We start from the raw sequence: 576,716 nt of genomic DNA on the forward strand, positions 1-576,716 counted from the left end.
GTTACAGACCCTTATTATTTTTTGTGCTATAACCATGAAGCATTGGGCTTGATTTCAAGCATTACAGGGTGAAAATCAATGTGATGCAGGAGGTCATACAAGTGGCTTTCAGTAATCCCATCTAGCCTTAAAATCTCTGGGCTCAAGGATTTTTCACAGCTGCAGTGTGTGCCAACAGATGTAATATTATTGATATTGCTTCCTGCATTCCTTTCTGCTGCTGATGAATAAACGCCTCCCTCACTGAGAATTTCTCAATGCAGCCAAATATGAGTTTATTTTGTGAATAACTTCAGATGTGACAGCTACTGTTTGATTCCCACTGGGAAGCTGTGGCTGCCCCCGTTCTGCCTGAGCAGAGGGCAGAGGGTCCAGCCCAGGGGCTTGCAAGATATCAGCCTGGTGTATGACTAGATTTGTATCTTCGTGGGAGCAGAAAATGGAATTTCATAAAGGGGGAGAAAAATGTGTCTTGGGGAAGTTGTTTCATAGCATATCTTGTTCTCTTGGGAAGTGTGGGCTGGGAAGTGAGCATTAGTCCCGCGGCATATAAATTTATAGCCTGTCAAAGATAAAAGAAAGATGCAATATATAACAGCGTTAAGCTCGCTAATTATACGTCAGTGTGATTACTGCATCTCTCTCTCTCTCTAAGCAGCCTTTGACACACTTTGGTATGTGTGTTACCATGCAGGTGCTCAGTTTTGCACGTGCATTGCTGTGTGGCAGGCAAAACAGGGATTTGGGTGTCCTCGAGTCCCTTTTTCGCCTGGGGACACCTAAGGACATCATATGGCACCCAACTTCGGAACATTATCCTGTAAAAGCTGAGATATAAAGCATACAGTGAAGCTAAGTCTGAGGTTAATTACCTTGCTGGGGCTTACACCAGACTTAATTCTGGCAAGCTAAACTAGGCCAAGGTGAGCTAGGAATGGGATCATGAAGGGATCACAACTGCAGTTTTACTCAGCAGTAAAACTAATAAGAGTCAAACTGCTGACACAACTGTCAGTATCCTATTTTCTGAACCACACAGGAGGAGGAAGAAATAGAGAATGAGGCAGCTATAAATGGACTGATGAATTAAATATGGTCATGGATTGAAATGCAGGTTTTCCTTTTCCATAGGTGTAGTTCTTGTTAATAATTTGTTGCTTCAAAACTGTCAGAGTTTTGATGAAGGAGTGCATACATGTTTAGCAGATTTCCAGAGTGTTTACTGTACTTAGGAAAATTTACTGTTTTGTTACCAGGCCTGAGGTCACTTGGAGAACTGGGAAACAGAGGATTTTTAAGGATTTGATTTCCTATCTTCTAGAATAAACATATATATATATATATATTTATATATGTATAACATATATATATTAATTAAACATATATATATATACATATAAATGTATGTGTAAATATATATATACACACACACATATGTATATACACACACATATATTTTAATGAATATTTCCTTTGTGTGCAAGCTCTTTCATCTCTGAATTGCAGTTTCAAATCATGCAACAGTATTTTTGGAAATAAGTGTTTTCCCTCAAGCTAAAGTTTCCAATTCTTGCCCAGCTCTAGATTTGCAGGATGTCTGTGGGTGAAAGTGAGAACTAGGAGTTGAGGGAAGAGTTTCTGAGAAGTAGGTTATCTAGGGAGGACCATATTGGACTAACTGAAGTGTGGACAGAGACTTCAGCAATAAGGATATTTTTACATGGTGATACAAGATGTCTGTAAACTCAATGAGATCTCAACTAAGTGAAGCCTTTTTCTCTGAAGGGACGAAATGTTCCTCTTCACTGCTCCCACTCTGTTAAGCAAAACAGTTCAGCTGCTCCTTCAAACAATGGATTCAGGTTCCTGTCTTTCATGTGCTCACCCACCACTTAAGAACAGTTTCACTGCCTTACAGAATTTTTACAGTCTTCAATGATATGAGGTTGTGTCCTTGCACCGTGGTGCTGCTTTGTCTCCTGCATGAATATCACTTATTCGGGCACAAATATACAACTGTTGACAGAATAATAACCATAATAACTGATATTGTGAGCTGATTATTAAAGAACTCTGCATTAATTTCTGCATGTCAGGAGAGGAGGATGAACACCCACCTTTTTGCTTACCGTGAACAACCACTCGTTAAGGTGCAAAAAGAAATATGATGCAGTCCTTCAAAATTGAATGTTCACTTGGATTACTCTAACATATAATTAGTTAATGCATAGATATGGAACACCAGGAAAGGAAAATAATTAAATTATTGCTGGGAAATGCTTAGTTTTTAGTTGGTACTTTATATATGAATAGAAGCCAATGCAGCATTTTCTGTGGCTCCCTTCTTAATCTGAACGTTGCTCCTATCCTGTGAATAGCTCTGAGTTGTCACCAGAAAAATCACTACTTCTTAATCCTCTTTCTTAAGCTTTGTAAACAAAGGCAATATCTGTACTTTTTGTTCCAGGATGCCCCATCCTTGGAAGTGTCCAAAGTCAGGCTGAATGGAGCTTCAAACAATCTGGTCTACTGAAAGGTGTCCTTACCCATGGCAAGGGAGAGAACTAGATGACCTTTAAGGTCCCTTCCAACACAAACCATTTTATTAATGATTCTATGGTAAATTCTATGAAATCCTAGTATCTGTTTAGACTGCACTGAGTCTACTAATGTGTGGAGGAAAACTGCTTGCAACATAAATACTCAGTACTGAGGTCCCCTAAATGACAAGAAAAATCTCAATGCCAGTTTGGTTAACTCTAGTAAACTTAAAGAAAGCTACTTTGCCAAACCTATGTTCGAAACTTTTTTTTTTTTTTTAATAAAAGGCTATGTTTCTACTCAGCTAGGCCCATTATTAATTATGTGAATTTGAAGAAATGTGTTCATTGTACAGCACTTGATAACATGGCTCTTCCTATATTTCTATATAATACTACAAAATAATACAGCTAACAGTAATTTTTTACTTGCATGACTGTTGACGAGGGAAAGTTGCTATTGCCCAGTATTTCATGCCACCTGAAAATAAGGTTCTTTAAAAAAAAGGATAGGAGAGGAAGAGTAAGAAAAAGAAAACCTGCTGCTCTGTTGGGAGAAAATTTTCTTTGTGTCTAATGCATTTTTCCAGAACAATGCAGGATTGCTCTGCAGTCACCAGAGCTGTGCTCATGGTTCTGAAAGATAGTCCTCTGCATTTGGCATCCTCTCCTCTTGCTCTTTTGCTTGGCAATGTTGGAATTTTTCTAACCCTGTAAAACTTGAACCAGCAATCTCTCTCCCCACCCCGCCCTAGTTTTGTCTCTGTGCATCAAATTATCATTTTTTGAAAGGCATTGTGAAGCAAGAAAACACTTGCTTTAGCATGCCATTACATGTGGCATTACCAAGATAGAGTTTAGTGTAAGCTAAAGATTTAAAAGAAAAATTATCTCTAGGATTCATTCTGGGAAAGGAAGATACAGAGTTTAGGGATTTTTCTTTTTTTTAAAGAAATCTAAGTCTATGCTTCCGCCTGTGAAAGAAGTATGAAGTAAATGTCTCTGTTTTTAGCCAAAACCTTTTTTGGTGCAAATTGCACATATGGTGTCAAAGAAATACCAACTGAATAAGTGCTGCTTTCATCAAGTTACAGGGCAAAATGAAAGGGAAGAGAAGGAGGTGCAGAAGGAGGGTTTTTAGGCCATGTAAGCAACAGAGCCAAGAGAGGTGCAAATTGTTTCAATGGAATTTATTTTCCACAAGCATAAGCATAGGCATATCCTGCTTTCAGTATTGCTATTACAGGAATCTTCCATTTCTCTATGTAGTCATTTCTGTTGCTGTTTATTGTGCATGAATCTAGCGGTGTTTCACAAGGGAGTAAGAAGATATGTTCATCTTACACAATGCAATCTCAAGCTCGGCGTGTGCTTCCCAAGCTGAGCGCTTTGGCTTTGCATAAGCATAATTAGAATAAAAAAACCCTTATAACCATAAAATTAACCATAATGAACAACTTGGTGCTTGTGACTAGATGGCTCCACATTGCATTCTGTGGCTTGCACCCAGAATGCGCTTTCACAAAGATGGCTTTGTCAGCAGACACTCATGGGGGTGGATATTTGCGCCAATACTCGTGGCTCCTTCTCCACCAGAGTTTGAGAATGAGCATTTATTTATGCAGTGTGGAAGTGTGCAGGTAGGAAGGAGCTGAACATATATACATTTATCCGGCTAAAGAAATAACACCAGCCATGTTTTCAGTATTCATTCAGTGTGCATCGTAAGATTTCTCGCCGGTGCTGGAAAACTCACTTTATCCTTTAAAAGGAGTGAGTTTTCTTTTTTGCAGTCAGAAGCAACAACGAGTGAAAAAACTGCAGTACCAGTGTTTGTATCCCCATGGCTCAGCTTGCGTCACTGACACACAGAGAGGCATATTTCAGCCAGAAAGACAAAAGCACATGCAGAGAAGCAATCCTTTCCTGATGACATTGGCTACCTGGAAGCTGGCCGGCATGCAGGGTGAGCGGGAGGTCATGTTGGCTCCCTTCAGGCTGGCTGGGGATGGCTTGGCAGGGATTAACTAGCTGCAGCTATGCTGCCACTTCTGGCCTGAGTGACAATTTGGCAGGGCGCTCAGGTGCAAGAAGCAGAGCAGCAATCTGTTCCCTTCCCCAGCCCTCCTGCCCACAGCAACCTTATTTCTTCTCACTTCAGGCTGGTGCTCCCTCCCCTTATTTGTGTGTGTGAGTGCATGCACGCCTTTCCCTGTGGTAGTGGCATTTGAAAGACACCAGCGTTTGCTCCATCTGGCTCCCGTGTCTGTACTCCTCACGACACTGCGAATCCAGGATAGATTTCAACAAAAGAATAATGGTCACCACTTTTTCCTTCTGTTTAATGCTCTGATGTGTGGGTCGCACTGGGGTCACCGTTTTAGCTCCTTGCCTTGAGATGTGCTTGCAAGGATGTGGCAGCCCACTGGAAACTGATAAGAAGCCCTATCAAAATGCTCCCTGGTTAGGCTCCCTGCACCCTTCCACCCCAAGCATCCTCCCAGCCCTTGACAGGGTGTCGAATGAAAAGCTACGTGGGTGCTCACTGCTGTCAGAAAACTCCAGTTTGCCAAAACCATAAGGTTTTGCAGAAGTGCAGTCCAGCCCTTCGTGCGCAAGATGTTTTAAGATGCAGAGAGCAGTGAAAGGAGCCTGATGAGGGAGCAGACAGAGAGATTAAAGGGTGACAGACAACAGGGGCTGGTATCCAGAGATCACATTCCTTCACCTTGCAGTAGCCAGCATGTGATTTTTTCAAGCGTGGGAGTATTTCCTTCAAATCCTTTGTCTGTCAGATTTTCAGTAAAATCTAGGCATATGTGCATTTGGGCTGGGGGGGGTGGGGAGGGAGGAATGGGAAACAATTTTGTTCACAAATATTTTTGAAAAATGTCTGTTTTTTGCTTCATCACAACAAAAAAAAACTCTGAAGACTTTCTGTATTCCACAACTTATTTCTCAGCCCCACAAACTATCCTATATTCTGGTAGTAAATAAGACCATTTACACAAACAGGTATTGTGAAGAAAGATCTAGCAGAGAGCAGCTAAAACCCATGATGAATAATCAGGAAGCAGACATCATCAGTCAAACACTTGGAACTGCACATTTTTGGTGTGCAGGTTTTTGCCTTTGATATGAATGTAAGAAATAACTGGTTGGTGCCCTATTCTTTGATTGAGATATTATGCTGAGATTATGTTTTCCAATATAGTTTTTATCATGGAAGAACATTTGAATTGGAAGGTGGAGGAGGGAAAATAATTTTGATTTCTTAGCCCTGAGACTATTACATTCCCACTACTGCTTGATTTCACTCTGATCCAAGCCCTTTGTGTCACACCATTTTCAGAATTAAATTATTCAGGAATGTGTCTGAATTAGACTGTAAAACTGCATTATGTTACTCGTTATGTAATTAATAATTGAAATTTCAGTCTTATTAATATTTTCTGACTTGCATTGCAAAGTTAAAATATAATTAACACATTTCCAATCAGTCCTGTCTTCCTATTTTGTGCAAGTCATCAGAAGCATAGTGACACTTCCATTCTAGTGATATATCCAGAGAAAAAATAGGCTTATACCATTCCAAAAGGACAGACTCTGTAGGTATTAAATGGCGAAGATAATTGGTGAAGGCTATTTTATATGTTGCATTATGCAGGAGAAATGTGCATTTGAATGCAGTTTGCAATCAGGCAGAGAAGAGCAATACTGAAAAAAACCCCAACATATAACACAGAATCCTATGTATTAGAGGATAAAACCTTTATAGGTCATCTGGCCCATTTGTTAGATTAAGATATTTTTCAGCTGCACCTCTGTTAATACATTCCCTGCTATACCTTAGATGTTCCAGTGAGAGACCTGTAATATTCTCCCAGGGAATTTGTTTCACAACGTGCTAGACAGTCAGGCTTTTTCTAATATTCATACTACATCTTCTGTCTTTTCTTTCATTCAGTGTACTAAAGAAATGGGGAGGCATGCTCCTAGAGATGTAAATAATATTTGACATGGTGGTCTTCTTGAAAAAAAAAATATGTTCTTATTGAAACAGTGGACCAATGAGTAATATGTTCTTGCCTTGTGCTCCCCTCTCAAAATTTGCTGATGGTCTCAGTCTACTGCAAGCCTGGGAAAAAAAGCCATGAGAAATAAAGGAAAAAGAGATATTATCTAGATACCATAATTTCCTAAAAAGATTTGCTAGGGTTTTGTTGTTGTTCTTATATACTGTTGAAGTAGGATGAAGTTTCAGAGAACAGGACTTCAGCTCCAAGTTTTCCATAGGTTTTGTGTGCTCCTTCAGACACATTGTTGGTATCTATAACGAAGTTTAACGTTCCCTCAAGAACAACCTTGCTTTTCTATGCCATAAACTGAAAAGAAAAAATTGCTAATTTCAAGTGTTCTGGGCTAAGAAAAAATATATTCATCATAAAAGCACTGCAGATAGCTTCAGAAATAATTGGCAGTTAATTTGTTCGCTGCTTTTTGTCATCCCAGTGGAATTCAGGCAGCTGAGGCCAGACCACAGGTAAGAAATTATCCATGTGGCTTGAAAATGGCAATGCTATTCTAATGGAGGATGTATGAGAAACCAAGCATGGATAGCCTGTCCAGGACTTGCTTTTACTAAATAAATTCCACACAGAGTAGTTATATGTCTGCCCTGGAAATAAAATGACAGTTGACCTGAGGTGTCAGAAATATGCTTTCAAATGGCTCAGGAACTGCTTTTATTCCTGTCTCACTTCAAATACCACCTAAATGGCAAAGAAGGTCTATTGCTAGACCCAGATAGACTCGCTTTAGCAGCCTGTGTGCGCATCTTCCTAGTAACTGGAGCCACCTTGTCAGATCAATATGTAATAGAAGCCTTTACCTTATTTAATAGCTCATTAAACAAGTCCCATTTTCTTTTACCAGCTCCTTAGGTGATTTCAAGAATCTCCTACATGACCTCTGCATTGGCATTCAACTGCACCTGCACAGAGGGAGTACGTAGGGACCTCCCAGCTATTTTCAGCCCAGTCTTTTTAGCCTTTTCATACAGTATGCCACACACCTTGTATCTCCCCATCTTGCTTCCCACAGAGCTTTGTTCAGTGAAGTGCTTGGAAAAATCATCACACAGGTACTATACCAAGAAAATACAAAATGAACTTTGACCACTTTTAGTGTCATCAGTTATTATTCACATTTTCAGTAAAGAAATCTTCTTGTCTAGCAACATACTTCAGGTTTTTCCAGAACTGTCATTCATCATGTCTCACCCTATTTGACATACCTGCTAAGGCTGAGAGTTAAATGAGACATGCTTGGTTCTGTAAATAAGCAAGTTAAACATTGCATCTGATTACCGTTTTTTTTTTCACAGCTGGCCATTTTAGGAAATGAGGCTGGTAACAAGCATGGTCAGTTCCTTCATTTGGCCTATGGATGAATGGGAAAAGGTGACTGAGTGACCTGTGCTTCCCAATTTATTTCTTCTCCTCTGATGTGTGGTAATTGAGCATATTCAGTTACTGACCAGTTGCAGAGTAAAGCTGGTCTCTTAAACTGATTGCATGCATGCTTTTCAACTAAGCTGTGAAGCAGAATGTCTTCTCTCTTGATGTGGTTCACAGCATACTCGTTATTGTGGTTTATGTGTCTCAGCTGGTAGGCAAGGTCTCAACTACTTTCATTCACATGCAGGCTCTTCCATCTTCCACAGATAAACTCTGATCTCTCCCAACTGCAGGTAATATTACTTCTTATATTGTGTTATTTCTTTTAGAAGAAATATATTCATATATGCACAAACACATATATGCATGTATCCATTCATATGTAAATATATAAATTAAAATATGTGTATATAAAAGGTGGTAAGTGACTATGGTATATGAAAGAAACACATTCTGGGTCAGGAGCTGGAGTACTGTGTTTGCTGTGTGCACTATTTTGAGTCTCCCCTGACTAATCTTTCACACTGCTTTTATTTTATTTTATTTATTTTATTTATTTTTTTATGTGTGTTAATAAAAGCTTAGTTCTCCTGAATTTGATGGATATATGGAAATTTGACTCTTTTATCTGTAGTAGACATAATGTACAGACAGTAGCAAAGCAGGGATCCTTCCCAGGCTTTTTTGATTGGGTGCGGCATTGGGGCTGTAAGGGGTTAGAATATAAATTTGGAATTATGGTTAGGGAGTTCTGATTTCCTCCCCTGACTACTGAACTTCTTGCAGATACCTAGTCCTTAAGGAGAAAGGTAGTTTCCAAACAAGTTAATTCCTTGGTTTGTTATTGCCAGCAAAACATGCTGGAGACTAAATTGATAGAGACACTTCTAAAGACTGCAGGATGATGAGAAATGATGGCATGTTGGGCACCCATTTGGGATTAGGATGCATGATTGCACAGAGCCCAAGAGCAGAGCTCCTACATCTGTTTGTGCAGGTAGGAATGCTGTCTGACAAGGGCACAGGATGATGTTTGCGTCACAGAATTGTTGAGTATAGCTTGAACATACTTGGCAGCATCCCATGACCTTCTCTCCTACTCCAGCTTTTCCCTGATAGTAGAACTGCTTCTGGCCAAAGGCAAATTTTTTCTGATGGCTCCTAAACTTTCTGGACAGAGAATATTGGTGAAGTCTGAAAAAAGGAAACTAGAATAAATAAATGGCAAGCCCTGAATAACAGACAGTTTCATTCTCCTTCTCTGCTCCGATGTGGGCCATTTCAACAGGAACCCAGAGGATTGCTTAAATCTACTCTTAAAGTATAAAAATGCAAAGCTGATTTCCCATTGACTGGCATCTTATGCAGTCACTCACACCAGGATAAAGCAGCTGGAAAGGTGTGGCATTCTGATTTGGTCCAATTTTTATTTGATTTCTGCTGGTTTTAATGAAATTATGTAAGGTTTGGGACAGTGGAGAACTGGAAACCATGTGTCTGACTATGCCCATCACTGCTTACTACCATGAACAGTAGGAACACTTTCAAAAGTCACCGTGTCTAACTTACTTCACAGTGAATCAAGTTCAGCTACCAGCAGAAGTCTGCTTCTGTTGGGAGGTTCATGTGTGGGTAAGGAGGTAGGAATTTTAAGAATAAACTTTAAAATTTAGAAGAAGACCATTAGCTATTGTACATTGTTGCTAATTGCTTACCAAGATAAAAATGTTAAAATACCAGAAATTTAAGTGAAAAATATAGTTCTGGTGTGATTTAGTTTGCCAAGCTAACAGGAGGTGAGCAGAAGCAGTAAATTTTTTGAGCTTCTATAGAGCTGAAATCTCCAGAGATCACAAGTAGGAGAATATCTGGTCCAATATGTGCATCTATATGGATTTTAAAAATATCTGGGGGAGGAGGCAACCACAGTTGAAATGAGAGCTGCAAAAGCTGGAAAATCGTCACTGGTAGGCAATTTATTTTTTTTTTTGGTAGCTGTTGTTGCTCTTGTGTAGTTTATTCATTTATTTAAATGTCAACAGCAATGCTTTATTTAGTCCATTCCTTGATTATTTGCTTAATCAAAACTACCAGCAAATTTTAAACACAGGAAGCAGAGGAGCTCTTGTCTAAAAGACTATATGTTGCTATATGTATCCTCACAATACTCGGATAGAAATAGTCTAAGAAGATCAAATGACAGTTTAACAAAAATAGCTTCTGCCCTCCTTAAATTCCCGTGCTAGATTCTGACACCCTTGTCATAAAAAGCTCCACTGTAAACTTTGGGACTGTTGATGTAGCAGTCTGTAAGATTTCTCTGTATGAAGAGGAAAAGGACAGAAAAATGCAGCCTTTATTTTGGCCTTATCAGCTGTAAAAACCTCACCTTATTTTGTAGGAGAATGGCAGGTTAGTATCTATTATTTAAATTCCCTCTTTTCAGATCTAATCTTGTTTCCATGGTTAAATCAACACTTTGTAGGGATTTATGAACACTCAGAAATTCCACGAAACCTGGGATTCAGAGAGTCAGGGAGGAGAATTAAAATCCTGGAAAGCCTGTGAACACATAGGCAAATCACATAGATGGAAGGGAAATGAGTGTTTTAAAGAGGATTTCTGTCTGGGAGGGTGCCGTGTGGAATAATTTTCATCAGATGCATTGGGCAATAAGTGAAGGAATGGTCTCTTTGGTTCAGCCCCAGCCCAAGTCAGCAATTGTTGCTATTCTGATAGCAGCTAAGTGGTCTGTGGGAAATGATGTGGAGGTCTCACTCCAGTCTTATGAATAGTTTTTCATTACATGAAAGCAGTAATGAACTGAGCAAAAAAGGAAATGGTGGAGGTAGTTGTGAAGACTGAACCTCCTCTTACCCTGCATTTCAGGGCTAAGAGGTACAGGCAGAGTAAGGAGGAGTGCAGGAACTGAATGGATCAGCACTACAGCTCTTTTGTGGGGAACTTGGGTACTTTAGCCAAGAGGGCTGGCAGTTTGGTACATCCCACGAACATCAAAGTCATGGGATGATAAGTGATGATAGCGAACCCTGCTTCAGCCTGATAGCACCTATAGGTTCTGGGTGCGATCAGCTCTGTGCGAGTCACGCTGGTGCTGCCTCTGTCCTTGAGTCAGAGCCCTGCCCACGGCAGGCTGGCGCTGGGACATCAGCGCTGTGCGAGCAGTGGGGACGGGCCACGCGTTTCAGGCAGGGTGGCTGGGCAGCAAATGCAGAGATGGGGGAAGATGGATGTGAACCCCGCTCCCTCTTTCACCTCACGCTGCCAGAGAACTAACAGGGCTTGTGCTTCTGCTGAGATTTTCAGATGCATCACTGCTGGGGTCGGCTCTGAGGGCACACTTTTCCCAGCTCATTAAGGAGCTTCGGTCTCTGTTTTCAGCTCCCTGCGTGCCCGAGGAAGGGGAAAGACAAGGGGTGCCTTGCAGCCCAGAGCTGTGGTGCCTCCTGGGGAGGCAGCAGCAGGGGCTGCTCCCACCTCTGCTCCCCCCCCATATGAAATCCTTGCAGAACTGTCTGTGTGTGGTGCCAGTTTCCCTTTCTGTAGGGACTCGTTTGTGTTGCTTACATCATATGCTGGATTTAGACGACCTCCAGTGTTACCATGGCAACGGTTTCTGCTTAAGTATAGGTGAGAATATAAGTTAATTTTAAATAAGGTGAAATGAAGGAGGGGGTGAATAAAGCTCTCAAAAGCATTTGAAGCCACACAGATTTATCTGTCTAATCAGTTTTGTAAGAAATCTTCTAAAGCTTATTTTGCATCCCAGAGGTTACATCCTCCTCATAACAGAAAAGAAAAAAAAAATAAAAGTAGTTACGGGCATATTTCTTTGGACTGTCACCACTCAAGGTGGTGGCAGACCTGGGAAGCCTCTATCTCTGTCTCGTCTCCCTGTTCCCCACGTACACAGTGCCAAATACTCTGCATGTGGTGGGGTCAGAAGATGAATAAGACTTAGAGACAGCATATCTTTGAAGCTTCATGGAGTACGGGATTAATGCAGTTTTGCTGCTACTGCTGGTTGTTATGAGGAGAGGCCAATATGCTGTCCTTTATTTTGTGAACTCTGCCCTCTGTGGTATCCTTAAAATCTTAAGCCAATACTTAAAAATATATTGCTAAATATATTAAATTTAATATATAAATCAAAATATTTAATATATAAATCTCTGTATGTATATATTTTTGCATATTTATTGTGTTCTATGATTGGAAACTAAAAAAAAAATAGCAAAAAAACCAAAACAAAGATACTGAAATAAAAGCATTATTTTTATAGTACAATTATCTGGAGAAAAAAAAAAGAATTAGTATTTGATAAAGCACCAGCATGAGGAGCACTGCTCTCAAAAGCGTTATAGGATTGCCCCCGTTTGCTTCCTACCAGCCCAGTTGGAGCACTATTTCTCTCTCATCTCCATAAATGCCACTTATCACTATTGTGTGAGAGTGCCTAATGCATTAAATAAGTATCAGGGTAATGGGAAGAGATCCAGAAGCCCCCTTAAACATTCACCTAGTTAGTTAATGCACTGTGAGCCACGTTTTCTAAGAGCTGCCTTCTTAATAGACACAATTTACATCTTAAGAGTGGGCAGCTTCAGAAAAAGCAGAGGCAGGTTGCTACCAACCCGCTTGTGGCAGTGGCCGTGCTCTCCCAAGTGGCCTGACACCACATGTGTTGGCTGACTCTTCTCAGATCTGGGTAGCAAGAGGATGCTATTTGGATTGTTGTCATAAACAGCTGCCTGGCAACCAGTTTTTGTAAATCTTTTGGCGGCACTATTAGCACGAGTACCTGTGCCCACGTTTGTCTCCTTGTGCCATGTGTTTGTCCCTTTCACTTACCTTGAGGTGACAGCCTCACAAGAAGAAATAAGGGTGCTACTGCTCCCTGGCTTGTTCATGGCCACACATTTGCAATTCAGTAAGACACAAGAGGCTGAGGTAAAATTACTCATTGACTGAGGCAAAATGGTACTCATTAATAAACTGCATAACCTTTTAATACTTTCCTTTCTTTGCCCTGATTTTCAGAATTGCTTTTTCACTTCTTATCTTCATTTCATTTGTTTGTTTTGCCATGAGTCACTTTCCTGCTGCTGCTCAGCCCGTGAAAGAAACTTCTCTTTTCTGGAGTTTGAAAGAGGAAATTTCTAACAAATAAGGTCTACAGTACTACAGAGGAGATGTGCAGTGTCATGGATCACTTGTAAAGATGTTTCCAACTTTCTACTTTGAATTTCTTCAGTTGTGTTTGGTGAACTGATTTATGGTAGCATTTGTGCTGGTGATTTTATATCTCTATGCAGAATGTTTAATTAGTTAGTGTGATGTTAAGCCAGCCACAGTTAAAACCACAAGATAAGAAAGGAGGTGGCTGCGGACATAATGGTTATTAGATTTCTTAAACCATCCAGATTAGAGGAAATGATTGTGTGGGTTGCATTGCCCTGACCATGCAGCCTGAATCTGCACTGCTGATCTGTGGGGAGCAGGTAGCTTATTGCATGTCCTACAAAGAGAGAGGCTCCTCAGCATTGTGTTCATGTGGTATATGCTGAAGCAGGTATTCTGCCACCCTAAGCAGTCAGAAAACTGGTATGGCAGAAATCTTAATGGAAAGAGGTTTTTTGTGTAGCTAGTGTCTTATAAAACAGGACCTGAAGGAAGGAAAGTAAAGCAATGGTGGGACAAATCAAGTAGAGGCCCCAAACACCAAGAGTGATGGGAATGAGTAGCTCTGAATGTCAAACAGGAACCATGATGCCATTTTCATGGAAATACAGAGAGGTCTGCTATGTGGCACTGACAATGTGAAAGATGTTGGTGATGCTGCCTGGAGTGTGTTTTGCCTAGGAAGGACAATATGAGGATTATTTTGTGTGATTTCTACCATATTTCCTTCTGCTTAATGTGTGCATCCAGGTACAGGGCAAGAGCTACACTGCAACAGCCATCCTCCTAACCACAGCACAAGAAGGGGAACTCACCTAAGTGTGATGGAGGCCATCTGAAATTGGCCAATCAGACAGTTCCCTAAAGGAAGCAGTCTGGAATTTCTTCTTTACCTGTGCTAAATAAGTGCCAGGAAAGAAAGGAAACACTGAGTTTCAAAAGTGTGAGTAGGGATCTCTGGTGGCACCTACCAATTACTTCCAACTCTTTGGCAAAGGGGGACTAAGAAAAGCTGTAGACTAAACCATGATACCCAGCAGTCTACAGCTATAACAGACAATCTGAGTCTACTGATCGCTCCTAACATCTGCTGTATTTATTGCTAACTCCCCCAAAAGGCCCCAAGGGGACTTTTTTATTACATTCATGATTGCTTACATGTAACAGTGCTTCCAATGTTAGTCACCCTTGCCACTTCTTATACACAAAATCTAGTACTTACGGGATATGTAAGGGCCTTAGGCAATTTCTCTCACTGTGGTGGAATATACCTCCCTTCTAATCAAAGGCTACATAAGATGGAAAGAAGTCAAAGTCCTTGATTTTTTGCTTGCTTTTGTTGTTAAATCATATAATAATATAACATAAACTGAAACCATATCTTTCCCTCCAAAGATGGCCATCTCAGACTACAGAAATTACTTTGCCTATGGATTGTATTTGAGGGAGGATAAAATTAATGGGAAAAACTGAGTCTGCTGGGTGAGCTTGATGGCCTGCAGCCCAGGAAAGGAACACAGACAAGACTGGCAGCTGGGAATAAACAAACAGCAGCAGTCCTTAAGAGTGAGAGATGAATATCTCAATTACAAAGAAATAGGAGTTATAACTGCAACTGCCATTTTAATTAATGAGGGGAGAATCAAATGGTTTTGGAATGAAGACCTCATAGAGAAAGGCTCCAGCATCATTTAGAGACATTTTTTTGTGTAGCAAGCAATAAAAAAATCCCAAAAAACAGAGGAACACCAAACATTTCAGAAAGAGAGAGAAAAAAATTCCCTAATTTAAAGTTTGTGTTTCTAATTTGTGTTTCTATATTGTCCTGCTTATTGCAAAGGAAGGGAAGATTTCTTCTGCTAATATATATTCTGCTATTTTCTGAAATGAGCTATTCAGAAGCACTGTCACAGTGTCAGACTATAGATAGTTTTTGGGCCACGTGGTACCTTTCCTCTGCAGTAATTTATTCCATGTGTAGGATTTTGGAAGGATAGAGAAGCTTATTGAATAATTTCCACACCACCTCTTTCATTATAGTGTGAAGAGATGGAGGGCAGAGATCATCCCAAATCTGTAGGAAGTGTCTGTATCTCAAAACTAGTTGCCGAATAGGCAGTGAAACATCTACCGAAATATTAATGAATTGGGCAAGGTGTGGTTTGCCAAGAAAGTAAACCAACAGGAGCATGTGAATCCAGGAACTGCAGCTCTCCTAAACAGTATTGTGACACTCACAGATGTAAAGTGAAATATTGATCCAAACCAATAGATTTTGTTCAGGTAATTCTCAGGGTGTAATGGTGCAGAAAATCGTGAGTAAATTCTCATTTGGTGTTTGAAGCAGGACAGCATTAGTGTTTATGCCAAATTATGCCACAGAGGATTTTCACAACTGAAAGTCCACCTAAAGAAAGTGTTTTCCTGAGGAAGAGATCTGTTTAATTTTCTCATACTACTTCTTCCCTTTATTCTTGTTGAACAGTCATAGGATCGAGCTTCATTACAGCTTTGTGCTATACAGAAGTCTAGTGCCTCAAACAACCATTTTTATAGCATTTCCCTACCATTACCCAGGAACACTAATTTGTATCCAGAATTGGAATGTACTTTTCCCTTTAATTCTTGAATGATAATAGCCTTCTAAGTGTATTATGTATTTTCTTTCCTGTGAAAGGATTTCATGTCATACCAAAGAGGCAAAATACCTCTCAGACTCTTGGAAAAGGTAGTTTGGGAATAGTGGCTGGAGACTAACCTACTGGTGAGTCCCTATTGCATTGGACAGAGGGGAATCCCTTTTTCTCTGAGTGTTCCTGCCCTTCTTGGCTCTGATTCCATGAGGAAATTCACACATACTACTCCAATATTGAGCTAACTTCCATGGATCAATGTAACAATCCTTTGCACATTTTTGATGTGTTTCCTATTAAAGAACCTGTATAATGTGTCTTTCCTGGGGGACTGCTGACAGCATGGATTGTTAGCTTCCTTTGCAATATTTGAGTCAAGAGCTCACCTTTCATGCCAGTGGAATTAGAAAGTGTCTCTTTATGAATCAGCAGAAATTATTCACCAGTTTTAAGTGAGATTATAATTCTTTTAGACAGAGAGACAGAGGCACTTGCCCCATTGTACAAGGACAGAGATCCTGCCCATGCTCTTCTGTGTTGTTGAGCTGTTCTTCTCAGTGGGGTTAACAGTGACTGACCTAGATGAGCTCTACTTTTGTGGAGGAATTGAACTTCATTTTCTTCTCACTGATTTTTTAGATCCTGTATCACCTTTGGAACAGCCTTTCCACTTAGAAAGTAGTGCCAGGCCTATTACTTCATGGTTTCATTCTGTTTGCTTCTCTACATCCCAGATGCAGGGAAAAGGTTTTGATTTTTTTTTGTGTTATTTGCTGGAGCAGTTCAGACTGTGAATTGCACACTTACTCCCCATGACTCATCTTTGGTTTGCAGTGGTCTGTCAGAGATAGCAGTGCTGCCAGCACCATTCTAGCTTTCCTTTACTGTTTGCTGCACACTTCCTTACTCAGGTCCCTGAAGATACTTGTCTTTCCGACTTGCAATCTTTTATTGTATATATTTCTTTGTCCAAGACCCTTCCTGGTTTCAAGGAATATACCTGTATGACCTGAAAAGCAAGAAGGGAGTTGAAGAATAGCTCACCAAATAGAAAAAATGGGGAGGCATTTATTCTCTGTCCCTGCTTGCTGACATTTGAGTCCTGCAGGACTCAGGGCAGGTGTCTTGAAGAAGCTCAAATTACTGTCTGAATGATACAGTAGACTGGATACTAAATAAAGCTGGCTCCTTATACTGCTGGCACCAGTCCTGCCACTCTGTCTGAAACAACATAGCAAAGTATCTAGTGAAGCAGGTCAGATTTCTTTTCTCTTGGCCTGTTCCCTCCTTACTAGAGACCAGAAAATCAGGGAGGAATTTAAATATCAAAGATCTGACAATAAAATAAAAGCTTGAGTAAAAATGCATATGTTCTTTTGAAAATTGCAGCCATGAGTTGATCAAAGGCTGGCCTCAATGTAAAACCAAAATCACTGAGCCTAGATGAGCCTTCAGTGATTCCTTACTCCAGTGTGGTCCCAGCTGCTTTTCATATTCCACTCTGGCCTTTCCTGTCACTATCAGCAAGGATTGCTAGGATGTCAAAAAAGAGGTGAAACCTACAGCATTGCAAAGCCTATCAAACCTCAGGCACATGGCACTGGGGTTTACGATGTGTGGCATGTTTCAGTCAGGGAACTCAAAAATGCACAGAAAAAAAGCCCCCACACTGAAAGCTGAGTTAGAGAAAACTGAAAAATGACGTGAGGGTCTCTTATTCAACAATGTATCTGCAGTCTCTTTTTAAAAAGAGATGGGTGGGAACTGATTATTTTTATATACAAATGTGTATGAATCCAATTTTGCGAGCTTGGTTTTCTTTATCCCCTCTAACATCTCAGAGAGAATGGATGCATAAAATGGTGAGAAGCTAAAGAAGCAAAATTTTAGAAGGGGAGCTGGGTAGAGAGTAGCTTGTGCACAGTGTTTCTTCCCAATTTTTATTTTCGTGTCATGTACCAAACAAAATGGGAGTTGAGATGAAAATTTGGTTTGAAGATGGATAATCAAAAGTATGCATTCCCAGAAAGCATCAAAACAATATGTCCTCAAAATCAATCAACATGGTTCTGTTCTACATTTAGCTGTCCACAAACTAGCAATTCCTGGGGAAAAAAAAATAAAAAAAGCAGCTGTATTTGTGATTCCGTAACGTTCCCAAAGCTGCTGGGTGAATTATCCAGCTGTCAGGTTCATGTTTGTGCTCCATCTGCATCAATATTTTGTGCTAGCATGGCACCTTGAGCACAGCACACAAGCATTTTCCCTCCCTGGTGCTCTTTCTCCCCAGTTTCCATGGGAGGCGACTAAGATGGATCAGAAGACAGCTAAGGCACAGCAACTGCCAGATCCCTGATGTGATTTGGTGTGCATCTAGACTGCAGTGTAAAAGATGTGACAGCAAGTTCCATACTTCAGTGCTTTTATTATCGGAAGCTGCAGATTTCAAATTACAGTGCTGAGCTGAACAATTACAATAATGAGGGAACGTAAATTTTGGTTGTAAACTAGCACTATAGCTCATGGTATCAAATTGAAGGAGAAGTATCTTTATGCTTTGAGATGGAAGGCAGCAGAAGTGGACTGGGATGTCTTCTGGACCCAAGTGAGAAATAAGGGGAAGAAATATCTTCAATTCCCAGTCTCACAGAGGGAAGAGCCCAGACATGCCTTTATTTTTCATCATGGACAAATAATGTATGGGATCAGTGAGCTTAAAGCATATAAAGTCAAATCATAACTCAAGCACTGTCACTCACTAAAGACCATCCTTATCAAAAATCCACACAAATACCCCTTCAGCTGTGAGCTGAGGATTTTTTAATACAAGCCCAGACTAAAGCTCAGCAGATCCTGACATATTTATACTCCCCACACAAATCTGATCTTTTTGTGTGGTCATCTGGTTGCCTTGTGCTGCTCCAGATTTATGTCACATGTATCTGCCTTCACCTTGATCTACACAAACTGGTGTGAATTAACTCAGCAATGAAGACATGTCTTTGGAGTTAAAAATTGTGGTGAGGAAAGATCAAACCAGGCTACAAAAAATACTAGGAGCTAAAACTAACCATTGAGTATTAATTCCAGATGCTCCAAGGTAAAGGCTAAGGATTAAAAGAACTAATGGCAGTTATGCCTGTACATGCAGAAAACTGCTCTAAGAATGCAGCCAGAGCACGTCTGGCACAGTCTCCAAGGTTTTTTGGGGTTTTTGTAGATTCCCCAATGGGATTGCCTAAGTCCACAATCTCAAGCTTCAACTTGGTAGTTAAGGCAAAAATATCTTATCAAATAGCTTGTAATTGATGACAAAAAAGGGAAACAGAAGTGTCAGCCATTTATTACATAAAAAAAAATTACAAATTAACTGCTACATCATGTTATTTTCCCATTTAAATTTTAGATTTTAGGCATCAGAGAGGAGTTACTGACAGGAACAGGAACAAGAGATTAGCAGATTTCATAAATGGTACTTGCTGTGTTTCCTTTGTTAATATTGGGTGAAATCCTGGTACTATGAAAGCTAAGGAAAATTTTGCTGCTGACCTGAGCGGAGCCAAAAATTCGGTTCTAAAATCCTGGTGATCTGCTACTCTTTGATTCAATTATTTCATTTTTGTTGCTGTTTTTATATAAAACCTGTGTATTGTCATAAATCTATCAAATTATGTTGTTTTTTTTTCCTGTAGTCCTTATCCTCATGTCCCATTTATCAATCTGCATGGGATATCTAATTCTAAAATAAATATTTTCTTTTAATTCCATGCTTTCAGACACTGAGACTGTGTCAGTGCACACATGGTGCAACTTGTCTTTTTAGTAGAATAGATGTTCCAGTAGGATCATCCATGATGATTCAGCTCATTGTTCTGCACTGTCTAAAATACAGCAGATATTTCAATTAAAATGTTGTAGCTAGGAAGCTTTGTGATCTCACTTCTGAGCAATTCATGTCAGATTTGTTTGACAGAACCAATTTAACATTGCATCCATTCTAGGGTGCATGGGAATGCAATTATATGTCAAACTTTCTGAAATCTTCAGGGACCTCAGGGCAGTCAGTACTAGACAGGCACTATACTGTTTTGTCCTCCAGATTTTTATCTAGACAGGAAAATCTAGCATTTTCTCAGTTCTCTCTGTCAATGAAATGCAGTTAAAGTTTTTTTGATGACAATTTTTTTGTATAGCTTATTGTTCAGAGAAAATCCGTTTGAAGACATTTGTCTCTGATAGTACAATCTAAAATAAAGGGTGCAAAATTTCTTGTTAAAAAGATATTTGAAGTAATTTTTTCAGCTCCCACATATACCACTGAGTTATATCAGGGAATATGTTACATGTAGTATTATAAGTCCTTTATTGTTTTCAAAAAATCTGTTTGGTGTGAGAGAGTATTAGTATATATTTTAAGTGGAATCTAGATGTTTATTTCACTTGCTTGTTTGAAAAATCACAAAACTGTTGTAGAAAATGGAATGGTTTTCCCTCCTTAAAACTCAATGGTCCTTCAGTCTCCAAAATTTCTTTAGCAACCGGATCTTTACTTTCACACATTCTCCCAATTAACATTTCACATACTTGTTGAAAACAGATTATTAATCTTTCTATAGTGGAAGTATAAATGTAATTTCTAAATATATTTAAATTTCCTATTTAATATACAAATACAAGAATTAATCATATGTTGAATGATTTTAAAACCAGGACCTCATAATTTCTCTTTTTTTGATTGGCACTTTATAGTATCTCTATGTCATTATGCTATACAGAAGCTCTACATCCGAAGCTGTATTTTGCTAGGCATTACCACTCTTCACCCTCAGTGATTTTATTCTCTAAACAGTTTGCCAAAGGACTTCAAGACCAGAGAATGGAGACAGAGATTTCAAGCAACTTTTCTGGACATGAGTTGAATCCTGATAGCTACAGAGCATATGGATAAAAACAAACTTTCCCTTCGCTTTAGCTGATTTCTGTTCGTACTCCTCTTGCAAGGGAATGTTTTACTAAGCTGGTATTGCAAATAATTAACATATTGGAATTGTAAATTGATTTTTTTTTTTTTTAGTGATTAACTTCCTTCACATTTTTGTATTAGTTTTGTCCAGAGAAAAGGATGCAGTATAGTATAGTAGAGGGATGCTGAATGATTTAGGTATCACTTGTCCAAGCTTAATTAATCATTTGAAATGATAAAGGCATTTGTAACTGTTCTTTATGCATCTGAGTGTTATAGGACTCCCTGTGGTTCCCTACTGGTCAAAGAACATTGAAATTGCAGGTAACAACAAGAAAATATTTTGTTGTTATTTGCAATCTTCAGTAGTTTTTAAGACCATTACAACATGCAGTCTTGCCTTTTGGTAAGTTAAAAAGGCACAGAAACATCTGTTATCTCAGGATATCCATTGAACCATCATTGGGTTGGTTTTTTTCCCCCTTCATCCTGCTCTGGCCCTTTCAAGTGCTGCACATCAACAGGGATGCTCTGGTTTCAAAGAAGCTATACTAAGCAGTAGTGAAGGACAGCTTCACCTTATTCTCTATGCTTCCTTTCCCTTTCAGTTCGTTTTATTTCTTCTCTCAAGCCTTTCAAGAGATGAGAAGCCTACGTCTGACAGATGGATGCCTTTTTTTCCTTTAATCTTTTTTGAAAATTCCCCTTCCTAAGAAGTAAATTACAACACTTGTTTTGCATTCCTGGTTTTGAGCTACTGAGAACTAATGCAAGTGGTAAGAGGCCATCTTCTGCCTACACGCAATCAAAGTCAGCACAAATTCCTAAATTCAAATGTGGATTAGCATGTTGAGATCTATGCTTGCTCTCAGTGTAATCCATGAAATGTGTTGTTACCTTCAGTAAGTCTGTTCATTTTTAGGGAAAGCGGTTCGTTTCAGGGAGATGAGAATCTGGTCCTGAGTGTTTGACTGCTTCCTGTGAGTTGCAGTTTACAGGGAGGCGTGTTATATCACTTCTGCTTACACCAGAACCCGCGCAGCTCGCTGTGCTGACAAAGAAATGTCTCCACCTGCCATTTGAAATATGCTGATATTATGGACTGTTGCAAACCCACTCTGCAGTTCAGTGTGATTGGCAGCCACCGCTCGGAGGCTGCAGGAACTGAGACGAGAGAGGTCAAACGGAGTTAGTGGAAAGCTGGCACACTCCCTCCTTGCTCAGGGCAGGAATCTCCTCCCTTCCCTGCGCTGGGAAGCGGGGAGCGCTACTGAGCAGTGAACAAACAGATGGAGCATGTTCTTAACCTCTGTGCTGCTCCACCAGACTCATAAAAGATATTCACCCTCCCACTAAATGAGTAAATGAGAGGTTGATTGATGACTCAGAAATTTATTTATTCAAACTTCTATTTAGCTGCAGCTATACAATAGCTTTCTGAACTTACAGAAAATCAAACAATTCAATCCCCTGTAGGTTCAAAAGTGCAAGACGGCAACAGACAAGTTGCAATATGCTTATTCCTTTTAAAAGTATTATAAGAGCTGCTTCAGGGTCAACATTTCCTTATTGGTGGAATCTACAGAGATTTCCCTCTGGAGTGATTTTTGCCTTTCTGTACTAGGACATGATGTGGCATGATATGTCCAACTTGATGCATGTGTTTTACTTGACTTCTTAATTATTTTTCTTTTTGGAGCAAGCAGACTCAGTTTACCCCAACAACTGTGTCTAAGTAGATTTGAGGTTTGTATCCAGCTTAAAAGGAAACACAGTTCTGTTCAGGTGTTTATTGGGGAAATATGTATCAACTCACAAATATGTGTTTATCATAAATTGAGAACAGTACTTCCTGTTACTTTTGTTGTATTAACTGTGACATGGACCTTGATAGATCATTTTAGTTTAAATAAAAGCTTTGCTGAAAATATTGCTGAAACACAGCTGCTTAGATGTTACGCAGGCCTATGTCTTACACAGAATCTATAATAAACTCTTTGATGGAAAGTTGAGAGGTGTGCACGTGTTCATGTGTGTGCATATATGATATGTTATCTGTTGTCAGTTACAGCTAAAGTATCAGATGGCATTTACTACTTTATTTGCTGTCATATAAATGCCTTTTTTAGGTATTTGAGAAATAGGGATTATTTGAAAATTGTGTATAATTTGTATTTACCGAGATTTCTGATATGACTCACAATAGGATCCAGCATTTAAAAAAAAAAAAGGCAACAAAAAATGCTTGTGATTTTGTAGTCCTGATATGCATTTTAATATATGCAATTTGGAGTGGTGCATAGAAATTATTTGCAGTTTTTACAAAACAGCCCATCTACCTCTTCTTTGGAGGGAACCCTTGTTGCAGCTCTAGGAGGACCAAAAAGGTGCTTAGGGCTCTGTTCATTCTCTTTTGCTCAGTGTTTCCTTTCTGGCTAGTACGTCTGTGGGTGTTGGCTACTGTAATTTTGATTCAGCAGCATTATTACAGATGTGTACAAATCTATTAATTCTTCTTGCTTTCATGTGCCTTGACAGGAGTGAGGTCAGATGCGTCACTCTCTTGTAGAGTGAAGTCTGCACCACCATATTTCTCACAGACCTCCAAAATGAGGAAGGTCTCACAGACCTTCCTCACACAGATTTTTGTTGCTAGTTGGCCTGGGTTAAGGCAATTCTGGTACTCTTCTGATTGCTGTGCAATACCAGAATAAATCATTGTCAAATGGGTAAGTACCTCTGTAAATATTCTCCCTACCAATCTCTTCATGCCAGCATGTGGGATCTCTGTGGGAAAGGATATTTCTATTTTCTCTTATTATCCAGCCACTGGAGAAAGTCACTGTGAATTTTTCCTCCTGTCCTCTATCCCTTTCTCTCTCCTAATAATTGATTTGCTTTGTTGGTTTGGACTGCAACTGCACCTTCCCACCAAGAAAAAGATCACAGCATTGAAACCTGAAATGTCTGAACAGAGAAGTGTTTTGTGTAGAAGAGACGCTGGTTCAAGATTGTTTATACCCATTAGTTCAATCAAATTCTCCTTCAACAGGCTAGGAGAGGATTCATGGAGTAGCTCATGTCACTATGGCACTAGTTCCATCATATCTGTCCCAAAAGTCCTAGCACACAGTTCACTGCAGGACACAAGAAATCAGTGCAGTACCTGTGCATTGCAGACTGATCTCCTTGAAACTAGATTGTTCCAGATTAGTACTGAATCAATGAAAAAAGTTACAGTCAAAATAATAGCTTAATTAGTTACTACAAAGGTAACATTCACTCATTCTTGTTTTAATAACATTTGTAATAACATTACTTTCCAATTTGTTGCAGTACAGAAACTGTGGGTAAGCAGAAGATATTTCTTCTTCTCAGAGAAAAGACAGGTCAAAAAGTGATGTGTCATTTCAGTTTGATAGTGGAAACTTGATCCAATGAGCCAACAGGAGTTTTGTTATGGAATTTAGTGGCATGAGAGCTTCAGCATGTGGCAGACCAGTGCTTGGCCTGTCATCCTACGCATGAAAGGTGAATGAAACACTGAGAATGAGAAGAGAAATCCAAGTGCATAAGAATCTTTGGCTTCTCCTGGCATAAGTTAGTTGATTGCACAATTAGGTCAATGTCTTCGTCATGCTATTACTAAGTATAGGTTGTTTTTTGGTTATGTGAACTAGCTGTTCTTTAGTGGATTCTCACTAACAGCTGTGGCTGGAAAGCTGCCTGGTGGAAAAGGATTGGGCCTGCTGGTCGACAACTGTCTGGACACAAGCCAGCGTGTGCCCAGGTGGCCACGAAGGTCAATGGTATCCTGGCTTGTGTCAGCAAAAGTGTGGCCAGCAGGGCAGGGATTGTCCCCCTGTACTCAGCACCTTAAACACTGTATTCAGTTTTGGGCCCCTCTCTACAAGAGAGACATTGAAAGGCTGGAGCCTGTCCAGAGAAAGGTAAGAGAGCTGGGGAAGGGTCTGGAGCACAAGGCTGATGAGGAGAGGCTGAGGAAGCTGGGGATGTTTAACCTGGAGAAAAAGAGGCTCAGAGGGGATCTCATTGCTCTCTACAACCCCCTGAAGTAAGGCTGTAGCAAGGTGGGGGTCAGAGTCTACCCCCAGGTGACATGATGAGAAGAAACAACCTCAAGTACCAGAGGAGCTTTAGATTGGATAGTAGAAAAAATGTCTTTCCTGAAAGGGTTGCCAAGCATTGGAACAGGATGCCACAGAAGTGGTTGGGTCACCATGCCTGGTGGTATTTAACAGATACACATCTGTTGTATGTGTCAACATATGTGACACCTGGGGACATGGTTTCATGGTGGACTTGGCAATGTTAAATTTACAATTGAACTCAATGATCTTAGAGGTCTTTTTCAACTTAAGCAATTCTATGGCTCTATGAAATCACTGTAGGCAGGCTTTGTAGCAACCTTATCTCTGAGCTTCTATGAGCATTCAAGTTCATCCTTAGGTTTCAGTAGGAATGGCATCTTGGAGTCTAGGATCTAAAAGCATCCTGAAGGTTCCTCCGAATGCCTGAAGTCCTGGAATCCCATAATAAACCTTTTCATCAGGCTGATTCACTAATACTCAGAAATTATATCCACAACAGCCTCAGAGTGCTCAATTCACACATCTTGTTTCTTCACTCACTCTTCATTTCCCTTATTCCTTTTTCGTTTTTGAAGTAAGAAGGGGGAAAAATGGGATAATTTTATGTAATCTTGAATGTTTCTTAAAATAGATTGCAGCAGTTATCAGCTGTTTAAGCACAGGAATATTTCCTATTACTTTCCAGGATTTTAACTTCACTTTTATTCCCTGGAAAAATAAACTTTTGGGAAAAATATGAACATGAAGAGATCCTAAATCTCTGTGGTTTTGATTTTAAAAAGCATTTTCCATGTGGGAGCCCTTTTCTGTAGTTTTGTTTGTTGTATTCTGTCTGTCTTCTCTCTATGGGTGTTTTAGACTTTGAGTTAATACCAACTGTCTAGCACAGAATACATTTGATGCCAAAGTAATATCAATGGTTTGAAGGTAAACTCCCCCACACCTCCAGATCATAGGTATTTAATAATGTGCCATGAAGCCTGAGCATGCTGTTATGTTGTCTGCCCACATCTTCATGGAGTGTCCTCTTTTCAAGCTACACTGACTTGTAGCTCCAGCTCTTTCAAGAAATGATGTCAGCCTCTAAACACAGAGCCAAGTTGGCATCAGGCTGTAGGTGCATAGCCAATCTGCTTTCCATATTGTTCTCTTGGCTTTCATGCAATCATGAATAATCTGTTCAAGACAATCTGAAAACCTCAGAGCAAGCAGGATGCACTTTGTACCCCTAAAGTCACTTCTTCACATTTGCATAGGCCTCATGCCCAGTGAGGAATCTGTAGTTATGAGAGGGAGAAAAGAGAGAGATCTCACAGAAAACAGTTACATGATTTTATTTATTTATATTGTACTGCTAGAAACCATAACTGAAGGTTGTGATTTGTCCACTGACATATGCATGCAATTTTTCCTGAGATGCAGGAAACAAATCTGTCAGCCTCCTGATGAGCCTTACAGAGAGAAAGACACCCAGGATAATTTAATTAGACACCAAGAAATAACCCAAACTGAAGGACATTTTCTGGTTGTCAGAAACTAAATCCATCTTTAAAACAGGCAAAACCACCACCACGGTTCAGAGACTTCTCTGCTCTCTGATCACCTCTGAATTGCTTTTCCTCAATGATGCTTAGGGTTCCTTGACCCTTTCTTGAGATTTTCTTCAAGATCTTCAGCTGTGTTAGACCCATAACACCCCCCAAATGATTGAGGAAATAGTGACCTCCTGCTATAGTCCTAAGTGCTATAAGGAATGATCCAGGTCCAAAGAATAATTTAGAGCAGCTTCAACATGTCTAAATTACTCTGACCTGCATTAAGCAGTGAGGAACTGATGCAACAATAAATGATGAATGGCTGATTCTTTGTAATTTTCTATATAGTTCACAGCTCCAGAATAAAGTGTAATGCTGCTTTGGTAAGTAATGGATTATTTGCAGATTTTTGCTTTGTTGCTTTGATTCCCCCCACCTCCACTCTCCCCTCTTCCCCTTCCTCCTGGAGGTGAGTTTAGTAGAGGGGGAAAAGCACAGCAGCCTGTCTTGGACAAAGTAGAGCTGAAGGAAGGAAAAAATAGAGGAAGGAATGAAAATGGATAAGTAGAAAGATGTATCTTCCTCCCTTATCATGGCTGAGCAGTTATTGTTGCGAGCCAGGACTGATGGCCTGTGACTTCTAAGGTTTCTTATTATGGCTTGCTTATGGCCTGCAGTGTGCTGCTTCAGAGACCTAGGCTTGGCTGAGCTCAGGAATACAGGGTCTGCTCTGAGTTCTGCTAATGATTTCTGACCTTTGACAGCTTTCTGCTCCATTTAAAGCAGGGCTTTCTGATCTGAGAAAGACAGAATAAGACTCTTTTTTTTTTAATATTTTTGCATCTTAAAATACAAAGCTGTTTCAGAAGGGACAAGCTGGCATTTGCTACACGTAGGTGATTCTTTCTCGACTGAATAAAGCAAGAGCTTTTCATGACTAGAGCTGTATGTACCCATTTGCTGACTGCATGAGTTATGCAACTTGCCTACTCAGAATAATGTCATACGATTATTAATAATTATATGTAAATTAGTTCATTAGGCCTCTATTTTTCAAAATCTAATATATTAACTAACTAAAAATTATTTTCAATGACCCATCTACTAATTACCAAAATCAGAATTCACCCTCCATCTGCTCAGAAGCACATGCAAAACAAGGCACTTAAGTCATCAAACAATAGCAGATCCAAACAATTGTGAAAGATGCAGCATTATAAACTGCACTGGTTTATCATGAGTAGTAGAATACTATCAATGTTCTTAATGTTGTTAATTTGTGCCAGGAAAACCTGATTAACTAAATGTTTCAGATATTGCTCTTCTCCTTGTAAGCATTTTATTCATCCCTGCTGCAATTGGTTTGAATTTTTTATTATGTTTGTTCCGTACTATAAAAAATGAACCTATCAGAGTCCTGTATTTTCAGGATTGCACTGGTGGACTGACTGGAATTTAGAGATCTAGTATCTGAGAAATTGACATGACAGTTTTAAAATATTTGGTATAAATATAGTGTGTGGAGTAAGTCAACCTGTGCAGTGTAAATATAAATGGCACCCATAATGTAGTATATCTTCAATCCTCTATGTGTAGATTTAGAATTTAGTAGAATAGCACTGACTATTTTCTATGTGTAAATTTACCTCAAAGAGTTAAACTTGATTTTATGAAGGCTAAGAAGTAGCTTTGAAAGTGGATTTACTGACAGATTTAGCAGTGAATATTGTTTAAAAAGTTTATTAGGCAATGTAAAAGGAAGTCTTGGATCTAATTCACTGTTGTTTAATGAAGAAATTGGTCAGTCGTTGAGGAGGATGGAGTGAAATGCATGATAGGTCAAAATTTGTAATATTTAGCACTGTGTTTAAACTGTACGCCTTTGCCTTACATTTTTAGACCTCAAAGGGGGCTTATGTTCTGGAGGAAAGAGCCTAAAACTAATTTTCTATGTAGTTTGTATCACTGAAGAAAAAAAATATCTCTTATTTACACAAGAAATATTCTTGGAAATAGAAATAGGAGAGTTTTCCATCTTTCCATATACGTTACTTTTTCAGACCCTTTTCAGGGATGTACACTTTCTGTGACCATTAATTTTTCTTTAGAGTAAGCAGAAGTCTGTTGTGTGCTGAGTGTACCATGTAGTAGCTGCAAGCTGATTCCTCAGCAGCTTGCAGGCATTGATGGACCATGGTTTTAACTTCTTGAGTGAAAATTTTGAAAGTGATTGGCATGTGTGAAATTAAATCAGCAAAAGCTTACAAGCTTACTGAATCACAGCACAAGCAACAGGAAAATGATCTTCTGCAACTCTGATGTTTTGACAACAATTAATTTATATTCATATTCTACTGAAACCAGGGAAAAGAGAGGTTTTCTTTCAAAACAGAGTCCAGCTATATGTTGAGATCGGAATTAGATTTAGCTCACAGAGCAGTCATTAACAAGAAAGAAATTAATACCTTCAAAGTGTAGACGCATTTCCTAATTTCTTTCCCCTCAAGAATTACCTGTACCTAAACTTTCCTATTGGTGATACTGTATCTTATATGACACAAAGGAGTTCAGCCCTGTCAGCATATTTGTGCTTGGCACTGATGTATTTCTGAGTCTTACCCATTATTCGGACCATCAAAGAAACATATTGGGTAAGAAGTGAAGGAAATAAATATGATAGAAGTTGGAGACATGTACACAAGCACTTCAAGTAAACATATGATTTTAATTTTTAGGTTAAACTGTCATTCATCAGTAATGAACTGTCTAATTCATTCTTTAAACTTTGAGCAGGATTATTATTACTTTTAATATATTTTTGTAATAATCTCACAAAAAGGATAAATTTCCATGAACAAAAGAAAAGAAAGATGGTAAACATTGAAGGTTATTTATAATTTATTAATTCTGCATGGCTTATTCTTTACATGCATGTTTATAATGTAGAAGATGCCTAGAACATCTGTTAAAAGTACTTTGAAATGAAACTTGTAATCTCATGGGTATTTCAGAAGAACATAAAAATGATTTTACTTTGAAGAGTTTATTAATGAGTAAAGATTAAGAATACTTTTACCACGGTAATTTCTAGCTGTTTTTTAAAATAACTTGGATATATCTAAGACAGAGGCTTTATTTCACCAGGAAAACTTCAGGACAGGACCTCTCCATAGACACAGAAAAGGGGGAAAAAAGGTAAAAATTGTTCTTTCTCTCCTGTAATGTGGTCTTTCAAAAACTTAGGTCTTTCAAAAAATGACATTTAAAGGCTGTTTTAATGAGAGCCAAACTAAACTAACTACTGTTTATTTTAATGAACAGTTCTTGAAATATTTGGTGCTTTTGGAATTGTTCAGCTGAAATCATACTCTTTTCCTCCAATTAGCCTTCATCACAAGGAGTTTCCTTGTCTTTGACCCAGCTCTGTCTGTTAACAACATCAAACTTTAAACATAAAGTGACAGGCTTAATAACAATAGTTCAAGAAATATCCTTTCTGCCAGAAAGAAAAAAAAATCTCATTATTTTAAATTGAGGTGGTGCTGAAAGGAAACAAAAAAATGCAACCTTGTACAGGACAGGTCTTGCTTAAATACAGGTCTCAGGTTTTGAGGACTATGTGAAATGAAATCAAAAGTGTGTGGTTCATTTGGGAAAAAAAATTGCCATGTGTATTTTATGGTAGGTGAATTTCTCTTGTCCTGGTTCAATAAGCCAAGCATACTCTGATTTGCACCAAGGGCAAATCTAACGTGGTGATTTAAATGCAGCTACTTTAGTGTGTCTATCCTTCTGTTTCTGGGATCCACCTGCCTATGACAAATTTTTCTGTCCTCTCTGTGCTACCTGGGCCAGTCACTGCAGAGATCTAGTGGTGATTCCGTATCCCCACCATTAAACTTCTGTGATTTTGCCTCCATCTAAAAATGTTGTCAGGGACTGTTAGAAGCTTTTCTTCTAAATTTGTGTAGGCACCTTCTTGCAGTATAAGTGAAACAGAAAACACATTTTTTCTCATACAGAGGAGTTTATTTTCATTCATTCTTTTCTTATCCTTATATGAGAATATTTTATCCTATGTCTTAATTGATAGCTGACCTTTTCTCCATCTGCTCTAAACCAGGGAAGTACAGTGTTTCTCTTGTAATTACATTTCTGCCACAAGGTATTTTTCTTCTTTTAGGAGATCAAAACCATTATTGACAGCAGGAAGCAGTCTTTTCAATATTTTAATAAAGAAGCCCACTGCGTTTGCCTGATGCTTTAGCCTGCCAACAGGAGTTTAATAGTCTAGTGGAGCATTAACAGCAACTGATCATTGTTCAGAACATCTAACTAGCCCTAGGTTATATCAACCTGACAGACAGGACATTAGCTGAGTGCAACAGCTCTTCATTAATTGTTTATGCAGATGACCCTCTGGTGGAAAGGTGGGCATTTTCTCATTTGCCTTGGGCAGTGTAAACCAGCCCGAAACAGCCACTGCAATTAGAGGATGTTAATGAGGAAGAAGCAGAGAGAGAGAGGGGTGGCACGGAGAGCACTGCTGCAAGCACAGGGTTTATTCTTGTTCCCACTGCAGCCGGTGGTCAAATCCCTGTTGATATAAAGAGAGGAAGGAGATGTACTCCTGGCTGAGATCCAGACTGGCAGCTTCGCCTGTGTCATATAAGCTGCTGTTGGATCATGTTGGAATGATATTCTGTCCAGACATAGTGCATGACTGTTCTTTTTCTAATTAGTCTTGGTTCAGTCATTTGGGTTGATAAACATGCAAGGAGAAGCTGAATGTTTCTCTGCCCTGTAGTCTTTTACCCAGAGACTTGAGAATTGAGAATACCAGCTGGTTCATAGGTTGTGAGCTGTGCAGGCTGAGATCAGTCACGGGTGGTTTTGTTCACCTGCTGGAGAGGCAGCACTTACTATTGCACTTGAAATCATCTAGCATCCAGAGTCACAATGTCTAGACAGCCTGAAGGGACTGCTTCAGCCTGAATGGACTGAAACATCTGTGTCCCCATCATGGAATTCCTTCAAGGGAGTGTGAGGAGGATTGCTGGAAATAAAACAGATAGGCCAAGAATAAAATGACCATGGGATCATGATGACACCCCTGTTGGCAGAACTGAAAGCAGTGTAAAACGTGCCTTCCATGCTGTAAAGATATGTCCTTGATTGTTTTTGTTTCATTTAATCAGATCAGAAAGGCAAAGACTTACTGCCTACTCTGAGCTGTCTTTGGGTTAAGGTTAACTTTTGCTCTGTTAAGTAGTGTAAATCTAATGGTGTTTCTGAAAGCAAAATCTAGTTTATATCAGAGTCTGTTTTGGCACTGGAAAAGTTGATACCATGCAATTCTGAGAAGATGTTATCAAGAAGCAAATAACTGTGGTCAATTTAAAATCAAGGCAGGAGAAATCAGGAGAAGGAGAATACTGACAAAGTATTGTTTATTTTTAATGTATAGAGTTAGAAATCTTCCAGGTAGCTTCAAATTTTTATTTTTTTTTTTCCTATTACTGAAAGATTTCAGTTTATAGCCATGGCAATTAAAGTTTCCTTAAGAAAATCATTGTCATCTCCCTGATGTAGTTTTGTCTCCATGCACATTGTACTATGTCCAAAATGGCCACGCATGCAAGATATTTTTGTGCCCTTGCAGTTTTCCCCTTCTTTGTACAGCTTAGATCTGTGATGATCCTCATCTGTTTATATAGGCAATTCCTTTCCTGAATCCAAGCAGGAAGTCCTGAGCACTCACATTCCCTCAGTGTTTCACATGTTTTGGGTACCTGCAGCACCTGAATCTTCAGTCTGGGGGAGGGGACTTCATTTTAGTGATATAATGGGGATTTTGCTGACATTTTGATTGCGTTTGGATGAACTGCCCACTTCAAGACCAAAATCAAGAGTGGGGTTGAAGCAGCTGCAAAATGTCATGTCTAGCAAATGATTTGCTTTTCTCAGGAGCCTTTTTATTTATGCTGTCTGTAGATGATGAATACTTCCTTGGTCAGAGGGCAATCTGTCTTGGCCTGCTCTCTGGCCCTGCCTTGTGCTCCCTGGCATTGCCACTGGAACCCAGCTGGCATTCAGTGGACAGCACACTGACAGGTAAAAGATTCGTGTTAAGAGAAAACACAGATAACTGGTAAGAGAGATACTGAACACTCGTAGAAAGGCTGAAACAAGACAAAGCATTTAATGGGTAAACAAGACAATTCTGAGGATGTAATATAGGTAGTTCTTTTCATCCTTTAGAAAAGGGCATTTTCCTGCTGCAAAAGATATCCCCCTCATTTACCTTTCAAAGTATTTGTTTGACACATTCTATTAATTAAAATCAAATATTTGTCTTACACCTGCCTAACAAGACCAGATATCTACACTACTGACGTGAGGATAAGACTTGCCTTTTGTTTGCTTTTTTGTGATTCTGCGCTGAACTTATGAAGTGGCAACTGGCCATCTTTTGTTTTGAGTTACATATCCAAAAAACAGGCTCAGAGGGAAGGAAAATTCCCTGTGTGCAATCCAGAAATATTGAAGTGAATCGTTCAGCATGTTCAGATCATTTCCTTTGTCAGCACTCAGTTGGAAGAACAGGTAATCTGGTACAGGGTAAGGAAAAGGGATGCCTAATAATTGCCAAATAACATGTAGCACCCATAAACTATTGTCAGGCAAGAGCAGTGAGGAAGCACAGGAGAATGGTGACTCAGCCATGAGTGTCTGAATCACAACGCCTCCTGGATCCGCTCTGCCAATGCCATTATGGAGCAGGGGTTTAGGGGTTTGTTTTTTCTAGCACTTTTTCAGAGCTGTGATTAAAATCATAGAATGATTTGGGTTGTAAGATTACAGATTATAGATTATTTTGTTCCAAGCCATGTGCTGTGGGCAGAAGCACCTTACACTAGACGAGGCTGCTCAAAGCCTCATCCAGCCTGGCCTTGAACACTTCCTTGGATGGGACATTCACCATTTCTCTGGTCAACATATTTCAGTGTTTCATCACCCTCACAATAAAGAATTTCTTCCTAGTGTCTAATCTAAACCTATCCTCTTTCAGTTTCAAGTCATTGCTACTTGTCCTGTCACTACATGTCCTTGTGAAAAATCCCTGCCCAACTTTCTTGTAGGCCCCCATTAGGTACTGGAAGGCTGCTCTGAGGTCTTCCCAGGGTCTTCTTTTGTCTAGGCTCTTCTCAACCCAAACTCCCTCAGCCTGTTTCCATAGGAAATGTACTCCAGTCCTCTAAGAACCTTCATAGCCCTCCTTTGGACTCACTCCAGCTGGTCTGTGTCCTGTTCATGCTGGAGGCCCCAGAACAGGATGCACTGTACCAGGTGCACTGAGAACAGAGAGAAAAATCCCTTTTTTGAAGCAGCATGGGATACAACTAGCTTTCTGTGCTGTGACCACACATTGCTGAGTCATGTCAAGCTTCCTGTCCACAAACACCCCTAAGTCCTCCTCCTTAGGGCTGCTCTCCATTGTCCATACACCCTGTCTTTGTGCTTGGGACTGACCTCACACAAACTTCAGTGCATATTTTCCTCCTAATGCTTCCTTTTGTCTGCTTTACAAATGAGTGGGCTGTGTAAGGCAAGAGGCTTTCCTTAACATGGCAATAGTAATACAACTGCTTTAGATATGACTGCTTTAAATTGTAGTCTGAGGTTAAGTGCAGCTGACTGCTTCAGTTGAACAGAAATGCAGAAATTAATACAAATAGGCATCATTAGTGTCTAAACTGTGGCTCTTTAGAGAGCTGGGAAATGGGTTCGGATTCACCAGACCAAAATTCCAGGTAATCTCCTGGGCCAAATGTTTGTTTCTTGTGTCTTGAAGAGCTTGAATGAGGCAGTGGGAAACACTGTGCACAGGGTACGAGTAGGAGTATCAGTGGTACTTCAAGTCCAAACAGTTAGTTTCAAGAAAATACCTAGGTGGTTATAAAAAACATCTGCATGCAATGTTTAATCAGCTATGGCTATTGCAGAAAAGGAGGAAGCTATAAATCCTGCTAGTGAAACAGCTAAAAATACCTGCAAAACTCTTACATTTTCTCTGTCTGCACTGGTAACAGAATACTGTACAATCATGTGTGAGTGGATAGGGTGTCTTTTGCCATGTAATGATGAAAGGTGTTAAGGACCATTGTGTTAATGTTGCCACATCCTTCAACCTCTCCCTTCATCTTTATTAGCAGTGAATTTGAACAATGCAGCCTGTGCACTTTCCGATGACTGGCACATGACTGTATGGCACATGGAATATGGATTTGAGGATACTAAGAGGGACTGTTTTATAACCACTAATCCTATGTACGTCAACTTTCAATCAGAACACATAGATATTGAACTCTGTAATATGTCTTGAAAGCTTTGGCAGAGTTAGGGTAAAGAGGGATGTGATGTGAATGTTCTTGTCCATGTCCTCAGTTCCCATAGCTGGCAGTTTTGAATAGGCTCCTGTGTTGGGATGGGATGGGATCATAGGATGATGCTATGATGCTGACAAGGCAGGAATCTAAAACAAACTCCTGATCTCCTAATTTTGTTTAATGATGTCATTATGACATGTTTCTACTCTGTGTTTCTACTCTCTGGGCTAAGGCAACAGCTTCTGCTGTTGCTTCTTATGTGGGCTTGACTTACATGACTAAGCAGGCTGTAAAGCTGGCAACTGTCAGAATAATCTTTCCATTAAACTGATGGTCCTTTTTAATGGGGTCTGCTTTCTTTTAATGGTAGATAGTATAGCAGTGCAATGGAAAGCAAATTATTTTTTCTTAGCTTAATCTTCTTAGGGAAAGCGGTAATCCTCTGCTAATTTCCTCCATCAGAGCAAGCATATGTCTCAATCACGTTTGTAGCTGGAGCAGAACAGCACTCAGCACTCAAATTATGCTAATAACCATTTAGATTACTTCTTTGGCATTTATTCATATTGGGGATCCAGCAAGTAAGTCTTTCCCCTATGTGAATTTATGTGTTTAATCCACATTATTTTCATTAGTACCTCTGCAAGCTTTGGCATGCAACTGTCTGGCTCCTTGCCTTGTTGTCAGGTAGATGTGAAGCAATGGTGTGGTCCTTCCAATGCATCCAAATCCTGAACCCTTTCTTTTCAGTCCTTCTTACCATGACCTGGCAGAGACAGGGAGACAGAGAGGGACTGCCAAGTATCACCTCAAGCAGGGGGCATGTCATATTAAAAATTTTGTGGAGATAGATGAGGTTCAGGTCACGTGGTTATGGCATTGATGTTATGTCATCCAAGCTGTCAAAATAATACTGAAGATGGACTGTATATAAATGTATATAAATGCATAGCCAGAAGAATGCCAGAAGAAACCTTGTAAAACAAGAGTTTTAATCTCTGGACTATGCTATTGATTGCCTAGTTTGATACTAGTTTTGGAGTACTATGGCCTTACACAATACAAACTCTTACAATATAATTTGTTCTGTGTCTAAGCTGAAAATTTATCAGTCCTTCCTGCTTTCTTATTGTATTGAAGTGGAAACACTGTTCCAGGCATATATATATATATTTATAATAAAGTATGTTAAGAGTGATTGATTGAAGCTAAGCCAATAGGATTGCCACTCATGTTTTGGTATACCTTTTCCTTTCTTGTCAGCTTTCCCCTCTGAGCAATTCTTGATGGACTTGCTTTTCAACTGATAAGCACAGCTGAGTAGTAGCTGTGAGAGTGACACCAAATACAAATTTCTCTGCAGCATCTCCTTAACAATGCAGAAAAAGAGGCATCAGTCATTTGTAACTGTGTTCTTTGGGTGAAAGATCTCCTTTTGCATCAAGGTGTACATGAATTCCTTAACTCATTTAAGATGATTATAAGGAGCAATTTTCATAATCCAGATATTTTATTTTGATAAATTGATGGATATTGGAAAACCTGACCTGAGAGTCTATTATGCTACTGTGTACAGGTTATTTAGGAAGGATTTTCCTTTATTCAGAATAGGCTTTCGAAAGGTACATGGAAGCCTGTTACAACATCTCTGTGGAGTCAGAAGTTCCACAGTGTAGATCTTGCTTAGAGCTAAATTAAGTCTATATTTGTTCGCATTCAGTCTTTTAGCATTTATGCTTTGCAAGGAAACAGGGTGTCTTCTTTGGCCAGAAGCTGGAAACTATGTCTGACCAGAAAAAACATAAAATAGTGAAATAACACCACACAAGCTAATAAGAGGATTGCCCATGAAAGCAAGACAAGGACAATGTTTTTCTTATGTCTGTTTACTCTTACCTTTTTTTTAAAATTAGAATCAACAATTTGAAATCTCAATTGAATCATTGCGGGTTTTGTTCATGCTTAAATTTGAAGTTAATTGGAAGAGCTTAAAATAGTTGCGTTGCTATTTTACTAATAACTATTGTTTAGCCTTCTGTTTGCCACATAGTATTCAAATTTGCCACATAATATTCAATGTCAAACCTTCAGGAACATTAGGAAGTATCTTCTTAATTATGCTGTGAAGAAGGCATTGATAGATTTTGTTAGTGTGGCTAAGTTGTGAAACCATTATGTATTTCCTACCACTGGAGAAAACCTTCCTCTAAGAACCAAGATCAACAAAACACTTAAGCAGCTGCTTATGAGATGAAAACTCATCCCAAGGCATTTTTTTTAAATAGTGCTTTTGATCATCTTTGTAATTCTCATTTACTGTTTTATTTAGGGTGCTTGGGAATGAAGGAAATAGGGAAAACTTTGTAACGATGTTGTTCACAGATGGAAAAAAATCCCTGAGGAGAAGCACAACAAGAGTTTTTAGTTTTACTCCTGTACTGTTTTCCAGTACAGGTTTTAGATAAATGGAGGTTGAAATAATTTACTCTACCAATTACTCTGTTCATTTTATTATTTTTTCTAAATGTGCCATTGAGCCAGATCACTAATAATTTCATCAATGAAGTTCTCTGTCTCTCAGTCACTAACCTAATTGTTCAAATATTTCTTTTTACAATAGAAGAGTTTGGATGCATTGTCAGGACTAATTTATTTGTTTTGGTACAGATACCAAGTGCTAGATATTCACCAGAAATCGTCTATCTCTCTTGTACAGCACTCAAGAAATCCTCTTCTTGAATTCTCATGTGTTAAATCATACCCACTATTTTCATTAATGTCGTTATCAAGGTAGTGGAAGGTTCTGTCTAATGGGAGGAATAGTAATAATTGACCCTGGTTCTGAAAAATTTTTAAGATGTACTGGCAAGAAGTGTGTAGGGAAGCAAATTAGAGAAATTTGTATAAAATTTGTATAAAATCAGGTGTAAATGGCAGAATTCAGGTGCCTGACTCACGCATACTATCTTCTCAGGGCACCTCTTCTTTTAGGCAGATATATATTTGCATCTGCATACACACTTAATCTTTGCTAATATGCAACCCTGTCCTTACAAATTGTTCTCTTTCAGAATATCATAAGGATTATTGCATCCTTAAGAGGATGACTGAAATACCCAACGATCTGTTAGGGGGTGCCAATTAAAGTTTTAATGCTGTAACAGCTGTTGTCTGCTTGTAAATGATTTCTCCTAATTTTGAGATTTTCTGTTAGCACATAAAATGCTTTGTTAATAAATGTGAAAGTCCCTGAGGAATTCTGTGCATTAAATTTTAATAATTGAAGAGTGCAGAGGAATAGCTGAAACGAAAATGACTGCATTATAGAACAACTTTTAATATGTGCCAAATCTACTAACAATCATAAACTCACATAATATAGCATCTATTTTGGGTTGGGTTTTTTCCTCTCTTTTTTTCTTTCTTTCTTTTTTTTATTCTTTTTTCTCTGCTTCTGAAGTGATCAGCTCTCAAACCCCCAAAACAATTTAGCTAGGACAGATTATTTGGAAAATTAAAGTTCCCCTTAAATACTCTTTCTGTTTAATAAGATAGTCTGTTACCTTCCAGTACAGGTCTGCTAGTTTTGGCAAAACTATGACTATTTAAATCATCTGAAATCTTGGCCCACCGTATCATTTACCATTCAGCTGGTGTCGTTAGCTCTTTCCTTTCAAGTCTTCTTTTCCCATTTCCTTGAAATCCTCACATCAAGTCAAATTTGACACAGTGCTGGAAAATGCAGCATAGAAAAGTGAGTAGTCTGTTGATGATATGAAATATCCAACGATCAGGATTGCTGTGAGTAAAAAATTTCCATAGTGTAAGTTACATATAAGAAAGACTAAAAGGCCAAAATTTACCAATGATTCAGAGAAACAACTTTTTCTAAAAGTATTTCTGGAAGTAGGTGTTTTACCAACATCAGTATTTACAGGGGCTATAGAGGTATATGGTGATGCTAATGATAATTATAGTAACAGTAGTAGCAATAATAATAATAATTTAAAATATATACCACCATAAGTAACACAGCCAAAACAACAAAAGTAATAAGATATTGAAAGAAGTAATATAATCAGATGTAATAAACGCAATCCTGTATATTCCAGACAGCCAGCATAGGACTTTTGTGGGGCTGATCACTGCATTAGCAGACATCAGCCTCCTTTGATAATATTGCTGGTCTCCTTAGGTTGTGCTAGCCAGGTCAGCCACAATATTTTTATCCCCTCGAGTTTGTTCACCTTGTATTTCAGAGAATTAGCAGCACTAGCTGTTGCCCTAGATCATGCACCTCTGAGCTGCTGCCGAGGGAGCTCAGTATACTCTGTGTTCAGCAGTGGCTCCAGCGTGTTTTTAATTCAGACGGGTCGAACCGATGCATATATTTTCCACTACAGCACTCATTTGTTTACTGCATCCTCCCCGTCTCTGTGCTAGTCACATACATTATGCACACTGTACATGCTGTCAAATCGCTGCAAGGCCCAAGGGTAACCTCCCTCAGATTCACTAGCAGGTTTAAAACTGTCCACGGCTGCACATGAGCGGTTTCCCTGTCAGGATCAGGGCCCGAGTGGATCTCCACCTGTATCCCTGACAGCTTGGCCCCACTCAGGGCACTTGTGAGGAGAAGAACTCTGGGGCTCCCAAGTCAGCTGGGGCCGTCGCTGTTTTGCCCTTCTGCTCCTTTAACTAAACAGATCTAGTGCTGCATTGTCCAGAGTGATCGTGCTGAGCTGGGCTGGAGCCACACACTGCTCGCTTTCTCTGGAGGAGCTGCACTGGCAGAGGTCATCCAGAGCAGAGGCTTTCCGTGGTCAAACACTGGAAATGTCAACCCTTCAGAAGCAGTGTTTTTCAGCTGTGGGAAATTCAATTGCATGCTGCGTTTCCAATTTCGCATCAGAAACACATAGAAGAGAATACTTCCTTTCTGGGGCTATGAGAAGAAACAGAGGTATAACTTTTTTAAATTCTTTTTTCTCTTGATTCTGCTGTGCTTTTTCTGCACTTCTCTTCACTCCTGGATTTCTCAGTCTCCTCTGAGCTGGGCTCCTTCTGGATACTCCCTCACAGGGAGTCCTGCTTATTTCAGTTCTCCAGGTCAGGACAAGAACTCCAAAGCCTGTTAGGATCTTGTTTCTCGTGTTTATTAGGATGTTATCACAAAACTTGGCAGGTCTCTCCAGACTTTCTGCACAAGTTCAATTCACCTCAACCAGGCTCATTTTGGCCCTCATGGCTCAAAATGGCCCTGAACTAAGCAGTTTTTTTATTTTTATAGTTATTCTTATCCAATTAACAATAGACACGTCTATTATTTTTCTTAATGACCCAATGACCCATCACCTGTGTGCTGCACTGCAACATTTCCTATCCAATTTCTTACTATTAAGTATTACTTAATTACTTTAAGTAATTAAGTAATTATTTTACAAAAAAAACTCTAGAAGAACACGAAGAAGAAAGAAGGAAAAGAAACAACATTCTAAATCCTCCATCTTGTCTTCTGTTTTCTAAACTAGCTTAAACTCTAAGCTAACTTTTTCACCCTGTGACTTAAGAAAAGTCTCTAATTTACACACTCACACTTCTAGATTTTCTATCTAACTTTAACAGTTGTTTTCATGTGTCACCATGAAAACATGCTGATAAATTTCATGTTGTATGAAATTCAGAGTTCTTCTGGATCTCAGAGCTAGGTATCAGAAACAAGGGCACACACTCTGTGTCTCAGACTCCAACAAGAGGTGTCCCTTACCGTGCAATGCCTTGCATAGAACAGTTCAAACTGAGTAGACTTTCATAATTTTTTAGCAGGATATAAAGAATTTTTTTTGCTGATCTCTTCAGTTTGAGTAAAAATACCCCTTTCCTTTTCAAAAGGTATTTAATTGCAGACTTCAAAAGCTTTTACTTTGAAAAAATAATAACTTTATTGGTTTTGAAACAATGTAACTATGAAGTAGGATTAATTTGGCTTTTTTTCATAAATAGAACAAAACCAAATCAGTACAACACCATAATTATGTCTTAATTATTCTAATAACTTTCATTATTGCTTTTAATCTTGATTCTTTTTTCTGAAGAATAGAAGACAATCTAAACAATGAATTAATACATTACTCTAAGCTCCTTGCTCTCTTTCTTGTTCTTTCCATCTCCTCTTTTCAGATCATTGGAACTATGAGATAATCAGGGCAAGATTTCATTTGCTAGCTCCTTCCTTTATTCCAGCTCCCCCATTTTTTTTTCTTATCCAAATCCCACTTTTTTCTCTCTCATTTTTATTCACACCTTCTTATCTATATTTAAGTTACTTAAGAGCAGGTAGAATAGGAAGAAGAGTAGAAAGGAGCCCTAGCCATTATTAGTTTCGCAGTCGGTGAATTTCTGCAGTTCCTTCTATAGCCTATTGAAATCAGTGGAGCTCTATTGAAATGTTCTTGGGGATCTCCTGTCTCCATGAGAGTCACCAGAGACACCACTGTGCTTTGCCATTTGGATCTGCTGCATAGAAAATAAGGTGTTGTGTAGCACTGAGAGCAAGAAAATCTGTGCCCCCCACATGACTCATAATTAGCAGCACTCCTTCTTCCTACCTGCTGTGGCTTTCACCCTCAAATGCCACTCCCTGGAAACTGGGAATGAAATCTGGTGATGGAGAGGCAGTTATCTGCTGCCTGCAGTTTTGCAGTGTAGGCTTATTCAAACACATCAGATTAAAACTTATTTCACAGGAGAGAACAGTGGAGAACTCTTGCTGGTGCTGTGCTGAGGGCTTCAAACAAGATCTGGAGTAAGAGAATGTTGCTCTGAGAGGATCTACCAGTGCAAATAAAGCAGATCAGTGATGAGTGACAGAAAAAAGAGAGAAGACTACTTTTGCATTGCCTTTTGCAGGCAGGCATAAGAATGCTTAAGAATGCTCTGCCTGTGCTACAGGTGGATTAGAAGCTAATATATTTTATGTTTAGATGTACATTTGGTGCTAGCAAGTCTGGACGTAGCTACGTGCTTCTGCTTCATAAATATCTACAGTCAGAGTCTTGGTGTTGGGAAGAGAAAACTTGTGTCTGCCTCCACAGTGGGGGCCTGAACATCATGGAGGCTTGGAGAGACTTGTTCCTTCCGTTCCATTCCTGGCTCTGTGCTTCTTCCTCCCTCTCATCTCCCTCCTTCTCTTCATCTTAAGTTAATTCAGCAAGTTGATTTAGAGAACAAACTCACATTAGAAACTGTCCACTAAAAGTGGATCGGTTGATTTCTTTTGGGAAGCAGCACCTTCATCATCTCCAAAAGTGTGCATGAAAACATGGTAGTTTTGCTAAGTGGGATAATTATTAAAGATAAAAAAGTCTTGTGTTTCCTTTGAGTCTGTGCTTTTTTACTGTGACCATTGAAAATATGTCTCCACTGTAATAAGTTATACTTCTGTAAGCTATTTAATATATGTAGTAGTACCTAATGATGCAGAAATGCTGAGTCCATTACAGTAAAAGAGAGTTTTGGCTTTAATCTCAATGTAACTAGGATTTGATATGGAATTTCAGTGTAAATGGAGAACAGGAGAGAACAATAACATTAAATTCTGCTAATAAATGGTGAAATCTGAAAATCCTACTCAGTATTTAAGGTAATATACTTTTTTGACTGAGTATGATTTGCAAGGTTTTACTTAAAAAAGAAGCATGTTAACTTGCAGGGTTGTTGTTGGCATACATTCATGGTCCTATAAAGCTGTCATTATACAATTATATATTTTCTCCAGCTCTTTATCTTCTTCTTCTTCTTCTTTGCATCTTTTGCATATTTTCTATTTGAGCCTATGTAAATATTCTTTCTCGCTTTTCTTTCTCTTCCTTCTCCTTTCCCCCCCCACTCTTTCTTAATCTCATCATCTCCTTATTCTTCTAGAACATGCCCACCTGTATGCTAAACCCAATGCCATTTCCACAATCTGAACAACTGCATTAACTCAGTGGTGAGCTTCTACACAGCTCTGATGTGTTCTGAGAACAGGCACACCTATACTAATCACACTGTGGAATGTATTTTTTTCCATATTTGCTTAACAGTGTCTACAAAGTCTCAAAGTCTGCAAAGTTCTGAGCATCTCTTCCAAGTTGTGAACATTACCTAATCTCATCAGTGTTGAGGAAGATGCACAGAATATATGCAAGTCACCCCAAATCCCCTTCCAGTTCTAATCAGGGTGATATATGAATTATGAGAACGATGACACTCTTATCAGCTCCAGTAGATCTGTCATATCTTAGTCATAATGCATCTGTAGGTGGAATTGTATTTGTTGTTCTTAAAAAAAGGCCTGTGAACTTTGGAGCACTCTTAGTAAGAAATAAAAAAGGCAGGTGATTTTTGGATATGTTTGACTTCAGTTTAAAAGAATGTATTTAATAACAAGATGCAAGTTTTCTTCTTCGCTTCTGTTTTTCATTCTTCCAACATACTTCACTGGCATTCTTCTGTTTCTCAATCTGGCCCCACAGTGCATCGACAGCAAGCAGTAAACACTGAAGGAAGGCTGTGATTACTGCTTGCACAAGTTACATCCAAAGAAAGATTGATTTTAAAGTGAGAAAGAGGCTGCTAAGATGACGGATAACTACAGCTTGGCTTCTGAGCCCTTTGAGTGCTTCCTAGTGTTTTGTGTCAAGTTTGGAAGTGAAGCAAGGCCATGAAATGGAGTCAGTAGCATCATGGGGACAAGAGGTGAAAGGTCTGAGGGTTTCACTTTGTGCCTGGGAAAGAAGATGTGTGGACATTGGAATTTCACAGCCAGAATAAAATCATGGAAGGCAAGTCTTAGGATCAGAAGCTTTTGTCCACTGCTTGGGCAAATCAACAAATTGTTTTAACAGTCTTGTAAGAAAATACTCTTTTTAGAGAGTTGCAGACAATGACTGAGGATGTTTCTGGTCTTGAATCACAAAATTGTGCACAACAATGCTGAAATTAAACTCTTTCATCTGTGTCCTGTCAAATTAAACATAAGGTAATATTTTTCATCTTTGAATCTTGACAAATTAGTATTTTTGTGTAACAAGGAATACATAGCATAATAAATATCTTTCTAGAGTCTTTGAACTTATTAAAATAAATGGATATCTAAATTTTGGATGGTATCAGGCAAATTAAGTCAATATTTGTTTCTGAAATGCAGATTATATTGGAGTGTAGATTTTCTACTAAGGTTAGATTTGAAGCCAAGATTTACTGTTGGGGATCCCAGGGGACACCAAATTAAACATGAACCAGCAAACTTGCACTGCAAAAAAAAAAAAAAAAAAGGGAAAGTGTGTCTGTGGCTCCATTAGGAGTGTTGGAGTGTTGCCAGCAGGTTGGAGGAGATGATCCTTCCCCTTTATTCAACCCTGGTGAGGTCACTCCTGGAAAGCTGTGTCCAGTTTTTGACTCCCCAGTACGAGAGACAGATGGACTGAAGTCCAGCAAAGGGTCACAACGATATTTAAGGATCTGGCCCACCTTTCCTGTGAGGAAGGACTGAGAGAGATGGGCCTGTGCAACCTGGAGAAGTCTCATGGGGACCTCATTAATGTGTATAAATACCTGAAGGGCAGGGTGCACGAGGGATGGAGCCAGACTCTGGCCAGTGGTACCAGTGACAGCAGCAGAGGTGATGGACACACTGAAACACAGGCAGTTCTCCCTGTTCTAATTATATTACACATTTTAATTATATTAAAATATATTACACATAATAATTATATTACACATTTTTATTGTGAGGGTATCTCCATCTCATATTCAAAAATCCACCTAGGCTTAGTCCTGAGCCACCAAATTCTAGGTGATCCTGCTTAGGCTGGGTGTTGGACAAGGTGACCTTGAGATTTGCCTTCCAACTTCAGCCATTTTGTGCTTTTGTGTGGATTTTCCATAGAGTTCTAATAATAGCATTGGACCTTTACTTTTAGTGAGAGAAGAGCATGATCTAGTTAAGATGCCAATATTCTCTTGTATCTCCGTGATTGTATTTGTAAGTTTTTGGAGAGAGCTAACTAAAACTCACAGGTGCTAAAGAAAAAAACATTATAGAGTGTTAGAAACACTAAGTTGCTCTGCCTTTTCCCTTCTCTCATTTCTTCAATAGTTTTATTTTTTCTGTCTGGATTCTCCCATTATGTGCTATTTAAAGATGAATTGTAAAAACCAAAGGGCCTATAATGCATCTTTTTGCAAAAATACTTTTTGCTGGTATCTAGCAGGAATCTGAAAAGTGGTGTAACACATCACACTGAACTCAGAGAAAACTGCCAGCAGTGGAGAAGCAACAGTCATATTTGGTGAGTGCCACCAATTTTGGTTGAATCTTCTGTTGAATAGAAATGATGCTCTTGATAAAGCCAAGGGTTGGCTGAGTATCTCCAGAAGGGAAAGGCCTGTCCTATCCTTTACTTCTTACCTTCTGTGAGACTATAGAAAAGTCATATGTTCTCCACATGACAGACAAATGAGGAGCTAAACTTCTTGTCCCCACAGGTGGGTCATGAAGATCCTTAGTGAAACACATTGTGTAAATACATTCAATTTAATATTTTGTTTATCTGTATCATGGAAATGCCTGTGACCTGCAGCTGAGCTCAGAATTCCATCCTACTGAACACAGTGATCGAGGGAATCAGTCCTTAGGAACTAAAATCACGAATCTTGATGCTTGGTCCTGACTCCTGGCAAAACTGTATTCTGCCTTGTCAAGATGAAAAAAAAAAATTGTAGTATTTGGACATAGACCAGTTCCTCCTGGGATGCCTCTTAATGAAAATTTCTTTGTACATATAATCAAAAAGGTAAACCAGATGAACCAGCCAAACAAATCTTCAGAGGAAGGGTAGAAAACACATCTTTCTCCTCTCATTTGTATGCTTGAATTGCTTCCTTATAATGATGCCACCTGCTTCCTTTAGGTGAATAACAGTCTTTTATTTGCAAGGATTTTTCTTGAACATATTCCAGTTCAAGAAGAACATGTTCTTATGCTTCTGGTAGAAAAAAATTCCTCAAACCCAAAACTTTCATGTAGGGACAATCTGTCTGTCAATATGCACCAGATGTGTTGACCATAAAGTTGATTTAGTATTCTGCACCCATATTTTCTCATGAGGCAGACTAATGAGAAAGGAAAATAGATAAGGGAAATGTCAAGGAGAATTGCAGTGAAAATTTAGATTGTTTTCCAGATAGGTAAATAGAAACGGGGATAAAAAGAGAGAACTTTCATTCTGCCACAATTGCTTCTGTACAATACCAGACAGTTTGAAAAAGAGGATTTCGGAACTAAGAAAGCCCTTCATTATAGAAGCCTGGCTGCCTGCATCAAATCTGTAGCTAAATGTATTCTTACACTATGCCTGACAGGAGAGGTAATCACAGACATGACTTGTAGCCAATAAATGTTATTACCTAGTATATTCTAGTTCACTTATGAAGGGCATCTGTGACCACTTGCACAGTTTTAAAGAACATATTACTGAAGCCAAATTCTATCTTTTGGAAACACTAATCCTGTAGGAAATGATGCCATCTTCAATGATGGAAAAAAGAAATTTAACATGTGCAGGGTCCTGTATGTTGACTGATGACCAAATGTCTTTATCAATCATCATTCAAAAGAACTCATCTACTCAGGTTGTGCTGATAAAAGGATTTGCTGCCCCAACATTTATCCCTTTATGAGCAACTCCCTTCTTCTTTTCTCTATATGTTTCAAACTATTTATTTGAAATAAATAAAATAAATAAATAATTACTCTCTCATTATAAAAAGACTGTGTACAGCAAAGAGTGGCCCATGATCTAGGATGCATGAGAACTGGTGTTTGTGTTAAGACTCACACTGATCTGGAGACCTTTGCAAATTCAGGTCTCCTTTCTTTGTCTTTTTTTCTTGTTTCCAAGTTGATGATAATCATCCTGACCTCCTTCAATAAAGTGATATTTACTTGCTGAAGATATGAGTTATGTGAAAGTCATGCATTTCAGCAATTAATGCAAGGCAGAAGGTCTCCTCCTGCTGTATTCAATCCCTACTCTCACTTATAAAGTTAGATAAAAATATGTAGCAGACAGTAGCAGACAAGCAGTTGCCTTCTTCATGCATAGATACATAGATAATCTCAACCAGATGGGAACAAGGAACAGATGTTCTCTAAACATATGTGCAAACAAAAAAAGTGTGAATGTTCATAGCAATGAATAAAAGAGGAGAAAGGAACAAAGTATGATTTCAGGACTCAAACAAGTATTTGTGAGGTCTGAACTGGGAATTTTCATCTAGCTGTAGAAACAGCACATTGAAAGGATTTATGGATCTTTATTCTTTTTGACTCTGAGACATGAAGACATTCACCTAGATGTCCTCAGTCTTTTCTGAATATGGTGGCTAATTGGATGTTGTGCCAGTACATACATCTGTTTGCATTTAGGCTTCTTTCCACATGGTGGGATTTGTAATGTAGACAAAGCCTACAAAACCTTTTATTTCCAGATTCTTTCTGTGCTTAAACTAATTTTCTCATAATTCAGTTTCAGTCACCTTACAATGTCCTAGTACTTCTCTTTTTGTCAGAGTGAGCATTAAAATACTTACTGAAAACCAAATTGTTCTACTACTGCTGCATTTCCCTTCCTTCAAACAATCTGGGTACATTTCACTTAAAATTTCCCTTAACAAAATTTTTAATTAATACATCATAATGACATTACTTTCAGTGCAGATCTACAACATATTACAAAAGAAAGTTAAGTTGAAGTCAAGCCTCTAATTGCAAAGATATTTTTCCACTACCTGTCAAGCATTACTCATTAGCAATACTACAAATACAAGCTAAGTTGTTAAGCTTAGATTAAATATCTTAAATTGCTACATGCTACCTCCTTTTCTCATTGAGTGGGATGAAAAAACAACTATGGGCTTTGCTAAGATGCAAAGAAGACATGATGCAAAATAGGTAATAAGGTTATTTTTTTTCTGTAAGCATAGTCAGGTTTTCAGTGTTAGGATGTTGATCTTGTTCAAACTTCTGAAATTTCAGAGATATTGTGGGTTTTTTTCTAGAAATGTTAAAGCAAATATGAATTACATTGTTTTTTTTCTCAGTATGTACACTTATAAAATATATTAAGTATAAAGTATATTACACTTATAAAATGTCAAAAAAATATTATTATTACTTCTTAAAAGCTTTTTTTGGGATATGGATGAGAAGCATGTTAAAACACATATAGTTAAAACACATATAGTTCTTCAAACCTTTTCACAAAACGATATTTTTCCCTTTGGTTGTAGAAGTTCCAGATTCCATGCCAAATGGGAAGATCTACAAGTGTTTTTCTTTGATGTACATGGTTTTAAAATATATTTCACCCTTGAGGAAATACCTATATGATAAATTTTTTACTCCATCGGGAGCAAATTCATCTTAATGATGATTATTGTCTCTGCTTAGAAATCTTCACATTCATGGATGAGAGCTCCTTCATAAGGTCAAAGGCATGAGTTCTCTTTTTCACACTAATGTGAGCAAAGCAAAGGTGAAAGCTGTAAAATGTCTTCAAGCTCACTTGGCACCTGATCAGCTCTGATTTACAAGGATTTTCATATTGCTGCTATTGAATTAAAACATTTTCATAGCCTGCTTTTATTTGAATGTGTTTCCAGACCAGTTAACTGGAAGAAGTAAATAGGTGTTTAGCGTTTAATGGATATGATTATCATTTTTATTTAACTTATTAATAAAACTGGGTAGCAAATTGTTGCCTCAGCCTCTGAAGTGTTTGGAATTTAGGAAGAGTGTTCCTACACCATACAAGGAAAATATTATATATACTCTGGGTTTTCATGTCTGCATGTCTGTCTGAGTACACCTATAGAACTTTTAAGAAAAGATGGTAGCAAAATTCTTGCTCTGCAGCCTGCTGCTGAGAGTATTTAATGAGAAATATAAGCCCAGAGCAAATGAGCTCAACTTAAGTAATTTTTATGTCCGTAATACTAAGTTGTGTGCAATGAGTCTTTCTCCTGTCTGCTCAGGAGGTCTGCACTGTGCCTGTGGGCCTCTACCTGAGAAATGATTAGAAACAGTCTGCTGTGAAAAGTTTCATTTCTGTGAATCAGTGAATCACAGAGAAAGCATTTAGTTGAGAAATTCCCAGTCTTTCTGTTTAGTCATTTTGGTGTTTTCTTCTTGTGTCTTCCATTCTTTATCTCCTCTCTTTTCAGAGCATATTTTTCAAAAACTGCTGCTTTCAGATAAATCTGCTGAAATTTTAACAACAGTGATTCTTCAGGCATCTGTCACAACATCTGGACTCAGAGTCCTGAGAATAACTAGCATACTCCCTCCTGTCCTCCTCATTCATACTTAAAGATCAGAACGGGTATATAAAGTTTTTTCTGCTACCTCTATTAGTATATAACATGTGAGGGACTCCACCAGAAAAGAGATCTCTTAGAGAAGGTGAGTACACAGCTCTCAAAGGTGTAAAGTGTGCTAGGCAAGCAGAGCCTGATATTGGATCCTGCTTCTGCCCCTTCAGCAGCAGTTTTCTGCCCTTGCTTGACTTCCCTCTTGCTGCCCTGTTCCAGCTGCTTTTTCCTGTCTCCAAATTTGCAGCTGACTCTTGTGCTTATGTTCAGATGCTTTTTCAGCAGTGAGTTGCCTCTGGTTCCTTAAAGTGGCTTCAAGCTTCTGTTTCTCAGTGTCTCAGTGTTTTTTTCCAGCTTCTCATGCTGTGCAGCTGCAGGATATGGACAGGAATGTCCAGGTTGCCAGATGTGCCCAAAGCAGATTTTGTCCCAACAGACTTTTCTTTTTTTTCTGGTCAAGCTGAGCTAGCTATGATTTTTTTTTTTTTTCTTTTTTTTTTTTTCAGCCACATCAGCTCTTCCAACTAGACTGGGTTTTGCATGGTGTGCTTTAATGAACTCACTGAAAACTTCAGGCTGTTTCATCATACCTAATTTAGCTAATTTTGCAGTCATTACTCCACAGTAGACAGTGCCACACTGTCGTAAATTGATGGCTGCTGCTTTTCTAATCTAAACATTCAAAGTTACTTGGATAGACCAAGCAAGATCCATTTCTAAATATCTTTATTGTTCTGATTTTGTCTTAAAAATAAGACACATGGTTAGCTGAAAAAAATAGTGTTCATAATTTCTGCAACTTAATTTCTTTATCTGAAAGAATCACAAGAATTTCTAATATGTTTTTAAAGTTTTTTGGGTAAATTCAGAAATGGAATATAAGTTTGGTGAGGAGGCAAGGAACAGCACAAATAGAGCAAACTGCCTCTTGAGTGTTGGCCCTTCAGCTCCCATGCACACTCTTCCTCCTAACCTAACCAAGCCCTGAACCTTACATAGCCAACAAATGTTACCAGGACGCAATTGCATACAGCTGTGCATGATCAGCTTGTGCATCTTACTGGAGGAGCAGACTTTTGTGTGTGCATTTTTTGCACTAATGTACACTGGTTATATCTTGAGAGAGGCATTTGGATGCTGAGCACCCAGTAAAATGTTTTATCTTAGCTTTACAGACCCTTAAAAAAAAACACGCCCTTAAATCCCATTAAGGCAAAGCTGGAAGAAGTTAGTACTTATTTAGTAGGTAAAATAGTCTCCAAAATTACTGAGGTTTATAAAGTTACAAGATGTTCAAACAGTCTGGTTTTTGATAGTGTTTGTTTGTTTGTTTTTGCTTGGTTTTTTTAAGAAGAGCTCTAACATTTCATCCCACACTCAAAACTTTAGACAAAAAAACTGACAAAACATTAGATCTTTAAAAGCTCCTCATTGAGGATTTATTCTTAAGAACCTTTACTACATACATGACATGAGGGAGGTGTTTGAGTTGCAGACAGAGTTTCTTGTTTCTGACCTTAATTGTTACCGCCTCACCTTTATTTGGAAGGCTAAAGGCAAAACAAAGGCAATCATGCTATGCACTTAGTTAAACTATTAATGAGCAATACCTTGTGGATAAAGCATGTCCACCTGGTGAAGCAAGGAGCAAGCTCCAGTGAGGAGCCTGTCCATATCCTGGATTTTATATTTTACATGAGGGAACTGCCAGTCAGCTTCTGCACTTATGTACAAGGCTGACCCATGGTACCGTGACACTGCCCGTTTGACAAAGTCATTGAAAAATAGTGTCAGACATCCTCCATTACACACAGAAAGAGCAAAACTGGAAGTTTTCTATCCTGATCTTTATAAAAAGATATCATTTGGAAACATCTCAACTGTGATGCCCACAAAAAACTTTGTTAGGCCCTGGTGTCTTCTGGCCTCTGATTATTCCCATGTTCACTGATGCCTTCTACTTTCCCCATCTGATTGCCTGTAAACTGTTAGGTTTAATGCTATTATCAAGGGGATAGCATTTTCACTACTCTTTTTGCATGATTCGTACCCAGATCAGGATTCTAGGTGTTAACCCATAAGCATGTAGGGACATATTTTCTCCTGACCCTGCAGATCTGGACAAAGGTCCCCATGTGTTCTGTTATGTTCCAGCCCTTTCCTGGGTGCCATCCACACTGGAACACAGTGATGTAAAGTTTTAAGATTGTAATCATTTTTAGACATCTCACCCACCCAGGTCCCAGCAGCCCCATGTCCCATATTTGTTTTAAGCCATTTGGTCTCAGCAACTCTGTAGTCACTCAGTGGAGCTATGGTGTGTAGATAAAACACATTAACATAACATCTGCCCCCAATCCCAGGGCAGCTGACACATCTTGCTGATGTTTATTGCTGAATCAATAGAAGGGAAAAAGGGCATAAATGGACAGAAAATTTTGAGGTGTCCAGATGTCAGAACCAGAGATTTTTAAATCAGTATTTCTAATGTCTCCCTCTGTCTTCTAAAAGTGCCTACTGACAAAGGCAGTAAAAAGAGTATGTAGAGACTTGCCCTTATTAAGAAAGTTACATTTCACATTTTATGAAGGTAAAGGAGCTGCCTTAACACAGCAGAAATGTGACCAAATACTGCTCTCTCTTGACCTTCTGTAGCTCCCTTGCCTCTCTGTTTTAAACATCTGAGGACCTTTCTGTACTGCACATTGTACTTTATAAAGAAGTAAGCTTTTTCTTAGGCCATCAAGCCAACTTCTGGTGCCAGGTCCTCTTTGCCAGGCCTCACAAGACATGTCTTCCCCCTCCTTGGAAAGATCAGAGATGATCTGCAGTGTCTCTTTTGGGAGCAATGCCCAACTGCTCTGCCACTATTCTGGTTCCACCACCTGTAGCAGAGTGTTACCTTTGCCCTGGGGCTGAGGAGAAGGCTGGAACCATCTCCAGTTGATCACTGCCTGGGGCTGGGCCCTGCTCCTGCCTTGTGGCTCTGGTGTTTGGAGGCTGTCAGGGGTATCACAGGTGCACCTCACAGGTGCACGCCTCGGTCAAGGGTGTCACCTCCTGCTCTGCGGTCTGCCTCATCGATGAGAGCCCCCTTGCTTCATGCTTCAGAGTCTGCAATCCCCATACCTAATACTCCTTCCTAAGTAGCCTTCAGTAGGAAAAATCAGGGACTCCACAGCTGAGCCTTTATACACTGTTTTCAGGGTCTTTAAGAAAAAATAACAGGCAAAGCATTGCCTGTTGCTACTGTTGCTCTTTTAGCCATGTGTTCCTTTAGTGCCCTCTAATAGTAATCAATAAGTGCTAGCTATTCATAACAGAGAAGCAGAATGAAGAAAGGGGTGAAAATATCATTGTTTGCTAGCACAGCATTGCTCATCATCACTGTAACTGTAAACATGCATCGATTATTTCTCTTTTTGTTTAATGTGAGGCTACTTCAGGTTGTGTTTCCTTTCCTCTTGGCTGCATAAACTGTGTGCTGGTCTTAAATACACTCAAGAAAAACATACTTTTCTTTATCCTATTATATTTATCTCATGAGGATATAGTCATCGTGCATGTATTACCAGAAAAAATGGATACCCAGAGAAATCTCAGAAAGTTCAGGCATCCCATATCTTAACCCATTTCCACTGGTGTTCTTCTCAGAACACTTTTGTCATAGTTTTAAAAGATATAAGTTTTCTAAAAATAGAATAGTTAGAAAAAAAAATCAAGTATTTTACTGAGAAAATTCAGTATATGACAGCCTCTGTTTTTGAGGTCCTAATGATGAGTCCATCAGAATCAGTAGAAGCGATCCTAATCTAATGGATTACGTCACATTTTTCTCTTGTCTAGAAAAGTCACCTTATCAGGCCTAACTTGTGCTGAAAGACTCTCCCAGACTGGAGCTGAAATCAGTGACCCTGCACTTTTCCTGTGCTTTGGCCACTCACTGCCATCCTGTTGGAGTTCTGCAAGTCTGAAGAGGAGAAGTTGAGTGACAGTAAAGGATAAACAGCAGCAAAGAGCAGAACAGGGTGAGGAGACACAGTGAAATGTTAAGTCGCGATGTTGAGGGTGTAACTTTTCTCTAATCCTTTTTCTGTTTCTCTGCTTCTGCTATATCTCTTCTGTATTTTTCTTTATATTCTTTGATTTCTCAGCCTCCTTTGGACTGAATTCTTTTGGGATCCTCCCTCGTGGGGAGTCCTCCTTATCTCAGTTCTTATGATTCGAAGAAAACTCTCGAGCTCATTAAAATCTTGTTTCTCGTGTTTATTAACAGGTGATCACAAAACTTAACAGGTCTCTCCAGGCTGGTTACACAAGGTTAATCTTTGCAATCTGGTACATTTCTTTCTTCTGATGGTACAAACAAGGCCTTGTGGCACACGTCGTGTCTGATGCACAAAATGGCCCCGAAATACGCAGTTCTTTCATCTTTATACCTATTTTTACCCAATTAACAGTAGACAAGTATATTATTTTTCTTAATGACCCAATGACCCATCACCTGTGTGCTGCACTGCGGCATTTTCTATCCAATCACTTATCATTACCCAAAAACCTCTAGGAGAAGAACATGAAGAAGAAAGAAGAAGGGGCAAGGGACAACACCCTAAATCCTCCATCTTGTCTCCTGTTCTCTAAACTAACTTTTTCACCCAGTGATTTAAAAAAAAATTCTAATCTACACACTTACACTTTTAGCTTTTTTCATCTAACTTTAACATTTGTTTTCATGTATCACTATGAAAACATGCTCATGAATTTCATATTATATGAAATTCAGTGTTTTTCTAGATCTTATAACTAAGTATCAGAAACAAGGGCACACATTCTGTATTCCAGACTCCAACAGAGGGTAGCCTATGACACCCAGGTCTAGAGGAATCTTCAGGCAACTAAACTGAAGCCAGTGGCTAAAGGCTTGGCCAAAATATTTTCAAGCCAGATTAAGTCAGACTGAAGCATTTCCATACATGTTAATTATGACTGTGGCGAAGAATCCTCTTGTAATGACTCCAGTGACACACAAAAAGGTAAATCAGTTTCCATACTATTATTATGATGATGATGATGATGATTATATATTTTTAAAGCCAGTATTGACAATATTTAGTCCCACATTTGCAATCATAAGAACTGCCCATTCTGAATTAGAGACCTTCTGGCTTAAAAGCCTATGCGTTGAACAAAGCAGGTAGGAAACAATATGTGCATGCTGTGTTCTGTGCTCCTGACAGAAATCAAGAGAGTATGTCTTCAAAGTGTAATTAGTACAACATGTACACCATGCCTCCTGTGGACCATTAAATATTGTATTCCATAGCAGCCAGACCTAACTTAGATGCATGCATATATACACTATTGTTTTCACAGTAAATCAGCTATCTGTCTGGATGTGCTGAAGAGATTAAAAGTTTAGGCATAATAAGTGTTGAGTTTATCCATTTTTTTCTTTCAGTAGGATTGTAGTTTGATGCTCATATGGCATTTTGTATTCAAATCTGTGGAAAACATCAATCCAGATAGTCCCCTACATTGTTTCCCTGGAGTATTTCAACTTCTGTCTTATGTTTCATTTCATTTCTCACAGACAGCATAACGTGTATTAACAGAGCATAGCACTATATGTGCAAAAAATCAGTTCCATCAATTCTTATTTTAATTAGCAATTCCACTGGACATTTAGAAGGGCTATTAACAGAGGCTGTGTCTTTTGGGGCCTTTGATGTCAAGTCCATTCTTTCATGCTATTTTCACCTATGGAGAGGAAATCATCCTGGTTCAAACATTGCCAGTATGTCAGAGGTATTTCCAGGGAAACATTTTGAGAAAGTCAGATCTGTTGAAAAGAAATCCAAAGAAAATGGGTAACAAAACAGAAGAAAATAAGTTGAAGGGAACAGAGTCTAAAAATGAGCTAGGAGTAGGATAAAAAGGCTATTTGAAAGATGGCTGAAATACTTTGAAGGACTGAAGGAAAAACAACGAACAAAAATGTAGAGGGGAAACAGTGCAAAGCATTCATCAATAAAGAGAAATGAGCAAATTTTTTAAAAAAGATACAAACATTAAAGGCAGAAAAGAGGAAATAATTAAAGGTATGAGAGAAAGTATATGAATGGATTGACAGTAAGAGAAAGAATGATACGAAAAACTGGATGGTTATGGAAATTTATTTGGAGAGAGATTATGTCCTTAACTTTATCATCTGGGCATTATCTGAGTTTTGCTGACAACTTCAAAATGAAGAAGGGGTATAAATGGAAGAGAAATTCTTTACTATGGACATCAAAGATGTATGAATACTTGTGAAAAATAAACTATAGGTAAACCTGGTTCAGAACTGACAAAATCAGGTTTTGGGAATTAGCTTGTGAGATATCATTTATGTCAAGTGGAAATTAAATATACTGGCTTTTAGTTTTGATGGAGTGAATCCATATTTCCTGCTGCTCTAAAGAATCAATAGTTATAATCTTAGTCTGGCATTTCTTTAATAAATGCTTTAAAGGAAATGAGGTACAAGATCAGTACTGTTTTTGAGTTTGAGAACCTTCAAAGGTGCACCTCAAGTAACCCAGGCCTTACTCAGACCCATTGAACTCTAAAAATTAAGCTGGAAAAATTCTTTGAAGGCTGAGATCAGTGTACATAGCAGAAAATATTCTAGTTGATATTAGGGTAGCAAATCTGATATGCAAGATCAGTATTACCCAATATCAAGGTGTTTGCATCTTCCATACCTTCCTCAGGTGATCTGAACGTTGGTTTAGAATGTCCCTGTGGGTGAACTTCCTTTCATCACAGGACAATCATATTCACCCAGAAAGTTCTGGCACAACTCTCACAGTGAGTCTAACAAAGATATATTGCTCCATGGAAAAGGATATTCTTTCTTGAGGAAGGAAACTCTGACATTTTAGGTGTGAGAGCTCAGTGTTAAACATTTAAGGGTATCTTAAATTAGAAGTGCTGAGTTATTCCTAAATGATTCAGCTTATTTACCTTTTTTAATATATGTCTAATATCTGAATTTTGGTCTTCTGCAGTTTAAAATTTAGGCCAAAATTTATCACCAGTTCTCCATGCTTTTAAAAATCTATCTAAAATAAAGTAAAAAAAAACTTTATGGTATTTATCTTTATACAATTTATGATATAAACAAACCATGCTTGTCTAGTAAACAGGAACCAGTATCCCCTTTTAGAAAAGTCAGATTTGAGGCTCTGCTGATTGTTGGAGAACAAAAGATTCAAAAAATCTTTATTTATAAAATGAAAAAAATCCCACTTTCCTAAACCCACAAGGAATGGAATAGGGCATATTTCATTGCCAACAACTTTTAGACATAATTCTGCCCAGATGGTTCTCTTTCTAGGCTATTCTTCAGAGCTGCACTCCTTTTTCAGTCCATTACCTTCATTTTATCTCTAGTTTGTGCTTTCCTGTGGCTTCTGCTGCCCATGGAAGTTCCTCTACTAAAAGTATTTGCTCTAGAACTTTTTGTATATGAGCCTGGTATACACTTCACTGTGGGCCAGAACGTTTGGAAGCTGCAAATTTTTTCGCATTTTTTTGCGCCATTAAAGAATTTCTTATGTTTTTCCCTTTTCAAAAGAAGAACACTTGTTCTTTCAATAGGATTTTAGCAAATTGACCCACTGAACCCTAAAAATTAAACTGGAAAAATTCTTTGAAGGCTGAGATCAGTGTACATAGCAGAAAATATCCTATCTGATATATACAGTGAAGATCACTCTCATGGGTAGCTTGGTCATTTTGAAATGGGTTCTCTAATGAATATTTGTTGCCAGTTTTCCAATAGCTTCTCTCAACACTTTCTAGTGAAAGAATGAGAAAGAAAAGACAGGGCTTTACATGGAAGTTGTGAGTTAACACTGGTTCAAGTGCTGGTCTGGTGACAAATGGCATCAGATCAAGAATCAGGTCTCTGAGCAAGTTGCTGAATTCTTTCATGCTTTAACTCACAAGATAAAAACGCAAACAATCATTTTCTCCTGTTATTTACATTGGTCTTTTAAAGAGTTTGCTCTTTCCCATAAATATTTGGGCAGGGGTATATCTGGTATATCTTTGGTTATCTTTGCCCATATCTGAAAGCAAACTGATCACTCACATTTCAAGGCCATTCTCCTTGTGCTGCTGTAATATAACAATGCAGCATAAAGCTGGAAGCTACTGCAGTAGAGCAAAGCACAGAGAAGTTCAGGAGCAGAGATGAGTCTCCTGAGAATATCTTATCTACCTGCAATATACTTAGGAACAGGCTCCCTCATGAGGTAATCTCTCCTGCTAGAGACCTAGGTGGAAATGCCACAAAACCAGCCTGTCTCTGACATGTGAGGATTTCAGTTACTCATGCAGGTTGAGATTCAGTGGGAATGTCTAAATGCAATATACCAGCAAAAGAAATAAATCATTAGTGTAAGTTAATTCAGTGTTCTATTCTCTACCTACCTTAGAATAGGGTTAATATTTTTACAGTCAATATATTTCAATTAATATTGGGTATATTTGTGCAGTGAATGTGTGTTCCATGACCACCATAACTTTAATGCTTTTATGCTTTTATGTCTATTACAGAGTCATTGTTCTTGTTGAGAAATGGAAAAGAGCTTTATAATGTGTCTGTGCAAAGTACTTAGCTTATAAGGACTTCAAAATTGTTTCCTCTAAATCTCTGCAGCTTTTTAAAGGATTCTACATGCTGCTGTAGAGGCAAAGTACCATTTTTTTTTTCTTTAAACAGACCTTAACAGCTCATCATACTTTTAAATAACAAGTGGTTGATCATGTACCTTAATTACAAGAGCAAATTGAAGACAATTGTCCTATTCATCAAAATAAATCATATATTAGTTAACTAATGGAAAAGTCAACAGACACAAGAAAAATACCAGAGCAGTGTTAGCAAACGTGGGGTCAAAATCATTAGCTGGTATAAATCAGCATGGCCCTAATCTCTTCAACTGGGCTGTGCCAGAAAATACCAGGTAATGATCTGACATTTTTTGGGTAAATGTGTGAAGAATTATGTGCATTAATTTTCTTTTGAGAAATTAGGGGACAATATTAATTGGTGTCAGATCTTCAGATGTTGCTGTGTATCTGTCCTTTTAGATTAAAAAATAATGTTTTTCATATAATGGGAGATTTTGACTTCTCTTCTGGAGAATTTGATTTGCAATTCTCATTTTCCAAGCCAGTTTGACATGCTTACACACAGAGATTAAATGTCTGGCTGGGATCAGAAAGTTCAGTCGTTAGGTGAAGTAAAGAGCCATGATGCCACAGATACAACATTTACAGATCTAGATTAAAGATTAAAGACCAAAGTTATTCAGTGTTCAAAAGGAAACACATTTCACACATGAGGGTAAAATTTTTCTCTTAGAGAACAAGTGAAATAGCTGTTGAAGATGCAATGCTGGCTCACAGAAACCAGAAAGTTTTCTCTAAACACTACTCAGGTCTCTTGTTTTTATTGTAGAGATTTTGTTGCTGAGAATCTCTGCTGTAGGTGCTTTTCAGATGTACAAAGTTCCCATCCCTCCAAATATCATCAATAAACAGGGGTCAGAGGGAGGAAGTGACAACATGGATTTTCTATTTGAGCCAATACGTTTTCCTATAAAGGCATCAGAGCATAAAAATTATTTTGAGGTAGGGAAAAAGAACAAAGGAAGCTTCAAGACAAATTAATAAGGGCTAGCTGATGCAGAGAGGGACTGCAGAAGGGTGCGACAAGGTGACTTTTTGGGTTTGTGATAAAAGGGCAGGAAGAGTTCAAAAATGGGGCAGAACAGAGGTAATAGGAAGGGCAAGTCTCCTGCTGAAGGGCAGTATCCACATGTCTTTAAGAGGACCTTCAGTGCATTTGACTACAAGGGTATTATATCAGTTCTTGCTATGAGACCATTATTTGGAGGGGAAACAATAAAGGGCTAAGTGGCAGATGACTGGGAAATGCCAGATTTCTGGGAGCTGTGTTACTTTGAGACTGTTCCCCTGTGCTGTCATGCTGTCTATAGTATAATGTAAGGGCCCCGTAAAAAGGGATGAGTGGGAATCATGTAGTATTAAGAGAAAGAAAAGCTGTGAAAGAAAAATATCCTAAGGAAGCACAGAGTGAATAAAAAGAATTGCTTATTAGGTCATGCTAAGGGTTTGTCCGACTCAGGACTCTATACATACTAATGTAGAGAATACTCTCTTCCCTAATGATTTTTTTTTTCTATTAATCTGCATGGTAAAATGGCTTTAGATGCTTTTCTTTTTTTCTTTTTTTTTTTTTTTCAGAAGATCTACATAAGTGTAGCAACTTTGTAAGGGTTAAGAGGGAACAGTGAGTAAAAACAGGCTGAAGTACCTTCCATTTGGCATTCAGATCCCTTATGTGTGATCTTGAATTTAAGCAATGGACTTCTTCATAAAAGATATACTCATTTGTTCTGACCACTTTTTCTCAAGAGCTTCTGATTTTAGTTCAGTTCTGAGTTCAGTCAGTGACTAGCTGTCAATACCTGGTGAACAATACCAATATTAACTTGTTTATAGAGGAAATCACCTACAAAAGAACATGAATTTAAAGAAGCTTAGCTTATCAACTGAGCAAAACCACTGTCCAGGTCTTAAAGACATTTCCTCTGAAGACCTCCTATATGAAAAATTATTTTTATATATTTTAAAATGACTGTTCAATAATTTCAAAGATTGTTCCTAGGTGAGTGCCACATAATTGTGAAAATTTGTAAAGAGGAGAAGCAGCAGGCTCATTTAATTATCCTTTTCCCTTTGCTTCCTATGTCAAAAGCCTTGGCTTTGTTTATATATCACTTTTTCTTTTGCAGAAAGGGGAAATATTTTAGACACTGATATTAACTGATGCTTGTGTGAAGAACAGCCCTGATGGTGTTTGGCCATCTTGAAATCTCCTTTTGGATGTAGGACTTCTCCACTCCTGGAACAGAAATAATACCCTGAGACTTAGACAATCAATCACACAGCATGAATAATGAGAAATCTCTCAAAGCAACAGTCAAATTTGCATAAACCATTCATTCGGTTTATTTGAATATCCACCAAATTAATGAAAATCAAAAGGAATCCATGGATCATTTACGGTCAGGAAGGAGGGCTGAAACCATTGAATAGATGACTTGCTGAAAAAATGTTCTTGGCCCTGTCTTTCTAGAACAATATAGAGGAGACAGGTTGGGGCAAAAACTACCAGAAAATGAGCTTCTTCTTGCCCATCCTGATGAGGTTTCTTTCCATATAGGTCCTCTGCATCACTCTATTTTTCCTCTGGCTGTTGTTTTCAAGAAGGTTTGGAGGGAGAGAGAGGAAATCTGGGAACCCCAGTTTGCAACAGTGTGGGGGAAAGTAGTTAAAAACATGAGTTTAATTGATTTTTGTAAGAGGAGAACCAGAAGTAAACATTTTCAAGAAATATTAGTTTCCAGAGATGCCTGTACTAATCTTTTTTTTTTTTTTATGATACACAACATGCCTGGGAAAATCACTTATGTGAGAGTCTCTTTAGATACATTCAGTACATTTCAGTTTTGAAAGAAACTCAGGAAGACATGTGCTTGAATTCTGTCTATTCCACTTCTCTTATTTTTCTCCCCTATTTGTTGAAGGTGCCGACAACCCTTTGCTGTGAGTCTATATTCAATTTCAAGACAGTAAACTCTTCCAAGCTGTCATACCTAAGGGAAAAACCTAAAATCAGCAAATAGCTTCTCAGGAGGTGCTTTTCACTTCTCCACTCCTACCACTGCTCAGGCTTCCCATTTCTTGGGAACCTGTTTTTCAGAAAAGAAAAAAAAACCCAAACTATATGCATCATTCAAACGTGAAGGAAATTAATTTTATTAGGAAATTCTGTAATCCTGATGTAAGAACAATTCTATATAGGATAGAAGATCAAATAATATGTCTCCTTCAATACTTGAATTAAAGAAGCATGTCTCTGTCTAGTTACTGATTATTGTGCTCTGTTTAAGAGCAAAACGCTTCCACCTGTTCTTCATACTTTGGCAGTATGATATCAACAGAGATTCCATGCATGCCAAAATAATTACCCAAATTAAAAGATACATATTTATTGCTTAGGTAACTCCCATGAGTAAGGAGAGAGCACAGTGTACTTCGGATAAGTTGGTCTCTACCAGACAGACTGGTGATCTATGTCTTTGAGCAGTTCTTCAGCCTGGGCTCCTTCAAAATGTCAATATTTGACACTCAGCATTTCCTAAAGCACATGCTGATGCTCCTGCCAGATGATTCCCTTCTTGCAGGACAGGAATGACCAGTGGGCTGTTCAGAGTCTCCCAGAGAGACCCTTTAACTTAAGGCCTGTGTCAGCAGGTTAAACAGATGGCTCTGTTCAACAGGCAACATCCTGCACAGAAGTCCCTGTGAAGATACTGAGCCTAACAGCTGACAAAATCTGGGGAACTGCCAGTTCCACAGGGAATCCCATTTTGGGGGAGACAGGAAGGAAGAACCTCACTCAGGAAGCAGCTGGCTCACTCCTAGAGCAGTCCAATCTTTTTAGGTCTTCTTCATCGCTTCTAGGGCTCTTCTGGCAGCTGTTTTATAGGGTGGGTTTTTTAAGGATTACAAATGGAAATACAACATACCTGCCTCTCATGGGGCTTATCCTACAGGGTTTGGAATATGGGCTCTGTGTTAGTTGAAATTAGTCTGTCCCATTGCATGCTGATAGAAGGGACCTCATGTTCCGAGTTCTGTCTCCCTCACTGGTTACTATTTTGTCCATACCTAAATCTCAGTAAAGTAAGCCCCTGAAATCCTCTTTTCAAAAAAAAAAAAAAAAAAGCAAACCATCAAATAACACCATTTCATATTTTTAACAATAGCCATCTGATGCCATGTCTAGTTCCAGGAACACAACAGGAGATGACACAAAATGTACAGATTCTGATTTTCAGCTTGGAGAGCACAGACCTCTTTTGTTTTCTCTGAAGGCAAATCAAAGGCCTAATATATATCTATATCTAATATATCTAATATATCTATATCTATATAATCTAATCTATCTATATATAGATATAACTCTAATTTCTCTTTTCTTATTTCATTATATTCAGAGAGCAAAAACTGTGTCAATCAAATACCAAACACAATTATTTTTTAGGAAAAAGTGTATCTTAAAATTAGCCCCCATGAAAATAAATTTAACAATATTTTAAAAATAACACAGTCATATGAATCAATTATATAACAAAATCATATAAAACAAGCTGCTTATAGAAAGCTGGTAAGTTTCCTGATTTAAGCTGCTAGAGACATAGTTACTGGCATCTGGAAATTTCATTGCTATTATTATGCTTTTTATTTGTTAAACTAGATCACAAATGAGCTATTTATTTATTTTTCCTTGCTCTTTATTCTGTAAAAAAAACCCGCTGAGATACACTCCAGATGTCTGTCTCTGTTCTGTATGACTTTATTTCTCATACCTGCATTTGTCATGGCTTATTGCATGCCTGACTGCTACTTCCTGTTGATTTATTGTATAGTTTTACACAATAAATTTTTGTCATATTCTTTGTTCTCCCAGCTGTTTCTCAGTCATCTCAAAGGATGTGACTTCTAAGTGGTTCCTCTCTTAATGTTCATGTACTGTGCCTCCTATAGCAGAAAGGCAGAGAGCCTTTGCCCACTCTTTGCAGATATGCATGCATTTAGAAAGCTTTACGTCATCATAAGTGAACGCTCATGTATATTTCTTCTCCTTCTGAAGCAGGGGGTCTCCTCAATACACCTTCTTTTGTCCTCCCAGAACTCACAAGTGTTTAAACCAGCAAGGCACAAATGAGAGCATTATGGTAGAAATCAACAGGAGAGCAAGAAGAGGCATATCAGTAAAAGAAATAAATGTAAATGAGTCATGGGGAGAATGGCAACTCCAGGGAGGATTCCAGTCACCTGAAGTCATACCCACTTTGTCCTCACAAAGTCTCCCTCCCTGCTGCAGAAGACTAGATTTACAGCTCTCTGCTGACTTCTCTCCACCAGCTCAGTAGAGCTGTCCATGGCCTCCTGACCTCTCTCATCATATTTCTGATGCCTATTCAACAAACCTTAATTAATGCTGGCTTTCTTGTCTGCTTGTTAAACTGCAACCCCCCCACTCTGTCTTTACCTTTTATGAACCAGAACTTTCCTTTCAAGATTTGTTTTCTTTTGCTAATATATCCATCCACTGTGCCTTTTGTTTTGCCAGTTTAATATGGCCTGACACCCTATTGCTTGTGAGCAGATCAGTTGGCTTTGGTGGAGCTGCCACCCACATTTCTCAGTGTCTTTCACTGCTTCTGAAGGTCAGTCAAACTCAGCCTCCAACTTCCCTATCAAATCTATCAGTTAGCTTTTAGTGGCAATCCTTCAACACTGGTAACCTGCCTGATTTAGCATTATCAGATTCAATATTCATGCTAAAAGAAATAAAATGCTTCTGGTTTTTAAGCTGAAGCATTACAGAGTAATGTACATAGTAAAACTTATTGCTACATCAACTCTAGTCTTCAACTTTTAGCTTCCCATGTGCTCATCACATTTTAAATTAAGTCCTAAAGCTGTATGTTGCTCTGAGAAAGTTTGGTGTCTGCATTAAAATTCAAAGAACCCATACTGGTGATAAGGCTCTGAATAGCATGTAGAACCAAAGCCCTTATGGCACCAGGGTCACCAAGAAAGGACTGTCCTACTAGTAAATCTAGAAAATAAATTGAGTCAGAATTATGTGAAGAAATTTTCAGAAATCCAGAATAATGTGAGGAATATCAACTGATCTCCAGGTTGCTTTGAGATGGACCTGATCCACACCATGCCTGCCCTTGTTCCAACCTTCCAGCTCCTTTTTTTTAACCACTTCAGTGCATTTCTCTGTATTCTTGGAAGCTGTACAGATGCTAAAATCACCCAGCTGTATTTGCTCTCTCGCTACCAAGATACTTATCTGAATCTTTTACAACCATCTGCTACTTTTTCAGACAGGTAATGGAGCAGAACATCAGCAAAAAACCAAAACAAAACACCCCCAAAACAACAAAAAAACCAAAACACTACAAAATAAAAACTGCCTAACTTAGAGATTTCAGTTTTATCCTAATGAATAGTTTTATAATCCACAATTTTTTTCGTTTAGCATCATGAGCTCCATGCTATCATGGAGATTTCTTCCCCCTGCTAAAAGTGGTAGTACTTCTAAATATTCATGACATGGTTATACAGTTTATCAAATTCAAAGCTTTTAATTTAGAGCACATCTCAGTCATGTATCACTTGTAGCCAGAAGTGGTTTTCATTTCTTTTAACATTTGAATCCAAAGTATGCAGAATGGATAACTGTGAATTTAAAGCTCCTCTTGTCTCTCCTCAGATTCTTTCATTTGCACTATTTTGTTTTGATTTCAGGTTTTGCTTTTTGAGCAACCAATCAGTGCAACTCAACAAGATATAATGGGAAAGTAGCTCCCAACTGTTACTTTCCATTTTTCACATCTGTACTGTAATTCATCTGAATAAAATCTCCAGGCTTGAATTGATAGTCTGTTTAGGGCATGAGATAGTTACTCACCAATGAAAACTCGACCTACTCTAGTTTAATCAAGAAAAACAGCCGTTTGCTTCAGGTAGATTATTGCAAGGAGAAAATGAAACTTAGCTAAAACCAAAGAGAAAAATACCTTTATAACTTATTGGCTTTCAAAATATTACCTGTTTTTGCAACCCTTCACTCCAGGTCCAGAGATGAGATCTACTGCTGCTTCCCTTCTTGAATGCATTTATTTTTTATTTCCAAAAATAAAATGGTATGGTTACATTGGGTATTTGGCAGAGGTGGACAGCAGCTGCTGGATGTTGTTACATGAATATAGGCAGCCACAGGAACCCTATGACTGTTTTTCCTGGAACCACAGCAGCAAAACTGTTATAAGAGTACAGGGGATGGGAATACGCTTTTTGTGCCCTGTGGACTCCAACTGTCTTTGTCACTGTTTATTTTTGATTAAATTGTCTGGGAATGTAAAAAGTAAGGACTTTCTAAGAAGAAGAAATTGATGCAGCAGGTTGCGGAAGAGTAAAGGTTGAGGAAGGTGTAATAATTTTGAGATTTGTGATCTATTTCACTTTGGGGCATAACAGGAACTCCACTTTCTAGCTGTGTTTTGGTAAGTAGAGAAGGGTTAAGAGAAATGTTTAGAGGGGATGTGTGGTTATGCTGTTATTTGTCTGCTTGCCTAATTTTACATCAGTATTACTTGAATGCCTTCATCTGAAATCAGGTGCTTAAATTAAGGGATGCCCACTGTCCACTTGTCTAAATGGACAAGGCAGGAAAATGGCATTAGTAAAGATACATCCACGTTACAGATAAAGAACTAAAGCATAGAAGCTGTTGAGTTGTGCTGACAAAAGGCCAGACATGGCTTCCAGCTACTGTCAAGCAGAAGCCAAGAGAGACATTGCATGTAAAACAAAATGTGTGGTAGCAGCTTACAACAGAACTGCTGACTAAGACTGAAATTACTGTGACACTACTTTGTCACAAACATCAAATAAGAGAATAAAATCAGCCAAACTGGGCCCACTGGAAAGGGCAAAGAGACAATGGCTGTTTTTTAGGAAGGGGGTGAAGGTGGCAAGGGAGAAGAGCTTGGGAGGGAACAAAGCTGTGAAAAGAGAATATAAGGGGCAATAAATCATGTGAACTGATCTGACTGGGATAAAATTTTAAGAGCTTTAGTCTATGAATATTAGACATTTGTGATTAGATTATGTTTTGATGCAATTGGTCATTCATCCTTTGTTTCTGTGATAACTGTTTCTATTCTGCAAATACAGATAAGACTGCATTGCGTCAGATAATCAGCATTGTGTCAGGTTGTCAGCACTGCCTCAGACTGTTTTTCACCAGTAGAAAGTTTATTTCTGAATCCTCCAGGATCTTCTTAAAAAATGTTAAGCTGTAGAATCTCCGTATTATTGTTGAGGGCTGTTACTTTCCGTAGGTCTGACTTTAGGAATTGCAATGATTTTTGTACAACAGAGCAGTGACAAACATTCTTCAAGATACCTTGTCCAGTTAGAGAGAGAATGACCCATCCTACTACCTCAGCTGCTTTTAGGCTTTCTAAGGTTTAGCATGTATTCTTGCTGTTGAGTGTGACCTTTGGCACAGACACTTGGTCTCCACTCTTTCAAGACGATTGCCTGCTCTTTTGGTAGAGCCTGCCATGCAGCACAAAGACCTCTGAAGTCCCTTCACAATCCATTAAGAGATTGGTTTATTTACTGTCTGCTATTGATTATTACTTAATCTCAGACTTCTTCCCTGAAGAAAAAGAAAATAATCTTTGTGCAGTTTCAGGTTTGTTCTGTGGCCAGAGAGAAGAAAAAGCTCTGATGCAGCTGACTGAAGAGACTCTTCAGCTTTGAATCAAAGTGCATTTGTTTTCATTTTCGAGCCAAGTTTCTAGCCAAAAGATTTGTCTTGTGCTAAAGTGTAGTGAAAATTGCCAGGTTGTTGATGTCCCTAGCGATAAATCTCTCTGTTTACCTGTGGGTCAGATGCAACCCTGGCACAAGTTTCCTAGATCTGTTTCCCTGGTTGTAAAGAAGACTTGACCCCCCATTAGAGAATCAGGACTAACCACTACTGGGTGCTCTCCTCTAAAGCCATATCTGTGGCTCCCAGGCTGGTATTTTTTGAACACTTTGGGTTAGTCCCAAAAGTAGGGTTGGTGTAAGAAATATGTATGCACAGAAGCAAACATTTTATTTTGTCCCACTGTGTTGAACAGCCAAGGAGTGGCACACATGTACACAAACCCCACAGTGTCCTGTGCCACTCACATAGAAAGGAGTGAGAGTTCTCAAAAAGAACAGAAATGTCTTTTTAGGCAGCAGGAAAAAACTCCTGAACAACAGTCAGGTTAGTTCCTGAGGAGCAAAACTGGGAATGCCAACTTTTCTGTGTGTTTAAGCACAAACCCTTGTGCTCCTACCACCGCAGGGGCTCCTCCCAGCTTCTCATGGCTCTGCTGTCTCTTGGTTCACTCACCCACTGAGCAAGAAAAGCTGTAGCTACAGGGATGAGAGCTGAGAGGAGCATATGCTGATGAGCCACTTATTAGGTAAACTGCTTTGAGGAGATTGGGAGGTCACACACAACAGGTGATGGTTCAATTCACACTGAAGCCCTTTTCTTCCTGGGAAAAACTTACTTGTCTCCTCTCTTCTCAATCCATCCAGACATAATTTGTGTGACATTTTCAGAACCATAATTATTGTTGTGATTTGTGCTACTTTGTCAAATTTGCATCCAGTTAGCTAAGAGCTGAGATTGATCAGACAGAAACTGATGAAATTTTTCTTTCTTTATGGGGAGACTAAAAAAAATAAAAAAATAAAAAAGTAGAGGGGAATCTAGGCAACTAAAAGTAGTGATTTAATTAATTTTACTTTTTTTCCAAAATTAATTTTTAGCTGCACTTTGTATTTAATTGTGACAAGGAATACGAGAAAATAAAGAATTCTCAATATTTCCTGTAGATTTTGTACAAAGTTTGTCATCAAACCATATCTTCTATGTCCGGAGAAAGATAAAAGCAAAGCTGAACAGCTTGATGCAGTATTGTAATCTCATAAATATGGAAAACAAATCATTACCCATAATTATGAAGTACAATAAAGCATAAAACAATATTTCTATTTCTATAGTTAGGATTTTGTTCTTCATTATTTTTTGTGCTGTGGTGTTTAATTTTGAATATTTTTTTAGATAAATGATGGGTCTAAAAGGCTTTTAATTACATTTACTAAAAAAGAGCTCTATTGCATCTAGCATCATCCCACATATAGCTGCAAACTTTCAAAGGAGCTGTTCTTTCCTTCCATGGTCTTTAAGAGGTAAATTTGGTAGACCTTCTATCTGACATTTCTGGAGCCTAAAATCCTTTATTTCCTGACAGAGGGGTCAATCCTTTCATCCCTTCCCATTTCCATGCCCTCTCCTGGGACAATGGGAACTGCAGAAGTGCTTAGCACTGTCCCAGCTCTGCTCCCTCTAACATCCAAGAAGGGCTGCTGATGCCAAAGGCTGTAGCTGAACTGGACAGTCTTGAAACCCCATCCCTTATCGTCATCCCTGTATTACCTGTAGGTGTATAGAAGGAAGCAGTGAAATTCTTCTGGCCAGAAGCTTGAAGAATATACTGTAGCAAAGCCCATGTGGATAAAGTTCTGAATATTTCCCTAATCCTGACTAAGGCTTTAACCTCTCCTAGTTTTATTTCAGTTTTATATCCTTGAGGTCATAGGATTTCTGCCAGTGGAAAGTAGAGGGACCTGGCCCTGTAGCTCTCACTGTTGAAGTGATTTGTTAACCAAGACATATGAGCAGAAAATATACCTATTTCCCGTTTAATCCACTTACTTATTAATACTTGATTCTCTTTCAGTATTGAATAATAATAAGCAAAAATCCTCAAGACATTTGCCTAGGAAAATTTCCCCAACTCCCAAATACGATTTTTTATGCAAGTTATTAAACATAACTATCAGCAAAAGATCGACAGCGATTCTTTTGGGCAGAATTTACAATCCCTATTATCCAGGTGTACTGCCTTTATGAGGGTGCTGTGCATCTGCAGTGGTGCTTGGAACCAGCAGGGCTCTTCTGACATAGCCAGTGAAACCTTCTGCAGCATCATGAATTAAGTGCACATCTGTGAGTTAGGAGTGCATTTACTGCAGTGCAACAAGGACCTGAAGACAGCTCTTTCTTTTCTGCTGGAGTACATGAACTCCAGATGATGTGCTAGAAAAGGAAGCACCTGGCTGCTCAGCCCGTTCCTGTCTCCCCCTTTTCTCTCACCGCCCACAGCACCTGTGCTTCCAGCTGTGAAAGTGAGAAATTGTGCCAGCCAGTCCAGCTAGGATTCTGGTCAGAATTACATGTGTTGTTATTGCATTTCTCTCTCCTTTTTTTCCTTTTTTTTTTGGGGGGGGAGGGATAGAAAGACTATTTCTTGTGTACTTGCTTTAAAAGTCCTCACTTTCCTTGCAGCAGAGAAGGTTCCAAGCAGGTATTTATAACCTAAATCATTTCACTCATTAGCTGAGCAAGACATTTTCACAGACATCTCTCCACCGTTGGTACCAAGTAATTTTGAATGTGCCTGAACTCTCCAAGCCCCTCACATTTAATGTGAACATTCCCAGGCTTGCTGTGACCAAGCAGTGATTAGGGATGTCCTGCCAGGTTGCAGGATCATGGGAGGCAGCCTCTGAGTGAATAACAAGTTAAAGCTGGTCCCATAACACAGCTGGACCTGTGCATGCACAGGTGATCTTCCACAAGAAAGGAAGAGCTGGAGGACAAGTCTCTTTGACTAAAAGCCAGGAAACCCTACAGGAATGTAAATACATTCTCTGTCAACCTGGCAGTCAGGTAACTCCTAGGCAAAGATGCTGTACTGTAGCTTATTAATGCACAAAAATAGACCTTAAAGCCTGATTAAGCTACTTGTTTCTGTTCTTCCCTGTACTCACCTTTTTTGGGAGCAGGGGGTGCTACTTAAAGTCTCTCTATGCAGTTTATGTGGTTTGAATCTTATTCTTAGATATATAATTCACCATGTATAGTGAGCAAGGAAGTGGGAGAGAAAGAAAATCAAGAGCGTAAATGTAGGTGGACTCATGGACTATCTTAAGATATCTAAAATAATGTAATAACTTAAAGTATCATGTATCAAGTACAGCTCACCTTTTGTATATAGTGACTATGTAGGGATGCCTCTCAAGCCTAGGGATGTCTAAAATCATGGTAGATCCTTAAATATAGACCTATGGATCCCACTGTAGAGGTTTCTATCCCTGTTCTGGATTTTGCTTCAGTGGTCTAAAGTAGAATTTACTGTGGGATTGGTGAGAAATTCTGCATGCCTTTCTTGGATAGACCCTTTAGTTGTATTTCTGCTGCTAATAAGGATAGACTATCCCTCAAGTTCATCAGGTGTACTCCAGAGAAGCCCCTGTTGTTAGGAGTGATGACATTTCTCCTTTAATAAAAATATTCAACTAGTAGTCAAGAAAAAAAACAAAACCCTGATTTAAATGGGCTGCATTCGTGCCTCCATCAGCTACTTGCTTCATGATCTCAATTACATCTCTAATCAATTCTCCCCATTAGCACTATTTCTGCCATGAGTTTCATGGAGAAAAAAGGTGGTTTGGGTTTTCCCCCAGTGGGAATCCCTAACCCAAGAGGGCCTGCTAAGTTAGGAAGATGAATTTCTAAAAACTATCATGAGAAGTACAATGACTAATAAAAAAAAAAAAAAAATGCTCAACATGATGGAGAAAGCAAAGAGAACTCAGGCAAACTTCACTCTCAATGAAAAATGGGAGGATGTGATTAACTTTTATGTTTTTTTTTTTTTTTTACTTCTTTATGTGTTTGTGTGATTTATTCAAAATTTGTTTCCTCAAACAGTATTTTGTGAATAACAAATGAATTAGTGATGTTTATTTAAGTGAACGTTTGTAAAACTGCTTTATTGTGTAGATGTTGCTGTATCTAAGCATTACTTTTCAATTTCATTTTAGTATAAATTAACTTATCTTCTTTGGAATGCCTTTAAAGCTAATAATCCTAAAAGAATTAAGATTAGAAAGTAATGCTATCAGTGACAAAGCTCATTAATGGCTTTTTATCGCTGCAAACTGGTGAACTATAGCCAGGATAATTGGAGTAAATGGAATATACCTATTTTTTAGCCAGGTATCCCTTTACACTACTTTACATTAATTACTTCAAAATTTTGTTCTGGTCAAATAAAATTTGAGTGGCTTGTCTGCTGCTTTTCTGAAAGGCTGAGCAAATGTCAGGTGTGCTGTTTTGAGAAGGCAGAAAGGGTAAATCTGCAGCAGTCTAGATAAGGATAGGCAGAGCAGGTAAATACAGAGACCAGAACAGTTGCCACTGATGATCATTTTCAGGTGGTTCTAGGGAGATTCAGGTGGGATATTCCCACAGAAAAGGGGACGTAGCCTTCTGGAAGGAAATTATGCTCATTTTGGAAATTATGCTTTTTTTTTACTAGTGGATAGCTCAGGTTTGCTGGGGGAGTAGAGATTTTCCTTTTTAAAATAAACTCTTCATAAGAAGTGTGTTACTATTCTAAAGTTGTTTTAAAGTCTGATGGAGGCTGGTCTGCCCCAGCCCCCTGAGAACTCACCTGCACAAAACAGATACTCTTTTGATTATGGACCTCAATAGTCCTTACCAGAGAGATAGCCTTCTCTAGTAATTCCAAATTCAGAAATCAAAGTGTAACATGCTTTAGTACCCTTATTAGAGCCCTTAAGAGCCCCTCTCAGGGGTCTGTAAGCACTAGCTAAAGACCTGAGCTAAAGAAAAAGGAGTATTAATTCAAGTAGGACATCTCTGGTCCATCTCTACTGGAAAATACTGGTTTCCAAACCCAAAGATAGAAGCAGATTTCCGGACTGCACCCCCTGTTTTCCTGCCAGCTTTTGCTCTGTTATAGCTCAGAATGCAGCAAACTTACATCCTGTAACAGCTGCTGCATTACCTTTCCTTGCATTATCTTTCCTTGCATTATCTATCTTCATGAGGTACAAGGAGCTCACCCCTTTTCTCCAGTTAGTTGAAATGTTTGTTATTTATACCTGGAAAACAGGATCTCATTCAAAAGAGAGCAAATCAAAGTGTTAGGAAAACCTGTTCTTCCCTCCTCTGCCTCTCTGGTTTGGATTAGTTAAGGTGATCGTATTCTCATGTGATTTTGTGCCACACAACAAGCAGGAAGAGTACTATAGGGTTTAGGTTTTGAAGGCATGAGAATAAATGTATTTGTAATTTTTGAGAATAAATGTAAGTTTTGCCTCTATGGCAAAAAGTAGGAGAAAGAAATTTTTAACACTTTGAGACACTGGTACAATACACTTTTTTTTTTTTAATCCTTCCTTTTGATCCAGTGCAAAATAAAATTAAAAATTAAGCTGTGTGAGACAGAAGAAGTTCTGACAAAAGTCTTCTGAACTGAGCACAGACTATTCCTCTCTTCTTCTTTTCTTCCACAGTTTATTTAGGAAATTTATGTTTGGGGTGACCATGGCATAGTACATCTACTCATGTTCAGCCAGCTTTTACTTGGTATTGTGGCATTTCTGGTGGGGAGTAATTCAAAGGGTCTATTTCTTCCCTGTCCTACACCTCATTTACTGAGCAGATCCTGCATCTGGCAGACAAATCAATTGTAAACCAATACACTTTAGGGAGGTTTGGTGCCATGATCTATGCATTTTTCAGCAATTCAAATGGAATGAGTTCTTTTACCCATCCTAAAAGTTTGCTGTGTTAGTGCACTACCTCAGCCAGTATCAGGAGCTGTGCAACTAAATGGAGTCAAATAGGTACTTAAGAGTCACATAATGTATTAACCATTTTTGTAACTTAATTCAGGGCATGATATATACAGCTGACATCAAAAGCCTTTCATAGCTGTTCTTTAATTTCAGTTTCAGTAATGAATATAGATCCAATTAGAAGGGAGCTGATACATGATGAGGAGAATTAACAATACCCCTAATTTCCACATTGAAGTAATGACTGCTATTATAGACTTCTTGATTTTAATCAGATATTCTCAAAAATGACAGTGGATTTGGATTCATAATGCTCAGCTGATTCTACAAGTCACATTCTCTCATGTTCTCTCTCTTTCTCTGTATTTAAAAAAAAAATAATTAAATCTTACAAGCATAGACCAAAAGCTTCTTCCATGTGCTATGTATCTTTTTTGGCACATTAATATTTACCTAACAAGTAATCCATAAACAGCGTGTCACTGGTTGTGAAGGCTTGCTGTAGCAGACCCTGGGCACCAGGTTTGTGAGACAAAAGTTGAGTCAGGGTTATTGTGAGTCTGATATAGTTTTTGAAGGCTGTGTGGCACTGTCTTAAGATCAGACCAGGGGCTCTTGGTTCAAAGCATTTTATCTTCACGGTATAGAAAAGGATGTTGGAGCAGCTGTCACAACTTAATGTCATAAGTTTTACATCCCAATCTAGACACACTGCAGGGCAAAATGCCCCTGTGAGTCTCTTTCAGCAAGTGGTAATGTACCTCTTTCAGAAATACATGGTGAGCTAAAGTGGATGAGAACCTGCCAGTGACAGAGGATTGCATTTTGTCTGCTACGTGAAGCTTTGTGTCAGAATCTGCTCTGTCTCCAAGACTGCTCTAATTTCTATGACTTATGTGAGTTTAAGAGGGAGGAAAGAAATTTGTGTGCATGCAATACACCTGGAATGAACCTATTTCTAGATGAATGCAGGTTTTCATCTCAGCCATCCACCCTCATGGTAAGATCTGAGTATGCTTCTGATAATGCCTGTCTTGACTGTGCTTTACCTGTGCCTTTCTACAACCATTTGGATTTGGTACTGCAGGGAAGCCACACTAACAGTTGCCACTTGTATCTTTTTGATATGGACAACATATCAGACAATGATGTGAGGTCTCTTCAGTTTGTATTGCTTTCCTGACATTTTTCAGTTGGTCTGTAAATCAGACTTCAGTACCTGTGGGAGCAGGTGGGATATGCAGTATCTTTTGTAGGGACACTGGAGAATATTATATTTTCTGAAGCAATAAAGTCACAGAGTTTAACTGGGAAAATAAACCTATTTGGAGAAATTGAAAGTTCACTGGTTTGTTGTCACTGAAGCAAAATTCCCCAAATAGTCTCACCTTTTAATAAGCGCTTGACTGACGCACAAGCTCAAAGTGGGAGCTGTTGCTGGCAACAACATCTATAATGCAATATAGATACATCTATCCAAATCTGCTTTGAAGGATACCTTGCATGCAGTTGAGCTACTAATCTAAACATGTATTAGTCACAGAATTTTAATCAAGTAGCTTGAATTAGAAAATTTCATCAGCAGGGACACAATCCTAAAATTGAAAGAGGAATTGCGTGCTGCTGAATGGATGTATATTTTGTGTTCAGATTTGGCTCCATTTGCAAAGAGCTTTGGGATATGCTGTGTTTATTCCAGTTATGAAGCATATGTAGGTTCTTTCTGGAATGTGCTTCCTTCCTCTCAATAGGTATTGCACCTTATAATTAATGCTGCCTACCCAGTGTTAGGATTCTTCTTTCTGTTGTTGCTGGAGAAACTAAGATAAAGGAGCCTGTGTTTATTATCTGAGATAGTGGAGAGATGGTCTGGCATGTGTCTTGGCCCGGAGCCAACCCTGAAACTGTATTACACGTAGAACAGAGGGTAGAGGAGACAAGGGCGTCAGAAAACAAAGTTGGGAAGTGACAGCTGCATTCTGAAGGAGTGTTAGGAAAGGAAGTATTGAAATTATCTTTGTGTTTAATAATGCTAATGCATGATCCTACACCTCTGGTACTTAGCAGAAATGACAGTTCTATATGTAATATGTTTGCTATACTAGACTAATGCAACTTGATCATATCTACTGTTGCCTGAGATATGCATGGGAGAGAAAATATTAAACTAAGTATTTTTGAAGCAGGGTCGGGTTGGTTTTCTTTTTTATTGTTTTCATACTAAGCAGTGTGAATATGCTTGAGAGCAAAATTTCTGAAGGAAGATAAATCCTTGATATGTGCTGATATGAGCCTGTAATGGAAACTCTTAATTCCTTAATATGCTTCCTTCCTCTCAGTCCCTTATTTCATGCTGCATTGTGCACAGCATCAATTCAATTGAGTTTCATTAAATTTCTACTTAACCACTTCTCAGCTGTTATGAATTCAAAACTTCTTTCTTTCCAGGAGCTGTTCTCTAGTTCAAATCTCCTTTGTTGTTACTGAAAACATTTGCCTAGAAAATATTAAAATTAAATCTAGGTTGTTGGAGTTTTTTTGCCCCCAATTTCTTTGAAGAAAGAATGTTTGAGTGTTAATATCTTTGAGGGGTTTATTTGGCTTGCCAGTAAAGTATTTTAATTTGTATTTTGCTACTTATTGAAAAATGTAAAAATGAGTACTGGTTTGAAGATGCTAAACAAATATTTGGAAATAGTTAATAAATATTAATTCATGTTTAAATGCCTGAAAAATTAATTAATTTTTGCAGTTGAAGGTTTTGCATTTGAGGTCCTGTTTATAGTGTGATTTATAAATATATGTTTACATTGTGTGTTGATGATCTGTCCCTCCTGACATTGTGGCTGCAACGTGTGGGCAGATCATCTATTACAACTGTACCAACTATTTCAAAACTTGCCTTCTGTATAAGGAGAAACTACTTAGCCATCAAATTTTAGTAATTGTTCTTGTTCACTAATGGTGCTTCCATTCTCACAATAATAATTAATTTAGTAACCCAAGGCTGTACGAGAAAAAAAGAGTGGATGAAAGCACCAGGATCACACATGAAAAAGCAGCCTTAAAATCCTAACTTAGCCAGCGAGGCTGGGAAGACTGAGAAGCTTGGCTGTGGAACTACCAAATTGGTGTACACATAGAATTTTAAAATATTAATATCTACTGGCAGTCCATTTCATACCTAAACATCCAGGCATTCCTTTCTTAGGCACCTCTGACAGTGTTGGGCTCTGACGGGCATTGCCTGTGCATTCTGCTTCATAGTCACTGTATCTCTTGAAATGGCCCACCCAAAGTCAGGGGCAGAGCTTGTGGCCATTTCCACCATCCTCCCTGTGGTTGCTGTCTCTGAGACACTGGCTGGTCATAGACCATTACAAGCAGAACTGCCAAGACCCCAGTCTGAGACCCAGACTTCCCAGCTGAGCCCAAGTGTCGCATCACCTGAAGCACCAGCAAGTGCACAGTGTAGATGGACAGAAGAAATATATACAGCCTCCTCTATTGGTTCGTGTGGGGCAAACCCTATACTTGAAAAAATATGCAGAAGGAATTTTCTCTAAAATTAAAAATCAAACCAAAAAACCCAAACCCAGATTTGGAGTAGGAAATGTAAATTCAGACTTAAATATTTGTGCTGGGGCAGTACAGACCTTAAAAACAGCAAGTAGCCACTGTGTGAACACAAATGCTGTGATTCGGGTCAATTTTAGGGGTTTACCTTCAGGACTCATCTAAGAAGCCTCATTGTCCTGGCTTCCCTTGAAATAAAGTGAACTGAGACAAAACAGGGTGAGTCTGGACCTGCCAGTTCTATTAGGTCAATCTATACTGACCTCTTAAACTTGAAAATGTTGTGATCATTGGACTGTTAATATTTGTGCAATTTTTCTGGTGATAATGTCTTCTTTTCTCCTCAGTCAGAGAGAAAAGCAAGGCCTTTGTCAGAGTTTTCCACTTTCTTTTTTTCTTCTTTTCTCTCATCTGCTTAGCAAATAGAGTGGAGACTGTAGATGGTATTTGTTTCAGACGTGTGATTTTGAAATGATGATACATGATTTAATTTTTCTATTATGCAGCCTTGTGGAATCCTGAAGAAATTACTCACGGTATGGAAGTACAGTCCAATAAAGGCTTGCAAGATCAGGGGCTGTCTTTATCCTGAAGTGTTGTCATTACATTGTGTGTTACTGATAATCGGTCTGCCTCAAAAGTATTTTTATTTTGCTTTTAATGTATCAAACTTTTATACAAGACCTATTGCTGTGCTTTTCTCTCCTAATACATGGAAGTCCAGAACATGAAGTTGTGCTGTATTAAATGCTCTGACCAAGCAAATCTGCATCCTGATGATGCTGCACAACAAGCAATTAAGCTTTGCTGCTGGGCCCAAGCAGGCAATTCAATTCAAACTTAGCAGGTTTTGTGGTTTCCTGGATCTAGGGCTCCCTGTGAATGCTCTGGTGCAAGTTCCCCTCCTCTGCCTGCTGGACTAACTATATTATATTATTCATTAACCACTCTCAGCACTCTTCTTGGTCTTTGGTGTGTATATTTTATCTACACATCCCATCTCTCTCAGGCAGTATCACACGATGCGTCTCTCAGGTGGAAGGATGTTTCCCCTAAGTGAAAACCTCTCTGCTCCCTTCTCAACAAAGAGAAAGGAGGGTTGGCTTAAAGTATGAGTATTAAAATATACTTTCTCTAACTTAGTGCTGTCTTTAAAGACAATGAAGAAAGATACGATCAGATGGTTCCTAAAGAGAGGAAATGCTGAAACTGCCAGTAGGCAAATTATGTCAAATGATTATAAGCAGCAGTCTGGGAGGCAAAAAGACTGATTTGTTTGGGGCATAGTAATATTAGGTATTACAGCAGCAATAAGATTTTTTTTTCGTTAAGTAATCTTAGTCTGAAATTCATGCCCTCTCTAAATCATCTGTATCCAGCTGTAGATTTACTGCTTTGACACAGATGATAATACTGAGAATGTAGATATATTGTTCTTTGTTTATTTACTTGTACTTTTAAGGGGGAAAATACTTCAGGCAATAACTAGTTCAGAGGTCTTGGATTTGGATGAGTTTTTGGCTGGTTGGTTTGGGATTTTTAAAGTAGATTATCTTTGGAATATGCTTCTCTTGCTATTAGTGGTACTGTAACTAATAGATATATGGTACAATTATTGAAATGTCCTATAGATAAAACAGAATAGTTTCACAGACCCTGGAAAGAAGTAATTGTTTATGCAGACAAATTGCCAGCTAAGAATTTCTTATGAGTATTTTCAATTTTTAATGTCATGTAAATTATTCCTACACTAACATAAACAGGAAAGCAGGCTATGATTTTCAGAGCCTTTTGAGCAACATTTGTTCCCGTTTCTTTCATTCCCTCTGCATTTTTATTGTACCACCCAATAACGCCTTTCCCACCCTGTTCATCCATTAAGGCTCGGATAATGACCTCACTGAATTTCAGTGAAATACACTTATCGCTGGGATTCATTACTCTGTCATGACAAGGCTATTTTTAGCCCAGACTCCAGCTGGCAACTGAGAAGAAACATAGGAAGGGAAATTGCTTCAGGTGCTATTAGTGTTATCTAGTTGCCTGTAGTGTCTACAGTTTAATGTGAAGTGTTCTGGAGTGCATGGCTCCAAAATTAATTTTTTTTTTTAATTTCTTAGGCTGAGAAGAAATATTCCAGTCTGTGAGAGGGAAATATATATAAATATATATAAATATATATATGTATGTATATGTGTATATATATATATATATATATATATATAAAATTGAAATGAATGCATGTCTTTGAGGGAGAGTAGTTCAAACCTGATCAATAAGGGGACGTAGAAAATTATACAGCAGGCAGAGTTATGATGAAATTTATTCCTTTTGCATCATTTGCTTTGAGCCTCAGCTGTGCTGGGCAGAAACTCACCTCATGTTTGCATATCCAGAAATCTGGGGATATTCATCTAAAAGCTTGTGCTTGGGAGTGACAGATAAATAACACATTTTCAGTTTTGCACAGCACAAAATATTGAGGGGTTTAAGGACTTAAATGAAAAAAAACAAAAAAACAAAAAAAAAAAAAGACTTCTCAATGTTTTCCTGCTGGTTTCACTGAGTTGCTGATAGGACAGGACATTAAAACTATCTGTGGAAAAGAATTTGGAGAAATTTTCCAACTCCCCTGTGTCTCTAGATTTAAGGTTTCAAATGGGCCCATTGCATGTACTACTCCCTAACAAAAGATTTCAAGAGGTACTAACTCTTGGACTGGAAAAAAAGAGTGAAATTTGCTGTTCTATGCCTAGCAGCCTTGCCTTAGGGAATGGGAGTTTAAGGTAACAGTCCAGCTCACAGTGCACAGATCTGTTCTTCAAAATTTACCAGTTTTCATAGAGAAGGTAAATGAGTGTGAAACATGAGTGTGAAACATGAGCTACACTGGAGAAATCTCCTTTGTTTGTAAGCAAATATTTTGCAGTGGGGACCATCTTTTATTGCTCTAGCATCTGACCTGGCTTACCATGATTCAAGTCTCCTTTTCCTGCAAGAACAGACCTGCCTATTTAAGGTTTTTATACATTGTTAAGAAGACTGATAAAACTGATTTTGAGACAAATACAAAATCTCCATTAGAAGAAGTACCTTATGTTCCACACATTAACTTGTGATGCATAGTCTCTGTGAAATGCTCATGAAAAATCATTATTTTACTACAGTCCAAATACCATTTGTGAAAGCATGCTTGAAGTGGAAAATAGATGTGTTAGAAACCTTTATAGTAAGACTGTGCTTATCAAAAATAATTCCTCTTAGCCTCACTAGAGCTTGAGGTGTAACAACCCTACCCTGATCTTCCTTGATACCAGACTGAGCTGATGAGACCTCATCTTGAAAACCTCTAAAACTGCAGCAAGTCTTCATGGAAATTAATTGTTTGATTCTGGATGAAATTCACCTCTAGATCTTTTTATTTAGCATAAACAGCTATGATGCCTCTGTGGTCCATGTGACTAACTCGATAGATGGGGCTACAACCTGTGATGGGAGTTACATGCCTCTGGGAACTTTGTGCTAACATGAAATGATTTTAAGGCATGCCATTTAATAAAGGAGAAAGATAAGCTCATACAAAATGCAACTTTATGCTGCTGAGAGGCATGGCCTAAGAAATTAAAAAGTGTAGCTATGGGGGGAGAGGGGATGAGATGGGAAGTGCAAGTTATTTCTGAAAAGTGCGATAGCAATGGGGTCCATTTTTAATGGCCATTGCCAACACTTCTACATTTAGCTGAGTTAAACAGAACTCCATGCTTAGCCTCAGGCATCATTACTTCCAAATGATTCCAAAATGACTATAATATTCTCCATTATATCCTTAATTAAGCATCACAGGACAAAGAAGCTTTGCAAACAAAGAACGTTCCTGTGTGAATTGTTTTGAGGAGGGAATTGTTGTGCATGGCATCTCTTCATGGTTCTGGTAAAGCATGATGGAAAAAAACCCTTTCATTATTTTTGTAATATGGTTAATCAAATTATGTGTTATGAATCTGTGACTGGATAATGGCTTTACAGTGACTGTTGAATGCTAAGGCGATAATGAAAATAAGTATAAGGAGATAAATATAAAGCAACTACTATATGTATAAATCTATTATCTTTGTTCCAGGAATACTAAATAATTGGATTTAAGCAATAGATAGTAAAGTACTGGCGAAGCAACCTTTTCTGGGCTTTTAAAGCTACTAGAAATCTCATTTAACAGCAGTTGAAGTGGGGGACAAATGATTCTTAAACTTTAGAACATTTAAGAATCACAAGATATTAACTCAGCAAAGAAAACATGAATTAATGTGATGAATAGAAATATTCTGACTGGCTTGGAAAATAATCCTTTTCCTTCAGACAGTTGGAAACTAGCATATTCATTTAACAGAAAAATCCAATTAAATTAAGCTCAAAATATGTTTGTTTTCAAGTAGCTGAAATGCCACTGTATTCTCTGTGCCCTTAAAAAGCTCTCTTCTAAATGATAGTGGCACTTGTGCATCCGTGTTCCTTTGGGTGGTGTCCATGGCAGTAACACCTAGAGATGACAGCTGAGTTGATTCCTTGGTATCAGGCAAGAGGCTCATGCCCAAAATGTGAGGCAGCCTCTGCTGAAGAGCTCATGGAATTGTGGAAATGGAGAAGCAAAGGACTGGGAAGTATGAATGTATGAGAAAGTATAAAGGCAAAGAGGAAATAACAGCACTTCCTGAACCTGGAACTGATTAAACCTCTCTGAAAATGGAAAAACATCTCACTTTGCATCTGTGATCATGTGGTCCAAAGTACTCCTGGCATGGGATATTTCTGGAGTGACTCGAGAGCTAGCCAAAGAAATAGAGGCATCTAAAAACCAGTGGTAATTCAGCAAACCCCACAGCAATTCCTCCTTTACTTAGAGTTCAAATATTTTTTAGAAACTTAAATAGGAGGGAGAAAAACAACAGCACGGTGCTTCAGGGATTAATTGTTAGTCATTAAGAAAAAATTCAGTAGCCTTTGCTAATTCAAAGCAGAGTTCTGCTATTGAAAAATGTTACAACCACCCTGCACAGTTGCAGCTAATAAGCAGCTACATTTAACTAGTAAATTTCTAGTAAGTCAGTGGAATATTACTGATGGAAATGCAACATTTCCAAGTGGTTTGTTTTTCTCAAAGAAGGTTAGAGCTTCTTGACACTATTTCTTTGGTTTAAAGTAGCTGAGTGGAGGTATTTGAAGAACTGTGTGCATGTAAACACTTGAGGTGAAGTCTGTGGCCCTGGGGGACAGCTGGTGAGAGGGCTGTGGTGCAGGGTAGCTGTCTTCATCCCAGGCTGCAGAACAAAGACAGGGCTCTTCTAAGACCTTGTATGGAAGTAAAAACAAGCCAGTTTAATTCATGAAAACTCTGGAACAGTTTAAGCTATATTTATGTATGCCCAGCCTGGCTGCAGATACTGAAATTAAATTAATTATATAAGATCAGTTTTCACTGACTATATCTTCCCGTTCTGATCCAAGAATTAAGCTAGAAATGGCTGTAGCTTACTGATGGTTTTATAGCTCATTTTTGCATGGTTTTCCAATTAGGACCATTGTTTTTTTCTGAAACTCTTCTAAACTTTCACTACCTTTAATAAACATAGAGAAGTCCCAAAAATATAGTTTTCCACGTATGGAGTGAAACTTGATGCTAAGAAAAGAGAAAAGGTCATATGAGTGCCTAATAAAGGGGGAAAATAAACCAAAACCATTATGCCTGCCACACACAAGCAAAGTCTAAATCTGGTCATAACATTATATATTCAAGCATAATCCTTAGCTGAGAGATGTAGGAGAGATCTGGAGAGCAACAGGGGTTTACAGGAATGCATAACCATGGAGCAGGAGACATGGAAGGCAGGTTTCAACTGTTAAAGTATGGAGCAGCACCTCAAATGTATGGCACAAAGCTGTTAGAAAATGGGCATCCTTAATTCTGAGGTGTGTGGAATAGTTTGTCCTGCATCACATTTCTAGTGTTAGGAGCTGGTATCTTTATGGCAAAGGAGGTCCTTCACACTGCGATGATCTGCAATTTATATTATGATGGTTGCCTCTGACTGGACTTTTGCCTCATGTGTTGTTTATGTCTCAAAACAGATGAAAATAACTCTGTTTGTGAGCTTGTCCCAGAATGAGCTTCCTGTGGTGCTCACTTAAATGCATCCCAATTGAGTTTTCTCCAGTGTTTGCTTAAAATGATTAGCAAGCAGGTTTTAAGAATTAATATATTTTCTGGCATCACTGAGAAAAATGAATGCAACATGCAGCATAAATAAACTGCCTCTCTTACTTCAGTGACTGCTCTGTGCATACATATTTTTTCCAAATATTCAGGGTGCGTAATGCAGCCATTGTGGTTGTTTAATTTCATCCCCTAGCAGTTTGTACAGTATGGTAATATTTCAGGAAACTAGTAACTCACATCACAAAGAATCAATATAATTTTTTTTTCCTTCTCCATTTTTCATTTTCCTGCAGTTGATTGAAAATATCCTGTATGTGAATCTCCCTGGCTCTTCCTCATTGCAGCAAACATCAACTGGGCAAGTAATTGTCTGCTTTTCTTTCCTGGTGTTTCTAGCATTTCCTTTCTTTCCTCCATTCTGAATGCTACCTTGAGTGTTATAACTGAACTTTTAATATCTAATAAATTCCTTTGAAAAGTCCACAACCACCTATATTGGTTTTGGAATATATTTAGGCCATTATATTTGAGGGCAGGCTAGGACGGAGAGGTCAGAGTGGAGCAAAAGTGATACTGCAGACAGATCTGCTAATTTCAAATAATTTCCAGTACACTTTGATGTAGTTTAGAAGTCTTAGCCCTTTAATAAACCTTATGTACTTTTTTTCTTAATTTTTGTATTTTTTAATTTTTTTGTCCCACCATTTCATTTCAAATTTGCCTGAACTGAAATGCTGATGCAGCATTTACTGAAAGGGTGGGATTCTTCTGTTTTGGGGTTGTCGTTTTTCTGTTCCATTGAATCAGGGTTATAATATTTGAAATTTTATTTTTTGATACCAAAAATAAAATTTAAGAAAGAAGAAAAATTCATATCGTCATAATATGAAATTTTGAAAATTTTAGTGATAAGTAAGGTGGCTTATTGTTGTATGTGACTGTGGGATGAGGAAAACTGTCATATCAGTGCCTAATGTACTGAATAATGGGCCTTCTGCATAAAGTGCATTTGCTTTGTTCCTATAGTGACAGATGCAAGGAATTAATTGCTCTTAGCAAGAAATGTTCATTGAAGATAAGGCCTGAAATGAACACTGACACACAACTGTGAAACGCCCTGAAACTGTTTCATGGTGACAAATTACTGCTGAGGTATATAGACCCTTCCACAAAAGTGACAACTATTGAATTTATTAGACAGATTATATAGAGAGGACTGAATCATTTTTTGTCCTGTTTGTAGAGCTGACATTTACCAGCTTCTTCTAATGAATTGGATATAGGCTACTGAAAACAAAAGTCAGATGGTTATGAAATCTCTTGCACTGACTGCCATGGATCATGCAGCCACTGACAGTGTTTGTGCAGTGGCATTTTTTTTCTGTGGAGGTGGACAGACCCTGAGTTTCAGCCTTAGGTAGTTTTTTTCCTGGGAAATTGTAATCAGAACTGTGAAGCCTCAATGAACACAGTGAGACATGCAAACTGTGCATGGCACAAGCTAAGGCTGGATGTGATGACCAGCTTGCAGCAAAGGAGGAACACGAAGCCTTGAAAGTCATGCAGCGGAGCTAGTGTCAAAAATCAAATTTCCCAAGTGAAGGAGCCAGTGCAGTCAGTGAAGTATAAGCAAGCATTTCAAAATCAGCTTTTTGTAGAGGAATACATGCTGCAGTAAATTTATTTTGTGGATGTTTATCTTTGGAGACTTTTTAAAAAATACTGTATTTGGTCACCAGTTAGCTTGAATGTGGATTAATCTTAAATTATGTCTCTTCTTTACACGTAGCCAGAGAAGACTTATATGGCATTTCTTATCAGTGTTTTGAAAAATAAATTAATATAATGAGCTCAATTTATACAGAATGAAGCAGAGATGCAGGAAAGCGACTGAGTTAGTAATTGCCCTTACTCCCCAGCCTGTTGACAGAATCAGCAACAAAAGCAAACCTGTTGATCACAGCTCTGTGTTGCTTTCTACAGTCCAGTTTATGTAGCTACAGGTCATTTTAGTCACCTGATTTTGTTATTTTGGGTTTTGAGCTCAGGTTGCTGTAGCATGAGGAACAAAAGCTTTATCTCCTGTATCAAAAGGTCACCAGTCACTCAAGAGTCAAGAAATGTGGCAGTCCATGGGGCTCAGCATGCAAAGTTCACTGAGTTGGTGTGCATTTAATCCTGTGCTTAAAATTCAAGTGAGCAAGCTTGTAATTAAAGTCTCCTTTATAATTTGCAAAAACAGGACCGTAAAGAATTTCCCTGTTGCACCTCCATCTAAATTATTATCAATGATCTCTTAAGAGCTAAACAGAGAAGTAATCCTTCCTCAAGGTATTCTGAAGGAGAGGAGAATAAAGTATTCTTCAGCAGCTTAGGCTCAAAGCAACCATGAGATAACTTCTCAAAACCAGGCTGTGTTACTGAACATTTACTGTGGGTGAGATAACATGACATGGCTCCTTGTTTCGCAAGGGTTAGATCAACCCTTGCCCAGAATGTCGTATAAACCCAATGCACTGCTTTGATCCTACTCTGCTCCCTGGTTTGCTGGATGCCAATACACAGCTGACTTTGCCCTAACACCACAGATGAAGACACAGTGAATAAAACATTACAAGGAAGTATCACCCAGCACTTTCCTTTTACCCGCTACAGGGCTACCTCTGGAAATAATCTGTTGATTTTAGTTCAGCTTTCAAGCATGGAAAGTTTTACCTCATTTTCAGGCTTCCTAATGAGTTCTCCACAAATGTGTAAATGGAACAAATATATCTGAGTAGCAAATCCCAGCTCTGTTTGGCCTCAAGGATGGGAAGACAATCCAAGGCTATCATGTTTCTGTAGTGAAATGTTAAAAGAAATTCTCCACTGTGTTAGCCAGAAAAAAAAAAAAAAAAAAGGAAACCAACTCTCATCCTTGTTTTATTCCCTTCAATCCTCCCTTCTCTAATATCAGGGCTCAGCTACATATTTGAGTCTCTGCCACTCCTTTCTTTCTTTTTGCCTACTCCAAAATATCACCTGCATCAGGGAGTGGCAGAAATCTTTCTCTATACAGCTTTAAATCTTTCTGAACCCCAGACCCCTCTGCCTCAGAAGAGCTATGGGGATGCTCTAGCCAATGAATTCTGCACCATTGCACTTTAGCAAGATTGTGCACATACAGTGTAATGTGAAAAATGAGGAAACTTCAGCCAAGCAATGACAGCCCATAAGTGCTTTGGATCTCAGAAAAGATTGTTTTGATATTCTGCTATATGTGTAATTTTAGTATTTTTTTTCTCCCCAGTGATTTAAATTAATTTGAATCAAATCATTAGGCCCCAGACTGGTATTGAACATAATGACTCATCCCTAAATTAATATTGTGTATCCTGAACAAGTCCTGTCTAAATCACTGGAAGATTCATGCTCCTCACAAAGTCAGCTACATTCAGATTAGTTCTGCAACAGTTCATTAGGTAATGATGTCATTTATATGTCTGGGTCAGCAAGAGTTTTTCTGCTTCAACTTAAAATGGACAAAATAGAAATAACTAAACAGGTGTTCTGTAATTTTTTATATTTCTCTGAGTTGGGAAAAAGAGGGGTAAAAAAAAAAGAAGCAAGAAGAGCTTGAATCAGGACAAAATGCAGTATTGCAGGTACTTCCAGTTTCAGCCTAATTTCTTCTTTGTACAGAGTGGCATTATAAAATAATCCTCCTTGCCTTTCAGAAAATTTTGTCTTAAATGATCTGCTTGACACCAACACTTGAAAGGTTCAGTGCTAAAGGGATCTGTTAGTATGAAGAATAAATGCACATAATTAGTCTGAGTTCAGTGGTAGGTGAAACCTCTGTACAACTGAAGTCAGTCATTCCAGATGCTTGCTGTACGTTGGACCTCCTGCCTGCCTGCATCTCTGTGCCAAGTGCTGTATTTCAATCACAGGAGGAGAGACTGGCAACAGCACAGCAAGAGCCTCCTACAAATGCTTTTCTGTGGCTGTAGAGCCCACACACTAAATGGTCTGCAAGCTATGCATAAGGCAATTTATCTTCTGAAGGACTTAAATAACATAGCCTTCACAAAACAAATGGAGAATTATTAACTTTTTATCAACTGAGCACCAAACCTTGTTTGTTGTTTTTAGTGTTTTGTTGTTTTTTTTTTTAACTGATTATCAACTTTGGATAGTGACTATTTTTATGTATTACCCAGCCTGCCAGTAAATGAGCTTCTCTCCTGTACACCTGTGTTGACAGGGTATGGCATTTCAGATTTAAGTAATCTTGGCCTCCTTAGGGGAAGAATCTGTCAGTTGTTCCCTGTAATGAATGATGGGTTTATGGTATGAGGCACTGCCTGTAGTATTAGCAGCAAAGAGAGCATGGCTGTCCTAGATTGTATAGTGCTGGTTTCTGGTCATGGTAGCTACAGTAATGAATGAATAAATGATAAGAGTTGACAACTGCTCTGCTCTATAAAACATTACACTATTTTTGCTTAATTTCTGTGTTCCTGTGAACAGCAAAAACTTCCTATCTTCCTCCCACAAATAAGAGAGAAGTGGTGATAGAAAACAAAATAATTGTTTCTTTCTCTTTTCCTTTTACTGGCACAAGGTGATTATCTATCTATGGAATCTTTTAGCATGAGCCTCTTTCAAAGCAATCTTGTGGTGAATTTATATGACTGACCTTGCTGGCATCAGTGACTTTTGTAACCTGAATACGCTGGATGCAGCACATTTATTTTATTGTGCTGTTGGGCTCGGAGGAAGTGAAGGAAAAATACTAAAAATGAGTGACCAAGCTGATGGGAATGACATTTGAGATGACAGTTTGGAGGGGCTCAGAATAATTCAAGTATAATGGGTGTGAATCATACCCATATCAGCAGATTTGATATCTAGAAGCCAGTTTAACAAAACTCTTTATCGAGTTGTGTCTCTGTAGCTTCTGGGTTCTTGGTGATTGCTCAGTCCCCAGGGTGTCTGGAGATGGTCTTACAGAGTGCTTTTTATCTGGCTGCTCTGCTCTAACTGCTCCCATCAGTCATCCCATCTTGCTGCCATCCTTTTCAGGGATTTGAAGCATAGGAATTTCTTACCATACTGAGGGACAATCCTGGGGCTATTAGTAACAGTCATTTTTGTAACAGATGGAATCTGTAAGGATACCAAATCCTTCAAAAATATTCAAAGTAGGTTTTTACACTTTTTGATCTACTTTTTGCTAAGGTTCCTTCATTTCCTCCTTGTGTCTAGTCTTGTGTTTGTTTTGTTTTCTTGGGTTTTTTTCCAGACCAAATGTATTATAGAACTCAAAATGATCAAGAAAAAAAATTAAAAGAATGTTTTAAATTATGCAGTAAGAGGCTGTTTTGTGTATTAGGTCTAGAAAATGAAGAATGACTTTTTCTGATTTGTTTTTAACAGGAATTCCTAAAATATATGTGGTTGGAAAAATTGTTGGGTATATCACAATAAAGTCAATGACTAAATTTTTTAACAAAACACTGAACAAATTCATTAGTGAAATATTTAACTTTGATTCTATAAAAGCTGTTGTTCAATCGTGTAATTTTCTCCTTTGGCAGATTTTCAAAGTTTCCAAAATATCGATTGTTCTGTAATTTTAGTCCCCACAGCTGTGGCATAGAGTTAATTTCCTTAGTAGAGAAGCCAATCTGCATAATCAAGATCTGAAACAATAGTATGTTTTCTGCTTTTCCTGCTGAGTGTTTGCCTAAAGTAATCCTTGCCCTATCATGAGCTACTTTCAGGAACATAGAGCATAATATGTAACACAGAAGTTTCACATGAAAAATAAGGTAGTGAATGATTTAATGTCCCTGCAAGCTGATTGTATGCATAAATGTATGTACTTCTAGTGCCACTGGAAGAATAGTTTCTAGCCTTCTCACTTCCTGGAGTACTGTTCTTTACACGTACATTTCTCTTCTGCTTGAAAACCCATGCACCCTTCATTTCCCACAGATGGCCCAGGGAAGACTCCCATTTTCCCAGAGGTGTGGAAAGCATTATATTTATCCAGATGCCCACATAAAGTCTCTCTTAGAATATGTCAAAACAATGACAGGTTAGAGAGCTGACAGGTGCAGTGAGCCTCTGAGAGGTCTCAAACACTTCAGCTGATGAAAGCAAAGTAGTAAGCGGGCAAGAAAAAGCAGGGACAATAAAAGGACTTAAATAATAAATATTCCTGCACATGTGAGTTGCTGTGCAACATCAGGGGGGACTAGAAAGATACAAAAGGTTGAAAAATATGAGTTTCTGCAGTGTTGCTGACTGCTGGGCAGTCTCTTGCAACACAGATCCAGGCTTCTCGTGCTTAAATTGGTGGGTTTTGTTGACTTAAACATTACATTCTGAACCTGTTGTTCTGTTGCAGGGACCCAATCGGCTCCACCCAGGGAGATCACCACCAGTTCAGTGTAGTTTCCTTCCCAGGGTAAAGAGAGATGATACTGTGGAGGTAGAGCCTTTGTCCACCACTTACCTTGTCATCAAAATTGAGATCTGTGCCTATGAGAGGCCTTGAATTTAGGAATATTTTAAGTCATCCCTTACGCCTTAAAAACTAAGTTTAAGACTCTGGTCTACAGATCTGTCTAGTGTCACACACCCGATGACATCTGCAAGGATGATGGGAATTACTCAGCCATTACTCAGCCAACACTTTCAACAGCTCCCCTGTTTTGTCTTTAAATACCAGAGAGCACTGCAAGTCATGATAAGCCACATGGCTGATCTGCATTTTTATTCTTCAACAAGCTACAGCAGTCAAACCATTGTCTTAAGTGCAGTTTGCTCCTCTAGACCACAGCTTTGAATTCATACCACATATGGAAAGCTAAATCTCCAAAGCAGAAGAGAACCAAAGTGCTGGTACTTAGAAGGAAAAGTCACAGGCTCTTTCAGTGAGAAAAAAAAATTACTTGAAAAATAATAGTAATCTCTGTTCACAATATATGAGTTGGAGGAGTTTGCACGCTGGTTACCAGAGCAGAGGGTGCATGAACACTGAGTGGGAACTCACAGTGGTCTTTCAGAACCCAGAAGTTATTTGGGTGTAGGAAGTGCTGAGCTTAACATTAAAATATGTGTTCATAAGCCTGAATCAAAGGTCCATCTTTCCTATTGCACAGCTGGGGAAACTGAGTCACTAAGAAGATGTTCTGTTTAAAGACCGATGGTGAGTCTGATAGAATCAAGAGTAGCAATTGATTCAATCATGCCTTATCATGATCTAGGGTCTATAGCACCCTATAGGTGATAAGCAGCTCAGTGAGCTGGGGTTGTTTATCCTGGAGAAAAGGAAGTGGAAGGGGGACCTTATTGATCTCTACAGTTTACTAAAAGGAGGTTGTAGTGAGGTGGAGGTTGATCTCTTTCCCCAGGTAACAAGTGACAGGATGAGAGGAAATTGCCTCAAGTTGTTTCAGGGAAGGTTGAGATTAGACATTGGAAAAATTTTCCTCATTGAAAGAGTGGTCAGGTATTGGAACAAGCTGTGCAGGGAAGTAGTGGAATAGCAATCCCTGGAAGTGTTCAAAAGGTATGTGAATGCCACAGCTGGGGATATGGTTTAGTGGTGAATACGGTGCTGCTGGGTTATTGGTTGGACTCAATGATCTTGAAGGTCTTTTCCAACCTTCATAATTCTATGTTTCTGTGATGCTTTACACTGGATAATCACTTATTCCCAAAAGGCATATGGTTTAGAGTTATGCTGACACCCCAGCCCAGTTTTTTCCTTCGTTGTTAATTGTTAAATTATTTTAACTAGGGGATAGCTACATTTTAATTTGGCTTTATTTCACCAAGATTGAGATATTTATTTAATTTAAGAAACCAAGCAAAACAGCCTTCTATTTTTGCCTTTTAAATAGGCATTAAATCCAAGGATCTCTTTTCAGGTTTTAGTTGTTTGTGTTTCCCTTAGTTTAACTTCACTACTAGAATGTTCTATTTACTCTTACCAAAGTCTGGGTTTTTGCTTTGTGAAGGTATGAAGCTACTCGACTTTCAAGTTATTTTAATATATTATTTTAATTGTCCTAACTAATTGAACTCTTTTGCACACAGAAATACCATTTAATTGGTTAATTTCTGAGAAGATTTTGGGAAAGTTTCTATGGTAACTAAGATGCAGATAAAACAGTGTTAGTTAGAGATGATAAAAGTCAAAGTCTGTCTCTTTTCCAAGTCTAATGTGGTTGGAGCATTACTCATTAATTTCAGATTTATGATGAATTTAAATATTGAGTGTCATGATTTTATCTATGTCTCCTGCTGCTCTCTGCTGTCTCACTTCTTAAGCAACAAGGATCAAACAGTGCCACTATTTTCAGGGACAAAATGTGTTTCACTCAGTGAAACACCTTAGCTGTTCCTGTGAACAAACAAGCAAACTAATGTAGCTAAAGTACTTGGGAAACACTTTGCCTTCCAGGAAAACATTCTCTATCCTGCTTACTCTATTTTTCCAAGGCTGTAACTCTAAATGGCTTTCAAGGTGCTTTTATCACAGCTTTGTGATTATATGGACTGTACCTGTCATTCAGAGGAAACAATTTGCTTAAGTATCTTAGCATCTCCTGTGAGGCCAGAAAACCTTCTGGAGGCTTTTCTCCTCATGGAGAGTTGATGTAAATGCATGGAAAAAGAAAGCAAATTTCATTTTGTTGGAAGAGCACTGCTGTCCACACATTTTTGGTAAGAAATGCCATTTGATGAGTTCAGGTCAGGATTCCTGTCTGCTGTGCCAACCCTCCAACACAGGCACTGAGTCAGATGACATTGTCTTTACCTCATCCTCAGAAAATTATGCCTTCACCAAATGTCTGTATATATCCTGGTCTTTAGATGTGATTTGTCAGTTTGGGAGTGCATGAGGGAGGGTTAATGATATATCCAGGAATATCACATTAATACAGATTATTTTGAATACTCTGTGTGTGTGTGAGAGTGTAAGACTGTGAGGACGGGGGTGACCCCTGTTGATGTCACTAAGAAGTTTTGGCATTAAAAAAGGGCATGAGGAAAGGTGGTGATCAGAGGTGGGACCCATTGACTCAACCACAAAAACTGAGCTTAGTTTTGATTCTTAAGCTGATATCCATGGGTTTTTGATGCTAAAGAGATTTGCAGCTGCTCAGGGTTGATTTCAAAGAAGAGTATGACAAAACTTTCAAGGTATCCAGCTAAAGATTGACACTGAGCATTGCTTCTTGACATTTTGGAAATGAGGGTCTCCAGATGTCACCAGTGATTTTGCACATCTTAAAATGAGAATGCACCTGAGTCGCACATCTGCCCTGACAGCCCTGCAAAACCTCCAAAACTGTGGAGGATCTTGGGTTACAGAAATGGGTACAAAAACCTTTTGAATGAGCATTGCACTGGGTTGTGGTGCCCTGTTCAGATCCATAAACATTAGTCCCTGCCTGCAGTTTCACAGCTTTGGAGCTTGTTCTTGTGAAAGAGCCTGCCCGTGTGCTCATCAAGTCTCAGAACCTCCCTCTCCAGCTCCTCCTGGTCCTGCCCACACTGGCCACTGGCCATCCACGGCACCAGGAGGAGGCAGCCTGAGAGAGACACACCAAGCACCACGAGCCCTGCTCTCACTTCCCCTTCACTCCCTCTTCCAGGCACAGCTGGTCAGGGTCCACTGACTCCCTGAAGATGAGCATGGGGCATGCCAGGGTGCTCTCTCCACCACCATCTAGATAGGTCCTTTCCATTTTTCAACACTAGATTCTTTCTTTCCTCATTAGCTCTTTAGTTGCTATTTTTGCTAAGCCTGTATTTTTTTTTCCATGAGGTCTTAGGGGTTGGTTAGGAGGGATTAAGGCCCTTGAAGGGACATGGTAAAGGATCTGCAGTTTGCCAGCATAAAGCTTTTCGTCTCATTAAAATCACAGCTAAATCACAGGTGTGCTTTCTGTGAGAGAATGAATTTTCCTTCTTTTCTCCTTTCTCTGCCTGTGACAAAGGAGGCATTACTCCTGCTTTTCAGTGCCACTGTAGGATTTTTTTTCTTATTTATAACATTCCCCCTACCTCATTCCACACATCCCAGGGAGCGTCAGACCACCGCTATACCACTGCAGCTTTGAGTCATGCTGTTTCCTTCATCCTCCACTGCCTGCCTGGCTGTGAAGGCATCCTAACAACTCCCACAGCCTCTGAGTGCAGCAGGATGGGCAGAGCTACTGGCAGAGCGTGCTTTCAGCTCTCGGTGCTGAAGTGGTTGACAGATGTTCGGAGGATTTCTTGTCTCTGGACCAGCACTTCATCTGTTCCAAGTTATTCAAAACACAAACAGTAGGTTGGCAGGAGTGAAATATGTTCAGAACCAGGATGTCAAAACAGAAATATATTTTTAAAAGACAAGTGTCAAAAAAAAAAAAAAAAAAAGGAAGGTATTCAAGCAGTTTACAGGAGGATGTACTTAAATAGTTGAGAATTTCTTCTTTTAACCCCTTGGGCTCCCTTCTGACATGTTATTCCACTATGCTTATAGTGGCTTTCTTGCTTAAATGTTAACAAGGGCATTTTGGGTCCTAGGTCCCTGATTTGATGGTGGATGGATTTGCCACATTTACAAGGTGTTTGGACTACCAGCTAGCAACATAATTTGGGATTATCCTGTCAAGCGTACTGTTGTAAAATTGAAGTGAGATCCTGCAAATGCGTTGAGTGGTAGTGTTGAACAGAGTGGTGGAGGAGACATTTAGTGAGAAAGAACATTATTCCAAAAAATAGGGAGGAGTAGAGCAGAGATAGAGAGGAGAGCATAGCAGAAGTAAAAGATGGCTTGAATTAAGCAAAGAGAGGCAGCTCTGCTTATTTCATTTCATAGTCAGTATGGAAAGAAGAGTTTCGGGGTCCTGTAGCATATACAGCCTGCCTGCAGCCTCCTTTGGCTGCATGTGAATAGTAAGGCAGGGGTGGTAGCTGAAAGCAAAATAAATCAGCACCAGAGCCCTCTGAAAAGGGCTGTGCTTTTTTGGCTGAGTTACTGCCAACAGGGTGTTAGTAACTCCAGTAACAGGTAGAAAAACATTCCTCCGTGAAAACAGTTCTAATTAAATTTGAGAGAAAGGATAGGAAGCAAGAGTTTAAATAGGCAATGGAAACAAAGTCCAAAGACAGAAGACAAACGTGAAATTATTTCAATTATGCTTGTTTAGTGTGGTGATTACTTCAGCAAAAGACAGGAAAAAGAAATGTAAAAAAACCCAACAGTCCAAGAATATTCAAAGTTTTCATGTCCTATCAAAATGATTTTTGGTCAGCAAAAGATCTGTCACTATTATAATAAGGGTGTCATAAGATAAAGATATAGTCCCATTATTGCTCTGCAGTAATAAATCAACAAAATGCTGCTTTGCTGGCTGTCCCCAGTTGTAGAAATAATTTTTTTCTTCAGCTACTGATGCTGTTCATGTGGGTATCATCCACATAATTTTCTGTTCTAGCTGTCATCAGGACAGGGTCATGCTGTAACATTACCCAATCTAATGACGATCTTTGACCTGCAAATTAATCTGTTGCTATGCTTCATTTTGAGAACACTTTTGATGACAGTGGATTCTTGCTGTATTATTGCTCCTCAATGTCATGACAATGTGCTTGGTAGGAACACTTTGGGGTTTTTAGAAGTTTTCTGTTCTCACTGAAAAACATACTGATGCTCTGGTATTCTCCATTTTTGTTGAGATTTTATGTGAAACTGAAAGCTCCAAATGCACGTGCATGGTGGATTTATGAATTCTGGTTTTGAGCTTGCAGCACTTTTATTACCTTTATAACAGTGGACTGTGACTTAGTGCCCATTCCTTTTTCTTCCCAATAGGCAGATGGTTGTGGGACTAGTTAAAAGTGAGGGGACTGCTTTTCTTTTTATATTTGTGCAATTCTGCTCACTTCAGCCCAGCTGAACCTGACTGCTATTAATGCCAACTAAGAAATGAGCAAAATCTGCCTGCTTTCAGAAGATGTTTTACACATTTTTTCTGCATCCTCTTTTTTTCTTTTATGTTAATGTAAGCAGATTTTGTGAATTCTTATTCATGAAGACAGCACATAGCCAGGGAAGGTACTGCATTTTTGCCTGAAATTAAAATTATTATATTTACCCATGTTAGATTCATAATAAATGTCAGTTTTGATCTGCTTCTGTGCATTTGTGGGTGGACGATACTTAAACATTCATACTTAAAGCATTAAAACACTTTGCAAACTATTGTAGCCAAGGGCAATACGACACCTACCTATCTTGTGCAAGCATCATCGAGTGGGTGCAGAGAGGAAAGGACAGAAAAAGATAAAAAAGACAGCCTGGGAAATCTGTATTTCACATAATTTAATCCAAACTATGATATGCCTTTATTCTCTCTAACCCCCGGGCTGAAGGTGTAATTGCTTTCTGTCATTGGAGGCATTCTGACTTGGTGTGCTGTAAATCTGAAGGAGAGATGATCTGTGACTCGCTATGCTGGGTGATCCTAGAAGTATCCTGCTGCCTCCAGCTGCTCCTGCTTGTGTTGGTGGACTGTTTTTGAGGCAGACCCAGCAGGCTGAAGTCTAGATCTGAGTCCGAGTATGGAGTATGAAGCCATAATGCTGGGCACGGGCTTTTGACGTGGTGAGTTAGAAGATACGTTTACTGTGTAAGGACACTTCAGATACAAAACACTCTGATACAAAACCCCTGCTCTGCCATAGCCTGGGAACTGGGTGTGCTTTTAATTTCTGTCTTGATGGCCAGTAGAAAACAGCTGAAATGTCACAGCCTACACTTAAAAAGCATTCTGATTTGGGTTTTGTTTGTTCGCTATTCATTCATCTTTGTTTTAGGGAGACTTTATTTTAAATTGATTTTGTTATTAGTGGATCTGTTCAGAGGCAGTGCACCTGTTACATATATTGAGAACCTGACTCCTGACTTTAGCTGGTGCAAGCGACAGTGTTTTAAATTAAGCTGTCCTCCCAGCAACTATCTTTCTTTTCTTTATCTCCCCACCCTGACATAAATAACCAAGAAGCAGAAGGCAGGTAGTGTTATAAATTTTCAGGCTACACAATTGTCTCATGTTTTGCATTCTCTTCTCTTCCCCCATTATCATCCATTTTGAACTAAAAGTTCATCCATTTGTGGTTTTGCCATGAGAAGATGTCAAATAAATTGATATTGTACCCTTTAAAAAGTATTAAAGAATACAAATATATATCAATACATTGATAATGCTCAGAAACTACAACTGTAGTGCTTTACTGACATTTAAAGACCAAGGGAAGTAAAGTCTAATATAGGGAAGAGTGATTATCTCTCACAGTGTCTAATTTAAAATCTGAGCGCTGGTTTTGCTCGCCAGTGGTCCCATGATCTATTAGTCCTCTGTTTCCCTTATACAGTAGGTGTTCCTCTAATAAAGAGTTTGATATTTGCTCCTAAAACGTCAGTGTGTCATCCATCCCAGGTCTTCACGGTGGTTCTGCTAAACAGTTGCTGTCAGGAATTGTAATGAGATATGGCCCTCTTGCTTTCCTAAATGCTCAGCCAGAAACGCAAGGCACAGTGTCAGCCAGGCAGTCAAGGCAGCTGGCAGGGGCAGCATCCTCGGAGAGCCTGGCCACCTCTCGGGGTTTTTTTCATCGTGGCATTTCAGGCTGCCTCACTCTATTCCACTCCCCTCTGACTGGGGCTTTACTGTATTTCTAGCTGCACCATAACAAGTGGAAGCGGGTTTGCACTGCAGTTACTTTCTGAAACATGGCTCTGCTGTCGTGCAGTGTACAAGGAGCAGGTCTGAGTTGCAGAAATGTGCTTACATCATACCTAGAGCTGTTGCCTCCACTGGGGCTGTGAGGGGATTGTGACTTACTAGGGGCACTAACCACACTCTGCTCCAGGCTGGCACATGCATGCAAAAAAGACTATTCCAGTTCTTCAGGTCAGCCCTGAGTTTTTATCTTTATTCATTAAAACATGCAAGGGTGTGCTTCAGTTCAGCTCACAGAAATCTTGAAAGAAAGAGGCAGAGCAACATCTACTCCTGTCCAGACTCTAATGGGCATATCTCATTCATGTCTCAAGTGCAAGACTAAAAGTGGGTCAGGCCCCCTGTTGGCCTTAAGGGGTCCCTTTCCCTGGCACATCAACTATATCAGTGTCCCTGTTCATAAAGGAAGGAGACTTTGGGGGAGAAGGTGGGTGGAGATTGCCTTTTGGTCTTTGTGTTTGGTTTTCTTTTTTTTTTCTTTAATCCATAGGACTTTCTAAAATGTCTAGTCATGCACTAGGAAATAAAACCTTATCTGTGTTGTCAGTATCCTCATCAATTTGTCTGAATGTTTCCCATTCTGTATAACCTTCAGACGTTATGGAGAACCCCACAGGCTGTATCCTGCTATCAGTTTTAGAGCTGAACTCCCCTCCCATAGCCACTGAAATTTACGTGGGGGAGAAAGGTGGGGAGGAGGGGGTTGCATAAAAAGTAATGACACAGTATGGTCCAGGATTTTGTTCTAACAAATCAGGCTGACTTGTCAGATAGGTTTCTACTGTTGTGAGCAGACAATGAAACACTTGTGTCTGATTTTTGGAACTATGGGCATGGAGACCAAAAGTGCTGTGACTGAAAGTACTCTGGCACTGGTCATCCTCCATTCCCTTTTCACTCTTCTGAAAATCTTTAGAACTGCAGTTTTGAGAGTCGCAATAAAAATAAAAAAATTGGCATCTACATACTTGAACAAATATTTTGGAATATTCTTTTGTGCATTGCCAATCTCAAAAAAATTATGTAGTGCTGATGAGAAAGCTCAGAAGGTTTAGAAACTTATAACATCTGAGAGAGAGCATGGTCATTAAACTACTCTTCATGTTTCTCCTTTTTCTTGTGATTTCAGTGGTTAAATCTGCAGACGGGATTTTCATAGAAATAGTCACTAAGAAAACCAGCTTCAGCAGGAGGATGACAATAAACTTTATTATATTTATGCTGTCAGCTTCCAGGAGAATGCAGGACTATTTAAATAGATGGTCTGATTCCATGTAAGGAATCACTGGCCATGAGATATGAATATCAGAGTGACAGCAGTGATGTATTCCAGGCTGGAGACTAATCAGGAGAATAATATGTGTTTGTCCAGTTAGGTGTTAGTCTTGCTAGTTAAGCTGATTAGTGACAGATATAGATAGGGATAGGGCAATGACTTTTTATCCACTATAACAAATCAGTCTAAAAATAAACATATGACAGAATAAACACCATGAATCGGGGAAACAGTTTTTTTCAGAGAGATAAGAATGTCTTGTTTTATCCAAAACTGGAGGCAGTCACACTAATGAGTGGGAGATGATTGTGATATATCAGAAACAGGGATTGGAGTTAGTACTCATCTTTCTATGCTCTGGTTTTTGCTTGAAAAAGCTTTCTAAGAGGGTAACTTGGTGGTAGAATGTGAGTTGGCCTTGGTAAGTGATGCTAAGGATGGAATTGGCAACAGAATAGGATGAGCCTCACATAATTTGGGGGTGGAAGGGGGAGCTTGAGTGAGTGAAATATAATTATGGCTTTCCTGGCTGGTAAATGCTGCCTTGAAGTTGCTCTCCTCCCTGTATTGTGAAGACATTTTCAGTACAGCTGGAAATGTGTTGCTAATCAACACGCAAATGTGAACACTGTGAATATAAAACCATCAGCATTTTTTAGGAGAAAATATAAAGGCTTTTCATCTGGAGCATATTTGTACTTGCTAATAGCTTCTGACAGTGATAAACTTGTGGGCAGTGTCACTTCACAAATGAGAGGTTAAAATTCTGAAGGATTTCTCCAAACATGAACCCAGGGTCTTTTTAAGGTTCCTGTCAGTGAAAAAGTCTATCCTAGTATAACTTGCCATCCAAACATGGACTTGTTCATTTCATTGCAGATCTTCATTTTCTTCTTCTTAGAACTGAGAATTAAGAAAAAAAAAAAAAAGAAAATTGGGATATTTCAAGAAAATAAATCTTATAAAGACAGGAATTGCTGTATTAGGCATTACAATGAATCCAGTCAACCACCTTTAGTAAGCTCCTGATGCCCTGCTTCATTTGTGACAGCCAGCAATTCAAGGTGGGTATTGGAAATTAAAGTAGTCTTTCAGAGCTAGACCCCCAAACTGGAGATAGATGCCATTTCACCCGTATGTTCTGCCAAATGATCTACGATGAGCAGAGGCACCACCTCTGCAGTGGAACCTTCTTTTTTGCTACTTTGCTAGACTTCAGTGTCACCTTGCCGCTCATGATTTACAGAAACTCATTCTGTGTTACCAAAACTGGAGGCTATTGCAGTATGTGGATGTCTGAAGAGCAATTGGAGATATATGTATTCCTTTTTTTAGTGTTGTTTTCCAGACCATGTTCTTTTAGGGTGAGACAGAATAGTCTCAATATTCCCCCAAATCATCTTTGAAACCACTCAAACGTGTTTTTCCAAGAGATGGAGAATTAACTAGGATTGAACTAGGCTTGGCTTGAGGTATTTTTTTATCTAAGCTAGAATAGCCTTTTTTTGCATGTTCCCTTGTGTCAAGAATACCTGTAAGTAAATGCAAAAAAAAAATGACAGTTAAGTGCACTCAGACAATGATGACACAATCTTGTTTCCTACCAGGCATGTTTCAGATGTACCTTTTCTAGTTAATCTCTAATCATTAGTGTCCCATCCTTTGACAATCTGGCTTTGCTAGCAGCTTGTATCGGTCAAGTGTTGAGGCCAGCATCTTGCACTGAGCTTGTTCTCTCTGCTCCCTCTGCTTATCTCTGCTTCCTCTTCTCTTCAGATGGTGCAGTTCAACACACTTCTTCCTCCTTCTGATAGGGCTGCAGCACTCACTAAATCCAGGTCCAAATGGCAATCTGGGATAGCATCACAGTAACCATAGGGAGTTAAACCAAGTGGTCTTTCCCAGAACCTCTGTCACAGCAGCCAGCCTGCTGGTTTGCTGGGTGAGCTGCTTTGTGAATGGGCTGGTGCAGAGCAGGCAGGCTGGATGCAGGCGGGGTGTGTGCGTGTGCACAGGAACATCCACTCAGGCACCTGCAAGGGGGTTTCTGTGTCCTGATCTCTGATTATGAGGAATTTTTAGTTCTGCTTCTTGCTTCAGCTAGGCTCTTGCATCATCCAGGGGCATTTTTGGATACCTCCTTAATGCCAAGCTGCCATCTGATTTTTTTTTTTTAAACGATTTTTAATCTTTTCTGTTTGGGGGAAAAACAAGCTGTGTTCGAGCACTACTTCATATCTCTAAAAATAAAAGTTGGCTTTCTAAGTGCACAGCATACTCCCTCTCTTTCTGCCTCTCCAGCTCCCCCCACTTCCCTCTCGCTGCTTCTTTCTGCTGAAGAGACTGGGAGGGGGTCATTCTTGGCAACCACTGAAGATGGATTCTAAGTGGTGCACAAGTGCACACATAGCAATTTGGCACACAGCAGGGGCTGGGGGCGGGAGGCATTTTGGATTTGTCAGCTCATCGGCACAGCTAGGTTCTTGTCAAACAGCAGAAGTTGCACAAGTCCCTGGTGGCTGAGATGCAATTGGTGAAGCTGTGTTGGTCTGGAAAAGCAAAGATGTGAGGTCACAGGATCATTTTCTCTCTCATGCTGCAGCACAGTTGACAAATTAGCTCATAATCCAGCATTTCTTCCTCAATTCCCATTCCCTTTCCTGTCTCGTGTGCCCCAAATTTTATGTCAGTTCTGATATCTATTCTTTGCCTCTGTATATTCATTTCCCTGTCTTCATGTATCAGCAATTCTGTTAATTTGGATTCTGTGACCGGACAGGAAATTTTAGAGACTTTATTGTGGTCAGCACAAGCTTGTGCCCAGGAAAGATTTTTGTTAGACCCAGGGATTTCTAAAAGGTGATACACGTACCAAGGGAGTTACACAAGCTGCTGCAAAGCAGTACCCAATACAGGGCTGAATCAGGGGTTGTTTTTGCCAATATTGCTGCTGCCACTGATGTACTATTGATGGCCTGTCAAGAAGTATATAAAAATTGAAAGTGTATTACGTTCCTGGTCTAGGAGCTGAATATAGCCTGCATACCATGACACAGATTTCCTTTGATGAGATGCCTCACACTTTCCTAAACTCATTTTCTGAGTAAAATTATTTTTTTCACTGTATTTTTGCATGACTCAGAGATGCCTTTTCTATTTGTGCTTGCAAGCAAAAAGTATTGGAGCTTTTACGTCTGTGCTGTTTGGGAGAAGTGCTTTCATCTGCAGGTAGATATACAATGTAGTTTTGGATATGCTTGACTTCCTTCCATGACTCTGTTAGTTGCTTCAATTCATGGAATCAGAATTTCTTTAAGATAGCTCAGTGACAGGTAATCCATATAGCTGTGTGGATTATGTTCCTGCCTTGACCTCTGCTGCTGTAGATGTTGAGTCCTAATGAAGGGAGTAGGAGGATGCTGGCAGATCTCTGTTTTTGTGCGCTCACAGTCCTACCCCCAATGCAGCACTACACTCTAATATGGTGAGGGGCTGCTTCTCTGTGCAACAAACTCCTCAGAAGTTATTTTAGAAAACATTAAGCCAATCTGTCACATAAGACTTGGCCTGGAGTTAATCTTGGAGCAACCAGATGATCAATCCACCCTTCCCCAGTGTGGTAGAGACTGCCTAATTACAGACTTCTGTAGGAATGGGGCTAGGATGTTCTGGAAATCTCACTTCAGGAGCAGTGCAGAGTAGCTGCTGCTCAGCCTTATCTCCCACAACACAGCCCTGCACATCACACAGACTATTCTGCACACTGGATGTGTATTGCTATTTTTCAGATGAACTGATATACTTAAAAAAGTGAAACAGAACCAAAATTTAATTATTATTAAAAACCAAAGATAAGAGTAGATCCAGATCCATGTGCATCAAAACATCCAAATTTTTGTTTGGGTAATTAAAGGGTAGTTGCCAGAGTTCAAAATTAAGCTACTAGTCTAGTGATCAAGGCATTCTGCCAAGTTAAAGTCCTGTTGCGGAAATATGTGAATATTCCCTTGTATATACAGACTAGCTGTAAACTTGCATATTGCTTTTACCTTATAAGAATTTATTCTACCTATTCCACTCAAATAGCAACAGTTTTAAATTGCAAACATCTCCCTCAGAGTGCTTTGTAGCTTTAGCTGGGTGCTTAGTTTCTTGTAGATGGAGAAAGGGACATAATTTATTTCTTTCATATACCCTGTAACAGCTCTAACCACCAGATGCTTTGGAAAAAAAAATAAAAATATAAAGCTATGGTTTTGGTTGGCCTAATCTTCAGTATAACCTACAGATTCAGCTCTTCAGTTTTGCTGTGACAAAGTATAAATGAGTAAATTCAATAGCAGATATTTGGAACAGTTGTATTGAAAACTAGAGGCATCTACACAACAAGGCAGAAGCCGAGTGTTTCTTTTGAGCATCCAACTCTTGTGGATCTGACTGTATCTATTCTTGTCCTCTCATACCGTTGGGAGTGCATTTAGCAACACAAGGGTTGGAGGGGCTGGACTAAAAAAATGGTTTTCTTCTCATTATTGTAGTTTTGATTTTTCTGATAATGCATAGCAAGCTAGGTCAAAAACATCATGGGAAACTATACACTCATTACAAGTTCTATTACACCATAAAAAACAAAATCAACATAAACATGAGAAAACTCGATAGGAGGATAAAATCTCTTGTGGGAATTGCATGCAGGCATATCCAGCCCCAACACTAGCCTCCTGCCAGCACCTGAGCAGCTTGTTTTGTGTTGTAAGGGCTTGTGCAGTATTGAGTGATGACACCAGCTGTGCTCAGGTTCTTGAATTACAGCTCGAAGGGTGGTGGCCATCAGGGCCTGCAGGAATGATTGGCTTGCTCCTAGACTGAAAGGCAGAAGGTTAGGAGCTGGGGCTGAGGAAGAAATAAGTAGTTTCCCGAGTATCTCTGTCTTTTACTATAACTCTCTTGGAGAATATGGCTTTGCATGCCAAATTTTTGTTCTTATATGCTTACCTTCTACTGGTACGTGCTGGCACGTTGTCCTGTATGCAATAGAGGCTTGAAGGAGACAGTTCATCCCAATGCTCTCAGAGGTGAGATAGTCTCCTACCTGCACTCAAGCTTTGCAGCTAGATTTGGTTTTCATTTAGCTTGAATTATTTGTGATGAGAATTCTAGCTGAGGACACACATTTCCTGAAATGGATACGCTACACATGCCTCAGCCACAAAGTTCCCTCACTAAACTGATGTCTGGTGCTTTCCTCTTTTAAGGAAAGCTGTAATTTTCTTCCATAGTAAGCTTAATGCCTTTGACAGAAACTGAACAAAGCAAAGACCAATTTAAGTAATTTGTTTATATAGGTGGCTGCACATAGTCACTTAACAGCTTGTGTCAGATAAAGACAAAGCAGACTTCCCATGTTCCAGTTTGGCATGCATTATAAGGACTGGAAGAAGTAGATCTGAATCCACATTCCTTAAGAGAAATGTTCCTTTCTCTAGCAGGCTGGATTATGTAGCTTTCATCACCTGACATCTTTTCTCTGAAGGGCTGTAAAATGCCAAGAAAATTTTCCAAATCTAGCAATAATGATATTTGAAAGATGTAAATGTAAATTTTATTTTTTTTTTTTAAGATTTAAAGATAGATTTTCTGCTTAAATTGAAATATGTTTAAACTGAACTGCTTGAATGATTAGTCAGGGAATGAATAGACATTACTTGGCTATTGCAGTCTGGCGAGCCAATCTTGATTTGGTCAGCTAAGCAGGGAACAATACAGCTAGTGGTGATGGAGGAACCTGCCCAGATCTTGGCCAGGTTTATACATTACTATCAAAAGAGTGACCTGGCTGTGGAAATTAATCAAGTTTCTTCTCTCCAGGGATCAAAGAGGCTACTCAGAGGATGCAGGAGAAATGTAGGGTTTCAGCTGTGTCACATTTTCTCTCTAATTGAGCTGTCTAGGGAGCCTCCCACATTCTGCAGAAGTGGAAACAACCAGTTTCATTTTATCTCTCTCAGACTGCAGCCACTCTCTTCTGTGGAAGCCAAGGTCACACTAGGTATACTTTTGGTGTTTGTCCCTTTAATTCTCCTACAGTTTCACAAATGCTTCTGGTGTATTTTTAAATTTTAGCTTATAATCACTTTTCTTTTTCTTAAATGCACCATCTGGTCCCTGATATGGTTTAAAATAACAATCTAGCCAGGATACAACCAGCAGAAGGACTTTACACCTTTCACAACCCAGTATGAGAGCTTCCCCACCTATATTTCTCCACACACATCGTCACCATCAGATCACGTTCCCTCCAGAGAGATCTTGCAGAAAGCAGGGTCTTGCAGCTCTTGCTTTCCGTCCCTTTCATCAAACATAGTCATTTTATGGAAACAAAATGGATGCACTAGAGAAGCTTATAGCTAGGAATGTGGGAGGTCTGCTATAAACAGCTCAGTCAGAGAATTTGTAGTTGGAGCTCACTTTTGCATTTAAGCTGCCCTCTGGTGCTTACCACTTCTGCAGTGCATGCTTTCATCATGTGCCCTGGTGCCTGGAGACACCTGCAATATCCAGGGAGAAGAGGGAATCAAGCATTACAAAACATTCCTCTAAAAAAAAAATAAAATTAAAAAAGGCCCCATTCTGTGGGTGTTTTATTTTAAGCAGGACATTAACATGCTATGTTATCATTGCAGGTTATGCTGGGCCGGAATTTTTTTTTTGTTTTTTTGTTTTGATTTTTATGCGTCACAGCGTAGTTTATTTTATCTTCTTGCTGCGTGCAACAGCGCTGTCTGTCATGGTGCTTTCCCAGTAGCCACAAATCAAAGCATGCCACTAAGCAGGGCGATCGTGTGACTGTCACCCCTGGCACAGCTGAGGCTCAACCTGGTGTTTCTCCTCTGGCTGTTGGAGGACCTGAGGTTGTCAGTGCCAAGGTAGCACAGACAATAAATACGAATGTACCTTTTCCTAATTACAGACAGCAGTTCTAAAGGGACCTAAACCACTGCTGGAGACAAAAGCGGGCTAATGTAATGAACGGGAAAGGACCGTGAACAGCTCTGGGACTTCTGTGTAGGTTATCTGTATATCGGGATATCCACTGGTCTTTTTGGTTTGTTTTCCTATTGACTAAAGGCAAAGCTGAGCAACTATTTCCCTGCAAGTTGCTCTGTGCCTGAGTGACGCTGTGTCCTCGCTGCACTCCGCTGCCGCTGGCAGCACTGGTGGCTAATATTAGCCACACAGCTGATTGTCCCGGTCGCTGCCCTGCAACAGGTGCGGCACGGCCGCCGTGCTGGAATCCTGCCCGGACCGATGCCGGTGCTGGCACAAGCCTTCCCATTATATCAGGAAGGGCCATGTCCCGTCTGCACGATGCCCCGGCACCCCAGGCTGGCCCCAGCTGTCTGCGGGACGTGGAGCAGGGCCACAAGCGCCCAGGGAGGCTGCCGAGGGAGAAGCGAGCCGTGATTCCTCCGGAGCGGGAAGACGGGAGGTTCCTGGATGGGATTTACAGCTGTGCCTGTGGGGTAAGGAGAAGGTTCCTGCAGAGCCCCAGGCCCCGTGGTTTTATGGCATTGCTCTTAGAGGCGGGGGGGGAAATCACAAACAAATAAGTACTAAAAATCAAGTATCAGCACTCTGGAATGAGCAAATATGGGTTGCATTTGCTCATCGTGTTGGCCGTAGTTTCTTTACAGCACAGTACTTTGGGTTTACATTAATTTTAATTGGCACTCTCTAATTTTAGAATGCTCCTGTGAAAAGTTACTTTCAATTCCAGTGGTGATTAAATGGTGATGATGTGTTTTTGATAATAAACATGGGACAGATATTGAAAAAGAAATCAAAAGCACTGGCTGCACTTCTGGGCCAGGGGGGAAGAAGTGCTATTGCTCTGTTCTAAAATTATCTGATCTGTCTGCTCTGGCATGACATCTTAAGGTCTCCCATCTCTTTTTTTTAAAAAAAATCTTTCTTTTTTTTTTTTTTTTTCCTTTCTTAACACCCTTTTTTCCTTTTATTTTCTTAAACCATATCAGCATCATTTGGTAAAAACAGCAAAATATCTAGGTGGTGTTTATGTAGCCTAAATGTTGGAGAGAGGAAGGGGGAGCCGGAAGACTTGCAAGGTTTTACAGGATCACTTGTAGCATCCCGTTCCCTTGATGTGACCCCTGTCCATTGATTGTGTGAAGACAGGCAGGGCTGCCAGGCAGGTTGGAAGGGATCTGTGTGCCACAGTGTGTCCCGTGTGTGCTGGTGCTGTGACTGCTGGCATGCTCAGGGATGGAGCCAGGAAGGCTTGCTTAGGGACTTGAGCAGGCTGTGGCAGTCTGCTGTGTGCTGGAAAACAGATACTGCTGCTGCCCCTAAATCAAGGAAAAAAAGCAAAAATAAAAGAGAGGCTCATCTCTAAATTCAGTGATTTCTTCTCTGAATGGGTCCACAAAGCAGGGTAGTACGTCAGCCTGAAGTAATGCTTCTGGAGAGTTAGATTGATGCAAGGGACTGAAATCAGTGGGAATCTCTCCCTTGACTAGGGTAGGTTTTGGGTCAGCACAGTCCTCACTATTTCTATTTCTATATATGTGTAGCTGTGAAACAAGTTTTTTGGGAGTTGTGGAAAAAATAAGCACTATCTGGGCCAAATGAGTACGATAGGGAACTGATGAGAAAGGTCCAACTTCGTAAGTGTTAGGTGTCTCTATGCATAGCCTAGGTTTAAGTTCCTTCCAGGAGAGGTTTTTTGATTGAAGCCATTAAAATTTGGACATTGTTTTAGCATGAAGGACAGAAAATGTCTTTTCTCAGTGCTGCATGTGGGGTTGTGCCTCAGAGCGGAGGAGGTTCCTTGCTGTGGGAAGCATAACGTCTTAGGGGATTGTGAAATCCTTCCTGGGCCAGTGCCTCTGGCTGAGGACACTGCTACTGTAACACTACTACTGTCCTGCAGCTCCTGACCTCTCCTCAGGCAGCACTGCGCTGGGGGCTTGACGTGCTTGTTTGGCAATGAGGACACTATGTAAACTATGACAGTCCCGCAAATCTCACAGTGCCTTGACTCATGCTTCCAGCGAAACCTTTCTCCAGCTCCCTCTCTATTTCCCAACACCCACCCACACTGGTTTCTATTCCTCTTGATGCGTGAAGCAGAATTTGCTGCACCTCACACTAGAGCTTCAGCCATGCCTGAGCAGGAGCTCCCACAGGGATGGGCCAGCACCGAGGGCTGGTGTTTTGCTGAAGGGACGTGTGCCAAGACACAGGGAAGATACATGACTATCTCCCTTTGAAAGGCATTTATTTGTGACTTTGAAAGCGCCTCTATGAGCAGCTCACAAAGAAGCCATTTGCAAATTTGATGGCAGTTTTTAAGCGCAAGATGAGAGTGGATTTTGCTGCCACTAAAATCGGTAGCTCCGAGTCCCTCAGGAGAGGTGCAGCAGTCTGCATCGCTGGAGAGCCAGATCTGTCACCTCGCAAAAGATCTTGTATCCAGGTAGGAAAGCATAAATGAACATGTGAACCTCCAGCAGTGCTGGGTACAGAACAGCACGTTACTAAAAATGTTATTTGTTTCGTAACACGTTATGATAAAACACTCAGAGTAACAAAAGTCTGAGAAGAATAAAATGGCTTCTCCCACTTTGTACACAAATTGGTGATCTTGGAGAGAAGTTAGAGGGCATATCCAAGTAAATTTTACAATTAACCTTTTATAACCAAGCAAGTCATGCAGTCATTAATGTATTTAGAAATTTTTTTATATATATTTTTAATTAAAATTATGCATCGTTTTCATAGGAAACTGACATTGTGGGTTTATGGGCTCCCGAATTACATTATGTAGTATATCATTATCATAACTTACCCTCCCATCATGCTACTAATTTCTTGGAAATTAAGCTTTTAATTTTACTACAACATATTACAAGAAAATCCAGTTAAATTTAGAAGCATTGTGGGAATCCTCTCTTGTACTGTAGATGCATTACCTCGTCAGATTTATTTTAATTTGCTGTTAAGGAAATAGAAGAACATACTCTAATAACATACACGTCTAGGTAGTGAGAAAAACAATCCTTTGTACCTTTTACTATTACAAACATCTGCTTTTTCCTATGCCTTAGGAGTGTATACACATATATGCATTTGAGAACATAATTTCTATGATATAAAGATCATGTGCTAACTACTCAAAAAATTTACCCTGTTAGGGTCCTTACAGCACTGTTGGTGAAGCTAATGATAGCCAAGCATGCAAGCAAGGTATCCCTTGGTCATAGACAGGCAATCTTGTACTTCTGTGAGTTTATAAAAGTTCACTTCCTTCTTCTTCTGGCACAGAAAATGTGATGATGGCCTGTTCCCTCCTCACCAAGGTCTAGAGACAAAGAGCAAGGGAGAAAGGATGTTTGGCAGAGCAGCTGGGGAGAGAAGACTGGGACATTTTCTATTAGATGCTCTCCAGAACAAAGACAACATGCAGACAGGTTGGTCTACAGCTATAATAGTGTATTGACAAAATCTCACCTCCTAAAAATCAAAAGAGAAAAGGGAAATTACTGGAAATACAGAAAAAGGATGCATGAACAATCTTACTGGAGGCTGCAGAGGTACATCTGTAGTGGAACTACATGACCCATTCCTTGGGGAGTTCTGAGGAGGACATACCCCTGTGGACCAGGGGTATGAGTCTGAGTCTGTTGCTGTCCTGCTCTTGCCTGACTTGTTATTGACAAACTTCACTAGAAAACTAGGGTAACATTAACATGTTCTCACTAATCATGATTACATTTAGATGTCTTTGTCTTGAATCTAGATCTGTCTCAAATCTATCTAGTTATGTTTCTCCCCTGTTACTTTCCTGGCAAGTTCAGCAACTTCTCCCTTGCTACTATGGCAGCAACTGCATCCTTATTTACTCCTTCATCTCTTCCCTGCAGCAATTAGGAAAGGTTAGGTGGAAATCTGTGTATCCCTAGGCTAAAGACATCCATATGTGTGCATGCAGGAGAGAGCAGGCAGGCACCACAATTTTTCACAGGGAAAGAAACCTGCATCAATTTCTCCTTCAAAAAAAGAAGGAGGTGAGTTGTTCGTGAAGCATGCAGGCAGGTTGGTTTCTCCTGTGTTAATAAGAGGTTATAGGAAAGGCTCATAAAGGAGATGCCCACTCAGTCCTTAGCAACATGCTGGCTGCTCCAGGCAGGTCAAGTGTTAATGGAAGAATGACGAAATGGAAAACAGCAGCAGCCCAGGCCCCTGCCCCCTGCAATGGTGAATCCCTGTGTAGTGCAAAGGCCCAGAGCAGGAGCAGGGCAGGTGACTGCCAGTGATGGATGATGTTGAGCCCCCAGAGAGAAATGATATAATAAATGGTTGGTCTGACACAGTAGGAAATGTTTGCATAGTGAAGTGACGGGTAATAAATAAGATTATGTTGCTATAGGTCCTTCAGGCAATGCTGGTGCAAAAATAGTTTCTGATTTTCTTTCTCTAAGGAAAAAAGGTACAGAGGCAAGGACTCTTATTTGTAATAGCCAGGCATGAATAAAACCATGTTTGCTGCATACAGTCAGTGCAAGCTAAGGCTGATGCAGATCCAAGCCAAGTGTTGCTGTAGCTGTAGGTTCTCAGTTGTCATAGTTAAGGTTACAAAACAACTTCCCTCGCAGCTTGTCTAATGTCACTGTCTAGAGCTGAGGCCACACCACTGTATCCATGGTTAAAACATCGTCTTGCACTTGTTATCAGGGCTGCCACTACGACTGGAACAATCAGACAGTTTGCCCTAGGCATTGACTCATTATATGTGATACATGATAATGCATAGAGGGATACAGACTCCACTTCTCACCTGAAATTTCCAGGTGTTATGGTTTATTATTTACAATAGCTTTTTTTCTGTTTGGGTTTTGCTTGTTTGATTGGCATGTTTTTTGGTACAAATTTTCCTCTCTTGTTATTTTTTATTTGAATAACAAAAATAAACCTCTATTACTTCTGCTGCAGTGGTCCATTAGGTAAGTTCTCCATGCTAGTTTTTGCTAGGTAGATAAGTACTACCTGGATGCAGCATTACCGATTAATAAATACTTCGATTATGAAATCTATTCATCGCTTTAGCTGTCTGGAAGGGATTATTCAAAAAACATTTCTTGTTTTGTTTTTTTTAAAGAGTAGGAATGGGGGGGACTACATTGGTTATATTTTTAACATTTTGAGCTAGCCCTCATCTCCCTGAAACCAGTGAAACAAAGTTCCCTCTCTTTTATTTTTCCTTATAAACAACTAAGGAATGCATAAGAAATTTTAGGTTGAACTTTTCTTTTAGTATGTATCTGAGGGTTAGTGTGGAGCAAGGGAATGAGAGTACTGAAATTATCTACCTAGCTGCAAGGTTTAAGGTCTTGTATGATGCATTTCAGAATACTTTCTCTGGGGAATTTTAGAGGCTTTCTTCCCCTCGAGAATCCTACTTCATGCAATGTCAGCTATCCTGCTATCCATAATTAAAGGACAACCATCCTGCAGGAAAAATAAACTCACTAAAAATTCAATTTTACACCACTGAGTTCTAGTTTCCAAAGACTACCCTGCTGAAGCGATGAGTTTTTGTGGCCCACTGGTAATTAGTGAAGAAGGACCAGAAGAGCATTTGAGGTCCCCACCCAGATGTGGTCCTGGTGGTTACAGTGGGTCTTCTAGGACTGTTCAAGAGACTGGGAATTTAGAAAATCAGGACTGAAGTTTTTCCATGTGTTTGTAATTTTAGAAGCTTTGTCATTTCAATGCCTTCCTGTGCACCTGATTTCATATCTCCTGTTTTTCTCATCCATGATAAGTGTTTCTGGGACTTAGGACTTGGCAAGGAGGGAGGACTATTTTGGAATAGGCATGTAGTGACCTATGATTTGACTTACAGTATTAGTCAAAGACCCAACAGTTGCTGCATAGACCTAGTGAGTGCCAGCATTTGGAAAGTGAGATCTGAAAAAAAAAAAAAAAACCAAAAAACATTTTTTCCCAAACCTATCCCTTAATGATGGTAACTCAAAGTGCCTGGATAGATTCTTGCTCTTTCCTGTGCTTCTGCAGTACACTAAGCCCAGGTTAACTGGATTTTAGGATTACTTACTGTTCAGTACAGCATTGACACCACGGGATTATAAAGCAGGACTTTCCAGCCACTCGAGTATACAATATTAAATCCTGCAATATAATTTCCATAGTATTGCATTACCTTCTCTCCTCATTAATCCAATGCTCCCTAAACCCTGAATTTTTAATGAACAAATAATTGTTCTATTACAGATAACTCTAATAGGGTCAAACCTATTTGATAAAAAAGACTACACAGTTTTACATAGGTGAAAAATAGGGGTGGAGGTGAAATATGCTTGTGGGGAGTTGATAATTATATACAACACAGATTTGTTCCAACATCATATTTATCTTAATTATAAGAATATGTTTGAGAGATAAAGTTTCCCTAGAAGACAGCTAACTAACAACAGTGGTTTTATCTGGCTGCTCTTTTTATTTGTATATTTCATATTTTACAGAATAGTTGTCTGCATGGTTATCCCCACTTTACAGATGAGGCAACCAATTTCTTTCAAATAAGAAAAAGTTAGAGGGCATCGCCAGTTGCCAGCCATGCTGTGTCCTCTTTGACTTTCCAAGGAACATTTTTACAGCCACCCATGACACTGCTGCTCACTGCAGGCTTCCAACAGCACACGCACGTCTGGAGGTTGGATTTCCCCTTTTGCTGACACTGCATTAAAGAGCTGAAGAAAGACATTATTCCCAGGCCTGCGTGGACATTGCTAATGCCAATGACTAAGTAAAACTTATTTGTTGTGACAAGGTGATAGTTGTGTATTCTGTCAGATCTTAAGCTGATAAACAAGAAAATCTCTACAGATTTTCCTGTTTTACATAGGAAATAAATACTGGAGGGGAAAAGAAGAATCAATATTTTCAAACTGGGAATGTATGCTTATCAGGCTTCTGAGAGAGATTCTGGAAAAAATACAGTCTCACATAATAATTAAGGTTGAGGAATTTTGCCTTGAAATTAGAATCTGTTTCCCTTTTCACACTTCCAGACATTGGGAATATAAAAGCAACGTCAAGTCAGTAAGTTTCAGAAGGGCAGGGAGCTGAGCTGTTCATTACCTTCCCAACTGCTTGTCAAGGCCCCAACAACACCCTGAATTTAAACTCCTAGTGGTTGTGTGATAAGACAACATGTGGAGGGGCAAGAGCTGTTGCTTTGGTTGGCGTTGGTTGGCTGTGATGGTGGTGTTGGCAGGAGACAATGCCAGGAGTTTCAGGGCCCATCTTGCTGAGATGAGCAAACAGGCATGAACACTCCCGCTGGCTTCATTGTGACCCAGGCAAATGCAACCATAGTCCTTTGGTAAGTGCCAAAAGGTGAGCACAGCAGAAATGATTCTTTAGAGAAGGATATGTTTGAGTAAGCTTATATTAGAAGTCCCTCAGGAAAGCTCAGGAGTCCTCTGTGGATGTTTGAGCTGTGTTTGATTACAGGAGAGAGAGGAGATGTTGGTGTAGACCCTTCTTTTCTTTTGCTAGGCCAGGAGATGAAGCAGGGCCCTGAGAAACTTTAATATTTCAACAACATCCTGTTAGAGCCTAAACTCACATTCCAGGATCATACAGCATATTTGGATTATTAATACTTCTATTTCTACTTTTGTAGCATTATTTACACTTTACAAGCATTATTACTGAAAAATAGCAGAAGAGATTTGTTTGTCTGTTTTACAGGATGGATAAACAACTTCCCCAGGCAGGCTGATCACCCAGGCAGTTGTAATCTGACTCCTTCTCATAAAGCCTTCTGCATTGCAAGGAGGCTTCAGTGAACATCACAGCTGAGACAAGGATGTTTTTGAATGGCAGATTATGGGACAAAATCTTCCAGCCAGAGTTTTCATGAACAGCATGAGCCAAAGTAGACATCTCCAGATTTGGCTTCCAGAAAGGGTGATAAATAAGTCTTAAATGAGCAATTTTATTGACAAATACCTCAGTCTGTGATGTGTGAAAGGATCTGGTGGTTTTCACTGAGTGAAAACTGATCTGTGCCATAGCAGCTAGATGAGTCACCACACAGGGATCAGAAAGTGCCTGGTGACAAATGGTCAAATGCAGCACAGGGCTGAGCCCATTGGAGTCCTGGGTGTTCTTCTCAAGATGGTTAACTGTGGTCAGAGGTATCTCTGTGCTGCTCACACCCAGAACCACCAGCTCCACAGCTCATACCAATTTTCCTGTTTGTTATGCAGAGGAGGTGGGAGACTACCTATTCGTCTAGCTTGGGATCCTGGGAACAGCAAGAACCAAATCCTCCTTTCCCTTCCACAGCTCTTTGCCTTCAGGCATTGAGAAGTTTAGGAAGTACTTCTTGAATGGTGTGGCACCCCAACCATCCTGTTTGCTAGACACATCCCTCATGAATTTGCCTAGTCCTGGCACAGGCTTATTTTATTCCTTATGGCCTTTGCAGCATCCTGTGGCAGTGAGTCACAACTTAATTACACCTTGTGTGAATAGGTTCAATGCTGCACTGGAACCAGCAATTAGTACTTGCAAAGAGATATTTTCTGTGCAAAATGTACTTTTCATCAGTGCTACCCCATGAGAGGAGCTGCCTGCTGAAGCTCGCAGGAGATAACAGTTTCAGGGGGAGAAGGGGACAGTGCCAGCAGTTATGTCACTGATGAGCCAGAGGAGAAAGTCAGGTACTGTCAGTGTGGTGTCACACACCTTGCGCTACCCAGCACCAGAACAATTAAAATCCCACATTACTCACTGAACCCCAACTGCTTATTTGGTTCACTGTGGCCATGGAAACATCTGACCTATTTACACCTTCAGCAGAGTGAGTGGTGGCTGGTGGAAGAGAGGTGGGAAAAGGAGAATGCTTTGAATTTGGATTTTGGAGACTTTTAATTAAGACGTATGCATGTGCATGTGTGCTCACAAGGGAGAGTCAGAGGAACACGGCCTGAGCAGGCCAGGGGTTGCTGTTCCGGTGCAGCTGTGGCATGAAGTCCTCCTTGAGCAAACATGATGTACCCAGAGCCTCTGCTCTGCATACATAAAATTACACCCACCATTTCCAAAGGTCTTATGGAAATTCCTTCTTCTGTCGCTTTGTCAGCAAAGTACTCCACACTGTCTTTGCAGCTTTCTTTCCTGAAAAGGCCCCAGTAGATGGGGATCAGCTTGTTCTACCAAGGAAGGAAGGGAGGTGAGTCTCATTCTGCCCAAGGCTTGTCCGTGCACCTTGCAACCCTCATCTGCTCCTTGCCTATTTCCCAGTACAGATGGGAAGATGGAAGAGAGCAACGTGCAGTCATTTAGGCACATCAGATGGAGTAGGAGATGGATTTCACTTAATTGCAACTGGGGCATTTATCAAGGCTGCAGGTTGCCATGACAAGATAATGTCATGTAACTTACCAGACCAAGGGCACAGCACATAACAGACTGAGCCTCCAAATCCTATTCCTCTGAGGGCGTGTATTAATATAAATGGGCATATTAGCTTTTAGATAGCCTTTACCTGAAATGGACCCCAGCTAAAAAGAGATCTTCTGGAGAGGGGAAAATATTAAAATCTAGGTGTAAAGAAGACTTCTGCAGACACAACATAATCACAGTGAGTACTAAGAATGAAAGGAACATCAAGACTTTAAAGATCTGTTGGGAAATCTTGAGGAAGAAAGGACGTTCACTTTTGATATTAGTGAGAGAGTGTCTTTAATATCCCCAAAGCATCTGATTGATAACCATAGTATCAGACCTCAGGAATGCAAATTTGGTTGCTCTTTAAGATGAAAGCTCCCCCTCCGCATGCTTTTTATTTTTTTTTTATTGCACATTTCAAAACCATTCATATTCTGGCAGGTAACAGTTTTTTGTCCTGAAAGTAGGGGTTGACCGAGGAACAAACTGTGCAAATTCTGTTCTCAAACACCAAAATCAGAGAGAAAATACCATCTGTTTCCTCTACAGCCTACTTTCCCCGGTTCCAGCTATATCTTCTCATGCAAAAACAGTCATGAAGCTAACAACAGAACACACAGCAGTGCACCATAATGTAATAGTCTGTTTGTGTGGAGGGACCATTGTTCCTCCCTAGAGGAGGCAGCTGGAAACCCTCTTCCCAGCTGGATGGGGAAGATGCTCATAGCACCTTGTGCTGTTGGGCCCTTGCCTGTTCTTGGTGGGATTCTTCTTCCACAGCAAAGGTTTTCAGGTGGCATTCCTAAGAGTTTTCTCCTCGACCTGCTAGAGCAAATTGATGGAGCTTTGACAGCAGCTGTGACTCATTTCAGGAAGAAATCCACTTGAGTGCTCATTATCACTTCAGCATCATTTACATTTTTCCCAGTCAGGGTGAATATTTTGTAGTCTCAGGGCGAATATTTTGTAGTCTCAGGGCACAGGCTGTTTCCTTTGTCCTGGGAAGCTCACACAAGCAGACTTTCTACCTGTAAGTTCCTTCCAGAAGCTTTGCAGCTGGATGTCTTTTGTTTCTGACTTCTTTTTTTTCCCCCCCTCCTCCTTATCCTTTGTAGATGAGTTACACAACACTGTTTTTTCCTCCTCCAGAATTGCTGAGCAAATTTCAAGGCTGCGGAGGAGGGGGAGAAGAGACTGATGCACCGAGCCACCTTTGCCCATCCACTTGTGACTGGGGTATAATAGGTGCAGTTGATTTGAGACTGCCAAGAGTATGCTGCCAAATTGAATTTTTCATAAACTGATTACTGCAAAGTGCTCTTGGCAGAGGAAAGTTAACACCTTTCTAACAAGCTCAGCTCAGCACAGCTCATAAAGAGGGATACTGTAATAATATTCCTCTTCTGGATCCTTGGCCAGGATTTTCGATTTTCTGAGAAACTGTTTCCACCCCCATTCCCTCACCCATGAATAAATCCACTTAAGGCTTTTTTTCATAGCTGTTGGTGAAGGCATAGGAAGACTTCTCTGCTGGTGCAAAGCAGCCAACCTCCATTGATTGCAGTGCTCTGAGTTACTTTAGTACTGTGGGGGTGATGGTATGATTCAGACATGGTTGATAAAGTTAATGGTAATCTACCCTTAATAACTTAATCTTAGCGTTTTTCTCGAAAGAGAGCTATGGAGTCAGGGAAAGGTGCTGGCTGAACTACTCAAACAATTTATCTGACAATTTCTGCCTTGTGTTTTCTGCTTGCAAAACACTCATCCAGAAAGTCTTTGGTTCCTAAGGGATTTTATTCTTCATTTTGTGTCAGTGGGTTATAAAATAGGGAGGTAAATTTAATTCCTCAAGTTGCAATGCTGTCCTTGTTGCCAGGTGACTGTCACCCTATGAGCAGAAAGAGGCCACTTCCAAGGAAGAAGGACAGTCTCCTATCTACAGGCAAGAGTACCTTTGCTCATTCAGAGACATGGGCTGAGTGGACAGAGTTCCCCAGAATTTATTTAACTTTCATGAGCTTTCATGAAAAGAAAAACAGAAAACAGATTTTAGGTGCATCAAAGCTGCTATTTGCGATTAGCCCAAATCACACTTAGAGATCAAAAAATACACACCAAGAGTAATATTTTGGACAGACTGCATCCCTTTAGCTCAGCTACTGGAGGCTGTGCCCACTCAGTCACTGAGGACCTAGTTTGTGGTGGTGTCTTGATGTGAACTCCAGTCAGATATTCCAGTGGGTGGGCAGGGATCCCACAGTGTGAAACATCTGCTTCACAAAACAGATGCGGGGTGTAAGCAATGCCTTAAGATAATGATAAAAATCATCATTTCAAATCTCCCAACCCTCAGATGACCTTTCTAGCAGGTGCTCCTAATTTAAAACAAAAAGTGCTTTAGCAGTGGCAGCAGGGAGAGAACATGTCTTTGTTAACTATTCTCTTTGCTATGCTTTTCCTCCACATTTATACCATTAAAACATGGCAGGGCTTCACATTTGACGCTGACATAGATGCAACAGAAAGCTTTTACTACTCCAAAGGGGAAGCATTTATGGAAGTGCCAAGGAGCAGACAACAAAGGCCCAGTGTGCTGTTAGGTCCGTCAGCAGCGAGAGCTTCTGTGGAATAATCCGTACAGTGTACGGGACACAAACAGATCATGTGGTTACGATTTAAAATCATGCCATCTGTTTAGGAGATCTGAATGGTTTTGATCTGCTTTGAAACAAACAAGAAAAAAAGAAGTAGGAGTACTAGGGCTTTGATTGTCTTTGGTGGTGCAAACAGGCAAGATGTTTTCAAGTGTCCAAGCAGATCCTCCTTTGCTTGGCAAGAGGGGTGGCTCTGCTGGCCCACAGAGCAGGCAGGGAAAATACGATCATGTTTACAAAAATTGCAAAATCTCAATTTACAAAAATGGAGAGTTAATTTAGGTAATGTAGATATATTGATATTTATAATTCAAATTTTTCCACTATAGCTTTTATCAAATATTGCACCACTGGAATAATTTTGTGGACCAGAAATCTACAAAAGCTACGGATGACAGAGGAAAAACCTGTGTGAGGTCATATAAGGGATTCTTGTTTTCATTTTACTACAGGAAAATTTCTTTTTGCTACCCATTAGCATCCATTTTGAAATGAAAATTCATTTTGATTTGGAAAATGCAGCTTTGAAATTAAGAGTGAATTTCAGTTAGACATTTTAAATTATGTTGAATGTTCACTGAAAATTGCCTAAACCAATGCCAAATCCTCTCAAAAAATGCTTCATCGTGTGGCTTGAGCCAGTGTGTGCCAGCTCTTCTCATCACAGAGACATTATCTATAGCAGTAGGAGTCCTGGTGTTAAAACAGAAAGGGCATATCATGAAAAACTGCCATTTCAGCCAGATAATTTGTAAATATTAAGGAGAAATTTTTGACATGATAAATGATATTGAAAAGCACTATGTGATAGGAGAGAAAAAAATGGCAGCTGTGAATGTGCTATAGTTAAGTGTCAAAAGAACTTGGTGATGAAAAATCATGTATTTGTTGTTTTAATAAGAAAAAACTATGCTTTATTGTGGTTTTAACATTTAAGAAATTGAACAGTATGCCAGTAAGAAAGAGTTTTAAACAAGAAACAAGAAGATTTTTTTTTTTCTGTTTTTCTCTTTTAAACAACTAAGGAGCTGAGGGAAAGACAAGCTGCCATTGCAAAGTTCAGTTGCTTTGTTAAAAAAAAAAATTGAAAAATTCTTTCATTTCTTAAAAAAACTACTCCTAAAGAGGAGTATACAAAGCTGACCCACAAACATCAACCCTTTCTGGCTTCTTTGCAAAACCACTTGTATCTGCAAACACAGCTTTAGTGAGATGTGTCTGTCCATCGACCTCTTTGAGTTGGCAGTCTGTTTCCTTTGGTGAGTCTGAACCAAGAAGATTATGGCACGCTTTTCTTCTTGTCATAGCTCTTTCCTAACTCTTCCATGATTTTATATATGTTAAATACATTTTGATTTAGCCTCCAGAAGGAGCATGGCTTTTAAGACACCAGTGCCAGGATCTGCCCTGCTTCCCTTCATCCACAAACCTCTGTGCACTGCCAGAGCAGGGGACACCAGGCTTGTGAAAGTGATGGCAACCGCAGGGATTCCTCTGTAATCTGTCCTTCATCCTCACTGCTGTCTCCCAGCAAGCCTGCTCCCTCACCATCCCCAGCAGGAGTGGGAACAGAGTGCCTCTCTGGACTCGTCCAGGCACAAGTCAGGTGTAGCAAGGACCATAAAAACCTTTTGGGTTTTCCTACTCTGCCTCCACTAGGCAGAAGAGAAGACAGTGACTTGTTTCCTCAGGTTCATTCTTGTCCTTTCACCTTTGTTAACGCAGATGCCAGATTTAGGGGGGTGGGGGGGGAGGGGTGGAAACAGTTTTACATTTACTTTAGAGAAATAGCTGAAGTGTTGTTTTGATTCTGAACTGGGAGCTAAAATACTCTTGACTTTCTCAAGGCACAGAATTCTAAAAATTCACTTAACGTCCTATTTTACTGGCTTTTCAGTTCTGAATTTATTTTCTGTATTTCTCTGGTATGTCAATAGCTCACAGTGCTGGTTTTCATCTTTCATTTGGTCTTGTTTGCAATAGCTGAAATACTTATTTTAATCGATTCTTTTTTTAAATGTTAAGAGCAGCTGCTACTCAGTGTTGACTAGCACATCTTAAGATTGCTTGTAGATCACAGGGTTTCTTTTCCAAATTCTAGTTTAAAGTGTTTTTCACTTGGCTTAATCTTTTCTGTAGGTATCTAGTTACCATACTTTCGAATTATTATTTTTTAAAAATAAAGCATACTCTTTTCTCTTAATTGGCATGACATTGTTAAGTTAGACCATGTAACCCAGCATCATTTATTTAGCCACATACCTTGGCTAGTTTCATTCAACTTGGAGGCATCAGGCAGAACCCTTAAGCAATTTGTTTCCACTTGAGAGATACTAATGTTTCTGTGTGATAAAGTGTTGTTGTTTTCTTCAGTTTCATCTTTCTGTGGCATTATCACTGTAAAGGCAACAGGTGTTGGTAAACAAGGAACTCAAAGAGCCAAACAGCAAACCCACATCAGGGAAAGCAGTGACATGAATTAGAGGCAAGAGCCAACTTTTGATCCACTAATACATGCTTGCTGTGCACATTTAGGTTGCTGTACAGTGCTGTCGTTTACTCATTGGCTGTATGACAAATGAGGCGCCCTTGTCATCTCTGACCTGTGCCTAAGGAAAATGAGCTTTTAAAGCTATGATCTTGTGCATATGCACTTCCCAGTTTGCTGCCAGGGAATGTTGCATATATGTATGGTATCATCATCTGGTAAACAAATTGTATTTGCAGTTTGGTCAGCATCATTAGTTAATTAGACCCTGGCTGTTTAGGCACCTGGAATAAGCAGTAGGAGTTTAAATTCTTCTGATAAAAGGATTTATTTATAATGAGTCTCACCCCATAATGAGTTCCAGCCAGGGGAGACTGACCATTAGCAGATGACTCACAGCATTACCATAAAGATCAGAGTCATACATTCAATTTTTGTACACACATATACAATTTTATATGGCTTACATACACTCATCTAGAGCATAGATTCTAAAAACAAGTCTTTTAGCTCCAGTTTTTCAGTCATGTTAAATTTGATACAGTCCCCCTATGCCTGAAAGTAAACAGGCAAGATACAGCAGACTATTTATTTTATTTCATTTTTTTATTGCTCTTCCTCGCTACAGTTTCAAGAGGAAAAGAAGCTGAGTTTTTAATATTGTGAGAATGCTTAGCCCTTTTCAGCTGGGAGATGTCAGAAGCAGCTGCAGACCTAAATGAAAGGAGCTCATCTCTGAAAATTTGCTATGCTGTAATAAATGCAGGGTTCTGCTGGTGAGCTGCTGATGGCCCTTTAATGTGTTCAGCAGCACTCCAAGGCACTGAGGCTCCTCCCAATCCCTTCCCCCCATCCCTGCCCACCCAGGCTCAGGATTTCATTGTGTGAAAGCAAAGATTTCACTGCAACACTCAAGGGCTATGCTTAGTTTGAGGAAAGGGGTCATGCCTGGTTTTATCATCCAGCCATCAGGTTCCCTTCAGCCCAGATTGATGGTCTTTACTGGCATATTAGCTTTAAACATTTGGCTCCCTGAGTCATGTTCATATAATGGGAGTTGTTGGTATGCAGCAACATGGGGGCTGTTATCTATTTATTTTATCTAAGTAACATATGCTATTCAAGAAAAAACGTGTTTTTCCAGCATCCTTGTAACATATTTTCATGATTAGTTACAAAGCACAGTCAAATGAAATCCAAGAACTACCTTCCAGCCTCCAGGTCCCTGCTCCTTTTTAATTAATCTATGATCATGGGGCATCTGCCAGTCTGGAGACTTATGTAAGAGTGTTAAGAACATGACAGATTCCCCAAAAAAAAACACTTTTACAGCTGGGAAGTGAGCATAGCATATGTGGATCTTGGTAAAACGATCTCAGAGTTTGAAGAAGACTCTGGGAAACTGTTTAGGAATAGTGCAACCTGCAGTTTAGAAACCTTAGAAAGCCTTTTCTCCCTGAGATTTGAAAGATATTGAGTCTCCTCATGCTGTGTTTGAATATGGGGTAGGTGAGGCACAGTATTTTGGGCTGGTCGGTGCAATCCCAAGGAAAGGGGAAGCCTGACTGATGGGCAAACCAAATACTGCCTGGAGCATCTCTGGGTAATGTAGAAGAGCTACTGAATACCTGTAATGGTCAAGAGAATCACTTTGAGGCAAATGGGCATATGCAGACAGATGATCAAACCGCAGGATAGTTTGGATTATTTGGAGATTATCACAGCTGAAGGGCAAGAGTACTTTCACTGCTGGGTAGAAATAGGACTTAAACTCAGCATAAAACCCAAAACCTCTCTGACAGAGGAGGAAAGAGGCCAAGTTTTGTGATGCTCCTCAGCCTAAGAGAGACATTTCTAGGCACTGATAAACACATGGTTTGAAAAAGAGCCGTATGGGGTTTATGAGACTGTAGTGAATGTGGTGCTTGGAGCCCTGCAGGAGGCACTGAAGCTGGCAGGACTGTGGTCATGAGCTGTCACCATAGTCACTAAAAGCTCCATGGTTAAAGGCAGCAGTCCCCACTGCAGTAGGAGGCTAGATGTTTGAAAAAGCCATGGCTTCCAGAACAGCAAAGGATATTGTAGCAAAAACAACTAAAGATTTACAGCAGTCTCCATAATTTGTCCTGACTCAAGAGGGTATGAGTGAGAGCATGCGTGATGGAGAGAGTCCAATGTGACGGAATGCCAGCTACAATAAAAAAGAAGCATCAGATGACCCAATGGTGATAAACCCCATTTCCCTCAGGCAAGTAATGCTCTGGCAAGCTCTCACCCTGCAATTCAGCCCGTGCCTGTATGTCAGACTAAGCAACAACCACTTCTGAAGTCAGAAGTGATCTCTGGAGACTGGAGGAAAGGACATCAGTGGTGAGACCACCCACATCCCCATGGTCAGAAGATGTAAAAAGAGGTGTAAAAAACTCATGTGAAAAATCTGTTGGTAAAAAGCTCATTTTGTTTGGCAAGCTTAGAGTCCTAACCTGAGTTTATCCAGCACTCAGCTGGCAGGTGTACTACTATAAAGAAAAGAATCAGCAATCATCATTATAAGGAAACATCAGTTTTTCCATAGCTTGGAATATTGCAGCAAAATACCACCAGAAAGCAAGTTGCTCTGAGTGACATGGTAAGAATTAACATCGGGAAATCATTTTTTTGTCTTAAATTTCCCTCAGATTTTTTATTTTAGATGATGCTTTTACATTAGTTTGAAGTTTTTTTCAGACATAAATAGTCCATTATATAAGATTTTAGCCACCCCTTTTCTTCTAAAGTTGCTCATTTGTTCATCTATTGTAGGAAACCTGTTTGTAGCTAGGATATGCCAATAAAATGAAATGGTCCTTTTGCTCCTTTATCCCAGCATGTTATGCAGCTGTCCCAAAATCTCTCTGCTCTGTAATGCTGTATACTTCAAGGCAGGGGGAGATAAATAGAAAGGGACCAAAACTACCTTTTTATGGGGCAGTTTGCCATTTGGCACAAGCCTGTCTGAGTCAGAGTTTAATTGTATTTGCTGATCATGATTTTGGAATGGATATTTTAAACTAAATGTTATCTATTGAAAAAAAAAAAAGAAATAAAGGAGAGCGTGAAAGAGGAAAATTCACACTTTAAGTTGTCTGAATTCTTTTAATTTTTTTTTTTTTTCCTTTTAAAATAAACAGCCTAGGAAATGGAGAACATGCACATTATATTAAATGCAAGTAGAGACTTTGGAGTTCCGGTTTACCAAATATGTGCAAAATTCAGCATAATTAATCCCTGATGCTGCAGCCAGGATGAATTCATTCCAAGATCTATATAGAAGCCTTTAATTCCCTGGTTTGAAAAAGATCAGCTATGTTCTCAGCCATGTTATATTAGACATTCAAAGCATTGAGGCTGTGGTTACTTTTTTGCCTGAAGTAGTGCCCCTCATTGCTGTCAAGTACTTTCAGTGGCACTGCACGCATGAGCAGCCAATATAGTTTGTTCAGCCTAAAATACCACAGCCATTAGCTAATGGTGAGGAGTTTGAGGGGTGTTTTCTCAGTTCCTTTTGGGGGAGGGAGGGTTGTGTTCCCTCATCCAGTGAACCCACAATTTGAAATTCCTCCTCTAACCCTACTCGATAAGGCTGTAAATTGGAAGATGAGCTATTGAAAAGAGAAATATTTTGGGGGTGTCTGTGTTGTTTCTTAAAGGAGTAAAGCTGCCTTACTCAACCTATAGGAAGCATCCCGTGAACCACGGTGGAGTGCAGGAAGGGCAGGTGTGGAGGCTGAGGCTCCCACCTCCGCACTGCCTGGGGAGCAGGTACAACGCTCTCAAATTTTGGCAGGTGAAGTGTGATTCCCGGCAGCCTAAAGTTTCTTACTGGCATAGCTCCTCTCCTCCATCAGGGGTCCTGTGCAGGTGTATCACACTTCATCAGAACAAGAATCCAGCTCTCTGTGGCTAAACTGTTTCCAGGTGCAGACAACAAACTTCATGTTTGTCTCCTCATGCTCTGCCTTCCCCAGAGGAGCCTGCAGCAGCTGTCAAAAAGTAGTATCAGTCAAAAAAATAAAAGCTGTCCTTTTTTATAGCTCATTTTCTTTTAGAATTAATGACCATTGTAAAAAAAAAAAAAAAAACACCATAGAAAATGTCCTCCAAAAAAACCAACCCTGACCACCAGTGGGAATTTGGGGTGGAATTTTTCATGGCTGTAGACTGGGATGGGGGCAGATTATCAAGATCTATGTTGTGTGTGGCATTTGCTATGATAGCTTTTCCCTCTGAGAGTGATTCTCAGGTTTGTTTTATTTTCAGACTTAGCTTCCAAAATATGAGAAATGGAATAGATCACGTATAAAGTGCCCTGGTGGTGTGTAACTGGTTTAGGTCTTTCATCCTTAAACTGTGAAGAATGTTGTGAGTTTCATAAAATCTGAAGGATACATCTGTGTTCCTCCGGCAGTGCAATAATAAAATCAGCAAAGGCTGATGCTCCTGCACAGCTCCATCACTCACAATAAATATTTGAAAGGCATTATGGCTCTGCAGTAAATGAGGCTGTCAAAGAAGGCTAATTCCAATAGATCATACTAAATTATGGCATGTGAAAAGTACTGAAGATTAGTGGCTCTTCGTTCATTCAGCGCTTAATGGCCAGTCGTGTATGGCAGGCAAGAGGAGGGAAGCTGGTGGTATTCAGTGATGTATTATCTATGTATATATAGATAATACAGGGGTGATGTCTTGAACCCAGTTCTGCTGCCTGCCCTGAACCTTTCAAATGCCATGGAGCTTCATCATCTCCAAGGAGGATGGCAGCAAGTGCTTGGAGCAGACTCCTATGGGTGCTGCACATTGTGCTACCCACTGCAATCCCTCTTTGTGGGGCATTTTCCTCTTCCCTGATGTCACTGAAGCCATTCAGGCTGAAAATGTGCTTTGCTCTCTGTGTATCTGCAGTACAAAGAACATCAATGTCTCCTCACTCTTGGTGACTAGGAATAGCCCATCCTTGCCTGCCCTGCCTGCCTCTGCCCCCTCCCCACCCTGCCACCAGCTCTCCTTGCAGTATTGGTCAAATGAGCTCCCTCTCTCTGCTTGCAGCTGATACCAAATGGCACTCCCAACACTTGTTTCCATTTTTCTGTGGATTAGATGGATGAAAAGCTCCATAGAAGGGAATTATTAGCAATTGTAGAGTGAATTATTAGTATTTATTGTGCCTCTGGCAAACTCTGCCTTTTTAAAGGAAGTGCCAATAATTAGTTATGGTGCTTTAATCAAAGAGAGCAATCTATAATTAACAAAGGCATATTAATCCCTTTATATCTGACTTTTATTATTTTTAAAAATCAGCAGTACTTCACAGATGTTATATTTTGAATTGTTCGTACTGCTCTTTTGCATATTTTTTTCCCACTTCAAGGTGCACTAATTGAGGGAAATATTTTCATTAGGCTTAAGACACAGTCAACCTAACAGAGAGACTGTTCATGTCATACTGGTGCTTGTGTCAGTGTTGTACAAGTTACTCCAGACACTTCAGAGAATGTAAATTTAGGTTCTTGTGCTTTAGTTTCAACGCTTCGCTTCTTCTGTGGTGTAAGTCACCTGCTGAACTTGAAATATATAGGTAATTTAGAAGCTTAGTTTACTAGCCAGCTTCTTCTCTTCATATTAGCAGTAATTTTTATTAACTGTGTGGTTAGGCGTCATTGTGCAGTATTTAGATGAAAATAACTCGTATCATTGCCCATAGAAAAAAATACTGTTCAATTGTTCTTTTGTATTTCTAAAATTTAGCCATGTGGTGAACTCAGACATTCTTCATGTCAGCAAGACGTATATCCCAAATGACCAGTTTGACTGTGAAATATATTTTGTTCTAGTATATGGTTGTTCTTCATGTGGTTTTCTCTTAGTCTGGATAGCTGAAATTAGTATTAAAAGCTAGAAAACACCCAGGGATGATACCTGAGCAACTTTCAAAGGGCTCATATTTTTCTATATTTTGCTTTGGAGATGTGTGCATTCAGTTGTAAGTGTCTAGCTGAGAATGACCATGGACATTATTTTCCTACAAGATGTGTATGACCCTTCATCAGTTTGTGTGCTCTTCAGAGACATCAAGAGGCACAGTCTCCAGGATTGTATGCTCCTTAAATAGGTTGCTGTGTCGCAAAAGCTGGCAGAAAATTTCCTGAACAGCTCCTCACTGCTGGCATTGGCAGTGAGATTAACACCTTTCCTGTATATGACAGGCCATGTGAAAGAGGTGCATAGTCACCTAAGCTTACTGTGAAAAGCAGAGTAAAATGGTTCAAAATGTCAGTACTACAAGATTTATATTCATTCCTTGCTGTTAAGTCCAGCACACACCGTGCTGGTAGCTGATAGCCCCCTGATTTTAATTTCCAGACTAAGTCCCTTGACACTTCTGCAGTCCTCACAGCTTTGGTGGTGGAGCCACTCCTGCAAGATGTAGCCTGATCAAGAGATCCTAACTGCAGATTTAGTCTGAATGTTAATGGATGTGGAACTCATGTAGGAGGGGAGGGGAAGTAAGATATTTTCTTTCCAAACAGAGATGCCTGTAGCCAGGAGAAATTGGTGTGATCCCACCAGTCTCCTGCTTAAAATGCTCCTGCCAGGGCTGACAGAAACAGTGACGTGACCCCTGCCTTGGAGTGAGGGACACATGTACACGTGTGTATTCATCCAGGCTTTGCAATGGAAGCAAAGAGACTTCAGCTTTTTCTCTCCTGTTTCTGCCTCCTCCTGTGTCTTTCCTCTTTCCTGAAACTCTAGGTCTAGATGTAATTGCCATTGTTTGTTTTGAAATCATTTGGGAAACTTAAGGAGAAAAAAAGAAGCTTAGCATATTGCTATCTTGCATCAGCCTTATTTTCCTTATTTATCCTTAAAGATATCTTTTAGAAAGAGTAGCCAGGATTTAGGATGCCCAAACTGACTGTAAGGTGAATCTTCTCAGATATCCTAGTCACCTTTCCTCCTAGCTCCTCTCCTAACTAGTGTCTCAAAATAAAAAAGACCTTCCTTGAGGGGAGAGCTTACCTGTGCTTAATTAGAGATTGAACCATAGCCTTAAACGCTTTTCCAAACAGGAATCATCAAGTGAATCACAGACTTGTAAAAATCCCTGGCAGGGAAACATTAGTTCTGAGGCTTCCAGATGGTTAACCATGCCCTTGTTTTCAACTCCACTGAAGAGTGCACGAAAAGACTCACAGCTAGAAATACTAGGGCTTACATTTATTTATTTCTCTTAGTTTGGTTGTATTCCCATGAACACAAGTTCATGATCTTCTTGAAAGGAAAGTTGAAGAATGTTGGCATTTACTAAAAAGGAAATGTTTTCTTGTGCCAATGTATGCGTGAGCTAATGCAGTTTTCTAGGCTAGTGGAGAGATTGTCCTGAAAGTCCCTCTTCCTTATTATTGCTGAAGGAAAGAATGGAAAGGAAGAGGGAAGAGAGCAAAAGATGGAAGGGGAAAAAAAAAAAAAGAATTAAGAAGCTAATAACAGTGAAAGCTCATTGCCCAAGATATGTCTCTTTCTGTGTTTGAATGATTTTTCTTTGTAGACAGCTTTGCATGGCACTATTTTTAGAATCTCTTTAATAATTGAGCTCTAGTGATTGTGCTCAGCAGTTAGAACAGGCAGGGAAAATAGCATCTCAAAGAAAGTGTGCACCAGGGTAATAATTTAAATCAAACCACATTAGACTGTGCTCCCTGTTCTTCCCTCCCCCAGAAAGGTGAAATGCTGCAGAACACTGAACGCAGGGGAAAAATGAAAATCGGTCAAGTTTACAACATGCAATAAAATCCATCAAGAGAGTTTATGTTTTAGAGGTGGAGCACAGGAAGAGGTGATCTGGTCAGCTGTTAATGAATTGCTGTGACTAGGTGGTTTACGAGGGGAGCGCCTCAAGTTCCCACCCTCAGCAGTGAATTAGGAGAGGACAGGATGCCTCTAAGTTGCAAGGAGAGGATTGTCACAGTGGAAAAACATTTGTCAAACCACTCTGAAAGAGGCACAAAGCAGCAGTCTGGTGAGATGCAGTGGCACTGTCAGGGTTGGGTATGTTTAGTTTATGTCATTCTGCACAGCCAAGTCCGTGGCAATCCCAGCACGGAGCTGGGTGCCCACTCTGCTCCTACCAACTGGCTCATACAGGCAGGTTTGCCCATCCTGACTGCAAAGTATTGTCCTTAACACCTCTTCTTACAATCAGAAAACCTGGGGCTCCCACAGGGAAATGGCTGATCTGTGGACGGTCAATCCACAATCTAAATTCACGGTAAGTCATTATCTAAATTCTCTTGAAAATACAGAGACAGCAGCAGCTATGGCAATTTGTAGATTATTACCACACCCTTGATTTTTTGTGAACTCTGTCCATCCTAATACTGCTATTTCAAATACCATTTTATAATATTTCTCTTTTTCATTCCATTGTGGTAATGTTTTTTTAATGATATGTCCAGGCCTGATGACATGGGTAAGTCCTGGTTAAGAATTTCAGACATCTACCTTGCAGTTCCATGTTGGTTGCCTTGTCGTAGATTAACACCTTTCATTACTATACAGACTGCAAACATTTTGAAACAGAAAAAGAATATAAAGTGTTATGATTAGCATTAAGTAGTGACTGCCTTTAAAGATACAAAAATATTAAAAAAATTCTGTTATCGTCTCACAGTGTAATATTACAAAACAGTAATAACTAGAATTGATTTTTTAATAAACCCATGGGAACAGGTAACAAATTCATAATTTCAAAAATGAAATTACAAGACTCCAGCTTCTATTCTCTTGAATTTTTCTTTTAACACAAAAACTCTTAAGACAACTGAAACAAAGATGTTGAGAATTTCTTATCAAACAAAAGAGTCTGAGTGTTGACCTCTTCTGCTCTGCTTGTCTGCAAACTGTGTGTAAACTTAAAAATACACAATAATCCGTTGGGAGGGGGTGTAAGCCTGTTATAGATTATGACTATAAAGAAGCTGTATTTGCCTCTTAGGAAGTTTGATTTTCCTATCAGCACATGGAAGATTCCCCTCGGCATTTTTTTATTCAAACCTTTTACAACTACTGGAATTTAATATATCAACTCATATTCTTCTCTCGTATGACCTTCTTCTTCCACTTTTATGACAGTTTGTATAAAATAATAACATTGACAGTGTGATATGAGAGATATCCCTATGATAAGCTAGTGTCAAAGTTATTGGCTTCCCTTCAAGTTTTAACTTGTCTGCCAGAGTGAAAAGATGCTTTATAAAAGCAATTATAATTGCCTAAGTCGTAAAGATCCACTAAAAATATTAGAAGTATCATACAAGACATTGGCCTTCTCTCCTGTTCTGCCCTAATTTGGAAAGGATTCCCTTTGAAATTCAAGATGAGTATTAAAATTATCTGACTTCTCTCTGTTGTATTTGCTAGTTGGACTTTTATTTCCTTAAAAAAAAAAAGTGGTTTTTTGCTTTGCTTGTAATAAGACTAATTTTTAAAGATATTTACTTGCAACTAAATTTTAATCTCCTGAGTTTTGACCAAATTTGAATTGTTTTATCTCAGTTCATGAATTGTAAGCTAACCAGAATACTTAGCTTAATCTGGGAGCTGTGAGGCAAAATGAAAAGTAGGGAAGTTTATTTCCCAGGATAAGTTATTCACCAATAAATGTGTAGATAAATAGATCCAAATTGTTAGCACTGAAGTGTGTATTGCCTGTCTGCAGGCAGACTAATTTTAAAATTAAAATAAGAATATCACATAATAATAAAGAAATCCTGGCATATTTTGTAGAAGGTATTGTGTCAAAAACTGGTAGTTTGAAGACTAGGCTGAGACTGTGATCACTGGAGCAGCTAATGCAGGCTTGCCTGGGTTATGACAAGGCAGGAAGAGGCACAGAAGCAAGGCCAATGTGTACCTGAAGACAGATTATATACATATATATATATATATGTGTGTGTGTGTGTGTATTTCTGTATAGATGTATATATATATATATACACACATATATATTTTTTTTTCCAGTTGTCTATAACTGGTGACTTTGGGACTGAGATGTGACTGAGGGACTCTTTGTTAAGCCTGTGATCCTTACTTTTCTGACCTGTCATCGTGGGAAGATTAGCCTGAGAAACTCTTGAGTCCTGCACCCTGGTGGTGTCTGGAGATGGGGTGTGAGCAAGATGAGGTGTGGAAAATGCTTAGGACAGTCTGCTGCAGCCCAAAGGATCCACACAGAGAAAGCCCAGGAGGGCTGTGGGCTGTACATGACAGATGTCCAAGGAGTCAAGTGCCAGGGCTGAGCCCCATGACTGGTGACTGCAGCCATGGTGGGACAGCAAGGTGGAAAAGGGCAGAAGTGCTTGGGGCCAGTACTCTGATCTCCCTTCCTGGGAGGACAGATTGGATATAGACTACAGTACACCCCCACCCTGGAAAACATGCACTAATTTCCCTCCAACAGCACCTGTACTAATCCAAAATAGAAAGACTGAGCCTAAAGTGTTCAGTATCACAGCAAATTACTCACCCTCTGAAGAGCAGAATGTCTTTGCTCTGGAGTTCTTTTTTGATTGTCTGTTTGCTTGCCCTGCTCCCCAAGTGCCTGCTCGTGTCCTCCCTCTGTCCTCTCCCAACGTGGAAGAAAGATGTGTTTGGGGCTAGCTGAGAGTTTGCAGACACAGCTTGGCTGCTTGGCCACTTCCCAAAAGAACTGGCAACAGACAACCTTTACCTGTGTTTTCCTCAATAAAAGCAGTGCCTTGGGATCTGTCTACCTGCCCTTGTCTATAAAATTTGTAGGACCCTAAAAGTCCTCACGCGAGCTCTGTCCCAGTGGCCAGGAGGAATTCCTCAGTTACGTGGGGAGTAAAGAGAAGAAAGGAAATGTCACTAGGCAGCATGCAGTCAGTACCATCACTTTATTGAGTTGGTCTCACAAGTACACTGAAAGAGAAGTTTGGCCTTCATTTTGAAAAGAAGCTATTTTAAATTTGTTAATGTCATATGTAACAGAATGTTTATAGCACTATCTAAATGCTAACAGAGGGAAATATCGTTGCCAGTCAGTGGGCTTTTATATGAATAAAAGAAGAATTAAACTTCTATTTGAAGACTTATCAACTGGTAAGAAAAAGTTACTGATGGAATAACAGAGAGATAGAGATATATGAATAGGCAATAAAAAATTAATTATATTGTTTTATTTTCAGACTGATATTTGGTTTTTTGCTTACCAAATGTTGGCTTCTATTTATTGGGGAACTTAATGTTGGAGTTATAGCTAAATATGAAATAGAAAACTGGAAAAAAAACCCAACAACCCCAGAAGCATGAATTCCTTGGAACAAAAAAATTCATTGTTTATGGTCTACAGCTTGGCCAATATGCAAAGAACATGTGTGAGTAACATCTCTCTGCAGAAAGGTAGGAATATACATATATCATTATACTTGCAGGCATTCAGCAGAATGGCAATTTTCAACTTCACAGACTTTCCCAAAGCTCAGATGCATGAGCCAATTGGATCCATGAAATTGAAAATGAGCTCAGATTGGTTTGAAGGGATTAGAGCTACAAAGAGCATCCACAGAATGGTGAACTTGGCCTCTCTGAATTATCTGAATCCAACCTCAGAAATTCTAGTTGGAAACTTCATTTGATGGAATTTGCAGTGTGCTGGAGAGCATCAAGTGGACCTGTGGTCCCAGAGATGGCTTTGTGGCTTAAATGTTGTGAGCTCTCAGCTCAAGCCTGACTCCTCTGAAGCTACTTAGTATTTGAGGGTATTTAGGTGGATTATATATCAGCTGGAAAGCCCATGAGTCCTAACTGTTCATGTAAGCTTGTAACTCTACTTCTGTTCCTCTTTAACCTTCTCTTTTTTTTTTTTTTTCTCCTGAATTATGACTGATGGGAATTAGTGTTTAATTTAATAATTTTGCTTTCAGGGGTGGGAGAAAAAGGAATTTAAATTTAATTACTCCTAACTTCTTTTTTATGAATGAAAAGAGACAGAGCTAATAGTCAAATATCTGGAAAATCCTTCATGCTTCACCTTGTTAGCATTTCCAGTGTTCTCTGTTTAAATACAAAGACATCTGCCACCATAGATTCCTAAGATAACAGTAATGATAGTTCCTGCTTTTGCAACATCCCAGTGTCCCAGCATCATGGAGATTAAAGTGAAGCCATATCTTCAATAAGAATTGTGGTGGCTGAAACACCTGTGTTGGTAACAGAAATAAAAGCTACCTACTGTTGGGAAGGTGCCCAATTCCTTTTACTGCATGTGACATTCTCATCTCCTCAGTGTTCAGCCATTAAGATATAATGAACTTTTTAATGTGCATTTGTTTACAGAGACAAGTGATCATCTAATTGGGTTTTCAGTGTATTTTCTCGAAAGTGAAAGCCTATCACTCCTCCTACTGAGATAGATATTTTCTTTGTGCAGATAGCAAAGGATGCTGTTCTAGAGAGAAAAAGAGCTTTTAAAGGTTTTTAGGATCACTTGATGCACTGGTAGTTTTTTTAATTGTGACTGCCAGCAATTGTATCAAAGCAGAACTCTAGTCACAGACTCATTGCACCATCTGTGCATTTGATAAAAGACATGTTCATTTAAGGATATGCTGAAAGGGAGATAAATGAAGAAATTAAAGACTCCTATATTCATGGACACTAGACTGCAGTACAGTGCAAGTGTCCTTTTATATAACTTCTACAAAATTATAAAATCTTGTCATCAGCAGTTTTATTTTTATAACAAAGATTTAACAATAGAATATACAAGAATCTTTTCCACGCTTAGCTAAATATCTATCTTCCTGCTTCCTTTGTTATTTGCTTGTGTTTTTCCTCCCTTCTGGAAGCTTGAAAGAAGCTCCTTTTTTCACCATAGCATATTCCTGCCATTGTTCTTAACCAGATTGTCCTCAGCTAACATTCCATCATTATCCCTTGTTAAGATACCCATTACAAAATGACCATTGCTTTCTGTGTCAATCTAGAGAGCCTGAAATTACTGTTAGTGTGCCTTTTAGTATTCTCATGGCGAAAAATAAACCCTCAGAAATGGAGAGTAATGGAAAGAAAATGACCATTGCATACCAGTCAGGTAGACACAGCAGAAGGCATCTGAATATTAATTATGTAGGAAATACAAAGCCTGTCCATTGTTATGTTATCAAAATCACTTGGGACAAGGCAACAGGCAATTGTGAGATGATAAATTGACTGAAGGATCCATTTCAAATTATATATTCATTTAGAAAATAATTAACAAATTTACTTGTAAACACATGGAAATACTGATTATGTTCTGAAAGTGTAAGTGCATCAACATTAAGAGGCCAAGCACTTTCCTTCTTACATGGCAAAAGTCAGTTCAAACTTATCAACGGGACATACACGTAATCTACACATATAAATATGTATCTGCTGAATATATACTAGTGGTCTATTCTGGTATTTTATGTCTTCATTCCTCTATTCCTCTACTCTAAAATGTTTGAATCGAGAGTCTTTTATTAGACTAGTAAGTAATTTAAGGCTTTGCATTACATTTGGGCAAGTATGTATTTCTAACAAATTTATTTTCATTAGATACTCAGATGTATAAATGCACTTACAGCAAACTTAAAAAGCCCTCAGGAAACAAAAATTGCCTTGTGTTGAAGAAATTTTATGGTACCATTAAGGCTGACCCTAGATAACTGGTTAGGAAAGTTTTATGCTATTTATGCTATTCAAGGTAAAGTGCTAACCTGGCATTGTTGTGTCTTCCGAAGTTACCTGATAGGTATGAGCATCTATTTTACAATATTTATTTATTAATATGTACAGATATTTTATGCTTTACTATCATTACTTCAAACAGAAACAAAAATAAAGGTTTTAAGAGCACTGTAAATATTGAGTGTTGGCAAAATACAGTGCTAATAACCAGTGAGCCAAATTTTCAAAAATATTTGATGTTCTGGCTGACTTCTCAAATGAATCTAGATTACAGCTCTGTAGTTCAGTCAGACAGCAAAGCTGCAGGGGAAACATCTTGTCCCATTAACTATTCTGGGGGGAAAATCAGTTAATGGGACTGGACCCAGTATTCCACCAACTGCTGACCAACAGCATCACCATCCACCCTGGGGAGGAGGGAGGAGCATGCAGTCATGGAGGAGAAGGGCTACTGAGGTTTCTTCGTTCTGTTAAGATTAAAAGCACCTGTTTCCAACCCTCAAGGCTGAAGAGCAATGCTAAATCATTAAATTTACAATATCATACAAAGTATTCTGGTGCAATTGCTTTCTGATCTGGTGAATTCTGGCAGTTTGCAGAACATGAGACTTTGGATTTGATTGCCTTTTTGAAAGAAAAAAAATCTTTAGACAGTGTTTGAGATAGATCAAGAATATGGCAGGATGGAAGCAAGGCTAGTAGAAAGATTTCTACATCACTGCACTAGATTGTTGTCTATATGCAAATTCACGGAATATAAGGTGTGAACATGTTTACATTTGCATCACCTTCAACTGACAACAAACAGAAAAAGATAGCAGAAATCAAACTTTTAATGTCTGCAACACCTTCTCTAGCACAGCCCTCAAAGGACTGGCCTATCTATAATGGTCACAGCATTTCTAAAAAATCTACATTTCTTGCATCATGAGGAAGACAAACCCTAAAGCTGATGCATGGCCACTGGCATCTAGTCAGATACTGCTGTAGGTGGAGCAGGTAGCACAGCCAGACACTGCCCCTTAAAAAACAACAGCAAAAGCAAATAAAACACTCTCTTATTTCAGTTATTTATAGTTCTGCCTAATCCTCTGCCATTCTCTCAGTAGAGACTTTCCAGGGTGTATGCTTTGGGCTAAATTTCATTGAAATTTCATTCAATGTCATTCAGCTCTTTCTAAGAACAAACTTAGGCAAAAGTAATGTCTGGCTTTCCCTTACTAAAACCAAGCAAGTAGAAGAACCATTCTGATAGTCTTTCCTTGAAATCTTCATTTCCCTGAAGATCTGAATGAGATCTTTGAAAATAGCCATTGTTTTAGAGATGTGCATTTTTATTCTTCCCATGAGCTTCCACTAAAATTACACATTTTGAAAATACTGCTCAGATGTGTGCAGAAGAGATTTCTTTTAATTTTAGTATGGGTTTTTTCCTATTTTTTGCCATGTTTTCACAATATTTTTAAAATTCTCTAAAAAATTTAGTTGTCTGATGCTGCAGTTGTACAGTGAGTTCAAGCAGCTAGTATTGGCAGAGTTGTGGATCTCTTTAGGAACTACCAATGGACTATTGATTTTCTGCCCCTTGCAGTCTGGTTTTTTTTATGTCATATGCTGCACAGAGGTTTTGGCTCACAATGTTAATATCTGACATTATCTGACGTGCACAGATCATATATGCCTCATTTCTCATGAGGACCTTTTACAGGTCACAGCTTTCTCAAGAACATGATATGTGTGTTTTATCAGCTCTTTAGCATGTGGTGCTGCCTATAACATATTTAATTATCTGCAGAGATTTGCAGTTGGCCTTAATTTCATTGAAATACTTGATCAGTCAAGTCACTGAAAAGCAAACAGCTGTGTTTACTTCTGTTGGTACTTTGTTTGACCAATTTACTTTGATCCCTCAAACAAAGAAAAAGTCATTTATTCTGTTTTTTGCCCAGCAGAAAATGAGTTTGATATATACAGGCCTCTATACTAACTAAAGTTCTGCTTCTGCAGGCAATGATGAGGAAGGTGGATTTTAGTCCCCTCCTAGTAAAGGTGTGAGGGGAGCTGAGTGGAATTCTCTGGATCACTACCAGTGACAAAAGGGGAGTCAGAGAAGAGTCTGGATGATGAGAAATCAGCTCAGGCAAACCTGAAAAGGAGATGTAGAGAAAACAGGAAAAGGCCAGAAATAACTATATAAATGATACTGGTGTGTGTGCCTTAAGGGTTGTTAGGATAAGTTCACTACACTTGGGTTTTGATGAACATTAGGAAACTAAGGAAGAGCAAGATCTGTGGCAAGTCTCAGGTTTGCAGGCTGTGATTAGCTGTGCAGGGAGAACCATCATGGAACAAGGAGTCCAACTGGATAAAAAGGAAGTCAAGGTCACAATCAGGAGCTTTCAACAAAGCATGACACTTGAATTCATGCACATGTGCTATTTCTAAAACCTGAAGAGGCTCTTCAAGGACCCTGAATACAAGCTTCACTTTTTTGAAACTTCTGTGAAGTTCCTACCATCCCAGCCAAGTATGTGTTTAATCCCTTTTAGCATTGTTGCACCTTAACAATAGTAACCTATGAGACCTCCACTAGGAAGTGACAGAATTAGTTTTGCCTGTGTCACTTTAATTAGCCTCTCCCTGCTCTGCACATAAATAATTTACTCTTTTCAAAATAGACTTTAACTGCATGATGAAATTTCTCCCTCTGGACTTCGTTCATTGCAAAGAACAGTTCTGATACAGCAACAAATAAAAACTGTGCAGTTAAGGATGCTGTATATCTACTGATGTCCTGCCTCACCAGTTGGGAAATTAGGGATTGTACAGAGGAACTGAAAATTGAGGTAGAAAATTATTGTAGTGAAATATTTTCCTGAAGGCTTTTTTTTCCTTACTCCTGCCATGTTGTTTTGATGCAATATTGAAAACAGAGAAAGACAGTGGAACTTTCACAAGTCCCACCTGAAAAGTTCCAAAAAATGTTGCACTAAATGTCCGCTTAACAGAGATTCAGTTACTGACCATGTGAAAGTTACAGTACTGTGACACTGGTTGCTTCTGTAATGGATTTAAAGAGCCTTTTCTACCTCACACTGAACAGGAGCCATAATACTCATGTGGTATTACTCCCTCTTGGCTGAAGGTACAGTAACTTCTGTGTAAGCTGCAGTAACTGGGAGGGGAGAGGCAGGAAGACTCAAATTCATTTGCAGCAGCACCTGAAACCATTCTTTCAAGTGGGAGTGGAAGGTTCATTTCAACAGAAATTTGAGGGTCTGATCTCTGTGAGCATTTGAAGGACTCAGCATCAAATGAAATCTGTGAGAGATTTACTTTGGACATAAATGATGCCATTGAATACTACGTACATTTAAACTCTCCAAGCAAGTAAAATATCTCTTTAGCCTATGCTTTTTTACAAATCTAAGCCTCAATTCCTGTAATTTAAAATGGAATTAGTATAGCTTTTTAACCCCACAGACGTTTGAAAAGAAAAAGTAGTATTTCACCAACCACTTGAATGCTTTAGTGATATGTGTCAAAACTTCTGTAAGTAAATAATTATGCTCAGAGCAAGGTGTAAAGTGTGAAGTTGAACCATTAGCACTGATGAGAAATGAAATACTGAGTGGGTTCCCATGGCATGGGTGCCATCCAACCCTGGTGCTGTATTGTTTGAGGAATCTACAAAGCAGACCATGTGCTTAAAAACACCTTGCTAATGCATCCTCCTCAAGGGATTGCAGCTGCACAGGCCAAGAAAGCAGGAGTTTAGGAGTAGCCTTGAGATTGAAGTCAACAATAGGGTGTAGTTGAGCATGGTATATACAACACGCTGAGGTTTATTGTATGGCTGTCATCATGCAGAATTTTCTGTAGTTGCAGAAGAGTTTTCCATAAGAATAAGTTTCCTTTCTAATAAGCTTGACCATGATTTGTCTTGTTTATTGGTTTTTGTTAATTTGGACTCTTCATGGAGAGTTTTTAATGTGTTTCTTCTCAGCATTACTCATTTTTTTTCTAAATGAAATTTACTGTTATATTTGGAAAAGAAACAGTACAAATTTACCTTTCTTCTAAACATGAAAACTAGAACCTGTTCCATCTCTGCTGGAGGCAGTTTTGTAATAAAGTGTTTTAATTACAAGCAGTCTTGCTGTCCATGATAAAAGTGCATAATCATGCTGCACTGTGAGCTGTAACTGATACCTCTGCCTCTTTCCCTGACTTTGTCTTTCCCTGAACCGCACTTTTTGCAAAAACACCGTATATACTTTCATTTAGTCACTTGGAGAAGCTGATCAACTGGTGCTCATTGGAAATAGTTACGTAATTTATCTAGGGAGTGGATTTGTTCATTTGATTTTGGGTTCAGTTTTGGGGGGCAACACAAAGGAACATGTGGTATGTGGGGGAAAGAAAAATTCATGATGTAAAATAAAAGGCATAAAATGGAGGAGATGTGCAACAAAGTCATCTTACCACCTATGTCAAGTAAGAGTTAAGGAGACTGTCTTGGAGGGTCTGCTACTGGCTGGAGAGTAGCCAGATAAATAGATGAGTAAATTTATGAAGTGCTTAAGCTGCGGTAGAACTAATTTTCTTCACAGTGGCTGTTGTGGGGCTGTGTTTTGGATTTGTGCTGAACACATGGTTGATAATACAGGAAGGTTTTGTTATTGCTGATCCAGGCTCACACAGAGATGAGATCTTTTCTGTTTTTCCTACTGCCATGCTGGCCAGAAAGTTTGGGGTGCATGGGAGACTGGGAGGAGACACAGCCAGGAGAGGTGACCCAAACTGACCAGAGGGACATTTCAGACCATCTGACATCATGATCAGTGTGTAAAGTTGGGGGAAGAAGGAGGAAGAGGGGGATGTATCAGGTGATGGTGCTTGTCTTCCCAAGTCACTACTGTGTGTGATGGGGCCCTGCTCTGCTGGGGATGGCAGAACACCTGCCTGCCCATGGGAAGCACTGAATTAATCCCTTGTTTTGCTTTGCTTGTGTGTACAGATTTTTCTTTCCCTGTTAAAATTTCTTTATTTCAATCCATGTGTTTTCTGGCTTTTACTCTTCTGATCCTCTCCCTGATCCTTTGAGTCAGAAGGGGAGTGAGTGAGTGGCTGTGTAAGACTTGGTTGCTGACTGGGGTGAAACCATGAGAGCTTGTCTCCCTGTATAAGCTCAAAATCTTGTTTAGCCTCTTTGAACTGGGAAGGGCCCTCTGCTTTTATTAAACAACAGAAAGCACATTGGTACTGAGAATGCTGAGTTTGTATAACCAGATGTGCCTAGATTACTCCAGTTATTGAGTAACCTAAAGATTTTGTTTTCCTAGCAAACAGTATTTCCAAACACAATATAAATCAGTAATTTTCTGTGATATTCTGCATTTTTTCATGAAGTTTCTCAATCGTCTCTAATTGCTTTTGTGGAAGTGTGTCTAAATTTAATAAAAAGGCTAGTAGAATTCCAAGTTTGTTCATGATCTGGGAAGACAAAAAAAGCAGGGGTTGATGAGTCAGCCTCTCCCTTTTAGTGAAAGAGCCTTGAGGTATGTTGTCCTGCAAGTGAGATATAAGTTTGATTTAATTCCCAGCCATGACCACTTGAGTATTTTCTGCCACCGGGTCTAGTGATAACAGGGAAAAACAAACCAGTCAACAAGAAACAGCAGGAACTATATGGGTATCACTGGTAAGCCAAAGCTGCCTCTAGGTGGTTTCCCCCCCGCAATAACTGTCTTTTCTCATGATACAGAAAGCCATCTTTGGTCATATGAAGAATGTTTGAGAAGCCAAGCCAAAGAAAGGCAAAGCCAGGGTTTTGAAATTAATTTTTTGGCAACTGAAAACACTTAAGGGAAAAAAGAGTTTCACAAGGAGTATATATATATAAAAAGTACTTTTTAAAATTAAATCTTTTTAAAATTAAGTAGTTTTATTTTCAATTAGCCCCTCTCCCTCTTCTGAGAAACTATTTCTTTGCATGAGACCTGGTAGTGTAGAAGGTGCAGGTATCTTGCACTCTGTCTGGTAGTCTGGTACTGCCCATAGTACAATTTTTCATTAATATGGTTGTATTTTAATTATGTTTAAAAGTTCATTGTAATCATGTTGGATCATAGACTGTCTCGAGTTGGAAAGGACCAATAAGGATCATTGAGTCCAACTCCCTTCTCCTCAAAGGACTACCTACAACTAAACCATATGACAAAAAGCAACATCCAGATACTCCTTGAACTCTAGTACTCATTTGCCTTTGAACTAAGGGAGAATGCATGCAAAAGACTGAAAGTGACCAGTTTAAAAGATACACTTTTTTTTTTCCTAGCATATTTTTATATCTTAATGATACTAATACAAGTAAAAACAGGAAAACAAACTACCAGTTAGTTTTCCATTCTAGTTAAATCTCTGAGTAATTTAGACAACACATCCTATTTTCAGTGAACCTGAATTGTTTACCATCATAGCAGGATCCAGCACCTCTCAACAGGGAGACACTTTCACAACCAAGCCTGCTTTGAAATGTGGTCTTTCAGCACCTCTATGAGACACTCCATATGTGATTGGAAGCAGTCCTTTTTAACAGCAGGAATCCCATACTGCAAAGAATGTAAAAGGATTTGGATTTTCTGTTAGATATCTTTAAAAACTGGCCTTTAGCAATGAGTCCTTATCCAAACCTCAGGATAGTCTACGATCTCTCATTTCTCTGACTTCACAGCCATAGACCTGGCTATCAATAGCAGATGACAAAATTTGGCTCATTCCCACTCCTTTTGAGTTCTCCTTTGTCAGCCCCAGATTAGGTGTCTGTATGGCATTACTTGGGAACTCCACAGGAAAATCTAGCCTGTGCAGAAGAGAGCTTTGGCTTCCCAAAGTAGTAATGTGAGACAGTCAGCAATTATGATCTGTTAGTTTTCGTAGGCCTTGCTTGTCAACTGCTGATTTTATTTAGGCAGCCAAGGGCATTCTGCAATGCACTGAGCCAGTTTAGAGCAACAATTTACATGAAATCACCTTTCACTCTTCATTTTTTCACAATTCAGATAATTTGTAACTTTCTTAGACACCCTCTGACACTCGGCACTGCAGTTCATGTGTAGCAACTTTTTTTCCCCCCTCTTTTCTGCTGGAACAGCATTCAGGGAGGCTGCTCTGCTCCAGAGCATCTTTAATCCTTTCTGTCTACTGGTATCAATACTCCTTTCCCATGGGGCTTACTTTTCTTGGCAAGACTGGTGAGCTATGCCAAGTAACTTTTAGATCACCACTCAAGGCACATTTTTGCCGTTTCTGTCTTTTTCATTGGGGTTTTGAAACCAGCATACATAATTCATGTAGCAAGCACAATTTCTCATTGTCATTGTGCTACAATATGGCATGTAGTACTGATCAGCAAATTTTAAAAAGAAAATTACACAGGAAATTGAGAGGCCATGACGAGAAGTAAAAATGTATGGATGTACTTAGCTGGCAAGCTGGAAATTAAGTGTTGCAGTTGTACACTACTAATGCCATTCACAGTGTTCTCTCTCCTTCATTTTTCCTATGTACAATGCTTTGAAAGCCATCTCCATCAATTAGGAGTTTAACTGGAACTGGGAAGGCCATGTAATGGAGTTGCAAGCTTACGTTAGTCACAAATGAAAAGACAGGCTTAAAAGTAACAACAGGAAAGTAAGAAAAAGTGTATTGTGCCTTAAGATGCTTTTTAGTTGCTTAGGGAGGTGAACCAGTTTTTCAGTATTAATTAACATTTTAGGGCATGCTATATCTAAAGCAAGAGACTGTGTGTATGTGTGTGGGAGGTGTCATTTCACCATAAAAAAGATAGAAATAAATAAAAAGTGGTTATTTTCTGAGGAGTAATATTTTACTTATGTGGTACAATAGAAAGGTGAAGAACATGTTTTTACTATCAAATTAAGAATTTGGGTGTTTTGGCAAAAGCCTAGCACTAAAAATGTTGAGGAAAAATATGAAGTGTACGTGCATTTTGATACCTCCTTCTGTTGTTAATCGCTTCTCTGTGTCTCTGGCAATCAAGCTGTCCCTCCTCCACTTCAAATGCATAAAGGATGCCAAGAAAAGTTGCTTGGCCCCTTTCCCCCAACTCCACAGACACACAGTGGGGCTTCTCCATCCGCACAGGGAATTCAGGACTCTCAGTGAAGCCTCACTCAGACTGATCTTTATAGCTTTGTTCATTGCTGGTGTCTTTCCCACATTGCTCCATCGTATCCCAGCTGCACATCCATGGCTGAAAACCTCAGTCCCTCTGAGCTGTGATTCCTCTTTCCAGTGCCTCCCCCTGACGTGTGGCACCAGGAAAACAGCTGGGCTGATACAGCTGCTCCCTTCTTACTGGTGTCTTGCTTCACAGGTCTCTTCTAGATGCAACATCTATTTTCTGAAAATATTGAGGAGGCATAACTGATGGCAGTATACCATGGAATCTTTGAAATATCTGGTTACCCTTCAATCTACAATTACCATTTCACCATATTTATTTGTATGCATCCCTTTCTGTGCAATCGTGTGTTTTTGAGCCCTAAAGTTGCTTTTTATTATGCCAGGATATTGATTTCCTACATTAAAGAAATATTTTGTAGGTATTCCTAATTGAGGGTGTTGATATTTTAGCATCTGGCCGGTGTAATAAGCCCACTTAGGCAAATAAAAGGAATTTGTAACAAACTGAAAAAAAGCTGTGACTAAGAAAACATCAATAACCGCGAACAATTGAAAAAAAATGGATAGTAAAGACTTGGAAGGAGATTTGTCCTGCTGGGAAGAAAGCAAAGAAAGAAGCTAACTTTCCAGGGAGACTTAGGTAAATAATAAAACTAAATGGTGGACATAATAAATACTGAATTAAATGCCTGAAGAGAAATCCTGACATCAGCAGCAATTACACATTTAATATGTAATCTGTAAGGTAATGGAAATTATTAGGACAGGTGTCTAGATTTATATTCTGTTTTAAATTAAGCTTTTACTTGATATAATTTTTAACCCAGAAGCAGAAATTGAAGAACACAGCAGCATTTTTTTGTAGAAGTCTATTCTTTGTGTATCTCTGTGGCCAACTGTGTATTGATGTCTACAGTTTTGTTGTTAAAGAAATCATCAATCAGTCATTATGATATAATGCTGGAAGTACTTCAGCCTTTCATACTGACTACTGCAGGCCAAAATATTGATAGATTTATTTTCTAAGGTTATGTGTTATACAAGTTAACTGACAGTTCAATAACTCAGCAGCATCCTTGAATTTAGCTTCTTTATATTGTTTTGCTCTCACAAAGCAAAATGGAAGGGGGGAAAAACCCAGCTGAGATGCTGGGTTTTAGAGAGCTTTTCTGCATTTTTCAGGAAATAACATAGAGAAATGTGTTATAAAGTTAAAATATAGAATGTCTCATCAACTTATCAATTCTTGGCTCATTTTTTTGTGGCAGATACGGGTATGGTATAATTTTTCCAGCTTTTCACAATTGCTAAAAAAGATAGTTGGAATTTAACTCTAAATGTATGCATACAGCTACCTATGATAGCTGCACTGGACATTCGAAAATATCAAAGCTTCAAGTCAGATTGCATACTTTTAATTCAGAAATCTGAACACATTTTAATTCTGAAAAGTTCAGGGAATATTTTTTTTGACTCAAGATTGTTTAAAGACAAAGAAGCTAATTTAAAAGACATGAAAAACTGTTGTCATTATCTTTAACATTTCTGATGTGCTGGACTTTTTACAAATTATGAAAACTAAAGCTTTTGTAAAGTTTCACAAGCAGCATATTTTTTTCTTTAAAAGATAAATAATAAAAGAGAAGGCTATCAAAAAGCAGGCCCAGAAATACTTCCCATCAGCATGACTCACGCTCCTAAATCTCATTCTGTGTCTGATACATCAACATGTGCTACCCTACATAAGCCTGTGGATTACTTTCCATCGAAAAAGGAAATAAGATGTTTCAGGCAGGAGGTAGAAGACCAGATTTTGCGACATGTATAGCAGGATCTCCGGCTGACGGTGTTAGCAGAGATTTACGGAGAGTTTAGGAGGTCTGCCTGTTAGCAGCACTCAGGACAGTGTGTTTTGTGTCTCAGAGACATTGCACAGCCCTGTGTTGGAAGCAGCAGCCATGAACAGGAGAAAGGCTCTGCACTTACTGTGCTCAGGGATCCTCAGAGCCAGGCATTCCTTCTGGATGGAAAAGATAACATCATTCCTGTATTATGTGCTGTGCTCTGCTCCCAGAGGTTTGCACGGTGCCTGGAATTAAATGATCAAGCAAGAAAGGAGGGGGAGCTTTTAACTCATGTTTGTGCCTGTATTTGCAGGTACGTATACACGTATATGCTGTATATATTTTATATATTGTATATATTTATAAGCCTTTTAATGTGCTCCTCTGCCAAAAAAGCATGAAAATCAGAAAGTAAACCAAGAGGCATTCCTTTATCTAAAACATGATGAGATTGTTTGAAATGCTCTCATTCTGGTCCTTTTAGGAGGTGTCAACTTTAGATGTATCTATAAGAGCTCCACTGAGTTCCTACTTGTATTGCCAACTGCCTTAGCTGAAGAATATGTTACAGTAAATCATAAAATTGATCATATAAATGAGTAGAGATCTATGCCAAGTTTTTCTCCTGCACTGTTTCACATGTTCCTCCAGCCTTAAATGAAGGTTACCTAATACATGGGATTGCACATGCAAGATTTCAGTGCCATTTAGCAATGATTGGTTTTCACAAAACAATTGAAAGCTAGCAAAGCTTTCATAACATAACAAATAACACTCTCCAGAGACAATCAACTGCTTCACTAGAGCTCAGTCTTTGCCATGAGTTCATTTTCCTTCCATCTTTTGCTTTACAGAATGAAACAAAAAATTGAGAAATATAGCAAACTGTAATGTGAAAAAGCTACATAGCGAAGAATAAAGCACACAGCCAGATTATAGGAAAGGGTATTGACTTCAGGTTAAGAAGGCCACTGATTCCTAAATATTCAAAATAAACTGTTTCAAGAAAAAGCCATTTTGGCTTTTTCACTTAAAAATTGTCATTTGTATGAAGGTTAAACTCAAACATTACTACATTATGGACTTTCCCATGTTTGATATTAATGTATGGTTATATACATGGTTATATAAACAAAGAAGACATTTGTTTCAAATGTTTGTGTTGAAATTACATTATATATGCCTCATGATAAAATAGTAGGTCTGCTAAAGTTCAACTGTTCTTGAAAAATAAAATTGCATCTTGATCATCTTCTTGTCTTTGTCACAGAAGAGGGAGGGAGAGGAAATCAGAGGGCTTTGCTAGATTGAGACTATGATCCTCCACAAGTGAGCTGCTTGTTACTGGAAGACTGTGAAGATCCCAGGGAGAGCAGTTAAGCTTTATTTTTTGTGTGGTTTGTGCACACTTTCTGTCATGTCTGCTTTTCCTTTTTCTTGAAATATTTGAGAACCTTGTTTTGAAGTAGAATGTTGAAATCTTGGCATTATTTCAAAAAATGTCTCTTGCTTACAAGACATTAGACAGACCTTAGAGGATTTTTGCATTAATACCAGTAAGATGGCAAAAGGGACATCAGCATGCAGGTTTATTATTATTATTATTATGCAGATAAGGTGCATTTGTGGCTAAAAATATTAATTAGGAATGTCATGAATTAGGAATCATTAGGTGCTTGTGAACAGTAAAGATGAGTGTTGACATGTTGTTAAGTGACTCACAAATAGTTTTTCACCTGGAGTGACCTGTATAGAACTGTAGGTCACTTTGTTTTAGAGAGAATTCTGTTGGGTTTAGAGGGTATTTCAGAAAAGAATGGTGACAATAAAAGCATAGGAAAGCTCTCATATGAAGTGAAAGCGATTACCTTAGAAACAAGAAGACTCAGAGTTGACATAAAAGTATAAAAAGCAGTGAATGGTGGCAAACAGTTGAGCCTTTATTGCAATGCTGGTGGAATTCAAATGGGGATGTTTAGCACTAGAAAATGAGTACTTCTCATCATGGCATCAAAATTCTATGGGGTATTGTTAGCAAATTTCATACACTTGAATCTTGGTCATTTGTATGGATAAAGAAAAATATCTCAAGTTTAGTGATAGGAAAGAGCTTATAAAGTATTATTTTAGTATTTATTTAGTGCACTTCAGGATCAGAACTGGGCTTCTGGTAGAGTCAGATCCACTCCACTGACTGCTACACATTTATATGTGTGCACATTTCTCAAATGGCCCCACCTTTACAGCAAATTTAAGTGCAGTGAAATGAAAAAAATTCCATCACCTCACCCCTCAGCATGTACCCCTAGCACAGTAAGCCTCAGGAGACACCTTATTTTTATAGGTTTTTATCTAGTGGGTGAAGAAACTTCTCAGGGAACGCACAGCTGAGCTTTGTCCAGGAGGGAAGCAGTTAATTCGCTCCAGGATAAAGCCATCCTTGCTTCCAGCCCAGCAGAAAACAGCTTCCTGGTTTAAGTGAAGCGAGTGGAGCATGATTCCTTCTATTTCCCAGTTCCTTTGGACAGATAAATAGAAAAAAAAGGAGATGAAATTTTATGGCAGGGCCCTTGCAAAAATGAACAGATAGGGGAAAGCTTTCTTATTGCAAATGATGTCAAACAATAACAACAAATACTTTCAGAAAGGCCTGAGACACAAGAGGAAAATAATCTGTATTTCTTCTTAAAAAAATATGTATAGTGTTATATCCTATTAATATTGTGACCCTCTTAGAACATTAGAAAGAAGAATGTGAGATATGTATGATTCTTTTTTTTCTGCAGAACTACATGAAAAATGCTAGGATTTTCCACAAGTTGTAGCAAGAAAAGCATTATTTTTTTATCTTTGTTACATTGATTATTACATGGAGTGCTGATAGCGTATACATGAAATTCCAACACGTTGTTCTTTTTTGTTCTCAGATTGTTGATTTTTTTTCTCAGCAAGGCTTGGATTGACAACAGTAACTTGTAATTCACTGGAAAGTCCTTTCTAATTTCATGATTGATTTTTTTTTTGTCTTTGATTAAATTATATTATTGATTAAATTATATCTTAAAACATACTGTCATTTGGACTTGCTTAATTTTTCCAGCTGCCAGCTGAGCCTATTTTTTATTGGAAATTAATTCTCTCAACACCTATCACATAGTCAAAAAGCAAAACAAAAGAGAATCCAATTCACCTGAGCAAATAATCCTGGAAGAACAACTACTACTGAGTACCAAATGATATAATAGTAATTCAGAAAAAGAAAATAAATTCATTTCTTCATTCCTGGACTCCTGTTTTCAGGACATCACTGGGACAGCTGGGACTCAAAGTTTCTGACTCCATCAAAAACTGGGGTTTGTGTGCAAAACAGTTCTTCTATTGCAAAAATGATATCACCTCCTCTTCTAGATGTTGGGTACTGATCTGGAAAAAAACCAAACATTTTATTTTTCTCCCAGTCCACCTCCATGGACAGTGTTTTATTGTTGCAACCGAGAAATTGTTTTGGCCTGTGATCCATTGCTTCTCTTCCTCTCCTTTTCCCCTCGGGCTCCGCGAGAGGCTGGCAGAAACATCTGTTAGAGTTAAGGTACACCGCCACGACTCCGCTGATACGGGAGCCCTGTAGCACATCGCCTGTGCAGGAGCAAGGAGATGGGCTTTTCTGTCTACATGATCTATAACACTGTGCAGCTAATTCAAGAGGAGTGAGCTATTTTTGGAGGTTACCAAATGACTCAGAATAAAGAAGCAATTGTGTAACAGATGCAAAACTGAACATTCAGATTATCTGTCCGTTAAAAAACGGAAAGAAAGCAACCTAATTTCAGTTCAGCTGGAGGGAGTAGGTTTCTTTATCAACACCCCAAGTTAAAGCATGTTCCTGAATATACAGCCTTCGCTATCAGGAACTACAGATGCTTTAAAAATTAAAAAAAACCCCACTTTTTACCCCCTTCTGATGGCAAATATGAAATCTAATGAGAGATTTAAGCCAGTGTTTGATGTTGGCTGCATTGCACCAGAAGTTTTAAATCCCATTACAAAAATGACTGTCTTATTAAATGTGGAATTTAATAGTTTGCTTGTATAGTTGACAGTCAAAACAAGATCAGTAGTGTTTCCACAGAATAGGAAAAATGATAAAAGTGATAATGACTGAGTAGGAACTAAGTGTCAGCTCTGTCAGGATCATGGGCTTGAGATAAAAATTTAAATAAATAATATTACTGAAACCTTATTGATCATCTTTACTTAAAATTAACAGATTCCCCTTATAATGCTTCAGAAACATTGCAAATGTCACTACAAATTCAACACCTGGAAAGTTTTGCACTTGATTAAAAAAAAAAAAAGACTGAAATATTTACCCTTAAAAACTTAATATTTCATCCATTTTCTAAGGCAGTATATTAGGTACACTGCATGAGGTTAAGACAGTACATAACAGGAAAGAAGCAATTTTAAAACTTAGCCACTGTTATATAACCCTCATATAAAGATGAGTTGTAAAAATTAGGCTCAGGTGAAATCAGTGGCACGAATTCAACAGAGCATTGTTTTTATTCCCGCTGCCAAAATTCTTTCTTCGACCAGATCCTGGGCTTAGAGGAAATATTAGTAGTGAAGTGACTCTTCTTGTACTGTAGGCAAGATAGGGCAACCTGATTTGACCATGCTTAAGTGGAGCCCACAGGATGGAGTCAGCAGTGGTTTATCTTTGCATATTGAGCTTTGAGGGGGAAAAAAGACACATGCATAGAGTGAATGACATGGGCAGACTGATGGAGGACATACCCTGTTTTGGCTGACGTGAGGGCTGTCAGCAAATTAGCACTGGTTGAGTAGACACGTGGAGTTTTTCCTGCTGTGTTGGATTTTTCAGGTTAATATGGTGGAACTCCTTACTGTTTCTGTGCTGGAGGCTGGGTGTTAGAGAAAGCAAAGCTTGCAGGGCTGTGAGGAAGGGACAGAGCTGTGACAGTCACTGGAGCCAATCTCAGTGTGTGCTTCTCATACTTGTGACACCTACGCACAGAGAAAACTCTGCTTGTGAAGGGGAAACAAATCCAGTGTGGTTTTTTCTGCTTGGCTCTCCAACTCTAATGAATGAAAATTCATCTGGAGAAATACTAATTGGGTTTGACACCACAAACATGCAAGTAATGGGAGCAGGTTTCTCATCTAGGCAATCTGATGATCTAACAAGCTGTCTCAATGAGAATAGCTAGTTTAAGGTCTTGTGACGTTATTCATTAGTTTTCTAACACCAATCTTTACAGTACACTTCCCAATTTGATGTTGTATCTCCCTCTCTGGCTATAGGCTCTGTTCTTTTATACCCAAGATAATACTTCTTGCTAATTCATTGACAATCACCAGGAAAGAATTATCACTCCCCAGCACTTCACCATTCTCACGGTATCGCTGAGGATGCTTGTTTCACATCAATGTCATTTTATCATCAGTGGCAAGGTGACCAGATGAGTTGATCAAGAAGGTGTCAGTAAGTATTTATAAATGGATATCTGGGAAATTTGTCAATGCTGAAATTAATTTTGTGTGAGAGATGGTTGAATATTATTGTGTTTTTAGGAATGGTCAAACTGTGGGGGTGTAATAGTCAATTGCCCAGAGGAAGTATCAAAATCCTGTGATTAGCTAGTTCTTTGTTCATGTCAGTGCAGGAATTTGAAAAAGGCAAATGTGTGAGAATGTAGTTCCATGAGCATGGCAAGTAGAGAAAAACAGAAATAACAGGTCTTTAAATAATACTGGACTGGCATCATTAGGCTTGCAGCAAAGCATCCTCTGTATCTTGTCTGACTTTAAAATCATCTACAATTCTCCTTGTACAGCCTACATTCCTACTGCTCTGAGGTAATTCCTATCAGTGTAAAAAATCCCTCTTATTGAAAGTAAGTGTGTTGTTTTCATGTCAATCTAAAATAAAACTAATTTGCTATTATAGAATAACTGCATTTAATTGAAAGGACAAATATTAGCTTCATTTTCATGGATATGGAATTTGTAGAGAGAAAATGCCCTGTTCCATTCCTTAGCTCATCACAAAATTGTAATGTGGAGGGAGAAGTATTTTGTATGCACAAATAAAAATCAACAAACACAGTGTATCTAACTATTTGTCTGGGAAGTTTCACACATTTCTTCTTTTACAATGAATCATAACATGAATGTAAGTATCAATTGCAATCTTCCAAAAAGTAGAAAGTTTCAGCTACTATTTTTGGTCACTCACTGTGCAAATAAACACTTTGAATATCATAGGAAAAGCTGTTCATAAAAGGAGCATTTCTCAGTTTAGAAATACTTTGTCCTATACTATTTAGGCTATACCTATAAATAGGAATCAGCTGCTGAGAAATGAGTTTACTATGCTATATAATTCCGTTTTATTTTGCTACACAGCTAATCCTGGTTAAGGCTAAAAAATAGTTAATAGGCAGTCTGTAAGATCTTATGAGATGACATTTGGAAATCCTGCAGTCATATTAGTCATTAGCCATGGCAATATTCTGCCATAAGGCAATGAGTCAGACAATTGATTAGAGAGCCTCATCATGATATGCCCTCTGGCATGAATATGGAGAGAGGGAAAGGAAAATGAGAAAGGAGAGTGTATGGGACACAGAGCAGTAATATGGAGGAATAGAAAGGCAAAAAAGTCTAAAATAGTTTATATTTTAGCGGTAAAAGGTAATGGAAAAGAGGGAAACAGCATAAATCATGGATCTTGGGGACCCACAAGGTGTGCTACCATCCTACTTTGTGAGTGAAGTCCTGTTTCACTGGAAAATCTAACTTTTCTTACACTCCTGGCATGGCAGCTTGCTCTGGACACAAGGCAGCTGTTGGCTACCTCCCTTACAGGTGTTCACTCAAAGTCTTGGAGGGGACTGGCGTTGAAACACTGTTTTTAAATCTGCATGTTTTCTCAAATGGATATGTAGATATATATGGCTTTACCAGCTACCAACATGTGTGCTAAGGAGCATCAGCAAAATAAGCAGTGCACAGAAGCTGACAAAAGGCCTACAGGGAGCACTGGACAAATGCTCACCATTGAAAAAATTGCTAGGCACTGCAATTAAAAGGAAAGATCTCTGCTATTTAGGAGTTCGTGATGCTCTTACTGGTGGCCCTACTATGACTCCCCTGCTGCTGTTTTGGAAATTAGCACACCGCTTTTGGCTGAGGTGTGCAAGGCTGAGAACCTACACCATCCTTGCGGTCAAGCTAAAAGGCTGCCAGGTCCTAGTAGGAGGCAGGGACTACACAGAAAATAGAGTTTACTGTACAAACTATTGTACAAGCAATAAGAATGAGAGATGCACCTAAGTGCAGCTAAGATTTTACTGCAGCACTTATATTTTTTTTTAATTCATGTCCCTAATGTGTGCTATTCTCCATAGCAGGGCATGATTTGCAGTATTTCCAAATATTGTCTTGGTTTTTTCCTGCATCAAACTCATCTAGGTCTTCAGGTGATGTGCAATTTTATCAAAAATTGGTGAGCTTTGTAATTTTAATGCTGCAGATTTAGTACAATTTGTTCAAGATGCTCATATGATGAACAGTCAGAGGTGCTTGTGCCTTCAATGCAGGGGAGCTGATAGTAACATGTTCTCCATAAAGGCAAATTAAAATGCCTTTATGACAATAAATTTAAATAAATAAAAATCAATTTAAATAAATAGATTAATAAATTTAGAACAATCTTTTATAATGTTCACTGGCTTTCCTGGCTTGCTGGGCTAATCTCTTTTCTGAGGCATTTCAGAAAAGAGCTTCCTAGTCTTGTTTATGTTTATAGAAAAGATATTGCATTTATAATACAGGGAAATGCTGATTTGTTGGGGAGTTTTTTGGCTTATTTTCTAAATATTCTGATTTGTATAAAAATACTCTCCCTGAAATAAACACTTACTATAACTACTTTATAAATCAAAATTAATAATTTATTGTCTGTGCTTTTAAAAACTGTATTAATCAATACAAAACATTTCAAAATAATATATACAGATGATATTATTGGCGAACAAGATTGCTGCCAAGATCAATGTAAAACTCCCATTGTCTTCAATGAGACTGTTCTCAGACTGGGACGTAGGAGGTTACATTTTTGCAGACTGCCATGACAGAAGTTCATTATGACAGATAGTACTTTCCCCAGAATTACAATAGCCAGAAGAAAAATCAGAAGAAGCAGCTGTGAAGAACAAACAGAGGCGCCAGGAAACAGGTTGAATTTCTCAAAACGATCAAGTCAGTAAAAGGTAGAATCGGGATCAGAGCCCTGATATTTGAAGTCAAGACCTAGTGTCTGGCTGATGATGTTGCTTCACATGCAGCTTTCTCAGGTGATGCACAGCTCATCTTTCGTGGGCTCATAGAGAAAGAGATCTTGCACAGCATGCAACAACAAAATCAACTGTAAGAACAAGCTTCAGCAGATTACTCCCCACCACCACTAACTAGCTTCCATAGTGGCATCTTGCCTTTCTCCCTGCCTTATCCCCACTCTCCTGAAGTGAGTCTCACTTTGCTCTCTGTCACTTCTGTCAGCTGTGAAGCTCTCCTGACTTAGAAAAGGCAAATGGGAAGAAGGCTTCATGACTCGCATGCCCATATAAGCAGTGGATCGCAGGGCCAGGTAACAGTTACAGATTTGAAAAAAGATTTCTGTTTGCCATGCCTGTCTCACTTTCAAATTATTTAATAAATCTTTTCTACTTCATAAGAAACATTGAGGGCCTATGTCTAATTCATCTTTGGGGGACTATGGTGATATAAACACATTTAATTATCTTAAACAGCTATAATTTCATGACACAAATATTACAACAAAAATACTGTTGGAAGCTACACAGCATAAGGATAATGCCATATGCCATTAAAATATATTTATCTTAATTTTCATATTAATTGGTAGATCCTGTGGGCTGTAAATTTATCACAAGTCTGGTCTGCATTAAGAATGGATCATAAGATTGTAACTGCAGATCCTCGTGCCACTTAATAGGTAAAATTAGGTGTCCCATTAGTCACAGTTGTGACTAATTTCACCTATTCTGACATTATTATGAACATTATGCAGTTGTTTTAATATCTTTGTATAAAGATTAGCCTAGCTGTTTTATTATGTTTGTGTCTTACTCTATGATGTCTCATTTCTTTTGTGTAACTGCTATTACTAATAGTCAGTACATGAAGGAGTCCAAGGACTACACTCTTTTCTTTAGAGTACAATTATTCCCGTATAACACTGGAAAACTATGAAGGTGTCTAACATAGAAACCTTTACATGGAAACAGTCCTCAAGATTAGCAGCTATTGTGGCTCATTAATCACTAAAATTTAGGGAAATTTATGTTCAATAATAAACACAAACAAATAAAACAGAAGTTAAGGTCACGGTCCAATTTTTCAAGAGCATATAGGACATCTCTTATGCCAACCAAAGACTTTTTGAGTGCATTCTGAAATTTCTTTATGGGCATGTAAAGGTGACTGAGGATCATAATCTGGCCCTTTGTGACAGCCTCACATTCTCTGCCCAAGACATCAGGAGGCTTTGAATATAAAAGACATATCCTATAGATATCTTAGTCCAGGGCTCTTGACCCCAGAGTCAGCAAAAGAAGATGAACTGCAACAGCCATAGAAAGCAGATGAATCTTGAGAAAAACAGATTTCAGGAGGACTCTATATATTTACACACACCAGCTGTACAATATCTGAGGAGAAATAGTGAATCCCTGAATCACAGGTTGATTAAAGCTGGAATCATTGCCTTTTTTTCCTGATTGCTAAACAAAGTAACTTTATTAGAATCAGAAAACTAATTTTATTCTGAGACCTACCCTCTTTCTGCATCTGTGTCTCTTCTCTTTTTACATCTGATACTTGTTAAATTTCTGCCAGGAGTCTGCCTGCCCTCTAAAGCTCATCATCTAGCTATTGATTTAAAGAAATAATAGGTGTGTTTTATACTTTTGGCTTTATTATATACTCCTAATAACTTTCTGTAACCTACACAGCATGCAAAACAACATTAAAGAGAATGGAAGGACTGATTTCCGATTAATATGAGTTTGTTTTTTGTTTTTAAACTACAGAACATCCTCTGATGTAAAGGAGCTTCACAATTCAAATTGCTGATGAGTAGCAGTCTTGAAATGAGAGCTTAAATGAAGACAGTAGGATGTTCATGTAGCTTACTCTGTGGACCTTGGATCAGGCCCTGAGAAAATTTCAAGTTATTTGCTGTGTAGGACCATGCAGACTGATGTATAGCTACGATCCCTCGGTTTTCACAAGGCTGAAGTTACGTTGTATGGTTGTATTGTGCTGAACTTCCTTGGAATTATTTAATGCAATATGCTTCCTGGGTTTTTCATGATACTGGAAACTGATTAGACATTTAAAGTATATGGTATTAAAGAGAAAACAAACCAAATATGGAGAAGACTTTTCTCACAGCAAAGCAAATTTTCTTATCTGCAGCAGATCAGCAGTATGAGTTAATATAAAGACAGCACATAGGTAAATGGCACTGACAAGTTAATCTTCATCATTCTAGGTGCCCCATGCTTGCTTCAAACGAATATGTCATTCATAGCTGGACATATCTACCGATTCATTCATGATAGGATGGACTTTTATCCCATTAGGAACTATATTCCTTGTATTCATTTGCATGGATACTGACTCCTGCTTTACTAACTTGGGAGAGGCATAAAAGGGAACTGCCTTGGAATGGCAGGAAATAAATTTTTTATATGTACAGGTTCCCCCCAGTCTTAAGGTCAGGTTTACTAGCCAGGAAATGGAGTAAGAGTTGACGCACTTTTTAACTAACCCATTCTTTATCCCGTGACTGTCAGTAAATTTACCTTTGGCTGCTGGAATCCAATTTCTGTTGGCAGCATAGGCATTGAGACATGTACAGCTTGTGCAGATTGCCTGTATCAGTACTTAGCGGGCTCTGAATTTCATTGCTAGGCTGTTCAGTACCCCCACAATGTCTTTCAAAGTCTTCCAGGCTCTGGTTTATTGTATTACCTTTGGCAGTCTGAAGTGCAGTAATTTATATTTGTCACAACTGCCCTTCGACTGGTGTGGTGCTGGTACAACCTTGGGCTTTTTTGTCTTGTCTTTTTTTTTATCAGTGAGGGAGTCCATTATTGTGAATAATTAAACACACATAAATAGTTGATCTTGGTGATACAGCACACCACACTAAATGTCTTATGTAAAAACCATGTATTTTTACTTCTCCCTTCTCATTTGCTCGAGCTATATTAAAAAATTCTTGTCATGAAAAATTAAAGATTATAAGAATAGCCATTATTATCCTGTTTACTACATGCAGCTGATGTAGAGATATTTAGCTTTCTCCTGAGGAATGGTTTGATGTATATTTGTTTTCAATTAAATTTGCATATGCCACTTTAAAGAGAAAGATACTTTATTTATCTCTCTATTTGCTTTCACTAAGGAGGGAATAAAAGTTCCATACTTTCCCCCCCCCCCCACTTTCCTGCATCACTGCAGGAGAGCTCTGTATTGTGCATCATAAAGAGATTGGGAAGCTGGGTAATTAATCATGGGCTTTTATGTAATAGAAAGTTTAAAATTCATTAGCTTTATATCGGAGCGAGTGTTATGAGGGAGAACATGTTGTGAATGAGAGGGAGAGCCTTATAATTAAGGAAGTGTGTAAATAATAATGAAAGTCATTAGTGCCATTCAGTTTCTAAGAATGTCATAATGTAATTGGAGCATTAAAGTGAAATTTGCGATGACAAACATTAACGATACAAAAGAGAGAAAATGTGGTTATCTTTAGTTTGACAGATAATGTCAGCTTTCTTGCAAGGCCCAGATGGTGCACAGGAAAATGTTATGAACAGTTTTGTTTTAATATTTTTATGATGTGATATTTGGGGATACAATGTCACAAACACACTCGGAGGTTTACATTGGTGAACCAATAGTGGTTGGTGAGTACAGAGTCCAATGCTGAAGCAATATATAGGGAAAGTCTTGTCACTGATGTAAGATTCTTGTTGCAATAAAGGTGAGTTGAAGTGTAGCACGTTATTATGTGGCAGTGAAGTTTTCTGTCTGTCTCTCTCTCTCTCTGGATACGCACTTTGAATCTTTTGCTCCTTTATATTAAAAAAAAAAAAAAAGGAAAAAAAAAGAAAAAGAGAGGGGGAGGGAGAAAAGGAAGAAAATGATTTAACAATTATGCAGGAAATTATATGATGCTAAAATTGTACCATGTACTGCTCTTTCAATGAAGGGACTTTCTACAGTTATTCACATTGCAAAGGCTATAATTTTAGGGCGTGAAAAAATGTAGATTCCAAACAAAAGAACATTTAAATATGTCTAGTGTATAAGGCAAGGCGAAACAAAAAGAAGGCAGCTGGAGAAAATTTGAGGGAACAGTATTATTTTAAGGGCAGTGACTTAGAAATAACTGCTTAAGACTCCAAGACCTGAAAGGCCCAAGACCTCAAAATGCTGGAAGATTTAGCTTCCATGTGTTATATCCATGAAGTACAGTGTTGTGGGATTTCCTACTGCCCCCATCACTTTGTGTCAAAAGGACCTAATTTTTATGTAAGTAGTTATTCATTCTTTACTGTCTCTCTCTGCAGCCCAGTAGCAAAACACAAAAGTTGATTCCAAGTGTTGAAGATGAAGCACTGAAAATTGTTAAATTAATGCCAATTAATCTCATATTTGCCTGACAGTTTTAAGAAAAGGAACAGTGGTGCAAATGAGTGAAAGTGGAGAGATGAGGGTGATTACCTCAGCAGGATTTTAACCCATGAGAAACCTCTAAGACTTCCAACTGTATGAAAAACAACACTTTTTTTTACCACTGACAGAACTTGAAAGGTTTTTTAAATGACATAGCAAGAATTATTCTCTGCATACTGTAGGGCTGCTACTGCTTTTGGGATCTTTGAGTAGGATGGTTCAAAGTAGGGTCACACTGACTGCACCAAATTGTGGTTACATATCTGCCTTTTCTGGTCATTTCTACTGAGGATGAACAAAACCAGCGTGATGATACATAAGCTGTGTGAAGAGGTTGCCTCCAGTAGTTTGGAAAGTTTTTGGAAAGTTTGATTTAGCACTGGTTAGGCTTTTGTTCAGTTTGATTCATTTTGTTTAATTTTTTTTTTCTGGTTGCTCCTGTTCTTTGGCACATCTGCACACAATTTTGCATGTAAAGCACAACATGGCTATAAAGGGGGCAAGTATTTAATTTCATTGTGAGGGGAACTGATCTGCCAGAAAATTCTGCTACTCTCCTGAATCTGTCTACAGTGAAGGGCATCCTCACCTCCTCTTGAAAAAGGTTCATGGCCAATGTTTGTTGTTTGCTATTCTCCCACTGGATGAGTTAATAAACGTGGCCAGTGTGAGCCTCAGAGCATACACTGCAGTGAGGTAGGGTAGGCAGCAGGAAGCCAACACATCCAAGAGACACACATGCTGTGGCAGCAGGAAAGAAATACATCCAGGTTACACAGACACTGTGGCCAGGATTCTTTCTTGAGACTCCGATGCGCAAAGATTAATATTATTCCTAAAAAATTTTATAGGGAAAGTGAAAAATGATATCTGGTTGAAGAGTGTCAACATGGTAGTGTAGTATCAAGTAACTTGTGAAAAAGACCTGCAAGGTAGGTCCAGGCCTCGTGTAAATTGTAAGCCTTCTGTTAAACTCTTACATTTAAAACATTCATGTCAGAGAAGACTTGACCTTCTAGAAGCAAAGGTTAAGAGGGCACCATATTCAGGGGAATTTCAAATGGAGAAGTTGGTGTTAGTGAGTACTCAGGGTTATGTGGGCTGATTGGCATAGCAAATCTTCCATTTTTCACCTCCAAATCATTTGCCAATTTCATCCTCTAGGTTTTCATATGGTATACAATCTATAGCTGGGGTGATGGTCTTCTCTAAAATATACATGGTTTTGAGAGTTAGACCAAGCCTACAGCTCCACAAACATGTTTTCCTGCTATTCTTAATATTGTTCTGGAAGCATTTCTGCAAAACAAGTGGGGATTCCTGTCAAAATTATTTTTTTCTTCTTTCCCCTCTCTGTCATTACTGGATCCACTTGCTTACCCATGACATTCCCTGGTCCCTCAGCTTCCCTTTTTCCAGGACACCTTAAGGGCAGATGTAGGTCTGTAATGTTTTAGCAGTGAGAAAGACACTATGTACCTGTGTGAAAGCCTGTATTACCCACATCTTATTGCGGTAGCTGCAAATTGTCACCAAGGCTTGTCTGCTGGCCAGGTGTGCTGGCAGGTAACCTATGCTTTTATACTTTGCTTTAGACAAAGGGGGGCAATAAAGACTTCTCCTGGTAAGGTCTTGATGGGAAGCTGCTTCCTTGATGGAAACTGCCAGTGGAAGTTGTTTGTGACTTTTCTGGCTCCTATGCCAAGGGCTGCAACTACTCTCTGTCAGATGCTGTGTTTGTCATATGTCTCCTTAGAGCCACTCGTATTTGTGAGCCAAGCAGTTCTTGGGTTCTCAGGTGACCCTGAGCCGTTGGATTATTAAATCTCATAAATCCTATTGAAAGAGTTTGGAATTTCCTCAGCCTGATTTCTTCCCTACAGTACTCTTATATGTGCAGGTAGTGCACATTCTGTATAACGAATCACAGATCTCAAGATAACCAACTCACTGCATTCCCTGCCCGGGACTCTCCCTCCTCCTCCTTTTCTCACCATTTTCTCTCTGGCCCATTCTAACATCACAGTTCACAACACTCTAGCTGACTCTCTTCTTACAACTCTTTCTCTTACTCACCACTGCATGTTTTGTAGCTTTGTCCTATCGTGCATGCCACACATACATATTATAAAAAGTACTACTGTGCTAAGTTGCTACGTCAGAGATGTGTTTCTGTCCAGCGCAACTGAGAGCTGCCCACCACCTAAATATCTCACGCTGTCACAGCTCTTTCAACGTTGTCAGCAATGTGACTGAGGATACCAGGATGAGCCCTTGCTGTGGTTGCTGGATTACTTTAGAGCATCCTTTTTTGAGCTGCCAGCCACTCATCAGCCCATGAAACAGGCCACTGCCCCTCCTACACTGTGACCTAAAAGTTCACTAGTCCTCCTGCCTGTAAACATAAATTGAAGAAAAGGCTACAACACGAGAGACAATGTGCACAAATGCTAGCTGTCAAAGCCAGAGTTCAAATTCCTGCTCATCTTCTGAAAGTCATGGCTGAGCAGGGCTGCAGGAGCTACAGTTTCCGGTCTTAGGGGGGGGATCAGGCAACTTTTTTTTTGTGTGGGGTGAGAAACTCCACACTGTAATATCCTTTTCAAGATACACAGATATGGCACATCAAACACTTCGGGATTTCTAAAAGAAACTAAGAGGGGATTTGAAATGTCAAATACAAAGAAATGATTCTTTGCTTTCAATGGGGGAAAAAAAAAAGCTGCCTCAGCCCCTCTAGCAACAGATTATATTTTTAAAGGGTTGTTCATTGATCTTTCTCCAAAGAAAGAATCTGAGATTTAGGTACCTGATCTTAATCCTAATGAAATCCATTGCAAAATTCTTACTGAGTTCATTGGGAAGAGCAAAAACCTTAATTTTTTTTGTCAAATCTTAGCTACCAGTACATGCTTTACACAGATTGCTTGGGTAATTTTCCTTTACTTGAGATTTTGTAGCTGGAAAAATATTTCAGCTCTTCCTGAGAAGTATTTAAAACTGGAGCAATTTGGCTATATTTACATTTTGTAAAGTGCCATTTTAAACAGACACGCGGTATTTTTAAGTCCATCTGCAAATTATGCATGATTAATTTGTTTGTAACATATAGGACATAAAAGTGGAAAGAAGTTCAAAAATAAATAAAAAACCCCAAAAGTGATCTCTTTCACATAAGATTATGATGAAATACATCATCAGTTATTTTATCATACTGCTGTGCCTCAAACTGAATCATTCCACAACTCCAAAACACAACAGACTTTATATGTTAGAGGGTTTTTTTTTTTACTAAGAAATGACTAGAAGCAGCAGAAATGTGCAACCAGTTGTGCAAGATTTTATTAATGTATTTAGTAACACAATGTGCCTTCTCTCCCAGGAATCTGTGATTGCAGAACTGCAAGAAGCTCTGTATATTTTTTTGACATCTCATACTTCCAGTCTGATACTGAGTTTTGAGAGCCCAGTAAGATTTTCTTGATTTCTAAGTGAAATTGAGATATAATAACTAGAAAGTATTCTTGCAGTGAACAAGTAATATAATCTGTTATCATGCTTTGGAAATACCTTGAGCTGAGGCACTTGGTGTTTTCTGTAGGAATTTTGTGTACATATAGTTCACATGTGCTTCACCTCTATATGTTGGTTCTATTGGCAGTACCAGAGTCCTAGAAAGCATGTGCTGCTGTTTAATTAGTTAGATGTTTGCTTAAGAAAATACTTGGTGAAATAGGTCTTGCATCCATTTTCTTTCCCCCATTACCTTGAAATTTTGTCACAGACAGAAAAAAGTATCAGAGGTCTGAAGAGTTGATCAAGTTCTGTTTCTGCTTAAAAACACAGCTTCTGCCAACTTTCATGAAGATTAAATGGACAATTATCCCTGTCCATGTTTACAGATCAGGACAGGCAGCAGCAAGTCATTGCCGTGGTTTGCCACCTCTTCAATATTATGATCGTGCAATGATTGTGGTTTTTCTTTCTACAAAGAAAAGTCCTGAAGAAAAGGATGTAGGCTTCATATTCTGTCAGATTCGTATCTGACTGAGAAGGTCTGAGGTGACTTCTTAACAAAGGAAGGCAATTTATTTGCACATGCTGTGTCTGATGCTACTCAACATTCTGAGCTGAAAACTACATTACATGATACTGAAGCAATACTGTTGTTTTTTTTTTTTTTCCCCTGATTATTTCCACTGGTATTGATGTAGCTGGTATCTTTTAGCATTTGGTAACTTGCTCCAGGCACATCCAGCCTCACAGGAGAGGGTGGAATGAACTGCCAGACTACAGCTTGGATTAATTTTTATCTTCTTACAGATCTGACGTACAGTTTTGGCTCTTCCCACTCTGAAGGCACTCCAGTATCTCAACAGTGGGAGACAAGCTGTGGACACGTGGCTGTTTTACATGTGCATTGTGTCTAGTGACTGCAGCAAAGTTCTGAAACGCTCACTGTTCTCATCCCCTTCCCTTCTGGAGGTGAGTTTCAAGGCATTTATTGAAGGCATGAGTGAGTACTGCTTTTGTGTCCTGGTGCAGTGTGCATTCTTTCCCTCCTCTGGGTACCCTGCTTGGGAGTAAGGAATGATGGGCAGCAGCCAAATGAGGCCCTCTCCATTTCACTGTATGTTCAGAAGAGTTTTGATAACCATCTTGGAAAATTGACTTTGGTCTGTTGTTGAGATGGCTGCAACATCAAATGGAAAAAAGCAAAGAACTGGTCCTTTCCCTGTCTCCAGGTGTAGCACACGAGTGCCACTTATAGCCTCTCTGCTGGTCCTTTTGCTGTCAGATGGAACCTGTAGCACAGTGTGGGAATATGTTAAAGAATGAAATTAAAAGTAGATGGAGCCACATGCGACCATCCTAGGGGGAAACCACATCAGGAGGTGCATTAGCAGAACAGGTTTTGGTGTGCCTGGCTGAATGCCTCTGATCACTTGAAGCATGTACCAAGAGCCAGCTAATGCACACCCTGTTGTGGTTCATAACTCACTGTATTCTTCCAGTCTGATTCTGTTCAGCAGTCCCCAGTAAAAGCAGGTGTTTGCTTCTGAGAGGAAATAGGGGTTCCAGGGGTGCAAGGATAATACCTAGTGAAGCAAACATTTCCCTGCAACTCTCTCCCGGCCTTCTGTATATTTGTCCATATTTACTGGTACACAAGTTCTGCTACATTCATTAATCGTGGCAAACTGTCTTCTCTAACTGGGGCTTTCTGAAAGCACATCATGAAAGGAGTGCATTTTTAACTGTGTATTTTAATAAGAATTGTCTGTCTGTGGGAGTTGGGTTACTTGTATCACCACAGACAGAAATGATCTCTGAATTTCATAGGACCTTGGTGCTTTGTATTTATTGACTGTTTATTTTTCATCCATAGGATTACTAATTGCAGCTAGTACCAGACGCTTCTGTCTCCTTTCAGGTTATTGTAGTAGAGGGCATTGTACCAGATGCATGGTTATTCACAGACATGCATTTCCAGCAGCTGAATTGCTGGATCTGCTCTAAATGATCTATGGCAATTACATTTGGCGTTGTACTGCTATAATTTTACTGCATATTAATAGCCACCTAGCAAAGAGGTAAATGCCCTTTTCTCGGCTGGGTGCAGAATGAATGCCTGGATGTATTCAATTGGGTAAAACGAGGCCTGGGTTTTAAATGCATAGCAGAGCGGTTTTATGTATCGGAAACGCATGTGCCGGTGAATTGCCTGTTTCCCTGCCTTGATGGTGTGTAGCAAGGCTCCGAGGGAAATATCAAGCCAGATCCTAGATAGAGACATGCTGGGCAGGGGAGGGGGAAGGGGATCATGTGCCCCATTTTTAGTGGTTCATCTGCTACCACCCAAAATCTGCTGCAGTCTTTTTTTTTTTTTTTTTTTTTTTTTTTTAACCCCTTTCTGCAGCTCGGCTGATCACCCTGAAGGCTGTCAGGTTTCACCAGCAAAAACAATAATTAAAACTACCCTCCCTAGACCGTTCACTTAAAGATGTCCTCTGGAGTCAAGGCCCATTTCCTTCCCTGTATATTCTTCTTGGGGGTCGTGTGTCGAGGGCGACAGGGAGTGGGTGGGAGCAAATAACAAGGAATCGGAGGGGATTAACGAGCTTTTTCCTTATTAGCCCCGCTCGGGTGCTTTGTCTCTGCTCCTGGCTGAGGATGGGCTGACGGGGAGGGCTTGAGGGACGGGGTGGGGGGGGGGAAACAATGTGACTGGAGGGCCCGGCGTGCAGGAAGCCACAGGCACGAGGGCGGGCGGGCACACAGACAGACAGACAGACAGACAGACAGACAGACAGAGACAGAGACAGAACCCACACACAGACAGACACCGGCCCGTCCGGGCCCCTCCGGGCGGAGCGCGGGGCTGGCTGGGGTGCGGGCGGGCAGCGCAATGGCGCGGTGGGCAGCGCGGCAGCCGGGGGAGCGGCAGCCGGAGCGGCGGCGCTGAGCGCAGCGAGCGCGGAGCCGGCGAGCGGCGGAGCCGGAGCGCGGCGCTGCCTGCGGACCGGGGCGCACCACGCTGCGTGGGCGGGGAGAGAGAGAAAGGCAGAGGGAGAGACTCGCAGACAGACAGTACAGCCCGGGAGCGCGGCAGATAAAGGACGGAGGACAGGGAGAGAGGAGCGAGCCAGAAGGGGATCCAGGCGGGCGGCGAGAGCGGACGGGCAGAGGCGGGCGGAGCGGCGGACCGGGCCGGGACAGGACAGGAGGCGGCCGGCGGGTCGGGCGGTGCCGCCGCGGCCACCGCGCCCGGGCAGCACCGCGGCGCGGCGGCGGATCTCCTCCCGCGGCGGAGGCGGAGGAAGAGACCATGTCTTTCAGGAAGACAGTCACTGTACTGTAACAGCAGCGTATCCGCAGCAAAATAAACAAACCGGCCAACCAAAAATACCAAACAAACAAAAATAGCCCGAGCCGCCAAGACGCTGGGGGCAGATCCCGTTTGCAGGCAAGGTAAAAAAAAAAAAAAAAAAAAGAAAAAAAAAAGAAAAAAAGAAAAAAAAAGGAACGAAAAAAACCAAAAACAAAACCCAAGGAAGCCAAAGCAGAATCTGTCGACATTTGCGTGGCGTGATGTTCTTTGTTGTCGCGATTTTTTTCTTGTCTATTTTTTTTTCTTCTAGCATGTGTTTTCTGTCATTTCGTTGGAGTCATTCGCCCCATCCCCCCCCCCACCCCTCCCCGTGATCTTTTAATTTTTGAGGTCAGGGCGTCTGGAGCATGTGGAGCGGAGAGAGGGGGAAACAGGAGCTGTGTATGGAACTGGGGCTTGCCTTTATTGCGTGCGATGGGCAATTATTAATAGCGGCTGCAGGATTCCGGCTCTAAGATGTGGTATTTACTAGAGGGGGAGGGAAAAGGAAAGGAAAAAAGGGTGTCGCTCGTAGCGCGGCGGGGCAGGATGCTATCGGTGCTGGAGCCTCGCACGGGACTGCGGAGCGGCAGCGTAGCGGTGGTGACAGCCAGGTAGGGCGGGAAGGGCTCGGCACGGAGGGCGGCGGCTTCCCAAAGTTTCGGCCGCCCTTCGGTCATCGCCAGAGGCGCTGCTGGCGGGAGCAGAGGCGGGTCGGGGTCGGGCGCGGAGGTGAGGTGGCCGGTGGCCGGGAGCCGGGCTGGGGCGGGGGAGACGAGCCCCAGGGAGTGGGTCAGCGGGGGGGAGATCGCCCTCCTCCTAGCCCTCGTTTTCGCAAAAATGGATCAAACTCTTAAGAAAATCTCAAGTTTTACTCGCCGCTTTGTGAATAGCATCGCGGGATCCGCTTTCAAAGCCGTGTTTGCTGGAGGGCAAGCCTGGGCTGCTTGGACTGGCATTGTTCTTAAGGGTGGCGATGTGAGGGCAACAGATTTATCTGATGCTTCCTTAGCATCTCTTTTTGCATGCGGTGGAGGAGGATCACAGTCCAGGAGTTACGGCCGTGTTGTAAGGTGTCCTGTTTTCACAAAAAAGCAGTTCATGTTTCTCCGCTTGGTGTATTCTGCCTACTTGTCTGTGCGTCTCAAACGATATCGCTTGTAAATCTAACCCCGACGTGCTCATCTAGCGCAGCCATTGCGCAGCCTTGTTTAATTGCTGTTATTTATTTTGCCTTCATTTACCGTGTCAGCCAGCGGGGGGAACACGCTCAGATTCCGGGTGCATTTTTACGCGCTAGGTGTGTCTCTGCGCTTCCAGGTGTGTGCGGTTTTGCTTAAAACTCATCCCGCCGCCGTGTGACATCGCTGTAAATGTGCCGGGAGGGGAAACAAAAGCATTAGAGAGCGACACAAGTGTCTGTGCATCACCTGTTTGACTTCTCTGCCATTGATTGCAATGCTGAGCCAGATGCATGCCCGGTGCGCGTTCTTCTAAATGGCATACGCACATTTTAGGCAAGTACAAAGCAATTGAAGCTGAGGGTGATGGGGAGGGGGGTAAAAAATACCCAACCAAACCAAAACAGTACTGTAAACCGATATGCAACTTTTCAGTCGCGTAATTTAACCGCACGCTGGTTTTGTTTTAGCAGTCTTCGTCACGGATCGAGGCAAGTTTGTGTGCACTATTGGGCTTGCAAATTGCTAATCTCGCACTGACTTTGCCTCTCAGTTCCCAGCTGGGAATGGTTACCTTGAGAGCTGTGCTATCAGCACTGTCAGAGCATGCTCCGGTGGGGAGATCGGGTGTGTTCTATTTTTAATACTATTTAATGAAGATGCTTCTCACTCTGCAATATACGAAGCATAATGGAAGAGCAGAGCGATGATTGGTTATGGATACTGGAAAAGGAAAAATGCAAAGGTAAAAACGGAAATCCCTCAAATATTTCTATTACATTAATGAAAGAAAATGCAGCTGTGCCAGAAAGGTGATTGATTAGCTCATTTTAAGCTGAAGAGTTTTGTGGTGTCTAGAATGCATTTCCTTTTTAAAGTTTTTTTAAAAAGTTGCATGGAGCAAACTAGCTAGATTATTTTGTGCTATTGGTAAGTCTTGTTCTATGTGGGCATGCTTAAGTTGAAGAATATACCTTTTTTGTTTTTTTAATGCAGTGGAGTAGCACTAAGGAACATCTTAAATATTTTTTATTCTTGTGATAATCAATTTTAATGATTAGTTCTATTTACATGCTTATTGGTAGCCTCCCAAAGCGGGAGTTCTGAGTTTTTAGTCCTTGCAGTTAAAAGTTAATTCAGTTGATATTAAAAATCATTGTTGCGTGCAATGCTCACAGAATGCAAGCGGCTGTAAATCTCTTGTGAAGTATAAAGGAAAATACCTATAGATAGCTACAGTGTATGCCACTTGGTGAGATAAATGGAGCTACTTTCGAAAAGTGCCCTGTTACGTTCAGTGTACTTGTAGTCAAAAATGTGCTTATTAGGTATTTGAAAGAATCCATACACTTAGAATTGTGTAGAAAAATTTGCCTTGATTAAAGATGTCTTCTGTAAATCAGCTGTATTTTCTCTCTGTTGTCTGCAGTTTTACAGGATGGTGGTCTAAGATACAGCTGAGTACCCCCTCCTGCAAAATCCTTTTTCAAGCATTTATTTCTTTCTGCTATGTACTAGTCATTTTGGCTGCCCCAGGGCTAAGTGTGCAAGTGAGGATTGCTCAGACAAGTCTTGCACCACATTGTACCCATGAAGGAGAAATTGCATAATGGTGGTAGAGGAAATGTTAACAGATTTTTAACACAGGTGTAATTATAGTTCTCAGAAAGGGAGAAAACAATGCAAAAGTAACTTTGAAACTTCATTCTGTTGGAGTAAAACTGTGGGCCAAATCATGTTTTCCTGATGGTGCTGCTTTTCCTGTGGGCTTTACTGGGGTTATTTGCATGATTACAATAACTGGACTTGGCCTGGGAAATTACTGTTATTAAACAGAATTTCAGGGAGTACATACAAGAAACCGAAGAAGTTTTCAAATCCGCTGCGCTCTTGACTTCCTCCCAGGTTATGATTTTGAGTAACTAACTTTAAACTTGGAATGAATAGGGGGGAAAACAAGTGAACTAATTCTAGGATGGCTTACTTACAGTCTGTCTTGCGTCCTGTAGGCATTGGTCTCGCTGCAGTCAGTGAGAGCTTTCAGCTTGGCTCCGTGGTTTAATCAGTGCTAAAGACAGACACCGGGACAAATTTTCAGCAGCTGCAAATTGATATAGTTTCATTGGTCTTAAGAACAATGTAGACTTACACCAGCTGATGATAACACCTCTCTGCTTATAACATGCAAGATCTGTAACTTGCATTGAATGGTATTACCAATTTCGAAGGCATTAATTTCAGAGTAGGAAAATTATTTTGGCAGATTGGCAAAGCCTTGTTTATAGGGACTACTCACAAATGAGCGGCTTAATGCAGTGAGTGCTCCCAGCTTAATTTCCTTGATCAGTTTTAAAGACAGTTTGTAACCTACATGATTATTCAAAGGAAATGCCATTTCTGTTAAGTAATCATTTTTCAAAAATACCATTAAAGATTGGCCAGTTGAGAAGTAATGTAACTACCATGCAATAAACTTGCAGAATCCATTTGTCCCCTGCTTATTCATTTATTAGATTTGAAGTTCTGTATTAATGTTCTCAGCAGGTAGTAAGTCAAGCAAATGGGTCCCTTTTTCTTCTAGAAGATTGAAACATTCATCAAACAAGTAATACATGGCAAAGACTCTGTGCGTTCCATTGGAGAGCACTTGGTTCTGAAGATACAAAATACTGTGTATGAGTATCTGTGTGGTAACATGCATTTCTAGAACACTTTCTATTTTGATGACAAACTGCAATCCAGGTAAGTTAGATTTTCCCTAATTAAGGCTGGGTGAATTGAATTGCAGATAAATTATGCAAACCATGTGAGGTCATGCATCTAGTTTTTGACAGTCATCAAGTGAGACCTATTCTGGTCTCCAGGCTTATAACTGGGTCACCCCTGGCTTATGAGTTTCCCTGATTAATTGCTGGTTTTGTTTTGTTTTCTAATTTTTCTACTTGATACATGAAATGCTGACTTTCAGAAACATGTAGATGTAAATAAGTTTACATGTTTGTTTGTAACTATCAAAGTTTTTTTTTATTTTTACACAGTAATTTAATGGTATGCCCTTCTAACAGGGAATTAACTTCAGAACAAGTGCAAATAATGACTCAACTTTGGTTTGGTTTCTGTTTTTTCAATAAATTAAACCTGTGTATAAATTCATGTAGACATACTACTTACTGTTCATGGACGGACTATGTTTTTCTTGGGGTCTTTCTTAAGGAGGCTTAAATCCAAATCAGAACAACAGCCACTATGGCTTGCATGAGTATGCTGGTGTTCTCACACAGACACAGAGTTTAATAGAGAAATGAAAAAGACATTACACCATAAAACTACAATACTTTCAGTTTTAGTTAAAACTGTATTTATTTTTTTTTTTTTTAGTAAATGACATCTACAATGGATTCTTGCCAAGTCCTCATTTGTCCCTGAAGGTCCAGACTGCTTAGTTGTAGGACTTTACAGCTGCTTAGATGTTTGAAGTGACTCTAGTTTTTAGGCTTCATGTTTTCTCATATGTTGGTTTTACAATAGGCAAGCTGGATGATTGAATTTAATTTCCTTAGCTTATGTTAGTTTATGAGACCACATAAATAATCTGTATTAACACTTAATGTGTGACATAGACAGTCCAAAGGCACAAATTGGATTGATTCCAGGGGAGGAGCACTGGAGCTCTCTGTCACCTTTAGTGAAAATACCCCAAGCAAACATTTCCATTATGTCCTGCCACAGCTGCCCTCTTCCGCCTGGTAGTAATGTTGCTGCTATTTACTACTTCTTCCTTTTTCGTTGTTGTAGTTTCCAGGCTTTCAGGTATCCCAGCATCATCTTTTTGGTTCCTTGGAAAAAGTTGTTGTGGAAAAGGTCTCCTTTCATTCAAATACACAATTTTTTGTCACATAGTGGGATCTTTAAACCGATCAAAGTGGGATCTTTTGATCATTCTAGAGTCCTAAACAGGTAATGAGCTGTTATATGAAAAGGATACATCATTTTTTTTGGCCTTTTTTGCCCTGGCTATTACACGTAAATTCCCTGTTACTGAGAGGAAAAAGTAGACTAAATACAGAGAGAAAAACATAAACAAGAAGTAAAAAGAATTGCTTTTTACTAGAGTGAGTTCATGATGGCTGTTTAGATGAACTAATTGCACCAGCGGTAAACACGGTAAACAGAAATACTAAATAGGTTGTTTGGTTAGTGCGGAAGGGAGATGTGAAGTGCGAGAGAGCAATAATGTCATATATCATGACTAAGCTGAAATGCAGAGGGCATAGTTAGACAGTGACAGCTGGGAATTTGAGATTTATGATTTGGATATCCAATGACTTTATGAAGCAGGGGGTTCAGAGTACTTTCTAGTTACTGGCAATGTATGGAGGCACTAACTATGTAAGGCTGTTTTTAGGGCAGACATTCACATAGCATATGCCGAAGTATGTAAGGTGAGAAGTGTGTTTTTATAAGTGAAAGAAAATTTTCACAGGGAAATTGCGACACTTACAGGTGTCAGGTCAGATGTCTGACCTTGATCTTTTAAGGCCAAGAGTCACAGATAACAAAGAGTAGTACCAAGAGAAAGCAAAGTCCTATAAAAGTGTTTTTATAATTTAATGCTTTCTGCTATATTCATAATTTAGTCTTGAACAATCCTCTGACTTATTTATGAGCTGTTTATGCAGTGCCTGTGTTAAAATTCTAGAACCTTAGTAACAACTTCCAACTGATAAAACTTCCTTTTTCCAAAATTGGGTGCCTTCAAGTCAAAGGAAAGCTTAAATGGTTGGCAGGATGGTGTGACAAAAAAATAGCAATTAAGAAAAACCCCAACAAATACTCCCACACCCCCTCCCCCACAATTAAATGCTTTGGGTTTTGATTTCTCAGTTTTTTTCTTCTGTTTTTAATTTATGCTAAAACATAAAAAGCAAATATATACAAATCACCTCCTTTCAAGCTTCTGTTTATCCCAGTTTTTACAGCCATACAGCAGTGATTTTTACTGGATTCATAAAATCATCAGAGTCAGTTTTATGTTCTAGGATTTGAACTCTGTCATCAAAAGCATGCCTGAACAGTTAATAATTTCGTGAGTAATGAATCCTGTTGCAGTATTTGTATTTTTATTGCCTCATGAGTTGAAGTCTTCCTGTGCCTTCGATACAGAAAGCATTTTGTAAATTTTCATTATTAAATATCAGTTAGATTGTACTGCTTTTCTTCACAGGGAGTGCATGCATCTTGGGTTTGGTGATCTGCAGAGCTTCTTGTGGTGTAATGCTTTTGTTTTACTGTGAAGAAAGTTATCTCAGTTTGTTCCTGCATGAAGAGGGATTGCAAGGCTTCTCAGTAGAATGAAGCTGATGAAGATAAACTGCAGTGATTAGAAGCATTTTATAAAATATTAATTAAATTATTAATTAATTAGCATGAAGTGTTCAACTATATATTTGATTCAATGGGAAATTTTACTGGGGAGCAAACTTCAGTGGTGTTGATCCTTGCATGTGAAATAGGTACAGCATGAAGCTCTTCTGAAGAATGTGCCTACTTTGTGCTTTTTGGGTGTTTGTGCCATTGAACTTTATTTGAATTGCCTGAAAGTAAATCATAAAATCATGGTGGTACAAACTATACCTTGAGGTTTTTCCATTTTCAAGTGACTATTCTGTTTCTAAACATGTTGCCATTGGCATAACATTTAGAACAGTTTCAATGAGGCTGCTTAATTCTTTATAAAGTATTTGTCATGGAGTCAGAAATGTTTATGGTGTCATAAAAGCTTTAAGGGAAACACATCAAATAAATTGGTCCACTCTAAAGGCTCACTACAGATCTTAATGTAAGCCTGGGAAAAGTCTGATAGCTTTATAATTTGTGTACTTTAAAAACCATGAAATCTGAAGTGAGAAGGTCTGACTTTCATGCTTTCAGGTTCTGTTCCTTTAGGAAAAATTCAGAGCTTTCTTTGACAAAACAAAGAAAAAAAAAGGGAAATTCTGAACACTGATGTACAAGGAAAACATAAGGAGTGACTTTGGGTTTCTTAAAGTACCGTATTTCGTGATGCATAGTAGTGTTTGCATCTGGAAACACTGATGAAACTGTATTTGATCCAGGTATGATTTTTGGGGAAGCTTTAACTCATCAAAAATGAGCATTAGTTGGAAAATACAATGTATTTACTATCTTTGTGTGTCTCAAAATGCTTTTCCACTATGTTGTGGCAGTCTGTTCTGCAGCTGAGCAGCAAAATGGAGTGAACTCCAGTGACAAGAGCTATGGCAAGCAGCATAAGAATCCTGTTAGATACAGACAGTATAGAAGACAATGAATTATTACTGAGGGATCGTGCAACTTTTGTTTAATCTATGTACTCTTGAAAATGACTGCATTTGAAAGAAGTCCTTGAATGACCTGCTTCTTAAAGTAGCACTCCCAAAATTGGAGGCTGAGATAAGGGAGTGGTGGGGTAAGGGCGTAGTGGAGGATTAGTGCTAGTAGTACTGCTTGTGATGTGAAATCAGGTTAAGGGGCTTCAGAAGTAGGAGGACAGCAAAGGGAAGTAGAACTTTCAGGAACTATTCTCTGAAGATTAAGTAGTTGGAATTTTGAAAAATGCAGAGAAAATATATAGGTGTACAACCTCTTTTCAGTATCGTTTGTTTTCTGATTTAAAAAAGAAATACAATTAGTTATGCATGCCTTGTGATGCCTGTCTTTTCATGGACAATCAGGACAAAATTACTACTGTGCCATCACACCTAATCTCACTAAATCTGAGGTTACAGGGATTGTAAATTATCTACATCTTCGGATTATTGCTGCTGCAGAATTGCTCCTCTCTGCCACCTATCTGGCAGGAGAGAAAGGAAGATAACAAAATTGTTGCCCAGGTCTCAGGGCAGCTCCACGGCAGCGTGGGCTAAAATGGGACTTCTTAGCTTGGCTTAATGTCAGTATGAGAAACTGGTGGGTGAGTCTTGGGGAGGCATGCAAGATCCTGGATTCTCTGGTCTGTAGCCAATTCTTGTATGAAAATAAATTGGTTTCTATCCTCGGTACCTCTTCTCTTGGCATCTTCTCTTCTCATAAGGCAGTCAGGTATTTGCTGGGATAGTGTCATTTACCCTGTGACTACATAAATCCCCACCTTTCCATAAAGGGCTTTCTATTAATGAGGAAGGATTGGTAGGAAGGAGCAAATTGAGACACAAATCTTGATGCAGCATTTTAGCTGTGGTTCTGCTGCCGGTAACCCTGGAGGCATGGTGGTGTGGCTGTGGTTCCACAGACACCCTGTCCACTCGTTCTTTTGTCGTGACGGTTTCCGCAATGCGGGAGGAAGACGCGGCAGGCACCTACCTCTTTCAAAGCCCACAATATTTCTTTGATGTGTTTGTTACTCCTCAGGGTTTTTTCTTTTTTCAGGAAGTAGACCAGAGAACGTAATTCGTACTCACAAAGGCTAATTACAATTTTTCCTCTACAAATAATTTCTTAGAGAGCTGTGTGTTCAAAGAACGGCTGCTATTTTCTGTGCTGCAGTCGTGCTCAATGTCCAGGCAGCGAGTGCTGAAATGTAGATTCTTTTGGCGCCCATTCCTGTTTGTGTTTGTTTGATAACATGCACTTACGTCACGTCTTTATTAATGTTGTCAGGCATGTCAAAGCCATCTGTAATAAAATTGCATCAGCAGAAAATCATGTCAGAAAATGTGGCAGTAAAATAGCGGCACTTCTTAACAAAACTTTTTTATTGATTAAACAGCACAATTTCAATATGTGGAAAAATGAAATCAGTTCTAATTATTTCAGGACTTTGAGAGCAACTCCAGTAAGCCCGGAGTCTTTGGCTTGCCTCTAAAATGACAGCAGACTGAGCAATTTAGTGGTATATTACGAGAAAATTCTATGGCATGGGAATGTGTTTGCTCGGTTTGCATTGACTGAGATCATAACAAAAGAGGAGCACAAGTGAGCCGTGTATTTCTGGTGTGTAGTTGAATATTCTCCTGGAATCTGTCATTTATTACCCACACTCAGCAGTTGGAATGAGGCTGGCATATGATGTAACATACCAGTGGTCCTCAGAACATCAGCTGCATGTACAAGCAATTTCAATGTCTATTCACTGCCAGACAGATGATTTCAATAAAAGGAGTTCAGGGGCTCCATTCTTGACCTAAGATGGTTTATTTTGGGACCAAGAACTTGATGCACTATTGTATTATGAAATTGGAAGAATGGAGATAATTTCAAGTATTTTTGCCACCTCAGCAGAGAAAATAAAAAATATGGAGGGGAGCTAACATTGTATTCCTTTGTCAGAGTTGAATGTGTGAAAGTATGAAAGCATACTGGTTTGGAGACTTACCATGTCCCTAGGTGTAACATAAACAAGGGATTTCCTTAAAAATCAGTCCATAGCCTTGATTTGAAGTTTGCTGAAAGTGCAGGAGTATAAATATTGGAGGAATTCATCACAGTTCCAATATAAACTCTTTTCTTGTTCTGCTTCTTGATACATCGATTTCAGGCAGTCACTGGCATGGATGTCTCTGCCTCTTTTTTTGACTGTTTCAACACTTTCATCAGTTGTCTCTATTCTACTCCATATATTGTCTGGCCACTCTTCATACTGAGCCTTTGCTTTTTTTTTTTTTTTTTTCCCCCTAAGTTTTACCCTTTATACAAACTTCACTTTGTTAAACTGACCCTTCTGGCTTTTCTTGGGTTTTTATCATTTGCTCACATTTTCTAGCTTTTTTTTTCTTGCCTTTTTCTATATCAGTTACTTGCCCTGTTTGAAAGATTTGAAACCTTTAATAGTCATAAAGTACTGCAATTTTTAAAATAGCCATTCTTGGTAGATTTTTGGCCATTTAGTTTACAATAAACATGTTATATAAAGCATACTATCATTATTCAGATTATGCCAATTCCTGGATCTCTTGGACTTTGTTCTGGTATCTCTTCAGGAGAAAGAGCCAGCAGATCTGGTTGCATTTGTGTAATGAAAAGTTTTATGATGAAAGCCAGAAGACCCCATGCTTTTGAACTTCATGTATGGAGCTCCTGTTGGTATATCTGCATCCATCTGGGGCCTCCATCCAATTCAGTAAGCTCCATAGAATTGTGTGTGTGTGTTTCATGCTCCTGGAAAATGTTGTGTCCTGTACTCCACATCTATTTATTTAGACTATTTTGGTTTTCTGAGATTAGTATTTACAATAAATTTTTGTCACTTGCCTAGAAAATAAACTGTAATGGAAATGACCCAGATGAAATACCTCTGACAGTGTTTTTGTTATCAAAGACTTAGGTGTTGATTCTCTGACCTTTCAGATGGACTTCTGTCTATGTTGTGAGCACCATAGCACCTAAAACATCATGCTGGATGCAGTTTACTGTGTTACTGGGTTGTACAATGAAAAAAGGGGGAAATGACTGGAGTTCTTACATAAGGAGAATTATTTTGTATTTAATGTCTATACACTTGTTGAATAAGCTTGGAAACTGCACCAAAAGCTGAAGATGGTCTATTCTTGTACCTCTGATTATCATGATGGCATAGCCACAGATCCTGGTCAAAACTGGAAGAAACTGATGGAAAGATTGTTACCAACAGAGGTAACTAGCTGTCCACATTTGAGGACCTATACTAAATACATAATGCATATATATTATTGTGAAATGCATATATCGTAGCTTCTTCTGAAGACAGAAATAAAGGAACTGCTGGCTGGAATTTCTCACTGTTGTGTTTGAAGGAATATGGTTTGCTGCCATCATCTGAAAGCTGAAATTTATTTTCTCCTGTATTTTATTACTTTTTTTTTTCTTGTTGTTGAGATACAGCAGGACAATTGCCTGTATTCAGCTGCCAATTATGGATTTAATTCAGTTATTTGTTTTTCAGTAATCTGATTGCCATTAGTGCCTAGTTCACTAATTGCTCACTGTACTCTCAGTTTATTATGAAAGTAACATTCTGAAAGGAAACCTAATAAATGATGGCAGCAGTCTCTGAACAGATGATGTATAGTAGTTATGAACTGATTTTTTGTTTCTTTTAATGGGTTAATTTTCAGACTGGTGGACAGTCAACTCAGCTATCTCATGTAGCATGAATCTCTTGCCATTTAAACAAAAAATTCTGTTGTGTGGAGTCATTCTATTTTTTAGAGTGATGTCATGTTAATAAGCTATTTATTCCATAAATAATGGTGTCTATGCTTTTCTCAGTGTCCTTGGTGGTAATTTAATTCTCAAATTCAATTGTTTGCCAAGGAGATGATTTGTGACTTTTAAAAGCATGTTCTTCAGCCCGGTAGAATGACTGTAGATGCAGCATGCAGTCTTGACCACCTCCACTCTTGTGCTCACTAGTGTCAGTGAAGCAGAACTTTATTATTGAAAACTTATTTTTTTGCTGGCATTTCTGTAAAAGCGAGAAATGGAAAAAAATAAACAACAACACGAAGTAAATTCTCAAGCTTAAGATGAGGAGGGTGACTCTGGGCTACTGCTGATGCCTGGCTGTGAAGTGTATGCATGTGGAAATGGGCTGGGAGTGGTCATGGGCCACTTGAGACCTGTTCCTCTCAGCCCTGCATGGGCTATAGGTGATGGATATGATGGCCATATAATGCTTGTTTATTTCAAGAAGCAAAAAGAAACTATTTTATAAACTGGCTCACTAGTCTGCCAAGAGAGGATGTGTTCACTGAGTCCCAAGTGGAAAAACAGGCTTGCTGCTTTTGGAAGTATTTTGTGGAAGTGTCAGTGAAATACTCTGACATGTTTGGTGGGGTTTTGTTGGGTTTAATTTCAGGAAGGGAGAGATTTTCAGTACTTCCAAATGCCTGTCTGAGGTTATTTGGATAATTTAGGGTTATCCTTTTCCATATCCATATCCTTTCCTTGAAGGCTTTTAATAATCTTTATGTCTTTAAAAGGTTTCTTTCTGATAGTGTGAGTAGCTACAAATTCAAGGGCTACAGATAGTGTAAGTTGATGACTTGTATGGCATACTAATGTCCTCACAAAAAACAGCAGCTTTCCCCAAAAATAAATTTTCCAATAGGAAAAGCAGATAAATGGGGATGTTGTGAGTGAGTAGCATGAAGCTTTTCCAAGAGAGTGGTCTGCCATGAGACAGTAAGTTGGAAAAAGATACAAGAACAATGAAAATTCCTATTGTTCAAGATTTGGTTTTGTTTGTTTGTTTTTGTTTTCTTCCAAACTTAGTCCAGCAATCCAGTGTTGCATTTCCCTTCCTCACATTCAGCTTTAAAATGCACGGATGGCCCTCTGGAAGGAGAATAGGCAGCCAGCCGTCTCATCACTTTGAAACTTTGTAAGAAAGATTAATATAGGCAATGAATAGAAGAAGAAAACAATACAAGAGGAACTGCTTTTAAACAAAAGATACTCTTTTGTCATCATTTGCACTGCTCAATGAAAACTAAGCTGTCCAACCTTTAATTGTGGTGACCCAAAATATGTCTGTACAGTATGCTGGCAGCTGGTAGGCAGTGAAGATAAAACCCATGGTATAAATGAATAGTCCCAGCAGGGCTTTGGAAAGAACTGGGAGTGAATTCTAAGTTGGGTAATGAAAGCAGACTTGAGGTGAAATTGCACTGCTTGCCCTTCCTGATCGCTGCGTTCAGCTTGCAGTGATACCCCGTAACATCCTGCAGCGGGTGTTACCCACCCAGAGAAATGCTCCTTCTTGTGAGACATGAAGAGATGGTCTGAGGAGTGTAGCCACTGCTAATCAGACTAGTAAAAGAAATATGAAAAATAGCAGTCCACTTTCAGTACTGCATTTGTCGTAAATAGATAAAATGCCATCACTTTACCGTTTAGATGCTGATGTGGTTACCTGTTTTTCCCCATCTTTATGGTCAGTTTTATGATGCAGGCTTTCACACTGCTTATTTCTTAGTTCATTTCTCTTAGGAGATAGTGAATCTGAGCTATTATTATAAATGGCTTGTAAGTGCTGTTTCAGTCTAGTTAGATTTATAACAAAATGGATCCTATACACAGAGTTTTGCCTAAATGAAAGCATTTGTCTTGCTCTTTCACTTTCCTACCTACTATCTTGTAGTAGTAGTTTCTGAAACAATTTAATCTAGAGTTTGCAGTTAATTCTAATATACTTCAGGAGGTCATATAGAAAGTTTTTCGTGGTTGTTATTACTCCTGTTAAAAATGCTGATGCTCAAGGTTTCTTATTACGTGCCCTGCATCTTTAGCTATATAGTCAAAATAATTTTTTAAAATGTCCTTCAGTTTTGTTAGTGGCTCATTTTCATGCACAAGCATTCACTGCCTGCCACAGAAGTGTCTGTTACAAAGGGGGGACTGGAGAATGGAAGATGCTGGAGAGTGCCATGTATATAGGAAAGTGGGTGCTGGTCACCAATCTAGCTCTTGTTCTGACCAACTTCATTGCTTATTTAACCCCTGTATTCCTCAGTGTCCTCACCTGGAAGGAAATATTCACTTTTTGTATTTACACTCCCTTGAATGTTGGGTTTTTTTGCCCCCATTAATTAAAGACGATGGCATTTTAGAGCCTTTTATTATAAAGAGGCACAATATGAATATTTACTTTGCCTCTGCTGGGCTTATATTTGCACATGCAATCAAGTTATAATGCCTTCACAAGTTAGCTCAGTCACAGGTATTTGTGTGCAGTCCTGCAATCTGCAGCAAATTTGAGGACCCTCACTTTCCTTTGGCTGGAGTTCCTCTCTGCTGTCACCCTTGGGTATTACAGTCGTTACTTACTGGTTATTTTCCAGACAAATAATGGGATAGTATGTTTCTATTTCAATAGGTGATAACGTTGAAGAATTTAAACAGGTACAAATAAATATAATTTTAAAAATAAAATCCCAACCATGTGAAAATTTAAGAATTTTACTTGAGACAGAGCTTGAAAGAATTAATAGATTTCTTTCAGCTGGTTTATTTTATATTTCAAGTCTAGAAGCATGCACTTACATATATCTATATCAAAGGTTAGCTCTAGCCAGGAAAGATTTAAAGTAAAAAGCAGAAAAGACAACACCCACCATTGTTTGAACCTGATGATAAGTACAAGTAATTAGAACACATCCAAAACCACCAGATTTAAGTATTGCAGACACCTGTCACTTATGTAGGCAGCTTTTTATTTTGCAGGTGAAAGTTCAGTAGACAAAACATTTTCAGGGGGAAGTTTTTGAAAAAGTTACAAAGTAGATATGACTTGTTTTCTTCTGGGCATGTGAATCCCCCTCTAGTGCCTTTATTTTTGTTTTGTATAGAATGTATATATGTATCCCCTTTTAGTAAGTAGTTATAATTTATAATCCCCTAAGCTAAGTTCCATTCAGTCTTTAAAAACCACTACATCTGATACAGATGTAATTCCAAAATAATCGGTATTGAAATTGGAGTCTTTAATTATCTGTTTTATTTTTGGTATATAAATATTTTTAACAGCTTTTCTAGAATATCATGAAAATGTATGTATTGTAATGATTGTGTAGGCACATATAAGAATTTAATTGTCTTCTGCATCTGTGTGTGGACTTTGAAATTTTTAAGACTATTACTTTGCATTAGGTGCTATTACTTTTCACTTGACAGGGTTTTCCACGAAGCTGGAATGCAGAACTAAAAACCAGGTGTTGTGTGGTTTGCTGGGCTCTGTGCATGTGAGAGATCCTGGCTTTTGCCTTTAAACCTTCCACTGGCTTCCGCTGTGGCATCACAGTTTCACTCTCGGATTTTGCCTGAACATCACTGAAGTTTTGTGACTGAGACAACCAGTTTTTCATATCACTGATTTGCACATGTAGCTTTGCTTAAATCAGTGGCTTTTAGGTAGAAATTTAATTTTGCTTTCTCCTTACTAAAGTTTTTCTACAACTGCTCCATGCTGTAAGTTTCAGGCTTTTTTACAATCTTTCTCAGGGCTGCTCTGGGTTCATTTTGAGGGGTACCTGTAAAACAGGTACCCTCCTTTGTGCCAGAGTTTGCATCCAGTTTCCCTGCCTAGCCAAGGAGGTACCAGCCATGGGTGAATGGCTGGGACAAGTGTGTTAATTGTTTCTTCAGTTTTGTACTCAGCATAAAAGAAGGGTTTAATTTATAACAGCAGTTGTCCTTTTTCTTTTCCAGTTGCCCTGGAGCACTGTGCTTCTCTGATCTCCAAATTTTCTCATACTACTGGAAACCTTATGGTTTCTTCTAGCTGCAGCCAGCTCCAGCCAGTCTTTCTCTTTCTTGTTTTCAGTAATGCCCTGTTTCTCTGTTCCTGAGTCCCTTTGAATTTTCTGATACTTTTGATATCATGTGATTACCCATTTCTCATACCTTTGTGAACCAGGGAACATCCCTATCCCTGTTCTGTGTTCCCTGTCTGCGCAAGAGCAGCTTTCTGGTTATATAGAGTTCTTTGTTCAGATCTTTAGTAGTTTCTTATGTTGTCGAAAATGTGTAATCCATTTTAAATTTTGAAAAACACAGATTGGCTTGAGGCATAAATTTCAAAGCTAGATTTGTTAATAAAATAAGCCTATGGCAGCAGTAAAACATTAATGTATTTAGCATTAATTTGCTCTTTGAGAGGGAAGAATTCCTGATAAAACCTATTACATCAGCCAGAAGAGCTGAAAGACAATATTTTCCTACCATGGTGAAGTACAGATTGAGCTACAGACTCTTGTGTTGGATTTCTGATTGTATGACAAGAACATGTATCCATTGTCTGAGCAATTGAAAGTCAACATGCATTCAGTAAATTTATACATGGAGTGTGTCAGAAGCATAAACAGTCTTCCATGCATGCCACTATCAGCACAAGTGTTTGTTTGGGACTTCATGCTGCAAAAATATTTCATTCTGATCTGTTAAAACAGTTGTGAATGTTTAAGTGTTTAATTACATGTGTTTGTCATTGCTTAGTGGATGTCACTACCCATTTGACCCAGTAGGATGATCGTCAGCTGACCTTAGCTTCCACAAAACCATGTCAAAATAGATGCATCTGCAATCTAAGCAAAAATAAAAGTTGTTTTACCATGTTTTACTCATACCCAGGTTTCTTGTATGGTTGCACAAGTTTGTTTACACAAGTAAGCTTAGCTGTACTTTCCTGTAATTAAATTTTTGCATTCTCTGAGGTCGTGACTAGGAAAACAGAGCGAAGAGAGAAGGAAACCATAAAAATTATTAGGGTGGATTTAACCAAGTAATCTAATAGCATTTCTGTTTCTTAAAAAATACGTGTGTACATCAATTGCACACATGAAATGATGGCATTTACAAAAAAAAAAAAAAAAACAGCCCTCCAAAAATGAGTGTTGAAATACCACTTTTCATTTAAAAAGAAAGACCCCATCAGGTTCTTTTGTTTCTTTATTTTCTGAAGATAGTCAAAGGCTCCAAATTGTCAAGTAAACATTCAGTGATTTCACAAAGCTGGTACTGTTAGAAGTGTCCACATTTTGGGAGAGAGAGAGAGATATGTATTTTTTATGGCACGTCTTTGTGATCAGGCCTCCCCAAGAGACAGTTGATAGATGGGGAAGTACCTGACTCCCTTCAGTTCCTGCAGAATCTCCTAAATGACCAAGAAAACAAAAATGTGGTGGTTGTAAGGTTTTCTTACTGGCCCCAGTTCACATCTGGAACCTATAATCTGTAATATAGGAGCAAACCCAGAAACAATGAAAGAAAACTCCAACCTGAGATACTCTCCTGGGAGGTAATTTTGAGTTTGGAACATGCTCAGAGAAGTGTTTGGCAGAAGAACTGAAGACCATTGAAAGAAGTTTTATGTTGTGTCTCCTGAAGCAGAAATAAATTTAATGTACTTAAATCATCCCTTCAGACCTCAAGGTCTATATTACTATGTAATTCTTTTTGGTGTTTTTGGTTTGTTTTTTTTTTCTTCTTCCCTGTTGTGAATTGCCAGAGATTCTAGCGAAGTATGTGAAATTTGTTCTTGTACTGGTTCGCATACTTGGACTGATACAACTATTTACCATATGAAGTCTACAAGCCTTTTTCATAAGGGATTATAGAAACTGAAGAAGTGATTGTAAAGGACAATTATGGAGATATTTTTACTTTGAGAATATTCAAAAATGCTGTTAAAATGCTTCATCATATTTTGGCTAGTTTTATCAGGTCACTCATGCAAAATCTTCAGTGTTTGTATTTAAATGAGAAGAGCTTTGATTTCAGTAGAAGAAGGCAGAGCATTTTCAGAATAGAAGGAGGTAAGCTGATCTCGAGGCCCCTAATACAATGTGTGTAGTACATGGATGGAATTACAACCCGCAGCCACACAGGACTGTGGAGTGGGCAGGTTGCATCAGTAGCTTTGCCAATCACAGCTTCAGCTGGAATACTGTTAATTCTGCTGTGGCAAGGAGTCAGTGCAGTCTGATATTTGCATGTTACAAGATACTAAATGTTCGCATACCGAGGAAATTACTTCCACTGAAATTGAAACAGGTCTCTCCCTTTGCATTTGAGCCCTTGGCAATCCCCAAAAAAAGTGACTATCCAGAAGTTTAACACTTGGGATATCTTTTTTGACAGCTCAGAGGATAATAGTGAGGCATGTTGATAATGAATGGAAGGGAAAGAATATCCTCTAGAGGACGTCTTCTAGCGGCTTGTTCTTTACCAATGGCATGCAAGTTGTTTTGCAGTGCTCTGTGAATGATGCTTGGACAGCCAAGTGTATTTTCATTTTCCAGGGATTAGCCTATTAGTTGTTACGATGCTAGTGGTGGTACTCGCCAAAAACAGGGGAACTGACTCTCTTAATTATCCCTGCTCTTTGACTTCATGCTTCGAAAGTTTTTTATGCTGTAAAGCCTCTTGAGGAGGAAAACAAGTGTTACTAATTGTTTTAAAATACTGATTCTAGCTTCCCTTATGATATATCCATTAGAGTTATGTTTTGCAGTTGTGCAGTTTGCAGTAAGAGCCAACTCTTCCCTTCTTAGTCCCACACACTGAGGAAAGGGTCCTTTACATTGAACAGGCATAGGTGGGAGGCAGATTGAGAAATTCAGGCAGAGAATTCATGCAGCCAAACCGAGCATGGGAAACACACCTTTGTATCATCAGGGTTTTATTGTCTCAAGAAGGTAAGTCACATTCTTCCTATCAGTGAGTGAGAAAGCATTTCCCACTGAATGCATGCCTCCAGTTTGATACGGTTATTAGGATATCAATACCTTTGTTACTATATTGGTAAAGCTGAATATAGTTCCTTGATTTTTGAGAGTTACAGGATTAAGAATGCCTTTCAAGTGCCTGTTTTACTTTGTGTTTTCTTTCCTGGTTTGTGTATTTAATACTGCCCAGTATTCTTGCTAGTACTCTTAGTTCTCTACAGCATGAGCATTTTTAGGCAGCCATGTAAATAGCAAACTAATGTGTCCTTTTTATGCATGTGCAATATACTAGAATGTCAACATACTTAATTTCTTAGGCTGTCCTAAATATGAAAATACCTATATGCCAGAGCCTTGAAAACAGTGATATTCTTGTCATGCTCTGATTGTAGCTATACATGAGAGATGAAAGATTTTTGGGTAGACAAGGTAGCCAAGAATCAGGCCAGTCCAGGTAAAGTACGGAAATTCTCATTGTGACCTTCTGGTCTCAACAGCATGGAGTGTAGAGCAGAATTGCACAGAACAAACAGAATATTTTCAGGTATTGGGCTTCTCTTTCACAGTTGGTTTTAAAGCCATTGTTGAAGAGATCCATCATTAACTTTCTTTTGCTACAGCTATTCTTTCTTTGATTTTATAGAATTGGTGACAAGCCTCTTGAAGCAAAGGAAGCTCAATTCTGTAAATACTTTTAGTTAGGTAGAAATATTTGGGGACATGTTGCTTTCTAGAAGTAGAAGTTTTATTAGTCAAAGGGAGTGTGTTTCAGAAAGATGGTGTTTTTGGTAGAGTAGGATGACTGGAGCAGGTTTCACTCAGCTGGCACTCAAACAAGTCCTACCCCATTGCTCCATTCTGAGTTGTCAAGCCACCAGTATGAATGCTGGAGGCTGCTTGTCTATCTCAGTATTCTTCTATCCTGTCAGTACCTTGGTATTTTGATTTGGTGAGGTCTTATGTTTCCCAGAACGAAGATTTCCAAGAAACAAGAAAGACCCTTTGTTGAACCTAGCAGTTGAAATTTGGACAGTTCTATCAGATAAAACCATTTAGAAGACCATTAATCTTTCAAATTCTAACCTTTGGTTGAATAACAAAAAAATCAACATTCGACACAAGGTAATATGTGACAATTACAGCTAGCAGCCTTTGCACCTGTTTTTGGCATACAAATATAAACAGCCTCATATTTTTTTACTCCTATATATCCTGTCATACTAGAAGCAGGCTAAAATTTGTCTGACTTTAAGATGGCAGTGGTTCAGATAAGGATTGAAAAAAGACAGATTAAGGAAAAAAATGGAGCATTAAACTCCCTCTCTATTTGTTGTTCTTCAAATACACTTCTATAAGAAAATCAGGGATTTTTATTTTTTTTTTATCCTCTTGTGGCTTTGAAATTTGAATTTTCAGAAGCAATAGTGTGTTTGGATACTTTTACAGGAGAAAACAGGCAGAGAAAGACTTCTCTGGTGGCAAGAATTTTTTGCTCCTTAATAATTCCTCTGTCTCTAAATGGGTGGGAAACTCGGGGTTGGAAGATTAAAAATTAAAAGTGTAAATACAAAGCCCTTTGAACAAGAAGTGTGTGTGGGGAGGTGAGTTTGGGGGATTTGCTTGCTTTTTTTATGAGAATGATCTCCAAAGCTAGAAATTACAATGATTAGTATTCAGACCTGTAGTAGTACTTAAAGGGTTGGTCTAGTCCTACTGGTTTAACTGGTGTGTAGTTTCTCAGGCTTTGTCTATATAGAGAAGATACAATAGGAATGGGAAAGTAATAAACGTGCAAACTGAAAAAATAACACACAGCAGCAAATGTAAAAATTAAAAGATAATTATTGAGATAATTATTAAAGGTAATGTGTTTTTGTATGTTTTAGGAAGGTGGGTTAGGCCATAGACCTCTTACCTCTCTCCTGGGGATAAAGAAAGAGGAAAATTGCTTCCCTTTGTACTGAATTTCATGGAATCACAGAATAAGCTGAGATAGAAGGGACCCACAAGGATCATTGAGCCCAACTCCTGGCCAGGCATAGGACTTGTCCATCTTTAGACCCCATTGTCACTTGGCATTTTTTTGGAGAACATATTGCTGTAGACTGAAGAATTTCCTTCTGATTATAGAAGATTTGGTTGCTGTTAATGGAAAATGTAAGGTCTTCCAGTTGTGCCAGAGACATAGGGTTTTTCTTGGCTGGCTGCATTCTTAACTGGGGGTGCAAAAAGGGGGATCTAATGGTGTTGGTGTTACTCCCCATAGCAGGGTAATACATTCCAGGGATAACAGATTTGCCTGCATGGTGTGTTAAAAGTGGATTAGTGTAAGCACTGGTTTTCCTAATACTCCATACTCTCAGCTCTTCTTAAATACCAAGTTCACTATGGACTTAAATAATTAGAGCACAAAGAAATGACAATATTCTTCCTCCTTTTACTTGTGCTATTTCCTTGTATCTTTTCCTCCCTTTCTTTTCCTCCCTCATTTTTTAAACAAACAGGGAAATTAGGTACCAAAACTCCATTAGTGCAACATTGCAGTTGAGAATGAAATTGTCAGGATGGCTGCTTATGGTTCCCACAACCATAATAACTAGGCTAAATTGCATAAAACGTAGAATAGAGCAATATGGAATATTTCTTATGACACGTTATGTATGCTGTGGGAGCCATCACTCGACTTCTGTGTTTTTAAAATATCTTTTGAAATGTAGCATTAATGTATTTTTTTTTCCTTTTGGATGAATTTTTTTTCTGTGCCCACAGGTGTTAAAAATCAGGTCATGAATGCCATCCTGATATCCCTGTGAAAAATGCATAGCAACCAGTCGTTCTCCTTTATTTAATGAAAACTGTTACAAGAAGAAATAAATTACAGCATGCAGTGAAATGAGAAGGCTAAGCAGTGAGCTCCATTACAGCCACAGTGCATTCTTTTAAATGATCTTGGATAAATGTTTTAGAAAAAGAGGTTGAAATATTACTTTCTTGGCTTACAGACAACTGAAGGAATACTTAAATTGCATTTGTATTCTGCTGACTCGTGTTGTACCATTTTGCAATCCAGCAAACATTTGGTTTTTGTATTGCTGTACAATTAACAGTTCCTGTGCCAAGGCTGCACCTTGGCATATTTATTGGCACCTTGGATATCTATTCCTGTAGATATCAGGAATGCTACTAAAGCCCTTACCTGAGCAGAAGTGACCTCACAGTGATTGCTGAAGCTAACCTGTGCAAGCTGCTATGGCAGCACAGCAAGTCTTGCTCTGTTCACTAGTCCAGTGTTGGGACTCCTGAGCTGTGGTCATCTCCTTTTACTCTGCTTTCAGTCTCATCTTTCTTCTGATCTATTTGATTTGGTTCTAATGTTTGAATGTTTTAATTGTCAGACAATGAAGGCTTAATTTGTGACTTGCAGGACCAGGAAGATTGATCTGAGACTGGCCATGTGAGAGTCTGATTATTTCTGTTTAGTTCAAGAAGATAGCTTGATTTTCAGTGTCAACATTACTGTCATTCTTCAGGTTTTCCACCAGCCTCCTCCTCCTATGACTCCTATTTAAATCAAGAGGAGTTTGTGTGGAGCAGCAGGATTGTTTATAATCAACAGCAGGGTATTGCATTTACAGTGATTTTGTTGAACTTGCCGTAGTTGGAGTTCAAGTGCAGAAGTTCTGTTTGGTTTTATCCTATTATGATAAGAAACTGGAATTTTTGTAAGGATCTTTGATATTTTGGTGTCCAGCTGTACTTGGAGGTTTACTAATGTTTAAGTGTCTTTATTTTTATTCTTTATTCTATATTCTGATTAACAGAATCATGATAGGTGTTTTACATTTTTATTCGAGATTTAGCTTTCTCCCTAAACATCCTTACCACATTCTTGTTTCATTTTGGTGGATTTGCTTCCCATATTATGGTGGCTCTAAGCAGCTCCTGTCAAAATGTGGAGGATTCTGGATAAACAGAATTTCCCTCATCAAACAGTATGCAAACGATTTAATTTGTTAATTCTAGTTAAAATGACAAATTAAACTTTAAAAGCATGGTGCTATATGAAATGCTTTAAAAACAGTTCCAGCTTTATATGGCTTCACAGATGTTATCTTTGCAGCTGCTGACAATCATGAATTGGTGTTGGAAGGTGTACTGTGTGAGTAGCTGTGACAGCCATAGCTTCAAGACTCCTTGTTTATAGGTCAAGATGGGGTTTACTGTTAGTAAACCTATCTTTATGGTCCTGTACTAGCATGGAGGAACTTGTACATGTTTTCCATGAGCTGGCTGTCTAACTCAGAAGGTCTTTTAGGAGAACCAAGATTCAGAAGAGGAGTAAATAAAGGGGTAAAGAAGAGAAGTATTACTGTTCATTGGGGGATTATCCATTTTATTTTATTTCTCTGATTCAAGAAGTACCACTTAGCTGTAACGATGAGATCAGAGGCTTGAGGTTGGTTCAGGTCACCATGCATGCAGGAGCTTTTGAGGATCAGGGCTTTTGTGGCCCAACTCTCAACTTGAATCAAACTTAGCTTTTTGGGTGCTGTTGAGCCTGTAACAGTGAACTGCATGGCGCAGTTGCAGGAGTTGCTGATGGACCTGCGCTTGGTCCCTTCTAAATAATGGATATTTTCTGAAGATGTTACTTTGCCATTTAGAGGATAACCTAGTGTGAACACAAGTTCTCTGACTGGAGACAGCTGTGGATCTAATTAAAAGTAAATTCCAGAACTGAACTTACTGCTAGATACTTTATTTTTAAGGTATACTACAGTTTTATTAATTTTCTTTTCTGTTGGATTTCTAGGGGAAGAAAATTAAACTTGTCAGATTATTATATGTATATAGTACATGTATATAAAAGCCAACACTTACCTGTAAGAGCAGTGAAAAATCACCTGTGCAGCATAGAAGCCTAGGAAATAGCAAAAAGAAAAAACTTCAGCCCAGTTAATTCTGATCAGCATACAGAAAATAAACTGAAAGTTGAAATATGAGGTTTTAAGGAGAAGAGAGAGAAGGTTGCTCAGAGATACAACTATTTTAATTTAATTATTTTGGAAAATAGCTAAAATACCAAACAGCTGAAGTTGATATCAAATATATTTTTTTCTAAAATTAGTTTTTCAAATCCTCTCAAGTTTTTTTACAATATGGCCATAACTTATACTGTCAGGTGATTACTCATGTAGTTACAAAGATATTTCTTATGGTAATAAATATTTTGATATTTTAGATTGGGATTTCTTAATTTCCGTAATGGAGCGAAAAAGTTCACTCAATCATATGGATTTTTTTTTAAAGGCATGCATTACTGAAAGTTCAGTGATTCTCTAGCAGAGTTGCTAATGTGTGGATATTTACACTGGCTTCTGATGGTGTCTGCTAAAATTTGGAATATTGGTGATCTTGCTTATAGTCAGCCCCTATACATAACAAGCCCTTGGGTGTTTTAATCCCATTTTAAAACAGATCATATTTACTGGGGATTTGGGGTAGAGGGGGAAGAGGAAGGTGTGTTTATTTATTTATTGAAAGTAATATTTATAAACTGGATGTCATAATTGTGTGATTTTGAGATATTGTAACACATAATACTGTTTGTGGAACAACTTACTTGCTTTATTCTTCTGTATGAAACTGCAGTGCTCTTTCCCTCTTCTCAGTGTCTCAAATTGTACAGCAGATAAAGGCTTTTATTCAGTATTTGATCAGGAGATTTGTTTTGCTGTAGTCTGCAATAAATTAAGCAAAACATACGGTAAATATATTGTCTTTTGCATGAAGTTCTCAGGCACATAAATTTTAACATCAGAAGAAAAAGGCATAAATTCTTGCCATTGCACTTTGACATGTTGCAATAAAGGATGCAAAGGGTAAGATCTTTTTTTTTCTATAGGAAGGGTGATTTGCAAGAAGGATCACAGTTCTGAGGAGAACTGGGTTTACAGTGACAGAAGTGGTTATTGACTTGCCCTTTCTCATAATTGTGTCATGTTTCATCAGCCTTTGAAAATCTTGAAGGTAGAGAAATAAATCCTGAGGCACAAATAACAGCATTACATATGAAGAATGAATTAACCAAATAGATTTTGTGTTTTACACAACAGGGTAGTTTCAGTTCTTGGAAGGGCAAGGTCTGGACTCTAAATATGGGTACATAGGTAAAAAACCCTTAAATTCACAGGTGAATTTTATAAAATGTTTAGAGGGAGAAAAAAAGAAAGTCACTGGAGTATGTAGTTGAATGCCACTAAAATATACATAAGCAGCCAATATGAAATTTTAGTTAAATAATTTAGGGCAACTGAATTTCCAAAGTACTCATTAAATTCTGAAATCTTAGAGATACCTTCTTGAATTATTATGAATGTCTTTTTTCTTTTTTTTTTTTTTTTTTTTCCAAAAACCTTTTAAATTGAAGTCTCATTTAGTCTCATTTAAGGGCTAGACTGGAACTCAAGCCTGGAAATACATCTTTACTTTAAAGAATTTTTAGCATAGAGCTGTCTCTAATAGATATCATAGTAAATTCCTACCACCTACATTTTTCTTCTTCAAATTTCATGCAATATATTCTCTCCTGCGGTTTTGGTGTTGTGCTTGATAATCATATTTTTGTTTTCCCTGTTAGTGAGCACAGCAATGAAAAAAATGTGATGATATGGCCATTCTGCAGTGGAAATCAAATGTATTGCAGGCTGTAGAGTTTTGGTCCCACACCTCTCTCCTGTAATTTAAATCTCAGTATTTTTAGATCATTGATGTAGTTAGTGGTTTCTAGTGCCAAGTAAGACAGATTGTTTCACCGCAGGTAAACACAATTTTTGATATTATAGGAGGTTTTTTTTAAATCATATTTGAACTTCTGGAGACTTCAGTCTGTATAACAAGATTTAAAGTACTGGAAAAGCTCACTGTTTTTCTGATTGTTTTCTGAATGTCCTTTTGGATTAAATATATATATTTTTTTTCTAGTTTAAATTTAATAGAACATATTCCTTGGAGACATTGGCTTGAATATTTGATTTCTTCTGTGTATTCATTGTTTTTTTATTAGTTCATGTATCATGAAGCTTTCTGTCTGGGTGTTTGTGGGGTGGCCAATTACGCTTTTAACAAAACTGCTTATCTCTATCATAAATATGTCATAATTTCTTCCTGGAAAAACACAATCAGATATTGAAACACTTTTTCTGCCTTTTCTTTTGTTCATGATATCACAGGGAGCCTGGAATTACCCACTGGAAAAGGCAAACATAATGCGGAAACCACAGGGTTTCTGGCAAGATCTTTTCAGAAGCCAAAGTTGCAAATCTGTGAACTGGCATTGCCTGTTCCGTGAACCTGAGCTTCTGCCTTTTCTCTCTTGACTATTGTACCTGTTTCTGAAGATTCTGATTTCTTTCTCTTGTTGGCCTTAAGGGTGACAGTGTAAATACCTGACTGGTATTTCATAGTTGAATGTAGTCCTTTGTTTCTTCAGCAGCTGATTGCAGTGTGCAATGCATTGTCCTGATGCTGCTAAGGAGGAAATGTGGTGTATATCACTACATATTTTAGGCTGGGTTTTAATCTCTTATTCACATGACAAGGGAAGTGACAAGAGCTATAAAACTTGATTTATTTTTCTGCAAGTGAGCATAAGTTGAGGTTATTTGGCACTCCAGTTTTTGGAGCATAGTGCAAAAATGTGTATGGTTTCATTGGCTCTTATAACATGCATTTAATCATTAGGCCTTTTGACTTCTAATTTATTCTTATAATTTGCATTTTTCTTAATGTCCTTTTGAAACCATAGCAACATAGAGTATTGAATACAATCCATAGCATACTTAAGGCTTCTTTTTGTAATTTGTTGTTTTTATTACTTAACTGCGTTGCCTAAGACCAGACAAAATTGCAGCCAACAAAATGGGATTAATGTATTTTCATAAAGTACAGATATCCCTATATGCAAATGTAAAAATATATAGATTAAATACATAAAAATATATTTTCATATAGCTATTTATATCTGTTACATGTGTTTATTGTTACTCTGTACTATTAGGGCAGAAAGATAATGCCTCTGCCTTAATTTTCTTTTTCTTCAGAAGGGCTTCCAATAATGAGAAAAAGGGCATGTGGATCTGACGTGAAAAAATAGCCATTTTTAGAGAGTCAGAGTAAAAATAGGCCATCTCCTGACTTGATTGAAAACTGTGAAACTCTTGTCCATGCATCTTGCAAGATTTTAGACAGAAGAGCAGTTTGTAGCAGAGTGTTCTTGATAAGACTTTGTAAACTTCTCAGTTGATGTTGCTCTCCTAAGTCTACTAATGCACAAAAGAAGTCATCAACAAAGCATTTGTATTCGAGTATATTTTCTGATAAACACAATAAAAGAATTTTTAGGAATGTTCCATTGTTGATAAAAAGAAACTAATAAAATTATATATTAAAAAGTATAATATCATCTGGTACTGGGAACTCTCCAAGGATCTATCTGGCCTTTGTGGATTTTGATAGAGGAGACTTGGCTGGAATATGAGCTTATAAAATTTACTCAGTATTAAAACAAGCTTGATATGAACCGTCTTTGAATTTGGAAAGTATAATTAAACTTTCTGAGCAGAAGAATATGTGGGGGAATGTCTCATAGTGCATGGTGGTGCTTTTTTGATTTTGTTTTTTATTATTTATTGCTTTTGGTTTTGTTTGTTTTTTTTCTGGAACGAAGAATTTTGCTTCAGCTGCAGGCTGGTTTTGTTTCAGAAAATGGCCTTAGGAAAGCAAGAATAGCTGCTATGTTTAATTCTGGTAATCAAAAGGGACTTTTGGAGGAAAATAAGGGTTTTATTTTTCTGTCAATTCTTATATGAAAACTTTTTGCTGTTTTGCAGTCAGTGTTTGTTTGCTAAGTCAATTCTAATTGTTAAGCTCAGGTCTGCTTCATCAGTGTAATGCTGCTTTGCTCTTAGCAATTATTTTCTTTCAGGATTTGCCAATTAAGCTAGTGCTAGTGAAAATGCACCTAATTTGTCAAGAAATGGCAGGATGAAATATAGAGGCTATTATAGAAATTGGGAAAGAAAAAAATCAGGATAAGCACATGTGAGACTCAGTGATACTTGGTCAGTTCCTGATGCGTTTTCATCTGTTTGTGCCTCCATCCCATGGCAATGTTGCAAGATGTGTAAAGCAATTGCCCATAAGTAATGGGCCATCTATTTCCTGAGTGTTATGTTTTTTAAAGTACTGTGCTAGTAGTGTACAAAAATTTAGGGATGTTGTGGCTTTCTTTTCCCCCTTGGACTCAACTGCTTTGTGTTTGGTTATTAATGAGTGATGAAAGATGGCTTAGCTGGCTGCTCATTTATTACCTCTGGTCTACTTAAACTCAATTCTTCAAAGGCATATGTCCAAAATGCAAATGCACAGTGCTTGGGTTTTCTAGTCAAGTCTGTAAGCTTTAGGAGGAACTGAGTAAAGAAATAAGTTGTTCTTGCAGTTCTTTGTGTAAAGCAAAATGGACATAATCTATGGCTACCTGAGAGAAATGGCAAAGAGAAGGCATTGAAGGAAGAAAGAGTAGGGATGGCTTGACTTAGAAAAACAATAAATGTTTCAACAACTTCTTCATTAAACTCAATTATATGCATTTATTCTATAAAAATTAAAATTAGTGTGAACTGTATATTCTACCAGATTTCATTATGCATAGAAGTGTATCGTGACATCACACCAGGAGCTTTAATTGTCTCTCTTGTGCTGGGTGTCTGTAGCCTTATCGGTTCAGTCCACGGTGGGTCCCACACTCTGTCTCTCTGCAGTAGCTCTGATTTGCCCTCAGCACTGCTGAGACCCCTCTGTGGGGAGCCCAGGTTCATTTATGCTGTGCTGTTGATTAGGGTTTCATATTAAAATGGTAGTATTCCTTCTGGGATGTCCTCATGTTATTCATTGTCCTTAAACTGGTTTTAGATTTTGTGGAAATGAAGCTCCTCCAGTGCATTCACCACTATGTGTTGATGGGTGGAGGAACATCTGTGTTCAGTGTGTAGTCTTGGTGAGAAGTGAGGAAATGATGAAGAGACTGTCAGTTGACAAAAAAATACAGACCAGAGGTGGATAGTAATAGAAATAATGCAGACCTGTTTAACTGGCAGCTAAAAGGAATGGACTTCTTTAAACCTAACAACAAATTATGAGGTGATGTACAGTTATTTCCCACAGGAAGACAAAACTATTGTGAAATCAAGAAAACTAATTAAGCTGGAGGGCAATTATTGGCACAGTAAGAAAAACATACAAAGTATCGATGTGTACGATGGGGTAATGGAGATGCTGTCCTGGCAAAGCAGTGAGATTCTTGAACATCCTTACAGCAAAATTACTAAAGTATCCTCCCTAGACATCCTCTAGTCATAAAATAAAGATACTGGTCTCTAAAGAGGACTTTGTGGTATAATTATCTTCGATAGCAGAGAAATAGACCTGATTATCAGGGAAGATGAGTTTTAGTCCCTCTTTCCATTTGAATTGTGTGTTTGCCCATGCTGTCTATTCTTTTCATCATGGGATTTAAGGAAAATGACTTTTGTGTATTTCAAGGAGACATGTGTGCTTTGAGGATGGCTGGGAGCCTTGCTCTCTCTCTTTGGACTCACGAGTGTTCTGCTGTTTTCCACCACCCAACAGTGAGACCAGTTAATTTAATGACTTTGATTTTAGGGAAATTTGTCAGGTTTTATTGGGGAATGAGAGAAAATTTGGCATATGTGTTTGAAATGCATGAAGCGGTGTTGAAGGCTGTTCTAAGGCAAACAACTCATTCCAGGAGTGCTGATTTGTACATCTGATTAGCTTGTTAAAAGTTTGGGTGTTGCTCAGTTCCTATTAAAGTTGTGTGATTGACATTTATTAGCCAGATCACTCAGCCTCATATCTTTTCATGCGGATCCTGGAAAACTTCAAATGATCATTGTGACAGATAAAAGAGCATTTTTTTTTCCAAGCCTTTTCTTAACTATTAAAACAAAGCAGACTCTCCCTACAGGACATCTATATTTATTTTTCTGGGTAAAGCTTCTAGCTTTGCAGAAATATAACAAGCTGGAGGGAACATCATTATTACTTGGCCGAAGATGATGACATTGACATGAGGTTCTCTGACAGGGGATTAAAGTGGAAAAATATTGGTGGCAATCTGTTAGAAACAGGATCCCTTGAAGAAAGGAATCAGGTGTAAACCACAAAAGCTTGATTTGCTTCAGGGATTTTTCTTTGGTTGTTAAACTATTCTTGAGAATCCTTGTTGTTGTTTGTAAATACTGGGTTTCACATGCAGATTGGGATGAAAGCCAGTGCCATTCCAAGACAGATGTTTCAGCTGGGAGACTGCTCCATATCATCTGGTTGCCTCATTTAATAGACAGCTGTTTTTTGTGTAGGACTTGAAATCTAGTTCAGTGTGTTTCAACCTGCCCTGTTTTCATCAAATTGGGCTGCCACTGCCACTGATGGTTGATTCCTGGCCAGTTTAAGCTGGGTCAGGGGCCTCTGCCCTGTTGCTTGTATGCAGATGCTCATGCTTTTTTAACTCATGGGATATTGTCTGCTTACAGCCCCTGGTGAAGTGCCATCAGTAAATGAGTCTAAGTAACCTTTTATTTGCAAAGGTCTGTGGCACGTAGGAGCAGAAGATGTAGGCAATTGCACTATTTGATTTTTAAGTGATGATGAAGAGGGGACAATGTGAGGAGGAGGAGGTGGGAAATAAAATAAGATATCAAACACTTCAATTAAAAAATATTTTTGCACTGTTTTTGTAAGGTTTAGTCTTCTGTCTTGTAACAACCAATGAACTTGTAGGAGTCTGTGCATTTCACAGCCCTAAGGTTGTTTCTATTAATTTTTTCATACTAAAGCATTTTGATATAAGAACTATTATGGATTATTATCCTGCTATGCTAATGCACTGCAGCAAGCTTGGCTTTCAAGCTTTCTGTATTTCTTTGGGAAATGTGGGAAAATGGTGAAAAGGACACAGTCTAATGATGTAAAGACTAGAACTATTCCTAAAAACTGGGAAATGGGCAACTGAGTAGTTGTGTGTTTGATCTAAAACTGTAGGATTTATTTTACTTGCCCTTTTTATGTGTTTGGTAGTGGTTGTGTTTGGGGTTTTTTGTTGGTTTAGTTGTTGGAGTTTTTTGGTTTTTGTTTTTTTTTTAAACAATACGTTTTATATCATGAATGCTTTCTTTGAAGCAACCAAAGAGTTGAAACTTTTGTTTTCATTATGAAACCTTAGATTTTTCCTTTATTTTCTTAATGGTAGAAACCAGAATATTTAAGTAAATGTCAAATAATGGGAGTTTATGATTTAAGATATGAGAATCTGGCAAAATTTAGGGTTATGTCTACTCATAATCTTAAGGTAATGCTGGAGTCCATTTTTAGGGGCTTCCAGGAGTCTGATGAGTGAGTTAGCAATAATGAGTCAAATCTCTCTTGATGTATATGGATAAGGTTTATGGCATATCACAGAAATCCCAGCTGACAACTCTGCTTCCTGCTCATGGAGTCATACCTGCAAACCATTCATGAGAGTGGAGAATGATGATGGGATGAGAAGGATCCTGGCTCATAGATTTGACCATTATCAGCAAGTTTTCAGTAGCAGGATCTATTCAGGCTTTGGAATGACTTTTGTCTCTATGCTTGGCAGATGTATTTGAAGAAAAGCCCTTGGATTTCACTCTGTTAGAGTTCTGTCCTGCCTGCCTCTGCCTGCTTATGGTTGAGTATACTCTTTGGCCTTAAAGCCTGCTCATCACCTCTCTGAGAGAGGACCTGTGTGATACTGGGAGGGAGCATAATAACCTTGGAATGCCTGCTTTGCCATGCTAACTGAGGCCATCAAAACACCTCCTACATAATACAGAAGGGACTTGCTCACCTGTAGTGGCCTCTGAGGGTTTTGTCAGATGTCTCTCTTGAATTTCAGTTGATGGTAAGCCCTCAGGTACTCATTGCATGCAGCTTCCTAACATCTTTGCTTGCTTTTCTGTTCTGTTTTTAGACAGTTCTTCTTCTGTGTATAGTTTTTAAACTCTTGCATTGAATTAATTGTATTCCTTCCCACAGACTTTTCTTGGAATTTGCGTGGTATGTGTTGTATGAATGTATGTGACCATTCACGCCTTCTCCCATCCCTTTCTCTTCAAGCTCTGACTGTAATTGTTCAAGCTCAATAGTACCTTCGGCTTATAAAATGAAAATCCTGTTAAAAGGAAAAGAATTTAAGAAAAAAACCTCAGCATTCCCATCCCACAGTGTATACTGAGCAGCTGGTGCTTATAAATTCTGTACAAACAGATTATGTTTCTGTTAAAGTGGGTCTACAAGTGACTTGATGGGTTCCTGTATTTTCTGTTGGATTGCTGTATGCAATACTCAAGTTGCCTTAAGGAATTAGGGGCTGAAATTTTGCTGTGAGCTCCTGTAGACTACTAAAATCCAAACAGCCGATGAAATTTTGCTCACTTGCATATCAAGAAGGTGGTTTTTGCCTAGCAACAAGCTTTGTGGTTTCTACCTGAGAATCAAAAACAGAAGTGCATTTGTTCAGCCTTTTGCGTCACTTCGGTACTGAAGGTTTTGACAGTCAAATCATCCCTGACATTTCTGTTGATGCGCAAGAAAGAGAATAATCCTATATGTTTTTCCATAGCAGTGCTGTCATTGCAGCACTGACAATAGTAAAAAGTACATTCATCACTGAATAACGAGATATCGTGGAAATATACGAGAAACAGAGAGATATTTCCAACAAAAATGTCTTGCTTTTAATGGCTATTTTCTGACTGATTCCTTTTTACTATTTATACTTTCCCGATATATTTTATGGAAACTTGAGTCCCTCTGAAAACCCACCCAAACAACCCAAAGTGTATTTTACGTATTGTAGTATGTAAATGATTAGTCATCACTTGTAAATTGCTCAATAAAGGAGAAGCAAATCTATATTAGGAGAAGGTGAAAAGCTCAATTTGATTGCTATATGTCTCACTTCTTCTTGTCTTCTTTTTGTTTCCCAGAAGACAATTATGAATGTTTTCCTTAAAAATTCATCCTAACAGGCGTTGTTCTGGGTTTGAGGATGGTGGCTGTATGTTGTAGGATTATTTTCCACTTGCTTGTGTTTTCTTGGGGAAATTTATAGATAGCTTTTTTTTATTTTAATTCAAGATTCTGTGGTGTACATTGCCAGTGATAAATGATGTTGTCTTCAGAAATCTTCAATGTAAGAGTATGGGGAACTCATTTTATTATGAAATTTGCCTTGGGTAAGGAGTGGTAAGATGATGTTGAGCATCTGTGCACAAGACCAAGTCTTGCTGCATATGATACCCTTTGGTTGGTTGGTTTGTTGTCTGGTTTTTGTTTTTCTCTGTTTGTTTGTCTTATGAATAATTAATTCACAACAAATGGTCTCACTGGAGAGTTCTGAAAAAAATTTGTGTGTATTCTGATTTTGGTACAGATATCTGTGTCTCTGTTAGTTTTGGAGGGTTCTGATTACAACAGTCTATTTCTTGGATGGCTGTTTTCCAGGTGAAACCTTCATGCACTATACTTCCTTGGGATTTTTGGTTTGTGATTGATTTTGGTTGATTCCCTCTCCTAACCCCTCCCCCATCTCTCTTTTGGAAGTGTGAGGGAAACAGTTAATGGAAGATGGTTATGAGGATAAGATTTTGAGTCAGTGGTTTATTCGCTCTTTGCTCGCTGAGTATTGGCTCCACGACATACTTTTGCATGTGCTTGAGTACTTGGACATAGCTTTCCATGGTGTTCTTCCACTCCCATTGTGAGGCTGTGTTTGTAATGAGCTAGGATTTCCAAAAATATCCTGCAAGAAATACCAAAAACCTAGTGGGAAGACTTATTTTCTATTAGTCTCTGCAAATTATTAAATGGTTTGAGGAAAAGGAATAGTTGTGTTTATAAATTTTCAGGATGTCAGTGATAGTTTGCAGAACTGCCTGCTGGTTTCCTCTGTGTGCCAGAGCTCCTGGAGCGAGCACTGGAATATTGTGAAAGGCTAAACTCCACTTCTGGCACAGCAAATTCAGCTCTTTTCACATGGCAAGTTCCAGTCTCCTGACACGTGCTGTATGGGAGTTGCTGCCGTGCACAATGTAAAACTCACTGCAGAAACTAGGAGTCTAATACAATCAAAAAACATGAAAATCATCTCCTGTTACTGTTGCTTGGCTTCCTCCCCCCTTCCCAGCAGAATATGTGCTTTCTATTTGCTGGTTTTGTGTGTCTGCACTGACTGCTTCAACCATGACTCAGATGCAAGTCTTGAGAAGAGCTGCCTGTTGTATCAAGGCAGTTCAGCACATGGCCATGGCCTGTAAATCAGTCCAACTCATCCTAAAATGCTCATTTTCTGTTAAATCAGCTATTCAGCTGGCAAACGTAATCCTGATGAACAGCAAAAATTGCATTGCTGAGGCTACTCTTTCTTCAGGTTTATTTCTCCAACCATAACCTGGAAATCTCATTTTTCCTCCTCACAAAATGCTTCAGAATTTTTTTTTTTTGGTGGATATTCAGGCAATAGGATTTCATCCTTCTCCTCCTCTTCCTCCTCCCATTCTGAATTGCGTCAACTTCTATTCAGCTTACTAAATGAACATCTCAATTCACTACTCTGGTAAAGCAGGTCACTTTCTAAAAGCACCCACCTAGATATTTTTTCAATAGTGTTTGACTGTTGAAGTTTTAATTGGAGCAGAAGCCATAGTTAAAAAGCTGGCAAATCTTTTCTCCTCATCCGCTCATTGATTTCTGTTGAAGCAAACAGATGAGCTTATATATAAATATGTATATATGCTTTTTTTTTTAATGAAAAGTGCTGGAATTCGCTAAAAAAGGTTAAAATTGAAATGAGTAATCTTCAGTGCATAATGCAATTGTTAATTTTAGCTCCTTGCGTAGGAGCTGTTATGACTTGAACAGCCGGCTCTAGCCTTCATTAGAGAAGAAGCAGGCAGTTTTGAGACAGGTGGAGCTGGATCAAGCTGTGAAAGTGACTTGCTGGAAACTGGTCATTAGTGTTAGAAATTTTGTCCTATCCGTTGCATCCCTCCCTTGTGCCATGATCATTGCCAGTCTTACTTATTTTTTGTCTTTTCCAGGTTGGCTATGATGCGTCAAGCTCTCGGAAGGACCAGCATGGAGATTGGCACTCTGAACTGTTAATGGGGACATGGGACTCACGTTGCCGTTGATCATTTGTGTGGACTTAACCAGCAAAGACCAACAGAAGACGCTAGAAAGGCAGTTGGAATTATAGCAGTTTTTCAGGTAAACGGCTTCTTTGGTGCAACTGATCCCAGTGTTGTTGTTTTTGTGAGCACTCTGTAAGCATGTAGATGAGCTGCAGGTTGATCTGCTCATGAGGAGTTTGTGCATGCATGTGCATTTCTTGATGAAAATCCTTATCAGATTAAGGCTTATTTTACAGACCAGTAAAAAAGGTCTTGGCACCCACTGTGTTTTGAATTTTCTTCGAAACGGTTCAAGTTTCAGTTGTAACTGCAGAATAGCTAAAATCATCGGCCTTCTTGGGGAGAGCGGTGGGAGAAAGGAGAATCACAAATTAGCTCACAGTAAGGCAAGTCAAGCTTCAGGTTAGTTTCATATTCCGTTCAGTTTTTTTATGAACCTTATGGCTTGATTTCTTGTGAAATTCACAGTCCTTCTCAAACAGTAAGATTATATAGGAAATTTTATTTGCTTACAGTGCGAAACAAAGCAGAAACTGGAGGAAGTGTTTATAACCCAGTATGCCTTAGATTTTTTTCTCTTAAAACATGTCTTAAAAAAAAAGGTAAGTTATACTGGTTCTGTTGAGCGTCTAATTTCAAACTGTAAAAAGAAAGGTGGCAAAGTGTGATTTTGCTTCATAGCTGCCTTTTCACTCTTGAGAAGTGGCAATGTGTTGCAAAAGACCCTTCCTGAAATAACTTCATATTTCAAATACGGTTGTTTTTCTTGAAGATGCTTCTTAAGCCAAATGGCTGGGGAAAGGAAAGTTAAATTATTCATGAGTCTCCTTTGACAATTGATCAGTGGGGGAGTCTTCAGGAGGGAGCTGGGGGCAGAGAAAGAGAGAGAAAAGAATAGGCTTTAACTCTGAAAAGCCTTTAAAGCTTCTGTACAACAAACCCATTGTAAGCTGAGAGTAAATGCAGTTCAGTTGAGATTTCTTCATTAGAATTACCTGCCAAGGGCTTTCTGTACAATTTTCCTAGTACTCAAGAGTGACATATTTTGGGAAAAGGCTTAAGGTTTTAATAATGGAGGTGTTGGTTTGATCCCTGAAAATGTTGACCCTGAGAGCTTTATTGACAAATTTAAAGTTAATACTTATCTTTGAATTATCATCTCTTAAAAAAAAAAAAGATAAATATATATTTATGGTGGATGTAAGTACCATGGCTTCTTCTATGCATAAAACTAACATCTGACTACTAAAAACAGTGTTCTTGCTCTGGCTTGGTTTTTATTTCTGTTTGTTTGGTTATTTTTTATTAAAAGAAAAAAGAAATAGAGGAGGGGAACATTGAGATGCCAGAGACCTAGAACTGGTCCTTTTTGCCTGATACCATTGAGCTTTGTGGTAGAGTCCTTCACTGTCCCTGCCTGAACTTTGTCAATCCTGGGGCTGGGCTGGGGAGTCACAGGACCTTACCTTAAATCTGCTCTCCACAAAGACTGTTCAGATCTGCTTGCTTAACCTGACAAAATTCTGCTGTTACCCAATATTGTTGATTGAGTACATTTCTTCATCTGGGACATACATAGTTTTCCACTCCTGAGCTGCTCATTTTGGTTTGTTTATCGAAGGAAATGAAATTGGGAATTAAAAGGAAAAAATAAATTTCACTCCCAATGTTTTTTTTTTTGTGTGTATTTGTGTCGTGGTATCTTGACCTTTCAGGTCACCAAATCTTGTTATTTTAATTTCTGTCTGGAAGAATGTCTGAGCAAGGTAAATTGAACCAGGAGACAGCAGAGGAAGCTGCAAAAGAGCAGGAGACTGCCATCTCTGAAGCCAGCCCAGACAACTGTGTTCTTAATAAATCTGAAAGCTCAGAAGTAGAGGAGGAGAAGCTCAGTGATTCCAAGACAGAGCTGCAGGTAAGACAGGCAGAGTGAATGGGCGTGTTAAATATCAATGTGTTACCATTGCTTTTCCATTTCTGTGAGCTCTTTCATTGCCTACACTTCCCCAGTTTTTTCTTATGATTTGGAGACTGTTTCTATTTTTATATTTATTTATTTATTTATTTTAGGTTCTTTTATTTCACTATAAAATAAATGCTGTTATTTGTTATACCTTTCAAGCTCTTTAGGCTGCTGTCCATGTTATTACTTTTTCTGAGAAGTTAATTTCTAGACATCTGTTTTAAAGCTTGGTGAGATATTTGACTGTTTTCCCTCTTTGGGGATTTAGAAAACTACCTTGATCTCATGAATTTACAGGTAATACTAATGAATAATTACTTAATGTGTGGTTTGGTTTGTAGGTGTTACTGCCAACAAAAAGTTGTTATGCAAAGCCTAAGAAGGTAATTTGATAAGAAGACTTTATCGGATGAGGGGTTTTTAATCCTTTTTGCTCAATCGAATAAAAAAATAAAGGGGGAGACCACAATTTAAGAGGATTTTGGAGAGGGGGAGCATTTACTTAAGTATACCTTTTCTTACATTTTTCTTATATGCAAAATTACAGAGCACTGTGTAGTGTTTTTTCTTGTTTTTACTTGTTTGTAAAATGAATGAAAATGAGCAGAGATGATTCTTGGTTTTCCCTGCTTTCCAAACTGGGTTTGGGGAAGTTGCTTTTGCAGTCAGCAATTGATTTAAAACATCAGTTAGAAGTCATTTTAAAAAGTCTGTTTATGGGTAATGCGCTCATCATGCCCACTATCCACTGAAGTGATAACTACTTCTCTTTTTTTGCTGTACCCAGAAACGAGGTTCTAATCAGCAGAAAAAGAGATCCAAGGTAAGGGTCCATCTCTGGAGTTGCATGGCACAAGAGTATGAAGAATTTCAGTTAAATGTCTGTCTACAATCAAAATGGCATTCTTTCGTCACTTGTCTGGTTGAGCTTTTTTGTATGTGTTGTGGGTTTTTTCTTGCCCCCTACCCCATTCTTCACAAAAGGCAGAGAACTGCCTCTAGATATAATGTGTCAGGCATCCCTTTATCCATCATAATTTTAAGCTGCTAGGCTTGCTGTGTCCTTGTGTTAGACAGCATGTGTGCTTCTATGCACCACTGGAAAAGGAAAACGTTCACTCCTTTTGCTTTAGTAATCAATGTTTCTTTTGTAATTTTATTTTAATGGAATAATCTTGACATAAAGAAACAGACTGACTAGCTCCCTAAGGGGGGAATGGGTGGGGGAAGGTGCAGGAAGAAGCTTCTAGAAACAAAAACCTAAAAAACTTTTTAATTTTTCAAGTTCAGATCTGTAATACACGCACATCTTATTGTCTGTGTTTCTTGGATATAATACTACTAGAAGGAGGGGAGGGACTCCCAGAACAAACAATAAAACCCCCAAACCAAATGACAAAAGGAACCCTTGAGTTTATATTAAATTGCTTTCAGTATTGGAGTATCTGTTCTTTGTTGTTACGATTTTTGGTGGAAGTGAGTGAACTGTAGCTAAAATGATAAAAGCAAAAAGAAACCTGCCACCTTCCCTGTATGGCAGATGTCTTGCTGTGTAGAAACCTTTTTTATCCATGTCCAAGGCAAATGCATTTGTTTGGACTGGGTGGGTAATAGTTTTCTGGGATATTTGGGGGTAGCTGATGTGGGCAGCTTATGTGGCTTGGGGTCAGTAGTAGTGTTTTCTGTTTTGTTCTCTCTCTTTCTCTTATTCAGTCAGGAGCTAAGGGAAAACTCGTGCGAAGTCTTGCTGTGTGTGAAGAGTCATCCCCTCGCCCGGGAGCAGAAAATCTTCATGACAACCAGGTACACTTGCAATCATTGCTGTTAGCTGCATGGTTGACCTCCATCTTCAGTTGCATGATTGTGTTACTTAATCGGGCATTTAACAATGTCTTTCTTGGGGGAAAAATTACATCCAACAATGAACATGTTTTTATGGAGTTACTGGTTTAGCGTGAACTTTAATTTGAAATACTAGTTTTATACTATATCACAGGGTGTTGTTTGCTTTTTTTTCCAGACCCCCTGAAAATTTCAGCAAATGGAAAAGAATTCAAAAGAATTCAGATTTTAAAATTTAAAAAAATAATAACTATCAAAAAGAATATTAATATGTTCTTTTCTCTAAGGCTATCTCTTTCGAGGCTGCACCAAATACAGTTACGAATATGCTCTGATTGGTGGTTTCTCTAAGACTTCAGTTCATATCAGTGTCCCCCTTCACATAAAATTCTAAGGTCCTTTGCTCTCTAAAATACCTTGGTAGAACCAAGGATGCCTCCTACTGAGTGGCATTTGTTTTTTAAACTCTCGGTGTAAATTAAACTATATCAAAAATTGTGTATTTGAGTTTATCTGTACTGGTAGTGTTGCATTCCCAGCAGCTGCTAGAGTTCTGTCCTCTGCACTCCTCACCTCAGACAGTAACACTGGTGGAAGTCTTTGTAGACTAACTTCAAAAAGTACTCCAAAAAGCAAAAGTTAAGCCTCAATTACTCCTCTTTGCTTGCCTAGTGAGAGCAAGGCTTAAAAAATCCCCGCTAGCTAAACTAACTAAAACTCAAAATATGATGAACACTGCCTATAATTTATGAGATGTTTATGTGCAACTGAAATCAGCCATCGAGAGAGCTTGAGTAAGTGGCTTCTTGTGAGCTTAGCACAAAAATAAAAAATGACATTTAAGTGTACTTTCTCACTGTTTCTATTGACTTGAAATGAAACAAATCTGCTCCTCTTAGCTCATAAGTAAGGAGAGGTTTTTCTATTTTTTTAATTTTATTGAAAGACCAAAAACCAAGTTGTTTAGCAGCAGGACATTTACATGTTCTACTGCTCTACAATGATGCTTATGCAGTAGTGGGCAGGTTATTTTATCAGTTGTTCTGTTGTAGGTAGACGCTTTTTGCTTGACTTGCATTACTCAAAATATGTGGCTTTTGTTCCAATTCTGTTTGTATTTTCTATTGTTTAATGGAGAATGAAAAGGAGAACAGTACAAAGAGATTGTATTAAGCATTGCTGGTAGTTTATAATGTACTGCACAGGACCTGTACTAAACTACAGAGAGACTGGCAGGTGTTGAGGCAAAACCCAATCCTTACACCAGGCAGAGGAGGGGTTCCTGTTTCACACGGCCTTTGGTCTTACCTACTGACCAGCCTCAGCAAAGATTTCTTTTACCATCTTAAAATATTTATGGGAGATTAAATGTCTTCCTTGACCCCAGCACGTTTTCTAAGGGAGCAATTGGCTTGTGTAATTAATTTGATAGGAATTGCTCTGTTACTCTTGCTGACCCTTTACTAATGAATGTGGCTCAGCTTTGCCGTGGAAAGCTGGACCTGCAGGCTCCTCCTTGGGCTGGCTGAAGGATACAGGAAGTTTTGTGCCAACCAAATTGTTTTGCTTTCACTTTAGAGGAGAAGTAGCTTATTTTTGGTTTGGAATTATTTTTTATTAATTTTTATTTTATCTTAATGGTTTATAAACCACAGGGAATTAATTTTCAGAGAATGTACGGTACCTTGCCAGAACTACTGAGTATGGATTGTACTGCAGACTTGATGTTTGTACTTATATTTGAATACTTGCCTTCATTTTCCTGTATAAGGAAAAAACTTGTTTACCTGTATTACTTGATCTTGAGTGCTTATCCAATGGTTCACTATGTCCTTACTTAAAAGAAATGTTGCCTTTAATGTTATACTATAGACCAAGAAGTGTATTATTGCAATTTGAAAATCTATTTTGTTGTTCACTATACTTGTATCAATGTATTTATTAACATTGTATTTTATTATTGAGAAAAATCAATAAAAATCTAAGAAAATACCCAGTAGCTTGCTTTCACGACTCTACAGCCCTTTTGTGTGTTTTTTCTAGCGCAAATACATGAGTATTACGTTACATGTAAAACAGTATTTACTCTATGTTCATATATGTGCTTTTCTGTAAAGTCTGTCATTTTCATAAGTGCATTTTTAAGAACCACTGTGAATTAATATTCCAGGATTAATATCCTGGGAACAACGTGGCCAGTTACATTTTTCTCCTGTTGAAATGCTAGCAGCACAGTCACTCTGCTCTGGGCAGGGCATGGAATCAAGTTATCCTTTGGGGTCATTTGGCAATGGTTGATCCAAAGTTTGTTGTTTGAATGAGAAATCAAACTCCCATTAGTAGTGAAAGAAAGCAGGCATAGCATTAGTTCTCTGAGCAAACTGAGCAATTTAGGGAACATTTCTCAATGTATCCTTACCTCAAATGACCAGGAATTCCCACCCTTTCCCTCTGTAGGCTCAGATTTTGGGTAAGACTGTCAGCTGAAACTAGCAGAAGTAGAGATTAAGGGTGGTAGGTCAAGTTAAATTTTGGGTCCAGGTCTTTGTTTCTCTTACAATGCTTTCCATCTCACTTCTTTGTGCCACATTCAAATCTCACAAAAAGTCAATAATGATTAAGCTGAGAAGTTACCAATTTCATGTCTGTGGCATGTTTCTGCTGATACCTTGTTTTGTTAGGATCTTGTCTTACATGTCTTGTGATGGCTGATCCGTAGTTCTTTAAAGAATTCAGAAACCTAAAATTTGTAATAATTACTGGAAACATCTTTTGAATTCATAATGGTTGCTTAAAAACACACCCCTTACTTTAAAATATTCTATGGATCTTTTGGTATGCTAGTATTATTTGAAAAATAGTGAAGGAAGGGAACTTAGTAGCATTCAAGAAACTCCAAAATTCTCAAATATTGGTGAATTAGGTTTTCATTAATATGATGTCAAGTTATCAGGCATGCAGGACTCTATTCTATTAAAGAAAGCTGCTTTACCAGGGAGTTTTGTGACAGCTTTCTTCAAATGTGCTTTTTTACACTACTTAAGCATATAGTTTTTTTTCTTTAAAAGAATAAAACACAGAAGTATATACTTCCTTCAGTTTTGTCCAACCAGATTAGGATTTCTTGAAATATGTCCTGGTAATTTAAAAAGAAAACAATTTGGGTTTTGTTAAAACAAAGCCAGTATAAAGTTATGTCTTGAGCAGGGAAAGCAACTTCTTTAAAGAAAATTAGAAAATGCAATCCAGCTTGAATTCCAAGTTTTTATTAACTTTTTTAAAGCTGAGGCATGTTTCAAAGGGACTCATAGTCTCCAAAATACTGAATTTTTGAGGGTAAAATTTGTGATGCCTTTGAGAAGTTTGCTTACTAAAACATCCTTAAAAAATCACAGGGCATATTTCCTCCCTTTTGTGAAAGACACATCTGCATATTAATTACCTGATAAGTTAGTAAACCCTCTTGTATACAATGGAGTATAAACTTTGCTGGCACTCTTCTACTATTAGAGCCAGAAAACTCCATCTACCTGATACTGCACTTACATGTGCAAAACAATGCATATCAACTTGCAGACTTTCTAGTGAAAGGAAAAAAAGCTTTGTTTTTCAGATATCTATCCATTAATCATCACTGAACATATGTAGTATTAAATTATAGAATTAAGAAAGGCCATATGAAATGTATTTCATTATTCTGAAAAGTCTTAAAGGAGAACTACTGAAGTGTAGAATAATGTAGTCCCCTTAGTAGAGGTAGCCTAAATTTTATAATATTCAAAATATTAGAGAAGAAATACCTACTGACCACTAGAATTTGGCCTCTAAGATGTTATCACTCTCCTGGCTAAAAAATGCCACGTTTCAAATAGGAAAGAAATGTATCTGGCTTCAACTTTTCTAGCTACACATAGTTTAATGCCAATATCTGCAGGTTGGAAGCCATGGGAAGCGTACTGAATCTGGCCCATAATTTATCTATCTTTTTTCCCCAACAGGAATCAATCCAACTACAGCTTTCAAGTTTTCCTAGCTTGCAAGAAGAAGATAAATCTAGTAAAGATGACTCCGAGAAAGAAAAAGAGAAGGATAAAAATAAAGATAAAAACAGTGAAAAAAGCAAGATCAGAATGTTATCAAAAGGTGAACTTAAAATATTTAAATTACTATAATTATCATTGTAGAAAGGATTGTGCATTTTTACAAGGATGTCTTTCTTTACTTGTGTATATATACACAGTAGAAGTGTTTTCATACACTGAGAAAATTCAGAACCTAAAATGTGTATGCATAAGCATGTTTTTCATACAAACATCAGGCTTTAAAGTGAAGAAACCTTCCAAACTGAGGCCTTTTATAAGATTTTATTTGTTTTCTTTAATGTAAAAATGATCTTTTGACTGCTTAACCATGCTGGTATAAACACATAAATACATAAATATGTGTGAAATATACAATTATATAAATATATAAATATATTTAAATATTATATATATATATAAATTTATAATATATATTATATATATTTACATATATAAATATATAAAAAATATATATTGCATAATAAGTGTATATAGTGCATAAGACATTTATACTCTTTTATCTAGATTAATGACAATATATTGGCATGTAACTTTTGCTGTGTAGGCAGTAGAGAGTAATCCTCTTCAGTATTGCTTCTCTCTCGTGGATAATTTATCTTAAATGCTGTAAGGAAATTCATCCATGACATTTAACCTGCATTGCTATCTTCTATTACCACCTACCAAGACTTCTTCAGGAAAGATGTTCTCTCTAAATTTGGTATTGCTTTCTAAAATATTTTTATTAATCCATGGTATAAAGTTGCATTGTAATCTCCCAAGAATAATCATTGCCTACCTGGGTGTGGATCTGCAGCTGGTGTGAATTGTCATTTGGCTTCAATGGAGCTCTCACAGTTCACGCCAACTTGAGAATCTGTGTGTACATTTGAGTCAGGAGGTAATGCTGGAAAATTAATTCTGGCTACTGTCACGCATCCCTATTACCTGCCTACTCCCAGGTGTCATTGGATCTCAGTCTTTTAATGCAAATGGAGTTCCCACTGGCATGATTCCTCATTTGCTGAGTGTACAGCATTTATTAAGTGACGCAGAGAGACATTGATGAATAAAACTTTTCTTTCCTCATTCTGAAATGTTTTTTTAATGGTTTAAATGAAGAGCTCGGTAGGGTCTTGAATGGCATTGAAGCTTTCTGTGTTTTTATATGACCAGCAGTTTCTGTTAATGTTTAGTTTTGATGCTGTGTTCTCATTGGAGTTGTATAGAGGAACAATGAATGTCCACCTGATGCTTCAGAATATATCTCTTTCTTGGCTGAACTCCAAATGACTATTTTCTTTCAGAGCATATTCTTTCAGATTGGTGCTGGAAAATGGGTTTTGATTTATAGCATAGTTAATCAGAACTGTTGAAATGAAGTAAGTGAGTGGAGGCTGTGTATTTTTATTTTTCAGATTGCAGTCAAGAGTATACAGACTCAACAGGCATAGATTTGCATGAGTTTCTCATTAACACATTAAAGAATAACCCCAGGTAGGTATTTCCTGTGTTACAGCTGACATTCCTTGAAATTATAGTTGGCAGTCTGCAACTTCTCATAACTGTATACTGTGTTTTATTTGTTCTGGAGATGGTTGTGAGGGAAAATGTAAACGAGGTAGGCTGTTAACTGAGAAAAATGCTATAAAAAGTCATCAACTTCTACTTCCCCATCCAGTCACCCATTGCTTAATGTCACTTTCACTAACATCTGGTCTTTGTCCTTACCTTCTTTTATACAGCTCCACGTGGTGATTGCAATAATATATTATAACTATTGCAGTTGGAGATTTGTATATGAATATAAAGTAGCTTTCTTCTAGCAATGCTGCACACAAATAAAATCCTGTGCTCAGTGCCAAATTCTGCTCTCAGTATTCCCATAGTTTTCATCTGGAGCTACAAGCCCATCTCATCATTAAATTTGCCTCTAAACATCCAAGGAAAGATCTGTAACATTTTTATACACTGTGATTTTCAATGCTCATTTCATTTGAATGCGTTAAATAGGTACCGTGTAATTCTGCAGTTATTCCCAGCAGAACTGGGAATAATTGGGTACCTAACAGCTTGCATAACCCCTTGTACAGATGATGGAAGGTCCTTCAGTTGCTTTATCTGTGCAAAATAAGGAAGTTCAAAAGAACTAAGGAATGATGAGACTCTGTCCAGCTTAGGAATGTGTGGAAATATGCCAGGGAAACTTCTGAATGTTTTTTTTTACAAGGGAGGAGAGGGAAAAGGAACATCTGAGACCTTCCAGTGAAAACCACAGCATTTTGCCAGAGAAGTACTGTGGCATTTCCTCCTGGGAACCGCAGTTCAAAGGTGGTGGTCTCCATTATGCTCTCTAACTACATTAGATGTGTCCAGCTTTCTTGCAGCAGATCAATGCCTTGTGGAAGATATGTCTCAGGAACAATGTTGAAAATTTCTGTGGGTAGCAGCTCTTCTTGTGAAAGATCTAGCTTAGGTGGAAATCTCATTTTCCATCAAAAAAGGGTGAAAAAAGACCAAAGCTATGCATAGCAGTGAGAGTCTTTCCATGGCAAGCATTGATTGCAGCCTGTTTTGGCTGGAAGTACTCTCAGGCCATGGTTGAGCTCATGGAAGAGTGAAATCTGTATGTCAATGAAGGTGCAGAAAAGCAAGGTTTAGTCTTTTGCAGATGATCCAGGGTAAAGAAAAGCAAGTTTCGTTTTTAATCAAGATGACTGACAATGCTTGCTAAATATCCTTACAAACATTGTTATATGAATATTTTCCTCTAAAATGTCTATTCATAGTTGATGGTGAAAATCCTTGCATTTCTCTTTGACAGGGACAGAATGATACTCTTGAAAATGGAACAGGAAATTATTGATTTTATTAGTGACAACAAGTAAGTTGGGTTCCACACTTGGTTTATTAAGTCATGTGCATGTGTTGCAGTGAGGGTCATGCAAGGGATACACTCATATGGACCACAGTGCTCCTGAGGGCTGTTACTGGCACACTGCAAGAGCAGGCTTCTATTTCCTGCCACGTGGTGGAACTGCTTAAAATAAAGTAGATGTAAATGAAAACCTTTTGCTTTTCATTTTGTTGTAATTGCACTGGCTCTGTGCATATAGATCCAAAAATATAATTAAAGCTTTTAGTGTAGAGGATAATCAAATTTGTTATCTCATGGCTTTTCCTTTGTGCTGTGTTATTCTAATGTGTTGGAAAATAAAATTAAACTTAGGTGGGGGGATTCTTGCTACTATATGGCCTTTATAATAAGATAGTCCTGCAGCTTTAAAAATAGAGAGTCAGAATAGCAGCAGAGGAAAAAATTATGCTGACGGCAAATAAACATTTTGTCAGTAATAAAGGAAAAAAGGAGTGTATGCCAAACTAGATCTTTCCAGAATTGCCCTGCATCTGACCTTTGGGAGAAAGGCAGAAAGCTGTTGCCAGTGTCTCAGCAAATCTGTAGGATTGGTTGTGTAGGGAGCATGAGTGCGTGTGGGGGATTGGGGGATGAGTTCTTCCCAACACACAGAATACTGACTGGGTACTGTGAAGCATGAGCTTTGTTTGTATGAATGTTGCACATGGAAGTGTACTTATTAGAAATTCTAAAATTAATTCCTTTTTTTCTTTCTTTTCAGCCTTTCTGTAGCAAACATTTATATGTAAATGCATAAAGGAGAAGTTTTCAGTGAGATTTCTGTCCACTGAATTGTTAAACGTCTGCTGTTTTCATTTATTTATAGCTTAGAGGGAAATGTAATTGTCAGTGCTATTTGTTTCTTTTGTTTCTAGTAATCACTATAAAAAGTTCCCTCAGATGTCGTCGTATCAGAGGATGCTAGTGCACAGAGTGGCAGCTTATTTTGGAATGGATCATAATGTGGATCAGACTGGAAAATCTGTAATTATCAACAAGACCAGCAATACAAGAATGTAAGTAATAGCACTGTTGTGTTTTTTCTTGTTCCCTTTCTCAAGACAGGAGCTGGTTTGTACCATGACTGCGTGGTGTAATTATTTTATATATATAAATTTTTATTTGTTTTTGTATCAGCAGTGAGTGCTTTTTATTGTTTTCTAGGTTGGGAAGGGAAGACAGGGCTCTCATGGTGAGGTTATCTAAGGCTATAAAGATACATGAGGAGAAATCAACCTAACTGGTCTTTTGCAAGAAAGCAGGGTATCTTGGAATGTTAATTTTCCTGATTCCTTAGTGCCACCAGTTTGCTACAGGAGTGAGCTTGTTTCTTTACAAGTCACCTGATACCATACATTTGCATCCTAAACAGCCCAAACGTATTTGGAAGATGGCCTTTTTCCTTGTTCTGGCTCTGCCTGCTTCAAGAGTCATTTTCTGCCCAGCCTGATTATTTAAGATTTGTTTTCCCTCCACCACCTGCCACTATTCATTCCCTTTTCTTCTCCTCCCATCTTTTATTTTCCCTTCAAATCTCACTATTTGACTACAGTGCTTCTGTGAAATACAAATTCCTTCTGGTGGTTCAAATGCATCGCAAAATTCCTGTCAGGTTAAGCCTGTGCTGGCTTAAGTTCTGTGCTTCTCCATGAGCTGGTTAAAGCTGTATAAGCTAAAACTGTATAAAGCTAACCAAAACTCGATATGAGCTGTGGTAATGTGTCCATGCTTAATCACCATCGCTTTTCCTGCCAAATGCCACATGTAATAAACATAGCCTTTCTCTCCCCCTCTACCTATAAACTACGTAATGAAGAGGAAGTAATTACAACTGGGTAATGAAGTCGTGGTGTCTGGTATTGGAACAGGAAAGCCCCATTTGAAAATTGTGTACTTCCTGTATTCAATTAGTAGGAGAAATCTAAACATTTGTTTCATTTATATATCCAGTAGCTATGTGATTTATTTATATCTAGTTGCAGAGAGCATTTTTTTAATGTTATTAGCTTCTCCTGTAGAAGGGTGGAAGGACTTGGGAATGGTGCTATGTAGGGCTGGGATTTGGACTCAGTGATCCTTGTGAGTCCCTTCCAACTCAGATTATTCTGTGACTACCTAATTTTGCAAGATCAATACACACTGGTATTTGCTATTTCACGGAGACCTAAAAGTCTTCCAAGTGATTGTAATAAATTTAAGATAATGGGCAATTTATTTTAGATCCTTTTCCTGGGCTGTCCCTGAGATACTTGGAGATTTGTGAAACAGCTCTTGGGCATTACTGTTTTTCAAGGTTTGAGTAAAGCATGCGCTAACAGTTTGATTTTCAGAAGTCAAGAGAATTACAGTAGCTAGATAAAACACTCAAGCTGCAAAGGCTTAGCCTCAGGGTCTGATAATACCTGCCCCTGAAAGAGCTATCTTGGGTTCTGAATAAGAAAAAGCTTGGTATGCAGCAATCTGGTGTTCAATTTTGAGCTGGAAATGAGTCCCCTCTTAAACAAAACACAGTCAATCATATTTTAATGCTCTTTAAGCATTCCTCTCTCTTTTATAGTCTTCCCTTTTCCCTCACATCTATGTCATTGATGTAGTGCACCAGCTGCTACAGATCTTTCCTCACAGCATTGCCTTCTGGTTGACTTGATAATAGAATAATACTAACACATTAATACCTGTAAATGCCTTGCTCTGTTGTGTGCCTTTCATCTCAGAGATGGGCAGCACCAGAAGCACTGCTGGAAATGCTTACATGGTGGTTCTGGAGAGGTCACTGAAGCCTTCTTCAACAGTCAGAGCTTTTTCTGAGTGCTTTGGTAAAGCTGTGGCTCCATGCATGGTGGGAGTGAGCAAGCAAGGCTATTTTCTAGGTATGAACTGCCCTTCTTGCAAGCTCAGCAGGCAGGATATTGTAGGGATGCAACGGATCGAATGGCCTTTTCAGCTGTGGTCTTGCAGACTGGAGGTGAGGCCATTGAAAAATGGTGCTGACACCATTCCTGTCTAGATATTCCAGAAATAAATGAAGGGCTTTGCTGTTCTGTTGACTGTAAGTACGGCTGTTTTGTAAGCACCACACGAGCCACAAGCTGATGATTTGGTGGTAGGTAACTGGATTATATGAAGCTCATACTGCCTTGTGGTTCTTCCAGTGTGTTATTTACATTATTTTGATATTACCATAAAATAAAGCTTTTGTGAAGTGGCTGTTTCTTTTCATAACTGGAGGAGATGGCATGTTTTTGAAAACATCCCTGGCTCTGACAGAAAATAGTTTGTTATTATCTAGCATGAATAAGGGCTGATGAGATTTTATTATCCTCAGCAAATATTGTGTAAGTTCCACATCTGAAAGCATCCAATGTGATTTCATATGTTCAGCATTTCACTGCTCTCAGAGGAGACAGTTTTGTGCAGTTTCAAATCAACACCAAATACTGGGAATGTGTTGACTCTATTAATTACTGCTTGGACAGTATCCAGAATACCGGAGAATCTGAAGAGCGTCTGAAACGCTGTTCAGTGTGGTTATGTTGTGCTGTAAGCCTAAGCCTTGATAGCTTTATGTGGCTTTATGGAGAGGCCCCACAGACAGATGTTCTGAAGGTTTGCATTTTGGCAATAAATTATCTCTTCATGGCATGTTGTTTCCAAACTACTTTAGCCACTACTGTAGAGAGAGAAGAATATTCTTGCGTAATCTGGAATTCATAAATTCTGCACTGGCTGTGACTTACGTGTGCTTGTTTGAGAGGAGCATTTGACTCTGCAGTGTTGCCCTGTGGGCTTGAATAAGCACCTTGTGTTTATTCCTTTAGCTGAGTGAGGGTTCATGTCACACCTCTGCTCCTGCTTGCAGGTGATGAGTTCTTCCCTGGCTCCAGGCAGCGAGGTGCGTTTATCCTGTTCAACAGACACCTCCCGTGCTCGCTGCCTGCAGGTGCTCGGAGGTACAAGTGTCAAAAGAGTTACTGGTTTTGAGGTGAAAGGGCTGGCTGGAAAACTCTGGTATCAATGTTCCTTATGGGTGCCTTAGAAAGGAAGGACTAGTGTGTGTCAATCAGGGGATGAGCCTGTGAATGGAGAAGATTGGGGCATTGCTGTGCTTCCATCAGCTGGCTCTCTCAGGGCAGCATGGATCCACTTTAACGTACCTATGCCTGTAAAGTACCTAATTTACAGAGGTTTGGAATATGAGAAAGTGTTTATTGAAGAAATTGTAGCTGGAAGGAAGGCTGCAACTTCTCTCTTCATCCGTGCTGCTTTACATAGAGGGGGAAAAAAAGGGTGGTAAAAAATTGTTTGGGATCTGAACCTCTGGGAGTGCAATCCTGCAGCTTTCATGAGCTCTCAATGAAGTCTCTCTTAAAAATACAGTCAGACAATAGTGGCAATTTTTCAGACTGAAGAGTATTTATAATGAAGACCTTACTCTAAGAATCTAAGATGCCTTTTCTTTTTCTGTAATTTTATTGGAATGTGAATGAGGCCTGCTGTTTTCAAAGCTTTTTTTTTAAGAAATTAAATTTTAAAAGACAGTGAGGACCTCGACCACCTAAGTGTTGACATTAATAAAGTTAAATCTCTGTATTCTACCTCTCATTAGAGAATAGTGGATTTTAAAAATAAATTTTCTTTTCATATGATTTTTGAAATTTAAAGTCTTTACAAAGTCCTGCCTATCTAAAATCCAGTCTTTGAAATCTTATTCTCAGCAGTATATGTGAGAAAAATTGATTAGAAAATGAAGGAGAATTTTGTTGTTCCTTTTTTTCTATAGTCTAAGGACTACAACTTAAAATGGGAAGTCTGCCTTGCTCAGTATGAAACTGCTCTTGCCTCACCATTCTAATGTATGTTTGTCTGTCATCTGTGTCTGCCTGTCATCTATCTAAAGATACACAGAAGTGTATGGGGAACATAAGACAGTGAAATACGATATAAAGAGAAGTTTGGAATTGAGGCAATATGTTAGACAGGGCATCCATTTTTGGAGCCAAAAAAATGTGTATGTGCCTCCTTCTGTTCTGCATATTCCTCATAATTCCTATCAAACAACTGGAATTACTTCAGGATTTTTTGCAGAACTGTTCATATCATGAGATGTATCGGTTCAGTCAGATTCATTGATTTGGTTATCTGTAGCTAGGTGGAGAAATGTAGGGGAAATATGTTTGGTGTACTTGGCAAATTGAAAGGTTTTTCATTTGGTTGATATCATCAGCCATGTGACACCCATGTCTGTACCACAGCCCACACATGCATTCATGTACTTTTTTAATATAAATGTGAGTGGCAGGGCTCATCAGAACCCAGAAGGTAGGATGCTTATGATATATAATGCTGTGTTTAGACATTTTCATGCATTCTGAGGGTGTAACATAGCTATTATGAACTTCGTACCAATTCTCACATCCTCAGTTCTGACTGTTTTATTTTTCAGGAGTGTTGTGAGTTATGATCCTTGTGATGCATGGGTTTTTTTCCTGCTCTGTTAATATTATGCTGGCTCTGTTGGAAGGTGTTTTGGTACCTTTGAGATGCTTCAAAAACTTGAGGCAATATTAAGTTGTTGTGTGCATTACAGGGGTCCCTTATAATCTAGAAATGAACTGTATCAGCAGAAGGACGCATAATGTTCAAGTTGTTCTTTGAATAACCTGCAAGGCTTTTGTAGTTTGGCATACAATCTGTGTTATTCTGCCTCCTCTGTGTAAGAGTGGTTTGAATCAAAAGCAAAGAAGAAAAGTTCTTGTTGGGTTTCTATTGTGTATTCGCTGAATGATCATGCTGTGGATAACATCTATATTAGTTGAGCTGCATTGTGACAATTTCACTATCTTCAGATTCTGAACTTTTGTACAGGATCCTACAGGCATGTCAGTAAAATGGCATTCACTGAACATGGCAATTTCAATGAAGAATAGATTCTAGAATTTCTTTTACCTGAGTCTGAAGTTCCAAGACTTCCTTGAGATACCAAGTGTTACAGCCTTTGGAGCATGCAGAAAAGTATGCCTTTCCCCTTGTCTGAATAATGTATTCAGTGTAAATGACTTTAATTTCTTTAAGCCATTGTTTGGACGGGGCATTTTAGCCATATGGAAGTAGTGACAAATATATACCTGAATGCGAACACCTTTTTTGTAGAATCTCAGTCAAAGAAATTTGATATTTGCCAGAGCATTTGAATAACAGTTTTGTTAATCTCCCTGTTGTAAACCAGAATAGTTATCCTGCAAATGGTTTGCTTCATGATATTCCTCCATCTGCATTTAAGCACCTTATGCTATTCTTAATTATCATGCGTGTACTGAGAGGAATGTTCTCATGAGAGCACAATTGCTTTTATGAGCCACATGATGCATGAAAACGTATGTGAACGCCCTTATTTCTGGTTTTATTTTCATTGGAGTCTGGCATTATATTTTTTTCTTCAAGGGACTATGGAGTCAGAGGACCTCTGTTTCCTGTTCTAGTTACCTCTTTTCCATCTTTGCTACAGAACAGTTACTGCTTGGCTACTAAGAAATAAACAGAAACTGGAGATATCCAGATGTCCCCTCTGGTTTACAATTGCTGTTGCTCAGTATTACGACATTGTCTGCTACAAACATGTAGAGAAATAAAAGGGTGCATAGTAGATGTATGCAGCTGAAATGAAGAAACTGTGTAGCTGAGAAACAACATGTAATTGGCTGACACATGTTGGCTTAGGATGAACTAATACATTATGCAACTAATAATTTAGTAAGGACATCAATGAAAGAATAATGTATAATAACATCTTTGTGGTTATGTAGCTACATTGTAACATGTGTAGCATTTAAGTAACAGCTTACATTGGTTTTCATAGATTATAGTTTTTTCCATACAAAAATAATCTGTTTACATCAGTCAGGGATTCGGTTAAGAACGTGATTAGAAAGAAACGTAATGTACCTTTTGTTAATGATAGTTGAATTAAGACAGCCTTTTATTTTCAGCCAGCATTCTGTCATTTTAGTCATATTTCTCTTTTGCAGGAAAGATACAGATGAAAAAACATAGATACGTAGTACACTTGAAGTTGAGTTGAATTTGACCCTTAAATACTGGCTTCATTCTTTCTTCAGTGTAAGCTGTATACTGGACCCGTAAGAAATTACTTATTCTGTAAATGAGATGTTAGGGTTAATGAACCAGTTCTAATAGCTCCCATATTAAATTTTCATCTAATGTAATTTATTTAAACTAAATTGTTTATAATGAAGGTGGACATGTGCTTTTTACAGCTGTTCTATACTGTGATGAAATAGTAGTTAAGTGTTAATCAGAAGATGTACATGGTATTTCTTCTTCTATTTTTTTTTTCTTTTTAATCTTTTTAGTCCACACCACTTAATAGTGTAAGTTTTATTAAACCTAGAAGGTTGCTGTCACCTGCTCTGTGTGGGTAGATGGAAGGTTGCCCAGGAAGAGAGTGCTATGGAATAGCAAGTAGGTAATTTGGTTGAAGGAAGCTCTTTCTTGCATGAGTAATTAATCCTTGTGCTCTTTCAAGCTGTAGTAAGAAAATGCTCATTAATCAAGATGCTGTTCGGTCACTTTTGCTTTCATATCATTGGGGAGAGATCTGTAAATCTGAGATGACCCCTGTGCTTTCCTCAGAGGTAACAGTGCATCAGTAGTAGGTGATGTAATGGATTTATATCTGAGCATTTCAGAAATAAAGCGTTGAAATTTGAGCAAGTAAATTTTAGACGTGGTTTAGATCGGTTGTATAATTGCCTTTTGCTCTTCTGTAGCCTGCCTCATTTTTAACACAGGAAATAGGACTCACAGAAGTGTAAAAAGTATTTTGAGTTTTGAGAAGTCTTTGTCCATTGTTTCAGCTTGCTGCTTCCAGGGTAGCCTTGTGAGGTTGTCTCTGACAGTTTATTAAACACAGGCCCTCTTCTTTGGGCCAGTGATTGTTCAGAGTATGCCTTCTGATCCATGACTCTTCCTGCTAGAGATGGCAGAAATGTCTGTGGCATGAAGCAAAAGTCAGAACAAGACATTATGGTATTAATGTGTATATGTGAGGCATTTCAAGATAACTGATAGTTTCATTGTTAGCCTGTGGGTTTTTAGTGAACCATCTTCAAATCTTCAGTAGTCTTCAAGTCTTGAATTTGCTTCCTTTTTCTCTCTTACATGTTAATTTTTGAACTTCTGAAATAGAAAAGTGTAATTTTAAATAGATCACAGCAGTTATGCAACACTGTAATTTTCAGCCACTTACAGAATATGCCACATCCTTAAAATCAGATATTAATGAATTCCATAATAAACTATGCTACCACTTTTGAGCCTCTATTAGCTGGAAATAAATTGGCACTGTGCAAGATGTTCGGTCTCAATAGACACTCTGAATATGAAGAATTAAATCCAACTGGGGAGAGAGCAGCAGAAGCAGGTCCCTCAGTAAAGAAATAATCTTAGTTTGATCACAGGAGGACAGCAGAGCATTTTGAAGCTCCTAAAATGGTCCCTGCCTGAGAGATGACGTCGTGCTTGTGCCCTGTCTGTCAGAATAGCTGGCATTTGCATGTGTCCTTGGCCTGCAGGCTTCTCTCATGTGTTCTGGCCCAAGGATACTGGGCAAAATACTGAAGTTTACACTCAGGCAGATACTCAGGGAGCCAAAAAGTACTGTTTTGCATCCATATCTTGAAACAGGATGATTTTCTGGAAATAAGTTTTTGGAAAGTTTGTAAGGGTCATGAGTTGTGCAATGATACCTGAATGTTAGATTGGAGTTTTTAAGTACTGTATCTTTGAAATCCCTCAGGTTCTGGGCCTCTGCTTGGTCCACACACAGGATAATTTGGCATGAAAAATATTCCTGTAGCATCTTGATGGATGGGCAAAGGTGACATAATAAAACCTCATAGTCACTGAAGGAAAAATGCTTCCAAGAAGCATTCCTGCCTCTTTTTTTCAGTCCTGCCAGACTTACTTGCAACCCCAATTGGAGAGGAGGAATACCTGTGAAAATAACTTGTGATTTTCCACATCCCTGTTTAATAATTGCTGGACACGTTTAGAGGCCAGCTGCTGTTCTGAAAAAAAAGAATAGAGAATATATGGTCTTATGCAGGGGAAAATATAGCATTTGGTTCTTGCAAATTTTTCTCCCATGTGCTACAGAGAAGGCAGCACCTTGAAGAACTGTCTTGTACAGGATTGATTTTTCTTTTATAGCTTTTAATGTGATTTTACCATCATAACAGAAGTTCTTAGTGACTCATATGATAAAAGCAGCAATCTGTTAATGAGGCATTTACCTTCAAATGCTTGCAATGCCATCTTGAGAGGTTTTAAGTATTAAGTTGTGATAATATAACTGCACTGCACTTTAACAATTATCTATATTTAAATTCCCATTCTAGCTTTTTGAAACCATGTTTTAGCATCCATCAGCCCACAAATAAATGAAACATATTTGAAGGGTGTAATTTTGGGCTCTCATTCTTGAAAAATGTTGTTCTGATAGAATTGAATCCACTAATTTAAACTGATGGGCAGGAATTCTGCCTTTTTCACTAAGTTAGGTGGTGAACCTTTTGACAGTGGTGATATTTGCTTCCAAGTTCTGTAAATTCTCTAACTCTCAGAATACGTTCCTGTGCCACCACAATCAAAACAAGCATTTGTACTGCAGATAATAGATTTTTGCCCCTCAAGTAGTAAAGCAAAGAGATAGTAACACTTGCATAGTTTTACTAGGGTAGTAATGTAGAACCCTAGGAGAGCCTTCAGCCTAAACCAAAAAAACACACAGCAGGCAGATACAGTAGATGCTCACAAACTAGTACAGCAGGAAAGGCCACCATACTGTGTCACAGCATGCCTTCAAAATAGAGGCCAATGTGATGTTGGACTGAGCAATCAGTTTAATTAAAGACAAGTGTAAATAACAAGAAAACACTGTTGAACCATCAGAGCACCTGCATAAGAGTCCCCCAAATCTCCACAACTTCTTTGAATCCTGTCTGCAGCAGTGGCTCTCTCCAGCTCTTGCTACTCCGTGGCTCTCCTCATGGCATCCTTCTGTGATTCTGTAAGATCCTTTCTGTCAGTTATTCATTTTGTTTGCCAGATGGTGATTCTGAGGGTACCCTGTGTGGTGTTTTTCCCATTCCTAGCCCCATTACCCTATCTATTCTTTTGTTTCTTCTTGCCATTCATTCAGGAGAGGAATATTAACGTGCTGTCCCATGTAATATGCATTAAATGAACATTGCATTGCAAATGCAAAGTTCAATTTTTTTGGCTCCTACCCATCCCAGTGATCTCCCCTTTTGACCTTGCATTCCTGTGTGGAGTTCTTTCAGACAACTGCTTGGCAATTACCTCTGAGATAAGTATTTTGGAGATGGCATAGACTAAGTGCTTGCTAGATTTTTTTAACTGCATCAGGCACTGTAATGGAAAACCCATCTTTTCCACACGTGGTGAGGCTGCTGCTTCTTTTGAAAGGCATCTTGCAACAGGCTGTGTGTTGTGAGGCTGTCAGAAACATATGCCTCATAATAAAGATTTATGTGCTGTATAGAAGTCAGCCCTGACAATAACAGACTGTTTGTGAGCTGTGACTAAGTCTTCAGAATTGTAACATTCAAAGCTCATGCTTGTCTCTTTCCATTTGTCCTTTTGGTGTGGGGTCTGTGCTTCCTGACTCTTAGACAGTTATTTCAAAGCTAATTTACTTATTTTAAATGAGTACAGCGTTTTTTTCCCCCTCCTAGTATTTAATTTCTTATCTCCTGTGCAAATAGAGGTCTATGAAACTGCATTAGTTTGCTTGGCAGACTCAAGGAAATGCCCTGCTCCTTCCTTAGTCTGTGAATCATAATAGCTATTACCATTCTGCAATATGTTTTTAAAATCTGTAATTTGATTAAATAGTGAATACCTGGCTAAGATAGTTAGAGCTTGGGGTTTTTTCATTACCACTTACAAGGGCTGACTCAGAATCAAAAGCATTAAATGAGCATGTAATGGGGAATTCTTCTTAAAGAGCCCATGTAGAAAATACGCCTGAGGGATGAACTCTGTTTTCTGTCATCCAGAGATAAATTGAGAGGAACTCTACTGAGGTGAACAGACGTGGCTCACATTAAAATCACCATAATGATAGAAGAGAAAAGATCATCTAATGCCATCGAAAAGCTTCTTTTTTATTTTTTTTCCTTCCTGACACACAGAAATACTTAGCTGTTTAGCTTTACTCTTTCCAAATACAAACTTAACTGTAAGGAATGAGTCCAGAAAAATGCCTTTGGGGCCTTGTTTAAGTAAGGATTGTCCATAGCATTTAAGGAACTATAACATCAGAAAGGAAAATGGCCAACTTAGAAAGAAGAGACACAAAAACCATCTAAAAGGTTTGTTCCACTATGGATTTGTTACTGTATAACTGATTCAGTGTTTCACAAAATAACAGCATGGTTCAGGATGGAAAGATTTTGGAAGTCATCTTGTCCAGTTCCTGGCCAAGCAGCACCACCTGGATCCAGTTGCCCAAGACCATGTCCAGGACTATCCTTAGGATGGAGACCCCAGCACCTGTCTGGGCAGCCTGTGACAGTGTTTGGTCACCCTCACAATGAAATAATTGCAAGCACAGAAATTAGAAACTTCACTTCCTCTCAAAGTGACCATTACAGTATGCTGCCAACACAAAAATTAGGCTGAAAGATTTGACATGGTCATTGTCTGCCTGGGAAGGAGCACAGCCACAAGAACGGGGGACACAGTATTGCCCTGAGATTTTACCTGGGTACTGTCCCCAAGTCTGGACCTGATACTGCACACAAGTGTGTAGAAGTGCTCCTGAGCCAGGGAGAAGCACTGGATAGTAGGGTTAATGATGCCTGTTATATACTGTGTCCGGCCTTTGGTTAAACTGATCTCTTGACAAAAAGTGATCTCTTTTTACTGTGGGGGAAAAAAAAAAAATGGGAAATGGTCTAAAGTGTTGGGAGCAGACTTTGCAGAAGTTCACAGATGCTCAGAGAGTTTTGGGCATCTTTTAATGGTGAAATGTTTGGCTGCTGTAGGACAGCTACTGAAGTTGGCTACCTGGATATATCCTGCTGCCTCCTACCTGAATGTCATGGTGCTACCTTACTGGGCAGGATGGAGAGGAGAGGCTGTCTTGGCTGCTCAAAGGGCCTCTGCTTTCTGACAGATCTGGGAGTGAGAAGGGAACTGCGCAGCTGAGGATGCGCTAAGTTACTCCCAGGTCCAATCTCTGTTAAACATTTGTAGTGCCTGATCAAAACCTTTACAGGGAAGGAAGAAATATGTTCTGCATTTTGTTCAGAACCACATTGCCAGAAAGGTGACTAAGCTACTGACAACTGTTAGGAAATATGAAATGAATTCATATGCAATTGTGGTCTTGTGAAGTTGCGTTTTCAGGGCACAGATGTCTTGCTTCCACCCATATTGTCAAGCAATAAAAATTTGAATGATCAAAAGGTTATATATTAGCTAAAACCAAAGCAAAGAAAAAAATGCACTGGATTTTCCATCTTTTTAGCCTGTGTGCTTTCCCCGCTTTGTGTAGGTTTCTGAGCCTTTAATGTATAACTGGATCATAGTTTTTGGTTGTTTTTTTTTTTTCAGTAGAGTCCTCAAATTAAAAAAAATCCTATTGATTGAAAAAGTATTTCCTCCTTAAAATTCTTTGTCTGGAGTAGTAGTCTTTGAGATTCTCAAGTGATGTACTAATTCCATGGAGGGTAAATTAAATGCTGAATGGATGAAATGAGATCTTGTCATGCAGGTAGACAGCACTGATTGTAGGCAAATATTTGCATATATTTCTTCTTGCACATGACTCTTACCAGATAGGTGGGTGTACTGTTATCCATGGTCAACCCACGAGTATAGTACTGATATTTTGGGTTGTTTTGTATTGATTTTGAATTTATTTGGAAGATCTCTAAATAGTGAAGAGTACTTGAGTTAGTGATGCCTTAAGAAGTACTCAGTGTCTCTTCAAAAAGGCTGTGCAGGTCCCATTTTTAAAATTGAACCATTTATTTTTTTTTTTTTTCTCATTTGAAGACATAATTTAGATATCCAGTGTGGTAATAGTGAAGAAGTTCCTCATTTTTTCATGGGCTTGTAGTAGTAATAATAATAATAATTGTAAATATTTCTTTGACTTCAGTAAGAACTTAGTTCATGCCATACTAAAAATAATCTTGATAAATTGATTCTCTTACATGCATGAACACAATCTGATGTATTGTGCTGACTACGTGTGGCAGTATCAACTAAAAAAAGCTCAGAAGAGTAAATGTGATTGTTATTAATTTAGGACTCACATGAGATTAATTCATTGCATCTGCTATATTATTGTAATTATATACTGTTAGCATATTGACACTACACTGCATCTTACACAAAACTGTGCATTATTTTCTTTGTTTTTAAGCAGTTGATTCACCTGCAAATTCAGAAACTAATGTAACAGATTTCCCCAGAATATCTACAATGTCTCTGGTTCCTTACAGCAAATGCATTATGCTGTAACAGGGAACTTTAAAGCTGGGAATGTGGAGTTTACACTGGCTTCCATCAGTGGAACAGACACGAACCTTTTCAAAGTCAACCTGTTCTCTACCCAAGTGATTCTGAACATTTGGTTTCACTTACTGGTTTTAAACGTTTGCCATCTGTATCCTACTAACAATTTATTTTTGCAATAGTTGTTAAAAAATAAAATGCAGTAGACAGTAGACAAGCACATGTGTGACTATCTTCTTTAAAACAATTAGTCTATGTTTCTTTCTCCTGATGATTTTCAATGTTTGAGGGAGGCCTGAAGGTTGGTGTGCCTGAGGACACTTGGTGTGGTGTCCTAAATCTCACGTGGCAGTCTTCCCTCAGGCTTTGCATCCCTATGAACTGATCTGGTCGTGCTCTTTGTGACCTTGCTGCTAACAGTGGCCCAGAGCTGCGGAGATGATGTCTTGTAGGGTGGACCTTCTCATTGTGCTGAAGGTACCCTGGTGCTCCAGAGTGCTCTGCACATTTGCAGAGTCTCTCAGCCCATGCAAATTCCTTTTCACAATGGGAAATTGATCACCTACTGGGCTTGTAGATTAATTTTATTAACAGGCACATACTGAATCATTAATTTTGACTTGTGGTTTGATCTTATACTTTTCCCTTTCTCTTATGAAGAATAGAAACATTTTATAAATAGTAAATGAAGTGAAAATGGGATTTAAAATTTAAAATAATGCTATGAATTATGAAAATCATGTCACTGTTTAAATAAGTTAGGAATTGGAGGAGACATTTTTTCAAAAATTTTCAAGCCTTTTTCTGTTTTTTTTCTTTCTAATGAGTTTTTTTTTCCTGAATTTTAAAATCTAATTAATTTATTTTTCTTTGCATATGGTTTATTAGATGCTCAGTAGATAGTTTACAGCTGTAAATTTTACACTGATGGTACAGATGCAGAAATTTTGTTTGTGCTTTAGGATGTTGAGCCAGAAAAATAACAATTCTAAGATAGCCCTGTGAAAGCACAGTGTTTGAGTGAATGAATCTTCATTTCTGGCTGTGCAGGCATAGTGCTTATTAATGGGAGCAAAGGGAGAGCAACCCACCTAGCAATACATTAATGGGGCTTTGTAGCCTTTCTGTTTATGAGGAAGCATAATGAATGACCCATTAGATTATGAAACTACTATGCAGAGAGCATTGTCCTCTGGGCTTTTCCTAAAGAATGCTAGTAGGGCATCCAGAGAATCTAGTGACTTGGGCCCTATAGCTATGAAGGTGTTCAGAGGTTTCTTGAATTCTCAAAATCTGTGGAAACTGAGATAGTGCGTTTTGTTGCTTTGTCACAAAAATGCAAATTGTGAGCAGGAGTGGAAGTGCTCAAAATTTGTATGGAAAGAGAGGCAGGATAGCTGGTCTGCCTTACTATTAAAGATTATTACAAATGTTTCCAGTATATCTGACAATGAATGGTTATGGACTGCAATTATGGTGTGAATATGTGCTGTATTTTGATTTGAAATCCATAACGCTCTAACAACAAAATGGTTGCTGATTTATGCGTCTGGTTTAATTTTCTGTTGTGAAATAAGAATAAGCTGAGAGATTTTTTTAAAATTTGTAGAGGACTCTTATATGCAAAAGCACTGACTTCTTTAAATTCTACCTTTTGATTTCTTCAACATTGCTTCTGTTGATGTCAGTGGAAGCTTCATGTCTCGTTTGTGTAGGTATCTAGTCGTGAGCATCTCCTACCACCACTGCTGTTGGCAGCTCTCTCAGCACTGAGCACAAGGCTTGTATTCCCTGACAAATCTCTCGGTGTGTCGCTGCTTTTAAAGCACCGTTTGTGCAGCAGTAGCCCCGCAGTTGGGTGACAGCAGCATATGTATGTGAGCTCAGTTCTTGAGGCCATTGGTCACCCTGTTGATGTGCTTGGGCTTAAGACACTGCAGGTTTAAACGCTGCAGGCTTAAAATGTTACCACTCTGGTGTAGGCTGGAGTGATATTTATTGACAGCTACGAGGCACTGGCAGTGACCAACCTGGCCACGAGACTTGCTTCTTGAAGTTCTCTTTTTACACAAGGTGAGGTATAAGGTACTGCTTTTTGCACAAGGTGAGAATGTGGAGCGGCATCACAACAGCTTATAAACCTGAAAATGTTGAGCCAAAACCCTGGGGTTTGGCTTTTAAAATAAATAAATAAATGAGTTTAAATCAGTGAAGTAATTGATGCTCTGTGATTGTTCTGGAGTATTTTTCCCACTTAGTGGTGATGAGATAACATTTTGTTTAAGCAAAACATCATCAGTTCCTCCCTTTACCAGTTTTGTTTACTAGGAATGAGGAAACTCTTGGGTGTCTGGTTTTGGTTTTGTGTTTTTTAAGATTTCTAGCAGTTTTTCCTTGCTTTTCAAGATGGATAGGCTTCACTAAGCGGCAGTGTTGCCGGAGATCCCAGCTACTGAAGGAAGCAAATTAACATACAGTATGGTAATTTGTTTTCCCTGTCCTTGAGTCACAGTGAGGAGAGTCTAAATATTTCAGTGACTGAGACTTTGGATTCCCATTCCTTGCTACACAACAACAACAAAAGCTATTTATAGCAATAACAGTTAGCAACGATACAGCAGCCTCAGACAGCTATAGGCAGCATCTCACAAATGTTAACTGCTTTTGCACTGAATGCCTCTGTGAAAACAAAGTGCACTGAGAAATAAAGATCCAAGCAAAACCAAAAGAAAGATTTTTTTATTGCTATGTTTTACTTTGCTGGCAGACCAGAGCAAAGGTTTTCTGAACATTTAAAAGATGAAAAAGGTGAAGAATCCCAGAAGCGATTTATCTTGAAGCGAGATAACTCTAGTATTGATAAAGAAGACAATCAGGTTGGTTCTCGGTTCGAGAGTTGCTGAAATTTGTTCTGTTTTTGAAGGTGGGCTGACTGATGTTATTGTTGTTCTTTTGTTGTTGCTCTCCTCCTCCCCTGCCCTCCTGCCCCTCCCCGCCTCCTTTGGCACACGTACCACCGTGGGTGGCATCGAGCCCCAGCGTGGCCGCTTCAGCCGTGGCAGTGTGTGGGTCTGCATGGGTGGTTTGCTTGGCGCAGGACTTGCTGCATGCCCACGGGAGGGGGAATGTCGTGGCTCCGGGCTGCGTGGAAGGCTGTGTCAGTTGCATTCCTCAATGTCTTGCCTAACTACGGCAGTTGTTGCGCTCCCTGTAGCTTCCTTCTTCCATTGTACCCATTCAGAGTTGGATTTCAGTATGGACCAGTGATGAACTGATGTAGCACACAAAGGAGAGAGGGGAAAAAAAAAAAGCATAAAAAAAATAAAAAGCCCCAAAGATGCGATGGTGAGGCCAGGTTGATTTTTTTTTTCTTTTTAAGCCATCCTAAATTATGTTTTGACCAAAAATAAGTGAGGTTCATCTTCTGCTTCCCTTCCTCCTCCTGTGCCCTCACCACCTTTTACTGTCTGTGTAACTTACTTGCTTGTGCATGTACTGTGGCAGACGTTTCTCCCTGTGTTGCCTGTGCCATAACACTACCTTAACCTAGGTGAGCTTGATGAACAGGGGAGTGCCAGGGAAATGTGTGTGTTTGTGCTGCCTTTAAAAGCGGGTGTTGTGCTGTTTCAATCCAGTGCAAGCTGTGTATGTGGAATAGATTAACAAAAAAAAAAAAATCTGAAACGGTTCTGATGTGATTTGTTTTTATGAGAAAATTCTCACAGGTAAGAGGACAGCATATGCTTTCATTGCTAGGGTTATATTGGTGGAGGAACCAACCAGTGGGTCTCTTGTTGCCACTTCCCTTCATGTTTTCAGTAAAGGACTGATTTTTTTCTTTCCTTTTTTCACCCTTTTTTCCTTGACTTTCAGTTGTACATGGCAGCCTTGCCAGTTGTGCTGCATCTGAGTTGGCTTTGTAAACAAACCCCAAGCAATTTCAGGGTGTGGTGACCATGGGGATCAATCAAAGGAAAGCAGCATGACCTATCTCACCCAGTGCTGGGGTGCAGGGGCAGAAGGACCAGTCCTTGAAACCCACTTGTCAAGGAAGCATTTCCCGATGAGGCTCGTCTCCTCTCCTCTCCTCCTTCCCTTGGCACAGCCATTTCCCACACTGTGGTTTACCAAGAGGCAAAAATGGCCTTTCTTTTCCCAGCAAAACTTTAGTAGAGGGTTCCATAGGGTGTGAAAATGGTTAAAACTGTTGTGCCGAATGTCTGGGGCTTCTCCTTGCACACACAGACTTCGTGGGTTTCTTTTAGGGTTTACAGTTTAGCTCTTGCAACCTAGTTACCCTCTTTCTTCCTTGATTTCTTAGGTAGCCCATCACTGCCTGCCATCCTGCTCCTCACAGCTGGTAGGAGAACCAAGAAATGTTAGCAGTTGAGAACAATGGCACTTAGACCTGGGGTGAGAGCAGCCGATTTTAGGATGGTGGGTCCACAGAAGCTGTGCAGAAGCCTCCTTTTGGCCACCTGCTCTATGAACCCATGTGCAATATCTAAGTGGAAATCCTCGAGCACCCAGTCTTGCAGGGTTCTTTGTGCAGGAACAACAGCTATCATTTTTGTGCTTCATTTGTTTAAGTGAACATTTATTATTCTCAGCTGACAGTTACTTAATGGCAGTTTTTAACAGCTCAACTTATATAACCCTCCTGGTTTTCTTTCTGCTCAGCAAAACAGAATTCTTCCATTTAGAGATGACAGACGAAGTAAATCAATTGAAGAGAGAGAAGAGGAGTATCAGAGAGTGAGGGAGAGAATATTTGCACAAGATGTGAGTAGTTATTTTAATTGCCTCTTTAGTGCCATACCTTCGCCGGTAGTCAGACAGTTTTGCCCCACTCCCACAACAACATTGCAGCTGGACTTGCCCTGTGGAGCTGGAGATGACAGGGAAAGCAGATTGGCACAGAGGGTCTCAGAGGAGCTTTAGAGGTGTGGAGGATGGCTTCTGGAGTTTGAGGTGATGAGAGTTGCAGGGAGAAGGGTAGAGGAGAGATCAGGCCCAGCATGTTGTCTGGGGAGTGCCTGTCCTGTTTCTTTGAATGTTCATGTTCACAAGGCCTAGGTTTACTTCTTTTTTCCTTCTCCTTTGCTAGCCAAAGAGCAGTGATTTAAGTGGACACTCTCAATAATTTCAAGTAGCTGTATTATTTTATAATTCTTTCAGGGTGGATCAAATATTTTTAAGTGTTCTTCTGCAGAGACTACTTCTCATGGGTTTTGTTGTTTTGGGCCTGTAGCCTCAAGACACTGAGAACAAAGGGCAGAGGTTTAAACATGGAACTGCATCATTTTTTTGAAATGACTGATTAAAGAACTGTACTTCTGCCATCAGAAAGAGTCAGTCATGCTGTTGATGATTATATTCTGAAAGGAATAAAATGAAGCAGACATTAAAATTCTTGCCCTTCCCAAAAAATGAGAACTTGCACAACAAGGTATATTGCTAAGGAAAATACTTAAATCTGAAACATTTGTGAACAATACCTGATGTTCCAGAAAAAAAAGAAGAAAATCACAATTTATTATAATACTGTAATGATGAGGTAATAAAAGGAAAAAAAAACAAAACAAAGAAAAATCTCAGCATTTTAATGTTTTATATCCTATCTCAGTGGGAATTCTGCCATTTAGGAGGAATATAGGAATAAATCCAGTTAAAACTACTTTTGAAAATCATATTGGGCAGTGTCCTTTTAAATTAAAACTGTTCAAATGTTGCAGGGCTAATAGTACTATTATCTGGTATAGGAATTTCACGTGTCCAAGTTGGGTTTTTTTGGCAGAATACACTGTATAGCTTTAAGGTATCTGTTGTCTCACTTGCTTCTTAGTAAATAGCTAGCTACATCTAAATGCTTTTAGCCTCACTTCTTTCTTGGCTGAGATGATTCCAGTAAAAGCAGAGATCCTTCAGTTTCTGTTTTGCTTTCAGTGTGCTTGTTGGTCTGATGTAAATATTGTCACAGGCTATACGTGGTGGAATTGCCAAGTTGTTCAAGAGCTTCAAAAGCCTCTTTGCAACAAGTTTCTTACATGAAATATAAGAGGCTTTGGCACATTACAAAAGAGCTTGTGCAAAACCAAAAAATCTTGGGGTTTTGAAGCAGAATTCAGATGAGGCAAAATGCTAAAAATTACCAAATGGAAAGTTATTACCAAAATAGTCCAGTTTCTATCACAAGCTGCAGCTAGAAAAGCTTGGAAACAGGCTGGAAAAGTGTGCTGAAAGTGGCTCCGTAGTGTATTGCTGCTGTTACCTTTAGATATCTGAGTTCTGAAAACAGGCAAGTGGTGAGCATTTGAATTGCCCACAGAAGGAGGCTGTTGTGGTTCATTGGGTTAGCATTTTCGAGTGGCAGGACCTAAGTAAAAGTGTGCTTTGTGGCAGACATTTTAAATGCAATTGGGAGGGAGCATTTTTAAAGATCAGAAATGTTAGATGTCTCTCCCTCTCTCTCTCATATCCACTCCGTTGCTCTCTCTCTCTCTGCTATTACAGGTGTTAGCAAGCATCACAGTGCAGTGAAATTCAGCAAGCTGTATGTTTAATGTCAACAGCAATCTATGTTTTAGCTGAGCTTTTTTGGGTGGAGCACCCCTTGTTGGATTTAAGGTGATTTTAGGATGATGCCAGTGGTTGTGGTGGTGGACAATGTATTTTTTCAAAATTAGGAAAGAGAGAAGTGGCTTCCTGTTATAGATGGTAACATACTGCATGTAAGACTGTGAAGTTTTAAGGCCCTCTGCAGTCATTAATTAATCCAATTCTCCCCAGGTTTGTGTGAGGTAGGTACCTAAGCCTTGTTACTCTTCAAATTACAGATATAGAAAGAGAGTCAAAGTTGGATTAATCATGTGGTATATTTTTTTTTTACCTCTATACTGCTTACACTGCTATAGTCAAGCCTTTATCAGTGCCTTGCTTATGAATCTTAGCAAATGGATCACAGATACATCCCTCCTAATTAGAGTGTGTATGAAGAGAGCTTGCATGGGAGGTCTTCAAAGGGCAGCCATGAAGGCCAAAAGTACTGCCGTAACATGTTGCATCCAGCAAAACCCCCGCTCTAAACATGTTTGAAGTACCCAAAACCCTTTAGATAACAACCCAAGAGTCAGACCTTCAAAGAAAATCTATGACAAAAAGGCAGTCTGGTTGCAGGGGCAAAAAATTCCATGCATGTTTTGGGTGCTGTGAAAAATGTCCTAACCTGGACCCCACATACCAATATAATGCCTGCTTGTCCTTTCTTTGATATTGCAGTACTCCAGTGCACCAGATCTCTTCATTTCCAAGTGGGAAGATTTTAACAAAATAAGTATGTTCATGAGTAATGCCATCATTATGATAGTCCTTATGATGATTAGTCTGGTATTAGTCAGTTTAAATTATACTTTCTGGTAAGTTTTCCATCTGCTGTGTTGGCTATCAAAAATTTTCAGAAGGAGAGCTGGAAGTTCTAATGACTTCTGTCTCAGCAAGTGGCAGGAATTGAGAAGCATGTTAGTTTGATATCTTAATAAAAGGATTGATGAATGAATAAATAGTTAATAAACATGATTATTCCAGCTCACTGAAATAAGAACTGCTAAGTGCACCTCAAATTTTTCAGGCTGCTAACAGTAAAAAAAGTGTATACTGAGCTCTGTTGTGCTCAAAACCATTTTCAAGGGTTTTTTTTTTAATTGCAAAACTTAAAACCTTCCTTCTTAAAACATGTTTTTTTAGGAAACTTACTTTTAAAACAATTTGTGTGAATTTTACAGCCAAGTACAGTGAAGCAGAGGACCTTCACTGTCTGGGTGTTGCAGAGAAGTTCTTTGTCTGAACTACTTTAGCTGCATTTAGGAAGTTGAAAAGTTATTGTGCAAGAAAGACAAAGAACAACATATGGGAATAAAAAAAGTTATTTCCCTGTGTGTAGATTTAACAGAGAATCCCAAATGCTTGCATAAATGATACATGATGTTTGGCTTTTAAGCATGGAGCAAATTGATTTTAAAGACTAGCAATCAAATTACATGGGGGAAATTTCATTCTTCAAGGTTAGTGCAATGTATAACCTCATGAGCCAGAGTCACGCTAGAGCCATTCAGTGTTCATAAATGCATTCTCTGGCAATCATTCTGTATTCACTGAAAAATGTGGATGTCTTCTTTCTTACACAAATGCTAGAATTGCCCATGGTACACATGGAACTTATTAACTGAAATACACCATGCTGTTTATTTTCTGTTGTCAAATGTAGTGGCTATTTTTCACCAAGGAGTGTATTCTGAAGTACCAGGTCCTTTAGGAACAGCAAGTCTCGATTCCTCTAGTTAAGAAAACTCAAATAATCTTTATCAGCCTGTCATTAAAGGGAGAAACAAAAGAAATATCTGTAGACGTGACTTCAGCCAATTCTATCCCTCTAGTGTGAAAAGATTAGGAAGAAGAGTGCTTAAAATTAATAAAAAGGAATCGAAGGCACACCTCATGCAGGCCACCATAAACCTTTAGATGCCAAAACTCCTGTACTGGTGTACGGAGACTTTCTTTGTGGCTGCAGCTCAAATAACAAACATTAGTTGGAAGCCTGAGATTTATCACATCTTGTTAACTGACATGAAAATTATTACCTGATGGTTTCCACTGCAGGATATTGCTGCATGTTAATAGTTTTCTGTGTTTGCTAATGTAATTAAAGACAAGAGCAGCAACTCCCAGTATATCTAGTGCACTGGCAGAACTGATGCACATTTTCCAGTTGAGACTTTAAAAGGCTCTTGGAAACTGGAAAAGTGACATACTCATTTCATGAACAACAGTCATACCGAGCACCCTAATGGAAATCTTCCCTGCAGAAATCTCCAAGGACACTACCTTGTAGGTAATATTACATAATTTTTTGATCTGGTAGGTTTGTTGCCAGTATGTTTAAAGGTTGAACAAGAGTCAAGTGTTTTAAGGTTTTTTTTTTTTTTTTTACAACAGCTGTGCTGGGTGTTAGTTTTCCTGGTGCTTTAAAGTGAGCATTGTTGATGCTATACATCAGGAAAGTGAGTCCTGACCTTGTAATAGCTAAATTTCTGTCCAGAGCTGCTTAGCCATTTGATTTTTAACAGCAAGAATAAAATAATAAAAAGTGCTTGTCTTCTCTGCCTCTCAGCCTGACATCTGTACTGAAGAATAATTTCCAGGGATTGTGTGGCACTGTGCCAACATCATCAACAAAGAAGACAAATGGAGTTACTATGGACTCTGTTTAAAGTCTATAATACACTTGATAGAGGATCCCATCAAGACACTGAGAAGGAAGCAGACCTTTCTGCTTGCTTGATAAAATATAAATCCCAGATATTTATTGTGCATTATGCCCCAGTCTCTTTAAAAACTTTAATAAAATAAAATATAGACAGGTGCATTACAGGCCCCTTAGCTTTTGTAACTTTGTGGCTACACAGTCCAGTACTCTGGTCTAAGCAGAGGTTTTTCTGTAAGAGTAGCTGTAATCATGTGCTTGGAATGTGACTGTATAGAAGTCAGTACACAGATGTCCATCAGGAAGCTCAACAGCTGAGGTTGTACAAGCCCATGGGGTGATTTCAGTAGGTTTTTCTGGGGATTTTTGCTTCAGCATGGTTAGACTCTCCTGAAGTCTGCACATTTTTTAATGAGACCTGGTACCTGAGTAAGGTACATAAAATGAGAGAAGATACAGTGTTGTAGTTCTACAAATGATCCCAGTGATTTGGGGTGAAGCAGTTTGCATCTTCTCTCAGCCTGGGGTGGAAACCTAATTCTGCTGTAGCTGGTGGGAATTTGGCTACTGGCAATGGAGAACTTGTTCCTCATGTTCTGAGTCTTTGTGCTAAGGAGAAATGTACTTGCCCCTGATGCAGCCCAGTGCCTTGCAAATTTAGCAGGAGTGCAGGGTGGGAGCTTGCCTGGGAAGCCCACAGAACTGTCAGATGTTCCCTAATGTGGATTCTGAGTGGGTGAATTACACTCTAATGAGAAATCGTATTGCCATCTCAGGGATAAATTCTTCCTTTTGTAGATTGATACAGTAGCACTAGCTGTGGTGCCAAGGGAAAACTTTGTCCAGGCATCAGCTGGAGCACTAAGAATGAGCAGGGTGTTGCTTCTGGTGTTGGCCAGCACTCTTTTGAGTGGGTCATCAGCTCACCCTTTTCAAAACAGAAACATCCAAGATCTGTGTCTATCCCACACTGTTAACATTTGACACAGTTAATGATGGCATTTTATTATTCTTTGGGCTGAGTCCTATTGTTACAGAAGTAATGGGCATGATCTCTGGTGCCTTCCTCCCTTTGCCTGCCTTTTGTTTAAATTCAGTGCAAGTGCTGACTCTTCTTTCTTCTGTACCTCATCTAGATATAATCCAGTGACAGCTACGAGGCATTTTGTGTAGTGAACATGAAATAGGAGGGAAATGAAAAAAATCAAAGAGGGAGAATTATTCGTGGGAAATTGAGCACAGCTTCATTTCTCTGCATAAAAAATTAAGTAATTCTGAAAGAGTTATATACTTGCCCATAGGATTTATTTCTTCTGAGCCCTTCACCTTTTTTTAGGATCTAAGTCCTCCGGCAGAGAGCCTTCTTGCTATGATTGTTGTTAATATTACTATTAAGAAGGTTATTATCATTTTATATCTCAGTGTTCCCTCTCCAACTGTAAAATGTGAAGTCACACACTCTTTCTAAGTATTGCAGTATCCTCTTTCCCACTGAGGAACTTTGTCAATTCTGCATGCTTTCCTTCTGTTTGTCCTTCCTACCTACAGCTCTGTGCTATCCTGCAGTTTTATTTTGAGGTGGTAGGCCAGACCAGTAGAACCTTATATTATGCAGGAAAAACATTTTTTCCCCTTCAAATTGCCAGTATTTTGCACATAGTGCCTACTTCAGATCTCTTGACTGAGAAGTTTCAGTTTGTTCCCGAACTGAGACACCTCATTGGCAATGTGTTGTAATGCATGGAATTTATTTTACTGGCCTGACCTTATTCTTGACCTTTTTCCCCCTCTTGTCTTCTGCAAATGCAAATGATGCATGAATTGAAATCCCCTTAAGCCTGAGCAGGGGAGGTAATTCTAAAATCAAGGAAGAAATTGGAACAGCAGAGCATATCTAGAACGTCTGATACAATGCCTTTTTTATTTTTCAGTCAGTTTGCTCCCAGGAAAACCTTTTTGTGGAAAACAGGTAAAAAATAGCTTTATTTTGTGTGTGTGTGTTAAACTTAGCTGTTTCTCTTATTTTTTTTTTGTCTATCTGTAGTTCTATAGTCATAATGTGAAGGCTGTTGAGCAGATTTGCAGTCCATATTATCTGCAGTGGTTTTGTGCTTTAAGAGGGGGTACTAGAGCTTGCCTTGCAGTATGGTGTCTGAGCAGATAAAGTATTACTCCTGCTTTCCTGAGGCTTTTGCATTTCAGTTTAAAAAGCAGATTGTGGGCGAGAGGGAAAGCCGCCTAAGCTTTCATTTCAAGTGACCATTCTCTATCTGGAGTGCCTTTAGAATTTAACTTATTGATCTTTAAAAAGCACTCTAGCAGTGGCTGGATGATGGTATTTATGAAACACTAGACTTGGGTATCTGTTGTTTAACCTGCTCTCTTGTGGGACTGAGCAGCAGCAGCATTGACATCCCCTGTTGCTTGTGAAGGCTCACAAGTTCCACACAAGTTCCTGCTTTACTGCTGCAGTGTAGTGATGAGATGGTGGTATTTGAGCTCACTGTTACTTTGCATTACTGCATGATAGTTTTTGTGAATGTTATTTTTGTTAAATCCACTCAAAGCAAAAGGGAAGAGCAACTGTGTTTAAGATCTACAAAATATGAAGTGTTGGCTCCCTAACAGCCATAAAGTAGCTTAACTGTGTTGAAAATCTTAAAAATTGTGCACCTTTATGGCAGATAAGGATTTTAACCAAAAGTGGGAATTTAATTGGTGAGTATTTAAGCAATGCTGACCCAAGTCTGTCCTGTGTGGTTTAAAAACTGTTTATCATCCCCTTGAATAAGGGGAAGCACTCTCTCACTGTATTTTGTTCTCTGTCCATCCTTACATCTGTCAGATGCATTTATGGGTGAAGCTGTTCCCATAGAAAATGACTCCACAGTAATGGTACAAACCAGCTTTTCCGATGGACACTTGTAAGTGGAATGAGGGAAGGTCCTCAGGAGATTATGGCCCTGTCATCTAATCACCTCAGATTCTGAGGGCCAAGGGTATTTCCTCAGCTGCTGCTTCTGTGTCGTGACTATGGAGATATGTTTTATCAAAATAAATCAAAATTGTGACTGAGGAACCCGTAAAGCAAAAAGCAGATGCTCCCATAAACCTGTTTTTCCCTCTCAGGGGACATTGGGGCAGCAGAGATGACATAGATGTTCACATTTTCAAGTCAGCGTGGAAAGCACTCAGAGGCTGCGCTGCCAAGGGTAGGGTGGGTACCTCTGTGGGATAAACCATGCACTCCGTAGCCAGGTCTCCCCTGGTTTATGCATTCAGTCCCACACCTGTGTGCAGGAGAATGTGGTCAGTTCTGCTATTTGCACATGGTTTGCTGTCCATGAACCCGGGAGCTGACTGACCAGCCCAGTGTGAAGATGCACACCCAAGTGGAGACCAGTAAAAGGCCAGGTTGGAAATTGTTGCTGCCCTGAGGGAGACTTCAGCTGCCTTCTGCAGAGCTCTGCTTTTTCTTGCTACATACCCTATAGCCTTTGACAGGTGAAGCACTTGAACTTGTACCTAGTTCTGTGCACATGAGCAATCCTGTTGATTGGCTGCGTTGAAAATTAGATGTGTGTGTAAGTGCTTTGCCTTTCTTTTTTGTTAGAGGATCTGAGCGTTTCTCTGAGCTGCAAAGATTTCCAAGTGACTTAGCAAGTACTTAAAATAACATATGCAGTATTTTGCTGGCTTGCATTTTTTTATGTTCTTATAAGGTGATATTTTTATGAATTTTCCTTTGGATGTAGATGTATGGTTTCTTAGCTTCTGAGAATTACCTTGCTCAGTAACAGGAAATGCTAAATGGCCCTCAGCCTCCCTGCCTGATGTTTCTAATGTTCAGTGGACTGTGTACAGCTATGAGAGAGGGAGGAGGAGGCAATTTTAGCTGTGATTCTTTAAACTGAATCTAGAACAAATTGAAAAATTTATCTAGAAATCAAATAAAACTTTACAGATCAGACCAATTTTAATTGTCATGTTTTTTAGTATAATCTTTCTTTTCATTTTTCAGTAGGCTGTTGGAAGACAGTAGCATATGCAATGATATGCATAAGAAAAGACAGCTGTTTAGGTTTGTATGAATTTTATTTAATATTTATTTCCCAGTGCATCCCACTTGTGATCCTGTGTCCTTGCCAAGGCACATCTTGACATGTGTGGGTATGTCAATTTTCTGGTTGGAAAGGAGCATGGAGAACAGAGTTCTACCCCACTCTTCCCATGTTCTCTGAATGCAGAGGTAACAACAGGACCCTTTTCTTTGGTTCACTGCCTCAGGAACCACATGAGATTTTCAGCTGCCTGGCTGCTCAGACTGTGACTATTTGGGAGAGACTGGTGGTAGCTCATTTTTCCTGGAGCATATATGACAGGCACGTTTCATAGACTAGTGCCCAGACTGACCTTTTTTTTCCTTTTGTTGGTTTGTTAAAAGCTGAAGTAAAAGTACATTGAAGCAAAACTGATTGAAGTTCCCTTATCTGAAGTATCTGTGTTTTGAAACTTTTTTCTGTTAACTTTGTCTTCCCAACTCCAATTGCTTCCGCACAGAGAACATTGAGATGCGTCTCACATTCGAAAGAGCATCCCAAGCCAACATCAGTAAGAGTCAGTCCCTATTTTCATGGAGAGCTGTTCTACCAATTGACACACCACATCAGTGGAAGACTGAATCTGGTGGTGACAGTGTTCTTCTGAGAGTTTTAGAAAGGTTGTCTTCTCCCACCAGTTCAGTTCAGATCAACCAGGCTGCTTTAAAAGTCAGTCAGCTGCCACAAGTCTGAAGCAGAGGAGGCAGAAGGAATGGATGCTGTCAGAAGTGTGCCCTTCATCTCTTAAGCACATGGACAGCAAGGCAGATATTTGCTAGATGTCTGCGTGCATTGGGGTTTGCATATGTCACTTCAAACCTATATCATTTATATTGCATAATTTTTCGCTATGAGGAGAAATGGATGTGTGAGGAGAAAATTTGATGTGTGGCTGCTGAGTCTGCATGTCATCACAGCAGCCACAGAGGAGGAGATGGAGAGATTGTACCAGATAAGGAACAGTGCTGGAGCATTTGCTTCTGCACCCCATGACCACAGGCATCAGGCAAAAAAAAACTTCCTCCTTGCTTTGGGTTAACCTTGATAATCTGAGAGTTTTGGATTAGGCATGCAGAACTTAGGGGGTGTCTACACACATGCTCTTAATAGCTAATGTCTGTTTGAGTTTGGGGAACTAAAAGAAATTTTTTGTAACCCAAAGCCATGGAAGATGGGGATACAATAGCATTCTGTTTCTCTTCCTCTTTTTCACTAGAATATAAATATAATTGTTAATTTCTAAGCACAGGAGTACAAAAGAGCCTGTAAATAATATACTTTGGGTTTTGTTCTTTACAATTAAATCTTAAAGGATGATTTCTTTTTAAAATCTTTTTCCTTTTTTTGTGTTGTTGCTTCTGTGCTATTTCTCTTCATGCTTTCCCACTGTGTGGATCTAGCAAAGGTCAACAGGTTTATACTGCTGATCACACCTGAGAGAGGCTCTGTTACAGGCAAGGAATTCAACAGCCTGATCCCATCTTTGACACACTGCCTCCTTCATGTCCCAAGTGACACAGTTCAGCAGGTTCTCCAAATAAAAAGCAGGAACCAAGTCCAAAATGAAAAAGGGGACCAAAAATTTAAATAGATACAGTCCCTTCCTTTTGATTTGTAGAAAGAGCTTTGAGCCTTCAAGCTATTACACTGTAATATATGATAGAGGAGTGGAAAATGTCTTTTAAAATCCTTCCAAATACTGTGTTATAAGCATCGCTTGGGATAACAGTCATGGTGCACTAAGCCATGGTAGGTATTTTGGTTTTGTCATTTTAGCAGTACAATGTAAGTGGTTTACCATAAATAAGCCAAATTCTGATCACAGAATTTACTGTGTTATTACTCACAGTACACTGGGTGCTCTGCAACTGTTCAAGGAAAGGCAGCCTCTATCCAGAGAATTTCATGATTATTCTATGCTGAGGGGAAACAAAATAAACTGATTTGTGGATCTCTATGTGAAGCATTAGCAATGATGAGTTTGGGGTCACACTGAGAGGACACATGTAGGCAAGGCTTTGGATGAGCTCACAAAGCTGATAATGACTGGGAGCAAGCTGCAATAGAAATAAGGATATGAGGACAAAGGTGGAGTGCAGGGGAAGTTGGTGAGAAAAACATCACAGGGGATGGACAGTAAGGTGAGAAGTGGTGGGGGGCTTGCTGAGGCAAGAGAACACTCAATGTGCAACAGAAATGCTATGTCAGTGCAGCATAATACTGCGGTGTCAGCCCCATCTGGTAAAGTGCTCTGAGGAGATATCCAAAAGGGGAGGGGTGGTATGTGCTGTGCATGTAAAAAGGGTATAGCACTGTTTACATGCTGAAGACAGATAAGTATGGGACTCAAATCCCATTTCAGACCTGCTTTTGTAAAGGCAGAGTATTTCCTTTTTCTTTATTAGGGTCACTGCAGGGTATCTAAAGATAGACTCTGCCTTGACATGGTTTTATTTGTGTATAAATCTTTGTTTCGTGATATCTGTAGGGGTAACAGAGACAGCATTGGGAAGACATCTGGCAGTCGACAGAGCAGTACAGAGAACGAATTGAAGTGGACAGACCACCAGAGACCATGGAGCAGCACAGACTCGGACAGCTCAAATCGAAATTTGAAGCCAGCCATAACAAAGACAGCCAGTTTTGGCGGGATAACCGTCCTGACAAGAGGAGATAGCTCATCAAGTAACAGAAGTACCGGCAAACTGTCTAAAACAGGTAGCTAGTACTGTATTGGGTTCACAGTGCTTCTTGTTTTGTGGTGAAAAATGGCTGTGCTGGTGCTTGTCTGAGTATGGTCTGTCACGGAATGGTTTGGGTTGGAAAGGACCTCCGAGACTAGTCTGACCCTTATGGTTGTACTAGATGGCAAAATACATAGACAGTTATGTTTCCTGTACACAGGAGATGTGTATGTCCCTCTGTGGATGCTAATATCTGGGATACCTGCTCCTGAGATTTTAGGAATCAAGAAAAAATGCAGTGCATGAGGTTTGCAAATCATAGGAGAGGTAAGCTTTTCCTGGAGTGCACACCCTGTTTGAACACTATCTGCACTTGTAGCCTGAAAAGGTTGTACTCCTTTCAGAGAGAGCACAGATTTTACCTTTTTATTAATCTTAATATTTTTGAATTTGGAATACTTAAATGTCAGATATCTGGGGAGAAATCCAAGAACATTTTGTTGTCATTGCTAAAGTGCACCCCATCTCTGTCTGTTTTGGGGTGCAGCCTCTGCCTTGGTGGTGGCAGTTGAGGGTGTGGTGGAAGCAGGCAGACATGGATTCACAGAGGTCCCACAACCTCTCCATTTTCTTTTTTAGTTCCCATTAAACAAAAGCATCCTTTAATGAGACTATGAATCTGGTGGGAATTCTGCATTTATTTGCATTAACTTTATGAGTACATTAACATGTGAGTGAGTCACAGGGTCTGGATCTAAGTAATTTCAAGCTATGCCATTAAGCTATTCTATTATACTTTAGGTTGAAAGTGCATAATAAATAATGAGGCCGTCAGATGATTCCATCAGATTGGTTCATTTGATACCTGTAGTACAGGACAAATGGTAATCAATATGTAGCACTTAGTGGGCTTTCAGCTTGAGATTGTTTTATGGATGATACTGAATTTACACCCAGTTTATCAAACCTGAATTGGTCAGATTTCACTCCTATCCCCCAAATTTTACAGTAGCTTTTGTGTGGTTCAGGATGCTGGGAAATGGACTTTTCAGAATAAATAAATAAAACTATTGACATAGTAATTACATTTTAGATTTCTGGATGTTGAATGTAGTTTAAAATTTTAGACAATCGTAAAGTCACTTGAGTTGAAAAGACCTTCAAGGTCATCAAGTCCATCTGCTAGCATAACATGGTCAAGTGCATCCCTAAACCATTCTCCCAAGGGTCACATTTTCATATGTTTTAAATACCTTGGGGATGGTGACTCAGCCACTTCTCTGGACAGTCTATTACAGTGCTTGACAATTTATTCAGTGAAGAATTTTTTTCTTGGTATCCAGCCTAAATCTCCCATCATGAAACTTGAGGCCATTACCTCTCATCTGTCACTTGTTCCCTGGAAGAAGCGAATGACCCCCACCTTGCTACTACCTCCTTTAAGGAGAGAGCAAAACAAACTCTGAGCCTCTGAGCCAGTTGTCTCAGCCTGTCCTCATCAGACTTGTGCTCCACACCCATCACCAGCTCCATTGCCTTTCTCTGGACATGCTCCAAGCACCTCAGTGTCCTTGTATTGAGGGATCCAGAGTGTCCAGCACTCAGGGTACAGCCTCTCCAGTGCCGAGTACAGGAGACAGTCACTGCCCTGCTCCTGCTGGCCATACTATCGCTGACACAGGCCAGAATGCCATTGGCCTTCTTGGCCACTGTGCTGGCTCATGTCCAGCTTACCAATACCCTCAGGTCCTTTTCCACTGGCCATTCTTTCCCAGCCCTGCAGCACTACATGGGGTTATTGTGACCCAAGGGCAGGATCTGTCGCTTTGTCTCATTGAATGACAAAATTAACCTTTTGCTCCAGTTTGTCCACATCCCTCTGTAAAGCCTTTTTACCCTCCAGCAGATCAACACTCCCTCCCAGCTGGCTATCATCTGCAAACTTCCTGAGGATGCATTTGATCCTCTTGTTCAGATCATGGATAAAAACATTAAACAGGACTGGCCCTAGGGAACACCACTTGTGATCAGCTTCCAACTGTATGTAACTCCATTCACTCCCACTCTGGACCTGGCCATCAGCCAGGGTGAACTGTACACCCAAGTGGGTGATGAGCAGCTAGATTTTCCAGGAGAGTGCTGTGAAAAACAGTGTTGAAAAATGGCTTTCCTGAAGTCCAGGTAGACAGCATCCATAGCCTTTCCCTCATCCATTAAGTGGGTCACCTTGTCATAGGAGATTGGGTTGGTTAAGTAGGACCTGGCTTTTATAAACTGAAATTGGTTGGGCCCTTTTGCCTGGTTGTCCTGTACACGCCACATAATGGCACTGAAGGTATCTGCTCTGTAAGTTTCCTCACATCAAAGTCTGATGGGGCTTTAGTTCCCCAGATCCTCCTTCCCTTTCTTTGTGGGTAGGCATCACATTTGCTAGCTTCCAGTCAACTGGAACACCCCACTGGGACTGATGATGATAAAAAGTGGCTCGGTGAGCACTTCCACCCTCTCCCTCAGAGCCTTTGGGTGGATCCCATCTGACCTCATAGACCTGTGTGCGTCTGAGTGGTGTAGCACATCACTAACTTTGTCCTTGGATTATGTGGGCTTTGTTCTGCTCCCTGTCTCTGACTTCTGGCTCTGGGGACTGGGTACCCAGAGAACAGGTCTGGATATTACAGACTGAGGCAAAGAAGGTATTAAATGCTTTGTATTTAATTTAATACTTTGAATTTAATAATACAAAGAAGGCATTTTTCTTAACCTTTGTGACTGTGTTTCCCCCTCCAACTGATAAAGGATAGAGATAATATTTAACTTTCCTTTTGTGGCTAATGTGTTATAAAAACCTTTTTGTTGTCTTTTAGCAGTAGCCAGATTAAGTTCTAGCTGAGCTCTAGCCTTTCTAATTTTCTCCCTGCATAACCTTTTTTTTTTTTTTCCTGAGCCAGGGTGGCTGTATTCCATGCTGGCTTGTCTGTTAGCACATGGTTACAACCTGCTCCTGTGCCTTTAAGATTTCCTTCTTGAGGAATGTCCAGTCTTCCTGGACCCCTGTGTCCTTCAGGACTGCCTCCAAAGGACTTTCTCAGCCAGTTGTGTAAACAAGCCAAAATCTCTCTCTGAAAGTCCAAAGTAGCCAATCTGCAGACTCCTCTTCCTACTTATCTGAGAGTTTAAAACTGTATTTCATGATCATTGTGCCAACTATCACATCACCTGCAAGTCCTTCTCTGTTCACAAAAAAACAGGCCCAGCGGGGCACCTTTCCTATCTGGGTCCCTCACCAGCTGTGCCTGGAAGCTATCTTCCACACACTCCAGGAGCCTCTTCGACTATTTCCTCACCACAGTGTTGTATTTCCAGCAGACATCTGGTAAGTCAAAGTCACACACATGAACAAGGGCAGGTGATTGTGAGACTTCTCCCATCTGCTTATAGAATATTGCATCTGCTTCTTCATCTTGCTTAGGTGGTCTATAAGAAACTCCCACCATGACATCTGCTATGTTGGCATTTTCTCTGATTTCAGAATCAGAGAAACCCTTTCATCACCATTGTCAAGCTCTAGACAATCAGAGCACTCTCTAACATACAAGGCATATCCCACCATCTATCCTTACTTGTGTATGCTTTCAGAGGCATTTCCAGCCATCCCCTGCAGCACTCCACTTGTGGAGAAATCCCACCATGTGATGCTAACTGTGTCACAGCTGTCCTGTGGTGCAGTTACTTCCAGCTCCTCCTGTTTTGTTACCCATTCTGTGTGCTTTGGTGTAGATGCCCTTAAACTGAGTTATTGATCCTGCCCCCTTTTTGTAGGAAGAAGCTATAATTCCTACTGATCATGCTCAGGCACTTTTGTAATTTCTAACGCATCAACCTTTGTGTCTTCACTGCCACATGCATCTCCATCCCCTATCTCCACTGAGATGTCAGACCAAAGAACCTTACTAACACACCATCCCTTAATCACTGGCATGCTGAATTACATCCCTTTCGCTTTTCAAATCTAGTTTAAAGACCTGATAACTCCTCTGCCAATATACTTTTCCCCCTTTGAGACAGGTGTACCCTGTCTGTCACCAGCAGGCTTGGTGTTCTATAAACCAACCAGTGGTTGAAACCCCAAAAATTCTGTCAATGACACCAGGCTCTGAGTCTGTTCTTAATCTGCTGGCTCCTCCTTCATCAGTCCCGACAGTTGGAAGGGCAGAGGAGAACACTGCTTTTTCTGAACACTGCTTTTTCTTCTGATCCCATAACCAACCATCCCAAGGCCTTGAAGTCTCTTGATTCCCCATGGACTTCTTGTTGGGACCTCCATTGCTGCCTGTCTGAAAAAATCAGTAATGGATAATGATCTGAGAGCTGTATCAGGGTAAAAAGTTTTATTTTCAGTTCTTTAACTCAGGCACCAAGGAGGCAGCAGACAACCCCAAGAGATGAGTCTAATCAGCATATTGGGCCTTCTGTTCCCTTCAGAAGCGAGTCTCCCGTGACCATGACCCATCTTCTGTTCTTCATGGAAGCAATTTTGATGCAGGGAGCAGTCTGAATTAACCTCCAGCCAGATGAACTGCCATCCTTGCTGTTGTTTGGTTCTACTTGCAGAGCCTCACATCTGTTATCCAAGACAATGAGATTATCACACAGGAGACCTGCCTGCTGTGCTGGGCAGGAACTTGTTGCCATTTCCCCCTGTCCCTTCATCCCTATATTCAGCCAGGCGGAGAGATGACAGAATCCTCCCTATCATGTATTCTGTCTGTCTATGGGATCTGCCCCAGGGAAGGCAAGGTGCAATTTCTGTGTGTATGTAGTTTTAAACTACACTCTCATGTATTTATTATTTGAATATAGACTGAATAGTCTATACAGAGGGTCTTGAAGTATGGAATAGACCATGGTTTCACTTCCAGATTTCTTTGCCTCCCATGAATATTTCCATAGCATCAGAACTGAATTTGATGTGCAAGAATTAAGAAGGAGGCACAGGCTCCTGCTATACCTTATTTTGTATCATTCTACCTTAAGTAGAGTGCAGGTACATATATTTCTCTGCAGCATTGTGTTGCAGAGGAACAGAGCATTTAAAATGGTGTCAGGGAAATCCAGTTTGGAGGAGATATCTAATTGCAAGGGCAATATTTTTAAGAAGCCGTTTTAGTGTTAAAATCAAGCATAGTAAAAAGGATGCATTTAGGAAATGTATTAAAGAGGAGACTTGTGAAGCATGCCAATACTTGTAAATGCATCTGCACTCTGTAGGCGCCAAACCCCAAATTGCTTTCAAATGAAAGCTCTTATAATACATTTTTAAAACATCAGTGATGATATAATTCCATGTTCTTTTTTAAATGCTTTGACTTTTTTGTAAGGAGTGTGTTTAAACTGGAAAGCTAGCCAAGGCACGGAAGGAGTAAAAGAGAAACAAGATAAAAGGAAGAGGTGGGGAGGAAGAGCAAGACTGGATGTCGAACCAAACAAACACCTTCAAAGCCAGGACACAAAGTCAAACAGCCTGAAAAAAGTCAGAAATCCTAATCACTATTTCTATCCTTCTTTCTAAAATGCTATTGAATGGCATTAAAACGGGAAAGAATAACAATTCAAAATACAATGGGGAAATATATCTTGATAAAGTGTTTTCCCTTCACCAAAATATTTTTAAGTGCATTCATACCATAGTCAAAGCCCCCATGTGCTATTTACATTTTCTAAGGTGCATTAGGTACCAAGTGATACTTGGTTGTGCATGTTTTCCATACTATCTTCAGTTCTTTCTGCTCTTGCCATAGGCAGCCCTGGTATTCTATAGTTCAGTAGACATTTATAGGTTGATCATGTTTCTATTTTGGGTAATTTTTATTTTTTATTTTTTTCTTGTTTTCACTACAGTAGTTGAAGTGGAATTGCAGAGGTGTTGCTACCCATGTTAGGCATGCTGCCCTGGTAGCATGGCAGAGTCTGCTAGGCACCAATTCTGTCCCAGTTGTCCTGTGGAAAGAGTTTTCTCTGAAGAACTTTATGGTTCACAGTAATAAATTTAATTTTTGTCTTGCATATAATTTGTAGGAAATCAGTGTGAAATCATTACTTGGTCAAAATGTTCCTCGTTGACTAAATGACGGAAAATATTTATGGTCTCTTTAGATTTAAAAATTATTCTTTCTATATATATATGTCAGTCACCCAGAAGCATTGTTAAACACTCTTCCTGAGCAAAGGAGTATTAAAAATTTTCAGGATTTTTACAGAAAGCTCACAGCTGCCTTCAACAGGATAGACAGTGATGCCATATTAAGGTTGTAGCCTTTCTGGATCACTTTTCGTACTGTCACCAAAATGATATGTTCTTCCCCTAATCTGAGATAAATCAGTAATTAATGGTACATAGCAAACAAGCAGGAAATGAAGCACAGAAAGATGCTGGCTTCCCCTTAGGCTCACAGAGAGATCACAGAACATGTTGTTCTCTGCAGTAGGGTCCAGTAGTGTCAATTAGTCTTAGACTTTATTGCATTCAGCTGCACAGGAATTGGAGCTTAGCATAGGAATTATGTTACTTCATTTTTGCAAACTTCACAAAGGGGACTGTTTGAAACCCATTACATGGTTATCTTATTGGTTCTGATGGTTATTTTCATGCACCTGTTGCTCGTTTAGAAAACCCTGTTCTACTGAAGAGCACAGATTGTACACTGAAAATAAAATTTCCTTCTCTGTTATGCTGTATTTCAGTAGGTACAAAGAGGTGTTCCAAGCTCTAATTCAGTATCGAGTGAGGAATTAATAATTTAACAAATTTCAATCAGATTGCATTCCTACTACTTAGGACTTCATACAAAATGTTGGTTTGTTTAGCTTTCTAGTAATACAGTAAACTTTCCGGGGCTGACTAAGAGTAGTAAGTGAAATAGTTGTCCCTATAGGGGCACAATGATGTGCATGTTTAGTCTGTAACACCCAAAAAGAGAAAATCTAGCATATCAGCTACCATGTTATTGTCACTGGCACACTGCAACAGGGTTTAATATCATGAGGGAAGATGTGTTTCAAATAAATGTTCTATGTGTATCTGCGTAACTAGTTAAATAATTTTTGGGGAGCTTAAAAGTTGTAACTATTGCACCTTAAGCTTCTCTTTAATGCATTTTCCATTCATTGGAATGCACATCTGTCAGAGTGTATTTCTTTCCCCCTTAGTTGTGAAAGCTGCTTGCACTGGGGTATTAGCTGTGTTGATACAGATCTGTAGGGATCATTAGCTTCCTTGGCAGGGCTCCAAGTAATCGGAGACACAGTCTGGTCTCTCCTGTTAGCTGCTCATTGCTACTCCTGTTGGGAAAGGCATTTCAATACATTACTGCAGGCGTTTTAATACAGTAACCTTCCTTTGCTGTTTCGTTGTTTAGGTTTTGGGGTTTTTTTAATGAAGTGTCTTGTATTTTTTTTCTCTGAGTTTTGGAACTGGATCTCTCCTTCTTTATAATTTATTTGAATCAGGCGTTAGCCTGATGAATCTTTAAGTCCAGCACAAACTGTCAGAATATTGATGTATGGGCAGCAGGTCACGAGCCAACTGCTTCCAGTCATAATCTTACCACTGACTGTGCTGAAACATCAGTTTTATTTTTAGAAGTGCAGTTTAGAGAGAAATAATCATGTTCATATGAGCACATGCCATTTTCATTTAAAAAAAATTCTAAATATGTTGTTGCATAAAGAAATGCAAGTGACTTAATGTGTTGGTTTTGCATTGATTGGCATTTGGGGAAGAAGTAAGGAATCACCACTACACTTACAGAAGTAATAATTAGAAATAAATATTTCTAATCTAAGAGCCTATATCCAAGGCAGAAATACTTCCAGCATTCCATTGTTCCTGAAAATGATGATGGTCTAGGGTAAGCAGTGGTAGTGGATAGGTCTTGAGAGTGTAGTTGATAAGAAAGGAGAAATTTGCCTTGGACTTGAAAGGTGAGATGAACAGAGATGTTCAAAGTCATCAGATACTGAATGCTGATCCAAGGAAAATAGAGCAGGACATGTTGCATCACTCTCTAGTGCTTAGAATATTGGAAAATTAATGGTACTTCCATGCTTTCCCTCTGCAAACCCTCCAAGCTATTAAGCATTTTTGGTGTTTTATCTATCTCTTTTTCTTTACAGCTCTTTGAACTTCTGTATCTCTCAGAATACTTAAAAAATATATTAATGGAAAGTGATGAGAATGTGAAGGTTATTATTATCTCAACTGTGAAGCAGCAAGAAAATTATAGAATAATCTAGAAGAACTATCCATCATTACATACTGAAAAAAAAGAGGTTAGATTGTGTAATGGGGGCAAAAATCTCATTTAGTCCAAGTTCCTTTCAGAAGTCTTTAGAAAGACATCTTTTAATATGAATCTGAATAAAGTCAGAGAGTTTATTTTTTTCCCCTTTTCTTCAGTACTGAATTCATTATAAAGTGATTTCCTATTCCAAATTTAGGGAGCGTGAAAACAGCTAATCAGAGCTACAAAGACAAGATTAATTGGTGTTAATTTCCAAACATTAGTGTTGGAATTTACTTGGCTTAATAGGTCTGGACTTAAAATGATAGGAAATAAGCTACTATAATGGAACTAAAAAACGTTGATCATTCTTATGCAGTATAAATGGGGGCAAAATTGGTACAGCAGTAATTTCTGGAATTTCTTTTTTCAAATTCAGAAAATTCTTGATATGGGTTTGTGACTTATTTGTGTTATTTCACAATCACTAACTTGATCTACTGACATGGGACAGCAGATCTCAGATCTTTTAAAGCCGACATTTCAAACCTATCAGCTTGATCAATGTGGAGTGATAGCCTCAAAGTATATTCCACTGCTTCCATGTGATGAGTACACCTGAATTCATTGCAGTCCTCTGGCTTTTATCATTCAGCAGCTGGTGTAGATCAATACATAATTCTGCCATAAAAACAGCAGAAAGGGAGGACAGAAAAACCAAAACAATTGAATGTCAGAGCTGCAATCTTCTTTTGTGCCAATAGCATTTCGTTGGTGTAGCAGAAAAAGTGGAGAGAGTCTGAACTCAGGCTTCATACTACTCACACGCTTAGAAATAATGGGAGGTTTAAGAAATCTCATCACCACTACCATCTCCAGGTAGCTTTCTGACCCATTGAATTCAAAAGGTGAAGGAAAAATGGAGAAAGTAAAGAACTCAAAGAAATAACATGAAGTGCATGTAGAATGGCCAGGGAAATATAGCAAAGGACCTTGTAACTGATGTGAAAGGAAAATTGAACTCCAGCAGTTGCAATTACAATGGCAAGGAAGATGCCAAATAGTACTTGCAGCTTAATGAGGATGACCTCCAGGAATAACTCTGCTATTTGTAGAAACACAGGATTCTGAAAATATCTAATAAATAAAACTATTTCTTCAGGAATAATATTTCTAAATTTCTACTTCAGTCTACAAGGAGAGGAAAAATATAGCAACTAATACAACTTTGAAATGTATTTAATGAAACTAAAAATATTCCTTGGAAATCTCTATTACTTTCTTTTTAGATTAGATAGCTACTGGAGAAGATGTAGGGTCCTAAATGCAGATACTGAAGATGTAGGGTCCTAATGATGGCAAGCAGTGCACAGCTCACAGAGAGGACTGTGTCTGTAGTGATTGCTGTATGAATACAAAGTTTGAAGAAGGTCGATAAAAAAATGTGTGTTACACAGTAACCTGCAGTACTCTGAAAAAATCTTCTGTTAAGTAACAGGATGCTGGTGTGATTTCTTCAGAAGAAACCTGCTCTAATTTCTCTTAATATGAGAAAATAAATGAATTTCAAATGCATTTGACTGAAAATTAAATTGCAGCTCTAAGCAGTCTACTACAGGGTCCACCTATGGTATCCAATATCTGAAAGGATATAATCTGCCTCAAAGATGTTTGCTAAACTGAAGTCTGAATTCTATCCTTGCTCTTAGTCTGTACCTGCAGAGGAACACTGTGGAGTTTAGATGCACACACAGTGCACTCAAGTAAAATGAAAGAAGTTAAAATTGAAACACACTTGCTCTGTGGAGCAAGCATCCATACCATCCTGCTTTAAGGAAGCTGATTACCTGAGCCTTATGCTCTGAGAGATTCTTGTCTTTTTTCTGTGAAGCAAATTAAAATCCAATCAAGTAGTATCTCAGAAGTTTGAAAATTATATTTGGGGTTTAAAATAATGTGTCTTCTCATTCGTTCAGGCACAAACGTGCTTTAGCACAGTTGATTTATCTTGATTGATCAATTTTAATAGGTTTGATTCTGAAAAACCAATGTGGCGAAAGTCTTGGGTAGCATCTTAGGTAGCTTTAAGTTAATATGGATATTGCACAGCTACCTTGTGACTAGACTGATAACTCAGTTGCTGTTGCTTTTTACTTACAGAGAATGGTGATTTTTTTTTTCTGTTACATTTTTGTTTTGGTTTTTGGTTTTTTTCATATATAAACACTATGTTTAGTTTTTATACCTTATTATTTTATACCTTGGCATTATAAATACATGGTGAGGATTTTGTGTTGCTCTTTGATAAATGTATTTACTGGCTGGGGCAAGCTGATGTTGCATGAGGAAAGAGGGCTTTTGGATTGCAAAAGTTATCACTGGGTACTGGGTTCAGTAGGGAGTGAAAGTTCTGCTTCTACTAGCTGGGCATGGAGTGGTGCACCTCTTTGCAGTCTGTGAAGGCTGTCCTTGTGTACATGCCCTATCTGAGGGGACTGGCATCCCTTGTAACCCCACTTCCTGCTATGGTTGTGTCTCCCTGCTAGGCTCAGAGTCTTCCAGCAGTGCTGGCTCCTCAGGATCACTGTCACGAATACATCAGCCTCTCCAAAGTGCATCTCTCGTCCCTGGGGTAACAGCCAATTCTTCAGGCAGCGTGTCCTACCCTGAGAACGGGATGAGTGGCCAGGTGGCCCCCAACAACACCAGCTATATCATTCTTCCACTTGAAGCTGCAGGGATACCGCCTGGCAGTATCCTTCTCAACCCACACACAGGTCAGTACAGTTCCCTCCTGCCTGATTCTGCCCTTCGGTGTTTTTGATGTCAGCTGGTGAATCACCAAATCTCGTTATGAGATATATTTTTTCTAGAGGCACTTTATGAGCAAATATACATTGAAATGAGGTTTGGAAAATTGTTGTTTCCAAATGTGCAGGCAAAGCTAGATTTGATTTCTGAGGCTGTTGTGGCATAGCTGGTGGGAAGTGATACAAAATACTCTTGACCTGTCCCAGACAGGATATTCATCATTCAGCAGTCCTGGAGCTCCCTGGCTCTCAGTGAATCTTCTAAGATCCCATTAGCATCAATAAGGATGGATGCACTTTTATATCAAGCATGCTGAGATATGGTATCATATCTCCAAACCAAAATACAGTGTCACGTTCTTAGAGATTGTGCTTAACAGCAGAATTTCAAAAGGCTCAAAGGCTCAATTTGAATTTGCACTTCAGGATTAATTTTATGTGATCCATATGATTAGCAATTGTATTTAAATTGTGAAGTTTGTGATAAGAGAAAGATGTAACTCTTCCATTCCTGATAGTTATCATCACTGCAACTCACAAACAAGGCACTTGCAAGCACCCAAGTGCTGTGGGCACTTCAGAAACTCTTCAGTTTGAACTTGAGTGCTTGATGAAAGCTTAAGGCAATTTGTTACCTCCTTGGTCTGGATGAAGTCTGGATCATGTTATACTGTTACTCCCCACCATATTGTACTATCAGTTTTAAGAGGGTTCAGGGAGTTTGAGACTGTGGTGCTTCTTTGGTAATTTGGGCTATTCCAGTGACCATGAAGAGCTGTGCAGTCAACCTTAGCTGAGTTATGCTGGGTTTAAAACAAGAAAGCCTGTAGTGAAATGTATCTTCCATTATACTAAGAGCTGAGGATTAAATTCCAAAATATTTTTTTCAAAGTCCTTAAAAGAGCATTCAGGAGCTTTTTCTTTGGGATTTTTTTTTTTAGAGCTTGTATTTTATGTGTATTACATACCTGTGTTCCACTATTTTGGTGGAAATGCTTAAAGCTTATTTGTGCGTCCACTACTAAGAATATTTTTTTGGTCATAGTTCAGTCAAGAAAGTTTCAGCATTTAAGAAAAATATAGCCTTGGTAAACTCTTAAGCCAATCTTCCCACAAATATTTATCGATGGTAGTATCTGGGGCTGATCGATATGTATCAGCATATTTAAAATCAAGGAGGAGTTCTTGTTCGTTTGATTCGAATGTGAGAAATTTGATAAGTTGTGTCCAGGGAGGTGACTTAGTAACTTGCACAAACCTTTACTCTTCCAAAGCCTTTACTCTTTAAGTGTACTTTTTTCCAAGCTATTGCATTATTGACATGAGAGCCTAATACTGTCAGCAAGGAAAGGATCCATCATTATATTCATCTGTTCATTTCTCTTCTGGTAGTTGTCAGTTCTGTCTGCAACACTGAAATTTCTTGGTCAGTACAGGAGACAATATTTTGTGTTCCACCGTATGGTCCATTTCCATACAAAACTCATCAGGCCTAGGCAGGAGTCAACTGTAATTCAGGTGGCAGGACTGAGAAACAAATGAAAGGAATTGATGCTGCTTGGAGCCCACAAACAGCTGAGAGATATTGCTTGTTCCTGCCCAGGATTGTTCCTTGGCTTGTTCCTGGCAAGGACAGAGACTGGAGCTCACCACACTTGAAAGCCAGAAGAGCATTGTAAGAGGAACATCTCTTACATCTGTCTTGTCAGTTCAGCAAACTGCAGCAGCTAGTTCCGATTTTTGCTTGGTATGTAGGGAGTCTATTTTTTCTGCTATAGGTATAATGCCTTTCAGTACTGTCACTAGACCAGAGCACCTTATCTTCTCTCCCTGTGTGCCTCTGTCTGCAGATGCATCATTGGGAAACCCATGCATGTCTGTATGTTTAACATTCAGGGAGCAAGTATTTTTGTGTATGTATTATTTTGTGTTTCTTTCAAACCTTGTGTTTTGTTTCTGCGGATCCATGTAAATATATACATAATAAAGTAATGGAAGGAGCAGGTTCTTTAAAAACCTTAAATTCTTGTCTCACACTCCTAGCTTCATGCTGCTACCTTGTGCTGGAAGTCTGACTGTGCTTTGGCATCTGCTGTGTTTTTCACATGCAGCAAAATACATGCTGCAAAATTGCCACTCCTTGGGCTCAGAATCTTTGCATCTTATTAGAGAAGCATTACAAAAGAAGCTCCATGGGGAGGAGATTTAGATTGCTAGATGCCGTGATCGACTATCAAAGTGATGGATGCTGTCAGAAACAGAGATGAAGAGAAGACAGTTGAAAGAAAAGGAAAAAGGATCTTTGTTTCCTGTAATGAATAGATTTTCTTTCCTAATGTGATACCGTTCTTTAGCTCTTTCTTCTCCTCATTCAGAGTGGCTACTTCCAGTCTTTTTCTCTCTTTTGATCATAACATTGTGTCCTTTAAAGATCTTTCCTTCCTTTCACACTACATAGTCACTGACTGTGCAGGCCTCTAATGGCATCCAGAGATGCTGTCAATTTTGTCCTGCTCTGATTGTAACTGCTCCATCCCAGGTATTTGGAATCCACACTTTCTTTTCTACATCTGCAGTTTCCTTTATTTTCTCTCCTCTGCTTTACCCTTCTCCTTCTCCAGATAGTCAAGCTTCTTACTTGCTTTGGCAAAGAGGCATTTCTGTGGCTGTGCTCTCCATTTCACTTCATCAGCCAGCTTTACCCTTTAAAGGATTCTACTTGACGTGTTCTTCCTTAACCCCTCTGACAATTTAAGAGCATTTACTTTTCATTCGTACTCCTTGAAATGACATTGCAATCTTCGTCCTTCTATCAGGGCCACAGTTCATAACTTACAGATGTCTTCCCTGTTACCTTCTGATCTCTCCTTTTCATTTCTGATTTCAAGATTTCTTCATGAGAAGTCTTCTCTATTTTTCATCTTTAAAAGTGTTGCTAGGACTTTACACTTTCTGTTCTGCCATCTTTCATTAGGCCACAGGAAATGCTCTTTATTAGCTTCCCTTGAGCACCTGACACAGGCTTTGGGAACATGTTACCCTGCTCGCTCAGTCTTCTAAAGTACTTCTGGGACTTGAGATTCCCAAAGTTTGGGAGGCCATGCCACAGTCACCCAGTGGGCTCCCAGCAAGAATCACGAAATCAGTAGGCAGAACTGCCCTGTGCTTCTTTTCACTCACTCATGGCATTTCGCTGCATGAATGTGGTGTTGAATTCATCCAGAAACTTGATGCTTTAGAGAGAGAAGGCAAGGTTCTTTAGCCAGTGCTCTTCATGATTCATTGGAGGGAAAAACTAGAAGGCTGAGTAGTAGATAGAACAGGTAGAGATGCTTCATAGGGTACAAATAAGAAGTTCATTATTTCACTGTTGCTCTAAGTCCCTGAACTCCTCTAGATCTCCCTTTTTATCTCAGATATTCATACTTTAGTTACCTACTTTAAAGGTTATCACATCATTGCTACAATTACTTTTTTTTTTTTCCTCATGGAAGCATATAATTCCTTTTATTTACAGATTTATGATGGAAGTGAAAAGAGAACTGAGGTCATGGAAAACATTTTTCCTACTGAGAAATAACATTTCTTTTTCTGTTTTCAAGACAATGACTTGGGTGAACTTTTTATTTTAAACAAATATTGTTTTTGCAAAGTTATTTTCTCCAGCTTAATTATCTGAATCAGAATGAGTTCAATAACTTAGTAGAATTCTGAATAGGATTTGTTTTGTATATAAGAGATTCTTAAATATAACTAAAGTATTGCTTCCTTGAAAACTGGAGTGCTGCCTACTAAGTACATAGGGCATAGCTCTCAGAAGTACAGCTCTGTGTTATTAGAATGTGTAAGTAAATTAGTAACAAGAGTGGGTTTGGTCTTTTTGCCCCTTTCCTACAAACTGTATTGTTTCAGAAATAGTTGTGTACATTTGACTGCTGTTGTGTGAGAGGAAAATGTAAGGGAACATTCTCTACCTTCAGTGTTTGCTCCAAAGTTCCATTTTAATGTTAATTGATTCATCATTGAATGATTTCAAGTAACCATAGCATCTGAATCATCTTAGAGCCATGGTAACTTTCCACCCATTCCTTGGAAAATCATACTGCTGAAACAAATATCTGCTGTCTTGCCTGAAAACAAACAAAAGCTGTCTGATACTGTAATTACTGTAATGAGATATTGAGAGTGATGAACAATTTACTCTTGTAGCAGGTCAGCTAAAGAGTGATCAGTTAAAGCAAAATTATTTGCTTTCACACAGAATACAGTATGTTCTTAAAAGTGTCCAGCAAGAGCCGGGTGCTTTGTTTCAGGTCAACCATTTGTAAATCCTGATGGGACTCCGGCAATATACAATCCTCCCAGTGGCCAGCAGACAATGAGGAGCCAGGTGGTGGGACAGTCTCAGCAGCAGCCTTCACCCCAGCAGCCTCAGCAGGTTCAACAGCCACAGCAGCAAATGGCAAGTCACCTTGTCACACAGGTAGGTGTGGTGTTGTTAGAAAAAAGGAGCCCTTTGAGATATGAAGAATGACCTTGGGGAAAGAAGGGAGGAATGCAGCTAGACCAAATATCAGGATGTTCTTTTCAACATGCATAGAAAATGCATATGCACAGATGGAGAGGGAAGATTACATCTTCAGTTTTATCTAAAGGATTTCATTTTCAGAAGTACTGTTAAGCATGTTGGTGCAAGTCTACATGAAATCAGTTTGCCAAATTTATCCATCATGGAAGCTGAAGCATTCATTCTCAAACCAGTGCAGTCTGTAATTCTCTCTGAAGAGCCAGGGACATTTCCCTTTTGACAACAGTGAGTTTGACTCAAAGAATAAAGTACAACAAGAGCTCTAAAAAACCTTTCCTGTCCAGCTGTTTTGGGCCCAATCTGTGGGTGCTCTCCAAGCACCTTTTCCCCAGATCGGTGTTTTTCTGCCTGCACCAATATTCTGGCCATGATCCTGGTCTGAGCTAGAGGTTCTGGAGCTACAGCAGGAAGAAAAATTTTGTTTGAGCACAGTGCAATGGTATGTTGGCTCTCTGGTCCCTGCACTGCCCGTGGCATATGGCCAGATGTGGCTGAGCATGGCCAGCAGGGTTTGGGTCTGGTTCAAACTTAATTTTGTGGGTTGCATACCTGTTCTCCCAGGGCAGAGCAGGGAACTACTCAAGCAAGAATCCTATATCCTGCTTAGTCACAGAGCAGCCAAGATCTACTGTGGTTCTGCTGTGGTGTAGCTTTATAATTTGGCACAACTCCATTCCCAGGTTATGCAGAAATACAGTGTTTGAATTCAGTGAAATTGCTTCAGTTTTACTGGGTTTGGACTTATATGGTTATGGCTCTTATTTCTTGATCTAGTCTTCACAGTTTTAGAAGACAGAGATAGTACCAAACCTGTAAGAAGTTATATGAGAAGTTAAAATGAAAGGAATACTAAAGCTATTCCAAGGTAATAATGCTGTAGAAAATTGTATTTTTCACTTAGATAAACACCTGCTCCAAGCTGATGGCTGATCTGTTAGTAATTCACAGCCTGTTCTAGGTAATTTTTTTAAACTCTTCTGTTCTCCCAAAGCAGCTTTACAACTATTATTCCTTTGTCTATGGCACACTTGGAGGTAAATCAGTCACTAACAGTGAAACTCAAACACACACTTATGCTATACTGCTTTCCACTTTTATCTCTGTAAATTAAATGTAGAATCATAATTTGTCTTTGCCTCACATTACGAGTAAGAAGGTACAGCTGTGGCCATATTTAATCTAACAGCCATCAAATCCATGAAAAGAGGCAGAAATACCAGTAATAAATAATTTTTTTTGTATAAGGCTAAAATGAAGGGTAAAATCACAATACTTGACCTGTTGTACTCAGACTGGTGAGCTCTGTATTTTCAGAGCTGTGTTTGTAACAAAGGTGGTGGTGGTGGTGGTGCTTGCTGTCTTTCTCTGATGGAATTTATTGTCTTTCTCTTTGCTTGTTTTTCAGCCTGTTCAGACAATGCAGCCATCTTCTCAGTCGGTCCAATATCCAGCAGTTTCTTATCCTCCCCAGCATCTCCTGCCGGTCTCTCCAACGCAGCAGTTTTCTGTGGTACTGAGGATTTCTTACTTATTTTTCTTTCCTTGTAGTTGGAGGCGTGAGTATGTGTGTCCAGGAGCCTCTGGTGAGCACTGCAACAGGTGTCCGACATGAGAACCCTGTCTAAATACCTGTTCACCTTTATGCTTTGGTCCTGACAGGCACTTTGTACGAGCATTCCCACTGATTCTGTTTGCCTAACCTGAAGGGTGATGTTAGAGCAGGGCTTTCTACCTGCTTAGCAGACCCTTCAGAAAGATATTTTGTTCTGCCTGCTGGTAGGAGCTTATCTCCTCATTTAATGTCAAGTGACCTTAATTTGCTAACTTGAATAGTTGAGATTTGGGTTATCCCTCTTTGCTGTCCACAAAGACAGGAGAAGAGACCTCTAGAAATCATTATTTTTTATTTTGTATTCTTTTATCTATGCACTAAATCCACTGCCTGGATTTATTCCTTGGTGATATCAAAGGATTTGGGAAGGAGAGTAGCAGTGAACCAGCTGCAGAAGGTGTGGTGTACTGTACATCATGACAATACACCCATGGACATGTGTAATGAAAACAGAGTGTTCTGGAGTCTGATTCTGGCTTGGTGATTACAGGGCTAAGATTATACTGTTCTAAAATGAAGCTGACATTTTAAAGAGGCCCTAGGAGATCTCTTTCTGTTGTTTTTCTCTCTTGCTCTAGTAATCTCGTTCATGATTGATTATTTTTTTTTCCCAAAGTCACATTGTTATAGTAAGCTTTGGAAACAAAGCCGAATCCTTTCAGATAAAATAATGTTATTAATGATTAGTAGATGAGTAATACCATTTAAAGGAAAATAAATATTCTATGCTGAACAAAAGTTGCATATCTCAATGCTAATTCTCTTGCAGGAATATCAGGTATAGCCCTAGTGACAGTCGTAAGAAGGCTAATATTTGTTTCAGTTAATTTAATAGTGAAAAGTCATCTGAATTTCTATCTTCAATATAAAGTACATTATACAAACACTATATAGATTATATGTGTTTGAAGATGTTTCTCTCTTTTGTGAAAATCTAGAGGCGTTCCTGGCTCAGTGAAGTTTCTTGTAGAATCTATTTGCAGTAATTTTCCATTCTGGTAATGAGTATGCTAGCTTTTTAAAGGAACAGCTTCACAGAGACAACTTATGTGTCTGAATATGAATGTAGGATGATGGTGAAGTTTACAGCATTTCTTCCATATGCCACCTGATGATCTGTCAGTAGTGTTTAAAACATTGATCCACGACCTCTGCTCTCAGTTGGGAGGGTGAGTCTCTGTATTTGAGGGTGAGTCCCAGCAGTGCTTTCTACAAGCAAACGTTTTGTTTTGTTTTGTTTCATTTTGAACACATTTTGAAGTTTCTGGATATTAAACGCATTGTGCAGGATGGTTTTGGAGAATAAATACCAAAGGGCTGCTAACAATATTAAGAGGCTTCTTTTAAAAAATAGTATGGATTTTCTGAGCAAAAAACATTTTTATGGTGCTTAGTTCCTATCTGTAATTGGTGTATTAGCACATGATGGAGCTTTATGTTGGGTATTTAAAGGTCTTACAATATGAGCACAAATGAAGATGCCTAGAACCACGCCCACACGTGTAAATCTTTGACCTTCACAGAATAACCTTGAAAGCATTCAATAGTATGAATCTTTTTGCAAGAATGAGCAGATACAGTTCAGAATGCCTGTATTATTACTAGCATTTAATGGAACTTAGGTCCATTGACTTTATATGGTACGTTTATCTTAGCACAGATTTTTTTTTTTTTTCTTTCCCCCTTCAATCAAATATAGAACTTGTTTCTCTCCAACACATAATAAAAAGCCTTGAAGTAGCAACATTAGGCTTAGGATTTTTTTTTACTTTCTCTGTGTTTACAACCTTAAAATTTCAAAGCAGTCCATAAGGGGAAAGATCTGCAACTGAATCCTACTGAATTCCTCTTGGGATCAATTTGAAACACAGGTGAAATTACCAGCATGCATTTGGCTGACAAATTCTGTGTTTGAGGATAGAGGTATCCATAATGTTAATTTCATGCCCTTTACATTTAAAATGTCTTCTTTTGAGCACTGTAAAGTTCACTTGTCATTTTGGAATTAAAGGTGAGGGTGGCAGGGGAAGAACCAAAAGAACTCGCTTTTTTGCCAAATGATGCCATTCATCTTGCAGTCTGGAAGTCTTTGTCAAAGCATTTATAGCGATTTTCATTTTAATTGCCTCCATTTTTGTAGATATCCTTGCAAAGTATGGCATGGCTTGCAGCTGAGTGATTCCTTTCCCCACCTCACGCTCTGAACCTATTTTGTTTTGCTAATCCATGTGCCTGCTGCAGGCATCATGTCTATATCCTCTCCTCCTGCCTTCTGCCCCGCAGCGAGATGACATGACAGCGCAGTTTAACCAGATGAGCTTAAGTCGTCAATCATCAGGAGACAACCCCGAGTCGCCCTCTGGCCCCGTGTACCCCTCGCCGATCCTGCAGCAGCCTGCTCAGCAGACAGGTTACATCATGGCCTCCCCGAGCCAGCAGCTTCCCCCAGGAGGCTTCACGGGTTCAGGACCCCCGGTGTCCCAGCAGGTGCTGCAGCCGCCACCGCCGCCCCAGGGCTTCGTGCAACAGCCACCGCCACCTGCTCAGGTAGGCAAAACCTTCCCTGCCACTTCGCGCCCTTCACAACATCAGGAAGGGAATAGAAATTCCAGATATTATTTTTCCCCTGGTAAAAGTCTAGCAGATCTTTAGGCAGCGGGATACTTGCAAAGCCTCTATCGTTCCCTGGGTTTCATCAGCTCCTTCCCTCTCCTCAAAATGTTTTCTGAACATATGTTCGTACTCCGTGACACATCTGCACATGAATATGAAGGAGGAGGGTGAGTAAATGCCCACACTCCTTTTTCCCTGTGCATGTACTGAAAGAGCAAAAAGCACATCAGCCCAGGTAGTCGTTAATCATATTTAATTGACTTGAACATGTGAGGTGTCACAGATCAGTAATTTTAACTGTCTTCCTGAAGACTGATTATGTTTTACTGTTCACTACCAAACATCTCTGCTTGTCTCCTGGGTACCTTTACAGAATATTGAAAGTGATTACTGTCAAAAAGTAAAATGCACAGATGACTTTCTGGCCAATTTTCAAGGCATACACATTAAAAAGACAAATTTCTTTATCCAATTATAAATAACTTCATTTAAATTCTACTTTAAATGGTATTAATAGCATTTCTCTTGTTTCCATTTTATCCTTTGGAAGAAAAAAATGCAAAAATAAAGTAGAAAACTTCACAATTTCTTTTAATATAACTTTATTGTAAACCAAATTGGAAGGGGCTGGTTTTTGCTTACTTCTTCTCACTTAAAATCTCCATTTGTGTTTATTAATGAAATTCGGTATTGACATAGGAATGAAGAATTTTTACTGTTGCAGTGCTTTAAGTGGGCTAAGGATCCAGTTAATTAGATCACTAATTAACAATAAAAGAAATCTGAAGACAACTGGATGCTGACATCCCATAGAGAGCCGTACAATCCATATTTTCTGTGGTTAAAAAATATGTAGCTTTGTTTTCTGAAAGAAGGCTTGACAAAATCAAGTTTGAAGGAGCTGAAGTTCAATATAATGTGATTTCTTTTACAAAAAATTGAAAATATTGGTAGAAAAGTATTGGTAGGAAAATATTTCGCAGTTTGCCATATGTAGCAGGCTTGTTGTTGTTTAAAATTTGGGAGAAAAGAATGTCCTAATGAGCACAATTCCCTGATGAATCCATCTTCCTACCTAGATTGTGTCTCCTAAGTAGAGGCTGTCCAGGCTTTAGTCCTCATGTACAACCCCCAGTGTTTACCAGCATCATTTAGTCCAACCTCGTGACACTTGTAGTGACCCAGGGAAATGTGAGCACCATGTTCTACAGGCTGCCACCACAGCAGGCACTGATGTTTCCCAGCTCTGCCAGCCAGGGTTTGCTGTGGGAGTTGAATGGGCTGCAGGATGGTGCTGCCTGTCCTGACAGAGACCCCACATCACTCCTCACCCCCTTGGGTGAGGCCAGATGTTCAGCTCGCCCTGGGGTCCCTGCTAGACCCGCCTTGGTTGGCGTTGCATGGGCTGCTTTGGGTTGGTTTGCCCACTGTAGGACCAGTACAGTGCTGGTGTGTCTAATGGTCACTGTGTCTCTGTCCATACCCCAGCGGCTTTCCTCCTATATTTTAACAAAGTGGAAAGTTATTGACAGCAGAAAAATATCTTTTGGCTTTGCAACAACTTCAGTTATTCACTGAGGAATGGTTTTTCCTCAGGGGAAGATGTAGAAAGGTGAGAAATTCAATGCTGTAAGCTTCCTCTGGTTCTGCAGATAACATCCATCTCCAGCTTGTTGCTGTTCCAAAAAATCCTTGTCAGATACCTGTGGTAGAGGCCATGGCAGGGTTTAGGGCCTGCTGCCCATGCCCCTCTCCCTTGAAAACATAGTGGCCTTGGTCTGCCAGAAGGGAGAGAGGGAAAAGCACTCTCTGCATCTGCATGCACAGAGCTTCTGATTCACACATCAAGTTTTATCTCATTCACTTCAGTCCTACAAAGTGGTTTGAATACTACACGCAGCACATGGATGGCAAATAGGGGGATCCCTCTTATAAAAAGATAAGAATGAATCCTTGAGAAATAGTAGTTCTTCTGCCCTGAGAGCTTAGCTTTCTGGCAGGTAGGTCCCAAATCCTTGTCGTGCCAGTGGCACAGCTTCACTGTGGCAGTGGCTGTTGTCAGCCTGAGTCAGCTGTTGTTACTTTTTGGGGCTTGATGTAATAGTAAGGCTGCTCTCAGACACCATAGCAGGTGGTCTGAGGCAGGCTCTGGGAAAAAGAGAAAGCAATAAAGATGGTAATGGAAGCAAAACATTATGTGATGCATTAATCAATGCAATGCAATCAATGTAAAAGCATTTTTATATCTTAAATGTTGCTATTGAATTTATACCAGTATAAAAGAGGCATGACTTTAATGGCTAATTAGTTCCTGTAAATGCACTGCTGATAAGGTTGGCTGTGATACCCTTGCATGCTATTGGAAAATAGCAGTGAAAACTTGGGTGGAGATCATGTGAGTATGATCATTTCCTTTAGGAGCTGAAAGGAGGAGAAAGAAATGCTTCAAGCCTACACACTCAATGGTACTGCATTTAAATCACTAGCTTTTCTATTAAAGTTCAGTTAAATGTGAATCTACAGCTACTCTCCAAGATTCTTTCTCCAGTCTGTATTAAAGCAGAAGCAGACTGAGTTTGAAATGACAAGCCTAAGAGGTGGTGAAAGAAACCTTTGGGTTTCTTTTTAGCTTCTTGTTTCATCACAGGTATTCCCCAGCTTGACAATAAAGTCATCATTTAATAAACTAAAAATAAAGATTTCTCTTTGTTCAGCCAGTAAGGAAAAACAAACAAACAAATAAAAAACCAAACAAACAAAAACCAAAACAAAAACCCAAAACCCAAAAAAACAACCCAAATCCCAACCATTACCTGTGGTTTTCTGAATGGGATTTTTAGCAACAAATGCCTGTTTGCTTTCTATCATGAATATCAAACATATATATATCTTTGTTTTCTTTATTTTCAATTTTCTTCTCTTTCTCATAGTTTTTCTGTAGCATCAATGGACCAAACACTTTAACAAGAGTCCACATTGTGCTTTGTAGTACTTCAACAATGGCACCTGTCATTGCCTCTGCAAATGAAAAGTGGAAAAAATGAGAATATTATGTCAATGGAAAAGAATATCCTCCCTTAAAAGTTATTTTCACCTCTTACTTAGTCTTTATGGAAGGTATACTGGTAAAATGATATCCAAAAGTGAGATGGCATGAATTCTTGGAGAAGCCTGGCGATGTAATTTACATGGTGAGGGATTTTTCACCTGAATTAATTTTGTGTCATCATTAATTTTATGTCATCTTTAATCATCTGTCTCTTTGCAGAAGCCTTCTCCTTGAGAGTCTGTAATCACCCTAAGACAAAATCTTTATTCATAGCATATCTCCTTTAAGAAGCTTGTTATGAAGAAGGCTGGGGAGTCACTGCAAATGAGCAGGGCTTTCCTTGATGATCTTTGAAAATTATATTGGAGGACATCTTACAAGGCATTACTTTTTGTTACCTGCTAGTGAAATTATTATGGAGGAGGCAGGGAGGAAGAGAAGAGACCTTGAAGAATGACTGATCCCTGTCAGTTAGATATTGGGAAGAAATGGCACCTTCACATGTCTGTGCATCACTGGGGTTTCTCTTGTCTTCTTCACTCCCATTTATGTGCCTGTATCAATTGTGTTAGCAGTGGTGTCAGCATCTGGCTGAAGGTGTTAGTCCAAGCTTTCCTGGGTATCAGCAGTGTTAAGAGAAGGTAGAGTAGCAGTCTGATGTCTGAATCAAGCTGTAAGCCAGTAGGGAGGCAGTTTATGGAAGTAAAATCATCCTGAAGTGTGTGTGGACTCCTGTTCCTGCCACGAGGAAATAACCAATGTAGCAGTGAATTTCATGGGCGCTGCTGGAGAGCAGCTAGAGAGACACCCAGCCTCCTAATGGGTTCCAGACTGTATGTGGACAGGACAAGGCAAAAAGCCAATGCTGCACTGAATCTCTGTACATCATCTAGGGACAAAGCACATTAGAAAGAGGAAAAAGTAATGTCTGACTGTGCCAATTCATGAGCATCTCTGAAGTGACACACCTAGTCCTGTTACAATTTAAGTTAAAGTGTTGTATAGGAGGGAAAAATTAGAATGCAGTGGTCAGCCTACAAACAAGGTAATTACTAAAAATCATACTAAAAATTATTTTTCTCAGTGTCAAGGAGTAAGATCAAAAAACTATGCTTTTAGACTAAAGAAGGTGACATTTATTTAGGTTAGGGTCTTAGAAGCGCATTTTTTTGGTACATTTATTTTATTTTTAGGGTGACCATTGGCATGCTTGTTAGTGCTACGGAAACCTTCTGGTCCTGTAAATAAAATGTTTTACAAGCAAAAGGTTGAAGGTTAGGTTGTGCATTTCACATGGGAATGCAACTAAAGTATAATTTGGCATGTTTTTTGGCTGCTAAAGAGATATAATGTTTTCTTGTTGAAGAGTACATAAGTAAATGTTTTAGTAATACTGACGTGGTGAGAAACAAAAAAATTCAAGAGGATCAGAGTAGATGATGTAAGTGATACTTGTTATCTCTGATCTCTCTAATTCCAGTGTTCACCAAAGTAGAATCAGAAAGGAAAAATAACATTTCAGCTACTGACACAGAGATGTACTCAAGATAAATGGAATGGATCCTTCCAATCCCCTCAAGCATAGAAGAACTATTTTAGACCATGTCTATATTTTACATCAAACCCTTCTTTTAATGTGTGAGCTTTAAAAAAAAACAACTGACCACCCCAGCAATCAAAAAATGAACAAACAAAACAAAAAACAACAAAAAATACACATACAAAAAACCAAAACAACAAAACCTACCAAAAGCCAAACCTTTTGTTTTCATGTTGTGTGTGTGTGACTGTCTAATTCTTTCATTAATCTTTATAAGTGAAATAATTTTTTTTTTACCCTGCTACTACTAACCATTTTTTCATGCTGATAGATTGCACTCTCATAAACTTATAAGTGGGTTGCATAACAAATGTACTCCAATGAATTGAGAAAATGAGAACAAGGGAGACAACCCTTTGACAAATGCTGAGGATTTATGTGTGTGGTAAAAATAAATAAGTGTATGCTTCAGTTTATATATTTGTGCTCAGCATGTTTAACTATAAACCTGACTTCAAAACAGATTCTTCAGGTTATGTTTTAAGGTTAATACCTACAGAATCATTTCCCAAGAGATAATTCTCATTATTCTCAAATGCTCATGTATTTTTAAATATCTAGGGGCTTGTCTGCAATGGAAAATGAGGAAGTTTAGGACAGATCAAATAAATCCTTTAAGTGAGATTAAGCTGCTGGCAGAAAAGTTAGAGTATTTCCACAGGGGTTTAATATTCTTCAGTTTGTCGAATATGTTAATAGGAAATAAAGAATATTTGAAAGAATGTCTGTTCTGTTCCCCCTGCTCCAAGGCAGGTAAACTATTTGCATTGACTTGACTTAGAGTGGGCCTCCTCATTTCTTTCAAGCCTCCTGTAGTGGAGTGTTGCTGAGAACAATCAGCTGTCCACAAGACGAGTTTATCACACTAAACTTTCCTGATCCATAGTTTCTACTGCTTAAAGCACGCTTTTAAACATGTGGGTCCACTTTCCTATTCCTTGTGGCTTTTCTTTGCAGAGAAACAAATTCTTAGTGGTGGTGTCCATTCTACAAAGGCATTTTGTTGTTTTTGGGTTTTTTTTGCATTAGTCACAAAACAAATGGCTTGAGGCCAGGCTGTAGCCATTAGGTGTCACTTGGTATTATCTGGAGGCTTGCAACATTTTCCAGTCAAACCTTGTTTTTCTCATACTTTTTTGAATCAGGCTTATACAAGCAGAGAGATGGAGAAAAAAGTCAATTGCTTGAAAAGAAAAATTAATAGACCTTGAAGAATGAATGGGTGTTCAGACTCTTGATTGACAGATGCTGTTGACTGTCAGTCGATCTGTAGGATTAACTTCACCAACACCACCCAGTCCAGCTTTGTTAATCCTAATTCTTCTCCCACCACAGTTACACATTCAGTAGGCTTCTACTTGCCCAAGTAGCAATCCATGGCCTATTCTTGCCTAGTCTTTTGTGTCTGTGCCATTTTTTTTTTTTTCCTCATCTGAGACTGGAAATTTTTCAAGGAAATTCTAACTACTGTCCTAGTAGTCTTGTCTCTGTCCCTGCCAACTTTATTGGGTGATCAAGTTGAATGATCTGTATCAGGAATTTTTCTTCCATGCAAATAAAAGTGGCAAAAATCTTGTTTTTGCATGAAAAAAATAAAAGCATTTGGTCTGACTGTGCATATGTCTACGTAGGATAAATGCCATGCACAAAGTGAGAAAAAAATTGTATGATTTATTAAGAAATGCTGACAGCTGTGGCAGAAGTTGTGAGAGAAGCAATGTTCTCCCAAGCCTGTGTCTCTTGCAGTCTGTTGATACCATGCATTGCCAAACTCTATCAGATGCCTACAGTATCCCTGACAGCTGAAAATGAAAAATTTTGAGTGCTTTGAACTTGTGAAGGGTCAGTTGAAAACTGTTTAGCTCAAATGTCTCAGTAACAGTGGTGTGGCATGTATAGGAAAAATCTTTTGCTCCAGTCACCCTCAAAATTTCATGTTCACCTGTCTGATAAGGAGATGTAGTACACGCTTCTCTATAATGACAATAATAATAGGAAAAAAAAGAAGCACATCTAGCAGAACTGATGCCTACGCTCAGCTCCTGCAAGAAAACAGCTATGATTGTTTTTTGAACTGTAATTGTTTTCACACCAAGAGAAAGAAAGGCTTTAGAGGGAAATGTTCATGTAAGGAGGGTTGTACCTGTTAAACAGAAGCATCAATCTGATAATTTCCTTACAAGTGCACACACTCCACGGTGCTCTTCACCTTGTTTCTACATATTTGTACTCCAGGCCACTCCTTGCTTTGACTGGACCATTTTCTCCAGAGCTCCTTTAGTGATTCAACAAGCAGTCTGTATGTGTTATGTTGATACAGAAGGTGTTGTTTGCAGCCATTTTTCTTCAGCTTTTGATATTTTACTGTGATAAAATGTTATTGTGATAGTTTTTCTTTGGTATATACATGTAGCTTTTTATGAATCCTATATGTTTTTTCCTCTTTCAATTAATTTTTTTTTCCTATTTCTTAAAGTATCTGAAAATAAATGTGGGTACTGATAGCCCTTTTCCTAGCACAGCTGAAAGCAAGCAGTGACTCTTGAAGAGACAGGAGGCAAACCTCTTCTCTTGATTGCTGTTACCATTAATATGCTTGACTTGAACTCCTGCTCCCCCTCCCTGTTTTATTCCATTTTATGAATCTTTGATCTCTAGAGTTTACTGTTCTCTTTCTTTGCAGATGCCAGTGTATTACTACCCATCTGGTCAGTACCCTACCTCAACAACTCAGCAGTACAGACCCATTGCCTCAGTTCAGTACAACGCACAGCGGAGTCAACAGATCCCCCAGACTGCCCAGCAAGCAGGTATGTACATCTGGTACTCGTTCCTTCAGCTGCTCGCAGTGCCCTTGCAGGTGAAACCTGTTGGTTGTGCTCTGATTGAGCAGCAGAGGAGAAAGCCGGTTGCTGTTCTGTTTGAAAATATGGTGAAAATTACAAATTGAGAAACCTTTTGCTTGTACATTCCAAGCGATGGAAGAGCAGGGCTTGCATCCTGCATCCCTGCCGTCCTGCATGCCGTGCTGCTGTGTCCTCAGTGTCCATGCTCCAAGTGGCTGGGCACAGAGAGAGCTGAGAGGCAGCTGGTGTGAGCAGTCACCCTGCACGTTCAAGCCAAGCACCGTGGCTGCCCTCCGTCACGGAAACTCCTCGAGTGTTCGTATCACCCTGCGTGGTGGACAGGTCTGCAGGGCTGCGGAAGGGGCCGGTTGTGCTCCACCACCTGATGCTGTCCCTGGGCTGGGGAGCAGCAAGGCTGTGTGTTTGGTGGCCGTCGGGAGCGGCCGCCCGCAGCGCCGTGCGGCTGGAAGGGGGGCCGTTACACTGTAAGAGAGTGAGTAGCAGGTCTCACAGTGAACCGGTCTCTTTTCCTGCTGTGTCATGCCACTCCGGATTGACTCCAGAGTAAGAGGGGCAGAAGAGGGAGAGCTGGGCTGGTCCGTGTTGGGAGAGAGCAGGAATTGTGGTTGGCAAGGAGTTGTCACGTTTCAAGGGAATAAACAATTCTGGTGTTTGAGATTTATTTTTATCTATTTATTTTTTTATTTATTTTCTGTCTGTTTCTTTAGTGCACGCCTTCCCTCATAGGGCGTCTCAAAAACGCTACTCCAGGCATAGGGGGAGGAGGCAGAAGGGTGGGTTTTGTTTTTCCAGACATGCCAGGTAGAACAAAGCATTCATCATTCGATCTCAGTTTGGCAGAAACCCTTTAGAACGGCAAAGCAGGTTCCCTGCAAAAGCCTTGATATGAAAGTTATTTAAGATGCAAGTCAAGAGCCCAGACACGAGATGTGAACAAGACATATGGGGTCATCCAGCTTGTCAACCTATCTCCGTAATGTGACTGCTGGCAATTTTGTTCCACTCTCTCAGGCGCTCAGGGAGACAAAGGCACAGCAAACACAGCTATAACTAAGCAATTCATTACTTTTTTTTATGCTCTTCTGTGTTCTAATAAAATTGGTGACATTTTGGTCGGTGTCAGTGGTGACTGACTGTGTCTGCTTTCATACCTTCATGTTGTACATTCCTGAGAGAGAAGAGGGTGAAGTATTGCACAAAGGTCATCTGTCTCTTCTAGCTTCTCCTGCTTGACAGTCTGGTACCATATTTATTATCTCTGTATAGTGGATCCTTGAAACAAAGTGCAAATCAACTTAGATGACATTATCTGGATCTACTGTGTTATTATAAAACCGTATTTATCAGTTTAATGCTACATCTATAGCCTAGTGGAAATTAATGGTAAGTGATACGCACAAGAGGTGGTCTGAAGTATGAGTGATCTTCTAGAGAAGATCCAGCTGTGTGAAAATCCCAGTTTTAAAGATATATTGTAGCGCAGGAACTGTTATGTGTGAGTGCAGACAATGCAGAGATGCAAATGCTAATTTTGTTTCAGTGTTTACGGCATCGTTTTCCTTACATGTTTGGAAAACATGAGTCAAGGAGTTTGTGTAAAATCTCTATCGCATCAGTCTTTCCCTGCAATTCACTCTTTCAGCTGCCTGCTCTGTTGGAAGCATTATTTTTATCTCTTGTTTAAAAATGAAAACATTGTGCCTACAGTTTAGACTCCCTGCTGTGGCGATGATTTTAAGTGTTTAGCTATTCTCAGATCTCGAGACATGTCTGAGAACAATTTTGCAAGCTGGTTCATCCCTTTGGCCTCTGATACATCCTCTCCCCTAGTCACAGTCCCAGCGTGTGGTAAGTGTGACAGGAAGCAGACTGAAGTTCCCTACAGGTCTTGTCTTGGAGGTGGTGTAAGAATCGTTCAGATTTATGTTCCACTGCATCTCTTGGTATTTGGGAAACAAATAGCTGTGTATGACCAGAAAATAGCAATGCACAAACAGGTGTTTCAGATTACCGCTGTCCTTCCCACACAGACTTAGCTTCAGATCAGAGCATGAGGAGCCAGAGATAACAAGGGGCCCGAAAGAAGAAGGTACGATGGAAAATAGTGAAACAGAGTGTAGTACGGGAGTGCTGAGGATGGGAAGGGTGAACAGATGGGAAGGAGGCAGATGAGAAGATGATTTCTGAAATGGTTTCCCCAAAGACCTCGCATCACTTGCTGCTGCTTTGGCGAGAGGACAGCTGCAGGCAGGCCCGTGGGAGCCTGGCTGGCTGCCTGGACCTGCCGGCTGGCTCCTACGGCAGGGTGAGCAAGGAGGCGACCTCAGCCTGGCAGCTCAGGAAATATTTAATTAAAATTAAGTTTGCCTGCCTGCAGGAACTTTTGGAAGCTCTCAAAGCAACAACAAGGAGTTCAGATCTTATTTCCCCTACTTTGGGATGCAGAGGTCAAAGTTTGATCCAATATAGGCAATTTGTTTTCATTTTTGTTAGAAAAGGTCTCTTCTGGATGAAGCGATATTGATGTCTTTTACAGCAGACAGCCAAAGTAAAATGTCTGCACAGCATCTGTGGTGGCTGAGGGAGCCTGTACTCTCTCGTGGCTTTGGAAGGATAGCAGTATTGACTTAAAATGGTTCCAGGGCAGAAAAAAGGATGAGCTCACCTAAAATTAGATTAGAGCTCTGGCAGCAATAAATCATTTGGAGAGAAGGCTGAAAACATTTTCTGTGTTTATTTACCTTTTTTATTTTTATTTGCATATGTGCTGGCTTATGTGAGAACCTAAGTGACCCATTTCTGGCAGAAGCCTAGAACAAACAGTGTCCTCCATGACGATTTTTGTACAAATGTCTGCCATTTGAATTACGTTCATTGCTGTTCAAGCCAAAATGTGGTATCACTGTAAACAGAAATACTTCTGTTTCACTCATGCCATTGTTGCTCTTCTTCATTATGCTTTTTCTGCACCATTTTTGTGTTCAGAGCTTCTCAGTGCAAATTTTTTCAGTGTTGCCACTGGGTGGGGCCAGGGTTGAGCTGGTGTCTGTCACACCATGGCATATGAAGGACGTCATAGGTGGATTCTTAAGGTGTGTTTAGGCAGGTATTCTCAAAAACAACATGCTCATTTTTCAAACTGTTTGGGTATGTTGCTGTTATCTATTTCTGCACTCTGTAACAGGTGATATTGTGAAGTGCCCAGTTTTGTAAGCACCTGGAAGAAAATATTATTTCTGTATTTGCATCTAGCAGTACTCTGTGAATTACATATCTAACATCATCAGTATTTCATTCTTCAGTAATTATCTCTATTTTGATAGACTGATCCTAGTTACTGTCTGAGTAGAAAAATAGAGATGTATTGCTGATAAATCAGTAATTATTTCTATTTTCTCATGATAGAAGAAGTCAGCAATGTGTTATTTTCTATCTGTGCCTCTATTTTCTTCCATTTTAGCAAATGCTCAGCACTTAGAGGATTTTTCATCTCTGAAGTGCTTCATAAGTATGAGCAGGATAAATACATAAGTATTATCTTTGGATGTGCAACTGTTCTTATTGCTGTTCACAAATGAACAAGCTGCAACAAATTATTTCTTTTCTTCTTTGGCTCATTGTTGTATGTTTGCCTCATCTTCCGGATAATTTCAGAGCGCAACAGAAATTTTATGGATAAAATAATATTTATCTTCTTGCTTGGGCCTAGTTCTAAGAGGCTGTTAGCTTGATTTATCACGCAGTTGTAAGGTAAAAGTCTGTGGAGTGTTTTGCATCAGCAATGAAATAATCTTTTGAGGAGATTAAAGCTAAGATCTATAGTATTTTGATAGTAAGTTTTCCTGCCAAAAGTTTACACTATATTATTTCCAGAAAAAATAAGATGCTATTTGACATAATTTGTTGTTCTGTAATCCTGGCAATTAATGTAATGATTTTAGGATTTCTCATACATTCAAGAATCAACAAGCAACGCCATTACAACCTATTTTAGGGCCCAGATATCATGGGAAGCCTCAGAGAGCATAGGAAATCTCTCTATTTTTTTTCTAAAAGCAATATATTTGTTTGTGTAGAGTAGGAAAAGAAAGTTCTTTTGTGAGGAAAGTATATATCTGCATAGTCTGAATGTACAGTCCCTTCTTAATCAATATTCATGGGTCTTCTGTAAACAGTAAGTGTTTGTCTTGAAGAAAAGGTTTCTTATGGAGAACAGTATTATGAGCCTTTGCAGCTTTCAGTGAAGTAGAAGAGGTGATTGTCTCTTTAATGCATCTCTGAAACAAAGTTAAGACAAAATGTACTTTAACAAAGTCCATAAATTTGTTTAGGTAGGAATCAGAGTCAAATAGACAATGAAATACTGAATTTTTGCTTAATTTAATCATTTCAGTGTCAGCATAATTGAAGAGTGTTAACTTCAAGCCTCTTTCATCCTCTTTGTCTTCTGAAAGCATTTGTCACTATAAACTGATACTTAGTGGGAAAAAAAAATGGGGGAAGGGAAATGTGGAGTACTAAAAAAAAAATTGTTTTGTTATCATGGTCATTAGAGAACCTTATAAAGAAAGATTGCTGCTTTCTACCTTCATTAGCAACCTGACAGGAGCTCATGGTCCATGATGGATTTGTTTGCATAATTCTGTCTATAATTTCTCTGCTTATATAAACATAAACAACTTCAATTTTTAAGTATCTAATTATCTGAAGAAACTATTTCTCTAACAGTAATTGCTTACTGCACTATTGAAACAGATTTGTATGGAAGGTGTCCATCTGTGTTCAGTGCTGTTTTTTTCAGCAGATACTGCTGCTGCTAAAAAGCATTGCAAGGGCAGTGCATCTCATTTTCACAGAGGCTTGACAGGAATGGGAGGGACAGGGCCCTACTGTTCTGGATACTTAAGTGTAATGCTATGCTCATTAACGCCGATGGAAGGCTTTGAAATGTAAAATAATTTTGTGAAATAGTAGGATCGGCTCAAGAAGGAGTTTGCAGAAATTTCAGTTGGACTAAGTTCAAAACTCTGATCTTGAAGTGATCCACAAGGATATTATTAGTTTCTGTTCAAGTATTTTATGTTTAAATTGTCCAGAAGCTTAGAGTTTTACCTACAAGCACGCTTCCATTTAGACAGGATGTCTCAGCCCATGCTACCTGAAGTTTTGTGCTCTGGATTTCATTCCTCCTTCTGCCTGAGGAGGATGCTGTGACTGAATAGTTAATTCAAGATTTTTTGAGAAGCTTCCTGAAAGTCAGGACTGCAGCTAATCTTTTTTTTCAATTTCTAGTCTTACAAACACTAAATCCTTTTGTCTTCCTGACATTATGCCATAGCGCTGCACCAGTACTGAACCAGCATTCAACTTTACAGAATATCTGTAATTTAAATTAATAGCAGAATTAATACCATCACACTTCCTACATCATACCTGACTCTGAAAATTAAAAGGTGAAATCACTTTTGTCAAAGAGCTTTGTTCTTCCTCAAATAACTTGTTTAATTATTCAGCATTCACACCAGGAGAGAGCAAATATTGAGGGAAGAGAACACTGGTAGGTTCAGCAGCTAAAATAGTCTTAAGGCAGGCACTTATTTCTGGGGTTTTTTCAAGGTTTCACAAGTTGTATTCAACTTCTCTAATACTAATTAGAATTTAAGCCATTTCTGACAGCATTTCTAGAGTTTCATAGTAAAATACAAATTTTTTAAATTTTGTTCTAGAGAATGTGTTAGTCTCTTTTCAGTTACTGTACAGGAACAACAGAGAGGGAGGATTTCTAACAGCATTGTACAGTAGATAGAACTTCAAAATAGCCTCTGTAAAAATTATAGAGGCCACACAAAAATGAAGGTAACACACTAAGGTATTCAACAGTGTCTACAAAGAATCTTTGTGTTTCTGTCTTTTCTTTGCCAAAGAGAGTCATACATCATCTCCATTGCTAGTTCTGTGTTGAATCAATGTGCAGCGCTCCCACTTCTTCCCACTTTTACAGCACTGAATAACTGAGAGGTTTATATAGTTTCTATTCTAGTCCTTGAGAGTAAAGGCAGATTTCATTATTTTTTTTTTTTTCCCTTTCTGATACCATTCTGATACCATTGGTAGAACTTGCGGAACCCTATCATTGACAGAAATGGTAGAAAGCATTTCTGGAGCGGCAGAGGCCATCTCCAGCTCTGCTTCACAGAGTAGGTCTGTAGACTTTAGGGCTCAGTTCTCTGTAGCTATTCTGCAGATGAAAGCATGCAACAGGATGCAGTAGAGGACTTTTGGGTCTCAGCTAATAATGCAGAAATATTCTGAACATACACCAGAGATCTGCACTGCGGGAAGGAGGAGCAGGGAGAGCTTTTGCCTCACAGTTGCTATTGATTGAGGATTTAAGAATCAAAGCACACTTTGCAGTTGTAAAACTCCATAAAGCAGGATACATTTTTAGATTGGGATACAGTAGAAGAATCATGTGTGAGTATGCTGGAGGAAGGGCCCACGGCATGTGTTCAGTGTTAGGGCAGAGGAACTCAAGAATGATGTTGCAGTATCTGAAGCAGTGCTCTGCTAACCAGTCTGATACTTTATAAAGTCCCAGTGTCTTTACCTGAATTTTGTTCAGCCTTTGTCATAGGCTCTTGTTTTCCTAAACTTCCCACAAGAACATCATCCCTCTGCAGTTGCAGGGATATTTTTATTTTGGCTCACAAATGGTAGTTATATAGAATGTATGAATTTATATAGCAAGTGAGCAATTGTTGAAAGTTCTCCTTTGTTTGTTTGCAAGTGAAATAATGCTGATAGTGTGGGTATGTGAAGGAGGCAGCCTTTGAGTCTTCCCAAAGAAAGCAGCTGGTTTCCTTAGCAACTGGCAAGGATATGTGATACCCCTCCAAATAGTTCTTCACCTCTTCCCCAGGTCCTGCTCTCTGTTGCAGCTCACTCATTATGCACCAGAGCAGAAAGCATTCCTGCAGCATGAGCTAATTGTAATGCATGAGGGCTGGTAGCTGTCACTGGTATTGAACAGAAAATAAAAAAAATTGAATTTGCTGTCTGAGTGTCTGGTTCTAACAACAGCTTGATTATTTCTGTTATTACTAGTAATACATAGCCCCTGCTGAGGTTTCACTTCCAGTGGGTATCTCTGGCATTTGTCATTATGAACGATAAGGATAAACACAGGTTTTCTTGCTGCAGACCCTGGTGAGGGTTCTTTCCTGCCTGATAGGATGTAGATTGAGGAAGGAAGGAGGTGTTTCTTTATTTGGCCTTGGTTGCCAATCTCAAGACTTAGCTGTAAATGCAAGTCATTTTATGTTAATTCACTCCAGAATTGACAAAAAGAGCTGCTATTTCTGCCTCTGTTTATGTGTTGGTGGCAAGACATGACTATGACCCAATCAGGAATGTTATTTTCAGGATGTAGACACAAACAAGCAACAATATTCAATATGTTGAACTGCAGCTCCCTGTTCCACAGTGCCCTTTCTTAGGAGTTTGAATCCCTAGTGCAACGAGTAATGGGAAGTTAGATAAGCTTTTACCCCAGTTTCTCTGGAAAGAGCCGAGATTAGAAGTACTTCAACACAGATTTTCATTCTGAAGTTTTTACATATTTAACTTCTACTTTCAGTGCAGTTCCCAGGATCCTAGTGCATTGGTTACAAATGTGGGCTTTTGATTACAAATAGTCATTTGTTTACTGTCATGTAAATGCTTAAGGACAAGGAAAGGAAAAGAAGCCAACCTGTGCAGTAACGATTTTTGTGCTGTAGTCATACCAAGGAGCTGCAGCTAGTCTTAAAACACCTCTTTGCTAAGAAATATATATATATATATATATATATGAAGAAATTTTCCTTTTTGCTCCTCAGACCAAGCAGAGAGCTTGCATCCAGGGCTAATAGAATGTTAAGGCAGCTACCGTGGTGGCCATCCAGTTCAGGGCTATTTTCCACCTCTAGAAAGTGTTTCTTAGCTTAGGTAAATCTGAAAAAGAAAGAAAAAGCTTTTACTGTGGCAGCTGTTTATTCATTCACACCTGTAAAAGGATCTGCATCCAAAGCTCCCTCTGAGTGCTGAAAACAGGAAGCATATTTTTGGTATTGTACATGTAGGATCCCTGAGTGTGTTTTCCTAAATGTTAGTGTCAGGAATAATTTGTGAATTTGCAACTGTTTGAATTTCTTATTATCTTCATTCTCAGTGTTCCTTAGATTTGCTCATACAATGAAAACCCATAACAATCATGAGACATCAGTAGTGGACTTTGCCTATAAATAACAGTAGTCTTTTCCTTGTTGTAAATAATCTCTTTCTGAAGGTCCTTGGGTGTGTGGCATTGCTAAGGAAAAACAAGATAAAGAAAAAAAAAAAAAGCAGCCATTTCTAAGCAAGCAAATATTTAGGCTCTATATACATTATCCTTGCTCTTTTTGTCAGTCTGTGTTATCAAAACAATTTATTATGTGCTTCAGCACTGTCCTCAGGGCTTCCAAGTAGCATGCTGGTAAAACAGAACATCTTGAATAGCATCTGCTCAACAGTGCTGCATTTCCAGCTTTCTTTTTGTTGAGAGCTACCTTTCATCAGGTACTGAGTCTGCAGGAGTGCAAAAGACTGGATTTTTACAGGTCCTACAAAGGAACCTCCACAAATAGAATTTTTAAGGTTCCCAAGTACTACTTTATAGAATAAGAAAGAGAGGGGAAATGTATTAAATTATAAGAAGCAATGTGCTACTTGAAAATGATTGCTGGATTAATAGTTTGTATCAAATGGCAATTTTAATTCTCTCTCAATTCGAGAAATAGAAAGCAATTAATCTTCTGTAGCACATTGTGAAAAATAAGGGCTTATACAGAATCTCAGTGAAGCTGTTCCTTCACTTAACCTTGAGCTGGGCAATAAATAATTATAAATGCAGCTACATCGCAAGGCAAAAGTAATTTGGTGAAATAGAATTATCATCTAATGCAAGAATAAGAAATTTGAATTAGGTTTCCTGATGTTCTTTGTTCCAGGAAAGTATGAATTTGATTGTGATTTGCACATAAAAGAGTGGAGCTGGGTTTTACAAAGTGGATTTTGTACCCAAACTATCACTAGATGATTTATATTGCAATGTTGACATAGGCAAATGCTCTTGTGATCTCTCAGCTATAACTCACACAGGGCCACTGATGAGAGGCCCTGTTTTACAGAGGGAGAAGGTGACGTCTGAGGTGCATGGATGCATTAACATCTGCCAAATAATTTCCTGCTCTTCACTAAGGGCACCATAGTGTCAGTACTGCCTTCCACAAAATTTACAGTGTGTCCGTCGTACAAAGTTCCTGTTCCACTGTGGTGTGCTGCTGAGGAGACTAAGGATACAAGTGAGAGCTGCTTCATCCTGAGCTTCTCTCCTGCCCACAGGGACTTCAGCCTTTCCCTTCAGTGCCCCACTGCCATTCTTTACAGCTCCCATACGTGCCTTGCAGATCCCAAAGCAGTGTTGTTAACCTCGCTTCACCTTGGGACTTTCCAGCCAACTCAGTGGAAACTGGTCAGTGAAAGGATCAATGAAGCATTTCTGAAAGGTTCATCAGTTCATATCATGGAGCCAGTGCACAGGGTACTCTGATAAGGAGAGGCAAAGGATGTGAGAAAAAATATATAAATGCAGGAATGAAAAGAGCTGTATCTTTTTAGTGCAGAACCATGCCTCAGCATACTGCTCCACTAGAGCAATAGGCAGGAGCTGTTCAAGCCCCAGGCTAACTCAATAAAAATGGGAAGCCGTGAGTTTGTTATGTCAGTTTCTGTTCAGGAAGAAAGCATTCCTAAATATAATAAAGCAAATATTATTCTGTTTTTTCTTTGAATTGCTCATTTCTGTTTCCTAGAAGTCTTTGCAATATAAGGAAATATAAGTAATTTGTTCCTAGAAAACACAGCTAGCAATGGCAGTGGGTTTGTAGGACATTACTGAGTCTGCACACATGGAGATAATGTATGTCTGGAGAGAGCCATATTTATACTTCCAAGGTGGACACTTCACGGTGATAAAGACTCACCTACTTTTACCCGTTTTGTCTAGATGTTTGTAGTGTGCTGTGGAGCGTTTACAAACTAAACTGAAGATTTCTTTATTTTATAAAATTTAAATAAATGCGATGTGCAGTTGTCCATACAGTCTTTGTTTCTTCTATGGAAATTTGAGACTAAGCAAATGGCTACAAAGGCTGACAGGATATGTCAAAAGTTATGGAACTGAAGAAGGTATGGAATAAAAGTTATGGAACTAACATTTGTACCTTCCCCCCCCTCCCCACACACACACACTTTTTCCCTCTTTTGATGTATTTATTTGTTCCATTATAAGTAAGAATATAGATGTACAAAGCTAATCAATTTTTATTAAGATTTTTGCTCTGGCTATATGTGGTCTTAAACCAGTTTTCTGACCGATGTGAAGGAACAGTTCAGCTTCCATCTGCTCAATCTACTTGGTCCTGATTACTACATTGCATAAGTTTAGAGTAGTATTTGGAATGCATTAGGCTGCCATTTCTGCTATAATGTGGCCCAATGTGTATTTATATAGAAAGGTATGATTTATTGGAGAACCAGGTGCGGGCACATGGAAAAACAATTTGTCTTAGAGAGTTATTTCTAGATGACTAATAAAATTTTGATTCCAAGTAGGCTGTAATTAATCAGCAAGGACTCTTTCCTGAGATTCTTCCTGTAGGTAAATAGACTCAGGACATCCATCAAGTCAAAAGTGACAGAATGGGGGAACAGCCTGAGTCTCCAGTTAGCAAAGCAGTTGTATTTCTTTGAAGCAATCCCAGCAGGGTGATTTGCTAAGCAATTGCAACATTGGCTTTGAAAACAAATCCTGAAATTCTTATTTCTTGTAGGTTTCTTAAACTTTTGATATACTTTTGGTGGCTGCTGCATGCCAAGAAGGTGAACAATGGCACAGAAAATGGGCTGATAAACCAAAATCTTTCTAATGATTTCCCCTGAAGTGGCCTCACACCTTTTCTTTCATCTTCTTTTCATTATGTTGTGGTGTGCAAGTATATCACTAGTTACTTAGGGAGCTCTAAGCATGCTGAGCTCACTAAGCACAAAAGTAAATGTCAAAAAACTTCTGTTGATTGTCTGTTTTAAAGCAGCTTTGTCACAGTGCTTTCAAAAGCTTTAGGTCTGGAGATGTTTGATCTGGAGGTGAAACAAGTAGTAGCCTAGTTTTTATGCTATACTGTACTAATCTGAAAATCTCAGTAAGTTTTGTTAACTGTAAATGTGATTTCACTTGATTTATGTCTGTTTTGTGTTGTGAGAGCTCTGTGATGCTGAGGGGTAGGACTTCCCACTGCACACTGTGCTGGCCATGGAGCAGGGGTGGGTATTGATGGATCTACCATGCAATGTGATTGATTTTCCTTTAGTGGATGCAAGAATATGTCATTCATCTTCTTATTTAGCAGTATGGGAATTAGAGTTACTCTTTAATACCTAAAAGTCAAAGAACTCCCAGCTATGCTTTGTTTAAGGTAAGGTACATAGAGTGTAATGATTCGAGAATGCATAGGGAAGGTGGAAGCTTTCTGGATGTGGAAAAGGGGGGAAAGTTTGGGTGTCCATGACAAGAATCATCCCTCAGAAATACACCTGCTTAATTTGCAAGAGTTGCCTTCCTTTCAAGAATCAGAAGAACTAACTTGCTGGAATGCATCTCAGAAGTCCCAACAGTTAGGTGAGGTCATGCGTGTAGCTTCATAATTGGGTTGTGCTGTAAATGAGGAAAAGCCATCATCAGAATTGTTGTTCAATTCCTTAGGTAAAGGTCACGTGTCATATATTTCTGGTGGTTTTGAAACTAGGTATAACTTCAGATTAATATTCTAAAAATGCCTGTGAATTGCTTAGGAAACTCCCTTAGTCTTGATGCACAATGAAGATAGTAAAAGCACTGTTTCAGGATTTAGTATATTAATTGAATGTTTTCCTTTGCTCAAAAATTGTCTATTCAAGCATTTTCTGTTGCTTTCTAGTGGCTAAAGAAGGACAGAATTAAGATGCTGAATCTGCCTTTTTAACACCCAGTTTATCTGAATACCTGTAATTCCTACAACTCACTGTATCTGTCCCACTAGAAACACACAACCTGTAGACTGCTGGTGTCCTTGGGAAGAATTGTGTTGGGCCTAAGAGCTGTCATTTGTTGAGTGAATGTGGGGTCTTCCTAGGCAGAACTGAGTGATTTTCTTCCTTAGGAACAGTGAATTCTTCTTGGATCCCAACTGGCCAGCAGCTGTTTATTTTTTTAACACCTTTAATATGAATGCTTTGTGATGACCCCAAGATAAGTTTGTGTGGAGGTTTTTTTCCAATTTTTTTTTTCTTCAATCTGCCTTTTGTCCATCTGTTTTTTTCCAAACAAAGCTCTTTATATAATTCACAAAAGCCCTACATGTGTGCCTTCTGAGTATGAGGAGAATGCACTTAGGTACATCTGTTCTCCCCCATGTGGTTAAATAAGGAGGAAAGAAAACTTGTGGCTTCCAGCACCAGTTCTCCCCAGGGCAGGAGGTTAACATTTGACAAGATGACTGCCCTTTTGAAGAGTCCCAGCAAAAGCAGATGCAGATTTCATCAAGGCTTAATCTTTTGAAATTCACTTTGCCTACTCAGCCTACTTTTCACAGGATTTTCCCCACAGCTCACAAAGGATCCATCTGGAGAAAATTGCTAAGCAATGTTTACCAATCCATCTGTGTTCTTGAATGTCTAGACCTGTGTAAGGGCTGAGGTGAAGTCTTTATAAGCTGTCATGCTGAAAACCATTTTGAAGTCCTCCTGTGGTTTGTAACATAGGAAATGTAAAGATTAGAAATTCTGCTGAGGCATCTTTCACATTCATTCCAATTCTTCAGCGATTTGTAGGGTGAATTCTGTTGTAGTATATATGATTATGAGGTAATTAAATTCTGCATCTCATTGGTATACGCCTATGTCACTGGAATTAAGGTTGTAGGGACTAGTTTTGCATTGCCTTTTTCCTGATTTCTGAATATTTAACCTTTCTCCCTGGTGCTCTCTGAGGCCATTCAGACACAAATGCATCGACCTATATTCCTGTTTTTGAAAGCTGGAAATATGACCTCTAAAGAGAATGCAGCTACAGCCAGGCAATGACAAATTTCTTCCAGTTTTCAGTGCTTGATTTTCATTTAAGGGATCTGTTTGTCTCTGTGCAGTTGTCATTGTGTGTGGTTTGCTGCAGATTTATTTATCAAGCTTTTTCTTACAGTTCATGCATCCTTAGCTTTAGGAATAATGCAGTTCTTTGCTGAAGTGTCCTTCAGTAGTGAAACTGCTGTGATCACACTGTGGAAGAGCGGGGCTGGCGTGAAGGGAATCTTGGGGAGTATAAGATTTCTCTTTACTTTGGACTTTAACCCTCTGCTGGTGTGAACTGACATTTGGACAGGTGCATCTGCACAGACCATCCTGCACCATCAGAATTCTTATTTGCTTGCAGAGTTGGGAAAGAATGGTGCTGCATACTAAGATATGTGTAGGTTTTTCATCCTGGTTACTTTAACCTTTGGTCTTGAAAAGCAGGTTATTATCTACTGAGTTAGAATTGTATTTGTATTTTGGCAGTATGTTAAAATAGAGCCTTAGCAAAGAGACACCAGTTCCCTTGCCTGAGAAGTAATATTGATTGCAAGAAGATGAAGAAGCTTTTGTCTTCTTGTTACAAAAGATTGTAATATTGATGTAACAAAAACTGAAAAATTGAACATAACATAGTGGGAAGTTCTCCTTACATTTGAAGGACAACACTGCAAAAAGATGCTTTATAGTTACTAGGCTGTAAAAGTATGCAGCAAAATACTCTCAGCTTTTATACTGTATTTACCTTTTATGACAGCTTTCCAGAACCACTGTCTTAGGTCTGGGAATCCTGCTGCTGTTTTCCTTGGAGACCTAAGGAACCTGACGTGTATGGAGCACTTCTAGTTTTTGTGTTGTTTGTGTTGCTGAGCCCACAAGTAAAGCCATGGCTAGGATATTATTGAATACCTAGTAAAAGTGAAGGGGGTGGTGGGCACAGTATATCTCAGCAAGTTTCAGAGATGGCATTCTCGCCTTTCCTTTTGATGGTGCTTTCTGTGGAATCTTTCCTTGAAAAGAGAATAATGAAATCATAAGTCCATCACAGTGTTAAGAGACGCTGGGTTTTGTTCTGTAATGAGATCTCGGAGGCCCAGGACACCATTCCTGCTCTCCCTTTGGAAGAAAAATGAACTGCAGCTGCAGCAGCTTGGCTGGCTGCTGTGGCCAAAGAGGCTGGGAAACTGTCAGAGGAGTTGGAGATGGAGCAATAGGTTTCCAGTAGATTTGGCTCTTTAGACAAAATAACATCTGTGCCCATACAGAGAAGTTATCCTTCCAGGGAAGTGTCCTGAAAGACATTTCAAAGACTGCAACATAGGAATGGGTTTTTGGGAAGAAAGTAGATTTGGAACATATTTAAGAGTGAAATCTTCAGGGAACAGGGGATAAAGTTAATGTTTTCTGGGTCAGAGTATGTGGGAGGAATATAAATAAACATTTTCTGGTCACTTTTACTATGAGTACTGGAATGCTGTGAGGGTTATTTCATTGCTTCAGGACAGCAAGTCACAAGCAGGGGATGGGACAGGGAGGGGTATTGCTATTTCTTCTAAAGACAGCAGGCTATAGCAATGACTGCTGCCTCCTACCCAATTTGCAGTAAAGGGGGAGGGTCCCTCCCCTGCTCAGAGGTAAAGTTTATCAGAATATTTCTGGTTGTTTGGTAAGGTAGAATTTGAGTAATGCTGCAAACATTCCTTTATTTAAAGTGAAAAACATGAATCCGAAAGGTATAGACCATAAAAATAAGGGGAGGGGGGGAGAACATTCCTTATTACATTTTCTATATCCAAGTTGTTGAAAAAACAAAAATGCTCTCATTCCTCTCCCTTGCTTGAAGTAATCTATTTATGCCTTGTATTTCTTTGAAGTGCTGTAGAAAAAAAACATAATTACACTGTATGAAACTAATTCTTCTATGCTGCATTAAGTTTAAAATAATGTTGAATCCATATTTCCATTAGCCAGCAATGAAAAAGCTATTAAGACTGACTTAACACACAATCAGTTCAATTCCTGCAAATGTTTCTACAGAAGCATGGTGCTGCAGAGCTGTAAATAAATGGAAGTGATAGCCTGAAATGTGCTATAGTATCTGTACTACCCAAAATTTCAATTTAAGAAAAAATGTTTTTTCTTCTAACTATTAGATTAGAGCTACAGGGGAGGGGCAGGTTCAAAGAGGTACTGAGCTCTTCTTTCCTATATGTTTCAGGAAAATCAGGAAAATTAATTTTATCACTTTTGCATTTTCTCCAAGCCCCCATCTGTAGAGAAAGCATTTAGCTCATTTGCTTTTAAAATATCAATCCGTGTGTAGGTGTTTTGTGCCATTTCAGGTACAGCGTCACTGTGGGTCAATTTTCACCCACAGCCTGTAGGTACAGAAACACAATTCTCAGACATTTGCTGGCATAAACTCCAGAAATGGCCAACTTCCACTAAAAAGTTACTCACACTCATTCTGTGAGTGTGCCATATGCCTGAGGTCCTCAGGTTATACACTAATGGTTATCACAGAAATAGGATAGATATTCATTATCACTTCCCAAGGGACTGTTTTGGATTAAATAAGTTAAAAATTCCCACCAGACAGCCTTTGTTAAATGTGCTTTATTTTTTGCAGATGAGCTCATTGCAGTATAACTGCTGATAAACTTCTTTTTGATCCGTGGCGAGATGCAACCGCTTTGGCCTAGTCATTAATTCAGGACACAAAGATGTGCTTACTAGTGTGTCAGAATGGGAGGACTAATAATTGGAGGCAGATAGAATTTATAAAACTTCGCCTAGTAATATGAGAAAAGCCTGGCATGTGGCTCTCCATAGCACTGCCCAGGGATGTGTGCTCTTCAAAGGACACCCCCTGAAGTACAGGTTGACTCTGAAGTCAGTCCTCATCTATGCTAGCACGTCAGTGGGCAGAATTTAGCCCAAAGTGTCTTAAAATAATTTTTCAGTGCTGTACATCAGTAAAACCCTGCTGTGGGTTAAGACTTTTTTGTCAGAATTTTTCTGTGCTCCTTTTCCAGTGCTGCTCTGAGCCATGGGAAGAGCGTGGCTTTTTCTGTGAGATTGAACTGGTGTGGTCAGGGAACAAGTGTGCCCAGCAACTTGATTCCCTCACGGAAGGGGTGTTGCAGGTGGTGACTGCAATGTCCCCATCCCATTCTGGGTGTTAGCAGAGCTAAACCACAGCAGCCCTTGGGTCCCTTTGCCCAGCGTGCTGAAGCCATGCAGAAGGTGTGCTGTAGGTCCACAGCCTGCAGCTTGCTCCAGTGCCTACAGCCTGGAGGCAGTTATTTGCCGGCTTCCACCCAAGAGATGGCATCTAATTTGTGACCTTCTGTGCCAAACTCTGTTCCAGAGCCAATTTGTAAGTGCTTTATATGTCAGCTTTAGCCTGGAAGTCCCAACCACCCTCACCATTGTAACATTATCTGCCAAAGAGCCAACAAAAATACAGCTTTGATGTGTTTCTTTTGGTGCTCAGATGCCATTGCATGTGAGGTGTTATCATGAAAATGACATTATCACACTATCTCAGGGCCTTTGGGCATCTGATGTTGCCAATTGCCTTCACTTCTTGCTGGTATGTAATTTATCTTCGGTGTGGCCTACCCTGCTAATATGCGCCCTTTGTGGGCAGAGGCGAAGCTAATATACTTTCAAAGTGTATTTGAATTGCTCCCATAAATCACAGCTGTCACTGTGAGCAGTTTTATCACTTGCCAGAACAATATGTTATGCTTTATAGTCTTGGTACTATTTTGAACTCTTTTATTTGTGTAAATTGTAATGCATCATAACTTATTTTATCAAACAAATTTGAGCAGCCCTGGGTGTTTTTATTATTATTATATTTTTACATAGAAACTCTGTAAAGCAGAACATTTTTATGGTACATGCTTTATAGTTGTAATTATTACTTTTTATTAGCAATTAGCTCTAAGAACACTTGCAGTTTGCTTTCTATTTGTTAATTTTCATTCTTCTAAGAAGTTCATGTGGCTGGGGCAGCTTTGTTTTTGTAGCTCATTTCCTCTACTACTCTGCTGTGTAGCAGGAAGAGCAGCTACATGGCAGTCATGAGCCGTAGAGTTGGAGATGGGGAGGAGGAGCCTCCTTGCCTCATAGATTTTATTTGGTATCTATGCAGAATACCCACCAAATTAATCAATTGTGTGGACTCAAAATAAAACGCCTTTTGAAATCCAGAAAGAGCTTGCAGGCGAGCCATCCTACCTGAGAAATCAAGGATAGTGTAGCAGGGAGGTCATGAGTAGTTATTTATGCCTAAGGCAGAATTAATGCCTTCATCTGAGAGTGCTTCCCCTGACTCCTAGAAAGCAGCTGGGAGCATGAACAGCATGAGTACTCAGAGCTGTGCTGCAGTGCCCTGGCTCAGGCACGGGCTGGGGAGTGGGACAGTTGTGCCTCAGCAGCCAGAGCCACTCACCTGGGCAAGGTGTGCCCACACTGCCTGCCCGCCCTGTGCCTGCCCCAGGCTGCAGAGTGGGGCTGCTCCCATCTGCCAGCTCAGCCTCCCCACCAGGCAGGGCCCTGGTAACATCACTGAACACTCTGCACAGACACAAGCTCATCCATCATATTTTGCTTCTTCTGCCATAGTTGTAGATCTGTTTATGAGTGTGACCTGTGACTGGTTTAGGACTTCACTGCAATAAGAGACTCTCCTCAGCTCTTCTTTCTCAGTGATGCTCTGACATTAAATGCACTGTTTCCAGAAGAGTCAGTAAAATATCTCCTTTTTTACAGCCATCCCTAAAATACCAGTGAATATTTATGAACCAATTTGCCATGGCTTCTCCTGTGATGGGAAAAAAAAAAAGTATGGTGTTTTGTTTTTTTTTTAATTGATGCAATAGCTCATTCCAGAATGTGAGAACAAGGTCTATAAAGTAGTCAGTTTTATAATTAGAAAATTATTTATTTGCAGCAGATATATTTGCTAAAATGTAAAGATTGAAGTCCTCTGTTTCTTAACGTGAAGAAGACATGCTAATTGTTTAAAACTGAGCAGTGTCTCCAATGGAAATTTTTTAGGTGTAGATCAAGTTCCTCGTCATGAAGAGCAGTCTAAAACTTACGTTTGTCCTTTTACAGAAGCTGGTGTTTATTCTCAAGGTTTGCGCTCAGAATGAGCAGTAGTTGCTAAAGAATGTTCTGCAGATGTGTTTGCAGATCCTGTGATTTTCTCTTTTCAAAAATTTTAGCTACACAAACATTTTCAGAAGATTGGCTAGGCACGTCAGCTACCACTTCAGAAATGCATGTTGTAAATTTTACATGAAGAGACATTTTTGGCAGCTGCTTTGTGGTTTGACTTTGAGCAGCCCCAGAAAGGGTATGTGAAATCAGTTATCCCATCCAGACCACGTAAGCAAGAAACAAGTATTTTAGCCTAAGGATGACTTGGAGGATGGTACTGCGTTAAATTCAGTGATTGCACATAGAGGAATTCATATATACTTTTGCCAGCATACATAGATTGTTTCATAGGATCAGAGAAACTAAGGATTGAGGATACTCCTGATCTATGTAAAAAAAACCAAAAACCACCAAACCACTAAGAAAACTGTTTCTCCCACAGAAAACATCTCTCTCACCTCAGCTGAGCCTGGGGAACCAGCAGATGCTTTTCAGCAAGCATTGTAAAGCCTCTGTAAACCCTTCCAGTTTAATTTGAAAACATCCATTTGTATTGCTTCGCTGACAAATTTCTGATTCACAGAGACCTGTAGTTAAGATTTTGCTCTGGCAGCTGACTCTTACTATGCCCTCTTCCTCACCTTCCTGCCAGTATTGACAGACTTAGAACTCTGGGAATGTGGTCCTATGCCTTGCAGGCACTGCCAGAAAAAACGCAAAACCCAGACATCTTTTTTTTGGTCAAAGAAGCATTCTTCATATAACTGAAAACTTTGCAAAGCTCTGTGTATATCTCTTAGATAATTCAGCACTTAAAGGTGCTTATTATAGATTATATTGAAGATCAGATGTATTTCCATTGACTTTATCTATTGAATATATAACACCGCTCAACACTTCTGGATTTCAAAATGGTTTTTGCCACCCCTCAAAATGTTATTTTACAGATGAGAAAACTAATAAACAGAAAGAAGTAATGCACTCAGAGTTTACTAGGTCCCAGGTAAGCAAAAAGCAAAATGTATGATGTATGCAAGGAAAAAGTTCTGCTGCTGGTTCTAAAATCTACCTTGACAATACACCCAGATTGATCTTCAGTATTTATGCTGAGTTTAAGACTCCAGATGTTTATGGTCTTTATTGTGCATTTTCCATCGCTCTGATTGCTTAGCTGGCATCCATCAGGAATTCAGACTTTGCAAATACTTTTGGCCATGAAGATTATAAACACAGCCTTGCTGGAGTTGCAAAATATTAAGTGTGCTGTGTGACAGCAAATGCGCTGTGGCAGGTCTGCCCCAGCCACTTCTGAGGGCAGACATCCTCCTGGAGAGACCCACAGCAGACAAAGCACAAATATTCAGATGACTTTCCTACATTTAAATTTGTACTATGCTTTGGGGTTTTTTTGCTAATGAAAGTAAATTTTGCATCATTTACAGTTGCCCAGTTGGCAGATACCTTGAGGGGAGATAAGGGGATCAGGACTGATCCTGTGGGCTTTGCAGAACAAGTCTGCATAAAGTGCTGTTGCTTGGCAGATCCGCCTTCTCAGGATGTTGCACTGGTTGAGTTACCCAACATCTTCTGCAGTGATAACACTGGGCCAGCAATAGCTGGAGTTTTCCAGCTAACATGCTGTGCAGTGAAAGCTGGGGATGAACAAGAGCATAGAGGGGAGGTTTTCTTTCATGTAGCTGAATTAAACCATGTTCTGGCTGGACATTTTGACATCTGTTGACCACAGGCCTGATTCCAGGCTTTCTCAAGCTTGCAGAAAGACTGTCCCTAGCATGGGTGGGGCAAAGACTGGGGCAAGGGGACTGATGCCTGCCCCTTTCCCAAGGACTGCTGTCAGCCTGTTGTCCAACTTGGTAGGGACATGGAAAGCAATGCAGAAAATAAGCGATGTCTTCTAAAGTCAGCTTCATCCTCCCTCTCCTTTTCTCTTTCTTCAGCTCTCTGTGAGCCAAGATTTCTTGGCACAGCTGTTCAGGAAAGCTTGCTGCTGAGTGTCATTTCTATTAATTTATTTTGTGAATTACACAAGGAATTTGTGAGTCCAGGTGTTAATCCTCTTGTTTTCAAAAGTGACACTAAACCTTTGTTAGAAAAGGCAAAGGTGAAAGTTTTCTCCCACAATGTTTTCTTTTTTCTTTTTTTTTTCTTTTTTTCTTTTTTTGTTTTGGATGTCTATATTATTCTGCAAGAGTTGAAATTACATTTTCCTGTTATGTGGAGACAGGCAGGCTTTGTAAATTTAGCTGCCTGATTCATCAAACGAGTTTATAAAACTGTATGAACAAGTTATTTTGCACATTCTGGCCAACTGAAACAAAAAAAACATCAAATTCCTGTGAAATGAGTCTCATACCCCATACATCCTCTACACCCAAGGCAAACTAAAATATAAACCAAAATGGCCTACAGATACTAAATAATAAAAAATAAATAAAAAAAAAAAGTTTTGGAAATTGGTGGTTTTCTATTTGGAATGTCAAAGGGGAATGTTTTTGACTTTTCCAGACATTATTTCTTTTACTCATTTATTCCCTGCTTTGTAAGATGCACAGTTTGGCCACAGGGGAAGCTAACTGGGCACTGGGGATGACCACACCTGTAGATTCCACCCTTCTTCACCTCCTCCCAAGAAAAAGCTTTAGCTAGCAGATACATCCCAGTTGAAGTGCAGTAATTGAATGTATTCCTTTTGTACCTATGTCAGAATTGCAGTTAGTGTTAACATTTCTGCAGTGATATGGAGTGGATGCCCAGAACAGAGACTGATTGAAACTACTTATAGGCACTTTATAGGTCTTTATAGTCTTCTCGTACTTCGAGGGCTAAAGGGAAAGAAGGGTCTCAGTGATACCAGTTGCTTTAGCAAAGGCTTAACCCAATTTGATTAAGGCACTTCTGATCAAGAAAGACAGGAAATGTAAACTAGTGTTTCCAGTAAATCAGCTAGGCTGGTAATTAATTGCAAGGCAAACATGGGTAGGAGCTCCCTGCATCTGTGCCACAGAAGTGAAGTAACATAGACTCATTCCTGATTGACATTTGGTTTATTGTTTGCCAACATCTCTTGGTGCATAGCTACTGCTTGGTGTAATGGCTCTTTCATATGGGCATGTACAAGTGCAAGGGCCATGCACAAATGCAGGCTCAGTCCCACCTTCCCCCATTTTTTTCTCTTGCGGGTTAAGCAGTGGTTTTACAAAAGAATTTGAGAAATTAATTTGTTTTGTATATTGTAGAACTGAATTTTATTGTAATGGGACCTCTCTTTCCTTAATTTGATTGCTACCTGCCTGGCCAAGTTTCTCAGAAACCTTTTAAAGTAATGATAAGAATACAGTGTGCATAAATGTGCTCATATCTTTCCCACTAGAGATCCTCTCCTTCAAGGGGTTGAGTTCCCTGGTCCAGGAGTGTATTCAAGCCTGAAAATCATTGCTCTGAAATCAAAAAATTACCTTATATGCTTAAAAGTTAAGCAAATTCTCAAGGGCTTTGCTGTATAGGGGCGGGAGTAATCACTGTGTTGCAGGAGAGTGCTTCTGATACGGTACAGAGCTGGTTAAGGTTGATTGCTAACCCCAGTAGTCTTTGGATTGCATTCTGCATGGGTGCACTTGGAAAAGATGAGATTTTTTGCAGTTGGACCCATATGGGCAGACATATGCTCCATCAAAGTCCTGTTGACTTCAGTATCGTCCCTGAGCCTGTTTGCATCAAGCTGGGGGCTTGCAACTCGCTGTGTCCTTATGTTGTAGGTAAACAAACAAACTCAAGGCTTTTTGCTCTGTGATTTGGTACCTCTAGGTGTACACAGAAGCCGTGGGGAGGAAGAGTGCCATCAGGCAGTGGCTGTGTCTTTGTTGCAGGCAGTATTTACAGTTGATGTTGTGCCTATGAAAACTCTTCCTGAGGCTGAGACACAAGACAAAGCCCAGCTTGTGAAGGCAAAAAAGCAGGGTTTGTTAGTGATACGGTGCTAGCAGTTGTTTACCCCAGTGTGCCCACAGTAAAATGGAGCGCAGTACAGTGAACTGCATCACCAGAATGCTGCAGTCTTCTTCCAGCAGAGAGGATGTGGGCAGGGCAGGAACCTGTACCTGGAGTTGTGTGAAAAACAATAGCCTTGCAGAAGCAGCAAGAACCCAGGGAGCATCCATCTCCAAAGCCGTGCTGGTGAGCAGCAGCCTGCCTGAGCAGTCCCTGCTCACAATAGGGGTCAAGCATTCAGCACACATATTTTGGTGTACTTTCCAGAAAAGTATTGTGTGGTTCTTCTCCTTTTCTCTGGGCAAATTATTTCCCTTGGGTGCTTATTTGTCTACCTGCAGTTGTCTTTTCTCTTCAGGAATGCATCATCTTCACTGTAGGGACTGCAGCTATTCCTTGAAGTTTGTGCAGTATCTGGCATGGAGTTTTACTCTTGAGCTTGTGCTTGTAGGTATTTCATCAGTATCAAGAGCTGATGCCAAGATAACAAGCTGATATCAAGAGCAAAGTTATAAATAGATCAATAGACAGGGCTTAACAGTTTTTTTACTCAGACCTGCCCTTATTTATTAGGGGTTAATCCAGAAAATCAAACCAGAAGAAATGAATCTGCTGAAATTCAGTGAATCTGTGGGTAGCAGCTGGCATGGAAAATTTGGATCCTGCTAGTTTTGTATTTGTGCTCTTTTTGAATCATACTGAATTTTGTTTTGGTGGTTAGCTGTCCCATTGCACAGTTCCTTAGGGATTTACTAACAGAATGTATAGATATTGTATATAACAGTTATTCTATGGCCATGAACTGTTTTATGTAACACAATGAAACGTAGACACAGGTACATATGGGGAGTATTGCAGCTGCTCTTCTTCAATGAGCATGTTGTATGCCAAAGGAGTCTTTCTGTCAACACCAATGGGTTCTGGCATTGGTGTTTTAGTTGCCCATTAGCTATTCAAAAACCTCCTAAAGAGGAATTGCAGCAGACCTCATCAATATAACTGTCCATGGCTCCAGTAAGGGCTCCTAACAGATTTGGATCTGTTTTGGTCTTTAAGAAGTAAATCTCCCTTAAAAGCATTAAATTTCTCCAAAATTATCTGTTTGCCTGGCGATGGGTCTCGGTTGACTCTCCTTAAGGTTGTTGGGATTGGTGGGCAAGGGCTGAGAGCAGGATTATTCCTGGATGTTTCTTAGCACTATTTTGGACTTCCCTGTTGTTGTGATGACTGTGTACCAGATTGCAACGCGTGCCTCCAGTAGTTTAGGGATGAGAGGGGCTTCACCCCTCTAAGAATAATGTAGTATCCTCCCACGTCCTGCAGTACCCTCCCTGCAGGCACCTCAGCTGGCTTTGGGCATCTGCAACACTCCAGTGTAAACCCTTGCTCGTGGCACTGGCCAAAGGGAAATGCTGTCCAAAGCTCATTTCTCCAAAGCTGTTGAGCCTGTTCATGTGGCTCCATGGATTAACTTAGTTCAAAAGCATAACATACTTTCCTTCTCTCTCTTTATTTCACCTGTGTCATTTGCTGGCTTGGTGACTTTTGTTTTTTTCTTTTTAATCTTTCTTGGTCCCCAATAAAATGGAGAAGCCTCAGATTACAAAAACAGCTGCACATGCTTTGGGTTAATGCATTTAAGTCAGGCTCCAGGGCCTGGGCAAGTGCCAAGATCCCAGATCAGCTGCTTTACCGGAATTAGGCTGCTGTAATGGAGCCCTGCATTATTGTGTTGCAATTATTTTGGATTGCAGCTGGCTGTTCCCTCTATTTTTTTTTTTTTTTTTTTTTACTGAAGTGAGATAAATGGATTTGTCTTAAAAATAGAATTTTCTTTTCAAAATCTTACAGAAGCTTTGAGTTATATACCATGTCTGTAAGAGGTGCCCCTCTGTTTATCTTTGGATTTATCTTCAAGGAGAAGAGCAAGAAATAATTGTCATAGTTTTTGAAGAGCAGGAAGATGGCTAAAAGGTCTCAAAACATAAAATAAATGTGTATTGGAAAGCAATGAAATAAGTGATTAAAGTGTCATATAATTACATGGTTTTAGGTTCTCAGCAAGAACACATTTATTTTCAGCATCAAGCCACTTACTAGTAGCAAGTTCTTCTTAAAGCTGTCCCTATAATTTGAAAATCCTTTGTATAGAGAAGTAAAGGAATGGATCCAGATTTTAAGCTGAAGAAAAACATTTCTCCAGTCTCGAGTCTCCTGTATTTGTATCCATTCAAGCTCTTTTTGATGCATATTTATATACATTTCCTGTCAAATAACACCTCTCTCAGGTTCTCCAATTGATAGCAAAAAGTAAACTGAGTGCAATCATTTATCTTTGAACTGTTCAACTGTGCCCTTCTTCATGTTCTTGTTAATAATGCCAGGTCTCCCAGGAGCACTCTCTCGCAATTTTATCACATAAGCTTTTTGTTTGACCTTACCTGCTGTTCCTCTGGAACATAAGGGGGGCAAAAAAAGCCAAAATGCCAGCCTGCCTTAATTAAAATTTCAGTCTCAGAAGATGTTACAGTATGTGATTTCATTAGGTATATAATGAAAGTATTTAATCATCCCTCTCACTTGCCTGGGCCTTTTTACTCAGTAGTGAAGTCACCGAATTTTAAACCAACTCTGTTCAGGTGTGGAAAAGTAACTGAGGGGTGGATATGCATCTTTAAGTGATTCATAAATTCAATTTACCCAGGATTTTGCATGTTTGCCCTAAAGGTAGTTGCTTGGATGATGAAGTAGCAGGCACTAAATAAATGTTCAGTACTCTTTGCAAAAACATTTTTTTCACCCATGGGACAGCGAGCATGCATATAAATGTTTTTCAAAAGATAATGCTACTCCTCATTTCCAGGTTGGAACTTAGCAACATAGAAAAAAGGTAAAAGAATGGGTAAAAGGCAATGGATATTTCTTTGGCATGTAAGAAGTGCTAAATCTTACACTGTGATATGTGGTGTTACTTCCATCATTTCTCATTGCCATAATATAAATCACCCCAACAGGAGGCTTTCTACCTCCCAGGTGAACTCATTTGTTTTATGCAGTGACTATTCTCAAGGAAGTCTGTGCAAAAAGCAGTCTATCTTGGCTTTTGTAAAAATGTACCTTATTTTAGTCTATATAGGAAAAGCTGAGTTGAAAAGTTGTTTTTGAGGCTCTGATCCTGCACATCTTTTGCACCAGGAGGGTTTGCTTTGCTAGGGAAGTTGTGTTACTCCCCTAAATTTATTTTTTTTTTCCATTTTGTTAGCAGTGGAGAAATGCCCCCAGTTGGCAGCATTGTCTTGAGTAGAACATGAAACTCTCCGTGCTTCAGATGCTCTGTGCTTTGGTCTTCTTCAAGCCCCTGGGGCAGCAAAACAAGTAAAACCAAGATAGAGCTTTTTGAGGAAGAATAAAGCAAGAGTACAAGGAGGGGCAGTTCACCTGGGTCGATTCTGTTCTAGCACTCTAGAGGAACTCACCACATGGGCGATTTCAGAGCTGTTATACACAAAAAAAGAAAAAAAAAATCTAGTGTTGCAGAGTATTTTCATCTGAAGTTTTTAATAAGTCCAACAAATAGGTTGCTCTGGAATGATCCAAAATTGCAGGAAATTTCCAAGTTTTGTTTCTTCTTCTAAAGCTGGATGAAGATATTTTTGCACTATTGCTTTTATGGGATTTGTAGCTTCGTAAACCAGAGAGAGAATGAGGAATGGGGAAGACGATCCAACTTCTTTTATCCGGGATTTTTGTTCTTTCTCTTGTGATAATAAATCTTACAGGCTCCTATCTCTGATTCATATACATCTTGCTGAGTTTCTTAATGCAGCTGAATACAGTTCTTTGTGTGTGAGTCTGACATCAAATGTGGCTATTGGTCTGTTACCAGGTTTGGGAATGTGTTTTTTACAAAGCTATGGCAAATTTAGGAACTCAGAACTATGATTCTGGCAGCAATTATGTTTCAAGACACAAAGTTCAACATCCTGCAGTTCAATAACCTCAGCTCTGCAGAGAATTATTCGAGTCACTGTCATTGTAATCACTTTAGGAATACATTTGCTGCATTGTTTCCAGTGAATGTAACTGGAGTTCCATTAGCTAAAAATTGTTTTGATCTCACACAACTTGAAAGAAGCGATGCCATTAGTTTAAAGTTTTGAAAACAAATCTAACATAATAACCCATGGTTTCCCCTGCAAGCTGTACTGCTGGAGTGGGATGTGCTTTTACCTGAAATGAAAGAAGCCAAACTGTGAGTCACTTGTGTTAAAAGGCTTCTCTTGTTTTTGGAGGGTCTGTACTTGCTGAGTGCCGTGGGTGAAATGAATCTGTGTGCTGCTGTGGTTTTTGACATGTGCTGGTTTACGTGCTACCTCATACCTACGTACATTTTCTGTTGCTTCTTAAGACTTTATTTCACACATAAGTATTCTTGTTTGGTTTTTTTTCCTCCTTTGTATGTGTGTGAAAACTAAATAAAATAATTGTGTGGTCTTGTGTTTTGAGGAGAAAGGGATGGAATTTTAGCATTCAGCTATTATGTACTTGTCCTTCTAGCTCACACGGTGTCAAGTTCACACCCATAAATTATCTGTGATGTCTTCAAGTAGAATATAAAGCTCAAATGTCTTAGTAGGTCAAAACATTTTTATGTGTTTTTCAGGGAGAAAGCAGGCACAGTAGGAATGGGTAGATCAACTGCAGCAGATTTACTTTGCAGTGTGCTTTGGATTTTAGATCCAAGTATAAACTACAAAATTGTTTACAAAGTGTTTTGAATTCCAGGGGCACAAGATGCAGTTTAAATCTTCAGACTCACAGAAAATAACACCAGGAGGGAGACATTAATTGATGTGTCTTCTATGGAAGTCTCCCAAACTGCAGACACTTTGGGTTGAGGCTAAAATCAAAATTAGCTTAAATGTATAGAATAATTTTACATTCCATGAGAGTTTAGTCCATCATTTGCAGTGAAACTTGCCAGATAATGGTCACCTGCATAACAAAAAAAACCAAAAAACAAAACAAATCCCAAACCTTTTCCTTAGGCCACTGGGTATCCAATTCTAACACATCATGCCTGGATGTGAGAAGCCAGCAAGAACACCGTGCCTTGGAGTGGAACTTGGCTCAAATTCCTGCTTTCACTTGTGCTGGGAATCCAACTCATTATGTGGCTCCCACAATTTGGCCAACTGTCCTATGCAAAGTTCCCCAATTAGGCTGGCTTTGCTCCTGTTTTACAGATAACCTTTAGGGTCTGTTTGAGAATCAAAAGGTTCTTAGGGGTGTGGTTCAGGGATGGATGTGGCAGTGTTAGAGCAGTGGGTGGACTTGATGATTTTAGAGGTCTTTCCCACCCTAAGCAATTCTATTATTCAGTTCTGTGATTCTAAGATAGTGTTAGATCTTACTGAACAGCTTGCTTAATTTCTTTTCCTCCTTACAGTTTTGCAAATACTTTGGGATGGAGCTTTTGGTAAAAAAAGAAAGTTGTCAAAAACTTCACCAAATGTACTCACGTGTCTATGAGTGAATTGTAGTTCTACAATGACATTTTTTCTTCTCTGATTATAACTTAATATTGGGCATTGTAAATTTTTATTACTATAAAGTAAAAGTTACATCCGTATGCTTTAATACTTTGCCCACAGCTTATTTCAAAAAGTAAAGGAGAATATAGCCTAGTAAAATTGTGGGAATAGATACCAACCAAATTCTTCAGTCTACAAAGTCTACTGAGCTCTATATCTATTCCAGCCAGGGCAAAACAAACTAAAATAGGCCAGAAATACCCTTTAGGATATCTACTGTACACAGGTGAACTCTGCTTGTGGAATGAGCTGTGTGGCATTGCCAGCATGTGATTAAAGGAAGGAGGGACTGGGGACAGGATCTTGTCTCATATGCAAAAGATTAGTCCTTTTCCTTGGGAGACAGGAAAAGTGTTAAAAGCTAACTGGCTAATATTTTCCTAAGTATTTCAAATCTGGAATATGTAATTTAATGGTCTGACTAATACTGGACAATGAGCACATTCTAATAATTTTTATTACCTGAACTACTTATTAAACTGATGAATATCTTCTAGCAAGATGTCCATCCTTATTTTAGAGGTTTTAAGTGATACAAATGTCCTTCCACTCTCAATAAATTGCCTCCCAGTTAATTATAGTGTCTGTTGAAACTTGGAATTTTATTTCTAATCTGAAAAGTTCTAGGTTTGTCTTCCAGACATGTAATTTTATTATACCATTTTCTGGTCTGTTCAAGAACTATGTTATGGTTTAACCCCAGCCAACAACTCAGCCCCATGCAGCTGCTTACTAACTTTCCCCAACTGTGCAGTGAAGACAATCAGAAAATTAAAAATGAGCAAACTCATGGGTTGGGATAAAGACAGTTTAACAGGGAAACCAAAAGCCATGTGTGCAAGAAAAGCAAAACAAGGAATCCATTCACCACTTCCCATGGGCAGGCAGGTGTTCAGCCACCCCCAGGAAAGCAGGGCTCCTTCACACCTAAGAGTTAGTTGGGAAGAAAAATACTCACTCCGAGCATTCCCCACTCCCTCCTTGCCTCAGTTTTGTACACTGAGCATGTTGTCATATGCTGTGGGATATTGCTTTGTTTACCTTTGTCTCCTCCCAAATTCTTTGTTCATTCTCGGCCTCCTCACTGATGGGGTGGTGTGAGGAGCAGAAAGTCTGAGTAAGCACTGCTCACCAGTAACTAAAACATCCCTGAATTATCAACACTATTTTTAGCACAAATCCAAAACTTAATCCCATTCTAGCTACTAGAAAGGAATCAATTCTACCCTGGCCAAAACCAGCACAGCTGTCTGTTTACAGATACTTCTTCATCTTTTGAGTAAGTTGAGCAGAGTGAGCTCATTAACCCTTTCAGAAAGTGGTGTGCTTCCTGACCCTGGATCATGTTTTTAGCTTGCTTCTCAGCTATTAGCAGTTTTGGGGAGTCTTCTGCAAATATAAGCCACTTCTGTGTGCAAAATTTGCTTTTAAAATATTTTCAAGGGCTTCACAGGGTCCACACCAAGAGTTGGTGCTTGTTCCCCTTGGCTTTTCCATGCGAGCTCAAATTCAATCTCTTCTCAGTGCTCCTGGCAGTTGCTGCAGGGGCCAAGCTGGTCTAAACTGGGGGAGAGAGGGGAAAGGAAAGGGAGGGTGGCATAGCATACCAGAAAGGCACTGCACTAGTTGCAGAGCAGGCAGGAGCACAACCAGATTCTGTTCAGCATTCCACTCAGCCCGGTTACCTCTGCTTGTGGTAACTTTTGACTTTCTTTTGGACTTAGCTTGCCTAAGCCACTGCTGTGTGTTGCCGAGGTACCCGAATTTTAGGTGGCACAGCACTGAGTAAAGCAGAAAGGGAGTAGGTGAGCTCTCAAATCATGTTACATCAAAAGCACTGTGAGTGTATGTGTTTGCATTGGATGGGCATGAATGCAAGGAATCTGTTCAAGTGGGAAGAGCAAAGTAAGATTTGCCGCTGAGGGACTCTCACCTGTGTTTGTCAGACACTCTTTACCCACAGTGCTGATACACATTTTCTGAACATTGGTAACCCATGCTTCAAATCTGAAATGAGCAATGAAGCAGTCCCTCCCAACATGAATGTTCCATTCATGAAGGATGTGTGCTGAGGCCAGGAGAGCACCAAACATGCTTTAATTGCAGCTCTGGGTGACGCTACAGGCAGAGGTGTAAAACTGCTGCATTTTGTCTTTTGAGCTGCATTGCCTCATTAGGAAGCTGAAACATTTGTGGGTCTTTCAGGAAGTCTTTCTCCCCTGGGATGTTTAAGTTAGATGACTTTTAGCATGATGAGGCAGGCTGTAAAGGTTCAGAGAATTACCTTGATGATATGACGGCCTCTTCCATTTCAGCTGGAATCCAAGGCTCATCTTTCCTCTGAGGCTTTCATTGAAATTCTGTGCACAATTTGTTCCTCTGGTTGTTTAACAGTGTCTCTCATGTTTGCCCTGATTTAAAAAATCCTCCTTTGTGGCAGAGATAACACAGAGCAGGATGATATAATTGCAGTAAAGAGGCCCTGGAGCTTGCAGTAATAGGATGGTTCATCTGATGTGTACTGCCATTAGAAAATAAACCACGTATGTATGTTCTCAGGGGACAGTAAAGAGGCTTTTAAGGATTACTCTTCATGTAGTATGAAAGCTAATGAGCAAAAGAGCAAGTGCAAAGAAAACTACTGCTGTGTAAGCATGTTGCCACTTCCTGTTCTCACTTTTCTTACACCTGTGTAGCTCCAAAACATCCACCTCTGCCCAGTGAAGCCTGGTTTCTCATGCACTGCAGTCAGTGTTCAAGACTTTTGAGAATACAGTATTATTTCCATGTCACTGGAAAGTAAATAGCACATGAAAAGGATGGCATAGTGTAAGACTGTGCTGTGTGTGTACAAATTATGTAATTTTGGTGGAATAGCACTCTGATAGTTTGTGTCTGAGGAAAAATTAAAACAAAAAAAAAAAACAAAAAGAGGATATAGTTTCACAAACAGTGTTAAAAGGTTGATATTAGTCACAATTGTCCCACCTCCATTCCTTTTCCTGGCCAGAGTGCAGAAACGTACGGAGATATCAACATCCAGTAAACACTGGAAGACCTGTTTCAAATACTACCTGGAGAATTTGGGCTGCAGTGATAGGAAATTCAGATCAGCTGGTTTCTGATATTATCAGCTTCTTGTCCAAATGGATTGTCACATAGAGTGCCAGTTGTTCTACTTTTATTTGTGCTGAAACAGAAGCCATTTAACAAAACAGATATTAGCTTTTTTGTTTTGTTGCAGCATTTTTTTCCTTGATTATAAAGCTTGTTGTAGATAAAAAAATTCATTCACTTTTTAATATTCTGTACCTCCTCTGTAATGCTGGAATATAGTTTTGTATCTTGTCACGTTTTTATGTTCAATAGAATGGACAAACCTGCATCTTTCTTCATGTATTTAATATAATAAAGGGTCAGGCTTCGCTATCGGGTAAAATGAAGTGGCTTTATAGAGATGCAGAACCTTGAAGAAGATGCTGGAATTTGCTGTACTGGGTTCTACAGCACAGTCTGATATCCATAGCTTCAATTATATTCCAAAGGGTACTGATCATAAAAAAAAAAGTCCATGAATATTAAGTAAGGAAGAGATGACAGCCAGCGTCTTTGCAAAGATATACACAGGCCAGTAAACTTCTTAAACATCCCCATTTCTACTTACAAGTCAGGGCATTAAATATTCAAGAGTACCTCCTTCTCACAGGAGGAAGATTTCCTCCTTATTTTCCCTTAAAGTCTAAGAGGATTCAGGATATAACCTATTTTCTCCCATCTAGTCAAATTGGAAGTATGTTAGAGTGCATGTATGTGTATTGAGGCTTTTCTGTGTGGTCAGAGCATTGCAAAAGGCTTACACATGGAGTAGGAAAAAGGTCTTATTCTCACTCTCAGGGATGTAATTGATGTAGTCTGCAGGTTGGGACAGGGGTGAGGTGTGCATATGTCCCATGGTCAGGAGAAATCGCTAAAGTCCTTTGAAGCGTGCTGGAATAAGATTGTTAAAATAATAATGTGTGGCCCAGTGGACATCAGGTCTTTAGCCCATCTCCTTTTCACATTTCTGCACCTAAAACCTGAAGTGGGTATGTCATGTACTAAGCAGTGCTTGCTAGTACAGAGGAGATTTTCAGGGATGAGTGTTTATGTTTGTGTATGTCATTGGAACTAGATAGTGTTTAAGGTCCCTCCCATCCAAACCCATTCCATGATTATGTTTTTGTAATACCCCCAGGACATCATGCCTATACATTCATCGTAAGGGTAGCCATATCAACTTTTCCATGACTTTTTTGTTTCAGTTTGATAGTCATGTCTGCCCTGGGTCATAAATCTGTCATATTTGGAGAATATGGAAACACAAAGCTGAGGTGAAGTGTTCAGTATGTGTATTCAAACACACAGCAGGGCATTAGCAGTAGTCTCGCAAAAGTAATGTTAGTGCAATCACATTTGCTAGAGATAACAGAAGGGCTGCTTTCTACTTGACCCCAGTGGTGTCTGTCTGTCTGTCTCTGCAGGGCACCAGTCTGCCACCCTGGGCCCGTGCATTACAATCCAGTTCTCTGAGCCCAAATCCAGTGTTGGATTACATTCCCCAAAAGTGTCACTTGATCCCTAGCTCACTATCCATCTATGGTTCTTTATGCATCTGGGACTTAACTTCAACAACCAGAGGTGACAGGAGATGAATTTTGTGTTGCTGCTTCTGCTGTCAGTTGACACCTCTCTACTTAAACTTCTAGTCCTGCAAATACCTGAAGAGTAATGCTAAATTTTTTATTTCTATCCTTTATCCCCTCCCCCTTGTAATTGGTGTACTGGAGCAGAAGAGGCCTTGCAATTTTATTATTGCTGTATAAGCCTTCTGTAAACTCAGTTACAGCAATTCTGTTGTTGGTAATTTTTATGACTAAAAAATACGCTGACACAGTGTTTGGGCATAGGAAAAGAGTAAATCTGAATGTATAATAATCTGGTGAGTTTGGGAGATGTTTAATGCTATATCCCAGCCAAGTTAATCACTCATGGAATTATTTTTTTTATTTTGCTCAGTTGACTGGAAACATTAATCTCTGGGATGGCATCTTTAATGCCAAATACTTGACCAGAAATTTCAACATTTCCCTGGCATAAGAACAGATTTAGAAGGAAAGCTATCAATTGACAATAGACCAGCAGAAACAGAGACATTTGTTACTTTATTTCTCTTACATGATGAAGAAATATCCAGATGATGGCTTTCACTTTGTGAAGTATATTGAACCAGGTACTGTATTCATGAATATAAATTGAGCAGACGTGACACATTTTTTTCATAGAAAGATGACACAGAGTTCTTCTTCTGGTAGTTCTTCTTTGTCTAAAATATGCTTATTGTAAGAACATCACTACAGAGTTAATAGTGCACTGCATAACTGCATGTTAAAAATATGAGTGCTAAAGAACACAGAATGTGTGAAGGAGAAATTATTCATAGATTTATAATACCTATGCCTGGCCACATTTTTCAAGGGCAGGATCTTCAACTTCCTTTCCTTTCCTGCTTTTTCTGTGAAGTTCTTAATTGCTAAATATCAGCATCACTCAGCCAGCCCAGTTCCATCTGTCTAGGCTCATTCCCAGGCAAAATTGCATTGCTGATGAGCAATTTTTTATTTGTGCTTGCCTTCCCATCCACACTGCTGCCTTGTTAGTGGCTTGGCTCTCTAGATCATCCAGTCTTTGCCCATTTCCCCATTTGTCCTAGAGGAGCCATCCCATCAGAAAACCTGCAGTATTGTGGTGACTTTGAACACAGAGTTAGTCACAGGTTAAAACAGAGGCATCAGCTTCTCACCCTTGTGCAGACATTGATGTGTTAGCAGTGTTCCTACCAGGCAATGGGGAGGATACTCCCTATTTTATGATTTTCCTTCTTTGACACACATGAAAATAGTCCAGTGTATTATGACCCTTAATATGCTCTAATTACATAAAAAACTTGGCAAGTGACAGCCAGTGTGTATAGAGGTGTTCTTCTTATTAAATAAATGATTCTCTGTTTATATCCTGCTAGGGAGCTGCATGACAAGGAAGGTAAGAGGGAAAGGTTAGAAATGCAACCTAAAAGAAATGGTCAGGTTAGACTGTGAAGGCCAAATACTGGTGTCCTTGAAGTTGTTGGGAGTTTTGCCTCTGAGGAAAGAGCCAAAGAGAGCAGCACCCTGCATCTGTTTAGGGCTTTACAGCTTTGTGCTGCAGTCAGACATTCCTCCAGGTGGTCTCTGCCACAGTGTCAAAAAGCATAACAAACCTGAGTTTCCCACTCAGCCCAGCCTGCCAGGGCTGCCAGTTCATGGCACTTGTTTATTACACTTCAGTTTTCATTTCCAGTAACATTTCTGCAAGAACGAGTGACTTTTTTGACTAACGCGGGTATAAATGATGGGATCATTTGCTCTACCTTAGAACTGCTGTAATTTTGCCCCTACAAGCAGCAGGGTATTTGAAAACGTCTTTCTTCTTCCAGGTTACCAGCCTGTCCTGCCGAACCAGCAGCAGGGGTTCCAGGGTATCATGGGAATGCAGCAGCCGCCCCAAAGCCAGAACCTGATGAATAATCAACAGGGAAATCAGGTGCAAGGCATGATGGTGCAGTATCCAGCCATGTCATCTTATCAGGTATTTAGGAGCTGTAAGAAAAGACTTATTTTCTTGGAGAATGCTTAATTGAATTAAGGTTTTGCATCACACAGTGCTCTTATAACTTCATTTGGATAGTGTGTGGCAGGAAGCCTTCTGATGAATATGCTTCTAAGTCAAATCAGTTTCTTTGCTTCCTATTCACATGGTCTAAGAACTCCTGATTTTCATTCTGAGTTTGGAATGCTTAAAATGAACTATTTATTACAGTCTGCGGTGAGGGCAATGTCACAAAGAACAAAGGAATTAGACTACTTCCTGTGAAGAAAATTAATTCAAAAAAATATAAGAACATTGTTCATTTCTTCTCTTTTTTGCCAGTGCAGTACTGTTTCCTGTAATGAAGTTGAGGGCTTTGCCTGATCCAGTTAAAAATTACTCATCTGTGGAGACTCCTGCCAAGGATCTCACCATGTCTTCTATAACAAGCTGTAGCCAGATGGATTAATGTTTAATGGGTTCTGGGGAGAGGGAAGGCAGTGGCTTGATTTTTACCAAGTCCGTAAGTTACCCAGACTTATTTCCCCACCTTTATACCTAGCTTCTGTGAGTTACACCAAGCACATGTGAGAGGTGGCCTGTGCTTACACTTCCTACTGGTCCCTCTGGAAAGTTAAAAAACTAAATGACATCTGGTTCATTTTAATAGTTTGCACTGATTGAGCAGCCATTCCCCTTTTCCCTCAGCTTCTTTGAAAACACTTCAGTGACACAGATGGAAATGGGAGAATTGCTCGTGGGTAACATTTTCCCCTTACATCTTCAGAATTAATATACTAAAAACATGTTTTAAAGGTTAATGATCAAGTCAAAGGTTTAGACCTTTTAGATGGCCTAGATATGCCAGGGTTGAATCTTCTGTTTGCACTGATCCCAGAAATGCATAGTCTACTAGGTCATGACAGAGACACTTTCTAGGCCTAAAAGCAGAGGGAATTCTCTTTAAAACCTTCTGTAACAAAAAAATCCTCAGAGATGAGAGCAATTCTGAGCAGCAGAAAATAGCACATTTTGGCAGAACCTACGGTATTCTCAAATTCAGTTAGAAGGAATATACGGATACTGGGAACCTGCTTTAACTTGCTTAGTAATTGCTGTCTTTTTTTCCCTACGTCTTTCCGTATTCCTACATAGGTGCCAATGACCCAGGGTTCTCAAGGATTGCCGCAACAATCATATCAACAACCAATCATGCTACCTAATCAATCAGGTCAAGGAACACTTACAGCCACTGGAATGCCTGTCTACTGTAATGTCATACCTCCTGCCCCACAGAACAACCTCCGGTTGATTGCCCCACACTGCCCCTCCAATAACGTTCCAGTTATTTCTGCCAGCTGCAGGACAAACTGTGCGAGCATCAACAATGCAGGGTGGCAGGTCAAGTACTGACACTGTGGCTTAGATTTATGAGGATAGAGGTGCATTATTTGACAAATAAATCATGGCCTTCAAATGAAGAGGAACACAACAGAATAATCAGTTGGGGACACGAGTACTGACTATGCTCAAGTGATTTGCTGCTGGAAAAACCTGTAAAAAAAAAAAAAAAAAAGAAGTAAAATAAATTTTGAAAAAAAAAAAAATGTTTGCTGGTTAATGGTGCATATTTTTGTCATGTCTGCTAGGTATGCCTTTATAGCTTAGCTAGTGACATGAATTCATTGAGGTAAGATTTTTTCCTACCACTGAACACCACTGTGTAGATTGTAATATCCCTGATTTGGATTAGTTTTGTACTTTGTGTTGAGTTTGTGAAGCTAAAAGTATTTAAAAATATAATAAAATCACATTGTACCAAAGCTGTAATGGAAATGAAAAAAAAAATTGAAAACAAAAAGAGAATTACTGAATGGAAGGAATAATTTATATACACTATAGAGTTTTTTTATGGATATATACTGTATTGTAGTGCTTAATCACAATAAAGCTATTTGACCTCATGAAGGAAGGTCATGTTTCTACCACCTGCTTGGTCTCCTCTGTTTCTGAGTGAATTTCCTTTAGTTTATGCATTGTCTTTTTTTTCAGGTGAAGCTAATGGGAGAATGGTGCTTAATGGGCTTAGAGGAGTTGGATGAGAAGGTAACATAGCCATGTAGAGGTACCATAACAGCTGAGACCACTTTGGAATTGTAGCATAGCCCAGGAATTATTCAGTGAATGATGTAGCAGTTCACTTTAAACTGAGTTTGCATTTTGCCAATCCCTAGGACCAGGAATGTCTTAAACACAACTCATCATTGCTTCAAGCCCCTACGAAGTCACACTTCTTCAAGAGGCCACAAAACAGTCATACATGAGAAGACATAGTTGTCCTGTGACATTCCATCCACTGGATGGAAGATCAGATAATACTGATGTAGCAACCACAGTACCCAGCAATCCTGCTACATAGAGATGCTCTACCCAGTTATTGGTGCTCCAGCTGTAAAGCCATTTTGACAAAAGTGGATGACCCAAGAATCAGGTCTGTCATTTTTAAGTGGGGATAAACAATATATTTGGGAGGTAGGCTTTTAAAACACAGTGGTTTGCCAGAAAGTTTTAGAACTTTTTCAGTTCTTGTGGTGCTTTTTTTATTATTATGTCCATCTTCACTCAAATTCCCAGTTTGTTCTGATAAATTGTTCTTGAATCATAAATTCTGCATGGAGTTCCTCACTTTGTTTCAATGATGACAATATTTGAGACAAAAGTCTGAGTTGTTTTTCATTTAAACTTCATTTTTTGATCAATAACTTTACAATAGTTAAAGTTGAGCACTCCAGAATTATGCATACACGTTATGGAAAAAATCAAGATCCTTCTGTATGTAAAATCTGTATGTGACATAATATGATTTTAGGTACTGTAGATTACAGCAGTCTACATAGTCCTTGACCAATGTTAATCTGAATGCGAAACAGCTTTAATTTTACCTTTGGCATATGTGGCCTTTCCTTTGGTTTCCTCTTTGGCTGTGATAACAGGAACTGGAGGGGCTACAATCTGTATTTGAAAGAAACATTTTTCCTTTCTATAAAACGACCAGATATCATTCAGAGTTCATTCCTTTTTTGTACATATGTGTCTTAAAGTGTGGAATCCAGTCCTGTAGGATCATAAAAAAGCCAAACACTGAATTTTATGTAATGTAGTCATGATTCGTTTGCTGAGAGACAGTCAAGAGCAAGAGCAGTTAAGTAAACATAATGCACTCTTCAGTTAGAGGTGAAATGCCTTGGGAGATGGCATGATTTTTTTTTTTGATTTTTTTTTCTTTTAATCAAGATATCGAATTTGAATTTTTCCTGTGACCCTGAGCTCTCATTTCAGATTCCCTGCATTGTATAGTTTATTTCCTTGAAGTATTTAATATACAGCGGAGGTTTCTGTCCAAGCATGGCTATAATTAACTAATGCTGGGTTTGCTGCTGAGGCATCACTGACAGCTGAATGAATGGGTGTCCTTCTCTGTAAAGGCTCAGCAAGAGTCCAGCAAGAAGGACCTACCTGCTGGTGACCTTGTGCAGGACAGGTTGTATGTGCCCAGGCTGAAGGAGAGGGGAGGGAAGGGCAATCTCTATGCACCCAGTGTCTGAGATGAAGAGACCCTTTGGTCATCACTATATTTATGTCCCATTTCTTTTCTGAAGCACTGCAGTTACGTTATTAATCTTCCCTCTTGTCAGGGAACAATATATGAATTGCCTGGTTAAAAAAATCTGCCCTCAGGATCATAGATCGATGGCAAGCTGGGCTGTAGATGCTCTCAGTGGAGCTGGGGAAGGGAGTCAAAAAGGAAAGCCTAAGAATCTTGCTTTTGTAGACAGAATTTCCTCATGTCCTTAGGCTGCTCTAGGTCATGTCCCCTTGTCAAACAGCATATCCCATGCCTGACCATGGCCGTGCTTTCCCATAATTTACCTATCTGCTTGAACAATGACCAGCTGGTAGAAAACAGCTACTTAGCTGTGGGAGCAGGGATCCCACTGACTGACTTCACTCAGCCTTGTGACAGCAGCAGCTACCTGCACATTAATGTGCCTTCCTGCTGATACGAGACTTGAACTTTTTGTATTAAAAATTAGCAGTTTCAGTAGGCAGTCACAGCCACCCACCCCAGAATAGCCTACATCCTCTGATTGTCTCGCTCTCTGAAGAGTTTGAATCTCCTTGGGCATATGAGGAAACTGAATCTGTTCTCCCTCAGCTATGAAGAATGCCCTAATTATTACAGTACCATGTACATGGGGGAGCCATCTCACGTGGTGGTGTATAGTATTTGCTTTATGATGAAAGAATTTGTATTTGAAGACAAGGAATTCTTCTATATCAAGTGAAGAAAAAAAACTCTAATTTTTGATCATACTATATTTTCAAGTCTTTATCCTATTTTTGTTCATTAGTAAAAATATTCTGAGCTGGATTGCTTAGCACCTTTCTGCTATTAAAAAAGAGATGTTTCACAATTATCAGAAGGGGAGGGAATGAGGAGGAAAAAAAAATTATGTAAATTCATGTAACAGAAATGCATAGGTGGAGCTCAGTGCTTTTTCTTCAGTCCTTTGACATATTTGTAGGTAATCTCTGTAAAAGGAGTACTGCTGGATTCACATGGCCAGACTTAGCAACTCAGGAACTGGTCACCATGAGTTCAGTAGTGAAATTGTTTACAGGACATGTGCCTCTTCTGTGGGGATGCTCTGTCTCTGTGGGCTCGTTTTTCTTTAGTCTTCCCTTGGAATTTGGCAGACTCAGGCAGCTGCTCTGTGCAGCCTTGTTGTGGTGCTAGGGACTGTTTGTTGCATTTTCCCTTTGCCTACTGCATACTTGCCTTGTTAATTGTATATTGCTTTTGCCTCCTTTTTTATATTCTATAGCTGAAGGAAAGTTCTGCCAAGGCCTATACATATTTAATTTGCCACTTTTTTTTTTTTTTTAATCTGTATTGCACTGAAAAACCAAGGAGGCACATCCTGCATTAAGCTGACTCCATCAGATGACACTGATCAGCCTTTCGGATGGCTCTAATTCATTTGGGCTGTAATTTGTAGAGGCTGTACAGAAGCCAGATGCCATTTGCTATTGTTTTTCCCCTTTGTGCTGCCCAAGAAGTCAACGATTTCCTTCTAAAACTGTGTTCCTTTATGTTTCTGTTTAACTCTGTATGGAAGGCCTCCTGTACTGAAGGAAGACTCCACAAATTATCCCAGCAGCAAGGAATGGGAGGGAATGTGCAGGGGGCATGTAGAGTAGCCAAAGAATCTTGTTCTCTGCCCTCTTAGCTGCTCTGTAGCATGAGGACCTGCCCTGACATGGCCACTTAATGCTTCAATACAATTGTTTCACTTGGTGTCCCTGAAATATGCACAGGTCAGTGTCCTTTCAGCCCTGCTGTTCACTAGTCTGTTGAGTTGCCCCTTTGGGACAGCTGCAGAGAAATCTGTTTCCTCCCTTAATGCTCTGGAGAGGCTCTGATGGAGGGTGATGCCCAGTCCACGTTTGGGGTTTTGGTATGTTGTCCCTCAGAGCTCCTCTTGACTGGTAAGGGAGAGTAGTTCTTAGTCTTCAAAAGTGTCCCACTCGTGCTTAGCCCAGGAACTGTGCTTCAGAAATGCTCACACCTTAGACACCTGCTGAGCTCATGTTGTCTAAACCACATTTCTGGTGCAGGGCATCACCATCATTTTGTGGAGTGGCAGCTTAGGGCAAACTTTGAGGGCAGCTCAGACTGGTGCTTCAATAGCAATCCTACAGGCTTCAAGGAGTTTGTAGCGAGGTGGGGGTCGATCTCTTTTCTAAGGTAACAATCTATAGGACAAGAGCAAATCACCTCAAATTGCACCAAAGTTTAGGCTGGCTATTAGGAAAAAATTCTTCAGTGAAAGGGTAGTCAGACATTAAAATTGGCTGCCCAGGGAACTGGGGGAATCGCCATCCCTGAAAGTATTCAAAAGGCATATGGATGTGGCACTTAGGAGAAGGGTTTAGTGGTGAATACAGTGCTGTTAGATTAATGGCTGGACTCAATGATCTTAAAGGTTTTTTCCAACCTTGATGATTCTATGATTCATATCTCTGTAGCAGGATATAGAAATGCTTTGAGTGTTTTGGATACGCTCACTGAATGAATGTTGCCTGCACCTAACACAGTATTGGTGATGCAGCAATTTGGGTCATGTCTGCTCCCCAGTCAGGGCAAAAGAAGACCATTTCCACGGATTTCTGCCCCTGGTTTGCTTTAGGAATTGACTGTCTTCCCTGCTGGTTCCTTTCATTGCTGATAATGAGCCTTTGGGGCAGTGGATTGATTGATGGCTAAATATTTAATGCCATGGAGTGTTTCTGAGGATAGTTGGCCCTGCATTCTGGGAGGGACATGAGCTATTGCTGTAATCCTGCATGTTTTGCGGACCCTGGCTTACACACTCCTGAAAAGACAGCTTTCCAGTGCACATCAGGTGGAATCAACCCCCAGGCTTCTGGCTCTTTATGCAATATCTCACCAGCTGTGGAAGGGGATGACTCCTCATTATCTCTCCTAGCATAAGGACAAGGGGACATAAGAGAAATTTTCCTATTAAACCAGATAAATTAAAAGAATCCAAACAAATTGAACATAAGAGCTATATTTTTCCCCATAGAGCCTTTAGGCAACCTGTGGCTTTCCTTCTTTCCTTGCAGCAGGATGCTGGGTGCCATTTCAGAGATGGGTGGACATGGTCAGAAAATAATGTTGTACTGAAAGTTGCTAAATACAGCCAGCCAGCATTTAGTCCACAGAGCAGAACACAACCTGGAGAAATATCACCATAGCATTGCCCCATCTATACATCCTTTCTCCAGACACTGTCAGAGATGGGTATTGGACTGGGAATGAAGCTTTGACCTGATGGAATGTGCAGTTCCATAAAGCAGTATTTGTTACCTAATTAATAATAATAAATAAATAAATAATAATAATAGTTGGTCTCACCCAACAGGGTCCATCGTGTAACAAAACTAAGGAACAGAAGGAGGGGATGAGGCTAATCTTGGGTTACTTTTCTTCAGGTTTTTTAGTGTCATATGGCCCTGACTGCATGAATGACTATGACTGGCCTTATGCAGTTGCCTGTTCTGCTATTCAGAGCAGGATGTATTACTACACTGAGAATTAAATAAGGGGGAGTGCTTCATGATCTTTTACTCATCTTTCATTTCTTCTTTGTAGCATATACTTGTTCATTACTGTTGTAAAGGTTAATTATTCACAAGCAATTCTTTTGTGCTAAGAGTGGTTTGCTTCGCTTTATAATAATTGAATTTTTTTTAGGTGGCTTTTGGTACATAATCTCTTATTTCTTGTCAAAAGTCCTGGCTTTCCTGAGCATCAGGTGTAATTACTACTAAGAAGTGGTTTGACAGTATTTTTTCATTGACTTAAGAAGGCTTAATTGTTGTAGGAATTACAGGAAAAAACTGGAAGAGAGGAACTGTGATTAGCTTTCAAGGTGAAGAATAACAGGTGTTCAGGGTAGACTTATGGACAGATTGTTGAAAAGCAATATTAAATTCTTCCCTGGTTTTCATTTGCAAAGATCAGCTGCAAAACTACACTTAATGAAGCACTATATTCCAGTTTATCCTTGTGTTGTTAAGAAATAGTTTTGAAAAATAGGTCAAACATAATTTGTCTTTCATGCTATGGGTACAGTTCTACAAAAGGCATATCTGACATGGAAATGTAAGACCATGTATGGTACTGTATACCCATTGAACTCTACTAAATATATCCCTAAAGAAATGTTTGAAAAAGATCCCCTCAAACAGTACTGGGTCTCTTCCGATAAAAAGCAGGTTTCACAGATCTCAAGGCTACATGGCTTTTTTAACCCTAAGGATAAATCATATGAGTGTGAATCAAAACACTTGCCATAGCCAGGCTTTGCTTGCAAATTTGTGCCAGATTATCTCTGCCACCAGGAAAAACTGGTTTTATCTGCATGGAAAAGACATGTACATTTACTCTTTAGGTATTTGGAGGTTTTTTTCCTTCTTAGGCAGTGTCTTCTTAGCGTGATTGGAAGAACAAGTGAATTGATAGTAGACAAGACTGGAAATTTTCTACTTAGTTCCCATTAACTTTGATCTCACCAGGTTCCTATGCCAGGTGGAGCCTGTAGGGAAAAAGAGATTCTGTGCATGTACGTGCATGTGAGTAAAAATTTTTGTGATTAAGAAAAATGAATTGTTTGGATTTTTCTAAAGCCTTTCAATTGAAACAAGATTTTAAAAAATTTCTCATGAACTGTGCTCCTGTCTCCCAAGCTAAGTGTTATTGATTCTTTGAGGAAATGATTTAGACGTGGGACACAATGTCAGGAGGTGAGTGGTTACAGTATAGTCCTTTGATATGCGACATTTTGTGCAGATGCTGGCAGGAAAAAAAATATCTTATCTAGGAACCAAGGAGGAAAAAAACTGACATTGAGATCAAACTTTAATTGGAAAATCTGGACAAATTCTGCCTTTGAGACAAAAACTTCTAAAATACTTTAGAGAATATCTCCACAGGGGGAAAAAAAACCTACTTTCAACATCTCAATGCCTATTGTAAAAGCTGGGAGGTCAGACCTTAAAAAAGTGATGGATATTTCTAATCTTCCTATACATAACAGTTTAGTGCAATTTGCAGATTCTCAGCTAATCTCATTAACAGTAAGTAAAATGGGGGCCAGCAAGCATCCAGAAATCTCCCTGGCTCAAATATTCAGTGAGGGTCAAGCATTGGCTATGCTTAAGCTTGAAGCAAGGTTTCTTTCATGGGAAGCAAGCAGAGTTGCATTTGCATGAGGCTCACATGTGGCACTTGAACCAAGCTCCTGTGTGTGTTAATGGCCACCCTTTCATTTTGTTTCATCTCTGCAGATGAAACACTGAGACAGACAGCATGCTGTAATTCAGAACTGCTTCAGGCATCCACACTCCCGCCTCCTGCTGGGTGCATGAGCCTGGGGGACAACACATTCCCATGACTATGGGCTGTGCACAGCTTGATGCTCCTTTTATTGGCATGGATATCAGAAAACCACATGGCATGGGGCTTGCTGTCATCTTCCACGAGCCTGAAATTATCAGGGTATGTTTCAGAAACTACAGAGGGGTCCAAATTATATGGAAAACACTTGGGTAAATCTGGATGCATGGATAAATCTGGATCCTTCGTGCTGTCCCAGAGACAGAGAGGAGAACAAAAAAAAATCTGGTTTATTTCTTGAACATATTATATCTTCCCAGTCCTCTGGGACTTGAAGATTATATGTAGTTGGCATGTGGTGGAAGGAGTTACTGTTGATGTGTGAATAAAGATGTTGCAGACATCAGAGCTGTCACACAGCAGCGGAATGAGCTCTGGACATGAAGCATTCATACAGCACAGAAAAAAAATTGATCTGAGCGTTGTTCTTTTATTTATTCATGTGCTTCTATGCTCCCCTGGACTGGGGCTGTATTTTTTAGAAAGCTGTCTTGCACTATAGCAGATGTTCTATGCTTCAGGGCTAGAAGCATTGCCCTTCTTTGCTTAAGAAAAAACCTAGTGTTTGGATCAATTTTTTGTTTGGTTGGTTTTTGCAGGTTGGTTGGTCTGTGTTTTGTTTTGGTTTTTTAGTAGAAAGGCGAATTTTCTGAACAGAAGTATCTCTTTAGCAAAAAAAGTCTGTTAGTCAGAGTAGCATAGTCCAAGTACAAGTATGTAAAGGGAAGCTGCATTTTTTTAGAACCACTTATCCAATATCAATACAGGATCCTGCTGGTATAACATTCTTTTCATCTATAAAGCATGGTGTTTTTATAAAAGAGGGGGTAGTCTTTAACTACAAAGGTACCACTGATTTTTAAACGTACTTTGTGCAAATAAATAAGTCTTATTTGTTGTTGTTTTTTGAGAACTGATAATTTCTTCTGCATTAAAAAGCATCAGAAATAGCTGACACCACGCTGCAGTGACAGGGCCATTTTACTTAGCTCTGTGTGATGAGCTTTATGGATGCTGTGAGACAGGTACCACTGTCTAAAACAGAATTTTTACTGCATTTTTTTCTCCTTTCCCTTTTTCATGCTGTCCAATTTTATTCCAGGTAAATAAGCTCATACTGCTGTGAGCAGGTTGTAGTCTCTGAGACATCTTACAAAGGAAACAAATGGCTTGCAGATTCAGTGAGAGAGGTGTGATGGCAGCTGTTTTTTGGGAGCACATGGGGAGGATCAGAGCTGCTAAAATCCTGCTGTGTGCTTCAGGAATATGAGTAGGCCCTGGAGCTTAGCATGGTGAAGTGTCTGAAGCTGCTGGCCAAAATGAGGAGCCTGCACACATGATGGTTTGTGAGGATGCAGCAGCACCAGCGTGAGAGACGTGTGTGACCTGATGCCAACATGGCTTGCAAGTGATGTCCCACCATGGCTGCCTGTTCGTATGATGGACAGTGTGATAGTGGTTTTGAACAGCAGAAGCATGAAAAAGCCAGCTGTGGCCATACACAAGGTGCCAGGGAAGGCATTTCTAACATCAGCAATGTGTGTAACATCAATAAAAAAAAGGACGCCTAATGCTCTGGCACCCTTGAGATCCAGAGGGGAGATGAAACAGATGCTAATAACCACATTACAGGACTGGTTCTGTGGAAGAGGACTGATTTTTCTGAGCTCAGAGGAAAACAGGCAGAAAAGGCACCATCTCAGATTCTCAACCTGTGCTCACAACAGAGAATACTCCTTTTGCTGAGGCTGCTTTCATTGAAGAACTATTATCCTCAGTTTTTCGTGATAAAGACATATCCTTTACAGAGATCTGTGAGGATGCAATATTCTAGGGTGGCATGAATTGCTTTGTGCAAGTTCCCATTCCTCTCTCTGGGGGAGCCAAGATAATTAGTGCAGCTTGACATCTAACTTCTAGGCAGCAGATGTGGGAAAAATTATACCCAGGGCACAGAAATCATTCCAGGTACACCACCACCAACTGCTGGATTGCCAACACCCTGTGATGACTGTCATTAGAACACAGACTTCCACCACCAACTAGAGCACAGCCTTTCTAAAATGAATCAGTGAAATGTGTGTCATGGATAGGAGCTGGAGAAAAGCCCTGAAGGTATGGGATAGTCTCTCACAGAAACAGTTATTTCTTCAGAAATAGTAACATCTTGAGCTGAGGGAAGACCAAGGGGAAGTGCTGGGGTGTGATCTTTGCTGCTGACAGATAATGGAGTAAAGGCTTTCCATTCAGTGCTGTGTGAGTCCCATAAAATCAAGGGTCACAACTGCTCTGTCTCTCAGCCTATTACCACAGCATTTCTTCATAACAGTCATTTATTTGTGTCTGGCTTCTCAGCTGGTGCATTTGAGATTGAAATGGTGGCTGTCAGCTTGTAAGAGAAACTGGGTCCTGCAGGAGTTAAAACCCTGACAGCGGAGATCCACATTGTTGGTGGCTTTCAGATAACAATGAATATCATCTGCTGGCCCAACTGCCTCAACAGATGCACATTCCTGTCAGTCAGCTTTGATTCACATCCACATTTAGCTTGCAAATTGTGCATAATCCGATGGCCCCAGACATGCAGCTATGTGACCTTCTGGTCACTTGTGTGGACCAAGCCATCCTGGTATCTGTGAAGCTCAGAGTCACGATAAAACAGGCATCCCACTCAGTAATCTGCTGCCACACTTAATCCTGCATTTGTTTCTTGCTCACTTACAGCAGCCAAAGTGGCATTAAGGGCGCCCTGTGTCCGTGGCACAGGAATCTGGAGCTGGGCTTTGGACAGCAGCAGTGCCTCCTCCCAGCCAGCACTCAAAGCTGCTGGGCAAAGTCCAGTGCTGAAGTGAACAGCTATGACCACTATAAATATTGCGCATGCTCAGCTTTTAGGGGAGGCAGAGCGCTCCAGGGAATGGACAGCCAACTTTGCCAGTGTTATTTTTCTAATCTCAGTCAGGGCAGATGCATTCTCCCCAAAAAATGTGTGCTCTCCTGGAAAATGGAGAAGCATACTGATGTGTAAGTGGTGGGCAGGTCTGCTAATCTCCTGCACAAGCACACTGCTGGAGTCCAATCTTTGGATTGGAAGCCTCTCTTTGCTCTTAAACATAATCTCAGTCCGCTCTTAGTAGACTTTAGTTAGTGTTTTAGAACACTAACTTTATTTCCCCTCAGAAATGTTAGCCTGCAAGTTAGGGGGGTGAGAGTGGTGTTGGTACACGCTTGAGTTTAATGCACTGGATGCTACTCTATGAGGCAGCAGAAATTTTTATCCTTGTCATGTCCATCATGATTCTATAGAAAGAAATAGGACAAATGTAGAAGTTGGTTTATACCAACATTAAGTCCTTCTAAAAACCTAGCTAATTAAAATTGTGTTGTGCTCTGATTTTGTTATCTCTCTGCTACCACATAAGATAGTGGCAAATACCAAAAGCAACATGGGCTAGTGTAATTAATTAGCTAATTTAGTGGTGTGCTTGAATGCTTTTTCTTTATTCACTCATTTTTATTTTTTCCTTCTTAGTGCTTTCACAGTTGCGTATTTTTCTTAAAGCGCCATTCACAACTATTAGAAGGGAGGATTTATTTTTTAAGCATTGACACCATCTCTAATTTCTTGAATTTTTTTATATTTTAGATTCACAATCTCCTTAACTTTATTTATTCTTTCCCTTTCTTTAAAACAGTCTTCATAGATAAAAAATGCTCTTGGAAACAGAATGTAGTATTAAGAGTATAGAACCAGTCAACATGCTGGAAAATATATTTTCCCATATAATAGGTTATCTTGACTGCTGTTGGCACTCAGGCTAGCTTTTGGCTAAAATACAGAAGATACCAAATGTGACTTTAACTTCACATCTCTTTGAAAGTACATTCTGGTTGAATGTGTGCAGTGGAGCTGCATGACAAAACACACGTGGGCTGGAAAAGTGCCACCTCAGGGACTAGATACACAAAGTCCTCACAATTCCCTCTTTCACCCAAGGTAGTACTAGTGTAAGCCAGAACTATGGACTTGCACCAACGTGTCACCAGTTTGCACTTCTGCTGCCATCCATAAGCACAGATTCAACCTCTAGTGCATGCTGGTATCTAGAAACAGCAGTAGCGCCAATGATACACAGGAAAAATTATGATAGTTTCAGATGTTGATAGCATGGAGCTTCTTGACTGAAATATGCTTTTTCCTGTTTCCTTGCATTAAATGTCTTAACATTTCTACCCTCTTTCAATGGAAGTGCTGATCCTATAGGAAACTCTCTCCAATAGTACCAAACTCTTGATAATAATTTCCCCAAATGTTTCATCATATACTCCCTGTGTAAGGAGATTAGCCTCATCATTCCTCAGCAGATGGAGCCACTTGGGTGAAGGGGTTTGACCAAGATAATGCAGAAAATTAGCAGACAGCAAAAGAAAACAAAGAGGATGCAAGAGTTCAAGAGAAGCACAAAGATCCTCCATGTAGCTGATGTTAAAACTAGGAGACATCAGCATGGTAATGCTCAAGGCTGTAATAAATTCCTTATCCCCAGTGTTGCAAAGGAGGGTGCAGGATGAGTCCCAGGGTAAGATTCATGCCTTGCTCCTTCAGAGCAGCTTAACTTCAAACTCAAGGAGTAAAACCTCTGTGGTTCCACCCCTGCCTTCTTGTACCATTCTTTCCTGCTCAATTCATTTTTTCTCCTAAGACATGGATAACAAGTTGTTGATATATTGGCAGCAGGAGAAATCCAACGTGGGCATATTATAGAATTATAGAATCTGACTTTTCAAGGTGTCAGAGGCTTGGAGATATATATATATATATATATATATATATATATATATATTCTTTTGTTTATCACTGAAATAAAGTTGTCCGAAGTTGGTAGTGTAGAGGGCCTGAGAGAGCTGGCAAATCTCAAAAAGAAATGGACAGATCTGATTTTATTTTTTTTTTTAACTACCACAGCTCTAGAGAAACAAATCAAATAAAGCCTTAAAACTTCCCTGCTTGAACTTCTCCTCTTCCCCTTTCCTCTCCCTGGGGTTTCTGTTTTAGAGCTCTTGAACTGATTTGTTGAGACAGATCAAAGTATAAAGTATTTCTCAGCTGGTCTTATTTCTCTCACTGGATTGTAGTGGCAGGAGACAGGCAGCTCATTACAACTGGGAGAGTGCTCCTATGAAACCAACTTCATTACAGCTGGTAAGAAAAATAACATTCTGCTGAAGCTATAGTTCAGTCTCACCATAACAGAAATAAATTATTTTAGAATGAATAAATAATGTCACACTGCATCTCATTATAGTATAAGGCTGAGTAATAACATGATGTTAAATACATCTGAACTGTACTGCTTCTGTCTGGCATTGTGAAGACTTTGAAGTACATCTTGAGTTTGTCCAATTTTAACATGTTTTACCTATGCTTGTTCAATATCCTCCCCTTCAACCGTGCTTCAGTGAATGGGGAGGGTGGGAGGGGGTTATGTACCTCAACAGCCTGTCAGCCTTCTTCAGCTGCTGACTGTATTTAGTAAGGTACCAGAAATTATTGGGTAAGGGTATGTTTTCAGGGTGGTTTCTGAACCCAGATGTGGCTCCTTAATTTTTCCAAGAGTGTACCATGTATAAATCATGTAGTGCAGGCCTGTTGCCAATCTGAGAGCAGCTTGGAACAGGCAGGTTAGGAGGCTGCTTCTTTTTACAGACCATATATGTGAGCTGTCTTTTCACAAGCTCCTGTCAGCCAAGGAGCAGGACAAGCTTTCTGCCTTTTTCCCTCTGCTCTTGTTGTTGCTGTTTCTCCCACCACTCCCTTATTTGCTCCCAGCACTATCACTTAGCAGTCCCAAAAACAGAAAAATGTCTCCTTCTTTTGATCTGGGTCAATACCTGGTTTACTCACAGCTATGCAGATTTTTCGGGCAAGGCAAGGGAGAATGATGGCTCCATTCCACAGCAGAGATGGTTTGTGAAATTATTCCTCAAAAGAATTTTAACATTAGAAGAAAGTGGAAAGAGGAGAAGATAAAAGAAATTAACCACCTAAGGCCTTGGTTGAGTGGCAGGGATAGGAGCAGATTTCAGGTCTCCTGACTCCCATGAAATCAGAGGAACTCTGAATTCACAAAATTCTGCAATACATTTGAGGTGCACATAGTAAGTTGAGAAACAACATGCAGAAAGCAGAATGGGAATGCCTTTCATTGGAAAGGGGCTTTCCTCCTGAGGGTTTGTGATTATGCTTCTGCTTAAATGCAGCATGGTACATGTTACAGGCTCTTCTGCCTTCCTTTCCCTTCACATAAGACAAAAAGAGACAAAGAGATATCCCTGTAGAAAAGTGTAACTATATTACATGTCAGGTGGCAATCAATTTTAGAGCAGCAGGACTGGTATATTGGCCAGGTATGGCTGGAGCTCAGGAACACATCCTGGGCAGTGATGTAAGAGTTCCTAATGCTGGCAGAGGAGCTAATCCAGGCTAGGGGGGCAAGTGGCTCCATTTAAAATCAGTGTAGCTGCTCCATGTACACAAATGTTAAACATTGCTGAGGCTCTGCAGCAAGTTCACTTGTAGAGTAAAGCAAGATGTGGGGTGGAAGTGAGGTCAGATCCAGAGTTTGCTTACTAAAAGAAAAGGTTAAGTGTGGACAAGAGACAGAATAGTGCTAAGACATATTTCCAAAGCAGGACTTGCTGCCCCTTGTACAGCTGCTGGGGAATGGGAGAAGAAGAGCTGGTGGATCCAAGTCCATGACCCACTAACTTTTTCCCTATATGCCCCAATGTTCATCTCAGCAGCAGCTGCTGCCTGGGCTCCTAGTTTTGCAGTGTAGATAAAGCAGACAATCACTTTACAAGATTGGAAATGAAATATGGCTTCTTGCTTTACCTGTACCGTTTGTGGAGGTTTTCATAGGCGTACCATAAATGGGGCAATTTTTGGCAAGGTTCTTGCAAGACATGGCAAAATAAGTCTGTGTTTTGTGAGCCCAGATGTTGTGTACTCTGCTCTTGAAAGAAAGGACCGTCAAGGATGTGACATGAATGTAGACTCCTGAGGAAGGGATAAAAAATCTCAGGTTCCCTCCCCACCCCTGTCTGCACCAGACCTACCGTGAAATTAAATTTCCTCAACAAGGCAAGGTTTGAAGAACATAAAGCACATGAAGTCTCCTGGGGAGGCTTTGTATTTGAGAATTGTGTTCTCAGTTTGCTGTAGTTTAACGGCATGAGAGTGGGCTCATTGGGATTTCCTGTATGCTAATGCCAGTCTTTGACAGCTCATTCATCTTACCTTTCCATGGTGCTCCCACCTGGATACACACATTCAGTGTGTCTCTGTGGGGCCTGTGACCAAAGTCAGTGTCCTTGTGGGGCATTTTGAGTGGATGGAATAGCTAAGCCTCATGATGCATCATGTGTTTTCTTGTGTAAAAACCAACCTGAGCATGAAAACAGAGGAAATACAGCCCAAAAGGGACCTACCATGTCAAGGAACCCTGTCCAAAGCACTGTGTCAGCCTGTTGCTTTCATTCATGGATGACTGTAAAACTATATAGAAATATTGTCCCCCTGTCCCTCTGTGCATGATTTGGAGCCATGCCCATCAAGGGCTTTGAGACCTCCTGTTCTCCAAACATCTGGCAAGATTTTCTGAGGTGACTGTAGCACAGAGAGATTTGGGCTGGCATTATATACACATGGTGGGGCCCCTGTAGCAACAGGGATTGATCCAGATTAGTTTTTCTTTCATAGCTAGTGTTCCAGTTACTTAGGGGACACCATTTTATGTAACTGAGCTGAAAAGTTTGAGGTTTGAGGCTTGAAAAAGGGTCAGGAGCCTGTACCTATTCATGTGGTTTTGTTCATCCAAATTCACTTTCTTAGACATTTCCACAGGTCAAGACCCCTTTCCCAAGCTGAAAGCTGACCTCTGTGCAGCACCCTGTTGTTTTCTGAATGGTTTCTGTTCCACAAACTTCTACAGGGTTCTAAGGAAGAGAACAAAGATTTAGATGGCAACAAATGTGTCAGTGTGCCTACACACTGTCAGTCCAGCTCACAGGAATGCTCCAAAATAAGAGATGGCAAACATCTTATTCTATTGTCATGCTTTTGGTAATTAACTAGAATTTTGATCAGATGTACAGATAAACCCTAATAAACAAAAAAAAAAATCTATATTCCTCAAAAATCCATAAGAGTTTTGCTATTAATTCAGGGAGGCTGTGGCATGATACCCTTTAAGTCTTGGCTTTGTTAAAAAACAGCTGTGAATTACAAACAGTCATTGGTGGTAATGCTGGATCAGCTGAGTATAATTGATCTTCCTGATGGGTTGTATTCCTTTTTTGGGAATGAAAAAAAAAATGGTGGGTAGAGAAGAGTGCTGGGAGTCAATACTGGTGAGTACTAATTCTAGTTGTTACTTCATTATGTGGCTCTGGTATCTGAGAAGTGGTGATTGTTTTGGATTGGTTTCCATGTTGGTAAACAGAGATGTGCATTTCCTACTGTAATGAACAGGGGAAATGCATAAATCAGGTCATAAATATTGTGAAATGCTTTGAAGGGCGTAACATGTGTGTTGGGAAGACCAAAGTGTGAGCAGTAGTGTACAAAATTCCTGCATTTTGCAGAGCTCCTCTATGCATCTCCCCAAAGTTGTGCCCCTACTTTTTTCTCCCAGGTCCCCAGTCCTCTAATTATACTTTTATGACACCTCAATACAGAGGTTCTAACCTTACTGCTGTGTAGTCTGATTCTCGGATCAGCCCTCTCCTAAGGCCTTGAGCTGTGACAAACTGAGGTTCTTGTCTCATATGCACCCTACCTGCTTGTTCTCCTTTATATTGCCCCAGTCCAGCTGCTTGGCAGAGGAACCCATTGCAGAAGGTTGATGATATCTGAACAGAGGGTAAATGTGCTGCAGCTTCGAGGGGCTTGGCAACACAAAAATTATTAATACCTCTTTCACGTTGTTTCTTCAACAAGATCATTTAAATGTAATGTTAGCTTAGTGAAGTATTGCTTACAATAACAGCATGGGAAAGCAGCAGTACTTTCTTTTAAGTGTAGGAAACTCCTGGTTGTTGTAGTTTCACCCTGTTGCACAAGATGGCTTAGTGAAGGCCACAGTGGCTGTATGCCAGTTGTACAACCTGCCCATGACTCTCTGATAGAACGTTGAAAAGATTATCTAGATCAAATAAATCTTGTGGGTTTGTTTTCTGTCATGTGTTCCTCTCATTTCTATTTTGTGTGTTGCTCCCGATATAAGTGTTTGCTTCCACCTGAAATTAGGATGTTCTTCATCAACCACCTCACTTCTGTTGCTGATAAAGATTTCATAACAATTGTGCTCTTTGGCATGCCAGCTGCCATCCTGTCACCTATGCCCTGCTATCTCCTGCCTTTGCTGTTGGAGAATCTCAGCTTTTTCTGATGGACACAAGCTTCTGTTGTCAAGCAGTGCAAAGCTAAGAGGTGACATCTCACCCAGGAGCAGAAGAAATAATATTGCTTGAGAGAGCTGGCTACTTCCTGTGTGCATTAGAATTGATGATGGGTTACAGGATTGAGACTGCAAATCTATATTCACTCATTTCTTGCACATGTGTTGTTGTGGCATGGGATGGCATGTTCTGTTGCCATGTATCTATGGATTAATTATGCAAGTCTGGCTTGTTTCACAGTGTCTCACAGGCAAGTACCAGTAAAAGGTATCAAGTGCCCATAAATAGGAAGTATTTTGGCAATGGTTTTGTTAATATTGTCTTCTCTTTCTAATATTGCAATTAGAAATTTCTTTACATAGCAGAAAATTCTATAGCTCTATCATGTAGTGGGAGGTTGGCAGTAAACAGCTTCCTGTCTATGACAAAGGTTCCTTCCTTGGTTTATTTCTGGTTTGGTCCAGAAAGATTTCTATTTTTAATTTTTTTTTTCTCAAATCATATTACTTGAAACTCTGGGATTCTTTGCCATATGCTCCCCGTGGATGTCCCAATTTGTAGGCAAAACTCTGGAAGAAAAATTTGATAATATTTTGTCAAAGGCATCGTCTCTGGCTTGAAAAATCCTGTGAGCCTTAGATCCTGAGAGGCTTGAATAGTATCATAGGGAAGGAACAGGATATGTTTTCCCTGTCTTAGACTCTTCCTAAAATGTTACTTTTTGGGCTCAGTCAGAGAGAACTAAGTGCTGGACTGACTTTTCTCTGATTCACTACAGCCTATTTTCTTCTTTTGTCTCTGCAGATTATTGTTTAACTGTCAGTAAGATCTTTGTTCTAGGTGTGATAATATGATACGATTCTCGATATGTTCCTATTTTTGGTAATGTATCATTTTGCGACTTTATTAACATTATCTTCTTTGTCTGTAGGACACTTAGTAAAAAGATATGAAACCCCATTTCTAACTAGGTCCTTTTAAAAGTGTCTGTTTACAAGTTCATGAATCAGAAGATTATCCTCCCAATAATACAGAATATTTAATTTAGATAAAATAACTAGAAGGATGGTTAGTAACTTTACACATACAGACCAATTAAGGCAACAGCTGATAAAATGGGTTATTTCAGACCTCACTGTATTTTTACCCTGGGTAGCAAGCAAAAGTTCTTTAGTTTAAATTCATATTGCCTTTTTTTTTTTTTTAACTTGACTCCTAGCTCTTATGTTCTACCCAAATCAATAAGAGAGAGAATCACTAAACAAGATTCTGTTAAAACAGTGACCTTGCACTTCAGTGCTATCCAGATGGGTTTAGTAAGTCTAGCAATTGTTTCTCTGAGGTGTTTTGACCCTGTGCTTGCAACAGGCAGGGGGAGTACATACCGGGAGCAATCTGAAGTCATCTTTATACAAGTTTATACTGGATGAAACTAGTATGTAGGATCTTTGCCATTTTTTTGACTTGTTTTAAAGCACTTGGCCTGTCATAAACCACTTTATAAAGTAATATTGAACTTCAGCTTTGAAAAGGCCTCAAGAAAAAGATGCACAGATGTGGCACTTTGGGATGTGGTTTGGTGGTGGACTTGGCAGTGCTAGATTAATTGTTGAACCTGATGACCTTAAAGGCCTTTTCCAACTGAAATAACTTTAGGAAGTGTATCCAGCCAGAAATTTCCCAACAGACTCTCTCTCATTCAAAAATACCGATTAATCAGAGGTTGAACTAAGCCCCAGTTTGAGCTGGATCAATAAAACCCCCAAAACAAACACCACAATCATCTTTCCAAAGCCTCAACAGCGCCCTTCAAAAACAGGAGTAAGGAACACACTCAGAATTTTGTCTTCAGATACATTGTGGCCTGAAACTTTCAAACTGCAGTTTATGATTGAGGAAGTTGAAATCACAATGTTGTACTTAACTATTTTGAACTGAACAGTTTTATGACAAGGTGGTTGGGGTTTTTTGGTCATTACTTGTTTTATTATTTTTTGATTTTGCTACTGGTGTAGACCTCTTTTGGGGCGTGTTTTTTTCTGAATTTAAGTGTGAAGGAGAGACAAAATGTAGATCCTGGAGTTCTTTGAGTAAAGGAGACCTGCATTTCTGCCTAGGTGAGAGGAACAGCTATCTAGGACATCAAAGAGAGGATGTCACCAAAATGAAGGGCATTGTGCTGGCTCTTCTATAGCAATAAGTTTTTCTTGTGCAAGCAGAGCAGTGAGGGTGAAGCAGGGACAGATATAGTTGACATGGGTGGGAAGAAAGAGTGGTAAATGTGGAGTTTGTAGCTGTGCAGGACATGATTGTATCCCAACCTTCTTTCTTAGCCAGGAAATCTGTATCTGGGTGACACAGTTCAAGGGCAAAGTCTTCTGACTTTGATGATTTTTAGAAAAGTAAATTCACTTTTGCTGTTTCTCTTTCATAAGGCTACCCTGGAGTTCTCCTGGTTGTACCTTTGCATGCCTGTTGAGAACTGGAGCTCCCTGTCACACGTCTGACCTATAAGAAATGTTGTATTCTATGAATCATCCATGTTATGACCTTAGGTATTCTATACAGCAGTCATAAAGCAGAAAATTATAGTCTATTTCTTATCCAACTGTCTGCCTTATAGAAAATGAGTATGTCTGTAATTGGGCATGAAGTATTTTAAATTGGGCCATCAAGCAGACTGCATCTGTTGTTCTCTTTATTATTATTCATTACACATTACAGACACTGATGTTGTGTTTTCATTAATTTTTCTATTAACTTTCCCCCATCAATGTGATTAAAGATTCATTATTCTGAAGCACAGTAAAACAACCTGCCACCACCTCCCAAACCTGAGATCAAATCAAAACCATCCTGCATATGACATTAGACAAAAACTGATTCAGACTTATAAAAATGAGTTCATATTTCTGAGAACAGGTATGTTAGCAAAGGATTAGCTGTTCAAATGGTCAAGTCAAACAAGGTGTAATCAGGGCTAACTTTACAGCTCCTCCTCATTTCACTTCTCCCATCTGTGATTTCACAATCCTTTAGATGGGAGTTTAACTTAGCACCAATTATCTTGTACCAATTATCTATGTATTTAATTTGGCTATGTAATTGGCAGACATTTCCAACTTAGCTAGTTTTTTAGTGTGCTGTGTATTTAGTGGAGCTGAAGGATTTTTTTATTCCTTCTTGTTATGATCTTTTAAGAAATATGTGAACTCTCTTGCCTCCTCTCTTCTGCTTGTTAAGAGCAATATTGCCTTTAAGTCTGAAAAGTACCCTTTACACTCTATAAGAAATGAGAAAATGTGATGCATTCATGTAGACTAGAAAAGGTAAAGTTTAGAAACCCATTGTTAATGGTTGTTTCATCACTGTTAATAAACTATGTTAATAAAACAATACAGGCATCAGTGTTTCCACAATATAAGCCCTTCTGTCCCCATCCCAATAAACTGTTAGTGAACACCTTAATGATGACCACATTTTGGAAAAGCACATAAAACTTGTTGGTTAAATGGCTTGTTTCAACCTATATGGAACATGGTGTATGTGTTTGTGTATGGGTTGTCCTTTGTTTTGAGACCCATGAGAGTACAATGCTTCTTCCTGTTCTCTTCTTCCAGGAAGCAGGTGAGGAAAAAAAGCCAAAGATGTAAAGCATTAATCTGAAATAGAAATGTGCTGGGGAGAAGAAAGCTTCTGTTTGGCCTGTGGCTGTATAAGAAAGACAAAAAGAAGAAGCTGTCCCAAGGTTGCACTGAATTAGGGAATCAGTCCATCTAGGTGTTGTGTAGCACCTGTGCCCCAGCTTAGAGCTTTACTCCACCCAAATACTTTTCATGTGTGTAGTGGTAACTGACATGCTTTCAGGAAAAAATAATCTACCCAAATCTTAATGCAGATGTGCTTCTCTTAGAGCTCCCTGTCTTTGCTGAGTTGGCTTCTGAAGCCAGGATTTTCAAAGGGTCCTCAATTCCAAGGAGTTGCTTAAAGGACTCCAATGATAACCTGCTGCTGTCAGTAATGGCCTGTCTAACAACATTGTCCCATACCAATTTTCAAACATCTCAGTGCACAAACTGCTCAGCAACTGGTCAGTGAAAGAGGCCCATGGCATGTTCTTGATGCTTATGAAATGTGTGAATGGTGACTTCGGCCTCTGTAGGGACTGCCCTTCCTGCGAGCAGGGACCTCCCTCCGGGTCCTCCGGTTGGTACCAGCTCTTTCGTAACAACACATTAATGGATCAACATCATAGTTCCAGAGAAGAACAAATTTAATTTACTCTAAGGCAAAATTGACAAAACTTAGTCTGCAGGCAGAGACCAATGATAAAAAGGCAGGCTTGATAGCAAAACAGTTCTGCAAATTATCTTTAGTTTCAAGCATCTCTCTGGTTAGATCCATATTGCTTGCAAAACTTCAAATATTGTTTTAAATAATGTTTTCAATGACCATGTTTGGGGAGAAGCCTCTGTTGTTTTCTCCTTGGAGAGGCCTTCAGCTTTCAGAGTTTGTAATTCATGAAAGCAATATTTAATTAAGGCATCAGGAGGAGGGAAGTGAGGGAACTTCTTGTTTCTTGCACTTTTTGTCCCCAAGTGTACTTCTTGTCCCTGCTTAATTTTGCAAATGCTGTTGTCCTCCAGACATGGCTGTATAGGGCCATCTTCTGGTCAGGCAATAAATAAAACTCTTTACTGAGTGTTAATGCAGCCCAGTGACTGGCTAGGCAGTAACTTGGCAGTAAATACTGTTTTATACAGATAAATGAGACCAGCGCATGCTCTATGTTCCCCTCGTAAGATGGGATACCACAGTAGCCCACAGGTTTGAGGTGACAAATTCTGCATGGGAAAATTCTTTAGGAGTATCTTAGGTCATATTCATAGTATACTTCAAGTGAGCTCCAGGGTTCCATTGTTATACATGAATTTTTCATTCCAATTTAAGACAAACATGAAATGCATGTACTGGAAGTACTCAAATTTATTTGATCTTCTTGAGACAGACAAGCACTGCAGACCTGGAGGAAAGACAGACCTCAGGGAATGACCTAAAATTGTGTCAGGAGATATTTAGGTTGGATATTAAAAAAGTTCCTTCACCCAGAGGGTGGTTGGGCACTGGAACAGGCTCCCTAAGGAAGTGGTCACATCTCCAAGCCTGACAGAGTTCAAGAAATGTTTGGACAATGCTCTCAGGCACATGGTGTGACTCTTGGGGTGTCCTGTGCAGGGCGAGGGATTGGATTTTGATGATCCTTGTGGGTCCTTTCCAAATCAGAATTTTCTGTGATAGTTTTATCTTAATTTACTGTACTGCTAATGATGGAGAAGGATTGCCTGGAAACTTCTCAATTTCATCATAATGGAGTACTGGAGAAAGGGCAATGTAGACTAGCTCTGGTCAAGTGGAAATGGCAGAGAAGTTGATTTATATATATATATATATATATATATGTATGTATAAATATATGTATATATATATTTATATATATCTTTAAGGTTTTATTTGATCTGATGCCTGTGATTACATTTGGCACACAAATAATACACTTCAAAGTGATGTTCTATTTAACTGGAAAGAATTACAATTTAAGACAGAACTGAAGAGATGAGATGCAAGCAAAATTGTTTATAACTCTACGAAAGTGTCTAGCACTTCAATGATGAAAAGTTAAATCACAAATTATAGGAGTAAATATTGCAGTCAAGGGAGGTATTGTTTCCCCTGGAGACAAGCCAGTTGGAGTTACCTGTATTGCTCCTCAGAGACGATGCCGTTTTATTCTCTTTTTTTCTTTGTGAAAAATGCACTGCCTGAAAATGCCATGTCCAGCTGTGACCCTTTTAACATGACTAATTGTCAGAAACTGTGTTCTCTCTACACCCTGACTGCACCATTTCTGTCTCAGGCTTATTGTAAGTGCTATGTGGTACAGGATGGCTACATGGGAGTTTGACACAGAGTCGTGCAGGGAATTAGCCTACCTCCTGGAGCAAGGAGACAGGGAGGGCAGAGCAGTGGGCTGCAGGAGGGGCGTTGATGAGGGATGTGGTCCATGGTGAAGCCTGGAAGCTCACACTGACTAGGAATGGTTTTACTACAAGGGGTTTGAATCCAGTATCCAAATGTTGGTGTGTATGACTTTGCTTGGATTTATTGCCTTTTGATGGGGAGCTTCGCATGTAAAAAAGTGTTGGTGCCTGACTTATGGCAGTGTTTTAACAGACTATAAAAGGCAACCTGGAAAATGCTGCATCGTTCATGTCCATAAACTCACCTCCACTCCTCCATGCTTATCCACCTCCCTTCTCAGTACTTTAGCAATCCAGTATATGAACAGTTCTTTAACTTCTAAGTGCATCATAAATTATCTATTTTACAGCTTATAAAGAGGAACACAGAAGGACTCATGAATTCACAAGGATTATTCTTGTATTTTCATCAATTGAAAGCAAATTGATGAAACAGTTTATCCAACTCATTAAATGTACTGACCCCTGAAGGTTAATGTAGAATGTCAGAGAGTGCCCAAGTGATTAAGCCAGAGCAGTATCAGAATGACTATGGCATGTGCAGCAATTTATTGCCTCTGTGCAGAGAGGGCTGTGGGGTGGGATTCAGTGGAATGACTTCTTTGTTTTTACCTCACTTCCTGAATAGCAGAACAGCTTGTTCTCTAAAATAGACCCCTGGTGGTAGTAAGCAGCTTCTCCCATGTACTGTCCATAAAGCCATAAGTCTGAAACCCGATGAGTTATACTCATTGCAGGGAAATGCATAATTTGTTGAACACGGAAGAAAACAAGCACGCCATGTGTAAAATAATAATGGAATCATAGAATGGTTTGGGTTGGAAGGGGCTTAAAGATCATCTAGGTCCAACACCTCTGCCGTGAGCAGGGGCACCTTCCACTAGGCCAGGTTGCTCAAAGCCTCATCCAGCCTGGCCTTGAACATTTCCAGGGATGGGGCATCCACAATTCCCTGGACAGCCTGTTCCAGTGCCTTACCACCCTTAGAGTAAAGAATTTCTTCCCAACATCTAACCTAATCCTTCTATCAGTTTGAACCCATTCCTGCTTGTGCTGTAATGACATGGTATTGTAGGAAGTCTCTCTCCCTTTCTTGTAGGCTCACTTCAGGATTCTGGAAAGCTGCAGTTAGCTCATCCCAAAATAATAGTGATAATAGCTGTGAACTATGTGTGGTTAACAGGTCAATGGCAGCATTCAGCTGGTGTTTCTCCTCCCAGATATCAGTTGTGCAGTGGTGCAAGTTTGCTACATGCCTAAACTTAACTGCTTTATCTAAATAAAAGAAGCTACAGGATAATCATTTAATGACATGCCCAACAAAACAACTTCCTACTCAGTAGACACAACGTGAAACTGTCTGACTTATCTGACATGAGAAAAAAAAATCTCTCATTCACCTTGGATGTCTCTTGGTAGAGATGTCCACTACCCGCTTATTCTCCTAGCCATGGTATCTGTAAAAATAATTCTGTATCTTCCATATATCAGAAAGAAAGAGGTAAAGAAAGTGTTAATGGTTCAGATGCAGCACCTGCTTAAAATGTTGATGCCTCAATTCAGTTTGCAGAAAGCAGGGGGTGGTGTGGGAGCAGGAAGGATGGGATGTCTCCAGCTGTTTGAAGAATTTCTGCCATTAGGCATATACCTGAGGTCTGAAGATAAACTTTTTAAAGTGCACTTCATGTTGATCTCTATTTCACTTAGGCTGATGTTCAGTGCTGACAACAAGCTGTTCTGTAGTAGCTCTTGTTATTTTCTCAGACAGCACCCTTAGGACTATATAAATGGCAGCCACAGGAAAAAAATATTGAGAACATCATTATTCTCTAAGTGAGTTTCTATTGTTGTTTCAGATCTTGGAGAGTCAGGAGCACTGAGACTCATAAAAGTGTCTTTGATTATTAGTTCTTATGATTTCATTTTTTTTCTTCCCCTATGTTGGAAATGAGCTGGGATCTTGAATGAAAGATGCATTTAAGATGATGGTATTTCCTGGAATTTATGGAACATACACTACAGCATGATGAATTGTTATAATATGCTTATCTTGAGTGTTCATAAGATAGAAATACTAATTTCACACTTATATAAAGAAAATTAGGGGTAGTTTAGAACTAAATCTGATGCCTGAAAAAAAAAAAAGAAATCTTACAGGACACAAAGGAAGGAAAAATGTTGAGGAAAGGCTCCTATTTTTGTTTTTTCCTTAAAACCAGTGAAAAATCATGGTACTCTGTCTACTTTTTTTTTCTTCACAGGTTTGGAAATATATTAACATTCCTTTGTGCAAATCCAAATGTAAGGAGTACTACCTGCTTATCTTTCCAAGTGTCACAGCTATAGTTTAAGCTAGCTTATGATGATACACATGTTGGCCAATATTACTGATGGTTTCAGCATAACTGGCTTGAGAATTAAATTTTCTGCTTGCAAAGGATTTAGGTAATGATTATAATGCTGAGCAAGCTACCAAATCTATTCCTGAAGGCAGGAAGTTGGGGTTTTTTTGGTTTGGTTTCTGTTTGTCTGTTTGTTTTGTGGTTTCTTGGGATTTTTTTAATTTAAATTTACCCACCTGGAGATAGGATGAGTTCTAAGGAAAGGAGCCACCCTTTATGACAAGAGACTTTCAGTGCTCTTGGGCATTGTCCATAGCACTTCAAGATATCAGATGACATCTGGGCTCTAACGAAATATTTGGTGTATACAGCCTGAGTTATAACTGGGCTGCAACTCTCTGTACATTCACTCCTGGTCACCAGAAAATGTGAGGTATTTTACTACTGCCTAACTTACAAAGGAAGAGTGTATAGTTGAGCCATATTACCTCGCTTCTCCTGTGGGCTAAGAGCACATGTAGATTAGCAGATCTAGGCAAGAAAGAGATTTTTCTCTTCTAAAGAATTATCTAGGCTCTTTTTAATACAAAACGGGAAAAAGGTGCCTTGAGATTTTCCTTGTCCTCCTCACAGGTACTTTATTATCTGATCAGGCTTTTCCATGTTCCTTGATGTCATACTTAAGAATGTAGTTAAATAATTATACTAATTCTTCCTGAGGAAAATTTAGAGACTTATCAGGTTTGACAGAAGCTCTTAGGCTTTCTCCGCAAGGAGTTTCAGGCAGGCAAATCTTTTGCTTGATGTTATTTATATATGAAATGCAGCTCTGTCTGTGCTGCTGTCCCTCTTACTGGAAGTCTCACTGAAAACCAGCTATAGATCCAGAGCATGCTATTGCAGCCCAGTCATAGAAACTGCCAGCTCATTTCTGTCATACGGGAAAGGGCCTGGACTGACAGTGTAAAGCCTCAATTACTGGGTTATAACCAGCCTGATACTTCACTGTCTCAATCTCTTCTTGCACATTAAATTTCTTCAGAAAAAGTGTTGGCTTATCTGCATAATTATTTCCATCCTTGTTTTGCCAGGCTTAGTCATTAAAATATTGTCATTGGCATTAAATAAAAATATTGTCATTAAATTATTCAGGCTTTGTCATTAAAATACTGTCTGTTACTGGGAAAAAGTCCTGAGGACAAATTTCTTCAGGGCTTGCTCATGCAATGGAAAGCAGTTCAGAGACTGCTGCCCTTGTACCAAAAGGGATGGATTTGAAACCAAAACTGGCACGAGTATGCCCCTAACAGACTTGATACTTGTCTAGGGTACAGAAATAGTCTGCTGTAATTCTGAGATGCATATGCCTGTCTGCAAAGCAGCAGTCAGGCTTTTAAGAGGGTCTGGAGAGCTTTTGTGACCTGTCATGGACGTATCTGTAAAAGTAGTTCCAACACTATCAGAGGAATAAATTTCTAGGCAAATGTTGAACCTGAAGAAATATGATCACTGAAATTTGGGGTCGTACCAGAAGTCATTTCCCTGAAAGTTTGGTGTAAAGTTGTAAAACTTAGTTACTATCTGTCAGCACAGATTGCTGAACTGGCTGTTTTCCTTTAGGATGACTGCACAAAGGGTACTGATCGAGCGAGACCGTCTCAATCTGTGTGGTTTCTTGCGGTCTGTATGTCTTAGGCTCCTGTTGTCCTGGCAATATTTCCCCACAAACAAGCTCTAAACAGCCAACAGCCAGGCATTGCAGGAGGGATTCTGAGCTAAGGCGGAGGAACCTTAGCTCCACTCTGTAAATCTAATGGATGCTGCAGTGAGTCTACCGCTGCATCAAGGTACCCAGCAGAAGGACAAATTGACAGACAGTACTGGGGAATATGTTAATCATGATCACATAAGAGAAGTAGCCAGCTGTCAACAAATACTGCAAAGCAGGATGACTGCTGTTTTTGTACATGTACAGAAGCTGTCCTGCAGTGCTCTGGGTGGCTTGTCCACATGCTGTTAGGTAGTCCATGATTAAATGGATATCTGGGAGAAATGGCTTGGTTTTTTATTATTTCCCTTGGTCAAAAACATCATTTTGTTGTCTACTGCAAGGGACAATAGGTGGATAAGATATTGTAAAGCCTGTTCAGGAGCTGACTCTTATGATGAGGTTTCAGCTCTGAAGGTCAAGGCCATACCTACAGGAGTCCATTAGATGAAGTTAGTAAGATGATGCTTGAAGACATTCTTCTAGCTGAGAAAGGCCAGTTGACAGTGGATACACCTGGTTATATATGTTTGGGTGGAGAAACTACACAACTGGAATTTGTCAGGAAATGGAAACTAGAACTACAGCACTAAAGAAACGAGTGAGCCGGACTTTGCAGCTGCTGCAGGTTTGTTCCTAGAGGAAGACTCGAGGGTGCTAAGAAAATAACTGTTAAGCAAAAGCAAAGTTTGCAAAGCAAACTCTCTTGACAAGTAAGTACAAACCTGAGTATAGCAAATGTTGCTATAGAACAACACAAGTTCCTGATGCTCCTGAAAAGTTGCTGCAGAATCCCAGGTAATTGTCCCACTTGGCTTAGGGTAACAGGGTAGCTGCTGTGGGAAAACTGTTTTGAGTGGCTGTCCTCTTGACTTGGTGTCCTTGAAGCTCGAATATTGGAACAAGATCATGTCATGAATGAGGGCAGGATGAGATGCTGCAAGCTGGTTCCAGGTGAGCTTCAGGCTCAGAGTGGAGAAGCACTGTAGTGGCATTTTCACCTGGAAAACTGTGAGAGGATGTAATGTTCTAGACTAGACAAAATGCAGCTGAGTCGATTCCCTTCCTTGCAGGGGATTTAGTGTGACTGGCAATGCTTGGTGAGCCTGGTTCATATCTGTAGCCCACTACAAAAAGCCACTGGGTGGTGAAGGAAGGCTTTGTGTAGCCTTTCACTGACATCTTTGAGTTTCCATCTTCTGCTTGACCTTGTGTATATTTTAAGCACTCTGCTGCAATCTTGGTGGATGGAAATTGGGCTGTACTCAGGGCCAAATAATTTTTTTTGAGTAGCTCTGCATTAAAAGGATTTATACAAACAATATGCTTAATCTTTGCTAAATCAAAAGCTGCAGCTTTTCATTTGAAAAGAAACTGAATAACAATTGGGTTCTGTGAAAGTATTTTCCTTGACTTAAAATTTTGACCTTGTTTTTCCTTCAAGCTACAGAGAAGCCTGTGGTAAAGGTAGATTACTCATATGTGTGCCCTTCATCTTCTCATTAGAAGATATAAGATCAGAGGTCTGATCATAATTCTTCTTTGTCCTCTTATCAACGCTTCTTTTGCATAGACTATTATTACAATTTTAGGATTTCCCATTACACTCCAGAAAAAAATGATCAGTGTTCTGATCAAGTTTGGAAAATCTGAATTCTTTCTCTCAATACTGACCTCAAGTCCAAGCTCTTCTTGTAGCTCTGTACTATGAAGAAAGACTGGAGTTGTCTGATTACTTTATTCTGCTCTGCAATGACAGATAGTTAACCATTTGCTGATTAAAGGGGCAACATCCTTCACACACATTTTGCTTGCTTTCAAAGCCTGGATCTCATCCATCTTCACCCTGATACATCAATGTAGTAGCTGCAGCTCAGCAAGCCACTAACACAGGGGAAAAAGGGCTGCCTCTTTCCTGGGTGTAATAGTCTGCAAAGTGGTGCATGTCATCTCCAATTTTACAGCAGCTGAAAATCTTTGGTGTTTTGCATCTTGCAGTTATTCCCAGAGTGGGAATATGTCTTCCCATGTATTTGTGTCTTGATTGGTAGGGGGAGAGGCTTTGGTGTTGGTGAGCAAATGAGGGTAAACAACGCAATCACTACTAAACAAGGCTCAACACCTTACCTTCCAGGCCTTTTGATGTGCTTCTTTCCTCCCTATATTAGGATTCCTACACTTGACCACATTAATTGTTTCATTGGGGATTTTTTGTTGTTTTGTTTTTTCTAATCTTGTGACTGATTTATTGACATTACAATCAAATAATCTCCAGGAGAATCACTGTAGTGTACTTCAGCAGAAACAGAATTTAATATGTCAGTTTTTATTAAGCAAGAGTGATTATGTAGTTAAATACTAGAGTGAAGAATTCCACATAAGGCTGAGCCCGCTGTACTTGCCTAGAAACTGTATCATGCCCTAATGAATGGATTTAAAAGTTTAAAGTGGGTGTAATAATGGAAACAGTCTCTTGCTGCCAAGAAGGAAGAGTCAGTGGTAGAGAGTGTACTGTAAGCAAGGCTCCTTGGTTGCCGACAAAGCAAAACTCGGTACATGAGCTTGTGTTAGCTCTGTGAACAGGCTGGAGTTGAAATCTCTACCAAGAGCAGCTCCTAAAGAAGCACATAAAACTTCTGGGAGTAAGCAGTATTCTTGGAAATAGAATAAAGGGGTTTGGTGGGATAACTTCCAACAGAACTGACAAAGTCACACACTTCAGCCTCCAGTTCTGAATCAACCTTTTCATCAGTCCCTTAGTCTCCATTCATGGTAGTGGGAATCTAGACATTCAGAAGAGTGATTATGATGATTATTATTATTAATATTTTCCCCTTCCACACATTGGGAAACTACAAGAAGATGAAACTGGGATTACCCCATCACAACAAAAGTTTTAAAGGATATTTCCACTGGAAGCACACTTACAAAAAAAAAAAATATATATATATATATATAAAGCATTTTTAATGTTTGAACACAACAACTATGGACTCAAATAAATGACTAATGTTTCTTGCCTGGCAGGCTCCATGCTTGCTTTATTTCTGCATCTTCAAAGAAGAATACTGAGGTTCAGAGGTGGCTTCAAGCATGGTTTACATGCATAGAAGTTTCTTTGCTATGCATCCCTCTGCCTGGGGTAAACACCATCACAAGACAGACCTACAGTCATCTAAGGGTCAGGAATTTGGATGGTGAGGCCCAGAAGACCCAATCAGTCTGACACTTTAAGCCACTGGATCATACTCTGTGACAAAGATAGCTTCTAATTTTCAAAGCAGTGGTGGTCTTATTGTATTAATATGTAAAACACTGAAGAAAAGCGTAAGACACCCAAATTTTGTACCATCACGTTTGAGTTCATAGATTGTCCAGATGCAGCAAGTGTTTATTTTTTTCCTATTAAAGCAAAATGTTCTCTTTGAAGTTAGCCAGATAGTAAGGGTTCAGTACTTCCCTTTTTACTAAAAATAATAGTGACGGTCATATTTCTGAGATTTCCTTGACTAAGGCTCCACTTTCTGGGATGAATGGTAGTATGCTGTGTTTCTGTGTACAGTAATCAATGCTGAACTGGGGTTCTTTGCAGCATCACTTCTGGGAATCCCATGGCTGCTACAACAACAACTCTAGCTATTGAACCAGTCTCTCAGGTAATCAGACTCTCCCTTATATCGTGTGCAAGATTTCTTTTTAATTAGAAAAAAATGCTACTTCTTACAAGCAAAAGGCTTCTGTCATTAGCAGTGTGTGTCTGTCTGGGCATTTGGTCCCAGATTAATTTAGAAGCTGAAGCAGGAGCAGTCTCCTGAGCGAATTGAGGTTTTTCCCCTGTCATCATGAAAGATCAGCGCTGCTCTAAAACACTTTCAGGAAGGTCCCGCTTTGAAATGGCCTTTAATACCAGTGATTTCTAATGGGATGCTGAAATATGACAGCAGGAATGTGTGCAATGAGTTCCAAAAGTCTAATGACAGTCTAACATTTATCTTTTGTGTTGCTAATCTCCTTTGCTGCTAGCAGAATAAATTTTGGCATGTTGAAATAAAAGCCCATTCACCCTTTCAGGTCCCAGTGCTGCACAATTGGAATGTAGGTTCTGTTTGCCCTTTTCTTTCTCTGGATACCTTATTATGTTTTGGGTTGTTTTTTGTTTTTTTTGCTTTCTGTGCTGTTTTTCTGCCCTTTTTGTTCCCCTGCTATCTCTTTCACACAGAAAATCAGTATGGATCCACCTCAGCTTGCCACTTCCAAGTTTCCAGCTTGTTTTGAGTTTCCCATTTACACCTGAACCTGTTTCTGTATGGATCTACCTTTCTGTGGTGAAATCTACCCCATTTATCAGCTCTTATTCTGTGCTCACCACCAGCAGACACTGCCTAAGCAGAATTTTACCCAGGACTCATTGCAGCACCAAATTATCAGTGTACCTGAGAAATGTGGCCTCTTGCTCTCTGCTCATCTGACCACATTTGTGTCTTCCTGCCTCTCAAGGAATTCAAATGGAAAGAGGTTAAATAGCAGCTCCAGTGGGATTATAGCCTTTTCTTCCTAAAACTGGTTTACAAACCTATGCTATTCCATGATTAAAATGACAGTATTACTTGACTGAGGAGACTAACAACAATGTGTTTTGCATGCAGATCATATTCTTCAGGATGTTCTGCATTTAGGTTTTTCTGCAATATTGTCTTCAGATGTTTGGTTTCATTTGTGTCACTTGGCAGAGATTAATGACAGTGCAGCTCTGAATAATTTCATTACCTACTAGTGTGTATCGACACTAATGAATTATGTTATTCCTGCACCATTATGTGTTATCATCCCTCAGTACAATTGAGACGCAATGTATCAGTACTTGAAAGATGTCCTGCCACTTCTTATGACTCAAACTGTATTTTATTTCCATGGGTTTAGATCTTAAACTTTACTTGATTTATATGGCTCATATGATGGTACATTGTGAAATCCCTGAATGACTGCCTCGAAACTATTTCTTTCAGAAAAAATACAGATTATAAAACATTTAAGACCATGTCCAGACTTCCCAATGTATTTCTGTCAACCCAGTGGTGTGGAAATGCAGCCATTCTCAGAAATGGCTTTTGGAATTTTTCACTATATTTCACAGATATATTTGGAGTCATAAACTAGAGATAGTGTGCAAGGTTATATGTTTTAGGCACCATGAAGTCAACTGAATTAACCAGTTTGAATATCATTGGGGCTTATCTAGATATCTGAAAACAGGAGAAGTAACCAACTTCTTTCACCTCAAGAATGACCTTGTTTTCCCTTGCAGATGCCCTTGTACTTTTGCTTGCTGTTTATTGTGGAATATGCTAACAGCTTTCTGCTTGTTCAGTAAACTGGAACATAAGCATCAGTTATCTGGCACCTTTTGTTATGTATGCCCTCTTTTACAGTGTGAACCATATTCTCTTCATGGTCTGCATTTATATCAAAAGCTTTTATTCTTTATTTACATTGGTATGAAGAAATGGAATTGATCAATTAGCATATAAAAATCACTTATCTGCAGTCATACTGGTCTGTAACAAAAATAATGTTATTTTTACTGGGGAAGTGGGGAGAAAAGTAAATAAATTACACTGCTGGAGTAATAACTGTCTTGATTTGTTTTGTTGTTGTTTAGTGTCCTTCAAAACTATGTCATTTGAGGAGTACTGCTAGTAAGAAATCAATTTGCTCAGACAATTACCAAATAGGGCAGTCACGTAAGATATGTTGTGTTGGTAGTCATAAAAAGAATGAAGCATGGCCTCTAAAGGCAATAAAAAACTGCCATGAAAAGCCTGGCTAATTATGTTTTCCTGCAATTTCAGTTGATAAAACCACCTCAATAGGTATTAAACTTCAGAATGAGTAAATTATTTTGGGCAAGGGAGGTTATATCAGCAGCATTTACTAGGTTATGAGGTCATATAGGGATAGTATTAATTTTAGGTATGCCATGCCGTCACATGGAGTATCAGCCAATGCAGGTTTGCTTTGGTGACATGTAAATGTTCTTGTTCAACGTTATGAAATTTTTATTTAAAAATGTTAACCAGGTAAATGACTGGCTCAAACTGTCAAGCTTCTATAAATGCATCCCTACCTGTGATCCTAGACTCTATGATAGTAATAAAGTTGGATTTTTACATGGGTGATCTTTTAATTCTGGATGTTTTTACTGTTTTTGAAGTGATGGGTTTCTTTCTACAACCAAAATAAATGTTGTAGAAAGGTACCAGGGAAGGGAGATAAGTTGTGGCCCGTTTCTTAGCTGTCTGTACCTTCCTAGGTGGATCTGCAAAGAGCTTTTCCTCAGAAATTGGCATTTGCAGCATCAAGATTGCCTTCAAATTTTCAGCTTATCAAGATGCACATGGTAATTCTCAACACTTTCAAACTCACCTGAACTTACAGGAGTATTGTACCTGCATGCTATTTCTACTCCTTATCTCTGAGGAAGTATCAGGCAGCCTCACCTAAACTTGTGTAGTCCTTTAGGGCACTGTAAATTATTTTTATTCAAGTCAATGTACTCCTGAGCACAGAGCTGGAAACTAAATTATGAATGAAATATAAAGTCCAACACTAACCTCTCTTCAACCTGTAATTAGCATGTTATAGCCAGATTTCTGAGTTTTCCCCACACATCCCTTTATGTTTTTTTGACACTTAAGAGCTAAATGCTGCCTCAGGAAGTTTAAGCATCTTTCTACATATTTTAGCCTGTGAGCACTACAGCATAAGGAAACCTCCATGAGATAGACAAGTAATGCAACCTTTAACTGAATAAATGGTTTGGTTTTGTTTTAATTGTCTGGATGATGCACATGCTTCTAGACTGAAGATTAGTATTCAAACTTATTTAACAAGTTGTCTCAGGGAGCCTATTCCACCCTGTTAGGTGTTTCTGCTACTGCATTTACAATGATATTTCCATGGTGAGCAAGAGGCCATGTACTGATTAAATTTCCTGGCTGCAGCACTCCAGCCAACACAATGTATTATGGCTGTTTCAATGTAATTTTCCATTTGCCTGGACAGTTACGATAATTTATCCATGGCCCTTCCTAAAGATGAAATCCACCAGAGAGTAATAGATACCCAATACATGCAGGGGGAGTTCTAGCCAGTACTTTTTCCATCAGCAACTATTCACAAACATCAGACTTGGCAGAATTTCCTAGAAATATTGATATATTTGATATATTGGGATATATAGGTATTTCACAAAATAGCTGGGTATTAAAACTTTTAAGCCACAAGTCAGAACTTCACAGATGACTGCATCAAATAAGGAGGGTTTAGTGCTAAAAGTGGGATTAAATGCTAAAACTTGGAGCAGAACAAAGAAAAGACAGTCTAAAAGAGAAAATTAGAAGAGAAAGAGGAGTTTGGAGGAAAGAGGGAACAGTTAGAAGAATAAGGACTTTAAACACTTCCATTTTCATAAATAGTGGTACATGTAAGGTAAGTCCTAGTGCAACAGCACGCACATATATAACATAATTTACTCCAACCACTTCCAGGATCTCTTTTTATTTTAATTTTGCTGCTTCATTTCAGCTCTATCCAGCATTATTCTAGGTCCATGGACATTTTATCCATTCATGTCTTTCACATCCACTCACTAGTGTCTCCTAAAGTTTCTTTTTTAAACAGATTTCGTTGCAGTTATCTTTCAATCTTTGTCTTTACAAACATCCATCAACCCATCTATATCACCCCCTCTAAATGCCTTTTTTGTCTGTCCTCTCCTCCCAGTTTTTCACTACTTTCCATGTGACTAGTTTTGGTGATATCTTTCAGTTTCCATCTTTCACTGCAGCTTTTTTTCACCTGGCTATTGCAATTTTTTGCCCTTCAGTTGTCTATCCCTCCTGTTGCAAATAGAAAAAAACAGAGTGATTCAGAAAAGCTGTAGTATTTCTTTCATTCCTCTCCAAGAACAGTTGAATTTCCTCATCCGATTCCCAGCATGACCCCATAAACAGTGGCTTCAGCAGAGCTGAGGGGTTGGAATTGAGCTTCAAAGGCTTGGACTTTGTGATTGTCAATATTATCTTGCAGCTGGAAGTTTTCTCTCCACTACCCCTACCTTCCAGAGTCAGCCTCCCTGAGGCTGCAGGTTTTTCTGTTGCTTTTAGTAGCAACAGAGTACAGACCCTTTTAAAGAGAGGCTAGGAATGTCAAACACTCCAGCTACCTTGATGATCAATGCACTATTATCCTGATGCCTTAAAGGCAAGGCTTTTAAAAACAGAGTTGGTTAATGTGTGTCTATCTAGACATTCCACTACCATGATTTTTTTTTAACCACCTCTCTATTTTACATCCACATGTCTTTGCAACAGGAAGCTATTTCTGATACCCACCCTAGAAATTCTCTTAATAGCATTTCCTTTGTGTATACAATTAATCCCCTCTTCTTGCTTTCTCGTTCCTTACATTTGTAGATATCAAATCAAGTCTATTTCTTTGTCCTGATAAAACTCAACCTCAACAGATGGTGCTCAGAAAATGAGCAGAAGTACCACACTTTCAACAGAACTTTTCCTTGACAGACAGGTCCATACCAGAGTGCATTAAAAGGAATCACGCTGAAACAGAGAATTTCCTACTTGAATTCAAACTTTACCTTCATTGCTATTGTACTTACAAGAGTAAAATAAAAAGATGAAACACATAATGCTGAATTGATGAAAAAGGATAGGAATGACAATGAACATCTGATGTCTCTGGAAGAAGGGAATTCAGCGTAGTTCATGCACATTTGGATCCATGGCCTGGGAAACCAAAGCAAAGTCTGTGTAAGAGAAGAACAAAACAAGAGCATAACTAAGTGCAGATATTAAAGTGCTGCAGTATTTCTCTGATTTATGTAATCCTGACACTAAGTAATTCACTGCAGATTTCCTTAATCTTACATTTAGGATTAAACTATGTAATAACCATTTCCAGTAAAAATTAGAAGTTCACTAAATCTGATCTATGGTACAGTTTTCTTGATGCTTTAAGAGATTAAAAAAAAAGACTTTCATGAGCTCACAGCTGTGAATATAGCACCCATTTTAGCATGATGGTCTTTCAGTAGTAAGTCTTTTTTAGAGATTGCTGTAATGTTTTGTAATCATCACAGATTAGAGAAGCATAGAAAAGCCAAGGAGATAATATGTTTATACCTCCTCCCTCTTCCTCCATTTCACAGCAGGCTGCATGGGAATGGGCTATAAGTTTTAAAGAATCATAATGGTGTGTGAAGCCAGTTGAAAGCAACAGCTAGAGGGATAACTGGATATGATCAAATAGTTGAAGCATTGTCTTGTCAGGTGATCACAAATGGGAGGTTACATGATTAAATAGTACAGGCTAAACTTGGTCCTCTTGGCTTGTCTCTATGCCTTCCTACTCTCCAAGACCATGCATAATCAGCCTGTATGCAAAGAAAGCCTATTACCTTCCACAGACTGAACACACTCAAATAATGTGGATTTTTGGAGAAAGCCTCTTTGCTTTATAGAGAATGATGCTACAAAGGGTCTCAAGATGCCTTTTCTTCTAACATCTCCTTTGAGACTAGAGAAAGCACTGTATTTTAAAGAGGAGACTTCCATCTTGGGTAAAGCATGGTATTTTTTTCCCAGCTCTATCTGTTTCTGTGTATTCAGGATTCTCTTATTTTTCTTCTTTTGTTTTTGTTTCCCCCCCTTGTAGGAATCCTCTTCCTTCAAAACCACCCCTGTGGGTATAATTTCATTTCAGTGTACGCATACACATTTATAGTAACAGCAATTGTCATTGTGCTTTCTGGGTTTCAACTGATTTTGAGATGGTGCTGGCTTTCCAAGAATAACAAGTTTGAGTATCTCAGGTGCTGGGAGCTTTGGGAAATTTGGGATTTTTGATGCTTTTTCTTTTTCTAGCAGTGCTAGTACCAGTCACTTCATATAGCTTTGATAGATGCTAAGGGCAAATGTAAAGATGCTGGCAAAGCACTGTAGTCACAGATTCAATGGCCACCTGTGAAAACCTACATGATTAAAAAATCTGCTACTTGATAAAAAGTTTCTCTAGCCCTGATGACAAATCTTTCTTGTGACCTCCATCTTCAAGCACCCATTGGTACCCATCTGGAGACTTGTGCATCTCTGCCATCCCCAGATGTGTCAAGCCTGTGTTGGCCAGGTGGGAAGTCCTCACCAAGCTGAGGCCTGTGACACCTCCTCCAGACTCACATGGCTGATTGTCTCACTTCCCTCCCCTGCTTTGCCAGGCACCTCACTACCAACATCCAGTACGGCTCCAAAAGTGTCCTGCACTGATCTCTTCCCGTAACAATTTCTCTGTGTCAGCTGCAACCTGTGTAACACACTGAGATGCTCAAGAAGGCAAGATGTGTGTTCCCAGCCCAGGCAGGAAGCCTGTTGCTGTCTCTTCCTTGGCCTCTTTTTCTTGCTTCTCTCTGTTTATCTTTCCTCCTCTCCACACCCTTGCAGCACTGCTGCACGGCAGTTGTGACAGTTGCTGCACGTTATTTGTAAATAATCCATTTGGTAGCACTGAATATCATCTTTAATCTTAACAAGGTTGCTCAAAGCATTTAAAAGAGCTCCTGTGGCAAGTAGCAGAGAAGTCAACTCTAGGTTTTGCATACCTAATATTAAAGAAATGTAGTTTTTGTAAAATGAATTTTCCAAATACATATATAATTCCATAGTTAACAATAAATTCAAAGGATTTAAAATACAAATAAAAGGAAGCCAAGTTAATGAACTTAGAATCAAGTAGGACCAGAAGGTCATTTGACCTGGTGGCACATGTGTTTAACAGTGAGGGTGTTCTGGGCTATTTAGCTATCTTCTGACCCCTGGCAGCTGAGAAAAAAACTGGGTTGAACAGCCCTAATGAGTGTGACTGCATTGATTGATAAGGTGCTATGATGAGGCTGTAATTTGGGTTTGCCAGATGAAGCCACTCCACAAAACTATTGTTGTTTATCTGGTCTGAGCAATCAATTTGGCAGGTTAACCAAATGTCATTAACATTACTTGTCATCACCATTAAGGATCATCACCAACAGTGAGTGGTAGAATCAATTTTATGCTTGGTCTGCTAAGTTTTCCTGACAGTTTTGCAAGGCCAATTCAGGCCTGTATCTGCAGTGAATTAAGGAAGGCTGGAAAAGTCTTCTCTCTCCGAAGTGACTCTTCTATTGGGTTGACTTGTTATCTCTGCCAGCAGGTGTTTGTTGTCTCTGATGTAACAAAACTTTGACAGCTGAATCATGGACCACAGAATGCATCTCAAAATCAGCTGTGGTTTCCCCAGCAAAATGATGGCAGAAGTGATCATTTTCTTTTGTAGAGAATGTAAGTGTAAATAATTGGAATAGCATTTGCTTCTTCAATAGAGTGAATCCTGTTTTTTTAAAGAGACGGGGTGAATACTCTGCTGATGTCAAGTATTACATTTTTATAATCTAAATGTAGTTGTGATGTTGTAGCAGATACCTATAGTTAGAGTTCTTCTTGGCTCCATCTGTGAGATGAAACACATTATTTGAATCTTGAAATCTTTCCTCCTGCCTCAGGAGTTCAAAATATGGGATTTGTCTTGCGTTAACCTTATCAGAATTAACTATCTTGAATACCCTCAACTATATTGCATCAGGAATATGTACACAGGCAGAAGGGTAATACAGGGTTACCCATAGGCTACCTCATTTTTTTAAAGCAATAACAAGCTGTTGTTTCCTGACAGTGAAACTGGGCTTGTTTTCCCTGTTTTTACTGCAGACACACAGTTCTGCTACCTCACAGTTGGGAGTGCAGGTAGAAAAGCACAGATATCTCACCATGAAGGAGAACATGCATCACACTACACAGTAGCAACAAAACCCCCTTCTCCTTCCCAGCTGTGAGCATGTGAGGTCAGATTCAGGTCTGTCACAAACTGGAGTAATTGGTAGTTTTAACAAGTGCTGTGTACAGCACTGTGAGCAGTGGTACTCAAGGCCAGCAAATATCACCTAGCTTGTTTTCATGTATGCATCTGCAGGAATACATCCTCAGAGGCACACGGTGCGCTACAGCCTTGTCCAAGCAGCAGAATTTGGTTAAATTGATTATTTGGGCACAGCAGCATCACACCATCTTTCACTGGCCTCCTTCTTGGGTGTACACAGTGGTAGATGTAGCTGAATTTTGCTCTGTGCAGCAATATATACACTCAAAGTATTAGTGGGCAAATGCTTACCTGGTATAAATTGATGTGGCTTCATTAACTTCAGAGAGACCATGCTGATTTAGAGGCACAGAGGAGCTGGCTCTGTGAAGCAGTCAAATTTATAAAGGACTGCATAATCTACTAGAAAGTCAAGTCAGGCCAACCTCTGTGCTATGACATTTCCTCTGAAATTCACTTTAATAAGGTAATATTTTCTTCCAGTTCCATAAATGCAAATCAGCTGAACTGCACTTCACAGACTTTCTCATTTAATTGGAAACTTAGTCCAACTATACTGTAAATGTTGGTGAAAGTGAATGATTCTAACAATTTTTCATTTTAATTATCTTGATTAACTTTTTCTTCTTTGCAGTTTTATTATATTTCATTTCAGAAATGTCCTTTAATTTAAGACAATAAACTTTTATTTAGCAAGCTGGGGAAACTAGAGGATATGATGCAAAGAAGATTTAACTCATTAAGCATTAATGTTATTAATATTCTTCTACTAATTATTCATTAAGCTGATTGTCTTAGCAGAAAAGTAGGCTTTGCTTCTCTTGTGGATGACCACATTTTATTTGTATATAGCACAAAAAAAGGTAGAAATAGCAAATCTTACCAAAGATAATGATTAAATACTTCAGAGATGTATTTTTCATCACTAGATGCATTTAAGAGTTCCCATTTGATTTTTAGCCAGAAAACTCGAGATATGTCCTTCTATACTTTTAGAGGTAGTGGTATCCATTCCTTCATGGTTTCTTTGTTTCTGACCAGAAAAAAAAAAAAAAGTACATACAAGAGGAGAAAAATGTCAAGAAAAGAAAAAAACAAACAAAAACCCAACAAAACAACTGGAAGGATGTTACTGTGTCCTCTAAGGATTTTGTTGCTATGTATTTTACAGGGGAACTAGTGTGCCTCTCTTTTTTTTTTTTTTTTTTTTCCCACTAAGTTCACACATTTTGAATTTCAAAGACAGCTTCAAGAATGGAGCATGGGGAAGAAAGCTAAACCTGAAGTTGTTGTCCTCTTTATGTAATCTAGGAGAAAAGACATGACTTGGTTATGGAACCTGTAAAGTCTCTAGCTACTAAAATGCCTGACAGAGCATGTATGTGGAATTCAGACCTCTACATCTAAACCTGCACTCTTGTAAACCTTCCTCTTACCTGCTGTAGTGCCTGGAGATGCCTGTATTTCACAGATACTTTCCCTGTTCAGGTTCCAAGCTCTCCTCAGGACTGTGGATCAGAATTCTCTCTCTCTTGGCAAGAGAATGGTGCTTAGGTTGTGTCTTGGCCTAGCACCCTCAACAACTGATCCCACCCCTGTGTGTTTCCCAGAGGTTCCACTGGCAAGAGCCATAAGAATGATGGATGAAAGGACCCAGCACTGGGCTACATGTTAAATGCAGGCAGGTTCATGTTAGTGTGAGTTCCTACTGAGCTGTGCATTTGCCTGGGAAGTGCAGGACTGAAGTTCACTGTGATTTCATTTCCTAGAACAGTGCCATAATTACAAGACTTTCTTGAGATGTTTCTGATGATGAGAAGCACTTTTTGACTAGTTTCCTGAAACTGTGCCACCCTGCAGGAAACAATTCAAGAATTGAGAGGCTGGGGAGTGAGAAAACAAAATGGAATACAGGTCTCCATATATACCACTCTTAGGCATATGTTTTAAAGATGAAAATGTTTCTGTTAATGTGAACTTCCTCTGTTCTCTGCTCCATAGACGGATTTAAGCTTGAGTTTTCAGATTCCCATGTGAGCACTCTCAGTGAGCTGATTTAAAAGCCAGTTATTTTCACTTTTGCATTCATTTTAGAAGAAGGCTGAATCCTCCATTGCTCTTCCACAGAAAAGATACTGACTTTTACCTTTAGGGAGATGATTATTTCCTGATAAGCGTGGGGTTACAGATCCACAAAAGTCAGAGGTGACTAATTCCCAGATATCAGAGGTGAAGGTGTGGCTTTGTGCTAGACGTTTCCTCCTGACTAACCTTCTATTGCATAGCAACAGTCTGTATCATTCTGTGATAAGTGACTACCCCTATCTATTGTGTAGGGAAACTAATGCATTTTACTCCCAGTTATGAATTTCACTCTGGAGAGGATTAAGTTTTGCAACCTTTTTGTGGTTTGACTCACAATAAAAAGTTTTCTGAAAGACAAGCTAAATACCAAAATCTGGAATTAGTCAATATCAGTAACAAATACTGATGCAATTGTTTCTGTTAGAGCATGTAACTGCTGGAACAATTTGGGATGCTGTGGTAGAATGTCTGTGATAGAAGGTCTTTAAGCACTGAGACCCTTCTTATGTGATCTATTTGAGACAATATGCTGGGAATGACAAATTCTTGGCCTCTGATAAAACCTCATATCAGAACTCCTCTGGATGTGTTTATTGATTTCTGCACAATTTTATGTGGTCAGGCTTTTGAAATTTAGGTTCCCAGCCTTCAACAGACAAAAGGTGAATCAGAATTGTATTCTCATGCAGTGTTTTGTAAGGTCATACTCAGGTGATGCTGCTTAATGTGTCAGGGAAACAGCTGAAATCAAATAACAAAGACTGCATTCTACTCTTTGACTATGCCTTCTATTCTTGTTCTGTAGTGCTGGACTCTTTTACAACTTCACACCTGTTGCTTGAACTACAATACAAGATCTGGATAATCTGGAAGAAAAATTTCAAAGCTCTAATCTAGCTGTGGCAGATGCACATCAAGAGAGATTGTTGTCCCACTCTATCAATGAGGCTAGATATCTCTTGAGATCTCATCTCATTCTTGAGATGGTCAAGATGCAGAAGGAGAGCCTTACTCTGTCTTGGAGAAATATCCTTCTAAGAGTTGTTTTTGAAGATCAGGAGAGACTTTAGAAAACTCTGGATGATCAAAAGAATGTTTGGCTCAGTTTAAGACTGGGAAAGAGATGCACTAACATTCATAGAGGAAGAGTGGTTTTTTTCAGTAACTGGTGTTTGCCATCACTTCTAGCTTTGACTCAGTGTGACTTTGTCCACAATGCCAAGGTTCCTGTACATGTCTAAAATTAAGAACTTGAAAAATGCTTCTCATTAATTTTCTAATTGTATAAAAAAAAGTAAACTGAAAATTTGATACCAAATAAAGCTTATACTTTGACACTATTTCCAAACAGTGAAACTTAAATTTGCTTTTTATACAAATCTTTCAACCCTTCTGAATATCCAATACTCTCATGGCCCTGCTACAAATTGGCATGGTTCTTTCTCAAATTGACTCCCTTTTATCAGTCTTTTACCTTTTCTCCTGGCTTCTGCTACTTGCTACTGCTGGAAGCAATCACAGGCTGCTACTTAGTCTTTTCTTTGGTCTCTGTGAGACTATTTGTTTTCCCAGCTGTTGTTGGACGTAATGCACACAATGTCATTCAGTGTTTCAAATGCCTGGCCTGTCTATGGGAAAGGTAGATGGAACCAATCTGGTACCTAGTCTCTGTTATTTGGATAAGGATTTATTGGGTAAAATAAGTTTTCACTGTAAAAGTATTTTTATGTTAGTAGCCTATCAATATCCCCTTCAACCCAAAGCTCATAAGGCAAGTTTGAGTCGAGCAGTTAAGAATCCATGACAGGCAGTCTTCTGCTGTATTTCCATAAAACTTCATACTTTCAAACAAAAGAGTCTTGAGACTATGAAGCATAAACACAGCTGAAGCAGAAATAAGATTCCAAAGAGATAGTAGCATCAGGAATGGTGGAAATGAGATAAACTAATACACACTAGTGTGAGCAAAAATTATTCTCTACTGCAAACCCTTTTACTCCTGTCTTAGAATAAGTCAGCATGCAGAAATTAAATCTTCTAAGGAAAACTTGGTTTCCAGTACCATTGAAGGTGGTAGGAATTTTTTTAAGAGATTCTTGTAGTGGATAGCCCTCACCCTCTTAGAAGCTCTGAGCATGACTGGCCCTGGCCTCTGAAGAGGTGGCCCAAAGGTATCCACTGTAGAGATGTGTCCCATGTTACTTTTGCCTCTGAAATCAAATAATGCATGCTGAAAAAACTTTTAAAAAACAAACTAGCCTTGGTTTCTGTGGAAGGATGGAAAGAACAGGTAACAGTCCTATTTAGAAATATTAATTACTGGCTTATATAGTTTTAACTTCTGTGCTTGTCTTTGCTTTGCCTTAGTTCTCTCCTTAAAGAACTTGCTACTGATACTTTTAATTCATCCACCTGCTTTACAGCTTTCATCATCAGTGGAAGCAGATCAGTAGTCCCATTTTTCTTCGACACTTTTCACCCTCATTTGATCTGTTCTTGTTTAGAACAAATTGACCACTGACAAGGTGAGAGCAGGGCTTAGGAGAAGCACATTTCTCACACAGATTTGTTCACTGAGAGGTAGCTCTCTTTTCATTTTCATATTTGACCTGGTTTCATATCATGAATTATTTCTAGAGCTGTGAAGCTACAGTTTTGGCTGGTTTTGCAGTCATGAAGAATCCCACTACACTAGGAGTTTTAACTGTAATTCATTTCAGTTAAATAACTGCTATACTAATTTTGAAGAATTGTATTAAATGTAAGTTTTAGCGCTTAGTAGTTCTCGTGGTCCACTACAGCTCTTCTTTAAAGGAAGTGCTAAACCTAGGCTTTAGTTTTCTTGAAAAAAAAGACCAGAAATATCTATGTGTCAAGGGTGTGTTTTGTTCTATGTGTGCAGGTAATCTCTCTTCTGTGGTTCCTGTGGGCTTAGATCTGTGTTGGGGCATCTCAGCCTGGCATTAACTTTTTACTGGCTGAAAAGAAAATTTTAGCTCCAGTCATACACTTGCTTTCAGGAAGACTGTATATGACAGGTTGGATCCATCCAGTTATAAATATTAACAGCTGCCAAATGACAGGTTTAGAGTTGTGCTGTGGAGCTGGCCAAGGCAGCAATTACTTGAATTTTAGCTAGAGCTCCACATTGACTGTGGATACATTAGCTTTAGTGGTGATTATTTAGAGGCTCAGTGGCTTAAAAGCAGAAATCACTTACACGCATATTGGATATTATTACAGATTCAGGAGAGTTGGCCATAAAACCACTTAGCTTCCTGTAACAAAAGGACTCCTAGCCAAGCAAGTAAAATGTTAATGAGACAGCAAGCACTCATTTTCATGTCTGTAGCCTTTCCCTCCAAGGTTTTGCTGCCTCATACTGAGGTTCATTAGAATGGAAATGGTTGACTTTAAAAAAGAAACACCATCTAAATTGCTAGGGTGTAGAATTTCTTTTCAGATCATAATTATACGTGATCAACGGAGTGTGTAATTAGTAAGTTGGGTGAAAGATATTTCCAGAACAATCAGCAGCAATTTCCTCTCTGCTGTTCCTTTCTCTGCTCTGAGGACCTTTTGTCTGCTTTGGTAGCTGTGGCTTTATTTTAAGCCCAGAAAACACAAAAATAAAAATTTATGTCAGGTAAGAGTGACACAGTAAATCATAATAAAATTAAAAAGCCCCTGCAACAGGATATTTTGTCTTCACTGCAATAGGCCTTACTGATTTTCACAATGTTTCCAGCACCTGAGCACAGGGGAGAACAGACAGGCTCATTTCTGGCCTCCTTTGACAAACCTGTGAGACTCTTGCTGGAGCCTGGATTTGCAGTTGCACAGCAAAAATGTGAGAAGCTGTCATTGTCTTCAAATATCATGGGAATGCCCAAGTTGTTTCTTGGCACTATGAATAATTCATGGAATAATTCAATGAATCTGTCCAGCATGGCTAAAAATAGCTGAGTAAACTGAGTGCTTTTGACCTTAAGAAACAAAATCTGTTTCAAATTTAAAATAAATAAATGAAAAGCCATTAAAAAAAATCGTATGGAGGCAAAGATGTTATTCTGTAAAGATATGGTTTGGTATTGTATCCTGAAATGAAGTATGCCATCTTTCCCGTCTTAAAAAGAGGTTTTCATCAACTCCACCCAGCTGTTTGGCTAGAAGAATGAACATTTCCCATATTTAGGGTGGGTTGAGGCTTTTTCCCCCATCTCTCCTTGAGGAGTGGTGTTGTGAGGTGCCTCAGGGAGGCGAAGACTTAGTTTCAGATAAGCATTGTTAAAGTGGAGGCAGGGCTGAAATGCCCGGCCAGTGTGCATTTTGACCTCCTGCTTTGGGGGATGGGCCATGTGAAGCCTGGATGAAGCTGCCCCACCCCAGACCCCTTGTGAGGGGCGGCCCAGGAGTTCTGATTGGGTTTGAGCCCCTGGAGTTTTTTCATTGTTGTGTTTCTCGTCATCCCTGACCCTAAATTCCACCCTGGTTCTGTCCCTCAAAAACCCCTCACCCTGTCTTTGTTCGTGGCTCTCTGTTCTGGATCCGAGTTTGTTCCCAAGCTGAATAAATGGTTTCATGAGCAGAAGCCAGTCTCGTTCCTGTCCCATGCTGGTTCCCAGTAACTGTAGCTTCCCTGGACATGATCCTGTGGTTGCAGACTGCAACAGAGCAGTGCAGGAATGATGGTTGTGAAAAGGTCATGGATGGCGCCCAGCGCGGAGATCCCAGCCGCAGCCCGAACCCTTCCTGCAGATGGGCTCGTGGAGCTAAAGGCCCTCAGGGCTGCTGGCTGAGATCAGGACCGTGGATCCACTCAACCTGCCCCTGTCTAGAGGCAGCTCTAGGGATCCTGCTGCTGCCAGGGATGTCCTGCCACTCCTGCACTGAGAGGGGCTTTCCTCGTTCTGTTCCACTGGTTTTAGAAGCTATGGGTGTGCCTGCCCCTGACAGATTTACTCTTTTGGCACTCTCTGTTATATGTGACAAGACCACATATTAGTTTGATTTTGTGGTAGTAATAATGATAATAGTACTTCCTTAAGTTAAACTTCCAGTCCTCTCCAGTGGCCTTTCATGGCCCCTCCTACTTCTTTTGTTATATGGGAATCTCTTTCCTTGGCACAAAGAACGGCCTCAACTTGGGTGTTGTGTTCAAACTGTCTTTATCCTTCTGATCAGGATATATCCTGAGCTGCTATAGAGTTTTGTCAGACTAGCATAACAAGCTCTTGCAAAGCCTGTGGATTGTGGAAACTGAATACTGTAGTCCTCACTAATCTGGCTTCTGAGGACCACAAAAACAGATAGCCAGCTTGAAAAACTGCCAGACTCTGCTGTCCAGAGCTAAACTGTGCAACATCTTCAAATAACTCATTTAAAAATTTGTTTATGAGGGAAAATCTCAACCTTAATTATCAGGTTACGTCCTGTGTATGAGAATGCATTTCCTTAAAAATATTTTTCTGTCTGTATAAATATGGGCATAATTTTCAGAAATAGTATTTTGCATTCTAATCAATGTTGAGTGGTAATTTGTAGTTAAAAGCAAAGTTGAACATGAAGACTCCAGATTTTGCATTTCTGTATTGATACAACGGTCAGATTAAGTTTCTGCACCAGCTGATACAGGAAGCAGAAACAAAAAGATCCCGTATTATCTGATTCTGCAGATTTGTCAGACTACTTGCAAAGGCCCTTGTGTGGGCTCCAGGAAAACAACTGGTGCTCTCCTGCTCCTATCTGTTCCCCTCCCATTACACACCGAGTACACAGTGCTCAGATCAACCACTGGTTATAAACAACTGTAATACTGGATTTACTCTAGTGTCTTGAAATAGCAAGAAAGGAAGTGTTTGGGGCATGGTTGCCATGCTATACAACCAGACTGGCCAGCTGCAAATGTGAACACACTGCACTGGCACCCCTTGTCTGGCAGAGATAGGCAGAATTTTCCTCTTCAAGCAGTTAATAAAAATAAAAGCTCATAGCAGATGAATGCTCTTTCCTTACAAAAGCATTTCTTGCACTTTCATTGAAAAAACTAGATTCATAAAATCCAAAAGTGTAGACTTGATTGGGAGAAAAAAAAATCATTTTTTTCTGTGTAGTTGCTTAATTTCAGTAGTGAAAGTTTCAACACACTTAATCTCCTGAAGACAGTGTGAATAAATGGTGGTTTCTACTGCCATGGTAAATCTTTGGTGGGGGAAGGTGGGGTGGGAGGATATAAATGCACTTTGATCACCACTCCAAGCTTTGTATTCTGGCACCATGTTTTTGAGTGCAAGATGAACAGACAAGTAGAGCTGTATGTTCACCCTGTGGGGCTTCCAAGGGAGAGATGTTGAATATGTTTTTAAATAAATGGCACCTTCATTATTTATTCATAACTGGCTTTGCTAACTGAAAAATGAGAACAGCTACGACAGTTATTTCAACAAAACTTTGGCTGATTTCAAATACAATCCCTGTCAGTAAAAAATATAGGACCTAATAATTCTGACCACTTCAGAGTTTTCCAAAATGATCTGTTTACTCAGACTAGTATAGTTTGTGGATGTCTACATTTTGTTCAAATGTGAGGGTTTTTTTAACATTTGCATTAATAGTTAAAACTGTGACTTTGGTACATGGCTGATTCAGCAGCATAAATTATATATGTATAATTCAGCAGCTACTGATCTCTTTATGCAACACAGGATCATGAGCTGTGTTTTTCTGCTCTGAGCTCATTGTGAGTCTCCGTCCCTCTGCCACTTTGAATCAAAATTTCTTCTTTTCCAAGGAGTATGTGTTTAACCTGTTTCCCTTGAGCTAGAACTTGAGCAGCTGACAGTGACAGGGCTTGACTGCATTTGTGACTACTTTTTGGAGCTCCAAGAGGAAACATTAATGTTGCTGAAACCAAGATCCAGACTGTTGTCATCTAATATTTTCCTGAATATCAGGGCTGGGGGGCTAACATGAACTAATGTAAAATACCTTTTTTTTATGGATCTGCCACTCAGAATCAGTCTTTTTTGGGGCAGAAATGGCCATGTGGAGATCTGAGCCACAAACATTCTCTGAAATATGGCCTATGCTTTGAGCAGGAAAGGTTTGATTATCCTTACATGGCTCAGAGATGAAGCTCTTTGACAGTGGATGTGGCAGTATGGCATTAGCCCCAGGGACTCTGGAGGTGCAGGTTTTGTTCCTGGTGTTGTCCTGGACTTAACCTTGTGGCTTTGGACAAGCCACATAATCTCCACAGCACTTACATAATGAATATAAGGACTCCCCTCTCAAATGGAGACTGTTCAACATGGCTATTTTTGTGCACTGACTTTTTAGGTGGACTCTGGCTTTACATGGCAGATGTGGGAATACACACTGCCCTTCTGCACTTCACAGGATGTTTTTTTTTTCCTGCTCCCTGGCCCCAGGCACATCTTACAGAGGACAGATAGCCTGATCTGCAGTGTAGGAGGTGCTCACACCTGTGTCAGAGTGCCTTTAAACAGAGAGGCTGTGGGAGATCTGTCTGGATTTACTGCCCTTCCCCATTTCTTTTTTTTCTCATTAATACCAGATGCAACTTCCACCACATGACCTGATGCTGTTTTTGTCTCCAGATCAGGAAATTAAGCTCTTGTGAGACTTTCTTCAAGGTGGGCTATGTGTCAACACTATACCATGAATGGCTAAGCTTTATCTGCTTCTTCTTCCATAAACTGTAAAGACTTTCAGGATGTAGTGTCTTTTCCCTTGTTCTATCCTGATGGCATTTTGAGTCCAATACTTGGGTTCCCTTTAGGGGGCCCAACTGGATTCAAGATAGATGTGATCAAGTAGAGCCATGTGGAATTTCTCTGGTCCTCAGCTGACCATGTGCCTGGTGCTCTTGGCAGCAGCCTGGTCCCTCGTGCAGGGAGCATGCAGAGCCCTCTTAGGGGGCTCAGTGCCTCGAGGGAGGGGAGCAGAAAGAACCTTTGTATCCCATGGTAGAAGGTTGCTATTCCAGCAGACCTCAAAGCCTGCTTAGAGGGATAGTGTGGGTTCTTTTTTTAATTGCTTTTCTGTGAATGTATGCCTGTGTAAAAATAGTTCTGCATTTCCACCTGAAAAAATTCATCATTTAACAAGGGAGAAGTGGGGTCTGTTTTACTGCCTGAAGCCACCATTAGTCCTCTTGCCACTTGCTTCTGGGAAGCTAGAACACATAAAAATGTGTTGTTCCCTAGAAATAAAATTGCTGCTTTTTTGCTGAAGGGAGAGCTCAGCACCTCCAGGGTATCAAATTGGGCTTGAAGCAGGCCAAGACTATGGACAGCATGGAGGATTGCCGCCCTCTGTTGTTGTAAGGAAAAATAATTATCTGCAGCACAGTTACAGCACAGCTAGTACTGTTCTTTCTCTGTCCTTTCTTTGACTTTTTTTTTTCTTTGGTTTTTTTTTTCTTTTTGTTTTTTTCCTCCCTTTTGATTTTTACCTTTTCATGCAGTGGCTGGCTGGAGATTCACAGCTGACAGATGGCTGGTTTCATCTGGCCACCTGAGGGTCTCTGTTGCCAAGTAAATTCTTGTCACAAGTGGTCAGCAGGTCAAGGCTGCTTGTCTCTGCTGTCCTCGCCAGAGCATGGAGCAGAAAATCAGTCATGCAAATCTTTGTGCATTTTGTTTCCAGCATGAGTGTGTGCTGACGGAGTTCCAGATGGCTGAGGGACATGTCCTCTGGCTTGCTGGTACCTAAAGGGCAGAATTGCCACCTGCTCTGTGAAACACAGATTGGCCCAGGGAGTCTGGTTTGCAGGGATCAACTTTTATGCAATGCAGAGTATGAAGATGAACCTGTACATTCTCTCTCAGTGACTGTTTTATAGTAGTTATTTTCTGGTGTCATTGTAGTTAATGACAGTTAATTTCTTCTCCTCTTCTGCAGTTTATTTGCAGAAAAGCTGTTTTTCAGCTTCAAGTCATGAAGCCTTACCTGCTTCTACTTTTATTCTGAACACAAAGCCTTGCACTTCATCAGCATTAACTGATCCTGATGCATTCCAGACAATGAAATGATGTCTGTGGGGGCCATTAGGAGAAGCCTCCCTGGGCTGCTAGATGCAAAATTTATAGAGTCTGTCGTTAACCTTTTGGAAAATGGAGAAATGTCTCATTATCTAAAATGATAGCCTTGTACACTGGAGAGTTTAGCTATTTGAACTACTTAACCAACTCTACTTCTAATATATATATTTCATATTTAAAAACCTGAAGCTGCAAGAATTGTTATTTCTGTAGGTGAGAACATTTTCACCACACTTTCAGGATAGGGCTATACCCCCGTGTATTCCCATCTGTCATTCAAAGTGATCTCTTCTCTTGCTCTGCTTCATACACCATCTCTTAATAGCAGCTCTTTCAAAATCTCACCTGCAAGAGAATAACTGTTGTATAGTGAAGGCTTCACCTGCTGGAATTGAGTGATCTACCCAGGAAGAGGCAACAATAATCAGCAGGGGTATTGTTACAGGATTGATCTAAGGAGCACGCTGTCACTTTTGGGGAGTTTTGTGCCCAGCCAGTTTGGTGCTGTGCATGCTGTGGAGCTGCAGGAGTCACAGAGGTCAGGTATGCTTGCTTCTTGGCCAGATTTTGTGTAGAGAAAGTAAATGCAAATAACCACAGTAGAAGATAAAGCCAAAGGCATGAAGTAATTTACCTACAAGCTCATAGGGAGCATATGAACTAGGAATTATAGCTCAGGCTGTTGAAACTTGGGTTAGTGTTTCTGACAAAAGCTCAGCATTCCTTTTGAATGCTTTTGAAACATAATACACTGCAGTACAGTCAGCATGGGAGAGGTGGGGTGAGCTCCTTGGACAAGACCCAGACTCTAGTGCGCTCTGGAGGCGCTGGAAGAAAGCCATCTAGACCTCAGTGTGGTGATGCCAGAGTGAAGTGCTCAGCCTGACATCTGCCTATTCTGCCCTGGCATAGGCTGTACCACACAGGAGACAGATTTCCTTCTCCTGCAATAGTCTGGGAAATACTAACAAACAATGCAGCAGCCCTTTTCCTTCCCCTCTCCCTGGATTTATCCTTGACTGGCCTTTATGCCACCTTGCGGTCTTCAAAAAGAGACATCAGAATTATGTGAAAACCAATGCTTCAACAGAAAGGACTCCAGACAGGCCATGCTGCTATTCAAAACAGGCTTAATTTTATGTATTCTTTTATGTTCTGCAATGCTTTTTGGCTGAGGGAATTCTCATGCAACTGTTTGTTTTATTATAATGCTCTTAGAGGAAGCTGTCAGGAGCTGTAAATATTTCTTTCTCCTTTAATCCACTCTAAATCCAGCCCTTAAAACTGTTTTTCTCCCAGACACCTTGGGCAATGATATTTTAATTGAGACTAGCTCCCACTGTGGAGACATCCTGATAGCCCTGTAACATCTGAAATGGTACAGGCTAAGGTAGGCAACACGTGTCAAGGTCCTCCTTCACAAGCCTATGGGAATAGGCAATTGCTCATAAATTGTTGTTGTACTGCTCTGATTTCCTTGCTGAGGAGGTCTTAGCTGAGAAGACTGATATTTGCAGTGGAAAGAAAGTGAGAAGAAATATTACATTCTGCAGAGGAATGCAATCAACCAATACTGCAGTTTTACAGGTGGATGATCAAAACTGCTGGGTTTTCATACATTTTCAGAGGTCAGACACTTGACAGATGCTCCCTACAGATTCACCAGCTTTCAAGTGGGTGCTGGGCATTTCAAAGTAGACAATAGTGGTTTTCACCTTCCCAGGCTGTGAAATAGTCTTAACTATTTTCAGTGTCAAAGTTCGTATGAATTGTATGATATATGAGAATTGCATACCTCCTAGCTCTGCAGGGTTGAATTTTTATCTTGCTAACTCATCTGATGTGAAATAATAGACATATAATAGTAATAAGAGTATAATAATATGATACATAATAATAATAAGACTGACAACTGCACTGACCTTTACAAAAAGGTACAGAAGAGACTTGTATCCCATATATATATGTATATATATGAAGAGACTTGTTGTACCCCATATATATATATATGTGTGTGTATATATATATATATATGTATGTATGTATGTATATACACAGGTGATCCCATGCTACACACAGAACTTTAATATGAGTGCTGTAAGCATGCAAGCAGAATTTCAGCCCCAATACTCCCAGGAGGAGACGAGAAGTCTGCCTCTTGTCCAGTAAGCAGACTCTATCCTGAGACAGAGTTCCTTATGAGGGTTTGAACTCCCAGAAGGGGAATACTTGGTTGCCAGCATGCAAGTGCAAGTGGTGCACCAACTGCCTCTCTTGAAAGATTTAAGATGCTCAGCATAAGTTTTCTTACCTCTGCCAGCAGGCTGATTGAGTGGTATAGAATGACTGGAATGCCTCCATCTCCACTGCAATTTATGGACAAATAAATGAAGCCTTTAGGACCCTTTTTCTTTTTGCCAACCTCTGCCAACTTCTCTCATTCATAAGTCAGCTGCCTTCTATTTAAATTCTAGGTCGTTCTGGTATAGGTTAAATGCAGATACAAAGACATCCAAGGAGGCTATAAATGGCAAATAATAAAGGTAGTTAGTAAATAAGTATCAGAAAGAGCTATTCAACAGCTGTGAAACCTTTCACTGAGACCTTGGAAATCAAGTATCTGCTGAGGCTTGTGCACCTCTGTGTTTTTTTGTTAACTGGAGGAAAGCCTATGCTTGGTCTCAAGCACTTAGAGGAAGTTGTATTTACTCCTATATTTTTTAATAAGCAGACAAAAATAAGTGATGAGGTACAGAGACAAAATAGCTATTTCTTTATTAACAGACTTCAATAAAAGCCTTCTTGTGTAAATTTACTTCTGTCAATACTTGAAACATGTCTCAGTTGCTACCTAATGCTCTGAAAAGTGAAGATATCTTACAGGCACCAGAGGAGTGCAGAGTTCTTACTGAATAGGAACAGAGTCACAATTCCTTGCTAAATCCTGCACTGAAAAGAATGATGAATCTTATGGATTCACAGAACAGAAATATAGGAATGATAGAGTTTTCCTTCTCCATTTGCATTTGCAGCACAGCAAAATACTGCCTTGCTTGAAGGAAGGGTACAGTTTTAAATTTTCTTAATGGGTTTAAGGTGATCATCTGAATCCTTCCGAGGCAATTCAGTTGGCATGTCGTTCAGTAATACACACTTGAGCCCCTTTGTTCCTTTTGGTGCAATCTCAGTTTGCTATCGTTATCTTGAATTCTGCATGTGATTTGCTTCTCACCTTCCCACTCCTGGAAGTAGACTGACAATTAGTCTTTTCTAAAAATGTTTGCTTTTTCTTCCCTGCCAGAGCTATGGATAGAGACTTCTTTCTGACTTCTTGGATGGGTAGAAGGAGAATTTCCCTGCTGCTCTCAGTGGCAGGACAAGTCCTCTTAGAAGGGTGAATTGGTAGAAGAATGAAATGATGCTGTCTTGCATGGCTTCTATGCCAGTTTTGTGACTGATACAGCACAGGCTGCTTGATGGGTAGCTGAGCTCTCCCTGCTTGCTAGTATAAAAATATATATTGGGAAGAGAGCAAGTATTGCATCCCAGTTTCCCAACTCTTTTTGCTCAGCCTCAAGGGAAAACTTTGCAATAAGATTTATGACAACAATCCTCTTGACTTGATTTAAGCATCCAGTGGGATAACTATGTCATTGGAGAGATTGGAAAAGCAACCAAGACTGGCCACATTGTGGAGCTAAAGACTTAAAGCACCTTCCAAAATTATGAGCAAAGCCTGCTGCACAGTACGTGAGACAGATTTATGTTACAACAATATGACACTTTTTAGGGGGGAGCTGAGAACATCACACATCATAATTTCTTAAAATGCTTTGATAAATAAGAACATCTTTCTCTTAGCAGGTTCTTGAATATTTTTTGCTAATGCTTCATCCCAGCAAGATAAAAAGGGGTATTTAAATGTGTATATGAGAAGGTTTTAGTTTTGTAGACATAAGCTTCTATTTTATTTTCTATTTGAAGACTTTTAAAGAGCAGCTGTAGAGTGGATTTTTTTTTTACTTATTTGTTTAAATTAAGATTTTGAGGACTTCTGTATGTGGAACAGGAGATGGAGCTATTTCCTAGCATGAGACATATTTTGCAGTTTAGTTAAGCACTGGCAGTAGTTGCATGTTGTCCTTGATACAGTTCTTATATTATCATGATTGCAGTCCCCCTCTAAACCCTCTTTTTTAAAGCTCAGTAGTAGCTGCCATCACATCAATATGATATTTTATTCACAATCGATTTGTGGTTAATGTAATCAATAACCAGCAATACTTTGCTTACGTTGGTGGGGTAAGCAGCTCTCAGAGGTGCAAAATTCTTGTTTTGAGGTGAAAGAGATTATTTATAAGGCTCACAGTTGTGTGTCCATTTCAGCTACCAGGCTAAACATGAATTACTTTCGAAATCCTTTTCTGTTTTGTTCCTAGTTTTCTTTTACACAAGATCATATATTTATCCTCAATTATCTAAATTAAATTTAACTTGTTTTTTTTGTTTATTTTCCTAAGGAAATGAGGCTTTTGCAGTCATGTTCCTTTTCTCTATGTCTGTCAGATTGTTGCAATTAACTTTTGAACCACTGGTCAATTTTAGTGGCATTTGGCAGAGGGGCAGAGGTCTTGAAAACAATAACATTGCTGTAAATGGTGCAGAAATTGACAGATGGGTGATGGAGAGAAACCCTGTTAACATTCTTATGGAGGAGAAAGAGTAAGCATTCATCTCTTGGCAAACATGAGGAAATCCACTCAGAAATATGCATCTCTTGGAATACTCACTTCCTTGGTTTTGCTGTCCATGGAATGCTTTTTGCTTGTTTATGTTCACTCAAGGCATATAAAAACCAAGTGAAGTAAATATGTTTTATTTTTATGTAAAGAGTTGTAAGGTTGTTCTGGGAGAAAAAGCTAAAACAGAATCAATAGTTAATTTGGGGGTTTGTTGTTTTTGTTTATTTGTTTGCTTGGAAGATGCTTCTAAAGAAATAAATCTTTCTACTTCCTGTTTTTGGCAGGAAATGGAAACATAGTATAAAGGGAGACTGTCATTTCCAGTTTTCCTGGAAGAAGAAAAACCTAAGTTAGATAATCTGTTAACATGTAGCTATCCTATGCCATCTCTGTTATTCCTGGGACCAGATGCACAGACCCTGAAATAATTTTTTAGGTTATCTTTCTCCCTTCTTCCAAAGCCCTTGTGGGCTTTACCTGATCTATGAACAAAAGAAGAGCAATGTCTAGCACAGGTTTATTTTCCTTTTCCTGTTGTCATTGTGCTTTACTGCAGGGTACTCCTTGTTCTTGTCAGACATGGAGATGTCTCTTGGCGCTGCTGCCCTCCTTGTAGCTACCATCCCAAGTCATGCTGCAAATAGCACAGTACTGGTGCCTGCCCTGAGCACACTTTGGCTCAGGAATGTGAAGATGTGAAGGTTTGTGTAATTTGGGATATGGCCAAAGGAAGTGCTCCAGGTTGGCATATTTCTCCATCTGCTAGGAAAGATCAGCCTTGCTAAGCAAGAAAGGGTCCTGCCTCCTCTCCCTGGGGGAGCTGATCTAGGAGGTAAGAAAGGAGTTATTAGTTTACCTCATCTGCATGTGTGACAAAATAGAAAGGAGAAAATGCCAAGAAATTCAATGAATTTGTTTTCCATTGGGAAATATAGATTGTTCTTTTTTGCAATTTCCGTGGGGTCGTCTCAGTTGCGCAGTTAGGAAATGTTCTGTTTCTTTGGATGTGTCTTTCCTCACAGCCTGTCAATGCAGAGCCATGTCCTAGCCCTTGATATTTCCCACAGGCTGCCCCACCCACCATTGTGTCTTCAGCACCATTCCCAAATCTATTTTCTGCCGTTAATTGATTCTGGCTACGGTACTCCAAACACTTGACAAATGCAACAAGAGTAGTTCACATCTCATCTAACCGAATAAGAAGCAGTCTTTTCATATCCTATAAGCTTCAGTGTCATTAAACTAAAGACCAGTCTTCAAATATTACTGGAGGCCTTCTTTTTCAATTTGTGGTGTGGACAAGTGATATATTTTTGTATGGAGTTTGGCACTATTCAGGCTTTCCTGCATAATATAGCTAGACCTCTGTTTGTTTATCCTGAGCCCAGATAACTAACTACCTTTACAAATGTCTGGTTCATATCCATTCAAAAAGAATTTAACCAAAAATATATCTGTATAAAGAAAAGCTAAAGGGAAGGGATAGTTCACAAAAACATTTTAAGGTTGTATTTTCTCACAGATCAGATAAATGTAGTGTACAAAATCTGTGCAATTATGGATCTTGTATTTACCATGGATCTGTTGCTGGTTTGTTGAGGTTTTTATTCCTTGAATTAATGAGGCATTAACTTGGGAAGCAGTCCTCAATATGTAGTTTTAAAAAAAAGCCACCTGAAATCAGTTTGAGTAGTGGAGCATGCACAGTTTCAGCATTATTCATTAGAGTTAGTTCAGTTAACTGTAAAAAAATATTTGAAGAGATGATGAATACATATTTTCTTGCAAACTCAATGAGTATTACATAATAAGAGCAAACGGCAAAGAGAATACAAGACTTCCTTTTCTCCCAGAAAACTATTTTCTGTCCTTGTTTCCACCAGTAGACATGTTGACAAATGAACTTATATTTTGTAAATATTCACCAGGTAATTTGCAATATTCTGGCACACCCTCAAAAGTGGTATCATAGAGTGAGAGTAAGAAATAAAGTGTGTACTTTTAGGATATTTTGAGGTCCCCTGTTCCTATTTCCCACCTGTAGGGGAGAAAGTATCTCAGCTAACCAAAATAGCCAAGATCTTGTTGATCATCCAAGTTACCAACAATGAAGGTCTCCGGCTTGTGTGGCTCATGAATGCAAGAAAATGTCTGATTGAGAGCAGATCTCTTGCTGCTGTTATTAAGCTGCTGAGAGCAGATATACATTAGAAACTGTCTGAACTCCTACAATGGGCACAGGAGGGAAGGAGATAGTAGGTGTTCACATGTGTTGTGGGAGCGTATCTTTTGTTGCTGGGGAAGGAAGTCATGGAAGCTAAAAGATATGGAAACTGTCAAATTTAGGATGTACTACCTTAATACTTTTTTTTTTCCTTAGCTGGTCCTCTTTATGTCAAAGATTTTTGTTTTGGCAAATACTTTATTTCTCAAGACAGCTGAACTGTATGATACAAGGATTGATGACAGACAGAGATCTACTTATGCTAAGGAAGTATAATTAAGCCTAAAATAGGAAGGATCACACAGCTCTCCAGGAGGTTGACGGTCTTCCCTGAAGGAAAGTTTTTCCCCTGAATCCTAGAGTTGTCAGGCTAAAGCACAGAAGATTAATGTTTGATTAGAGTTATGATCTTAATGTGGACATAAGGACATGAGTGAGATGGTGCAGTTTTCCTTGCCTCATACTCTCTGCCTAGTTTCCCACAAAAGCTTGGTTCTGGTATGTTTTCTTCCTTTAAAGCAGAATAACTTTTCTACCACTGTGGTGGTACTTACCATTTACTAACATGTAGCCTTTGATCAGTGGCATTACTACAGGTCAAAATTAAAATAGGTTTCAGCAATTTCTGAACTCAAACTGATGTTTTATAAGTCTTGAACTCAATTGGGAAAAAATAAAAACTTCACAGCTGTTCTGTAGCTGAACTCCAAACCTGTGATGTTGCTTCCCTGACTGAAATGTTCAGTTGCCCTGGCTGCTGGGGGACAGCACCATCTTTCGAGCCTCAATGTACTTAGCTCTAGCATACAGAAAATTTAATTTGCTTACCTTATCAACACAGCAAGTCCCCTGCCATTAAACATTTTTACCAAGTGAAAACACTGGCACACAGTGATCAAATTACTTCTCAGTCTTCACTTTGATTGGCTGAATAGATTAAATTTCTTAATCTGCAAAACAGCAATCTTCAGTCTTCTTTTGCCCTCTTTCACATTTCCACAGTTTTCTCCAGTGTGGACACCAAACCAAAATAATCTAGTGTAATTAAAATAATCAGTGTACTTAAGCCACACCAATTCTTTACTGGAAGTATGAAATAAAGATATCAGTAGATGGTATTCGTTTTCAGTTTTCATTTTTGAGTCACATTATTTGGGATAAATGTACAGTTTAAAAACAAAGCTATGTGAAAATGAAATTCACTGGATGAATATGTTCCTTTAAAACAGGTCAGGGCAAAGATACTGCAAAGGAGGAGGAATGACAAATGTAACCAGAATGTGTAAATGCAAATTTCATTTTCAATAACAAAACTGGTAGCCATAGAAATTTCAGCTATGTTTCCTAGTGGCCTCTGGGAATGCTAGTAGTGCTGCAAGGGGTTTATCATTGGTTCTATATTCGACTAATAGGCAATGTTATTTTGTGGATTCTGATTCTTAAAACAATTGTCCTACTTAATACTTGTTTTAAAAAAATTATTGTGAGTTGATGTTTCTTTCCTTTAAGGGAGATCACATAGGTTTTCAGTGCATGCTAGACAGGCTAGTAAAGCAGTATTTAGTTTTTCCAGACAGTGTATAAGATTGACCTAATATCTATTTTCATCTCTTCCGATACAACACCTCAAGTTATTTTTCTTGAAGTGTTACTTAGAAAGAAGAGGCTACTACTTGTTTCCAATTAATACATCCATATTCAACTATGGCACACATCTTTCAAGTCTCTGTCACTTGAATCAAACTGCTTCCTCAGCACACTTCTGTGCTACTTCCACCTACTCACAAATTAAATTAATCTGTGCTTCCTCTTGTTACTAATTAAACTCCCCCTCTTTTTCAGAGGAACTGTCTTTTATGCTTATCATCATGTCTGGGTTTCTACCTTCCAAGTTTTCTATAACATCTGTTTTATGACTACTGTCTCATTTGATGGTAAAATAGCTGTTAGTATAGGTAGCACTATTCCCTGGCTGATTGTTATTCTCATGACTTCTCCTGCTACCTGTCACAGCCACAAGTATCTCATTAGTTTGTGGTTTCCTCACTTCCCACCTTTCCTGCCACCCCCCAACTATACAGGAACTGTCAGTCATACAGAAAATGATTGCTGCAGGAAATCCACAGTGCACTCTCATATAATCCAACACTATCATTTCCTCATCTACATCTAGTACTGTTAAAAAACCTACAAACACTGTGTAATGTTCTCAAGCCTGCTTTATTCTTGTGACTAGCCTGAGAGGGCTTTTCACTGAAGGACCATTTACTGCCTGGTGCTGTGATTTAATCTGAGTGGCTTTGATAGGGAGACGCTTTGTGGCTCTGAAACTTAATGAAAGTTTAAAATCCACAAAAAAAAAAAACAACAAAAAACAACTCTGAGGGGAGGTATCCAAGTAATGGGAATCTTTTAAGGTTCTCTGTTGAGCAAAAAATTAACCCGCTCAATATTTGAAAGATTTCTTCAGATACTGAGTCAATATGCCTTCTGAAAGGTTACTAGGTTTTTTTTATATAGGACATCAGCATGTCAAAGACAGGTAACAGTAATCAACCTTGAATTTAGAGGTTTTGAATTTACTTTAATTTAGTGTGTATGGTGGTGTGTAACCATTCTGTCCCTTTTTAGCAGGGCTGTTTTAAAATATTGCAGCATATCATCCTTCTATAGCTATCCTTTATGGGTGTGTGTTTGTTTTTCTCTAACACTATGGAAAATTAGTTTAATTGAAGTAAAACTGGAGACAATGCATCTGTGAGCTGTGAGTGCATTAGAAATTATTTGTCTTCATTAGTGCAGTGCTCTGTAATGATCTTTTTCCCATTGCCAGAATTTGATTAACAGTATTTCAAGCTTCGGTTGCATTGCCACTTCCTCCAAAACCCTCAGAGCTGATTCTGTGATGTCTAATAAATGTATGTGTAGGCAGGGGCATATGTAGAGGTCTTTCCCACTGTGGATGAATCAGTAGGATCTTTAACTTGCTAAAGACCACCTATCTTCATTAAATAAAATTTTCTTTCCATTAACATAAAGTAGGAGTTTCCCTCTAGGACGTCTACAGAGCATTCACAGTCCAGAGATAGCTAAAACTGACATGTTAAACCATGTTTTCCATCCTTTTCTTTCTTAGTATTTGTTCTCTCGCTCTTGAAAGATGCTGGTAATGAGAGCAGACTTGCATATTCAGAGGGAGAGCCCCATGGATGTGCAGGAGAGGACAGAGCTGCACATGAAAACTAATCTCCATATTCAGCTTAGTTATCTGTCTGCTTTTCCACTCAAGGGAGAGTTTTAGGGACTAATAACCACAGCAAGTATGTGGGACACAAAACACTGTGATGTTAGCCTTACTTAGGGAAGTAGCAATGTGTAATGCACTGGTAGGTGAGGGAAGAGAGTCCTTCCTTGGTCTCTGCCCTACTCTCCCATGAAATTCCAGAGATGTAGTTGACTTCATGCTTTACTCTCTGTACCTGCAGACACAGGGTAAAGGGGAGCACTGTATGATTTGTTCTGAAAAAGGGCAAAATGTTAGCAAGTTTCAGGTTGTCGAATGTTATGTTTCCTCATTTCCTTATCAATTAGCTACTGCTATTAAAGACCTATCCTTAATTACATGGGAAGAAACAAGTCCTATCTGTATAGGTAGTGAATGCAACATTTCATCTTAAAGATCTTTTACTGCCACCAGACATTTCTCTGTCACATTTATTCAAACAAGATTTCTCTAAATAGCAGATTGGCTACCTTAATAAGTTGCTAATTAGCTCGTATTTATTTTAAAAGGGTGTATTAGTGTTGCTTTTTGTGTTTTCTCGTGTTCTTAAGGCTTGAATGCAAAGTGTAAGGCTTTCTCTATAAAAAAAATCCTTAATTGGGCTACACTGTGCCAATTAGTAGAGATTTGAAAATAAGTTCCTTGCATTGCTGCTCTCCTCACAATTGGAGGATGCATTGGTAGTCACACCTTTGCATCATGTGAGTACTGTGTAGCAGATTACATATGGGGGTTTTAAGCTAATTTCCTTTTTGTGATTCCTTGTCTCGTTAAGGACTTTTGGGTTAGGTTCTTTTTCCTCTTGAACTGAAAATTGATGAGAGGGAGGCAGTTTTCTCTTGTTCGGTCTCAGTTGTTTATTCTTTTCTTATCAGCATTACAAGGTACAAGGAGCTATGTGCACTATGATAGAAAAGGGTAAAATGGCTAACAAAGATCTTCTTCAAGGTCTTTTATATGTCCATTTACCCAATTAACAGATGCCAACTAAATTATTTTTCTTAGTGACCCAATGACCCAACACCTGTGTGCTGCACTGCGGCATTCTTTATCCAATCACTTACTACCACCCAAAAACCTCTAGGAGAAGAACATGGAGAAGAAAGATGAAAGACAAGAGACAACACCCTAAATCCTCCATCTTGTCCTCTGCTCTCTATACTACCTTAAACTCTAAACTTCAACCTATTCACCCAGTGACTCAAGAAACCTTCTAATTCACACACTTACATTTTCAGTCTTTTCTACTTATCTCTAACATGGTGCTATGTGAAACTCAGTGCTTTCTTGGGTGTCAGTGTTAGGCATTACAGATAAAGGTATATATCTTGCATCTCTGACCCCAGGAATTCCTGATATGCCTTGTATAAAATCCAGTCAACTTCTTTGTAGATATAGAGAATGTTTCCACCTGAGAAGTAACCCTTCTGGAGAGACAGATGGTTTCCCTCAGAGCTTTTCATGAAACAAACCTGATTCCCACCCCATGTGAAAGATTAATGGTGCTCTGGGAAGGAGCATGCTTCAGAACCTGCCAAGGGTGGGGGTCTGACTATGAGTATGATGTCAAGGAAAAATAATGCACCAAGGAGGCGCCCAATGTTTCACATAATTTGTGTAGTGGAATTGCTTAAATGTGTACAAGTTTCATACAGAAAAATGTTCATTGTCTACCATCACCTGGAGCAAGACAAAATGGAGTTCCAGAGGTTGTTCAGAGGTTTGACTTGTCCCTACTCCCTCCCAACAAGGCAAACTTGCCAGGGATCATTGGTATAGCTGTGACATTGGTGGAACCCAGGTACCAGCAGTACGTCTTGAAAACACAATTTTTAGTTGGATGGTAACCTATGGTGTTAAAGGAGATTCTGAAGCTGTTGACCAGAAATGAAAATATTTATGTGCGAACACACACAGACACACAAGTATTATTGCTGGGACTGTGTTCACAACCAGTTGAAATCATGTAGGAATAATTGTTACTGTCATTGGTCTTTCAAATGAATTTATTTTTTATTAGTATTGGTCAGTCTTGTAGCATTTATGGTAGAAAAAAGTAATGGAGAACTGTGATATCACATGCTATAGCTCGTGTTTTGCATCGGGGGGCTTTTTCCCCTTTTAAAAATAGTGCTGCTTCTCAGAGTATCTTGGATGGGCTTTTTGAGGAGAAAATGTTCTTTGTGTTATTTCTTTTCTCTTTGCCTTCAGTAACACTCAAATAAAAGCCAGAGGCAGGGCTGTGAAAAAAATAGCTGCTACTGAAAAAACAGTGTGATTAGTGTGCTGGATGCTTTCCTGTTAGCGTGGAGTGAGAAACAAACTTGTTAGCAGAGCTCAGGCTGTCAGGCCAACCACTTGCTATCTATCCTGGGTATTCACAGGCAGAAGACGTGGATGCATGCTGCCTTCCCAAAAACAAGTAAACATCAGCTTCCGTTTGGAACTTCTGGGTTATAAATCTTCACTAAAACAAGAAAGTTTGTCACTAAAGCTAAGTAGTTCACATTATTCAACTGAGCTAGCAACATTTGTAATAACTAATAGTGAAATACTGTCTGTGTCAAAATCAACAAAGTTAGCAAAGTGCTTGATTAGTTATATCACCATGCTAATATGGCAGAATAATCAATCCTTGTTTACCATTGTGTATAAATCTCACTAGGAAACCATATTACAGTCAGTAAATCCTCTAGCTGGAATCTGGAAAAGTATCTTCTTCCATCTTTAAAAGAGCTGTCATGATCTTGTCAGGCTAAGATATCTTAAATTATGTTATAATCTTGTAAAAAAATCCAATTTAAGATAGCTATAGAAACATCTAAAAATATGCTGATGTAAAAACCTGGCTTAATGTTCAACTGCAGACTAGAAAAGCCATCAGACTGTGATACACTTTAGCTATACTGCGTACTAACGACAATGTTCTTACTGATTTTGGCAAGCAAGGAAATTAAGAATAGTATATTTCTGAACATCAAGACAGACAGCTTTAGATCTTGATAGAGAATATTTCTCTATTAAACACAGGAAGAGGAAACCAATTGGCACTAAAAAATGTACAGTTTTGTAGGTTTGCACGCTCCCAAAGTATTTCCCTCACAGCAATCAATTTGTTTGCTATTGTAAAATATGTTCTAGATTCCTTTTGGCTTTTAAAAAAATAATATTTAGATATTTAGTGTCTTCTTATGTCTTGTATTCAAGACAAAAAAGGATTTTTATTTTTTTCCTTCTTACATCCTACTTTTAATACAGGAATTTAAAATAGTACCTTGCATTGCCCAAGTAGCTGTGAATTAAATCCAAGTTAGCTGAGCAAAGATGGTAAACACCTGGCAAATGTGTTGAGAACCAATTGGTCATGTATTGAACAAGCAGTGACCATTTGTGTTGTACTAGGGATTTCTTCAGTAGGCTTCATGACAGGTAAAGTTCTGCCCTTTCTCAAAAGCAAGTAGAGCTTGTTGTACCTACATTTTATGCAGACAAGAGCTGACAGTGTTATTGTTGGTTTAGCAGGGGGTTATAGTCAAGATTTCAATTTTAATTGAAATTAATTCAAATTAATTGAGACATTTGATTCAACGTATATTTATACCTTTCTTATGTGAGCAGAGCACTGATTTGTAACTTTGAAAACCACATGTAAAGTATGGAAGAGGAGAGCTCTATTTTGAGGGCATTTTGCACAGACTTGCTCACAAATATACTCTTGGAGAAGTTCTGAGCCGCTGACTTGCAACAGCAAGCAGAATGAAAAAAACACTTCTTCCTGTTTCCTCCAAAATACCATGTGTGAGAATTCAGAGTGGAGGGAAAATAGCTGCAACAAAATGTTACAATATTTTTGTCAGACATATTGCGTTTGTACTGCGTGCATTCTCTAATTTTAAAACTATGCAAAGTGCCTATGTGACAACATTATTTTCTGCTTAACATAAAGAATTTGGTAAAAACTAGGTATTTTCTTTCTTGTATCTTACAGCTGGAGTCACAAAAATATCAGAACTGACTGTTTAGTCATAGGGATGGAATGTTCCTTAGTTTCTAGTTTCCTAGAAAGACTGAAATGTATTTTAATTTTAAAAGGAACCTCAGAAGTTTCCATGTGAAAGTTACTCGAAAAAATCCTTAGGAATTGTTGCACTTTGATCAGCTGAAGTGAAGTGTTATTTGGATTTTGATTTTTTTGTCATACTGCATTACAGGAATATGCTGTCAGGTTTAATTTTCCAGAAAGTTTTAATTTACTGATAATTTTTTAGGTTGTGCTTAGAGTGGAGGACTTTTGATAATGAATTTTTGATAATATCTTGTGGAAGGAGTATGTGGAGTGAACTCGGATGTAGCGTGTGATGTGCACCAAGAGGAGCACATCCATGGTTGGAATCAGACCTGGCACTTGGGTAGGCTTAACATGCACCTTTTTAACTTCCTCTGCACCTGTGTTACATTCTGATGTGACTGATCTGCCTTGGAAAGCAATAGATAAATTAGGAAGTCAGTAGGTGAGGGAGGAGGACAGCCCCTCAGTTGACAAAACCTGCGTTAACTAATTCATCACAATTCATTGACTTCACAACTATGACATCAATTTATATAAGTGAGCACCTAAGCCTTTTTTAGAAAGATTACAGTGACTTTTGCAAAGTGTGATGATTTATTCCTATTTTAAATCTGTCCTCTGCAACAATGCACTCCTGATCTTATTGTAATATGCACACTAAAACTTGTTTGAAAAGGAGACAGAGCTGCTGCTGTACGCTTGATGTGTAGTGACTGCAAAGACAGAAATAGCATGTAAGCCACAATCAGAATCTCAGTGTGTAACCTCCTTTCTATCCATAAATACATTTTTGTCAACTACAGTTCTAATTCTAATTCTGTCTCAACTCAGGCCTCTTTAAAAAAAAAACCAGAAAAAAACCCCAAGAAACAACAAAACTGTCATATTTTCCGCTTTCCTCTCAGTCAGTGCTAGTTGTGGATGATTAGAATAATGATTATAAACAATTGTATTGATCCAGTGTGAAAAACAGAACTGAAGGTGCTCTGGTGTGAATGTGTGACTGGACTTTTACGGGTGTGTAGGACTGATCAGATCTCATTCAGACCTGGTTTAGTCAGCACAGCTGTACCTTTCCACTCTGCTTCCCTGCATCACTAGTGAGGTCTGAGTACACGGGCTCTTGAATTGCTGGTTGCACTGGTGTGGACCGGGATCAGACAGCCATTAAGTGGAAGCATTATTTATCCATCACCAGCACTCAGGCCTTGAACATGCAGAGCTTGGTCTGCTGTCACCTGATGGGGTGCATCTTTCTTAGAGGGAAAAAGGCATTTCAGCAGCAGCTAGAGGGGCTCATCAATTAATCTAGATGATAAGGAGTAAAGGGGAAAAGTGTCAATTCAGAAGGCAGGTTTTGCTGAGCAGAGATCTTCTTTTGGAGATAAGGCAAATAAAGGAATGTGTATGCCCAGTGGAAGCAAGGTCAGGAGATGCAGGGAGAATACAAAGATGCTGCTTGCCACTGCAGGCAGAAAATTCATATGGTCAAAGCTCATTTGGAGATGAAGTGATCAGAATTGTGGGAGACAATAAAAAAAGGTTTCTCAAATGCATTAATGGCAAAAGGCAGTGCAACAATAACATCAGGCCACTGCAGAATGAGGATGGTCACATGGACAAGGCAGAGGTGTTTAATATTTTCTTTGCATCTTTCTTGGTACTGGTGACACACCAAGGGGAAGTCAGTGTCCTGAGCTGGAGAACCATGATGGGAAAAATGATAAACTCCCAGTTGACCCTGAACTTGTGCAGTCTTTTTAGTTGACCTTGAACCTGCTGAACCTTGTGCAGTACCTTTTAGGGTCCAGCTGCATCCCTAAAAGTCTATGGGGCCTGATGGGATTCATCTGACAATCCTCAAACAGCTGGCTGATGTCATTGTGAGGACTCAAAGTTTTTTGAATAGCCTGAGGTATCTTAAGTTGACTGGAAACTGGCTAACATTGTCCCAGTTTTCAAGAAGGGCAAAAACGATGACCCTGGTGACTAACCATAGGCCTGTCAGTTTCACTTCAGTGACTAGAAAATTTATGGAGAAATCACCCTGGGAGGTATTGAAAAAACACCTGAAGGACAGCACAGCCATTGGTCCCAGCCAGCACAGCTTCAAGAGGGGAAAGTCCTGCTTGTCAAACTTAATTTCCTTTCAAGACAAGGTAATGCACCTAGATGATTAGGGGAAGACAGTTGATGTAATCCTTTTGGATTTCAGTAAAGCTTTTGGTAATGTCTCTCAGAGTAACCTTCTGGATAAAACATTCAGCACGCAGCTGGACAAACACACCATGGGTAAGCAACTGGCTCATAGGTCAGGCACAAAGGGTAAATGTAGTTACATCAGACTGGCAACAAGTCCCCCCTGGGCATCTGCAGTGGCCAGTGACAGAACCCAAGGGAATGTTGTGTCAGGGGAGATTTAGGTTGGATATTCCAAAAACATTCTTCACCCAGAGGGTGGTTGGGCACTGGAACAGGCTCCCCGGGGAAGTAGTCACAGCACCAGCTTGACAGAGTTTGAGTGTTTGGACAATGCTCTCAATCACATGGTGTGACTCTTGGGGTGTCCTGTGCAGGGCCAGGAGTCAGACTTTGATGATCCTTTTGGGTCCTTTCCAACTCAGGATGTTCTATTATTTCAGTTCTCTCTAGAGTCAGAGTTGTTACAAGCCTAAACCAAAGTCTAAAAATACTGCACTTAGTAACTAGGTATGAAGCTTCCTCTCATGGAACTACTGAAAGCAGACCTTGACCTTGGAAAATTCTGCTGTGCCCTTGGCTAAAATGTGGTCTTAAAAGGAGGAACATTTAACATGGGAGCCAAGTGTAAGTGCTACAGTGCTTTCTACCTCTGTATTATTCTATTATGTTGTAGTTTGGAGAAGTGAAAAGAAATCATGTGATGATACAATTATTAGTCTCTTCAGAAAGTCTAGGGTTGCTGAATGTGTTTGGTGCTTCATGATTGTTTAGACAGATAATATAGCTTTGTGGTCATAATTTTCCCCCTATATTAAGGGGTAGGCATGCTCAGCACATGATGTGTATTACTTTCTGTCAAAATTGGTTTTGGTCTTCTAAATTTTTTTTTCCTCAGTAATTTGTAATCATTCATCTGGAAATGCAGCATGGCAGTGCTATAGTGTCTCATCTGTCTTCGATTGTTTGTTCAAGAACAAGCTATATTCATTATTTTTCAGTATGTTTGTAAATTCTAATTGTACTCTTTTAAGTCTGAACTTCCTCTAAACCTTCCTTTGTACCTTAGAAGTTTACTGGAATGTCTCTCATTCAGTGATAGAAGAACCAATATAAATTATGAAGACACATTGAGTGTTACTTAGCAAGTGTCAGTTTAGTTCTTGGAACAAACTTCAGCTTGACACAGTCTGTTTTCTTTGGGAGAAGACACATTTGTCTTCTTTGGGAGGCAATACTTGCCTTAAGTTACAAATACATAGTTGGACACAAGATACACATAAAATCTGAACACACTGAAGAAGGTCTTCCTGTGGCTTTGACATTCAACTAAAATACTCCGTCAGAAGAGAGAACCTCTTGATTGAACTTGTATTGGGTGTTTGACTGCTCAGATGTAGAAATGATTCCCTAATTCTCATGGACAAGCAGTCAAAACTATTTTAACTAGGTCCCTCAAGTGTGCGTATAGACTAACAGAGGTGTGTGCTCTTCAGATTACACCCTTTCTTCTGGTGAGAGAAGGAACAAGAAGTCTGGAAAAAAGGTTTAAAAAATTGAAGGCTGAGATAGGAACTGAGCTCATCACTTTCTTCAAGAACCAATTACGCTGCTCTACCAAGGCTGTATTTTATGGCACTCCACTGCAACCCCGGATGGATTTACAAAAACACATACACCATCTGTGGAGTCATGCAGGATTTTCTTATTAAAACAGCCTCAGCAAGAAATATTTATTTTGGATACAGCTTTAGTAGGGAGAAAGGGATACATTTTGTCAAGGAGGGAATTGGCTTGTCATTATTAAAAAATCACTCAAGATGAGCTGCTGTGAGAGTAGGCCCCCTCCATGCTGAGGTGGCTGAGCATTTCTCAGGACCAGGGTTACAGTCATCAGTCATAAGAACTTTCACTGGTAATTTCCTCTATTGAAATCTAGATGACAGTTATCACTTTTGAAAAAGCCTAGACATTTTTTTTTTCCTGTAATAGTTGTATTCTCTTTAACAGTGAAACATAATCAACATACATTTACATATTTCTTGTAATCAGGACAAGTGGAGGTGCATGATAAAAGAGGGGTATTATGGTCAGAGTGCACAGCTTCATCTTGGTATAATGCAACTAATTACAAAAAACAACTGCAAAAATCGACAAAAATTGTCAAGAAGCTTAACTGGTGCATGCTTTTTTACTCATTTGTACTTGAATCTGTACTGTTTTCTAGCACAGCTCTTCTAAAGACTTTGGAAAAATAGCATGCTCTTGCTGGAAAAACACACAATGCATTGTCAGATCTCCCAGCTTTTGCAGTGAAAATAATGCTTACTGATTTTCACTATGTTCAGCTATAGGGAACAGTTCAGATGAGACTTAGCTGAATGCCTCTTCATGTCATGAATTATCATCTAAGCACTTAATAATTAATATTTTCAAGTCCTTTTGAAGAAAATGTGCTAGAACAGATGCTGTCCAGGATGTAATTAGAATACAACAGGATTGCACAGTTGTAACTGACTTAATTTATCTTCTATGTACTACTCTGCTACTGAGAATTATGAAAAGGACACATTTGGTTTTCTCAAAGAGACTTCAAAAAACACCACATAAATAATCCAGGTGTCTAATTCCTGACAGTTCTCAAATTGGAAAACAGAACAATCTGTTTCATAGGCTTGAGACAAGCACAAGGTTTCTAGTGATGAGAACCCTTGCACCCCTTAATCCTTGCCCATTCAAAGGTGTTTTATTTAACTATAAAAATGTACTGGTTCAGAGGAAGCTATGATTTTTTTTCCTTCTGACAGCTACATTTCCTGTGCATTAAAAGTGCACGATCCAAGGAGCAAAGAGATAAAAATTTTTGACATGCCATTTTTTTAAATATAACTTTGTGTCTTATATATAAGTATAAAATATTCTATATTTTATACATATATGCTTAATATATAAAATACATGAGTTTTATAAATATGTATGTTTTTATATGAAATATATAGAAGTATGTATCTCAGAAAATAAGACCAGTCAGCACAGTTTTCTGATTATGTTTGAGCAGCCTGTCCTAAAGTCCATAACATACATCCTGATATCTGGTCTTGGTGAATCAGGGGTAGATTTTTTCAGTGGAGTAATAAGTTAACTGCCACCATTATTTTTTTTAACAAAAAAGTACGCAGCTCTGCCTTTTCTTTTGCTGCCACAGAAGCCATCCTCCATCCCCTCAGCTCCCCAGTGTCTGTGAGCAAGAGTCAGCTCCAGCACCTGCTCCTTCCTGTCTAGATGATGTGGCCTGGGCTTGTTTCAAGGGTAGGAGCCTGCCAGGGCCCTCCACGCTCATTTTGTGGATACACGTCAGCAGTCTGAGTCTGCTCAGGAACAGCTCAGCTTGTTACCATTTCTAGCACATCTTCATCTGTTGCTTGGTTTACTCCAGCTATAAAGCAGCAATTTTCTTCTATTTCTATGGGAGGCAAAAGAAGGAGGCATCGTTATAGCTTTAAAAGTCACCAGAAGTTATTCACATCAGCATTATGCTGTGTTTTTCCATTCCACGTGTTATCTGTTTGTCAAAGCAAAATGCTTTCCCATATGGGAAGAGTTTGTTTCCCAGGAACTTGCAGCATTGTTTTCTAGTAACTACAAGCAAAGAGTTTAATAGCTCTAATGAATTCTGTCAAGAACAGTGAAATTATGGAAGTAGGATCATACAGACTGTATCCCAAAGCTCATCGACTTGAGGCATCAACTGAGAGGGCAGAAGCTCAGGCTGAAGTTTTTCTCATGGCTAAAATTTATATGAGTGTGCCCTAAGGATTCTCTGCTACCTAATGAGGTCCACCCTCACACTCCAATAATTTCCTTGATTGCAGCACTAAAATAACCCTGCCTGATGAGAGAATTCAATATGGTTGAGTTATCCTCCTTGCTGAAATTTTCTTGCATTTTGGCAGCAGGTTCAAAAGTCAGTAACAAACAAGAGACAGGTGATAGTACAAAAAAACAAAACCCAAGTCTCAGTCTTTTTTGATAAATGCTTTTCTTATCCAGGTGTTAGCAGCTTTTACTTGTGCTTGCTGAGCTTCATGGCCCTGGATGGGTAGTGCAGTGTGGAAGCAGTGAGAGTAATTGAGAATAGCTGCCACAAGTGACAATGCGTGTTACAAAGCCCTTCATTAAATAAGCATGGCAGAAGTGTCCTTTTAAGAATGCTTTAAAAATTGAAACTAGTACAAAGATCAGAACTGGCCAAAATTACTCCACCCAATATCATGTGATTGAAAAGCATGGCCCAAGTGAATCCAAAATATTTCATTGTGAGGGGTGGAGTGATCCTGAAAGAAATCCGGGTTTCCTAGCACAGGAAAAAAAAAATATGGTTTCTTTGTATTTGTTGGAACAATTTGGTTTAAATAAGACATTTTAATTGTTTCTTGCACAAAATTGTCAATTGAATGTATTCCTTCATCACAGTTTAGTATCACTGAATCAGCATTTTCCAGTGAAAAAGTAATTTATTAGAAAATGTCCCGTTTTGATCTTTATAATACTTTCCATCAGGCTAAGATGAGGTTTGTTTTGAGAAGGGTGGTCCATGACTCTTTCCACAAACACTTCTTGTCTTAAATTGGGAGAGCTGGTCTGAAGGAATAAGTTAGTAAATAGTCTTAAACACATTGAGGGTAGGGATTGAAAAAGTGCTTTCATATCCTTATTCTTTTCCTCTCCAATCCCTGTTGCTTCAGTGGGGAAAAGTATGTTTTTTCTTCATACTCAGAGGTCTGTCTCATGTAATTGCAATGAAATAATAACTTTGTCTGCTTTGGTTTTAAATTAGTTTTGGGGTTTTTTTAAAAAAATATTTTCTTTGTTGCTTCATTTGGCTTTTTTTTACCCACTTAATAGTTAGTCTCCCTTATAAGAAATATATACACTCAGAACTGTGGGTTGAGAGATTGTTTTGATTCCTACCTATCATTAGTTAATTTTTTTTTTTAATTAAAATCAAATGTTAAATAAAGAATGAAAAGTAGCCATTATTTTAAATAAATTGTTCATAACACTAATTCCAATCTGTGGTTCTGTTAATGTTTTGTTAGGGAAGAAAATATATCCAGAAAACACTGACCAACAGGGAACAGCAGGTATTTATTAGAAGTGTTAATCTGAACATTAATAATACTGTTGTGTGCTCAGAAACCATGGCAACAGTAGGGAGTAGCAATAAAGATAATTTTCTAATATTTAAATACATGATTTAAAAACTGTACTCACCTCTACTTTTGATCCTAATGGTAAATAACTCCCCTAAAATAATGCTTATGGCATATGGTTGTGAAAGAGAAAAATGTCACTGAATAACTGGGTTAAAAAAAAAAAGTGTGAAGCCAGGGTGAGGCATTCAATTTATTTTCCTCAGACTTTCTAAGCTGAAGATAAAAAATATTTGGAAATATTTGGTCATAATAAAGGTACAAATGTCTCAGCCAGCTGACAGCACCAGTCATTAATATCTTCTAATAGTAAATCTTAGGAATTTTTTGCCTGAGAAAAGCATCCTTCTCTGAAAATTATTTTTAGGAACAAGTTGTATAAACATCTGTCAGCACTAAAATACAGTTTATTCTGGTTTATGATGAAGGAATAAACTAGCTGGTCAGTTGAATCCAGCAGCAATTCTTAGGTATGTTGAACCATGGAGGAAGAGCTCCTAAGGGCGTGCCCATGCTGTGACTTTTGAGTGCTAGCACTTGATATGGAGGACAGTCCTTACCTTGCAGGATGCCAGGTGAATACAGACAAATAGCCCATGAGGAGCCAAACTACAATTGTTACTCATTATTCATGTTTCTTTATTACTGGGCTGTGCATAGATGGAAACCTCACATGGAATATTTAACACTTTAAGTGAGGTTTTCCTTTCTCAGATCATCTAACAGCTCTGGGAAGGGGTGGATCTCCATTCCTAGCTTGGCCAGGTGCATACCTTGTTGTAAATCACAGGAAAACACAAGGGGCAATGAAACACTAGGCTTCCTCTTTTCCTCTGTGCAATGATTTCCAATTCCTGGGCAGACACTGTGTGGAGATAGAGACCAAAGCAGTGTAACCTGTTTATACTGTGGGCAGAGGGTACCTCCTGAAGGGAGCACAATGTGAGGACACGATGTCTGGTTGAGTAAATGTGAAGGCAGCTAAATCTGCCTGAATTTCCTACATGGAAGCTGATGAATACATGAATATGCTACTGGCATCAGGAAATTAATTCCAATGGATACAATAGAATTTGATCAAAGGTCCAAAAATTAAATTATTTTCCCACTGGGTAGAAACCAGTTCAGTTTCAAGGTGCTGATATTGTCTAGAAAGGGACCATCTCTGCTGAGGACAGCAGTGATTTCCTCGCTTCCCAAGTCTTAGTACAGCATCTTAAAAATGCATGCCAATAGCCACAATCTGCATGCAATTCACAGGCGCAACATTTCTCAGTGTGTCTGTCTCAAGTAGCCACCAAGGGAACAGAGTTATACCAAATTTAGGACTGTGTAGTATATCATGAAGGGAGAAATAAGCATCTTTTTATTTTATAGACAGCTGGTATATGGGAAGAGAAACAAGAAAATGGAAAGGGTTTGCTTAAAAAAAAAGCGTATCTTGGTGGCCATGGAAGCTGCCATATGGAGAGAGAGGGTTGGCTATGGAGGCATTCTTTTCCTATTTATTTGTTGCATAGGCCAGGAGGATAGTTACTAGCAAAGGCATGAAGAGCATTTAATGAACACATTTACTTTCCATTTATTGAAAAAATAGTGGTTAAACACCCATGCCACTGATTACGCGTGACAGACACCTTAACTAAAAAAATTATTGATTTATAAATGTAAATATCTCTTCGTTTTGTTCATCTAGTCATGATTTGCAGAAATGGATGCAGGCAGGAAATGTAAAAATCTAACCAGCCTCTGCAGAATGCAGTCACTCATTTCCTACTACACAGTATTTTTTCTTTCCTGAAGCATTTCTATCTCAACTTTTGTTACATTTTTCTCTCTTGGGCTTTTATTCTGGTCATGAATCTCAGGAAAAGTTATCAATACTATAGATAAACTACATGGGTACTGTAAATAAACTAAAAGTCATCTTGCATTTTGTTTGGTTTTCATTTCCAGTTGAGTGAATAATTCCTAACCTTTTCTTGAATGCTAACTGTTGTTATTAAAGATATCTGCAGATATTGAAGATGTGAAAGTAGAATTTCTTTTCTATTTTGTGGACCTGTATTTTGACACTGTTTTTGTTAGTTTTAGACTTAAACTTCCTCCCACCTGTATGAAAAAAAAAAAGAATACATCTTCCTGGATGTGGGCAGGTCAGCCTTCACCTGATGTAAAGCAGCATAGTTCTAATGAGTTTGTGGCAGTTGGGGGTTTTGAAGAGTTTGAGAAGTCAGCCTGGTGAAACACCACCTGAAACCCAGTGAGCTGATAAACCTCTCTCTACACTTCTTTGACACTTTTTTCTTCAAAAACAATGCATTATCTAGTTAGTGCCAGAGCTGAGTGTGCTAGAGAAACTTTTTCAGTAATAACTGAAATAACTATTTTTACATACTCCCTTTTCCCAGCTGCAGTTTGAATGCCACTGTTACAGGGTGAGAGAAAAGGGTGCAACATCTTCAGTTAAATTAAGGGCTATACTGTGGTTCCAGGATGAAAAAAAAAAAAAAAAAAGAAGAAAAAGACATGAAATGCATGTGCAACAGATATGTGGCAAAGCTGATTATAACATAAAATAAATATAGACATAAATCTAAGAAGGAGATATTAGTTACTGCCAGGTGATTTCTATTATATCATACTAGATAGTGCTTTTCCAGAGAGTGGAATTGTTATGAAGCAAGATTTCTCTGACTGGGTACGATTGATTATTCAGTAGGAGACGGTTGTCTCACAGCTTCAAGGCAAAAATGTTTTGTCCTATTTTGCTTTTAAAACCTGCAAGCTAACTCCATGAGAGGGAAAGAGGTGCCTTCAGTAGATACTAGACTGCCTCCATCGAAGGGGCATTTGTGCACAAGTGGGGAGAGTCAGCTTTGCTCTAGGATCAGAGGCTGTAGGTGAGAAACCAGGATGAAGGACAGGAGAGGAAGTGGGAATTTATTCTTCTGCTTAAATGAGTATGGTGCAGCAGACCTCCCAAGAAAAATCTAGGAATAAATATAGCTTTTGCTTAAAAATTTCCAGTTCCTAAGTTTTAGCTATCTGGAGTTTAACTTGGATTTGAGAAGACATGTTGAGGGAGAGATCTTTTGTCTCTTTAATCAATCTGCCTTTTGACCCATCCTTTCTCCTTAGCTTGAGTTATTATAAGGAAAACTATCACTGGGTAAAGATGAATGGTCCCAGGTGTCTAGGCACAAATGTGAGTGTTGCAGAGCTCAGTATCAATCACCATGCAACTGCATGGTACTTCTTGCTTTTACACATTCCCAATAAATTATTTTTGTTTTCCACCAAGCAAAGTTGTTAAGGAAACTTTCCTGTCTGTCCAATCATGCTGACAGTCACATTCCCTGAGTCACCACCTGAGACTTTCAGTGCTGTGACTGAAGCCCCTTTGCAGTGGGTGGCTCCAGTGAGCTTATAGGTGCCCCACTTAACTCTCTAGACACACCACTCACAAACTGTCAGACAGGGTTTTCTTTCTGATTTCACCACAGGTTTCCCATAGCAGAATCCCAGACCTCTGACTCTTTCGAGTAATTTCATCTTTGTGCAAAAACCGAGTTACAGCTCAAGCTGACGTCTCTGAGGAGAGATCCCAAACAAAGGAAACCCCTGGCTTTTATACTATCTCAGTCTATTCATGCCAATGTGTGGGATCTTCCTCCAGAGTCATTGGTTTTGGCAGGTCACCTGTCTGATCCCACAGGTCCCCTTTCTTGTGTAAAGGGTCTGCAACTGCTCCTGTTTTCTTGCCTTGGGTTCCTAGCACCCAGAGTTCAATCTGCAGCTAGCACTGCAGCTGTACATTGAGCTACTGACATCAAATGTACTTCTTAACAAAAACAACTTTTCAAGGATGTGTCAAAGCCAAAGAACTCTTCTGGCTTTTAAGTAAGCATCTGCCTCAGGTTCCTCAGCCATGAACCCATTTCTTTGTCACACACTGTTCCCTGTTAGACCACCCACCAGGGAGTCAAATCTACCCTACTTTTTCCTGGCATCCAGCTGGGCGAGAGAGGCGTACAGGGATGAGAGCAACGGGAAGAGCAGTCCCGGCATTCATTCAGAGGAACAGGTTAGGAGAACAGTGATCTATTGTCTATTCTCAATTTCAAGAAAAAGTGGCTTTTCTTAAGTGGATGTGTTTACTTTCTTTTTTTATAGGAATCAGAGAAACAGGGAAGGCTGCTGTTTGTTATTACTTCTTTACTGCCAAAGGATTGAACAACATACTGGAGGATGAATCTTCTGATTGACATTTCTGATGCAAAAACTGTATCTCCCCAGGAGCCTGCGGAAGTAGACAACATTATAGAAGCCCCCTTTATGCATTATGTGCAGTTAAATTTGCAGTTTCAGTTGTTAATCTTACATCTGTAGCTAAATAGGCCCAACAGCCTAAGTGTGTCTCTTTGCTTTGTGTTCTTTTGGACATCCTACAGTTTCTTTTCTACTAATTCATTATTTCTTCTGCTTTCAAATTACATAAGAAGTCTTGGATTCTTACTGAGGTTATGTCAACAAGTCTAGCGCTCATTCACAGCAGCTAAAAGTACCTCCTATAGCAGTGCATCCTTTTTCCTATTTTAATTTATTTTGCACAATATATGTCAGTCAAGCACAGTTCATTTTCACACCAGCTAAGCAGATTGATGCATTTCACTAGCTTAATTACACTGTTATTAACCTTGCAGGGATGTTTTGATGAGTTCATTTTGAAATACTTAGTTATCTGACAAAAAATATTGAGATATTATCCATGCAAGTGTTTCCCCAGGCTGCTATCAGGGATTTCAACACTGAGAGTTTTACTGGGAATCTGCAACCCACTGAAATATCTGCTTGTAATGGCATGCTGCTCTAAGATGTATTGTCCTTCAGATGAAACCCAATTCACCCAGATATGTAGAAAGTTCATATTCATGAGAAAATTTTCTTAGCTGTGATTGGCATAACAATGTGATTTGTAAATGCAGTGCAAGGTAGATCCAGCAGTGACAAAGAGTGCATTTGAATAGAGGGTTTGTCAGTGTAATCTTGTTTGCTCTGGAAGGTGGAGGCCACTAGCCACAAAACCATAATGTTGCAAGTTTGGAGATGAGATACTTCTGCAAATAATTATAAGCCAAAATAAACAGAGTCCTGAAGTCACAGGGAATGACTTTAACAATGATCCTTTCAGCCTAACAGCCTTTCTGAAGATCTGGAGACAATCAGAGACTTGCAGACCATTAAGCTACTTCATGGTGGGGAACCTGAATTCTAAAGTTTCTGCCTAGATCTCCTATGTGTTATGGGTTTCCTGCACAAATTCTTTGAGTTTTGGATAGAGAGACATAATTGAGCATCTCAAAGAAGCTCTCCAGCATTTGTGACCTAAAGAATAGGGGATTCAAGAGGGGCTGTAAGACAGTACTGCATCTCTCCATGTCAGCAGAGCTGCAACAGTATTTGTTGACAGGTGCCTGGGAAAAAAAGGATGGGTCCTGTAGGAGGCTTTTGCTGTGCTCCTCTTTTTTCTGAAGTGGAGCAGTGCTAGCTTCTGTGCTGGGGAGGCATTGCCTCCCCCTGAGCTCTCTCCCAGCACGGGCTCCTACAGGAAATGGCCCCTCCAGACTGGACAACTGTTGGATTGGTAGAGAAAGAATTCTCTGTCACTATTGTAACTAGCCAATGTTAAACTGCCTAGATTTAGTGTTCAGTGTGCAAACTTATGAGAATTTGTCTCTATTTCTTCTTTTATTAATTCTGCTTGGTCCTCAGCTGGTATAAATCACTACAGTTTCTCTGAGGACAATACACTAGCACTGCTTTTCCGAGCTGGAGATTTGTTGCTCCATGTTGAAACCAAAGATGCTGAAGAAATAGAATATTTCTTCAAGAACACAGAAAATGCTTCTAATTTTCTGCTTGTGATCCTTGCTGTTGACTGCCTTTGGCTCCACGGTGGCTGGCACAATCACTTCAGAGAATGGGTGCGTAGAGGATTAGGAAAGATCAATATTGTTTGGATGACTGTGAGGCATGCCACCACATGGGTGTTTTCATGAAGGTTTATGTGCAAATGAGATAGATTGAAAGGGGGTTTCTAGCAGAACAGGAAAAGCAAAATGATTGTTCAAATCCCTTCTAATAGCAAGGTTTATTGCTATAGGAGAGGATTCTCCTGTCTGTGATGTCAGGACTGTTTGCCAGAGAAAAACATCAAAAGACATTGATCCACTAAACCAGCCATCACAGTGAGAACTGGAGAAAGACCAAAACACCTCTTGCTGTAGGAATTGGAGTTTGTCCCCACAGCCTTAAAGAAGATTTTTAAAAAGAATGCTAATTACAGCTGTCAGCACATGCAGGCATTGTCACTTCAGAGAGCCTTTTGGAGTACTAGCCAGCCATACTCCGTTGGAAAAGGGTTTCCCACGTTGTTGCATAGCACCCTCTCAGTGCTTCCAGAAGTGTTCCTGACTGTGCCAGGGAGTTCAGCTCACATGCTTACTGTTGTCTGTGGCAGGATTGTCACCTGGGGTCAGTGGAACAGAAATAGAGGCAGCAGCAAGCACTGAAGAAAGCCTAAGGGAGCAATTCTCCTGGGCTCTGAGCTCTCAAGCAGAGCTGTTTCATCCAGTGCTCTGGCAGAGGCCAAGACATCAGAAGACGAGAGAAAAGGTAAATATAACAAGGATGGCTTTCAAGAATCCAGAGGAGATCTTCCTTCTTTGCAGGTCATCAGTTTGTAGAACTAATACAATTTATACAACTGGTTCCCAAACCCAGGCATGGCTTTCACTTCACATTACTCCGTAATGGCTGACTTGGGTCAGATATGGGTCAATGCTGCAGGGTGCACAGCTGCAGTCTGCTGAGGTGACAGGGTGAGTGCAGCACGGAAGGACTGGAATGTGGTAATATTCTCTGTATCAATCTTGACCAGTAATTCTCAAATTTGCAACCCAGCAACAGAATATCAGCAATCATAATGGTTACAATGCTTCCTTATCTTATTGGTAGATAATTTTTCTCAATATTAATGCTATAAATATGAATTTTTTTTTCTTAAGTTCCTTACTTCTTTTTCCATCTTTAATGAATATGGGAAAATATTTATCCTTTTTCCAAGTAGAGCTACATTTCAAACATTAAAGAATATTATCATATCTCTCCTAAATTGTTTCTTCTTTAAACGAAATAATCTGAATTCTTCTGCTGTTTCTTATAGGATATTTTTTCCAGGAGTCTAGAAATTCTCTTTAGTGTCTTTCAGCCTCCCCTTAATTAAACTGTATCCTTCCTAAATTATATTAGCTGTATGCCAGCTGAGGCCTTACTGATAAAGGACTGCTTCATTTCACAGACAATACTCTTGCTACATTCCCATATGGAATTTTTAAACAAATTTTAGTCTTACATTTAGCTTGTGATTGACAATGATATCTTAGTTTCTTTCTGCAGTATCAATGACATTCATTCCCTCTATGGTCCTTAAACAGATGATTATCTCTACCAATGTGCAGTTTTTTATTTCCCTTACTGAATTACAATCATCTTAGCCCAGACCAATTCTTCCATTTTCAAGATAGTTTTAAATTTCCTTCCTCTTATGCACTATACTTGCTACCCCTCTAACTTGCTGAATTTGCAGATTAAATGAGCACTTTTTGCTCACACTTTCCAAACCATTGAGGTAAATCTGGCAAGCCTCAGGCCCAGAGAAGACCAGAATACTCTTGATGTAACCCACTAATCTGAAAGTCAGTCACTGATAACTGTTCTTCATAAATGCAATTTACCACCCATGTATGCAAGTGTATGGTCAATCTATCTATTATCTTTTATATGGTAATTTCATAGACATACACAGCTAGTAGTAATATTTCATCTGCATTCCCACATGATGAAATTGAGCATTTGCAGTCTCCTCTTGCAGGACAGACTTGTCATTTTTATGAATTTGTGATTGCCCTTCTCTGCTACTTCTCCAGTGTAAATTCCCTTTTGTTTTTTTTTTCTAGAATATTAATGTCCCAAAATACACTTGGTATGCCAGATGTCTCAGGATGCTGGATAATTTTTCTCTTTTTCAAGTGAAAATACCTTTCCAGTTACATCAAGGAACATATCTATCATTTTCCGCAGTAAATCTAATAGCTGCCTCATAGTCATCCTGTGATTGATAGCAGGTTGTTCTCCTTCTTTAGGTTTGTTTTTTTTTTTAAGGAATCATTTGTTTACTAAGCTATAATTCTCCTTTCCTGGTCTTGGAAAGGGAAGTTAAAATTATTTCCTTACATGGTTCAGTTTTGACAGTAGCATCCAATATAATGAATTGTATTGGTTTGCTGTGTGAGTAATGATCTGAATGTTCTTAGTCTATACTTGTACCATGTGCTGTTTCTTCAAGCTGGGGACAGCAAAAAATATAAGCACACAGCATTTGTGTGATATAATATTTTACCAAAGAAAAACCAAAAAAAACTATAAGAGATGATGGGAATGACTTTAAATGTTCAGGTGAAATCTTTAAACTCCTTTTTGGAGTAACAAACATATATGAGGGAACATTTCTATCCCATAGCTAAAATTAAATATTCCTTTGTTCAATAAAGACTAGAAAGATGTAGCAGGCTGTCAGGATATGCACTATGTTTGAAGCTGTGACCTTGCTAAGGTATGATTTAAATTTCTCTTTTCTTAAATCACCTAAGCAAGTTCAATTGGTAAATATTGATAAAGATGTTAAAAGTTGTTGAACTTATTAAAAAAACCCCTTGTATTTTGTAAACCATTATTCTTTTTCTTATCAAATAGCTTTCTTAGTATTGTTAGCGTTTTGGTGCTTTCTGATGGGATGTTTCAATCTTTTGCCTTTCATCTATTCATGTTCTACCTTTTTTTCCTCTATCCCAGTATGTTTTTTCTACCTTCCATTTCTCTATGCACTGTTACATGTATGAGACCCAAATTTTTGGGTTATGTTGTATTTTTTTTGGTTTGGTTGTATTTTGTTTTTTAAAGCTTTTTTAAAAAAACTCAATTGGCAACATGGGTGAAAATGTGATTAAAAATAGATCATTTTTCATAGAGCTCAGAGAAATTAATGTGGCCAGCCTGCCCAAAGGGGTAGTCTGGCCTGAGTGTCAGGGAGTTGATTTGTTGAAAAGCCCTTTAGGCTGATTCTTTTTTATTCTAGAAAGCAAGAAACTTCACTGGCAGGAGGGTCAGCACCTCCATGGGACAGCTAAAGCTGCTGCTTCCTTCCTTCACAGTGACATGGGCAGGTTGTTATATTAGTCTGTAACCTGTACAGTTCCTGGACCCTCATCAAACCAGCTCATTTCATCCCTGTCTTCTAAGGACAAGTTTGCATCCTTTAGTGACCAGGCAAACATACCAGGCATACCTTTGATAAGACTTGTGCTTCCAAAGAATGACTCAGCCCAAGCTGCTACAGCCATACTGGCAGGGGAGGAAAGGAAAGGTGTTGCCCTCCTTTGGAGTAGAATACAATAACCCTCGTCCTTCTCAGGCCAAGCATGTTGGAGGAAGGTTGTCTCTATATGGCTCTCATGGTTAGGTTTTTTCTCCCCTTGAACTGAAATTGATGAGAAGGAGGCTGTTTTTTCTCTTGTTTGGACTTGGTTGTTTATTCTTTTCTTATCTGCGTTACATGTATACAAGGTACAAGGAGCTATGTGCACTAAGACAGAAAGGTGCAAAATGGCTAACAAAGATTTTCTTCAAGGTCTTTTATATGTCTTTTTACCCAATTAACAGATGCCAAGTAAATTATTTTTCTTAATGACCCAATACCTGTGAACTACACTGCGGCATCTTCTATCCAATCACTTACTACTACCCAAAAACCTCTAGAAGAAGAAGATGAAGAAGAAAGAAGGACAAGCGACAGCACCCTAAATCCTCCACCTTGTCTTCTGTTCTCTAAGCTACTTTAAACTCCAAACTTTAACTTTTTCACCCAGTGACATAAAACTTTCTAATCTACACATTTACACTCCTAGCTTTTCTATTTAACCTTAACAGTTATTTTCAGGATGTAATATGAAATTCAGTTCTTTCTTGGATGTCAGAGCCAGGTATCAGAGATAAGGGCACACTCTCCGTGCCTCTGACTCCAACAGAAGGTTCTGGAAGCCCAGAGGCAGAAAGGAGAAAGATGTCCTGAGGTATAAATCTTTGAGAAAATCCTGGGGGTAGCATATGTAACTCCAGAGCTGGATCCCATCTGAATAATTCAACGAGGCAGATTCTATCAAACTTTTCTGTGGCCTCTGAAGCTCATCTCTGTCCTGCACTGCTTCTAGTTATAGCACTAACTTGTGTTCTAGAGGCTGCTCACAGATGGTACTGGGCTTTCTCTTCTGCCAACTCCATTTTCAGTCCTCCTCCCTCATCAAGATGAACTACAATAAAGAAATGACTGTTGCCTCCCACAGTCCAGTCTAGACTGCAAAACAGTGTACTGTAGCTTAAATTTGTCCAGTCTGGAAATCAGGTCTTCTTCACAGACATGAAGACCAACTTTATGCAGTAAGGTATCATGGACACCAACTTCTGTGTGTAGTGTTTTTATGTACTGGATCAGACCCTTTGTAAGTTATTTTTTTTCAACACTTTTTTTTTTCCTCCTTCAGACACATTATAAACAAACTTGGTAGGCCTTTTCTTTCCTGAGAGTTGTATTTAATAATTCTTGGGCAATATTTTTTCTTTATATTTCAGACTATTTTACATTTTTCTAGTGTCAATTCAAGTTTCAGTGCAACAGGTACATGCCAGGTTTTATTAATTGCTTTCCCTTAGAAGCCACCAGCAAACACTCAGTGGTCCTTCACAGACCCCATTTCCACACTACTCAGTGAGGATGCAAAGTGTTACTAACTTGGTCTTCTATGACATGTGGCTGTGATGATGTTTTTCTAGAGGAAGAAAAGCTTTTATTTTTATACTTCTGTTACTAAAGTACTGGAATAGAGAGCACTGGCAAACGGTTTTTTCTCCTGAGACATGTTTGAGCAGATTAGCGAGGCTGCCATCTGGAACAGCAGACATTTACATTTTGATTGTAATAGCTAATCAATATGATCATTGTATTATTAAATGTGTTATTTTCAGAAGAGGAAAAATCTGGTCAGCTAAGGATCAGAAAATCTGACTCTGCCATCAACATTCTATGTGATTTTGAGAAAGGTAATTTAAACTTTCAGTGTTTAAGCTTGTTTATATGTAAAACAGAAATAACAAAGCTTCTGAGCCAGGAGATGGATTTGAAAACAGTTATGGAAATAAAATTGTCTGACTTACTTTCTGGCATTTAAAGAGTTATAAACATAAGGAAGATATGAAGTCCTACTTATATTGAGGTGATACAAGTTAATTGGAAAAAAGCATCTATTAACTGCAATTTTCTTTATTGAACAATGCTAATGATATAATTCAGGACCCAGCCCTCCATGCCTTATTCATTGCCTATTCATCCCATATGTGTATGGGAGAACTCTTCTCTTTAATATGAAACATGAGCTTTTTTCCCCCAAGTTTGTACTGTGTACACTCATTGTGGATGTGAGTCATTTGTCTGCATGTCTGGTACAGCTCCCAAAACCTCCTGAGAAGGGTTTCAAGGTGCTTCTAGAAGGTTGAAAAGGATTGGGAAAAAATGGAGGATTTTAAGACTGTGGGTGGAGTCTGGGGAGAATTGGACAGGGACTTTAAGTGGCAGATTCAGAGCAGCTTGGAGATTTTGGCACGAAGAACAGCTCTGCATATCCCACAGACTTTAAAATTATATTTATCCTGTATCTTTCATTGACTTGACGCAGATGCTGTTCTAATTTCTAGAAACTTTGTTTCAATATTTGTTGGATCTCCAACAAGAACTTTCCTAGAGCTCAAAATTTCTAATGATTTTCAACGAGGTTTTCACCCAGAAAATTTTTGGTATCTCTCTGCAGGAGCTGCTTCAGTTTTACTTAAGTTCCACCTGTACAAAGAAAGGAGCTGCAGTTTCATTTGACCTGACCTTCCTGGCCAGCCTTTTAGCATAGTGCTCAGGACCTTCCTCTGTCGTAGGAAGCTGCAAACTCCAAGGAGGTAGCTGAGCAGTCAGAACTACAAGAGTAGTCCTAGATAGCACTATTTATAAAACCAACTGTGGCTTCCACACTTGCTACTTTGTTTAAAAGTTATTAATCTCTTTTGTCTGAATTTCTACAGTATGTGGCATATTTAATTTCCCATTAATTTATGGTTTTCTTCTTCTGATAACAATGACTAATTTTACCAAGGAAGTGTGGCAAGGATGAAGAGACTTTCATGGGTTCAGAAATTATACGAAAATATTTAGGTCTATATTTTACTTTGAGTAGAAAGAGATAAATCCTGCAGTTCCTGCTTAACCCTGGAAATTATAAGAATGTGTTTTGTGTCCATAAAATAAGAAATGTTCTAATAATCCTTGGGATTATTAATCTTTGGAGTTATGACATGCTTTTTGTAATAGACACTGAAGAACATCTTCTCACAGGTACATAGTAGAGTACTGTAATTCCATTTTTTGCTAACCTTTACCAAAAAAAGAAATGACTTCTGAATTCAAATCAAATTTCCAAACAGTTGTCTGGGGTTGAAGAGGAAGGATGACGAAAGGAACAAGCAAATCAGCATATGTTATTTTACTGAAACTTTGTCCAAAAAGAGTCTTGAATTTTTTAGTCTGCAGGGATAAAAAAGAATTACAGAAACCTTAATGGAGAACGGAGGTTTGCAAAAAGGAAAATGCTTCTAAAATGTAGTGGAGCTTTAAAAGAGGCTTTTTATCACTGGAAGGTAGTGCATTTCAAAATTGTCACTAGAAAGGTACCTGTAATATGGAAAATGTCTACACTTTGCTGTAACGTTTCTACTGATGATGTTATGGAATATAGAAAACTGAGAAAAAGGGGTACAAGGTGCAAGAGTTTGTTTTATGATTCACATAAACCTCTGTTTGACATTTGCCCAGTGGGCCACGACTGCAGACAAAGCTAAGGAGTAGAAAAGCTGGGCTTTGTGTAACTTTCCAGAAAGGCAGTAGTAGCACAGAGAGAGCGCTTGCTGTGTAGTAATTCCTCTTTATATAAGCAGTCATCAATGAGTTCACGTAATCTCCCTCCACCCCCGCTGTTCTTCCACTCAGCAGCGCTCTGCCAGCACCCACACAGTGACTCACCCGGACAGCCCTTTCTACTATATACTTACAGAAAGGTTAGAAACATTAGGCTGTTCCTTTCCTGTTCTCCCTCTCCCTAACCCTCTTCCTAAAAATCACTTCAAACCACTTGCAAAGACAGGTACTTTTGAAAGTTTTGCTTTGAAATAGTTAGGTGGTTGGCATTGCTAGAATTAAGCATTGACTATTTCTGCCTTACTTTTAATGAACTGATTCTTTAATGATCATGACAATGTATATTCAAGTAAAAGTGCCTTCTGGCCTTAAAAACAGAGATCCATAGCCTCATGATTTTGTTATGAAGCTGCTATTTCCTTGTCTTAATTTTTAATGGAGTGTGATGCAGAATTCAAGACTGTACTGATGAGATCTGCATCCTCCCCTCTTCCTTGGTCTCTTGGAGATAGATTCATAGCAGTTGAAAATTGTACCGTTCATTTTTTTCTTTTTACGTTTTACATACAAACCTTAGTGTGGCAAATCCTTCTTCTTCCTCTCCCCTCCCCTCCACCAATCTCTGAATGTTACCAAAAAAAGTATTCAAATAGTTTGTTCAGTCCCAAAGACTGTGATGTTTCCAGTAGTCTTAGATGGGAAAGAGTTAATATTGAACAAACTAACTGGTAATAAAGAAAGGTCATAAATGTGAGATGGTAATTTTTTCCCCTTTAGACAATCAGCTGTTCTACCTTGGGTCTTGCTCTAGGAGGACTTGAAGGTGGAATGAAATGAGAATTAGTTGCTTATTCCTTGTTAACTTATTCCTGTTTGCCAACTCTTCATTTCTTATTTTGTAAGTCTATGCAACATCCTCTGTGAAAATCTTTCAGATGGATTTGTGTCAAATTGTTTGTTATGTTGTTGTGTTCTTATTTCTTAAGCATTAACCTTCTGTTTACTTAAAAATGAAATATTAACTGAAATGACAAGGTGGACAGAGAGATAAAAAGATTTGTGCAGATGTAAGTCCTGTCATCCACAAATACAACAAACATTTCTTCCCAGTGACAGCTATCTCCCAGGACTCAAGTGCTCACAAAAGTTCTCCTAAAAAGGGAGAAACAACATGGAGATGTAAATGAAGGGAAAGTGTTTTGCAGAAATGGCTCTTGATGTCAAGTCCAACCTGGGCTTATTACTGCATAATGGTTCTGTGGGTTATTCACAGGAAACAGCTATATATACCTTGGTACACACTTATTTACAACAAAGCCAAACCCAATTATTTTCTGTAGCATTTGTGATATGAAAGGAATTCAGTGTGTCAAGCAGAAATAAGGTTTGATTCCAGAAACAGCCTGACCTAGGACTACTTCACATATCTTTTCTGTTTGCACTGACATTGCACATCAGAGAATATGTTCTGCATAAATCTTTATTTTCACTTTTTTTGATGAAATGTCTAAAAAAAGGGCCCAGGTAAATTTCAAGCACATCGCCTTCAGCTTAATAAGGTAAAAACAAAGCAGCTAAATTTTAAACATGTCTGCAGCATGATCCCATGAATGTTGTCTGCTGCAGAGACAGGAAACACATCTCTGGCTGTAAGAACTCTTCACAGCACAGACTGTCTGCTCAGTCCAGAAGGTCTCAGCAAGATCTTGTATTAAAAGCCTTTACAGAACAACAGACATGATGTGACGTGTGAGTGCAATATTCCTTTTCCAATGGTGTTCAAGCCCAGAGACCTCTGCATTCTGCTTTTCTTGTGCCTTGGAGACCTGACTCCTCTGCTCTGCTCATTCTCAGAATAGCTTTGCTTTCCCTTCTCTCTCTTTGGGAGTTTCAGGGCAATAGGGAGAACTCTCTCACTCCTCTGCACCATCACTCGGTGTTGTTCTCTGCTGCTTTCTGTAGTCTCCTGTTTTCATGGTAGATGAAATATTGATCTTTGGCAAGTTCCTGAGGGAAAATAAGGTCTTACTCTTTATGTGAACAACTTTCTTTGCAAGTCTCATATACTTTAATATACTCCACTACTAGGGAAAAAAAAATGACTCACCAGGATATATTTAATAAAAGCAAATGTAACAAAACAAGTCAGCATTTCTTTTCTAAGTACAACAGAAATGAAAACATAAATTAACACAAATAAATAAATCATCAGTAAGGTCATAGATTCTATCAACAGTATTCATTATTTAACACGGTCCAGTTGTGCCCTGAGGTCCAGGAGTGCTCCTAGATCCAGGCTCTTGCATCTCTGTTTGCTGCTCACAGATCTTGCCTGCCCGACTTGCAGGAACAGCCATCTCCTGTCTGATCTGATAAGCACTGACTGACAGGGCAGTGGGAATATGGGGTGGCCAAGTTGGGCACGTGGGGGGATGAGAACCTCTTCATGCACAGTTTGAATCAGAGGGCAGCCTGCTCTCAAACCCTCTGTTTGGTAATAAGTTAACAAGATTTACATGAGGGAGGCAGAGCTGACCTAACTGTGGAGCACCAGCTTGGCCAATGTGCATTTGGCTGGGACAGGGGATGCTGTCCTGCAAGGAGATAATCCCTTTCAGGGTGCCTGCAGGGCATAGAGGTCAAGGTCACCTGCATAACCTTCCACTCCAGAGGTGAAAGGATGGAGTGGTGTGTGTGCAAACCCTTTAATACTGGACACCGCTCTATAGGAGTTTGTGTGGAATGACTATTTCATTCTCTCTTTTTAAAAATCTATCGAAATATATTGTCCCAATATTAATTGAGTGGTTAAATTTCAGCTGTCACCGCAAAAGTTTTTAAAAGAGATTGTTACTGGTGCACTAGAGGAAAATCTGCCTGTTTGAACAAATCGCATTTACTTGGCAGTTCTGGAACTCACAAGATGTGTATTTTCACTTGAGAATAACTTTTCAGGTGCTGAATCCCAGTTTGCTTCTTAAAAGACAGGTTTTTCTTCAGTGTCTTCTAAATCTATTCTCTGTCTTTTTTATGCACTAATTGTTTAGTGGTGCCTGAATCTGCTCCTACAGATCATGACAAGAACTCCAGTCTGTTGTGGAGCGTGCTCATGAATTTTTGTGCTGCAGAGCTGCTTTGGGGGTTAATCTGAGCATCTCTAGACTTTGTGAAGTAAATATGTATATGTATATTTGAATAGAGCCTTAATATCACATGGGAGATTTCAAATTCAAATGACAGCTGGGAGCCCAACTCCCTACTGTACTTTAATGCAATCCGAGTCCTTTATGGTCTTGCAGGCCTTTGGAGAATCTGTTGACATTTCAGGAGGGAAATACCCTTTTTTTCCTCTAACCCCGGAGTCTGTAAAACATCATCTAATATTTTCTGCAGAATGTGAAAAGAAGGTAAGGCATTTTGCTCTCAATTTCTCTGCAGCTTTGCTAGTTTCATTTGTTCAGATGAATGCTAAAAAACAGCCATGCATGCCCCCTTCAATATGGTAGAATAAAGTAAAGCCAGACAAGTGAAAAACAGATTTGACATAGAGGAAAATGCTTCTTTATCAACTTTTTTTTCTGTTTTCCTACTCATCAGTTTTCACACTCATTTTCTTCACCCCATTATTTGAGCAATATCTGGAGTAGGGATTTGTTCCCATGGAACTCACTTTCTTTACTCATAGTTACAAGATTTCACCTCTCCTGCCTTTTAGCTTCTCCTGTGCTTCTCTCCATGCAACCAAAGACTGATGGTACCCAGTTTTGGAAAGGATCTCATTTCCCAAGGTTTGACCATATTTGCAGACTGTTCTTCCAATGCTGGTTCTGTTTCCATCAGTGTAAGAAGCCAAGGGTTGCATTTTTTTCTTTCTCCCCCTTGTTTTTTGTTGTTGGGATTTGTTTCTTTTCAATCACCAGCAAGGAACATGTTTTGAACATGGTATGTTCAAGCCTTTGAGAGGCTTGAACACACCAACAACATTACTGTTGTAGGCTAATTCTAAGGTCTAGGCGCTGCCAAGCAAAGAAATCCTAAAAACCATCAAGCAGTAATAAAATTCATACATTGGCAAAGATAAATGCTATTATGTACTTGGATAAATGGGAGTTTTGTTAATTGAGGTTAAATATTTTCACCTTGGAGACTGGTTAATGTCAGTCCTTGTAATGTCCTGCAGTGGATGTGAGTTCTGACATTAAACAGGGAGCTTGCTACTGACTGCAATGCAGCTGGGCCTTGTGCCTCTACTATTGAAAGATTACTGAAAAAAGATTTGGAAACTATTAAATAGAGAAGGATTAAGAATGATCTCTTGCTTGTGTAACCATGCAGAATCCCATGAGCTCAAGCTGCTTAATTTATCAAAAAAGGTTAAGAAACTACTAGTCAAAAAATTTTAGATAGCTCAACAGGGTGGCAGTATTTGATATTAGAAGTCTTTTTAATCTCCCTTAATTATCCATTTCAAAATCACATTTAACTATTTCTAAAGGTAAACTTTGCAAGTGCATAAAATTTTTTGTGTGACAATTGTTTTTACTGAAAATATCCCTTTTATCTGAAGTTTCTTTGGATTGTCCCTTCATTATGAAATAGTCCATGTTTTTGATGAAAAACTCAAAATTAATTTTGGTTTTAGAATACTTAAACTGAATATTATTCTCTTTTTCAGAAGATGAAATAACAAATTTTAAATTATTTTTTCAATGTGGGGTTTTGAGCATTTTTCATATTATACACTAGCTTCTGTTCAGCCCAAATTTTACTGCCATCTCAAGTACATAATTAATGGAATTTGAAGGACTATTATTTACAGACAGCTGTAGTGTCTGAGATTAAAATGTAGAGATTAGTTTGAGAGTGGAGCAGCCATCATGTGACATGGACAAGGCTATCAAATCGATGTTCATATGTATGACTCTTGAGATTTATTCTTTTCCTTATGCTCATATAATACAATGAGACTTTTCACACTCAGATGTTGTAATTATCTTCTGCTAGACTTGTGATGTGTTCTCTCCCATTTTTTTAAAGCATTAAAATACACATATTCACACATTCGCTGTGATTTAAGTCTTGTTCACCTCCTTTTTGTTTAGTTTTATCCCTCATTAAAAGACCCCTCTAAATTTTGTTTAGCACTCACTTGTACTTATTTTTACCCGAAAATCAGTAATGGCTCATAATTTTCCAATACTAGCAACTCAACTGTGTATGGCACTAATTTGCCTTGCAACAATCTGTTCTCTCTGCATACAGCTGGAATGCTCTAGCATCTCTTACTAAGAGTGTTAGTCTTCAAATTGTTAGTTGTTCTGATGGGTAATATTCATTTTAGGTCCTCCTTTTCATTAAATTCCTTCCATAGCTTTTTATTTACTGGAAAATCAGCCTTCCCATGCTTGTTATTACTATCTGGGAAGGTGCTATCTCAAATTTAAAATAAAATGTTTTACTTTAGTTATTTATGTCTTGACAAATGCTTAACTTTTGTTTTCAGTCCATCTGTCTCTACTGATTCACCATTTAATTTTTGGAAAGAATTAAAATACTCTGTCACTCTTATTTTTCTGCAGTCAAAGCTGGCTGCTGATGAATTTCTTGATCAATGATAAATAAAATATCTCCACCATCATACCAGATGTTGGTGAGGTAGGACAAGGGGAGGAGCGTTGTTGGTGCAAGTTCATGTTTTGCCCCTCAGACAGTAAACGCAAGGCACTATTCTCAGCTCCAGGATATATTGATAAATATGTTTAAGTCCTGTGGAAGTTATTAAGTGTGGTTTTTTCCAGTTTTGTCTGCCCAGGCTGGGAATAAAGCCTCAGAAATTGTATCAGAAGGTGTACTTTTGTGTTTACATGTTAGCTACTCCTCTGCTTTTGTGTTTGTGTTGAGCTACTTCTCTTATGCTGTTAGAACCAGGTCCTTCTTCAGCCAATACCATGCACTGCCTGACATTGCCTTCCTGAACAATGTTCCAGAATCTAGTTTAAAGAGAGCAGTTTTGTCTTGTTCTGGCCCATATTACAATCTGGGAATAATTTCATATTCTCCATTAACTTGATGTACTGTGTACTGTGTCCTCTCCCAGCACCCAAATTAAGGTTCTGCAACATGAGTGAGAAATCCTTTCTGAACAGCAGAATATTCAACAATCAATACAGTTCTCTGTTAACAATCATGTGTGTTTTCTCAAAAAGCCCTTAATAAAAAGGAGTAATTAACTCTCCTTGCCGTATCTATCAAATGTTTTCCCAAATGAAAATGTTGGAAATGTCTCTTTAGTTCTCTAGCACATTTTTAATACCCAGTCTAATCACATGTGAGACTTCTAGTATCAGGCAAATGAACACTACTCTGACATATATTCCGTGTTCCAAGAATTTTATTCTCCAACTTCTGATAATTCCGTTGTGCCAAAGAAAAGTAAAGTTGACCCCTATATCTTCTATTGGTCCTGCTCCAGTAGTTTGTTAATAGTCATCAGAGGTGCCCTACGTTCAAGTAACAAACTTCTTGGTGTGGACATCTACAGTACCTCAAAGAAGTGCATCTAAGAGATGGCAATTGTAGAAAAAGGGTCTGGATTCTCCACCTGCTAGAGAGGATATTGACATAGACACTTTTTCATTTTATTTATTTATTTTTTCATATGTAGGCGCTGATTTGTAGAGTAAGAAACTTTCTTTTGAGAACAAGTTAGTTTAATTTAGATATTTAAAGAGATGATGTCCATTTGAGGGAGGAAGACAATTTTCTAAAGCACGGCCTAGAATTGATCACTAAGTAGATAGAATGTGAAACAGGAGAATTTCTGAATGCATCCCATAAGATATATGAGAAGTGAAAGAGGAAAGTATTTGTCTTCCAGATACAAAATCAAAACATATTCTAGACTTGGAGAAAATGCAATGATTGATGATGCAATTTTTATTTACTACAGTGATTTTTTTATTGCTGTTTTTGGATCTATGTATTCATTTTTTTCAGTCAAATAAGCCTATTATTCATATTAATTAGCCGCAATTGCTTTAATTAATTTTGGAAATACAATGATTCATGATAAACAAATTTAACTTGGACAGCTTATTAAGGATCTCAAGGAAATCAGATGCATTTTCTCCTATTGCTTGTTTACTTAAGGAAAAACAGTATCTCATTGCTACTAAATTTATTTAGAATATTTATTTAATTCTTTACTATGTCTCCATATAGTCATGTTGAGCTGTTTTCTTCCTTAGTATTTCTAAGTTACCGGAATTTCAAGCCAGACAAAATAAGAGTTGAATGAGACCTATTATTGTTTCATTGACTTTGAAGCACTCTGCATTTCCATTCCTCTTCATGGAAAAGGTCACTTTAATCAGTAGTGAATACTTCAGAGTTGATAGCACAAAGTAACCTTAATAGGTTATTTGAATAGCAATTTGGTTGAGATGAAACTTCGTTAATTGGAAGAACATGCACTTGCAGCACTCTGCAACATACAATGGAGAGCTCCAACAGGAGAGTGCTGTTTTCTGGTCTTGGCAATCAAGAACTGCTTGACAGAGCTAGGATTGCTTTTTCCAAAGGGAGCATGATTAAAGAAACATGTGACAGCACTCCCTAAACACATACAAGGGTGCTGCAATAGAGAGGAGAATACAGTATTAAATGATCAAAGAGATGAGAAGTAAATTTCAGTAAGCAGGATTCAGATTTGACAGTCTAGAGTCTTCCTAGCATTTAAGATAGTCAGTGAAATGTGGGGATAGCTTCCCTAGGTAGGGTATGGGAATTTGCTGATGGTTTTAAAAGCAGTATCAGTGTCTGACAAAGTACAGCCCAGGTGTAAAACAGGATATGATTCTTTTCTGAAGCAAGAGAGGAATTAGCTATCCTCTCAAGGACTCTCCCAGACGTATTTTGTATATTTCCTCTCATTCTTAGCTTTCAAACTTTCTCCTGTCAATATCTGTGTCCAGAAAACCTAATTCAGTAAGAAGGACAGAGACTTCTGTTTACTTACACACAGTAACATAGTTTCCAAATCAGTTTGCTTTTCAGGAAGGGTGTCAGTTTTTTGTGTTTTTTCAGCATTCAAAACCACTCAGGCTTTCAGGGTCTCCTTGCCTGCCAGTTTTGAGCTTCTAAATTGAACCCATTTTATGCTTTCAATCTCCCAAGTGAGATTCACCCCAATATTAGCCACTAAAAGCTAAGTGTATAAGCCAGCATGGGCATCCAGGCACCTGCTGTAGTTTAAGGGGAGAGGACAGATGCTGTTAGAGTTCTTATATCCAAAGTGTTTCTTATTGAGATAAGGATCAATTCTCCAGAAAAACATACATTTCCATGCAGAAATGTTTTCTATGTATGAAGTTCATTGAAATAGTTTCATGACTTTTAATTTAGTTCAGAGAAAGTGTACTGAAATGTCACACAAGAATAATACCAGTCACACAGAGTCTGTGATACCACTCACTGCTTCTGAATATGCCTCTATTTCTCCTGATTACATGGAATATGTAAATGTGCAAATTTGACTTTTTTCGTAATTGTTACATTTTCATTCAGTGTGAAATAAAATCAGGATCATCTGATTTTATATGCAAACTAATCACATAAAGTCCTTTTGGTAAGTATGAAACTGACACTGAAAGATGCTCTTCTCACCTACCAGAACAGACTTTGTTGGTACTGGTGGAACTTTCTAGATCTTTACAAGTTATGCAGTCTTTAAGATTCTGACAGTGATATCCCACCCTCAGAAAGAAGGGTCTGTTTCTGTTAGAAGTATTTCCAAAGCAACAGTTTGTTGCTGTGGCTCTCCAACAAGGAAAGAATGTATGGCTTGGTTTTTAATGTGTGGCAGCAAATCCACCATTGGCTGTGATGAAGCCTCTATAGGGCACCATGACTGCATCCTTACAAGCAGTGAGAAGTTCAGGTTGTAGCTTGAGCTGATTCCTTGAACTTTTTTCCACAGTTGTTCTTCCCTTGATCAGTGCAAAAAAATGAATTATGTAAAGCGTACCCATCTCCTTCAGAGCGTGTTTGCATTTTTGAGAGGCATGCTGAAATTGTTCCTGCCTTCTATCCAAGGCATCATTCTCATATTTGGACTGTCAAACACCAAATATAAAAAACACCAAACCAAAAGTTACTCCCTTCTGATGAAGACCTTCTCTTACATCTCAAAGTCACAGAGGAATTGACTTCTGCAGTGTTTCCAGATCTTACCAGCATTCATATCTTTATTTCTTATTCAGCCCAAACTCACAGCGAAGTCAAAGTGGATTTAATCAATCAATTATTTTTCTGGGAGTAAAAAAGTATCACTAGTTAATAAGATTCAGTATATTAGAGCATTGCAGGAAAGCTCAGGGGATTTCTTCCTGACTAGAAGTTAGTAAAAATGAAGAAAAACTTTAAGAAAAGTGGCATATATAGTGGAAGATAATAAATACACCTAAAAATCCATTTCCTTTGAACAGACAGGTCTGAAATGAAGTAAGAAAGTGTTTTGTGCAGAAAGGCATCTTTGAAAAAAATTTTGTTTTAATGCTGATCCATGAGAAATAATAGTGGAGAAAAATACTAGGATGGAAAGAAAACAAAATTTGATACATTTATCTTCTTAAGGATCATTCCACATATTGCAATATTACATATTACAAATAAACAAGTACTTGCCACACATCTAAAAAACTCTGAAATAATCAGCTGACAGTGAATAAATGATTTCTTTCCTTTTCATATGAAAAGAATCAGATCTTATAGCCAGCTAGTGATATCTTCTCGTTGAAGTAAACCAATTTTAGCAGCATCTAAAGTGGATGTAGTACTGCACTATTGCCACAGGGTTTCATCCATTGAACTCACCCCTTAGTTCTCCACAGCTGCAGCAGGATCTTTCTGCTACTGGGCAAAACCAGCTTCTTTTGCAAAACAGAAAAAAAATACCTTTCCAACCTTCTCTTAAAGTCTGTGGTTCCCTAGGGTGCACCTCAGGCTCATTTGGGAGCTCGGTTGGAACTTCTGTCTGTGACCAGGTTTTTCAATCGTTGCTATTCTTTGGGATGTAAGCAGCTGCTTTTGTGTGCCTTGGGGAAGAGCTAAGTACTTATGTACATAGCTGTTCTGATGGCCCCTGTGATAGAAAAGGCATGGTATCCACTTCACTGAAGGAAGGGGAGACACATAAATGCCTGGCCTCAAAATCATCTGAACTGACTCCATCACATACACAGAATTTAAAGCTAGCTCATTCTGTAGTGTATTAGTTTTGGGGGAAGGTGGCAGGAACAGTTTGGAACTGAGCTGTTAGAGAGCCAGCAGTAAAGTGGAGCAGACAATCAGGGACTAGATTTTCAGTGTGCTCCTTGGCCCCTTTCAGGGTGCTTGTCAGGGTAGCTGTGCTCTATGGCTAAGAGTCATATGACAATGATACTAAAAAAAAAATAAACAGTGCTGTGTTTTGAAGTACAAACCTCTAATTAGTTGAACTGTTAGAATATCCCTGATGTGACTTCATCCTGGGTCAACTGGTGTTTCTCCAAAAAGTTTCATTGCATTGGTTTTGGAAGCCACATGGTCCGGACACCATCCTTTATAACCAGTATGTAGCTGCCTTATTGTGAAAATGAAAAAAATTGTAACATGGACCTGAGCCATTTCTTGTTTGTTGCTGTGAATCCCAAAGAACAGTCCAGAGCAAATTTACTTTGCTAGTCTGTAACATTTATGCTATCATGCCTCAAAGGGAGGTCCTTTTCCAGCTGACGGCTCTGCTGTTCCCAGCTGCTGCTCATTTCCAAATCCTGAGATGGCACAACTCTGTTTTTTGTGTTTGTGTTTAAGTGTTTGTGCCACTACCCCTGTAGACTCAGGCAAAAGCACCTATTTAAACTAACTTTCTGATTTTATCAGCAGTGAGTTAGAGAACTAAAAGAAAGGCGGTAGACTGTCCTACACTGCTTTATGATTTAAATTCCAAGCCATTTTTGTCCCAAACTCTTTCCTTATTATTTTTCTACTCTGAGGTATCAGAGGCTATGAGTAGACCAACTCTGTAATTGTTTCCATAGTAACAAAGACTTCAAAAGATGGAATGAACTGGAGAACAAAAGAAAAAAAAAATCAACCCCCCCCAAAAAAAATAAACAACCAAACCACAAACCATAAGTTGTAAACAAAATAAAAATGTGTGGCAGAGACATAATATCTGAAGCCTAAAGGTTTTGTGGCTCCATCCCAATGACCCAGCCTAATGTGGGAGTGATGATGCAAGTTCATCTCAAATTCACTAAAATATACTCTTTCTAGAAGTCCATACTACCATGGCATTTGCGTTCACTAAACATTTCCTCTCCTCTGGCTGAGACTCTACTACTTGAACCTGCACATGGATCAGATCTTTAGGTGGAGATGTTACCTTGGGTGTCATCCTGCCAGTACTGCCCCTAAAAGCCACTTAAATCCAAGTGCAGGATCTGCTGGACAAAGTAGCATTGCTGGTTTCAAGGATACTGACTTATGCCAGCTTCACATTTTTTAGTCTGACCTCTAACTGGATGCATATTCATGGGCTGATTAATTTGGGTTTTGTTGTGGGTTTTGGTGGGTTTTTTACACTAAGTAGCACAGGAAAGGTTATTAGGAAACATGCATTCTGCTTTCGAATCTGCTATTGGTATGTATATTATATAAGAAAATATATTTTATGTTGTGCACGTGTTCATGCCTTTCCTTTATACATGTAGGGAAGTCAAGTGTAATACTTCTTCACTGTCTACTGTTTTTGAAAGGAGATTGTTTCAGACGAACAGTGTTGGCAGTCTTTTCCCTCATTTAAGTCTGCTTTGCATCAAATATATATAGCTAGCTGCAATATGCCTGATGCCTAAATATTGTAACAATCTGCAACAGAGTTTTTTTTTAGTTCTGTGAACTCTCATACTTGTTTTGAAATATTTCAAAAGAAATGCTTAGCATTTTGCCTAAACTTGGTGCTAGAAATAGCTAAACTAAGATGCGTTCTGTCTACATAATACATATCAGAATGTTACAGTAAATGATTTTTGGCTCTGTAGAGTGCGACACTGTCTAAAATAATACAGATTCTTTAAAACACAATGCACTACATGTTGACGGCCGGTTGTGAAGATGAGAATGTTTTCTATTTGTGGGCCCAGAACTCCTTGGAGATTATCACAGCCCCACTCAAAGGAGTGGATGCTCTTGTGCCAGGAATCCAGCCACGTTTCAGAGGAAATGAGCTGGGGAAGGTTTAGCCATTGACTCTGGTAATTGCTCCTGCAGTCTACCTATCAGTCCACTTCAGAAGCTGTCAGAGTTCCCATATTTGAAAAGCTCTTTGGACTTTACAGCTGAGACCTCCCAGGCACATGCATTCATATCTCAGAATTAAAATATAATTTGTTTTGGCTAAGCAGCCTCTAAATCTTTCCTTCACCCAGATGGAAGCATTTGTGCAATTAAGCATTTGGCAATGTTGGCATAAGTAACCAAGTCCCCTTTGGAATATTTTCAAAACAAATACACAGTAAATGTGGATAGAGTGATCCAAAGTCATTTTTTCAGGACAGGGTTGTTAGTTTCATGGTTAGGTTTTCTTTTGCTTTATTTTCAGGGTACATGTTCCTTTAACTGGTAAAAATGAAATCTTCTGGGGTAGTTTCAATCAAGCCTGGTTGATTCATCAACCCTGCTGGGTTTGATGAAGGACTTTCACATTACCTGTCTTCTATATAAGGATGTCAAACTTTAGTAAAAGTTAATAAAAATTATGGGTTGAGAAAGTTTTATTTAAATGCAACTTAGTTAATCCACTTCACTGATGACCAAGTCAAGGCCAGGAGGTTAAGATTTGTTGTTGTGTCATGATGCGCAAGTTGCATTTAGGCTATGTAAAGTGAGTGAAACACAACTGATAATGGGCTTTTCTCACATCCCCAAGGGCTCTTGTATCATGTCCAGTGGTAAAAATAACAGGAGTTAGAGGCCTCTGAGTTGTAATATTCTATCAAAAAATTGCTGGGAAATCTTGAATCTAACTCTATATTGAAAAAACTTTAACAAAGTTTACTAAAGATTTATCAGTATAAAACTGAATGCCAACAGTATAAAACAGATACCAAAGGAAAGAGCAGTCAGATCATTGATACCTCATGAATTTAATGAACCCTGAAACATAATTAAAGTTGCTGACAGTAGATGTCTTTTATGTCTCAGCCCACACCACACAGAGTCAGTTACTGCCTGTGTCTCCTAAAATGAGAAAACTGCACAATAGCAAGTCCTTCTTTGTAATGACTCTTGGCATGTTGCAACTTCCAAATTACTATTACTGTAATTTACTTATTAGATTATTTTAAATTTATTCTGAAATGGGCTGTCTGGTTAGGATAAAGCTAGATGTCTTACAGACCAGAATCCACTGTGGCTCTAAATATATTCCGTAGAAGTCAGGGAGGGACGAGAAAGATGTCAATATAAACAACAGGAAGAAGAAACTTGATAACTGAGTTTCACAGAATATTCATCTTCACATGGTTTTAAATACTGGTGATCTTTCTTAGCAATGGTTTTCACCATCTCTTTATCAGGTATGCATAGGGTTTCTACAGTGGAAAAGAAGTTTTTAGTTCTTTGTTGCTTGCCTGAGTTCTAATGTCCAGTTTGAGTTAATTTTTTAAAAATTTTATTTATTTTTAGTATTTTACAAACAGTGATGGGGAGGGTACATTTGAGGTTTTTTTGCCACTGGTATTTTTTCTGCACTTAAAAGAAAACTCATTTCACTGCCTCTAGTGAGTCTCCACTAGATCTGAAGACTTCCAACCTGCCCTCCCACAAATAAAAAGTATGGGGATTTGCAAGGAAGCTGGGTCTGCTTCATCTGACTCTATAAAAACTCAGACTTCTCTGTGTTTGGTATTTTGCTCCAGCTTTAAGGGCTGTAGTTTTATCCCTCTTTAACATGAATTTGCTTTGAAGTTACACAAGCCTTCAGTCTTTCAGGTTCAAAAAACTTTGAATGGATTTTTTTGTCATTTTTGTTTTTCCAGAGTACTGAGCCCTAAGTGAATAGTGCAGGAGGCAGGGAAACAATAAAACAGTAATTGCTGTGTCTTTTGACCCAAAGAGTAAAATAACTGATCCCATGAAAATTTTAGTTCAACTCCTTGGACAAAGGTGATTAGATAAATTAGAGACAGAAAGACACTGCACCAAGTCTGCAAAGCTTTTAAGTTTTATTTTTCATCTTAATCAATTTATTATTAAAGTCTCATGAGCCTCATGATCTTTTCTTCACATGAAATGGAAAGAGGGTAAATGAGGCTTTGAGGTTTATGAAGGAGACAGTGTGGTTGGAAAATCGGAAAAATAGTTTTTGACCAATTTTTTTCCATTATTCCATAACGCAAATCACTTTTTGGTGAGCATTGTTACCTCTATGTCTCTCTGACAAAGGCAGGAAGGCAGCTGTGAATATCCTTTTTGGTTACTTCTTTCTCCTGAGTGAGGGTTTGTGGGTTTGTTTCATGGGAGGAGAGAACTGAGGTGAATGTACAGCATGCCTTACATAAATCATAGTCAATTTGATACTGTCTATAATCTCCAAAGTATAAAAAACTATTTTCAAGAAATAAAGGCATTTTCTGCATTTCTAGATTGCGGAAACAATTAACATCTTGCCTCAGAATATATCACTAGCTAGATGTCATTTTAAAGGGCTAATTATTGGGAATATTTACATGGTTTGGTTTACAGATCAAACATTGACCTAAATGACTGTTTTGAAAAAGAAAAGAAACAAAAAAACCCTAATATCATCCTAGAGTAAAATAAAGAGTTGACAAAATCTTGGTTGCATTATATTGCATGAGAAGTATTCTTCCTTGACAGCTAAAATCTCCATGCACTGCCTGAATGCCTGAGAGGATTGCCTCCCTGTTTAGCACACACAGACAGATACATCAGTACAACTCTCGGGAATAAACACATCTCTTGATAGAATAAAAACACAGCAAAAAATATTTTTTTCTTCATGGCTGTACTGGAAAGTCTGTGACATTCTACAAAATTCCTATTGTTAGGGTATTCTAGCAGATGGCCTGTCTGAAATGCCCTCATAACTGTCTAACTATGGGAAAAGCAGTGATAAAGTGAGGTGAGAAGTGCATCTTGTTGCTTAGGAGAAGATCCTGCAGCTCTAGCTGGTTACACATATTCTTCTGCATGGGGACATCTATAAAAGAATGAAATTGCTCCCTTTTTTACTGTTTAGTGGGGGTTTCACAGCCACAGAGGTACTGCAGTAAGGACCTCAACCAACATAATCTTAGGAGGTGATGTGGTGGGGCAGATCAGATCCTTGTACTTTGGAGTTTTTCCTTGCCATCTTCCTTCTAGAATATTTTCTGTGTTATTGTTTGTTAATGCCTAGTTTAAAAGACCTGTGTGTAGCATGCTTCTCTTCAAAATAAAGGATAATTATAAAATATGCTCCAAATTATAGTACACCCACTGCCTGATTCCTCTCCCTTTAATGAGGTTCATGACCATCTCGGCAGGGCTCCCCAGCTTGCCTGCCTCAATGCTGCTTTCTGGCATCAAGGGATTTTGTTTTGAAGAGCTTCATCACAAGAGCTATTAATGATGCTCTGCTTCCCTTGCTTTACTTTCTACTGAATTCAGGCCAGTGCTACAACTCTGCCCTTAAAATTCTGCTGTCCCCACACACTTTTCACAACCAGACTACAAACCTTATTCCCTATTTTTTTTCTTCAGTTAATTTTAACCTGTAGGGCAATAACAGGAGTTTGGCAGTTGGAGCTACTTCTTAAGTGCCCTTGTGTCTTACTAAACAGCTGACATTTATTTTGTAATCTGTGATTATTTTATTGTATTTCCAGGAAGATCATGTTGTCATAATCAAATTGTGCCATCAGATCTTTTTCTTTTACAGTCTCTAGAACCGGATACAACTGGGACACGAATATTTTGACCCACAACTCTTTAGTCAGTGTTCAGGGAGAAAAAATATTGATGGCTGCTCTCATAACTTTTGGTTCTAAATCTTAGTTACCTTAGAGATAAGTTTTTCAAACTGTCATCCAGGCTAGGAGGACAAAAGTGCAAACCTTGAGTTTTCTTCTGGGCTCATTTCTATATTGATATCTGTGTTATGCTCCTTTGAAGAATTTTTCTTTCTCAGGTCAACTCTTTGAAGATGATTATGCTGCTGGTCAGGATTTTGTGAGGTTGTTCAGTCTTTTGTGTGACATTTAATGATTGTATATGGCATTTTTCTATTTGGAAAGCATGAAATGTTCAGCTTGATTTGTTATCCATAGTTTTTCTACAGAATGGAGCTATTAGAGCAAAGAGCTGAGAAATAAGCAATGTTTCTGTGTCAGTTCCTCTTCTTCCTTGTTCATTTATATTCTGAAATTATAAGCAATTTGCAGTCAAAAAGCCCAGTTCATATGAAGGTCTGAGTTTAAACCAAAGACTTTTAATATTTATAGAAACAAGCAAATAAACAAGTCTTAGAGATAAAACTTGGCCCTCAGAAATCTGTCATGATTCAGGCTGTGAACCTAACACAGGCTTCTTGTATCTTGCAGGAAATAGAATACAACTGGGGCTTGGATGTAATATACTGATCCAAATATTTGTGTCAGTTTTACTCAGTAGATGAAAGAATGCTGGATGGGAAAAAAAAAATAAAAAAAGGTAGTTTTTCTTCAGTTTTGCTGACCCATTTTAGCTTTAGGTCATTCCTTTTGTCCCTTACCTATTTGGCTTCATTGGAAGCTGGATGAAGGTGTCTTAGTGAAATTGTGACTTCTGGTGTGTATTTATCAATTAATAAATCAAACTTTCACATTCATGCTTGATGTTTCTTACCTTATGTACATGAAGTAAGTCTGCTAGATAAAGATGCTGATAATTCTCCTGATCCTAGTTACTTCTTTGGCTTGCTGGACTCTGGAAGGGTCAGGCCATGAGCTATCAACAGGGCTGTACGTCAGTCCCAACCCCTCCAAGACTATCATGGTGTTCTCACAAGCAGAGCTGCATTTATGGCCTTGTCAGAGGTTCAGGTTGCAAGGCTACAAATGTTTGTATTCAGATGTCCCTGGGTTTGCCTGTGGATGTCACCTTCCTCTTTACAGAGATTCAGTCTACTTCAGTGATGTATAACCAGATGGAGGCTATTGCATGGGGGAAGGGAACAGCCCCATCCATGCAAAAGCTGTCAAATGCCTCCTCTCTGGGGAGCTGTCTAAAGACAGCTATGATCATTATTCTCCAGCTCTAATTCCTTCCACTTCCTTCCCTCACTTTCCCACAAAATACTGTGGAATGACAATGCTACAGCTATTGACTCCTTTTTTCTCATGTTGATGACACCACTCTTGCCTCAGGTGACTCTGTATTAGTGTCATTAATCAAATGCCGTGGCCTAAAAGCATATGGTCTCTATTCATTGCCAGGAAGCAGTAATTGGCAGCAAGGTAGCAATAGTACACTCTGGAGATAAGTATTTCTTAAAAGTGAAAATGCCATTCTCCACTCCCATGATAAGAATCACTGGAGTGCATATGTGCAGCTCTATATAGCCCTTCCTTACAGCAGCCATGCCATTTGTAATCCTCCTTTGGCTATAATGCTACAGCAGCCTGGATTGCAATGTACCTTTTTTTAGCACTTATCACAGAGAAGCAGACAGCTGGGCTTTTTTATTACAAAACAGCCACCACTACAGCAGTGGCTTAGATGACAGTGAAGTACTGTCCATAATGTATGATCTTGAGCAATGTCTAGTGGCCAGAATAAAAATCAGTCTGACTTCTCAAAGGACTAAATGGAGCTAAAAGGGCTGTTAGAATGGCCTATAAAAAGTGAAGTGTGCAGCTGAACCAGGAAAAGAAAACATGCATTTTCTCTCAGGCCAGCTAGATTACCTGGGTTACAGAGTACTATGAGGTTTTAGAGAATAACGTCACAGTAGGAGCTGAGGCAGTAGTGCAGAGTGCAGTGGTTAGTCTGGCTCTCTTGGAGAGTTATTCTGCTCCATCTCCTTTACCTCAGGACAGATAATGACCACTCCACATAGTCCCATATTCAATAGGTGACCAGGGTGCCCTTTGCTGTTCATTCACTGTCAGTGGTAACTTGGGTGAACAATTTCATTTCCTAGATATATTTCAGGAATGACTGCACAAATACACAATTTTACTTATCAGAATTGATGCAAGTGTAAGCTGTCTCAGTGAGGATGGCTTGCTTTATTTCCATTCAGTGTTAACCACTCAGTTAAAGAGACTAAAACAGTGTGGCTGATCATTCTTATTTAAAAATGCAATTGTTAGGGCTCCAACATTATTGAACAATTCAAATGAGACAGATTCTCTCTGAATCAGTCAAAGCAAAAAATCTAAATCCCTAAACAACAGAAACAGAATATGCTGAGTTGGGAGGGACCCAAAAAGATTACTGAGTCCAACTCCTGGTCCTGCACAGGACACCCCAAGAGTCACACCCTGTGCCTGAGAGCATTGTCCAGATGCTTCTTGAACTCTGTCAGGCTCAGTGCAGTGACCACTTCCCTGGGGAGCCTGTTCCAGTGCCCAACCACCCTCTGGGTGAAGAACCTTTTTCTAATATGCAGTCTAAACCTCCTCTAGCACAACTTCAGACCATGAATCTCCTAAACTAAAAACTGTTAGTCAGACACATTTTACAATCAAGTTTTACCAGCCTAGAGAGAAAGGGGATTACAAGTCATTGTCCATGACAGTGGATTTAACCTTCCCTGCTTTGAGCAGAACTGAACCTTGAAGCATCATTGCTGAGGGAGTCACCCATCTACAGAGAGGTCTGATGCTAGTGTGAGTAAGTCTCATTCCCTCAGAAATATCATTGTGCAGATTTTCTTCTCATGAAGACTGAATGTAGGAGCAATACAACCATTCAGAAAACGGAAATATTGTGCTGCCTTCAGGCTAACCTCCTGATCAAATTTGCTCAAAGATTTCCTATTTCCTTCAGCAGCTAGCACAACTCACAAACATTGCCATTTGCCTTGTGTGACTTGGCAGCAGGGGCTGGAAGTGGTGAAGAAGATCTGGGCTGGGTTAGTGCCAACCTGCTACTGCAGGCTCTTCATTAACACACACAAAGGGAACACACTAGGACGTGAATAAACTCATTTGACTAATTTCAGTGAAGCTGCAGTGAGAATTCAGGGATGATTGCAGAAGCACAGTAGAAAGTAGGTCCTTTGAGAAGGGAAATATTTTGGGGTAGCACAAGCTGTAAAGCCCAAATTGAGGTGATAAACTTGAACTGAGTATTAGTGTGGATTTCTAGAAGACAAAAATCTGGAGTGTTGCACAGTACAGATGCCTGCAGGGGACAATGCTGAAAAAAATCCATCTCAGTGATGAAATTGCAACAATACTTAGTCAAAAGCCCACTGCAGTGTATATAGGCCTTGTTATCAATTTCAGGGTGTTTTAGATCAAGCTTTTAATCCTTTGGTGTACCTGTCAAATCACCATTTCTAATAGTTCTAAGTTGTACTGAACTCAGATTGCATTTGGTGCAGGGTGGATACTGTATGTCAGTATTGCTTTCTTCATATGTAAATAGTTCTCATTTGTAAGATGTTCATCTCTGGAAACTTGTCTTTAAATGTAGACATTTCCTTTACATTTTTCTGCACATATAACTAAAGAATAATATCTAAAGACTGAGAAAAGAACACCTTAAAATGTAATCTCTTACTCTTATAGGGAAGCATAAATCTCCTTCACAGACCAACTTTACACATAAGTACAAGTTCTGTCACCATAATAATGCCTTTTGTGTGGGATGTCTTTTTTTCTTCTTTGGTTTTGGTTTTGTTGAGGTTTTTTTTGTGGTGTTTCACACATCATTTTGTTGCAGTTGGAGCAAAATACAACAAAATATAAACCATGAGAGAAGAAAGAAAAAGTAAAATTCAGAGACTAACCAAAGTTACATTTTTTAATCATCTTGTCTATCCTTTTTTCATCTGGAAAACCCAAAGAACCAAAAAGGGCCTTCACTGCTGGCCTGAATACATACCTTAATTTTCTGGCTTAGATTTTTCCCCATTACAATCAGCAGAACCCCACTTAACCAATTTCAGAAGCTCATGTTTTAGGCCTGATAATCTTCTGTGTGTTCTGGACCACTGCTCCTCAGAGGTACCTTAGAAACTTTGAGGGTTCGGCAGTGAGAAGAGCAGCTTAGTCAGACTTTCAAAACTGTGACTTTTTAGTCTGCTGGTCATAATAGAACAATTCATGTCATGCTATCCTCGTGCTATCCTCAAAAGATGTGAAAGAACTGGGAGAAGCCCAGATGAGCAATCATGTGGTTGGGGGAGAGGAAAGAGCAGGGATGGTGGAGCTGGCCAAGATGGGTCCAAAGGCCCAGGTGTGGATGCTGGAGGACCAAGCAGCTGCATGGTGGTAGGTGAGGTGGTGCCTGTCCAGTGTACATTTATTCATCTCTGTTAACTGCAGCTCCACCAGCAAAAAGGACAAATCCAAAGTGCTTATCACTGTGAAGTGGGAAAAAAAAGCCACAAAATATTAGATTGATTCATCACAGCCTTTTCATTCAGTGGTCCTGTCAATATGTCTATAATTGTAAGAGTCCTGTAAGTACTCCAGGAACTTCAGCTTCACTAATTTAAAGTGCAGAAGTACTTAGGTGCTTTCCAAGGTACCTCAAAGGGAGGAAGTTCGTTTAAAATTAACAGAGTAAATGTTTTTCTCTCCTATAACATCATTGCCCTTGATGATAGACTGAGAAGAACTGTAGCTCACAGAAGACATACCCATAGCTCACTGAATTCTACAATTTGCATGTTAGTCTACATTGGTGAAAGAACTTTTTTGATATGTGAAAGATGTTGTGCAGTAAAATGAGGACATTCAGGGGAAAAAAATCCTACTTTTACCTGAAGATTTGAAGAGTTTTGACATTTCCATCAAGAGTTTTCTGATCAGAAAAGGCAGTCTTTACCAAATAGGTACAAATTGTATTTTGATGTTATAGACATCATGTTTTGTGGTTTTCAATATTTGATATTTTTTTTTAATTGCAATGAACCTCAATTATTACTTAAAATCATTTTATGTGTCTTATTCTATCTGCAAAGCAGTATTTGATGCTTAGCTCAAGATATTTTAACTGGTTAGTGATGGCTGGATAGCAAAAGAAGCTCACTTGATATTTCTTTCCTGAAATAGAATAGACTAAAATTAACACACAGTGTTAATGCTCCAAAGAGAGCATTCTCCTACATTAGGTTTTAGAGAATTCAGTTTTATGAGCAATTCAGGGAAGGGGAGAAGCAGGGAATATAAACAACCATCACCTTTGCTTTTATTTTCTTTTAGAACAAAATGAAGTTCTGCAACTGAGAATTTAAAGTTCAGAGGACTTTGCTTTCATGTTACTTGTGCCATACTGTTGTGTTTTTACAAAGCAATGGAACACATTCATAGCATAAATGTATGAACTGGCTTATAACTCTCTTGTGCTCTAATCAGCAGCACATGAACTACCTTTTTGGGACTTCCATAGTAGGAAGCATACTAAATAAATCTGGGTTTGTCATGGGGAATTTTGGCCAGAATTAAGAAGAGGAGAAACATGACCTTGGTCTTCTGTGGGTCATTGCCTCTCACTTTACCTGACAAAAGCCAAACAAAATCACAAATATCTAAATATCATGATTTTCCCCTGAGGATAAGTTAAAAATGGATCAGTTTTTAACATTCTCCCATCCTTTCCCTGTACTTCAGTTTTGTTATTTTACAATAATACGCCATATCAAGTTATTTAACAGTAGTTATTAAGGAATGCTGTAATAATTCTAATAGTAATGCTGCAATTAGCAGTAGTAACTATAGTCACGATATATTGCTAATAGATCGTGAGTGTCTTGGCTGGCATATCAGTGGGCTGGAGCTGATCAGTGCTGATATTTCATTGCATCATGCTCACCACATGCTGCATCCCTCAGAAGATGGAGATGCCACAGTTGTTTATGCATACAGATGAAATTGCTTACTGATGAGCAGCCAGTACCATTGCCAGGGCTTTGGGAACAAATCAGGCAGTCAGCGCTGTTTCTCCCTCTGCACTCTTTCCCAGTGATCCAGGGCTGACCTGGCCAGGGCTACTCTTGAGCCACACCCAAACCCAGATGTTTCATCACATAAACCCCAGCCAAAGCACTGAGCTGCTTCAGTGTGAGCTGGAAGTTTCCAGGGTGTCTGTGTTCAGCCTGAGCCCGCACCAGCAGATGGGGCGGTTACAGTGCATTTACAGCCCACTCCACAATATCTCATTATTCACGGAGAGCGCTTTCCCCTGCAGAGCTCCAGAAATCAGCCTTTTGTGGTTAATGGTATTATTGGCTACTGCCTGGCTTAATTCAGCAGTCACTGCTGATGCATGAGTGTTTGAGGCAGTGTTTTTCAGGGCAGCGTCCCCAGGGCTACATCCTAACAGTGTTTCATGGAACAGCACAGAGGAGTGGCCCGTAGCAATAGTGATAAAAAACCCCTAATTTCTATTTAGTAAGCCAGCTAATGCTCCTAACAAGCTTCTCACCTCTCAGGCTGTTTACAAGCCTGAAATATGTACCAGACTTTGGTACAAACTTTGGTAGTGAGATTTCAACAAGAAGGCATGGTTTCTAGATAAATTTTAATAATAGCATTTTTATATGCAAAGTAGTGGAGACCTTTATAATTTGGCCTTGCCAAAAGAGGATGGTCTTTACACAAACATACAGAAATACAATCCTTTTTTTCTTTCTCCCAGATAGATTGTAAATTAAGAATCTAAGTCTCTTTTTTACATCCAGAAGAAATCACATATGTTATTGCAACTACACGTATTGTCAGTTCCCTGCCATTTAGTGAAACAGAAGTACAAATAGACTGGTTTTCTAAGGGCAGCAATTACTTACTCTCTTTAGAAAAAAAGGTAGTTTCTTGAAACTCAAGAGTCCTGTAGAAAAGAGTGTGCTTTTACATTTGTTTCATAAGGGAAGGGGAAAGTTTCTCTAGACAAGGTGGTACTTCCAGCTTGAAAATCACTAGCCAGAGCAGTAGGCTGGGATATGGAAAATTTAAGATCAAGTTCATTCTGCTCCACTGAGGACTTAGACCTGAAACTTCAATTTCTTTTCTTTTTTCCTCTGTCAAAGGCAGGGGTTTCTTAGGTCCTGCCTAGTGATCCTGTGGCACATATAAAGATGTGTGAGCTAACTTCAGTGATGCATCCACTTTTGATTTAAGTATTCTTGCCTATATATGTTTGAATTTGCATTGAAAAATATCTGCACAATGGCATTGTCACACGTCAGTTTATCAATTTGCAGGTGTGCAAGAAGGGTTCCCTTCTCCAAAATGAGTTGTTCTTCATATAAATTTGATATACCATTCATCTTTCCTCAAATGTCCCACACTTGAAACCTTGCAAATTGTCTATTTTGTTAAGAAAAATTTAAAATCTGTGATTCAGCTTCTTCAGTTTCTTCCAGGGGCAGTTTTCAATTAAAGCCTCTTGGCTGAGATCTTTCTTTCATTTAATGCTTCAAGATCTAAAATATCCTTTCAACTTAAGTGTGGGACAGGAAACACAGGAAAGTTTAGTCCAACTGTTAAGCTGAACTTGTAGAAAATAATGGGATCATGGAGCACTTGACGAATAGCTGCAGAAAGAAAAGAATAACTGCCACAAGGACATTTCTGCGCTAAATGATGTGACAAATGTAAAAGAAGCTCAAGGTAACTTAAATAGGATCCTGTAGAAAGCAAAAATAAAAATCACATCCACTTCAGAGAAAAATGAATTATATAACCCAGCTTAGCTATTGAATCTGCAGGTTCTGTTTCAGACATGGAGAAGTGTTTGTATGCCTTTCAGCTTTTCTATGTTAAAAAAAAAAAAAAGACCTGGTTTCTAATACTTTTTTTTTTTTTTCCTTTTGTGCCTTTATACCACAGAAGCCACAGCCATATTCCAATTGTGTAGTCCTGTATGGAATAACTACTTAGTTTTAATGTTTGCTCAGAAGTGGACAATATATGACCCCACTAAGAATATCAGAATATTTTAAAAATCAGGGCGTTCCACAGAGACCTTTTGATTTAAGATGTGATCAAAATTAAGACTTTGTTACAGACATAAATTTAAATACATTAAAAGCATTTTACTAGGACCTCAAATGTTCATGGTTTAGGATTAATGTTTTATATCAAAACAGTACAAATATCTGTGTAGAAACATGATAGAGCTAAAGCACTAAACATCGTTAAGTGAAGCAGTGCTACGTATATGGGATGAAGAACAGGGAATCAATTTACCATACAAAGTGTTTTTTCACCATTAATTTCATTTCGTAGCTCTGAAGGCAAACAGTTGCCATAGAAACAGTAAAATAAGTCCATTTTCGGGACTGGATGATGTGCTTCTTTTGGAAATGTAAATAAAATTTTACTAGATAGATTTTTGTCAACTGTGTATCCTGAAGGAACTTTGGGGTTGGAATATCATGCATCTGGTTGTGTTTGTTTCATTTAAAAGACTAATCCCTTCTGTGCTGGTTGGATTTTCACAGCATGCTATTCTAGTTCCTGTGATTTCTTACTGCAGCTTGTAATCTTGGACATTTCAGACAATATCTTCCATCCTACACCCCCACACAAGAGCCTTTGAAAATTTGCCTGGAAACAAACATGTCAGGACCTCTCAGGATCCTTTTGCTACTGTGGTCTCATATCCTTTATTAGTGCTGTTGTGCAAATTGGAGGCACAGACTGCAATCAGGCTTTGCAAGCCTTCAAGCTTTCAGTCCTCCGTCTGTTTAAAGGGCTAACAATTGAAGAAACTGCTCTTTCAAGCATTGCAGTCTTTGTCTAGTATGCTATGGAATAAATGGCTTAGGGATTTGTGGGAAGGACACAGAAGGGTAAATTATATCACTTTAACACCAGACAAAAGCTGGGAGCGAGCCTGAAATCTGAGTATAAAAGTGAAATATTTCCTAGCCTCTGGAAGAAGCAGAGCTAAAGGTACAGACTCACTGCAATTATAGCAGTACTGTAAACACTTCCAACCTTTCTTTTAAACTGTTTATTTTCATTACCAGTGTCATGGATGAAGCATGGTGCAGTCCAAATTAATTTGTTTTTTTGACAAGCGTTCTGTGTTTTCCTTGTCAGACTGTTACTGGTACTCAAATCAGCTGGTAAGAAGCAAATCAGACCTTCATAAATGTACTGAGGAAGCTGCTTCAGGGCCCTCAGAACACCTCAAGATATATTTGAGCCAGCACATGCCATGGTTGTATACTGATTATCAAAATAAATCACATAATGAAATTTTATAGTTACTTCCTGGAAACAGATTTATTTGATAGTGGAACCATGAAAAACTCTTCTTACTTCTTCTTACGGCTAATATATCAACTTATGGCACAATGTGTCAGTGCAGTTGTAATATTATATTTGAAAATGAAGTGTTCATGAAATATCCAATCATATTTTCCACAAGTTCCAAGCAATAGAGAAGAACTGAACTAAGACTTTTTGGAGGTCCATTTTAGGACTTCCTGTTCTGTTTCCCCACTTCCAAATACAGAAAAAAAAGGTTTGGTCTTCCTTGACCAAATTGTAGTCACCTTTGAAAAATCAAATTCCTGGCTCAGGCCTGTGTGCAAGTTGAACAGGTGACTCATGGGGTGTGATAAAACCTTACTTTATTGAAAAAGTGTTGCTGATTTGGAGAATTTTAGGCCAGTTATAAGACATTGAAGGCAAAGTGTTTGATGGAGGTCTTGCAGAGAAAAGAGACCTTCTGACTGAAAGAAGTCAATCAGGCTTTTACCAATGGTTTTAAGGCCTCAGAGTTTCACACTTAGTTTGTCTGACTATGGGAGCTGCATTAAAAAAAAAAAAAAAAAATTATAAGCCTGTCATTTTAAATGTAAAATATTTTACCTTTTTACCAAACTTTATTTCTGACTGTTGTGCAGTATTATATATGTGTATATATATATATATAATTTGGACAGGAAGAGATCAATTTAGTAAGTCTGTTTAAAAGGCTATAATTCCTTTATATGTAGAGTAATAATAGTATCTTGAGAGAGTTTAATATTTTTATTTTAAGTCCAGTGACTAGCAAAAAGGAAATGATTATCAATCCTTTAACTTCAAGTAGCAAATTTGAGTGAAGAAATCTTTATTCATCCAGTTTTGCAAACACGTATCTTGTGAAATATATCTGAAATGTGTCTTGATGCAAATATTTGCATCATTTTTTTCCTTAGTTTTCTGGGAGCTCTCAATTTTGAAGGCAAGTTACTGCCACATGTCTTCTTCACTTCAGAAAGGAATGTGAAAATAGGCACACAGATAAGAATAGATAGATTTGAAGCAGGCAAATTTAAAAGGGCTACATTTTTGCCCAGCATCCAACTTTGCATCTTTTCTAGTTTTCAAAATGTGGTGTTTTTTTTTCATATACTGCTCATCTCTACATGGTTGTGGATCTTGGTGCAGTGTGGCCAAGACTAGAGGCAGTACTGACACAGTATAAGAGCTGTCCTCCTGAGACTTCTTCCCTCAGCAGAACAGCATTCTCAAAGACTTCTTATGAAACTTTCTATTCACAGGGTTTCATTCCAGCATTCTAAATGCCAAAATCTTCAATACCAGTTAGAGAACCCTCTGCATTTCAAGTGTTTTCTTTTCAATACTTAAAACTACAGATCTTCCAAAGTTCACCTTTTACTGGTATGCTTTGATGAGAACTAGTGGTGAAAAGGGATGAGAACTAGGAGTGAGAGGTAGGGGTGAGAACAGCCCCCTGTCACATGGGGAACAACACAAACTGAAATGCTTAATTAGAAACTAGTTAGCTTCAGGAATATGGGAGGATTAAAACTGTATGCATAAGTGTAAAAGCTGAAAAATTAGCATAGCTGTTATCTACACTGCTAGTAGCAGAGAGCAGGCAGGTGCAAAGACACACACAGGGCAGCCAGATAAACATCTGGCCTTTCACATATTACCAGTAAACTCTTTTGCATCTGTCTTCTGGGAGAACATACAGAAGGCAAAAAAAAAAACCAAACATATTCATTCTCTACTTGTTATTTTTAGTCAGTGACTTTGTTTGGGAGCAGGGTTTTTTTGTGTATGGGGTTTGTTGGGTTTTTTTATTTAACAACTGCAGTTATTATTTAAATTTGGAGAATGCTTAGGGGAAGGGCAGTTGACAAATCTTAATCAAGAAACCACTTGCATAACAAAGGAAACAATGGAACAACTGAATGAAGGCAGCACCATCTGGAGAAAAAGATTGATAGCTTATTGAGCAGCCAAGGCTGTGTGAAAAAGAGATGTCCCTGGGCTATATAATTAACTTGATATTTTATGTCTTTGTGGTGTGTGGTTTGCAGGTTAGTTCAGAGACCAATGAATCTAATGCAATACTCTCTGAAGAGTGGGAGGACACACGTCCAAAGTTTAAAACAAAGCTGGGCCATTTCCTTTATTTCCATTTCCTGGAAACAAATTTTATTATGTGAATTTCCTGGAAACAGGGTCAGCTGAAATAACTCACTTTGTTTAAACCTTTCATCATCTGTGTAATTTTACATCTCTCCTGGGTTTGCTAGTTTCAAACATTCCCATGATTTGGCAAATGTCACGGCTGTTCTTCATATTTGTCATAGCTCAGTGACCTGTAAAAGCAAGCGGAGACCAAAAACTAATGATTAGACTATCCAAAAACATTTAGTTCCTCATTACAACTCACATTGCTGTTCTTTATGTCACAAATCAAGGTTTTTTCCTCATGTTCATCACCACAATAATGTCCTGTTCCATGCCTCGTTGAAGCATCTCCATAGCATAAGAACTTTGCTTCAATACCTATGGGGGTAAAGGGTAATTTATGCCACCTAGTTGTTACTATAATGTTTCTCTTTTTCATTAGGTTAGAACATATATCTGCAAGAACTAAATACTATGTGAGAACTATAGTTAGTTTTCATTGAAAGTAATATATTCTTTCCATGAACCTGGTAAGGATTTTTTTGTGAAATTATGTTAATGGTTGGCTTTCTGAGTATTTTCTCTCTACTATTTTTCTGAAGTGCTTTTGGGAACTGTGTGTTAAATAACTTTTTTTTTTTTTTTTTCATATCTTGATTTCTTCTGTTGTATTTTTGCTTTTGAGATTTGAAATATGTTTATACCACAAACATACCTCCTATATTGAAAGACAGTTGAAAAGCACATTCTGTGGCTGTAGTGCTGTTCTAAACAGAAGTATAGGTGCATTTTAGGCGTATGTTTACTGTGCTGCTTTAATATTTTATTCCATCAGAGTTGATTTGAGGAAAAGTCTTTTTAACACTTTCCTCAGGATTCTAGGAGTGTTACAGACTTTAAACTACATATAAATCTGGAAAAACAGAAGTGCACTGAGGGACTGAGGGAAATAGGAGATTAATATGCTCTTATAACTACAGTGGGAACTATTTATCCATGTAAAAATGCAGGTGAATCTGCACTAGATAACAAGTGCTCTGTGCACTTCTGGGTATGACAATATAGATTAAATTGCTTTTGGAGAGAAAAGCTTTACACCTAAATGGGATCACCAGCATTACAAGCCTGTATAACAGTAAAAATAAAAAGCTTCAGCTGAGTTTAATGGAGAAGACCTAATTACCAATTTCTCTGCTGGGTGTGAAATGGCTGTGTTGTGGTAGCATAGATCTGATGTAAGACAGGGGAGAATAAGCCTGACAGACTTTACCCAAATTCAGTCCATCGTTACATGAGAAATATATCTAACATAACTCATCAGAAATAAAATCTCTCAGGAATCCCTACGGCTGATCAAGGTAGCAGTCTTTAATAGACGTGTTTTTATTTCCTTCCCAAGCAAATACAAAGTGCTAAGAAAGTTACATTTCACAGTAAATTATGCTGGTGAAGAGTTTACTTTCAAGTCCAGTTTCTCCAGGCACTAGAGGGTTTCACATCTATTCATATGCTTTCCTGTGCACAAGTAAGCATGGCTTTTTGTGTTTTGGACCCAGAGATCAGCTGTAAACAACTAATACCTCAAATATGCATTTCTTCCCAGCCTTAAGATACTCACCTATTATCATACCCTTGCTGGAAACCTAATCACACCCCACTACCCTACACCACTCCTGCAAAAACAGTAAGGGGGAGGACAGGATGAAGGGGTGGTATCCTTTCTTTTTTTAAAAAAAAAGTTGACAGCTTTCTAGTTAAATTAATGATATCAGTGGGATAAAAGATGTTTTCAGGGAAGATGGTCTCTCTGAGTGTGAAGTAAACAGATGATAGAGCTACTCAAACTTCAGACAAAACTAAAGGAAGTAAAACCCAAACACACACGAAGGATAAGGAGTTCATTTACATCTGTACATATTTTAGGCTTTTTCATGCTTTTGTGTTTGTTTCTTTTTTGTGGTTCCTGGTGTGTTTTTTTTAATATAGCTCACATTTCTATCTAATTAACTTGGTTATCAAAACACTAAAAATAGAGGAATGCTGTGAGAGCTAATATTTTTCTGCTTCATAGACTCATACAACGATGTGGATTGTAAGGGTTTGTTAAAGGTTATCTAGTTCATTCCCCTGCAATGAGCAGGGACATCTCAAATAGAGCAGGTTGCTCAGAGCCCTGTCCAATGTTTCTGAGAGATGGGACATCTACCACTTCTCTGGGCAACCTGTTCCAGTGTTTCATCACCCTCACAATAAAAAATTTCTTCCTTATATCTAGTGTGTATAGTCCATCCTCCAGTTTAAAGCCATTTCTCCTTGTCTTGTCACAACAGGCCCTAACAGAAATTCTATTCCCATCTTTCTTATAAGACCACTTTAGGTTCTGAGAGGTCACAGTAAGGTCCCCCAGAGCATCCTCTTCTCCCAGCTGAATACCCCCAACTCTTTCTTCTTAAGAGAGGTGCTCCAGCCCTGTGATTACCTTCATGGCTCTCCTCTAGACCTGCTCCAACAAGTCCATATATTTTCCGTGCTGTGGACCCTGGAGCTGGATGCAGCACTCCAGGTGGGGATCTCACCAGAGCAGAGAAGAGGGGCAGAATTCCCTCCCTCACCCTGCTTTGTCTTTCTGAGCTATGTATTGCTGGGTTGTATCAAACTTTTCATATACCAGCACCTCCAAGTCCTTCTCCACGGGGCAGACCTCAATCCCCTTCATCCCCCCAGACTGTATTGATAACTTCGATGGCCCCAACCCAAGTGCAGGATCATGCACTTGGACTTGTTGAACCTCTTAGATTCCCATGGTCTCACTTTTTTACCTCTTCCAGATGCTTCTGGATGTCATCCTGTCCTTCAAGCTTGTACAACTGCATCTCTCAGTTTGGTGTCATCTTCAGACTTCTGAGGGTACACTCAATGCCAGTGTCTGTGTCATCAACAAAGACATTAAACACCACTGGTGCCAATTAGGACTCCTGTAGGACACCACTTGTCACTGACCTTCATTTGGACATTGAGCCATTGACCAGTACACTCTGGACATGACCATCAAACCAATTCCTCATGCCCAGAAGTGTTTACACATCAAATCCATCCACCTCCAGTTTAGAGGAGATGTTGTGGGGGACCATGTCTAAGGCTGGACAGAAGTCCAAACAGACAATATCCATAACCTTTCCTTGCCCACTGCTGTGGTCACTTCATCATAGAAGGCCACTGGGGTTGGCCAGGCAGATCTTGCCCTCAGTAACACCATGCTGCCTGTCTTGAATCACTCCACTGAATTCCATGTGCCTTAGCACAGCTTCTAGGAGGATCTGTTCCAGGGTCTTCCCAGGCTCAGAGGTGAGGCTGACAGGTTGGTACTTCCCAGGGTCTGCATCTCCACCATTTTAAAAATGTGTGTATTTATGCCTCTCTTTTACCAGTCACCCAGGTCTTCACCTAGCTTTTGTGACTTTTCAGATATCATGGAGAGTAGCTTAATTTCAGTATAGCTACTTTAGTTTAGCACAACCAAGAAGTGAAAACTGAATCGGGGTGTGCATGTGTGCATGTATAGAATGTGTGGCAGTGTAAATGAGGGCACAGAAAAAAAAATTAAGGTCTGGCAAAATAAACAATATAGCACAGGTGTTATGGGTTTTGATGGAAAGTATGAAATGGGAGGAAGGAAATGAAGCAGCTCTTCTTTTCTTTCTCTTGCTGGCACCATGTCAGACGCGTTTGGTGGAACCTGCCAGCCCAAGGGATATCTCTGTAACTGTGTTACCTGCTTGCTCACAAGGTATCTTTGCTAAATAAATGAAAATTATCATTGGCTGCCCTTGAAAATATAAGTGGTTTTGGTCTGAAAATAAGGTCGTTTTGCACAGGTTTTCCTTCAAGTTCTACAAAGCTGGGTACAGATGGTACTTGTTCCTTCATACAAAATCTGTTAAATACCATAACACATAAAAGTGACACAGAGATATTTCTCTTTCTTTTCTTTCTTTATCTATACATGTGCTGGAAGTAGAATTACAAAAGGCCCTTATGCAGACTGTACAGGATAAAGGACAAGTGGCAGGGTTTCAATACTTATTCCCTACCTCCTCCTTCTCCCCCCACCATCCAGCTGTTTGAGTGTTTGTTTGCTTGTCCACACCTGTGACAATCTGGTTCTTGCTGAATTTTTCACATGTATCTTCAGAATATCTTGGTAGGGCACTTTCCCTGGTAAATTGTCTGACAGGTAATTTTTTGGTACATTAGCACTGTAGATGAGGAAGATGCTAGAAAGTAGGTTTTGTATTTTATTAGTGTTATTGTGGTGTAATTCATGACAGCTCTTTAAATTTTAAACCGTTTTAGCCCTTCTCCTGTAAATGGAGCACTGATTTCCCACTAGAGGAAGGCCTGTAGAAAGATGTAATCATGAATTTAAAGATGCTTTGCATGCAGTTTTGCTAGTGACTGAAATGCCAACTCCCAGACAATCTAAAGAAGAGCTTCTTTTAATGCTCAGATTGTTTCCATATAAAATGGGTTCACAAAAATGTTGACACAGGCTAGGCTCAGAGGAAACAAATACCCCTCTGAAAGGTGAGAGAAAAATAGCTGGTTCAATTAGGAGAATTTCTCCATGCTTTTCTATTGAAAAACCTGACTATTACATCAAATTTATATTTTTAGGCAGAATATGAAGTGGAACACTGGGTTAATGAAAGCAGCCTGCACAAGCTGAGAGGTATGGAATGTTCACCCAACACCCAGCATATGCATGGAACTGAGAGAAACACGTGCAATCTGCCTGTGATGCCTTAGAATTTTGCCAGAGAAGAAAAGCTGGCTTTATTGGCAAAACAGAAAACATAATTGGAAACAACTTATCTCTGAAATTACTTGAGTTTGTTTTAGAGGTGAGAGAGAGTTCATCATAGAAAGATTTGGTTTGGAAGGGACCTTAAAGATTATCCAGTTCCAAGTCCCCTGACATGGGTAGGGACACCTTTCATTAGACCAGTTTACTCACAGCCCCATACAGCCTGAACACTTCCAGGGATCCACAACTTTTTTGGAAACTCCTCAAAAGGGAGTGAACTAAGCCCTAAAATCTGAAAATATATAGTCAATACTAGAGGTGGCATCAGAGAGCAGGGTTATAGCTTAATGCAATCTGTACAAGAGGGGACATGAAGAGTTGTTCACATCTTTATTTGTTGCTATTAGATATGATGATCTGGATGCAACCTCTGCTTTAAGAAAACCCTGAATTCCTGATTGCTGGGTGCTTGGAGATCACATAAGGGAGAAAATTCCCTATACCTGCCCTACCTATTTCTATTTTCACTCACACAATATCCTCCCTCTCTGCTGTGCTCAAAGGACTTCCTTGCCTAAATCGGGAATTTTGAATTCTGGGTGACAAAAAGAAAAAGAGCATCCAGGTGTGGGTGCTCTCAGTCTCTGGGGTTATGGTGAAGCACTCACTTTAATGAGGTGGATCATATGCTGGAAGAGAAGCAGACACTACAGACCTCGTTGAACTTCACTGTGTGTGGCACAGCAAGTAGCTGTTGAGTTAGGTGAGAATTTGCCTGAGTGGAGAAAGAGAGTTATCTGTGAAGCTCTCCTACCTCTCAAGGCCTAATATGGATGAATTACAGACTCTAGAGAAAACAGAAATTCTTGTATATTAAATCTTATTTTACTCCTAGAATGAACAGATTAAGGGGTGATTAATTCATGCTGATTTTCAGCTTAATGAAGAATGTACGGATCACAGGGGAAAGTGGAGCTCTCTCTAACATATAGGGTCTGATTAGAGCAGTCATCTGGAAAGCATAAGCTATGATGGTACTTCTCTGTTTCCAAGAATAGATTAATAACTAAATTGGTTGTTCTGTTATAGCCTTTTTAAACAGCTACACTGTTATTACACTCTAGGTATTGTATGAGTGTGTTTCCAATGGCTGCTGCTCCGTCTAAAGATCAGCATGTACTCAAATTTATTTCCAGTTGAAAGTGGCACTTATTAGTCACTGGGTGAGGGATCCCTCAGAGGCTGCTGAAGTCTCTCAGCAGCATGGAGTAGGAGTCGAGAAAATAGAGTGGGCATCTAGAAGGAGCAAGGGTTATTCTTCCTGCCTTGTTGGATGATCAGAGATCCTTAGAACCTAACCCCTACCAAGGTCTCCTGTCTCCCATAGCAGGAACTGCCACCTAATAATTTCCATCATTTCTTGTTCTAGCAGTACAGCTGGATCCACATTCCAACATTTTCCTTTATTTCTCATTGGCTTCTGGCTGTCTCCTGCCTTAGGCCGCTGGTAAGTTTGCCTGGGCCAAAGACATAGCCATTGAGTAGATGTAGGATGATGACACTCCCTCCCCCTAGCTCTCCTACCCCATTTTTTTCTCTGGAGATATTCCTTTCTTCTAAGCCAGCATTATAGAGCTCCAGTTCTGTGTCATAGAATCACAGAAATTAAAACAGAATCATAGAATATTTTTGCTTTACCTGGTCAGCCAAGCTGGCATTTTCCTCATCTGTTGGACTTCCAACATTTAGGAATCACCCTCTCCTCTGCCCTTAGGAGGCAGTGCTTGAAAAATGACCCTTCCTGATAGACTCCAGCACCTTCAAAAGCATTTTCCCATTGGACCTCACTCACTAGGTCCCTGAGCCCAGCTGAAAGCTGTTGATGATTTCTACTTTCTGTTTTAGTGATATTGGCAGACAGAAGCAAACTAAAAAGTACTGTCACAAATTCTGTTGTTCAGTGTAGATCCAGCTCTAGCCTATATTTGTCATAATTACAAGTTTATGTAGTTAAGCCTTATTCCTGATATGTGGCCTAATAACTAAATATGTTACTAATGCCGGTAGTTGAGTTTTGACTTAACATGTTTTGATTAAAAATGTAACTTTTAAGGGTATTTCTTATTATTTTAACTGTCAGACAGACACAATCTTGGTTTTGCCTACTTGTTTCCCCATGAATTTGAAATTTGTTAGAAATTCTTATCTTTCCATCCATGACCTGATTTAGTTGCCAACAGAATTGGCAGGAGTTTTTTTCCACTGGCTTAATCCAAAACCAGATCAGGCCACTAGAGAGCAAATGATAAATTGCATTCAAAAGCTGGGTGTTATCACAGGCATTGATCAACACACACACAGATTTCTGCCTGGACAGGGCTTGTAATTCAGTAGCCTTCCCTCAGTAACATCAGGATGCCCTCTGTGGTACAGTGAAAGGTGTGTCTCTAGAGTGAGACTGGATTTCCCTGTCCATCTAGGGAGTTACTTGGGGCAAATGTTGAGACTTTGTCAAGGGAATTGTTGGGAAAGGTGTGCTGCTTCCCAGGTGCCTGGACACAAATCTCTTCCTTATATTTAAGGCCACCAAGTTCACTGATCCATCCCATGTAGTTGTTTTTGGTTTTTTTTCTTTTTTTATCACTATCGGTAACAAAAACTGAAATCCTTTTGTAATGAGAATATTACCTTTTTTCAGCAAAAGTCCTTACTTCTTCAGAAAAATGTTGTCCTTAGGTAGATTTCCAGAAGTGCATAATTTCACAATTTTTTACCAAAACAGACCATTCCTCAATCTAAATATATCTTTTGAGATTTTTCAGTTCTTTATCTTTGACATCTTCCAAGTGTTCTTTAACCTATTAAGACCAGCTATTAAATATTTTTCAACTTCAGAGAGTAAAATTATCACTGAATGTATAAAGTGAGATACTCTTTTAAGCTAAAAGCATGAAGGTAATCTATTTTTTTCCAGGGAACATTTTCCCCATTATCTGCCTTAACAAACAACTAGTCTCACTAATAAATAATTCAGCAGCAAGAGACTCCAGGGCTGTGTGTGTAAAGTTATGGCATACATTAGCTGATGATCTCTTCAGCTAGGCATGAGGAGGGAGATTTAGCCCTGACAAAATGGCATTGCTAAATCCCTGGATGTCTTCTTTAAAGCTGTCCCCTAAATTTTTTGGGTCTCTTCAGTAAGAAACTAGCTGCTCTATTGAAAAAACAGAAACTAAAATAAGTTTTGCTTATTTTTTTTCCCCCTGAAGCTTAGTTCTTTCAGATTCCATTAAGGCTCTCTGAATATTATATTTTTCAGAATCCTTTATCTGAATGAAGATTAATTGGGCTGTTGCTTTTAAATTGTTTGTGTGGTTTTTCTTTTATCTTCCTAAAAGAAATATTTTAAGTGCTTGGCAAGCTAAAGGAAAAATAAAAAACTCTCTCATCAATAAAGAGAAACTATACTCTGTACCCAAACTATCTGTGTTAAATTGTCTGTGGGTACAGAATATCCAGCGTAAATCCTTGAAATCTTTAGGGTCATAGTAATTTCAAATGAAGCCATTTCTTCAAGGATCTTTTTTCCAGATCTGAAGATTTTGCTTAAGGAAGGAAAAGGCTGAGAATAATTAGCATTGTACTTGCACAGACATCACCCTGGGTGAGCTATTAAAAGAAGCCATTCAGGAGCAGCATCAGCAATGCAGGTAGCCTGAGTGGAAGCCAACCCTGGGAATTTCCCTGTCCTGCAAGACTCTCACTTTCTGCACTTGTGAAACCCCAGTTTTGACTTCTCACTGCTTCTTCCTCCAGCGGTGTGCAATGTTGGAAGTCTTGGACTATGTGAAGTGACAACATAGTAATTTTGATGTGAAAGCTCTACTAACAAATACATGTCATTTAGACAAGACTGTTTTTAAAAACAATTTTATCTTTAAATGATAAATTTTCAGCAAATTTTCTATGAAGGCTTTTCTGCTTCAGTTGGGTTCTCAAGATTTATGGAAATGTGAAGACAAAGCAGAAATTGATGTACACATCTTCTGGCCTCAGCTAGGTGTTAATCTGATACACTTTTATTCTGGATTTAGGAGGAGGGGTCTGTATGTATGCAGTATCTCATAGCAAACTTAGTAATAACCAAGGCCATATCTGTCCACACTCCTGAAACTGAAACATCATACAGGCAAGATATACAGAGACTGGATAGGGAAAGATTTTAATGTTGGGATATGTTTTGGTGCTGGAATTGGTGGGTTTTTTTTGTTTAGTTTGTTTTTTGTTGTTGTTTTTTTTTTAATGATGGAAAACTGAAGTGAATTAAGTTATTTAAATAAGGTCACACAGGAAAATTGAAGGCTTAAATATTAAGCTGCACATGCTAATGAGTCTAATTATCAGCCACGTAAACTAATTCTCAGTGTCAACTGTGGAAAAGTCTGAAAACCTTCATCATATGGACTTTGAGCAGTAGGCCAAAGAACTCATGATTCAGTGCTCCTATTCAGTTTTCAAATTAGTTTATATTTTGAAATTAGTATTTGGAAAGGAAATTCTGGAGCATGTAATCACTCAGAGAGAGCCAGTGGTAAAAAGGGGTTAGAAAAACCTTAGAACTTAGTTATGTTTTGATTTTCTAGGGCATGCAGACCTTGCCAGAAGCATCCTTTCAACCAAAAAAAAAAAAAAAAAAAAAAAAAGAAAAAGAAAAAGGACCCCTAATCATATTAAATACTAAAGCAAAGTTAACTAGATCAGTCCTAGTTTTAGTTTAAATTTTCTCTTGACACAGGAGTGTTGCATATTCCTTTTGTTGTCCTACATCCAGGAGATGTAGCTAGTTTTATTTGTTCTGGCTACTGTGAAAGTATTTGAGGAGTCCTGTGCTGTTTCTGCAAAAACACCTGATGGAGAAAAAAAACCACTGTCTTCCACAAGTATTCACATGTGCAAGTGTGATGTGTATTTCATGTGCTACAGAGAGGAGTAAAGGTTTCTTGTTCCTTTGCTGGCTGAAAAGGAATAGAAAGGGGACTAAGAAAGTAGAGAGAAAAGATGCTACCTAACAGAGAAATATTTTTCAGAGTCACAGTTTGAATTTTCCATGATTACAAATTTTCAGGGCAACAGTTGTGTGAATAAGCAGATATTGAAGTGAGAATTTTCAGCTACTCTTTTTAGTTAGGTGCTGAAGGTAAATTGATTCTCAATAATATGAGCTCAAAAGAACTTTGCCAAATCACTGTTTAATGCATGAACTGCAGACTGAATGAATGTAGTGTAGAAAAATTATGACAGTAGGTCCAGTGACAAGAAAGTCTGTTAGTCTTCAGTTTTTAATGGGAAAAATACATTATTTTCAAATTCATAAAAATAGAGCTTAGCTCGGATAAGATTCCATGTATGTAAAATCTACAGCTGTGATTGTGCACTAAACATGCAATATTTGTTATTTACTTCCTCTTACATTTTATTATTATTAATGGACAAATAAAGGACAAAAAATACAGAGTTTTTGGGTTCAGGAAGTTGCACTTGTCTCACACTGACCTGGTATAAGAGCAGGACCAGCAGCCTGAAACTCTGTAAGAGCTTGGCACACTGGCTAAAAGAAATTCCCAGACCTTTCTTTTGTTGGATTCTAGATCTAAACCCATTTTTGAACAAAATCCTAAAATGACTCCTAAATTTTCACCCAAAATTAGTCTGAAATGCAGCGTCCTGAGGAATTTGGAATGGTCCACCACTCAGTTTCATTTTTTCACAAGAGCTGTGAAAAGTTTTCCTGTAGAAACAATCCAATTTTGGTGGTCTAAAAAAAAAATAAAAAAGGGCAAAATTAAGCTTCAATTTCATTTAAATAATGACCAACATTTTAAGCCTGAATATAAGGTATATTGTGAAGTGTTCATCTCAAAATCTTTTGGAAGAAACATAGATGTGTTTTTCTTAAAGTTACATGTAAATGCTATCCAACTTTATCATGTACTGATCAGATATTTCAGGATTTGTTTGGTTTTCTCCCTCCCATTTGTCTTCCATTAATTATCCCTTCGCTTTGCCCCATTTGCTTCTCTTAAAAATATAGATAAAGCAGTGCTCTCAAAGGGATAAAAAACAAGATTCTGATCCTTTCTGCAAGTAATTTCTTTTATAGGTGGCTTGTTCAGCGATGTGTGGATTATTCTTGTCACCCTCCAGTCTTGCAGCTCTCCTCTGGCTGCCAAATGCCAGAAAGCACAGTTTTGGGAAGTGAGCCATAACACAGCCTCTGCAGCCAGAACCCTCTACCCCCTTCAGGAAGAAGACAAGGCATTTTGAAGAGTAACAGCAAAAGTCAATACTTCCATTTTCAGAAAACTCTCTGCTGTACCCTAGGTCCTCAGAGGAAAGAATAAACAGCAGAAAATCCAAATTATCCCTGCAAATATGAAAGGCTGAGCTGACCTCTGCAGGAGAACTTCTGTAACCTGTGAGACCCTGGAGAACCAGCTAGTCTTGCTTTGTTAACTGTAAAGGCACAGTGTTGTGGAAAGTCATTCTTGGCTGTGATTTACAACTGGAAAACTTAGACTGAGCCATATGCCAGGAGTGGGACAGGCCTGAGAATGAAGTTTTTGAAGAGAAATATTTGAGTCTCATACAGTGAGACCTTCAGATTAAGGTCTCAGATTAAGAACAGAAAAGTGTGAGTTTTGAAAATAGTTTTTTCTCTTTTGTTGCTTGCTTTCTCAGTGGGTTATGATGACTGATTATGGAAGGATGCCTAGCAGAGGGACTCTTCCACAGATGCTAGGATGTTCCTTTTCTGTATTGCTGAGAGAGACATTGCTCATCTGGCTGATCCATGGGCCAGGCGTGGGCACGCTCATCACAAAGCTGCTAAAACACTCCATTTATGGAGCATGAGTGATGCTGACCAGGATGATGTGAGCCATTCTGAAGGTATTTAAATGTCTTTGGGTATTTCTCATGGAAACTGAGCAAAACTTTGTGCTATAAACCATACTTTTTTCTAGGTGGTCTGATACCCAGGAGTAATATTAGCCAAAGTACCCTGCAAGTGATTTGTTTGGAGACTTATTTGGCAATGGAGCAAATATTGTGCTCGGTGACAATGAACTGCAGTATTGTTGTGATGTTGTTAGAACAGCTAAGACATTAAAGATTATTTTTTCCCTCCTCCACAAATTACATTTGACTCACCTTCATTGCTTTGAGTGGGACCCAGGATGGATATTTTGTATTTGGCAGCCACTAGAAAATCCCCATGTGCATCATATCTTTTTCTGTTTTTTCCTTTCTTTTGGTGAGGGGAAGTGTGTCCAAAAGGGAAGGCTTAAGGAGTCTGGGACGTAAGTGTGGGGCTCAGAGAATGTTTCCTTTCAGAAGAAGATGCATATGAAAGACATAGATATAGGCATTGACATAGATTCATTCCTGAGAAAGAGCTAGGATTTGAAAAAGTTGTAAAGGTTCTGTGTAACCCTGTTCCTTCTGGAGTTGTCCACTGTCTTGGAGAGAGTAATATTCTGCAGGGAAGGATTCAGGTATAAGGGAATCTTACTGAATAAACAAACAACACAATCCAGAAAGCTGTAAACACACACAGAGGTAGAAGATGGAGTATGCTGATCTGAAGTCATCAAGAAACTCAGTAAGAATAAGATGTCTTTATTCGATCATTGCTGTCTAGAATGTCAATGTGATTAGCACCACAAGCATTTTGGTGTATACAGAACTTTGTTAATTGATTCAGCTGTGGGGCTGAGTGAAGATGTGTGACAAATTAACTTCAGTATCACATATTGCAAATTGGACCTGCCATTTCTGGGCAGATCAGCTGTGTCCCGAACATACACTGAGAATAGACTCGTTGCACGTGCATTGTGATGTGTGGCCTTTGCTTGCTGGGTGGTGACCTTGTTGATCACAGCACAGGAGGCTCAGAGTATCTCTCTGGTGCTGTGGAAGAGGCTGTGCTGATGATGGGCACCACATTGAGCAAATGATGTCTGCCATCACACTGCGCTGAGCAGATAGACACTGGAGTTTGTTTCAAGTCCAGCACCAGAGTCTTCGGTACTGCACGGGTACTGTGGCCACCCCAAACTATGGAGTTTTGGACCTCCAAAGCTGGGGCTTTGAAATTTGAGGATAGCAATAATGGGGGAGCCCACATGAGAGGTCTCCCTTACTAGGGAAGTATCCATTTCTGCTATTGCCTAGGGCAGTAAGAGTCTAGAGAAGAGAGAATTTGTTCAACAAGATAGTGAGCAAAGGAGGCTTTGAGAGTGAGAACCGGATGCCCCTGAAAGCTCACAGATAAGTGTCAGGCAGGAGACAACACTGAAGGGTGTTAGCAAAGGGAGGTCTGCCTTAGCCAGGCATCTGAAGCACTACTTCAGGGGGGAGCAGCTTCAGAAATCTAGAGAGGAAAGTTAAATCATTGTGTCAAAAACGGGGTTCCTTTAAGGGGCTGAGAGTAAGCATAACTATCTGAGGGTGAAAAGCTGTCAGGGTGAGCAAGCCATGGGAAGCAGCAAAGAGGGATTTTGTGAGTGGAGGATTGAAAGTAAAGTTGGAAGACTTCCTGAATTAAGAGTTAACAGGGGTGTGCACTCTTATTGACAGATCTTTGCTTTAGATTAGTGCCAAAGGGAAACTTCTGGTTTAATTAACAATTGTATCCGCACTTAGTGTTGTGCACTTACTTTCCTAATTTGTGTGTTCATTTTTGCCTTTGTTTCTGTTCTTGGATTCAAGAAGTTTAATGCTGACATCCTTTTTTTTAAATGTGTCAAGCCACTGTGAGGAAACATAATGGAAGTTGGTCAGTATTGCTTGACTGTGAGTCACAAACATGAGCCACATGTATGGCTCACACATGTTAACAAAATGAGTGACAGGTTTCTGGAAAGAGAACTCACATGTAACCATCATTCAGCATGCAGTGTCTTGCTTTTTACAGTTTGTTTTTTTTTAAACATGTCAAAATTGGCTGATTTGACTAAAAAGAACCTTTACTAATAGCTTGTTAACTCTGTTGTAATTTTCAAATAAATTAAGATGACATTTTTTTTTAAGTAGTAAAAATCTGGAGTATGACAAGTTGAAATATTATTAAGAGTAATGGTAAGTCTTGATAGTCTGTGCTTGTGAATTTTAATGTCTTGCAGCAAACAGCTCTTCAGCAGCGTTGTAACACATCTTTTATGTTCAGTTTTATGATGTATATCAGGCAGTGCCAAAATATGAGTGCCGATGTCTAAGAAGGGTTAAGGAGTTGTGAAAAATATGAGTTTAATGTGCTCAAAAATTTAAGAACATTTTGGGAGCACAATAAAAGTAAAACCTATGCCCCATAACACTTTTCTGAGTACAAGCAAGAAACTACAAATGGAGGACATATGAATTGCTTTTTCACAGAATGACAAAAAAAAAAAAAGAAAAAAACAAAGAAAGCAAAAAGAAGAAATGTATGGTCTGTCCTCAGACTATATACTTTTTACTACAGTGATACTTCTGTTGTGATTACACAGCTTAGATGCTGGCTTTCTGAGTAAGGAAGAACATCCCTAAAAATAACTGTGTGGTGTACTAGTTTGAGTGTTTTTAGCATTTGACCCAAACACCTATTCCTTGAAAGATATATCCAGATCACAGGAGGAAGAGAGGTGAAAACATATGTTTGGGAAATTTTATCTCAGAAAGACAGAAACAGCCTCTGCTAAATCCTATTTCTTGCATATATAAAAATTGTACTCTAATTTGTAATTTGCATCATACAGAAAGAGCTGAAATTTGGTATTTGTCTGTTAAAGAGGTAGGTGATTTAAGCCATGCAGCATTTAAATCAGTCATTCTTTTTTGAGTTTTCCGCTGTGTAGTTTAATTGGGAAATTCAGAAATTCAGAAGAGAACCTTGATGTTCTTTGTCAAAGCTGACCTAGACCTTGGAGGTCTCAGTAACATATATAAGTCCATAGTTGTTGCCATAAACAAATAGGGATGCAAAAGTCACACTTGTTTAATGGATCAATTTTCTTACTTTAGCTGCTGTTTGAAATTAACTTGTTTACTAGTCTGTTTTTCTTTGGCCTGAACATTTTAATGTGTAGCTCTGTAATGTAGGAGCACAAACAATGTACAAATACTCTATACCATGTAAAACTATTTTCTTCACTGAGTCCTGAGCCTTCTACCTGGGCTTTATTAGCTTCAATATTAACAGCAACTACAGGTTATAATGGCTGGAAAGATCAGAGGATAATTATTACAAAAATTACGTTGAAAGCATTTTATAGATATGAAGTGCTATTTTTTTATTTAGTCATTAAATATATCATTAATCTCTTAATGGTCAGATTGCTCAGATTTTCCTCTACACACAGACCCACCGACTCCACCTCTATCATTAAGTATTATGCAGATGAAAAGTCAATATAAGTGAAAGAAAAATTGTTCAATTCTATTAGTTAACATTAAATCACAAAATTAGTTCAGTGTCTGTACTCTTCATATTGAGAATTAGAATATACTGGCAATGGCTGAGGAAACAATCTCTCAATGTTTAGTTGGTAGTTATAGACTGTCTCATTAATTTTTTAATATCTCTGATGTCAGCTTTCAAGGTTCTCGTCTTTGGTTATTAGCATGGCTGATTCATGCTTTGGGAATCCCTAAATAATAAGTCAGGTGCTGGCAGCTGCTTTAATCTTTTCTCCTGATGGAATCATCCTGATTTTAATGTATGATGATGAAGGCTTAAAGCTCCATCATTTTCTTCCTCTGGGGAGGTGCTAATAGTTTTAGTGATATATGTTAGATATCCTGTTCATTTGCTGACAGTAGTGGTGGTTTGAAAAGCCTTACAGATTTACATGAGAGGAGTTTCTGGTACCCACTGGTGTTTTTGCCTGCTGGATACCACTTCCTTCAAGCACCATCCATAATCCTGGGAGATTTGTGAGGACAGTAGGAGAATTCATGGTCATAAAAGCAACAGCCCATAACCTCCTGTAAAACCTAGGTAAGCCACGTGAAATGCATCATAGTTTTAAAGACATCTCAAAAATTTGCTTTCAAATTTCACTCTTGATATGACTTGTTGCAAACCTCATGGAATGTTGCTGCTCAGAGCATTGCTGCAGCCATGCAGCCTGATGACGTATTTATTATCTGTGCCTGAGGGGTGCACCCCTTCAGTCTGTGAGCCCTGAGCAGAAGGGACAGGAAGCTTCTAGTTTTCCTCTTTATTCTTCTGTGGAATGCAAATTACAGGCTGCCTCAGGTCTCCTGCTGCTGGCCAGTAGTATTACCTGACTGTGACACACAATGTGGAAATAATATATGCTCTGTTTCTGAAGGATGAAATGAAAGCCTTTTTCTTCATCTGCTGTGCTGTGGTATAGTATGCTCTTATCTATGAGTAACAAAATGCTGTTGGAAAGCAATATTATGTATTTTTTTTAAATCTCCATTACAAATGCATCTATAAAATAGAAGAAGAGAGTAAATTGAGCAGACTATTTGCAATGTGTCTTTATGTTATCTGTGGGGTTACAGCATATATAGTGGGTTATTACACATGCAAATTGAGTGTCTAGTCATTTGCTTTTTTCCATCTTTCCTACTGTTTATTAGTTGACATTCTTTTATATGAGTCCCATGCTAAACAATTACTTTGCCACTTCCCTTTTCTTTCAGTCTTAGTTATTTCAATTTCAAGTAACTATAATAATTTAGAAACTAATGTAGTGGATTTATAATAACTAAAATGATGACAATTCCCATTTCTACAGTTGTAGAAATGAGAATGTTCTACTATGTTAAAAAGATTTAGTCTTTTTCATAAATTTTAGAAGATAAGGCTGGTTTGTTGTTTTTTTTCCTAAGATGTGGGAGAGAATGACCATAGGGCCATTGAAAGTCTGGAAAGTGTGGTAGTGAGATTTTGGTTCTTTGTGCACACCATTATCTTTTTTTACCAAGATGCTTCTTTTGGGACAGGGTTTGGGACATGGCTTGCTATGTCATCTAGGAGGGAATTGTAGCAGGCTCAACACAGCCCTAGCATATGCAGAGAGCAGCCTAGCAAGCCAGCAAGTCTCATGCCCCTTTAGGTAGGGAAGTAGTCTCCAGAAAGCCGGCACAGTGAATGTTTTTTCTGTCTCTGAAAGCAAATAGAGTGCTGGCACTAGGAAGAGGTGCTGTCAGACCCCCATGCAGGAACAAGAAGATGTGAAGTAATATTTTCCAAGTGATTTTGGACTCCACATGACACAAAATTACCTTCTGAAGTCACTTTTGAAACTGTTCCCTCCTATTTTTTTCTGATTATGGGACTCCTGCCCACATCTTTATTTTGGAAACTCTGCCTGCTTTTGCCAATACATGAGGCTGTGTCACGGCACTGTGCCTGCTTCATCCCATATCTCTAGGGATAGTGAGCCATGTGTGGCCAGAGGTAGTGGCTGAAATTTCAGCCTTGAACTTTATTTATTTGTTTGCAAAATTGGTCTGAAGTTTACTGTAGCCTTTGGGTGTGCTTCAGCTACTTAACCATAAATGTGTTAATGCTAAGCTCTACTATCCAGGACATAGAAGCAGTCCCAACAGAGAAATGTATTGTGATTGATTGCTGATGCAGCTCATGCATGTAGAGGGGTTAAGTGGGGTTTAGTGTGTTTGTTTTTTTCTGGTTTTGCCACTTCTCTTTCTCACTTGTCCTTCTTGTGGGTGGCTTTTTAAATTTAGACAAGACAGAAAGCTCGTAGTTCAAAGTAACTCTTTAAACTGCATGCTCATTATTGCATCCCCTGTTCACCCTTCTGGTGAATATTTTTAACTTCTCTCATGTTGTCAGTAAGTGTTTCCTTTATATTCCTGAAAGTTCATACTATAAAGTTTGGATCCAGCAGAAGTGATCAAGTTCTGTGAATGCCTCTTCCCATGATATTCTTATCCCCATGTTAAACCACCATTGTTGCAAGTATTTTGAAAGTTCAAAACTGCAGTTGTATACAAGAAATTAAAGAAAAATAAAAAGCGTAGTTTGATGGGTGAACAACCTAAAATTTATGGGTTATGTTGTTTGGTACCCATTCTAAGCCAAACCATCTGGCAAAGGTTGGCTTTGTTCAATCGCTACATTAAGCTCTTTGGAGCTTGCAGTTACAGCCTCTGCACAGCACAACAGCCACTTCCAAATGGTTTACTGACATTGCCCAAAGGGTATTTTTTCCCCTTTTATCACCCACCAGAAGTTTCAGTAATAAAAATAATAATAATGCATGGCTATGATACATAAAATAATCGTTGCTAAAGCAACAGCCATGTGATAGAGCATTTTAAACGTATATGAACAACCTGCTACTCAGGAGTTTTCTGGGGCTTTCTGCATAGCTATTTTGCAGTTTTGTACAGCTTGGCTGTTCAATAGAAGTCTTTGTGCTGTATTTTGTCTTGGAGAGTTCATGTGGTCCTGGAGCCCAGCAGTCAGGTCTCTGCCCCTTGCATCCCTTCTAAAGCAGTTATGAAGGGTGTAGTGGTTTCCCCCTAAAGTATCCATTTGACTGCAGCCATCCCCCATAATACTGCTGCTTGTTTCTGGTTGTGAAAATTCATGCTAAATGCATGAAAAAGTAATTCCTTACACAGCTGATAACTGCTGAGACACATGCTGGACAACTGAGACCCATTAGGTATATAATGTCTAGTGAGAATGAGCAAGTAATAAATCCAGTGACTTCTTAAGTCCTACTCTCTGTTGTTAAAGATAGCTGAACACAATGAATAGATTTGCTTGCATGCACACGCTCTGCAAAAAGGTCTTGTGCATTTTTTTCCCCCTCTGGGGCCAGTTTTTCCTGTGGTACTGTAATGGATTCTTCTGCCTGACTTGGCCTGTGTTTTAGTCATACATGACAGCCTTAAGAGTTTACTCAATATTTCTGTTCATCTGAGGATTCGTGTAGAATATATTTGGCCCTTTTTCTAGGTCTATAAATAACCTCTGTATCCTTTATAACATGTTCCTCCGTAACATCTAAGAAGTCAACATTCCTTTGGCATTAAACAAAATCCTCTCTTGTCCCCAGAACTGCTTTTTAAATTGATAACGCTGCTGAGGCATTTTCTTCCCTGACCACCCTATGCTTACAGAAGGAATTAGATTCCTCAGACTCTGCTCTTCAGCAGGGATTCTGGCAAACATAATTCACACAGTCTTTGAGACTAGACATTTGTCTGTTGGTTTCCTTTAATATAACAGAAGATGTATTGATCATATTTAGTGAATGCTCCAAAGAATGTGTGCATGTAATCACTGAAATTCTCTCTGTTTGGGCTTTCCTATTATAGATTTGTAACTGAAAATGCAATCTCTTTGGTCTCAGGGGTGGGAGTGTTTGCTATGCCCTTGTATCTCTGACTGCTTTCGTGTGTCTGGTGGGGCACTTAACTGCTCCGTCCTTCCTCGAAGGATATTTCAGTTTGTTTAAATCCAGGTCTCCAGCATTCTTCAATAATCACTTGGAGCCAAGCTGCCTGGAAGAGCTTGGGTTCATTGGGTGCCTGACTGTCCAGTACTGCATGGTGTGAACTGCTGCAGAGCACGGTGTCCAATTACAAACAGCTTTCATCCTGGAGTTGCCCATATCCATGGCTCCTTTCCTGAAGGTGATGTATTTTAGCTTCATATTTGTTCTGTCAAAACACAGAGGACCAGAGATTCTCTGTGCCTTTCTGAAACTGAGGTCAGTCAGCCTTGCTGGTAGAAAATCTACTCATATTCCTCAATCAGGCAAAGTAAGGCTGATGAGGCAAGTATCCATAGAGACACCAGAATATATTTTAGGAGAATAATATGTCCCTGCATGGAAATTTTTCTTCCTCATTGTTTTTTCCTTCCTGAGATATTATTCTGTTTGGTGTCCTTAACTAAATACATTCTTAAGTGCCTGTGTTTTAGCTATCTTTAAGCTTGCATTGCTAACACTTTGCATCCTCTTTCTTATGCAGATGTAAAAGCTTGCTGTGGTTTTGTTAAATCCTGAACATATGAGTATGCATTTTAGGACATACCCAGGACATTTCTAACTTTTGCCTAAGCTGGTCATATCAATGCAGATCCAGGAAAAATACCAAACTAGAAAATGTGTATGACTTACTACAGCAATAATTTTAAAAAGGGCCTTGATTATGGGAAGTAGAGCAAAGATTATTGTCTCTAAGGACAATAATTGATAAGCAGTAACTGCAGAAGAATACATTTTGGTAAAAAATGAGAGACCTCTATAATGTTCACTTTCCACAGCTTCAAGAGAGCAAAATGCAGTATAACACAATGATAAATTTCTGAGTGTTTCCCAGTTCAGTTTTTGGCTTTCTGAAGAAGGAAAGTTATGTGCAGAGTGTTGTACAGCTTTTATCATCATGAAATAAAATGTTTTCTCTGTTTTCTGCCTTAAAAAACTGAAAATATTTTTAACTCCTGAATTTTAAAGGATGAATTTTTTGGTTTTGTTGTCAGCATTCTTGATATTTGCAGCATTTCCTTGAATATATGGTTGACTTCTTTGGGAACATAATTTTTTGTTTTGTGGGTAAAAAATTTTAATGTCATAAGAAATTTAAAAAGTAAATATTTTCTAAAAAAGCAAACACCAATCAACCAAAAGCCAAAACCCACTTGGTCCAGTTATTGCTGTTGTGATGTCAAAGGTCACTCATCGAGCTTTTGAGAAAAACTTGAGTTCTTTGGGAAAACTTGAGGTCTTTGGGAAAATGTTCATTGCAGCAGTTCCTCCAGGTTGTTTTAGTCTTGGGACATATATTCCTAGAAGTTTTACTTTTGTGAATTTTACAAAGAAAAGCACCTTTAACACTGCTCTGTGCTGTCATCAAATCAGTGTTCACAGGAGATAAATGCTCTTTATCTGGCATAGAAGACTGGAGAAATCTCAGGGAAACTAATGAAAATATCTGGCCTTAGTGGTATCTCAGGATAGTAGTCAGGAAAACATGCTTCAGAGGAAGGTGTTTAAAAGTGTAAATTCTACTATGCAAAAGAATGAGGTAATTTTCTTAACAGGAGAGAGTGTCATTGGATAGCTTCAGAAAGTTTTGATTGTAATATTTATAGGCCTTCCTACATTTTCTCCCCTCTTAGGAATGCCTTGTATTATTAAATACTTTGTGTAAATATTAATTATTATTAATTTTTTAATTTTATGCAGAGTTCCCTTTCTGAATTCTGACAGAAGTAAGAATTTATGTCTGGTTGACTTTGCATTTAAAGCAACAAATTGTTCTGAAAGTGTCCTCACCCTGCCCCTTGCATGTAGTTTATATAGGCTTTTATTTAATTTTTCCCTTTGCTGGAAATCTTTCCATTTTCTTACCTTTATATTTACATATTTTATGATGATATCCTTTCTAAAAGAAGCCTGGCAAATTATATGCAGTAGTCAGAGAGCAGTGCTGGCTTCCCACTAGCAAGAAAGACTGGAATCAGTGCTAATACCCACTGTTAGTTCAAGTTCCATTTTCACAGGTGAACATCTTTCTTTTTTCTTGCTGCCACTTTGGGCTGACAGCACAGTCTTGCTTCACTGCCCACTGTAGTACTCGGCTCTTCTCCTTGAGTGGTTACAAATGACAGATGAGTCACACACGAGCAGCACGAATTGCTGTTTCTCTGTGTTTTCAATCTGAGCTCCTAAAGGAGAAATTTGTCTTCTATCTTGCTTCATGCTGTTCTGTGCAAGAGTCTTCCCCATCATCCATGTATTAAGTTAAATGTCTCTGTGTAGATCACGTGGTTTTTACTCCTCAGATGGTTTTAAACTCTGATGTAGTCCAGCCTGTTATTTTATACTAGTGCCCTGAAAAATTTTGTTCACATAGCACCTTGTCCCATCAATTCCCTTGAAAAATAATTTGGCTGAAACCTGAAACAAAAATAAAATAAACAAATGAAGAAAACATTGGGGTGAGCTTAGTTTAATCTCCGCTTTCCAAATTTCAGATTAGTTTTTCAAATATAGTTTTCCATTTAAGTAGTGAAAGGAAGAAAATTTCTCAGACATTGAGGTCATGAGGAAAATAATTTTGCTGCAGATAACATTTGTCCGAAAGAAGAGGAGGTAATGAAAAACAAGATTAAATATCAGAGAAAAACAGGTGTAGATCAAGGAAAAAAACTATGGAAAATGATGACAAATTACAGAGATTGCATACTATACCATCCGGTTTCTCAAGGGAATGCATATACTCAAAGGGCGAAAGATTTATAATTTTTGAAGCATCTGATGCTATTTTAAAATGTTGATCTGTGATACTCTCTCGATGCAGAAATGGGTTGTTTAAGCTTCATCAGCTCATGTGAGATAAGCATGTGTTTAAGTGTACTTCTGAATTAAGCACTTCAGTTGTTATTTCTACAGCTGGTCCGGTATTACTCTGAACAGGGCTTGATGCTATCCTGTTCCATGAACCTCTTTGTGCTCTCTTGAGCCACGTTTTTGCACGTGCAGAGACTGCTGTGAAGTAGAACAGCATTTAACAGAACTTACCCACATTTCCTGGGAGAAGTGAGACCTTGTGTTCTGGATTGCTGCAATCCTTGGGTCCAAGGTGCCTCTGCACACTTTGCTGAGTATCAGACAGAAGAGAGGATATCCAGTGAAGACTGTAAGAGGTTATTTCAGGCTGAGTCTTAGCCACCATGTTTTAATAAAAAATCTTGCCTAGGAAATCCATCAGTTCAAACTGCTGAGTGAACACACAGCACTGTGACTTTTATCTTTTTGTTTTAGGTGTGTGTTTACAACGTCATGGTGAGTACTCTGTGTCTCAAACCTCTACCACTAACATGCAGAATAATTTCTGATGTACATAAGGGACTCTAGTTCAAACAGCCTATGGAGGGAGTACCCAATGACAGCTGTTGAGAAACATGTCCTTCCCAAAATCTGACCCCATAGGACACTGAGCTGGGGACTGTGCCATGTATGGGTAAACACCTCTGACACGGAGTGCTTAGTGCAGACACGCAGGATGATGGTTCAGTGAGAATCTGAAGGCAATTGGTGATAGGGAGCTTGATCTGGCACATTTAACTTCCATTATGAGAAATTAATCCCCTGTTCAACCAAACCAAAATAGAAGCTCTTGCCTGCCTGTTTGTTTGTCTCTTGCATATTTGCATTTCATTGTTTTTTTTTCTCTACACGTAATGGCGCAGCTGCCTTTTGCACAAGATAAAGAAGAATGGGTATCAGAAACACACATACATTTGATAGTAATGGAAATGTCTAATAAATTTGTTGTTTCTTGAGCTTCTTGTTTGTATTGGTAATCTCCTATCAGTTCCAGGAATGCTCTGCTTCTTTCCTTCATCCCTCTCTTCCCTGTTAGCTAAAGTAGAGGTTTGTTTCCACATCAACCTTCCTTTACTGAAATATCACTTATTATTGAAAAGTTCTTACATCCCATCAGGCATTCTGAATCGGTGCCTACAGAAATCATCCAACAATAAGAAGAGGAAAGAAAAGCAAGGTAGGGAGCAAATAGTACAATTTAAGCAAGAAACATTTTTTGCTCCATTGCTGTTCACCTAAAAGCTTCCTATCACCAAATGAATATTTTCTGTACCTGTTGCTTCCATGCAATGACCATAAACTTTCCTTTCACATCATGATTTGTATGCCCTGAAAATCCTGCTTTAGCCAACAAAAAAACCAGCCAGACCTTACTACTTAGACACATTGTTTCACTCAGCCTTCAATGAAAATAATTAGCACAGTGTGGGAATTAATATAAACAAATTACTAACTCTTTTATTTGGATAGCTGATAAGAATTTAAGATCTTAATTAGGAAGAAATATCAATATTAGTGCAGTGATTCATGGCAGAGCTCTGTTGACTTACCAGGGGTAAATCTGAAGCTGCTTCGTTGAGGGCAGAGATAGTCAAATAGCTGGAGACAGCTTTCTTGGTCACAAACCAAAGGAAAATTAAGACAACTTAGGCTGTATGAATTTTGCATTAAAGGTTGGAATCCAAATTTGTTCAGCACTGGATTGTGTTGTGTGAAAACTCTGCAGGAGAACAGGGGCTGAAATAGCAGCTCTCTCACTCAACCATTACCAAGGAATACCATGGTTGCCTTATTTCTGTAGTACTGCTGGACAGCCTCAGCAGGTTCAGTATCAACACTGGACTCCCTGGAAGTTAGTGGTAAATGTAAGTTTTTCTTAGGCAGAATACCTTGAAGTTTGCATTTTCTATACTGATTTTTTCTCTAGATTGTCTTTATTTGAAAGTATTCATGTTTCCAGTTTTGTTTTTAATATCAATGTTTCTCCTATTCTATTCCAGTTTTCTCCTCTGAACCAAAACTACTTTTTGTGACTACTTTGCTCTTATCAGATTGTAGCATTTTTGATCTATTTCTTTGCAGAAAAAGTAAACTGAACTGCATGTTTTGATCCCTGTTTTTTCCAGCCTTAAAATGACACTACTAGTTCTTTTACTCACATCAGTCAAGAAGTATTGAAAATGTCTTGACATTTCTGCTTTTTGCTTTGACATTCATTAGTCTAAATCAGGTGACAAATCTGTGGGTAGAACTAGTGGATTAATTAATTTCATCTTTCACCTTCTCAGAATTTGTTATCATTAAAAAAAAAAAGTTGTATGCTGTAGATGGTGATTTATAAAACATGAAAACCATTAAAGCCACATTTACAATTTGTTGCATATTAATGGACATAAAAAAGAGTTACTTATTTGCTACAGGACACAGTGTTAAATCCTGAACTGAACTCACAGGAACATAGTGTAAAAAGGAAGAGTAATCCAGCCCAAATTCTCACTGGTGTCACTGGTAGAGTCTCCACAGCTCATGAGCAGAAGGACTGAAAAAAGGCCAACCATAAATACCTAAAAGCACAGAGATAACATAGCCAGAAGCTGTGTTGAGGGGGAAAACGAAACCTGGAGGCAGTAATGAGAGAAACTGTTGCAAATTTAGGTGAAGAGCTAACTGGTTGAACATATGCACACAATTGGAGTGGGTTTAGATTTGAGTTTAGGATGAGATTTTTATGTACTATGAGAATTTTAAAGAGACTTTTTTTTCTCCAAGCCTTCTAAGGGTGCTGAGCACCTTTTCTGGATAACAAGGCAGAGGAAAGGGATGACTCTGGGAAAAAACAAAAGAAAAAAAAAAAAAGCCTTGGCACATCTGAAGACTCCAATGAATTTTAAAAATGCAAGAGATGTGGAAAAGCCATAGATAAATTGTTTAAATATACTCTTTTTCTTAGCCAATAGCTGTTTTGCCTTACTTCAGAGGAGATAGCCACCAGGATTTAGCTGGAAGCGATCATGCAGTCTAAGAAAGAGCAAAAGAGAACTGCAGTGTTGAGGATGCCCTGGGCTTTCTTTAGCAGGTACTTGTAATATTTCTCATTAGTGTGAAAAGGATAAGAGCTAGTTGCTTGCTTGCTTCTAAGATATAAAGATGAGTGTTTCAATGTTGGTGAACAGTGGTTTGAAATAATAATGTTCTTTGTGTGTTTTTATTTTCTCTACTGAAAAGGAGAAAATTTCCTGTATCAGAAGAGAGAGGGAAAGAGATAAGATCTCAGCAGATCTCTCCCTCCTCACTCACTAATTGCCCAAAGAGGAAGAGCCTCATTCCTACTGCCTTCATCTCAAGGAACCCTGTGCTGTGGGCTCCACCCACACCATGTCACACACATTTGCATACTTTTCGAATTCCTGACTTTAGAAAAATGTGAAAACAAAGTTTCTGGTGGACACATTAGTAGTATTTTGTTGTTCTGGGGTTGTGCCTTTGCTAATTTTCAGGTATCTCCTTATGGTTGGGCAGAAGGAAATTTTTTTCCTCATTGCACACTGGGAGCTTAAATAAGGATGATTTTCTTTGAAGAGCAGGTAAAAAATTAAGAACATAGAGAAAAGGGATGCAAAGGATGATAGTACACAGTGGGTGGGATAAATGTTTCTCAAATACATAAATTGATCCACCTCACTAGCTATTAATATAGCTCTTGTAGAACTATTGCAGAACTGTAACAACCCTGAAAAAACCTCTTCTTATTAAAGATCCTAGTTTAAGGGACATTAAGAACTTTTGTAAAATACTGTGAGTTCTTTTCCTATAAAGTTTCCTACAAGTTTAAACTTGTTTAAAAAATAAAAAATATTTTTAAAAAATATATTAAAAAAAAAAAGAGGGGCAGGAGGGGTAAGAAGGTGATGTCTTGCCTAGTGAGGCTGTGGAGACTCCATGTATGGAGGTTTGCAAAACCCAAGGGCATGAGGCCATGGGCAACCTACTCTAACAGATGCTGCTTTTAACAGGGATGGTTAGCTATAAATCTTGAGAGGTCCTGTTCAGCCTTAACTATTCTGTGATTCTGTCATGACATTTACTGCTTTGTGAATGCACCAGCTGTGCAGGGTAAAAGGAGGATGACCCCCAGGCAGCACTGAAAAGATTGTGTTCCACATTAAACCAACAGAGATAATGTCAGCCTACCTTACTTGCCAGCAGACCTTACCTCTGAGAACTCATATGATTTGTTGTAATAAAGTGGCTGGTCTAAGCGCAACTCTAAAAATACAATTTCTTTTCAAATTTAGCACATTTTCAATTAAGGCTCTCTTGCCTATTACAAAACAGGAGACATGTACAATAACTACTAATTGTTCTGTCATGGAAAAACATATGAATTAACCGGAGAAAAGTAGGAGCAGAGGTCTCTGTAAGTAGAGGAGTTATGTGTGTGAAAGCTGTGAAACAAAGCATGACAAAGATAGAAAACTGGTTAAACATAAGCTGGCTGAAGGTGGAAAAATTAAGGAGGCAAGATACAGTCATCAAAGAGCAATACTGCCCATGGTGTTGGCTGGTAACTCCAAATGTTAAGAAATTCTGAAGATTTCTGTAGGTAATCTGTTGAAAAATCATCTTTGCCACTATTCAAAGAGGCAAAAGCTGCTTGGAAAATAGATGAAATTGTGCTGTACATGAATTGATAATATGTGTACAGACACTGTGCAAAAATTACTGAATATATTGTGAGATGAGTACTATGTCCTTCTCCCTGAATATATGGATTTATTAATTCTGATCACTTTTCTGAAACTATAGCAAACCACTTTGGGCTGCTCTGTGCCATGTAGATACTCTTCTGCATGGGGTATGCTCACTGCCAGCCTGCCTGGTTGAGCCCTGTGACAATCTGTGCAGAACACCAGACCCTTCAGGGGGTAACAATTCCCTAGGCCATGCCAGACTTGGACACCCAGTATATATATATATATATATATATATATATATATATATATATATATATACAAGAATATAATAATATTTGTGGGTTTGTGTAGGTTTGTGGTTTGTTTTTCTGAATGGTTACCTTGATCTTGATTGAATGTCCATGAAAGTTAATGAAAAGCTGCTTTTTCTTCTATGACTTTTTTTTTCTTTCTTCCTTCTGTTCACATAAAAATACTCCTTTAAAATAAAGAATTTTCCCCACTGGCTCATCAGGAGAGATCAATATCTCAAGTAATGGTAATTCCATTACCCTTCTGCAGGCACACAGAACAGTGATGAGGATACTGGTAATTTACTAAGCCATGCTATCACTTTTAGCTATGCCTTGAAATTTCTAGCTTGAAAATTCTAAATACTTGCAAGACCAGACTTAAAGCTTGTACTGGAATTTTATCTGTGGAAGACTGTGAAAAAATTAACCCACTAATAAAGCAGTTATGCATCTTATCTGAAAAAGTAGAACCAAGAAAATAGCAATTATGGAAGAATTTTGTGAAACAGGAAGAACGGAAACTTTGGGAGGCAAAAGGATAATCTAATAATTAATTTATATCTTTAGATTTTCACTTCTACAGATTATAGCTGTTATTTGAGGAGAAACACAGACCAGGTTTTTAATTGATAATTTGGTTTACTTTACTTTTTTTGCTTAATAGTCTCTGGACTTTGAAATTATGTCTGTTAGTATTTATGCAACCTGTGACACAGTTGCCTTGATAACTGTGTTGTGAGCTGGGCTGGAGGAGGTTGGGAAGTTTTTTGTTGTTTGGGGTTTTTTTCTTTGTTTTATTTTTTGTCCTGAAATGTTGTATATCTCAAAAAAAAAAAAAAAGTCTCAATGTTTGGAACCAAGGTTTCAAAACTGGAGATAAGATTGCAAGGGCTTCTGGGCTTCTTTAATTTCTTAGGCTTAGCAGCACTCAATACTTTATTTGTTGCAAATTATTTGCTCAGTTGTCATAATGAAAACAACCTTCCTGGTCTCCTTCAAAGCAAATATCATCCAGACAGTTGGTGACATCACCAAGAAAGTTTTCTCTGAAAAGTTAATGTGTTTCATAACTAGGAGACCTCATTAGCCAAGAGCTGTCATTCTAATTCCAAAGCTTGCACCTGTAGCAGGGGAAATGCCAAGTTGCACACAGACGTATAAACTTTAATCACCTTTCAGCAATATTACTTCTTTCCAGTGGCTTCTTGTATAGGTTTTCCCTATCTGCTCCTAAGAACTCATATTTTAATATTTGCTCTTTGCAACACAATTAATTAATCTAAATTAACTTCAACACATTTAGACTAAAGTCTGGGTTCTGAAATTTGATCTGCCTGTGTAAATAGTTATTTTTCCCCAGCTAAACTGAGACGCACACAAGCGCACACGTTATTCTATTGAGAGATCAGCAAATTAAACTGCAGTGGCGTAGGAAGATAAGAATGACCTTACTGGGACTTGTTTTATTTAAGCAACTTCAGTACCATAGATAATGTTACATAATACACTCAGGCTGGGTGATACATCGCACTGATGCCTATTTCAAAACCCCAGATGTACATCTTGCAATAATTTGGATCTAAATTTTTGTTGTTCTTTGTTTACTCTGGCCAATAAATCTATAACAGCTTCTCCTTTCTCATTTAGCTTTCAGACCATTCGAAAGATGGTACCCTCACCACCGTTTCTTTTATTATAAGAGGCATCTTCACAGGTAGTGTCAAGATAGAAAAGCTAGTCATAGAAACCAGGTGGGTGGATGGGCTGCCAGCCAGCCTAATCAAGCTGAGATCATAGGCACAAGACACTGCCCTCCTCCAGTGTTTTCTCACCATGCTGTCCCTCACAAAGAGCTTCTCAAAATACACAGCATTATAGCACTGGGCTCTGAACTCCTAGAGGCCAGCTTTAATGTTGTTTGACAAGCAAGTAAAATAATCTATAAAGGTTATTTCCAGGAGTGAAATATCTGCACCTGAATAGGCTGATGAAGTGCCATATTTATGGAGCTTTATATATATATATAAAAATAATGATAACTCTATTATTCTGTTCCAGTTTTATTCTTTAATTAAAACTGGATACACAACACATTTGCACTATCAGGTTATTTTCAGGGAAACTTATCCATCATCTTTTTGCACTCTGCCTGATGGCAATCTCTGTTTTAGCCCATCACTTGTGTCAACATCAGCCCAATGTGTATCTGAACTACTTGTGCTTTAGAAACTCTTTTACAATATTAATGAGATACTTTGGTTTTCTTTAGCAGTAGACATTTTAGCATCAAATTAGCCCAGCTCTACAGTAGACTTTTTTTTTTTTAACAGGGTTTTATAAGATAATTAGAGTATCATTGGATACTATTAATTCCTGTCTGCTCTTTAGAAATCCATTCTAAGAGAATCCTCCAGTCTCAAAACAACTTTTCTTATTTTGTCAATTTGAGACGTCCAGCCTAAACTCTCCATGAGAAAAGTTCCCTGATCTGAACATGACCTTCAAAGTGAATCATCACAAAATGTATGTCTTGTACTTTAAATTTTGCTGCTGAAAAACTTCTTGATATTGCTTCAATTAGTAGTTGTTTATTTAATTGCCTTAAAGGGTTGCATGTTTCAAGGTGGGATGGCCCTCTGAGCAGAGATGCTTATTCCTCCCACCACTTTCCAGGTAAGAAATGGGGCTACAGCCCAGCTCATTATATGAGTCATCTATTAAGATGGGAACAGCAAAACCCAGAATTTTTTCCAAAGGGAGCAGAGAGCAAGTAATGTTTGCGTGGTTGGTCTGAGTTTTGTTTTCCTTCTCTTCTTAAGACAAAACCCTGAAAGACCTGATGGGAAAACAGAGGTGAGAGGAGTTGAAGAAAGTATGTGAGTTTAAAGAGAAATAGATGAGAAATTCTCATTTCCATGAAAAGCAGGGCTTCTGCTGACTTATTTTTCCACTTAGCAGAGACTGGGAGATTCTGTCTTTGGTCTAAATGTTATTTTCTGTTACTAAATTGAATCACAAGGAAAGGAAGACCAGAGGAAATTACCTTGTGTTGTAGTTTGAAGGCTGCAATATGAAAATGTCAGATACTGCTCTTTTAAGAAATTTCAGCTGGAAAAAGGTTGTGGGGAATGTTTTCTTCCAAACAACCCAGGAAGGAGTTAGACTCAAGCATACTTCAGGGTAGTAGGTGGGCTGTTTATGAAGGCTGGTAGACAGGTGGCATGACTATTATGAGTCAATGTAGGCAAATAAACTTCTGGATTGATCAAGATGAAACTAAAGACTTTATTTATTAGGAAAATAATATAAACTTGCCTATTTGGTAATATTTTTTTTTTTTTTTTTGTAACAGAGGTTGTTGGAGGGTTTTTTGTGTGGAACAAGGGATGTGTCTTTTTTTGGTACTTTGCCACACCAGATTGAATGATTGGCCTCATTTTTCTGCTTGGGAAACCTCCTAGAAAACCTTGCCCAATACTCTAATTGCCAAGCTGCAGCTAAAGCAACATGATTTCTCAGTGGAACTAGTAGATCACATTTAATTGTGGTAGAATTGTGACTATTTCAGCTTCCTAAACATTGTCATTTGTTTCAAGCTCAAGGAGTTTGTGTGACACAATATAATAATCAGTGGGTTTATGTATGTTTGTGGTTTGTTTTTCTGAATGGTTACCTTGATCCTGATTGAATGTCCATGAAAGTTAATGGAAAGCTGATTTCTCTTCTATGATTTTTTTTTTTTTTCTTTCTTCCTGCTGTTCACTTAAAAATACTCCTTTAAAATAAAGAATTTTCCCCACTGGTTCATCAGGAGAGATCAGTATCTCAAATAACATTGTTTTGGCTAAATGTCTTACATTTTCTTTTGATTCAATTATAATTTTTGAAATGCTTAAACTCTTACATCCCAATGCTTAGAATTATGGTGAAAGTTTATCTCTTCTCCAGCACTAGCACTGAGGTCAGCAATTCTCATGGCAGCAAATCAAAAGCTGGGAGGAGTAACAGGTTCACCCTAAAGGATTTTAAGAATACTGGACTGATTGTTTAACTACTTATACTTAAAGAAAACATCTCTTCCACACCTTCCCATTCTCCAAGTAATAATTTTTGCTTTATGAGTGTTCTAGTTTCACAGTGTTTTCTTAGAGCTTGGATGATGCAGACATGTAATCCTCACACACTGCTCTCTCACTGGAATTTTCTTTGTAACATATTCTTTTTTTTACTGCCATTTATGATAATCCTGAAAACCACATTTTGCATTTTTTCAAAATTGCTAATTATTCAAAATGGTGACTGCTAGGCCCTGCTCATTTAGGCAGCCATGTTCACATGGCCAATTTGGACAACCTCATACTAGCTCTGTCCAGGTCCAAAATCAATTCTCACCCCAGTCTTGAGTGCTGCTACTTACAGGCCTTGCCCATGCTGTTATCTCCTGCTCCAAGGGGAGTTCTCATAGAGCGAGGTGGATGCTTGCAGAGTCTAGATGTGAAACTGGGAAAGGGTTAAGGTGCTATTTTTGCCTTGTGTCAAGCTGTAAATAACACAGACTTTTTGCAATCTAAGTTTCTGTAACTACAGTCAATGTAAGTATTTTGGGCTGGTTCGAGGGAATTGGCAATTATGCACCAATATTTGCACTTCTAGCTCAACAGTTCAGTGACTGATACCACTTTGCTTTAGTTCTGCATGTCATTAGCAGTCCAAGTGTATAGAAACCTGAGCCTAAATAACTGTGAATGGATAAAGTCAAAAAGAAAGACTCAAATACCACCATTTATAGAGCTGCAGAGCATGAGAGCTAGAGTTACCTAGAGTCAGCATATGCTAAAAAAATTGTTAAAGCTGGTAAGAACTTCAATAGATGGACAATTGTAGTCCTCTCATAGCCTTAAACTGTGGGTAAAAGCAGAAATGCTTTCATTAAGGATGTTATGGACCACCTATGTAGTGATGTTATCTTGTCACGATGCAGTGCCATGGGGAGCATTCAAGGATTTCTTATACAGCAAGGAAAATAAGCATTAACAATCTTTAGCATCTTTGATTCATGGCAGTACTATTGCTATAAGGAGGCCTCAGAGAGGACAGTTTGCCTTGTACCAATGATTTCTCAGTTTTATTGACCATTAAAATCATTTTATGTCTTGGAACCTCTGAATCCATTACCATAAAATTTAACTTTTCTTTTCTCTGTGAGTTGTGTGCTTGATGTGTTCCACATCTTCCCTGTCCTTGTCCCTCAGAAAAAAATTCACATTTACTGTTGCAGGTGGTAGGATTTTGTTGCTAGTAAAAATGATGCTGAGTTAAGAAACAGTCACTGAACTACAGTGTTAGATGCCTAATTCCTGGATTTGTGTTACCAAAACATAGCTTAAAATATTGTTATATCTAGGACTCTGAACACCACTGCAGGCATACTTTTTCCCTCACCCTAGAAAAACATTTTCCAAAAGACGAAACAGTACACAGTACTAAGTAGACTCAGTGCTGCTGAAATAAAAATGAGATGGGCAGTAAGCTCGACATCTCCAAGTTTACAGATCATCTTTGTTAGAAAAATGAGCCCAAAGGATACGTACAGGTCATCCAATTTGAGAAGCAGGCAATTTGAGCAGTTGCTCAGACAAGAAACTATTCCTCAGTGTTGATCAGGTATCATGACATCAAGAGAGATGATTGAAGGAGCTGGGCCTGACACCACTGATGAAATTCGGGTGTTGCCAGAGGGGATTGATTTCATATTGCCCGGTAGTCTGATGCAGTGAGAGGAAAGGGCAAGGCTTCTCTGTAAGGCCTTGTAGCAGCCCAGTAACACTTATGAATATGATGCACAGAATTGCCTGAAATGTGCTAGCCCCAGACTGAAGTGGGCTTTATTTGCCAGGAGAAACCAGTAACTGTCACAGAACTTTTCTACACTAGGACCAAAATAAGGTGGTATTTGAGGTGCTGCATGCACAATACATTTAATTTGCACACACAGCTTTATCATCTCTCTTGAGGTCTTCTGGGCTCTGCTAGTGACTGTCATGCTAATGTTTCCTTGGCTTCTCACTTGGTTTCTTCACAAGCTGAACGGTTTGACTTCTTCCTTGAGAGGAAAGTGCAGAATTTGTGCAAACCATGTGTTTTACCTTGTCCTTACCTTCTTTGTCTGCAATACTGATTAGGTAAAAAATCAGTGCATTGAGTTGTCCTTTAGCCATCATCTCAAACTTTGCATCACATCTTCCTCCTAATATAAGGACTCAGCTTCCCCGGACAAAGGTGGCACTTGGATTTCATGCTAAATGATACTGCAGGTCTAATGGGGCCAAGTGAGATAAGCTACTCTGAATATAAATGTGGATTTCTGCCTTCTCATTTCTTGCTGTGCTGAACTTTGTCTAAAGCAATGTGCTTAAAAATGTTTGAATTGCATCCCAGAAAGCTCCTGTAAAGTCTAAAGCCTAAAATAATAAAGTGCAGAGTGTGTGTGTGTAACAATAGCCATACACATAATATAGTTCAGCAATAACATGGGAGGGGTTCAGCATGAATTCTCTGCCTCATGGAGTGATCTCTGCCTTTTTCTACTTTTTACCTTTTGGAATGTATATAAGGTGCATGAAATGTCATTTTGTTTTTCTTCCTTCCTTTTATTTTTTGCTTGAAAACCTGAGGTACCTGAGGTTACAGCAGTAGGCACAAAATAGCACTTAATTTGTATTCTGCAAGGGCTGGAAGAAATATAATCTTGTAATTCATAATTAGCCATAAGACATTTACAAAACTATACTCACATTGATGGAATAATTTTTATTTTAACTCTTCACACTGCTTTTACTTGGAATTCCCCTGCTTTTATCTGTGCTGTGGATCTCAATACTGGATTTTCCTATGAAACACTGGGCAGTTTAGGACCCCTAATAAAGCTGTGCTCTCTTCTGTGTAGCAGGATTTGCAAAAGCCTGTATTCAAGAGCTGGTTAAGAAAGCACATCTTACTCCATATTCCAGAGGTCTGGGCATATATGTTGGTTGTTAGACTCCTAGTAAATTCTTAACAGCATGAGCGCACACTCCAATGTATTATACAAAATTGTGCTCTTTCTATCAGTGGGAATTCCTGTGTTTATTAGACCTGTGAGTTATTTAGCTGCTTTCTTTTTGCCTTGTTTTTGTTTGTTGGGGTTTTTTCTGCCTTTTACTGATCAGTCAGTCCCATGCATACTTGCAGCTGTACCTGCATAAAAATTTTGTAACCCTGCATCCTATGCTACAGATCAGGTACTGATAAATATACTAACAATATGGTGTAGAGGCAAGACTTTCATTTTACTTTTAAAGGCAAGCAGAGAGAAGCAGATTTTTAAGTGTTTCCTCAAAATCTTATTTCTCTGCCCTCATTTGTATCACCTTATACAACCAGCTAAAACAACCAGATTACCTGCCAGGTGATCTATGTTTTTCCTCCATCCAGGGCTTGTGTATACATGGCAAAACATAAAATTATCTTCTGCATGAATAACACTCTTCTATTTACAATATGAAGAAGAAATTGCTGGTGACTTATTTTGTTTTTCAATTAACCCAGAAGCTTAACATCCTGCTTCGTATTTTGCAGCATGCTTTCTATTATACCTGCCAGATGGGTTCAGATGTCTGTAGGGAGCTTTGGGGAAACTAAAACACTTGGCAATGTGGAGACATCCATGGAACAATGTAATGAACTCCTATCTTCTGTGTTTATTGTGTATATACTTGTGAGCTTGTTTCTAGAATCTTCTCTTGGCTTTTGCTATTTAAGCACTCAGGAATTTCCACTGTGTTTTTCAGAGAGCACTCTGAGTCATGTTCCATTAATGCTGCTGCGTAAATCCTGTATTTCAATTGATTAACAGTTTACAGCCTTCTTACCTTCAAGCAGTTGCTAAAATTAGTAACATGACATAAAGACTGTCTGCAAGCTAGGGAATATGTGTTTGAAATAAAAGATTAGATTATTCACTTGGAGATAAAGTTTATGCAAGATATTCTGATTTTGTTCTGAGTACATTCTCAAGAAGATGAGATTGCTTTAGTCTGTAATTAATGAATGTATCATGCTTTGAGACCTATCAAGGAAAAATAGCTGTAACAACTTCTCACTGTTACATCTGTTGACAATTAGAAAATCCAGCACCTTAGAATTAGTTCAGATGACTTTTTTAGCTATAATCTTGATGTGGAATGTTATGAATGAGAGCTCCAATCTGAATGTTTTCAAAGTCCCTACTATAGAAATTACTAAAGAAAGTGTGTCTGTTTTTTAATGACACTTAAAATGCATTTTTCTTGGTTATTTTGCAGGCATCAAGATGAAACACTTCTATCTTCAAAATTTTGCAAAAATCTTCTGGTATCTGCTGTTTCTCTTGTTTTCCCTCCTTTCCTCTTCCCATCATTAAATATACTAAAAATTAAGAAAATAAAAAAAAATAAAAACACACATCTAAAACTGAAAACTGTCTGACATGGTAAAAATTTTAAAAATGTTTAAGAAAGTAATAAAAATTATGTCATGGTTGGTAGTAAGAAGAGAGAACAATTTGTAGTTCATAATGCAGTTCTTTTTCTCTATCGCAGCTCCTGGGCACATTTCATCTTTGGAGAATTTTTTTCTCTTCAATAACTTCAAACATTTTCTAGTATGTTTAGCCCTGTGTTGGTAGGAAGAAATTCCTATTTCTCTAGAAGACAACTTAGCTTTTTCAGAAACTTCACAATTCTTTTTTGAGTTAAATATCAGGTGACCACATGAGTTATGATTATTTTAATGATTCTGAATTTCCAGGAAAGAACTCCAGTTTAATGTAATGCCCATCAAGTCTTTGTAGCTATAGGGAAAAAAGGATAACTCACTTCAGCATATGAAAGTATGCAAAGCGTTCCTGTAGTTTCCAATGCTTTCTTGACTCTATCAATTCATATATCCCAAGTTCAGTATCTTCTTTGTTTCTCACTGTGGATGAATATGTCAGATGAATATATCTTCCTTGTTTCACCTTTAGACATACTGATTTTCCATTATGTTTATATCACAGTTCTATCAGAAGGTGTCAAGCACAGTTGAACCAAGGTAGGGGCACAAGAGAATGACAATGGAAACATGTGACTTTTTATGTCCTCCTGGGGTTGAAAACACAAATCATGGAGAAGTCAAGATTTCATCCTCTTGGGAAACTCACTTTAAAATTCTTAATAGAATTATCTCTGAGTCTTCCACTGGTCTAATTCAAGATAGTTTTCTTTTTTTCTTCTAATAGCTTTTGAAAATAATGGAAGGAAATGGCTGTCTCTGGTACTTTTCATTGTATAGTTTATATCATTGGGATACATACCATGGTTTCCAGCTCTGTCTAAGGTGAAGTGTTTGGAGCTCTGAATGACATAAATATTTAATTAGGAAACAAAAGACACACTGCTGCCCCATGCATATTTATGGAATTTTTCATCCTGTGAACTCATCTCAGAAGACTTTGAAGAACAAAGCCAGACTTTGATATTGTAACAACAAACTGTAATATAGTTTATAAAACAGAGGGTAATTTTACTAGTTCAAAGCCTCTGTTAAACTAGTGTGCCTCTAAAGTTTCAAAGTGGGATAGGAAATGCTCTTCTTTCTTTAAAGGTAGAATGAGTTAAAACTGTGATGATGAAAAAAGACCTGCTCTAATCAAACCAGAGAAAACATAATACATTGTTTATGTTCTGTTGTTCATCATTCTTGTCAATCCAGATTGAATGTAGCCCAAATATCCAAAAACCTTTAATTTAAATATCTAAATTAATTAATAGATAAAAGGTACTACTTTTTATTGGCCTTTGAGTTTCAAGAGAGAAGATAAAACATGTAGTCCAGGTTTTCCCCATGCTCTGTGTAGAAATCCCTTTTGCTCTAAGAGTCACTCTTTTTTGCAAACTATGTATGCTATGTATATCTGTAAGTTGGACCACTGAAGATTATTTGGAAACAAAGGATCTTCCCAACTGTTTTGCTGCAGAGAAGGAGAAAGGGGAAAGGTGAACTTTTTCCTTCTCTCATATGGATTCGATATCTGTAGACATACTGAAGATGAGCTGTTGAAGTTGCAGTATGACACCCATTAGGAATTTTCAAAATAAATCTGCATCTTTAAGTAGCTAAATACCTTTTTAAAAAGTGTAAGTTCTCCATTTCTTAAATGGTTTTGATTTCTCTACAGTAGGACAGCTTTTCTTCAGAGCTGAAATAAGAAGCTTAGAGTGCCATAACACCAGCTCTCATTATGTACTAGAATGACCAGCACCCAACCCTGTGGAACACTGGACTTTGTCAGTGGAACTTCCTCCTACCATTAAAGTCGTTCTCCCTGGCAATTCAGCAAGACAGATAGCTGCTCTCTCAGAGACTTGTGCCATGCAAGCCACTGTTAATTAATGATTGCTTAGCCTGCTGTCCTGAAGGACACTCCAGTAGAAGCATGCAGCCATGTTGTGTGCCTAGGCTCTTGGGAGCCATAGGTACTTTCACCAAGGACAAAGTTCATTTCTGTTTAAACCAGAGACTTGAAATATCAGCATGGATTCCTTTTGATCTCTTTTTAACTCTACCCTCTGTAGGATTTACTGATTGATTGCATTGGGTCACTGGAATCTGGCCTTTTCTCCCAGGGCATCTGTGACATCCACAGTAAATGCTGGCCTAGAAGCTTTGTAATTTCCCTCATTTCCGCCATTCCACAGGCTGGATACAGCATGGCAAATTATTCACAGGTGGGAATAAGCATAAAACTGTGAACTTTAGGAAGCCCTAGGGATTAACATAAATATATGCTATGACCCTGTAGTGTAGCACAGAGTTTGCATTAGCATTGCAGTTGTCCTATGTTACCAATAGGTGAGGCTTTACAAAAGAGAGGCCTTGTAAAATCATGTCTCAGGCCTGTTACTTTGGCGAAGTAAGAAAAGGACTATGGGAAAGAGACTGCTGAATTAGGGGTAGAAGAACATGTTACATAACCCCTGTGTGTTCACATCATGGTGTATGGTGGTTGGTTGAATTATGTTTGTTATGATTTAAAACCATGTAACTGATAATTGGCTAATGGCTTTAAAAGGCTGGGTTTTGGAATAAAAGGGCTCTCCTTTGAACGTGCTTGTGTCACTTTGGACTCTCACCTCACAGTCCTGTAATGCTCCAGTGCTCTAAAATGTCATTAGTAATCAGTAAGTGCCATTCAGGCTTTTACACAATTGTAAAGCTGCAAAACAAAGCATATTTGCTTGAAAAGAAGGGCCAAATACACCTTTACAGTTACAGTGGTCATCAGTCTCTTCTTTCCTATCAGAGTGCATTTTCCTAGAATATGTCTAGGAAAACAGTCCCTGAATCAAAGATTCATCTAGACCTTTGGCAATGTGCAGAAGCTGATCCTTAGGGAGGTATGGTTGATGAGCGGAAACATATCATGCTGTTTCTCTCAAAGACTCTCTCAGCTTTCGAATAGTCTGGGGCTCTGCCATAAAGCTGTTTGGTTTTTTAGTGAAGATACCGTCTTTTTAATCGCTTTAAATTGGTTCCAGTTTTATGAACCTGTTCAATCAAGCCTTGAGACTGTGCCAGCTTTCAGCACCCACAATATGATGCAGCAAGAAATTCCATTCGTGTGATCTGGGGAATTAATTTTTTCTTTGTCTTCTGCCTGACACCTGTTAGTATTAGTCAGTGTCTCTGCTTCTGGGAGCATTTGATGATCATTCATGTTTTTTCTCCCAGTTCATCTCATTTGGCCAGAAGAGCTTTGTGGCAATCTCTTCCTGCTCTACCTCTGCCCACGTCCCTTCAGTAAACTCCCAGGTTGAGAATTTCAGCTTCCAAAAAATGGTAACCACTACTCACTCTGTCACAGTACTTTTTTTCAGGCAGAATGTTCATCATAAATGTACATGGGCTGTAGATGTTTAAGAGTGTTAATTAGGAAAGGTGGCTTGAGATCCCTAATTCATAATCACCTTCTTAAATTTTCACAACATCCACTCTGTATTTGTCATCTAATGTCATATAATGTGTGACAGAATGTCACTTTGAGTGATCATCACCGTACAAAACAAGCCTCTATCCTTCACTGTTCACATTTCACAAACTTAATCCTGTCTTTCAAGGTTTTCTGCATAGTCTTCCTCTTTGGACTGTTTTGGAAATGAAGATGGGTCATAGTATTTGATCGGAGTGATTGGTGTCTTATGGTTTACGACTGGAAGGAGGGAAATGCACCAAATAAAGGGAGAATTCAGAAGACATACCTCAGGCAGGGGGAGGGGGCATGTAGATTCCTTGTCCCTTTCTAGATGAGCTCTGTCTCCCATACAGGAACTGTGGAATTGCTCTTTTATCAAAGGAACAGCAACATCCATTAGCATTGCATTAGGGAAGAGATAGGGTGCCTTTCTGACTGCCCCCAATGGTTTATGGTCCAGCTGTGTCCTAGAGTTTGAGTGTGCAGAGAAACTCCTTTGGTCATGAATTTTGCAATTAGCAAATCGTTGTCATTTTAGAGACCTGCTCCTTTACAAATCTTACTTTTAAGGGAAATAATTTGGCAGCAAAGAGGAGGGGGAAGACAGTGAGGAGGGACAAAGTGTCACATTACTGCATGGCCAAACATAGACTGGATAACTTTGTAGCTGTAGATGATTTTTCCAGTTAATTTTCTTTCTGACACTATTCTGCCAGAACATTTTCATTTATATTGCATTGTAGCCTAAGGCAGAGATCTCCATGGACTGGGAGCATGCTGCCAGGAACAGAGAGCTGATACTGTTAATAGGTTGTGTGTCAAGAGGAGGATCTTAGTAATATTGTCTTAAAATCTTTATAGGTTTGTGGGAGGGAAAGGCAGGAGTGAGAGAGAGATTAAGCAAAAGATATCACCACCACATGAATCCCTGCAGTGTCTTGCTGGTCCTTTTTAATCCTAGTCTTATTGTTGGGGGTCTCAGAGTTATTCTTTTGGAGGTATCACTTTTATAGAGTCCAAGTCCCAGGTATCCACAGGGTATAGATGCCATGGTGGGAATTTCTGTCTGGATGGTGACCAAACCTTCACATCCATTAGGCCTGGATTCAGTTCCTTCCTGCTGTGCCATGTGCTCTTATCTCAAGTTCCTGGTGTACTGGCTTTTCTTAAGTCAAGTTTCTTCTTGTGGCTTTGACAGTGTTTTCCGACAGTTCAGCTCCATTCTTTAAGTCCTTACAACTAAGAAGCAGCTTCTTTGTAAACCACTCCCATATTTCTTTTGCCAGAGTTGCTTTGCAATGCCACATTCTTTCTCCAAATTCTCTTTGGCATGGCATGCACAAGCTTTAAGAAAGAAAAACATATTCCACAAGGTTTTGCATTCTTTAATTGGCTGGATCTCCACTATGCAATCAGCAGTATCTTTCTTCCTGAGATGAAGAGTAAGATGAAAGGCAAGTAAAGCTCTTGCTCTGATACCTCAATAAAGAGTTTTTAAAATATAGAGACATACCGTCACCACTAGAATGTCATTCCTTCCTTCACTTTATATTTCCCCCTTTTAATTAATTAATCTCTGTGTAACCCAATGTCACTTTGACATTGACCAAGACTATGCAGTGAGTTTGAATCAGATTACTTACAAAGGTTCCGTTCAATCTAAATTATTCTGGTATTCTAAAAACAAGCAAATAAAATTATTCTATTATTCTTAAAAGAAATAAACAAAGCCCTACACAAATGTGTAATCCTGTGTAGTAGTGTAAATTAGATATTTATTCCTCTTTTTGCTTTATATTACTGCAAAAAAATTAATGCTAAGGATAAAATTCTGTATACCTAGAGTTTCCAAGGACCAAGAATCAGATGTGAATCACAGAATAATCTAAATTGCAAGGGACCCAATAGGATTATGAGTCCAGCTCCTGGCCCTGCACAGGACACCCCAAGAATCACACCATGTGCCTGAGAGCATTGTCCAAACACTTCTTGAGCTCTGTCAGGCTGGTGCTGTGACCACTTCCCTGGGGAGCCTGTTCCAGTGCCCAACCACCCTTTGGGGAAGAACCTTTTCATGATATCCAACCTAAACTGCTCCTAGCCCAGCTTCAGGCCATTCCCTCAGCTCCTGTAGCTGTTCACCACAGAGCAGAGATCAGAGCCTGCCCCTCCTCTTTCTTCACAAGGAAGTTGTAACTGCAGTGAGGTCTCCCCTCACTCTCCTCCAGGCTGAACAGACCGAGTGACCTCAGTCACTCCTCATACAGCTTCCCCTCAAAGCCCTTCACCACCTCTGTTGTCCCACTCTGGATGCTCTCTGATAGTTTAATATTCTTGTATTGTGGAGGCTAAAACTGCACCCAATATTCAAGGTGAGGCCACACCAGTGAATCTACAAAACAATCTAAATCCAGAGTTAGGATCTCCTGAAATCTGGTATTGTCATTTGTATCTGGTCAAGGAGAAGATTCTAGGAAAAGTATATTGTTGGTTGAAACATATAAAAGCTGTTTATCCTAGCTCCTCATGAAATTCCCATGCTGTGCAAAGTGTTGGCAAGCAAACAGACAACTTGAATTGCAAGTCTTCTACATCTTCTCAATGACCCTTTGTGTGAGGTGATATGAGTGTCGGAGGAAGTGGTAAATCTGTATCTTTCAGTGTGTGGGGCCTGAATCACAAGCAGACTTTTGAATACATTTCTCTAGGATGTACTATTAGTTTATCTGACAGATGGAGAGCTGTTGTATTAACACCCTAGGGATGTTCCAGTGGATATAATTAGATTTAATGGGCCATGATGAAGACAAGGAAATATGGGGAAAATACTTGGGAAGGCTTATTCTTTATTAGGACTTTGTGGCATCCTAGAGAACTTCAAACTTACACTGGTGCTTGAAGAAACTGCAAGACAGAGAGGTGAGGACTGAAGAAGAATGACAGCAAATCTTTGAGAAATATGCAAGTTATAAAGGTGGGTGCAAAGTACACATAATAAATTAAAACTCTCTTGGTTGAGTCACTCTTTTATTGGCTAATAGGAAAAAGTGGGACTTTACAGGTGTTCAAAATCATGCTCAGAAATTTTAATTCAGTCCTCTAAATAACTCCAGGGTATCATCTGCCTAACACTTCCCAGATTACTCAAACCTACTTCTACATCAGCATCTTACCTGAAATGAGTAATGGTGAGTTGGAATACACAGCAAGAGAGAAACCGCATTAAAAATTAGGGTGATTCTTAACCAGATTGTAGTTTGAAGTGCATGAGAAGGAAAGTGTTCATCAAGCTTTCCAATGGCTGCCTTCATTACTAATTTGACTGCTGTGTCTCCTTGCCCCACAGCTGAATAAGTGCACCATCACTATGCACCCTAAGTATATACATTCTTATGGTAATCCTAGAAATTCCTAGTATGTTTTCCTCACTTTTATTTCCTGCAGAGGTTAAGCAGCACAGTGTACTTCTGGTGTCTACTATATTTGCTTTGAAATCAGTTTTTGAAAATATTTTTTTAAACGACACATCTGGGGTAAGTAGCAGAAGAGAGGAATGGGGAGAAGCAGAACTTAAATGTGTTTCTAACACCATAAATTACTTGCCTACAATTCTCTGTTGCTAGGACCTGGTGCCCTTATTTCAGAAGGCAAATGTGAGAATGCCACTCTGCAAGAACAATAGCACATAAATCCACTTTGCAGAAAGGTGACTTAATGTGTGAGATGAAGCCAAATATAGCCAGAGCCTCTGTATGTACAGTCTTTTCTTTTTACCTTACCAAAGAAAATCTAATCTGGGAGGGAATAGAGCAGTGCTTTGTGTTTCTAGTTCCTTACTTTACTTTCCTCTAAAGTATACTCATTCTTCTGAAAGTTTGTCTGAACTTCTCTTCTGCTTGTGATCCTCGTGATGATGGATGATGACAAAACCATATAAAATATTGCCCAAACTTTTTAATACATAGTACATCATCTATCATCTAGGGTTTATATGTTCTAAAGTCATTGCCCTTCTTTATTTAAACATAATGTGAAATCATAGCTTTTTGAAAGCTACAAAATACTACCCACGCCTTTTTCAATATCAAAGATGTAGTATGAGTCACTGTTTCATTTAATTCAGCCAGTGACAGCTGCGTTCATGCAGCCTTAAAGCAGGCAGAGCAAAGTTACGCAGCCCTCTAAAAAAGCACATTGTGAGAAGAATGACAAAGCCTCCACAGAGTGACCAGCTGGTCAGCTGCCTTGGAGGGCTTTGTTTAGGGAGACAAGCATCACTTAAAAGGAGAGGGCTTGCTCAGCTTTGCTATTGAAGCCAGTTTATTTGGTGGAGTAATCAGAGATTAGAGTCTGAAAAGGAATTACAAAAATGAAGTTGTAGGGAGATGCTCTGTTTAAATCCACTTTGTCTTGAAACAGTTTTTGTTGCACAACACTTTCCTAGAAGCGCTTGGCTTTCCCTTCAGTCTTTGCTACTGGATGAGAGTGGACAAGGTTACATTATAAAGACATCTGGGAAACAAGGAAAAGCAGGGACTGCTTTCTGTTCCTTTGTATTTTGGTGAGTCAGTGCTGCTCAAAGGCAGGTAGTGCTTGAGCATGTTGTTCTGTCTCACACTCTCCTCCTGCAGTAACCAAGATGCTTAAAAACATTAACTTCAGACTCAGAAATTCATTCATCATATGTGAAAGTTTTGGGACTCAGACTGATAAGACTGAGGAAGAGGAGACCAAGTGTATCTCTATACATGGGACTCTCAGTCAGCTGCAGATATATCCCAAATGTGTAGTGGTGAGCAAGTGTGAGGGCACAAGTGTACTTGTAGTCTCAGCACACAAGAGCAGTGAAAATATCCTGTGTTACTGACCAGGCCCCCAAAAGAGAGAATTGAAGAGCAGCAATGCCGACATAACCTTTGCCACCAGGCCAGGGAAGCAGACTGCTCAAACACAGCCCACCACGACTCTGCACTGACAGGCCTGTGGGGTTGGTCAGGGAACACAGGATTAAACCTGAATTACCTTCAGGAAATGCAGCTGTCACAAACCTTTCACCAATGCAGGACATGGGAAGCCACAGCTGTGGCTATCCTGGAGCATGCCATACCTCCATTTCTCTAAACATCCCTTCTCCTGGTAAATGAGGGTCTCCTGGGAAAGACTTTTCCTGGAGAAGAGGTACCAGCAAGTGTTTGAAAGGGGGAAAACTTTAGATAGCACAGGGAACCTGATGTACAACTTTTTTTTTTTTTTTTTTTTTCTTGTTTAGTTATTTTTTTTTAATTTGTTCAATTAAGGAAGGGGATGGAGGGGAAGGCATGTATTGTGTAGGGGCCATGATGTTTGTTTTAAATTCTCATCAGTCTGAAAAAAGACGCCAGACCACAGGGGAATTCCTGTGCTTTATTGTATGGTTACCTTAATTCAGAAAACCAGCCCACTATTTAGACTCACAAGCTGTTGGTTAACAAGCCCTCAAGTTTATACAATAGACTTTCACAAGTGATTGGTAACAAGCCCTTAGTTCTGTACAATACCCTTCAATAAGCTCTCAGCTTCTCACAAGAAACTTCTCAAAGATGCTGGTTCAGAAGCAGAAACACTCTTCCACAAGCTCCCCAGTCCCACAATAAACTTCAGTACAGAGTATGGAGTAGAATATGAGAGCTGGGCTATGCCCAGGCAAAGCAATGGAGGAGAAAAATAAAGGTGGAGAAGAGAGAGAGAACAGAGAATATAGTCTATAGTCCATAGATCCCATGTTGTTCCTGCTGAGTCAATAATGGCTAAAATTCCCTGGAATGTGTAAGTGTTATTTATACCCAAGACTTTTTAAACCCCACAAATTGACATATTTGGCTGCCTTAAGGATCATTCTGCTGAAAACACAGATTGTGTGATACAAAGATTTGCCTCATCGAATTTATGAATATCAAGTGTAGGAAAATCTGCTTTGCTCAGAATTTGTAATAAATCAGCATATGTTATTTTGTCACAGACTTTCATTTGAGAAAAGGAAATTGCTCTTAAACTGTTAGCATGGGGGGCATATATCTATATGGATAACTGTTTGAGAGAGATTTTCTCTTCTTGTATGAATTTTCTTTTGGCAATGTCTAGGCTTGTCTCTTTGGGGTTTCTATTTCTACTACAGAGAATTCAGAGAGAATATAATTCTATTATAGCTGAACTGTATTATATCTTATCTGTGGAGTTGTTTTTTTGGGGTTTTTTCAGTAAAACAAATGGCTGAAATTAAGCTAGTTTCATTTTATTATTTTTATAAGGGAAGTTGAATGTCAGCTGTTCTTATACTGTATAAGTGTTCACCTACTGGTTTTAAGATTGTGTCGCCAATCAACATTAAGAAATACTCCAGATGAACTTTTCTGAAAGTCCTAACATAACTCTGATGTCTAAGATTTATTTTTTTTTCCCCATCTAGGAATTTCTGCCAGTTGATTGCATCGTTTTTGCTGGCTGAACCCATGGTCAGCTGTGTACCTCAGAGTCCTGCAGAGCTGAGCTCTCCATGTAGTTTCTTTCTGGTCTCTTCAATATCTAAGTTCCCACAGGCCTACAAACTCTGTCTATTCTGACTAGGCTGTCTGGCTGAGAAGGGTATATGTGCAAAGGCTTATGGCACAAATGTTTCTGAGTGAGCATGTTTACAGAATGATATTGATGATGTGTGGCACACAGCATTGTATGTATAGACTGGCAGACTCTAACAAAGCTGCATATGGACCAGGCCTGGATTAAATGTGCTCTCTTCTTCCAGCAGTTTTTGCAGAGCTTTTATATAAATCTTTCCTCCTCTTTTCTTACCCCCCAAAAAAATCTGAATTTTTTCACTCCACAAATATTCCTTTCCACCTCCACTTTCCTCCCCTCCACAGCTCCCAGTGCTGTGGATGGAGCTGAAATTATCTCTGCTATTTTTATTTGATAACTTGATTCTGCAGTACATAGCACCTTATTTGACAAAACATCCCATTTGCGCCCAAGCGTCCAGTGACACCAGCTGGGATTGGGAAACAATATTTCTACTAATTGTTAAAATCTTTCCCATTACTTCCTCCCAACACCCATGGTATTTATTGAGAAAAAAATCTTCTAAAGTCAGAAACTCAGAAGTAATCCCTTTATAATTTTACTGCTGGCTCCTTGTGTCACTAATAAATGGAGGACAAAGAAAAAACATAGAAAAGAGTGTTTTATTGCAGGTCAACACAGCAGCCTAACTTTAGACCTCAGTCACTTTATTTTCCTCTCTTTAGATGTAGAAAGTTCTGAGCTCTGGCTCAGAATGTGCAATTTGATGGGTCCTTTTTATGGTGCAGCTTTGTCATTCAGAAGGTCTTGCACCCCCTGCTCTTCTCAGATTTAATTTGGTACTGCTGAATTAAACCAGCAGCCCAGGAAGAGGTTACACTGCTCCATCCCTGGCTCAGGGAAGAGGAGTAAGAGAGGGAAATTATTTTAGAAAGTTATGTCAAGGCCATCCCTGGCTCCCAGAGGATTCAAAGCTGCTCCTAGGCTGTATTAATTCATGCTGTAGAGACACAGACCCAATTGATCTTGGTGTGGCTATAGATGTGATGAAATCCAATGAAACACTGAGGTCCATCCCAGTGATGCAGGTCCCAGTGGGAAGAGCAGAGGGAGTCTCTGATACAGCTTTCCTCTGCTCCTAGTGTTTTCCCTGCAAGGTGTGTCTTGAATGCTTACAGACCTCTTCTGAAAATGTATTCTACCTTGGCAGTATGCTTTGAATTCAGAATGAAAACTGGAAAATATTTCGCACTTTAATTGAATGATAAAAAATTGAGAACTAGGTCCAAATAGCCCTAATTTTTAGGGGTTTGTTTACAGAAGCTGAGCCATTTGCAATGGCTTTAATATTAAAAGTCTTTTCAATTTCTAGATTGCTCTGCAACCTGTTGTTTAATTCATGGGGAAAGAGATGAAAGTAAAAACACAATAAACCTGTTGAGGTTTTTTTTAAGTGTTCAAATGAGAAAGCCAGAGCATCCAAAATCTTGTGCTTGGTGTTCCAACAATCCATTTCCTGACTCACAGTGACAAAACCCAACCCTAATAAAGTATTGCCAAGCAATTAGAGTTATCTCATGGAGATTAAACTGTTCTTCCCTCTGAAAAACACTGCATTTATCTCATCAAGGATTCTTACCACTTTAGAAGGATTAAAAGGCAAAAGCTTCACCTTTCTTTCTGGTGGAATATGAAAGTAACATATGCACTTGTGCTGCCAGACAAAGGCTCACCTGCATTCACAGCATTGCTGATTGCTTGAAAGAAGTTATGTCAGTGTGGCTTCCAACAGACAATTTTAAATGTTTTGACAGGGCTGTAATGATAGCAACTATAACAAGAAGAGTTTGTTCTTTTCTATCAAGAGCTTTAATACAGAAATACTTTTTGTGGCCGTTTTATCAAAAGGAATTCCTGTCTACTTTTCACAACATTTTAACTTGTTTTGTGATGAAAGACTTTTTTTTAAAAGAGGTGCAACATTAAAATTAAGATGCTCCAGTAACATTAAGGAGAGAATATGGACTTTGAGACTATGTCCCTTTACTCACCAGCAGCTAACATTTCTCCCTTTTCTTCCTTGGATGCTGTAACCCAAAGCAAGTCTGCATTCATGGGCATTTCACCACTGTTTTCTGCTGCACTTTGGTACTAAGTTGCAGAAAAATGCTGGACTTGATCTCTACTACTGAATCTACAGATAGTCAGAGAGAGTCACTAAATCTTGTCTTCAGCTTATTTGCTTATGAAAGGAAGAAAATCAACCCAAATATAGTTCAGAGTGGTGAAGAACCACTTTTGATTTGATAGCACCTTTTGCAAAACATGAGCTTGTTCATGTTAGATGCAAAAAGATGCCTCAGCTAAGGATATGTTGTGGTAAATATGTGGTGTGTAGTAACCCCTGGGAACTAAGGAGAAAATTAAGTCTAGAAGTGAAAATCCATGTAATTTAAACCACTACATTTACATAGTCTGCTCTGATCTAGAACTCATTAATGCAATTGATGTGTAGATGAGAACGCAACTGTACACTGCAAAGCTTTTGAAATATTTAAACTAAAAAGGTAGCCTTACAATCAACATTAGTCTCTCATAGTATTGGATTTTTATGACAGTTTTACCCTATTGTTCAAATGTTCTTGAAAATTTGATAAAGAGCACATGCATCACACAGCAGATAGTATTGAACTAAAATTCTTATTAACTCTTATTTAATTCTTTGAACATTGAACAGTCAAGTGTTTGAATATTTGTCAACTGGGAGAAAGACCTAGGAGCAAACAGAGTGATAAAATGTCTATATTTTAATATGATTTCAAGTATGTATAGTTCCCTCCTTGTTCCATTTGACTTACCATTCTGGTTCTTTCTTTGTTACTAAAACTTGAATTAGACCATAGGGAAAATTTCTTGAAGTTTTGAAAATGGAAATGAATTTTGTAAACAGGGTAATGCTGTCCCTAGATATCCTGGGATATGTGTATCTTCTTTCTAGAGAATTTAAAATGTTGCCTGACACCTTGAGTGTGTGTGTTTGTATCTTTGTACACTGAAAAGAAGGAGAAATTGCCTCATCTTCCACAAGGAAATTGGAGGTGTTTTAACAGGCTTTTGTTATAATAATTTCCAAAAAATCCCAAACAAATTCCCACTGAGTTGGTGATATGTTGTGGTTCTTAATCCTGATTTATTTATTCTAATAAATCCAAAGAATTTTGCAGAAAAAGACTGGAATGTCCTCTGAGGAAGACATTAATTAGAAAAATTAATGACATGACAAATACTTGAAACATGAAATGCTATGTTTGCAACCATTCATTGTTTGTCAGTTCAGATGCATCTTCTTCTTAGATGCTCCCATTTCCTTCCAGGACTCAAGGTATACAAACAATTTGCATTTTGTAAAGGCTTTTAGGCCCTTTGGTTACAACTGAGTTCGATGCTGGTTTGTTTTCATGGCCACCATGCTGCTACATTTACATGACGAAATATGGTTATTTTTAAGTCAGAAGTGGGACTCTCTAAGGAAAACAGTTCAATAGTTCAATATTTTTCACCAGTTACAACATGCTCTGTCCTTTGATTTTGAAGCTGTAGAAGTGCTTTTTCTCAAGTACCAGTTCTGTAGAAGAGTCGTGGCTGATAATCAACATGGTTTTGCACAGTGCTGAGGAACTATAAAATCAGCTACCTTGGCTATTCCTCTGGGTTGAGCTACTCTGAAATGTCTTTCCTTCAGTTTCATGCCAGATATGAGAGAGGTGGGTCTTTCTCTTACATGTCATCTTCTCTGACCTTTCTGCATGTTTGGATCCTTCCCACAGGAAACTTTCATGAGAAAAATCTTATTGTAGCTGTGGTGAGAACATCAAGTGTTTCACTGCTGTTATTCTTGTCTGTGAAGATAGATGTCAGTAAAAAGATGACCCTTTAATTGCTCTTATGCTTCCCTTAAGCTAAATAAAGTTAATGACTGAAGGATTTTGACAATTTTGCTTCCAAATTTGCTCTCCATAGAAGCAGAAATTTTTAGGAGTTCCTATTCCTGGATTCATTATTTTAGTGCATTCTTACAGCAGCTTCAAGGAGAGTTTTAGCTCATAAAAATAGAATTTTATGACTTTAAAGTTACTTTTCACCTCCTTTTTTTAATCTCAGCCACTTTGTCTAATTGCTGGAAGTAGTTATTTTAAAGAAAATTCATCTTATGTTTGATCCTTTCGTGATGATGTAATAATGTGGTAATATCATTATGGATGACAATAACCATTTAGAAAGAACAATTTATACGTCTTCCTTTTGTATTCAGTATTTTTCACTATTCTGCTGCTCCTGTGCTCACTCTGTATCGGTCTGGGTTAGCTGAAGCAGCACTGTACCACAGCCTCAGTTTTTGAGAACTTATGAATGCACCCATCTTAAATGTAAACTGTTCTAAAGTGTTCACAGCAAGATTTTCAAAAGAACTTTTTATTCACATCTATAAATAAGGGCTATGTTTCTAGGCTGATTCAGTATCTACCACTATGAGCTCTTCTGAAAAGCTTGCCATCTTTTCTGGCATCTAAATGAACACTAAAACCTTGAAGAAATTAATCCGCAGTTATATCTGCTAAAATCTTTCCTGTTTAGATGATCAATTTAGCAAAGTTTCATAAAGATTTAATAAAATCTACATGTGTTTCACTTCAGTATTGAAATGAAAACAGGAAACCTTTGCTGAGAGAAGATGCATGGCTGACTTTTGTTCACAGAGTATCTCCCAGAGGCATCAATGAATTAATGTGGGAGCTAGCCAGAGTCAACAGCAAGTTGTCACCAACAGTCCCCTACAGTATAATCTCATACTTCTTTATCACTGTTACTATAACAAGTGTGCTTGTTAGCCTTTGGGTTTTGCCATTTTTTCATTATATAGGATGCTCCTGAATAGCTATGAAATACATGGAAAGCTCAGATTTCAGATGCTTTAAGCACTGTGTAAAAGAGGTTGTTGCAGTTGTTACTTTAAGTGTAGGAAGAGATTTCGTGATCAAAGAATATTACTTATAACTCATGTGGCTAGGATTTCAAGGTATGGTTAAGGCTCACCTTATTTTGTATGCTATATAAATAGGTAGAAAGATTTTTCCCCCAGAATTTAAGATGGAAGTTTAAGACAGATGAAGACAATTTTAAAGATGCAAAGAAATACTTGGATGATGATGCATTTAGCATATCTGTGGCCTACTAGTCAAGATTAGTAGTGAATATGTAGGAAACAGGAGAGGAATGGACACTAATAGATGTCTTTTTGTAACCTTTGAAGTAAGAGTTTTAGGGAAGTCAGTGGATGTGGATAAGAATGCAATATTGCAGTTATTAATAGGCTGCTCTTCCCCAACCCTCAGATGTAAAATAGCAGAAAGCACACAGTAAGATCATTTTCATATTTACCAGGGGAGCAGTGAAAGCCAGCAATGCAGGCTACGTTAAATCCTTCCTTTTGTAAAAAAATTGAGATGAAGGCTTGTGCAGGCATAAGCTGGGAAAGAGCTGACTGAAAACAAGAGAAATAATTTTTCCTCTTGTCATAGGACCATATCATAATGAAGTATCACAAAGAAAGAGAAGATGGCAAAGTAAATTATATAAGCTAGGAAAAAAAATAAAGGCATCATTTGGGGATTCTCACTAGGAACACATTAAAATTGTGCTTCTCTGGGCAAGGGGTATGGATATTTGAATTACCAACTTAATTGGTCAAGATTTTGGGGCTTTGTTCTGGCAGCAGGAGTTTCATTCAACAGTCTATTACTCCAAGTAGACTTAATTTGAAGTAGAATAAAGGTGTAGCTGTACCCTATGATAAAACTTTGCTTTTAGCTTATTATTTTCTAAAAATAAGCTCTCTTGCTTGCACACAAAATTTTTGGTTCAGCCCACTTGTAAAAATGTCATGGAAACTATGTAGCTGCTAGGTCATCATGGTAATAAATCCCATATCTTAGTACACTTGAAACTTCAGCAAAACCTCATTAGCATGCAAAATATCATTTATATTCTATATTTCCACAGGAAAAAAATAATGATTTCCAGTGTACAGATGCCCATTCTGAGCTCATCTGTCATAGTTTCTCCAGTGCAAATAATGAATTAACATGTAAGAAAAAACTGCAGCATTAAGAGTGGCATAAAAAGTTTTCTGTGAGCAGAAAAAGTTTGAGAGACTATTAAAGTAGTTACAAAAAGTACTATGTGTGACCCTAGGGAAGAGTATCTCAGGATAAGATTTGGGTATATATCAGCAACATTAGGACAATTACTTTTAAAAAATCAGTAGAGTGTTCCCCTTGACTGCAATGGCTTATTCTAAATTGTTGGCATAAGCCTGAAATATTTTTGGTTTTCTATTATTTAACACCATTATTAAAGTTAGCTGTGATTTGTATTTCAGTTTTACCATTAAAATATCTGATGCATAATAGATGCATAATGTTTAATCTATAAACTGTTTTAAATGGTAATATCAGTCTCCAGGTGCATTTTTTCCCCTCTTTCTTTAGTTTCTCACCACAACTTCCCCTCCCAAGTTGTTTGGTGGTTTTGGGGTATTTTGTTTTTTAATTACTTGAGCCAGTTTCTCTGGCATGACCCAAATATCCTCTGTCAACAAATACAAAAGCAGCAGAGATGCTGCTGACAGCTCTGTGATTCTCTTCTTGGCTGGAGACTGACCTTGACACAGCATAGGCCAACTTCAAGACTTTTCTAAAACTGTTTGTCCAAAATTTGCATTAAAGATTTTGACAGGGATGCAGGGATGGGTACAGTCTTCCTCATCTGCCCATGCTCAACATATTCAAAGTCCAGACACACAGTAAATCAGTCCCAAAAGAAGTATACAATCAAACCACCAAACCCTGGGAAAACCAGGAGAAATATTCTGATAATGTGTTTTTCAGTCACTGCTTAATGGATAATTTACATTGGGTTTTTTTACATTTCTAGCCACATTTCTCTGATTTTTTTTTCCTTTCTTTTTTTCTTTTTTCTTTTTTTTTTTTTTTTTAATCTCTAAGCTACATTTTAAATGAATAGCAAAATTGCTATCTTTGGGACATGTCTTGGTTTAGTCATTAAAGAAATGGTATTCCTTAATAATTTATTCAATAATTAATTAAGTATATCTTCCTGCAAGTGCTAGAATTCATGCCCTCTACCCTTTATCATAAAATATATTAATTTCTGCTAACTTTTTGAACCACTTATTCAGTGAGATACCACAACTTGATGACAAGCATTACATGGTGTTTTTTCACATGTCAAGGCTATCAGAAGGGGCAGTTCAATGGCTAAAGGCACAGTATAGAAATAAGACAGAAACATTCTTTGAGATTTTGAACAAGTTTTCTCACGTTTTTCTCGCCTCCACCCAAGTTAAAAATAAAAAAAAATTAATACTGACAGATTTAATTTCTTGTTTCTTTCAATTTATTTTATTTCTTTTAAATTATGTGAAGAACAATTTTGATGTATGGTTATTTATAAAGAGTGAGATTTTTGTTTACTTGGGTATCTAGCTGGAGACCATAGAGTGCAGTAGGCTTTAGAAAAGATAATGTCCAAGCTTTTTATAAATTGTTGTAAATTAAGTGTGATAAATGGGTCATTTCTTTCTTTTTTCTTCCAAGACTTCGCTGGTTCTGTGAAAGCTATTAAAGAGTAATTGAAAAGTATCATTATTTACTTACCCAGACTGGTTTTTTACAGACTATTTGTATTATATCCATGCTCATGGCTTATATTACCTTTAATAGAAGGACATAAGTCCTCAGGATGTAGAAATGGAAACCATACATTATGCTTAATACACATATTTTAAAGTAATTATGTTATACAATGAAATTGCATTGCACATAAGACCTCAAGCAGTGAAACGATTTCTCAGGAGTATTGTTAGAAAATGGCACTGGTTTAATGTGGGGTATAGAGGAGATATGATGCTTCACAGAAGCTCCCTGTTACTAAGAGTCCCCTAGCAATCCTAGCTTTGGGATCCTGTCCCCTAAATGCCCTATCTTAATTGGATTGTGCTTTAGGTAATTAGTTTTCCTAATGTAATATAGTCAGTTCTCTCTGAAATTTTCTTTTGATGCCTAGGGACATATTATGTCAAAACCTGATGAGTTTTCTAAGCTTATGTATGCAAAAGATGATTTATAGTCAAGCTTACTCCTCCTCTATACTAACATAGTGAAGAAAGGAAAGACTACAACTATAATCCTTTTGACATCCCCAGCAGGAATCCAAACTTATTCTTCTGCCATTATAAGATTAATGTATTGCAATAATATGAACCAGGGACAATTATCCAGCATCACTGAATATGGCAAGTGTTTTCCATTTCTATCTTTCATTGTTACTGGTGAATCATCAACATCTGCGCTGCATCAGCCATGTGCACTGATCACCAAATAGTAGCTGGAGTAGAAAAGGGGAAAAGAAACCTAAATTATTTTAAACCTCAAAAATTTTGTATTTTTGACTTGCCCAAATTCATTTTTCAAACCTCTTTACTCTGGTGAACTGCTGAGAAAAGCAAAATGAGTTTTAAATATTTTGTTTGATGCTTCTTGGACAGTTTCCAAACTGATAACACCTCATGTTAAATATATTTTGCTGTGACATGTTGAAAACAATTAACTTTGTTCAATGAAATCTGATTTTTTTTTTTTTAAATGTCTTTGTTTGTGTGGTGGTCTCACATTGATTGATGTTTGGAGAAGAAGAAGAATCTAAACCACTACATTTTCTAGAGATCTTCCTATACCCCCTAAAAGGCTGGAAGGTCTAATTAATCAAAACAGAACTGAAGTGCTGAGTCCAATCCTTGAATATGCTAAATTGCTTTAAATTATTTCAGTTGCAGCTTATTTTATTATACTCCTTGAGTATTTATCTAACTTTATAAAAATACACAAAGTTAAATAATATATATTTTTTAATGACATCTAATGATATTGAAATAAGTACCCAAAGGTTTCCTATCTCATAGAAAAGTATAGGATATTTTGTCAGTTGGTGAAAGTGGTAAATAATAGCTTTGAGGTAGAAATAGCAGAATAGCTTTGAGGTAGAAAGTCTCAAGATTCATTCAATTTAGGAATGTTTCAGCTGTTCTGATAAAAATTCTCAAAGGATGGTTCCTTTGAAATCGCACAATTCTTTAGAGTAACTTATCACAGTACATTTTCTCATCAGTGTGAATTTTTAAAAAATGGAAAAAAACCTTTGAATTTCTGGTCTTTCAGCATCTCCTTCCAGACAGAGCTTCCTCCCCATGGATTGCATCTCCTGCAGTTCTCCCATACCTTGTTTTTGTGAATCAGGAACTAGATGGATGGCTGCATTGCACAGGAACAGTCTGAGGGTACACTGCACTTAGGGCTAAAGCCCGACTGAGATGCTCTGGTCCTGTTTTTTCCACACCTCTGTGTTGGTGAAGACTTTGGGGGCCACAATGTAAACCAGATTAAAAACAGGGCTCCAGTACACAACCTTACCCAGCCCAATGACCCAGGCTAGAGTGTGATCTCCAAATGAATGACATTGGAGGTGGAGGACAGAAACAGGCAGATGTGGAATATCTTCTATCATTTTTTGCTACGGAAGAGAAAGTACTGCAAAGCCTTACCCTGGAAGAATTACACTTCTAGGAAATGCACCACCATGGGGGAAAAAACAGACCTTACACTCATTTTTCTCAAGTCTATGCTGTATTATGAGGAACAGCATAAGGTTTTATCAAACTTGATATGTACTTAATACTTCCTGATGAACTGGATAAACTGAAATATTCTTGGTTGAACAGGCACAAACCACAATAGTTTGTCTTCTGAATGCAAAACAAGTTTTATTCATATTGGAAAACCTTTGATTCCACTCCTGCTAAAATTTCTGTCGAGTTATTCTAGTCAAAATTTCCTCACTGGTTCTTATTAAGTAATATAAATACAAAATATAATGGACACATGAAATAAAGGTTTTAATGTTTGCAGTGTCTTTGCCAGATCCAGAGAGTGTGCTCCATTTTAAGTGCAGAGATGGTGCTACAACTCATAATACCCCTAAAATGGGAATGAACTAAAATGAACTCATTACAACATTGTTTGCAGCAGGCAGAAAAGAACAAGCCTCAAGTAAGTCAGTCAAAATGTTTATTTTTCTTAATTTTTCTTTCTCGTGTCACATTAAGGAAAAGGCAGACAAAGAAGAAAAGATCTGTTGTTTTTTCACTTGTGGACAACATCTAACATTGAGCCTAAAACACAAAAACCCAAGCAGCACATTTCCTGAAACTGGGAAAATGAGACCTCAGTACTTAAATGAGACTCAGTACTTAAAAGAGCCCATGAGAATTGAATATTAAAGCAATTTCTCATGTGATTTGCATAGCACATTGCTGCAGCTGTAGCTCAGCTATATCAGGCAGGAGTCTGGGGCGAATGAGATACAGAAAAGGAAGGTTTAGCAGTTAGGCTGTGGTGTGGCTATTTGACTAGTGAGGTGCTCTGCAGTCTGGCTGTGACCCACACACCCAGCTTCCATTTCCGTGGAAAGCACAACAAAGGGATGGAAGACAGAAAAATATCTTCTTCTAATCTAAAGTTAAAATGCCACCAGGTTGAGTTCTCAGCTTTGGCAAGTGACTCACAGTTTAGCTGCAAGTTTCTAGCCTCAGCTTGCATTCTACACAGAAACAGGGCAAACCTTTGGCACCTTTTTCATGCAGTATGTGGATGTATGCAGAGGATTTTAAGGTAATCTTCCTTATCTTCATAGCACACAAGTAAGTCTATGTGGGTACTTTAAGTAGTCATTTTTGTCGTGGGTGGTGTTCTCCCACATATTTTATATTCGTTGGCTGCCCTGCTTAGGGACATTTTCTCATACAGATTTCAAAGGCAAGGCAGCCTGGGAATGGGACATTTAGTCTGAGAGGCTGATGAGATGTTTAGTTTAACTTACTGCGTTCAAGTAGCCAGTTCTTAAGCATATTTGTATGGCATTTAAAGTTGTTACACAACATACTATAATTTTCACCTTCATTCTGTAGGAAAAACTATGGGTTTGGAACAGTTCCATTGCATCATAGGTCCAAGTGACCCCTTGTGCCCTGTGTAGTGGTAAAGAAGAGGTGACCACTTTGCATTGCAAAAATCTTCTGTCTTTATTCAAGACCAAAGTTCAATATCAAAGCTCTCTACCTGGGCACAAAAAGGGGAGATTTCCTTAAGCAGCTTTTCAATCCTTAAGCTACAAATAAATTGCCAGATTTTGGGCAGAGCTAAAAGAATCAAAGTCAAGTTTCACACCAAAGATGAAGCACACAAAGGGTTCACTTAAACCCCTGGCTGGAAATATTAATGGTTATTATAACTCATATTAATTGTTAACTGAACTAATAAAACTTCTATATTTGCAGCATTTTAGGCCTAGGGGCAAGAAAGAACCTTTAATCTCATTTCCTAGCACTTAAAGATTTGCTCAAATACTGGGGAAAAAAAATATGAACAGCTTAACATCTTAAATTAATAAGGGCTCTGAGAGGAGCACTTTGATGCAAACTCATTCAGTCCTCTCACTACCAACACTGTGATCGCTTTAATTACAGGCATGGTATGTTTTGTAAATATTTGTTTACAGCTTCCTGCATGACAGCAAGGGGAAAAATATAGAAAGAAATTTTTATAACTACAGTTTAATGATCTGCATTTTAACTGAGATTTTTACCAAATAATTTCATCGGAAAACAGGAATGCTCCAATAAAATTGATTAATGTTTAGGCATTTAGGGTTTAAATTGCCCTACTTTGTTATATTTGGACCTATAAAGACATGGAAACAGGAGCATCAAAATATTTCTAAGTGTTAGGAGTTTTTTCCTCACTTCTATTTGCAATATTCTAGAAAAAATGCATTTTACTTTCTTATGCCTGCCTACTTCTGAACAGTCAAAACGCATTATAAAGTGTTTTGAAGAAGCACTTTAATTAAAGTTGATAGTGGGGTCTCATACATACTTACAAATCACTTGACTGCTGCTGTTATTCTCTGAGATGCCCTCTCTGTAATTCCACTTTGCTGAAAACAAAACTACACTTTCTTTGCTTTGCATTTGCCTACTTATCCAGTTTCTGCCCTATTTTCTCAGCTAATGCTTACTTGACCAATATTGTTACAGTACTGTTACTTACCAAACAGAGAGTCAACAATGAGATAGTAGAGCTGACAGAACATCCTCGGAGATAATTTCTGCTGGTGTGACAGTTCCAGTGTTGGCTAAGCAAGCAGAATTGGACCAAGATGTCTACTGGCCTGTGAAACTACTATTGAATCCTTATTTGGAGCTGCAGAAAACTCCTCTCTGCTGTCACTTTGGTTGGTCCAGAGGATAAACTCAGCCCAAGCAATGCTATACTTAATGCTTAGCTCTATTAAATGGTGTTGGAAAACAATTTCCCAGAGCTTTTTTTTTTTGCTGTATTTCCTAGGCCAACAAAGTGTGGACAAAAAAAGTCTGGCTACCAATCCTCTCCTTCACTTATCTCTGGTGCTTGTGATACCATTAGCCAATCTTAACCAAACCTGCCAGAAACATGGAACTTCTTTTCATGACAACAAGCTGTGTGAGAGAGGGTGTCTCAAGATTGTGTCACCCTGGGAGGTGGTGAGTTTGCTCTCTGTTACCACATTTAACACACTTCAGATGCAGATCTGCTAGAAATAAGGTCTCAACAGGTGAGGTATGACAAAGCAATTACCAGTCCATTTTTCACTGCTTTTATTGCAACTTTTAGTGTTTGTGTTCATATTTCAGATTAAACTCAGAGTAAAATAACAGATAAATGCAGCTCACTGTTTTCAAAGTGGTCGTCTAGTAATTCTTTTCTCCCTACTGCTGTGTTCAGAGTTCTCAGCTTAAATGTGTTTATTTTCTTTGTGATTTTTCCTTGCTGCCAACAGCTTAGGCACTTAGCAATTGCTACAAACACATGTTTTGTGATTGTTCATTTACTACAGGTGCAGGAATTTATTTTTTTTTTTAGTATAATAAAAATGCAGCTCTTCCTACTTTCATGTATAAAACCATTCAAATACATCTCTCTGGGTATGGTCCTTTTCCAGATGTGCAAAGGGATTGCTACCCTTTTGGATTGAAAAGATCACAACTGGGACCAGACACAGTGGGAATGCATCAGAAATTGTGCTTCAGTTTGGTTCTTGTAGAGATACGGTTGTAATGTTGTATCTTTTTATGTTCCAATTTTAGTTTTCCCAGAAACCTTTTCAGTATCTCACCTCCAATATCCAGCCTTGCCTTTTTTTCTTGTGAGCTCTCACCCATTTAAATCAGTAACCTTGTTCTACAGAGGTATAAACAGGAAATCAGAGTATTGTCCTTTCTGGACATAAAGATTTGCAATTTGTGAGCATTCACTGATTTCTGCCAAGCCTCCTAAGTTATAGAAGACTCTTTATTTGAGTGAAAACTTGAGTGTTCAGCATACTCTTCCCATGAAATTTAGATTTGGAAGAACCACCTGAGTCACATAAAGTACATGATGAGAAGAAAGCTCATGCTCTTTTTACTTCAGGTACTTTTCCATCTGTGTGCATGTGTAAAAATAGGTTATGTACTTACACTATGCATAGAAGTCATCCATAAATAACCTTCTAATTTGGTTAAGAAAAAACCCTCATATAATACACACATCTCTCCCTTTTGCATGTAGCTTTTGTAATCCATGCCTTGGATATTATCCTATATCTGATTTTAAGGAGCATCTTTCAAGTTAAATATCTCTTTTGCTTGATCATCTTCCTCCATGGTTTGCCTTTCTTTTTGTTAGATAAGATTTCTCTTCCAGGCACGATGTATAGCTGTCTCAAGTTTTATTGCAGCTGAGAGTTTCACTTTTTGTGATTACCTTTTTATACCTGTGTTCAGAGAGGATATTCCATGCTTTGTCATAGGCTAAGCAGCCAGTCTGATGAAAAACATGAAATCACCAAACTTGTACTTAAAACCATGAATATAAATGTTGCACTTAATTATCTGTACTCTCATTTAACCCTAGGTAATACTCTATTAGGTTCTGATTGAAGCTTCCAGCAAGTGTTATGCACCCCAGGAAACAATTAGTGGAGAGTAATACTGCACTCTGCTCCAGAATCACTGCAAAATAATACTGCTTATTATTGATGTTCCGTCTCAGCTGATAACAAGAATGCTCAGTTGCATTAGATAAATATCAATATGCCATGAAAGTTCTAAAATTCAGGACCTTAGAAAGGCATTTTTCAAATGACATAATATTAAATTTTTGTATTTTACATTAAACTACTGACCAGTGGTGGAAAAAAGATAATGACACGAAGTTAATAGCACTGTGGTATCCTAAAGATAATTAATTTTTGATCAAATTTACATGTAACCTGTTGAACTGGTCTTCCTGTACTAAAATCAGCAGCAAAATTTCCAGTGGGACCGGGGCAAAGCAGCTGAGTCACTTACTGAAAGCTGCAATTTTTAGGTAAAAAATGAGATCTCAGACTCTGATATTGTCCCATGACTAAATATAGGGGAAAACTAAACCTTTCTGTCTTTTTTGTATGATTGCAGAGTGGTGAAATTCTCAGAGGATGAAAAGACAGATCTGAATGTGATATTTCCTGAGAGAAGGATATTAGTTTTATGAATCTAAATATAGAGAGTGGACAGCCTGCATGAGAGTCAGTAACTCCTAAACTCAGTGTGAGAGAATTATAATCACCAGGAGTATAAAACTGCTATTTGTGTAACATCAAAAGAGTCCAGACCCATGCCAGAAAGAAAGAAACCAGAAAGAATCCATTTTCAGAAAGTCACATTATTCACTGACAGGAGCTGCTGATGTAGAAGGATGTGCCCTGCCACGTGAGAATAGATTTCCTACACAGAAGGTTGATATGTATAGAAAATAAGGTTATGAGAAAATGCAACTTTTTGAGAATCCAAGATTCAAAAGATTAGCTGCAGAAACTGAATATAAACAAAAACCACTCCACTCTGAAACTGTTTTTATACAGAGAGCCAGATTGTATTCCAGAGCCTTTCAAACTTCTTTTCTCACTTGTCATGTGTTTGTTTATTACCAGGGAACACAGAGAAGATTAATCTTATTTTATTCTTCCTCCTCTTCAGGGCACGAATTAGACTTCATGAGGTTTTGTTCTTCTGGAGACTCCTGCATCTCCATGGCTGGTATCAGCTCACATTCAGGGTTATAGCAAAGCTCAGGTAGGTTAACTGAGGAGAGTTTTATGGGGAGGCATTGTCCTTTTGATTGCAAAGTAGCCTGCAAAGAAAATACTGTAATTTTGCACAGCTTATTTCCAGGGGTAAAAAAAACTATCGAGAAGGCCCTAAAATCAAGAGATAAGTGTGAGAAACTCTCTTTCAGTCTAGACAGAGGGTGGTTATTTCACAAGCTGGTGGTCTTCCCTTTTCTGCTGCCAACACCTATTTCTCTTCTATTGACAAGAGAGAGAAAACAGGACTACTCCTACACTTACTGCTGTCCCCATTCACTTTTTGAATGAATTTCCACTGTGGGGAACTGGGAAAGAAGATCATTCCTCTCCTTAAATGCAGAATTTGTCTGCCTGAGGTGATGTTGCATTGAACAAACTCCACTGCACTGATCCATTGCACCCAGGGAGGGCTGTTGAGTTGTATCCCTTTGAAATAAAAGGTTTGTTCCCTTTCTATTGACAGGGCTTTTCCAGCTCCAACAGCATGGATCACCAGTGGGTTTTGTGGGAGTTTCTAGTTAGGGAACAGTTAGAGAGAATTATTTACCTTGAGGTAAATTCAATTAAAAATCCTTTCAAATCAAAAAGCCATGTCTGTTCTCTAACACTCCTTATTATTTAAAAAAATTTTAGTCACAAAATAAAAAAAAAATGTTGAAAATATAATAGATAAATTTTAGGATGGTGAAGAGAATAATTTGGTGGTCTTAATGAGTTGTATCACTGCTTTGTTTATCACCTTTTCCAGTTTCTTATTAGCAGACAAATGGACATGCACATAGGAGCACTTCCTCGCACTAGCTTGTAGCAGAGCTCTGGGTTCAGCTGCTCATGATCCCCCAGCCATCTCCTCTGCCTTTGGATAGTAACTCCTCATGATGATGTTGCAATGCTTGGATATTTGACCTTTTCCAAAAATAATTCCTTGCGAATGTCCCTGAGTTTGTAAATGAATCATTTCAAACTGTGAATCACACCAAGATGCGCTACAAAGGGAAAACAATAGCCCCAGTCACAGTTAAATTGATGGCTTAGAAGCTATAAACCCAAGGCTTGTAGAAGCAGAATTCTAATTTGGCTAGATACTGCAAACCCAAGACAGAGCAAGGACAAGAGGTGCCTCTGAGCAGCTTCTCATCAAGCAGCTGAAGCTGTTGGTTGTGCTTTGGGGTGCTGAGCTGCAGTTCTCCTGTGCTGCAAAGCTCTCCTGTGCTGCTCCCAGGGAATGCAAGCCTTTAGCCTTCTCTGCCACTCAGATTTTGGCAGAGCAAAGATGGGACACTCACACCTCCTGGGAAGCATTCAGATCCTCTTTAATTCCCAGCAATCAGCACTGGCCCTGATGACCATGACCTGGGTGTGTATTTCAGACATGGTGTCATGTGGTATTTTCTGCTTGCACTGCCTCCTATATCTGCAGCATGTAAGTTGCCATAATTAAGGCAAATGAGAAATTGCCTCTCCAAAACAAGATTCTTTTGCACTACCTCCATGAGTTGGTAATATCAGCCACAACCTAGTCAGTTTGAATGAGATTGTTGGCACCTTCAAATAGACAAATAAAACAAAATAAAGTTGTTCTCCTGGCTACAGGGACTGCTGATTTACATCAAAAAAATCTCAGTAGGCCCCAAGACTATGGTAGAGCATTTGAATTCCTGCTACACACCATTGTTCTTCAGCTTCATCTGTGAGTTTCAGGTAAAGGCAGGGAAATGTCATTCTATTTAATTATCTGTTTATATGTGTATGTGTTTTTCTCAGGAGAAACACATTATGGTGTACCTGCCATAAAGCACAGAGCCAGGACATGAAGTTTTATAATCCTTTTATCCTCTCTTCTTTAGATCCCTCAAAAAATATTCTTACAAATTACTTCTCCATTTTGTGTTCCTAATGATTTTTCCTACTCTTCCAGCCATAGTGGGACTATCTACTATGTTTCTAATTTTTCTATTAGTCAGCTGCATTTCTCTACATTGTTACATACAGGTTGTTTTGCAATCTTTTCCAGCACTGCACTTTTGTAGATGTAATTTTTGTGTGTGTGTGTCCTGATATTCTTTAGATCTTCTTAAAATGTCCCTGACACTGTCATATTTTTAAAGTGCACAGAATTCTAAACGTGGGCATTTATCTGTACGCATATTTTTTTAATACGTTACTGTGCAAGGAGAAATGTGGGGTTTTTTTTGTCTTCCATGATTACACATTTTTCACATATGATATGATATGATTACATTTAGAGGGACTCCAAGGGTCCAGTGTGTTAAATCCTAGTAGGTGCTAGTAAATTCGAGGGAATGTGCAATCAGAAAAGACCAAAGCTTTTCATGTACTGCTTACAAATATGTGGTTACTGAAAAACATATGGTTTAGTTCAATATGCAATTACTACTTGATTGAATGGCATATCTGATTTTACCTATCTTTAAGTAAATGTTAGGAGATCTGGAAAGTAACCTATGAAATGAGGTTAGGACTGCTGAACTGTTTGAGATAAAACTGGATGGAATATTAGATTAAAGAAAAACTTTTCAGTCACATTGTTCACTAGCTGGAAAATCAATTTTTTCATGACCTAAACAATCTCCCAGTGGGGAGCTAAGTTCAGAAAAAAAAAATCCTTCAGGAAAAAAGAGGATCTTATAATATTCTTTTTCATATTTCTCACAGAATTTTCAAAGTGAAAACATTTTCTCATCAAATCCTTGTTTTAGATCATGATAAACAAAATCAGAATTTAAAAAAGAGATACCAGCTCTAATAGAAAAGTGCAGCTTTAAATTCTAAAAAAAACCAAAATGGTTATGCATTTTCTTTAATCTAGTGATTAATCTATTTGGAGGAGCAAACTACAATTTATGTGCTGTTTTATTTGTTGTTAATAAACTATAGTTTATGCAAACTACATTTTATTTGTTGCTGTCCGGTTTATGGTTTCAGTCACTAGCCCAAAATAATTATTTTTTTCTGAAGTTCCATCTTTCTAAGAGTGATGATGAAAAATTGTTTAACATATTTAAGTCTTTCAATAATTATTCCTGCAAGTATTGACTTCTATGATCATACAGAATTTGGAAAATAGCAGGAACAAAGCTTAATGTCATGCTTTTAAGTATGGAATTAGAAGGATGTGTCTATGAAACTCATGAGATTACTTATTTTTGCTAGACAGAGAATTTGTCAAAATTGACCAAAATTTAAAAAAAAAAATTAAAAAAATTTAAAATTCCCCCTCTAAAAAAAACCAAAGAAACCACCACCCATCCCAAACCCAGAACATTGCAATTTCTCCTCATTGTTAAGTGAGGAGAAATATTCAAAAGGCCTCATCCTGCTATAACTAATTCCCAAGCTTCACAACTTTTAAGATTCTACCACCTTTGATAAACTTGTTTCATTTAAGCAAAAAGAATCTCCTCCTGCCTGCTTCTCCCAAGAAGAATCAGCTGTAGGGGAAAATATAAAGTGTTAGGTTGTTTTATGTTGGGGTTTTTGGCAGGAAGTTCAGGTTAATTATTCTGTGTGTTTTATCACATTCTTCAGGAAAAGAGAAGCCATTTTAGAAAGTGTCCTTGATTCTTGATTCTGAAGTGATAAAAAATACTATAATAGAAAGTATTTTCCTTTAATCTTCTTTTCATGTTTTTCTCTAAATACATTGTTTTGGCTACTGAAAAGAAGACAGAGAAAAAAATCAGTAACAGAAGTTCATCATATAATTTCCTTGTCAACCTATTCAGAAATCAGCTGTCAAATTAAAAACAAAAGAAAGAAAAAAACAAAACCAAAGAAAACCAAAAAAACCCCACAAACAAACAAACTAACAAACAAACTCCAACCAACAGGAAAAAAACAAAATGTGCTTTTATGCTGGCACCAGGGGAAAAAAAAATAGAACACAAAAAGAGTTTATCTGGGATTTAGCTGTTTATAATCTTGTGGCTGTGAATCTGTGGAAGTGAAAATTGCTTTGACATTTCAAGGGAGTGACGGTGTCTACACAGTCCTGTGAAGACCTCCCCAGCAGCAAGTTCAAGGCCCACCACCTCACCTGTCTGCCTGCTGTGAAATTCTGTCATGCAAGCACATCACCTGGCGTGCTGGAAATCCACAGAGGATGTTTTTGGTGCTCCTGCCCCTGTTGTGCCAGCAATAGGAGCTGGTGAGATCAGCGTGACTGAAGACAGATGTGAAAGGCCCCTGATAGTTCTTGTGGATCCCTTCAAACTTGGATTGTTCCCTGATTTGCGATTCTCCTCCCACCTAGGGCCATGCACTCCTGGAGCACATCCATGAAGCACCAACCATGTCCTCTGACCACCCTTTGCCTTACTGGGCATCCCTGGGGCTGTGGCAACACCAGCTTTTCTGCTAGAGCTGTGCCTTTTGCAGGCACCTTTCTTACTGCCCTCACCACAGAACAAACATGCCACATCCACGTGGGACACCTGAACCTTGCCCTTCTCATCCTCATCAGCAGACCCCAAACCACAGAGTTGTAATAGTTTCAAACAGCTTTGCTTCTGGCAAAGAGCTATAGAAATATTTAATCATTATGGTCTTCCCTGATACGCCAGCAAAACTGTTTTAGGGTTTTTTTCCTTTTATTGGTCTAATGACATAGAAATTAATGTGCTTGTATCTCTTGCCTGTTTTAGTGGATCTTTAGATGTTTGTGAATCTAATCTGAGCACAAGTTAGGTGGTCCTCATATTCCTTGCCAGATTCTGCAAGTTAGTTTAATTCAAAGTGTTTAGGCACCAGGCTAAGAGGCTGGATTTTCAAAAGAGCTCAAGAAGATGGACTGTGTAAACACTAAAATTCCACCATGAATGATAGAGCACTAAGATGCTGAGAGTTCTCTAGTTTTCAAAACAACATACAATAAGAAAAGTTATGTGGTAAGAGAAGAGAGAATTTGAGAAATCATCCTATATTTGAAGACACTAATTCGTGGAAATGGCACTGCAAATATTCCTGGATTGATTGTTCAATATATTTGGTGAAAAGCCAATTCTTCCTATCACTAATAGAGTATTGCAAATCCTGTGTATTCTGCCAGCAGAGAAAATGTATCTGCCTTTGTTATCGAGTTTTCTAGATTTTACTTTTCAGAATTTGAGTAAAACTTTTCAATCCAAAACAATGTTCAGGCAAGTGCATTTTCACTTCTAGTTTAATTGGAGGCCAGCACTGGTTGGATTTGTTTGATGGCATTTTCAATTCCTTGAGGTTCCGGTGATTTTTGATATCTTTTATTTGTAAGTAAAGGCACAGCCAGCTTTTTTTCCAGGCCTTGTCATTCTATTATAAAGCTACATAAAGGAGCAAGTGCCTATTGGTAATGAGCAACAATCAATACTGTTGTGTAACCAAGTCACCCCCTTCTGCTTCCTATCTTTTCATTTCGTCTTCAAAGTCCCCTTCCCTCTGCAAACATTCTGCTTTGTGCTAAATAGTTGCTGGTGCTCAGTGGATACAGAAGCAGTGAGGCTGGCCTGCAAGGTCATATGGGTCTCTAACTCATCCCTGTAGGGCAGGGTTTTAACATCAGCCATGCCCAAGGTACTGGATTAAGTTTGCAGTAGGGTTCATAGGCCAAAAGGGTCCTGGTAGTGGGCTACATGGGCGAGGAAAACTGTGCAAGTACTGATGCTGGCTGGAGATAATGACTCACTTCTTTCCAAGCATGATGCACCACAGCCTAATGTGGTTTGCAGCATTTCCTGAGAGACCCATGGGTATTATGCCAACCTTAAGATAAAAATTGAGAGAAGGGTTCTTCAATTCCACTTACAGAGGGGAAGGTTTCAGTTGTGTATTGAGGAAATTTATTATTTCCACAAAGTGGTGGCATTAAGAAAAAAGTCTCCATCAAGCATTTAAAACGTCCTGTATGCAGCTGGGAAAGAATGAGGACTGGAGAAATGGAGAGGAAATGTAGAAAATTCAATTAGGAGACTTAAGATCAGAACTGAGCACCATTTTTTCCCCCCTTTTCAGCAAATTAAAGAGATAATTTTGAAATCGCTAATTCCTTTCCATTGTTCCCCTTTTCCCCTTAAGAATTAGTTTGTCTTATGTGCCCTGTTAGAAACTTTGCTCTGTTTCTTTATAGTCTCTGGCACATTCAGGACCCCTTCCTTTCATTTTTATAGGCGACATTAACAGCCATGTGTCAGGAATGCTTCTGTAGTGACATCCTCACAGAAACACTGTAAGAAGTCTGCTACTCAGGAGACAATTATCAAGCAGCAAGAGCAGCACAGAAGGCAAGCATTTCAAAATGGAGTCAAAGCTGAAGTGAAACATTTGCCTCAAGCTAAAATAAGCCAGGTAGAATAGAGCTAAATCAACCATTGCATGGTGCAGACGCATGCTGAGTAGATGTAGCATTGTTATTTTATCATAAAATCTTCCACACTTCAGAGTATAATGTAAAAAGAGAAAGCACAAGCTACTCAGCACTACCATTCTCCACTATCTCATGGCAGATTGACACCCTGTACTGGCTCAGGGCTCCCCTGGTATCATCCAGGTCCACACAATAGAAAGACTTTATTATTATAGAGAGCATTTAATATGTTCTCATTCTATCCACTCACTATCTTTCTGACTTCAGTAAGACTTTTTTTGCTTTAATTTATTTAAAGTCACACTGTTTTCTTTCTGTCCCCTTTTGTTTCTAACCCAAACTATTGGCTATAGGAGTTCTCTCCAGAGTAGCACAGGTAAATCATGCCGAGCTCCAGCTGAACTTAATAAGAGAGCTTTTCATAACAACAGGAATCTTGGCATGCACTTGGGAGCCTGTGGACTTGATGGTGGCTTTTAAGCCAGAGCCCTAGAGTCTAATTCCTCACAGGCAGTGGGAAAGCAAGCTTTTAATCTCCATCAGAAGCACTCTCCTTGTCCTCTGTGTGGACCTGTTGTGTGGGTGGTGAAAAGGGAAGAAAGCCCTGTCACTTCTCCAGACTTCTTGTAAGATTCCTGCTTCCCCTTCATGACAGTAAGAGTGAAAGCATAGTTTCTGAATCACCTAAAATATAGGGATTGCTCTTGTCTGACCTCCCCAGCTGGCTGGTTCAGGAAGGAAATCTGTGCAGTTGAGAGATGTCAGCAAGGTGGATGTGGTGGTTTTTCTTCTTTTAGTTGGTAGTACAGAGGCATTATAGCACTTGAGCATATATCTTTCCACTTGATATTAGCCCTGGGGAGAAAAACTTGTACAGTCTTACTGTAATATGAGTATACATTGTTTTAATTGTGCAGCAAAGGAGGAAAAAAAATATATCTATACCTACCTTTATCACCTTTAACCCTGCTGACCATATATAAGGATATCCTAGCATTTGAGAACAATTGAGCTTGTTCTGGTCATACCCTAAATATCTTAGAGTATAGTTGTTTCTAAGATTCCCACTCTTAAATATTCTGGCAGTACCTGAAATGACTCAAAGTTCAGTGTAAATGTTATGTGCTGTCTGCTCTATGTTGATATTAGGGTGGCATGTTTCCCAGTAGCAAAGTAAATAATTAGCACATGAGAAGTAGTTATTTCTGCTAATAAACAGCCTGCAGTGCCAGTTTGTCCAATATTAAGCTATTGGATCTGTATGTTTAAGCAGCACATGTAGTCCATGGGGCCATGGTCTCAAAAATTCTAATAATACAGATAGGGTAAGAGTGGTTGCTAAGTGGCTGGAAATCTGGAGCTTTGGAGGAAGAGATGATTTTATAGTTGTGCTTCTACCTCAAAATCATCAATGATTAAATTATCTGTAGAGGATTCTCTCCCTCTGGATATACTGCCAGATTAATAACACTCAAAACAAAGGCTCTGAAGAGCAGCAGACAGGACATTGTCTCATGCCCTGACATGAGCGTGGAGTGTCCTAGCCATTCTAGTAAGGATGATTGCAGAAATGTCTGTCAAGTTCTTCTTCCAGTCAGACTGAACATGATCCAGAGAACCCACCTGTGTAAACTGGTACAGACCAGTTTGTCACACAGGAAAAAGTAGTCTAGTTTGGCAGAGGAGACAGCACAGCACCCTTAGAAAAAGTTTCCTAGTAAACCCTGTACCACTGTCAGTTTGGCTGAACAGTTGGTTTCCAGCCCTCGTTTGACCTCCTCTAGAAGAGGTGAGAGCCTGGCTTTTCATACAGGTGTCATTGAGAGGAGGGGATGGAGACTGGCCTGGCAGGCAACCAATCAAGTTCACTCTGTGAGTGCAAGGAGAGAGAGCTGACCATCCAGAGTAGGATGATGATCACTTTTAAATTAATTTACAGTGGTCCAGATAAGATTAACAAAGATGTTTCAGCCCCTGAACTTCTTGCTTAATGATGAAAGGAGCAAAAGCACCAGCAAATTTAAAAATCACCCAGAGTTCAAAGAGTCAGCCTCACTAAGCTGGCATTTGCCCAAGTATGAGACATGAGGAGGGAGGAAGAGTATTATGGGGTAGCAGTGAGGTTCAAAAGAAACACATTAATTGACTCCTTTCCTAATAGGAGTAATGGGGGTGAACTTCCCCTTTCTTGAAGATGCAGCTTTCCAGAATCTGTAACACACCCTTAATGGTTGTGCTAGATGATCTTAGGGTCTTTTCCAACTTAGAAAATTCCCTTATTCTTAGACCCTTTCCATCCATCTGTCATACAGATATCAGATGAAAGGGCAGTTAGCTCAAAAATGAAGCCTTCTTTACCTCAGAAGTGCTATTTCTCACTGCTCTTTGTCATTTTTTGAATCACTGCAACATGCAAAACTCCTAACCTTAGTTCTCCTCCTCCTAATTAGGCAACAGCATTAAAACTCTTTATTAATGGCACCCCTCCCGGGTGGCTGCAGATATATATACTTTCACAGAGTAATTGCTTTCTGGCCCTCATTTTAATTGGAGTCCATGGGGGGCCTGTGGAATTCCGCTGCCTTCATCTCCCACTGGCTCATTGTGCCTGTGACACAAATTTAGAAGCAGGGAACTACTTTCCAAATCTGCAGCTGAAAGAAAATGTTAAGTGAGGGGAAAAAAAAAAACTAACAATAGATGTAAGAGGAATTAGACTGGAAGAAAACAAAGTTGTTCACTTTGGTTCCTTCTTTTATTGGGAGAAAAAAAAAATGTGAAAAATTTTCTGGCATTTCTGTTTTCTGGCTATTGTCTAATGTGGTGCAGCTTGTAACTGGGTTAGCCAGATCCTGAAGGAACTTAAAGACCATTTAAAGCAAAGCTTAAATAAAACCTATTTTACAAAAATGACCCACAGCTTTCTAGGTCCTTGGAGTCTCAGGCAAGGAATGTAACCTAAATATGAATGGAATTGCCTCTTCCAATTCAGACTTTGTCAACTTTAACTCTAGAAAAAGTGTTTCAGCTTTATTGAAAGTTCATATTTTGTTGAAAATGGACCCTTTTAAAGGCATTAAAAGAAACTATTTGCCTGAAGAAAACATTTCTGTCAGAGGAACTCCAAAAAACCAACAGGTTGGAAGAAAAATGCATGTTCATGCTTGATTACACATAATATAGTCAGGAAGGTTTTATGCATAAAGGCAATGCTTGGTTTTATGCTTAGAGTTTTTGAGATATGTGCTTTAGCTAAGTATTTCAAATTAAATGAATAGTAGTAAAATGGTAATTGTATTGTTCTTATATGTCTTCAGAGTTAATATATTCTAAGATGAGCTAATTCATATCTATCCAAGCTATTGTTTCAGGCAGTAACAGAAGACACTTCTACTCTGTATAGTGTTCCAATTAATGTTTTCTAAATTATAGTCATAATCATAAGGACTGGAAACTATAATTTTTCAAAAAAGTGTGCAGGTACAACAGCATGAAAAGAAATTCTGTCTCATTTCAACATTTAAAAATAAGTTTTGCTCAATTCTTTTTGTATCAACATTGAAATAACTTCATAAAACTGCAGGTATATAATTACCTCTTTTGGAGGTTTTTTTTTCAACATCTCACAGTTTTCAATTGATTCTGCTAGAACTTAATATACATCCTTCATTCTCCTTATTCTTTTTTTCTCTGTAAATCTAGCTACTGGAGCAGAGTTTTACCCCAACCTAAAAATGCCCCAGTGCCACACACCCAGATAGACAAGGTTCTGCACCTAGGTGTCAGTCCATGGTAATTGTGGTGCTAGTGTTTTGTTTCTTGTCTCCAACAAAACACTGATTATTGTTGCCAGCTTTGTGCACAGTTGTGTATTTCTAGAGAGGTCAGTAGCTCCTCATCACATCTGTCTAATTAGGCTGATTGGTTCACAGTGCCGAGCCAACCTGATTGAGAGGTGTGCTTGGCTCAGTGTCCTTATTTCTAACTTCTTTTTTTTTGTGTTAAATGAACCTTTGCTCAGGCCCTTTGTCAGCCACTTTGCCAGCTTGAAGCAAATATGCATGACCAGTGTAATGCTGAGGAAGTAAAACCTATCCTGCTGACATGCTGTGGGTGAGCTATGCTACAAATACAATGAGGTCTTAATTTTAAGTGTGGCTACAGCAAGAGAAAAAAGCCACGGAGTTAAAAATTAAGGATTTGGACAGACATTCACAAAACAGAGATCTAAACACGGAGATTAGTGTAGGCTGATTAAACTCATTTTCCAAAGGTAGTTTTGCCATCCCAGATTGTTTTAAATCTGTTTTGTAGAGGCTATAAACAAAAAGCTCACTGTACTTGTTTCAGGGGCTGTGAGCCTACAGCTGATATAGTTTCAGGCTGCAATCGTTGCAGCCCTTTCATAACTCAGTGATCCCATGCAATTCTCCTCCAGAGCCAGAGACATTTGCTTAGGACCACGCAGCTTCCAGTGTTGCATAAGAAATAGATTTTTCTAGTAGAAGGATCATGAAAACACATGAGGAGGCTGATGATGAGTTGCACTGGAGCAACAAGAGGGATGAGACAGGGCTGTGCCTGGAACAAGTTGCCTGACTTCTGTGCTGCAAGACCAAGAAGAATACAGGGGAGAGCAGGAGGCTGAATGGTATGAAGCAGAATTCAGACATTGGTTCCTCTTTTGCATCTGAAACTTAGGGACGTTTAGATTAATGAGATTTATTCACTCCATAGTGGTGGCCCAGGAGCTAATTCTCTGTCGGCTGTAATTTTTGTTATCAAAGTAATTACTGCAGCACACCATGCCTAGAAAAGCATTTGCAGCATTTGCAGCATTTGCAACATATATATAGATATATATTTCAAATTGGATTTTGAACTCTCCTAAATGTGAAATTGCTCTATTCTCAGAGAAACTGTAGCTCTTACATTACAGACTTCAAGTTACCCATTGGCTTTGATGAGCAGTCACAGGAAGGCTGTGCTGTTTAATATGGGCTGTGAATTTAATATGGGTAAATGTTGCTTTTTGTTGAACATTGTAATGAAAATGTCTCTAAATATCTCTAAACCTAAAACTATTGAGTGCTCTACTTGGTTCAAGTTCTGCTACGGTTAAGTAATAGTTAACATCAAGTGCATCAAAATTTGAAGAAATCATGTTCCTCTAAAACAGATGAACCACCTGACAGATTTACATCAAAATCAGAGACACTTTTTGCAGTTTCATTTGATTGCATGTGAGTGTTTCATAATCTGATGTTCTGCTGTGCAAATTTAGAGTGCTGCCATTAGCTCTGAAAGCACTGCAGTAAATCCACCATCCATGTATCTGACTCAGCAAAAGCAAACCCCACATTCCTTTTCAGAAACTGAGTTCTTAATATTCTGCTCTTTTACCTTTTTTTATTCTTAAGGGATTAAAAAAATAAATGAAATTGTTTCATTTTGGAAGAAAAGGAAGATGTTACAGCTGCAGCACTGAGCAACATTTGATCCATTTTCCATTTCAAATATACATTGGTATGTACAGCTCACATCCAAGAAGAATTTTGCATTCAGAATTAAAAGCTCATTTGAACACAGTATGCACAGTGCATTACCTCCTTTTTTAGAAAGACCACTGTTCATGAGTAGTTGTCTAGAAAAGGTCTTACTTCAGACACATGACAGATAAGAAATCAAAGTGTTTCTACAAGCACACTCCCTCCTTTCATGCACCCACATGGCTTCACCAAGACGTAGTGACTCACAGGTTTGAAAGGACTTGTCCACATCATAAATGTTAAACACTGGAGAGATTTGTCTGAAGAGATGAGCTAAATTGTGCACTATTGCAGTCAAAGGCTGAGGTAGAGTGGGTGGGAGAGGGTAGTTTGTACTGGTTTAAGAGTGAGTGAGTTAGGAGCTATGTTTGGTGCCTCAATAAGTATTGTAGGTATTAGTCTTCATGCATTCATGGCCTTAGGCATTAGACCTGAAAAGCTGGGCTTAGGGAAAGCTCAACAGCCCCTGACAGGATACTTTACATTGTTGAATTAGAATTTCAAGGAATGAAAAACAACCTCTTTCTCTTCAGTTTGAATAACAGACCTTCATGCTAGCATCAAGCTGAACAGCCAATGAGTGGTGCATAGGTGTTCACTCTTAATAAATGGGAAGCAGTTTTTCCTCTCATCTCCATCAGCTAATCACTGACCAAACCCAAGCTTTCTCCTGAATACGTTTTGAAATCTGCCTGCAGTCTGTTCCTGAGTCCACGCAGTGTGAACACAGGCACACAGGTTCCATCAAATACATTGATAGACAAATCACTCTATAACTCCTTGGTCTTTCCTTCCCCACCTGGAGAAAGAGGGGAAAATCCTCAAGCAGCAGCTGACAGGGACATGTTCACATGCCTTTAGAAAATGTCCTCCAAGATGGCTTACAGCTCATAGCTTTCTTCCAGATCTCCAGTGAGTCTTTAACAAAGGCCAGGACACCAGCCATGCTCTCACTGAGCAGCAATTCACCTCCTCCACATTGGGAAAACTCCAATCATCCAGCAGGTTACAGTGCTACCTAAGCTGTCAACCACACTTCTTCACATCTGCCAATAAATACCAATAGGGATTATAGTGTTGTAGAATAACCTGAGCGGAAAAATAGTAGGGTAAGTTTGTTGGAGAGACCTGGAAAAACCATTTGTTAGATCAGGTCCCAGTATCAAAGCTACTGTTGTGGGGAACGTATAAAACATTTACATGTTCAGGACAGAGAGTAGAATATGAGCTGATAACTAAGGTGACTAATTAAAGCAGAAAACCTTTGCTTCCTGAATTAACATATAACATTTGAATGGAATTAATAGGAACCCCTGAGGCTGAAATAGGGACATGGCTTTTAAACTGTGCTGAAATTCACTGGAATAGTTACACTTCTTTGTGAGATAGACTATACAGAAAAATACAGAAAATAGGAATGTGTGTGCCAAAAACAGGAACTGTCCTTTTTCCACTGGAATGTCTGACAGCTGAAACAAATTGGTTTGGCTTTATCATTTAAAACAGAAACTGATATTTTATCAAGTTGCTCCCTTGTGGGTAGATTCTTACAAAATGAGAGCAATGATTCCATTAATTTGTATCTCATCTGGGGTCCCAGGTGATATAGTTAATATAGTTTCTGTAATGTCAAGTTAATACTTGTTCCTCCTTTGGATGAATTCTTTTACAAACTTGCCCTCAGCTTGTATTATACCCTCTGCTAATGGAGAAGCTGAAACTTGACAACAGAGACTTTGGGCTTGAGTTAAAAAAATTTGTAAGATCTAAAGAAACGAAACTTCCACATATCTCTTCAAAAGCAAGTTGAGTTATGGCTCCCCTCTTTCCAGTGGGGGACCAACCCAATACCTGGACATTTCAGAGAGTTTTGCCTCTTCTTCTTTTCACTTTTTTCCCCCCATTTTCCATGTGAACAGCACAGTCCCAACAGCATCTTGACTAAAGAGGAGGACAAGGTATTTCAGCTGGAGACAGTGAGACAAAGCTGCCAAATACAAACGTGCTGTTGACATGGATAGCGTTTCCCAAGAGGCCTGGTCCTCGACCCAGGGAGCCTCTAGGCGGAAGATGGAAAGAAGATCATCATCAGAATATTTAACTCATCATTAGAATATCTAACTCATTTCTTGAAACAAGCTGGACAGCTATGTAGAGAAAACTTATATACTTTCAGGAGGAAATTTCACCAAAACTTTAATTTCTATTTTAAATTTTAATCACAACTGATGACCTTAACTATTCAACAAAGCAGTTATTTGTATTCTTTCATGCCTTTGGGAATTTTTGAGTAGTCTTCTCAGAGATAAAATGAACATTGGTGTAAAACTGTTTCACAAAATAATTTTGTATGTTTCAGGAAATGCTTGATGGAAATGATGCAATGATGAAAAGAAAAAAATTAATCAGCATAGTTTGGAACAATAAGATGGTACAAAAAGCACTGGAAAGAAGTAAGCACTTGAGAGTGATAAATCCAAAGATTTTTCTTTTTTTTTCCTATTTTTTCATTCCACTTGAAAAAAAAAAATGCAACATAGTTAAAGAATTATCAGAACTGATGCTGATCTCTCTGGCTAACATTTCAATGAGTTAAAACTTCAGGGATGTTTGGCTGTATTCCAGGTTTTTTTCAGTTCTGTGCTCTTTTAGGAATTTTAATTTTTCTTGGATAATTAGATCTCTGACATTAGATGCATATAATTAACAGGGAAAATGGCTTGCATGCTGACTATAATAGCACTGTCTGACCTGTTTGCCAGATAACTGTCATGACCTGGTTTTTTGGAATAATTTTATTCCCACAGATAGTAGTACATGCCTAACTGGAGCCACTTCAATTTGTTTGAAAGGATGAAATTCTGGGACTTTTACTGATTTCAGTGGTCCCAGGATTTTGCATACATCCTCAAAATTTCCTTTTAAGATAAACCTTTTTCAATTTTTTTTTTTTTGATAGTTGAATTTGAATTACTCCTCCATGTCAATAGAATAATAGGACTGAAACTTCAATGTGCAAAGCTGTAATGCTCAGAGATGTTTCTTAGAATTGTCACAGAAGCTTTTACTGTAATTTTCAAAATGTGCCTCTCTGGGTAGGAGGGAGATGTATTCTCTTTAAACTAAAATATTAGCTTTATCTCTCTATTCTTAACCAAAGTTCAGGACTTGAGTGTCATTCACATCTTGTCCCTAAGACTTTTTTAATAGCCTATTTACCAACTGCTAAATAAACACCACCTGACAATAAAGGACTGGAAAAAATGTTTTCAGCTGATTGTCACCATGTCTTTTATGCTATTTACAACTTAATTTTTGCAATTAGATCAGATAAAGTTTTGGTTCACTGGAATAAAACTTTCACTCCTCATTTTTTCAGAAGTAAAAAAATATGTCTATGAGGTGAGTGGAGCCAGCACCATATTACTTTTTATTTTTGTTTCTGAGTGTGGGGTCCAGGAGGAATTTTTAGCTGGCTAATAACTAAAAAAAAAAAACAGCAGCTAGAAAAATAGGCTGAAGTGTTTTGGACCAAAGTGGTGTTAGGATTTTCAGCTGAGTGCTTGATTATGATTCAGATTTTCAGTCTAGGCCACAGGAAGCAAGATTTCACATCTGTGGCATAAGAGAAAGATCCATCAAGCATTTTTGAAAAATCCCAGGATGATCTAAGAACACTGTATTATAGTTCATGGAAAAACCACTGTTAAGACATGTTCCAAGAATCCTTATAATTCCACTGGGTGCAATGGATTAAAAAAATAAATCACAAAGAACTCAAAACCTTTACCAAGTCTCCGCAGTTAAAGCGTATCATTCACATTACTCCATATTCTTTGCTCTTCTATGTGGGAGATAAAAACAGATTTCCTACACAAAGCTCACATTAGAGGGTCAACAAATACAGAGCAGAAATTTTTTTTCTAAATCAGGTCATCCTCTACACTACTACTTTTGATGTACGGAGTTAGTGCAGAGATTTTTTTCCCCCCATCTCTCCTGAGCACAACTCCTTATCTTTCAACTTGCCTACAACACATGAAGCCACTGCTGTGCTAAATATGCAGCATGTGAACACACATGGAAGTGTGTGTATATATAGTTACTGTTTAGATTCCACCTTTTTTATTTCAGTGTCATTGCTTAAGCTATAAGGTTTGAAAACACTGTTTTTTTCTAAGAAAAATGTTTTTATACTTCTTCCTCCAGTTTCTAGTAGTCAGTGCAAAATAGCATTCTGTTTATCATAACAAACTGAGGAGGGGAGAAGAAAAGGGAAAATTTTTGGTGATAAATTTTTTGAACACAGTCATTTTATTTCACAAGTTAGATTTACAGTGCCACTGGGATTGAATAGACAAATATCCACTTTTTAAAAGATCAATTTTTCCTGCAATATTTAAGACCAGACAGAATCCCCAACTATCTGCTTCTTTCTGTACAAGCTCAAATTAGAACAATACCTGGCTTGAGGAGCTCACAATTTACATACAAATTTTCTATGTTTGCAGAAGTTCATATTAGAAGGCTGATCACATCCCTTTGCGAAGACAACCTCCTCTCTATCCCAGTTTGATTTCTAGAACTTTCCTTTTCATATTTTCCTGTGAATGAAAGTCTTTTTCTGACAGAAATTATCTTTTCCTAATGTCTCATCTCTTGAATGTTGAAGTGGGCTGCAGAGTCATCTGGATTTCCTTGTATCTGGCCTTCCAGAGCAATGCCCTAGTTTGAAACATCTCCCATACATTAGGAGATGATGGGTATCCCTTCTACTATAAACTTCTGTTTTCTTTAATTGTTGATCTACTGTGTTTACATATGTCCAACCACCAGCACTCAGTTATGTTAGTTCTGTTTTTGGCTAAATTTCAACCATCCTGATGCTCATTGCTCACTAGTCTTTTCTTTCCTTGTGGTCCAGGTAAAAAGGCTAATAAGATACAGAAGTGTTATGGACTACAAAATTAAAATAGAATTTTGAAATTATAGAGATCTATTACCTAAGTCATTATTCATGTAACTTTAGCTGTCTCAGTTATCTCACCAAAGTCATTGTGACCAATTACATGGATAAATCTCCAACATACTTCAGTACCCACCTTATTCAAAGTCTGAAATCATAGACCTCAGTAATAAGGCATGTGAATTTGAGATACCCCTTTCATGGAAACAGCAGGAAAGATCCAGCTCTTACTGTGTCCCATGTGCAGTCCCATTCTGCCTGAAGAATTCAGACAGATTCTGAGACATCAGAACGACAATTATCGAGTGGTTTTACAGCAGGTGGTATGACTAACAAACATAAGGAAACCTTGAGTGATTCTTTCTTGATTCCAATGAAGAAAAAAAAAAAGTTATGAATGAGGAAAGTAAAGGCACTCATACTTTGGACAATTTCTCCCTCATTTTTCTTTTATTTCTCCTCTTATATGACATTTACACTTCTAAAATCTTGAATATCTTTGCTAGTAAAATCATCTTCTCTTGTAGCTGAGCTTGACCCCTTTGAATAATAAGAGGCCATGATATGTAACTCTCAAAAGAAGCAGTGAGTCCAGGATGTACTGTGTTGAGATTTCAAATGGACATCAGTCATCATAGATAAAATAACTGTATGAAATGAAGCACAGTAAAAGTTAGTGCTATTTCTATGAAGAAACCAGGTTTTGAAGGTTCTCAGTGCTGAGTGGTTTAAACAATGTTTGTATTCTTAATAGTAAGATCTAATTTTTTCTATGTAAATTGACCTGAATGTTATAAAATGGTATATTTCATAGGCTCATAGGATTGTGATAGTCTTGTCTTTATTAAGAACACAAACTTACTTTCCTATTAGCAATTTTCACTGAGCTCTAAGGCTTTTTATTGTTTCAAATAAAACAATACAAATCATTATAGATAACTCTTGCAGTGTTTTTAAAGTTTACTTTTTGCTCAATTAAAATTTTATTTCCATCTCTATCTGGAATTGGTAAATATGTGGAGAACTAACAACCCAGCTACCATCAGTATCTTTCAAATTTTACATCTTATCAAGAACCAAGGAATAAACTGAATATATTTGATCTTCAAGATATTCACTTTTTCATGCCATTTATAAAGGGCTGAACAATTACTTTCTTGATTATTGTTTGAGAGCAGTGATAGATCTTTATACTAAATTACATAATTGCGGGCAACCCTCATCATACACACTTCTATTCCAGTTGACACATGCACTAATCTGATAGAGTGAATTGTTAATCTTGATAATAATTTCTGCTATTTCTACAAAGCTTTTCAGTCTTTAATGTCCAAAGGCATTTAAAAGATTTGCTGTGCACTACTGAGTTCTACAAACCCTGTAGAAAAGCCCCCTTTCTTGACCAAGGTCATTAGTACAATGAGAAATCTTTTTTTCTTCCAAAGCAAAATACATTAGTACAGCAGTTGCAGGTTTGCAGTCAACAGTGAGTTTCATTTTGCATTCAGCCTGCATGTTTGTGCCTAAATATTACAGTGTCAAGCATGCTGTAACCACCTAAGACAGGAAATACTGTGCATGCACAGCCTGTTAAAAATTGGTGCGTACCCATAAGATATCTAAAGAAAAAAAAAGCAAACTATATATATATATATATATATATATATATATATATATATATATATATACACAGACACACACACATATATATATATTTATACTTGTGTTCACCACCAGTTATGCTGGGAATGTTTGCCAGATCTTATTTTGGATTCTATTTACAGCCTAAGCAAAACATTGCTCTCAATGCATTTTCACTGACATTAGTTAAGAAATAGCTCGTGATGACGGTATTCAATACCAGAGTGGTATGGTAAGATGGAAATGAAATGGAAAGAACAGGAACCTGAAACAAATCCAGTAAAGCTCTGCAAGCTGTAATACCCAGCTCACACCTGAAAAAGCTAACAACCAGACAAAGGAATTTAAGGAGCAATTCAGGTCAGGAAAGGTCTAGGGAAGAAAGAAGTGATTGAAGACACCTTCTATCAAAAACCTTTCAGAAAAGAAAAGCCTGAGATCCATCATGGTTGCCCTGTTGGGGCTTCCTCCCACCATATCCTGGAAAATGCTGAGGATAAAAGAGATGGACCTGGCTGAGATGGTGTGATAATGTGAGACCATTCTGACTGCTACAGAGAGTCACCAGGAAGAGTCTTAATCACTATCCAAGGAAATAGAAATGAAGCAGAGTCTAGAAAGAGCAGAAGAGATTATGTTATCTATCATAATTCTAATATCTCTTTACAATTTTTGTGGCATGGATATCTTGAAAGGATTTAGTACATGGCTAAATCAGCACTTCAGCAACCCATTGAACTGGTTCAGGTCATTCCTGTTACAGTCATATTGGACCAAATGAGTATATGGCTATTAAAAGGCAGGAATTTCTAGGAGCATCTGTAAGTTACAGGAAATGTTGCTACTGATTCTTCTTTTTATATCACATTCCTATAAAAAGTGAGAAGGAATCTTATTGCCAGCAGAGATGTAAAATCAGGTCGGGACTGTCGCTGGTTATTTAAAGGTATTGCCATGCTTTTTGTAAGACTGAACATATTACATGCTGTATCTTGGCTAAATTCCATCTTTTATAATTACATCCTCTTCTCCCCTTCTCAAACATTTCTCGCTGTCACAAGAGGATGCAGCACTCTTCATTTTCCTGGTCTAGATGTCTGTGTAGCAGTGTTTCAATCTCATCATGACCTCCCTAAAAGACATATTCGAGTTTTCCAAGATGCACCACTCCCTGTGGCATTGTTGGGGATGGAGAGAAAGAGGACTTTGAAATTAATACTTGGGCAGAGATTCTGGTTTTATTCCCTGCTTAAGTTTAAGCAGAAATCTGTTGGTTTGGCTTCCTCCACAGTTACTCATTCTCTACACTCCCTGGAGCAGTGGGAGGCTTAATACTTTATCTCTAAAAAATACTTTGAGATTATTTAGTCAAAATGCAAGCCACCAGTGTTACATTAATACTGGAAATGCTTTCAGAGCATTGACCAGCTTTTGCTTCCAGCTTGATGAGCTGATGATTGTAGACCTCAGATGGCATTTAGATAAGCAGAATCCACAGGGATTTGTTGTGTGCTAGCTGCTCAACGAACTGCCAAGATTGTATAGTAAGCAAACAAAAAAAAAAGGGGGGGAGGTGTGATTATAAACAAACAACCCCAGCCACGTGATACTATTTTAATCTTGTTTTCTCTGTGGGTACAGTGTTTGCTGGAGAGAAGAGCCCTCTAGCCTGTCCCTCGGAAACACAGAAAGCTACTCTGAGCAATGGTCCTTGCAGTCTAGTCACCAGCTGTGGGTAAATGAAGATATGGACCAGTAGATCTGGCCAAAAGCACCATGCCAAAAGTAAAATTCTCATCACAGATGGTACAAGGTATCCTGTTGCCAGTTTCCACAATGACAAAATATATTTGACAAAGAAACAGAACTACTTCTCACCTGGAATACTCGAGAAAGAGAGCTGTTTCTCACCTGGAATGCTCATAAATTGGACTGAGGGACTTGGGGTGAAGCTGATCAAGTTTCACTGCAAGTGCTAGGACAACAACATTTTTTCTGTGTCTAATGGTTTTCTGTGGCTCTCAGTCTGCATCCTCTTGGAAGCTGGACTCAGTGGGCTTGATTCTGCTTTCCTTCAAGTGTCTGCTTTAGAGGAATCCAGGCTGCAGCAACCAGACTGATTCCTCACTGCTTTGTACACTTCTAGAGAGTGGTGCACAGTAAACCAGTGCCATCTGCAAGCAATATCATCTCTATCCCTTAGACCCTCTTTGCTCAGAAGCATGGGATGGTTCATGCACCAAGCTCTGAATACTGACAAATATATCTCCCTCTTTCCTTTTCCCTTGTTATTTTTTCTCTACTAACATGGGAGTCTAAGCAGAAATAAAATATTTGATAAGTACTGGTTTCTTATCATTCCTTTAGTGAAATCCAGCACTGTGACTGTATATCATTGGCAGAGAGGTGCTCAAATATTTCAAAGCAATGTCCATACCAAAAAAGCAACAAATAAGGGAGGCAAAAACTATAGCATGGGCCAGATCCCACCAGCTTAATCTTGCCACTGCAGAGGTCTCCAGCAGGTAGGACTTGGGAGCACAGCAAGTGTGTATTTATATATTCCTGGAGTCAGGAGCCTTGGATATGCTCTTACCAGGCTGGCTTCAACCAGAGCTTAGGAAGAACTACTGGAGCCCAGTGTGGAGGGCTGTGCCACACCACACCCTGTCACCTTTGTGTGTGGGACCAGAGGGTGGGAGTGAAGGAGGGCAGACAAGACATGGCACCCACCCAGCCAGCATCAGGCCACCAGCAGAGGAACGCTCGGCAGGGACTCCAGGCAGCACACAACAGCCTTTACACAGCGAAACAACTTCAGCTGGGGGCTGGGAATTGGCGCTCATGTTTTATTCATCCAAATTGCTTTTCCCCACTCCAGAAATCTACACTTCTTTCTACACTACAGAAGCTGTTCAATTTCCTCTTGTTTAGCACTGTGCTGCAGCGTTCCCATTTCTTCCAAGTACCTTCACTAAGAGACTGATTGGCGGCAATCACAAGTCCAGCCTCTCAGGAGTGAAGCGTGGGTGAGGGATGTAGGTTCATCTAACTTGATCAGTCTGTTTTGTTATACTTTATATTAGATCTTCAGTAGCCAGCTCCCATGGAAGGAAATAAAAATTTAACAAATCCGATTTCTTTTCCTTTTTGCTTTTTTGGTAAAATTTTATGTTTGACTCATCTTTCCCAAGCTAATTGTCAAGAAACTGACAAATCCATCGTGGTTGACAAGTGAGTAATTGGGAGAAGAGAAGGAGTGTGGCAGGTGTTAGTACTAATTTGGTAAAACAATCAGAGTAAAGAGTGGTGTGATAGTCACTTACACAGCCATGACGTTACAAGCCCTTCATATAAAATGTGTGCAGCATTTTACAACACTGAGATAATTAACTATTAACCAGCCACTCCACATCCATTTCAAAGGTGACCTGCAAGTTCACCATAAGATGTTTTTGAGCCTCTTGACAGGAAAGACCAGATCACAACACTTGTGGGAAACCAGGCAGAATTTAGTTCTATGTTTCTCACCTGTCAGGTTGCTGGGCACACAGAACAGTCCTTTCGGGGAGCAGACCCCATGTGCTGGCCAGGGCTTGCCTGTTCTAGGCTGGATCATCAGGGAAGGATGCTACTGCCAGAGCTGGAGCACTCAGTTGCTGTTGCCCTGCCAAGATCTTCATTGCCCACAGCTGCCCTAATTCTCCAAAACTGTGGCTCTGACAAAACACTGCTCATTGCTAAGAGGATGATTTTACAGCAAAGCCCAAATCTTACTTGCTGAGAGAAGAAATTACTTTTGCACCTGGAGAATTTCTCCAGCACTGAAGGGAATGGTCTAAGACACTGCTGCATTTTAGAAAGCAAGCCCTTAGAAATAAATTCTTCTACTTACCTGCCAAATCTGCCCTTCTGAGCTCTTTATTTCCTTACTTCAATCTCAGTTGTCACTGCCACTGCCTCAAGAGCAAACAGTGTTCTCATTTTGATCCCTGTAATCGTGTTAGTGACTACAGGCCAAATAATAGGCTCTGCAGGCAGACCCTTAAGACACTCTTTTGCTCTGAAGTAGCTGTACAAATAACATTGCAGCATTTCATCCTTATTGTCTGCTAAGGATTTTGGTATCTTATATGCTCTGTTTCAAAAACATAAAGATCTTTTTCCCATCTAAGTTCTAGTCCTGAAGACTCACTGGGGATTCAAAGAGAAGCTGATTCTTTTTTTTTCTGGCTTCTGCATAGTTATTAAGAATACGGAGGCTGCAGGGCAATTTCTGCTCTGGCTTTCATCTGTATAACCCCTACTAATTTATAAACTTGCTTTTGCTTTCACACAATGATTATTTGAGGTGAAAGGGGCCTTCAAGGCAGCTCCAAGTAGCAGTTGTGTTTATAAGGGATGGGGCTAGAGGGGAATCCTCTCCCAGACCTACAAGGTACTAAAGATCATCTCTGACTTAGACCCCATCAAATTGCCTCCAAACACCTGTATAGATCCACTAAACAACTATTTTTTTTTATTTTCTTCTCACTTTCCAGGATGTAAGTATTGCTATTAGAAACATATTTGGGTTGCTTTTTTCTGTTTTCTTTAAATGAAAAAGTCATCTCCCCCAGCCATATGGAGTGGTTCCCGCTCAGCAAAGCGTATCTGGTGGGAAGCACATCCATTCAACCTTTCACAATACAGACCTTGATTCAGCAGGGAGGAGAGCTGACAGGCACCTTTGCAGCAGATTTAAATCAGAGGCAAAACCTCGAGCAATATAAAGCAATCTGAGCCAGACAGCAAAGTCACGCTGACCTTCTGCCGGTAGTACTGCAGACCCAAGCGTGACTTCGGGTGCTGCATCCTCAGGTATGACGGCACCGGGGGAAGCCAACAGGCTCTTCCCAATGGCTGCCTCTGCTCTGCTGCTGCCTGATGGAGTGTTATCACTATGACAACCTACAGGTATAGTATGTGCACGATAGTGGGAGCTCCAGATGACCCAGATTGCGTGTGCATGGCTCAGAGCTGGGCTACCCTGCCTGGGAGGGGAGCGAGGAACACGTGGATCCACAGGTAACTCTCCCCTGACTCTGTCCTGTCATTTGCTAGCAAGTTTGGAGCAGGGGCAGGGTGGGAGCCTTAGAGACACTAACTAGGATTTTAAACACTCTTCTCTGGGACAAGGAAACAGAGCAATTTTTCTCCTCTTTTTCTAAAGCCCTTTCGCTGGGCTTCTTTTTCATCAGTGAAAGACATGAAAGAACATAAGGGCACCCTTCAACTCTGCCTTCTCCAGCTTGTTAAAAGGTAAAATGCTTCCAAGCCTCATATCCACCTCCTGCCTGCGTGTGTGTATGTGTGCATGCACGCGTTACTTTCTTTCACTACTATTACAGCACATGCTCCTCCAGAGCTATTCACGGCATTAGAAATACAGCTCCTCCCTCCAGTGCCGTGTGTGTGCTGCTTTTCTGTGTGTCTGTGTGTCTGTGTGTCTGTGTGTCTGTGTCTGTGTGCGTGGCTTGGGCTCGCTGCTTCAGCTCACTCCCCTCTGATGGTGGGGCTGGCGGTCACGACGCTGCTCCACACCTCCAGGCTTCATATGGAGGGGAGGAGTATCGGGGAAAAGCAGGCACACAACTGACCTACACAACATCGATAACTTACTCCCTCGCAGCACAATCGCATAGGAAAGGGGAGGGAGGAAGGAGGGGAAGGAGGAGGAGAAGAGGGGGGAAAAAAAAAAAGAAAATCCAGAGAATTCTAGTCTGGCAAATATAGTGAAACCAAGCGGTCGGAGTTCATTTGCTCCAGAAGAGCAGAGAAGAAAGAGGACTTTAAATGAAAAAAAGCAAGAACCATCTGTAGCTTTTTTTCCTGATACTAGCAGTGTTTTAGAGGTAAAATGATTCCTCCGAGCAGCACGACTGAAGTCAGCGTGGATAGTGTGGAGAAGGAGAATGAAGTGGAGAGCACAGAGCAGCCCCCCTCTCCAGCATCAACTACCAGCCAGGAATCAAAGGTACTCAGAGAATGAGATTTATTTTTTTTTTCCCCCCCTCATTCTTTGTTTTGAAAAGAGATGTATTGCTTTGATTTTCATTTGGAGCCCTGTGCCAGGATCAGCGTCAGAGTGCTAAGAGCCACCTCTGACTGCGGTGCCTGCTCTGACACTCCTGCTTCTGAATTCTCCCTGTTACCTCAGGAGCCTGAGCTGGGAAAATACCTGCCTTCTGAGACCTTCGGGATTGTGGATTTTAACCTGTGTTCTCTCCTCCTTATTACAGTAACATCCTGGGGTAGTGATGGGGCTCAGGGAGGGGATCGCTGTCCATGGACATTTTTAGCTATTTTCACACCAAGTATCAGATCATTTAAAGGGTTTTTGTTGGAAAGATTGATTTTTCTCAAAGGTTCAGAGAAAATAATTTTGTCTGGAGGCTTGGGGTATTTCACCCGACTTCTCTGGCAGACTCATCAGTGAACTTTTACTGTTTAATGAGTCTGTTGAAATAGGAGATAAGTTACAGCTTTATTATAATGAACCTTATGTACACCACACAGAAAACTATTTTTGTTTTCACAGCCTTTTTCCTGTTTGGGAGTTTTCTAATGTCGTTCAGTTTACCTTTCTGAAAATTAACTTGCAGCTGAATTGGCATGGCCTCTGAATTTTTAATTGGCTTGCATGTGAAAAGTTTTTCTGACTGCCAGGTTGTCACTTGGAAGACAGAGAGGTAAAAGGTAAAGTAGTACCCTTATATAATGAAAGTTCCTTGCAGCTGACTTGGATAATATTCTTTTACTGATCCTCTGTTACTTATGATTGATACCATGATTGCACCTGACAGATCTTTCTGTGGACTTCATAGTGATGCTGTGTAAACATGTAAAAATAGGGAGGTTCTTGTCACTAGGAGCTCACAGGTGGGTAAAGCAGAAGGTACTGTGTGAGCAAAACAGCTGCTTGACTGGGAAGGTCTGTGCTGGCCTGAGTTTAAAGGCAGTGGCTGCCTGGGGCTGATGTAGAAATACTGCTACATTACTCTGCAGTTATAGCTCTCCACTGTCTGGAGAGAGAGTTCAAATTATCTGTCTGTGTGGGTAGAGTTTTGACACGGGGTTTGGGCTTCTTTATTTTATATATTTGTATAGAAGCCATACTCCAAGGAGGAGAGCTGAGCTATTCCCTGTGTACAACCTCTTCAAAAGAGCAGAGCTTTTACAGTAACAATAGAATACAATATTCACTATGCACATTTAGCTCTACTGGAGTCTCCCTGGTTCATGGAAAATGAAAAGTAAGTGGATTATTGGTATAAACCCGGGCTCTAAAAGGATTCGATACCTAAATCCCACCCCCCTGAGTCCACTTCTCTGGAATTACTGAAGTGTTATATGGGCAGTGGGAAGCTTTGCCTCTAGTGAGGTCCCAAAAGTAACTGCAGCCTTCACTGCACTGCCAGCACCAGCTGCTCCAGTGTTCTGGGCTGTGCATGGGGCCTGGTGGGCTGTGTGCTCCCTGTGATCCCAGCTGTGATCCTCACCCTGTGCCAGAATGGTTAAGGAGCTCCATTTGCCACTTGATAACAATGGTGCTTGAGGGACTTTCCCACTGGGTCACGGAATGCTGTTCCCAAAACAGACTGGCATGGATCCAAAACTCCGGGAAAGTGAAGAGCTGTACAGAGGGTTCCTTCTTGCTGTTTGTGCACCCACGTGCTTCCAAGGATGACAACAGGAATTAGGCACATCTGGCCAGAGAACAAATAGGCTGCAAACTAGTTTATAATCAAACATTATCATCATCAATTGTTTTCAGTCTTTTAAGCTTTTGAAGCAATACACTGGAATAGGCGAAAGCTATGACCATGCAGCTGATGCCATTACTTGGATAGAGATAATCTAAGTAAACAAATAATCTGTGTATTCACATTTTAGAGCTTCAAATATGGTCAGCTAGAATGATGCATTGTCATTTCAATAGACAGAGTCAAAAGAGACTTCTGATCACTGAGGTAATAAGCTTTCTTTTTTTGGTCCAAGGAAACAGGAAGATGGAAAAAATTCTCTGATTTCATAAAGATGTTCTTTATTCTTGGGGTTTTTTTTATTTTCTAAGATAATTGATGTACTGCAAAATCTAGAGTCTGAAAGAAACATAGATCAGTGTTTTTATCCTGTGGTATCCCATGCTGAGGGAGCTATCCTGTCATTTATAGAATACTAAGCTTTCTTCAGGTGCTCTCTGATCCCTAGGTTAACAATTTCATGTCTGCTGTATTTACTGCAGAACAGTTTGTGCAGTATCTAATTAGCCCACAACGACTTTTTTTTCTGTGTCAAAACACTCCAAACTTGACAATCTTTTTCTGTGGCAAAACACACCACTTATTATGATTCCAAATATATGAACAGAACCAACATGGATAATAGCAACCTTCTAAATGCCTTTGAAAACACTTCAGCAGAAAAGCAATTTTGAAAAAAATAATGTAGAACTAATAGCTGCAAGCTTCCTTCCAGTCCAGTGTAATCATAGACATTGGTGGCACATAATCCCTTGTCATACTAAAGTCCAGAAAACAGTTTTATCTCACACCCTCCAGACTTTACTCAGAAGATGACAGGGAGCAGGTACTGCAACTTCTGACTAGCACTGAGTTTGAGAGGCAGAACTTCAGGCTGCAACCAAGTAGCTGAAATTTGGAAGGATGACTCCCATGAGTTAGTCACACACCTCTGTGGCAGGAAAGCAGCTCACTCTTAAACACACACTAAAGCCTCCCAGCACCTTTTCCTATGGATTAGGAGCATAGCTGGAGGTGAGCACACCCTGGCTGTTGAAAGACCCATCCTCTAATACTATATGTACTGCAACTGTGCAAAAACTCCTAGAGCCTGAGTGGCTAAGAGTCTTGCAAAACTAATAATTAATTTATTAAACTAATTTATTGGCTCTTGAAAATATTTACTTCATGCCTCAGTATGACTTGAGTAGATACTTTAAAGTTTAGCAGGAGAATAACTTTAGGAAGGTACCACACAAATACATACTATTCTAAATTTATTACTTTCATGTGCTTGTAGTTCTGGTTCCCACCTCTTTGGGACATTTACATCTGGTTTCCAAGAAGGCAAATTACTAGTTTGCCAAGGTCTTTTGAAAATTTACAACTCAGCAAGGGAGGAATTCATTACTTAATGAATCCTGAGGGAAAATTTCTTCTGGGTGGTAGCAATTAAAGACATACCGCACACTTGTTGAATCACTAACTTAGCAATATAAGCAGAAATCTAGTGGCAGCAGAGATCATATTTCTGATGTCTTTTATTTAAATGTACCTTGGAATTTAGAAAGAAAACTAAAATTTGAATGAATATGTGTTCAAAGATAGGAATCCTACACATGGCATGCTTTCTTTATGTTTTGGTATAGCTGGCACATAATTCTGTTAACTTTATTCTTGTTTTATCTCACTGGCATTTGTATAAGGAGAGGAAAGAACCCATCTGCTCATTTCTTCAGGCATGAATCAAGTTGTTATCACTTTTCTGTGAGCAATGGCTGGGGTATTCCTAGACAATAGGGTTATCTTTGAAGATTCTCTTAACATTTTTAAGTTTTAGGGGACACCTGAGCATCCACAGTGTTTGAGCTAGTGTCTCTAGAGTGGATTAGCATTGCTGATCTTCAAGCTATTACAGTTCCATGTCAATATGTTTAAAGTCTTTCAGGCTTTCTAATATACCTCAGAAGGGGTACCAAGTCCTGCCCCTGCCATTGCAGACAATCTGTCATGCAAAAGTTACTTATTTGAAAATATTGATGGATTTCTGTGAAGATAATTTTTTTTCCCCACACTTTTCCCATTTCCATCTACTTTATTTGATAAAATACAGCTGTAATTGTGTTGTACTATAACCACACATCTTTGGAAGGATTCAAAATTTTCCTCTGAACCACAAACTCATGGGTCAAAGAAATTGCTTATGCTCAGTTCAGCTAGGTAATTTGAACAGCTAAAAAAAATTGAAGAGAAAAAGATAAATTGGATCTCCAAATAAATATGGTATCTGGACTATGTATTTCAAATAATAAATGAGTCGGTCTCAGTCTGACACTTTCACACACTGACTACCTAGCGGAAAATATTCAGGGAAATGCAGACCATTATCTTCAAGTTCAGGTATGGTAATTCAGGAGATGCAACAGCTTTTCCAACATGAACTAACCTGATAAGCAGTACATAAAATGGAAGCTGAAAAGAGTAGGAGGCCAATAAAAGGATTTAAGCATTGAAGTTCAAGATGTAGACTTCATTTATGAGTATCCCCACATCGATCACGAAGATTGAACTTACATACCTGTCCTGCTGGGTCAATAGAGCAATATTGCTTACTTGAGGTTTCAAAACCAGGTGAGAAGGTTTCAAAAACAGTTTGAAACTCTTTGGATTGTGTGGGATTTAAATCACATAGAACTTGTGCTATGCTGTTAAGCAGAGATCTTCCCCACTTAAAGAGTTAATACTTTATGAGGCTCCATAGATGGTTACTCATCAATATTTTAAAAGGGCAGGGAGTATGGTGTGCAGTTAGTGTTTCACCCTCCACACCAGTGATAAATATCCAGCGCGTAAACTACTGCTGTAGTCTTCAAAGGAATACCAAATAGCTTAGTAGCATCCTGTGAAAGGGGAAGAAAGAACGGTTTTCCTTCTCAGTGTTTCTTCTGCCTCTGTGTAAAATGGTGAGTACCTACTGTGAAGGTAAGACTAAGGGAAAGAAATTAGATAAAGTATTTGTGTTTTGCAACAAATTATGTGAAGGAAAGTTTCATTAAAGCAGGAAAGTAGTACTCTAACCTATCAATGTCTCCTCAGCCTCATTCTTGTATTTACACTTACTTTGACATTTCTTTCTTACTCTTGTTCTGATTCAAACTCTCTGGTATTGTTTTTACTTTGGTATATATGTCAGATAAGTTTCTAGGCACTTTAAGATATCTAAGACAAAATATGTGATCAGTTCATTCTCTTTTATCCACACTTTCAATGGTGCCAAAATAGAGAAGCCATCTATTACCTCCCAAAAACTAAAAGTGACTTGACTGAAATCTGGTGTGGTAAAAAAAAAAAAAAAAAAAAGAAAAAAGATTTTAAGTTTTTTTTTACATAATGCAAATTTTTACTGAAACAAAACAAGTTGCTTACACAGCTGGAAGAGAGTTTAGTCCACTGTCTCAGTCTCTTACACTGTATTCTTCTTCATAAAAGAATTCTGTTTTGAATTCAGCTTTTACCACTACTTTTAAAAAGCTCTGCCAACACCTGTATGGTCTAATAATGGCTAAGGGATGCCCTCTATGTTTCATCCTCTTCTAATTCCAGTCTACATTTATTTTTTGCCAGCTTGTGTGGCATTGTAATTTTAATAATATTACTTTAGTTTAAACATCTCCTTTCCATTCTTGTTGCAAGATGTTCCATCATCTCTCTTACCAGCCTTTTATTTTTTATAGTAAATAATCTGGGATCACCCAAAATAAACTCTCCATTCTTCATCTCATTCTGGTAGCAGACCAGTGCCCTCATTTCAATATTCAATAGTCTTTCCTGAAAAAGAGTGACTGAGTTTGTGCATGGTATTCTCTATGAGAGCTTGTACAGTATCATTAACTGCCAGAAAACTTGCTTCTGATGTTTGTGTCTCCTAATCACCCCCTGGCAAACCAGAGGTCTCCATTCTACTTTTCTGGAATTTCCAGGGGATCCAGGAAGGTTACATTTGTCTGTCCTCATCTGCACTGGCTTGAATCAGGTCTCAGGCACAGAAGTTTGGATTTCCAGGGCTGAGCTTCATCACATTTCCCTGACTTCATCCCTCAAGATCCAGGTCTCCTCACACATGACAATGCCTCCCACCTCATGTTAAGGAAACCATCTGACCATCCAGGAGCCACTCTGGCACAACCACTCTTGGACCACCCTGGGACCAAGGCCCCTGCCTAGCCTCACGTCCCATACTCACAGTCTCACCAGTGTTTCCTTGCACACTTGATCCCAGATTTCCCATAGCACATTCTCAGATCTTTCAATCCTTAAGATGATAGCAAAATAACAGCTTGAGGTGGCGGCCTCCAAGGAGGGACCCCAAACCAAGGGAACCCTGGGGGTTTACACCTTTACAGGTAAGCATGGGAAAGTCTGGAGTCCTCATGTCCTGCCGAGGGTCTGGCCACCAGGCTGTGCCACAGGTCTCCTTTGTTATGCAAAGCGTCAGCAGTTCACAGTCTCGCCTGGGGTCCTGCCACCCAAAGCTCAATCTGCAGCTGCACACAGAGCTGTCTGCACTAAATGTATTCCTCAACAATGCCAGAGGGAAATGGCCTTATAACATGCTTAATCTTTGCAAAAAATCCAGTAATGAAAGTAGAGAGAGCAATATTGACCCTAAGACTATGTCAGTGCTGTTCTTTGAACAGCTCTACCAGTGTCCAACCCTCAACCTCTCCTTTCAACAGTAACCATCTCCCACTGAACTTTACATAAAATTTATTTACAACTTTCCGTCTTTTCTGTCTTGGTTGATAGGTTCCCTTTCAGCAGCATATTCAATAATTTAAATGAAATCCAACTAGACACACTCTACCTTTGACCTAAAATGTTTTCTAGAAAATTGTTCATCTTATTCATTACAGCTGATCTAGGACGATTTGTATTTTTTTTTTTATTGTTTCATTTTGATTTGGTTTTGTCAAATTCTGTTGAGGTCAAGTCTACAAATCTATATTTGCTGGGATCACATTTTCTGCCTCTCAAGAGAGACCTCCATTTCACTTTTCATCATTTCTGTCTTGATAAAGCTTGTTAAGGAAGCTTGTTTCTAGACTTTCAAAGTAAAATTTTATAACAGACTTTAACTAGTTTCTTTTCTCCCTTTCAACTCAACTGACACATTAAATTGCTTTTTTAATGTTGTGCCATAAATTTCTGTAATCTCTTCCCTATTATTCCTGTTGTTTTTCCCCAGGATCATGGTTCTGGGAAGAAGGTAAGCTGAAGTGTTTGCTGAAGGTCCAAACCAGCCTTTTATCCTGTCCTTATTGTACCACAGCCTTTTCCTTCTTTTTCTTTCCCTAGCCCAAATCTGTCCATTGACATTTCCTAAAATACATTTTCAAAGGACTCACTCAGCTTTTCTTGACAATTAATATCCTTTGACTTAAGGACCAGTGCTTGAAAGGTCCAGTTTTATTTTCACACCATTTGTTTTACTTCTTTTCTTTCTCTTGTTCCCCTCCTGACCTTCTTTGTAGACTCTTTTCTTAGGTCAGATTTTCTTTTTGAAGTAACTATTTTCATGCAGTTTTCCAAGAGCACATATCCACAGAGTCTTTTTATTTAGCTTCTTTTTATAGCATTAGTATTAGTATTAACAGCTTTGAAGAAATTATATGTCTCTTACACATCCAAGCAGGTTCAAGACAGCTCTGCTGCTTTCCAGACCACTGCTGAGACATTCATATCTTCCTAAAATTACTGGTTTGGGTCCTTCTGTGTCACACTCTGAAGATCGATGCAATCTAAAATATACCTCTAGGTATCTGAGAGGGCTGAAGACCTGAAATTTCTTCAGAGTAATGGAGCACATCAATTTTGGATTTTTGAAATCCAAAACATGGCTTAGAGGTTCATTTTTCCTATGCACTTTATTTAATTTAAATGCAAGTCATACCCACTTGATAAAAAACTAATTCTTTGTATGACAAGCATTTCACCCACTGCCTAGGAGCCATTGTTGCATACTACTGATGGGTATAAGATTGCATATTTGATAACTTTATACTCATGTTGGTCCAGCAGAGGACTTGGCTTTCAGTTGTGAGCGTGAGTTGAATATTCTTAACACAGTACTCAGTCCTGCACAACTTGCAGTTGCATAGGCAAGCAGTCACTCAGTGTTAATGAGCACTTCCCAGGAAAGTGCTGAAGTATAAGCAAACTTTGCATGTTCCTTAGCAAATAGGACCAGCTGTGAAAATGAGAAATCTATGTGTGAGTGACTGAAATAACTTGACTTTGTTTTCCTTTGACATATGCCTCTGTTGGAGGAAACTCCCTTTGATTCAGTAGACCAATTGAGAGAGTAAATGCTCCCTGTCAGGGAATTTAACTCAGAAACCCTAAAAAACATATTTACAACGGATGGCTGAGAAACAGATTTCTTATGTCTCAGACATCAGCAGTTAAATGTTACAAATGGCTTGCCCATCTTCTTATTTATTAAAATGAAATAAGTTTCATGTCTGTAGTCTCACACAAACACACTAGAAGCTCATAGAATTTTTCTCCCTGACAGGTCAGCATTTCTTAGCTGACCTGTTTTTAAGTGATGAGAGTAGTTTGCTAGGTACTGTCAAATTAAAGTGTTGCTGTTTAGGGGCTGCAGTGGTGTTAAAAATACCATAAGCATGAATAATTGAAAGACACAGGTATTTCCCAGCCACAGGAGGCTGCAAGTTCAATATGGAATTTGACTCTCCTTTAGGCAGTTACAGCAAGAACTTTAATGCTTTCATTTTTTTGTAGACATTATATGCTCCATCTCTGAGTGCCATTTAAAAGGTTTATTAAAATGCCACACATGCACTGCTTTATTAATAAAGAACATTTTAGCAGTCTAGTATTCTGAATAGAAAAGGAAATAGAAGCTGACCTACAGTAACTGATGATTAGGTTTAACTAAGAAAGGAGAAAAATACTATAGGCTGGTATTCACAGAGCTATTAAAATCTGCATTTAGAATTTTTTTTTTCACTTATTCATCAGAGTAAGATAAAGAAATGTGTGCTTTGGAGGCACAGCTACAGGTGAGAGGGCAAAGTCGACCTGACAGATTGTTATAGTAAAAACTGTTAAATGTGATCTTACAGACAAATGCCATTGCCTCAATATTCGACTTTTTTTTTTTTTTTTATTTTTTTTCAAATATTGCTCATTCATAGTGAAGGGAGGCATCAGCTTTTGTCAGCCAAGGGTCAGATTTCTTGTGTGATGCAAACAAGTTGCCTTTTAAAATGTCACTTATATAGGTGTACTATTCAACATTGACTTGCCAGTGTTTTCCCTGCCAGTTTAAATGTTGTGGTTCCCAAACTCAAAATATCTTGAGACTAAAATGAAAGCCCAAAAACCCTGACCCAGCCTCTATTGCCTTTGCATACAGTGAGAAATGGCCTTGGAATGGGCATCTCTATGCTCACAAGTAAACAAAACATTTAGCATGGCAAACTTGTCAGCATCCTTGACTTCTGTGCAGTTAAATTGAGAATCCAGCTGTTAAGATGTTTCAGGTTCAAATGCATTTTTAAAATGCACCTACTCTTATCAGCTAGTATCAGTAAACTCAAGGACCTGGCAAATACAAATTTTTGTTGTCTCTCTTAGTGTACTTACTTATATTATTTATAAGTGATATTAGATAATTTTTCACTCATGTTCACACATCCTCTTTTAATTTAAATCATCTAATTTAAACATTAGGTGACTTGTAATGATTTGCCAAATATTTCTGATAATGAGCATTCAAGTGAAATGCATGCTTGTTGAGTGTTTTAAAAAAAAGCACTTACTGCTTATTTTTCAATGTCAAAACATCTGTTCTTGAGGAATTGTTGAGTTTCTTAATTGTGTAAACTTTTGCTTGGGAGCTTTCCTGATTGCAAGTGAAATTTCCAGACAAAAGAGGAGGGGAGAAAATGCATCCTGGGTTACATTGTACAGTCTCACCTGTAATTTGACACCAACTATAGGCAGGTAAGTTAGTAGTTCAGTCCCCCTATGTTATAAATGGAACACAGATCAAAACTCTTTTATCAAAGGTGATTTAGAGGAAAAGCCTCCTTTGTGTGATCTGAATTAGTCTCTCTGAGAAGAAATCTTTTTCCATTGACCAGAGTGGGCAGCTACAGCTGAGTTAAAAGCTCAAATTTAAGTAAGATGAGCACCACTGGGATTCTGTCAGAGCAAGGTCTTGAACCTTGCCTACAAAGACTGGTGAGCTGTCTGTTCCCCTGCATGGCTAGTTTGTCTGACTTTCCCTGCTCCTGCCCACAGGTCTCTCAAAAACTTTCTGAAAAGATGCAGTTGGTTTTTTTTATGCCAACGTGGAACAAAATCATTCAAACTTTGAAAATTTTTGCTAAGCAGAACTGCTGTTTCCAGATAGTCCTACAATGGGAAGTTCTGCACCTATGGGGAAAGGAGAGAAAAGTGTGAGCCTATCCAGGCTCCAGGATGGGAAGTGCTGCTGTTAAGCTGTAGCCACAAGATGAATCATGTACCAGTTTCAGGAAGTATGGGCACACAGGAGTCTTTGGCAGGTTCACAGCTGTTAGATCTGTAGATTCCTGTAGTTAGTTGTAGTGACAAATGGATTTCATCCTCCTGACCACTAAAGATCCAGAAAACAGTTAACTTTTTTTCTACTTCGCCCACACACACTCTGCCTTTCAATGTTTCTTTCTTTCCTCTCTGTTCCTATTCTCACACTAATGCTTTAAACCATGACCAGGCTCTCTGATACTAGTCTTTACAGGAGAATCTTCCATTTTTCCAGGCTTAGCCAAGATTTCTGTTAAGAAAAAGGATGGTGGTTCTTCTGTTAAGGAAAAGGGCCTTTCGTAAACACTGTGTGGGTGCTGATGCTCATGCCATAAGTGTGCTTGAGAAAAAAGCAAACCCCACAGTTTGTACTTTCCCTTTCACCTGTACTCATTAAACACCTGTACTTGCATTATTCACAGAGGAATGCCTTCAGTTGCATTTAATTTCCTCACATTTTCTGGTTTTGCATGGCCTGTCCCTCATGTGCAGATACCTATTTAACCCTTGATGTAACCTCATTGTGTCTTTGGATGTCGATGCAGGAAACCATACACAAATTTAAAACCTGAATAATGAGGTAATACAAAACATTCCTCATGGAGAAGAAATAAAGCCCTCTTCCAAGCTTTTCCATCACATCCCCTCCTTTTGGGGTAGGTACCTGAGGACCAATGCTACCCAAAATTGAACTTTTCAAGTGCACTGCTGTTGATGGTCTTTTGAGCTTTTTCTTCCCCCAGAAGCTTAGGTTCCCACAGACTTCCTCAGGCTGCAGTTCTGCCCTTCAACAGCACTGGGATTTTTAGCAGTACCTGCCTGGCATCCAAGAAAAATGCACTGGACATCTTCCTTAGAGATTATCAAAGCTAACATGAATGCCAACAGCTATAATAGACCTACCTGAATCCTGCTAGAATGTAGAAAAAGTAAAAACATATAATAAAGATTAAAAAAAATGACAGTCAAACCTTAAATGAAAAATCTTAATAGAGTGAGTTTCCTCAGAGAAGAATGCAGCTATGACTAGATGCTGGCCATAAGAAATAGCCACTCAGTCTGGTCAAAAAAACATCAGTTCTTTTTTAAACAAGGTGAGAAAGCTAGCCTATTTTTTTTTCTGGCATTGTAGGGAACACACTGTAATAAATACAATATTCCCAGAGTAGCAATAGAAGTAATGTCATTTTATCTTTACTACCAGCTGCTGAATTCTAGGAAAAAAAATCTCCTTTCCATGAGTTAATATCCATTCAACACAGTCCCACACATAGCCTCTGCTGCATATAAAAAAAAGCAACTGATGGGAGAAAATTGATATAAATCTCAGAATTTAGCATTGCACTTGCTCTTTAGTTTAGTAGTAGACAGTAACTGTATTCCTGCTGCAATATTTCACATGCCTTGTAAGTCCGTGTTACTCAGCTAATATCAAGAATCTAAGAATTGCACCTACTTTAACAGTAGAATAGATGAGACAAAGAGAAGCTCTTCATGAAAAAAACCCTATTCTCATACTCACATTCTTTAAAACTCCTATAATAGCTTGACTTTCTTCTCCTTCTATATCCCTGCTTTCCTACCTGCATGAATCACTCATGCAGCCCCTTGCAATATGCTGTTCCTCTTGAAGTCACAGGCATTATTTCTGTCAGACAAGGCTTCACAGTTTTACTGGCTCAAGACCCCTGACTTTCCCATCAAAGCAGTAAGTCTTATTAAATTAAATAATTGGTAACTTATGTCAATGATAACAGCTTTTTGCTCTTGCAACACCAAAATTATGAAGCTTCATTTATTAGGTGAACACAATATTGTGACAGTGTTACAAGCTTTTATTTTCAAAAATGTTATTACAATTATTAGATGTTTGTGTCCATGATTTCATTAGCAACAGCTTAACTTTGGAGAGTTCTGAGGAACTTTAAAATGAAGTCTTAAAAGTCAGAACAAAAAATGTAATTCTTCGGAAAGATTTATAGTCTTAAATTCTCTACCATTCTGCATATGGTATTATGTATGTGTATGTAACTATCTTTTTACACAAAACCAGCTATCTGAGCATGAAGCCACATTTTTACAGTTCAGTCATAATCTTGAAATTTTGATAGAGGTAATTTGAGAAAGAAAATTGTGCAGCTGGTGAGGATAAAAATAAAATGCTTTTGTTTTGCAGGGTTGAGCTTGAAACAGTAGCTGGCTAAAGATATGTTCAGCAGCTTGGAGGTTTAGGAAAAAATATAAAAGAAATGGATTAGCCTGAGGCAAAAGGAGTCAAAGATAGATCATAAATCTCGTACTTAACAACTCCTGCTAATTAACATCTCCAAATATACGTGTTTACATTGTCAACTTCTTGAAGCAGTGTTTAGGCTTCCAAATGTCTCCATAAAGTGCCAAGTAACTGTGTGTCATCTGTATGACAATATCATCATCAAGTTAAACAGATTTTCCATGTGTAGAATTGGCCTATTCTTTATGCAGGACATTGAATGCAGTTTTTGCTGGGCATGACTAAAAAGTCATAACAAAAAGACTAAAGACAGAGTGAGATGGAAACTTTCTGTAGCAGTAACAGATTCATTGGAATTGAATTGCTTGGTACTACAAACATAATTTTCCCAAAAATTTTTGGAAATGCTTTTTGAACATTAGAGAGTTACTAGAGTAGATTTGTTTAAAAGGATAAATGCATACTGTAAGTTGCACTTTGAGAAGAGCTTTAATGGAAAATATACCAGATCTGGACTGGATCTGAAAATAAACATATCTTGGTCATGGTGGACAGTAAGATAACTTGATGCAGGACAAATGACAAGGAAAATTTTATCAAGGTAGAAAAAAATTTAGTTGACACAGCATTTGTTATGTATGTGGTAGCTGCTATAGGACTTAAGAACTAAAAATACAAGATGAAGGAAACTCTGTGGGTACCCAGGTAAAGCATGGAGAAGCCTAGAGCAGTAACTAGCTTTAGTCCTCATGTGCTATCAGCTCTACCCCAGATCCAGGACCTCATGCCAGAGTGGTTTCAGGGCAGCAATGTGCACCAGGACTGTATGGATCCTGTCAGATTTGTGGTGACTGAACCAGCACTTCCAGGGTGGCCAAAAGCCCTGGCCTCCTGAGTGGCTGGCAGAAGGATGAGAAAATCAAGAGTTCACACTTGATGAGACACTGTTAGTCTTCAGGAAGGGAAAAAAGAAGATAGAAGGCAGAAAATTTTCTACCAGATTGCAAAAATATGTGCAAGAGGAAAGGAACCATGAAAAAAGAAAAATTGGAAGGGAACCAACAAACACTGCTAATATTCTGTAAGGTATAAGTTAATATGCCATCTCTCACTGAGAAGGGTTTGAAATGGCAACATGGAAACAAGTCGTAAAATTTGGATCTGAATCTCTGTTTGTGAGCAGGCAGGAAGGGAGTGAAGAAACTTGTGGGATCAATAAGACAAAGTATTGGCCTATAGGCTTCATTTAAGCCAATAGGCCATACAGAACCCAATTTCTGTCATTGTGTTCTAGCTCTTTCTTTGACTGAAAAACAAAGATAAAATAATCTCAAAGTTAAAGCACAGTAGCTAAGCAAGAATTGGACAGAATATATTCACATAAAGTATGAATTGATACAAATGTCTAGGAAAGACAGAAGAAGCAGAAGCATAATGTCGCCTGGGTCTATATTTGGTTGTGGAGCAGCACAGTTTAGAAAAGAGCAGTTGAAAAAAAAGAGGAGGGAATTGAAAAGTCAGATAAAGTAAGCCAGGTAATAGAAAGTCAAATGTGGCCTGGTGTCTTTTCATGCTGCATGCAGAAATTCTTTTTAATGTATAAAACATTTAAAAAAATGAAAAAGGTTTCATTTCAAAACATGCAAACAACAAAAAATCCCTCCAATAACCCATCCAAGCCCTGAGCCCTTACTCAGGACACATGCCCACTGAAGTCAGTGGGAGTTAGCAGTAAGCAAAGGCCTTAAGATTTGGCCCAGTGACAATTAATTTGTTGTAGAGCACTTACACGTTGTCATTGCAAAGCAATTTTAGCACTGCAAGTTTTGAGCTCCAGAAGTAAGAGTGGAAACACTGACAGAGTATTAACTAGAACAGCTCCCAGCAGGTCTCAGACATCTTTTTTGTTTTAAGATGACACAAATGTGATAGTTCAATATGTGGGTTGTGGTGTTCATGTTAATTTGCCCTCCATTAATATCTGCCTCTCTGCTAGATATTTTCTTTGAGATATACTACCATATAAGTATTATAAAACAGGTCTGTTAAGAAAAATAAAATTTAAAAAATAAAATGGGTAAAATATATTAGTGGAAACTATTGCTATAGGTAGCCCAGCATTTTTTAGCAGAAAAACTTTTTTAGTTGTGTTTTAGGGGTCTTCTGGAGAGGTCTAAGAGTGTCATACTGAGGCATAAGACCAATAGGGGAAATTCACATTTCATAGAGGTACAGACATGAGATACAGTCAAGGATGATTAATCTTACATTCACAATCACATTTTCTCCAGATTATTCATGAGAAGGAAAAGGAGCGCAACTCAGGTCCTATTATTATCAATCTGGAAGACTCTCAGCAGGTAGTTGCCAGGTACCTTCTTTCACCTCAGCAGGGCTGTCTGGATTTACATCACTCTGAAACCCAGCCTTTTAATCTCCAAATTTCATTGTGCTACATCCACCACAGCAAAGATTAATATATGAGTGAAGCAGGACTTACCAAAGGGAAATCAGTGTTCCATTTCGAAGCTGAAATGGAAAAGAGCTATCCAAAAAGAGGTGCAAAGTATGGGATTCCCAGAAGGGACCTCAGAGATAACAGTCCAAATGCCTTCTACCTCAAGAGGCAAGAGGTAACATTCTGATAGAGAGAAAGTATGGAGATAACCGGCTGCTTAGCAACCAGACACCTGAGGTGAACCCCAAAGTACAAAATGAGATGTTGTAAACACCTGCTTTCTTGAAATTGAAAGTACAGGCTGATTATTTTTTTTTTAATTAGAAGAACTATTCCTAACAATCTCTTGCTTTCTTCATGAGCTTTCATTGTGGCATTAGGAGGAAAAATTTGAGACAGTTCTTGTAGTCAGTCTATGAAAGGGAGGCAGGAGCTACATAGGTCTGCACCAGACCCCTTTTGTAACCTGAATTATAAAGGATGTCCTGCAGCTGGTGCCACCCATGTGGGAATGGTTATTTAACAGCAGGGAGAAGAGAATCCTGGATATAGCTACAGGGTTTGTAGTCTTTGCCTCTGCTCCTGCAAGAAGCAGAGTCTTTTGCCTCTCTTTTTTTAGGTGAGTCAGTAGGGGAGATCCAAGAGACAAAATATTTTGCAACCCTGATGTTTGATAATGACTGAAGGGTTCTTTAGTTTGATTTGAAAAGTGTTTTGATTTATGAACAGGTTGACGAAGGAGGGAGAATTGATGATCATTGAGCTCAACAGAGTGAACTCAGTATATCTTACTCTGGGACTGTTAATCTGATTTTTGTCAATTGGATTACAAACTTCGGAAAGCTACAGTACAGATTCTCTGAAAGATATTCTGACTTTATCTTGAAATACTGCAAATTTGAGAAATATTCTCTGCTAGAAGCAGGCTGAGTGCAAACCACAGTTGAGGGTCATTGCAAGCATTTTCCCTACAAACTTAAATCAAACCTGTTAGGAAGTTCGAAGAAATACTGATAGACATTAGATCTCATGAAGATAATATAATATGTACTCTTTTCTTTCTAGATTACTTTTTCTAATACAGCTTGGTTAAAAGAAATTAAAGGAGTACAACAAAACAGAGCTGTTCAAAAACACAGAAGCAAAAATTATGTAAGATATAAAATTCGAGAATTTGGGTGTGAATTTTACTCAGTTTTTGATAAAAAATAAACCTTATATTTTTCTTCATTTTTATTCATACAAGTATTAATTTTGCAAATGTTTCTTCCTTTTTATAAACTATTTTAAACTTTATAAATGACTCTGAGCTTTTTGAAGTTACAATGAAAACATAATTTAGTGGGGAAGGTAACATGAGCTTAGGGTACGTCACAATTGCAGAAATCTAATAGAGTGTCTATCTTTTTTATGCCTTAGGACTAAGTAGACAGATCTGAACATAACAGAGAGAGAAAAGGATTTTCTTGAGATTTGATGGAAATTTATACACTTAATAAATTGAGTTTCCTCAAATCTATCACTCACTGGACTGTATTACTTTATTTTGTCACATCTGGTGCTGAATTTTGAAGATATATAAAAGAATTTGGATCACATCTTTTCAGGCCTTAAAACATCATGGACCTTATTTCATGTTTAGCTCACATATTTGCCAATCCTCCTTCCTTGCAGAGTTAAAAGATGACACACATTAAAATGTAGGATTAAGTTCAAACCAAGTGCAGGAGCAATTGTGGAGAACCAGGTGAATTTTTAGCTTGGCTTAAACCAAAGCAGAGTCATAGAGAATGAACAGCTCTGCTAAGCAAACCTCCTGTTTGGCTGTTCAGGCTGACCTCTTGATAATTCAGAGGTCTGCTAACTAGAGATGGAAACTCACAGCTGGCATGGATGTAGTACATCAGGAGAGGGCTGAGGACATGGGATTCACAGACACATTTGTGAGGGCAGTGACACCTGGGCATCCCTTCAGATTTCATGCTTTCAAACCCTGAGAATCTTTCAAGGATTTTTGCTGCTACGCTCTGTCGTGTCAATCAGAGCATTTCATTGTAGTTTAGGACTCTGTGTGTGGAACAAAATCACAGAAAGAGCCCTGCCTAGAAAGGATTGTATTCTAAATAGGTCTGAGGATCCGTGAGTGGATTTAAAAAATAATGTAAGACAGGGAGGGGAATCTGAGGATGATGATCAGAGCTGCAAGAGCCAAACAGAGTAGCTGAAGGTACCCGATGAATCACTAATAATACTATTGGTAGGTATTATGGAAAAAGTCTCCTCTTTGACTATTTCGGTACAATATTCAAGCAGAAAGTTTGAATTGTTTACTTTTTACAACACTAACAAACATATTTGTTCTAACAACAGCTATGCAATCTGTTTGGGAAAATACACAAATATAATATGTAGCAGATTCTGCAATAATGAACACTCCCTCTTTGTCTGTAGTGGATTAAAAGGATGCAGCTTCCAAGACAGCTGGCTAGAGCAAACACATCTACATGATAGGGCCAGATTCTCAGAGTGTATAAATCATCTGCAATTGAAGTCAGTTTAGCTAATTGTACTAGCAGAGCATTCCAGCAATTTATTATTTAGAAAGAACATGGTAGAAAAGAAATCAGCTTTGCTTACAAGTTTTATCATGGGTGCTTTGCCAATAAACAATACAACCTCTTAAGTATTAGAAATATCCTTTTATCTTGTTAATACTCCTCTCATCAGCCGGCAAACATACATATTGTTTATGAAATTGCATACTGCCTTTAGGCATGTTATAATCTTATTTTTGCTCATTAAAATGCCAAGGCAGAGAATTTTCAACTCAAAATCAGTAAAAAACACATTCTTGTCTGTCCTCAAAAATCACTTGCTTTTGTATCTCAGTTTTAAGAAGAAAATCATTAGCCTTCATGCTTATAAAAAGTAAGCACTCCTATTTGAGCTGGTTCCCTGTTGGCTGTGGATCAGCACAGCTAGCTGGAGCCCAGAAATGCTGCCAGGGTAGCTTACACCCTGGTAACATCCAGCCCTTCAACAATGCAAGTAAACAACTGAAGTACATTCTGAGAGTTGCTAATACAAATTGAATGTTCCTTGACCCAGAAATTGGACTGTACTCAGTAGAGGAGATGCCATTCATCAAGGATTTGTTCTCTCCCTTATTTGAAATGCTTTTGGTCTGAGTCCCTTTTGGTAACAGACCCTGTACCTGACATTCTCTCTAGCAAATCTACACAACATCATCTGAACCATGTGTGTCAAAGCCTTTCTTTTATAACAATGTGAGAGTCAAATAACTTGGAAATTTGCTCTAAGAAGCTGCAAGGAAGAAGAAATGGTTCCTCACAGAAGGTGGATGTTTATCTCACAGCAGAGTGAAATCTGTTGACAGAGCATTTTTAGTCTGCATACTAAACAAATAGCTACATTTTATAAGGCTTGCAGGATTCTAACTGGCTTGATAGCTCATTGCAACTCTGGTAATACCCTGAATTACTTGTAGTGGATCTAATGATACTGTTAACACCAGTGTAAAGAAAGGGATAGAGAACAGTATTATTAGATAGAGAACAATATTATTTTGTATATTTCTAGTCCAGTCACAATACAGCAAACAGCTGATATCTGAAAATAAGGGCTTGGTTTTATGGTCAGTCAGTGAATTAGGGCTGATAAGTGGGACGCATTTATTCATTTCTTCTGGAAAATGGTTGAGTGGAAATGTACAAAACAATCTCCCCATTGGCCCCACACTGCACAGGAGCCTCTGCTGCTGGCAGGGATGTTTAGCAGAGACCGAGAAGGCAGCAAGACCAAGTGTGTTGGGAAGTAACCTGATGGGTGCATGCTGGGTGCTCAACAGCCCCTGCCTCATTCTTCCCATCTGCTTCTACCGAGCCCTGCTGGCTGCTAATGTAGACAAGCTGGAGAATCAAGGGCAAAATTGTTCCTAGATATCAGGGAACACTTAGGAGCCTGAATAAAGTACTCTGCAGGGTGGATGCATATCTTTGTAATTGCAAAGCTAGGGATTATAAAACAGCTCAAATCACTTACATCTTTCCAGTTTTCATGGGAACTTCTTAAATGAAGATTGTAGAAAAGCATTGGGTTCTTCCAACAATTACATCAAATAAAGTCCTGGTGCGGGCAGGTGCAATTCTCATTCACAGTAAAAGCAATGGCACATAGCTAATACTAGCAATGAATCTGAATAGCTGTTCTTTTTCTGCCTCCCGTTTTCTGCTTATAGCAGCTAAAGAATTATTGTATAGGGGAATTAGGAATGGAGGAGTGCTGATAACAGAGCTTCCTGATCCCTTGAAGCTTGAACATTCAGTGATTTGGAGGAAATTTGAGATTGTGCTGCAAGATACAGGGAAAAAAAGGTTAATCAAGATCTGAGGTTGAGCTATTGCACTTGTCTCTATCTTGCCTGTGGGGTTAGTATGTGCAGTCACTGAGAATCTGTGTGACTGATGAAAAGCTTTTAACTAGAAACAAAGATTTTTCTCTTACTCTAATTTCAAACCACAGGACCTTCCTGGCTTTAATATCAAGGGCTCATGTTTCTGAAGTGTCAACATTGTGAAGTCTTGTGATGCTAATACAAGTCTAGAAAACCTCCTGTACTTTTGGGAATGGGTTTTTTATTTAAATGAAAGCTAAATTGCAGCATTGCTCACAATAGAGAAAATGTGAAAGTCTTAGGAGATTTATTTCAAATTTGTTTCTTAAAGCCTTTTTGGGCTTGGTCTAGGGGTTGTTTCAGTCTCAATACAAGATTTTTCACTGAACAGTTAAGTACTGAGTGTAGAACAACCCTAGCTGCAGGGTTTTTTCCCAAAGTTTTGTAGTATTTCTTCATAAGCTTTAACTTTGGACTCATTCACTCTGCAGAAATAAAGTATAAATAATAAAGTTTCATAACTTTCTCTCTATTGAAAGATTTGATGCCCACCTCAGGTGAATGTTATAGCAGCTGTGACAGCACAAGTGCATTAACTCAGTTTACAGCAGACCAAAATCAGACATTTATTATATACTTGTATTTAATTACATTTGAAATCTTGCAATAAAATTATGAGGATAATCCACAGCAAATTTCAAAATGAGGAGATGGTGATATTTAGGTAAGGGAAGTGATGCTTACTCAACTGCAGTCTAATAATTACTTAAGCTTTTATGGTTTTATAGTTTATACATGTATAACAACCAGCCCTTGCCCTTGCTTGGGCCAACTTTTCCTAAGTAAACAATCACATACCTTTGCCCTACTTCAAACTCTCTCATGAGCCTAATATGAGAAAGGAAAGTTGGATCTGATTTTAAAACCTGGTGCCAATCTTCTATGGCCCTGTATACTCCCTCTTACTCATGAAGTAAAATAAAACCTGCAGATCTGAGAGGTATTTTTAACAGTAAAATGTGTAATTAGTTGTGCAATGTGCTAAATTTTGCCAATATTCTTCATTTTCTCAGAGTCACTTCTCTATACATATAACCTGTTTGGGATGTAATAGTCCCAGACTTCCACTGGTGTTTTAGGTATGCAACACAAGCCAAACATGTAGGTGTCTTCTAGTCGGAATGCAAATGGGCATGAAATTTGTACTTGGCTATTGACAAGAATGCCCATCTTGTCTGGGAATTATTTACCCGCATGAACACAGGACGGTGCTCAGTGAATTTCAGAAAGGACTATCAGCTTGTGCAGAGATACCTGCCAAATATATGAAGGTAACTTGCTCAATTCATTCCTGGGTATGTGTCCTCTGAACTTTCTGGGAGGGAATGCACAGAATATGCAGTTCCATGCTATTGAGTGTTTATCTGTAAGTTTGGGCAGGTATAGCCCGAATGCTGGACTAGTCTTCTTTGGAAAATTTGACTTTTCTGCTTGGTGGAGATAAAACTGCTGGTAGATCCCCCGGCTGGTAAATAGCTGTGCACAGAAGAATGGGATAAGGATAGTAAATGCAAAGCTTCTTAAAATGTACTGCATACATTGTCCAAACAAGCAGGACTGTTGTTTCATGATAAAACAAATACTCACGCAGCTTAGGTTTCCTTTTCTGTCAGGAAGAATGTTTTTGAAATTTAATTAGCTTCATATGACACTGTAGGAATGGATGGCAAATCAATGATGGATGCCATTTCAGTCACCTTGTGGTGTTGTAATTCTCTGTGTTTTGCTACACTAATTAGGTCTGACTTCAGTGAGAAAGGTTTCAGGAGCAAGGAGGTGAATTATTGCTGAGATCTTGGCTGTCACTGGTGAGATGAAGTAATCTCAGAACTGAATAACCTCAGTGATTTCAAGAGCCTGTAACTTAACATCCAAGAGGAAGAGGCAAGATCTCACATTCTGATGGAGCAGTTTACATTGAGTTTTAGGCTCAATCAGTCCATGACTTAGTCTTCAGCTGAAAGAGCGTCAGAAACCATAAACTGCATTTACCTCATAGTTGGCATTTAATTACTTAATTGCTCTTTTTTTCACCTTCCCTTAGAGACTGAGAGTTTCTTGCAAATAGGTATTTCCCTCCTTTGGATCCTGGGCTCCTCCCCTGAACCCAGAGTGAGTTGTTGGGTGAGAGAGTGAATGTGGGGTGAGCTCCAGGCTATGATGCCTCCCTACTACCAAAGACACTGTGGAGGAACAGCTCAGGAAGTAGAATGCAGTTTGCTTCCATTTAGTAAACCTAAACACTGTTAACTGGAGCCAACAGCAGCTCCTTGTCCATTTATATGACTCTGGGATTTTATTGTGAAGCATTGGGTAGAGAGCTGGTGTCTCCCTCTCCAGGAACAAGCTGCTTGTTTCTGAAAGTGGAAAATATGCTTCCCCCCAGAGTGTCTTGACTCTCCTCTCCAACAGAGTGCTGTCAGCCACATCATAAAGAAATCAGATGGATCAGGAACAGAACCTAGGGAGAGCAAATACTCTGAGGCCACTGAGTCAGTGTGACATACCAGCTCTATGCTTTTTTGGAGAAAGCATGTAAACTCCCTCCCTCTATATTAGTGTGAATTATGATTCCAAATAATCATTGTTTCTAACATAAACAGTTTCTAATATAAACCATTCCTGCTGGTTACCACAGACAGCCTGAGTGGCATGGAAAATTTCAGTTGTTACATCACATTTACCCAGGGAATAGCAGCAGTGATTGAAATTATTTTGCAGTGGTTTGAATAATGCTGAGTGAAAGGTGATACAGAATTATTGCATTTCACAGAGGGCAAACACAAAGCAGACTCTGAGCTGGCTCTCCTTTTACCTGGCCTCTCCTTGTGGGATGTTGGAGCTGACAAACCCACAAATTTGTGTGGCTAATTTCCTGATCATTTTGGTGCCTTTTCCAGTACCCTTCTCAACCATACACAAAACTGGGGAAGAGGATGAAAAATGAGACGATGGCTGATATGGCACAAGAGAATTTACAGAGTTTGAGTTAACCACTCTAATTTAGTAATGCCTTATTGTGGTGCTTGATAGTCTGACAATCAACACACAATGTATAAGAACATACATGAATGTGTGTTAACTAGTATTAATTAACAATCAATTGGCCAGCTAATTACACTCTTACTGCTGTTAAGACTTCTGCCCTTAAAAAAAATAAAGTAGAATTTCTTAGTCAAAGCTAATTAAATGCATATAATCTAAAATATATATAATATAAAATGCATATAATCTTTGTTTCTGCCAAATTCAAGAAATTTAAGTATATCAAATATATTTACTGAATTCACTTGTCATGTACTACCATTTAACAGCTATTCCTGTAATGGCTTTACAGGCTGATTAAGTACTCTTAGAGGATGAATAATGCTCTAAACTCCCTCATGCTTGAATCCAAAGAGTATATTCTCCAACGCCTATAACTTTCAGCAATACTTCTTTGTTGTTGTACCTGCAAATAAAGACCAGAAGAAGCATTCATTAGAACTATCAAGTTTATTTGCCATCAGAAAACATGTGTAGGGTAAGTTGTTTTCTGATTGGGATCTGCTTTCTTTGCTCAGAAATTGATGGTTAAATCTTAAAGTCAGTTTTATTGTTCAGGTGATTCAAGGTCTGACAGTAGCTCCCAGGTTCACTTGGCAACAGCACACCCCAAAACCAAGAGCCTCGCATTTCTTTTACAGTAGAAAAAATAGTAATTATAACTGGTTTATTTGTTGCAGCTGCAGAAACTGAAACGATCTCTCTCCTTCAAGACAAAAAGCTTGCGGAGTAAAAGTGCAGACAATTTCTTCCAGAGGACTAATAGTGATGTGAAACTGCAAGTAGACTTGATGCCTGAGGTGAGCACAAGCACTGGGCAGCTCCCCAACTCAGAAAGCCAGGCATCTTCGCCCACCAGAGCCCAACAGCTGTCAGAAAACAACAAGATTCACATCTTCCAGGAGCACATCTTCAAAAAACCAACCTTCTGTGATGTCTGCAACCATATGATTGTCGGTAAGAAACATTTTATTTAAAATCTCATTGTGTGTCCATGCTAGAACTTGCAGGATGATCTTTCTCTAACTTCTGTGAGCCCAGATGTCTGCTTGAGAATATTCATGCAGAGAGGTTCTGGATTTATGTCATATCTGCCACAGGATAACACAAATTCTATGTTTGTTGACAGATGTCTTGCCTTGTAGACACATACTGTTACGACAAATAACAGGTGAAGGATTCAGCTGGAATCAAACTCTTCTGTCATTCATGTTACACAGAGCACCAAGCACAAGTTGTATGCTACACAAGGAGCAGCAGAAACCCATATTGCAAATGAGGCCACTATCCTCGCTCTTTTCCACTGACGCCTAATCAGCAGTAATTTTATCTCTCCTGTGTCTGCCCTCACACCCTGCATTGCCCCAGTTCCCTTCCACAGTGACCATACTTACCTCCCCCAGCTGTCCCACATGTCACTTAAGGGACAAGAAGTAGCATCTGCTGGGTGGTAGGCTCTTATCTGCTTGTGTGGTGTGGGTGTCAGCTGTCTAGGATGAATATTTTGGGAGACCAGGTCAAAAACCAAATACAACAGCCTAATTTACACTGCAGACTTCCTTGGGTTTCTTCAGCCTGATCCCTCATATGCACAAAACCTCCTACTAATTTATACCTCTGAAAGACAGGCCTATCTGCTCTCTGAAGCTGTCCATGAGTATGTAAGTTCTGGCCAGGGACTGACTGACTTACAGACAGGAGATAATTTTATTATTGTATCTAATGTGCAGAAAAAAACTCCCTGTTGAATCCTACTTGTAAGGTAATTTTCAGTGCAGTGTGAAGACCTAAAAAGCCAGCCTTCATGCAGATCATCCATAGGGCTGTGAAAGGAGAGGTCAAGAGAGAAGTACAAGTGCCTGGAGGTGTAGAACCTGCAAGGTCACCTCAGTGGGAAGCTGCAGGAGTTGCTATTCAGAAATCTGATCCTGGAAATTCACATCCTTGTGGCTAGTGCACACAGTTTGGTCTTCCTTCTACTTGTCCCAGCACAGTAGAGCAGGAGTAAATTCAGTGGCAATTTACCAGTGTGAAAGTGAGTGACACAATTTTCACCTTTTAGGTAGAACAAGGAGTTAAATACTGATTTAGCTTCATGTAGTAGTACAGGTCTTTGAGTACAAAGTATTGTCTGTAATTTGTATAGCTTACTGTCAGAAGCTTATGTCCCTTGGCATGGAAGTCACTGCCTTTTAGGTAACAGTATGGTAAGTTCTTGAAAGATGCTGATAGGACTGATCATTTTTCAAATGAGGGTGCTCAGTGTTCCCCACTTGTGTGAGGAATTTGTGGTCTTTGGAAAAGGCAGCTGACTACAGAACATAAAAACTGATGCAAGACAATCTTGGTTCCATAAATTAACTTATATTCTCGCTTCACCACAGCTGTACTAAATCCAAGGAAACTAAGGAATTTTAATCACATTTTTTTGGTGTCATTTTCCAGTCTTTTAAGGATTTTTTTTTTTTTTTTTTACTTGAAGTGGTAAAATAAATGAAAGAGAGAAGCAGAAAAGTATCAGTATCAGGGAAGTTCCAGAAATTGACAGTAAGTCTGGAAGAGTAGTTAATTGAAATAATTTTATATATGGAAAAAGACTCAGAATTTGTCTCTTTCAGTAATGTGGATGGATGACCTATCAAAGCTTATTTTCAGAAACATATACTGCAGATATAAGTTCCTTGAATTTCTGGCTTCTTGTGAAGTTGTATGGAGATAAATATCATCACAAATCTACATGACTCAGCAGCAGTGTTTCAAAATACTGCTGCTCATGACAGATTATTGCTGGCAGCAAACTTTGCAGAGAGTAAATCCAGTTCATAAACACTCCTGCCCTTCTCATTTGCTGGGCACTCTGAGTCTGCCTGGAATAGGAAAGTCCTGAAGCACAGCTTTAAGCTTCAAAACATCAGCTTTAACTGCCCCAGTGCTTTCTGAACTTTTTTCTGTTCTCTCTGCTCAGGGTTTCATTTTTCTGTTCTCTATCTTAGCCACTTCATTAGCTAAAGAAGCCTTTTATAATTGCTGAAGAAACTAATGTGACCTATTTTGTCTGGTAGCAGTCTGACTCAGGTGAATTGCTCTGACCTGCTCCAGCTCATCTTTGCTTGGAGGTTAGGTAGAAAAGATGTTGAGAGTTTTACCTTAAGATGCCCTAGAGTATAGATGCCCTAATTTTCATAGAAAAACATCTCTGTTCCTGCCATCTTCTCACTTTGATCCTTACTGCCATCATGCCTAGTTTTGCTGTACTGTATTTTAAGCAGCATGGTAGATCTCGATGTTGCTATTTGCCGTTCAATTAATCCATATAGGTTGTACAACTGTGGATTATAGGAGTAGAGAGGCAAAACAGGCAGCTTTCAGGAAACCCTGTCAAGTCTGCTCTCAAAGACAGACTGAAAAAGCCTAATTTTTGTTCAGGGACTCTGAATTTATTCTCGAAACATGGAGCCTATTTGTTCTCTGTATTTGCATTTTTCACAGGCAGTGACATTTAAGAGTAATGAGTCTATGTCTTTAAATTCCTCATTGATGACAATAAAGGCAAAGACATGATACATGTTTTTACGACTGGAGGAAAGATTCCAGGAAAATTGTGTCTTGACTTTAGATGGTTCCAATTTTGCCACCAGGTTCACCTTAAATGGCACTCTGAACTATGAACTGAGCAGCTCTGTTTGGTACATGGCAGTGTAATGAACAGTGCACAGCATGAACGTGCAGCGACTGCTTCAGTCTCACTCATGTGGCAGAATCCGTCTGTAGCTTCAGAGTGAACAGGACACATGGAGCAGAGGCAGAAGGTTCTCTGTGCTGCTCTTTTCACAGCAAAATTAACTTGAAATATTATCTTACTAGAAGAAAATACGTGCATCATCTCTCTTTGATTCCTGGGCACTGTGAGCCAAATATTGCCATTGGGTTGCAGTGCAATCAGTATATATGTACCAGTAAACTTACTCTTTCAAATGTTTTTCATGCATCCCAGAGTGCAATGAAACATATTCAAAAGAAAATCTGTTTATTGGTTAGATTTCAGAAATGAAAAAAAATAGTATTAATAGTGTGCTTCATACCTCACTTTAAAGGCAGGAGCTGGAATGTTCCTACTAATTGCACTAGACTGGGACTCAAGTTCCACCTCAGTAAACAGAAGGAAAATTTGATACAGAAGCAGTAATTTTCTGTCAAATGAAATAATGGAGGAAATTTCATATTTGAAGAAGCTTTGAAGAGTGCATGCAGAATCCATTTTACATTAATGGGGCCTTCTTACAGCATCTAATTCTCCAATAAAATCATCATTTCTAATCATGAATTCAACAGTAATAATTCACATAATTTCAGAGCAAGTCAATAGTGCGTTGGAGCAGACTCTGTACTTCTTTCTCCCACTCACTGTTTTGCTGCTGTGAGTGCCTAACATCGGTTAGTTTAGGACTGAGGTTTCAGCTCCATGGAGGGCTACATATTTTCCTAAATATATCCACCCTTGAACATCCTCTCACAGTACATCTCTTAGAAAACCATTAATTTGCTGGTTTTAGTAGTAGTATTTATTACTATTTTAATATCCAACCCCAGCAAGGGAAAATTTGAAAATCAAAGTGTCTTGTGGAATGTATTACTAGATCATCATTTAGGAGACACTGGTTTTATGAGTTTTTTATTTTACATCACAGTGAAAAGAAAACCACGTCAGATACCTGTAGCGTTTGCATCGTGTTATCTACTATTTTCTGTGTTTAGCAAGAACGGTAAGCTTTGTCATCGGCAAATTAAGGGAGGCAAAACCGCCTATCGCCAGCAAAGATAGATACTGTTAAATTAATGTTGCATCAGATTACAGCCTTAAACTATTCTGATCAGAAGCAAGTTCTTGCTCCTCTTCAGTCTCTGGTGTGTCATCAATCATCTCTGTGACACCTCACTGTTGAAGAAAACATGATGTCAGTACTCTACAGTTGAAAAATATTGTGTACTTTTTAAGAAAAACCTCCATCTGTAGAATTCTCAACTTTTTACTCACTTGCAGATCATTTCCTGTGCTGATTCACATGGAAAAAAAAGGTTATTTTCCACATATTCCAAGCATATTACATGCAATTAATGTATTCCCATCTAAATCAAATATAAGTAATTCAGCAAAAAGTCAGGCACTTTGCTTTTAAATATATATTACTTTAAAGTAAATCTTTCAAAGCTGTGTTTTAAAGAAATATCTGCTTGTTTATATCCTATCTTTCTTTGCGTTTTCAAAGTGTACTTAACTGTTTCACTCCATTCTTAACCTTAACTATGGCACAGAATTTTAAACACCCATTTTTTTGGCATACCTGTTAGAGCATGTTTGTCTGGAACAAACCTGCAGGAAGACCAGAAAAAATTATGGTCTACAATGTCCAGTAACTGTCAAAACCAGGTCCTTCTGGGTCATGCCAACCCTGGCTTAGGTAGTTGAGATCTTTGCATCTATAGATGTTCTCAGGGCAACTGGGTTTCTGGTTTGGATGCAGAGTCTCTGGACTTTTGCACCTCTGGAGGTAAATAACTCAGTACCTGTCTTCTCAGGGAACTAACCAGATTGCAGTTAGAGAGACCTGTGGAAAACAAACAAACAAGCAAAAAAGATAAAACAAAAACATAGTTGTAGCATAGCTTCCTTTCAGTCTATTAATCAATAATGCTTAAGCAGTGAAATTGTTCAGAATTTACTCACTCCTACCACCGTCTGTTCTGGTTTAGCCAGTCATTCTGGAGGTTCACACAGCCAAAAAAGTACCATGAATAATTCTTTCTCACTTCATCTTTTAAAAGCAGCCTGCATTACTTTATTTCAGTGTGCAGTTGCGGCCGCTAGAACTTTCAACCCCTTTATCCCCAAAGCTGTATTGTAAAATCCTCCAGAAAGTTAGCCTCAAAGTTGATAAATTGGCCAAGCTTTTCAAATGCAGGAATAAAGGAAAGAAAGAGATCTAGATTGAAGCTATGTTTTTTCTGTTAGATTTTCTGTTAGATCCTGCATTTGAACTTCTTCTCTTAGACTATCAGTAACTGCGACTAATAAGTACTGGAAAAACTCCATGGTTAGAGGAAGTGTTTATATAACTGTAATTTATGTGGATGTTTATTAAATATAGAAAAATTTCACAGGAACTATGACACAGTGCTTTCTGCCTCCAGTCTGATCAGCTCTCTCCTAAAAAATATGCTTGACTTTTTTTTTAAGCTTGCTGCCTCATTTCATGAAGTAGGCATTCTGGCTTGCTCCAAACCTGCCTCTATCCAGCATTTTCTAGGTAGGCAAAGCCGCAGTAAACGGTCACAGATTGACCCCCACTTCTTGGCAACAAGACAAAGTAGAAGTATTCGTGGAAGCATGACTGTAACTGACTTTTTCCAAGGCCATGGTAGTTTGGAAGAGTCTTTGGAAAGAGATCTTAGAAAAAACAAAACAAAAAAAAGGCATTTTTATTTATCTTGCAGGATGAAAGAAAAAATAACGTTATTCATTCAGTTCTGCCCTTCACTCTTCCTAGTCTCTCTAGCATCTCCCAACACAGATGACCTTGAGGGAAGAGTTGCCACTTCATCAGAAGGAGAGTTGTCCCCTGTAGAGAAGGGTAAAGAGCTTCCAGCAGGGAGGACATACCCCTGGAGCAGGGCTTGTGTAGCCACAGCCGAGCCTTCCCTCATCTATTCTCCAGAGACACTATTACAACTACAGTATAAATTTGTTTTTTTTTATTACTAAGCATTTCCCTACGGAAAGAAGATTTCAAAAGCAGCTGAATTCAGACTCCTTTTGTTTTGTTTGTGAGGAAGAATCATGAAATCATGCCTGACCAATCTGATAGCCTTCTGTGATGGCATGAATGGCTGGTTAATTGAGGGGAGAGTGGTAGATGTTGACTACCTTGACTTCAGCAAGGCTTTTGACACAGTCTCCCATAACGTCCTTGTAGAAAAACTCAGGAAGTGTTGGATGAGTGGACATTGACAGGGATTGAGAACTGGTTGAATGGCAGAAACAGAGTCCAGCTGGAGGTTCATTGCTAGTGGTGTTCCCCAGGGGTTGGTACCAGGTCCAGTCTTGTGCATCCACCAAGGAGCTGGATGAGGGGATGGATGCACCCTCAGCAAGTTCACAGGCATTACAAAACCAGGAGGAGTGACCGATACCCCAGAGTCCTGTGTTGACATCCAATGAGACCTGGACAGCCTGGAGAGTTGTATGGAGGGGAAGCTCCAGAAATTCAACAGAGGCAAATGCAGGGCCTGCACCTGGGGGGGAACAATCCCAGGCACCAGTACACGCTGGGAGCTGACCTGCTGGAAAGCAGCTCTGCAGGTCCCAGTGGACAACAGGCTGTCCAAGAGCCAGCAGTGTCCTTGTGACCAAGAAGGCCAAAGGTATCCTGGGGTGCATCAGGAAGAGGTTTGCCAGCACTCTGAGGGAGGTGGTCCTGCCCCTCTACTCAGCCACAACTGGAGTGCTGTGTCCAGTTCTGGGATTCCTGGGCAAGAGATGCATGGAGCTCCTGAGGCAGATCCAGTGGAGGGCTACAAAGACAATTGGGTGTCTGGAGCACCTCACTTAGAGGACAGGCTAAGGGAGCTGTGGTTGTTCAGCCTGGAGTAAAGACAACAGAAGGGATCTCATCAATGTCTGTAAGTACCTGAAGCGGGGTTTGCAAGGGGATGAAGCCAGGCTCAGTGGCGCCCTGGGAGAGGATAAGGGACAGCAGGCACAAACTGAAACAGGAAGATCCATCTGAAAATGAGGAAGAACTTATTTACTGAGAGAGTTACAGATCACAGGAACAGGTTGTCCAGACAGGTTGCATAGTTTCATGTTACAGAGACTTTCAAAGCCCATCTGGCCATTATCCAGTGCAACCTGTTCTAGTAGAACATGATTCAGAGGGGGATTGGACCTAATGATCTCCAGATGTCATTTCCAGACCCAGTCACCCTGTGACTCATTGAAAAAGGGCTGTTGTGTAATCTTTTCAATCAGTGGCACCAGGTACCATCCAATATATTACTAAATGATCTAAAATCCCTGCCTCTACCTCCTCCTTCCCTCCACTAAATTTGCTCCTGGATTTAAGACACTTTGTTTCAGTTGATGACAATGAATGACTCTGGGCACCTAAATCTTCTAGTGCTTTTGAGAGTCAGCATGAGTGAGAATTGCATAAATCATTTCTCTCTGCTGTACTAAGGTTAAGGTAAACAAAAACATTATATTTTTTTAACATGCATCTGCTAAAAATTGGTATAAAATAATTATTTTACCCTATTAGATTGAAATTATAAATGCTTATCCTACAATCTCTTTCTTGAGTTAATAATTCTCCATAAGCATAGACCTCCCCACTTCTGAGTGGAGCCCTGTAAGAAGGGCCAAACAAAAGACTTCTGGAAATATGAAGTATTAATTTACCCTAACTGTACAATATGCATTTAACTGTTAGTTATAGACCAGACAGGTATAGGTAATATCATCTCGACTCTTCAAAATTTCCAACAGTGAATACTTTGTCTGTTAAAATAAATACAGTGGGAATAAACAGAAGGAAAGATGTAGAAACACATTTGGTGTGAGCAGTATAGGTGTGCTCCATCTACTTCTACTCCTATTTTTTGATAAACATGGCAAAATGTATCCAAGTCATACAGCCCCACATTTGTAGAAAAGCTACAGGGAGCCACATCATATTCCTGCATTAAATTATTATTTTTCTTTGTTAACAAAGAGTTAAACATACTTTCAAGAAATATTGAGAAGAAAATATTTAGTTTGTTTATCCTCCGGGAGGGCTTCCTCCTCTGAGATGAAGCAAGAATGTTATCAGTAAATTGGATAATCAGGAACTGCTTAGCTGAGAAAAGAGGGTGGAAATATATTTTAAATTCTAATTTGTCCTTGAGCAGCATCAGACATGTTTCACAATTGTTACTAGATAATTTTAAAGCTCACTTTAATTTGGGGGAAATTGCTATTAATATGAAACTGCAGTTAATCCTCAGTCAAAAGAGACTTTAAAAAATGTTGACCAACATTTGCTGTTTAATTAGATAGAAAACAATAAGCATTTCTAGAACATCTACAATTAATATTTTAATATTATGCTAACCAATGGTGATTTTTAACCAAAAAGTACATTAAAAACCACCAAACACCCTACTCAGTAGTGAGTAGGCTCCTGGTACCATTGTTCCTCACATTAGTTCTAATGAAGAACATAATGGCAAGCTCAAGGTTTTTTAAAGGCCAAGAGATGAAGCAGAATGCAAGTGGGGTTTTTATGTCCTGCTATGTACTTTTTCCAGGGCTCACATGGGATATTGGGTGTTTACAGATAAGCAAATTAAGTGCATCTTCTCTAAAGCTGACCTTCTTGCAAAAACATTATTTTTCTCTTTAGAGTCCTTATCTACCAGAGCATGACTGTTATGTGGATAATTACAATGCTGAATAGCTGACAAAAGCATTATCTAGAAGCAGAATTATTAGAAGCTTTACCTTACTCTGAGTTGCAGAAATCTTAAAATGAGGCACTTAAATGCTTTTGCAAGAAATAGCACACTGCCATCATGTAGAGTAAAATGCCTACCCACATTTGCTTGTTGCTGTCCTTAATATAGAAGGATGTCTCAGAGAGCAGTGATCCTTGTGGCTCACATGGATCATCGCGTGCTTTCCTGCTTTGGTAACAGGAATGCAAGTTACCACAACTTCTCCAGTGCTCTTCTCTGAACTGCCAAAATTTTAGTTTTCCAGGTATACAAAGTCCAGAGCTGTTTTCCTCTTTGACATACATTTACCTTGTACACTGAAGGGTGCTGCAAACACATGGGTCCTGACTTTTAATTCTGAAGACATGCTCAGTTAAAAATGACATGTAGTTGAAAACTATGATTTCACTGTAGTTTCCTTTATAACATGCAGGGAGTTGTCTGTGCCCATCATTTGACAGAAGTTTTTCTTATTCATTTAATCAGTAATTGGTGCCACTTGGAAGATGTGTAGATGTGCTTTAGGCCAGTACTGCTATGTGTCAAGTAAAGAATTCTCTCAGGTTATAAGAGTGAAGGCTGAGATTGCTTCTTTGAGCAGATGACAGTTGTAAATGAAGTGTTTTTACTTCCCAGAGTGTGTGATTTCACTGAAATCAGTAACTATTTCTGGAAAAAAAATTACCAACACCCCCACCCACCCACCTCCCCCAACCTGCACTTGGTGTGAAAGGTTTCACTTGAATGTTTTTCCATTGGTTGGAAATCAGGAGGAATTCACAGAAAACAAGAAAATATACTGGAAAGAGCTGCCCAGGTAACTGGTGGAGTTATGATTCCTGGAAATGTTTAAGGAAAGACTGGATATAGCATTCAGTGTCATGGTCTGGTTGACAAGGTGGTATTAGGTCATAGGTTGGATCGATGATCTCAGAGGTCTTTCCCAAACTAATTGATTCTGTGATTGTATATATTGGAAAAGAAACTGAAAAATATTTTGCTAAAAAATGTGATTGTAAAATTCTGAAAAGTAGAAACTCATTCTGACTAACTGTAGAAATACCTTCCCTGAAAACAGATCCCACCAAAGTGGTGTAACCACCCAGTTATTTACGGTGGTGCCCTGAATTCCCTCTAGTCCAAGCAAATCATGCTGGCAATTACACCTGTAGCTTCTGATGAGATCCTCCTTAGCTGTGCGTCATCCAAGGGAAGAAATGGCTTTGGAACAGAAATCTCTGCCTGTGGCCAAATCCTGACCAAGAACTAGATTTTAGTCACATGTAGTTATATTTTGTTGCTCCACTTCCCATCTCCATCACTAGCTACTGTAAAATGGAAAAAGGAGGGAGAAAGGGGAATGGTGGTCCTGCTAAGTCCCACTTCAGCACTTTGCATGCAAGGCCCATCACTGCAGGCACTGCCACTCAGCTTGTGCTAACACAGACCTGCAACAACACTGGGAGCTTGCACTGGTGAGGGATTGGTTTTACTGCAGGGGGAAAGAGCCCAAACCCTCAGAAGTCTGAAACAGCAGAAGGCCAGTGAACAACTGGCTATATATATATATGTCTATATAAAATAGGATTTTGTGTGGTTTTGGGTTTTTTTTAATTAAACATTTTATAGTTCTAATTTATTTTCCTGATCTTCTGGCAAATGGCAGTCTCTCATTTCAAGCCCTTGATGATGATGGAGCGACATAAGAAACAGGCTATATTAAAAATCCATTTGAAGAGAAGAGAGGACATTAAATCCCTTTGCTGAGGATAGACTGTTCTTTTGTTCTGTAATTCATTCCCCACATTTTCAGCAAGTTCACAGTCCTGGTCTTCATTTCACATCATAGTTTTTGTTCAAATTTCTGGTTTCTGTTTTCCAACTCCTCTGTAATGGTACCTTGGAAGATAAAGGTTTTGGCACATGTGAACGGCCCCACAAAATTCAACTGCTTTTTCAAAGCATTTCAAAACACAGGGAAAAAAGGCTGAAACTGATGACTTTTCATTCCAAAACATGCAAGACCACAGGTGCAAATAAGATGAGCCTGTCAAAATGGAGATCTTGTTCAAAATCTGACTTTCATCATCTTCACCTCAAGAAGAGTTACTTAAATGCTACGTTTACTAATACTACTGAGACCAAAATCAGCCATTCATCTCTGCATGTCCTCATTTGAGATAACACATCAGGCTTAACTTCTCCATGTTCCCTTGTCCTGCTCAGCTCTGGCACCATCATGTCCCACAGCCAGGTCTATGCCTTTCTTCTCTGAAATATTTTCTTCCTCAACAAAGCAGCCCAGTTCAAAGACCTATAAGCACAGGCTCATCAATCTTGAAAATTATCCACAAAAGTAGGTATCAATAGATCAGTGCCAGTTTGTTCATAGCAAAGAATGTTAGACGTGATTTAGCATGTTTAGTGTTTAGGGGACGAGGACGTTTTCTTTCAATAATAGCTGTTAGTTTATTTACCATGGTGTTCCAGCATCCTAATTAACATTTAGATGATCAAAAACCTGAGATGATATTTTAAGAATTGTGGAGGTGGATATTTCCGTTCAGGGATAGCCTTTTATAGCAAAGCTGCTGAATATGTGAAAAGTGCATTTTGAAAAAAAAAAAAAAATTCTTATGGCCAAATTTTTAAAATACTTTATTTTAGAAGGGATATTTTTCATCTCTGTAACAGTCTTGCAGAAAAACCTGCCTATTACTGCCTCATTTTTTTCTCAGCATGTCATTTCTAAAGAAAACTATGTCACTGGGAAGTCAGTTCTAATTTTATGCACTGTTTTGTAGCCTGCCTACATGCAAAGCAACTTTTCTTGCTATTTAAACATTGGATATTGTTATGGAGAAACTGGGATAGGGACTCAAATGGACCCACACCTCTCAGTGACATGTAATATAAAATTTATTCATTTTTCAGGAAATTCATTTGTCATTTAACTGGACATCAAGTCCTACTTTACAGAATGTAAATATACAACATCCAGTCTCTCTCCACATCCCATTTGGTTTGGAGTGACACAAGGTGTCAGGGAAACAGGACACTTTAGGCAGTCAAGGCATCAGGTCAACACCTGGCAGCTTGCTCCCAAATTCAGAGGTTCCTCCTTTAGCTCAAACATGTTGTTGGACATCCCTGTACAGTGTACCTCATCCCAAGAAATTATAAATTTAACACACCTAAAGCTCTGTACATTTTGAACTGGCAGATATAACTATTAAAAAAATCTGACCCACAACTTAATAAAGAAAAAAACCTCATTACTAAAGAGTAGCCATCGATTTGAATTCTCAATCAGGTATCGTGCAGCAATGACTTCCAGTGTTCAGCCCTCTGGGGTGGCTGGGGAACTCTGTGTTCAGTCTTTGGTCTGTGCCCCACCTGATGAACAGATGAGGATCTGTGCCTCTGTACTCTTCAAAATGTCAGCTGGGAAAAGTGCTGGGGCAGCATCAGTTAAAAAAATAATCAGAAGGGTGCCAGGCACTGGGACAGAGCATAGTTTGTAAGGTGGCTGGAGGCTGAGGAGGGGTGAGAAAAGGACTTCCCAGCTCATTCTTATAAACCTAATGGTTTAAATTAATTAGGCTCAGGGTTTTTAACTTTAAAGATATGGATGTCTCGTGTAGAAAATGCCATTCTCTGATCTCCTCACAGCTCTTAATTGAAATAGAGAAGGAGAAGGAGAAGCGCTTGTCCAGCAGCAGACAGCCACAGGGGCAGGAAGCAGCTTCAGAGGAATTTTAAAAATAGGAATTTCTTTCAACATCAGAGCTTTTATACAAAACCAATTATATTAAAACTAAGAAGGGGGTATGAGAGTAGAGTGGACAAAAGCTTAGAGATAACTGCAGAGGCACCAGTCCCATTTTGGGGATTTCCTCTTTTAACAGTGGCATCTTAAACCCTTCACCGCTGCAGTACTGGCCCAGCTTGCTTAAAATTCTCCATTTCCCATAAATGTTGGCATGGATGAAGCTTTCTGGTGACAACTGTAAATGCATTTAGGGAGAAAGGGGCAAGACGTTAATTATTTTTATCAGCCTCCCACAGCAGAAGTTGAAGTTCTATGGAAATTATGTAATTTTAAATGTATTTATTTTTGAAAGTTTTAAAACAATTTCTGATTGGTATTTTCCTCTCAGCTGGAATGATAAAATGTAATGGTTGGGTCATAGCTGGATTAGCTGGAGGTGACAGTCTCTCTGTGTCTCTTTCCCTTCTTCTTTCTCTCTTTTATAGACCTGAACATTTTTATCCTTTCCTTTTTGTTTTTTTCCCCACTTTGGCATAAGTGCCTAATATAGTTATGTTTATACAGTCAGCATAACATCATGTTGTTACCAACTTTTTCTGTTTTCTTGGAAATTTCTCCGGGCTGTAGGGCTTGTTCTCCCTCTCCAGCCACTAATCTTGTGAGACTTGGAACAACAGGCAAAAAGCATCAGCCAACAGTGCTGTGGCCATAGCTGTGCTGGCCAAGAGGATGATACAGGTTCCCTTGGTGTGTGTGTGTGTGTGTGTGTAACAAGCAGATTTTCATTTGCATTCTTTAGGAAAAATGTGACTTTCCAGAAATGCACAGTAGTTACTAAACTGCTTTTGTAGGAAACACAGACAAAAAGTTAGAATCAAATTCTGCGCTGCTTCCTCTGTCTTTCTCTGACTCCAAATATTTCCATTCACCTATATTGAGGTGTGCTGTTTCCATTTAGGTTTCCTCCAAAAAATATATAAATTTACAAAAGTGATGCAGTGTGTTCTTTTAGTGGTACTTAAGGTCATATTATCAGAACAGTTTAAGATTCAATTTTCCGTGACTGTTCTGGAAAACCTGGCCACTGGTTTAGATATTCAAATGGGAGCTGACCCAGTCACAGAGTATTTCTAGCAAGGTGTTATTAAATTTGACCTGCTTTTCAAAACAATGCATCCTTCCAGACCTAGGTGCCTGGATATATTAGCTGATATGTGAAGAAAATGACTGGGCAGAACCTCATTTGTAAGTTTACTTAAGAGCTACTCAGTATTCTGACCTGATATTTCCTAATTTTTTCCAGTGAAATACTGTTTCTTTCATCAGTTTTGCCTTTTTTTGTTGTTGTTGTTCTTTGAAAAAGGAATACTAGCCTATACAGACCTGGAGATAATTGATACATTAATGAATAGGACACAGAGGACATTTGTTCAAATGTCTGTGTGTCTTTTTCCCTGTATGAATTTCATGATTACACTGACACTGCTTCATTCACTGAAGAGGACATGTTAAGTGTTCATGGACACTATAAGTCAGCTAAACATATCTAGTACTTTCCTTTCTAAACCCTCAGTTTTAGAGTTTGCAGTTTTTACTACTTAAACATGCAAGTGGGCCAAAATAATATTAGTTCAAACTCTGACAGTTTTACCCCTTAGTCCCCTAAATGAGAGCCATCTCATACAAGTTTTGGCAAGAGACAAAGACAGCGAGCCCATGAGAAAACTCACAGGCCATTAATCACTTTGTATTCGGAATAAGGCTAACACGTTACTCAAGAGATGATGCTTAAAGACACACACTAACTGAGGAAAGTGAAAAATAAATGTTGAATAGAACTGCCCATTAATCAAACACTGTCTGACCTGTTTGGTGAATGAAGTAGTGTGCCTTGAATAAAAATAGTGAAAAATCACATCCCCGGACAGCTACCAAAAAGCAACTGAGTAGAATTTTGTTCTGTCCTGATCAGCATTTAACAATCAGCTTAAGTAACCTTAGTAAGGGTCTTTGGAGAGGAAAGCAGGAGGGATGATTGCTTTTTGAAGGTAATAGAAAAGCTATCAAAGCTGTTAGTCTACTCCCCCTTTGAATGGAAACCAGAGTAAAAAGTACTCGGGTTGCTCCAAATGGAGCTTAATTGTTAAGCCTTTTGTTCCTGTACTTCTGATTCACCTCTGATTGAAATTATTCCAGGTGGGCTAATACACTACTAAGAGCAGTGACTACTTCCAGCTTTGCTTAAAGGGTGGTATAGGGGAATATCTGCTGGTGGGAGTAAACAGTAGGCTGAAATCAAGCCATCAGCTATTTAGTGGGACAGGAATCAACCTAGTGGTGATGGTCAGGCTTGAAGATCATCAACCAATGTTCAGCAGATGTCCCTGAGGAGATTGTGTTAGTGTCCAAGACTTCACTAACTGGACCTTCCAGACAGGGCTGTAACCAGCTCAAATGTGAACTCTCTCCTTACCCTTCCCCTGCCCCATGCTTCAATCGACAGGAAGATTAACCCAGTGGGAATAACCATGCCACAGAGAGGCATTCAGCTATGAACAAGACCTAGTACCCTATGGCAGTGAACGAAAATTATCCTCAAATAGTATGCCCTATTTTGTTCTCATAGCTATTGCTATCATTGTTACTATTTTTGTCAATTTTAATTTTTTTTTTTACTTTTATGGGTTATTAATATCACTTAATTTCTATTATTTAATATATGTTCAGACCAAATTCCTAACTTTCTCGTGATTTCCAGGGGAATTTATTGGAAAATAATGTTTCAACACTTTCCTATATCCTGTGCCATTACTTTAAGCATAATGAAATAACTTTCTTATACCAGTGCATGACTGTAGAACTCTCACTGTACTCATTCATCCTTAAATAACTTCCTTGCAAGACCCATGTTCTGTCTGCTTTTTACCTATTTCAAACCAGATATCTCCTAAAATCTGCCCCATTCAGGCGTCTGCAAGGTCAAAAAGTTTGCATAAATGGGAGGCCAGAAATTGATGCAATGAGTCAAACCCTGGTCTCATTTACACCTGTACTGAATGCAATCTCTTCTCTGTGATGTGACTGTGATTGTGCCTAATTTCTGAATCTCAGGAAGTTCTGGGTCAGGTACATTGCCGGTATGTATTTATCTGATTCCTGGCATGCACTATTTTTGAAACAGCTTAGCAATGGTTCTCTGAGTGATTTAGTGTAATGGGGAAGAGAAACTGAAGAAAGAATTATTCTGTGGGGGAAAAAACATGTGTCTTGCATAAATGTCATTTTCAGAGCTCGAGATATGGTGGTTAAGCATAAATACCGCATAAATGCTTCTTCTCCAAGCTCTGTAGTTACTCCTCAGTGGGAGGCGGAGAGATGCAGGGAAATTTTTTCCAAGCTAGCCCCACTGTAAACCAAGTAGTTAGAACTGAAAATGGGTTGAAGATAGGAGCTTTTGGTAGTTACAGGGATTTCATTTTGCTTTGCAAAGACTTCTTGTAGACTCAAGTGTGTGACTGAACTACTTTTCCTCTCTTTGAAGCCACTACTTAGCTACTCAGATATAAAAATATGGCACTCAGCAATGGAAAATACAGGGCTGTTCTTTTGTAATTTTCTTACTCATTTTCACATGACCACAGATTTCTGTTCTGAAAGAGTTAGAGTTTGATTTTTGAGAGCAACAGATGCTTCAGATTCATTTTGCACATCATTTGGGAGCACAGTTGTTTTGACAAATGTGTATCTTCTGTGATCACATGGTTATAACATGTAAGGACCAATATCCACCTTGCAAAGTTAACACTAAAATGGCTGGAAGAGCATAACAGCCAGCAGGAAGGACTGTCTGCAAGACTATCTGCCTTTTCACAGCTAAATCTTAGGAGTAACTTGGTACAAGAGTAACTCGGTACATACCAGCATGAGAGGAGAATTAGACCCAGTGTAAGCACTGATGTGTTGCATAGGTCAACTGTGATGTCATTTTCCTTTTTGCATTCTGCCCTATAAATATAATGAAAAACCATGAGGGAACCACTCTTTTCTCAGTGCCAATTGTTGATCACCAGGAAGGGTGATTCAGCATTTCATCATCAGTAATAAAAGCACAAAGCCACAGAAGTCAATATTGGTTTGGGCATGTGTAATTGAAAAGAAACTGTAACTGAAAAAATCCTCACAGCACACTAATCCAAGAGCAACCATGCAGGAAGAAGAAACCAAACAAACAGACGTGTTCTTCTAAGAAATCCTGTGTTTGCTAGGAAAAAAATACCCCAGTAAAGAAAAGAGAAGGAAAGGATGTCTGCACTCACTGAAAGGTGGTTGAAAGGGGCAATGGAGTGGGGACCAGAAGATGACCCCACTCCCTTGAAGTCCCCAGGACACTCCTCACACTCAACCCCATTCAGTCCCTATCTCTCCAGCAGTCTCTGTAGGAAGGTGGGGAGGATCTGGGTTCCCTGTCCTAAAGGGAGCTGACAGGTGAAACATCTGAGCCTGGCTCACTGCAACAGCCCATGGCTACCTCAGCCTGCCTCATCTGGCTTGGAAAAGTGGCCACTTCAGACACCTCTTCCTCTGAAAGTGGAACACAAGGCTTTGGCACCAACTTGACGAAACCTTCCCTGAAGTGCTTCTTTCTGAGGTATCACTTCACTGAATGAAACTGGCAGCAGGTACATGGCTTTGACTATTCAAATAACCAATGAGCTTAATGAGTACTTTCAGATGCAGGATCCTTCTGACTAATATTTATCATGTCTGACTAATGAGGGCTGGTTAAAATGTCAAGAGTTTTTAGGGTTTTTTATTACCTCATTTCATACTTACTCTCACAGTAGATATAATGAACAGATACATTGTTTACTTGTTCTGTTTATGCAGTCCTGCAGGAATAAAAGAGTTGCTACAGCATCACTGCTCCTGCATAGTTTAGGAAGTGTTATGGTTGCATGAATAAAAGTGACTGTTCTTGCCTGGAAGCAGGCAGACTTGGGTCTGTAATTTAAACAGGGCCTCACTGAAGCTAATGCAGAGCTACTGTTGGCCTAGTGGGAGAATTCTACTTCTTTAAAGCAAAATTTCTTCTGTAGCTCCCCTACATGTGACACATAACTTTTCCACTGTCAAGGGAGGAGAGCACTGTCAAACTTGTGGCACCCTCACTGCTCCACTCAGGGACATGCAAAGAGCCCTTCCTGCACCCTCTGAACTCTGGCCCAAGATGGTGAGAGCAGCAGTTCCTGGGAGCAATTCTCAGTATTGCTCTGAGCATGTGTAATTGAAAAGAAACTACAACTCAAAAAAAATCCTCACAGCACACTTATCCAGTGCAACCACGCAGGAAAAAGCAACCATACAAACAGAAATGTGTTTGCCTATGGGTGGGCAATGGCAAGGGAGCTGGGTTAACCCTCTCACATGTGCCTGGAGGTACCTCTCATCCACAAAACCTGGGCCTCCACTGGTGACCCAGCTCCCCAGAGCTACTCCAGAGCCCAGGTGCTCCTTCAGTGGCTCCCTCAGCCATGCACAGCCATGCCAAGACCTTCCAAAATAACAAAGAGTTTTGCTTGGTGTTCAGGAGGCAGAGACACTGTTGGTCAGATTATCATATAGCAGAGTATAATCCAATATATATCTAAAGGCAACAGCCAGGATATATATTTCCTTTTAGCCAGGAGACTGGGGGGAAAATGCCTAAAATGGAGAGACAATGGGTGCACAAATGCACGTTTTTAAAAGTAGGTAAGGCAAAGAATGCTGTCAATATTTGCTCTGCTGCAACTGACCCGTCAGTTCTTTCAGATCACTTGTTTCAGTGGATGGAAACTATTGATTTTGTCTAATTCAGTCTTTGCTGTGCATTTCACAGGGACAAACGCTAAGCATGGACTGCGCTGTAAGGCTTGTAAGATGAGCATCCACCACAAGTGTGCAGACAGCATCAGACAGCAGCGCTGCATGGGCAAGCTGGTAAGTGAGCAGCCCAGGGCAGCTTGTGCTGGAGCCACTTTCTTTGTGTGCCTGAACCCCAGGTGTGCATTTAGCTGCTGCATTAACAGAAACCACACCAGATCACTTTATTGAGGTGGGAAAAGTGAAGCCAGGTGGTGCCCTGTTGTCAATTTGGGCAACTGCTGCTGCACAAGAATGCAAACAAAACCAAAGCACAAATCTGGTCTGCTTTGTGGATGTGAAAATACAGTTACAGAATACAAATTTAGCTAGCTAACAAAATTAATTACATTGACTTCAGCTGTGCTTGCTGTAGTGTAAACCTCTCAAAGAATGCTATAAATTAATCATAATATTTCAGTAGGGTTTAACAAATGAAAAATCCTTCAAATTATGTTTTATTGTTTTCTCCACTGCTAGAGATTGAATAAAAAAGAATAATTCACCTTAAAAAAAAAACCCAAAGGATATTTCACAGTAAGACATTACAGAATTTGAAGCAAGCTCTTAGCAGGAGAGCCTGGGAGGAGCCTGCCTCTATATGGACACATCACTTTAGTGCCTCAGTTGTCTTCTGAGCAGCAAAATCTCATGCCTGGCAATGACAGTACACCGTGTATGAGATAATTCTAACGCACCTTGTTCACTTTTACAGGAATTTGGTTCCTTTTTGTTACTTTTGGAAAAAGAACTTGTAAAAATACCAATTAGAATATGAAAAGCAAATACATACATTCATGTTTCAGATGTTCTCAGATTTGTTGCAACTTGAAGGCACTTGAAACAACTATGAGCTAAAAGCAAACAAGTTTTACTGTGTTAAGTGATGGGAAAATGCAAGCACTGACTTCAAAAGTGCTACAAACCCCACCTTGCACTGGAAAGATCTTTTCCACACAAGAGTGTTCACTGAAAGCTATTGTTGCTTACATCCCTGAGGCAAGTCTTTATGTATCTAAACCATGATCATAGTTCTAGTATGAAACATTCTGGTAGAGGAAGTTGGTCCGTGAAGAGCTCAATGACAAGCCCTGGACAAGGCAAATATTATCCCATGTTAATTGATTCATGCATTTCTTGATTCCAGCCTCAGCTCTTGTAGTTATTAGTTTACAAAAACAAAAAAATAGAGACCAAATTTACATCAGGAAGTTGTCAGCAAAGTCACAGGAGTTTTGTGAGTTCATGCTGATGCTCTGTCTGAAGGTAAACAAAGGCTAAAGAATCTGGAATTTATTCCTCTAAAACTCCAAGATTATCAGTCCCCTCAGTCTTTTTCAGTCTTTTCTGCAGCTCATTACCTAAAGAACTAGTTGTCTATCAGGTTTTGAGGTACACTGAACAGAGGATATGGAAAATATGCACATCTCTGCGAATTTTCCTCACTTCTCACTGTGACTAGAAGTTCTCACAGACTGCAGACATTTGAAATCGGAGACCATTTATGAAATTCCAGTGCCTTGAAGGCATTAATTTGGAGTACTAAGCATTTGCCTGAATTGAGATAATTTTTTTAGAGTGGAATAGGCACCATTTGTTTTCCATATTATGGTATTCTTTAATAATAGCTCGAGTTGTTATGGTACATTTCTCTACAGGGGGATACTGGGAATACCTGGTAACAGGTTGAAGAGCTTTTTGACTTTACAAGAGGAAAAAAAAAAACAACCAGAAGTGGAAGCTGCAGTCAGTCAGTAGTAAACCTTAGAAAAACCTGTAGAAAGGTTCTAATTTCCTTGGGTTTCACATGTGCATATGTGGGACATCAGGATTTGGAGTTAGAATGAAGGATAGTCATATGTTTAACAAATACAACACAAATGCAAATTCACATTATATAAGATAGGGAAACTTCCTAGAACCTCTAAAGATTCAGCACTTCTGCTGCAATTAATTAGTGCTGCTTTTGTGAAAGTCAAAAGAGAAAGGAGAGCTGAAAATGAGTCCCACCTTGTACATAAATATATGAAACTGATTTTTTTCTAGGAGAAAAATCAAATAAACATCTGATCTCTAAACTTCACAGTGACTGAGCAACAGGAGGCAAATTTCCAGCCTCACCACAGTGTTCCACCATTAACCAGAGAGCTGAGGCTATTTCTACTTCAACAGTCAAGGCAAGCAATGCACTTCACTTGTTTTTGCTTTTTCTCCCTCCAGCCAAAGGGATTTCGACGGTACTACAGCTCACCACTGCTCATTCACGAACAGTTTGGCTGCATCAAAGAAGTGATGCCTATTGGTAGGTTTTGACTGCTTTTCCATTCAGTCTTCCTTTGGCAATGCTCTGCAACAGCAGCGGCAGACTTCCAGCCATGGTATTTACCCTCAGCAGCCGTCCAGCTCCTTTCGGTGACTGGATGCCCTTCTGCCATCTCAGGAAAGGACCACTTCAAAGATACAAAGCTGGAAGAGGAGAGGGTGTGTTCATTGTGTGTTTCACTCAAAACCCTGTATGCATACCTCTTAGCAATTACACTGTTTATAATAATGACTACCTGAGATCAAGGTAGGAACTTAGAAGTGAAGAAACACTGAAATATGGAGATAAGGGTGTGAGCTGGGAAAGAGTAGATTAAAAACGGGAGGATCAAAACAGCAGGAGGCATTCAAATCACTGGTCCAGCTTTTGAGGGATGCTTTTTCATCCATATTTCTTACTTTCCTCATATTGTTTTCTTTACTGATTATATCTACATGTTGTCTGAGTTCTTGAAAGACCACTTTTTCCTCCCTGTAATACCATATTTCTAAAGAGAAACATTTTGAAATGGAGAAGCTAAGTTTATTCTGGAAAATATTTTTCCTGACCAGGCAGACCTGGAAGTGCAAAAAATAAAAACTAAAACTGGTAGTCAGTTTAAAACTACCTGTCTGATGACATTTGCTTTGTTACTGTAAGCAGTTTAAAAAAACAAAAATTACAAGGATTTCATCTGAGTTTCTCATTCTAAAAAACACCTATCATTTTTATCAGAAGTAATAGAAATACTTTCAATAAACTCTGGCTAAAAAAATGAGATGTGCTTTGCTATTACCAAAATCCAAAATCTATTGTCTTTTCTCAGTACTTTGGCTAAAATTTCCCTCCTTCTGCATAATGCTACAAATGTGTCATAATCTTCATGCCCACGGCCTCGTGTCACAAGGGAAGTTGAGGTCCAAAAATACAATATGTAGAAGAGAGTTTGAACTGAATTTTCTTGTTCCCAGTGAAGACATCCATTTCTCTTGCATGGGAGATGATTTTTTGTGGCTAGCTAAGAGGGAGAGCTGCTGTTAAGGGTGATCCAAGAAGTCACTGGTAGAGACAAACATGGATTAGAACCTCCTAGTATTTTGTCTTCCTTACCTCCACACAGGCAGCACCAGTGATGATTAGAGGAGAATATCAGGTGAAGAGAGACAAGGCAATGGCCAAGAACTGAAGAGCCTTTATAAGAGGAGGATGATCTTTATGGGAGTAGAGAGGCAGCAGAATATTGACAGCAATTCTGTTAAGTTCAACACTCACTTTTTACCAGGATATTCTCTCAAATTGTTTCTGAGCATACAGCTCAACCTCTTGGTAGAGGCAGGTGTTGCTCCAAGTTAAGCAGGAACATGACCAGAAATATCCTCAAGGTATTGATTGATACATGTTTTTCTCCTTCTGTTGCAGCCTGTGGAAATAAGGTTGACCCTGTGTACGAAACTCTCCGCTTTGGGACTTCTTTAGCCCAGAAAACCAAAAAGGGAAGTTCTGGAAGTGGGTCTGATTCTCCCAACAGAAACTCTGTAAGTGTCCCACATCTTTCTTCCATTTTCTTTCTGGAGGAGCAACAGATATTCATTCACATGAGCTTCTGCTGGAGTTCACAAAACTTGTATTTCAAACCGCAAAAAAACCCTAAAATCTTATTCTCGTATTCTGTATTGAGACCAGAAAACTAGTTATTTTTGCAAATTTTATGTATCTTTTAGATGACTGCTGAGAAAAAGAGAAAAGTACTAATTAAATTAGTGAACTGTTTTTATCAGTTTGGAAAAGGAAATATTAATGTTTTTATTTTGCATGTCCCCACCGAAGTGTAACAGAGATGTTGAACTGTCAGGCTGGAGTAGATGCATAGTGATATTTGCCCTTCACACAAGTGATAATGATGAGTTGGAGTCCTCAAAACCTAGATTTAAAAGTACATGACCCCAGTACAAGCCCAGAAAAAATTAAGACATTGTTACTGCAACAAAGTAAGGGACTGGGACCTCCACCTCTGTCCAGTGCAGAATCATAAGGGAGGCATTACAGATCCTTCTTTCTCCAAACCCTGAATATAGACAGGTGTGCTCAGGTTGTTGTATCCAGACAGGGAGATTTTGGCCTTAATGATAATGTTTGTCATTCACTCTCTCCAATCATAAAAGTCACTTTCTTCAGGACCATGGTAGAAGAGGTGGAGAACAAGGGAATGGATAGTTCCCTTGGCCCTGCCTTTGCTACACCCATACCTTGTTCAACAGTAACATTGGCAATTTCTTCCTTACAGAAATGGTTATTTATCCCAGTATTGGGATCCATGAGATCAGAAGGTCCTTCGTGGTGTTAAAGTAACATTTCCTACCCTCTCAGCCTCTCATAAACAGGTGCTTACACCTAATGTTTGAGGTCTTCTTCCATTCCCAAGAGAGCCTCCCCACCAGAAAAAAACAACAACAAAAAAACCAAAAAAAAACCACCACACCTGAATCCACTGTAGGCTAAAGCTGATTGTCATCCTCAGAAATCAGACCCACATTATCTGATAATCTCTTCTGAGCACATCTCATAAGACAAATCACTGGGCACAGAGACATGATGAGAGTTGGTCTCTCAGTCTCAAAGCAAATACTTATGTGCTTATTATCAAGCCATGCTAATATATGTTTGTCTGTTTAATATCTGTAATATCTTTGTTACATTTCCCTGGTTTTTAAATGCATGGTCACTCACACAGCTGACCTGTAATCTCAGGTGGTATAGGTGGACTCTAAACAGGCATTAATTCATGTCAGACAGGAAAGACAAACTAATTAAAGAAAGAATTAAGTGAAGTCTGCAAGGGGTTTATTAAGGGACATGTCCTCTATCCACCCCCATTTGTGCTTCAAAAGGAATTTGCTAATTCTCTTTTCTTTTTTTTAAACCCAAAATGACTCTACCTTCTGTCGCATTATTACATTTCTTTCTTTCAATTATTTAATTTCCTTTGAAACAAAATTTCTATAAATGTAATTATTGCTTTCTAAATCAATAACGTTTATGTTGAATTATAAATGAAAACTCAAGCGTAGAAATGACTAATGCTGTGTCAGCTTACTCTAGGGAGCTGATCATAACTAGGTGGGGTGTGGGTGTAGAATTAGGAACACAAGTTCATTACAGGAATTTCTCCAGGGTATTGAAGCTGAGAGAGAATGTAGCGTGTGTCAGCATACAGGAAATAGAACACTTTAGAGAATTGAATAAACAGACCTGAGAAACCATACATTTTGCCAGCACAAGCTTGTGGATTGAGACAAGGATAAAAAACAGGGGAGACACAACCCTGAACAAGATGAAGGAACTGCGGACCTTTAAAAGTGATGTGTGACCTGGGAATACTGACCAGTGACTGCAACAGGGATGTGGCACAGAGCCTTTAGAAGCACGTGTTGTTAGTAACTCAGAGGGACTATGACCTTTCCCAGAGACAGTCACCTCTGGGCTGCTCTGCTCCTCTCCAAGCAGAAGCAGCAATGCAGCTGTGAGGCTGTGCTGAGTCCCAGCCCTGGGAGAAGGAATGTGCCTCAAGGTTCTGCCATGTCACCAAACTAGGGACCAGGGACATGGAGACACCTGGGACACTGCTTCACCTTGCAGGTGATGTCCAAGCTGCCCAACGCCTCTCTCTGGGTCAGCAGAGCTGCTCCTGCTGAAGGTGGTGAAAAGCAAAGGTGACTGGCCTAGGGGCTGTACCTTGCCCCTACAGCCATGAATCTTCCATACTGCAAGCAGTTCATGTCTCTGCAGAGAGTAGAGACAACCACCTTCCTCTAAACTAGCCAAAGTATTTTTAACATGACTGAGCTGTGTGGACGTACTCACTGATTTTTCCGCCCGGATTCTGCATTTCCCATAAAAGAAAGAGGCCATATGCTCCAGATTTACTACCTACTGCTTGCTTCAAAACTGTGCTTCTGCAACCCACATTTATACAAAAAGGCACTTGAGGTGATGTAAATGTGAATCTAGTTCTTGTTAGTTTTTTTGTGGATTAGCTCCTCTCAAAAGCAGCTTTGCACCTCTATCATTTCTATTAGACCATTTGTCATGTAGTCATTCAGTGAAAAATCATTAAAGGTAAATGAGGTTGCCTCAGAAGGATTTGGATGAGCTATATACTGAATAGACAGTCACCACACATCCCATATGCATTAGAACTTAACAAAATAACATTAATTGCTAAGCAGCAATAATGAAGATAGTCTATGAAAATTGAGGAATATGCTGTAACACTGAACTGAAAAACAGCTGGGACCTAGTCTTTCAACAAAGCCAGTCTTCACCCAGCAACCAGAATCTATAGATATGCTTTACACTGGACCTGTGTAAATTTTATTATTGCAGTGCCTTCTCATTCTCTGGTGACCTATTTGGGCAAGATGCAAGACAAATATGACCTGCTGCAAAAGGCTGAGTCTAAAAACAAGGAGCAACAGAACAGCAAAGTATATATTCTTAAAATAGCAAGGAAAATAAGACACCTGTGGCATAAGTCTCCTTTCAACCCCTTTGTTCATTGGTTTCCTTCATGGAGAAGTAGCTAGGAAAGTACTAGATAGGAGAAATTAAATTGTGAAAGTACTTTCTAAAGAAAGCTTTGCTGTCAACACCAGTAAAAGGGAAAGGAACTATGTGAAATCTATAAAGCAATTCAGATTCTGCTCCCTAAACAAAACCAGGAATGTTCCTGTGTTGCAGGCCCTGGACTGAAAAGCAATAGAGCAAGCTGTGTGTACAGTGCAATTGTAAAGTGTCATGCAATAACATTAAATCCTTCTTGTGACTTAAAATTTGTGAGCTAGAAACAAATTAAACTTAGGAACAATGTAAGTATTTACATTTATTCAGATTACCAAAAGCACCTGACTCAAGTTCAGTCTTTGGGTTTCTTCTGATTATGAAAGATGTAGAGAGTTCAATGACTGAAGTTTTGTTAAGTCAGACTCTCACAGAGTTGTTTGGAGCAGCTCCTCATTCCTGTTGGGCTATACAAGGAGAAGCTGACTATCCAACCAAGGAATCTGGTGCCGTATGCAGAGTATACTTCTGAGGCTTGAGATTATGTCATCTCATTTTTCTTACGTCCCGGAACACTGGGTCCCTAATCATGACTGACATTAATATGGTACAAAGAAGAAATCATAGTAATTCTAAAAGCAGCACTTAGGTTTCAATTTTCCTAACCATACTGGCCAGATGGCTGTTTTAAAAGAAAGTGAGGGCAGATATTTAAAGACTGACTTCATCCACTCCATTGCACTCTAGCTCTTTCTTTTACAGCATTTTAACAGAATTAAAATGACGTTTACATTACAGTTATTTTACTGAATAATATATTTGGGGCTGATAAATTAAAACTCAGTAGTTTCAACTAATGTTCAGTCTCCCTGGATGATAACTATTTAGTATACCTGCAGAATCTGTAAATTCCCTCATGCCCTTTCTATTTTGTACAGAGAAACACATTGTTTAACATAATCCTTTGTTCCTTAACTTTCATTTTATTTTATACTGCAGAAAACTTTTGTGCTCCAGACTGCAAACTTGGTCTGGAATTTTTTTTCTGGGCTTTCACTGCTCTCTGTGCAGTAGGTATGTGTTGTGCATCACCACATCCAATGTTTCCTTCCATCCCATTAGGCTGACTCTGCTCTCCTCTGACACCAATCAAGTACTGAATTTCCCAAAGACCCTTGCTGTGGTTTTATTTTATTCCATCAGTCCGTTTTTCTATCTTATCCCGTCTCATTTGCTGTTTCTGTCCCTGCAGACAGCTGACTTGGTAGAAGTTCCGGAGGAAGCCAATAGCTCTGCAGGCACCCTTGACATAAGCAGAAAACGCAGCAACAGTGGTGAGTGCCCCCAGGCCAGGACAGCACCTTCAGGTGTAAAGCCCATGTGCAGCCTGTTTCAGGTGGGGGGTTATGGCATGTCCAGGTTCAGCAGTGTTCTGGTTTTCAGAGCAGGAGGTGAGTTGGTACAAGGACTTGAGGAACGCTTTTTGCTATTCAGATGAAATTGAAGCCACCACTTTCCTCAATGTGGTGTGTCCAAAACTGCCACTGGACAAGGTTCAGGTCCATTGCCTATCTCATATCTTTACTTCATAATCATGACTGTAGACTTAACATGCTTCACTTCCACACTGGCAAAACAGAACCAAAAAAATACTTTCTTTTCCGTATGTTTGATTTTTCTGCATGATTTTGTATATCACAACCTCTTTGGGACAGAAAACGAATCATAAAAGATCTTCACATCTGTAAAATACAGAATGCAGTGAATTTTGATTATAATTGCAGCTGCTCAGTACAACTGTAGTATGTGCTCAGAAATATTAATGGCCCAATTCCTTCATTTGATTTGCAGTACAAAAGTAACGTTTTTTTACATCATTGGCTTGATGAGATTTGAAAAGCAGCATAGCATCAAAAGTTTTGTAATGAAATCTCATCCACCAAGAGTTGGTGTTTGTGACCCTGTTCTTGAATTCAGTCATGGTGGTGGAAGTCATAAGCAAAAAGAGTTATTGTTCAGCACAATTTCAGGCTCAAACCATCAGGACAACTTCTCTAGCAGCATCTGAAATCTCCTTTGCTGAATCTCACAAGATGTACAGAACAGAAACAAACCACAATGAGCATAACTTTTTTTCTTCATGGTACCCCCAGTGCTCCTTACATACTACTACCAATTCATGTAGGTAAAAGGCCAGCTTCAGCTCTCTGTTTCTATATTACACCACCTCCTTATTCCTTTCCTCCCCTCTTGATCCTATCACCTCTCCTCACTGTGTTGTCATTTCCTTCCTCTTGTTTTGTGAACATCTCATCCATATTATCTGATTTCTCCTAAAAATTTTAAATTTTCTGTCTTGCAAGGGCAAGTTGACCTGACCTGGTTAGAGAATTTAGTCTGCACCACATTGTTTAATCCTGCCCACCTGAGATTAAATCAACCCTGTTTGAATGTTCAGATGACTTTTTATTCCTTTGCAAGTCAATACTTTCATTTCTGAAACCTAGAGAAACTTTTTTTTTTCTTTGAGATAGTATTCACTGAATGCACAGAAAAGCATTCAAGGAACATACTTAAAGAGATTAGTTTAAAAACTCAGCATGTGTCAAACCTCCAAATAACTTCCACGACACATTAACAATTCTTTTGATCAGCACTGGCTTTTTTACAATCCATCCTTTAGAGGCTCAGAGTATAAATTATGCATCAGTCATTCCAAAAATTTCCTCTTGGTAGAGTTTTAATAAACTGCCTGCACTGTTTCCACAAGCTATGGAAATGGTAAAATCCTTTTCAGAGTGCAAAAATCCCTGAGTTTTTTTCCTTTTTTTTTTTTTTATTTTTTTTCTTTTGTCTGCTGATGCTAGGGCAAACAAATATGAAAATAGATGTATTTCTGTTGGGTGGAGATATGAGCAACATACCTCTATGGCCTTCAGATTCAAGTGCCTCCTATTAACATCCAGAGACCACGAATTAAACATAGATTAAAAATTTAAGTACATTCAAAATGGTTTTATGAAGTGACTCATGACTCCTTTTTCCTCAGTTGTCCACTGCCTCTTTATCAGGAAAATGGACTCAGGTCCATTCTGGTTGAGTTTGTGTTGTTTGGTTTTTTTCCTATTAAAATACCATTCTGTAAATAAGTATTTAGGAAAATGTACATTTGATGCTCTTTGATAAAGGGAAACAGCAGAAAAGACAGCCTCCAGAAGGGTAAAAGGGCCCAACACCTGCGTGGTCATGTAATTTTTTTGTAGAACTCCTATGACAACAACTTCAAGGGGAGATTCTTTCATTCAGGCCCTGGCATAAATCCTATGAAGCAAAGCTCCCCAGTTTACAACTGTGAGATGGCATACCTAATTTCCAGCTCTTCAGCCTCCTCCAAATCAGTTACACTCTTTCACTGCTGTGAACTGCTATCTGTAACAGAAGTCCCAAAAGCCAAACTGTACTTTAAGTGACATTTATGAGCCTGTTATCAACAGTGATTTGAGTATTTTCCCCTTGAATCAAATATGGGATGTCCTCCCTGCAAAGTCAGTTTTGGTGAGCACTTCTCAGCCATCAAAAGGATACAGTTCAGCTCCCTCCCCATGTGCTGGGTCAGCTCCACAGTCCATGAGGCTGTGCTTTAGTAACTTGCTTTATTTTCTGTCACCAAACAGGAATTACTTCAAACATGATGCTGAAATACTTTTACTTCATCTGGTAAATGACATTATGCAAGTCCAAAAGGCTCTAGGTTACCCAACTCAGTATTCACCAGAACATCTTCAATTTGCCTTCTAACCCCTGTTCTTCTGAATATGAAAAACAAAGCATAGTGATTTTAATAGGACTTAAACTCTCAAACTGTAATAGCAGCACTTTAAACCCCTTTCTACAGATGCCAGACATATATATATATCCCCCTATATTAATGATACAGGAAATTAGGTTTATTTCTAAGGTTTTCCTTCTGATACCTGTGATGGTCTGCAGGGTCAGAGTCCCTTTGCAACAGGACTTGTTGAGGAGCATATTGAGGCCCCAGGTCTGCTGCAGTCAGGACAGCCTGACACAACTTGTGGCATTTTCATGTTAAGTGTGGCAGGTATCATCTCTCATGCTCCTTTCACATTCACAGATTGAACTTTATGACTGCAGCATTGTCTTACATTTTGTCAGAGAAATGTGTGCTTATAAATGCCTGTCACCTTGCACAATATCTTTCTTGTACATGTTGTGGCTGCCGTTTCTCTTGTCTTTTATCTGTTACAAGAAAACTGTCATGCTTTTCAATATCCAAGTACAACTCTCTGCTATCAAACAACCTTACTATTTCCCTCATAAAGCTTCTCCAATTCTCAACCTGTTAGGCTGTCAACTACCATGTAAACTAGTCCCAGAAATATGTGTTAGTGAAGGAAAGGATGGGCAAGCGAAGGAATGGAGGTGGTCCTGTAAAGGTGAAGGGTCTTAAACTACTCCTAAAATGTCATGTGTTTTATTTATTTCAGTGTTTACATACTCTGAAAACGGCACAGAACACTTTGGAGAAGAACCAAAAAGTATACATTCCCCGGTATGAACATAGATTTTGTGATGATGCAATGGTAATGGGAAGTCATGTAAAACTTTTGTTTTTATGGCTGTATGACCTTGACTAGGTCTGATGGGTCACTGATTTCTGACTGTCCTGTTCTTACACCATTTCTGGGCCTCTGGCCATGACTGGAAGCAATATACATTCCTGAATGGTTTTTTGGTTTTTCCTTTGTCATCACTTTGTTTTTCTGCTTATTGCAAATTGATTTGGGAATACAAAAGATCCAGTGTGCAGTCCATGTAATTACAATAGAACTGCCATAATGTAAAAATCACAGTTTGATTTTGAAAATTATTAAATGATTGTTCTAGCTGCTTTTTCCCCTCAGAATAACAGTGGAAAAAGCAAGAAGAGAGAATAGCCAGTCTTCTCTGTTGAAAACCCAATACAAAAACCTTTCACACATTAAAATCACTTTTAAAAAGTGATTTTCCTGCTCTGAATTTGGACCTGTGCACTGTACAATTCTATCTCCATCCATAATGAGGACTCTAGACTAGACACATTATATAATGCCAGTAATATACTACTGGGCTCCTAAGAGCTATCATATATACTACAGAGAGAAAAAATGCACATTCATTTTTAAGATTTGTCCCAAAGATCAGCCAGTGCGAATTTCTGCTTGTATTCTTTGGAAGCCTGGAATTTGATCTTGGAGTTCAAACAATCTTCTTTCTAAATTAAGATAGTTACTGCCTTAATGGCCTGCAATGTACCTGGGCCATAGTCCTCCAAGCCATGAGAACAGAGAGATGATTCTGGCTAATTTATTGTAATACCAGGTTCTGTTTCCTCTGTCTGTAACAAAGCAAACCAAATTTCTTTACAGAGCAGATCTTTAAATTTTCTCTTTCTCTTTTTTTTTTAAGGGATCATTTTATAAAAGCACGTTACAAATGAACACCTATGTTGCCTTGTACAAATTTGTACCACAAGAAAATGAAGACTTGGAGATGAGGTAAATTCCAAAATATTTGTTAGTTGATTTGACACATTTGCACTGATGGTCATATGGTCATATGTGACTTTGGGGAAGGGAGAGTTTCTTCTGACATTTTTAACAGACATTTTTATAGAGGCAACCATCTAGATACAAAGACATTCTCACAGTTAAAAAGAGTAGATGGTCAATTATTTTGGCAAGGATACATAGACTAAAAGTTTCAAAAATACTTATATCACTTTAGGAGCAAGAAGGCTTTCAGCTATAAAATGTTCTTAGTTGCTTTGTTTTTCAGTCAGAAGTTTTCAGCTAGGAATTCTCCACCAGATCTCATGCTAATGCTAAAAATTTTACCAGTCCTGTTTGATCCTCTCTCTTACTCAGTCATGTCTGAAAAAAGAGAATGGTGTCCAGCTGCTGGATGGCAGTGTTTTCACATGAGAACTTTGAAAAATAACCTTGTTAATTGCTATTTTTAGCACTTATTTCCTCTGCATCAGTTGCTTGCATTACAAGGCTTAATCCAAGCCCACAGAAGGAAAAGGACAATTTTTCTTTTATTGAAATTATTTTGTTCATGTTACTCACATTTTGCATGAGTCTTGCTAGAGATCTTACTGTGAAACATGTCACCTGTCTTCAAGGTATCCCTATACCAAAATAATCATGCATGTGCCACAGAATTTAAGGAATTGACAGAGAAATGCCCCTCTCCTCAGCACCTCAACACTGAAAGCCTTTTTCCTGTTCCCAGTTGTGCCTTCTCACTGCTCTGGAACTAAAAGGCAGGATGTAATGGAGAAATTACAAGTTTTCCTATCATTCTGCTTTACTGGAATTTCCTGATCATTATTTTAGGAATGTCAGCTCTTCAGAAAATAACCTCAGTATATGAGAACCTTTAGTGAAACTTGCCAGCTATTCTGCTTGAAACATTCCCCTTTGCATCCTGCTCTTGAGGAGTCTATGCCATCTTATGCTTTCCTTCTATGACATAGAACATCTCTCAGACAAGCCTGCACTGGACTACCATCCTCATCCAATCACAGAAATCCAGAAAATACATCAACCTTCAAAATCCTCCTGTTCCACATTTTAGAGGGAAAACCAGCCTGTGGTCTGAAATGTGCTCTTTCAGGGGACACCAGGCTCTTTCCAGGGATACCAGATAGGATTTAGACTATTGGTACTCAACCACAGCAGTGCTGTTTGTCCCTCTGTCAGAAATTCAGTAATATATGTGTTAACATTGTTCCATAAGGAATGCCCAGTAGTTGGAAATGCTGTTTTGTTGCTGCAAAGCCAGGCAGGATCCAACTCAGTTTCATGAATTCCCATTTAGCATAGTGAGGGGCTGGAGGTGGGTTGGGCAGAGCTATGTTGTCAAGACTGACAAGCACTGTCCTGGTAACTCGAGTTAGGAACCAGCCAGGCACTGCTCAGCTCCATCACAACAAAGGAAAATAGCGGGGGAAGAACTGAGAGGAAGAGTTAGGGCAGATTTCTGGAGTTCACAGCTCATCTCTGAGAGGATACAGTGAGGGGCAGATTACTGCAGTGAAGATGTGTAGCCCTGACTTCAGCTGAAATTAGAAGTTATTACAGCCTGAATTTCTTCCCTAACAGCAAGAGCAGTCAGTCAGATTTTCCAGTGCTCTGGCATAAGTAAAATAGTAATACATTGCAGTAATACTCTTATTCTAAGAGATAGCCTTACATTACAAGAGTGAATCCTGAAAACAAGCAACCCCATGTTCCAGGCACTGCAGAGAATGGAATGGGATGGAATGGAATGGAATGGGAATGGGAATAGGAATAGGAATAGGAATAGGAATAGGAATAGGAATAGGAATAGAAATAAAGAATAGAATAGAATAGAATAGAATAGAATAGAATAGAATAGGAGAATAGAATATAGAATAGTTGGAAGGGACCTACACAAATGCCTATCTTGCCACCTCCTGAAATCCATATCACTGAAGTAGAGCAGACAATTTATCCAGGGTTGTAATTTACATAAAAAAAAATGAGACCTGACTTATTCCAACCAGTAGTAAGAACCAAGCGGGTTGCCCCCTATCAGAAATTAGCAGTCTAAATGTAGGATGCAAGAATAACAGGTCCAGATGGGATTTCTATTTTGAATCCTATTTGGAGATTAAATACATCCATAATAGCTCTCTTCTAGGGAAAAAAACAAATTAACAAAATCAGCAGGCCTTCAACCTAAAACTCTCTGAGCTCAGATAAGTGATAAAGGAGAGACTTTAGGTTCAATTGCCATCTTTCTCTGACAGCCAAACAAATTTATATTTTCTGGGTTATTTTTCTAGCAATGGCTGAAGACTACTGGGTTGACAAGGCCCTCTAAATCCTTCTTGTTGAAAGTGTTTTTCCTTTCAGTGTAAGGGCTCCAGTGGTGTTGGCCCCAGACTATTCTCTTTGAAGTTATGGGTTCTGTTAAAAACCCTTTGAGTATTTAATATAAAATATTAACTGTAGTAAAGGACTCAGATACACTTTCCCATTGAAAAAAATCTTTTACCACTGGGATACCAAGTTATCCATTTTGTCTGGCTTCCTTCCTCACCTCAGCAACATTTAATTATTCCAAACATATTGAAACAGGTTCTTGAGGAGGGCTTGAGGAAAATTCTGTTTTGGATTGCACAGCATTAGAAGACTAAATGCCTGTTTCTCCAGTTGTCAGCAGCAATGATAACCAATTGGGAAGTGGACCAAAGAGGCGCACCACTGACCACACCTCCAGCTGCATCCTGGACAGGTCCACATTTCCTATGCTGGTTCTGAAGGCACCTGTTAAATTGGACCTGTTATCCATCATAAGAGATGCTCCAGATGTGTTTGCAGGCTCTTGTGCTGATACCTCAACAACACAGTGAGCCTAACAGGGAAAGCTGAATAATGAGGGGTCAACAATTAATTTTATTAAGATCAAGAAATGTCTCTAATCCAGTAAACAGAACTTTCTGGAGTTAATCCCTTTGGAAAGGTCTCCCACTTACTTTCTACAACATACCACTATTATAATCATGTAGGAATGTTGATTAAGTGTCACCAATGCGGGGGGTAAGGTCAAATAGCTGTTCAACTACCTTCACAAATTCAGCTTAGCAAATTTTGCTATTAGTGTTTCCAGACAAATTATTTTCCTAGCTCTGCTTTGGAACTAGTCAGTTGGATGCTGATACTTAGCAATTACAACTCAGCACCACATGTTATAAAGGTAAATATGTCCCATTCAAATCAAAAAGACATTCTTGGGCAGAATTAAATCCCTGCTGACTAATTGCCTTTGTCAGTAAAATAGGACTATTTTCCTGCTGCCTTCCTTCTGCAATCACAGCTTGAAAACACAGATGATGAATTAGTGTGTCCCAACAGTGTGAAATGTCTTAAAGTAAAGCGATAATGCATTTAACAAAGGCAGACTGTATTTTACACAGCTCCTTAATAAACAGGAAGCAAAACTTCCAGTTCACAAACATTGTCTGAAAATAAAGATCTAGCCCCAAGATACAGACACTCTTCCTACATTAACATGTGTGACTGAAGAAAACCTGGCCACTTTATTGAGTCTATCTTCAGTGAATGCTCAGAAAAAATAATCATAGAAGGACCACCTTCCTATTAGAAGGGAATTGTGGAAGCTGATTCAACATGACAATTAAGAGTCATCTTACATACTATTTCTCTTCTAATCACAGGCCAGGGGATATGATCACCCTTCTGGAAGACTCTAATGAAGACTGGTGGAAGGTATGTGCTAGTTTATATCTGTTTTCTTTACAAAAGGAAAAAAAATCTTGTTTTCAATACTGAATTCATATTAAAGCTGCTACTTAAAGTTAACAATCTTCTACTATCAATATATTTCTTTCATAGGGGAGAATTGATGACAGAACTGGATATTTTCCTGCTAACTTTGTTCAGAGAGTGCAACAAAATGAGAAGATTTACAGGTGTATCAGGACATTCATTGGCTGCAAGGAACAGGGACAGATAACTCTGAAAGAGAACCAGGTAATATCCTCTGTGCTGAACCCTCACTGGACTAGAGCATCCAGCAGTGTTACCAATGACTGACAGGAAAATCTTGCAAGATGAGGACAGGCAGATTTTTTTCACTTCAATTTTACAAGATTTATTATTTGAATGGTAACAGTGTCTAGTAGCCAGTTAAGAGCAGTGTTTGTCTTGTGCAATCACATACTCGATGCCTAACACAGCCTGAATTTTCAGTCTCACAGACATTCATAGTGATGCTTTACATATTTCTCACCCTCTTACTGATGTCAGAGTGATGAGCACAGAGTCTTAGAAGTAGACTTTGTGTACCTGAAAAATTATCTGATTTTCTCTTCCCCATTAGAACTAATCTAATAAATGATTAGTTCTCCACAGACCTTAACTCACCTAAAGATCTAAACACAGCCCATTGTCTTTGCTTCAACAGGAACAGAGTTAAGACAGCATCACACAAAGCTGTAAATCCTAAATGTAACACTTCTTCACCAGTTGCAAGGTATATTTAATCCCCATTTTTTTTTGTGTCACCACTTAAATACCCTTTCTACAGGCTGTAATACATTTTAAGCTATAAGTGCTTCTGCAAGCTTAAGTACACTCCATACAGTGAGGATTTACAGGGTCCATTCACCCTGGTGCATTTTCAGCATCTCCTTCTACTTTGTGTCCTTCAGGTGGGTTCACTAGGCACACACCATGACTCAAAACCTGCATTAAGGGACAGGTTTGTGACATAAACTCATGTAAACAGGAGGATGACATACTAAGGGTGATACACAGCTGGAGTTCTCTGATACTTAGATGCAATAGAAAGGTAGATTTTTCTCACCGCACCTTGTGAAGCCCAATGCTCTTCTGCTTCATTAGGTCTTTTCTTTCCTATGGCGACTGTGTCACATCAGAAATGTTTTGCCCTACAGCCTGAACAGCCACTGATTTTAAAAAGGCGGAGAATAAGTCAGAACCAGTCTGGATTTCAGGGCCATAGATTTTTCTGTGCAGAACTTCTTTAACATTTCCTTCCACTGGTGGATAAGATTAACTTACAGCTCGGTTGATGATGATTTGCAACACAGCAAAACATACAAGTGCTAACAATCCTTGGGTGCACACAGCTTTCTAAGGAAGGCACAGAGATACCGTGGCCAGAATATATTTTAACTACCTTGGGCAGTTCTGCAGTTTCTAGAAAGAAAGTTCTTACATTCTTTTTACCCATATCTTAATTTTTTCTGTCTGTGCACACAGAAAAAAGAAATATTACTAGAGCAGAACAAGAACTTTTGGAGGCTTTGTGTTCTAAAATAAGCAATACACAAGGGCAAAGGCAGGAAATGGTTGTGTTGGAACATGTCATGTCAGCATGAGGGAATGGTCAAGATTTGCACCACTTCTCATTAGTGGGCGTACCAGATCACCTCTGTCAGCACGGCTACTGCTGCAAGCACTGAGAGCCCAGTTGCTTGCCTCAGTCCTCACAAAACCACAGTTTCCAAGTGGGCAGCTCTTGCAGCTTCATCTAAACACAACAACCTTCATATTGTCCCTATTTCATCATAGCATCATAAAGGGAGCTGAGAGTCAGAGGTGTCTCATCGTCTCTGGCAAGGCAGGAGGTAAAGGGATGAATCTATCCTGCCTCTGTACTACCTCCTTTTTTTTTAGAAAACCTTTTCAGCTCTATCTCAAACCCACACAAATGCTGAGGCTGAATATGAATGCTGTTGGGTGCTCGCTCCACGTGGGAGAGGCTCCAGAGGAAGAAAGAAATAAATATTTGTTGTGAAACAGGGGGCAGAGATCAGGCTGCACAAACACATGAATGCAGAGACATGAGAGGAAAGGAGCACAGCAAACATATCCTGCTCCACTCTCACACAAATTATGCAAAAGGGAGACATTTAAGTAGCTTGAAGGCCATTTTGGGTAATTTCCAGGTGGGACAGCCACAGTGAGGTCATGGACACTCATCTGCTTCCCTCTGTTGCTCCATACAGAGAACAATTTTCTGTATTTTTTTAACAGAATAACAACTCTGCCTTCACTGTGGAAAAACTATTACAGTGAAAAACATTTTAATTGTTATTGGGAATTTTTTACTTTAAAAGTTTATTTTGTATTTCCAAAGTCAAATTTCTTCTTTCTTCAACCATTTGTTTTCTGTTTCTATTTCTCCATTGTTTTCCATATGAAGCAGAGAGAGAGAGATGCAATAGGGGAAGGCATGAAGGAAAAAAAGTCATCTGAATGGAACTTGTGGGGAAAACTTTGGGAGAATTTATTTGTTTGTCTTTTGTTCTATTGGGAATTTCTGTGGGGTGTCATCAGCCATGTTACCTGTCTGTGGGCACAGTGTGCAGAGCGCTGTGACTGCAATAGATGTACAGTGTGCAAAGCACTGGCTTACCAAGTAAGGGAGATTATTCATCACTACTAATCCCTGTCAAGTCTCACTTTAGCTAGAAAAACTAATTAACTGGTCTAATAAATTCCTGAGACTATAGTATGGCAAAGTTACTTCACTGAGTCACTTTCCATGTGGTCTAACAAGAGTACAGAACCATTCTGACAACAAAGGCAAGGATGATATATTAACAGAAAAACTTATCAAGTGACAATAATATGAATTTTATTTACATTGCTTGATACTTTCAATGATTTATCCTTCAGGTCTCTGTCCCCTCATGCCCTACATGAATTTTGCTGAGTAGAAAGTCTACTCTTGTAAGGCAAAATAAATTCATATCAACAATGTCATGTGGCTACCCTAAGAAAAGCCATTTTAGGCAAACAGAGATTTTTCAAAGTTTGAGGCACAGTGAGTAAGACTTCTTCTGGAATCATTTGGCAGTTTCATGCCTCGGAAATAACATTTAGAGTTTCAGCTTCATGCAAACCTCTATGGGAAAGCCAATATTCAGGGAGAAGACTGAAGAATAACCACACAATTTGTTCACCCATCTTGAGCAATATGCACAAACTAGTCTTCACAAGGATCCCTTGAAAATTTCACTATGCAATATGAAACCCAGGCTGGAGGAGAAAAAGTGTACTGCTTCAGAGATGCCGACATCTTGGTGTTTAGGGTTCACTGACAGATTTTTGAGTCTTAAAGCCACTTCAGAAGATGACTGGGCACCACGGGGCTCAGTCAGAGATCTGTAGGAGATAGGCAGGCATAGCCCCTGACATCAGTAAAGCAAGATTATCCATAAGGAAACCAAACCTGGCCAATTTCAGTGGCTTCCCACACTTGTAAGCTGCTCTCACAAACAATATGAACTGCATAATTTCCAACTCTGATTGACTGTTCCATCACTTTATATATAAAATTTTCTCCAGTCTGTAACTTCTGCCCTAGGCTACCCAAATTCATTACCAAACATTATACAAATACTTCTTTGCATGACAACAGGCTCTGATTTTACCTCTATTCACAAAATAAAAAACAATTTCAATATCTAATTGAAATATCATCAATATTTGGAAAAACATCTCTTAAAATGTCTTTAAGATATTAGATCATCCTTATTTTTAAAGAAGTCAAAATAATCTGCTGTTTGAATGTCTGCTTTTACTTTGAAAAAGATCCTACTCACACCCTTGCCTGGCTGCCTCTGACACCTACAGTCACACTAATACAAATTACTTTAGAACTGGGCTTTTTTGTAATTAAATACCACAATTGATTTTAAATTGCACAAGTGATCTTGGGCAACAGAAATTATCCCAAACCAAGACATTTGTAACAAACTGGGGATCAGAAGCTCTTTGCCTCATCTAGAGTGCACTGTGAGTTTATACACAAGTCAGTGCAACAGACACATTTCCTGTTGGGTGTTTTTCAAATGTCATATATCCACAAGGCTAGGCTTAATAAGGCAGGCTTGGAGGACAGGTCTACAGACCCAGGAAATCCACCTCTCTGACGTCTTCTGATTAGCCTGGAGGCTGTATTGCTACCTGGTTTTCACCTCATTTCTTTGAAGTTACTTTATGCCCCCATATTTTTAGGATGCTGTAAATGAAGCTGAGCTTCTAAGAGCATGACTCAGCTGCCTTTGGAAATCAGTTTCATCACAGTGACTTATGCATTCAAATTAAATCACTTCAAAGGCAAACTCATCACTGAAAGTGATGTTACAGTTCCTCATGTGCTCCCCAGCTCTAAGTGATGCACTTCACAGCTAGGCTGAAAGGGAACAGGGTCGCTTTCCAGCTCTCTCTGATTTCCATTGACGTCAGCCTTGCTGAAAAGGGATGGGTGTCCCCATTCATTCAGGCATGCTGAGTGGCACAAAAGATTTTCCAGAGTCCAAAACAAGGGCACAGGTCATTATGCATCCAATCTAGTCCAGGTCTTCTTTAAAACCCTAAGTGATACAGGTAAAACAAGACAGTGATCTCAGTCGAAAAGTTAGTGAAACAACTGACATAAGCCCTTCATCATCATTTGCACTACACCTGTATGGGTATGGAAACTGAACTGCTTAGCATTTCCATCCACAAGGTTCACATAGGCAAGGACCTCAGTGCACTGGCAGCAGCAGATGTAGAATCTCACAGTATCCCTGTGCTGTCATTCTTGCAAACACAAGGCTTGAACTTGCAGACCTCTTGACCTGGCACTCTCTGTGGGCTCCCAGACAGCTCTTGAAACAGTACTGCCCCCATAACCAAAGTCCTACTTCATCAGAACCAGTCTGTGGCTGTCAGATGGGTTAATTATGTGGAAGAAAGAAGAGAAGACAGCTGCAAAAAGTTACAGGAAGTTCAAAATTACTCCCAAAGAGAACTGGCCATTTAAGCCCAAATTCAAAGCACAGGATTTAGAAGAACAGGAAAGACCATGCAGGTCAAAGGACAATTTCCTAATTGCTCATCTCCCCCACCTGCTCAGGGCTGACTGACAGATAAAAAATTCTCAGGGCAGACATTGACAAGTTCAGACAACAGTCACAATCTGAATGTTTGAGTTTTTTAGTGTTTTGACTATTTTTTAAAGAAAATGAGATGAAAGAATGGGGAAGTAACTTTATAATGATAGATCCTACTTTCAGATAATTCTGAAGACAACTTGTTGAGTGAGAAATAGCCTGAGATGTGGTTTCTTGCCCTGTGGCTTCCTCACTACTAATCTCTTGAGCCAGAGTGCAGGGGGAAAATCTAACTGTCCCCCTTTGCATTCCTACCAAATTCACTGGAGAGTGGTTTCTCTGGCTCACTTTTCTAGTCAGACCAGCAGCCTGCCACCCAAAACATCCCAGACTGAGTAGCTAACACTTTAAACAGTTTCCAACTTTATCCAGAAAACCACCATGACCATCTGTCGGTCCCTGTGGCTCCTCATGCCTTCACAACCATAATCTTTGCCATCTCTCATCAGGGCTAATCCTCAACATCACCTGATTCATTGGGTGAAATCCAAAACTCTGGATGCTACCATGTCCTCATCTGGGATTACTCTGAAATTACACCCATGCAAGAAAATGAAGAGCTGAATCTCCTGGCTACAACTTGTGGGTGAAATTCTTGGCAACATAAATAAAAGGAGATGAGAGCAAAAGTGGAAATAGATGAGAGCAAAAGTGGCCGGTGTTTTATTCAGTCTTCTCTGAAAACTGCAGAATTTGAAGCAGCTCCAGGGTTTTGCAAAGTTCCAGCAGCTGTCACAGATCCAGGAGACCTCCTGAGTCACACAGGATTATCAAAGTGTGGCATATTGTGGCCAAGCTTACTCTGTTCCTGAACCCTACCCTTCCTTGGAAGTTAGTGGGAAAGAACTCTGCCATCTTGGGTGTGGCACATGCAAGGCTTAGTGTCTTAGTATGAGAGAATTTCAGCTGGAATTTGGGAGAATTCAAATCTATGTATTGGTAGAGTGAGAGTTCTCACATAAGGCATTGTACTCCTCATGCCCAGAGAAGATCTAAAGCTATTGCTGTAGCAGAGCACTCTCACTGTTATCAAGGAGCACTCAAAAGAACAACAGGAAAAATAATACCCCACACCACTGAAAAAAGAAGAAATCTGCCATATTTTTCAAACAAAAACAAAGAAAAACAGTGCTCAGAAAACTCGGTATTTTTCTTTTGTCCACAAATCATTCTGCTGACAATACAAGACAACAGGGAAAACCACTCTGTTCTTCCAATATGTTCTGCACAGCACTGGAGGATTCAAGGAAAAAAATGCATCAGGGTTAGTGAGAAATGTAGACCTGCTGGATACGTGATTATTTTAGGTGTCCTATCAAAAAGCTAGATGTCATTCAGTCATCTTCAGTCTTCATCATCTTCAGGAGAAGAACACAATGATGTAGTGAATCACACCTTTTAACCAACTAGTTATGGAAAGCTGCAAAGGCTCATGGCAGTAGGGATCAGCTGAGAAGGGGAACATTTCAGCTAATGCTATTTCCTAGACTTGGATAGTCTTCCATACTTGGCCACCCTTAGTCCTGGCTTCCTTGTAAGCTTTTTCTCTCATCATTTCTTTCTCAGAGACCGACATGTAGCAGTAGTTAGAAACACCTTTCTCTGTCCACATGCTTTGCACCTCTCTGTTTTGAACGGTGATATGACAGTGGAGGAAGCAGATGCTGCGCTGGGGATTCATGACATAAATGAGCTTGGCTGTTTTTCAACAGAACCTAAACCAGACAGCATCAATTCTAGACCTCTCCCACGCTTTCCATGTGATTTAGCCCAAACAATAATACATTATTCTTTCTAATTGCATGTCAGCCCTGTTGGTGTGCTCAGCCATTCTGCCCCGGGGATCCAATTCAGTTAGTGTTGAGTAGGCAGGATAAGTAAGAAAATTAATGAGTCCATTTACTTTCCAAGATTTTGTTTGCAGGTACAGTGCACCACCCTATTTCCAAATACTAGAGATGGTAAATATTAAGCAGCTTCACCTCCTTCTCATAACCTTTCATTTCCTTCTGGCAGCATCAGTGCTGCTAATAAATTTTATGTATGCAACAGCAGGACAAGCTGGCCTGGAATTAAGAAGTGGTATTTAGGTGTCACCCATAATAGTCATGCTGAAATGGATTTATTCAGGAACACTTTAGAGCTATTTTTGTTCATTTCATATCCTCTGAATTATTGTAAATAAACATTGTAAATACTTATCAGACAGAGATGAGTGTTAGTCCAGATAGAGGGCTGGCACTGACATCATGAGAAATCAGTCCATGGAGTGGTCTCAATAGGACCGTCAGTTTTCCAGCCATATTTTAACATTGTTTGACTAGTAGGAAATATATAGTTCTTTGGCACAGACTTTTGAAAACAAAAGTCTTTATTTGGTGTGGTGCTGTGCCCAGTCTAAAGTGCCTGTGCTACTAGGCTTTCAAATGGTTCAGCCTTTTCCAGATGTTTCAAGAAGATGATTCCTTAAGAAGATGTTTCCTTAAAGTGGAAATGCCTGAAACACAAAGGTCAGGAGGAAATGAAAACCTTTACCACAATCTAATGTTTGTGCTATTATAAAGACCACATGATTTCATGACTGCTTCCTTATGGAGTAGGTGTTATGGAAACACTTTCAGAGAGCTGGATTCGGGTCACACATTTTGGTATCCGAAACAGACATCTGCAGGTGCGAGGGCTGAGTAAATAACATAATCCACTGCCTGTCTCAGAAGTACCAAGGCTCCTTAACAAGCAAAAGAGAATATGCTTGCATTAGGGTCAGCTGCTACAAGTGACTCACAATTATTTTTCATCACCAGGCAAAGAGGGAGTCAGATAGCTTGTGATCTGAAATACCCATTTGTCTCATGCAGAGACAGCTACACTGATCATTACAGAATGCTGAAGTCAAAACTCAAGTTTCAGAATCTTTTATCCACCACGGAGTTCTTAATAATTTTGATATCTCTCATGCTTATGTGGCGCTTCAGGGAGATGGGGGAAAGGTAACTCTCTAAATGTGTGAGTTTGAGATTCTTATCAAAGCAGTGGGAGTCCAACAGGGATTGTTCTACTTATGGAATTAACCAGCAGGATGTCTAACCTGCCTGATAAATACCCTGGCATAATTTGTCTCTTTGATCACGGCAAAAAGTTTAACATTTTCATACCTTTTTTGTGTTCAGATTTGTGTGACTTCTGAAAAGGAACACGATGGCTTTATCAAGGTATACAGCGGGAAGAAGAAAGGCTTTGTCCCCACAGATGTCTTAGAAAACATCTGATTCCAACAGCCCACTCACTGCAGTGGGAGCCCTTTGTTGGCAATGCCTGTCTGCCTCATCTCACACTGTGTCAACCCAGATGGGCTGTCTTGCAGATGTTCAGGGAAATAGTGAGAAAACTGCAACAACATGAAGAAAAAGACATTTAGACTGCCACAGCAACATAAAAAATATGAAAAGTTGAATGTTTGAAAGAAAATGTAGTCAGAAACCACCAGGGAAATGAGAGGTCCTCGGATTTGAACAGGAATAAGGTAAGGGAGGGAGAAAAACAAAGCCTGGGCCGATTTCGGGTGTAAGATGGCTGCTACAACCCTGATGGAGACAGACAGCTTGTTCTGAAGGACTAAACTAGCGTCCTGTTCTTGTGTCTTAGAAAACTGTTGGACTGCTTTGCTTTCTTGTTTGAAGTGTGTATTTTGGGGGTGGGGGAAAATACCGTTCAAACTGTCCTTGTACTACAGTCCAATGCTTGTAGTAAAGTGTGGCTGTGGTTCTACAGTTTTGTCCCCAATACCAACTGAGTTTAATCATTTAGTCCTGCTGTTTAGTCTCATAACAAATCTGTTTGGAGACACCGTGTGAATGTCAGTTCGAGAAATGCACTGTGCCCTGGAAGCTGGCAACTTTCTCTTTCTGTGCAATCTTCCCATAGGAAAGAGTAGCGAATTTGTGTGTCCTTTGTTTCCTCTGTACATGAACAAAAGCTCTCAGAGTATGTTGGGTGTGTTTTGGCTGCTCTCAAAGGTCAAAAATTTCTGGTACTTGGATTCACAAGTCTGCTTGGAAGCATCACTCTGTGTTTCCTTCACCCTTATCTGATGATACAGAAAATGGGTAAAATGCTGGGAGACAGCCACAGGCTTGAAACATTTTATATTTTTTCTGTGTTTATTGCACTTAAAACATTTTATATATTAATCCTATTTATAAAAAATAAAACAGTTATATAACCCACTGGAAGGCTGAAAATGTTAGGAAAGGACAGGCTGCACACAGGACTGAGGTCTGTAATTATCACAACGCAGAACTCATGACAGAAAGGCACTGAGTGGCCTCATGGTGTATTCACACACCAAAGCTCTCTTCTCCATTTTCTAAATAGAAGTTTTGCAGATTCAGCAGTAGATACACCGATGTAAATCTTTCCTTGACATAAACCACATGATGAACCACATGATCATGGATGAACCATGATCATCCCTTGTGTCTTTTCCATGCTAGTGAGACTGTGCAAACATCCATGTTTTGTCCTTATAAGCCTCCATCTTCAAATGTGTTCTGGGCACAGGAACCCTTCAGTACTGGGGAGCACTCTGTGGGACCTGTGAGTCTTGACTGAATTACACAAGTCAGTCAGTGCCAATTCTGTTGTAGAGCAGGAGCCCTATGATATTTGAAGACAGGGAACCTAATTTCCAAGTATTTAATTGGATGTAATTGCACCAAATACACTTAAACAGCTTAGCATGTATTATGACATAGAGATTAAGCCCTATCCTAAAGCTCCCTGCTGAATTCATGCCTTCTTTGACTAGCTTGAAACTGAATGCCTGTCTTTTCTGTGACTAACCACAAATTGGTGTCCTAAATCCTGAAACTGCATGCCAGGCTAGTATAGGCCTTTGCAAAGCTGATGCCCTTTCTTAAAAAAAGCAGTTACTGGTCCTGTTCCCATATATTGAGTCAGGTTGAATCTGTGCTGCATTGCCCAGGTCTCAGTAGCTGAGTTGCCCTATTTGAAAAGCTGATCTTGCTCGAAGCTCTGTAAAATCCAGGTGAACTCTACACTTGGCCAGAAGTTCTCAGAGAAGATTGGTCTTCAGCCTCTCAGAGACATATTTTGCAGCTCTTATGCATCATTTTATTGCAGAGGAAGTTGCAGGGCTGCCAGATGCTAAAACATGGCCCTTTGTAATGCAACCAGTCCATACTGATTATTAACTCCTGGCTGATCAAAAGTATCTGATTTCATATCTTCTGTGGGAATATTAACAGGGTTTTTTTCCCCACTTCAAACAACATTTGTTCAGCTCATTTTCATAAGTTAACAATAAACTCAGTGGGAGAGGATTCTGATAATCCTTAAGGATCAAGAGGAATAGCAGTAGAGACATATTAATCCAGTCTGCTTTATAAGATTATTTTTTTAATATATATTCACCCATTCAAAGGAAAAACTCAACTGTTTGTTACAACTAAAATACTTGCTACTTTTGATCAGGCCTGTCAAGTGGACAAAAGGAAATCTCTATTAATCTATATATATGTGCTATTGTTTACATGATTGCATCATACTGTGATTCCCCCCTTTTTCCACCTGCTATGACTTTGATTTATCCTTACAATGTGCATCATACTATTCAAAGAATTATACGAATATTACCTACAAATCACAATGGCCTTTAATCAATGTCAGTTTTATTCCTTTTGATACTGAGCAATAAATAATAAAGTGACTGAGTAAAAACAAAACAGGCCTTATGTGGACTGCATTACATCTGAGAAACTATTGCTTCTGAACCAAAGCTTTCATGTTTATCTTTTCTTTGTGGTTTTGGTTGGTTGGTTGGTTTTGTCTTTTTAGTGGGCTTTTGCTGCCATTCAATATATAGATGTAATTTATGCCTAATTTAGCAAGAGACACATATCGTACATGAGTCTTACTTTAAGCATGTGATTCATTGGCTATTTCCATGCTTAAAGCTGAAGTACTTTGCTAAATTAAGGTCATTTTACTCAAATTTATTTTGGATGCCTTACTCTGAATCCAGACAAGTATCTCATCACTTTTTTTACTACCATATGCAGTTTGCAATAGGTACTGTGTAAGCAAGCAGTTAAAAATCACACAGAAGATGGAATGGATTTTATCTGACATATGTTCAGAAAAATTGAACTTCAGAAGATAAATGCTGCTCAGATTTAATTTAATATTCTGCTTAATAAAGACTATGTGATGGTTGGAAGGAGAAAAGAAGTGTATGTGTCATGGCTTTTTGCATAAGACTATGGAATTTTTGGTTACCCACCTTGAAGAACAGTCACTAAATCCATCAGCAACAGATGTTACTGAGCATTTCCATTTAAAATTTACAGCATTTGCATTTGCCACACTTATCAAACCATTTCTAACGTATTTCTGCATTGTATGTAACATGTAGACTCAGGGGGAAGTTTTGTGGTGGGGCCACACTGAACACTTGTTTCTGGCATATCAGAAAGTAGTTTTAGCCATTCAACATCTCATCACAGCATAAAACTGCCTATAGAATATTTTCCTCTGTGCTAGCAAGAGCTGACCAACATGAATTATGAGCTGCCCAAATCATAATATTCTCCCATCAGTAAATAACACAATATCACAGTTTATTATGATGTCTTCTGCACTTGGCCATTTTGACTCAGTGGCTCCATCTGGAGAAGAGTGCTGCAGCACAACACTGTTGAGCTTCATTGCCCCTGGGAAACTACTTCACTTATGGCTATAAACATTAGATACCTTAGAATTGCTTACAGCCCTTTTTTCTAATTATTTGTCAACATTCAATTGACTAAATGTAGCACTCAGTGTCATCAGAGGAACATGCACAGGGTTGCCAGAAAGTGTCATGGGGGATTTGGAAGAGCTGCAACCTTCTAAAGAAGACACTGGAGACCATGTAGGTTTTCTAAAATGGAACTAGACAGATGTCTTTGTAAAATGAACCCAACTCATTTATTTTAAATATGTGCAGACAAGTCTGATTTATTGAGCATTTAAAAGACATCTTTCTTTCCATAAAGGATGCTGAATAAATGCAGTATGCATTTATCAATCTTATCCCATTTAAATCCAAAGTTCAAAAGAACCCTTGAATGCCATAGGGACTAAAGTTCATCAGTAAAATGCAAAAGGCTCATCAGTGTTACTGTTCTCCCAAAAACCTATGATGTCATTTGTCTGATCTATTTATATCTGTACCAGATAACACCTGACTACCACATCTTGTACCTTTTTACCATACCTCTGAAGGTACTGCTCATGATTATTATTAGAAATGAGAAAAGAGGTGCATTTTTTCCCCTTTTTATAGAATTTCCTTTACTGGCTGGTGGGTAAGGGTCACTTACCTAAATAGAACATATAAAATATAAGGAGGAAGGAGTGTGAATGATATTCCCATGCATACTCCTTCTGTACTTTGCTCTACTACAAACAGGATCAGACCAATACAAGTGTTTCATTTCATATTTGAGGCATTTCATAATAAATGTGGTCCCAAATTATCATCCAGATTTTGCACACTACATTTTGCAATGCAAGGAGAATAAATATTTTCCCCAGTGGGAATATATGTCATCACAATGTTGAGTTTTCCACGGCTAAAAAGAGCGTCTGGATCTAAGAGGTACATGAGAGTTATTTTTAAAACCATCCTTTATATAGAAAACTGTTATGTGCCTGGAGAATGAACACTTGGCACAGTTGGTACAAAAGAGGCCCAGGAAAACTTTAGTAGGACTGCTGCAGGTCATCATGTACATCCATCTCTTGAGTGGCCCAAGAAACTCTGCACAGCACTTGCCTACATTAATGTCCTTTTTTCAATCAAATGAGCTTAAATTAATTTCTCATTTTGTTCATGTACATACAAGAAACACATGCATAAATATGTAGGTATATCTTACATAGATTAACACCAATCCAATTGCAATAGTACATGCTCTTAAAAAGTCTGTCATGACTGAACTTTTCCTTATCTTACTGTGCTCAGCACTGAGTTACAGTAGTGGATGGTGCCCAATAAGTACTGAGACAGGCAGCTAGATGGACAAAGTCTAGAAGTTTTGTCTGTATTAGACAATGTATATAATATATAAAGCCAGAGTTGCAGCAGCTGAACTGGAAATAACACAATACATGGAGCAGAGTCTAGATGCTCACTGCTCTGAAGTGCACGTTGTTCATCAGGCTGCAAGAGAGGACTGCATGCCACATACAAATTGGCAGCCTGAAAACACTGTCAGAACATCATGTAAATCATACTGCTTTGACCCAACACCTCACAATAATGAGATATTGAAAATAAAGAATAACTTCTCCTGGGACACCTGAAGGAGAGGAAGCCAGGAGGCTTTCAAAAGTGCTAATCAGTCACACATGCACACCATGAGAAGCACACCTAAATCTACCTTAATTAGAATGAAGTAAATCAATGTCTGGATAATTACTATGCTACCAACAGTTTGCCAGCTGACAGGGTCAGAGGCTGACAACACAAAACTGAGAGACCGGGGGGTTATTTCAGCTTTGCATCACAAACAGGAAAAAATGAGACATAGCTGTGGGTAAAATTCAATGTTTAACAGAAGTCGTGCAGCAGTGCTGCAGAAGCAAACCCTTCAGTGTGTGTTTTCTGTTCCATGTAGCCTTCTTCCCCTAGCAGGCCCAGTTTGGGTGGCCATGGCAGCAGATGCCACCCCTTGATCTTTTCCAAGGGCAGCACTGCAGGAACATGGGCACAACCGCAAAGCAGACCTTTGGGTTCTTTCCAGACTGCCCACCCCATGCCAACAGAGCCAGCCACTCCACATTTCAGCCCAAAGCCTTGGAGTCTGGCCTTCTTGCATGCCCCAACAGTGTTGCAGACTGCACTGCAAAACATGGTGGTTCTTTGTGCCTCCCTGAGAGGGGTCACTCACCTCTTCTGGTCCTGGTCCTTCTCTGTCAGGGCAGCTTGCAGCACTTTTCTTACCAGCCATCTTCGTTTTACACCCACTGAGTCTCACTCTGTCCTGCCAGGAGAAGCCTTTCAGGCCCATCCAATGCATCTGCTCTGTTAAATGTTTTCTGTCAAGCTAGTTGTCCCCAAAAAGACAAGTCTGGCATTGCCCTAGCTCAGCAGCTTTGTCATCTGTGAACTGCTTGAAAAAGCCTCTTACAAAGGGGTTTGGGCCTGCTGTGAGCCCCATCCCCACTTGCACAGGGGATGGGCATGGTCTACTTCCATGTGATTAAGGATGGAACAGGGAAAACTATCTTAATTTTGAGCCTTTGGAACAAGTCTGTGTCTCTAAGCCCAAGTACTGCATGAGCCATACTAAACATGGAAGAATAACTTCTGGTTCTAACCCAACCACATTCTTTATTACTCTGTATTGCCACATCTTGGCTCAGGAAATGCAAAGTGAATAAAAGCCTTTCTTGCCTTCTCTCTAACTCAGGTCCACATCCTAATCAGCTGTTGCCTTGTCTTTCATCTCAGTCTTGCAAAGATCTCCCCACCCTGGTTTTTCCCCTCCTGACACAGGTGGTGCTTTCTGTGTATATTATCCAAGCTACAGGTACATCATCCAGCCCCACTGTTGCACCTGTATCTCAACCAGGACTGAATACGGCCAGCACAGCCACCTGGTTTGCAATTCATCCTTCTGCAAGGCAGCATAGGGTCATGTGGGCTTTTTAAAACTCCATAGTACACCACCTAAATATAAGTAGACTCTAGTTGAGTACTGGGAAGCTGAATTATTTAATTTGGGGGATTATGATCATACCCCTAGTGGTGTTAATGGTATTTATACTGTATGTAGCATTTTACTATGTAAATAGAATGGTAAATACACTAAACGATTCCAAGACAAAATTAATAGCTTACTCTTACTCCTCATCCTATACCTGCAGCTTTTAAATGGCCTGCTATAGTTTTTCTATAGATACATACAGTCTTGTGGCTTCTAGAACTTACTGCAATACACATTATTAGTACAACTGGCAGACAAATCTGCTTTAGTGATATCCTGAAACTAACCCACAGGTGCTTCCTGGAAAGAACAGAACATTTGTTTAACTCCTTTTACATAAATCTTTGTTGGACACTAAGGGATTTCTTACAGTTTTCCTTAGGAGTGCAGAAGCTCCCACATACCCAGACTGGGAGACATTTCTTCCTGGAGACTTCAGCACCAAGAGCAGTCCTATCTTCCACATCACTTGCAAGGCTCTGCTCTCTAAAGACACCAGAGACACCACAAAGAACATGTGCTGATCCTCCACCCAGGTGCCAGGACATCAGTGGGACATGCAAGCCTGCACGAAGTGTTAACAGGGAGAGCTTCTGTATCCTGCACACTTACATGCACTTTGTTGAAATAAAAGGCTGCTCATTCCTGTACCTACAGAATGCTTCATGCAGACAATGAAGCTTTTTTCTTAGGCTAGGTCTCAGCTACCCTGCAGTATGGCTGGAGTATAGGGTAAATGTCAGTTGTGCAGAATGCACCACTTCAGAGTCTGGGGTCAGGCAGCACCTGGGTTGTCCATATTGTATTCACGGTCATGATGCCATAGCTTGTTCCCTGTGGCCTTTATGCTGGCTCATGTGACATTAGTAAAGGTTGTAAAAATACAGTCTGCTTCTCTGCATAATGCACCGCCCAACACACAAACCCAATCACCATGAAACATGAGCTGAGAGACCAGATGCTGGAGCAGACACACAGTTCTTCATCTGACTGCACTGTACTTGCCCCTCAGACTTCACTTACATGAGGTCTGATAATTGAGAAGGAAGCACCTTAATTTCTTGAGTTTTAAGTGCTCTTTAAGAAGTCTTCCTGCTTCAGTGCTCCAATTACACCCCTCATAGAGTCAGCTCACTAAGTCACATTTAATGTTAGCAATTAATGAAACAATCTGCAGCAGGCCAGAGGCATCAAAGGAGCCTCCTGCCTTCAGAATTGTCTCTGTGAGTGAGCTCTTCTGCCTGCTAGATCAGCGTCACTTTTGCTTTCTTTCTTGTAAGAGGGTTCCAGGTTCCACCTCCAGACTAAGCCACATCCTCAGCCCCTAAAAGTCCGTTCTGAAGGCAGGCATCACCAGGTAGTGGTCTTTGCACAGGATGATGCCCTGCTGAGTAATACCACTTTCACAGCCAGCTTTTAAAGACATCACCCTTTTGCAGGTCAGATTTCACCTTTTAAGCAATATCACTGTGGCTTTGGTCTCAGACCAACCAGCCAAGCAAAGTCCTGGCAAGTAGATAGAGTAGCATCTAATGCACTGTTGTAGCTTTTGAGTCTCTCCATGAAAAGATGAAGATTCAACACCTGCTTAGTGGAAAGTCAAACACAGGTGGGGTAAGTGCCTTGCCTTCCCCAAGCCCCACTGTCTTGGGAGCAAAGGAAGGAAGAGCTGACAGTGCTAATGAGCTAAGTAGCAGGTGATGTAATTATCATCTGAGCCTGAGCAGGATGAGACAGATGTTACTTTTAGGGTTTATTGCTCTATTAGCTAACCAGCTTATGTGATCCACCCCTTGGTACACCAGATACAGACTAATATGAAATGAACTGGCTTAAGTAAAGCCAAGTAACTTAGGTGATACCAAAGCTGTACTCAAGTCTTCCCTCAAATGGTGGGAGTCCCTCCAGGAACTGTAAACATGGGCATAAATGACTCTGAAATAAAGTAAATATGCCATTCCTGCTTCCTGAGAATCTGTCTCAAATCAATTATGTCACCACAAGTCCCTTATTCTCAAAACAGAATCCTCAGCTTTGCACAGAGCTGGTGAAGAATGGTGAGTCTCTACTGAGCTGCAGGCTGAGAATAATCTAGTTAACCATGGATTTGAGGTTATTGTAGGAAGGAGGGCCCAGCTGACATTCACCTGGTCAGATTATGTGGCACTGAGGAATGAAGGCTCCCACCATGGAGGGAATGGCACAAGGAGCCTTCAAGCGTGTAAAAGCCACAAGTGATAGTCAAATCACAGTCAAGCCCTTGAAAAAGTGCCCAGCGTGACAGTTCATCACTCAAATAGGCAGGATGTGTTCGAGTGCTCAGTGTTGCCCTGGAGAAGATGAAGGGAAGCAAGAAGACTTTATGAATCAATTTAATCCCCTGCTTCCTGCATGGAATATCACAACAACAGTTGTATTTTGTGTGAAGTTTGGATCTGTATTCATCCATGCTACTCACAGTTGAGAACAAGTGGACAAGGGTGATAAAAATCCATTAAACATGGGACAAGGTGAGTTCAGATTGTAAAGCACTTTAAGTCTTGTACCTCTTAAGTTCAAAGTGTTACCACAAAACAGACACTGGGCAGCAATTAGTGCTCTATAAATCACTGTAAACTGAATTAAAGTTACATCCACAAAAAGTGTTGCTCTTATTCTTAGGCTTGTCTGAATTCTGAGGAGCAACATAAGAGCTTAAAGGAAGGTGGTGTTAACAGTGTCAACAGCCACAGAAGTGGTAAGAGAAAAGAATCTTTTTAAGCTGTGTTCCCTCATTAAAATGTTTTTCAGGTAATTGACACTGGGATCTGACAGAGCTGATGTTCCTTGAAGAAGAGTGAAACATTTATTAGCCTTCTTGTCTTCCTTCCTGAAATGATTGAGGTGAAAGAAAGGCTAAAAAAGAGAGTCTTTTCTTGGTTGTCTTATTTCTCTTTTGTCTTTCACATTTGTTCCAAGAATGGAAAGTCATTAATCACCTATCAAGACAGCAGATAGGAGGTGCCTTGGGGTTAGAGAGGATTGGAGAAGATCATTAAAGCATGACAATTAATTGAAATGAGTAAAATGGGGACAGATTCTTCATTCTAAAGTAAGTAGCAGGTGATAGGCAACAGATTTGGACTGCTATTAAGAAAAATTGAGTGAGAAATCTTAGCTGATAAAGATGGAAGGCAGAAAATTAGTTATAAGGTGAAAAGGAAAAACAGTGAAAGAATAGAGGAAAATTTTATAGTGATAATCCCAGTTTATTTATTGTTTTAGATTATTCAGCTGGAGACCTCTGGCTCTGCCTTTCCTCCTTATGTCAGCTGTGTCAGTACTACACAGATGAAGCAGTGGGAGCTAAACCACAGCACTTTTCAGGCTCTCAAAGAACATTTCAGGCCGTGATTTCATTGTGCACATCTGTGACAAAGTTTTCTCTCCCATTTAGACTCTAGAGACACTGCAGGTATGCGTCCTGGAATGATGCAGCTGCTGAGTTGTGTGAGCTCTTATTTTATCTTCTGCTGGTTTTATTCATCCTGTGCTTCTGGCACAGCTGCCAACAGTTCCACCATTCTTCTCTTCACACAAGCTTTCCTCTGTGTAAAGGACTCACTGGGAAGCTCCTGCTGACCACTCACCTCTCCCAGAATTGCTGCAGACACGCAGTGAGGTTTTCTACTGGGCAGACAAAATGACTGCAACACCTTCAGCTTTTATGTCCTTTCTGAAGGAGGTGCCAAAAACACTGAGGAAATAGACTGCTTTGAAAAGCCAACACAACACAATAAAACCTGCCCACAATCTAAAAATACTGAACAGATTCCTGTGAGGCCTTTCCTCTGAAAAGTTTTATGTTAAGAACAACTGGGGATGAAATGGTTTTTACCATGTTCAGCAATAAAAAGGCTGCATTCATAAAAATCTTTGGGAAATAAGACTTTACCAACATTCAATATTTTAACTGCAATCAGTTTTCACATGGGTTACTTTCAGCTCTTCATTAAGCTCACAAC

At 39.1% G+C, this 576,716-nt stretch overlaps 2 protein-coding genes across 29 annotated transcripts; both read left to right on the top strand.

Moving 5' to 3' along the window:
* Nucleotides 1–65,284: 65,284 nt before the first annotated feature.
* On the top strand, nt 65,285–301,837 carry ARPP21 (cAMP regulated phosphoprotein 21). 28 transcript variants are annotated; one of them, XM_088063698.1, is made up of 24 exons: nt 65,285–65,481; nt 82,787–82,855; nt 160,169–160,330; nt 197,304–197,472; nt 199,112–199,311; nt 199,701–199,742; nt 200,147–200,182; nt 201,073–201,162; nt 205,200–205,344; nt 206,702–206,780; nt 208,108–208,167; nt 209,076–209,216; nt 224,537–224,645; nt 226,450–226,551; nt 232,960–232,997; nt 235,050–235,109; nt 237,617–237,849; nt 248,638–248,868; nt 253,215–253,384; nt 254,895–254,999; nt 257,385–257,648; nt 265,047–265,173; nt 299,701–299,852; nt 301,008–301,837. In XM_088063698.1, the coding sequence occupies exons 5-24, from the start codon at nt 199,150–199,152 to the stop codon at nt 301,263–301,265; spliced, it is 2,604 nt and encodes an 867-aa protein (XP_087919824.1). In that variant the 5' UTR covers nt 65,285–65,481; nt 82,787–82,855; nt 160,169–160,330; nt 197,304–197,472; nt 199,112–199,149; the 3' UTR covers nt 301,266–301,837. The 28 variants fall into 28 exon arrangements, with proteins under 28 accessions (XP_087919824.1, XP_087919818.1, XP_087919853.1 ...); XM_088063692.1 differs by having other exon boundaries at nt 82,787–82,851; XM_088063694.1 differs by lacking the exons at nt 65,285–65,481; nt 82,787–82,855 and adding exons at nt 106,747–107,064; nt 107,913–108,058.
* A 197,687-nt stretch (nt 301,838–499,524) lies between these two features.
* STAC (SH3 and cysteine rich domain) lies at nt 499,525–569,188 on the top strand. The gene is made up of 11 exons (XM_005519071.3): nt 499,525–499,770; nt 523,027–523,303; nt 541,528–541,628; nt 543,771–543,852; nt 545,272–545,387; nt 549,662–549,743; nt 552,918–552,982; nt 553,879–553,967; nt 557,681–557,732; nt 557,859–557,996; nt 566,110–569,188. Exons 1-11 carry the CDS (start codon nt 499,654–499,656, stop codon nt 566,206–566,208), a joined length of 1,218 nt encoding a protein of 405 aa, XP_005519128.2. The 5' UTR covers nt 499,525–499,653; the 3' UTR covers nt 566,209–569,188.
* The last annotated feature ends 7,528 nt before the right edge of the window (nt 569,189–576,716 follow it).

The sequence above is a fragment of the Pseudopodoces humilis genome, chromosome 1, assembly GCF_049639895.1.
Source record: "Pseudopodoces humilis isolate 2021_Gansu_Grassland_sample_001 chromosome 1, ASM4963989v1, whole genome shotgun sequence".
Classification (NCBI taxonomy): Eukaryota; Metazoa; Chordata; class Aves; order Passeriformes; family Paridae; genus Pseudopodoces; species Pseudopodoces humilis.

Coding starts and splice junctions, on each gene's coding strand:
- ARPP21 (XM_088063698.1), top strand. CDS start 199,150: ATGTCTGAGCAAGGTAAATTGAACCAGGAGACAGCAGAGGAAGCTGCA. Junction 253,385..254,894: donor CAAGTCACCTTGTCACACAG/GTAGGTGTGGTG, acceptor CTTGTTTTTCAG/CCTGTTCAGACAATGCAGCC. Junction 257,649..265,046: donor AGCCACCGCCACCTGCTCAG/GTAGGCAAAACC, acceptor CTTTCTTTGCAG/ATGCCAGTGTATTACTACCC.
- STAC (XM_005519071.3), top strand. CDS start 499,654: ATGATTCCTCCGAGCAGCACGACTGAAGTCAGCGTGGATAGTGTGGAG. Junction 499,771..523,026: donor CTACCAGCCAGGAATCAAAG/GTACTCAGAGAA, acceptor TATTTGTTGCAG/CTGCAGAAACTGAAACGATC. Junction 541,629..543,770: donor AGCGCTGCATGGGCAAGCTG/GTAAGTGAGCAG, acceptor TTCTCCCTCCAG/CCAAAGGGATTTCGACGGTA.